The sequence below is a fragment of the Atractosteus spatula genome, chromosome 7 (genome assembly GCF_055471065.1).
Source record: "Atractosteus spatula isolate fAtrSpa1 chromosome 7, fAtrSpa1.hap1, whole genome shotgun sequence".
NCBI lineage: Eukaryota > Metazoa > Chordata > Actinopteri > Semionotiformes > Lepisosteidae > Atractosteus > Atractosteus spatula.
In genome coordinates, this window is record NC_142712.1 from 12,542,046 (window position 1) to 13,001,057 (window position 459,012).

The 459,012-nt window shown below is 37.2% G+C and overlaps 11 protein-coding genes across 19 annotated transcripts; 4 read left to right on the top strand and 7 right to left on the bottom strand.

Annotated features, from left to right (window-relative positions):
• Positions 1-23,580: 23,580 nt before the first annotated feature.
• LOC148830489 (G protein-coupled receptor 83-like) lies at positions 23,581-29,013 on the bottom strand. Of its 2 annotated transcripts, none has more exons than XM_088920820.1 (2): positions 26,038-29,013; positions 23,581-25,458 (listed from the first exon to the last, which is right to left on the bottom strand). In XM_088920820.1, the coding sequence occupies exons 1-2, from the start codon at positions 26,142-26,144 to the stop codon at positions 24,831-24,833; spliced, it is 735 nt and encodes a 244-aa protein (XP_088776946.1). In that variant the 5' UTR covers positions 26,145-29,013; the 3' UTR covers positions 23,581-24,830. The 2 variants fall into 2 exon arrangements, with proteins under 2 accessions (XP_088776946.1, XP_088776947.1); XM_088920821.1 differs by having other exon boundaries at positions 23,581-25,477; positions 26,038-26,171.
• Positions 29,014-31,617: 2,604 nt separating this feature from the next.
• Positions 31,618-61,663, bottom strand: mre11a (MRE11 homolog A, double strand break repair nuclease). Its single transcript, XM_088922272.1, has 20 exons — positions 61,546-61,663; positions 60,717-60,805; positions 60,168-60,300; positions 59,734-59,894; positions 59,526-59,613; positions 58,802-58,943; positions 54,174-54,288; positions 53,420-53,605; positions 52,646-52,817; positions 50,285-50,365; positions 49,293-49,419; positions 48,887-48,993; positions 45,174-45,347; positions 41,919-41,978; positions 41,550-41,769; positions 39,642-39,737; positions 39,195-39,256; positions 35,244-35,317; positions 33,982-34,072; positions 31,618-33,615 (listed from the first exon to the last, which is right to left on the bottom strand). The coding sequence occupies exons 2-20, from the start codon at positions 60,734-60,736 to the stop codon at positions 33,559-33,561; spliced, it is 2,166 nt and encodes a 721-aa protein (XP_088778398.1). The 5' UTR covers positions 60,737-60,805; positions 61,546-61,663; the 3' UTR covers positions 31,618-33,558.
• An 84-nt stretch (positions 61,664-61,747) lies between these two features.
• ankrd49 (ankyrin repeat domain 49) lies at positions 61,748-67,045 on the top strand. The gene is made up of 3 exons (XM_088922310.1): positions 61,748-61,817; positions 63,297-63,595; positions 66,462-67,045. Exons 2-3 carry the CDS (start codon positions 63,350-63,352, stop codon positions 66,918-66,920), a joined length of 705 nt encoding a protein of 234 aa, XP_088778436.1. The 5' UTR covers positions 61,748-61,817; positions 63,297-63,349; the 3' UTR covers positions 66,921-67,045.
• A 2,171-nt stretch (positions 67,046-69,216) lies between these two features.
• On the top strand, positions 69,217-78,753 carry LOC148830492 (alpha-(1,3)-fucosyltransferase 4-like). Its single transcript, XM_088919887.1, has 3 exons — positions 69,217-69,241; positions 75,476-75,519; positions 76,227-78,753. Exons 1-3 carry the CDS (start codon positions 69,217-69,219, stop codon positions 77,010-77,012), a joined length of 855 nt encoding a protein of 284 aa, XP_088776013.1. The 3' UTR covers positions 77,013-78,753.
• Positions 78,754-91,902: 13,149 nt separating this feature from the next.
• Positions 91,903-116,094, top strand: LOC148830493 (angiomotin-like protein 1). 2 transcript variants are annotated; one of them, XM_088920296.1, is made up of 14 exons: positions 91,903-91,990; positions 92,388-92,435; positions 97,477-97,623; positions 97,963-99,016; positions 101,316-101,571; positions 103,017-103,161; positions 103,733-103,822; positions 108,689-108,834; positions 109,217-109,366; positions 111,079-111,269; positions 111,653-111,778; positions 112,316-112,542; positions 112,973-113,230; positions 113,607-116,094. In XM_088920296.1, exons 1-14 carry the CDS (start codon positions 91,903-91,905, stop codon positions 113,723-113,725), a joined length of 3,045 nt encoding a protein of 1,014 aa, XP_088776422.1. In that variant the 3' UTR covers positions 113,726-116,094. The 2 variants fall into 2 exon arrangements, with proteins under 2 accessions (XP_088776422.1, XP_088776423.1); XM_088920297.1 differs by lacking the exons at positions 91,903-91,990; positions 92,388-92,435 and adding an exon at positions 92,824-93,068.
• A 4,497-nt stretch (positions 116,095-120,591) lies between these two features.
• Positions 120,592-128,945, bottom strand: cwc15 (CWC15 spliceosome associated protein). The gene is made up of 7 exons (XM_088921870.1): positions 128,892-128,945; positions 127,994-128,133; positions 127,474-127,586; positions 126,518-126,609; positions 126,294-126,404; positions 122,408-122,535; positions 120,592-121,386 (listed from the first exon to the last, which is right to left on the bottom strand). The coding sequence occupies exons 2-7, from the start codon at positions 128,122-128,124 to the stop codon at positions 121,257-121,259; spliced, it is 705 nt and encodes a 234-aa protein (XP_088777996.1). The 5' UTR covers positions 128,125-128,133; positions 128,892-128,945; the 3' UTR covers positions 120,592-121,256.
• Positions 128,946-133,821: 4,876 nt separating this feature from the next.
• Positions 133,822-161,696, bottom strand: LOC148830495 (sestrin-3-like). 3 transcript variants are annotated; one of them, XM_088920299.1, is made up of 11 exons: positions 161,361-161,657; positions 154,126-154,170; positions 145,189-145,254; positions 144,697-144,897; positions 144,420-144,602; positions 143,798-144,025; positions 142,214-142,361; positions 140,774-140,889; positions 139,891-140,081; positions 139,293-139,437; positions 133,822-138,195 (listed from the first exon to the last, which is right to left on the bottom strand). In XM_088920299.1, exons 2-11 carry the CDS (start codon positions 154,144-154,146, stop codon positions 138,109-138,111), a joined length of 1,386 nt encoding a protein of 461 aa, XP_088776425.1. In that variant the 5' UTR covers positions 154,147-154,170; positions 161,361-161,657; the 3' UTR covers positions 133,822-138,108. The 3 variants fall into 3 exon arrangements, with proteins under 3 accessions (XP_088776425.1, XP_088776424.1, XP_088776426.1); XM_088920298.1 differs by lacking the exon at positions 154,126-154,170 and having other exon boundaries at positions 161,361-161,696; XM_088920300.1 differs by lacking the exon at positions 145,189-145,254 and having other exon boundaries at positions 161,361-161,489.
• Positions 161,697-185,343: 23,647 nt separating this feature from the next.
• On the bottom strand, positions 185,344-194,572 carry fam76b (family with sequence similarity 76 member B). 3 transcript variants are annotated; one of them, XM_088920291.1, is made up of 10 exons: positions 194,246-194,572; positions 192,690-192,754; positions 191,734-191,788; positions 191,385-191,540; positions 189,612-189,802; positions 189,040-189,087; positions 188,877-188,954; positions 188,389-188,521; positions 187,554-187,655; positions 185,344-186,922 (listed from the first exon to the last, which is right to left on the bottom strand). In XM_088920291.1, exons 1-10 carry the CDS (start codon positions 194,330-194,332, stop codon positions 186,833-186,835), a joined length of 1,005 nt encoding a protein of 334 aa, XP_088776417.1. In that variant the 5' UTR covers positions 194,333-194,572; the 3' UTR covers positions 185,344-186,832. The 3 variants fall into 3 exon arrangements, with proteins under 3 accessions (XP_088776417.1, XP_088776416.1, XP_088776418.1); XM_088920290.1 differs by having other exon boundaries at positions 188,389-188,524; positions 194,246-194,569; XM_088920292.1 differs by lacking the exon at positions 191,734-191,788 and having other exon boundaries at positions 188,389-188,524; positions 194,246-194,376.
• cep57 (centrosomal protein 57) lies at positions 194,180-204,404 on the top strand. Its single transcript, XM_088920289.1, has 11 exons — positions 194,180-195,756; positions 196,813-196,975; positions 198,428-198,607; positions 199,264-199,385; positions 199,548-199,664; positions 200,281-200,358; positions 201,647-201,742; positions 202,088-202,168; positions 202,418-202,668; positions 203,052-203,196; positions 203,651-204,404. The coding sequence occupies exons 1-11, from the start codon at positions 195,706-195,708 to the stop codon at positions 203,876-203,878; spliced, it is 1,512 nt and encodes a 503-aa protein (XP_088776415.1). The 5' UTR covers positions 194,180-195,705; the 3' UTR covers positions 203,879-204,404.
• mtmr2 (myotubularin related protein 2) lies at positions 202,574-215,593 on the bottom strand. 3 transcript variants are annotated; one of them, XM_088920287.1, is made up of 17 exons: positions 215,346-215,592; positions 214,540-214,642; positions 213,947-213,970; positions 213,142-213,217; positions 212,670-212,764; positions 211,509-211,613; positions 211,169-211,270; positions 210,891-210,974; positions 210,404-210,553; positions 209,817-210,005; positions 209,130-209,315; positions 208,481-208,687; positions 208,015-208,107; positions 207,667-207,780; positions 207,209-207,385; positions 206,600-206,774; positions 202,574-202,639 (listed from the first exon to the last, which is right to left on the bottom strand). In XM_088920287.1, exons 1-16 carry the CDS (start codon positions 215,420-215,422, stop codon positions 206,610-206,612), a joined length of 1,947 nt encoding a protein of 648 aa, XP_088776413.1. In that variant the 5' UTR covers positions 215,423-215,592; the 3' UTR covers positions 202,574-202,639; positions 206,600-206,609. The 3 variants fall into 3 exon arrangements, with proteins under 3 accessions (XP_088776413.1, XP_088776414.1, XP_088776412.1); XM_088920288.1 differs by lacking the exon at positions 202,574-202,639 and having other exon boundaries at positions 204,587-206,774; positions 208,529-208,687; positions 215,346-215,593; XM_088920286.1 differs by lacking the exon at positions 202,574-202,639 and having other exon boundaries at positions 204,587-206,774.
• A 3,455-nt stretch (positions 215,594-219,048) lies between these two features.
• Positions 219,049-379,714, bottom strand: pde2a (phosphodiesterase 2A). The gene is made up of 30 exons (XM_088920369.1): positions 379,462-379,714; positions 297,480-297,569; positions 290,137-290,228; positions 271,587-271,696; positions 268,429-268,484; positions 263,731-263,790; positions 260,951-261,110; positions 258,349-258,401; positions 250,872-250,946; positions 250,283-250,324; positions 246,625-246,693; positions 245,195-245,325; positions 239,589-239,700; positions 237,612-237,651; positions 237,414-237,477; positions 236,643-236,721; positions 236,142-236,316; positions 231,525-231,637; positions 231,037-231,114; positions 230,409-230,531; positions 230,060-230,130; positions 229,834-229,956; positions 227,847-227,934; positions 226,996-227,043; positions 226,505-226,579; positions 226,053-226,152; positions 224,883-224,995; positions 224,428-224,466; positions 224,089-224,195; positions 219,049-223,369 (listed from the first exon to the last, which is right to left on the bottom strand). Exons 1-30 carry the CDS (start codon positions 379,570-379,572, stop codon positions 223,111-223,113), a joined length of 2,856 nt encoding a protein of 951 aa, XP_088776495.1. The 5' UTR covers positions 379,573-379,714; the 3' UTR covers positions 219,049-223,110.
• Positions 379,715-459,012: the final 79,298 nt, after the last annotated feature.

The window sequence follows — 459,012 nt, forward strand, 5'->3', positions numbered from 1 at the left end:
AAGTTGCATTTTGAAGGAAAGAGAGAGAGAGATCAGTAGCAACTCACATTAAGAGGCTGAACCAACTGTAGGACATTTGAAATCATTTATTTTAAAAGTTCATTTAAAAATGCCGCTATCAGTAAATGGTTGTAAACTCAGCATTAAGGAACTTTTTTTTTTCTAATTGCAAACATTTACCGTCCATCCATTTTCTAACCTCTTTATCCAGTACTGGGTCACGGGGGATCCAGAGTCTAGCCTGGCAAGCAATGGACACAAGGATACACGCTGGACAGTGCGTCAGTCCATGGCAGGGCAACAGACATTTAACTTTCTGCTCTGTTTTTTTCAGGTGTAATTTATCTATCTTGAGATGCAGGAAATTACTATGCTGTCGAGTGCAAAGAGAGCACTGTGCTCTGACAGTTCAAGCCTCAGTCTCCAGCAATGCTCAGTCTGATTTGCCTCGTTGGCTTAATTAATGTGAAATGTAAAGGGGAAATGAATGCCAATATCCATCTGCATCCTCTTTCAATAATATCTCCCTGTATTGCCTAGGATTACTTCGGTATGTCTTGAAGTTATTTATTCAGAGAGTCAACACTATACATGCTACAAATGACTTGCTGCCATGTGTTTAATTTATTTCTCATCTCAAATGACGTAAAAGGCATGAGGGCTTCTGAGGTGCAGCAAGTGTTTCAGCAAGAGTTTCAGTACGTCACCACTCCTCTGACTGCTGTTAATGTTTCCTACAAGATTCTGTCGAGCTCAGAAAAATATCTCTGGCTGGTTACTATGTGGATTGATTGTATGTCAAATATCATCTTCCTCTTCTTGAGCTGAACAGGGGCTGTAGAAGAATCTGTCTCAAAATATAGCTTAAAAATGCAAAACTAATTGGCGGTTACCAAAACTAAAAGTTTTAAAAACTTTAGCAAAAAAAAAAACAATTTTACCTCTTTCATCTGATTTTGTGCTGATGTGCTCCATCCAGTTAATTTGCTTTTTCACTATGGGCATCTGTATTCCTATAAAGTAAAACGACCTCAAACAGTTCTGTATCACTACTGCTTAATAATGTAAGGATTTTATTTGACTTGGAGAAAGCAGGGCTTCCTTGAATTTAAATGCAGAATTACTGGGAAAAAAATTTTGCTACCTTTTATGGTAGAGCATTCTTAGACTAGATAGAGAAGCTTACTGTATGTTGATGTTTTTGTTTGAATAAAGCCTCTTAACTGCTTCTGTTTTTATCTGGACTTCTGTATTTTTACCTTTCAGTCTTTAGCATCCAACAGCATTTACAGATAAGGTGATCCCATTTTACATCTTTCTCTAGTGATTTCAGTGTGTCTCAGTTAAAACCATGAAATCCCTCAACACAGACCTGCAATCTATCTGCAATAGCATATCAGAAGGGTAAGTTTTTATTTCCTTTTCAGCCCAAGGCTGCAAAACGCCTTGCTTCGTCACATTATAGAGGAAGGACATTGCTGAGGAAGAAACTGAGCAAGGGTTAGGATTAGTGTTGCAGTATTTCTTGATTTTAGTGATATATCTTGCATGCAGTGTGATTATTTGTTAAAAAATCTTCATTTTTGTTTCTGGATATACTGTAGGTGTCTGTTACATTGTATTATCCCTACCAGTAACTGTCTTAATGTTTTCATTTAAATTGCAACCTGAATATAAATAAAGTCCACACTTATTTTCATCCTAACCCTCACTTGGCCTGAAACACATGCACATTCAGAGCCCAATTTCTACAGCAATTTACAAATCTTTTAAAACTTGCCTAAAGTAAATGCATTAATACGTATGATCGGTAGAACTTTTAATTAACTTTAAATCATTTTGGTTGTTTTAAGAGTTCTTATATTGATTAAAGAACATTTTCAATTCAGATAAATGGAAGGATTATACTACAGTTTTATTGTAAATAAAACAACTTTGTATTTTCAACTACCTTTTTTTTTAAAAATGAGCACAAACTTTTTTATCTTTTATTCATGCCACCACAAATCTATGAAGTAAAAATATCATTTAATAGTGCTCTTCTCAGTAGCCAGTTCTTGTCTCTTTACATTTGAAAAATATCAATTAGTTATTAGTAACCAAGCATGATAGATGGGCCTAAAGGCCTCCCATCCTTTTTAAATTGACTTATACTTTAGTATCATTACTGCTCTGTGTAATTGAGTAACTATTCAAAGTAACATTTAATTTCCATGTTAAGGCAAACCAATTCAGTGAAAGTTTTAGTAAGCCTTTCAATAAAGCAAAATTGATGTACCATTACAGTTATTGCAAGGCTCGTAACATGCTTTAATTGGCAATTTAATTGAAAAAGAATTTTCAAGATCAATAAAGCAGCTGACTTGTTTGCAATAATGTGTAAGTTTTCCATTGGGGAAAATATGGGTTAAACTTTACCTGCAGATCACTTTATCTTCGGTTCATATAGATTGGGCAAAATGTAATTAATGCAGAAATCATCAACTTCTGCTTTGTGGTCACAGTAGAAGAAACAAATTAAAAATATATATTATTGGATATGCAAAGTTAATTGTGGTTCTTCGTGAGACTTTGATACTTTTTTTGTTACTTTGCATTTCTGTTTATCACACCGTCCTTGTTTAACAGTGTTTGGGTAAATGCTTCATCTTGAAAACATGTTTCTCACATTTCAGAAACTGTAGGTATTGTTCACTTGTAATTGTCAGTTGTCTGCCAAGGTTAGCTTAAACCAATGAGAGAAGGAAATGAAGGTTATCTTATTTGCAAGTGAATTATTATTATTATATTGAACAGAAATGTGTGAAGCCTGTTTGCAGTTCTTATTTCATTTCAGCTGACAAACCGCAGGGGGTTAAGAATTAAGTTCATGGACTGATTGCAGCAATATGTACTGTAAACATCACTGATCTCAGAATAAGATCAGGTCATCCTATAAATACCATAATCTTTTTTGTTGTTGTTTCAAAACATATTCAGCGGTAGTTACTTTCAAAGGTCGTATTTTACACTGAACAGTCATTAGAGCAGTTTTAGTGAGACACACTGGATGGAACAGATTGCTTGGAGACCTTTCAAAGTTCAATACCTTAGTTTATTAGCTATTGGTTGTTATTCGCAATTATTGCCAAATGTGGAATAGTCCTCATTTGAAATAACTACAATTAAGGGAGAAATAAACACTCTTTGGAAGCTCATTGAAAGAAGGGACAGAACAGCTGCTAAATCCTTTCATCTTATTCAACACAAAATGACACCAAATTACTCTCGCATCCAAGGTGTTCTGCCTTTTGTGTCAAAGCCCACAGCTCTGTTCTTCCAGGAATGCTCTAATCACACACACGGTAGGAAGGCTCAAATGACTTTTGCCATTTCATACACTTTTAGAGACAATAACGTGGAACCTGGAGTGAAAATGTACCAAGATAATTGTAGTCACAGTGAGGGGGAAAAAGGTTGACGGAGACATTGCTGTGCTTGGGCTAAAAAATGATCCGATATAACATTCCATGAAACATGGATGGGTGATTTTTTTTTTGGCACAAGATAAATATCGGTGCGGTCTGAATGAAATGTAGAACTGAAGAAACCAAAAATGTGTTGCTGGCCATCACTGCTTAAGAACTCTCCAATCGAAATAAAAGTGAAGCGTGTCTCTAGATTGTATTGTATGGCACGCTTTGAAGGTTATTGGGGGAAAAATGTTCAAGAGAGGAAACAACTGAAGAGATTGTGCCTTCCCTATTTTTCCGCACTGTCTTACTTGCCTGTTATTCATTCCTCTCTCTAGTGTTGGAACAGAGGTAGAACCGGCCACTCCACACATGCATGAACCCAAAGGATGCTGTACTTTTAAAAGCTCGAATACTGCCACTTGCCAAGTATGACCCCCATTTTTTTTGTTCTTGAAAGGTAATTCAGGGTTCCCCTGCAAAAAAAACCTTACAGTACGCCAGGTGGTAACCTCTATCTCCCCAGCCCCGCCCCTGCCCCATTTAACAGCTAGATTACTGTACTAGCCTGTGAACTAATTAGCTATCTTATTATTGTAACCAACCTATTTTCCTGACCGAGATGTTATTTGACCACAGCAACTAGCTTAATTATGTAGGATTCATCAAATATGCAGGCTTCCCATGATGATGCCGAAGATGGACCTTTGTGCTTGAAACATGTTGCTATTTGCTATTTTCTGCATGCGTCAAGCCATCATTGTGTTCTCTCTGCTATTGAGGCGCAGTTTATTATTTTATGCTTGCTGAGGCAATCGTCTTTTTTCACGTTGAAAATGACGTGGCAAGCGACAAAGGGACGCAGTATTTGTGGCCCAATGAAACCCTGCATTTGTTTTTATAAGTCTTGCTAACAATGTTGACCTCCTCTTGTTTGTGAACTTGTTGGTGACCCAGCTAGTGCACCAGGAAGCTGCTTCAGCTCTCTCAAAGACCAAATCTGTCTGCTAATTCCATTCCACATGGACTGGTTTGAGCACAAAAGATTTAGAAAGGATGTTTGCTTTTATCATTGAATCATAATTCATAATGTCACACGGCATTGTGTTTTGTAAACAGATGAGGACATTGAATTTATTTATCACAGAACATTTTGTTTGAAGAGAAGGTGGAAGCTACAGCTGTCTCAAATTTATCTCTCATCTCATACAGCCTGGATGCAGATTAAACAATATTAGCCTGAAATAATAGTTTTTTTTATAAATGTTTAAAATATTTTTCATAATGCTAGTGTTCTCTTTTCCCAGGCTTTTCTCCAGCTTAAACTGTTGAAAAGTAACAGTTTTTAGTACAAGTCACAATAATTTATGACCAATATATATTTACTTAAATGATTATTATTACATAGTTTCATGTTTACCGAGTCAAATTGTTTTGTATTGTGAGGAATTAGTTGCAACTAATCATTATTAATATCCCAGCTTAGAATAGAGCATATTAATAGACAGACTGAGAAATCTTTTCTAAAATGCTGCATTCTTTTTCCAGAAACACTATGATCATAGGATTTCTGTAGAATTTGTTTTTAGTGGAATACCAAGAGTTTTCAAAGACCCTCTTAAAGATTGTGAACTGATATATTTAAGAAATGTGAAAATAAACTGTGGTTGTTTCAGTGAAAAAGGTTTATACACAGTTTCCTCAAAGTGGTCCCAAGGAGAAGGCTAGGAGCAGAGGTTTAATGAGATGAGAACCTGCTGGGTAGCTGTTAATGGAATGGGAACAGCCTGTAAGGGGGAGTGAAGACCTACTGTGATTCACAGAAAATGTGCTTAAGTGTACCAAGTTTCTAACTGCTACAACTGAGCTTCATATGTACCAAATGTGGGTGGCACAGTGGTTAGCATTCCTGCCTTGGTCCAGTAACAGGTTTTCTCCCACAGTCCAAAGATGTACTGGTAGGTTAATTTGTTTTCTAGGAAAACTGTCTCTGGTGTGTGTTTGTGTGCGTGTGCCCTGTGATGGATTAGCGTCCTAACTAGTATGTATCCTGCTACTGACTCCGTCGTGACTCTGAATTAGATGATGTGGTTAGCAAATGGATGGATATACCAAATGTTGTATTCTGTCCTTTTGTTTTCTGCACTTACCTCTGACGGACCAGTCCATGCAATTAGCAATAATGCTACTAAAAGAGAAATAGCTTGTCTCCTCTTAAGTCCAGGACTTTCATTTAAAATATGAAAAAGAACATCCATTAAACATCTCAAAGCTGAAAAATGCAAGACAGAAGTGATCAATCCACAGGAATTAATGTCCATTCCTCCAAAAATAAATTTAACACATGCTTTTTAAAAAAAAAACTATTGTAATATACAATACCAATTTCAATTAAATAGTTCACTCCAAATGCTTTCAATATTTTTGTGATTTTAAGTAGCATTTAAAAAACATTTCCTTTTAAAATTACTTTAAAAAAAGTCATTTTAAAAATAAGTTCATGCTTATTTCTGGGACATGAAAAGATTGTTCTCCAGATGGAATGCAGTTGGCAGATGTGTAGTGCCAGATAACATTAACTCGTGTTCAACCTTCCTCTACTGCATTGGGTGAGGACAGAGGTCAGTCAGTGGTACTAACAAACTCCTGGTGCTGCTTCATTGATCTTATTAAAGCAGAGGTTCCCAGATCAAGTCCCAGCAAACCACATTCGTGCCAGATATATATACTGTAGGTATCTTTCAGTCAACTGTGCTTGAAGAGCTGGGAAACCTGTTAAACGTGTCCAGTTGTCTATAATTAGTTCAGTTTGTCTCGGAGCTGTGCTGGTACGAAAAGCTGCAGCCCTCCAAGATGGGGGTTTTGAGAACTGTATTGGGTGCTTCACATTTCTTTGCACTTCCTCGAAGGTGAGGTTTTGTCTATGAAACAATGGGATATTCTGAAACTGCAGGTACTATAAGCACATCACAGATATTGTAAGAATACTGAATGAAAAGGTCACTAATCGGTATTTGCATTACATAGCAAAACGTATACAGTGCATGTTAACTCAATCAGTACCTGTTACTGTTTCATAGGTTACAGGTGTGTTGATCATCACCCTTGGAATTGCAGAATTTTTAAATGTGTTTGTAACATTTGTCTCTTTTTTGTAAAATAAGCTCCTATCCAGGTTTTCACATATAAAACCAATATTATGAAAGCACTCATTTACATATGCAGCATGCATTGGAGAATGTCAGTACAAACATGAGCATTTTGAGCATTTGTATACATTTTTTGTCCAAAAGTATATATTATTATTTTCCTTGGAACAGCTCTAATTGCATTCAAAATGTATATTCTAAAAGTATCTCCCATATATTGTCTATCTACTGTATCCCCCTTGGAATATTCAAAGACAAGGTTTGAATGGTGCAGTCCTTGGGTAATAACTTTGGGATGTCTGGAATAGGCTATAAATACTCATTTCTAAAAAAACATTGATTTACTACGGTGTAAAAACATGCTCCCAAGGGCTAAAAACAACCCATTAAGTGCAATATGCGGTGATGTATGCCAGTTCTGAGGTAAAAAGTATTGATTTTAGCGCTGGTGAAGTAGATGTAGAAGAAAGATAAACTTAGGAGTGAAACATGAAAAGAAACTTAACTTGAGACATGCCGACATCTTGGACTGCTGTTTCCCCTTTCACATTGCTTTACATTTCCTCTACTAACACCAGTCCTTTTGTCTTTCACTCCTCATATCTGTTCAGCCACAGTCAATGCATGTCAATGTGTTAATTTGAAATAGTGCGTAATCTGATTGCGTTCTTACCTATGAAATGAGCCTGTTTTTAATAAAAGGCTCACCATGTGCTTTGATGCTTAATTACTGTACAGTCCCGTTTCCCTTATCGTCTAATGGAACATAATGTGGGATTATTGAAAGAAATCCACGCAAATGGTGCCTGATAAAGGTTCCTGGCCTGTCAGTGAATGAACCACAATGAAAATGTTCTCCCTTTGTGTGTGTAATCTATTTCTTAACCTGGCCTACACTGATGGCGATGAAGTGCATATATTAGCTCTAATGGAACATGACCATTTTAATTTTAAATAGGGACTCACTTTTCTTTATTAATTATGCATCTTTTCTCTGGCAGGAAAGACTACAAAAGAGCGAGAGATCTGTTTCCCATCTTTTAGCCAGCACTATATATAGAATGCAGTCATTGTCCCAACAGAGAAACGTGCCCAAACCCTTGGAATAACACACCTGCACACATTTGTATTGGTATTAATTGATCCTCCCAAATCTGCAATTAACTAATGTATCCCACCTTGTGCCCATTCCTTGCCAGGATAGGCTCTGGCTCCTCCGTGACTTTAAATTGGATGAAACGGTTAGAAGATGGCTGAATGGTTAATCCCTAATATGAAAATGTGGAAATTGATGATCAGTGTTTTTTTAACATTGAAAATTAAATACATTTTAGCCTCTCCCCTTCCGTTTCATGATGAACATTTCAAATTAGTGGATATTTTTTATAGATAGATAAGACTTTATTGATCCTGAAGGGAAATTGATGTGTTACAGCAGCCCAAGACGAGCAAAAAAAAAACAGACATCAGGATAGACAAAAACTTAGAATACGTACAGTAATACAAAATTAAATAAAAATACATAGGTGTTTGCAAAATATGATCATAGTCACTGTAAAAACAGCAAAATGTGCATAGGTATATACAGATTGAGTGTCCAAAAAGTACAATGGAGCAACAGGCTGTCCATAGATGATAATATTATACATTTATAATATATATTATTATAATATATAATGTATTATATTTCATCTGCTTCAAAAATGAAAGCCTTTCCCCAATCATAGCACTTTGGTACTGGTTTACTTTCTTGTTTCCAAGTCCAAGAAAGCGTACCTGCATGAATCACTGCTCACGTATCACAAGGATTACCGATCTCGGTAGATTTCATTTTTGTCTGCTTTTTAAATTTCCGTAACCCTTTTTCAATGATCTAGTCTTGAGGAAAATATCAGTGACGGATGCTTTATTCTAGCTTTTATTTTCATTTGTTTCTGGATCTGATTATACACAGGATGACCGTGCAGATTAGAGCAGCAGGAAATTAAAGGAAGCTGATAACGGACATGCTGTCACTAGAACTCCAGCGGCAGAGCCCTCTGCTCCTCTCTGTGACGCATCTCCTGTTGCCGGGCTTGAAATGTGGTAGTTCCTTCATTCCGTTCACACTCCTTCTGGTCATTTTTAAAATGTATTTATTCTATTGTCACTTATCAAAAGCGATGACTTAAAACATTCCACAATTAGGAACCAGATTTTAAGAAGTGATGCTGAACTGTATAATGTCTCATGTTCTCCGGCAGCAGTAATGCTTTGCCAAAAAGCTGCTCAACTTTCTGCAAAAGTGTTTTCAGATTTATAGTGCTGGGTGAATGTTTCACCTTTCAGTCACCCACCTTTTAGTGTCGCAAACATTCAATTATGAAATGGCATTACCTAAAAGGAAGGTTTGCTGATGTTTTTTTGTCTTTTCCTCATTGTTAGGAGAGGAGCGCCTTAAAAAGCAATGCTCTTTATATGTCTTTTGACCTGACCTACAGTAGATAATTTATCCATTTCCTCATGTTCATGTAACTCAAATGGTATTTCCTTATTGAACATATTCTAGGTTTTTCACTGGTAATGTGACAGCACTCTCATATACCTTATTTCCACCAGAGGCAAATATAACCAACTGAGTGTGCTGCCTGTGTTCCTCTCAAACGCAATTCTGACAAACTGCAAATTGCTTCAAAATGAGCCTTTGATAGAGTGAGGCTCCCATTGAGGCTTGGCACGGGGTAGTCTTTTTAGGATCCAATTTGGGGGAATTTTGCTGATATGCCTCATTACTGTCACAAATTTGGGGATTGTTATGGGATCTGAGAAGCATCTGATGTTCAAGAAAAAAAAGACATCTTTTTCTGTGATCTATTTACTCATCTGAAGAACTCCCTGAAGCTGAAGCCTCCCTGGAATAACATATGAGTCTGTGTATTAGCTGTATGTCAAGTTAATTAAGAAATTAACTCTGTTCCTACACTATTTAAACAGCAAGCCCCAGACTCTTATGCGTCTGCTTTGCTATCTTCCATGGTTTTTGTGGTGTGAAAGAATCGTGTGTTTTTTTTTAAACTTTTCTTACATTAATGTGTATTAAGGACTTTGCCACAAATGAGGGTTCTATTTAGATTTTGTTTGACTTCCAGCAAAGAATCAAAATGCTGCATGAGATGAAGTTGGAAGATGGAAAATCTTAGTCTAAGTGATCTGAACTGTTTATTTCCATCTCTGCATGGGAATCACAGTTTGTAATAGTGCTTCGTTAAAAAAAATTGAACCTCCAATTTGAATCGCCACTTGATTTGGAATAACCAAATTGTGTAGACGCTTATCTTAGCAACAGCAGCGCATGCCTACCAGTTCCCAGGAGGCTGCAGCAGTCACTGAGAGCCATGAGTGCTGACTCACCATGGCAGTACTTGGCCAACTGCACGTTGCTTGGGTTCTATCAGCCACAGCCGGCTAGTGACGTAGCCCGGGTTTGAAGCTGTGATCATTGAGCTCAGATTGCACTTGAGTTGGTGCCTTTTACCACTGCCTCACTTCCAATCCTCTCTGTGTGTGTACCAAAACATGTTAGGCAGCCCTTCAATTTTAAATGTGAAAAGTTATCCTAAGACAGGTCTTCGAGTTTAACCCTCTGAAATCTATTGCATACCGTGCGTCCATCCATTTCCTACCCACTTTACCAAGAATGGAATCACAGGGGAGCCGGAGCCTATCCTGGCAAGCAACAGGGTCAAGGTGAGATACAACTTGGACTGGACACAGACACGCACTCACTCAAACCAGGGCCAGTTTTGCCCAAGCCAATTAACCTACCGGTATGTCTTTGGATTGTGGGAGGAAACCAGAGCATGCAGAGGAAACCCACACAAACACAGGGGAATATATCAACTCTATACAGATAGTACTCCAGGTCCAGAATTTGACCTAGGATCCCAGCATTGTAAAGCAACAATGCTAACCACTGTGCCACCATGCTGTATATCTTGAAATCAAATTAAAATTATATTTAAATGTAGTATACTTATCTTTTTCCAAAAATATGATTTGCATCAAGTTGCATTTCCAGTTTGATCAGGGTTTTATCAAAGTAATTCAGCTTGCATAAGCATTATCTGCATTAAATCAAATATTTCCTTTTTCCTAAAACAACTAGTTACCGTGTTGTTTTCAGCAGTACAAAAGTACTTAAAATATCTTCTAATATAGGGTTCTTTATTTAAGAATTTCTGTATGTCATCCACAAAAATAAAGACCTCAACTGCTTTAGCATCACCTTAATATCCAATAATATGCATTATGGTTGTTTTCCTAATTGGTAAGGTACCAAAGAATGTCAACGGTACTGTTGGACTCTTATATTTATTGTGCAACCCAAAAAACAAGAGACATTGTGATTGATTAGCATTTATTATTTAGCATTAAAAAGGTACTCAATATTATTTTTCTTTTTAAATAAGGAAACCTGGTATTACATGTATTTTTCCATTAAATTAAGTAAGCAGTAGAGGTACGTATTTACTGTTGAAGCTACAGGTACCTGGATACTTTTGTTTATCTCTGATTTATTTTTTAAAATGTCTTCAAGAAGTATTGTTTTGATGGAAAATATATTTTTTCAATTAGTAAAATAGTTACTATTTAAACTGTACAATTTTCTAATAGTTAATAGAGTTTAAACTAGATTTTTTTGCAACGGGACAGTCAGGCTCATCTTCACTGGATGGATTGTCAAGTATCAAATTCATTGTCATCCCTTTGTACTGCTTACTCGCCTGGGGTCATAAATAGGATATTAAGATAAAAACTGTTTTTCATTCCAGATGGAAGAAATGACATCTGTAAACCCAGAAAAGAGAGGATGCCCCCCCCCCAGTATGAATTTCCCTTGAGCACAATGATGTACACCTGCCAGAGAAGGGAAAATGTTAGAGGGATTTTTTCAAAGGTGTTTTGACTTTCAGTTCCTAATCTCACAGAGAGTAAGTTCACATCATTGGCTGCCATTCCAACAGTTGCTTAGGTTTCTTTTCTGACTGTGTTACAAGTCATGTATTTCTTTTTGGCTTTTATGGTGCAAAAAGCGTAAATGTACATTAACATAAAACATTAAAAATTAATGAACTAGGTACACTGCAAAACAGGCTTTTTAGGAAATGCATATTACTCATTAAAACACTCATCCTTTCTCCTCTGATGCTAGTATGTTTAAAGCACTTAAATGTGAAAAGTGTGGATAATTAAAATGAGCTCAAATTTTCTCTCTCTGTAATCATTTTAATCAGTCACGATGCGTGATAGATGTTTTAAAAATGCAGAAGAAAAGGTGTTTGAAAGCAAAGGATAGAAGACTAGTCTTTTTTTTCCATTTCCCGAAAGATTCCAATCTCAAGCAATTTTTATATAATGGGCCTTTCAAGTGTTGAGTGTTGCTGTTCCTTACCTCCATCACAGAGGCCAATAAAATCCATTTAAGGTTTTAACTCTCACTAGACTTGTCCCAGGCAGAATTAACCCCACAGTTAAATAAAAGACTGAGGCCTAACAATGATCAGATGCAGTCTCCACGTTCTGGTAGGTTAATTAGCTTCTGGGAAAATTGGCCCTGATGTAAGTGCGTGTGCTTGTGTGCGTGTGCTTGTGTCCATGTGTGCCTTGTGTTGCACTTCAGGAATGAAATGATGTATCCATCCAGGTACATCACATTAATTTAGGGTTTAAGGAAAATTTACAAAGAATAATGTTAATGTTAAATAAGGTTCACGTGCTTAGGCTCGCTTGCTTTGATTGCTGGCCATTTAGTAAATATGCGGTCGATTTACACACGAACATATTATTAACATCACCGTTAATAATAATAATAAACAGAAATTACAATGGAACAGATCAATTAAATTAAACATTTGTAATGCATTTTGCATTACACTTGCAATGGACTGACTTGTGTCTGTTACTTGCCAGCATAGGCTCCGGCTCTCCAATGACACTGCATTGGATAAAACGATTTAAAAAAATTGGTGGATGGATGGCCTCTATGACCATTCTAGACTATTAGCATATCTGAAAGCTTCATTCATAGCTTAGAATTTTTATACAGCATGAGAAATATCTTTTATGTTGGCGAGTGCCTTGCCAAAGTGAATTAGCCTTTGAAACTGTATGAGGCTGGCTTTCAAAAGATACATTCAAAGCAAGGGGATGCTTTTCACAGACAAGGTCTGAAGCTCAAATACAATGTGTGTGAGGTACCAACACAAACCTTACAATTACTCCTCCCACAGTGCATATAACCTCTGCACCTTAATCTCTGTGCCCTGTAAAAAAGCATTGGTTAGGCACGAACATGGGGAGTTTTGTCTTTTAAGATAAATGATTCTAAAGCCAAGATAGAAAAGGTAGCCGAGACTATTTACATGAGTTCCAAACAATACATTTTGTAGTATGTGTTACAACAAACAAAAACGTAACTGTTCTGGTCCATGAAGTTTAAGGACAACACTGTCTTTAATGTGCACCCTGTTCTGTGAATTGCAAGTAGAACACTTATTGGTTCTTCTTTTGTCAAGGAGTATTGGCCAAGGACCATTTTTTTAAATGGAAAGATTGCTTTTACATAATTACATATCAACACAGTGACTGTGTCAGAAAATGACTGCTTGTGCAATTGTCCAAAATCTATTCAGTTACTTTCTCAATATAAATGTAGAAGGAAATATCATGTGCAAACTTTTTTTGATTTTGGTATTTTTTCATACACAAATTCAAAGGTCTATCATGGCGTATGTCTAAATTCACCAATCAGTCCTAAGTCTGGCCTCTTAACATATTCTTTCCATTTTGTTACATTTAAACATAAACCCTCACATAAAAGGACTTCTATACACTTTTTAACTATGAAAATCATGACAAATTAGACTTTTAACTGCAAGTCAATGTTTTGTGTTCTTGTTATGAAAGCCCTCAAGCAACATTAATTTCTAAAATTCAGTCATAAATATTCCCTTGTTGCCATTTTTATGTTCATAGTTGTCTGCTCTCAATCAGTGATACATTACTTCATGAGGATAGGAAATGATTATGCTGTGTATTCTAAGAAAAGGTACTTTACAGCCAACCCAGCTTTCAGTTTTAAGGGATTTGGAGTCTTTTTAAATCCCTTTCCTATTTTGTGATGGCTGTTTTGGGAAAACAAAATGACCTAGACATCAAAGAATGAGACAATGTGCCAGGGTTGTTCAGTCCTTTGTTTTGAAAATTCAGTTTTTAGAATTCAAGATACCTTGAAATCATCCACCAGCAATATTGAACCAGTCACTGGAAATTACAATAAGCCAAAAAAATGCGAATTGTGGCTGTAATGCAGAAATGCTCAGATGGGTGCCATAAATGTTTAACACCGCTTCTAAATTTGTCTCTGAAAGAAATGAACCATTCAGCGAAAGAATTTCCACATCATTTGAGTCTGCATTGTGGCCTGGAATATTTTTTCAGTTTCATCTAACAAGCAGTAATCCTATTCATTGATAAAGCTAGTTGAGAAAAGGAAATCTGTCTTTTCTGCTATTTCCCTACTTTGCAATCCTGCACCAGCGTAAATCCATTCACTTCTTCTAACATGCACTTCAAAAGCTTCTGATGCAATTAAAACGCTGACCTGATGAGTAATAACCTCTTCTGCTCCATTTCTATTGTGCAAGAAATGAAAAACAGAACCCAAGCAAAGAACAAAGCAAGGAGGAAAACACGGGAAAGGTGGATTTTCAGGGCATTTTCAAAAGCTATCAATTTCTATCAGCTGTGCTAAGCACATTGGTTTTAAGTTGATTTTTTTCAAAGCAATTTTAACACATGCCCGTTTAATAATGTTACGTTCTCTCTAGTAATTGTTGGTCAGCTCAGCCCTGACTGGCCCTTCAAGTAACAGTAACGCTTCAGCAGGTCTGAATGTAATTGAATGCTGGGCTGACAGACGTCAGCAGTGTAGCTGGAGAAAGAGTCTAATGACACCCTTTTAGACCAGGTCCACCTCCGTATGCCTCCCTAAAAAGCAGAGAAATTCATTGACGCTGCAGAAACAACACTAGACCTCGAATACAGACAAATGTAATAGATTTCTGTCTCTTTGTATTAACCCATGAAAAGAGAAAGATGTTCAAGATATATTGAAAAAAATGTACAGCATATGAGAGGGACTTGGGGTTGGGGGGGGCTTTTTAAGAAATGTCCTCGTACCCCTTTTGTTAATGAGTATATTGTTCTGTGCCTTGCTGCTACACTGTGAACCCAGAAACCCAGCTCTAGTTTGTTTACAGTGCTGGCAAGAGCACATCTGCCTGCCTGATCTGCCAGCCCCTGGACTCAATGTCTTGGGATTTGCACTGCTGTTCCTCTGTACCTTCCAGCTCACTGGAATGATTCCTTGGCTGCGTACTAACCTGCACTGATCAAAGGCTGATCCATTTTGATGAGAAAGAAACATTTCTCAGGGGTTTGCAAAGTCTAAGGGACCACAGGTGGCGATGCCTGGGCAGCAGCTGAGCACTCATAATTCAAATCTTTGAATCTGCATGAATATTTGCCAATGAGAATTTAATCAGTGCAGTCGTGGTCTGTACTAAATGCGCAACAGCTTCCGAAGGAGTTGGTTAAAGATGTTCTACCTGGGTTGTCCACAAGTGTCCAGTTAACAAACCATGCTGACAATAAACAGCTTCTATGATCCTGTGACCTGCACTTGCCTCACCACTACTACTACTACTACTAATAATAATAATAATTCCTTACATTTATATAGTGCTTTTCTGGTCACTTCACTCAAAGTGCTTTACTTTAGGTAGTGGAGGTAATGAGGACTCCCCTCCACTACCAATGTGCAGCATGGATAGTGCACCAGTATGTGCACCAGTATGCTCGCTACACACCAGCTATCAGTGGGGAGGAGAACACAGCGATAAAGCCAATCGTAGAATTAGGATTATGATAAGGCCATGATTGACTGACAAAGGCCAGTGGGAAATTTGGCCAGGATAACAGGATAACACCAATACTCTTTTCAAGAAACACCCAGAGAGTTTTAATGACTCCAGAGAGTCGGGATCTCGGTTTTACGCCTCATCCAAAGGATGGTTCCTTTTAACAATTCATAGATGGGGATTATAGATGGGGATTATAAATTGGCCATGATTGGGAAAGGCCAGGGGGAAATTTGGCCAGGATGCTGGGTAACACCCCTACTCTTTTTGAGAAAATATTGGGGCATTATTGGGGCAGAAGATATAGCTGCTGGCAAGGTATGGCACTACTGACTGTTCCATTCCAGTTTGCTTTACATGTTGAGTAGGATTTGTGTTAAAATGCATAGATTATTTACACTCCTGTACCAAAATTTGAAATGCACTATAAAGTAAAATAGTTAAATACAGTAACAGAGGCAATAGCTTTTATACAGAACATGATTATGACTCCCTGTTACTCTAACACCATTCTGCACAAACAAAACAAAAGTACATCTTGTATGGGAACCTATTACAATGCCAACTGTATTTTCGACACTGAAAGGTTGGCATTAACAGGTTTCAACAGCATAGTCTTGCAATAAAAATATTGAAACGTGATTAACTTTAAGGCTACTCGTTTTTGGTTGTCAGTAAAAGATTTTGCAGCTTCAGTTTGTATCGCAATGTTAAAATGACCAGCTAAGTACTTTAAGTTAGAAAAGCTGGATAAAGGTTTCACTTTCTTGAGCTAAAATTAGCTCATGAAGTGATTATAAATGTTTCTGTCATATCTTTCTCCTGTAGATAATAGGTACATCCACATATCAGTCTGCCTACACTAAACAGAGATATTCAACATCAGTTCATTTTTTTTAGTAATTGTTTTGTATTTTGTAGTACAGAACCTAGAAATACAGTTTTCTTCACACAATAAACTATACAGATTTACACTATATCCATGCAAGCAGTTGTCTAGAGTGGAATGGGAGTGCACAGACCGAATGGGCATTCAGTAATGCTATGATAGCTATCACACAGCTCATTCCATTTTCCATCTATTATTCCTGATTTGAATAATACATATTCTGGATAGTTACTTTTATGGATGTCATTCACTTGTGTCTTTTAGGGTTTGGTTGCACTGGCAGTGGGATAGCAATGTTGCCACAGAGGTGAAACATTTCCTTGAGGTATAGGGCACTGAATTCCTTTTTATATATGACTTCAAATAAAACTCTTCAGGCAATCCAAAAAGTACATTGTCACCCCTTCGTCTAATCTTCTGAGTTAATTTATTGGGTAATTACAAGCAATTATGTTGTACGGAAACTTACAAATGGGCTATTATTTCATTTAATAAATTATCCATTGGATCTATATCCACAACTGCAAGTGGAGTGCAACCATATTCTGCACATTCTGTAGCATGACAGCAACTTCAGAACTAGCTGTAACAACAAGTTTACAGCACTGCATTTACTGTACATTTTTTGTAGATGGTGGAAGAACTTTTGTTAAATTTATACTTTTGAAATACATGTAAATTTTAAAGAACATGAAAAGTACTAATCATACTTGTTTCCTTTAGTAAAGGTTCTTGTGAACACGTTTTATCCTGTTAAACAATTTGACTTGATTTGAAGGTTTAAAAAGTAAGTATTACGGCCTGCATATTAGGAAAGCAAATTGTAGGTCAAGGACTGAAGATAAATGCCGCAATTATTCGAATTTAAAAAAATGACGGACTATTGAATGTCTACTAAGTTGCCTTTCAATGAACTAAGACTGCAAATAGTGTTGGTGGCTGATGTAATGAAACTGGTCAGAAGAGTGGTTGTTGCTAGGAAACTGGCTTATCTACTCTGAATCTTCATCTTAGCCCCCCTACCTCCACACACACCTTTATTTTCCTAATGTAGGAATGATTCAGAATCAGTCTTCTAATTTCCTTCAGTTTTCAACCTGTGATGCATTGTGCAGAAAGGACTCGTACTACTTTCTGCTCCTGTGGAGAAATTTGAAATGTCGAGTTTAAAATTCCTGAACAGATAAAGATTGAGAGCTAACAGTCTCAAGTGTCTCTGACGACTGCCACCTCTCCTCTCTGTATGAGGAGACAATTCTGAGTATGTTGAATAAGTCAATACAAATAAAAGTGCAGTGTCTGAATCTAACCACTCTGATATTCTTTTGCTGCCTTTTTCAATCTTATTTAAATTCATGATTCTGCAAAGACATGCCCCTTTAAAAGAGGCAAGATGAAAAGATGAAGATTAATGGTGATGATGACAGATTTTCACTTCATTTTTTATTTACAGTATACCATATCCACAACCTAATCACATAAATATTGTATATACGCTGTCATGTTAAATGTTTTTTTACAACCTGTACAAAATACGTGGTAATTTAATCAAATGTAGCAGAACAATGTTTATTTCATGATTATTTTTACAATACCGATCTTTGTGACAATTCATTTAATGTCTGAGAAATGCAACAAAGTTTCTGTGCATAACAATTAAAGTAACTATTGGATACTAAAGTACAGAACAAAGTGTCCTTTGTGGCTTTGTAACTACTGCATGCATTTTAATCTACTCTTGGCATCCTGTAGGTGGAATTTAAAATATTTTTTTCTTGAATATTAACTTCAGCCCTGCAAAATCTGAGGCATGGAGTCTTCATTTTCCCTTTTATCAGCTCTGTCCATAGTGTCTCATTCAGTGTGCCAAATCAGAGGTACCAAGGATAGTTATTTTGTGTTTTTTCAAGAGCTTGACTGTTGTTTTTTTTTGGGGGGGGGGGGGGGTTGAGTTGTCAGTCATGTTTGAAAATTTCTGATCAGTTAGTCTCTGAGCAGTTGGAGTCATTGTGTCTTTTCATTATCTTTTGATATTTGTCAAGTGTTCTCTACAAAGCACATATCTGCAGGCACCACAAACACAGGAGGGAGACCAGATTATTATGATTCGTGATGTCTGATATGAGATAGGTTTTTTTTTTAACTAAAGACTGCCTACTTTCTATCAAATATTTTGATCTGTTGATGGGGAAAAAAAGAAAGTTCTACTTTGTTTTCTTCCTATCAAAGAATGTTGTTTTAAAAAGGCTTGTGGTTTATTAAATATGTTTTTGGAAATGTCTTTGAAATTTGCTCTCAAGGTTTTTAATTAAAATGCCTCAGTAAAGTTAGAAAACCATTCTTTCATCAGCCCCAAGGCATAGAAGAAGGGAAAGACATTCTTTATCATTCAAGTCAAAGGCACCAGTCTAAATATTTGAAAAGATCCTTTTTTTCATTTTACCTCAGAACTTGATTCCATGTGTCTAAATAGCCATTCAGATATTTATGAGTGTATTACAATTTCCTGTTTTGCTGTTTATGTTGCTTCTTCAGAGATGACTGCTTCAGTGGAACTCTGGCACAGAATCAAATAATTATTTCTGAGATGCTCTGTCAGGTGGGTCCAAAGTTTCTATCAAACATTCTTGGGTTTAAATCAGAATCATTACCAAATTTTCTAATTGCAGATTACAATTGTTCTAATTCAATTGATACTTATACAAGGCAGGTAAGGGTTTCTCAAAGAGACAGAACATTGCTTTAATTATTGAATTAGTTAATTATCATACTTTATGAGGCTATTCATGGTAATGTCTGGATGTTTCCAGGGTCCACCAGTTCATGAATAAACTGATGAGCTTTTCTTTTCATTATAATCCTAGGATATGAATAATTTTAAATTCATCATTATTTTTTCATTAAAATGTTGGCAATCATTATTAACCTGATAATATGCCTGCATTATATATAATGTTCTACTGTAGTATAATTTTATGGCAGTGAATCAAAGTCATAGTTAAAACACAAAATATATAACTTAAAGCTGGATTAACTTGTACTTATGCCTATATATTTTTTATGTAATGTCTGATTTTGACAACTCATATCAGAGGGTAAAATCCTCATTCATTGTGTTCTGTACAACTTAGTGCAAAACAACAAAATCCTGCCCCAGGCAATAAGTCCCATCTTTAAGCTGCACAGTTGAAAAAAAAAATATGAGTGTTGGATAGCAATGAGATTACATATTATGAAAAGTACATGGATATGTGCCCCTCACAATGCAGTGTCTATTCAGGTGTAGCGATCCCTGACACAATTCACCTGGGTGTAACGCTTTTCGGTAAGAAAGATTTTGTACCTAAGGCTCCTGATGATTTGACTTAATGACTGAAGGAAGGAAAGGATAAGAAAAACATCAGGCTTCCTGTATGCCCTATAACCACTGGGACCTCAATGTAGATATGTCATTTCAAATCGTTCAATGAAACACTGCTTTATTCATTCTTAAAAGCAGTGTCAGCTTTAATGCTAGACCTCCGACTCACTCTTTTCTATAAAGCACACTAGCCTTTGTCCACAAAGAGGTGGATAATTAAGGTTTAAAAAAACACTATAATGTTGCCATTTATGGATTTTTTAAATAGAATTCAACCAATGCTGTTTTTCTTTTCCAATATGCATTGCTGGCCAGCAAAGTACACAAAAAGGAGGTAGATGTGGTTGTCAAACTATAAATATATCAGTTTTTTTTGCCTTTGGTCGGCTACTTTTGCTTGATCGTTTTGCAATATTATTTCACAATCATCCATCTATGAGGAAGGATCAGCTACATGCAACAGTGTGTTAGTAAAACAGAAACACAGTAACATACAGCACCTCCTCCATGCTACAGACAACAGCTATGTGCTTCAACAGCTGCAACACAACTCTTTCTGCACTTGAATAATTTGGAGAAATTAAAAAAAACACAAACAAAATGCAAATGGTCTGTTATAAATGACATAAGTGAGATTCTCATTGTCCAACTTTGAATTAATGCTGGCTTTGCATTATTCAGATAAAAACACGTTCATTTTCATGAAGTACATTGCATACAGAGTTTTCCTGGAGTATCTGATATGCAAATAGTTCTTGGTTCTAAGCTATCCTTGTTCTTTTCAGTATTTTTGAAGAGGATATTGGGTAGTAGTACCCTTAAGGGTTCTTTAGGAGTACTTTGTACAATTTAATGAAACTTTGATGTCTGTAGATAGGAATCTATATTGATTCTCACATTTAAAAAGGGCATTATGTAAAACTAAAACGAATATGATAGTTCCAAATGATTGAGCAATGACAATTATTTTTTAGAACGCAAGAATCATATTGTATGTTTGGCATGATGGCACAGTGCTTAGCATTGCTGTCTCATAGTGCTGGGCCCTAGGATAAGTTCCAGGGGTAAGGTCTGTGTGCTCCTCTATTCTGTCTCTCTTCTTTGAAATGCTTTCAAATGAATGACCTTACTGTATTATTCGTGATATGATTCCATCCATCCATGTTCTAACTACTTAATCCAATACTGGGTCACAGGGGAGCTGGAGCCTATATCCTGGCAAGCAGCGGGCGCAAGGCAAGGTACACCCAGGATGGGACAACAGGCAATAACAGGGCACACACACAGACACACACTCGCACCAAGGTGAGTTGTTACACAAGTCACAGCCACTTAACCTACCAGTATGTCTTTGGGCTGTGGGAAGAAACCAGGGCACCCAGAGGAAACCCAAGCGAGCATATGGAGAACATATAAATTCTACACAAATTAGCACTCAAGGAATTGAACCCAGGGTCCCAGCGCTGCAAGGCAGCAATGCTAACCACTGCGTCATTGTTATTAGTCGTAGTCATCGTCCTTTAATTGACCTATTCAGGGAGTTGTGTATGTAGTATGATTTATTATTTGAAATGACTGTTGAGGCTATTTCTGGGAGGAGAAACACAAGTCCCCTAACATTTCAGATCTGTATGCTCCTGTGAGTCATACGGCTAGCTACCATAGAGTAGCAGGCTCATTATGAAATGAGATCAATAGCAATTGGATGTGACTTCCTTTCTTCATCAACACTAAAAATAACATCTAAATATTCCACAGCTTAGTTGATTAAAAGTTAGCAAACAAAATGTTCTTTACATTGAGGTTCCATTATTTTTTTTCTTTCAAAAGCTCCTTGATTTTGCTTTCAGGTCATAAGAAGGTAGTTTTGCTTCCAAATTCACTCATAAGGATTATAAAAGACTTGCAAATGAGTGATCAGGGCATTGAAAATTACAAGAGTACTGGGCTTTTCAGGGGCTGCAACTTATAATGACATTCTGGCAGGATTCCTGTTTAAATTTTAGTCTTGGACTCCTTTTTGTATACAGAAATGTCAGCACAGAAATAGAACTAGTCTCAGTTGAGGTGAAAATATTTTTCATCCTAGGGGTTGATTTCTCATTACAGTATCCAGGGATATGAAAATTGTTTCCAGGGCTCAAACATGTTAACTCTGCTTCTCTGTACAAGCCGTATTCATTTGTCATCAGCCATCTCACAAGGGTAGAGTGTTTATTCCTTTTGAATTGTAAAATTTTCAGTTTGTTATAATCCTGTAGATAAACGCTAAACCATAATCAAACTGTTAATAGATTTAATTAAATATAACTGTAAAAATCATGGTTCACTCTGTAGACTACGTTTCATGCTGATGCATCACAGACCTTTGGTCCTGGGTTCAAATTTGGACTGGGTGCTATCTGTGTGGAGTTTGCATGTTCTCCTCAAGTTGGCATGCATTTTTCCCGGTTCTTTGATTTCATCCCGCCTTCCACGCAGTTTCTTGCCACCTGCTTTATACTGGCTGGATGAATTGGTGTCTCTAAAATGTCCCAGCATGCGTGTGAAGGCCTACAATGGGTCAGGTGCCCTATCCAGGGTGTAGTTTTCCTTGCACCTTTTGCTTCCAGGGCAGACATAGAGCAACTGTGACTCTTACAAGAAATAATTACATTTTCTATCTTGTAGTTTATAAGACAGCCAGGAGCTAAATTCTACACAGTCACAGTTCAAAACCTTTTTAACAAATCACATATAGCTGAACTATACTGGACACTAATAGATTATCTCCCCTTGTAAATTGTCCTTGAATGATACACACACCCTTCCCTGTTCTTTAAAATGTAATATTTAATCAGTGCTTAAAGATTCAGCTGAAGTTATTTTTATATACTGTATCTGTAAAATAAAGCACTCACCTCATTTATCAAAATAACAGTCATTCTAATAAACATTTACATTATGCAAGAATATGTAAAACATTCACACTAATTAAATCCCAGGGGTGTGTCTGTGAGCCCTTGCAGACTTGTGATTGAATCATGATGCTGTTTCTTTGCATGCTGAAGCTGCCTGTTTAAATGATTAGTGGGATTTGCATTATGAATGTGGATCTATATTTTCCCACAGAATTAAAAGCTCAGTACTTCTGTGTTTATATCAATTTGAACCAAACCTTACCATTTCAAAAATGAATCTTTACTTCTGTTTCAGTTATGACTTTAAAACTATCCTGAAGAAGATCAATATGGATTTGTTGGTCTTTAGAAAACAAACTCATCCAGTCTGGAGAAAGCAAAGATGAATGCCACCTCACAGCCTATGTGGCTTATTCTATATTTATGGAAACTGGATAGTACTTTGATTTGTTATTATATAATGTAATGAAGGATACAACTGTAGTATAAATAATTCAAAAGCAGCTTGGCTGTCAGGCAGAAAAAAAAAATCCTTCTCCATGTTCACTTTCTTTCATTTTCTTTAAGACAAACATAGACCCTACTGACACTCAGCCAGCTAACAGCTTTAAATGGGAAGCAGAGTATATCTGACCATCTTACAGGTTATCTATTTCTTGTTGATATGATAAGCATAAGCATTCTCTTGAAAGAGTATGATTTATTCAAGCAGTTTTACATTAGAGAAGCTAGAAATAGTAAGCACACATCTGTTGGTAAAAGAGTATACACAAGAAAAATGTTGTGTATTCAGAGAACATATACTGTATAGAAACTGCATAAGAAATGCACAATTCAAAGATTTCAGAAAATGAACAACAAGGCAGAAATTCTCACTTGAACAGCTTTATTACAGCTTTTTCCATGAACAACCAAGAGTGCAGAACAAAAAGCCATCACAAAATCTGGGGTGATGTATTACAAGAATAACACTTTGTGTTACAGATTACTGCACACCCAGAGATATCACAAAATGGGTAATAATGTTCAAATACCGCAGGACCTGCTGAAAAACATACAGTATGTCACAAACTAAATACTAGAAATTGTGCTAAAGAAGTCACCCCAAGAGAGCTTTATCTTTATAGCATACCGTGGTTTTCAAAACACAAGAAATATGGCTAATTCGAGACACTGAAAACAAATTCATATGACGGCATTTTGAAAAGAACAGGCAGACTGCTGTTGACCTCCACATACAAAACATAACCTGCAAACAAAAATAAGTCTGAATCCACTCTGCATTGTGTTTTTGTACCTTCTTTAAAAAAAAATAAACACACTGAAAACATCTTTTATCACAAGGAAAATACTGTCTGATAATAATCAGTGTGCACAGAAAATTAAATGCAGTACTGTCGTATGTCAAATATCACATACTGTCACATCAAAGAGCTTCCTTTGTTTGGCAAAAAGTAGTTTACATGTCAGAACATCCACCCATAATGGTTAGTAACATAGCCTGTTAGGTAGCAGTATACAAGAGTGGTGAGGGCTTTTAATTTGGAGGTTTTGGGGTTGTAATCCTAACAGGATACCACAGTGTTTCAGTCAGATTGTTGAAGTGAAATGTCCAGGTGTATAAAAAGATCCAAATCCTCCTTTGGATACAAATACCAGTCAAATTAATAAAAAAAACGCTATTCCTTTTCTGGCTTTAATATACACATAAAGCTGACTGGATGAATAACTTAATACAGTACTGTTTTGCCTAGAAATGAAATATGCCTCGTAAACACTTTTCACGTGAATTCCCATGAATACATTCAGTTTTACGTTCTGTATGTCCTTTAAAATTGTGCTGTACTTTCCAGTGGCAGTTAGGCAAGATCTAAACCTGAGGATAAAGACTTTCCTCTCGCCTTCAACATGGAAACCCGTTTGCAGCATTGATGCAAAAAAAAAAACAACAACCCCAAAACATTTCACCACATTCTTTGGATATATAGAAACTAAACCTCCTCCGGTGATCCTTCTAACCATTCTGAATTCACTGTAGATATTTCAGGACTTTTACTGAGCAGAAAAACGACACAATGGAGCATTAATAAGTAATTTATCAAATGGCCACCTGGTGGGATTAGCTAACTGCTACAATTGGCTCCACGGAGGAAATGTCAGTCTTCGCCGACTGCATGTTGGAGGCGGACCTGAGACTCTGGGACTCTTTGGCCCTGCTGTAGTTGGCGTTGTTCTCCGGCCAGGCGACTCGCTGGCAGGGGGCGGTAGATGGAAGGCTCCTCTTTTGCGCCCCTTCTCGTTTTTTGCAAATGCTCAACAGGTACTTGAGCTCCGATCGGAAGTTCTCGTTCAGCCAGCAGTAAATGAACGGGTTGTAGCACGTACTGCTCATCGCGAACCAGTGAAACGTGAAGTAGAGCGCGTTGCTGCTACGGATGGTCTGGCTGGACAGCAGGACGACGTAACAGTTCAGGGGGAACCAGCACACTGCGAACACCACCACGACCATCATGAGCATTTTGATGGTCTTTTTCTTCTTCTTCTTGTGAGCGAAATACTGTTCCGTTGTCACATCCCCAATAGCATTGCGTCTCCAAAGCCTTTTGGCCACAGTCGTATAGGCAACGGAAATGATCAGCAGAGGTAGCACGTACAGCAGGACGAAAGTGGCCAAGTCCGTGTACTTCCAGTAGAGATCAGAGGGCTCAGGGAAATTGGGAACGCACAGACTGCGGATCATATCCTTGCTATTAAGCCAAAAGAATCCTGAATGAAGGAGTCGCAGCTATTCATGGCAATGACTTTACATCATCATCATCATTATTATTATTGCCAAAAATTTAGAAAGGCAAAAACATCATTACTCACTTTAATAGAAATTGTTTAACCTGTATACATTCTAGTTAAGCTTTGAATTTCCTTGATTTTACGCTGCCTTGAATTGCGAGTTATACATAATATTATCTAAATAATGATCATAGTAATATTTTAGAGCAAATAATACCTGTTACATAGTTTATCATCCAACAACTATAGTTAAGGATATAGAAAATCAAGAGGACGCAGTCTAGATTAAGCTAGAAAATACGTAAATTTAACGAAACGTGCAAAACTTCATTTGTGTTTCAAGTAGTCTTTTCATTCCAATAACCATTTCAGAGCTCTCTTTTTAAAAACGCATGTACTGTATGAGAGAGTTCGGAACAATACAGGGTATCGCCGATCGTGTAGTAATTTACGCAGTTGATTTCAAATACTTTCAGGAGTGCCGCACTGAGATTTTAGCGCTGGTTGCCGTTTTAGTACAACCCGGCAACAACACGTACCTGTAAGCGAACGTGAAGAGGTTTTGGTAGATGGCGTGGGGGAGAGAGAAGCAACTCGCCATGATCCAGATGATCGCGATGTAGACCACCCCGCGCACCGTGGACATTCGGGGCTTCAGGGGGTGCAGTATCACCTGTGACAAAGGATGTGCAACCGCCGTGTGTGAGCACTTAAACACGTACTCAGTTTGCACTTTCGATTTCTGTTTGTTCGCAAACGGTTTTCCCTCGGACAGTATTGTGAGGTGAATTAATTTGCTCGCCACCTGGCTTTAAGATGGGCATCACATTCTGCACTCGTAATTGGTCAAATGAAAATATAGCGCGGTTTCCTTAAGCTTCTGAAAGCTGAACGTTTAACATATTCCAGCTCAGATCTCAGAAAAACTAGCTGCCAAACTAAAGTTTTAATCGCCCCAAGAGTCGAAAAGCGCTTCAATATTGCCCGAACGAGCAGCAAAATGACATTCCAATTAGCACCGCAGAGATTTCAGCAGCATTTGTCGGACATCGTTCAGGGCTTCATCATGTTGTTGGTCTCAGTGCATAGGTGCTCATTTACATAGATAAAATCATGGACTAAGAACACAACATCTTCGAGAGGACGGAATAATAGTTACCTGGTGTCTGTCCATGGCGATCGCTGTCAACGTGAGAGTGGACACGTGCAATGAGCAATACTGAACGAACCTACTTACATGACACATGATTTTCCCGAACACCCAGGTGCTGTTAACAAAGCGAACCTGCAGAAAGAGTCCAAATGTTAGTCACTGACACAAAATGCACATTATAGGGGAACGACGAATATGATCTTCTTTTACCAGAGGTATTAGCAGCCATTTCAAAGTACAAATGATCTGTATCAAATGCTTAAAAAACTAAACAAAACACGCTACGGATTACACATGCATAGATCTTATATCTAATACAGATTGTGGAACGAGAAATTCCCTGAATACGTTTTTCTTTTATGCAAAGTTTCCGACATATCTGTAATTAGCGATTGAAATCAAACCAGTTGCGAAGAAACTGTAATACCTAAAATACTGGAAGACGACTACGTTTACCATTTCGATTTGAGAAAACCACTATAAACATAAAATAAATCATGTCGTCCTTTATGGTCACATCATAAACACAACGCAGAATATTAATTGCAAATCGAGTCCAGCACAGATTCATACCAGAGTGAATGGTGTGTTCAGCAGAGTTATTAATATGTCTGATATTGCAAGGTTCAGAATGAATAAACTTGTAGCAGAATGCATCCTCTTGTTTTTTATCACGACATGACAAACTAGGATGTTTCCGAAAAGGGAAATTACAATAATGAAGGAGTAGGCAACAATCAGAAGAGCTTTGATGGTCGGATTTTGCGATTCTGCTCCGTATTTCTTCTTTCCTATAACATACTGCCAGTCTGCCAGTGTATTGTTGTCCAAAGTAAAGTATCTCGACCTGTTTGCCGCAGCTTCATAAGTTCTCTCAAAAAATGTATCGTTGTAAAATCGTGCCTCGGATTTAGGAAAGGTTTTTGCCAGGTAGGTCAAAGACAACCACATGAATGTGGTCACCATTTCTGCATTTAAATCTAGGGCAGCATCTCAGAGTTAAAATGAGAAAAATCTTGTAAAGCGAATCCCTCTGCGGTTACTGTACAGAGTCCATGTCTCCGTACAGCACTTAAACATGAGTTGAAGTCCACCAGTTTTACTGACTGAGCACGTCTGGGTCCATTTCGCGGTTGTTGCTCTACAACTGTGTCTCTCCCCTTTTGAAAATGTGCGTCTTTCATCCTCTGTACTAGGATGCGCTAACTGAAAACACCATTGGTCTGCAGTTAATCTGATAACGCTGACGTTTCTATTTCTTTTAAAAAAAAAACATACTCTCATTATCATAAAGCAGACAATCAGACTGACAGAGCAAATAAAGAACAGAGTTCGGAAACAAATAGGCTTTCAATATACTGTATAATACACACGTCTCTCTTTAATAGGCTATTATTTTTACAGACAAGAATCAACAGTGCTACGCGAATTGATAAAATAATTTGAGTGATGGTTTTTCCGATTTCTAAATATGTCTCTATGTCTCTGGACTTGTAACAAATATTAAACGTCTTTTATAAAAGTGTTGGAGTGAATGGTTTGAACATTTGTGCATGGGCAGCCCATTACTTGCCTCATAACATTTGCTGATAAACTCGAGAAGGGCTCTAGCTGATTTAAGATTAGACATCTAATATGTATCAAATGAATTATTTTCATTAGTTCTGCAGCTCAAGAGTAATAGGACTTCATTCCAGGCAGACAAAACGATTTTTGTGAACAAGTTATTGAATCCTTAGAACATGGCAAGAACCCAGCAAACTATAACAAGCACCCACAAAGCAGTAATAAAATAGGTAGATTGCAAGAAAAAAGAAATGAGAAAGAAGAGGCCAATTAAATAGATTTGTACAGCTGTCCAGGCCAAGACAGTCCATGTACAGTATCAATCCAATTAAGTCTGGTTGTACTTCTATCTACAGGAACAATTTCTGTAAATTAATATAACATAAGAACAGTATCAGCTTTAATAACATAGCTGGGTAGCGTGTTCCAGACAACCAGAGCCCTTTGTGAAAAGAAGTTCCTCCTGTTCTCATTATGAAGAAATCTAAGGGTATTTGAGAATTGTATCAAGTCTCCTAATAGTCTTCTCTTCTCAGAACTAAAATGGTATAGTTCTTTTAGTCTGTAAATATAGGAAAGTCTTTTGAACTGATTCCAGTGTAAAAATATAGTTTTGTAACAGGGTAACTAAAACTGTACAGATTATCTTAAAATTGACTTTCAATTACAATTTACAATTTTAACATAACACCAATTGATTTAAGTTCTGTCCTTTAACTATATACCTTAACATTCTGTTTACATTTTTTATTGGTTGTATGCATTTTCTAGAGAACAATTTGTTGACTTGGGACTCCCATCTGCAACTCACCCTTACAGTGCTTCAGAGAACAGTCTCGAACAATCACTGGTTATTTCTTTCTTGAGCTTCTGACAGCATCATCACAGATTGAAGTTATGGTGATTGGTGTCAGAACTTCATATCTGCGATGGTGGTGTCTCAGCTCCCAGGCCTTGACTGTATGTTTCTAGGTCTTGCAGGAAATAAGTTCAGAAAACATATTTGGCCATTTTTGATGTTAGTCGATGTTGTCACGATAGACTGCTATGTGCTCCTCATCTCTTTGACAAACTCAAAGAGCTGCCCTGAATGAATTGATTAAAGTACATTTATATAGTACACTACCACCTACTGTAGGTGAGATGTACAGTAATTGATTTGTTGTTTTGGTTAAAGTAATTGTAAAGGTTTACTGTTTGTTTTTCTTTCTAATGCAGTAGTGACTGAAGAGACTTAAAAAGAGTAACTATACATGCTAGACAACTTTGGCCTCCTAAACCTATAAATCTACAATAAAGCATTCAAGTTTATTAAATGAATGAAACACTAAATCCAAATTGACAGTATTGAAGATATTCAAAGATGACCACAACTGCAAGTCAAATGGTATTAACAAAAATAAAAATTTTACTAAAAGGTGTCCTATTCAGAGGTCTACTGTATATAATGTATATTTCGTTATAAGGGAGAAAACTAATTGATTTTTGTGCTTTATACACATTACTAACAATTTAAAAAGCTGTTTTAATCTTAGGGTGGTATGGTGGCACAGTGGTTAGCGTTAGAGCTGAAGCCCTAGGTTTAATTCCAGACCTGGGATGCTATCCACATGGAGTTTGTATGTTTTCTCAGTGTTTACAATGGGTTTCCTCTAGGTACTCCAGTTTCCTTCCACTGTCCAAAAACATACTGCTATGTTGGTAGGTTAATTGGATACTGGGGAAAATAGGCCCTGGTGTGACTGTGCATGTCTGTGGTTCTGGGGCCTTACGATGGGCTGGAATCTCGTCTAGTGTGTATCCCACCTTGCTCCCATTTATTGCCAGGATAGGCTCCAGACCCCCCATGACCTTGAACTAAAGCAGCAGCTAGAAAATGGACTGATATTTTAGCGCACAAATGTGACTTTTATGTACTCTTTTATAAAGTACTTTAACAAAATAGTTAAGACCTACATGTTATGTAAGCAATTAAAAAAGGAAAAAAAAACATGCAATAGGGAATGGCTTCCACATCTGACAATGAAACAAATCCTAAGCGTATGATATTCCTCTCATCTGGCTTTTGAAGTGATGTTTATGTAGCCCATGAAGTTAAATTTCCTCAACCAAAAACATTAAAAATTCTGTTTTTTTTTAAGGAAGAGATACCATTCATAACTGTTTGATAATAAACAATATTTACTTAGTTTCATCCCAGATTAGCTCCTAAAAGTTTTTCAAAATGGGTGAAAAAAAACCTTTGATTTGAAGCCCGTAGGACATACTTCGTGGCAATGATGATGATATTTGAACCAGTATCCGTAATGTTACATTAGCTGTTTTCACTTTTGGTTTCAGATATCTTTTGTTATTCATAATACTTTCATGTAAAAAATGCACCAACATAAGCAACAAGTTATTTTTAAATGGGTGTTTAAGAAAATATTTTGTCCAGTTATTTACCTTGCAGCCTCTGTGATTACCATATGTTTAATAACTTTAAAAAATATTTCAACAATAGCTCTTTGTTCTTTATACATATTAAGTTTGAACACATTACTACAATGTAATGTAAGAAACATTACATTTTATAGTGCCAGGAACAAAAGTGTGAAGTTCATGAAGATAAATTCTTTCATCAATATACAGTTTGAATATTGTCTGTTGCTTTTTTTGGATGATATATTCCGAAAAATCTTAACCTTTTTTCAGAATTTTCAACACTTTATTTCAGTGTTGAAAGACATTTTGTGATGCAGATTAACACATTTGTCTTCTTTTTAAAAAAATACACCCATTTTCTCTAAAATTACAAATACCACACCTGCTAGAAGTCCACCACAATCGTTTCAGTCTGACTTCAGCCTGGAACAGACGTGTTTGAAGTCATCCCTAAATCAGAACTATGGTGACACTAATAATAAAGGTGATACCCAACACTTTCATTCCTGAAATTTCAGTTTGAGGCTAAACAAAGAAAAAATAGATTAAAAGAAAAAGAAAATCTTTTTCTTTCTGAAAACATGTATTGTCACTATTCATATAAAAGATACAGTTTTGAACAAGTAAAATACAGAATGAATGAACAGACCTAATTGCACGTTTGCATTAAGGGGGCTTAATTGAAAGGGTCAGTGAAACAAACCTGTTAAAAAGTAACTAATTGCAGTCGTTCAAGAAGTGAGAAATTAAATTCTAATGGTTTTTCGAATTGTGGTGCTCGCTGTCTGAACAGGGTCAATTAATGAAAGAAACTGGTCGCACATGCTTTTTACTACTGTCTGACTAATTCAACAGCAACCTCAAACACCTGGTCTGTACTGTATCTCTCCACAGCTGGAGTGAAAAAGCTTACAGAATCCTGGCTGTAGTTTAATATTGAACAGGAACTGTTAAGCAAGAAATTACACCGAGTGCCTTTTTGGAGTACAAAAAATCTTTTAATAAACCTGTAAATGCACATATTTTATATAATCATTCTTCTGACAAGGAAGAGTCAATCAATGAAAGTAACAATACCACCCTTTGCAAACAGCCTTAATTACAGCACTCATAACTGGTAAAGAAGGCAGCACAACCACATTCTGCTTTTAAAAAAAGAACAGCTGACAGAAGAAACACTCAACATGCAGAAGGAATGTGGTGTCTTATTTTGAAAATTCTTTGTCATCACTTGAAGAGCATGAAAGCTCTCAGATGACAGCAGAGAGAAGCATCTACCACTAGACTCTATCCACTGAAAACCAACAAAAGGTTTAATTACAGGTGCCAGCCTGCCAAATAGAGAAAGAGACATGGAAACAAAATAATTCTAATGATAAAAACCTTAGGGAAATTATATTTCAGTACTTCAGAAAAGTCACACGAATTACATTGTATATTATTCTTTGTTAACGGATGTCAGTGCTAAAAATTATGCCATTGCTGTAATTTGCAAAGCCCAATGGAATTACTCGAGGGGATCATGCTGAGGAAAAGTCAAGCAAGATGAGTGACTGTGATGCATAATTGTCAGAAAAATGCCTGCTTAATGCCAGTTTTATCTTCCATGCCCCCACTGCAGCTTTGTAAAATATAATTTGCATTTTTTGTTTTTAAAAGAAACTATAACCTTGAAATTGCTGCGTACACGTTACAAGCAGACATTTTCTACAAACGACTTGCGTTATTTTCCAGTTTAAAGCAATAACTGCAAAGCAAAAGTTCACAACATCGGGGTAAGTAGGGGGCTGGAACTAACTGGAAGGTTCTGGGTTCAAATTCCAGGTGAGGCACTACTGTTAAACCCTTGAGCAAGGTACTTCACTTAAATTGCTCCAGTAAAATACTCTGTTATGCAAGAGTCTACAGGTGACAAAAACATTGGCTGAACAAAATAATAACTTTCCCTACCTGCCTTAAGTAGTTGAGCCCAAGCGCCTAATTACCTTCTTCTTTGGCATTGACTTCCCTTGCATGGCTGTTCCTACACTGAAACCAACTCATTTCAGAAAATGAGACAACATTTTTAAGCATTGTTTTAATATAAATATTGTTAACATATTTGCCTTTGTACTTGTTTATTAGGACAACATCATTTCTCTCAAAGACTATGACAAAGTCTTAAGTAATACACTTCAAACAATAAAAGGCAGTAACCTTTAGACTAAGGAGGCTGTGATATTTAGAAGCTCTGATGAATGCACTGATGATATCCATATGCAAAGGTAATAAGCAAACAGTATCTTTACCAAATCCCACAACACAAAAACCTATTGTGCCAATTTATATTAACATACAATGTATCACTCTGTATCTGTAATTAGGTCATATGTGCACCAACTTTCTACTAATTACAAAGTTAATCAGTGTTAGTAGTTGTGTGATGTGATGTCAACAAGAAACTACCGTGAACTGGAAGTCAAATAATTCAGAGGAATGTCAGCCATATTTGATCAATATCAAAGTACCAAACACTCTGATGTAATTAAAATTAAATTTTCTAAGAACCTAAAAGAAGTAGGAAATGTTTTTGAACTTCTACAAGTTAACCAAAGGCTGCTACTTCAGGAGCAAGAACAAATATCTTAGCTAAAAGGGATTAGCTACAGTCTAAATCCTATTTTGAGTTTTACTGGGGAGAGCTCAAGGAACTTAATAAAAGAAACTGAACAGATGGTAGTCGAGAACATGCCTGATACCCCTCACCATGTCCAGCTAGATGCAGTTTTTTCAACTTCATACGTCAACTGTCTCACAACATGAATGACCAGAGACACATGAAGAGTAGAATCTTGGGGAGGGAAATAAAAGACAAACAATTGAACACCAGGTCAGCTATGATGTGGTTCTCCTTGCAGGGCAGGAGGTTTGATGACAGCTATCTCCGGCCTCTGGTGCTGGAGCTGCTAGAGCTCTTGAAGGGGTTGTACTCCTCCTGAAGACAGTGAATAGATGAAAGGGTACACAATTCGGAAGGTTACTGCATTCTTCCATTTGTACAAAATATTTAACTCATAAAGTGTTAGTGAGAGTGATATTATAGGACAGGGTCTATGTTTAGTCCAAGACTTCAGCCTTCCTTTGCCTTTAACTACTTTATTTACTCTCTACTATAGAGAGGCATATAATGAATATTTCATTAGTGGACTGAGAAGTAGTAATAAACACATTTATCCTGATCATGCAATAATTTTTAAAGAAAACATCAGATGCTTTAAATTGGTCAGAATTTAAGTAATTTTCCCGAGTTCTTTAAAAATGGAATTATACACCATGAAAGAGTACATGGGAATCGTCATACCTCATCATCATCATCTTCAAAACACACTCCCCCCAATGACTGGTTCTGAGATCCCCTCCTGCTAGACGACGCTGATGATAGGCTGGAAACTCTGAAGAGAACATACCAGCACATTTCACCAGTAATGACAGAAAGTTATGTTTTCTCTAATTAAAATTGTATATACTGTACATAACACAGTAGCTACACACTAATTTAAACGCACAGCTTTCAGGTACAGGTAAAAAAAGGCACAGCAATTACTGAGCAGGAGTTGAGGCCGGGCCCACAGCTACATTTTAATAAGCTCATACTTAGAATGTGCTCCAAGTGTGTTAGGTCCCTTAACTTTAATCTCACAGAGCATAATACTTTACAAAATGAAAAAAGCTGGTCTCAGAAGCTCACGGAAAACCACCTAATTTCACAAAGGTTAAGACCCCGAACAATATGATACGAGCAGATCCATCTCCACAAATTTTTTTGATATCTGCTACTGTGGAATGAGGGTGTCATTGAGTAAAGACTATTTCCTGTCTTGGTTCACACAATAGCTGTAGCAGATGGGCAGACTTGATTCAAATTATACAGGGAGAAACAGTCCATCAAAAGATGAAAGGTGAGACAGCCCATTTACAGTATGTTTCTGCCAGCCCAAAGCTTCAAAATAGCAATCATTAGACCAGGAGAACACAGCTATATTGAAAATATGTCAGCATGTGCCAATCAAAATGTTTGTTACATAACAACTGTATCTAAATTCATTTTGTCCTCATTACTAGCCTATCCAATACTGTTCTGTTTCTGACTGCAGGTTCATTAGAATGTAAGGCAATCTAATTTCATTTCTGACCTAAAAATATAAATAGACTCAGGATTGCCATTAATTGGAACAATAATTTGGCAGTGCTTTTGGAACTATTAAACACAGACAGATAAGACAATAGCTTTACTGGAAAGAGATGATAAATGTTGTTTGAAGCTTAAGTACTCACAAAGCACTGGGTAACACTTTGAAGATACATCAGAAACATACTCCCTGTGCAGGACAGAAGACTCTGTGAGACTCTGTGTCTCCTTTCTAATTACACTGATCCATTAAAGTGTCTGTATACTACAAAGGCCAATAATGGCCAATAATGAATGAATTAAATGAATAAAAAAAATATTTCAAGCTATGTTATGTGCATTTAATATTAAGGAATTTGATTTATAATAAAATGTGTTAATTGAAATGCCTACAAACTCTTTCATTCAAATAATTTACTACATTAATTACCCACCTCTGACTGGGCTTGGATGGTTGAGCTGGCTTGGAAAAAGACACATCTTCATCTGAGTCATCATCAATTACAATCTGGAAAATAAAAACTTATGTCACTTATGCATAGGAAACAATGCAGACAGGTAACAAATGTCCCCTTACTGTCTCACACGTTGATAGTGTTCTTCAACTTGAGTTTATGTCCCTTAAAATACCTAGCTTGTTATTGTGATTTTTCACCCTTTCTGAAATACATGATGATATATGAATGACAAATAACTCTTTCTTTGAGGTCGCACCACTCAGAACAGCCATTCTAAAGACAGTGTCACTCTGGAGATAGTGGGACGATTTGTGATTTGACTTTACCAGGATCTTCACAGTACCATAATAATGTATAAGAGGTACTAAAGGGTCCTGTAATTGAATTTTCACAGAATCTTATTTAGAACCACCTTCTCTAAATAATAAAACCTTTCCCACTGAAAGACAGTCCAAATGGTTATCAATTTCAAACACTTATTTGTCCTCTCAAAAGCCCAATGCTCCGGTTTTGAAGCAGAAATCAATCAAAATGAAAGGCAGAATGAACAGCAGCCTACAAAATACCAGGTGAAAGCTCTTTACTCTGCAACCATGCTTATAACCCCACACCTACTTACTAGCAGAATTCTACACAATGTCACTAATGCCAAGCATTGGCACTTGGGGCAATATGAGCCAACACGCTCCTCTCATTAAAGAAGATATAACAATTTCCCTAGTTTAACCACTTATCAGTGGTCAATGTTTATTACCCACCCTGCTTAATAAAATAAAAAATGAATTTAACCAGAGTTCAACCTGTTATACTGAGAGGCATATGACATTGAAGTATTGTATTGGACTTAGGCCTGGGTCTAATAATAACCCTTTTATTATATACAAAGCTCCTCTATTCAGTCAGAATGTGCGTTGTGAGAAGAAAAGAGCACAAGGCTAAATTATTTTCTATATTTTGTATTCAAAAATATATATTTAAAATAGTTTTTTGTCTTCTGAGCTTGAAAGCCTCCCACTCCACACATGTGTAAGACATATGACTGCATATTCAGTACATTTTTAAAGCAGTATTCTACTAAATATTTATTTAGATAGGTCTAATGCTAGCTCTCTTCCACAAGAAATGGAAAACCACAAAATCTAATTTAAATTTCTAAGTATTTTACAGTAAAGACACTATTTTTCAGACAAAATCATATTATGAAATTTATAATTGCTTTAGATACAAAAAGCTACATAAATACGAATCCTATAATCACAACTGAAATGAAGCATGACTCTTAAATACTGTAGCAAATGTTCAACACTGTGACACCAGGTTCCACTTCAAGCCTCCTAAGCGGACAGCCTCACTATCAGCATTAGTGGAATCATAGCAGCATTCTTAAGCCTCTCTTCTGTCACTTTCACATCAATTTAGATTTAATACTCACACTTCTAATACCTCAGAATGATAGAGGCTGACGTGTTGCATAACTGTATTGAGCACAATGAAATCTATGCAGCACATCAGACATTACAGAGGAACTCAAATCCTTAACTTTCTTGTATTAGTTATCAGACAATCCTCGAGTCCAGGTTACTTCTGAGGATACTCCCGTGTTGAAATCTCCTGAGAGCACCTCCGTTACAGCAGAACAAAATCTGTTTCATTTCCTGCACTGAGGTTCTGTTACATCATGTCATCTTGAAAGGTGCATTTCTAAAGTCTCCAAAGCTTTCTTTAAAATGTAAATGTCATAGGAACAGATCAATTCTGAAGCAGATGAAAAGTAAATGACCCTTGACTTCTGTTATTTAGAATCTTTAATGTGACTCAAAAAGCAAATATTGTATGTAATGCAGGAGTAATTATTAATTACTGCCCCTACAGTATGCCTGAAGTCACATTTTTATTGCACTCCTTAGCAAATACATTTGGGCAGGGCAAATTCACTGAATATTAGTTAGGGAAAGCAGAATCTGGGGAGAAATCTTTAACTATAAGAATAGGCAAAGTACTGTGCATGCTTGATTAGTCAACCAGGGGTCCCTGTGACTTGCTGGGAGCTTTGTGGCTAACAGTGATGAAAGATGAGCTACTGGTCCAGTCAGAACTCGATCTCCTGTCTGGTGTTTTGAAACTACAGGAGGGCATGAGAAAGAGCTAGTTTGTGTGTCTTGTTGTATAAAGATTGCTACTGCAGCTTAAGAAATACTTTTCAAAATAAAGTTCAAATGAGTTTGGGAATATATGAAATACCTTTTAAAGTAGAGCAGTGCAGCATAAGCAGAGAATATGAGCACAGCATAATCCTTTAACTAATTTTCTTCTGCAGGGTGTTTTTTATCAATGCAGGAAGGCAAAAAATAAAATACTTAATCCTCAATGTGAGAGACGTTAGGGGATCTCATAAGCTTCTTTTGTGTTCCTTTGTTGAATGGGGAAATCATAATCCATTGATAAATCTGCTTTACATCCATGGAACACAAACTGCCTGTTGGGGATCTGTCCCTACATCACTTTCCACTCTTCACTGACTGACTGTTCCCATTGTGCAAAAGTACATCCTCTCCATGTTTAGTGATGACTAGATTTCATCAGAGAGTGGGACTTTTTCAGTGATCCGTCTGATAAAAAAAGGTTCAGACAAAGAAGATGGTGCTGCACTCAGTGCACTGATAACTTCTGGAAATCAGAGCAAACTCTGAGTACTAAGACAGCCCCCATTGCACAGGTTTTGCCATATGAAGATGGCAACAAATGAAAATCTCATTCAATTCATTCTGGCATGGTGGGTTAATTGATTAGTACTTCAATTCTGGGCACTTAGCTTTGAGTGAGCCTGCTGCAAAGACCAATGTGTCCTCAGGAAATTATCCCACCTACAATGTGGCTCACTGGGAACACAGCACTTCATGTCACAGATGTGGGCTTTAGCTCATCGGTAGAGGTGAAGGTGCAACTCGTGGAAAATAATTTGTTTTTAAAATCCAGTTTTTCAGTGGATGCGGTATTCTAAGCTCGTGCAGCTTTTCCAGAACAGCATGCACACAGTCATTAATATATTCAGCATGATATTTAATTTCATTGCCGCCGCTAAGGTTACTCTCTACTGTGAGACTTGGAATGCATTTAACAGAATCAATTTCCAGCAGCCCTTGCTAGACAAATCAAGGGAAAGTAAAGTTATGAATTGTCAACGATTATTACATCAGTAACCCATGCACCATAAAGAATTTCGACACATCAGAATAAGCTCTTTACAGCGCAGATAAATGAAAGTGACAAGAGTCGACAATGAGACGCGAATTTCATTAGCATTACTGAACAACTGAGGCTAGAATGAAAAGATCCTATAACTCATTGGGAAAAGGAAATAAGTGAAGATTCTTACACATTAACAACCTTGCCTATAATAATATCTTGAGCATTTCTGCAGAAAATATCGATTTCTACAGAAATTATTCATATATAAATAATCTACAGTGTATTGTATTAACAAGAACATTACCAATGGCAGCTCATTCATTATGAAAGAACTTTCCTCATTTAAGAATCAGAGCCCTACATAAATAAAGGAAATCTATCAGAATAAGCAGAAGAATTCCACTAGCAAAGCTGTGCTTTGAAAAATAAAGATCTTCATATGTTACTTTAGCAGTTGTTATAGCTCGTTTTTTGTTTTTTAACTGGGATGTCTCTTTTAGATTTTCGCAAAGGGTTTACAAAAACAATTTTAAATATTTGTGTTTAAAAACATTCAGGTAGAGCCAACGGCTTTCTATATTCTACATTTTGTGTGAACACTGCAAAGACAAATCTGTTTCTGTGTTGAGCATACTGTAAATCAGGCAAACAGTACATAAAATTAAAACTCAATCCTTAAATGTGCCATGTAAAACAGACAGCATACACTGACATTATGAATGATCATTTAAAACACACCTCTTCCGATAGTTTTTTGGGAGCTGAACTTCTAGAAGGTCTTTGGGAACGGGAAAGGAAAGCTGCAGGTAAAAGAAACAAGAAACCAAAAACTTTCTTTAGATGAGTAGATTTCACTGGCAACCCAACTCAACAAGCCTGTGGGACTCACATAATATCATACCCACTCATTGATTAAATAAAAACGAAAAACAACTACGGGATTCACACACAAGAAGATTTTTATGCAATGAAGTGCAATTTATCCCATGATGTGTCTAGATGAGCTACCTTTTACATGAGAACCATTTGTGTATGTCACCTTAAATCACTCAAATGTACATAGACATATTAACACCAACAAAAGGAGCCCATGGCTCCATGATTATCTATTTTTCTCATATAAAATGGAAACTTTCTGAAACAGAAGTTGAAAACTCAAAATCCAGGAGACTGGACGGAACTCACCATCCATGATTGACATGTTCTTAGTGGGGCTGATGACGGGGTTCTTGAATGAACGTCCTCGGCCAGAAGTTTTTGGTTCAGACTGAACCCCAGCTCCTTAATGGAATGAATTGAGACAGTGTTCATAATCATGACCTTATTGGTACTGTTCAGTTATGATCACAACTTTTCCAGTGTATATTTCACTTCTCTTGCTACTAAGATGTAACCAAAGCTTCGTAGACTGCACTGTTTTAACATACAGCAGAATTAAAGTACAAACTGTGTTACATAATAAATTATTTTGCTTTTTTAAACCTCGTATGCTCTACTACGTAACAATCAATTTTATTTATGTACTGCTCTCTTAAATGTTTCTGTAGCACTAAAATGCCTTAAAACACCTGTGACATTTTCAGTGATAAAATAGGAAATGTCAGACAGCTGTCGGCTTTCACTGCATGTTTTCATTGGTATGCAATGTAATACAGTTCAGCAAAAGTGTACTAGCAGACTGAAATTTGATTCATCAGCCAGTATGGTCTTCTTGGAAACATTCAGTACCTGTTTTATTACAGTTCAGTATTCCCAATGCTACCTGAGACCTTTGACTCCTCAAAACAAAGAGGGATGAAACATAAGAATAAATGCCTATCTAAAATAAAATAATGCAGAGACCAAACAAAATATAATGTACCAATGACAGTCTTATTATAATTTCCAACTAGAACTTAGGGAAATTATCAGAAGAACAGCATGAAAAAGCATTGTCTTCAAGACAGATGTCACCTAAAGTACAACAGCACTGTAGTCTCAGTCTGAAGTACATCAGCTCAAGGCTCCTGCATTTCACTGTGTCTGTCACTGCAATTGACATGAACTTTCTTCTGCATCCAGAAAAGTAACTAAAAATAATTTCAAACTATTGATTTGGACACAGACTAACTTTAAGCTTGTTTTTATGTTAATGTCTTGTATCTTAGAGTCAGGAATAGTAAAAGCCTAAGGCAACCTGCAACATAAAATGGAATGTTGAACTGAACCCTCTGCTATGAAAGATTTGCTATATTTGCTTGGCTTCAACTGGCTGTCGAAATTTAATTTTTAATGTGCACTTCCCTGACTGTGATTGAATAACATGAGCAAAGACAATTAGTGTCACTTTTGGAACGAAGGGCAAAAGAGGTCTGGAAAAAACAGTTGAATTATTAAATATTACCAGTCAAAGTACAAATTCCAAGAATGAAGGAAGAGCTTATCGAATTATCCTACAAAGAAATTTTATGTATGTACAGTAGATATTAAGTGCTAACATTTTATGCTACTAAACATCATAACCCTTCATATTGCAGAAGTTACGGTAAGTAATAGGATGCTGTACGCTTCATTTTAAGGAGGAGACTTCTTAATGACAGTGGCACTTAAAGCTTTTGTTTCTTGCCTTTAGGTGAAACAGACAGAGCTAGATTTCTTTTCGGTGCTCTCAAAAAGCTACATCTGACATTTTAAAAAGTAAAGCTTGATTTTGTTTGGGAAATATTATATTAAGAAAAAGGGATATTGTTTTCAAAGACTGCTGGGTATATTAGTGCTTTGGGATAAAAATCACTATATGAATGCAAGAAAGGAGAAGAACAATAATAATTATGAAATACAGTTTAGGAGTTTGCTTTAGATTCAGGGATATAGGACCAAAAGAGAATTTTAGAGGTTATTTTTCTACGGAAGATGTTTTGTAAGATTGACTTAACATGGGAACTACAGTTGAGAGCATTACAAAATCATTCTTACAGAAACTGGACTGCAAAGACAACAAATTGAGCAGTGGATCCATGATTAAAAAGTCTAGAATACAACCGACGTAGCATCTTTTGAAGATCTACTCATAAACATTCAGCATATTCAAGAATCTGTGTGTGTGTCACTGACCTCTCCCTCTTCTTGAGGTTCCTCTGGTGGCTGAACTCTGATCCTTAGCACCTCGTGCACGACCTCTCCCCCTGCCACGGGATGGGGGAGGAGGTGGGGAGATGCTGTCATCAGAGTCTTGGCCAGTGGGGTCTCCGAACAGTTCCATCTCGTCATCCAGGAATGTGGACATGGACGGCCTCTCTTCCCGAGTGCGGTGTGCTTTAGCCCTACTAATAGCCTGGACAAAGGGGAAATGGATTAGCTTTCAGAAGGGGCTAGTACATCCAAATTAAAGCAACAGTTCATTTAAAAGCACAAGGATCACTTCCCTCGAATTCACCATATCACACAAGGTCCTAGAGTGTAAATTGGGACATGGTCGCTCACCTCTTGCACTTCCTCGTCCTCCTCGGCAGTATTCTTCTTTGATTCTCTCAAACAGCGAATCTGCAGGTGAAAAACACATAATACACACAAGCGAGAAAAAGGTTAAGCACATTACGTTGTTGGGCCTTAAACAATTGTAATGAGGTGGTCAGAATCTAAAATAATATGATTTTTTGTACTTTAAATGACAGTAATTGGAACAGAAAATGTGAATTACTGATTTGTAGTTCTGTGAATGCCAATGCAAAAGCTGTCAGTTCCGGTGCAGATGTGTATATATGCATTATGAATTTGTTCTACTTTTAAATTGCTTCTACCTGCGAGAACATATGCTGTGCGCTCCAGTATATTGATTAAACAAGTGCGTGAGCACTACACGACCTGAGCAAGGTTTTCAGCTCTAGCAGTCTTACTCAGAGGCTGCAGGCACAGCAAAGAGTCAGGAAGAGTGGTTTCAGTAGTTCCGCAGTGCACAATGCACTACGTTACTGAATGTCATTTACCTCACCAATGTCAGGTTATACTTTTGCGCCTGTTAAGTCAGAAACACGTTAGAAACACACTTTGAATCCTTTGTGTTGTCATGTTGGTGTCACAGCACAAGAAAGACAGCTCTCATGTCATAGAACCTTTAAACACAATAACATGAAGTTACATGATATGTAACTGTAGACTAATCTGTTCTTACTACACTATCTGACGTGTGACATACTGGTGAAGTTCACAGGCTGCCGCATCAGTTGTTTATTAAAATAAAAACATTTTTATAAAGTGCTATGTTTCTAAGATTATGCTTTATCCATACAAAAGTAAAAATCCCTTCTCTCACCCAGCAAATGATGTATCATTTTTTTTTATCTAGGTTTTCTCATTCATATTGTACAAGGAAAAAAAAAGTTTAATCACTGAATCAGAACCTAAGGCACATAAAGAAGACTGAGCTTAGTAAACACTTGAGCTATTATAAGGCTCAGACATGTCAATCCATCACAGTAATCCACACAACAATAAAGCATAATATTCTTAGATGATTTGGGATTAATGAATATAGACTAAGGATGAAAACAGACTGAAGAGCTTATTGAGTTATATCTTATTATAAAAATCTGTTATCAATGTTTCCTCTTCACATCCTTATATAACACAAGACCTGCTACTTACTTAGATGACATCTTTAGATATCATTCAGTTACATTCCACGATTTAAAACATTTCCTTAACAAGCATAATATCTTGGAAAGAGGTTAAAAAGTCCAAAACCTTACATAACTTAAATAGTATCATAAAAATGTTTTATAAACTTAGCCTGAGACTGACTCTTGAAACCATTTAGCATAGCTTTGGGCAAATATGCATGAAAAGGTAGATCCAGCTCTTCAATTTCAGTATGTTGAGCTAAGAAAATTTATTTAGCAAACTCACTCCTGCAACAGCTTTTGCTGTTTTCTCACACAAAATGTTATTTTGTACCATGCAAAGAATAGAGTATACTGTATTTGTGGGGATTTAAAATAATCTTACAATAAGCAAGACAACTAGTCTGTTATCAGTTCATTATAACACTTTGTACACCCTGACTTCACAAGTTCTTTAATATCTGAAAATAACAATATTGTATCACATTCTGCTGCTGTAATTTTAAATTGGAACCAAATGCGTAAGAATAAGTGTAAAAAACACAAGTCTCTGACACAATATTAAGATAATTTAACTTTTATGAAAAGCTAGCAACTAATAGCTGGTTAATATAATTTAGCTACTTTTATAACTCAGAAATTGGTTAAATTGTTTCATTTTTTCTTCACATGTTCAACTCTTTGTACCTCCCACAGTGTTTTCCTTCAATGGAAACTATTAATGTAATAACTTAATGTATTTTATTGTGCCATTTACAGAGGAAGAAAGGCAGCTCAGTGCTGGCTCGTAATATGAATGTGATACGGCACTGCTAGTGTTCCTGCTGCCACAGAGAGAGTACTGATCCCTCTGGGCAAAATACAGTGAAGGGTTCTGAATTAATTCAAGCCAGGACAACTGTATCTGACATTTCCTTACAGACTGTCCACCTAGGTGCCCTGCTCCTTCAGGCCACAGTCCTGTATCATCTGCTGCTCTCACTTCTGTCTTCTTTGTTACCTTGGCAACGCGTGACAAAGTAAGAAAGGAAAAGGCATCTGGGCTAACACATGGGTTCTGGGCATTAATAGAAGATTGGCGCAGAGAGAATCAAACAGAGTTACTAATGTATGATGCTACCCCCTCTCAAAGCCAGCACTTCACCAAAGACAAGTGCGACAAATGGAAGATGACAAAGACTGTACAAAAATGGATATCCTTTAAGAATCTCAAATTGATAAAAAAAGCACCTTGCAACTACTAGACTTCACCCCAGAACTTTTAAACTATTTAATTTCCTTAAGTCAAAAGTTATTTTAGATCAAAAATTGGAATTTCCAGGGGAAAAAGAAGGTATCAGTACTGTAAATATACTGTACTGTATGTGTGGTTGTGTGTGTTGGCAGTCTGGCCCATGTGAGGCTGGGGCTCAGTGCCAAAGAGGCCACCGGTACCGTCCATGACGCTTGTGGCGTTTCATGGTTGGTAGACCAGAGAGCAAAAACATTTGCTGGGGCTTCGAGTCATTATGTTTGTAAAGTTTGTGCCTGCATTTTTGCATTTATCAACTATATAGTCAGAGCTCAGACAGAGTTATGTCTTATTTTGTAATTTCTGTAATGTCTTTTGGCTCAATGATAAGAATGCCACAATAACACAGCCAGGAACACCCTCGATTTATGTTTGCATACATGTAATGTGGTTTAAGTGTGAAGTTCCCTGAAGTCACACCGCCAGGAGCATAACAAGGGTAATACAGGAAACAGCAGAAATGTCACATGACTCTCACAATGGAAATTTTTTAATTACCTAAAGGTTGGTTTTGAAGTTGGCCAAATGTGGAAGTTTTTCCTTTAATAATACTTAATAGTGTGTTTAGTCATAAAGGATTCCAAAGTGCTTTACATAACAGAGAGGACCCTTATCTTTCACAAATGTAGTGCAGCACCCACCTGGGTGACACTTGACAGCCGTAATACATCAACAGCCCCACTAAACAGCAGATAGGGAAGTGAATAATTGTTTCACCGAATTAATTAAGTGGGATTTTTGGGAAGAACAGACGTTACAAATATAGCTCCATGAACAAAAAAATTAATTAAAGCATTAGCGACGAAACAAGCAAGTGAGTTCACCGACCTCCTCATCAATCTTTTCCTCCACGGCCTCCACCTGGCGTTCCTTCAGGAGGCGCTGCGTTTTCTCCAGTTGGAAGTTGACCAGCTCCTCGATGGCATCCTTCTCCTCTTTGTCCACAAACTCCTGGACTGCTTTGCCCATCCCCTGCTCTGTCAGCAGTGAGAGCTGCACATTCTAGAATAAACCAATTTTACACAGCCAAAGAGTTAGGCAAAGAGCTAGCTGGGCAATTCTGGTCCTGTAGAGCCAGTACGTCAGCAGGTTTTTATTTTAACTCATCTCTTTACAACTAAATCAGCACAACTTCTCCTAAACTGACCAAAACTGCCCTCCCATACACTAGGCAATAAGAATCTGAAACTTTTGTTACCCACAGACCCAAGAGGACTACTGACATTAGAGTAGTCCTCTTGGACATGGAGACGTTAAATAGCTAAACTAACCTACAAACAATTCAGCCACAGATTCAAAGATGGAAAGTGGAGGTAGGGGTTGCTGGTCAGGATATGGGAGACGTTGAGATACTCTGAAAGAGTACAGGAGTCAAACACAAAACATTGAACAGCAGAAAAAGGGAACAAGGGAAGGCTGAAAGAAAGAATGGGTATGAGTTGTGGTCCCAAATGAAAAATAAACTCATCTTGAGCCCATGATGAACCTGGGCTGGGGGTGAAATTCAATAACCTGGGCAATTACCTGGTGGCCAAAGTACCCACTTAAACCAGCTGGACTTTATGGAACTGTCTATGAGCTGAAAAGTGAGGATCTGTTGCGATGCCAGTTTTGGTTCACAAACGACTGGACACTGGCAGCAGAGATTGGCTACTGAGATGCTGAATGTCACATCTCTGGCAGGGAATATGCTGGAGCAGGTGGAAGAGGTATAAATGTGCCTATTAGATATTATCAATCTCACTTCCCAAACAAGGGTGGTCTCTTTCATATATAAAGAAGCCTTCTTAGATCAACCCTGAGAGTATGGAGTCCCAGTGCCACTTTTGCATGCTATCTACTGCAGGTGTTTTAATCTCTGTGAGTGAGAGCTGTGTCCAAATTCTTATCATGAAGTCGAGTTCAATCAAAATGAGCAGTATTGGCCAAGGGTGTATTTTGGCTCCACGGTTTCTGATTTTCATGGGCAAGACACCAAGGTATGAATGAGGTAAACAAAGGAATGGGTAAAGGTTTATTCCATGCTGAAAGGAAAAGAAAAGAGGCACAGTGTTTTGGCTGTGAAGCCTCCTTTGCAGCAACCTACACATGCTGACACAGTTCCCTACTCAAAGGACTGAGGCATGGAAGAGTATCACTGGTGGCTTGGTGGTGACATCTCTGCTATTTCTAGGCCCTCTCCCAGAGAAAAGAGGATCCTTAAAGGAGGAGTTGAAGTATCTTGTGTTTTTGCTCTCAAAGTGATGCCAAGCAGGAATGTGAGATTGAGCAGCAGAATGGTACAGTATCAGTAGTGTTGTAGGCATTGTTCCACCCCGTGGTAGTGAAGGAGGAACCCAGATTTCAGACAAAACTCTTGTTTTACAGACTGATCTTTCTCTCCATTCTCAGCTACGGTCAAACAATGGGCAATGACTGAAAGGTCAAGATTACAGATACAAGACATGAGGTTTCTGTGCAGGCTGTTGGGTTTACTCTCCAGGAAAGGGTGTGAAAATCTTAGAATAAAGCTACTATGCTCCTGAATTGGGAGGAGCCAGTTGAGGTGACTCAGTCGCCTGGTACGATGCATTGAAAATGAGGTTAGTGTGCTCTGTGATTCTACTGCCTGCCGAGTACCACATATGACATCTGGGCTTAACTTTCTGCCTTGTCCTTTTTTTCCTTCGAGTTTCAACGCATTTGCCAATGTTAAATTACAAAACCAATACTTGATAGTGGGTTCCCAGTGGATTAAGAGAAGGAGCCCAAGTCAATCAAAATGCACCACTGGGTACTGGGTTTGCAATTTGCAAAAAAATAATTGAACATGTTAAAATTATACAGGTGCTGCGATAGGGGTATTTATGCAACTTTGAATGCAAAGCTATTCACAATTAAGTGAAAATTAATTGAGGTTTGGCATGATTAATCAGATTAATTCAAACTGCCAATAGTGGATGCATAATTTGAAAACACCTGTTTGTCGCAGAATAAAGAAACCGTGCTCGCAAACTTAATTTCAAAGGACTGTTTTCCATTCATGCTGCTCTTCGTTAATATTCACCACTGACAATTTCATTCTTGTTCTGTCCTGAGATAAACTCCTCATGTACTGTTGCACTAACACATCACATATCAATATGCAAAAAAGGAACCAATTCAAATTGGTCGTTCTGAAAGCTCTACATCATCCTGCTCTCAAGGGGCTTCGTAGTATTAAGTGCTCCTCCAATAGCTGAAGGACTCAAATATCACTGAGGAAAATGTCATGTGTCATTATGAAACAAGTAGGAACAGTAAATAAACAGTTTTGTAGGCAGACAAAGAACATTTTAGAATAACAAAGGAAACACGAATTTGAAGACAAAAGTCACTCCCAAGTCAAAGTATATTAAAATGCTATATTGTGACCAAAACAAACAATATTGTAAAATGTCTGAGAATTATACTTCTGGACTTTCCTTTATAAGTCTAAGAATAAAACTGAAGTTTTATTTTTATTAAGACACAATGTTTTCTTCCCACCTAATTAAAAAAATTCCCTTTGATACCTGAACACACAGCCCTGATGTTCCACAGTGCAACTCTTGCCACTTACAAGTTAATTATAGCTAGATTTGGTATAGAGATGTTTATGCTGAAATTATATAAACATTATACTGGCATATTCAACTGGTGTGACTTACATAGCTTAATAAATGGACTGCTTAAAAATAAAATGAAAATGTATGAAGCAGAAGTGCAATATATTTCCCCATTCCATATTCAGTTTTTTAAATCTCTAGAAGCCAGCAGTTTTAAACTGGAGGAACTTCAATCAAGTTTTGACATCAGTGAAGATTTAACGGGATTACATTTTGAAAGTGTCATGGAAATTTAATTCAGAATAGGACAGCAACAATATTTCACACACACACTGCCAAAGTGGCATCAAACTGTGTTTATTTGTACCCCTGGCTAAAAGTACTTTTCAATTCATGATACAACACATTGTTAAATAATGCAGGATTGTCAAACGGTTTTGAAGATTTTGACTGAAGGCCACCTACTGGGTGTTTTGAGGAGCACTGAAAGAGGAATATTTGGCTTTTCTGTTGCTATATCACTAAAGAAACTTAGGCATGTTCCATTTGTTCTGACCCTTCTGTCAAAATTGACAAGGTCTATTCTAAATACACTTTAACTCAATAAGCATGCTGTATATCATCTTCATGTTCCATTTTATAAACTCAAGACTGTGCAATGTGAAACGTTAGGTCATGAATAAAAAAACATATAGAAAATAATATACTCAGTAAGAGAGAAAAGAGTCTTTTTTAACATATCCAATATACATTAACATCCAAACTAAGGATGTGTTTACAAAAACTTTTAAAAGGCAGACAGTAGCCTCTAATGTTCTAGATCAAGAGTGCCCAGTCCTGGTTCTAGAGTATTGGTCTGTTTCTAGGTTTTCATTCCAAACCAGCTCAGCAAGTAAATATCACCTTTCATTAGTGCTTTGAAGAGACTGGCATGAGCACAGTATATATTCTGCCTGTTTCTTTTCTCATACTCACTCTCTCTGCTGTTTCAAGGTACTGTTTCACCAAGTCTTCCACTCTCAGCTGCATTACTTCCGAAGAGGTCCTGCTCACAAGCTGGTCAAAGTTTATATTCTCATCTCCTTGAAAAATCAAGAAAAATACAAGAATCATTCACTGTAAAAGAATAAAACTTCTAACCATGGTGCTTTGGAGATCTAAATTGAGTTTTGCAGCCTCCAAAATAAAGAAATACAAGTTTAAAACAGTTCACAACAGTTAGTTTTCTTTCCAAAAAGATGTGCCTTTAACTATACTTGAGGGAATATTGTACTGAGTCTTTCAGAATGTCTTTATTAAGATGGGTTGTACCCAGGGGACTGACTATATTAATTAATTGCAGTGTATTGTTAAACTGCATTCTAGAACAAACACTGGGAACCTTTTCCATCCTTTGCATCTCTGTGCCTGAAGAAGTGAATAATGTCTTTAGGATTTGCCACACGGTCCACAAACTTCTGCCTGAAACGCATAGTGTTGAATGGCTCAAATCCTCCACTGTAGTCAACCTGAGTGACAGAAAGGAAAGAAGCCTTTGTACTTCCCAAACAATTTAGTCCTGCAAGCTACAGGGGGTGCTTGTTACAAATACAATAGCTATCCTTACAAGGTTAAGAAAACCGCAGAATTCTCAACAAAAATTGCGTGCACTGTAATTGCTACAGGTTGATTTTCAAGCAGTTCTCATTCTTCATAAGGATACATTTTTGCTTTAGAAAACTTACTGTCAATGACACTGCTCACAAATTATTCCTGCCAAAACCCCACTTCCCTGCCTTCAAAATTCCACCACCCCCCTTCCCCCTGAAGTTCCAAATTGAAAAATCCACAAATACCCCCAGAGAACACTGCAATTCCCTGATTGTAATGTTAGGGTGCTACATGAGTAATCACTCCAGTTGGAACAATAATTCTAAAAAATGCTCACCTAACACCCTAAAAAAAAACCTCAAAAGGCAAGTGCTGAAATGCAAGAGATATTTACACAAAGTGCCTAGACACTTGATTGAAATTGCTCCTTCAACTATACTTCTGTGCTAAGCTTATACAAAATAGTCAATCATGAACGTTTGGGAGGAAAGTAGTTATTTTCTCTTTAAAACCATGCAGTAGAAGATGTGGACCTTATACATCAAGACCTCATACTTAGAAGATAAAACAAAAATCTCATCAAGAGTATAAATATAATACGTACAGAGCAACATATACTGTATAAAATCTAAATCAATTGCATTCATAGATCTCTGCACTTCACCCACTTTTTGGTCTTAGAAACCTTTCTGTTGAGTGTATCTTATCACTAAATGACTCTCCTTTCCTTGAGTGTTAGTCTGTCTGCAAAAAAAGTAGCCACTCCACTGTAATTGCACTCACCCTCAGCCGAATAAGAGGTTTGTCTGGAATCTGGGAATTCCCAATTCGCGCTCGTTCAGCCTCATCCAGCATTTCTTCAACCTGTAAGGTTGCATCAAATATTGATGGGGCATCAAATATTACTAGCCTGAATACCAAAAACTTCAATAAAGTAAACCTTACTGGATAGTACGTCACTTACTGATCATTCTGTATTTTCTAACATGAGACTGGATGCCATTAATCTTTGGTTTTCTGTAGGGCCTTTTTCTAGTGAGCACCAGCCCAGATTGGTTTTTTAAGAAAACGGTTTACAAAAAGGCAAAGCAAATGCACAGTACAATGGTAAACTACAGAAGAAATTAATTATTAAAAACCACAATAAAAGCTACAATTTGAAACACACTCCATGTAATTTTCAGCCATTTTGAGCAGTTTCTAGAGTTAATGTGGAGCTGAAAAGCTAATCATGGTCTCAGTCTCACAATTCAGAGAATAAATATCTCATTGGCAACAATATTGAAGACATGGTTAAGGGAAAGACAAAGAGAGCACACTATTTCAGTTTAGATTTGAACAAGAGGACTCCCTTTAAGTGCAAAGTGAGGGGGCACCCTCAGTGCCTTCCCAGAATTCCATGTTAAAGAAGCAGAATAACCAATTTTGGACAAGCCAAGACAGTCACAAACTTTATTGACAAGAAATACAGTGTACTTAATAAGTCTGCTATATTTAAACATTTACAATTTAATTCATAACTAGAAAAGTACCTAAAATCCAATTAACACTGTGAGTTTCAAGCCGCATTTTCAGAAGGCTGGTTAAGAAAACTGAAAAAATGACAATATCAGGAATCAATTAAAGCAAACTTTATTACGTAATAAAAGTTACTTCATTATAGCATGAGGTAATACTTGTTTTCCCTCTGAACTATGACAACATATGTGATACCAGTCATTACCATTTGCGTTCACCTCTCTGCTCATCTGGGTTTTAAAACTGATTAAGCAACTCTCTAATAAAACGGAGCTGTGGTGTTAAAACAGGGTTCATCTGAGCTGTAAAGGAGAAGATTAACTATTGATCTTTTTTATGTCACCCTCCAGTGGCTCATTAAAAAACCTGCAGCACAAGAAGGTCAAGTTCAAACAGACTTTTAATTATGTCTTAAAGATATTGCAAAAGCTTAAAACTACAATAAGTCAACTGTGGCTTATATGGATACAGCATTTAACAAGATACCTTAAATCTAATCGCATTTCAAAACAGCTATATTTGTAAATTATACCATTTACACCATGTAATACAAAGCATGTTGTCTAATCAAACTTAATGAATTGCTGTTATTTAGAAGTTTTCTGGGTAACAACAAAAAACAGGGATCTTTTTTAACACAATTTCACGTAAACCTACGTCACCAATGTTCTAGGTGTAGTGACAGCAAAAGCTCAGATGGGTGTGCAGTGAAAAGCATGGAGAGACATAATGACAAGCATTCAGAAAGCACTATAAGTGCACTTATACTGAGATATTGGAAATGGTAGAATTAATTTCTCATACAGCCTTGAAGTAATGTTAGCTATTAATCATACCTCAGCTATATTCCTCACATTCTACATAAGATGCACACAAATTGATGTACTATGCCTTTCTGTTGAAAGTGGATCTATTGAAATACTGTTTAGCTGAGGAAAAAAGCACTTTTCTAATACACAAATTTACCATTAAGTGAATGAACACAAAGGGAATTAGTCTTTATGTCCAATTACATTTTGAATTGAAAAAGCTTAGGTGATCAAGTAAAAGGACAACTTTTTTCTAGCCCTTTGCTAGACAGGTTCTGTAGATTTCTTTCAAGGCAAAATGACTTCCCCAGCTTATACAGTAAATTTAGTAAAAAGAGGTACAAGGAGAAAATAACACACTATGTGATGCCAAGAAGTGATTTTTTTTCTTTGTGACTTGCCTTTGCACTGTCACCTCAGGTTTTTTTGAGGATGATTTCTTGGGGAAAAACTAAGCAGCTTGAGAAAAATTACTGAAAAAGAATCATCACAACTAGGTTTCAAAGTCAAATAAACTTACGCATCAGGCAGCACAAATTGTATGCTACAGGAGAACCGGTATACTGTATGAACCTCTTCACAGAACAAGGAATAATATGAGAAAGAAGGGATACAAATGAGAGGAGACCATTCGGCTCATCTTTTTCAATTAGTTACTAAAAAGATCCTACAGAAAAGCAAATGTATAACAGACTACAGTGAAACAACAGGGAAGACTCACTGTATAAACCTCCACAACATAACGCTTGCTACCCTAAAGAAAATTAATTTGCCCTTACCAAGCAGAACCATTATAAACAGGATTGTGGCTATGTACCTTTGCGATGCAGAAAGTCTCGATTTTCTGTGTGACTTTGGGGTGGTCAGGGTTGAAGAGGCTACTGTGGTCCGCCAGTACCACATCCTGGATGAAGAACTGACGCACAGTCTGGAGAGGGATCTTCTGCAGGTTCATTTTCTTTCCCTTCACTCGCAGCAGACCCACATGCCTGGCAAACCAAACATCAAGGTTAAAGGGGAACTGCGGTCCCAATGTCTTAGACCAGTTATTTAATCTCGGTAACTAAATAAATTCAATGACGTTCTTGAAAGACTTTACAAATTCCAAGCTAAGCACAAACTCGTGAACTTTGTGAAAGTATTGTAAGTCGCCATGTTGTCACAAAACCCCTGGTCTCGCCATGGGCAAGAGCAAGACTTTGTGCAAATTGCAACATAAAGCAGCCCTTCCTGCTCACTAGTCACCGTAATGACTAATGTAATGCGATGTACGAGCAAATAAATACAGGTTGCTTAGCAGACATTTCACAGCAGAAATGTTCCAATGTCATCTGCAGTTAACAAGTTGTATTTGTCGCCAAAAAACCATGTCATTAACAGAAAATAAACAGAATTCAGTTTTTAAGGGAAATTCTTCCACTAACAACAGAAACAGCTGTAGAACTCCCAAGAAAGAAACATTTTCTATTTTTTATACAGCTACTCTCTTAAAAATCAAACTAGCAATATTCACAGAAGCTCCAGGTCTGCTTGCACTCCTGCGAGTCACACCACAGCCCAGTAACACTGAGAACAGGGAAGTCATGCTTACTTCTTCACCGCCTCTCCTGGGGACAGGGAGGTGACCACAGAGCTGCCAGGCTGCGTGACATAGAACAGCTGCTGCTCATTGCGAACGGGTGAGATTTTACACTCGTGCTCATGGCCCCACACCACTAAGTCCAGGAAGTCGTCTAGAAACTGCTCGGGGATGTAATTCGTGGCACCATGCTTGCTCCTTGAACAGAAAAACACACACACAAAGAGGACTGTAAATCATCTCTTCTTGCAGTAGCTCTTTGTCAACTTCAGAGGCCACTGAATTGGTATTCAGCTGAATACAGTCGCCATTGATAAAAAATTTCTAGCTCATTCCACGTTGATTTAAAGAAATCTTGCTATTGAAGCGGAAAGAATTTCACTTATTTTACCTCTCTTTTTGACTACTCTGAGACAGAGCTGAAAGATGAGATGACATTCAATGGATTTACAATGACCCGGATCGACATGCTAAAAATAATACTTCTGAAAACCACCAACTGGTCCTTCAATGAGTACAGGAGGCAGGAAGGAACTTAAGAAAAGGGTTTCAAAGCTAAGCTGGCAGACAAATGAAGAAAATATGTTTCTATCAACACCTTTATTTCACACTTCACTGATCAGGAATGAAAATGTACTGTGGTTGATGCAGTCATATAGGTGACATACTTTAGATTGCCTCTTATATCTCTGGCCCAGATACATTTCAGAAGCAAAGCTTATTTTGCAGGAATTAAGTGCTCTTTTGTTTCATAAGGCAGCTGTACCTATTCTGGTGAATAACAAACAGGTTAAACCAGCTATTTTCATCCTCCCTGGGTCGAAGCATGACCACCTGGTTATTGATAAACATCCTGTAAAGCCTCTCATCGGGAATGGAGCCTGAAAGAAAAGCAGAAAGATATTATACTTGCTCCTGATGGATATCTTTGCAATCCCCAAATTATCAACCGCGCAGGGAATCAACTCCAAAACCTTTAACAGGATGACAACCCTTTTAAATAAACTTGCCCAGGTGACAATGAGATAAAAACATAGTAGATGGTTAGGGGTCACATAATGAGAGATTTCTGGGGCACAGAGTACTTCCAATTCAAGTTGCGTATTAGATGGCCATCATATTGCTTGGACTGCAAGCCTACAACGAGACAAAACAAATATAACATATCCTATTTTAAAAGATAATAAATATCACTTTCAGAAGCATATAAATCTGACTTGGTGATAAAAGTGCACTTTTGCAGTCTTTAAACACTACTTTCAGCTTAAGTGCCTTAATTAACAAAACAGGGACAGGACTACAAAAAAGGGTCTAAAATTGTAGTTCACAGTTTTGACCTCCTGAATAAGGCACTCTAAAAACAATTTCTACATTCGATTCTCCTTCTTCACTACACAGGCTTACATTTGGCTCATGGTCACACCGCGCATTGAATCAGCCCTTTGTGTAGAGTGAAATGGAAAAAAGTGAAGTAGATTTCCCTAAGAGAAAAAAACCAAGTCACTTACTGTAACTCTAAAGTAGTACACTTGGACCAGCTTGTGCTAAGTACTGCATATGGCACAAAATAGCACTTTGAGAAGCCACCTTTAAAAGCACTATATAAAATAAAGTTTATTATTATAAAATGCAAAGGAAAATTAATTTTATTAATTTGAGCTTAAAGCCAAAAACCTTTCTGTACTCTTTCATTAGTAAAGAATACTTTTGAAAACCATAGTGTGCTTCTTAGAACTAGACCTCATACTGTATCAAGCAGCTCATTAGCTTTAGAACAGCAGACTAATCTCATCATAAACAAATGAGCTTCCCTGTGAGGGTCCATGTTAGGTGGAGAGCTAAAAGAGTCAAATACCATTAAAAAAGTATATTGAACATTAAAAGAAAAGGATGGCTAATAATTGCAACAAATTCATAAAGCTATTACCTGAAAAATTATCTTTTTCAGATATCTTATTGAACACACATAACATAGCTCAATTCATTAGGTTCATGAACATTTGTGATCAAGAGGATTGATCAACAGGGGATCTGCTGTGATACTTAGGCTGGTATGGTTTGCAACCACAGGTGGAAACATTACAAGCTGTGACTCATGCTTTGCACTAGGTTGTCTTGTGGGATTCTGTCCAATTTCTTTCATCATCCTGGACAAACATCTGTCTGTTCCCTGGCTCCTAAGTCCTACTGTAAATGCCAAGTGCCACCAGAGCACATTTTATAAATGTTCGATCAAACTCACATCTAGCAAACAGGGCATTCTCGTCTCTCAAGAATACCATTGTTACACGAGCGGCACTTTTTCTGTTTTTCTTTCTTGATTTTCACCAGGCTTGACATTCAGCAGATTAAATCACCTCATCGCCTGTACCCAATCAAGTCTCTGGCTAATGCCATAGTGAAAGGCACTCAAGAGTAAGTCAGCCAAGAATGATCACTTAGACAAAATGATGGCGACTGCATTTAATCAACATACTAAATGTATATACTTTATTTTTCTAAAACCACATGTAGAGAGGTAGGTTTATTTTGCATGTAAAAATCACAACAGCCCAGATCTAGAACCTCGAGCAAAGCTGTGGAAAGGAGAAGATCTGGGTAAAAAAATGTAGGGAGTATCATACACCTTTACAACCACACCTGGGAGGACTGAAATATTTTGTGTTCAAAACCACTTGTGCAAATATGGCTCCATTAAAACCCCACCTTGTGTGGACGGTATTTTATGTTGAACGGCATCAATAGATGTATTAAAGTGCTTTATTTACACTAGCGGCTTTTGGTGAACTCAGATTACACTACAAACCCCAAAATAAAGTCCATGAAGAGAAAAAAAACATGAAAAACAAGGGCCTAGTTTCCCCTTTAGAGAACGTTTCAACTATCAGCTCTGTCTAAAGATATGGGTGTCTTATTGCTTTACAAAGCTAACAAAGCCACTGCTGCACCCATGCGGCTTGTATCTATGCAGACATTTTACTTTGTCCAGTGATAAAAAAATCCCTGACTTCCGCCCATACATGGAAAACAATGGCTGCACTTTGACTGCAAAACACAGCCTGGCCAAGTGATCCTCGACCTTGAACCAGTGAATATGAGCACCTCCTGAGAACAGACCAGATCTTAAAATGGTGGAGGCAGATAACAACTGCAGTTGCCACACTTTTACTTTGGTTTTACTGAGCAACTATAAATTGGTTTTGCAACCTGACTAATAACGTGCAGGCCTGACACTAGTTCCTAATCAATACATAAAGAATGCGCCATTTTAAAGAAATGTTTTCCACATCTGATTTTAAAAAAGTATGGGAAATATACATTTAATACAATTATGTACAGGCATGGTACTTTTCAATGCCAAGTATTTTGTCCTGGTATCTTCTGGTCAGAAAAACAAGTCTGTTAACTGTTCTGTTTAAACTGACTTTGACACTTGCTAATTGCTTTCTGTCTGACAGGAGGCTGGGGAGCTTCTTCTTTTAACTTTGGAATTGTGGCTTAATTAACTGTTTATTCTGTGTGCGTGGATTAATGGTAAAATTCAATGACTAAATTTAGATACCGTGGGAAAGACATATTTATTAAGCCTTTGAAAAAATGAGGTACGTGGTTTTTGAACACTTACATTTCGTACAAAACATTTCATTGCACAACTAAATGTATTGAGGCTTTGTTTTGAAAAGGTGAAGAATATATTTATTTAAACAGGCTATGGATATTTAAACAGACTAAACACGTAAAAAGAAGTAAAGCAGAAGCTCCAAATGAAAACAATGTTTTTATATGCTAGTATTTTGTACACAGCAAAATTATAAGTGTATAAGATCTGCAAGGTGAAAGTTTATATCAGCAAAGGGCAACCGCTCAGATTTCCCGCATTGGCACTAGTTAAGACTTAGAGCCAATGTGTGTAATGTGTAATGTCTGAGTGATTGAGAGGACCTACTGTATGAGTGTTAGAGCCTGTGACTGCTACACAAGATTACAAGGCACCAGGTGTGCCTTGGAAAGTCAGTTGAGCAGTCACTGAAGTGGTTCCATGGGCACCTGGGAATATAGTGGCTTGCCAAACCAAATAGAGCTATGGTAGAATTTTCGACATCTGTGAATTTAACATTCGAAAATTCAGTTATTAGAAAGAACAGCAGAGTGGGATGAAACCAAGCTTAAGGTTACTACGCGTAAATTTAAAATTGGAGGTACAACAGACTAGGATTGAGAGACAAATCTAGCTAGTGAGTGAGCCTCTCACTCCTTGCCACTTGCCCAAGTACCCACTACCCAGCATCCTCATCTCAAAGCGGTCTTGTTTTTTATATCGTAACAAACACTCCAGGTTCTGTGTCAGGGAATGACAGGCTGGAGACGACTGTACAGACTCCCCGACAGTTTTATTGCGTAGCTTCATTACCATGCATATCATATACTGTAGTACATTACGCGACAGTAAAGGGGATTTGGCTATATGCGCATTAGGCAATTTGTGAAATTGAGAACCTACTCTACAATCTTCCCAGGACATTTTTAAAGAGCAGAAATGTGCTTTTCATGATCGTAGGCTGATCATGCCCTATTTCCCACCTTTGTCCCAGGCCTTGTCACACCAGGAAATAATATACTCACATAGTTCATGCGACACATGAACAAACTGTGGCAAGATTAAGCAACAGAAAAAGAAAAGGTCTCCTTAAACGTCTGTAATGTATCAGGTAGCCTCATAATTTGCATTCATTCATGGATTTTCAGCAAAAGAACAATAAAAATCTGAAAGACGTGGCTGCTTAATTTTTATAGCTATTTTATCCAATATTTTTTTTTTCACTTATCATTTATTATGGTGTTGGTTTTTGAACGTTTTCGTATCTTATACTGAAATTCATTTGAAAATTATCTGAAACATACATAAATGCATAATGACATTGAATAGTACCAAAGGTGATAAACTACCATGTTTATCACATATTTTTGATCTACTACTGGCAGAAGATTTATGATTATCAAAATAAAAGGTGATAAATTTGCCTAAGTTAATCATTAATTCCAGATTTAAAATGCTACTGACTAAATTGAATGCTTAAAATGTTGAACACTGTAAAATAACAACCACACAAGTATAATTAATAAATAATAATTAACATTTCCAGACTAATTGTCATTCTAATAAATTGGGACTCCAGAAACAAAATATTTTTATATTTAGCCTGCTGTCATGATCATCCTAATACAACATCACTTTAAAGGCTCATTTTAAGAGAAAAAGAAGAAACCTCTTGGGAACACTTGGCAAGTCTTGAAATCGTGACTGAAATCTGATTGTCACTATATAACTTATTAGTTTCTCTCCATCAGCCTTGTAAAGTAGGTTTAAAGATCAAAAGTTCAAAACTAACTTACCGATGCCATAAAGTGCTATCTTTGAGTTTCCCTTCTGCAGCAGAATTGGGCTTATTTCAATCTTCTCCACAGACTTAGAGTAGCCAAAGTGATTAACCAGCCCAGCACAGCTCAAGAGGTCTAATGCACACAACCCATCTGCCTGGGAGCAATTAAAACACAGGAATTTAGTTTGGGGCACAAAAGATTCCATTTTCAAAGGGGACCCTACTTAATGTGATACAAACACATGCATTTTCAGCAGTTCTAAATGGGACAAAAACAAATTAACAGCGCACAGCAATAAAGACCACTCTTGCAATGAAGTTTGTTTTAATTTCACTATCCTTTTCGGCAACGTTCCAATTTCCCCATCAAACAATTCATCAATCCATTGTCAAGAAGCAACTTAATGCAGGTAGGGGTAGAGCAACTCAAAGACTTATCCCAGAATCATGGGGAGCAAGATGTACAGTAACCATGTCTGGATGTCAGGTACACCAGTTCTTCACTGCGCACACATACACAAGCTCAAAGGGACAACTTAAGAGACGAAAATGAACCTTCCATCATATCTTCGGTGGGGGAAAACCGGAGTACTTAGAGAAAACCCATGCAGAAACAGGGGGGGACATTCAATCTAAACACTGGGAAGCAGCAGTGCTACCCATTACTCCTGCCTGCTCCCCCTAAACACTTAGTTCATGGCTTGTAAACATTCCAGGAATGCTGCAGAACTCATTACCCCTGTGGGATCATCATGGTTGCCGTGCACACTGAACACTGGAATGGAGATGTTTAGATTCCCATCTTGATAGTTAACCCACGGAAACCTGAAATGAACACAAGAATCACAATCAGAGTGATTGTTCCAAAGCCAGATCAGAAATAAGCTGGAAAAGGGGAAGAAACAAGTAACGTGGTAATCCACCTATGAAATGCTGCATAATTACCTGCTGTTAGCAAAGTTGACGGCCTGATCACTCAGGATTTCAAAGAGTATGGGCCGGTCACCCATGCAGTATCTCCGAAGGATCTCCATGCAGCTGTGCAAGGTCTTTCGAGACGGTTTGTTGTCATGAAACAGGTCACCACCCAGCAAAATAAAATCAACCTACAAAAGCACAGTTATGAGGGTAGTAGTATAACACTTAGCTAATAACAGGGTTCAAGGCAGTTTTAATGGGACTAACTGTCCACAAACTCAGATCTTGGTCTTGGTACGAATACAGAGAGCAACACATTCTCACACATAAAACTAAAAACTGTCAATTATAATTGAAGTTAAAAATACTTTATTCCAGATCTATGACTGGGAACGTGACAAATGAGGGGCTGAAACATGAGAGGTGAATTCAAATTTAAATGTCCTCCCTCTGTCTCTTACTTCATTCTCTTTTGCACAACTTAAAATTTCATTAAACGTCACAAAGGTATCATTTCCTCGGATCGCATCTTTCTCCATGTAGCCAAGATGAATGTCAGTAGCTATTAAAATCTTGAAAGTGTCCTCATCATCCCTGAAAAAAAAAACAGAAATAATGATGATGGCACCATGACAATAACTACTAATTCAGGAAGACAATCATAAGAATTGCTTGCATTTGAAACAGTGATTTTCACCCTGAAAGATAACACAATGATTCATTTATAGGAGGAGATGTACTTCATCCATCACATCAGTGTAGGATCCAGCAGGGTGATGCATGGCAACCATTAAATACAAAAAACAAATACTACACAGCAAATCCGATGGAAACGTGAGAAATTAGTTTACTGCTTGAATTTAAAGGAAACTGAAGGAAAGCCAGATTGTCAAAGCCCAAAGTGGAGTTTAGTGAGGACATCGGAGTTTAGAAGGCTCGGGTTCCCTTTAACTATTAAGAATCATAGGGTTTGTGCAGAGAAATATTATAATCTTTAATGAGACACTCACAGGCTATTTCCAGATGTCATTCTGAAGTTAAACCGTTTTCAGCCGATGCACATCAAAATACCCACAGCCTAATTTAAACAAACAATAGCCTAGGGAAAAATGAAGAAAAGCTGTAAATATTGTAAGCAACAAAGCATCAGTCATTTTTAAAATATACATTAAGTTGTAAAACATTGTACACTTCTATATTTGTCCATGCAAATGAGTATTTTAATTCCTTAACTGCAAAGATGACATGTTTGGATAATTTTAGTTCAATAATACTGTAGAGATGGGTGGAGACATCTAAGTAAGAAACGTTTGATTTATCATGATTTACTTATTTATACTACACATGCACGCAAAAACAGAAAGACCAGAAAAGGAACTGGTGAATTGAGAATGATTGGACAATAATAGGTAACAAATATTTGATTAGCTGTTGCAGTATTCATGCAAATGTTTCTAAAACAAAATCAATATTGTGCAAATAGGTAGATGTAACAAGTTCATAATGGCATTTAAATCCATTCGTTAGGAAAACTGAATGGATGGCAACGTAAGACCCAATAAAGACTGATTAAATTACCAAGTGTAGCTGCCTCATTGTTTTTAACTGTTTGTTGTTTCTTTAAAGGCCGGAACTGCAAACTCATACGACATTTGTTAAAACTACTTGAAAAACTTAAGTAAAAAACAAGTTACTGAAAATGAAATAATTATGATATTACATTAACGCAGTCGTAACAGCAAAAATGGCCTAGTTACGTATGTAATATGTGTCATTGAACTTCCGACATGAATTAACAGAAACGCATTCAATTAATTCATTATATGAATGTTCTGATACCTTTTGTATTTCAGGATAACCTCCGGAATTGTTTTTTCCTAAGTTATGTCAGTTTCGCTCTCCACGTGAAAATTCACTCCTACGGAAGTAAATGATTGTTTACGAGCCAACAGATCCCTTGTGGGATTTGTAGTTTGCTTAAATTCGAAGGTAGCAACGATATGTATAGAGGCGTGTTCAAAAAAGAACTACAATTCCCGGAAACACTTCCGATAGCGACACAGAAAGGGAGCAATGGATGGCCTGTTTAAAAAAAGAATGAGGCAATATTGGTAAGTGTGTTTAGATTACCCTATCTTAAAGCATTTTTCAGCGTGTTATGAGTACATCCTAGTTTTAGCTTGAACTGTGGTTTTATTTTAAGCTTCCTGTAGTTAGTAAGCAGCGTTGTGTAATTTGTAGAGTGTAAAACGCAGTCTCTTCATCGTTATTATTAAATGCTTAATTGAATAGATGTATTTACATTTATTGTGTAATTTTAAATAACTTTTATACTTCACACATTTCTAATTAACTAAATATCTTGTTTACTAGATTGAATGTTATTTTCTAGAGATTGTTCACTTGATATGAATCAATTCACTTTTAAAAAAAAAACAATGGATGCTTTAATATCTTATGATGGACTGCCCGTCCAGAATGCCGTCTCTCCTTGCGCCCTGTTCTTCCGGGATGTGCTCCTGGAGGAGTATGGATATTGTTTTAAATGTTGGGACAGATGTTATTACAATCTAAATAATTTTTATCGCGTTTCGGCAAATAGCTACCATGTTTATTTTTTATTATTTATAATCTGAATTTGCAAATTCAGAAAGACTTCATTTTTGTGGCATTTGAAGAGATTTGACAGGCATCACAATTCGCGAGAGACGCGTTGGTTCTTCATCTGTTTTGAGAGGCTACTTGGAAAATTAATTTTCCCCAGACGACCTGAACAGTTTATAAATCTTCGTCTTGATGACCTACTATCGCTTATGCTTTTACACTTCAATTTGTATTGTTGCTAGTCAATAATCAATGGTAGTGGATTTAGGGATCTTTAAACCGTGATGTTTTAAATGCAACATAATCTGGTCCGACCAAAAACCTGCCGTTAATTCATTGTAGGGTACTCGGGAGCAACAATAAATAAATAAAATATCATCTTTATAAAAACGTATTTAAGATCACATTGTTTGAGTTTATTAATGTATGCTTCCATTTAGAAGCTGATATGAGCTGTGATTGTGTACCAAGATATCTCCTGCTGTCCATGCTGGTTCTGCATTTCTGTTTTAGAGGAGGATGGCAGTTATGTCTTAATTTACTACTAGTGTGCACAGTGCAACACACACAACAATCTTTCTGTTTTGGAATCTATGAATTTTTAGGAAGTTCAGAAGCTTCAGTCATTTTTAAAAAAATACAGAACATACAAATCTGACGTGTAAAAATGTTTCTTTATTTTGTTTTTAAGCCTGAATACCCAGAGCAAACATTGCAGCGATTATTTTTATACCTGTGTAGTTAAAAGTTTAGCTGTGCCATGAACACATATGTGGAAACTTTCATTCATCCTGATGTTCCCTTCAGATAACGCTGGTGAAACTTCGAGATTCAGAGGAATGAGTGAGGCTTGTGAGGTCTATGGTTGTGATTGCTTTACGGTCTCTCCTTAGATAGAGGACTTGAGCACTCATTTGAGAAATAGTCAAATTCTGTTTTCGTATAAGGGAGACAAATAAGAGATCAAGTTCTTTTGTGTTGTCCAGAGAGGTGGGAGCAAGAGTCTTATACCTGGGCCTACGGAGACAGGCGAAGACAGATGGGGAGTCGTGAGAGAACGGTAATCCCGATGGAATTCCCAGAGGACTTCAATCAGCTGGAACTGCTCGATACACACCGGCACCTCATCCCCAGGGGCACCCTGAGTCTCTGGCCCGAGGAGGAGGAGGAGGAGGAGGAGGAGGAAGAGGAGGGAACGCGCACAGAGGAGTGGTATCAGGAGCAGGAGCGCAGACTTGAGAGCAGGCCCGCGGAACTGATGCTCTGGGCTGCCGAGAGGAACCGCGTGAGTGCAGAACCTGTTGTTCCCCGGCGTCCTGGCCACATTTCCCATTGGCCCTTACCAATCATGGCCTCCTAATAATCCCCATCTATGAATTGGCTTCATTACTCTGCTCTCCTCCCCACTGATAGCTGATGTGTGGGGAGCGTTCTGGCGCACTATGGCTGCCGTCGCATCATCCAGGTGGATGCTGCACATTGGTGGTGTTGGAGGGGAGTCCACATTACCTGTAAAGCGCTTTGAGTGGAGTGCCCAGAAAAGCGCTATATAAGTGTAAGCAATTATTATTATTATTATTATTCCGCTGTTCATCACAGCTTTCAAATCGCCACCCCCCTACCTCACACGGTTCACCACTCCAGCACCTGAAATCTATACTCATGTCCACCCACATGTTCCAAGCCCGGTGCTGTACGTGAAGGCAGCTGGCCATAGGACAGAAGTAATAAAAAAAAGGGAAAATTGCAGTCGCTGTGCTTTTGTCATTTTTGAGTAGCAGGTGGCCTGAAAATTTGCCTCAGCCCAAACTCACGCAGGACAAAGTCTGGAATGGAATATTTGTGTGTGGTTTTTTGCACTATTTAAGCTACAAATTATCAGTGTTTATTATTTCCTTAACTGGATCCATGTAAGCAATTCAGAAAATTCAGTAGGCCTAGATTTTAAGCTTTTGATCAACTGAAGAAAGCAGTGACACCTTCTGGTCTATGATGTCCTGAATTGTGTTCTACTGCTCCAGGAAACGCAAACAGCCAGTGAATTTATTACTAAGGTTGCATTTGGGGTCTTACAGCTGCGTCTGATGTGTAATATTAAAATACTCTTCAGAGGCTGAATGAATTGTAAAATGCAAATTTGGGTCACTATGAATTACCCTGCTTTTGAAATAATAAGTCAATAAGGCTGCGTTTGCGAGATCTTTTGCAGTGCTATTGATTTTTTTAAGTTCATAACCTGAACTTAAGTTTTAAAATGGCAATAATTTTGTAATCTCAGAAATTGTGCTATATTTTCACCAGTACACCTACCATTACTGGTGATTTTCCTGTCTTCTGTATTGACAAGCAGGTTATTAACTAAGTGGACATCTGAGCTGTGTGTTGAATGCCGTTTAAGAGGCATTTTGAGTAATTTCACTTGTTGCTTCTGAAAGTTCTGCATTTTCTAAAGCAAAAAAAAAACATTTCTGTTGCATAAATTGAAGAACATTTGAATTTTTGTGCTTTTTGTATGATATGTATTCCAAATGTAAAAAGTGTGTAACATCAAATGTCACTAGACCTAACTGTAGGTCTGCTTGTTCACGCACAACTTTGACTTAAAAATCCATAACAGCAGTTTTGGGCTAAAAGAGCTGTGCTTTAAAATGGAGACGTTCAAAGAGGACAGTTAAAGAAAATAAAACTTTCCATGAATTATCTTACTTAGAAGTGATTAAGATAATATATGTCACAGAACCTTGCATTTGCATCTGTATTGCTCATTATGTATTATTTGCTTTTCTATGCTGTTTTTTTATTATTGCATTTATTTTTTACAAATTTTCTTCAGACAAGAAGAAATGGGCATAATACAAACAGCACTCTCTGTAGTTCCCAAAGTAATTATGTGTAAACCATACCCACTTATCCAAGGTTAATATATAAGGAACCACCCTCCTCATGACCCTCAATCCCCCCATGCCCAGATCTTGGTACAAAGCAACTTTTTCCACAGTAAAAAACTGATGCTTAATTTACTAACTAGGATGCAGATGGAAAAGCTTTATGCATGACAATGTATTCCAGGAGAGGTGTGAGTTTAAACAAATCATTTTAATCAGTCGCTGATTTATTCTTATGAGTTGCCATGAAAGAAAATGAAGTCGAGGGTGACTGTTTTTCACAGTCATTAATTATAATAGGGAGTTATTTGTCAGGCATAATTAAATCGTATATAATCTGATTTCCATAATGTTCCTGGGGATCTGTGCCCAAGCAGAGATCGTTAGTGTCTAGGTCACAAGTGGCTGGTAATTCTCAATGACAATGCAAATGACGAGCTACCAGGGAAACCTGCGAAATGAAATCCAAAATAAGCACATAGCATAGTGGCCAGTTTCCCTCACTGCGTGCATTCTCCAATTAATAATGCAGTTGGTGGAATATATGTACATATGTACTGCAAAATGAAAATTCAGCTTTGTGCTCCTATATACATGTGTGCGAAATGATTAACTTGATGTTTTTTTACACTATTAATTATATAAAAAGTCAAATCAATACATTTGTTTGCTTTTAATATGCCACTGAAATGTCACGTTACCAGAATCCATAGTCGCTTTTTGAAATCCTAATTAAATAATTGTGACTTACAAGTTTCTAATAACAATAGCAAAGATATGTAAATTTACACAAATAAAGGCCTGTGTGCCCATCGGCTAAAACCTTTGGCATTTAGAAATGAATGTCAGGGCAGCACTGTTTTTCCCTCCCCACGCTATAGTGTCCCGTGTTTTTAAGTAGGTATTGAAAAGCGTTTCTTTATACTTAACTTCTTTGACACAGCCTACTATTAAAATTGTGCCTCTCTAGAGAAACGTGTTCTTTCGGGCAGGGTTTAATTAAATCAGTTAGGCAGGCTTTGTGTCCCACGTCCCTGGTGAAAAATCTCATGTTCCCAGCTTTTCTGCCTCTTCAGAATAATTTTACATTTTCCATCAACATCCAGCTCAGTGAAGTTCCCCTAGTCAAGATGAAAGAAAGAATAATCCCCTAAGTATTTCTTGCTTAAACAAATCAGAAGATGTTCCCTGCAGGATTATTTTGGATTCTTTTTCGTTCCTGATTTTTTTTTTATTCGCTGTTCTTTTTCCTTTTTCTTAACCAAGCTTGCAACCGTTCAGCGCCTGCTCTTGGCCAGTGCAGAACTGGGGAGCATTACAGATGATGACGAGTACACCCCACTGCACCGTGCGGCCTACAACGGACACCTGGAGGTCGTGCGGTTGCTGACCCAGCACGGGGCGGACATCCACGCCAGGACGGTGGACGGCTGGACTCCTCTGCACAGCGCCTGTAAGTGGAATAACACCCAGGTGGCCTCCTATCTCCTGCAGCAGGGGGCGGACATCAACGCCCAGACCAACGGCCTGCTCACACCGCTACACCTGGCCTCCGGCAACAGCAGGGCCAAACAGACCCTGGAGCTGCTGCTCATGAGCCGCCACATCAACCCCAACTTAAAGAGCAGTAGTGGTGAGACCGCTTTTGACATCGCTCGCAGGACTAGCGCGCTCTACCACCTGTTTGAAATTGTGGAGCCCTGCAATAATATCCTACCGGAATAACGATTGTGAAAGGGATGATGGGACTGAGGCACATTTGAACTCCTGAAAATGTTCTTTATCCCATGAGTGTAAATGGCATATAAACTCTGGTGGCAGTGTCACATTAATAAAGTCTCTTAAGTCTTCATGGACTGGTTTTATTGTTCAGGAAATGCCTCTTTGCACAAAAATACTCCTCAAACCTGATGTATTCTTTAATTCATTTAGGAAAAAAATATTTCATTATCAGCAATCTGAAAAGGATACTCCAGTCATTTTGTGAGCAAGCTTTTAGAATTTCTCCCTAAAACCTAAATTGAGGCTTGAATTTGCTGCATCACACAGTAATTGCCTGTGCTTAGTAGAAGTGTTAATTGAGCAAAATGTAGTTATAACTAAATGTGTTGTTATTGTACCTTTAACTGGTGAATGTACAGTAAGTGTTTGCAGAGCATTTTCAAGAAACTGGCAAATATAAATGTTTTTGGCAAATATTCCTGATTTCTACAATTTACCGATTAAAGGACTGTAGCACAAGGGAAAATAAATGCAAAACAATTAACACATTTTAAATGAATTCCTGCGGCATAATTATTTTGAAAATGACAGAAGGTGGCACACCAGTTTATTAATATGTTTATTAACTAAGCTGTACCTTGTTGGACACTTAAGTTTCATGAACACTAAATTGAAAAACTTCCTTATAAATTGAGACTGGAAAATACCTGCAGTTTTGCCCGGTCCTGAAACATAACACTTCTTTCCACAACAAAAATCTACCTGGCACAATTCACTGTAATTAGCATTCTTTCTATTATTGTACTGAATGTCTTTATAATCTAGTCAGTACATGAATTCTGGTGTCTTCCAAGAGCCCCAAAATAAAACCCAAAATTCTCCCTGCACAGGTAAACTAGAATCAGTAGGATTATTTTTGCTTTAAGTAAATAACACTTACTTACTGTATCAAATAACACCAATCCTTTTAGACAGTACCGTGATTTTATATTGAATCTATAGTTTAATGATAGTATTATAGTTAACAGGGACATTGTAGAGCTTGAATCCACCAGTGTCATGTCTTACATTAATTTCTGAAAAGGTCCCCACCAGCAGTTTTAGCCTAATTTTATCCCTTTACTGCTGGCAACTTGTAGAATCCGAAATTACTTTTAGGACGACCATAGTCCCATCTGGGTGACTCCTCTGTGTCCCCAGGTATAACACTAATAAACTCGAGAAGTCTTTCATCCCCTCTGCAGTCTCACTCAGAAATCATGTAAAATAACTCTCCTATCTCCTGAAGCACTGTTCTACTGTATATGGTGTTGGTGATGTTTGTCTTTTTCTATTGTATTGATGTGTTGGACACTGCTATAAAACAAACTTCCCCCAGGGATAATAAAGCTTGAAGTGAAACTGAAATAAAAGCTTGATTAATACCAGCAAAAGTTTCAGTATGAGATATGGAATAGAAAATATGTAATAAGAAAGGCTCTGATGTAAGAGCTTTTATCTGCATCTGGGATACTATACATTATTTTGTAGGCATATATTTGTGAGAAAAGACTTTAAAAGGTTCCTTGCTATCCGAAACACTGACTTTAATCTCAGTACATTATAATTAGACAGTAATAAAAATCCTCATTCCATGAGAATGTAAAGACAGCAAAACAAAAGCTCTAAACAGTATGTACTGTAGCAATAATACGGTTTGGTATGTAGGATGAAAGTGTGCTTAAAGCAGAAGCATTCTTTGTCACTTCCTCCCTCGACGTTTGTTCTTTGAGGTGTGCTTTTCCCCCAGATATGGAATGCTTCGACCACCAGTAGCTAAATTACACAAACCCATGTTTCCCACTGGGACAAACAATAGTGAAGTTAATCTTGTTCTTCCTTTCAGCAGCACAGACACCATCAGTTGTTTGGTCTTGTTGATTTTAAAAACAGAAATATCCTTATTCAACATCAGACAGTTTATTTGGTTACTACTGATATGTTTTTCTGAAAGAGTATTTCATTTTGTATTTTGTTTTGATATATGAAAGCAGGGAGACCAATGGTTCATTGTTCAGATGTGCTGATAAAATTAATGTGCATCAAATCACTTATGAACTTATGTGAGGGCAGTGGGGAAGGGGTGTGAGCAAAAGCAGAAACTCTACTACCCTATTCTACATTCATTAGAAACAGCAAACCGGTAGTCTTAAGTAGATAACGACACTATATCCTCTGTTTGGAAATGTTTGGAGACAGAATAGTCTCAAACATCAGACATCACTCTTCAGCAGTGCCAGCAATTCTGACAAACTTGAAAATGGCACCAAAAATGCTAGCAGAAGGTCAGTTGTTATGGTGTAATGTTTAAGTGACACTGTACAAGTCCATGTCTGCAATATTTTGTAGACGGAAAAAAACAGGTGCAACAAATATTTATGAGTATGAACTGCTATGTCCGGGTTCATTAGTGTAGAAACTGGAAATACACTTAAACCAAGTCAGATTTATACCCAGGCATCTCTGAAGAACAAGTATGGAAGAGGAATACTGAGAGGAAATGCTTATTTTCCTTTATTTAGAGTGCACAAGGATACAAGAGCCTGCTAGAAGATTCTCCACACCTATTTTAGTTTAAAGAATGTTTGGTGTCAGTTTTCACAAGTCAAGACAACAGAGGTTCTTCTCAAAAACCTACTGAAAAAGGAGCACGCACCGAAAGAAAGACAATAAATATGGGAATTCCTGAAGGAAAATGTAAGTTTAAATTGTATTTTTATGTGCTGTTCTTTATTTCCATTACTAAGAATTCTGTATTTACAGGGTTACTGAGGTGCATTTAAAACTGATTTTTCTATAAATGCTCGGATTATATCAAAGGCAGAGACATAGAAAACAATAAAAATGCTAAAGAACATTTTTTCTGCATTTTATTGTTGATTTTTATGCAACTCGGTGTGACTAACGGTCATCAAATCTAAGGAGCAGTGATCTGCATACCACCCACTGCTGTGTAAATGAGTTTTAGCAGAAAGCCTGCTGTGTAATACAGAAGTCCTAGAAATGTACGTGGGGCTTGTCGTAATATAACAAACTACAAATTAGTAATCACTTAGTGGCATTTAAACAGTAGGTCTTTATATATTTAGGTCTGTATGAAGTGCTGGGCCATAAACGGTTCTTCAGTTTCTGTGAACTAATTTAACTTTGCATTTCAAATTGAATTTAAATGTATCACTTATTACCCTTCTATTAATGCCAATTGCAATTTTTGATTTCCACATTCAGCATTTCCATTATTACCCGACCAAGTTTTATAACCAGAATATACAGTCAATTAAGCGACTGCTACTACCACCACAATCATCACTGACAGTGTTAGTGCTACTATTATTGTTGCATTCCATTACAATAACATTTTAAAAATGTATTTAACACAACCATCACACGCTCTATGAACACTATGTGATTTAATTAAACCATACAATCATACACATCAATTAACAACGTAGCTCATTACTTTTATTTCTTCCTTTCATACAAAACAAAAATAGATCGATTAGTATACTTACTCGTGTGTAGGAACATATTGGCCAGAACAGCAGTTCATATGTAATTGTATAGCATTTTAAGACAACAGAAATGCATCCTACTTTTTTAGTGCATGCAGGTCACACTGATGTCAGTATAGTAAATTCACTTTGTTACGTCATCTCAAGAGATTCGGTAACCATCACAACTGGAAAAAAAATAAACAACGTTTGTAAGAAAACAAGACCCAATGAAGTTTTTTTCTGTTAATTGTAAGTATTACACCGATGTAAAACAGACGATAAAGATTACAGCGGTAATAAAATGAAATGTCTTCATGTCAGAGGCATGTAATAATGTAACGGATCACCATAAGGATCAGCGTGAGTACAAAAGCAGGAATAGAAAGCAGGAATAGAAAAACGTCGAATATTGGTTTCATCTTTTCGGATATGAATTCCTCTATTTTCTGAATTCTCTAGCGCTCATTTATCTATTTCATGCACTAAAAGAAATGACTAAACTTTACGTTTGCTGTTCGTACGTCCATACTATAACATCAAAATGTGTCAATTTGTTCATTTCCTGTAACAGCACGCTTTTAAATGGATTTCTGTCCTAAACTACTCGTGAGTTGTTACTAATTGAGTTGTCAACTAATTGAATAAACAGATACATTTCTCAAATTAAATACCAAAGAAAAAAGTAAAACCTTTTAGTTTCAGGCTACTAATATAATTTGTACTGCCAGTCCGAATCCAAATCATATTCATTATCTTATTATAGCCATATATCTTTTAATTTAGGTGAAAAACATAATATTTCCTTGTAATTTTAAAAGAATGCTTTCAGTGGCAAAATCGAAGATGTACTCCCTCTCTGATTATACATGATTAGCTGCGTAAAAAAGGCGTTAAAGTGAGTTACATATTCCAGGTACACCACCATTCTTGACCTGTTCTATAGCTTTTCAATGCTTTATACATTGCATTAAACTGCACTATAGTAAATTGCAATGCTACATGGGTAGGAATTTCACCATGTGAAATGGGTTAGGGAAATATATTAAAAATGTTTTTGAAGTTCAAGACTTTAGTGATATGGGCAACATGGTGATACTTTCCATGATGCATGTCTGCATCCTGGCTTCCATCAACACGACTGCATTTTAGCTGCTTTACTACAACTTAGAACCATAAATGAAAGAGAAGTACTACACCTCATACTACTATAGGTCACAATTGCTAGCAACCTTTGAGCATGTCATTGTGTTCCTGCTTTCTTGTTCTTCTTCATCTTCATGTAAATAGATAAGACATTTGTCTGTCACAACATGGATTGGGAAACAGAAGAAGACACAAATGAACACAGGAATGGTCAACCGTCAATGAAAAATCTGTCTGGTGGGTTATTACTGCTTACTCAACAACTGCAAATATGATATGGTTATTTTGACCACTTTTGTTGCCATAAAAGAAAATTCTGCATTTTTCTATTGAATGATAGCTGATTGAAGAGCATAAGAAATGTTACAGGAGAGGAGGACATTTGGCCCATGTAGCTCATTAGGAGATAAGTGATACAAGGATCTCATCCAGCTGCTGTTTCTTGAACAAAGTCAAGGTGTCAGTTTTGACAACATGGCTGAGCTCCAAACTCCCATAATCCTTTGTGTAGAAAAGTGCCTGCTGGCCTCAGCTCTAAACACTCTTCCCTGTAGTTTCCACTTGTGTCCTGTGCTTAATTTTTCACTGTTGGTTCTGAAGGAATCCAATGGGTTGACTTTTTGAAGCTCAGTATTTCCTATATCTACATATACTGTTTTTATTATCTACATGTAATACTTAGCATTTGTGCACTTATCTACATTAAATACCACCTGCCAGTCTTGAATTCTGTCTAAATCTTTTTGAATTAATTGCCTTTTAAGTGTTTGATAGTCCTTATATTTTCACTTCTTTTCTTCTACAAGGGACTTGGTTACACAGGACAATTTCCTTAGCCTTCTTTTTTAATTCTGCAATGTTTAGGACATGGGAAATGCAACATAGTTTCTCCATTGCCTACACAATTACAGTTATACTAACATAGAGAGATGAAATATTTGTCATTCTTCTTTCTTATCTTAGACCTTATTGGCCTAAAGTATTCCTACAGTGCTCTGCATTAAAATAGGTTCATAAACTGTTTTGCAGTAGTGGTCACCAGAAGAAGTTCTATAAATTATAGATTGATGAACTGAGTTAAGTAATTAAATGCTATTTATATAATCTTTCCCTCTCTCTCTCGCCCACTCTCGGAAAGGGTACAATGGTCTGTATTTTGTTTTTGTTTTCCTTACATTTCACATTGTAACCTCCGTCTTTTTTAGCCTATAAATTTGATGAGTTGTGGAGCACCAACAGAATTTTTTCATTAGTTAGAATCTGTGAAAGTAAGGAAAGCACTGAAGTATTAGACACGTTATTCTTCTCCCGTTTTGGAGCAGTGAAAGGTAGGATCAAAAGTCAATGTATATATAAACTATCTTCACCTTGGTGACTAATCTTCACTGTGGCATTTTATAGATTTTACCAAATATCTGTAACTTTTTTTACTAAGCTGAGTTCACATTATATATATTTTTTTGCTATGCTGGTTAAGTGCTACCCAGAACAGCCACAATAGGAAAACAGAACATAATACTGCATCTTGCACTTCATTTAGATTAAGCATCATATTTTGAATGTGTTGCCAGCCCAGATACCACTACTCTGTATCTGGTTACCCTAAAATATAAATATATGGTTAATCTAAGGTTTCACCGAAAGGCTCAGATAAAGGGATAGGGTTTAAAGTGATTAAATACTCTTGTGCACATAACACTAGTAGTAATGCCAGGAACAACTTCACCAACCAAACTGAGTCATAGCACAAAGGGAAGTGGTTAAAAAAACAGTATTATTTTTACTTTACTCTGACTAAAGTAGGACAGATAAATGTTGGCATTTTTCTTTTTACAAAAAAGCTCCCTTTGGGCCCTTATCTTTACTACTTGTCTCTCCCCCAAGTCTTAATTTGCTCTGCTTATTAATTGGCTGGATCTAATTATTCTGTTTTTATGGTTGATGTTTTTATTTCCATTCTTTTTTATTCCATTTTCCAGCCCTGCACCTATTCCAGTGTATCATTGCTTTTTCCATGTGGTTTAATAGTCCTGTGCTGTTGATTGCTACTTGTAATCTGTCAATTTGTCTATAAAAATTAAAACCACGGTAGTATTTAGTGTGGTGAAAAACAGTTTGACATCAGCTGTATTCTATACAAGCAGTGATTTCAGTGTCTCATCCTTGTATCAAAGAACCATAGTACTAATGTTTTTGTTATAATTATTACAGAATAATGATATTATTAAATATGTATAATGTATATTAGTATTCAATTATTATTAAATTAGTATTATGGTAGAAAATAATATTTTTTCTGATTGAAAGTCAGATTTGAGTTTGATGCAACAAAAAATCTCTTTTTGTTATTATGTGAACAAAATTGCTAGTTATTTGATGACGTATCTGCAATGTACATTAACATACAGTTCTCCTGGTTGGTAGTTAAGAAGCACATTTGTTGGCCTTTTTCAAAACCATTTTCTGTGTTGCAGCTCATAAGAAAGCTAAAGGAGTATTTATTTTAACACCCAAAATCTCAGGTAATAATTCTTTTTTGACTTCTTGTGTTCATTAAATCAGGAAGAAAAATACAATGAACTTTGATGAAAATGAAATACATTAAATTAGTCATTGGATCCAAGGAGTCTTTCTTGGCCTGTACAGTGCACTTAAAGTAAGGAATATAACAAGCCAGGCACTGTTTTGAGATAAACCGAGATCCTACAAAACATATTACTCAAATTACAGTCTCCTTATGTAAATAAAAGTGGAAGGGCAAATAAAGTAGAAACCATTTTGTCCAAAGCAGTAACGTAAGATTTAAAACACACTGTATTAAAAGAAATATGATCTATAATCACTGCCCTTTTAATCCTTTGAACAGATGGCAATTTCAACAGAAAGAAGAAGATGAAGGTTTCCTACTCACAAAAGATTGAAGAAGATGATTATGGCTTTTAAAGAGCACTATTTGTTACTATCATGCATTTGTCACTAGACTTTCAAAGTAGAGAGGTCTACTTTTTAAATAATATTGCTGGAGAGAAATAAACACTGTCTGAGTTAGTTCTGGCCTCTGTACCTCAAATATGTCTCATGGATATATTTTATTATTACAATGTTTTCGAAGACCAGAAGATTAAAATTAACAAAGATCTCTTGTTTGATTTGTATTATACATTGATTACGTAATTTATGTATTTGAAAACATTACTGATCATTTTATTTTCAGTTCTTGAAGACCATTTTACACATATTTATACAATACGATATTTTCACCACTCCACTCTTCCTTGTGAAAATTAATCTCGAAAAGGAGATTTCAATGCATGGGTTATTTGATAAAATCCGATAACGACTTTTAAAATTACATTTTATTTACCATAGCTTTTTTACTTTTAGCAATATTGGCTATCCGAGAAAACCCAATAAAAACCTTCTATTTTTGAGTGACCATAAAAAAGAAAGTCTCTGCCAAGATTTAAAAAAACAGCGACGTTATAATACAAGGCTATGATCTGGAACCCGCAAACACAAACCTTCACACAATTGGCTTCTATTTAACGCGCCTGCGGTACAGATCATGTTAACTACAGTTCTAGGTGAGCAAACAACTTCAGCCGTAACACATTTATCTCCACCCATTCATGTTTAATCTAAATGGATAGTTAGAAATATATGGATTTTACATACATGGATTTTTAGGGAAAAGGGTTTTCTTTCTTGAACACAAAGACACCGAACGTCATTTAAGTGGTTCTCCTAATGTACAGTGTAACAGGATGCAAACAGCAGTCGCTTTTACATAAGTGAGGGGAGGAGAGAGGTGGATTAGCTGAAGTTTTAAACATGCTGTCTCTGCAATTAACAAAGAGCCCTTTTTGTGTCCTGACTTCGTAGTAGTCTGGGGTTCTTGTTGCCACGTCAGTCACTTGATATATCGGGTAAATATTATCGCTTTTTTAGCATTTACTTTAGCTGTATTTCTCAAAAATCAACCATATTTATTATTTCCTTGGTTTCTAAAATATTCTTTAACTGTCACGTTTTGATAAGTAGATTTTCTGATACAGCCGTGTGTTCGCGTTCGGAACAAGTGCACTGACTGTTCTTCTGCTAAAGCGCAGAACTGGTTTTTAAACTCTGCTGATAAAGGGAAGTAGAGACGCGAGACGTCCGACAAACAACTTTTTTGAATTAACCTGGTAAATCCAGAAGTCAGGCTCTCTCCTGCTTCAGTGTTTTATGCTAAGTGGTGCGTGATCAACAAGGAAGAGACAGCTAAGAGAAGTTTATGACTCTTACGCGATTTATGGAAAATACTGTTACCGATTGGGAAACCGAGGCACTTCTGACCAGGAAGCGACAAGGGTTGTGTGACAATAAACAATGCCATTCGACTGCAATGAAGACTCTCTACCCGCAGGTATTTTTTGCTGCTTTTGCATGCGTACTTCTTGCTCTCGTTCTCTGCTACCAGAACCTCCCGCAGCCGCTCCAGAACTTCCCTCGTCTAGATAGCGAGTTGGATCGAATCACCATTCTGATATGGTGGCGTCCTTTCGGGAATAAGAACAACTTCACAGATTGCGGGGGTCTGTATGGCATCCACGGATGCACGCTGACTACTCATCGGGATTTATACCCGCAGGCTGAAGCAGTCATCATTCACCACAGGGAGATTTATGGGAACCTCAGCAGACTTCCACAGAGACCTCGACCATTCAATCAAAAGTGGATATGGATGAATTTCGAGTCTCCTACTCACACCTCGGGGTTAGAAGAACTGGAGGGAATTTTTAACTGGACAATGTCCTACAAGGTGGGTTCTGACATTTTTATGCCTTACGGTTACCTGCATCCGAAGAAAACGAGTTCGAAGTCCACGAAAGTGCTATTGCCGCGGAAGAAAGGTCTTATTGCGTGGATCATTAGCAACTGGAATGAGGATCATGCACGGGTTGAATTTTACCACAGACTCAGAATGCATGTTCCCATTCACATATATGGCCGAGAAGGGATGGAGCTGATAAACAACAGTATTGCCCAGACTGCTTCTCAGTACAAGTTTTACCTCGCCTTTGAAAATTCCCAGCACACAGACTATATTACAGAGAAGTTATGGAACAACGCTTTCAAATCCAGCGCTGTACCAGTGGTGTTGGGGCCACCCAGGGAAAACTACGAACTTTTTCTCCCTTCTGACTCTTTTATCCACGTGGACGACTTTCATAGCCCCCGAGTGCTTGCTGCCTATCTGAAATTTCTGGATAGAAATCCCAGGCTGTACAGAAAATATTTCAACTGGAGGAAGAAGTACGATGTACATGTGACCAGCTTTTGGAGTGAACACTACTGCGCAGTGTGCAAAGCAGTTCGGGCAGCGCAATATCAGACTAAAACCGTCAAAGATCTTGCCTTGTGGTTTGAAACCTGAAGACTAGCCGATTTACAAACCTTCAGGAACGTGTGGTGAGGCGTTAAACACATACGTGTAAGACTGCCACCACTAAAGTGTCAAAACAGGCTTTCCTGGTGGGTGGTGCTGAAGGTGCGGGCGTTGTCTTGAAACTTTCGCTTTGGGCTAAGGTGACTGATTTTTCGCATTACAGTGGTGCTCTCATGTCTAGGGATCTGAAATCTCAATACACCCGCGCCAAAGAATACCTATAGTAACGATCTATACCTGTCTTTCAATTCTACCTGTCTTTTTTTTAATTGATTCTCTAATTTACAGGTACACAGAATAAAAAGGCGCGCTAGTGCATAATCCTACATAATGATTTTGTTTTTCCTTCTTGATCCGCATTAGTTTACATTGTTCCCTGGATTTGTCTAGTTGAAACTGAGTGAGCTGCAGCTGGGAGACACTTCGTCAACTTGTTAAAAACTTACTCAGGAACAATTTGGCAGTCTAGTTCCGAAATTAATACATGTATTAGTTCTCTGTAACTGAAGACGTAACAATATGATACAACTACCGTGTTTCAGCATAAACATGCAGATTGTTTTAGAAGTACACAGTACAGGTATTCAGACTCTTGCGCAATACTTACATTTTGTTTGATACATGATACATTGCAGTAGCAAATTATATTTGTAATATACACAAATTGCTACCATTTAATTTTTGTACATTTAAAGCAAAAAAGGAAACAAGTAAATAGATAATATGAAAGAAAAAAAAGGCCATAATAGCATCTGTCAAATCTTTTTGCTGTGGCAAACCTAACATTAATATTAAAGACTTTTTGAATAACTCTTTAGGCATGGTAAAATTTAGCATTTAGAATTGGAAGGCACCCAGACACTGCCAGTCTCAGACTCTCTCTCCAACCTGAGAAGCTGGGAAAGGAGAAATCTGGTTAGATATGCCATCATGATGCACTTGGGGACTTTGAAGGCAGTCCAGAGATCAGTGGCTGTGATGGGAGAAAATGTTAATGTCATCAAATAACCCAGTCACTGCACAAAGGGGGCTTCTATGAAACTGCACAAACCCTCACATCCTGCATGCACATATAAGTAAGTGATAATGCAAATGTGGCAAAAGGCAAAACTGGAACTTACTGGTCTTAATACAAAGTGTTACATGTGACACACACCCAGCATGATACTTCCCTCACTCAACACCCATCTCTATTGTCAAACATTGTGGTATCAGCATTAGGTTATGGTTATACTTCTTATCATCTGGGACAGGGAAGCTTGTCAAGACTGATGTGAACATAGTACTGTTCTCAAACCTTAAGAGAACACCTGCTTCAGAACTAAACCTGGGACAAAAATCCACGTTTTCAACAGCATAGTGATGCTAAACACAGGGCTAAAGCAATTCTGGAGTGGCTTAATAATAAGTAAGTGAATGTCCTTAGTTGTTTTGTGAGTGCCTGACTTGAATCCTAGACAGAATCTGTGGAAACACTTGAAAACAGCTGTCTATAAGTAATCTCTAAGCAACTTGAGTGATCTTGAGCAAATGTGCCAACTTGAGACATATGTAGAAACGCTAGCAGCTGTAATGGCTGCCCAAGGTGCTTCCATCAAATATTAGTTCATGAATACATATGCAATCAACATATTTGTTTTTTTCTCTTTAATTTTTGCAGGTATTTACTGTAACTTATCTTTCCCCTGGAAGACTTCAGCTTGAGCATTCATGTCTTGAATAAAATATTAAGTTTAAAAAATGCGCATGCATCATTTTGTCATTTCACAAAACTACACTATAATAAAGGTTTGAACACCTTAACAAGGTTCACTGTATAATTATATTTATATAACTATACACATTAATTACATTAATTAAACTGTAATAATGCATTAGTTTACGATACCAGTTTCCTCTATGGTCTAAAGTTGATGTTTTAACACATGGAGAAACCACAGTGAATCATTGCAGGGGGAGGAGATAGCTCTGGGAAATTTAAAATGAAAAGCCATGATGTGCATGTGTATAATGTTAGATTCTGCATACTCAATGAATTTGGCAACGTTTATCAGCATTGTTAATTTCCACTGAAACAAGTATTTTAAAAAGTTGAAATGCTGCACATACAGAGAGAACAGCCTCAGAGCAGCAGTGAGCGCTTTATATAAAAATGTTCCATGAATCATTCTTGGACCAACCAAGGGGACTGAGGCTGTTTCAAGTGCCAGCCTGTATAATGCAATCTCAATGCCACACCTCAGGAAAACATTGTATTTCATTTATGACTGAATGCTGTCAGAGAACAAATACTCTAAAACTTGAATGGGACAGTTTCATTGCTTTTTAGAGAAATTACAGTGTAGGCTTAACAGTCTCTACTGTAGTGTTATTATATAACTGCCTTCAGATGAAAACAGCACAAACTGGCTTTTATAACTTTCTTTTTATAGAGGCAAATGTGAACGCATGTATATATTCACTCCAGGAAACCAGGATTACTGTTTTTTTCCAAGCTCTAAAATAAGTTATTCAGTTAGCTACTTACAGAAATTAAGAAATGTACTATTTTTTGTTGGCAGTCCACATGTTAATGAGGACTATGAGGCTAGTCTGACTAAATATTGCATTACCTTTTACAAGTAAAGTACAATTGTTCAATGCACAAGACAATGTATGTTTTATTCTTGTGCTACACGGTGCGTTATTTATCCAGGATGTAACTAAATATGCTTCTGAGATTCCTCACAAGATCAAATATTTAACTTCAACCGAATGTAGATTAGTAGCTACTTTTTAAATCATTGTATTATTCGAAAATAAAAGACAATACAAGTAGTGATATCTTTATCAGGTGAGGTTATGTAGACATTCAACTGTGAAATTCAAATAATGTCTTTCTTGTTGAATTCAGCACACAATCAACTCAGCCGGCCACCTCCCAGCTCTGTTTCTACTCTGCCCTCCAGAAACTGCAACAATACGCAGGATTGTCTCAGGAAGTGGTAACTTTATCTGTGAATAGGTATAGAAGTACCAAGTGCACAGTAGCTATAACTATTTTTCATCACTATAACAACCATATAATTACCCCCTCTTTGTTTGCTGGACTACATATGTTTTAGAACAGAGGCCATTATTAAGCAGTACTTTTCTGAGTTTGGAGAGCCTTCTATGGACCTGTGGCCTACGACACTAAAATACTTTCCTGTCTTACATTACTGTGATCCCACAAAAATCAATAAATCAAAAAGAAATGAAGTTCTATTCCTCTCACTTGGAAATATTCAGTGATTATGATAATTATTATATCTTGCTGTTACTTACATTGTTGCTAGGTTCTTGTCAATCTAGTATCATATTACAATTTCTCAGTTTTTGGCAATAATGACTGTAATGGTAGGAAAAAGTGAAGCTCACTTCAGTTAAGACAGTTAAGATCTAATTTGCATTGATGATTAATGTAAATTAATTAGGCAATGATTTACAAAGGTTTCTTAGAAAAGATTTAGTTGTGCTTTACAATTCTCAATTGTTAATTCATATCTTAACAGGGTGATTTTGTACTTTTGACTATTTGAGCAAATGTAGCAAATTTCTATTAAAAACAGTAAAAGCTCAAATGAATTTCAGCAATCTGTAGTTAATTTTAGCTTATTCATTCCATTTTCTGTCAAGGACTGCAGTTTCTCTACCATAGTGGGATATGGGTCTTATGGGTTGTGTCGAAAAAGATTATTTTTCCATTGTGAATAAAACAGCTCTTCTGTTTCTCATTTTATTTTGTTGCCTTTGTTCATTCATTACAGTAAGTATGTGAATTATTTAAAGCAGGCTTCACAGTATCTTCACTTGGTACATGGGAAACAAAGCATTGCTATTGACAGAGGAGTACACTGAATCTCAAACCCTCATAAATATAGCATGAGACTGTGACTGTGTTTCCTGCCCTTTCCTAACATGGAGGCCAAGAATGCATCAGTAGGCGCTAGCGTGTCCGTGTCAGAATGTGAAGTGTTTAATTTGCTACCTTTTTGCTTGATCGTCTTTAGTTGTCTGATTTGATAACAGAGCAGAATTTTTAGAACTCTTGGACAGGTGTACAGATGCTGGCTCTACTTAGATTAATCACATTAAAAAGCAATAATGACTCAAGTGGGATTTATCTTGGTGATCTTTTATTATCTTATTCCTAACTTTTGTAGAAAATCTTATGCTTTCTGATGTAGACTTACATATCATAGATGGGAAATTCATGGTTCTTTGAAAACTCCATCTTGGCACCACATTTGAGAAATCAATTACGAGCACAGTGAAATGTTAATTATGCAGGAGGCTCTAAAATTAAATTAATTCTAATGCCGTAAACAAGAGCACTCCTGATACAGTACAAGGTATTTGCGTCAGAACATTTTTTCCCTAAATTAATCTTATAATATCAAAACCCTGTAAGCGACAAACCCGTCAAGCTTAAAGAAGTACTATTCCTCTGCCAAAGTATGAAGTGGTTTGATTCTTTTTCAAAGACAAAATTTAAAATTACAGTACAAGCTATCTGATGAATGAGTCTGAATCAGGGAAGAGTAAAAATGCTTAAAGCAGAACCATTTTTCTCTTCATTCCAGGCTTTTTGTGAAATCATTTTTTGATCATGCTCCCTAGTGTCTGTTATAATCATATACTGTCTTTGTGCTTTAAATACTTTACTGTGTGTTAGGATTAGAGCTTCAGTTCATATCACAGGATTTCCCAGAGTAAAATGATGCTTTTGTGCAGTTCTCATGGCATACAAGTCATAATCAGGTTGCAGTGAGTACTGAAGTATCAGTCAAGGTCTTTTTTCTTCATCAATGTTGCACTGAGCCTGTCCAGCTCATCACCATCTCCTTGTTAAAGAGATACTCAAGATCAGGGTCTCTTAGATTATTCTGCATGAGAAGATGCTTCCTTAGAGAGCAATTTTCAATAAGGACATCTGATGTTTTAATGGTAGCAATGCATAATAATGATTATACAATATAATATTACAAGCTACTTCTGTGGCACAGCAGATTCAAATTAAATTATTTGAGCTATTTTCGCAGACGGTTGAAAAGCTGACTGCTGATCAAGGCCATTGGTTCAAAAGCATTCCACTCAATTGCACTTCATCTTCGCACCTAACCTGAATATGAAAAATAGGTATGCAATCTTATGAATGCAGGCAGCAAACTGTATTAATCTAAAAATGATTAAAAAGACAGTCCCTTATAAACCATTTACCATAGTAAAAACATTGTGAAATGTAGTAAAACACATGCAATGTAATAGTACAGTAATCACAGGAGTATACATAAGCTGGACACAGACTGACGAGAACCATCGCAATTCAGAGAATGTCAAATAACAAGAAAACTCCTAAAATAAGGAGTTTAGCAGGTTTATGGCGGTACTTCCTTAAGGGCTGGGACCTTTAAAGATGAATACAGTGATTTGTTAAAAATGTGGTGCATCAAGGCTGTAACGTCTTTCTTTTGTTGCTTTCATTACTGCCAATGGCTTTGAATCGTGGCTCATTGAGAACAGCACACAAATTGTATTGGTCCACTCTTTATCCCATGAGTAGCATGGCATTACTTCATAGAGGCAGCCTTATAATGGGTGTCAGTTTACATGTGTTCACTAGCACAATTAAAAACAAGCTGCTTGACCCAGGATGTATTACAGTCGTCTCTGACAGAAACAGAGGTGAATAATGATCTGTCTCTTTGGGCCCTGGTTTTCAATTGGAGTGTCAGTCACTGTAGCTGTGGGTGTGGATGAGACTTTTGCTCTTGTTTATTTCTATTTTTTCTTCTTTCATGGTGGCATGGTGGAGCAGTAGTTACTGGGGCCTGGGGTGCTTTCTCTGTGGGGTCTTGTATGTTCCCCCCGTGTTTGTATGGGTTTCCTCTGGGTGCCCTGGTTTCTTTCCACAGTCCAATAAAAAATACTGGTAGGTGTATTGAGTTCTGGGAAAATTGGCCTTGTCTGTATCAGCCCTGCGATGGACTTTGATCCCATCCAGTCTGCCTTGTGCCTGTTGTTGCTGCAGTAGGCTCTGGTTCCCCTGTGCTCCTGAATTGGAAAAAAAAGGGGTTAAAAAATGGATAGATTTGGATCATATGTTTAATTTTTTGTATGTCGCCCTAGTGACATAACAGCAGAAGACTTCAGTTTTCAGTCTGCCTTCCCACATAACAGCAAAAGTGGTCCACTAGGGGGCCCAATAATAATCTGGCTGTAATAGCCACAGATTTGAGCTTGACACTCGGTGAGTAATGCAAAGGTATCATTTTACCTGGTGGAGAAGCATCACGGAGATATCAAAATATCTTTACCTTTTATCTTTACTTTTTGGAGTGAAAAAGTGCACCATTTACTTTGAACAAGCAGAAACGATTGTGTCAGCATTGTTGTTGCAATTACCAGTGCTTTCTATCACTGTTAAAAGTTGCAAAAACTATTTAAAAAATATTTTCACTGTACTTTCACTTACGATACCCTGTACCTTTTCTCTCATGGTTTTCTGTCCGCCAAAGAGGAAAGACTGCGATGCACTGTAGAAGGTAAATCTTCCTTTTAGGAGAGAGTCATATATGAATATTATTTTCCGAGCCAAGCACTACAGCACCACCGAGTGTCCAATAACAGTAGCACATATTTTACGAAATGCCGAACATTTCATCTTCAGTTTTACAGTGAGGTTTCAGAGTGCTCTTGCCAGGTTTTGAACGCACAAGATCAGCTGAGAATCAATTACATACAATTATATAATTTAAAATGTTCTACTGAAAATGAAAAGAGAAAAGCTATACTTGACATCATTTGAAAAGATAAATTGTATTGGACACGATAGCAGGGTATTTTGATAAAATATTTTGTTTTTTATGTCGTATGGAAAGTGAGTCTTCATAGCTCAATAACGCACAAGATTTAACGGAAATTACCATGAAACACACCAGCACCGGTGTGACATGCTTGCTTTCAGGTTTCTCTATTTTAAAATAACATGGCATTTTTAAATGCATTGTGTCCAGTCGTGGGGCCAGTTCTGGAACCCGGAGAACTGAGATAAGCTGTTAAATTATTAAATTAAGCAAAGGCGATGATTAGGAGATCATTGCAATTCAGAGCCGACAAGCAATGGATAGCCCTGCTCTATCTTTTCCTTCGTCCAAATGCTAACTATTCAAAATTCAAAATATTTTTTGGTGAATTTTTTAAAAACATTTTTATCACATTTTTTTGGTCTGTAGTTTGATTCGTATTCCTATAATTACAGTAGGCATGAAGTAATTCTGCTCTGGAGCGGAATGTTTTTGAAAATCTCCTGGTCAGTTCGCAATGAACGCATTTACCACAATGTGGCAGTGACACCTCGCTTTTGAAGACTGTTCTAAGGGAGAACACCTCACCTTCCGAGAACAGTAGCCCACTGGTTAAGCTAATGTAAGCAATATTTAAATTTATTGCTGTTTAAAAAGCTTAAAAACTGCATTCCGACATTAATAAAATAACAGAAAATCAAAAATTCATTCTGAACGCACTTATAAATTCGGGGTATTCAATTGAATTATTTTTGTATAAAATACTTTAAATGTGCAACTATGTAAATCTGTATCAAGAAGACAAACTACTGTTACACAAACTAAACAGACACTCGGACATATGATTCTACATTGGAAACGCTGCATTTCTGAATGACGAGATGGGTATCAAGTCTGACTCCAAACTAGTGCTTCTAACTCAGGGTTTTGCAGAACCCCACCACTCATACAACTTAAATTATTTGAATGGATACTGACCTGGAAACACTGGAAATTCATCAGCAATTCCGTCAGGTCGCTGAGAGCTCCAAGTGCACTGTTTTCAGTCCTTGACCTTCGTTCATCGCCTCTTCAAGACTCATAGACAACACGTGTGATTTCTCTCATAATGTCATGAATCTTCATAACTTTTTATGCCGCATTCTGCGCAGTAGCATTCCTTATTTACTGTACGCAGTTAATGTTGCTAACTGCACGGTCTTACCTCTTGATGGGCAATGTTTTCAATCTGCGCTGCAGATGTTTTTTCTTGTCATATATGTTATTGGAAGTCCCCTGGGATAATGCTGTCTTCTAAAGCAAATAATAATAATAATAATAATAATAATAATAATAATAATAATACCTTTCAGCGGTATATTTATTGTATTTAATAATAAGTCTATTGATCAGCTATTTTAATCGATGAAAATGATGAATAATTTACAACATAACAAGTATAGTATGCTAGAGTACAGTTTTACAAAAGAATACCTGGAGTTCTGTTTGGTAACTCCTTGTAAGGTCCTGACAACAAGCCTAGAAAAAATACTACATTACATGTCCTGTTAAACGTCTGAAATATCTGTCGTCAGCAGCTGTTTATGACAAAAATGAAAATATGTGATTAAAATACAGTAAATTGGTAAATACGTTTTAGATGAGGTGAGTGTGGATTTCAGAAAGACATTCGTCTAAAAACACCTTGATCATAAAGTAACGTTTCAGTTTTTTAATAACTTGGACTCTTCACGGTCTCGATTTATTCGGACGTCGAAGTCGAATGTTTGTAATCAGCGCCCAGGTTAACTTTACCATTGCATGTGGACTGCCTTCTGCCCACTTGGTGATGTTAAGACAAGCTGTTTTCATAGTCCTGAAAGTAACTACATTAATGTGAACTCATGTAAATTGCAGAAAAAAACACAAACCTATAGCATGAGAAAAAGAGTCATTTGTATACAGTACGTTCGTTTTTTACTGTTCGTGTGTTTTTACCTAGCAGGATTTGTACACCATGTGGGGTCTCACACATATGCTCCTAAATTTATGTTTATACTATGAGTGTAGGAGTGTAATAGAAGAAGCAGAAAATTCCAGAGTGTTTTTTGGGGGGTGCTTATTCTTATATAGAAGGCTTGTGTATATACACTTTTAGGGCCTTGTTGTGACTTCAGACATGTAATTATGGTTAGGGCTGGGAGCATGTATTATATATTGAGAAGTGCTGAAAGTCAGGCAGAGGAGGCACATTTTCCCATTGTTATTTTCTGTTCATTCCACTCCCAGATTCAGTGCCTTCTTTATTTTTATTTATGAACAAGCTTTGGTTACTATATAATAGAGCTGTGGAATGTAAATCTGTTACACAACAGGAAGTGGTGGGTTTCTCATACTGACAGAAAAATGTGAATCCTCCCCTCATGTGATTAACAACCAACATGTCGAGACACAGCAGCAGAGCAAAATACAAAGATTGGCTCTGCTCTGAAGGCATGACTAAGACACTGGCAGAGTGCAGCAACAGCCACAGATCTGACCATTTCCACCAACAGTTTACCTTTTTTCACTTGTTCCCATTTTGAGTGGCAACAGAAACACAAAAGGGATTTTTATTTTTAGGGATTTTTGAGTCCATAATTCCACACAGCTCTTAAGGAGATGAGCGATCTGTGGAGTGCTTCATTCCAGTATCCAAGGGTTTATTTATGAGGATGTTTGATGCCCTTCTGTGCACACAAGTAAACAGCATCTTCATCAAGAGACTGTCAAATTACCCAACCTGAGGCCAAGTTTCCCTGGTGTCTAAATCATCTTCCCTCTGAGCATGGAACTTTCACCATTAATTAAACTACCTATTTAGTACTTGGAGCTACCTTTCGAATGTGAGCATAAATGGATGTCTTAATGCAGTGGACATTATGAAAACTATTCAAATGAACGTCTGGAAGTAATTAGCAGTGTGGATCACTCAAGGAAGGTTTAAAGTCGTGACCCCAGTTAAAGAAAGGAAGTGTTGATAGCCTTTCATCCTTTCAGTGGGGATACACTTCAACATATTCTCGCCTAGAACACTAGAACATGAGAGAGGATAGAAATGAGAGGAGACCTATGAGGCCTATATAGCTCAGTTGTTGTTAGCACATAAACAGTCTGAGGGTCTCTTCCAGCTGTTTCTTGAAACAACCCAGAGTATCGGCTTCCTCAACATGGCTTGGTACAGTAGCTTGCTGTAGACTCCCACAACTCTTTGCATAAAAAAGAGCCTCTTATTCTCTGTTTTAAATGCAGTTCACCTTAGTTTGTATTTGTGCCCTACTGTATGTTCCATGTTCTATTGTTGATTCTGCAGAAGCTAATTTGAACTCTTTGCCTTGCCCCATGATAGATTTGATTCTGGTCCAGGGCAGCTTTTGTGTATAGTTTGCATGTTTGCCCCATATAAGTGATGAAATGTCCTACCATCCAAAGACTCGCAGGACATGTGTACCTAAATTGTCATAGTATGCACAATTGGAAGATACAATTACAGATACAATCGCAGATATGGCCAACACCTTTTTAAACACCAGATCCACATTATATTCTCACCAGGAGTGGCTGTCTGCCTTAAGAAATTCTCCAAATAGGGCTTGCAATCCATGATGGAAACTATGCTGATATAAATGTGAGGAAATGTGCTTAATTACATTGTTAATGGAGATTTTGTACAGCTTTCCATTGAACATTGATGTGTGGAACCCATGCATCACCTCTGAATTGCAGGTATGGTGGCTGTAAGTTCTAGAGCTTTACTCATCTTAATTCGAATTTATGGCCCTACAGAAATAGGTTTTGTTTTTTTAAAAAACAATGCAGAGTTAAACAGTTTGTAATCAGCTGCGAATGAGTAAGTATAATGAAAAGTTGCTGTTGTGGGCATGTTGAGGTGTCCCCAGATAATAGAAGTAATAAACCTTCTCCCTCAAAGTGGACTCTATGCGGGAATCAATAACTTAAGAAAAGTTTCTGCTATCTGGTTTTGTAACACAATACATTCATTGGACAGCCCTTTGATTCCCAGCTGCATTGACTTCATTTGACCTATATGTTATAAATCTACTCTCACTGGTGCCAGCAGGAAATTTCTTGAATCTTTTTTTTTTCCTTTCACCCAAATAGACTGTTTAATGGTGAGACACAGAGGGGCCAGTCATTCCTGAGCTCCCTATTCATGGAACGCTCTCCATAGATTGAGGGTTAAGCATAATAAATGCTTCTTTCTGTCAGAATGGATTTTATAATTAATGGATGGATACATTAAAATGCTTTTCTATAATAATCTGGGGGCCACCTTGTCAAATAAGGAAAATAACCTCTCATCTAAAAATCTAAAATCGGTTCCTCTTATTTGCATTCAAAAGTACTTGTGTATGGTTTTTCACATCACACCCAGTGAAGTAATTTCAAATGCAGAAGAGCAGCACCAGTATGGCTCTTTGCAAAAAAACAATTCAATGTGTTCTTTTTGGGGTTTTGTCTTGCTTGTCTCTGTTTCTTTTTACTTAGTTTGTTTTGGTGTGGCTAGAAAGGGAAAGATGTTGCATTCCAGGCGTTAACAAAGCAAGGTATCACCTCAGCTGTGACATTTGAATGCGTTTTCTTTAAACCTACCATTCCTTTTAGAGGACTCTGCAGGAAGTGAAGGAATTCCAGAGACATTTGTTACTTTTATCATGCTAATTTATATTACTAAATGTTCCTGGATTTATTTTAACTGAAATTCAGCCACGGGCGCTTCGTAACTGTTTTTAATGTACTGACCCACTGACCCAAGGCTGTGATATAACATTCCTAACAGGACCTATAAGGACACAAAACTGAATGACTCAATTTTTATAGTTTCCTTCCCTCAGGACCATTTAAAATTGGCAATCAGCTGTACTAATTTTCTAATACAGAGATAAGGGAAATGTGGTAAATGTATCAGCTTAAAGTAACATTTTGAAATCCAGGGAAGTAAAGTAATTTTTAGTTATTAACATGATCCATGGTTAACGCCGCACACCAACCCTCTTCTAACTGTTATGGTTGTTGTGACCAAATGTCACAAAAACAATCTAAATTTCACTGTTAAATGTAGCAAGATTAAAATAAAAAAGTACTGAGACAGAGTTCAAATCCTGTCCTTCTGAAATGCGTTGTTACTGTGGAAAAGATAGCTGAGAAGGTCACTCATTTTTGTGTGTGAGTTCTTTCAAATTGTGTGACTGCTCAATGAAGATTCATTGGCAAAGCACTGCTTACTTGCTTCAAGGCCTTTCATAGTGTGCACCAAGCAAGTCTGGGCAACAGCTGCATACCTCTGATACCGGCGTCACCCTGCCTGGTTCACAAACATTTTACATCAAAACCAGAAAAAGCCCTTTGTTTGGACTCCACAGAGGAACCGTGCTTATCAGCAAGATCGTGGGAGACAACACAGGTAAGAAATCCATCTTCTGGAAACTATCAAAAGAGAGTAATTCTTGTTTATCATATTCTATGTATACACATTTGTATGTGTGTAAAAAACCTTCTATGAGATTTGCCAAGGCAGGCACAAGCATGCGGTCTGTAAGTGCTGTTACTGTGTATATTGGGGTTTAAGATGGTGGCCTTAATGCACATAGTCTAAAGGGCATATTCAGGTTTATTCAGTCAGACCACTTCAGCCATGAAAACTTGTTATTTTCATCAACTGAGTTTGGCTGTTTTTATTTCTCTATTTTGAATCCTTTACCAGGAAATATGTGTTTACTGTGTTCGCCAGCTCAATCCCGAGAAAGTAAACATTGAAAAGGAAAAGGAAAAATTATTCTAAAATTATATGTTGTTTTAAGGGGGTTATTTATTGTTTTTGATTAAGACAGCTTTAATTTATTGTAATTTTTGAAGTACAGAGTTAACAGAAAGAGACCAGACAAGTTGTTCTTTGTGACAAACACCTTCTGCCACCTCACATGCACAAACCACACTTTACACATGTAGAACAAACTTTCAATAATTCAAGACCAAGAAAGCAAAAACAATTAAACAACAATGAGGGCAATAGATACACTGCATACTGCCAAGATCAAAAGACTTTTATCTCCACATCATAATATTGCCATTGTTATATTACTTCCCCCAGGCTATCTTTCAATAGCTTCAATTTGAGTGTGTTTATCTAGAGACCACAGATTACACAAATGTGACAGAAAACATCCAAACTGTACTTTAAACCCACAGTGTTTTTGAAATTCAGTTTTTCTTTATTATATTTCTAGAAAGATATGCATACTGCTGTACTTATTTTGAAGGATGGCACATTTTCCAAATGTAAAAATGAGCTTTGTGAGTCCAAGTCTTTGCTCCATTGCTCAGACACATTTTCACATTGGTGCTGCTCTTTCTTGGAAACTGGTTATTACCTCGGCAAATGGGAACCTGTATTTACTATATGCATTAACAGAAAGAGTTAACATCAACTAATAAAAAACATGTAATGGAGATCTTTGGAGTTCCATGTGAGTGGTTATCCTGAGGTGCATTCCGAAGGTGTTAGAAGCACCTCAGAAGTGCTTTAATCTCTCCAGCAGTAAAAGAGTTTTATGGGCTGCTTTGAAATTCCTGCAGCAGGCTGTTTCCAGAGACCTTTGTCTTAAGCACCATAACCATGGTGAATTATAGAAACTCTTCCAAGGTAGAAAAATCAGTCAATAAAGAAAGATAGTTTGGAAGTATCACCAAAAAACACATTTCATAAACAAATTTCAAAGTTATTAAGGGACTTATATTACATCTTTCTTGCAGTCCTACTAAAATATATGCTAGTCTGTTAATTTATTATGGTTTCCTTATGAACAGTATTATAATATGGCCTTTTGTAACTATGCTAGTACAGAATGAGAAGTACATCTGTTACCCTGACATATGTTGAAGCTGATACCCCAGCTGATTTCTTTCAGGAAATGGCTGGATGAGATTCTTGGATCACATAGCTACAAGCAGCCAAATGTGTTAGATGGGCACAATCCTGTCGTTTGTAACCTCTCTAAGGTTCCGATGTCCACTTAAAGCCCATATTTAATATTAAAAAAGCAATATTAAGTCATAAATGCCATTAGTGATTACACTTCCTTATCCAAACCACATCTGCAGAACAGCAATTAAACATTAATCAAACATTAGTTTGTGGTTAAGTGAATCTTGATAAATTATAGTCTTATTATAATGCGTTAGCGTTTTTCCATTGCCTTTACGTGAAATGCTTGCTTTACACAACATGACAGGTGATATACTGTATATGAACTACATGGGAATATATGGGTTGCTTTCTTCACAGTTGTATACATATCATCATTTCAATCAGTGCAGAATTGCCCCACGGGTTCACTCTCATAATGCTACAGCACAACTAATCCACCTTCACTGCTGAAACACTGTGCATTTTGAAGTAGGTCATCAGAAAAAAAAAAGAAAGTGACAAATGATCAGTTCATACTAGACTGTTCTTATGATGTTTTGGGATAGAATTCTTTGAAAGAATTGTTTTAAACTGTTATTAGATGCAGGGATCTACATATGCCTCCTTGTCTGTAACAATCGTGTGAAAAATCGTACTTCAGAACTTCCATGCCATTGACCCATTAGGGTGACCTGGGGAACACTCTGCCTTAGGAGGTGTGGTTCTTCAAATGGGATCTTAAACTGCAGACTTGGTTATTAAAGATCCCATGGCCATCTTTGCACAAGTAGGGGTGTTAACCCCAGCTGTCCAGAATAAATTCCACTCTGGTCTTCTTAAACGCCCCCTTAATTCAACTGGTAAAGCAATTTCTCTCTAATCTGCTCAGTCTGCTGTTTAGTGGGGCTGCTGGTGTATAATGGCTGCTATGCATCACCAGATGGATGCTGCACTTCACTCATGAAGGAAGTGAGTCCCCTCCCATAAGTAAGACACCTTGGGATTCTTGGATTAAAGGCCATTAATCAACATCTGATTCTTATGTCTCCTTCTGAAATCTAAACCTTGAAAATCCAGGAGCATCTCCAAAACACAAGGAGCAGTAATGGATCCTGGCGACAACTGGATCCCTGAGGACGTGGCCCGGTGGTTGGCTCATATTGGAATCCACCATTGCTCTAGCAGTCTCAGAGGTGAGCACAAGGCCGATGATAATATGTATTTATACAGATAAATAGATAGAAATCCCTACTTCAGGCCCGTGATAGCTATCCTTTTGCTTTTGCCTGACATTGCCAATATGGTTTAAGTTAAATATATAGGATTTTCAGGATGGTATGCTCAATGCCAGGTTCAACTACTGAGAAATATTAATGAATGTTTTCCAAAGCTAAATATATAAATATATCACAGTACATTGTAATTTGAGTATACCAAACTTTAATTTGAGTTGAATCTGTAATGCCAATTTGCTGTATGTTAAATTCAGGTTATAAGTGTCTTTTTGCTGAACAATATTGCAGGAGCAGCTCTAATGTATTGGATACACAGAAACGTTTTTGCCAGCAATGTTATTTTCATTATTTCCAGATAATGAAATGGAACATCTGGGGAATCAGTTTGCCGTGGATCAGATAGGTAAGTCAAATTTGTTCTTTTAGGCTGAACCACTTTTTAACTGAAAGTGCACAGCACCTTCCTGAACTGCCTTGTGTGTACGGTGTTTTAAGCAAGAAATAATAAACACCAAATAATTTGACGTACACTGTACTTGCACTTGTACTGCTGTACAGTATGCAACCGGATGATAGTGTTCGGCTTGTAAAGTATAACAACTAATAAGTAACACATAACACACAATCCTATCTATTAAAAACCAGCTGTCTAAGGACATTGAAATCCAAATGACGGATGGCAATCCAAAACAGATACAGTGGACATTAGGACCATGCGGTAGAATGTCAAAACTCAGATGAGCTCAAACTTCATCGGCTTTAAGACCCAGCAGGCTGAATAGCGGGTCTAGCTGTAGGTAAAAGTTAGGCATTCTTCTCATTCCACTATGAATGGATCTGATTGTTGTTGGTTGGGCTATCCCTCTCCGCTCCGTCTAGATAGAACCGTTTTCAAAACGTTATGCCAGGCACATCTTTAAGGAAAGTATTGATCCAATTCTGCGTACATTATTAGCGGTGCTAGAGAAGACAAATTGTGCGATTCACTGGACTATTGAAACGTTTCGAAAACTGCTGAAAGAAAAACGTTAAAAGGGTAAGCCCATCAGAAAGTTTATTTTTCATGCATAAGATCAGTATTTTGTTGTTGTTTTATTGCTGCTGGGTGTCATTAGCTAACGCTGACTGGTACATATCACATGTTATTTTTGCGACTTCATTATACCTAAAAAGGCTACAGTGTTGTTTTTTTATGTTGCGAAGAAGTCAAAGCTACAAAGGCAACAAAAAGAAAAAATCGCAGTTTCCAATATTTCAATGAACTCGAATTGTCAATTTGTATCCCATTGTTCGCAGCGGCTAAGCTACTGAAGTCAAGTTATATATTTTCCAGCAAATATTAAGTGTTTAATTTTCATCAGCAAGTTTCTAGAGGAAAGTTACACACTGTACTGTCGATTCATTCTCGTCCATTTTAATGGTAGAATTTATTTAAACAACCGATTGTATGACTTATTATTAATAATAAAAAATAGAAATAATAACTACTTTATTGAGAGTTACACTGTGCCCTTCGTGCCGCTGAAAATTAACTTTTCTGTGTCTGTTAATAGTATGCACTAACTCTGCTAGGCTTTTACTGTACTGTGATAGCGTACTGTTGAAATGGTCTTCTCTTAAGGGCTGTGTGTATTGAGGCAAAGAACTGCAGCAGGATTTCTTTGCATTTCTTTTATGTTGCTGTAATACAGGAGAACATTCTAAGCTGTTCTGTGATTTTTTTTAAATGTTTATTTCGGCATCCAAATTCAGAACATTCGGTCGTACTAGTTTATCTCCTGTTTCGTCAGAATGTAATTACCCCAAAATGTAATCTGCATTTACGTATTAACAGCAGATTGTTTTCCAAAATCTGAGAAAAGTACAATCGTGTCCATGCTGATAAGTCTCTTGGTTTTCAAGTATTTAACACAAGAAATTGTAGTCCTAGTTTCAACATTTATTGATATTTGTGCGCTTGTTGACTTCAGGTTTAAGGATTTTTTTAGATAAAGTTGAACACTTTAAATATGTGAGCTGTTTAAGAGCTGGAAGAAGTCCTGGATGCACTGTAACCGTAATTCATCCTTAGGCTTAAGTATATTTAAGAGCAGATGGTATCGATGTAACCCAATTTACTAATTTGTTTTAATTCTGCATTCCATAGTAATAAAGATGATCTTATGACCCTTTTATTACATTTTCATGTGTTTCCAAATAATTTAAGATAACTCGAATGGTTTCCGAAATCTTAAATAATCTAATGAAATACACCGAAGACGCTTTACATTTCAATAGCTCTAACAAATTTACTTTATTTTATACTGTGAAATTGTGTCACTGGGTGGTGGAATGTACCTTAGTAACTTTTGTTTTAACTTTGGTATAAAGCGTCGGAAAGTACTTAAAACCTAATTTGTGGCCAAAATGTGTTTTTCAGAAACACAGTATGTGCTCATAGTTTTGGTTGTTTCGGGACCTTGTCTTTTTTCTAGACATTCAACGGGAGATGACAGCCATCTGCCTTTTTGTGGAGCGTCCGTTGTGTAGTTAGAAGTCCGTCAATGATATTTAACCACCAAAGGATTCACATTAAGACCTTGCTTCATTGCGACAAGGGGTCCCTCATTTTTATAAACACTAAAATATGTCGTCATTTAAATAAATAAAAACACTTTTGTAATGTAATAACTCTTTTGGCAATACTCATACACACCTTTGGATTTTAAAATGTAATTTTAATTTTTGACTTGGAGAGTACAAAATCTTCAAGAGGTTTGCACAGGAACATTTAATTTTTAATTTGAACCCCCCAAAATAGACTATTAAAAATTTAAGTTATCCACATTATACTATTCATCTCACTGACAAGATCAAAAAGAAGACTGAAAATACCAGACCTTTAGACTTATATTATGCTTTTATGAAGTAATGTCTGGTTTATTTGATGTTTCTGACACAATTAAAAGAATGTGAATTGCTGTAAATGTGCTCAGCAATGGAAGATTTTTTGCTTACTCCATAATATTTTCTCAGGAAAGGACAGCCTTAAAAACTTCTGTATCCCTGCTCTTGTCAAGATAAAACTAATAAACATCAATGAATAAAAAAAAAATGTAATTGAAATCATACCTGATCACAGAGAGGGCAGTTTAGACCTTCCATGGGCATCTTCTAGGGTATATCATTGGATCACCAAAGCTGGAAAAAGCACATCTTCTAATTAGAAAAGGAAAACCACATGTAATACTTTGTATCTTTTCATAAACATCAAATAAATCACTTCCATGCCGTTTTGTTGAAGAAAATCCCTTGTAATGTGTTATGTTCAAATGTAAAGGTGCCTGCTCTGTCCTTGTCACTGCTTTGCCAGTCTTGTCACCTTCAAGTGGGTTTGCTGGTGCGATGCATCAAGATGACAATTCCCTACAAAGCAGATGCTAAGAAATATCAAACTGACTGCAACAATACTGAGTCACTGACCTAGAGGTCAAAGGCATTACATTGCCAATGTACACACCCTCCCCCCTTTCTGCACTTCCACCATCCATCGAGGTGAATGCATCCCAGATAGGAAGGGTTCATGCGTGGCTCTGATGCCCAAGACCTTTTCAGTTTTCTCCTTCGTCCGCCTGTCTTCAGCTGGAGTAACACCAGAAATCAGTATGTCCCACCACTGCCATAAGATACACAATGTGAGAAGTCATTAATGATTAGGCCTTATTTATGCACAGATTTGCATTTAAACAGAATTTTGCATAATGAAATGTGCTTTTAAAGTAAGGCTCTTTTTTATATGAATACCTGATGGTGGTTGTTGTTTTTGACACACAATAATAGAAATGATACATAGTGTAAGGAGGAAGAAGAAGAGGACTTTTTGGGGCTAAAATCCAAATCTAATGTATATAGAGGAAAAAGTTACCCACCTGTAAATCATATATCAAGAACAAAGCTTGAGGGCAGTTTTTCTGTTCAACCAATAATTTCTTATAGCTATTCAATGAAAAACCAACATTGAGTAGTGTGCTGGGACTTTGCATTGGGCAGATGGATTGGTGTTTTGATTTAGTCAAGCTCTAAAGTTTTTTTTAATGCCTGACTTTGTTTCAACAGAGTCAAATAAGGAATTCTCCTCTTCATTTTTTCTGATGTTATTAAACATAAAGTGCTCTGAGGGTTTTTGTGCTGGGAGTGATCACACATGTCCTGTAGCTGCTAAAACTCTGTACACATCCTCAGGAACTTGAAGTCATGAGAACCAAGAGCCTGTGTCACATGCTGCCCAGTTTACATGGTATGGTTTTTTCAGACTGGTCTGTTTCCAATTGATGGAGAAATTTCCCCTTGATGACAATAATGCCAGACTATTAAGAAGAAAAACTGTAATGTTTCTAGGTAAATGAATTGCCATGTCACCTTACTCTATTATAATTTTTCTTTTTCACATTTTTGAGAAAAAATGATACAGAGCATATGTGCCACTTACACCATTTGGAATTTGTTTGAAATCCTAGTTCAAGACACCCAAGCTGCGTTGTGACTAAATTCAGTATTGAAATTGTTGTGTTGCAGTTCTTATTCATTTCTAACTGGTGCGTTGCAGTTTACAAGTTAGAACAAATGTAAATGAGAATAGGTAGAATCATGTTAAATACAATTCTGTTTTGTGTGGCAACTTCTACACGTTTGATGTCGACAGGGTACTCATTCCATGAATACATCCATTTTCCAACCGCTTCTAACAATTCAGTGTCATGGGTGGAGCCAGAGTCTAACCGGGCAAGCAACAGGCACGCTGAAGACACAAACACAGATATGCACACACTCACACTTGTGCACAACAGCCAATTTTCCAAGAAGTCATGTAACCTACCAATATGTTCTTGGACCACAGGAGGAAACCAGAGCACCCAGAGGAAACACAAAGTGAACACACAGACTATTTATGAAAAATGAATAAACACAAATGTCATGAATAATAATATTGATAATAGAGCTAATTACCATTATCATTGGATATCGGTAAAGGGAGACGGATAAGAGAGTGCTGTTGGGTGCCAAACAACTAATTACTGCAAAAAGAAAACTAGCCCTTTCTGGACCTCTGTTTGTTCTCCTGTATGGATTTTCATTCAGCTCTGTATGTGTTAGTAATTGTTTATATTAGGTGCAAGCCTGCTTTATGGGCATGGAGCTTTAGTATAAGTGGGCCTGTCTGTTAATATCTGATTTCACAGGTCACTTGTTGTTTTGTATGGTTTCCAAAGGTAACAGTCCCATAGTACTAACTAACTAACTAACTAACTAACTGTGGTCACAGCCCTGCTCCTTGATGAGCAGTACTATCTTTAAGGAAAAAAGAACTCCAATGTTGAATTTGTTTGATAGTGCTTAGTTCAAGAAAACATGTCCAGTTTAGCACTAATGCGGATCAGTCAGAAAACCTCTTCTTTGTCCTGCAGGTTCTCCTGGCTATCATAGTCTGCACAGTCCTCTTGGCATCCTGGATGACTTTGCCTATTGCTATCCTGAGCGCACCACATATACAAACAACCATGAACCCTCCTCTTTAACAGCAGAGTTCCTCACCAGAGGAGAGAGGGAATCAGGTAAAGAAAACAAACAAGACACTGCCAGAATAAAATAAATTTGTTCAGAAACCACATCTTAAGCCATTTCTCTCTGTTCAGTTTTCTTCTCTAATAACATTATACTGTGTTTTTCCAACAGAGATGCTGATCTTGGTGTATCATTGCTTTTTAGGGTCAACCATCTTGATGACATTGACATTAAAGGCATTTCCAAATCAGTAAACTGCAAATCTCCATCAGGATTGTTTTTTTGCTGAGTAAAGGAAGAATTGTAAAAATGGCTGCTACCTCTATTGTTTGAATTATTTGAATTAGTGATGTTCTTTACAGCTGAACTCATGTCTGATTTCCGTGCAGGTGAGGAGCCCCATTTCAGCCTCTGTCCTGCGCCAAGCCCCCTCAGTCCCCCAGAGTGTGAGATGAGAGGTTCTGAGGAGGTGGCCTCTGGTACAGTATTGCAGCGCCTGATGCAAGAGCACCTACGGTATGGTGGCCATCAGAGTGACAACGTGAGCCTGCTGGCCATGCAGCAGCAGCAACCGCCACTGCAGCTGCCGTCGCAAGCCCAACCTCCACAGCAGCCGCAGCAGCAACATCAGCACCAAGCCACAGGAAGCACCAGCCTCTCCCCGAGCAACGTCACCAGTACCTTTTCTTCCACCGAGAACCTCCTCCAAGAAGACCCACAAATGGTCCACCAGTCAGCACGGCAGGAACCCCAGGGGCAAGAGCATCAGGTGGATAACACTTCCATGGAGAAACAGGGGACCCGGCCCCTTCAGCCGCAGCAGAACAACGAGGAGCTGCCCACCTACGAGGAAGCGAAGGCCCAGTCACAGTTCTTTCGTGGCCAGCCCCAGCAGAGCTCCATCGGCTCGGGCTACTACGTGCCCTCTGGAGCAGCTCCCACCTCCAGCGCTGCTGCCACCCAGAAAGCCAGGACGGAAGGGAGGGCGACTGTGAACCGGTCCGGCACGGGGCAACCCCACAATGATGAAGCCCTAAAGTTGCTGAAGGAGGGCCACGTGCGCTCTCTCAGCGAACGGATCATGCAGATGTCCTTGGAGAGGAACGGGGCCAAGCAGCACCAGCAGGGATCCGGGAGTAGCAGCCTGCCGTCCCAGAGCACAGCCAGCAAAGGGTTCAAGAGTGGAGGAGGGGTATCGGCTCCTTCTTCTTCCCAGCTGCCTTCGGGAAAGGGAGGGGACCCCAGAGGCCCCCCTCCCGAGTACCCCTACAAAACAAAGCAGGCCCTGTCCCCCACGAGCAAGCCTCTTGACACTGGGCACTTCTTCAGCGACCAGCATTCAGGAGCGATGCTGGACTTGCCCAAAATGTATCCTGCACCTCAGTCGATGAAGACGGAGGTCACCTTCGTAAGATACCAACCACCTCCGGAGTATTGCACAAGGTAGGGGCCTTCTCTTCTCTCATCTGGTTAGCTTCACTGTAATTACAGTACCAAAAATCACAGATAGGTTTTTCACCTTAAACCTGCGTAGAACAGCAAAGAGAATTTAACAGTTCAGGTGTTTTTACAGTAGGATACACTGATAGTTAAAATGTCAAGTGTTTCTGAGCAAGATACAAAAGTACTAATTACAGGTAAATGATTAGTGTTCAGAACAGCACATATTTTTAAGCAAGTGTACACACAGGAGATGTATTGAGTTAAAATCTATCAATTCTTGCTTCAGTTTTCAAAAACATCTAACTTCTGCCAATTTCCCATTTCTGTCTTTAACCTAAAATAGTCATTGCTATTTGACATATAAGGAGTTTCTTTTATTTAAGGCATAGAGAAAATTCACTTGTTAAGGCATTTAAAGGTTAATACATCAGAACAAGGTGGAAATAAAGTATTAAGGCCTTCTCTAAACTATAACAGCCTTATATGTCAAAGCTCCCTCCCAAAGTCTTTTAAAAGAAACATTCTGCCAGAGTAGTGTATATTGCTTTTATAGCTTTCGAAGCACTTGTTTTATTTCTTGGAGTATTGGATATAAAGGGGAAGAAGAAACGGCAGTTTATATAACCTCAGACTAAAATTCAATAAGTAGCCTATTGATCTTCAGTCTGTCTCCATAGTGTATTTACAGAGGATCAGAACATCTCTAACAGAAGAGCTGAAAATCTGCAGATCTCTGCTCCTCACAAACACTCCTGAAATGGCAAGACTTTCTCACGGTCCAGTCATAATTATAGCTCAGGATAAAAAAAGAATAATATAAGCAATTCTAAATGCTTTCTGCATGAAGAGAAACAGTATACCATGACCTGTGTTTCTGACATCTTGTGACTGCATTTTAAATCCTCTGCTATGTTTTAGTCCAGTTCACAATTCCTGTGGACTAGCTTTCCATAAGCACAATTTTATTATGCAGTATAAGCATTTCCTACATTTGCAAGTTATTTTATCCTGAGTTGCGAGAGAACCCTTATGCATATCAAAGCCAGAAATGAGAGGTAAAATGTATTTAGCTTTTCAGCGCAGTAAACCACAGTATGTATTTTTAATTTGTGCTAGCAACTTTATTTTGACGAGAAAACTGTTAAGAGGTTATACAGTACCCTGAAGCTCTAGGAATGCTATAAATCAAAACTGTTTCAGAATATAGCTAGTTAGTTGTGAGAATAGTCCAACATGGAGACACTAGGAACCGCCAACCCCCATGATCCAAGATATATTGTTTTAAGAAGATGGAATTGTAGACACTGGCACAGATAGACATGCATTGATGCCAACAAGAAATTTAGCACAAGAACAAAAGTCAAATAGTCAGGTTGTGGGAGTCTGGAGCAAGCTGCCCGGCCATGTTGTCAAAACTGATGCAATGACTTTTTTCAAGAAATGACTGGATGAGATGCTCTAATCAATTAATTACAAGCAACAAAATGGGCAGAGAGAGGGCGGAATGGCTTCTTCTCATTTCTAATATTTTTTAATAATAATAATTATTATTATTCCTAACACTTATATAGCGCTTTTCTGGACACTCCACTCAAAGCGCTTTACAGGTAATGGGGACTCCCCTCCACCACCACCAATGTGTAGCCCCACCTGGATGATGCGACAGCAGCCATAATGCACCAGTACGCTTGCCACACACCAGCTCTTAGTGGGGAGGAGAACAGAGTCATGAAGCCAATTCATAGATGGGGATTATTAGGAGGCCATGATTGATGAAGGCCAATGGGAAATTTGGCCAGGACACTGAGGTACACCCCTACTCTTTTCAAGAAACACCCCGATATTTTTAATGGCCACAGAGAATCAAGACCTCGGTTTTACGTCTCATCCAAAGGACAGCGCCTTTTTACAGTATAGTGTCCCCGTCAATATACTGGGGCATTAGGACCCACATAGACCGCAGGGTGAGTGCCCCCTGCTGGCCCCACTCACACCACTTCCAGCAGAGACCTTAGTTTTTCCCAGGAGGCCTCCCATCCAGGCACTGACCAGGCTCACACCTGCGTAGCTTCAGTGGGTTGCCAGTTGTGAGTTACAGGGTGATATGGCTGCTGGCAAACCTTTTTTGGACCTTTTTCAAGAGAGCCGGTTCTGAAATCCTGCATCCATGCGTGTGGTTTTTGCCTTTGCTCTCCGGCGTTAAGAAATTACACTGCGTGAACCGGTAGGCAGCGGGACGTCTTCTCCTCTTGGCTGGTGGGGTCCTGTGGAGGTGAGCTCAGCTCTTCTCTTTCCCCAGACAGTTCCAGCCCTCGCTCGGCAGCCCGGCCTCACAGCAGCACAGCCCCATGTCCTCGCAGGCCTCTTCGCAGTCGGGCTCCCTGCCTCCTCCTCCTCCGCCATCGTCGCTCGCCCACACCGGCCAGCAGCTCCCGGGAGATGCCTTTGCCATTGTGACCCGTGCCCAGCAGATGGTGGAGATCTTGTCTGAGGAGAACACGTCGTTGCGCCAGGAGATGCAGAGCTACTGTGAGAAAGCCTCCAAGCTGCAGCGGGTAGCTATTACAGCTCGGTTGTTTGTTCTTGTTGATGGAGTTTTGCCGATCTGCAATGCCTTTCTTTTGCCCTTTTTCCCTTTCACCATATGTAGCAGCGTCCAGTAAGTCAGATGGTATTTTCCAACTGCATTTAGAGATTTGCTGCTGAAGTAGAAAAGTACTGTATATCTGTATTTACAGTATACTTTTTAAAAAATTACCATCAGCTTAGTATTTAAGTTTCTTTAATTTTTTAATTTACATTTTGCCAAATCTTCAACTCCAGCTTTTCTGTTTATTACTTTCTGGCGTGAAGGGGAGCTTTTATTACTTGTTAGATCTGGCTTAGGCACAGATCCCTGCCTGGATCTATCTCACTTTCAGAGGTCGAGATTAGTGATCCACAAATGCAGATGAAAAAATAACAACCTGTCCTCCTATCTGGAAGACACAAAAAAATTCAACCCAGGACCCAAAGCAGAAGCCTCTGAAAGGGAAAAACAATAGAAAAATGAAACTTGAATAAAGTGACTGGTGCACATTAAGGGCGCCATTGCAGAGCATTGGCAACCAGAACTGTTGATGAGGGGGGTGGGACTGTGTATCTCTGTGTGGCGTCACAAACAGCAAGTGATGCAGAGAGTGGGTCTTGAAGGGACACTAGCAGCTCACTGGTGACTGAGTAGAAACCTGAGCTTGATTCATTGCCAGTTCACTCTTCCTCTCCCATATAAAAGCTTGAAACAAAAGTGTCTTTGATAATGCTCCTGCTGTCCATACACCACAAGTGTGTGGGCCTGGACTGGCAGCTATGTGTAGAGAGTTCGTATTTTAAACTTGCTCATCTGGAAACATAAGATTAATGGCGGGTGGGGCATTTGTTAATAAATGCTTTCCAGCAGTAATATAGATGAGTGTGGTCAAAATTGAATTTCTCTTGCATAGGTTTGCATGCCAGAGTACAACGTTACTAATTTACCTATGTCACATCCACAAACTGTTGCTTTCTTACCATGGTAATGTAAAAAAAGACACGCTAAAATATAAAATTGGACCAGTTGGCAAGCTTAGTATTTTTTTTACGAATATCCCTGCACAAAGGCCATTTTACACATTGAAGTTGCTTATATCACAGTTATTTTTCATGCCTTACAGCTGCTCCATACAGATTTAAAAAATGAATAGCTAAGGTAAAGATGCTTCTAAATAATGAGTTAAATCATTCTGGATGTACTGCACTGCTAAAATATCCTGCCACTGAGCTTATTAATATCAGTAGCCTTTTCGTGAACATACCAGTCCATGGTGTTCTGTAAGTTTCCAGACAAGTGATCCTGCCCTGTCGTTTAATGAGTCTGTGGTTAAGAATGTATGGGGGTGTGCAGCAGTTCACCACACAAGCAATCCCACAGAGACCATGGCTCCACACTGAAGGGCTGTGCTCAGTGAGTTTTGTGTTTCAGTTTGAGAAGGAGATCCAGAAGATCTCGGAGGCCTATGAAAGCCTGGTGAAAAGCTCATCCAGGAGAGAATCGCTGGACAAGGCCATGAAGAACAAATTGGAGGGAGAGATCCGCAGACTGCATGACTTCAACAGGGATCTGAGAGGTCAGGACATAAACCAAAAAGCCTCAGGCCTACATCCTTCTACCCTCTCTGTGTTCAGGAGATTGTCCTGTCTAATGCATAATGCTCAGAAATGTCACATTTCCTTTTATTTGGAGACTCTTATCCAATTTTAGATGACCTTTTTCATTACTTTTCCTGCCTGCCATTTGCACAAAAGTGCTCATTAGAAAAATGTTCTTTCTTTCCCCATATTTTCTTTTTTTAATATATTTTTACTGTCCAGGTCATATTGTGGTTTCCCTAAATATACCATGCAAAAACCATATGTCCTCCATGTGGTTTTAAATAATTGATTGCTTCGGGGTTTAGAGGACGGGTATCGATTTCTGATTTCTTTGTCATGTATTTTACAATACATACCAGTTTTAAAGTCTTGATCAGTCCCACGTGCATGCTAGTGAGTTTGCAGCAACATGAGGTGGCCCCAGACTGGTGATAACAGGAGCTGTAGTCAAGCTGTCCTGGGGGTTGTGTTTGGATTCCATCCTTGAGAGTGCATCTGTCTTATTTAAGGATTGTTGGCTTTATTGCATTTCCTGTTTGTGTGCAGATCGCCTAGAAACTGCCAACAGGCAGCTGGCCAGCAGGGACCTGGAGGGGAGTGAAGATTGCAGGACAGAAGGTCTTTATCTCTCACAGAGTGAGTATTCAGCTTCTCAAGATCAGGCTCTTGGAATAACAGAGTTTGCATTAATGCACTCATGTTCAAGGCTTTCTCCAGATTGCTCTTACAGTGCTTATCTCTGGAGCTATATATGTAAGAATTTGCTCTTAAGCTGTGGCTGAAAAAGTGGGATAGTGCTGTAGACCAATTGTGACAAATAAAATGAAATGAATAAAAATAAAATGGTACTACAATGGTACCATTAAGTTTTCTTTTTTACTCACAGTAGATCAGATAATACAACACTTGAAAGCTGAAAAGATCATAATCTTTGAAGACTTTTACACAGCTCACATTCAGATCATGGGTCTCATATGTTGCATTTATGTACATTGCTGGAGAAACCAAGCTATGGAATGTTTCACTGCCATTACCCAACAGTAAAGATGCATTCAACAATTTGGCCATCATTAAAGATGAGCAGGAATTGTTCCCGCTACCCTTCATGGCTGCTTCTCATGACTTTAAAGCTCACAGGACACTTGGTTTTAGTTTAGTAAGATGGAATCTCCATAGTCTTTGGAAAAAGAACAGTCTGTTATATTATGTTAATTCATCGCGTATAATATTGTTAATAAGTCTAGTCATTTTAAATATGTGCATTCCATAGAAATGCTGTTGTATGACAGTCTGCCATGTTGGATGCATTTGAGTGTCTGCCTCAGGTTTGAAAGTGTCAAACTATCTTTACGATTCACTGAGAGTTAGCAGTGGTCATGCCCTCTCATTCTTAGTTCTGTGGTCTATTAGAGATGGCAGTTGTAATTAATGATGGCTGTGTCCCCTGGGCAGGCATTGACTAAGAAGAGGTAATCCCATGCCCTCTGACTGCTCAACACACTTCCTCCTGCTGCTAATCACTGATGAGAACATGGCTGGGCTGAGAGAGAATTCACTATATACAGAGAAATAAAAAAATGTCTCCACCAAAACGGAGCTGCAAATTTTTACTTTCCAAAAATGTGTACAAATGTACACAGAGCTGTGCAAATGTACAGCTCTAAAAACAAAAAAAATATATCTTTATGTTTAGAAATATAGATGGCTATTTGGGATAAAAGCTTTCTTGTTTAATTTTCACGTGGTGAACATTTAGAAAAATGTGAGTGTTCTCATAACAGTCTTTGAGACTTGGCGAACAACACCTGTCTCTAGCTTAAGTTTATTAGGGTCGTATGGGGGCTGTCATGAATGTCTCTGTTAGTCAGAAAAGAGGCCACTTGGCTTGTGAAGTTGATGTAGACTGTGACAGTGTCTGTGTTTGAGGTATTAACAATTTTAGATACTCCAGATTGCCCAAGCCCAGAGTGAAATTTAAAGACATTGGGGTTAATACCACTGTGCTTGGCACAGAAAGGTGTCATAGGATCTTTATTGACCAAGTAGTTAGGATTTTGGTCTAACATCTCAATCAAAGCACCCTGTCCCCTGTCACCATAGTGGGTTGTTAGGTTGGAAATTCTGGTCCAGGGGGAAGAGTGCCACCTACAGGTCCAGCAGCACCACTTAAAGCAACATGATTTCTTACCTGAAATGGAACTGGATTAATCCCTCAGCTACTGCTATGATTGCAACTCTACCTTAAATTAGTCTTATCATTGTAGGCTCTTTATATATAAAGAGGGATATTCTTTCTCATGTTTACTAGTACTAATCATAATACATACTGTACTAGTGTTATGACATTGCATAAGAGTGAGTTTTAAAATTTGAATAGATGATTGGAAGTGAATGCAAAAACTGCTGTTTTTAGAAGCTGTCTTTAAGATGAGACAGGAATATGACTAGCTTGTCTTGGACTTTAAAAACTAGGAATTGTAAGCCATCGTCTTCTTTGGCACTGGGCAAGATAGCCTGGGGGACAGAAAAACACTGAGAAACTCAAGAGTCCTTTCAAATAAATAAAGAAGGTAACAAAACCTTCTTTTAAAATTTTAAGTAAATGAGTGGTCAGCACAGTTCTTCTTATTCTAGAACCGATTAGCCCTGGTGCCAGCCAGTTCTGAAAATCGCTAAGACTAATCCCGGTATTCATCTCTCAACTCTCTGGTATTTTGCACTGTTGGCCTGAAATGCTGACTTGCTATTAGAGAAATGCCTCAAGCATGCAAGCTCACAGGAGGAGAAGTTCTTACATGGCTGTGACCTACAGACTGAAGCACGACCACTCTGGCCACGCTCTGAGGCATGGTTTGTGATCTCTGTGTGCTTTTAGCCACACACTGAGAGCCTAGAAAAATCAGTCTTCACAAAATAAATACTGTGCAGCACCGTGGGCTGGCTCACAGGCGCAGATACAGTAAATAAGCCCAAGCTGTGCTATTTCATTTCTTTGTGGGTTTATGTAGGTGTAGGGTATTTTCATTAATACTAAAGAAGCGATTCATTTTTCTTTTCTGTGCCCTTATGATACCCTAAAGGTGTCTAAAGGTAAAGTGAGATGTGTTTATCTAAATGCTCACCCCTTGTAAAGGATACCCGACAATTCCAAAGCTCAGTTACAGTTAATTCAATTCTTATGTGCTTATTACTTTCCATTGCAGACATTATGCAGCATGAAAGTATTTTATATAATTTATATTATTTCTGGTTACTCTTCCCTTGTGCTGCCATGTGGTAGAAGCACAGATGGCTTTCCAAGGACAAGCCAGTATCTTGCTGTTCCAGTATACATATTGCTCTTGATGCACCTTCATAGATTACTCCAGCTCTTGTCTCCAATGAGTCAAGATTCCTCCTCTCTGTTCTCAACTAGAATGTGTCTGTAAGGAGTGAGATTTAAAGAATGTAAATTCTTACATCTAATATCTATTGCTAGCAGACAGAATTACTTTTATTTTGATGCTAAATCATTGTTAAGCCAAAGAAGAGTAACCTGTAAGCAGTTATTATCTTGCAAAGAAAGTCTTGAGGTTTAGAAGTCGGATGGTAGTTGAACCATGGCAGAGGACCAAAAGCAAGTTGTCAGTCATCACTATTTTGGAACACCCATTCCTGTGGAGTGATAGCAGTCCCTTCATCTGTCTGGCATCAGTATGCTAACAGCTCTCCCGTCCTGTGCACCTACAGTATCTAAATTGGGTTACAGGGCATGCCGTCCATGCCTGAGAGAGAAGTCCGTGTTTTGTTAAGCTGCCAAGGCCAGCACTGTCTGCTGGCCCCTCTTTGAACCTGCTGCTGCGTTTATAGAACAAAGAGGCATGCAGGGCCGCAAAATGAAAATGTCAGCAGTTTCCTCATTTGGATTTGAGGCCTCTCATCAATGTGCTCCAGAGTCCTGATTAGAATCTGGGAGGTGCAACACTTGGAAGAAATCTACTCCTCCCCATGCCTCTTCATACTTCATAAATACACAGCTCTTCACACAGGTCCTAATTCTTGTGTAAGTATTTTGGATAACAAACGTTTATGGGTTCTGTTTCTACGTGAAATTCCCCTGTACTAACTTTTGTGTTTAAAAATACACGTGCATACAGTATACAGTGCATGTGTGCAAGTGCACTGGTGTGCAAAATTTTGCAATATTTTTGCACATTTTGTCCTCTAAAAATAGCAATGCAACACTGTAATCAAATATCTTTAATATTGATATCACTGTGAACAAAATGTGACCAAAATCAGTATATCAAAGAATCACATGTTTACTGTATAAAACATTGTAAAAATAAAACATTGCATAGTTAGAGTCAGGTATTACTCCCATGCGTATTAACACACCTGGCACTGTTGACTCTCAGACCTGATCAGCCTCTGGGCGGAATGCTGTGGGATGTTCTGCCACTTTTCTTGTGCTACTACAGCCACCTGGTGAAGGCTGAGTACTTAAAATTGTCTCCTCTCAATGGCATTGGTGAGTTAGACTGACAGATACCCTATTGGACTATTGGACATCAAGACCTCAAATTTTTGATAGTTTTTCTAATGTAAATTGAGCTCTTTCTTGAATTGCTTTGTCCTACTGCAAAACGGACATTGCGAAATGGGCTGTAGGAAATGCAAAGACCGTTAATGTATTGCTGAGCAATAATATTCTCTTCAATCTGACAATGGCTCTTTCTGCCATCAGTATAACACCCACCTTGACCCATTTCATCACGTGTTGTCTTCTGTTAGAGCCGTCAAAGTCACAGTGTCACTCTTTGGTAATTAAAACACTCTACCACTCTCTGCTGCCATGTTATCTGGCCTCCAGAAGATATTGATTTAGACTCTCAGCTTCAGCATGGCTCCTGAACGGCCTCTGAGCATTCAGAGCATTTTCATGCAGAGACTGAGAGCCTCAGTCATTCTGCTGATGGATACGATATTTCTTCCTGGAATTTGTGGCACTGTAGCCCCTGCAGTCTAAAAACCGTTATGCAGATGGATCAGATGTGGTAGTCATGGGATGCCTAGTGATCCTCTGCCTTCCACAGAAACCCGTTTCCTGCTTTCTCTGTACTAGTTAGCAAGATTGTAGTCCGTGCGCAATTCTGCATTTTTGCTGATAGTGCCTGCTCTACTCATAGCACCTCATATAGAGAAATATAATAAATATTAATTCTGGGACCATTAGTGCAAGAATTTATCACGTGCAAACTCATGTGGACTCTTTTTGCACTTTACAAATAATGAATTTTTGGTGGTGCTGATTGGTTGGTAATGTGCTTTGGTGAATAAGATGTTTTCTGTTACTGAGGTCTCCAAACAGCCTCACACCCCAGACCTGCACACTGTACTGGTATGGAAACTCTGAATTAACCCACTCAGCTTTTACTGGCTGTTCGTTTTTATGGTTAGAGGTCATCTGGCCCCTTGCCCACCATCTGTGGACGATTATAGCTGAGGCCCGTCTCTCCCCAGGCAGGGAAGGCGTGAAGGAGAGGGACAAGCTGGAGATGGAGGTGGCGGCCTTGCGTTCAGCCAATGAGGACCAGCGACGGCACATCGAGATCCTGGAGCAGGCCCTGAACAACGCGCAGGGCAAAGTAGTCAAGCTGGAGGAGGAGGTAAAATGTAGGCCCTTGCGTTTCCATGGTGCTGCTTGATACCCTCCGCTTGTGTTGCAGTGGCACCTGTGCATTCATCACAATGGACGTTATTTTTTTTTTTTCCTTTTTCAATATTGTTGTGGTTTGCTGGATTCTTTCTAGGGAGATTACAGTTTTTTTAATCTGTAGCTCAGTCAAAGCAATTGATAACTTCTTCTCGTTAGTCATTTAGTACATAAGATTGTTCGTGCCCTTAAAGATAAGAAGCGTGTTTGGCGAAAAGGCCAGTGGTGGCAGTAAAGTGATCCGAGCCATGAGGCCCGGCTTGAGGTTGCAGGGCTGTGTGGGGCGTGCGAGCGCGGACTCCTGACTCCTGAGCGTGGCTATCCTCTCTCGACAGCTGCGGAAGAAGCAGGTGTATGTGGAGAAGGTGGAGAAGCTGCAGCAGGCACTGTCTCAGCTGCAGGCGGCCTGCGAGAAACGGGAGCAGCTGGAGAAGAGGCTGCGCACGCGGCTGGAGAGGGAACTGGAGTCTCTGCGCACGCAACAGGTGAGGCCCAACCCTCCTCCGCTCACCACCTCCACCTCTTGCTTGCACGCCACATTCCATGGGACGTCAGGACAGGGACACGAACGAGACTGCTTTTTATTTTTAATTTCAGACACGAGCTCGGCAGCAGAGCTATCGGTTCGCGTAAGGACTCGAGTGAAAACTGTGAAAACAGGATTCGCCATTGTTCTTTTACTCACCTCAGAATCCTGTTTTTTTAAATAGTTGTACATGTGATTGTACTTTTCATGTCATTGGGGAAAATGAGGGACTTCATTCTCTTACTTCTCTCTAAACTTTGCAGGTCCATCCCAATCTTGATTTCAGATATATACAGGTCTAGATCTATGTAAGAATTATTTTATTTTAAACTGAAGACAGTTATTCCAGGGCTCATAACAGTGCCCGAATCCTAGGTATGAAACAGAAACCACAGATGTTAGAGGTTAGTGACCAATGAGGAGGAATTATTGGTGGATAGATCTACACTTATATCCCAAAGGTCTCTTGCCAGTTTCCTTCTGCCGCAAAAGGGAGTCTCCACATTCTATGCTTCTGAATTTTTTTATGCCTGCAATTATGTTGTCTGCTTTAGTCATAATTATAGGGTATAAATACAGAACACCAGAAAAAAAGCAAGACTAAGACTGAATTGCATCCACCATGAAAATACAATTAAATCAAACATTAAGCTTCAAAGAAAGCTTAGAGAAACTATATTAAAAGTAAATTGTTTTATTAAAAAGTGCTTACAGTAACATGTTCAAAGCGCTCCTTAGCTTCCCCCTTTAGTCTTTAATTGTTGAGTTTCTGAAATTCAAAGACTTTATAACAAAATTCCTTATCAGATGTTATATTTTTAGCCTCTGTTCATAGCATCATGTTTTGGGTCAGCACATAAAGCCAATTAAAATAGCTTAGAGAATCTTTTGTTCGTAACTGAATGCTGCTACTTTTTTTTTCTTAGCTTTGGGTGTATTGACAAATAGATAGGACATGAACAATTTTTAACAAAAAAATAAGATTGATCAAAACTTAAGATAATAGATAAATCAAGAAAAGTGCCTATCTGATTTTAATTTGGAGAAAAAAGTGAACACAGAAATCTAATGTTCGCATGAAATGAATCAAAAAGTGCTCTTTACATTGGTTTTTAAATGATGCCCATCTTAGAGCAAGGCTTTCAGCCGTGCTGGGTAAAGACTATGAAGTGAATGTGGATTCATACCAGTCTCATTTCAGTTTCAAATAATGCATCACACTGTGTGGTTGGAGTCCTTGCAGCGAGTGACTGCCCATAGCTTGACACGTTTGATTTGTGTACTGTCGGAAACCAGAGTTGAGCGTGTGGGTTAGTTTAGGAAGCTCTTTTGCTTTTGTGTTATAGTATGTAACAACAAAGTGTGTGTGTGTCTGGTGGGGGGAGACACAACAAAAAAAAAAACACTTCAGTAAAGACCCAGGTGGCAAAAAAAAAAATTGAAAGAAGTTCTATTCTGAAGAGAGCAGTATTTCAAACATCTCTTCTGGAATTTGTTTTATCGATTGGTCAAGCAAAACTGGTCTGTCCAAAGCGTCCGGCAAGGGAACGCAGTGAGCTGGCGAGAACACCCATTCTCGCACCTCCTGGAGCACCAGTGCTTCGATTCAGGGTCACAGTGGTGGACGCTCTCGGTGAGAATAGTTGTCCCCTCTCTCTCTCTCACGTGCAGAGGCAGGGAGGATCCCAGGCTGTTCCCCCCTCGGAATACAATGCCCCCGCGCTCATGGAGCTGCTGCGGGAGAAGGAGGAGCGAATCCTGGCGCTGGAGGCCGACATGACCAAGTGGGAGCAGAAGTACCTGGAGGAGAGCGCCATGCGGCACTTCGCCATGGACGCCGCAGCCACCGCCGCGGCACAGAGGTACAATGAGCTGCCAGAGCGGCCAGCTGCAGAGCAGTTTGCCCAGCTCGCACTGTGTGGCCGAGGCAGTCTCCGCTAGGGCAAGTTTACATTGGATGTCAATGTGGAGAAAGACACTAAAGTTGCGGAATACAGAATAACCTGCCTCAGCTTATCCTTTACGTCTTGAAAATATGAAAGATCCCCAAAGAGGCTGTATGAGTGTTTAAATGTGAAACGGATTGAAATTTTAATGAGTAGAAAATTGCTCAGCATTCTCTTGTGGCTTTCCAGTTTCAAACTTCACAGCTTTTGTTTATATGACATGCTCCTACATGAAGCCTGAATGTGCAGCAGAGGGGATTTTCTAATGGCACAGTTCTGGCTTTGCCCATCGTCCACAGGGACACGACGATAATAAACCACTCCCGCAACGGCAGTTACAGCGACAGCTCCCTGGAAGCGCGGATCTGGCTGGAAGAGGAGGAGATTCTTCAGGCCAACCGGAGATGCCAAGATATGGAGCACAGGTAGGCAGATGCCTGTGAGACATGGAAATACTCCTCATAAGTCGCAGATGGTAGGGAGTGGAGCCCACACATTTACCTCTGAAAACCGCAAGGCACAGCAACTGAAGTAGATGCAACATCAGTCGCATCAGTGGTGATCTCCCGAGGGCTAAATGGACTCTCTCTTCTCAATGTATTTTCTTATTTTCTTAAAGGACTGGCACAGCTGCGTTACTGAACACTTTTTAAGCACAACCCATGCTTAGCACAAGCCTGATAACTTTTTAAGGTATGGAACTGGTCCATGAAAAATTATGGGTCTTTTGCAAATGGTTTCTTGTTCATATACAACAGCAGTGTACAAACAGGAAATGACTGCTCGGGGAGTTTTTTTTTCTGTACTTGAAGTTCTCCGCAGTGGATGTGGTTTTGAAGTCACACTTCTGAATTTAAGAACTAAATCTTTCTGGGGATCAAAAAAGTACGATGAGCGAAATCACTGTAATCGGTAGATCTGAAACTCCAACCGTGACAGGCCGTGTGGCTGTTTCTTCTCAGGATAAAGAACCTCCATGCCCAGATCATCGAGAAGGATGCCATGATCAAGGTGCTGCAGCAACGCTCCAGGAAGGAGCCTGGGAAGACTGACGCTGTACTGCTGCGCCCTGCCCGTTCTGTTCCATCCATCTCTGTGGCAACTGGCCTGCATCTGCGCCAGAGCTCTCAGACCAGCAGCCAGATCCCTGAGGAGAGGAGGGAAGACAGAGGCTGGAAAGGCAGTGCAGGTGAGGGTAATGTGATAACTAAACGCAGGTGCTGACAGGCAACCACACTCGAAAGCCAGGACCTCACTTAAATACAGAAAAAGTAAGGAGCAGCTTTTAAGAAACATTTTTTTTCCAGAGATTAACCTATGCTCCTGTGCTCTTAGACAGATATTATCCACACCTGATTAAATTACAAACATGTGGAGTAGCTAAGAGTGAACATGGATTCCTCTATTTTCTGAAAGGAACAGACCTCAGAGAGAGTAATTTTAGAGCAGTAGCTCATAGAGTGCTACTGAGGGGTGCCAGTTCTCAATCCCAAAAGATAAGGTACAGTTAAAAATATAAAGCCAAAAACAAAAGAAAATACATATAGGCATCTGATCATAATATTAAAGAACGAGGTAGGCCTGCTAAGTGGGTTGAGCTCTACTCTTCTATCTTTCAGGTCTCCTCCTAGGGAAAGAGAACATGGAGCACCTCCTGCCCTCCCTCCAACTTGTCCCTGCTCCCTCCTCCCTCCCCTCCACCCCTCTGCTCTCGGGCCACATCAAGACAGGCAGCAAGGACAGCAGCACCCAGACAGACAAGAGCCCTGAGCTGCTGAGAGCTGCCCCCATATCTGGCAGGACCAGGCTGGGAACCACCCCTGGCAGCAGCCCCATTCTGCGGCACACCCTCACTAAAGGGGGCTCAGAGAAGATGGGTGAGGATGACCTAGTGAAACAATAATGACACAGCTCTCCAGGCATTTACTTTGCTCTCTTGGCCCGTAGAGAGATTGGCGGTGCTTTAAGGTCTTCTGTCTAACTCTGCAGGTGGGCTTTTTGTGATTGATTAGCTTTCCTCGTCACAAGCTGTCGACCTCCAGAGTTAGGCAACTCCCGCAGAAAGAAGAGACAAAAAACAAAATTCTTGATGAATTCAGATTCGAAATAAAAGAAGATACAGTATCTTGTTCATACGACTGTAAATTTAAAATTTGGGGTGAAGGGAGTAGAACTACAGTTTCACAATTTGCCTTAAAAACTCCTTTTTGTCTGGTAGAAACTACTGAAATAATTTTCTCATCTTTTGTTCAGAGAGCTCCTCAGTTCCAGTGAAATCCCCAGATAACAGACTCCTGACGGGCAGAAACGGCAGCAACCCTGGATACAGACAGGAACTCCTGGATACTGATGTGGTGGAAATACTCATCTAGGACATGGCAAGCACTTTTACTACAAGGAAATTACACTTGGAAGCACGAGGATTTGGTGCTGGAGAACATGGAGCCTGGAGAGAGATGAACATGGTGAGAGATGTAGGGGAAGATGACAAATGTGCAAAGGTGAGAAGGTATTATTAAAGTTTTGGGGGAAAAGGATGTTGGGAAGACTGCTTGAAGGAAGCAAAACGACAAAAGGTGAAGGATCAGAATGGAGACAGCACCATGACGATGATGGAGAAAGTGAATGAGGGCATGCAGCTGGATGAAACGAAAAGACAGTTTTCAGTTGTCTTGAGAATCACAAAAAAGTAGGTATGCTTTATTTTTGCTTTTGTTTTTGTTACCGTACAAAGAAGTCTTAAATACTCTGTTCTGTGTACGAATCACTGGCAGTCCAAACTGCAGTCTGAGAGTTCCAGACCGCAGCGTATTGAAAAAGGGTGGCTAAGATGGGACAGTGATGAGAGAGAGAAGAGGACTGGGATCGATACAGCTACCAGTTGGAGCTTGTGTTCAATAGAAAAATAAAGTGAAAGCCAACTTACCAGAGAGGGATTAAAAAAGCACATGACACTTAATATTTACATTAACCACAAAGGATGATCTGAGGAAAAATGTTAGAAGACGTTGTTTGCATGTTTCACTAAGTTGCTCTTTGTGTGACACGGGGGGAAAAAAAGCTAGTCCTGTGATCAGCTTTGTTTGTATGTCTGGTTTTAAATGTGAGCTTTGTTTCGGAAGCCCTTTTGTTTCTGCCTTGCTTTCCTTAAGGCTGTTGCCCCTACTCATAGTGTGCTCTAGCATGACGTCAAAAGATCAAGGAGGGAGGTATGGCACTGATGGCTATATCAGTCTGCTATCGCAATTTTGCAAGAAAATTAGAACAGCTGTTACAGCTGAATGAAGAGATCTAGCAACACATTCAGGGTCAAGACCAGCTTGACCTGTTTCTTATACCGGCCTGTACACTGTTTCTGGTGGGTGTAATCCATTCTAGACAATTTTCAACCACCTTTTCAATTTGATTGGCCTTTCTGACATTATTCAAAATGTAAGGCCAGGGTTAATAGTATATTGTGATGCTGGTCGACCAACACAGCCACATAGGTTTTACCCAGAATGCTGAAGAAATACAGAACTATGAGAGTCACCGTTCTTATTGCCTTTTTAAATTAAGCCACTTATGTGAGTTACATGAAGATGCAAAGGAAAATCTATTTTTGTCTGAAAAAGACCAAGGAAATGCCACATAAGTGAAAAGTTTGTTTGCTACATATATTAATCTTGTTCGCTGCATTTATTCTGTACTGTTGTACATATTTTTGTGTTTGTATTTTCTTTCCTTCAACTTTGCACCTAGATTCTTTTCTTTCTCCGACTGCCTGTGAAAATCAAAGGAATGCAATTTTCCCAACCAAGAGGTTAGGGCAACATGTCATAGATGGTAACAATAATGAAATTAATTTAAGAATCGGACAAAACTATTGCTTTATCTTTCTGAGGAAAATTCTAACAAGGAAGGACATTGTACACAAATAAAACACAAGGTAATGAACAGGAGACATCTGATGACTATCGCAATAAGAAAATAAAATATATTTGCTATCATGGGTGAAAATGATAAAAGAAGAGATTTAACAGGGATCGCAAAAATGAAAACCTCAATACATAATGTCTGAAAGGATGTAAGAGAGTGAGAATAGTCAACGTTTCTGGACTTGAACATCTCAAATTGTTGCAGAACTCTGTATCTACTTTTTTTGTATGCCCATTTTGATAAAACAGTGTTCAATCAGAATGATAGTACAGGTTGGTTTCCCAGATGAATATTACAGAATATTACTAAATGCCTGAGGTGTGGTATACCAATGTTGTAATCCCCCTTGAGAGCTTTATCAGTGTAACTGGAAACAAACTTATTCCATTTCAAAATCAATCTGTTTTTTTTAATCATGGTGTGGTGCATCTTCCAGTCTACACTTCAATGACTTCGGTTTGACGTTATTGTCCTAATCCTGGCAACGGAATGTGTGTTAAGCCAATGGTCCTGCTTCACAAAAGGAAAAGGAAATTCTTTTGTTGTATGTGGACGTTGCCTCTTCCCTCTTCTTGCAATTGTGTTTTTTTAGTTCATTCCATGTAGCTTTTAAAGGTGTAAATTAATATTGGTTTTGTGGTTCTGGGTTTGTACAGAAGAATTGTACAGAACTGTACAGAAAGGTCAATTGTACATAAAAGGACAAAGGAATTTTCTTTCCTTGCAAATAGTGATCTTGTCAACCAAAGAGTTTCCTACATTTTGCTGCTTTTACCAGTGCCTTACAAATTGTATTGTACAGAATAAACTGCGCATGACACTCTTTTGTCTTTGGCTTCCATTGCTAATTATTTGCCCACTGTTTTTAGTCAATGCGACTTACATTTGCACCCATTAATGGAGCAGGTATTGCACTGAGACACTCTGAGTGAAGCAGCTGTTCCCCCAAATGGTGTTTTAGAAAGATATGGACATATACTGCTTGAGTAATGACATTCACCATATGCTAGAGAGAGAGGTTGCCTGGAGATTGAGATCTTGTTTCAATACTCAGCTCATTAGTTCAGAGAAACCGGAAAACCAGCTCCGTGAGGGACATTAATATTCTGAAAGGCCAAATTCACCAAAATGGGACCCTACATCCATCTCTTTCCATCAGTTTCACCAGAGTTATGGTCAGAAGCTGCTCAGGGCTAGGGGTAACTCAGCCTAGCTTCTTCCAAGTGCCAGGGAAGATGGCAGAAAAGAGTGGCAAACTCTTTTATTGATAGAAGAATGCCACTTTGCCATACTTGGCCGAAGACCAGGCATCCAGAGACGTTTAAGTGAGAGTTACGCCAATTGCTATGTTCCAACAAACTATGCCTTTTGCATTTTACTAGCTGGTTGCAGTAGGGGAATAGCCCATAGCAATCTATCCAGAGACTAATTAGGTCTTGCAATGCTGCCAACATAGGGGCAGGTAAATCATATTTAATATTTGGTTTGCAACCTTTCATTTTAAGTTTCAGGTTTCATACTGAATCTTTTTAATGTGTACATTTACATTTCTGTACAGCATACAGATGTGCTGTGTTTCTTTGCTGCAAAAAAAAAATAGCAGCTCAAGGCTATGGACAAACTGGTTCACACAGGAACTGGGAAGGCATGGCTGGAAAAGGGTAGGAAGGTTGACTCCAAATTATCCGGCAGAAGAAGCTGAAGTGTTGTTAGAAAGGACAGGAGTGCATTACAAACAGCCTATTAATACAGCCAGCCCTCGCATGCCTGAATGATTCTATTAGGAAATTCCTGAATCGTGTCCCAAGGCTCTGAAAGCCTTCCGCCTATGCCTGGCATGAATGCCACCAGAAAGCTTCGCAGTTACTCTCCATACTGCTCTGCTTCCCTGCACCTGTTTGTGCAAACACAGGAATGGCTGTGTGTCAGCGAGGAGGGGAGAAAGCAGGAATTCCTTGTTCATTAACCTGGAACCCAGGCTGGATGTAGAGAAGAGACAGAACTAGGCTGTTCCCTCATCAATCCTCCCCTCCCCCCAACTTACTGGCCCTGCTCTGGCCACTTTTTTTCTGTTTCTTAAAAAATCACCTCGCATTAGGAAGACATGTATTCCAGTTAGGTCAAGCATCAGTTAGTTCCATTGACCATGTTGACCATACCTAAACTGGGCTCAAATCCAAGCCCCGCACTGATAACTAAGAAATCTGCATTGCAAATGATTTTCTCATATGCACAATTAAATTCAGGTCAGAACTGTTAAATTTGCTTTTGCTCTTTTGATTACTTGGTTAAAATCGAGTTAATAAGTTTTACTGATGTTCTTGGAACCACATCGTGAGGTCAGTAGTCTGCTCAGTTGGAAATGAAGGTTTTCCAGCCTTAGTCAATAGTAACGATAAATTAGCATAATGCTAAAAAATAATTGATAGAAGAATTACCCATTTAACAGAGAACTGATTTTTCTCTTCAGATACTAATTAGAAGCACAGGCTCACTAGCATATCATGCTGATTTTACAGAGACTCATGTCACATACAGTATATTGCAATGAGATTTGATTGAAAGCCTCTAATGATTTTTTTTAACACTTAAAAACATTTAAAACACCACAGAATTATGGTAATCGGAGGCAGTCTGCAGCGAGAGCTTGACCAGAGATTGGGAAACGCAGGGGGCGATACGGCTATAAAAAGACGTGGCATTGCATGACAGTGAACCTAAAAAGACCCCTGGGGCATTTTCTGCTTCATACCAGTCACTTCAGCTTCCAGATGAATGGAATGTCGCACCTCATAGTTTCCACAGTACGTTTCAGCTGCATTATGTCCCTGTGACACCTTACCCCTGGCAGCTTCCGTGGTCAGGCTCGCTGCAGTGAAAGCAGATCTCACACATAGTCCAAATGTGCAGGGTTACATATGCATACTATGAGCATCATGTTTACTGCAAGGCACAGGCATGCACAACAACAGACTGACTGCTAGAGAGCTGTCACATTATATTTAATACTCCTAGTTGTTTTGGCAATATAACACTTACTCATCATAGGAGCACCATAGTAGCACCTGGATTTGGTTAAGTAGAAATCAATCGATAGTCTTTCTCATGTGGCTGCAGTTGTCAGCCAGCAGATAGTCATCTGTAGTAAAAACAAGGAGAGGGCAATACCAAAACAAACCGATAAAGCTAACAAAACCGCAACAGATGCAAGTCTCTAAAACAGAAATTCTCTTTAGAGCACTTCAGACCATAAAACAGGGTCAGAATCTCAAATACCACCTTCTTGGTATTTGAAGATTTCAAAATATGCTGGATGTTACAGTGTGAAAAAGCAACAACCATTTCTGCTTACCAGTGTTCTACAACAGGATTGTTGAGCAAACCCCCAAACTACATGTGTGTCTTAGGATGCCTTTACTTATTATTCAAGGCTGAACAAGCCCTTTTCCAGGTGTCTCCCATTACCTTTGAAACCACTTTTTTCTGCTGTGGGATTTCCAGCACAGCTGAGGAACCCTGCAGCAGTTCCAAACCTTTCATCGGACATCAGGGTGTGTCAGAGAGTGTGTGCTGGAGAACAGGAATACTTCCTTGCTAGTTTCAGATGACTGACAGATATGAATGCCCAGCCTTCTATTCTACTAATCACACGGCTGAACATTTCTTTTTTAAAGAGTGCTTTCCAGAAGCTCTTTTAAAATAATCATTTTTTAAAAAATTGCAAACATAAAAACAGAATTAACTGGATCCAAAGGTCATTCTGAATGACACAAATTACTTTTTACATAACCTTACATAATTCAAACAAAACAGCTCTTGATTTTTATCTGTATCATTTAGGGCTTAGATTGTGTCCTCTCTGCAATGATTACAAGGCAGCGACTCTCAGACACACCTCAGGTCTATACCATCCGTTTTATCTTCAAACAAAAGGGAAAAGCTGATGTCTCACTCAAAGATATCTTCTGAATGAAGCAGAGTGTTTTACAAAGAAGCCAGATCCCATCAGTAAAACTAATAGTTTCTAACAACCAAGTCCCAACACAAATGGAAACTAAAGGAAAGTACATTTTAAATGACGAACAGGAGGTAATTTTTTCAGCAATGGGGTGTGGGAATCTTATTGAAGCTGTTACCCAGCCAATCAGCTAGATGAACTTAATAGTTTCCTCTCGTTGGTAGCCTATCATTGTTTCTTATTTAAATACCTCAGTATTACATTGTGTTTAACAGCATTCGTGTCTCCCATCAGCAGAATGTCTCTACCGCTTTCTGACATTTTTATTTGGTTGCCTGATACTTGCAAAGTTAAACAGAACATGTTAAACCCATCAAGCTGTTGAGCTCTTTTATACATATCAGTGGAGTGTTATTCAACTAACACACGTAAGTCAGGCAAGCCATGTTCCACAGAAGCCAAGAAATTAACTGTTGAGCCAAGAAATTAACTGTTTTGTATCGGACAAATCACTGCTGTCAAAACCTATACAAGCTTCTTAAAAGAGTTCTCTTCGTGTAACCCCTGACTTCCCCAAACAACAAAGCTAAAATCCTGGTTTTGAAAGTTAAGCACTGATTCAATTTTTCCATTCTCGATGTCTTCGCAGATATTTTTTTAAATGTCCAACAGGGCAAGTCATACAGATGAAATAACACATTCTTGTGTCATAATGAAATACAATTCAACCAGTGTGGCAAAATTCACGCCTTCATTAAGGTACAACAAGTACACATTCTCAAACCGGCCTAGTTGTCAGTTGTGTTTAAACGGGATGAAGCCTTCTACTGAGTATGTCGTTTTTTTTGGCACCTATCACTTTCACCTGCTTGCCACATGCCCTGGTGTTTCCAGCACTGGTCAGGGAAGTGCTGCTGCTGACAGGGTCTTTGAATTCCAAGAAAGCTGCTGAAACACAAATCAGCTGAGCTTGCAAGAGCAACCTGAAACTTCTAAAGATAAAGAACGGAAAATGAGCTACAAAAAGGAACAGGAGATGTTCTCAGACACAATTTCAGATTGAAAGGACACTGCAAAAAGAGAGATTAATGTTTGGAGAGAATGTCCTGACAATGCAGTGATTTTTTTTTTATTACAGTCACTGCATTTATGAACAAATCACAGGAATCATATTCTTAAACGCCACTGATGGGTTGCTACTGAATTGTTGTGTTAGAGATCATAGTTACTAAATGCAACAGACTGCATATTTTCATAAATTGACTTGATAACGATGAACATTCTAAATGAAATGTCCCAAAACGATCTGGCCACAAGGCTGTTTTGTAGATGAATAGGGTTTAAACCATACATTGAAAATTCTCAACATATTAAAACCAGCATTTTTAATAAAAAATGTATTCCTGTATTTACTCTTCTTTATACATGACAAACAGAACATTCAACAATGCAACAGGAGTTGTACAAATCTAAATGGATACACTGAGATTCCTAAATTACAGCTGTGTTCGTTGAAAGCAATCAGTTAATGTTTCCTTTTAATTAAGATTTATTTAGCCTGCATAAAACTTTCTTAAAGGCTAATTCAAGATCCCTTTCAACTGGTCTTGTCAAACACATTGCAGGTATGTAGGTTTTATAATATTGAATAAAAATTCATAATCCCTAAACCCAACCCTAACTCTACCCTGATAGTTATAAAGGGCTAGGAATATTGTTTAACACCTTACAGAGCCTAAAATCTAAAAAGATATTAGGCAGGGTACACAGGTGAAACCCATAAATTCAAAGGAAGCATGACCAATGACCTTGTTGAAAAATAACATTAACCTCAGTCTTAAAATTTAAAAGACACACTGCCCGTGTTAGTCAGTGTTAAACAGTCCAGAAGAGAGCTCAAAAACAAGAAGTGTCAGAACCACAAATTCTTCCAGGTGGACCTCAAACACAGACATCACACATCAAATCCAAGAACCTTGCTTCACTATAATATTCGACAACAAAACAAGTCTTCAGGCAAGGCAGGATTATTTGATATATTTCTCCATAAACTTCTTGTGAAATTCAGATCGCAAGGTGTCATTCACAAACCGCTTCTCTTTCTTTGAGTCATCAACTCCTTTGGCACAGTTCTTAAACACTACATCATCATCCCACCTGAAAGAAGAGAGAAAGTTTTTTTAAGTCTGGAACTAAAATTTTAATGTTTGTTTGTAACTTGTGGACAAACAGAAACTCAATAAAGAACTGATTTTAGTTTGTTACTTGGATTCAATCTAGATTGAAACAAAGTTGATCTAAATAAAGTTGGAATGAATTTAAGTTAAGGTTACTAATATACTACAGCACTATTCTTAATTCATAAATATTCAAATCTTAAATAATTCTTAACGTCTTAATTCTGGCAATTTTTACATTTGAACCTGACAGAGAAATGCAAACATACACATAAAATGCTGTTGCCAATGACATGTCATTGATCGCTTGATTAACAAAACGTTAACCAAAATGGTGTGTGATGAGTTGGCTGTGTGGAATATTTCCTTGTTATTTTAACAGTGCTGTCCTTCACATTCATTGTTGTTCCAAACAGTTGACACCTACCAGACTACTCAAATAAAGTAGCAAAAAGGGTCTCTACGATACAGCCACTAGCCAGTAATAAAACATCTCTGATAAGTGTGTTCTCTACAGTAATACAAAAATATCACTATAGTCCATGATGCCTGTACACAAATCTGAAACTGACTTCTCAAATCATGCTATACATAACTGACAAACCCAGCAGTACGTTCTATAATAAATTTAATCATTCTAAATGCATGCACACAAGAGAAGCTACACGATTATTTAATGTTTATAAGCTACTGTAAGCAGGGTCCCCACTATTCTTCAATAGTTGCATGACACTACACAGCCATGTTATCCAGCGCCCCTTGTAAAAAACAACATAGCACCCTTAATTTCAGACATTGCTCTTTAGCTGCCCAGTAAAAATAAACTTTTGCTGTATCACTAGATTGTAATATCAGATTGGAGAGATTGTACATTACATTTATGTTTCTTAAATGACCATGGCGTCTTCTGGGAAGGGAAACTAAGACTGGAATCGGGAATTTGCTGGGAAGTGCCAGAAGACGTGGGAAGTGTAAAGACAAAAGGTCTGCAGTCAACATACCTCCTCTTGACACTGAAGGAGTTCTGGACCTGTGCCACTTGCTGCTGTCCTGACAAGTTGAGGAGGGGGTTTCCACTCAAGATATTCTCCATCCGGATCCTCTCTTCCTCTGCTTTCTGCTCCCGCTCCTGAAAACCACAGCAAACACAGCACTCATATTCAAAGCTATGCTAAGCCCACAAAATATAGGACTTTTCATATTTGTTTTTAAATGCACTGCCATTTCTGAACTTCTCTGAATATCTAATCATAGGTGGCCATCTTTACCTTTTCCCCACAAATCTGGAGAGAACTACACTATAAATATTTCTCAATTTTAAAAATAATTTCTTCACCTTCCTGCTAGGTGATCGCTGCACACAACAGTACAGCTCTTGCTGATCAGACAAGTGTAATTCAGGTAATTGGTTAGTGTGTAGTCTTGCTTCTGAACATGCAGAATATCAGATTAAAGATTGTCAAAGGATCTAAAGGCTCTTTTTATAATCCAGGAAACTACAATTTCAGGATTTCAGCTAAACTGATTAGTTTTGTTGCACAAGATCACATGTATTCTAGCACCACCACAGCAGATTTCAACCCAGGATTTTATCCCTTGGGAATGCTATTTTAGGTAGCCGATTCAATGTAATTTAGACTGCTGTCCTGTAGGAAATGAGCGTCTACAATAAAGAAAATGCTTCAACATTTGGAAAATAAAAAGTCCTCTTAGGATTCAGGGTGCATCTGAGGATTTGGCACCGTTTCTTAATCTGAATTGAGAGTCCTGAGTCCTGTAAATTGTTCTATTGGAAATGTTCAAATGCTGGCACTTGTAAAAACAAAGTAGCATTCCGTTCTGAGAACTCAGCTTTGTTTGTGCTACTGTAACAGAAGGATGAACATGCCACTGAGCTTTTACATACATTTCTTCAAAATCTTCAAGCCAGTCCTGCCACTCCAGTAAGAGCACAGCAATGCTCTTGTATAGCTCTTTGTAAGACCTTGTGCCCTTCCAAAATGTTCAGTTAGATTCCTTTTGGTAATTAATGACCCAACAGCAGGGTTTCCTGTAAACAAGCCAATTTGCAGAGCAGAGAAAAAGTGTCTTAAGTCCCAAATCAGGAAATGCCTTGCATGGAAACAGACATTTACAAGATGTCTGAACCACAATACATTTATGTAGGCGGACAGGAGCCCCTCAGCTACAGTCACTGTGATTTTTTCCTGCACAGTTCCAAGAAACTTTTCCTGTAATTTCTTAATGTCTTGCTACTACAGAGGACCCAGAAATAAATCCTTTGCAGTAGGACAGTTACAGATCTAAGACCTTGTTATAAATCACAAAGCTCTCAACATTAATATAAAAAAAAAACACCAATACTGGAGTAAAATATTCATGAAGTGAAATTTTGTTTGTTTTTTTAGTTTCACCTCTAGCCACTGAACCTCTTCTGATTCTTCTGATAAAAGATACTAATATTCCCCTTCTAGAAAAAAAGATTTATTTCTGACAACTAAACCTTTGAAAGATCATCTCAGCCACTAGGAGATAATAACCTGATGCCTATTTTGGCTTCCTTGATTTACAGTGCTTCATTACTGTCAAGATTTGTTACATTTATCCTTTTTTGAACACAGTTCCAAGTGTAAGAGAGATTTTCTCTCTGTCACAAAGTAAAAAAGAAGTTCTTCTGCTGATCAGTGCACAACTACACCCAATAGGTTTCTATATGCTACTATACTTATTGAGATGGAACAAATTAGGATCTCAGGGTTTCACCAGCAAGATAAAAATAATCCTTAAAGTTTACATAGCCACAAGGGACCTCACCATCATGACCACTAAAAGCAATTAGGCCTAGTCCCACAAAAACCTGGACCAAATCAATTCAGCCTACAGGGAAGGCCTGTATGACTCCTTCACGTGGGAAAAGTGTTCATTCCATGCTATGTTTAAGATTCCACGTGCAAACATTCCCAGACATTTCTGTGTATTTTCATATGGAGGAAAGGGTACATACTAGCATTTACATATTAAAGCAAAAGGCAATTAAAAGTACACTTAGATGTGTTACTCATTTCACAATGTTCTGCAAGCTACTCGTGTTACATATAGAATTAGTGTGCTCTCAGTTAACAGCTCCAAAAGAAAAGAGGGATTCTCTCTCTAACCTGAAAAGAGACAGAAAAAAGAAAAGGGCTTTGTTTCTAGACTCTGGACAAAATCAACACTGCAGAGATGATTTTATGCTCTGCAGCCTCTTTTTAATGAGGCAAAGTTGTAACCCATCACCCATAGTGACCTATAAACATTTCCAAAATTCCTTACAGAACATCTTAGAAAGAGAGAGGACTTTCATTTTTCAAACTCCAAGCTTGTATAGTTTAAAGAACACTAAAATTAGGCATGTGTGTCAGAATGTACTGTCTCCAGAACACCCACATTATTTTTTTCTCAACAATGTGTTCAAGAGACCAAAGAGTCATCCCCGAAAGACACTAGTGAAATAATCCTTGAGAAAGCAGAGAAAAAAAGTATGACTAACTAGGAACATCTACACATTGTAGTATTACTTTTAGTACCTAGGCAGTATAAGTAATAATACAAAAATAGTAATTTTACTAGTACTTGTTAGGAAAAAACAGGACTGTAACCTTTTAAGTAACATTTACAGATGCAGTAAAGCACTGCTCTCTTCTAAATAAACATTTCCATAAGATTGAGCCAGCCTTGTAAACTAAACATAACTGCATTAACTGTTACTCTGATCTGTATCTCATTTCTTGGTAAAAGAATGGAAACGGTAAAGACTGTGGAGAATTTTCAGTCTTCACACAGCTCGCCTGTCCTTCTGAAACAAAATCATGCTGGTGTCAGCAAGCAGTGCATCTGCTCCATAAGTATAAAACTAGAGTAATTCTAATTATATTTCTTTCACGATGCCCAGTGAATGCGTGCGTGTACAATGTGTCTATGTGTACTGTGGATGTGTACGCACTGAATTTCACACCCCACAAAGTAGGAAGCATTAAACTGTTTGAGCAGTCAACGCACTAAAAGACAAATGGAAATGGAAGGAGAAGGGCCTATTTCAGCTGCTAAAATTCCAAAGAACTGGACACAAGTTTAAATTATATTCGATCTGGTTTGATCACATTGGTGGCATTTTGGATCCTTTGTCTGTAGCAGCTGTACATACAATAAGTATGTTTGTAATTTCATAGTTCTCTCCAGAAAAGACAATCATTCAAAAATTCTACAGTATAAATGCCTCCATAATTCATCAGCCTGAGAACCCTGGAACTAGTCTTTCAGTTTTATATCCCATGCGTATTTCACCCTTTAAATAATTCATCTGTCATGCAACACCAAGCTCCAGAGACTTGCACTATGCTATAAAAAGAAAAGTAATATTTGCATAAATACTCATGCTTTTTACAGATAAAATCCCTGTGTCCTTCTATGACATGCAAATAATATGGCAAGAAGTCTAGGCTTCTGCTGCCCTCTAGTGTTTAACTGTCTCTCAGTTGATCCTACTGAACACACTTCGAATGCAGGATACAAGGAGGAAAATGACTCACTAGAAGTAGTCAGTACAATAAAATTAAAAGCATACAAGGTACATTATGATTAAAATAAGATAAAGAATAGAACAACACTTCATTCTTCTTTGCTGTTAACAAAGAGCCATATCTGTTTCTTCTCTCTTTTTAATAGAGACATTGCATGTAAATGTGATTTCCCTTTACTAGGCAATCTGTACAATTTGAACAAATTTTACTCTTCCCCTGTACATAGAACCTCTGAGCTGCTGGAGAGCACTGACCCATCTGAGGCACAGTCAGTCCATCCAGGCAGCCTGTGAAAAGGCAGAGTGCTGCTGAACGTGGTGTGAATTACCTTGCGTTCCTGTTCCTCTGCGCGCTCCTTTTTGATCTTGTCCAGTTCAGCCAGCAGGGCGGCTGTGTCGTCATCACTGTCCTCTTCAGAGTCCTCGTCCTCCTCCTCATCCTGACAGAGAGACACAGTTTAGGAGCCCGCACACACACCAGCTGTCATTTTCCCCAACCACAAGATTTTAAATTCGGAAATAAAATCGGTTTATTTTTATGAAGGGCACCTACATCCGTGAGAGGATCGTCAGCATCCAGGTTGGCTGCTGGGATCTGGTCTAACCGTGGCCTCTTGGAAGAAGAGGATGAGGATGTGGTGTGCTCTGGAATAAAACAAGACCATGGGTATTAACATCCATCAAGAAGCCTTTGATTCATATACAACACTGCATGAGCTTTAAGCCCTTAAATCGACTATGGCTGTGGAGTCATTTAAACGGGAACTGCAGTCAGAATTTCTCAGACTGGTTATTAAATCTCCGTTACAAAACAAATTTATCAACGTTATAGGAAAAAAAAAATGAATTTTGAATTAAGCACAAAATCGTGAAATTTGTGAAAGTACTGTCGACATGTTATCGCAAACCCCTGGTCTCACCGCAGGCAAGAGCAACGGTTCCCACGGATTGTGACATGATGCAGCCCTTCCTGCTCACTAGTCACCGTAAGGACTAATGTAATGTGATGTATGCGTGGATAAGGACAGGCTGTGCAGCAGACACTTCACCGCAGAAATGTTCCAACGTGATCTGCATGCAGAGTTAACAAATAAGTTGTATTTGTTGGCAAAACCATCTGAAAGTCGAGAGATGTATTAAATGAGATGTATTCACAAGCCTGCTTCTTCACAGAGTCACGGGGCCACAACACCTCACCAGAAATTTTGTTCTGAAACCCCGAATATGACACTGTGCATACCTGGAAATTTCATCCATTTTTAATGTAAATTGGAGGTTTAGTTACTGTGCACATTTTACTTTTATTGCGGTTTGAAATGCCCTCATCGATGCCGATTTCTTTCTAACCCCGAAATATTAAAATAGTGTTGCAGTGCCCCTTTTAATTCTGACAAAAAGACAAATGGGCACAATTTCCTCCTGCCCATCACACAGGTTTTGAAAAATAGTATGGGTGCCTTGGCTCGGAGGCCTGGGCACAACCTGAACTGCTAGTGCTGTGCCGTTCACCTCTGGCTGGCCTGTCCCTGGTCTTCTCCCTGACCACCACTCGCTCCCTCTCCTCCAGCTCCCTGCGGAAGTCCCTGGCACGCACCTCCTCGGGGGCATCCTGGGTGGGCTGCCTGAGAGAAATATCATGGGTGTGAGCACAGAAGATACTTCTGAGACTTGGCAAACAGGACAAGACAAGGAGACTTAGATGTGTTGCAAAGTAGGGAACTAATTCGAAATTCTACCTCAAAATGAGATCTACCTATACCGTTGAGCTAATGTACTTTCAGACACTCCCAATAGACAAATTTCTGTCTCGGAAGAAGATGCTGAGTGAGAACATCACCTCCCATCTTCTTTACACAGAAAAAATCATGACTGTTGCAAGATAAAGAACTTTAGGTACAAAAAACTTTTTTTTTAAATCATATACAAGGTACAAACAGAAGCATTCACAACCAAGGAGTGGTTGAACCTACTGCTAAATAAAACACCCCCCTCCGCCACATCTGGATTTCCCACTGTTAGCAGGACTAACCTGTATTTGATTTTGGTGTGAGAAGGTAAATCCCTGCTGGAGTACTGTTTGGACAGAGCACTGAGGTCTCCTTCTCCTTTGCCTCTCCCTCCTCTCGCGGGCTCAAAGGTAGGCCTGGCAGCTGTAGTCATCGTCACTCACTGGAAAAACGCGAAACAGAGCAAAGGGCAATATTTTCACTGTGCTCAAGAAGCAAACTTTTTTAAACGGCAGTGTTACGCGCAAGTGCCAACTGATGGTGCTCTCGTTCTCAGCCGTAAGTAAACGTGGTGAAACTCATTACAGCAGTTTTCTGCCGCCAAGCACATAGCGCCGACACCTCCAGTTCTGTGCAATGGGACACATGTTCATGCGTGTAACATTATCGTTCAGTGCCTCAAAGGTGCTGCAATACGTAAGACATTCGTAAATCCAAGATTTCTTAGCAAGCGATGATAGAAAACTTAGAATATGCCTGTGAAAAACGGTATATTTCACGTTTTGGCTTCTTAAACTGAAATCCCACGGTACTGGATTAAAAAAAGAAAGGCGTTCAACACACATTTGTTGAAGAAACTAGAAACTTATACCGTTTTGATAGAGTCGGAAACCTGTGTTAGACCGTGTAAATTAAAACAATTATAGAGCAGAATCCCGAAACAAATAAAAATATTGTACTGTTAATTTTTACATTATTAAACATTATTCCTTTTGAGAACATATAAAAAATTTTCATTGAACGCAGTTCAGCTACAAACCGACATTGTAAGATTTAGCACCTAAAACGATCGATCTGAACGGATTTACATGCAACACTTTTAAATCTATAATATAAAATGTTTGGCATTTTATTTTAAAGCCTTAGATATTTAATTATGACAAAAAGAAACCTTATTTATCCTATTGAATTTTATCTTACATTATGCTCCACAACAACTAGAACATCCGATATCCCAGGCTGCAACGCGGAACGGGTCACTGGCTCTACGGGGTGTCATATGGGACAAACAGTCTTTTGGTCGCAAAAAAACTCGTTTTTAGCTATGAACAATTCGAAGGTCTCGTGGAAAACACCAAATGAATGTGTCAAGCCATTTTAAATAAACTTATAACTATAAATGTATCCCATCAGTCGCTTTTAGTGTTAAAACTATTTTATTTATCATGTCATCTTATTTTTTTAAATTATCTTAAATCATTGTGCTAGTGAGTAAGAATTTTCAACTGCTTCTCCAGAGCTTCCAGAATCTAAGATTGTGTTGTTTTGGAATGCAGTTTGGTTTCATTTAATGGTAACATTCAATTCTGCACCAGCAACAACCATTTAAACAAGAGGTCAAAGATATTTCAGCAACAATTGTACCACTTCATTACTTTCAGTAGTAGTACCACTATTAATAACAATAAAACCATAGTTTGCCATAAAAACAGCTAAGTTCAAATACCCTTTCATACAGAATGAAGAGCTTAAAACATTTTCTTCTATGCATTAATTACTTTATCTCCTTTTTAAAGTTAAAATGATGAAACCCATGTGACACAACTGATAGAGAGTTTGGGGGGATTTAGATACTAAACTGTTATAAACACTGTACTGTTTGTAAAGCCCCCCCCCCCCCCGCCTTAAATTGTAGTTGGATAAAACAACAGCATATTTGCTTGGTAAATTGCTTTCATGGAACTGAACTTAAATAGTTTGTTTTTGTTCCTTGGATGTGCACACAGACATTAACATGTCTACAGTTACAATATTGTTATTGAAAGCATACAATGAATTATTTCTTGAAACTTGCTGTTTTGCAATCAGTCTTGAAGAGGACTGTGTTGTGTATACCCTTATGAAATGCAGCATGGTGGCTGCAGTGGTTAGCATTGCTGCCTTGCAGCACTGGGACCCTGGGTTCAATTGTGCACCTGGGGTGCTATCTGTGTGGAGTTTGTATGTTCTCCCTGTGTTCACGTGAGCTGCCTCCAGGTGCTCTAGTTGCCTCCCACAATCCAAAGACATTCTGGTAGGTAAATTAGCTTCTGGGAAGATTGGCCCTGGTGTGTCTGTGTGTCTGCCCTGTGATGGACTGGAGTTCTGTCCAAGGTATGTTCTGCCTTGTGCCCATTGCTTGTTGGGATAGGCTCTGGCTCCCCTGCAACCCTAAATTAGATAAGTGCTTAGAAAATGGATGGATACCCTTATGAAAAACACATATAGATGACCTATAGGTATTTATAGAAGCTTCTGGCATTTTATATAAAAGTTCAAGGTTATTTTCCTAAGGGTACTACTGTGGTACCCAAACCACACTGCTATCCAAGGGCCAGTGTGATTGACAGTAATTAGCTGTTACTGGCTTAACCTAATCAATTTACTGTAAATACAGCTTCTCCCAGTTTGTCAGCTGCTGTTGCTTTTAAGAGACTTTGAAAACCTGCTGACATATTTGTCCTTGTTTTTCACTTCCCAAGATGGACAGACAACTGACAGTTTACATGGCATATTAAACGAACACCATATAGGTTGTTTGCACAATTACACGGCAGCATTTCTACCACTGAGCGATTTAAACCCTTCCTTGCATGAAAACAAAGCACCCCATGGAAAATCTATATATATGTAGAAAAAATATTTATAAATGCAAGGTGTTGTTTAGATCCATATTGTTTAACATTGAATTTCTAGGAAACATTTCGTAATTTTTATAGACTGAAAAGGTAGGGTGTTAGTTTCTTTGTGCTGTTATAGAGCAATGGGAGATAAAGTACTGTACATTTAGGATGGAGATAAAGGACATGACGTAAGGGGAAAGGGTATGTGTGTCATTGACGACTGCAGTGGTTACATTGAATAAACCTTCAATAAGACAAAAGTATAATAAAAAGGTACCTATTATATGCATAAATCTTTAGTAATTTTAGATTGTAAGGCGTTTTGTGATATACAGTGCCTTGCGAAAGTATTCGGCCCCCTTGAACTTTTCAACCTTTTGCCACATTTCAGGCTTCAAACATAAAGATATAAATTTTTTATTTTATGTGAAGAATCACCAACAAGTGGGACACAATTGTGAAGTGGAACGAAATCTATTGGATTTTTGAAACTTTTTTAACTAATAAAAAAAATGAAAAGTGGGGCGTGCAAAATTATTCGGCCCCCTTGCGTTAATACTTTGTAGAGCCACCTTTTGCTGCGATTACAGCTGCAAGTCGCTTGGGGTATGTCTCTATCAGTTTTGCACATCGAGAGACTGAAATTCTTGCCCATTCTTCCTTGCAAAACAGCTCGAGCTCAGTGAGGTTGGATGGAGAGCGTTTGTGAACAGCAGTTTTCAGCTCTTTCCACAGATTCTCGATTGGATTCAGGTCTGGACTTTGACTTGGCCATTCAAACACCTGGATACGTTTATTTGTGAACCATTCCTTTGTAGATTTTGCTGTATGTTTGGGATCATTGTCTTGTTGGAAGATAAATCTCTGTCCCAGTCTCAGGTCTTTTGCAGACTCCAACAGGTTTTCATCCAGAATGGTCCTGTATTTGGCTGCATCCATCTTCCCCTCAATTTTAACCATCTTCCCTGTCCCTGCTGAAGAAAAGCAGGCCCAAACCATGATGCTGCCACCACCATGTTTGACAGTGGGGATGGTGTGTTGAGGGTGATGAGCTGTGTTGCTTTTACGCCAAACATATCGTTTTGCATTGTGGCCAAAAAGTTCGATTTTGGTTTCATCTGACCAGAGCACCTTCTTCCACATGTTTGGGGTGTCTCCCAGGTGGCTTGTGGCAAACTTTAGACGAGACTTTTTATGGATATCTTTGAGAAATGGCTTTCTTCTTGCCACTCTTCCATAAAGGCCAGATTTGTGCAGTGTAAGACTGATTTTTGTCCTATGGACAGACTCTCCCACCTCAGCTGTAGTTCTCTGCAGTTCATCCAGAGTGATCATGGGCCTCTTGGCTGCATCTCTGATCAGTCTTCTCCTTGTCTGAGCTGAAAGTTTAGAGGAACGGCCAGGTCTTGGTAGATTTGCAGTGGTCTGATACTCCTTCCATTTCAAGATGATCGCTTGCACAGTGCTCCTTGGGATGTTTGAAGCTTGGGAAATCTTTTTGTATCCAAATCCGGCTTTAAACTTCTCCACAACAGTATTATGGACCTGCCTGGTGTGTTCCTTGGTCTTCATGATGCTCTCTGCGCTTTCAACAGAACCTTGAGACTATCACAGAGCAGGTGCATTTATACAGAGACTTGATTACACACAGGTGAATTCTATTTATCACCATCAGTCATTTAGGACAACATTGGATCATTCAGAGATCCTCGCTGAACTTCTGGAGTGAGTTTGCTGCACTGAAAGTAAAGGGGCCGAATAATTTTGCACGCCCCACTTTTCATTTTTTTATTAGTTAAAAAAGTTTCAAAAATCCAATAGATTTCGTTCCACTTCACAATTGTGTCCCACTTGTTGGTGATTCTTCACATAAAATAAAAAATTTATATCTTTATGTTTGAAGCCTGAAATGTGGCAAAAGGTTGAAAAGTTCAAGGGGGCCGAATACTTTCGCAAGGCACTGTATTAAACATGAGAAATTGATTTTGGTGGAACTGAGCTTTACAAATGCAAGCCCTTTGGCTGTTCTCTAACACTAGATGGTGACAATAGCACATTGACACGATAGCAGTAGAAGTCTTTCTCTTTCTGGGCCATTGTGGAATGTTGAAGATCTTGTTCTGTATAGCGAGAAACAAAGCCTCTAACCTCTAGCTAGGTTATCAATAGAGTAAATTGAGTCTGAAGCCTTAATTTCAATAGTGTCCTGTAACTGAAACACTAAAACAACTCACAGGAAACTGTGAATCTTGAATCTTGAAATAGCACCTAACATTGATACCTACTGTAACACTGGAGGTTTCAAATAAACAAAATGTATAATAAAGGTACTTAAAATAATTTGGAAAGTCAATCCTGCTCTTGAAATGCTAAAATTATCAGTAAATATTAGTATCAAATTGTGTCAAATTTTCAAAGATATACTCACCTTACAGATTTAATATTAAAATACATACCATACATATAAAGGAAATACTTTAATTTGGTATTTCTTTTTACATGTAAATGCAGAAAGTCTTGTGTCATGTTTTTCCATTTGTTGGTGGAATCTTTGAAAAGGAAATTCATCCAATTTTTTAAAACCAGAAAAGAATGTTTGGTCTCTTCTTTGAGGAAATGAATGCTATTGTAGCTCCTAGCATGTATCTTGAAAAGAAATGGTTTTGTTATAATTTCATCAGTCTCCTTACATTCACTTACAGTATCAGTGTTATTAATTGTGCAATTACCACTGTTGTTGTCTTCTGTGATCTGCAACTACCAAGAGAGAACTGCCCTCCATTCTCCAATAAGAATAGCAATGTTGACTTGGTAGCTGCCCATTTCGGTAGAAAATATATAAATCTAGAGATAAAACTTCAAACAATGGGGACACAATTTAAGCTGCAGTGTTTTTGACTTGCTACATCATATTTCAGAAAAGGCTGTTCATCTTAATCTAACAATTCCCACAAGCATTCAGAAACATATGCTAAATAATGTAATGTGAATTGAGTGGCTTTGATTTGAGAAATTCACAGACCCTTGAGAGAACAGTTCTGACAGCACTACTGATGTAATGTTACTTTCACCAGCTCCTCACAAACTACTGAAGTAGATGATTAAATATGAGCTTGATGGTTAGGGAACAGCTAATACAAACAAGAGGCTTCCAGTGACTTCCCAATTGCAATGATATTGAAATGATGTGTTGCTGCACTTCTCAATGCTCTTGTTTGTCTGATTTAACACAATACACCACTCAGGAGTTGTTTTGACAGCTTTATTGAAACAATAAATGAGAATCTTTTATTTTCTTCTCTACAAGCAAATGCAAAATAAAATCCTGATCATATAAATGTGATATACTGTATAGTTTCACAAGCCCACCCCATTGTTCCGTACCTAGGAAAAGAAAACTGAAAACAAAAAAAAAAACTCTTGGACAAAAGTACAGATGTACTTATTGAAACACTACAATAGTAACACATACAGTATAATTAGTTTTGGGCTCAAGTAAAACAAAACTAGCATTGCTACAGAAATACTGCCATTCCACAGCTGAAGCGCCATTCCAACTGTGCAATGTCTCCTACTGCAAATTTAGAATGCAAATTTATCACATTTTTAATCAAAACAGATGAATTCTTAAAATAATTTTAAATGAAGGCAGGCCTATCCTAAAGATGCCTAAAGTTTAAAGATGCTGTTACCACTTACAGTCACTCTTATGTATGTCTAAGATAAGGCATTCCATTGTCTAGGAGAATACATAGCTGCAACAAAAGATATTGATATATTGAGTTCAAATATTGATTTGAACTCTTTTTAAATCTGTTTTCATCAGACAAAGTGACACTTTCACTCCAAGGCAGACAGAGTCCGCTGTGCAAACGGAGAAATGTATAGCAATAACTGCAAACTGAGAAACGTCTCATTTTTTAAAGAACTAAAAAATATTGTTCTTTTGTAATTTAACATGTTTTCATCTTGGGAAAAAAAGTTACCAATTGGGACTTGAAAATTCAAAGGTTTTTTAAAAGACTTTTTTTTTTTACATACATCTACAGAGAAACACGCATCCACAAAGCTCTGCTGAATTTTTTTCTTTCAGGCCTACCAGGGCTCAATATTTCTCCTTTTCTTTCTCAATTTCACATGCACAGATCACATTTTACCTCCCATTCCACTCAACTCAGAAAGTAAAGGAACACCAAGACACACATCTTTCCTCAGAAATGTGCCAGTTACATATAGCTGTATGTAGTTACAGAGCCCATGCGGGCACAAATCAAATCGAGTGACTCCTTCACTTTATGGGAGGCTCTCAATAACCTGATTGTAGGTTCCCAACGGTAAATCTCAAGAGGGAACTTTGCTTTTGTTCTTCACATATTCCTAAAATTTCATTGTACTCTGAATTGGTTTGCAGTAGTAAATACTGATAATGTATTACACGATGCTTGGGAGTATTCTAAGAGTAGTCTATGGTATTATCCTGTAATTATCTTAGTTTACAGCATGTAAACTCTTTTCAGGTTTACATGTTGTGGTTGGAGAATTCAAAATTGTCGGGTTTTCTTATCTTTATGCTGGGGGCCAGAGTGGCAATGTGGTATTCACTACTGCAGTCATTTCTCAATAATTCAGTGGTACAGTATATCAGTAGGGAAATTCACAAGAGATGTCATGCTTACAAGCCAATAAAGGTATTAAATCTGTTCTGGTCTACTACTCCTTATCTGCAGCACAGTAAAAAAAAAAGTTTATAGCTTATTCGAATTCTGAAATGTTTTTCCAGGTAAAATGGGAGATATGATGATCATTTCAGATTCAATGGAAAAAAAACCCCAATAAAAAACACCATTCCTTAACAGTAATAAAGCACAACTGAAAAAGGTAGCATCACAGTTCTGTTATACCAAAGGTATATACAAATTATAAAACGGAGCATGCCTGATCAAGGTATTAATACTGACAAAATTAAGGAAAGGGCTCCTACAAAAAAAATAACAAGAAATAAGGTACACACAGTTGCATATGAAGAGTTTTCATTACATGCTACCACATTTTCTCTAAGAAAACAACTAAATGAGATTACAGAACAAAACGATATAAAGTGTACGCTGGAATCATTCTCCCCAACATTTTTCTTTTTCAGTAGAAATACAGACATTCATTACATCATTATATTACAAGTCCAAGCAAGCATAAGCAAAGGAACATTTCAAGTTTGAATCTCATGTCGTTCATAAAGGGCACTTCCAGAATCACAGAGTATTGCATTTTCAGACAGCAAGAAAAAAAGGAGCCCCAGATCTCATGAGGTCGTGGAAGGACACTCCTCATAATCCCCACTAATACTTGTCTAACACTTTGGAAACAGCCTTTTTTCTAGACTGTTATTATTATTTTGCTTTTGCATTATAAATCTGAATTATTTACCCAAAATAATGTTGTACTTGATACTGGTTGCTTGTTACAATACTACTAATCAACTTGGATTTGGCAATCCCTATGGGATCTGATCTTGTTTCCCCATGTGGGAAAGCTAGATGCTGATCATCAACACATAATTACACCAAAAAGTGTAAATCCTTTAATGCTACAGAAATATTCGAATGAATGGGAACTGCATAAATGTTTAGTCTACCCACCACCAATCATCTATTTCCCCATTAATCCCAACAGTACTTTGGCTGACTGCAAACACTAGATTATCCATCTTTATTGTTACTATGGGTTTTCATGTACTCCCATAGCTAAGCACTCTGTGTTGTGCAGTATGATAGAAAAGTAATGCCACACCCAGGTCTAGACGTAGACAATTCAAAAACTATCTGTAGGTACAGACAGAAACTAATCTGTTTACAAAGAAAAAATGTATTTGGCATTTGATGATTTTTTACCTGTATTCACAGTTTTTAGTGTTCTTTTATGGCTATATATGGAACCAATGGGAAGGGGCAGTAAGGCATACTACACAATACAAAAATATTTAGGGATCCGTGTGCGAGATCAGATACAAGTGGGAACTCTGCAATGACGTTTTTATTGCTGACAACTGGGTTTTATTTTACTAACAACGACTGAACCAATCTTGACAGAAACCATACTGGCTGCAAAATGTGAAAGCAGTTTATTGAATGTGCCTTTTTAATCAAATGTTGTGCTCACGTTTGTGAACTAAGGAAATAGCAAAAGACTTATAACACCTTGTCTTCAGGATCTGTAAGGCGGTGGAAAAAAGTCTATTCTTGAATTCTGTGACTTTTCCCAGAGCCACTGCAAACTTCCTGAATGAACCAATTCACCCAGATTCCCAGCAACAGCTGTCCTTAAACATTGAACATAAACATCCAACCATAGCAGATACTGACCTCACTACCTGTTTGTGTGCAATGCACTGTTGAATATTGTGCTGCATGCTAAAAATAACTGATGGTTGTTTTGGGTGCTACATCATCTATGGATTTTTAGTTTTAATAAGAGACATGCTCACTTGTACAGAAATAAACAAAACCAGAGCCCAAGTAGTAAAAAAAGCAAATCCCAAAAATTTTAAGAGTGCAAAAAATGCAGCAAACAAAAAGCATGAATTTATTATCTCTAGACTTTGAAAGAAAAAGTTGGGAGACGCAAACCATTAAATATTGCACTAAGAACTTTCATCACAAGATTATTCTTTCAGGCCTAAATTCTTTTGACTTAGGGTTAAGAAGCTTTGAATCTCCAAAGTGGTGAAGATAAAATAAAATAAGATAAATGCACATAAAAGAGCGATGACATTTTATAAGATTGTACCAACCTACACTTGTAGGGGTCATTCTTCTGTTAAAATTATTTAATACAAACATGTCCATGATAGTGGATGAAAATAAAATGTTCTCATATACTGTACATGAATAAATGTACTAGCCAGATCAGTTACCAATTATGTAACATTAGGCACTGTGGTGCTGATTTTACTTATAGGGGTACTTTTTACAAATGAAAACCAGTTAGAATAATGACAATAGCTTCAACTGCTGTGGATCTTGTGAGCAACGTTTTATAATCCTGTAGGAAAAAAATAATACTTAAGTAAGAGTTTATCTTTTTAGATGAATTTCACATTTTATTAAAAGCTACATATCAAAAGATTAAAGAAACGCTCTCAGCCTATTCACATTAACTAGTCTTAAAAAAGTTAAGACGCTTAACTACCCAGCACCCTTACAAAAAGGCTTGCCTGCACAATGTAGGGGGCTTACTCTTTTAAAGTTGGTTTTGCCGTTTTATTTTTCTTTTAAAGAAGTTGAAAAACCACTGAGAAAGAAACAAACATGCTTCTAGCTTCTTAGAGAAGCTAAAAGGGGATTTAGTGCTTGCTGCTCAGTGTCGTGTTTCGTGGAGGGGAAACACAAATTGCACTTTAAACTTGTCACGAGACGCATGACAAAGCATATTGACACTGGGGTTTCAAGATTGTCTTGTGATCTTTCGCGAGAGAGCTGGCTGCCGCCACAGTCCCAGCTAAGGAAGGTGTCTTTCGGAGGCCAGGGATCTTGGGTCACTCAGGTCATGTAGCGAGTGATGGCGCGCAGGGCGTAGAGAAGCTCAGCTTGCATTCGAGCCTCCATCAGGAGAAGATTGACATGGACCTGAAGACAAAACACAGGGCAGCCCCATGATGATCCAGACAGCTTTAGAAATCACACAGGAAAGAAGAACAGTACGGGGTACAGGATTATAGTCGATATCAGGACGGGAAAAAAAGGAAGCCTACATGCCAAAGAGTGACAAAATACACATGATGCAACAGCAACAAAATTAAGCAATAAACAGAAAAAAAAGTAAGCTCAATAAAATCTATTTAAGCACACAGTGAATGTTCAATATCCCTTGCCCTGATGAAGATGCTTACAGGTGGCAAAATATGGATGGCCTGATAAAATAAAGTTGGAGTAGTGAATTAGAACAATTTTCTCTTAATTGACTGAATGAAAAGTACTAAGTTTGGTCTTGTTATAATTACTCCAGCCTAGATTACACTTTGTGAAAGAAAAATAAACAATCACCGTAGCAACGGCATGTTAAAATTGGATTGTAAGTGAAGTAAACCTGGACCTTAGCAAGTCTGAACAAAAAACAGTTCTTTCTTTATATTGTAACAGTGTTTCAGTATATCCATTCCAATGCTTAGACATTCCAGCTGGAGTTTCTAAGACGTTTAAAACATTTGTTTCTTGTTGAAAGCCTTTAGAAAAGAGGATGAATCTGCAAAACGAACTCCATGCTTTTCAAACCAACATTAGTCTCCTTTTGACCTTTGAAGACCTCAAACAGATTTCTAGGATGATGCTTCAAGTTACTCTCTCCATATGAGCATTTAAGATGGTTTTAAGGAAATCAGACTTAGGAACAAATCATAAAAACAAGAATGCATATACACAAACAGAATTGTTGTGGTCCAATGTCTGAATCTCTCATAACAACATATTTGCTAGATCACTGCACAATTTTAGGATTGCATCAGGGTTCTGCATCAATCAGCACAACCAACTGGGTTGTTTATTTCTTATGTAGTAAATATTATATAATCAGAAGAATTTGGTTATAGCAGTATTATTTAAAATAAATTCCCCATTCTACTGGATTATTTCTCTACTTGTTGTACCTTTACATTATTATGATTTAATCTGAGTTAGAACAGTAATACTATGCAAGGAACAAGCCCGTCAATTGTCCCTCTCCTCACCTTTTCGGAGTGCCTAAACTGGCGCCAATAGCTGTCATACATGCGCCTTGTAGTCCTTTCGGGATAGCAGGTCACTGTCTTGATGTAGACCTTCAGAGTCCGCTCCAGCAACTGATTCACCTCTCCATAGTCATAGTCATCGTATCTAGAAAACGGATTAAATATACCAGACATTTTTAACTGTGCAGCTTATATGGGTCTTTGGTTGTGCTTTTGATTGGAGAATATGGCTGTGCTACTCTCCAAAAAAGAGACAGAAGAGATCTGCGTGAAGCTATGGTCAAGAGGAAATGAACCATTCTCTTCCGATTGAGGGGTGTTCACTGTCTACAGAACCTACAACAAGCTACAACAACAAAGGCTGCTTTCAAACAATACAAACACGAGCTTTGTTAGTTAACGCAATGCTCAGTTAATCTAATTTCAAAATATCGAGACACCAATTAGAAAACAAAACAACTCTTGTTGTTAGATAAACTCCGCTCTCAGTTAAACATGCATAAAAAATATGCACAGCAGTTTTTTTCAGAGCTCGAGAGACAATACACCCAGTATGACGCAGTGTCTGCACAGGAAATACAGATGCTCAGAAGGTTACCTGATGCCAAACATGCAGTGCACATAGTTGAAGAGAGCACGGCGCAACATAGTGGTGTCCACGTCTTCATGGCTGGCCATGTTATAGTAGGTCAGGTTGTAAACAGTGCGGAACTTGTCATCCAGCAGGTGGCCAATGTCTGAGTACAGCCGGTTGATCAGCGAGAAGCCGTGGTCCTCCCATGAGTAGTCCTGCCAAAAGGAAGAAAGGCTATATTAATAATAATTGCTTACTCTTATATAACGCTTTTCTGGACATTCCACTCAAAGAGCTTTACAGGTAATGGGGACCCCCCTCCACCACCACCTATGTACAGCATCCACCTGGATGATGCAAGTGCACCAGAATGCAGAATGAGAACAGAGGGATGAAGTAATTCATAGATCGGGATTCTTAGGAGGCCATGATTGGTAAAGGCCAATGGGAAGTTTGCACAGGATCCCAGGGTTACACCCCTAGTCTTTTCAAGAAACACCCTGGGAATTGTAATGACCACAGAGAGTCAGGATCCATAACTATTCTTTTATGTCAACAGCTCCTCAGAGAACAGAAGGATCTGTGACAGATCCTGTGACAGAGCATCCGAGAACAGAAAGTAAGAACAGAAACTTCTGTAATAGAAACAATGCAGACACAGAAATCTCTGCAAAATTGGAAAAGGACTATGATCCATTTTATTTACTATTTCACATCTACAGAAGGGAAGAGTAAATCGTAATGATAATGCCAACAGAAGCAAACAACCCCCAGTCATGAAAATAGTAGGATACTAAACATCCTTATTACATCATTCATCTCATACTTTATTTATATTGCAACGCTCAGAGGTCATTCAGATCCCAAAGTCAATGATACTTTCTTGTTTACTGACAAACCTAAATACCTGAGCTCTGAATGTCGGAAGGTTATCTTCTCCATGTCTTGCAAAATCCTGGTACCCGAAGGTGGGATCTTCCACAAAGCGCGAGACTCTGGATGTCAGCACCACTTCCTCAAAAACTGGTGGGAGATGACCGATTGATCACGTAAGCGGAACGATTTAAACAGCAGCCTATAATCATTTTTCCCTAAAAGGAGAAGAAACACCTCCTTTTCATCAACACAATCATGTTTTGCTGTTGCTGGCCATCAAGTGTCATTTACAGCACTACATTCCCATACCATAGCAGAAACAAGCCTGGTTCAAGGATATCCTCCTTCTACTTTCAAACGGCAAATGAAATTTTCTTGTCTTAGTCTGATTTGGTGCTTTTAGACAATTTTAATTTTCTGTCCAAAAATGCTAAAAAACAGGCTTTCCCTCAATCCACTGTCTTTTTTATCATAAAAAAATTACATCTGTCCAAGCTTGTACCAAAGGACCTCCAAAGAAAGGTCAAACAGCTGTGCTAGTCTAAACTCTACCTGCCATTTCCAGTTTGAATCAAGGTATAATATTCATACAACCCAAAGCAGATGTCCACTGTTGAAACTGCATGATCTAAAGCCATATGGATACTTTTTTTAAAAAAAGAAGAGACCTGGGAAAGCAGCCAAGATGTGATAAGACAGCCCAGAGTCAATCACAGACACCATAATCACTTCCACTAAAGCACTATTACACAACTTCATCTGTCCACCTGCTTCACTCAGTGAGAGAGAAGCAGGTTACAGACAAAGGCCTTTACAGATGTTGCAATACGTGGGTGCCAGCTCTGCAGGGATGCTTGGTAACTGCAGTGTTTGAACTGGTTTGCAGCTTGCTTTAAGCTGCTAGTATTTGCCTTTTGTTTGCTCTCTGAAATCGCTACCTTAACATCTTGATAAAAACTAAACAATACAAAAATCACTGCATCAGTTTTTTTAATTGCTCTCCATGCTGGGCAGACAAATACTTTTCCATCCATACAGGACATGACTCGCTATTTTTCAGAACATTTTCGGATGGGTTCTTTGAAGCTCGAAGTGCATGATTTTTGGATTGAATGACAATCCAATCTTCTTCCTTTCCTAATTAGGCTTCCAGAGGGACACAGTGAATAAATGTATTTTTTTCCCCATTTCCAATTCCAAATCCAAATAAATGCCTTAAATCAGCTTTAATTAAGTCTCAGTTTGACCAAATAAACTACTGTACAGATGCATTAAGCAGTTGATATACACAATTAATAAATCGTGCTTAAGGAACAGATCTCAGTATCCCTGCATCAGAGCGTCAGGTTATTAACCAATAAAAGCAGCTGAAAGAACTGACTTCCATTAGTTTCAGCTGTAATTTCAAACCTAATGGTTTTCTTGTTCTTTCCACAAAGCCATCACAGCAATGGAGCGGGGTCTGTCATACCTCCAGAGCCCACCAGGAGGCTCTCCTTCTTCTCCTTCTCGAAACGTGTGGCCATTTCCTCCTGCGACGCTTCCTCTTCCTCTCGCTCCTCCTGCAGCCTCTTCATCCTCTCCATCAGAGCCTCCAGCTCACTCACCGAGTCCTTCGTCTGAGAGGCAGCAACCCACAGAAATAATACCCGACCAACCTTCGGTCAAACGTCTCAGGCCATACGCATTAACATTTGGCATGCACGTGAAGAAACTAAGGCTACATGTCAGCTTGTTAACCAATCAAGACCCTGCTTCATGTAAGTGTGAAAATGATTCTCATGAAGACTTCCAGATTTTATTAAAAATGTATGGGTACTATGCATGAAGTACTTCAAAATTAAAAAAAATACAAAGCTGTCTCATACACAATGTACTGTATTCTAAAGTGAGGTTTAGAATTAAGTAGAATTAGAATTAAGGTTTTAAACCCGTTTTATTTGTTTCTGTCATCACTAAATCCAAATTCAATGTTTTCCAGTTGTATGAAAGTTTGCATTTGTTCCCTGTTGCTCTTTACCTTTAATATGAAAGATTCTTGGGTGCATTAACTATTCTTCCAATTGGTTAATGCAAACTCTCCATGAGGTTGGTTAGGATATATATATTCTTGTCTTTATGTCGGTTGAGGTTCAATATTAATTTGGCAAATCAGTGTGCATATCATTTAAAATGTAGCATGCCAAGAAAAAAAGCAGATACGCCACTTTCTGTCCCTGACATGTAAACATGTCACAATTTAACTTGTTTCCTGCAATGTTTATGACTCAGACGTTACATAAAATATCTTGACAAAACAGCTCACTCTGGTGTTTTTTAAAATACGTGTTAATCAGTGAGAATGATGCTCTCTGGTTTTCACCTCACATTAGGTCTGCAGTAAAACAGACAAGTCATTGATTCATTAAGTTATTCATTAAGGCAGTCATTCACCACAACATTCTTATGTGGTTGACACAAACCATAAATAAAATATCTGTTGTGCTTTCTGTTTGGGCTACATTTCTGTATGATTCATAAGCATGAAAATCCTCAGATAAGAATAGTGAAGTTAATATAGTTTCAATGTAACCCACAGTATATTTGACAAAATAGGGAAATAATCTGCTTGTACTTGAAATTGGCTCAGAAAATGTGAGACATAACAAGATATAAATATTGATTATAATGCTGCATTACTGCACTAGTAATTATGCACTGGGGGTTACAGATACGTGATAGAGAACGATTGACTGAATTATTAATTTATCATCTTTATTAACAGTGTTCAAAATATCAGAATGGGAGAAAACTGCAACTGCAGTTTGGAACTGTAACTGTAGTTGAATTCTGGCATACCTATACAACTATATGTTATATGTCTGGCACATTTTACTTTTGTTATTTCAGAATTTCATAATGCTCAACAAATACAATTATAACAAATACACTTGTCTCTATTACTGAGCACAGTGGTGACTGTGAAGTAAGCATGGCTTCAGTTGTCATCTCTGTGCAAATATTGCTGTTTTTGTCATCATCACTGCAATTCTATTCCTCTACCTCAGCCTCTCACCTCAGGGTTGGCGCAGTCAAGTATGCTGTCCTCCAGGCTGTTGTCGTTGGCCAAGTCACAAACGCAGAAATTATTGACCGTGGTCCGCTGGAAGTTGTCACTGTCCACTTCCGGGTTGATGCCGCTGCCAAACACGAAGCTGGCCAGGGCGTGAAAGTGGGCCAGCAGTACCACGGCGTGGACCAGTTCTGCCAGGGACCAGCTGTTCTCTCCAGTCTTCACAAGTTTCTGACAGTGGACAAAAGAGATGCTTTCTAGATTTTGCTTGTACTAAGAATGAATGGTTTTGCACGTGCTGTAAAACAGTCCCTATACCAAATAAAATACACAGATGTACACACACTGCAGGATCTGAGGTGAACAAAATAGAAATCTATGACTTAAATACACGCTGTCTCTCATTGTACCAAATGAACCTCTCTAGGAACCAGACTTTATTCACATCTCAGAGTACTGAGAGATGCATTGCATTGATGGAAGTTTTTTATTTTATATTTAAACGTCATGAGTGAGGAGGTTTCTTTTTATTTTAATATCGTTCATACTGGTTCTCATCACCAACCCATTCAGCTTTTCCTGCCATGTTATCTACCCAACAGCTCCTGGCCCCTGGCGTTGGTACCTGTATGTGCTCCTTGGTGATGAGCCAGGGCCGGTGGGCCAGGATTTTGTTGATCTCGTTCAGGTTCCTCAGCCTCTGAGGGATGTACTCCAGGCCTTTGAGCCACTCCAGACACACGCCAATTTGATAGAACTCCTGAACGTGCATGTTGACCAGGAAAGAACACTGGTGTCTAGCTGCAGCCTGCAGAATGAACAGCAAGAGGAGCTCAAGAGGCTGTCAGTGACCTAAAGCAGAAGACACCACAGCGCAACTCAACTTCAGCTGCAAGCCTCACCATGATGGCAATGTAGTGGCGGTAGTGCAGGGGCAGTGGGCCATCCATTCTCAGCATGTAGAACTGGCTCCGCAGGAAGGACTCCAAGTACTGGGGGTGAAGGCCCATCAGCTGGGTGAGGTGGTCTATCCTCCCAGATGTGGAATACTCCTCTACCAGCAGCAGGTTAGTGTGAGTGTCTACCGGCGTCGCTTCCAAGATCTGGGAGGGGGAAGAAGACAACAACAGTTAACATTGCCACAATAGCAATGGTCCAAATCATCCCAGTACCACGAGCAGAGACTCGACACATGGTACGTGGTATTTATCACACACAGCGTTACAGAAAAGAAAAAGAAGAATGAGCATTCATGTACATTCGTACAGGTAGTTATGCAAAAGCATGACAGATCACAATGTACCATTCATGAAATATCACGAAGAGAAGAGTGCCACACTTTAGATTAACTTTTTGGTCACTGGGGTGTGAACACAAAAATACAAGAAGGTTACCTCATTTTCTGGTATAAAGGCACTGGGGCCACTGGTCAGGGGTCGGGGGACTCGCATTCCTTTTTCCTATTAAGAAAAACAGCTTGTGTTTTATCGTTTTAGTCAAAATAAAAGATGAAAGTAATAATTATTTGATATATATTATTATGTGTTATTATTATCTCCACGGTTAATCTAGAATATTTCTGAACAAATAAGTTTTTTATCACATATTCCAAGCTGGACTTAAACTTCAATGACAATGAATAGGTTCTATCAAAATAAAACCTTGTCTTATCTCAACTAGAAAATGGCAAGCATGGTTGTATCAGATCTTTGTGGTAAAAGATAAAAATTGTTCTGTGCATTCCCAACATATTTTATTAAAGCAATTCCACCATTTAGAGTGAATGGCTAACTGCTTTATCAGAGAATGAAACCCAACCATGACTGCAGTGCTATGAAGAAACATTGCTCTGTGCTCAAAATGTAATCGGAAGACTGTTCACATTTTTAGCTCTAATTTAGTTTACTGCCTGCAGGGTTTTTTGGTCCATAGCTTGAAAGAAGTTAGTGAATGGAAATTTGTTAATTGGTTTTACTGATTTGCATTTTACTTGGATTTGCATGGGCTTTGCTTACAGTCCACTGTTTTTGGGAATGTCTAATCCTCGCAGTCACAGTATGAGCTAGATATGTCTTTATTTTCCCTAACGTGATGTCTATCAGAATGTGTTTGCCATGTTAGCATTTTTATCAGGTTAAAGCAAAGGCATTTTGACTTAAACTCAATTTTTTTTTACCGTTAAGCTTTAATTATCTCCCAAATGAATAACAAAAAAGTCAAATATGACTTCTAATTGCAGTGTCTGCATCTATATTTGCAGAGGAGCTTAGTGGGTAACCTAATAACTTGGCTTTGATCTATGAGATAACAACACCATACTGGGGATCTTGTGCTTTTAAAAAGTTCAAAACACTGCAGTGTCAGATTCTGAGCAGCTGCTGTCACTGCAGGTAACAGGTAGTTTGCAACATAGAGGATTTGTGATGGTCTTGAAATTAAAGCTTTAAGGCGGGAAAACATTAAAACAAAGGGAATAATGTGCATATTTATTTACGGACAACAACTACGTACTGGATGTAATATTCTTAAAAAGTTAAAAATCTTTTCCCTGGCCAGTTTTCTTTTAATTGTTCTACTACGCTGTCCAATCTGCTTCTGCAATGTCTAGGTTTTTCCATGATTACTAGACGTTCGAGAAGCTGGTATTGCTGCTTCAAATACCTTCCCCTTTCCCTTAGGTTGTCAGGTAATAAGCAAACAACCTGTGCTGTGCACATTAACTTACAAAACATACAGTGTAGCTGTGGAAGGTGATCAGAGTTGAGAAAGAATGCATACATTGCTCAATGACCTACTTTAAATGTGGGTTAGAACAAGTGCTCTTTGTCACACTTAGAAAGCAGTGTATGGAGTAAAGAACCATACAATAAAATAGGCTTATTCTGACACATCTATTTTTTTCGACTGTCCTTGCTTATCATTTGATACATTTCCGCCTGTACAGTATTTAAAGAATTTTGCAATCACGCACACGCAAAAGAAACCAATATTAAATTAAATGTAATCTTGCACCTTCGTGTGATTGCATTGCTTTTTTATACTATGGAGCTCCAATAATTCCTTGTAGATCCCTACATTTACACAAGCCTGCTCTAGAGAGATTATATTAGGGGTAAAATGCAGAGGAAGCTGTCCCTTCATGTTATATCCTGCCGTCACTCAGATTGTAAGTAACAAACTAGGGTTGGGGCAGCACTGCACAGCAAAAAAGCAAATGTTTGACCTGAAACGTTCTGCAAGGCTGAGTAGCAGTGATCATTATATTATCGTCTGCAGGTAGTCTAGCTACTGTAGAGCGTACATGTGATGATAAGGTGAATAAATCTGTTATCGGCATGACACACGGTGGGAATAATCTATTCAGGTAATGGAAACTAGCTGATCCATATTGCTTGTAGCTAGTTCAAGAAGGGAGCCAAGCTGATTACAGGTTGGTGCTCCCAAGTTTCGGGAGGCATTAAAAGAAATATAACTTGACATCAGAATAAAATCAATTTTTACATTGGTTTATCACAGCAAAACAGATATAAAAGAAGGGTCTGAAACATCAGCATGGAAATCACGTCTGAGTAAATATTTCAATAGAGCAGTAATTTCCAGTTTTGTTGTGTTACATTGGTTGATTCATGGACCTGGAGAGTGACAATTTTAAATTACAAACAAAAGATTCAAGGAGAGTTTGAATCTCCTTGAATAAAGCATTCTTCCTTAAATTTCCTTTGATCTCCACAGGGGGCCTCTATGATAGCTGAAACGTAATGGTTCAGTCTAGCAGTCTGCTGGAATTCTCTTGGCAAGCACATATCTCTATGGTAGCAGATTGGAAAGGGTGGAAACATGGAAGTTTCTCAGGCCTCAAGCCTGCTAAGATAAATATACAACCCAGGAACTGCAACAATAGTAACTCTTAGGTTAAATCAAAGAAATATGTTTTTCTTCCTGTAAGAATGAACACCCAAGTCAAACTCCTTTAGCAAAGCAAGGATTAACCATGAACAATGTCTCCAGGATGTGCAACATTTCAACAGTGTGGCAAATCATGCAAAACTATGTTTCATTCCTTCTTGACATCTACGTCACCATAAACTAAAAACTGGAACAGATTGTTGGCTTGAAGGAAATTTTATTTCCTGAATAAATGGAAAGGATTAAAAAAAGACAAATGAGGCAAGTGAAATTTTAGATGTCCTTTTCATAAAATACAATTTTGAGGAAAACAAGCCTACATCATGCAATTTTAGCTCAAGCTGCATTTCCTAATCTGGTATGGCTGTTGTAAATATATTTGATTAAATAATTTGTCAGTGACAGCCTGACTCCTTCACATATCTTCCAGACTTGCGTCTTTTCACTGTGGATTCAGAAAATGACATTCTTCTTAAGACCAGTGTGACTTATGACAGTTGTGCAGTATTCACTTCCTTTGGAGTCACTTCACAACAAATAAAAGAATAAACCACATCTCAATGTTCTGCCTTAAAACAAGATTAAATAAAATAGACCCATCTGCTAACTAAAAGATCAGTACCTAAACACTAGTTCCTGTGGGGTAGAAACAAGCTACCATAAAAAGGGGTCTGGAATTTCATACAGGTAGAAAAGCCAAAGTTTTGATTTATTCTGAGACTCAGTCTGCCAAGATGCCTCAGAATTAGAAATCTCTGAGTATATGTAATAGCTACGGTGTTGAGAGAGAGGTCAAACTGAAGCTGAAATCAAGATTCCTCCACTGAAATAGAACAGGGAGAGGAGGGGAAAATTATACTCTCCTGATTTTGCTACTTAATTAATACAATTAATAAAAACTGCTTTAGTCCACTCCAACAGAATCCATATGGTTTGATTTACTGAGCTCCGGAACATTAAAAAAATGCACTGGCACAGCTTCTCAGGCAGAACTGCATGTCTGGAAACAATTTTACAGGCTTACTTCACTTGTTCACATTGTGTTTAAAATTGACTGCTAGCAATGGAAGGGCAGCTTACATAACTCCATACTACAGTTCTCTTTTATTACCCCAGAACTGCATATCAGCAGAACGTTTACACAATCCCTGTGAAACTGCCAGAAAGACAGCCCTGGATTTCGGCAAATTTAGTTCTAATCATAAAAAAAATCACCATCTTTTATCCTTTAGCTCAAATTAACATTTTTTATAATCTGTTAAAAAAACAGCACTTTTTATAATCTTATATCTTACGTCATCACTGCTTACAATGGTCTGCATTAAACGCCCAGGTTGTCATGGGTGCTTGTCTGTTTTCTAAATAAGATTTTAAAAGACGTTTTTCCAACATGGAAAAAAGAAAGACGTAGAAAGTTGTGACAAAACAGGTAAATATTTGGTAGGAAATACAGCACTAAAAGATCAGCAGGAGCACCCTGAGGATTCAATTCCACACTGTACAAGGTATGTGTCAAAATAAACAGGACTAAAACTCCAAAAAAACAGGTTTTAGGTTTTGAGCTTAATGTGGTGGTGTGTCACCTTCACCAAATAAGATGCAGAAAATTGGATCAATACATTTACATTGTACACAACCACTTAGTTGTGCACAGTGTATAACAGCCTTTTTTAACTCCCCCTTTTGTTTGGAGACATACTGTGGAAAAAGATTTGCCAAGTAACTCGTGCAATCCTGAAAGAGCAAGATTCTGACTGCAATGTTTGTCCACTCAAGTAGTCCCCGATCCTGGCCCCTCACTAAGGGGTAACTCTGACGGTAGTGCATCAAGAGGCAAAAAAAAAGAAACCGAATGGCTTCTAACAAGCATTTATTCGTGTGTAAAAAAGACTCATCATTGCCTATTTAAAAAAAACTAAAAAAACATTCTGAAACAAGAAGCCTTTTAGTATCTTCCAGTATCTACGCTCTGTGAAAAGTGTATTTCGATTAGAACGAGTCAAACTACACAAGATAAATGTAGACCACTTTTCTGAGGCAATCTGCTCCCTCCGCTTCCCCACCACCCCTATACTCTTCCAAAACAAACACGGAGAAGAAAAAACAGGCCTTTCAGAACCTTGTGCAAGCATGGGGGGGGGTGTTTCGTCACATGATGACCCCTCCCTCCTCCTGCAATTCAAACAAATACAACCTCACATTCATTCAGTGGTTTGCAAATGTAAAAGAAACACCACTTTCAGCTAAAACATAAGAGTGAATTCAGTTCCTGGTCTTTTTTATTGCATGAGATTATTCCTTCAGATATAAAAGGTTTCGTGTTGCAGTTTTCTTCAGGGCCCTAATAAGGCTGGGCCTATAAACCAGCCCTGCAAAACACAAATCACCTATCCGCAACACACAACCTTGCAGGGGTCAATTCTGTCCATCATTGTTTAACTCTATATCTGCCATTAATGGAAAAGGCATAGCTTTCATTACTTTTTTTTTGCTTTGTAGGCAAAAAGCACACAACAATACAAAATATATTTAACACAACATGAAAACATTATCAAATAAGAGACGTTAAGCCTATGAGGCACACTTTTTGTTTTTTGAGTGGGAAGAACAATCACCTCGAAGACTCACAAACTCTCAAGTTTCTAAACCTCCAAAGTAATTCGGTGAATAGATCAATATTACATCAAAACAATTCCACAAAGTTCATGGTTTCTTTTATTTACAAAATATTTTGAAAAGGGACTATTTTAAGACTGAAAGACACAATGAATTTTTGGCAAAATGGTCATCATCATGTGTTTGCACATGAGAACAAATTGATTATTGTTCACTTGAATCTTTTTCCTCATTCCTCATGGTTTGTCTCATGAAATATCCACATAAAACAACAGTAAAGAAATTCTCAGTATTTAAATTATAAGTCCAATTTTTCATTTAGTATCATGTATAATAATTAAAAAATAATTTATATTAATCATATCGAAAACTTCCCAATTCAGGAATACCTTTTACCTATACATCATGAAATGTGTATAGTTTCTTCTCCTGAAGTATTTAACTCCAAAGAAGCATTATCTTCTCATCCATTTTCACTTTTGTGTCACATTGTTAATAATCATGAGCTTATTAACACACCTACATACTATATATTACACAAGCAAATTAAATCTGCAAGGTACACAATGCATCTACAAATCTTTAAGTTCTGGTGGATTACTGAAAAATCTAATGTATGAGGCAAAACGTGAAACAGTTCAGTGTTCCATTTATTTAGAAAATGTTTTGAAAAGGGATTAAAGACTGAAAAATGCCACTACATAGACTGTCTGCTTTTACCAAAAGGTGATTTCTTTTTTTCTCTCTCCGAGTAACACTGAAATTTCAAAGGCAAAACTAAGCCTTGCAACTTGGTTAAAATCAATGGCAAATGAGATAAATGGGGGTTTATTTTGAATGACTACAGCAGAGCCCTACTCCAGACATGTTAAAGCCCAATGAAGTGGACGTATTTAAAAACTTTTTTTTTTAAATATGCTCTTTGTTGTTGGTGCTGTTGTTTTGTGCAGAATGTATTAGTGAAGGGGCAAAGGTCACAAAATGTGCGTTGACCAGTTTAAAAACTAGGACGTTTGAGCTGTTACCATGCGTTTTGAAAGCTGTAGCGACCTGCGTTTACAAAACATCCCTAGCGGTTTTCCTTTTGAGCTGGTGTGTTGACATCATACCAGTTGACAAAATCCCAGTTTTAAACGAGCAGAAATCAAACCAAGGTCATTTGCTGGTGGGGCAGCACAGGGCAGGCAACTGTCTACCACAGCAACCTAACCACAGACCCAAAAAGTGGGAATGTGGTCTGGAGAATTGAGCTGGTAATTACTGAGAATTAAAAAAAAACACACTAGCTTCTAGGTGTTAACAATAAACACCAAAAGCATTTGGTGCATTTTTCATGCCTTTTAATATATTTATTAATTAATTTCAGACTGATACCTTATTCATAGCACAAGTAGATATTTTTGTTATATAAAAAACAGAAAAGGCACCAGCAACTATTTTATGTACAAGTGGCTAAACCAGTAAACTGGGAAAATATTTTGTTCAATGTAGTTCATAGTACTCTGTCTCTTTACAATTTTCCCCATGGTTATATTAAGGATTTAATTTGTTCTGTCATGGTTACCCACAGTCTGTTTCATGCTAGTTTACCATAGCTATCCATGCTTGGCTCTGATCTCACCCTGCTATACTATGGTATGCTGTGTATTAACCTGTGGTATGTTTAGTCCGCTCCCTTATCTAGACTGAAGACGATACTTTACCACAGTAAAGTTTCATAAGGGTGCTTGGCGGTATACTCCACACAAATGGACACTTGCACAAGAAGGGGAATTTCCTTTAATACATGATCCAACTTTCATGCAGGTCTCCGTCAGCTTGTTTTGAGGATATGCAGAAGTGTTTGCCGTGGGTGTGTGTGTGGGGGGGCAGGACTGGGGAAGGTTTTTCTGAAGATCTCAAGGTCACCAGAAGAATGGTCACCCACACTGGAATATACCTTCCCCTCCTCCCTTCCAACTTACCCTACCAAAAAGATTATTTTCTGACTCTTTAAGTTTCTTTCTGGCTGCAGTCCAAACATGGCTCAAATCCAGATCCTAGTCATGTGCAGTTGTGGAGTCAGCTTTCTAACCAATGAAAGCTGGCCAGTGCAAAATGCCAGATCTTGTGAGGCTGCTACAATGTATTTTACATGCGCTTTGGAAAGTCAAACCAAGTGACTGTGAACAAAAGAGACAAAATAAATCTGTCCAGGTTACATAATCTGACAAGACAAGCAATTGGAGGCTATTTACTGTGACCCCACACAGCAGTGGTAAAAAGAACACAAATCTGTTTGTTAAATCAACAAAATTATCAGTGCTCCACTCCTTCTTTGATCCATCTGGTCTCCTCTTCAAATAAAAACATGTATTTGAATCGACAGTAGAGCTTGGATCTTTAGAAGCTCCTTCCCAATAACATACTGTAGTAGCAGTAGACGTTAAGCACAATCTAGACTGGAAAACATGCCTAAATTGTAATTTTAAAACATCAGAAACATTGATTTTGGAATGTGTATGTGGAGATTCACAAGCAAGCAGACTGCAGAGCAGCAGTGTAGCCCTCACATGTACTATAAATGTATGCTACCCTTCCCTCCTCCCACACCGATAAAATGGAACAAACACCTTTTTAAAAAAAACAAATCGAACACAAATATAGCACAACATAAATGGGCAACATGAAGCATTATTTTGAAGATAATCTTAGTCAGGTAGCACAATAGGCCTTCTTTGTTTTAATTCTCTTTGTGGTCCCATACCATATTATCTGTAATATATATAGTAGTCATTAGGCAGCTGGGGGTGGACAGTACACTGGTGCTTTGGTTTTCATTATCATGTTAAATGAACACCTTTGAAGGCCACTAACACCTTAATACAAGGCTGCCTACAGGTTCTAAGGATTGTTCACTGTAGATCTTTATACTCTGCCCACGCAGGTAGTGAAGTGGCACTAACCACAACACTGTGAACTGAAACAAAGAAATACTGTATGGCAAAACTCCTGCTAAAATAGCACTCATCTTCTAAAACAACCTTTCACATCACACACAAAACAATGGATTGTACAAGGAAATCTGTTTTGAACCCAGTAATGATTGCTACTACACTTTTCTGTAATAAAAAAAGATTCCACACCTTAATTAAGAGAAAAAAAGCTGAATCAAGGATTGATCCCCACATTAATGCTTAAATTCCACACTGACTGCTAGATGGCTTCTACATTTAAAGACAAATGTAAAGCTTACAAAGGTCAAACAAAATGAACATGAAGTTCTTGTTAACAAAATGCAAAAATACAACACACAATACAAATACTGAAAATGAAGAAAAACCACGTGTAGCCTAACTCTTTAAAAGCCAAGTCACTTTAGGGACCTGTGCTAACACTTAATATTCTCAAAACATTTACCCCTGGATTAAGATTAAGGAACATGAGGAAGATTTCTTCCCTAAGTAGAAGCCACAGTGAAGTTATAAAGTGACCAATAACTCTTTCAAGATGCTAATTAGGAAGTCTGTAAAGGTGGTTAGATATTTATCATTTTGTAAAACAAGAGTTTGTTTTGTTCATTTTAAAAAACAAAGCAGTTGTTGAAAATATTTTCTGCAAGTGTCAATTAGTATCCCTTACTGACAACTTTTGTCATCTTTTTTGTCATAAAACAGAGCACAATTCTTCAACATTGAGAGTGGTTTGTACTGTATGACACTTTAAAAAAATGAAAAAGCAATATGGCAAAACATGGCTTTTGCTATTCATAACTTGCTACACACTGCATAGGAACTATTTAGACAAAAAAATACTCCTCTTATAGTCACCTTCCAAAAACCTGTTCCCATTATTCCTCCTCAGACCTTGACTGGCTGCAAGACAAAGTTAAGAGAAAATCAGTAAAACATGTGGTAGCTAACACACACAGTGAATAATGAGTCTCACTGTTTCATTATTCACATGAACTACTTTCCTATGGAGCTATTAATTTGTTAATATATTAGGTTTCCTAACTTTTTGTTTTATAGTAGTGTTACAGAAACAACATGTTTCTATCAAGAGTGGCAATTTATGCACTAAAGACGCAAAATCTCTTTTGTTTTACTGAAGAATAGACCAAACCAGTACAGTATAATTTAAATTAAAAGACTTTTCTAACAACACTTGGAGTAGCTTAAGAGCTTTCTCTGCCAATATAAATGATATCACCAAGTTACCAGAAAAAAGCTGGAGATGCAGCATGCTGCCCTTGAGGCAAATATAATTTGTGAAAAACCCTTCTTTTTTTTCTCTATCAATATCTGACTGGATATTAAAGAATACTGAAGATTTATTTCTTTTGGGTCTTCATGTATAAAATGAAGGATAATGCAGTTTGTTTTATTGATAACCTGCTAAAGTGGCTTTTCTTATGTTTGATTCAGCGAGTCTCTAAAGTGTGCATGTTTTTAATAAACAGACTTGGAATATTTATTCCAGGCTCCCACCCAGCTGGTAAAGCTCCAGAATTATGTGACAGGTCATTATGTGCACATTGGACAAACTATTTCAATGACCTGATTTGCGATCAACTTGTAAACTGAGTCTTGTACTGTAACTGTTGCTTTTCATTAAATTCAAACTGTTTTTTGCATGTTTTTTTTCTCATATGGCATGTGCTTGCAAATGAAGTGGCTGTTTAAAGTAGGCAATAAAGAAGGCAATGCTAAATGTAGGTTTGGACATTCCAGTGCAACCCTGTAAAAAATAAATTGCCTGTTCTTCTAAGTTAGTCTCACCATGGCCTGCAGCCAGCTATACATTAATGGATATGCCTTTTTATTGGTGAAGACAAAATACTGTAATAAAAGTCAATCACAGACTATGTTACTTTTGCCCACACTAACAAGTCATTTAGCCCTCTATTACTAATTTCTCAGAATAAAGGAGGTTGATTACAGCTACAGTACATACAGTATACAGTACATACCTCAGCAAAACAAAACTACATTTTGTTGCACTTTATTGGATAATGTATATTACAGACTTCACGGTCATTTACACAACTTTACAGCACCTTCTTTGAAACACAATAGTTTTAATTTAAGTAAAGGCTTTAACTTTGAGATGTATTGTAGTTAGGTGACACTTAAAACTTGATCTCAAGAGACAAACATACTGTAGGCTTTATGTACTGCTTCTAAGCCAACAAATACAAAACAAGCACAAGTCAACACTTCCCTGTGAAAGTCTACCACCTATTTCAAAGGAATTGTGAACCACACAAATCTAAAGAAGTCCTTCCATAATGCAAGCAAGTTAAACCACCAGGCCGGGAATCTATGCTGGTAAAAAGAAATCTGAATAACAATTTCCCATTAAAGTTACAACAGGAAAATGACTTACAAACTTCAAGGAGAACTTTACAGCAGTAAGGTTCTGTGAAGCCATAATATCATGAAAACACACACAGAATAGCTTATATCCAATGCTGGTCCAAGTCAACATATCTTTTACAGAGACTCTCATTACTCAGACAGGACTAAGCCTGCACAGGAAGACATGACTGCCATGTTTTTCAATTCCTGCAACATTATAAACACAGAAGAAAACTGAACTGTAGAGTTAATTTAAATAACCTTTCCTTCACTCTAAAGTATTTAATCTCATTGAATTACTGGGATTATGCTGTCATCTATACTATACATGCTTTGGACACAATTCCACAATAATTTATCCAAGTTTTTTAAAAACTATCTTCCTTTGCTCAGAGGTGAAAAGGGCAAGGTAGGTCACAGTAAACATTGGTCAGACTGACCCGTGTATGGGCAGAGCTTTGCATGTTTAAACATAAAATGTCTTACTTGTTGATCTACAAGGCGTGTAATGTCTTCATTCCTTATTAAAAAGCCTGAACATGGATTAGTAGTTGGCTGTGAGGATGTTCAGATCAAGAGGTGCCAGGCTTGAAAAAATAGCATTAACCCTAACAACTGTTGCAAACTTCCTTAAGGAATGTAGGGTATGTTCGAAATATGACTAACAGTGAGTTGGCTAAAGATGTGTACTAGAGAGACAATTATTGATCAACTGCTCTTCGAAGAACAGCAGCTATCAAAACTTATTCTGTGGAGTATGAAAAGCACCTAAATATGGTATGTGGCTTCCTGTTGGCAACAGTGTTGCAGTGCAACGTTAACAGCCAAGTCACCTTATTTTGTGGTATCTAGAAAAAACATTCTGTGGTATAAATCACCTCTCTTTATTCGATTTACCTCATATGAGACTCTAAAAAAAGTTCTGAGTAGCTTTGATGATTATCTTCTGACCCTTCAGTAGAACATGACTTTCTAATGCTATCCCAATAGGCCTTGAAACAGTGGTTGGGTGGTTGGTACATTGAACTTTGATTCACAGTACCTCAGGGCAAAGTGAAACTTCTTGAAAGACTTCCTCTTGATTTTAATTAGCATGAAATAAACTACTAATCTCCTTCCTCCTAACTGTGGCTAGACATCATTAATATCCATCTTTGCATGAGTGTTCAGCAGCTTGAAGACGCCTTTACTCTTTGAATGACACTGATCTGCTGCTTTCAAGAAGGACCACACTAAACCACACTAAAATTAGAATGATTACTGTCTATTCTCTGTAGTACAGAATCACAGTTTCTGTGGTACTTTCACAGAGTCCTACTGCATCTTGACTCAGTTGATAATATGATATAAATAATAATCCTTTATTAAGTCTTTTCAGCCTTTATTAAGTCTGAAAAGTCAATCAGTGATGACCAGGGAAGAACATTTTCCTGAAGCAATCTGCGTAGTGTCTTGAAGTAAAACTGTGATCCACCAGTCTTTGCACAAACCCACAATCATCCAGTTATTATAGAGTCCAAACCCCTACTCCAAACAGCCATTCACAATACAGCTGCTCAGTTTTAGTAGGTTAATAGCCAGACTGGATGAGTCTTACTTTTATGCAAACTGAAATCGCGTGGCTAAAATTTCATTTGATTTCTCAGCTCTTATCCTTTATGGTTCATTCGCTTGGTTTCCAGCAGCCTGCATCACGCAACACCACTGCCCTTATCTCCTGCCCACCCATGTCCTACACAAGCGAGAGCATAGCAGCAGCCACAGAGGCAGGGGGACCAAGCATGAAGACTGAACACCCACTGACTAACAGCATGGTGTTAAGGTTTTGAACATTTAAAAATAAACTTTCCATTATTTTTATTTCTCTCATCTTTCCTGTAGCTGTGAAGGGCCATGCAGCTGCAGTGCCTTTGAAAGGGGAAGTGAGATTCACAGTGTTGAATCAGCAGCTTGAGCTCTGTACTTCCAACTTGGCAGACACTCAACAGAAAGATTACCAGCAAACAATGGTGGCTTTACAAAGACACAAAAAAACTTTCTACAATGTCCAGGGAAAAGAAAACAAAAACCAATCCCAGTCCACAAAAATCCCTTTTTACCTCCTATCTTTTTGTCAGAGAAACCGCATGAATTCCCTGCCGCTGATCTATTCAGAAATTTTCCCCTACCAAAAAAGAGAACATCCATAAAGATTAAAACTATTTTGTTCATGCAATCATAAGTACAAAAATCTTTTTTGATTTGCAGATTAGGGCATTTTCTTGAAAGTCTAAATTTGTTATTTTGAAAAGACAATGAAACCACTTAAAAATGAAGCTAAGGAGACTGAAAAACCTTCGTGATCTTCACAAAAAAAACAAGAAATCTTTGCGGAGCCAAATCACGGTGTACTTTATTTTGTTTACTGAAAGGCTACAAATACAGTCAGAAGAACATGTGGAAAATGGGTGTTTATTAAAGCATTAGGTTAGATGCATTGAATCATTGGCCTTTAAGACCTATTATGTGAGGTTTCCCTGCCTCCTAAGCTAGCCAGGAGTTTGGCATGTCTGACCAGCGGAAATGCCTGGTCAGGGGGCAGTATGTGGTCTCATCCTCGTGTTGGACAGAACCAAGAAAGCAGGTGAGAAACTGGAAAGGGGCTCAAATTCACAACGTGCCACATGACTGGCTGCTAGAGCTAGCTTTAAAAAAAAATCCTTTCCTTGCCATTCACTTGCTTGGATGCTCTTACTGAAGAACGGGGGATAATTACTCATTTTCCAGAGTGATGGCAAGTGGGAGAATAAGAGGAGTGAAGTGGCACAGGTGTGCTTCAGCTTCAGTTTGCTGCTTGAGCCATAGGAAAGTCTGTATGTAGGGCCAACAATGGGAAAGACAGACATGGCATGCACACACATGAGGTGATCAGTCTAGTTATCCAAATCTGGAAATCAGGGTAATAAAGTCTCTTTCAAGGAGTCATCAAAACATGCTTGCAAGGGTCAACAAAATGCCTCCTGCATCGTGCAGGACACTAAAATGCTTAAATTCAGTAAATGCTTACTGGGATACAATACAACCTTAGCAGACATTTAAAGCAACAACCAACAGGACTCTTTTACACACTAATACATGGATGAATCAATGCTTCAGATGTCCATAGGAAACTTCTGCTTCCCCACAACCTTTGTCAACATTCCAATGAGTTTGCTTGCACCTTGAAATATAGGATGTTTACAGAAAATGTTTACAATATTCCTGAATATTTGACTAGACATCCTTTGACAGGAGTCAAAAGTTTATGACTTCATAAACAAGGCCTAGGAAACTACTGTACACAAACATGGGCTATAATAATCTCTGACACACAACATATCATGGTTAAGAAAGAAAAAAAACAGTTGAAATAAAATAAAAATTCAGCAGGAGGGTCATATTGACATATAACTTGTAAACTTCCAATTGTAGAATATCTAAAAATATGTAACTTCTGAAGTACCTCAAAACCATAAAATAGAATTATTCTAACCTTCAAAACAGCATAACTGGAAGAACACAGCAAACCCACAGCAGCCAGAATTACAGATAACACTGATTACACCGATGTAATACAAGACACAGACAGTAGATTGGCAAAGCATACATACATAAGCCACAGTCCAATATAGCAGTTCGAAATGAAGAATATCAGGAGTCAATCAGAAGAGAAAGGGCTCCTTTGCCATACTATATGAAGAAGAACAGCACTTTTGAGTGGTTGTGCTGTTCTGTTATCCATGTTTCCCGAGTTGGAAATCATTGTTTTCTCATCCACAGTAAGCACTGGCATAAGACATTAAACATTGGATAGTTGACAAAGAAGCCTTTGTTTCTATTCTTATACTTTATAGCTCAGAGAAGACCATTCTATAGGAAAAAAGGTATGTAATTAGCCCTTTTCCAAATCCACTGAGAGTATTCCTTGGAGTTAAGATGATTTAATGCAACTTAACCCTCATTTTTAAAAATACATAGGTACCAGATGGGGCCCGTATAGTTGGAACTCTAAAACTCATCCATCTTCATTTCAAGCCAAGAAGTTACTTTTACAACTACTACTTAAAGCTATCTTTGTGAAACTATGCAGGGCCAGTATGTGGCAAAAACAGAAGTGTTTTGTTGGCTGTTTTCAATAATAATTTGTTTTCAAAATTAACAGCATTGAGCAATAATACACAATATCCAATACAACAAGACAATTCTCTGAAAGAGATGCACAATATCCCAGACTAGTGTGCAAGTTCAGTGCTATTCTAAAGCAAGAACATGACCCTGGAAAGTAAATACAACCACAACTTAAAATAACTCAACAGGGGAAGTTGCACATGTAATATTTTCAACTGGACATACAGTACCTTACTGTGTGTCACCCAGATATATTGTTTTAGCCATGAATGTGCACTTACATTCTAACAATACTGTATTCACCATCAGGCATATATAAAGATGAAAGTAGTGGCCATTTTGCAGGAAGGAATGTAAATTAATCAATGTGCATTGCATTAAAGATCACCATTACATTATTCAATTTAAATAACATGCATATACAGTATAATATGTATCAGAATGCACAGGAAAACCTGTTGCTTGTATCAGAATGTTACAAGAATTTTCAGGATGCCATGGCTGAACCAAAAGATTATACTGAGTAATTAAATCAAAACCTCTCAAATATCCAATCCATATTGTACAGTTTAAAAAGTAACCAAGTTTCACCGATCTTATTTCCAAGATGATTCAGTAAGGCAGTGAGGCAAGACGTGTTTTCAAAGATAAGTATCTTGAATTCACAAATAGTATTTATTTGAAATAATCCTTCCAAGATAACTGTCAAATTTGCAACACAGTTTTCAGACCCTAGTTACCCACAACCCCTCCACGAGCACGGCCTCTTTTGCTTCACAAATCCACTTGAGCTACACACAAAAAAAATAGAAAAAAAAACACGTACCCGGACATTAAATAGGTAACATGACTTGAGAATAGTTTCCCAAATGTGTTACAATCCCTAAATAAATGTGTTAAATCTGACTATACACGTTACAGCTTGTTGCGCTGGTACGAAAACTAAATGGTTTATTTAATGCAGACATGGTTTGCCCAGTTTTAATAAAGCATAGCTCAGCAGTTCCAATTCACCTCCACTTAACCATAAAAGTTGTGCAAGTTAATAACAGTTTAACACACATTTGCTTAAGATGTTAACTTTAGTGTCCAGTTATTTTTCTTCTAAAAAATTATGTACAAGAATACAGTAAACACGTTCAAATGTGACAAACACGAATCTTGCAGGACCAGCTGAGCGTTATATCTGTTGTCACACAAACTATTCGCTGTTTATCTTCCACGCACAAAAAGCAGTAAAACAGTTGTTTTTAAAGTTTTGTTTCAATAAAAAAATATTTTTTTCCGTGTCTTAAAATTCTAACAATGCAAAATGCAGCAATTACTGGAAGACGTATATCTACATTAAAATCACATAACATAATGACTGTTAGACATTATTACAAAACAGATTTTAGTAGACAAATCGTGCAATGCAATCCCCCCAAAACTACAAGCTTTGTTCAAAGAACTCAACAAGTTCACTACCGTGATTGACCATTACCCAGCGTCTCCCACCCCTGCAAAGTTAAAATTCAGCTGCCGGCGCAGAGTAGACAGCAAATTAATCAGCACAGTACCTTTTTTCTGAGCACCTTCTGACAGTTGTTACAGATCAGATACGAATTGTTACTGGAGAGAGAATCGGGATTGACGTTCATTTTGGACGTTGGTTTGGGACTGCAGGTCTAATTGCTTTTTTCCCAGCTGTTGACAGATAATAGGTGCATTTTCCGGAATGCTAAAAGAGCCGAAGGTCCCTGGATGTCATTTGGGGTGGCTATTTGGTGATGGGGGTGTTCTAGCACTCAAGAACGAAGCCGGTGGAATCAGTATCACCACAGCAGATAGTTCTCCTTCGCTCTCGCTCCCCACACAGAAGCCCACACCTCCACTGCTGGGTCCCAACTTCAGACCGAGCCAAGTTAAAACACGCCTACTGGCCAATAGTTACTTTGAAGAGGCTGAGCGCCGGGGTATTGAGCTCGAGTCGCCTCTCGCTCTGCAGCTGCAGAGGTTCGGTCCGTCTCCTGCGATATTAAAAAGGCTCCTATCTGGGGTTTCATCAAGGCTGGTCAACTGTTGCTTAAGCACGTACCGGTTACCCAGTACGTTACAGCGATAAGGTTTAAGACACACCATGTAATTTAAATGTGCTATAAACAACAACAAAATGTTTAACTGATGCATGTTTTTGAAACAGATGATACGCGATGAGCGATCGGACATAATATCACATCACATACAGTTTGTTGTAATGTCAGACATTACAAGGTTCTACAAATTTACAGTAGATGGAACTACAAGACAATTCGTTGCGAATTGCTGTTATGGTTAGCACTGTACGCTTGTGATCTTCTGCGCAGTTTTTCCATTTCCAGACTAAATCAAATAACACTGATGCTGTAAGGATGTAAAAACAGCTGTTTGCAATTTCGAGCAACCAGTGCCAATATTGATTTATACAGTTATAATGTTTCCAACAGATTTTACATTAGCGCTCAAGATCAGAATCTTTTTACATCTCTTAGAGGGGGACAGAAGAAACGCAGTTTCTTAACTGTGTCAAGACTTAACTGTGACACACCTGTAAGCAGCGTTTAACTTTAATATACTGCTTGAATGTATGACCGGTATTACCGTGTTTTATGAGTCTGGAGACCTGTTGGATTTGTACTGAACGTTCAATATTTTCATTTGGGTTAGGATACCGTTTTATACATGTATTAAACGAAGGAATGAGACCTGTGCGTTTTGCTTTTTCAACTTAACGATTATTACTGTAGGTACGTATTTTGTGAGTGCTGACAGTATTCCGTGCTTTAAAATACACTTTCATGGATTTAAATAACTTCTAATCAATAAGCAGTTACTAGTTTTTGAGTTGCTCTCTATCTCCACGTCCTCCTTCAAAGATAACGCTTATCTAAAAATGACGTGATGCCACAGTCACATTTTGTTTTCCAAAAACAACGTAACAGTAGTGTTTAGCTATTCCCAATGTAAATTTGTAATTTTTTAGTAAATACATTACACCTAATATAGGCAAAATGTCACATAAAGTGTTTAGTATAGTGTTAGGTTATTGAGAAAGACAGTTTCGAATTGCCTATAACTTAACCAAAAAGTCATATTTTCATTTTGTAGACCGACTACAAAAACCCTTCGACTCGGCGCCGAATTTTAGATATGCAACCGAAGATGTAAATAAGGTACAGACACCTGGTGTATGTGCATGGCTGAGGAGCCAATGTGGTGAATCAACCATTTGTGGGATTTTGCTTTTAATACCTCTAAAACAGAATCCCTCCTAAAATGTATTGTATTAAGACAGCGTCTCTACACTTTTCTCAATCTGCTTCTCCTACACTTTATTGTGTGAGAGTTGTCCTTTGGAGATGGTCTTAACTCCTTGATCATCAAAAAGAGTAGTGATGTTAACTTCAGTGTCATGACTAAATTTTAATCTGTGTTTGACCTCGATTGGTACTGCACTTAAGCAAAGACAGATCTGTGGATCTGTTCCTATTCATTAGGCTTTGCTAGTATTTCACATTACAACAACAAATTAATAAACATAATAGAAAGCTGATCAATAAGATTAATACTCGGTACATAGAGGGAATGTGGCTGATTGTAAAGTATGGTGGACCGGTTTTATGCTTTCTTCAGTTAAGCTGGACTTGTGTAAGGCTGGTTATGTCCTTACCAAACATTGTCCTTTCATCACTATTTTTTCCTTCTGTTTCAACTGTGTCTGTACCAAAATGAGAATATTTATTATTATTTCCTCTATTTGAAAAAGGTGTAAATTCAATTTGTTATTTTTCACACACAAAATAAGACAGTTTAAAAACTTATCAAGCTGGTTGTGAACTCTGACAAACAAATGTAGAAATGAAAAACAGATCACTGTGTTGCTGCAGTCTGTCAAAACCGCATAGCTCAACCAACACATTGAAAAACAACTTTTCTGCGCCTCCAGAGTTTTTCACCCGGCAACAACATGATGTCAGCAGAAAGAGTCTGTGACCAATCACAAGGTTCGTTCTGCAGAAGTGAGGTCACAGTGCAGTATCCTAGCAATGTCTGAATAGCTGTCAAGTAAGAGAGCTCCTGCACTTCCTCTGGTCTGTCAGCCTAGACACCATGTCTCCTGAGTATCAAAGCATTTCGATGCATTGTGTGCTACCTACTGTACTCCTATTGTCTTCCATCTTAGATAAACTGCAAGAAAACACAGTAGCAAAAGAGAAAGATAATGCACAAACCCTGCTGCAGAGAAAGTACAGTATATTCATGTACATTCATGTCAGTGGTAAACATTCTGACCACTGAGGTGAGTTTTAAAGCGGTTATTTAAAGTTTCAGCATGTTCACCTATCATGTTTTCTTAAATTTATCAAGAATATTTCTTGTGTATTCTTCACTTTGTTCACATTTTTGCTTGAGGAGAGGGTATAGGCCGCAAATATAGTTTCTCCTCGTGAACTACATTTATTACTACAGTAATTTGATATGGCATGTCTTTTAACACCTGTCTTATCTGTCTACATTTTGTTCCAATGGCAGACTCTTCAGTTGTTTTTGTTATTAACCCTTAGCTTTCTGAAGCTGACTTTTTTAGGTAGCCTACCATTTATGATCGGTACTTGTTCATTTAGCACACATTTCTCCAAAGAACATTACAGAAACAGGCAGTGAGCTAGGTTATCAACAAGTACCTCTGCAGTACCACTTACAGTATAGCCTCAGTTTTACATCAGGAGCCTAGGGCAGAACCCCAGCAGATTAGGTAACTTGGTCAGGAAACACTTTAGCAGAAAGGTTTGAATTAAGAACCTCCTCATAACAAGCTCATTATCTTGACCACAGGACCACAGAAACGTCTTGTGTGCTGATGATTCACCTGACAAGAAAAAAAGGAATAACAATTAACTGCATTCAATAATAATCCTTCATTTATACCCAAAACATGGTGCTTTGGTTACAACCAAAGGACGATCAGACCACAACAAGGCTGGAGTCTTTAGTTCCAATATGCTCACAGTTGTGTGATTCTTGAAGTCAGTTGTTCTATAGTTCACCCCATTTATCATATATAACATGCTGGGAGTGAGGCCAACAACAAGCACTGAGACCCAGTAAGAAAGTAATTTATAACAGCCCCATACCTATGAACTCTCCTGGTGAGGATGAGAGTATAAACACATTTAGATAGCTCCATCTCATGAAGTGCACTAAACGCACAACAAAACACAGACAAATTGAAAGAAAAGGGTCTCTGCAGTAAATACATGCGATGCTGAAAGAATATAAATATGTTGCTTTTCCAATACACAGATGGATAATTATGTAAAAAGCGTGATTTTTCCACAAGTTTTGGAAAGTTATATTTTTTTTCATACTTCATCATTTTTTCAATATTAAATGTAAAAGGTGCTGTCTCACAATGAATTACAAACTGAGATTTATATGACTGAAAATGATTGGGGTTCTTTTGTGAATGACTCTCATGATTTTGAAGGAGGATTGAACCAAACTACTGTTCTATTTCAGAGACTGTGATTTTCAAGCTTGTGTGCATTGCTTTCCCACTGGGTTTGACTGTACTTCCATAAAATCTTCATTTGCTTGGCGAAGGGGACACTACTGGAAATTTATGATTGCTCTTTTGTCAGACGAGCATCTGCGCACCTATCACAGCTTCTGTGTTAATAATTATCCATCTGAAAACTGGTTTTTACTAAGGAGTATTAAGACTAGGCTCCAGATAATGTTGTGCTGAAAGAAGCACTTTGTTAAAAGGGGGGTGGCTAAATCTAAAGAGAGCAGACACTGACCTTAGGCCTTCAGTCAATTCCCAAGAGTTGAGCAAGAACAGATTCCCGTTTCAACAGCTTATCTGTATCAAAAAATTCACAGCAAAATGCTGTGATTTCATTTTGTTCTCTTTGGAGTGATGGGGGGGGCTTCTATTGATGTCCCTTTCCTAACATGATCATTTTTAATATTTGGCTGATGAATCACAGAAAAAATACCGCCTAGCTAAATGCGAAGAAATTGAAATGCCAAGGTTGTTATGGAAACCTGGAATATGTCCACTCACTGACACCTCTTCTCTGACGCAGAAAGCTATAAATATAGTAACTCTAATGAAAAAAAAATCAGGACACATTTTGTCCCCTTCAAAGTGGAATTAGTTTGTGTGTAAGGATGACATTGTTTGTGTGTGGCTTAGAATATAGACAAAGCTTCAGTTCGACAGTGAATATTTCACTCAACTTTGTAAGATATTGTTTGCATGCATATCAAAGAAATCAGAAAGGCTCGATTTCTAATAATCTTGAAAAAAACAAAAACATCCTAAATAACACAAAACTTTAGAAATATGATTAACATGATTAACATGAAAAATGCCCAGAAAACCTTGTTGTTGTAAAACATATGACATTCTAAACACTTTAAATGACATTGCAATGTTCCCTTGATCAATTTGCAAAGCAAAGCAGATGCATGTAATGGACTTCCCAAAAGTAGGAAGAAAAGTAATTATTCTTCAGAGAAAAAAAGAAAACATTCTTATTTTTTTCTGTTTTTGGTCTTAATTTCTACAAATTACGTTTATTTGCCTACAAATAGAGTTTGTTTCCAGGAATTCTATTTAGTTCTGCCTGCCCTGGCAACAGACATATTACAAAGACCCATCTGTAGGGGGTTGGTGTGCTAAAATTATTATTTTTAAAAAAACAAACACTGGGGAACAACTTTTATATTCACAGCCTTAGAACAAAGAGGAACTTCTGTTAAATATCAGCTATCACTTTTTTTAGGACTCACACTCCTTTATAATCCAGACCCTGCCAAAAGTACAAATCCTAAGAACAAGCTATACCGTAGTAAATCAGGACCTACAGTAAGTAAATCTGACCTCTTGATAACTGCATCAATGGTCACGTGACAGCATCGTTAAAAACTAGTATTTAGCACTGGCATAGCTATTTGATTTGTTAAAACTACTCTAAAGTCTTTGTTGTTTCACAAAGGTGACTTTTCTAACACCTAAGAAATCTTTTACAGGCTTTTAATTGTTTGCATCATCTGGGCACTAACGATCATTTTGAAACATCAAAACGAGTTGAAGAAAGCACGGAGGAGTGTTACATCAGATGTTTTAAAAAAACAAAGGGAAAGTGGCCACTGGTCGAGAGAGATGGAGCCAACTCCCTAAACTCGATCCTACTTCAAATTTGTTTTCATTCCTGAAACATTTGGCGGAGCAATGTTTAGTAACGAGGAAGTTTGTTTTTCCAGGTTGGTTGCCTTTTCATTTAATTTACCTCAGCTCAAAATATACTCTTCAGTGCAAGAAACCTCTGACTCTTCTGACCCACAATCCAGTTCTACTATTTTTTGTGTCACCCATTAAATGACTTGGGTGTTGTTGGCCAACTGTCAGCAGAATGTGAGCCAGTACTTAGAATCATTCGGATGGCCTTGGTCAGTCTGTGCAGTGGTGGGCCTTATGCCAGGCTGTTGCTATTGACACAGGCACAATCCTTTGCTTCTAGACCTACTCAGGAGCATGCATACTTGAGCTGCATACTTTCAACTGCAAGAATTTCTTGGTAAGGTTTACAGTCACGATATAATGCTGCCATGATGACGGCAGTATTAATAGCTCTCAAAGTGTTCTCCAAATAGAAACAAAAGACCTGTTCCTCTTGGTAAGCTGGTTGTACACAATTGTATTTCACTAGGAACAACAAGGCCAAATAACTAAAGTTTTTCAATGGTTTATAGAGTGTTTTAGTCATAATAAATTTGGCTTAACCAGTTTCGCTGAGGGCTAACCTCAGCAACAGGAATGATTATGATTTAGGACAGCTGAGGCTGATTGAATTTGTGTGTTGCCAACCCTCAGAAACTTTCATTGTAAACTCCATTTGAGATTTACTACAATTTAGCTGGTGTTTTACTTACCAAGTCAATGATGAACATGAGTATGTGCACATACAGCACGCTCCAGGATGACATTGAGACTGGGTTTGCTACTCCCTGGGATTCTCAAGTTACACCAGCTGCTGGGGGAGAAAGGGTTCACTTTGTTGTGTTATTCTGGGATGGATACTCTTGACACTGAGAAGAGCAAAAGGAGTCAGAGCCAGCTTAGCTAAACATAACCCCACAGACACACTGACCTCAAAACTGGAGCTTACAAACCCCTTCGTCAGGCTTTGTTCACTTCATAGAAAGCCAAGCAGAATGTGTCGCCATAATGAACTCAATAGCATTTATCTTGTGGTTAAAGCACTGCACAAAATGAAAGGCAAAATAAAATAGTTGAAAAGACTTTACTGATTTGTCTTTTTTTTTTTGCAGTAAACATTTATTTCCTGCAGTATCTTATCATTATGGCCACGACCACATTTTTCTTCATTAATATATTCTCGATATGTGCCATATGTAGCCCACTGTGAGTTTCCTATGATTGCTGATTTGCTGATTTATTAGAGTTGGCAAAACAAAAGTAATCAAAGAGCTTTCTTGACCATTTGTGATCTGTCCAAAACATCACTGCAGTGCAGTTTAGGTTTAGTTATTTAATGCCTAATCAACTGCAGTAAATAATGAGGAATTGTAGAAAACCTATAGTATATTAAAACATACGTGAATAGAAGAGTTGGAGATTGGAACATGTATTTTTTTTTAATTCATAGGTTGTTTGTTACAGTGTAGCTTGAGTTATTTTTTTATTGACCAAGTCTATTTGTGGACAGGAGGTAACTCTTGAGATTAAGAATATCAGGCTACAAAGACAGATAGTAGTCTTCAAGAAACATGGTTATATCTTCCATACAACCATACATGGAGTGCCTTCCATTCATTCTGATTGGGATTCAGACTTGGCAGCTGAACCAGTTGTCATTGATATGTGGGACCGGATTAAAAAAAGGGCACATCGAGGCTTCTGTGTCTAAATGTGTCTATATGCTACAATTATATTACAAAAAATAATTCCTTAAATGCCATGTCAGCAGCCTGTTTTTTTTCAGTGAGACTGAGTTGAATAATATTGAATTCTAATCCAAAGCTAAATCTGGATCAGTGCAGGTACAGGCAGACCATTACTTTGATCTTTATCAAGAGATTGTTTATTACCCAGGAAAGCCTCCAAATCTAGACTAGCAATCAGTAAATAAGGCATAACTAGAAAAAAAAAAACACCCACCAGTGTAATCCTTCATCACACATCTTATGATCAGATCTAAAAATAGGCATCAACACATATCTAGTCTTGCCCAGGGCTTATTGTCATCAGAAAACATGGAGGAGCTGCTAAGAAATGCACATTTATTTTAAGGACTGGTCTTGATAAATACGGCATGAATATGCTGAAAGTACAGTAATATTATAAAATATCCCCAAATGTTTCAGATTGCAGTAATTTATTCCATTTGTTAGTTGGTTCTTGCATGCCAGTCAAGGCACTTACGCAAATCAAGACAAAGAGGGGACCTTTGTAAATAAAGCACCTCCAGATGTAGGAGAAAACTGCCAACTTTTTCCAGGGCAAACAATAATGATTTTTTTATTAGAGAAAGGGAACATTTCAGCAGATCTCCACATCAATGCATTACATAAAAACAAGACAGTGGCAACATGTAATTCTTGATTTATATATCAAATCAATACAAGTTTAAGAAGCACACATCCACCACAAATAATTCAGACATGGGCACTGATATCTTGCAATCTTTGTATATATGAAAAGCAATACAATCTAAAACTAGGCCAACTGAGTTACAAAGCTAACCCAGCTTTCCCAGGACAAGCTGTTGCTTTCTTCCTTGATTATTCAGTCATCGTGCAGCCAGTAATTTCAACATCCTATCAAGAGATTTCTTTTTTTTTTGAGCATCGAACGTGTTTTTTAATTTGCAATACATCTATGTCTAGCCATTAGATGACGGTCTTTAAAGCATGCCTTATCACTCAAAGGAAGTGATACTTCCATATGTACTGTACACTGTTGAAGCTTTTCAATTTTTATTACAGCTGAACTAACATCATGATTATGTTAAAATGTCAGGCTTTATAAACGTATTTTACATCTGTGCTTCAATGGGATTATTTAGTTTATTGGATTGGATTAAGATTTAACCATTACAGGAAAATGCTTGTATGCATACCAAAGTTTTTATTAGTGTGGGTCAGGAAATGTCTGTATCTTGTTCTCTAAAAAAGCTTCAGTAGTTACATAATCAAGCTTAAAAATATATTAGATTGTTATGTAAAAAGTAGCATGAACATCTACAGAAATATACACTAGTTTTAAATGCTGTAGAAATCCCAACACAGTGGAATTAATTTACAGTTAATCAAGATAGAAATGGCAGGTGGAACTTGGAAAAATGCACTGTATATAAAGTCTTATTATAAAATGCACTTGTGTTGAAATGATAAGATTGACTTAAACAAGATTAGATAAAGTAGGATTAAGATTTTATTGCACATTCCATAGTTTCTTGACTGTGTGAGATTAGTCTGATTAGCTCTTTCAATGTGAGATGGCCCATTCCCGTTGTCATGGCCTGGAATGGAATTAACAGCCATTCAACCTCATTAGTAGAAAGCTCGTATGATCTGTTACATCACTGACTGGGCAGGATACAGCCATAGCACCAGGAAACAGAAATGAGCTTGTGTTGTAGCACAGTGACAGGTATCACTGCCAATCTCATGCCCAAAATTAAAAGGAAAAAATCAGAAAGGTATAATCACTTAAATGGGATTTAAGCAGAAATAATACTCAGCAATATGTAATGGTAAATTTGAACAGACAGTATCTATATTTGTGTGTAAATGTGACCTTGTGAAGACAACAGAATAGAATAACCTAATTCTGGTTTAATATTGCTAACCCTCTTGTTGGCTTTTAAATTCTATAAGATTTATGATGTTGCCCATTATTGACTATAAAGGTTTGAGATATAGTTTTGCTAAACAAAAATATTTCAAATGAGCTTATAGTACACTGTTACTACATTTACCAGAACTGTATCTCAAACTGCAGATTTTAAGACTGACTAAATAAATTCTTAGAGTCCCTAGTAAAGTTGCCATCTTTAAAGCTTGTTTTTCCTAAATATTTTTATTACAATACAAAACAAAAACCATAGAAAGCAAGTAATTACAAATTTGCTTCATACATAACCTAAACAGTGAGAGGAGACAAATAAGACAATAGAAAAGTAACAGAACAACACAAAGTTTAACCATTTAAATAGCTGAGGACACATTTGAATACATACAGCCATGTCATATTAGCCTTTGAAGTGTTACAGACACACCATAAACAGGAACTTTTGACCCTTTTCCTCTAGTACAGTATGTTGTCCAGACACACACTGTAGGATATTGTTTAAAAACCAGGTCAATGATACTACATTCCTCTGCTCTAGTGAGACTGAATACTTCCAGTTACATCCATGTGTGTTTCATTTAATTTATTATGTTTAAAAATATTAATAATAAGAGAGGTACCAGCAAAAACAGACAAATGGAACTGAGGCTTCTAATCCCAGCTCACAAACTGAAAAGCATTTTTCAGTAGAGAAATAATTTATCTTAAGCTGTCAAGTGTAAGTGCCTCATATACAGAGAATCATGGAAAGTATTATTTCCCTGTGACACTGCGCATTTTTATCGCCAGAAAAACTGCACTTTAATAAATCCTTTGCCTATTTTTAAAGTTAAGCATGAAAGTTTCTTTATGAGATAGATCTTGATGTGTTTTCTCTCATATCCTTATCCATAATTCATAGCCACCTCATATCATTTGACTAGGCAGGCAAATACAAAAACACATAAAATAAGCTACCCTTGAATCCAAGTGTCTACACAGCGCAAACTTTGGAAACAGTGACAGAGTGCAATTACTCTGTGGTGCATGATCTAGCTGTGTTTAAAGAAGAGATTACGGGTGGAGTGGGTTCAAATGAGCATATTGTCGTCACAATGAATTGTTAATTACATTCTGCTTGGACAACACCTTTCTTGAACATTGTGTGCATGGTATAATTTATACCTGCAAGTGAAATACAAGCAAACTATTTGTAAGTGGGTTAGTACTGATGTAAACCCATGTAAACAACATAAAAAGGCAAGACAGTTTGCTGAGCTCAGTTGAAAAGCTGATTCAGTGATTTAAGACTGCCGACACAGATATTGCGTTTGAATCATTCACTAACAGCGGCTCATTCCTGGGTTGGACACGGACGTTCTTCAGCTTCAATTCTCTATCTCAGAAGTCAACTGCATACTCATTTAAAGATGAAAATCTAATTGCCAGTAAGTGCAGGTGATGTCAGATTTGGAAGTTGAAAATGTGAGCTTAAAACATGGCCCATGTGTCTTCCAGTGCAATTCTTGGTAAAGCTCTTAGTATAAATGCTTTTATGTCCCCTGTGTTTCAATAAGTGGCCTAACTGATTCAGTGGCCTAACTGATTTCCTTGGTGGTGCTGTAACTGACACTCAATAAGCTTATTGGCTTCTTTAATTGAACTGCTTGATCAATTAGATTCTTGAAAGTCATTACAATTCAGGGTTTGAGGACAACTAGACAAACTGCAAGACTGTGGATCTCCATGACTGGAATAAGACACCACTGCAATTATGCAGACTAATTTAAACATATAATATCACTTCTGTTCTAGCAACCTAAAAAACAAGAATGCTAGCTACTGAGTGTTCTGTAAACATATCTTGTCTTCACAGAGATAACTGGATCAGTGCAAGTGCCCACCTGTAAGTTATATTCAGTAGGCCTTTTGGATAACAGGATACAATCTAGTTTTTCATGATAAGAACCATGAACAGCAGGATAGGGAAGCTACCCTGAACTGTAGTGACACACTGAGAAACAAAGAGCCATTGTGGTTAAATAAACAGGGGTTTCTGCCTGCTACAGAGATGTGTTGCAGTAGATAACAGGCCTTTGTGGTTTAGGGATGACCAACACATGTCAGTTGAACACTTGTTTCTGTTAGGACTGTTCACCAATGTTTATAAAAATAAGAATATTTCACAGACATTGACTGAAGATTTCAGAGAGGTCTCCTTTATCATGTTTTCCCCTCTGGCGGCTTACTACGGCACAGAATAATGTACAGTCACGTTACCTGAAAGTTCAAGAGAAGAAAGCAATGACCTGAGAGCTGGATTCCACCAGGCACAGAACTTGTTTTACTAAATGTAAAAACTAAAGATTTTATAGGGTTCAACAATTGTTTCAGGAGACATCCGGTTGTGCAGCTCAACTATACTGTATGTACAGGAGTGTCAAACTCATTTCCTGGAGCAACTGGTTTTTGTTCTAACCTTGAGTAGACAGTTAATCAATTAACCTAATTATTTTCTTAGCTATAGGTGTATATGGGATATTCTTAGGTCTTTTACAGATTATGTCTCAAAACCGTAACTTCATTAAAAGTACAGTTATCTATAGTATAAAACACCTCAGAGCCTGGTTAAACATATTGCAATCATGCTGTTAAATCATTTCAGCACCTACTGTATATAATTGAGCACTCAGCTAAAATAAAGATCAGTTGACACTCGACACTGCAGGAATTAAGACAGACAAGACTAATGTACACATATCAATCACCAAATACCAATACAAACACCAATTATACAGGCCCTGGGATTCGTTATCAGTGTTGCTTGTAAACAGAGCTTGAGAGATTGATGAGGTAAAACACACAGCAGCAGAGATGTTAAGTTAAAAGTAGCTCACCATGTTTTGTAATAAGCAAACTTTTTATTGTTTTTAACTAGGAAAATGCTAAATTATTTTGTGGATATTTATATCTACAATAACTTAATTGTATGTGGCTATAACTAATATCACTGGGTAAAGGGTTTCTGAGATGCAGTTTTTGTTCTTAAGGACAGAGATAATTGAAGAAAGAAAGAATTTTTGGGGGGAGAATATGTTTAAAGACTGAAAAAAGATTCAAGGTTCTTTAAAACTGCAGAGAAAATAAACCTGATAGATTGCAATGTCCAAGCTGGACTCCCTCGTATTGTACTTCATCAATCTAGGAAGCTTTGTTTAAAAGCTAAAGGCATGTCTTTAAAATAACTTTCAACAGACTATTGCTAAAGCTCCAATTTTAGGTAATAAACAGAAACACTGCATTCAGTACTTACGTTTGCCTGTTTAATAACATGAAATTGTCTGTCGCTGCTGCTGGCAGGAATCTGTGTGTCATAACACAAGGGAAAAACCGAGGGCCCTCATTTTCCTCATATATTCCTTCCCACATGAGGAATCCTAGCAGCCTAATAGTAGCAAGTGTGTTCTTTTTCCCATTGTCACACTGCCCTTGAATCCCAGTGGAAACATAATTGCTGTATGTTCTCAGGAGCCTAACTGCCCAACTAATCAGGATTGACCCTGTGGTTTACAAACAGTCCTAGCAGAGACATTTAAATAAAAATGCCATTTTAAGTGATCAAAAATAGAAACTTGTTTTTTATAGTTCTGTTTACTTCAAGGCATGTAAAGAGGGCCTTTGTTAAGTTTATAAGTTTCTGTAGGACTTTCAGCACGGAATGCATCAGTTCATCAGTTCTGGGCCAAGAGGAACAGTGTATCTGTAGGTTTTCATTCTAACGCAGCTCTTAATGACCAAAAGCAGCTCATTACTGGCTTAATTAGACCAATTTAACAACTTCTCTGGGTGCCCAGCTCTTCAGGTGCTGGTGCATTAAAAAGACCTAAAAAACCTGAAGAAACTCCAGCCACTTAGGGTGAGGATCTCCCAGTTAGGGTGGGAATCTTACAGAGTTATCTTTGAGCAGTACGGGTTTTGAATTCCAAGAGGTGTTAATGTTTTTATCTCCAAGGAGTATACGTGACCTATATAAAGACTTTCCAAAACAGTAACAAATCTAACCTATGAGTTGACAAAGAATACATGTTACTTTTTCTAATAATAGGAAATAATAATAGGAAAAACTCCTCCACCATGATAGCAGGAGGATCTATAAAGGTAAAGATTTTCTGCCACCATTTTATGTCATACATAATATTCTAATTAATGTGTACTAATATTTTATTTTGCTTTTAGAAGGCAGTCTATATCTAGAATAGAACTGGTTTGATATATAGACTGTATATGAAAACTAAATTATTTCTCTATTAAAAATAAGACAAAGAAGACAAAGCATATTCTTGTGTTGGTTTTATGATTTCTTTGGAAGAATGTGACAGTTATGCTGTGGATGCCTTATTTGCTATTCTCGAAGCACATTAAACATGTGTGCGATGTGTCAGGGCTTTGCTCAAACTCCAGCAAACTCATTTCACCTTATAAAAAGTCACATGGGATTTTGAATTGGAACAACCCTGTACCTGTTGTTTTACAACAAGTGTTTAACTCATTCAAGTGTGCTGTCTGAACCAATTGGACATTTACAGGAAGAACGAGCACTTATTTCGGGAGTGTCTGATACAGCTTCATCCCCACCTGTCTGTTCATCAGAAATCAACTTGAATCAACTTGTAAGAGCTGTTGGAAATAATAGTGAGCAAATTACAGAGAGGCTGTTTAAAGCTGTATCCTTGAAGCAGGCTTCCTTTGACAGTCAGGGTTGATCTAAGAAACAAGTTAAATAAAAGTCTCAACCAGCCATAAAAACAATTAAGTCAACTATTCGCACTACATATTTAGAGCACAGCTGGAATGAAAACCAAAAGACACAGTGTTCCCCCAGGACCAGAGCTGGGAACCCCTGCTTTAAAACAACATTCTGTACGACATTAGAAATGTGCCATTACTGCCAACCTGCTGGAGGTCAGATTCACAGATTATTTCAGTGTCTGGTTTTTCCTTAAGGTATTTTTCTTGACTTCCACTAAACCTCATTTATGACCCTGCATAGGCCATGTAAAATTAACATCATAATGTGACACAGGTATAGCCTGTAGTGCATTTATGATATTAAATGCACAGTAACCTGGATTAGGTAGAGATAGCACAACAGCTGACAGTTTATCGATTTGGACTTCGGCCTCTCAGCAACAACCTTCCAAAGGTCTGCAGTTTACATGGACAATCATTTTTTTCATGAGGCTAAAAGAGTTGGTAGAGGAAACCGGCCCAGTTCAGGACCTGAGATCTTAGGTAACTGAGAAATTGGGAAAAAATCCCTGCCAAAAAAACATCCACTTACTCTTGCTCTTCCTTGCCCTCTTATATCCTGTAAACCTTTCCTGCACAGCAAAGTATGCTCCCCTCTATAGAAAGTTTCTGTATTTTGTATGCTGTCAGCAATATATAGGTAAATAATAAGATTCCATTCCAAGAAAAACAGTTATTGAGCAGTGTGATTGGCTGAAATGGCACGTATAGACCACCAATGCAATGGATGACTTGTACACTATATAATACCTGCACTATGTAGTGTAATATCATAAACCAAAGAATTCTCATCTGTGTTATGTTGGCACATAGAGCCTGTTTGTGTTTATGATGTTGTTGAGCTTATGTTTTGGTTACTGTGTTAGGGTACTAAGGTACCTTGGTGGGTTTTTGCCATTTTCTGTCAGTTCTAAGAGATGCACAATAAAGAGCAGATGTCAGCTAAACCTCTCCTTCTCAGTCCCTGGTTTTGTGTGGCATAACAATGTGTTTCACATGCTAAAAAACATGCTGAATAAAGAGACACTGCCACTTAGCCATTTCTGTAGATTCTGTAGGTTCAACCCAAGCCGGCTCACACATGCATAGATAGAACTTCAAAGTAGCTGAGTCTGGTAATGAAATTACTATCACCCTTCACATTTTCTCTGCAGGAATTCTAAACACAGTCTTCTGAAGGAAGAACTCTGGCCCATAGCTCTCTGCATGCCAAACTGGTCACTTCTGACTTATTCAAAGAGACAGCACTCTGCTTTGTAGTGTACAAAGTTGCTTAGATTACAAAGTGCAGCCTTCAAATATCTAATCCCCCATGAAGATGGAATGAACAACCTAATAACCAGACCATGATTTTTCAAGTGGTATGGACTGACAAGATAACCCGCAAATTTCTATGTTTTAAAAGCCCGAATTAATCTTTTCCAGAAATGAAAAGTACAATTTCGTCCCAAAAAAATACAGTTGAAAATTAAACCTTTTATGTAAAATGTGAAATTCTGGACACAACTATGTTTACTAGCCATCGAAGAAGCTCGATAAACAGAATGTTCTCCTCAGCTTTGCAAATTTGTGGATGTGGAAATGGGGCTGCAATAAACGCCATCAACAACAACTCAAAACTGCCTGAAGGAGAGAGAAGTGCTGCTTCCTCCACCTGTCAGAACTGCCAGAGACTTTTGCACCGCAAGGTGTGTTTGAGGTCATGACGTGCAGTAGCCGGTGAAAATCTTACCAGCTCTATTGTGTCCTGACATGGGGCATACAGCCAAGTATGTCGTAATCAAACAGACCTCCAAATGAGGGCAAAGCAGCAGAGACCTGCTGTCAGAAAGCATCTTCTGACTCTGCACTGTTATCAAAAACCAGAGGGGAAAATCATCACCTCTCTGATTACTACGATTAGGCGAAACAACCTTTGGCCACCCAGAGCAAGACTGAGCTGCATTTAAGGAGTCCTGAATTCGAACAGCACCAGCATAATAAAACTGTTGACTGCTCTTGTATATTCTCGTATAACCGGTAGCGCTACAAAAAAATCCATAAATCTTCATGATATTATATTTCAGAATGGTGTTTCCAATATTTAGTTTCATTTAAGCACTATAGTCAGCACAGTGGTGCAGTAGTTAGCATTGCAGCTTTCGAGCACTGGGGCCCTGGATTCAATTCTGCACCTGGGGTGCTACAGTATCTGTCTGGAGTTTGTATGTTCTGCTCCTCTGAGTTTCCTCCCACTGTCCAAAAACATACTGGTAGGCTAAATGGCTTCTGGGAAAATTGGCCCTGGTCTGTGTGTCTGTCCGGTTGTGGGCTGGCATCCCGCCCAGGGTGTGCCAGGATTGACTCTGGTACCCTGTGACCCCGGATGGGAAGAAGCGGCTAATTAGAAAATGGAAGGATGGACAGTGTTATACAACTGTGGTCAGCTGAAATAATGAGACAAAAAATGCCACAGCCTGCACAAACCCGCTCCTGTCAGGTATACATGCAAATGACACCTGTCCATTTTGTGGCTTTGATTCCGAAGAGATACATTTCCACGCCCATGTCCCCCAGAACTGCTCCCACAGTGAATGGGAAGGTGTGATGCTTCCTCAAAGCCATCTGATTTACACTGCTGTCCCTCTCCTGTTCCAGTGAAAAGACAAACTTGATGGCCAGGATAGTAGAAAAGCAATCATGTGTGATGTTTTTTTTTAAAACGGGCTGAAGAGATTTTGGAACACATTAGAAGATACTCTCCCTGTGTGCTGTTTCACCCTTGGTTCAAATCCATTTGAATTTCTTACCCTTAGATAGCAGGACTCAGGTAATGACATGTAAGTGTCTGATGCAAAGTCCAACATGGAAAAGGCGTATTTCCTCACTCAGTTTCTCTGAGGCTCAGCAATCAATGAACGTCCGAGGTGTGGTACTTCCTCTGTGATCTGCAGAGTTTCCTTCTCACTGTGTCGCTATCCTGCCAAAAAGAGGCTATGAACTTTCCAGATGTTAAAAACAGCTCAACAGTTGTATAACTCCCAGTTGCATGTCATCAAAAACTTTATCTATTGAGCAGATCAATTCTAAACCCTTTACCTCCTGAAGACCTATTTAGATTGTCTGATTTAATATATTGTATTACTTGCACAATTTTAATTACTGTGCAATCATAATTAGGTGATATCATTCTGAACATGCTTAGTCTCCAATATGTGAATGTTTCTGTCATTGAAATGCAATTAAGCAATATCTGATTAAAACAAACTTACTGCAGTGCTATACTATAAAATCAAGTAACGCACAATTAGGAATTTTGTTTCAGTCTTCTGCTAAGCAAGCTATTTCCACAACATCAAAATAGAACTTGTGCATCTGACTACAGAAGCAAGTATCCACCTTTTGCCTGCAAAAAATACCTACAGCATGGCAAAATGTAGCATGAGACTAAAGGGAACTAAGTACCTTCTTGGCATTAGAGCTGGTTTGTAAGACTAAACTACACCAAAGCTCCAAAGGCAACATATGAAATAGATCGTAATCTAGCAAAAGCAAGTTCTGACAGTCTCTTTTAGTATTTCTGCCCTTGATGCTGACATAAGGACATATTTACACAAACATGATGTTCAGCAGGGGCTAATCTTGCTTTTTACTTTGCTATGCCTTCCCGTCTTTAAATACAAAAAAGTCCCGCATTGCAATGAAGATGACACTTTAATTTGAATTTATTACTGTTACTGCCTTATCTTTATGTTTTTGCAGGAATGGAATCTCTGCTAAGGCGATCATGAAGGACTGCATCACAGTAGGCAGACAAGGTCCACTGTGAGGACACAACTCTACGTTCTGGTTTAATGAGACGGATCGCTTGGCTTACAGGAGACAGCAAATAGTAAAGGCCTGGCGAGAACAGGACTGGATCAGCAGTTGTTACCTTGGCTCTTGATCCAGTTTGTTATCAGCTCTGTCTGGAGGGAACACCAAGCCCAATAACAAGAATATCGCAGCCGTCTGTGAAAATTCCCCCCTCGTTATCTGGAAGTGATTAGTCTGCAGAATGCAGAGAAGAGCAGAATTAAAATCCACGAAGCTTCTTCCTCAGTTTTTCCGTGAAAAGCCAAGTCAATACAATCAGACCTTTAGAACTGAGTTTTAGAAATGGAAATTTGTGCCCATTATGGTATTTGTGATAATTGTATGAATAAAATATTTATATAACCTTTTCAAGAACAACTAAGCATATCATGTATATATATATACAAACATTAGTTATAGTTTGCTTTTGAAAAGGGTATTACATCCCATTACAGGACAAGATTATCCCCTAAGGGGTCATTTATATGTGAAGAATCAGCCTTGTTTAAATTATTTTTTTCACACTAATCCTCTATGTGCAAGCATGAATTTTCCATTACACTTTTACCTGGTAAGTAGATGGTTTATCCATATGTAAGTGCACATTCTACTTGTGACTCAAAATAAATCTAGTCTTGTCATTTGTTTTTTTTTTCATCAAGGCAATGAGAAGCAGCAGTTTAGATTATTTCCGTCCACCTTGTTCTTGATCAGTTACAATCTTAAGAAGAATCCACAAGAAATAAAGGATCTGTGAAATTAAGACTGCAACTGCAACTCGAAAAGAAACTCGAGGACAAAACGCTTTTCTGATTTACACACATCCACTTTCCCATATAGTGCTCAACAAGAAGCAAGTCAGAGTGTCTTCCTCACTAGTCAACTCAGCACTGCTCATTTCATTACTTTGCAATATATTCTACAGGAAGTGTGTCACAAGATAAAGATGTTGTTATATTTTATGTTTTTACTGTAGACTATAAAAGCATTTATATGTCAACTAGGGCATGGTCCTAGTCTGCAAAAAAGTGTTTCAATTACGGTTCAAGTTGCCATGAAAGATGTCTTTTTAATTCTTCTTGGGGAATGCATATGCCCATGATATTTGCATTCAAGAATAAAATGTTCCTTATCCTACTATTTTTTACTGTGGAAGAAAAGCAAGTGTCATATTGGAACATATGCAAACTGTGTGCATGCATTTTTTTACATAATGGAACAGCTGGGGTACTGCAGGCATTTCTGAAAAAAATTAGCTGGTTTTAGAGCTTCTAACTTGAAAAAAAAGATTTCCACTAATGCTCTACTTGACCTATTCACATTTCTCAGCAACAGAAAATTCAAAGCATCATTAAATACATTTTTAATTCCAAATTTTAAAAGGTTATTGGAAATAGTCAACATAAGGGTGGTTGATGAGTTTTTCTTAATTACATTTACCCAGTAAAAAGGTAGTGCTCAGATTCTTAAATTTGTTTAAATTTCCAATATTTCTTTTTTGTGCAACCTTCTGCTGAAATGACGGTTCAAATAAGTAGGTTATGTGCAGTTCACAGGTTAGGTTTACAATTAGCACTAAAGTTTGACTAAGCTAATTATTTTAGTTGGTTTTAAACGCAAAGAACAAGAGGTTTGAGCATACGGAAAGTCTGTTTTCAAACTTTGGATTTTTGACCATTTTAGACAGGCGGCTTAGCAAAAACTGCAACATTGGGCAAATTTTCTTTCTCAAGGAAACAATGAAACAACACTTTTCCTGGAACACGTACCAAAAACCTTGCCGAAAACTGCAATAAACCAAAAACTGTGTTGAAAAAGTTACCCTAACGACTCATTTTTAGTCAGAAATATTTGAAGTAACAGTTGTAAGTATTTTTAATGTATCTGAAGAGAATGTGCTTTAAACAATGATGGATGAGTTGAAGTCTTTTCAAAAAAGAGTTTTGTAATCGGCAAGGCCAAAGGAACCTGCCATTGATTTGCTTTTATTGCCTGTTTTGAAGGTATTTTCTTTGGTCCAACACTAGGACCTGTTTACTAGGGTTGCAGGTGCTAGTTGTAAAATCTGAGATTACCTTCATGGCTCAGATACTGCTATCTAGGAGGCATGACTCCTTATGGAATACCATGTCTCAGAATCTACTGATGAGGTTATTTAGAAACGTGCTTTGTGGATTACTGTGCAAACCAGAGTCAAGCAGAACAGGTGAGAGAGCATCTACACAAGATTTAAATGCTCTCTTAGTGAATTAAACAATCTGGGTTGAATAGACTAAGAGATTCCAGTAATAAAACAGTGTGAGAATTGAAAAATAAAATTTGAATATGAACATTATTCCTGAGCTACATCCAGAAGGCTTAGTCAGAATGATGGACATGTGATACATAGCCGCCCACAGTGTGTTAATGTTAAAATTTGCAAGAGCTAACAACTTTACCATCTGTTCTTAAGCATTAAGCTGGCTTCTGGCAGTCCTGACAAGGGTTAGGATTAAAATTACTTTCATAAAAAGTAATAACAATGGGGAAAAATTAAAAGAGAAAGTCAGTACAAACACTAGATGATCTAGAAAAATATCAGAATATTTTTTACCACAATTTCTTGGAAAGGGCTTGAATTTCGAGGTTAACCGTGCAACTGAGAGATTAATATGTCACATGAAACAGCTTTCAGCATTACACAACTTTTTTTAAGTGATGAGATGTGAGAAGAATGGCTACAAAGTAATTCAAACGACTAAGGACCTGGCAGTCAAGATTCTGAAAGCAGCTAACAGGAGACCTCATTTATGCATCTTATTTACTGTCCATCACAAAATTGACTTTTACTGGCTACAATCTGTGTTACACCAATTTAAATCTGGCTTGTTTGAGAGTAATGGATATGTGTTAAATTTGTGGAAAAGTCAACATAAACAAAAAAATAAATTGATATTAAAAATATATTTACAAAATCCAGTTTCACTGAGGTAAAAGAAGTTCACCAAATCTTCTTGCCAGTTTTTTTAAAACATGCTTTTGCTTCATTTGATATTTCCTACTGTGTCCCACTGCTTAGGATGGGTGGTCAAAGAACCCAGTTCCCTTTTTGACAATTGGGCATTTTGGGTACATTTGAGATGTGCCTAGGCCATATTTCCTTTTTGTCCTAAAAAAGACGGCCTACACAGGAAAATATATCGTATGTTAAAGACAACTAAGGGCTATTTACTAAGGGCTCTCCTCTGGCCTGCAAGCTATATTTGATCTTAACAGCCCTGATCTGGAATGAGAAAGAGCTGTTTAAGTTGAAAAGAAATGAACACGCTCAATGAGCTAGAGAATCTTTCTCGCAAATCAGCGTCTGAAAGCTGTGGGCAGGAAGTAAAAAAGATCACAGGAAAAGAAAAGACTTAGGGCCTTCACCAATGGTTTGATGATGTCTTTTTAGAATCACTAGGGACAATTTCATGCATGATTGCCGTGTGAAGTGTAAAAAGAGTCATGTTAAAAAGAAATGTTTTCAGATTAGAAAGAAATAACCACAGCTGTGCAAACCTACAGGGGATATGACTGAGTACAAATAGTAAACCACCACTGATCTGCATATAAACCTACTTTGCTTGGAATAGAATAGAATATATATATATAAATTTGGAACAAAGTATATATAAATCCAAAGATAAAATGTATCAGAATGCAAAACTGCTTTTAAAATACAAATTTCCTATGTCCAAATTGTAGAATCCAAATGATTTAATCAGTTATTACTTTTTGGGTGAAAGAAGATGTCATGTATGCAGAAATGTTAACAATGTTCATACTTGCCACTGCATACCCTTCGGTGTATTCAGAAATTTAAAAGTAAAACGAAATCTCACAGAAAATAAATGTTGACAAAAATAAGTGTTTAACAAACTTCTGCCCTTTTTAATAAAAATGTGAAACCAAAACCTCTGCTGACAGAACAAATACTGTACAATACCTCCCCCTAGGAATGCTGAATGGCCATGACATTATAATAATGTTTTTTTGGACAAATTTGTGATGAAACATATGCTCCTGCAAATAATAAGCTTACCCACTCCCACCAATAGTAAATATTTGTCTGTAAAGAAAAGACAGCTTTGTCTTAAAATAGATAAGGTAAATTCTGTCCAAAGTGCTATACAGTATGTGTCGAAGGTATTATAGTGATTAAGTGCCTTTCAGTATAAAGGTTTAAGCTTTTTTACTTTACAGAGCTTTTATATTTCTAGTAACAAGCTGAGTGTATTTATATTTTAAACAGGACATTAGTAATGCAGAAATGCATCCCAAAGAATAACAAAATGGCATAATCTGTGGCTGCTTTGAAAGAACGTCTGTAGGTGTCATATCTAGAGAGAAAAAAACAACTTACAAAGGACTGCACTACTATACCAAGTTAAAGTAAACAAGCATTTTGTACATTAAAATCTCCCTACCTATCCTCATTCTTCAAATGATAAATAATGAAGAATACACAATAATAGTGTTTGCATACAGTAGCCTTTTTAATAGCTGGACACAGACGTCCTATTGGCTTGTTTTCAAAAAGTAGGCTAAAGTTCACATCTGCAACAACATCCCAGTTCTCTGTTCTGTGGTTCCAACCAGAGCACTAGGAAGGCAAGACCTATACAATGGGAGAGCAGAGCACAATCATGAAACAGGGTGAACGTGGATAAAATTAACTGGACAAAAGTCACTCAAACATTGTTTTCAATTGCTGAGTGGCGTATGAACTGGCACTTTTTAATAGCTTTTAAAAATTTAATAGCTTTTAAAAATTTAAAAATGTTTTGATTTTAATAGACAATCAAAAAGGAAGGAAAGACTGTTTAACTAAGCAACACGAATAGATGATAATGTTAAAACATATGACATGATACTTTCAGATGACCAGAAAGCTTTTGATAAGGTCTCTCTTTAAAGGTTAATTATCAGGTGAAAAGCCATTGGAATCTAAGGAAATACATGCACAAACATCAAGAACTGATTGGAAAACATAGGATGATCTTAAGACACATAACCTCTAACTGGAGAGGAATAAGCAGTTGGTGTATTGCCTGTTTTAGGCCTGCTGCTCTTCCTGATTTTTATCAAACTTTGCAGAAGCTACATATATATTGGGGAAGTTGCAAAAACTTAAAATATATAAAGGCAAAGAGCTAGAACTGATCTTTACAACATATTTGTAAGACCTCATCCTAGAATAGTGTTTTGCTTTGGTCACCAGAACAGAAAAAGGATGTTATATCCGTAGGAGTTCAAAGAGAAGCAGGAATAACACCCTGTCTCAGACTTTGTTTTTCGGTTTAAAACAAAGCAAATTTACAGCAGAGTTGATCCAAGTATGTATATACAGTATACTGTATATAAATAAGTATAAACAGTATGAACATAGTAAATCCAGGACATAGGGACACAACTAGAAACTTAAAAGTAATTAATTTAGGCTGGAGAATAGAAGGTGTCTGTAAACTTGTGGTTGTTTGCATCATGCTTGCCAGAGAGGTTGTTGAGGCCTGGATTCTAGGATGTTTTAAGAAACAAGTGAACAAAATTTTCAATGTTGATATAACAAGTCTTTCATTTTGGGAACTGTCAATGGTTACATTTATTTTCTCTATAAATACATACTTTAGTACTCCAGAAAATATCATGTTACCACACAGCAAACTGAAATCATAAGAGGTATTTGATTGTATGCAGCTGAGAATGTACAGAATTCACTTATATATAAACATGCATATGTATGGATATGCATAGATGTAACTGGTATATGTATTTATTTCCTGATTTATGTTTAGACTTCATGAATTTGAGTTTTCTGCCATCTACTGGCACATCCTGGTGTGCTTACACTTCATGGGTCTACTGTAATGAATAACCTGCTGTAGCTCAACCACTTTTTTAACACAAGATACTTCAACTGACTTTGCAAAAATTAAGGATTTCAAATCTGCTGACACACATTAAAAGCTAAAGATTACACACCCAGACAAGATTAAGTGATTTTCCAAGATTTAATATTTTGAAACATTGGGTTTGAAAAAGTACAAAAGTGAAACCGTACATCATGTGCAAGTACAGTTTTCCTTTAAGTCCAGAGCTGTAAAAAGTGAAATACATGTGTCTTTAAAAGCATATTCTAGATATATTAATAGCCTTACATATACTTACTAGAAACCGTACAAGTGACAAGTTTAAAATACACAAAGGCCTTGACTGTCCAAAGTAATTTTACACTTGATTTGAAATCTTTCTAAAAGTACGATACAGTACATGAGAGCACCTTACCCCTCACAGCTGTGTCATGCAATATACGATTTTTTTTTCCCCACAAGAATGTAAAATGTCACGCCAAACATCACGTTCCACTGTGCTGTGAGGGACGGGTGGAATTTTTCAAGTTATAAAATAGGTTACAAAAAATTAAAAAAAATAAAAAGCCCATCTTAAAAGAGTTCCAAACTTTTAATTTAAAAAAAACTTTTAACAGACACCCGGCCTGAAGGATATACAACATCCTCCACTCTCTCCTTTGACAGACATCACTTTGATGCCCACCAATAAGAATACATGAAGGTTTTCTACTACATGGGGCTGGAATTCTGAAGCATGTCCCTGGCTTCATTGCTTCATCAGTGAAGTAGAAGCAAATTATACATTTACACACAGTTCATAACCACAAATAAGGTGTGATGTTAGCTCTATACTGTATACATGTTCAAATGTGCACTGTCCCGAGGAGAAAGTTTCAAATAATTAGATTTATTAAAAAATAATATTTATGCATTTACACCCACATTTAAAAAATGAAAGTTTCTGCTATTTTAATATGCAAAATTGGAATAACTTAAAAATGTTGCAGGAAAATCTCCATAATTTGCAATAGTCCTGCAACAAACTTTATACATTACCCAGTGCCTCATGAAAAACTGACAGCCTAAATTTTGTTTGCTTGCATTATTGGAGTGATAAGATTTTGAATGTTAAACATTTCTAATATCACAACCGTCAACATGTCTGAAGGGTACTTACAAGTCATAATCAAGATAGCTTGCTTGCTCAGAAAAATGCATTTTTTAATCAACCTCACTTAGTCAGATTTTATTTAAGAAACTGAACCTCTGCATTTGTAGATATTTGGATAATCTTTTTTATAAGAGCAGACTGTACAAATCTCTCAGAATGAACAAAAAAACGCTTCATACTGGTTCACCAAAATGGAGGCAACTGAACATGAAAACTGTCTCAGTCACAATTCAAGTAGTTTTGTTCTTAAAAGCTGGTTTTATTGCCATAGTGTTTCTCTGTCCAGAAAATAAAAGGATTTTTACATTGCCTAAAACTGTCCTATGTGTGCAGGTGTAATAGTCAGATCTTTACTGTGATCCTGAAGGAGGAAGAAAAAAAAATCAGTTCAATTTCAGGTCTTCACAGTGTTAGAGGGGACAACTTTACACTCTTTTATGTGAGGTCTTTGTATTTTCATATTCAAGGAGACAGCAGTGTGCTCCCAGTCTTCTCGAATTTTTTACCTTTTGAGAGAGCAGCAACTTGTTTAAGCAATTCTCGATTCTTTGCCTGTAATGGAAGTAAAAAAAGTAAAATATTGCAAATATTATTGAAAATGTTTTTTTAATTAAGAAGCATATTAAAGATTGAATTTTTCAATGCAATTTAAGTGTGTGAGAAGAAGATAGTCTTACTGAAAAGGGGCTAGTGATACTGAAAACCCTACTTGTCTGCTCTGATCAATTATTTCTACATACCCCTCTGTAAGAGGTTCCAACTTTGTAGCCAGATCTCATCAGATCTCAAAAACTGAGCAAGGCTGGGCCTGGTCAATACAGGCATGGGAAATCCATGTTCTTGGACCAGTGGATTCAGTACAACACCATGGTCTAGTTGTGTCATTGTTCGGACAAGCCATTAAACTGAGGTCATTCCAGGGTTATTTAATAGCTCATGGCCCTGCTTGTATGGATACTAGCCCTGGTGTTCTGGCTAAATATAATTTTCCCCTTAATTGAACTGCTAAAGCAATTTCTCACTTCTCCTCCTGATCTGCAGAATGGCTCCCATGTGTTACCCGTGTGGGTGCTGCACTTCAGAGATGGATGAAGTGGGTGTCTTCTATGTGTATATGTTTTTGGTAAGAAATAGGCATATAAATGGAATGATTATTAATAGTATTACTATTAGAAATCCCTACCTGCTGCTGTTCCATGGCTTCTTTATGTGCTTTTTCCATGTTGTTCATCTTTGCTCTCATATTAGACTCCTGATACTGAAAATCAGCTTTAAGTTCAGTAAGCTGGGGGGAACCAAAACAAATCACTGAGGAAACATCTTATCACAATGATTAAGTTGTTTGTATGGAGAAAAATGTCTACATCAATCACGCATAAATCTAGTGCAGAGAAGCATTAAATGAATTGGGTATATGGTGAAAAGTTAAATTGTACGATACATGGGTAAGTTTCCACTTACAATTGTGCCCAATAATGGTCACCCTTTGGCTACAATTTTGGAATGTTTTCAAAGGGGGGAAATGATTAATTCCTGTCCTAAAAAGGTCTTACATAGATTAAAGGAACGGAATCAAGCACAGAATAAAGAAAGAGTACTTGTTACAAGTATGTAATCACATGAAAGGTGCTGGTAACTGAAGACTACATCAGGGGTAATGCATATGAAACAAACACAGAGGGATGAACTGGAAACTAAGATTATATGCAGTGTGAAAATATTTGTCACTTCTTTCTTTAAAGAGTGAATGGTATCAGGGAAAAACTGCTTAACAATATTATTAAAACAATCTTAATAGAATCATTCAAGAAATAGCTGGCAGAGATATTGCATAATTGACTTAGAAACCATAGAAGTAAAGTAGACTAAACAGCCTCGTACATTCTTCAAGACAAATTTAACTTTGAGGCAATATGGCACAATATGCTTACAAATTTAGCACTGTATTAAAATGTAAGTGGTACACCCACAAACTTAACAGTGTTAAAATACTTAGCTAAGAGTAACACGTATTTTACCTTTTTATCTTTTTCCAATATTGTTTGATCTCTTTGTTGTAGTAGTCTTTTCAGGGACATCACTTCCTCCTTCAGCTGGCTGATGAGAATAAAATTATCTGTTCCTCCAGAGTCCAGGGACTGGTTAATGGAACTACTAAATACAAGTGGGAAGTAAAAAAAAAAAGAAATACAAAGTCAAAACATTTCTTTTCACAATATCACCTTTGACAGAGCTTTATTTGGGAAAAACAGCTGGTTCAAATCCTTTTGCTTGGATGGGTTTTCCCCAATTCACAACATGCATCTCTAATTTTTCAAACAGATTTTTTAACAGAATCATGCTTTCTCATAGGACATGTATTTGAACCTCTAGGGAAACTGTCTCTTTTTTCACAATAAATTAATCATAGATCTATTCCAAATAAAATATCGAAACAATGAGTGGCAGCTTCTAACAAAGCAGGAAATAAATGTGCACACTGATCTTGGAAATGCAGAAAACAAACCTGTCTCCATTAGATGGCTTTGTTTCTAGTTTTGGTTTCTTCTTTGGAGTTTCATTCTGGATTGAAGATGATTTATGGCTGTGAAAAAAGGAACAAGAGTTATTATTCCCTAGCGTTTGCAGTATAATACTTACTGGATAATTTATATTACAATATTACATACCTCTGTTTCCAAAGTCCCTGGTCCTGCTCTGGGCTGAGGCTGCTCAGTCTAGTACAGGAGCACACAAGATACATTTTTCATGTTTAAGGTGGATGCAGGCGCTACAGTACTTTTACATCACTCTCTTCTAGAAGTTTTTTACACCCTTGAACCACAAAGTTACATGACACTAACCATGAAAAACATCACTTGCAAGAGGCAATACAACTGTAAAAACATGGTGTTTTGCAACTAAACTCGTGACATTTTTTTGTTCTGTATGAACACGGCATCACATATTTTTACCATGCATGCCACATAAAAGTGACAAGAGGAAAAAAACCATAAGGTTCTTTTGACCTGTCCTATTTTTGAACACACCATTTCTGACAAACTACAATGTTTTTCGAATTAGTTAACTTTTTTGATAGCAGGAGATCTGCAATCGGCTAGTATGTTATCATGTTGACGTACAGCAATCGGTTTGTCACAATGAATTGCCCAGTTTGATTTAGTGTCAATCTGTGTACAGGCTGCAGACTATTTTCAAACAAGACAATAAGAAAACCTCTAGAGAAGCGCTAGCTGCATACTTGTGGGAGCTGCTGTGCCGATGGTGATGGTGGTGGTGATGATGATGGTGTCTGGAATGGTGCTGGTCCTTCTCCGTCAGGGAGGACGAGTTGGAGTGTGAGGAGCTCAGCCCTTTCCTTTGCTCCTTGGTCTTCTGCAGGACACGTCGGTATGACAGGGTGCATAGCCAGCACAGCAGCTTTCCATCCACCTGTAGAACGTATAGTCATGAATGCAACGCCCTTCAGGGACACCATTGAAGAAAAATCAAGAAATAAATATGTAAGTTGAGAAATGTGGCAAGAAATACAAAAAAGGATGACAAAAAAGGTCCTGTCATCTACTGAAATGCCAACACCTGAGCAATATAGTTACAAATCTCAAATGTTATCCAAACATATATGCAAATTAAGTCAGGTTAAATAAAAAATAATCTTAAATGTACATTTTAAAAGGCAATTGTGTTGTTTAAATCACATACATTTCATCCATAAAACATTTAAGAATTAATACTTTCTGAAACACAAAATCATAAGGGTATTGCCAGACATATTCCACACAATAGCAATCCTAATAAGAGCTTCAATATATAATCAAGAAGCAGGTGATGCTCTTTGATCATGGAACCACACGTGTAAAACAGGCTAAAATACCTCTTCTCAATTGTAGCAAATCTTTAGTAAGTATGAAAATAACTGCCTGAACTCAGAAGAAGTAGCTTCTAGTCTTTTGCAGATTTCTCTTATGAAAGAATCTATTTAAAACAAAGTCAAGAAAAGACTAAAACACACATTTAGTAAATTAAGGAACTAATACCCTGATTGGAAAAACTCTACCTAATGCACTATTAACACTCATAACATACTCAAAATGTACTTTGCTATTTGTCCATTCTGATATTTAAAACCTGAATGTAAAGCATAGAGCTCTGCATGAGAAAAGCAAACCAGCCATTTGTTTACCAGGATGGCTTCTTTTACACCAGATTTTAATAAAGCATATTTGAAGTTATAGGATGGTTAAAATTTAAGAGATTCCAGTACAGTACTACATAAGTACATCTTAGAGAAATCTGGGGTATATGAAGAGAGGAGAACTTTAAACATCTTTCCTGCACAACAATCAAAAACATCCAGCCAAGGTGCCAAAGCTCACCTGAAAGATCATTTTGTGGAGAGGAATTCAATTGAGAAATTACTGGAAACTGGGTCCCTTAGTTTTGACAACATTACCCATTTTCCACCTAGATGGAACAATCTCTTTTGAAGTTGGTAGCAGAATTTATAGAGCAGAAGATGATCAACTGACAAAACATTCATAAATTACTTCATTAACCTTTATCTAAGTTTAAAAAATTAAGCCGTGGCTGAGATCCCATGGAAACTTGAGTCAATGAAAGTGAATGCACAGGTTCTTAAAAAATATTTTAAGAAACCTGAGAAGAAACTACAGCGGACTGCATAAAAAGGAAAATACAGGGAAAAAAACAGATTAAAAATAAAACACATGAGCATAAAAACAAAACAGATTAAAAGATGTACAAAAAAAATGAGGGAGTAAATCTGAAACTACACTACAGCTGTCTCCACCTAAATACACATTGTGAGAAGGAGGCAGTGTGAATGAGTCCTGTTGTAATCTGAGATGGAGATTAAGACCACTTCTACTTTAACTGCCAGAACAACATGATGGACATAAAATGCACTGTTCTCAGTGCATAAGAAAAGGCTGATCTGGAGTACCAGGACCTGTGAAAGCACAAAATGGCAAGTAATACCAATCCATTCCAATACCTTTCTCCTGCCTTCCTCTTTGCGATCAAAGGCACACTGCTGCTTGCACTGTTCACATGTCTGTGGAGGGCCATACTTCTTTTCTGAGTTTGTGCAACGTTGACACTTGGTTCCAATGAAGGCTGCAATTATGTTACAGTACTGACAAGGTTTGGGCTGGAACACAAAGAGATTAAAAACAATACACACATGTAGACTGAGAACAACATTGATTAAGGAAATTATTATGAATATAAATACATAAAATGTCCTTTAGTTACTTAATACATCATTTTTTCTGTAATTGTGCAGTGTATCAGACAACACTGAAGAGCAGGTTTTTTTATACTGAATCATCAAAAACACTTACCGTCCCGAACTGTTTCACGTTCTGCGCACACTTTTTACAAATTGTGTTTGTTTTGCTGCAGAAAAAAAAATTAAAATGTACATATACATTACAGCTGCATTTAAATCACAAACATCTGTCAAAGTACAACCAGTAACATATGGTAAAGTGCTTACATGCATTGAACAAATATGGAGAGAGGCTGGTTTCAGCCAGGTGTACAAGATTATCTATAACTCAAAACTAGAATACAAATGGATGCTTCCTGCACTACCACCCCTTCAATCAAAACAAAAGGAATAAAAAGTAGTGACTGTTAGGGGTTCAAAAGTTCAGTCCTGGAGCAAGGTAATCCAGCATGTCTTATAGGCCTCTCTGGAATGGCAGTGCCTTACTAAGAGGACTTCAAATAACGATCAGTTGAACTGGACAGGCAAAAGCCCTGGTAGATTAAAAACTAAACACACTGTGGCCTCCCATTATGGAAGTATACACCCTGGGTGCAAATTTGTTACTATCTACACTGATTATTGGCAAAACATGTCTCTTAACTTTTTTACAGTGTAGTATTGAAATAAAGCTGTGCTTTGAAAGGAAAAGCATTGAGCATTGAGCACAGCTGCACAGTAACTACACACACGCAGTACCGTGCCTGCCTTGTAACATATCTATTGTTTCCTTTTGTACCTGTATGTAATGTAAAACTTTGTACACACCGAGAGGTCCCCAGGACAGGGGCAACTTTTAAACAAATATTTGTTCTATATCAGTATGTACTTTAACCAAAAGGTAGTTATGTGAAGTCTCTCTTTCAAGAACTACTGCAAGAATAGAGACCTAGTTTTTCTGCTTTTAATCCAAGCCATGCATATTTGTATACCAAAGGTATCTTGCAGAATGCCACATAGGCCCATCCTTAGGAACACTCATGCAAGCGGTAAGAAGAGTAGTGGGTATCTTTTACAACGGTGTCTCACCTCTCCTGCTGAAACTCCGACCTGCAGTAAGTGCATTTCACAATTGGATGTGCTATCCGGCACTCCTACAAATTAACAAACACATATACATTCAAATGAGCAATAAAAGTATTTCAGTATAGACCTAAATGTTTTACGTAGTTCTATACATTTATTTTAGATAAGGCTAGATCAAAGAGTGGCACAGTGGCAGAGTAGTAAGTACTGTTAAATGGTTTCTGGGAAAATTGACCCTTGTGTGAATGCGTGTGTCTGCCCGGAGATGGCCTTACGCCCTGTACTTGCCAAAATAGGCCCCAGGTCCCCACTTAACCCTGAATTGGAAGAGGAGGTTAGAAAATGGATGGATGGATAGACCAGATCAGGGGTGTCCAGTCTTGGTCCTGATGGGCTGTGGTGACTCCATGTTTTGAAAGAGCTAGTTAAAGACCTAGAGTTAAGAGCTGTTAAAGCCAGTAACCAGCTCATTTACCTTTTTAATTCCAGGACTAGGACTGAACCTCCCTGGACCAGACCAAAGGGTCAATTTTGCAACTGTTGCTTGATTTTTCATTAAAGGGAGAAGTACAAAACAGACAATTCAATGCATGTTTCCCTCATAATAAACATGTTAGCTTGTTTTATGCTACCAGCCGTTAATTTGTCGAACAAATCTACTTGCAATGCTTCACATGAAACAAATGGTAGAAAACAGTCCGCGGAAACTCAGTTTAAGCACAGATACTATTCATGATTACCACACAATTCCTTTTGTGGTCCCCCACAAACGCAGATGCACGTTTAATTCCCCCCGCCATTAAATTAACAATCAGCAGCCAGTAACAATCTCAAATTATCACTTAAAATTTAAGATTAACCAGCGGCGTTTCTCCTCTGGTTATCTGGTTAAATAGCGCAGTGTTTGCAGCGCTCTGTAAGGCAGTAGGGTGACTGGAAACACTGGTCTTTGCGATTTGGTTTTCGTTCCCCCCAGCCAATAACTTTATTTTTTTTTATTTTAAGGGCAGTATTTTGCTAGCTCACTCGCAGTGGGGGGCATTTGGCCATTACACGAACAACGACCACCTTCAAGAGATGCATTTTAACCCCCACGGTTCACATTTTACCTCGTTAAATAAAGTTGGGAAAAGTAACCGAATCACAATTTCAAAGGTTAACCCCCCCCCCCAAAATAAGGCTAATCAGCAATGTTTTCGTGAATCTGTTTGTGCCGGGGGAAAAGCCAGCCTAAGTGTGGAAAGCAAGGCTCGTGCATTTTATTCCTGCCTCCGTAAACCATACGTGGGCTCTCTCTTCTTGCCTCATTGTTCGCTGTTCGTGGTACAAGGCCGCCTTTATGGATTTTCTAAGTGTCTTACAAGCATTGCAGAACTGCCTACAGTGCACAATTATCTTATATAATCTTGACCATGCCATAATGATGGAAACAACCGCTAGCACAATCGCAGCGGAAACGGAGCTGCCCCTTGCCGTGGTGAACGCAAGTTCTCTTGCACACAAGCGTCAGGAGACACTCGGGTGTTCACGGGGAATGCGGGGACAGAACATTTTCAAACCTTGCACAGCTGTTGTCCTTGCGAAAGCTCTTCAAAGGGGTACCGCTGGTTACACTTCGTACACGCGTACAGGGCCGTAGTAGCCATTCTTAAAGAAACAAAAAGGCAAAAAAAAATGTAGCTAGCTATATATTTTTAAAGGGGAAAAAGTGTTCTAAAAAAATCGCGTCCTCTTTAAAGTTTTTAAAGGCGACACTTTTACATAGGGATAATTTTTTCTATTACAAATATCCAGTGTACAAAAAAAATAAAGGGAGTTTTATGCTCTTCCCAGCTTTTTCATTTTTTCTTTTTTCTTTTTTTTGTTTCCGCGGCGTCACTCGGACCGGATGCTGCTCACGACCACAAAGGAAGGGCAGCCCAGCCAATCGCCGTCACCCCCCTGTGGGCGGGAATCTAGGTTTTGAATGGCTGCAGCCAATGGGAGCTCGCGGTGGACTCCCCTTTAAAAGATGAGACGCCCTGCTTACGCGATGGTTTTGTTAGTCATGTAGAGGAGGGGTTTTGGAGGCTTGCTGCTGCTGCTGCTGCTGCTGCTGCTGCTGCTGCTGCTGCTGCTGCTGCTGCTGCTTTTAGGTTGAACTTCTCGCGTTCAGTTCGATTTAGGCGCTTCCTCATTTTAGCATACTTAATAGCAAATAAGTGTCTCAGAGGGCAGAGTACCCGGCCGATGGTTTTTTAAATATCCCATGTTAAAAGAAGGCAAGCAATAAACGTTCTTTTCTGTCACAATTGCTCATTTTGGTTGGGTCTACGTGGGTCAGGCTTAATCTGGTTGATCAAATTTCTAACCTGGAAAATCAAAACAACTCTTGAGTTCAATAGATTTTCAACCGTATGCAATATTTTTTTTACCGTGTTTGTGAGAATAGTAAGGTTGGTTTGGCGATACCTGTGATGCATAATTTTGCCATATGATGTATATACATTTGGTATTGCAGATGTACGCTTATTTTTTTAAACTAAGACACGGATAAACGTTTTATACGGGATTTTTAAAGACAATTTCATAATGGCTTTTAATTTTATTTTCTCTTTCTTGGTTGTTTAGAGGTCATGGAGCAAACGTGAAATTACAAGTAAATTTTCCCAACCAGCAATGTCCCTTGTGTTATTAATCTAGGGAAATAACCTAGATAAATATGTACCCCCTCCCCCAAATACACAAAATCTAATCATATAGATTATTGTTTTTGTATAAACGTAAAGGCTAATAAATTGTTCATACTTAAAAATAGTCTCAACCTTGAACGTACAGTAATAGAATGTAACTGTACTTCAGTCTAAAGACCATTGTTTTGTTCACCACGCCCCGCTTGTGACGTATCGCGTTGCCCAGACACGCCCTTTACGCGCTAGAGTACTGCTTCCTGTGTATTAGTGGTGCGGGTGTTTGCTGTGTTCGCTTGAAAAAAAAGCGGCTCTAGGGAACATATCATTTAAAACAAAATGCATATTTAATGGCGACACAAACGACAGTAGCAGCTGGAGTTCCCGGCGCACCAGAAACGGTATGATGAAGATGTATTTTCTAAATATACTTACTATACTTTAAAAATGAAACGCAGGATGCAGTCCTACACCGATGTTGTTGTATTCTGTTCATAAACGTTGTTAACAGTTTCAACAATTATACCGTGAACCCTGTATTACGGAATCTGAAATATATCATAACCACAACTTTGTTTTATTATGAAAATATGGAGTGCGTACCTGCTTGAAGAACACATTAATAATAATATTATTTTATATAGCGCCTTTAAAGGTGGCCTCTCAAATCGCTTTACAGAAAGTTGAACATTAGTTTACAGTAGATTGCAGTTTTAACATAATAGTTCACGTAATGGTTGAATTAAAATTTGTAAGAGAGAGATTTCAAAAGTTGCACATTTTTGCTATTGCTAACATCTTACAGTAGCACTTTTCATATTTCCTCTGCACTGTGGGGAACGTCTGTCGTTTACAGGGAACGTTTATACTGCAACATATTGGCCTCTCTGTGGAATTGAATGGATATTTATTCTCTTTCCTTAAATATGATGACTAAATGCAAAAAAAATCATTTTTATTTCATTAAAAAAGAAAATGTATGTCATGAAAACGTATCTGTTTTTCATAGACTGTTAATCTTAGTGGGCTTCAGAACTATATTCTCTATGAATTTCCCTTTCCATGATTATTTCTTGGAATCTGCTTTTAAGCATGTAAGAGCCTACAGTATTGTTTAGCAGAATGTAATTTGTCATGGAAAGTAACAATCTTACCCTTAAATACTTCCTTAAAATTGGAAGAAGATGCAGAAAATAAGTGTAGCAGGCTATGTATTAATGAAGAATAATCTAAACTGTACCTTTAATTGGGAAGTTCATTATATTAGATATCTTTGTAGTTGTAGTGAGTAATGCAGATTTTAACTATGGGGTTTAATGAATGGCAGCCTTATTCCTACAGAACCCCGTGTGTGTTGGTCTTGTAAGTGTTCGGCAGACGTTTTGTGTACTGTGCAGAGAGAACATGCTGTTCTGTAGAGGTGGGGTTGTCAGTTGAAGGGGACTCATGTTGTCCAGCTGCAGGATCGGCTGATGGGACGTTCACGGGGGCCCATGATGTCGGACACTGTGTCCCTGCCTTCGTACACCGACTACCCTTCTGACCGGCCCTTCCTCAACTCCAGCCTTCGCCGGTCTCCTAACAAGCCTGTTAAAGCCTACCCTGAGAGTAGTAGTGCAGGTACTCTCTTCTTTTCTCAGTGCATCCTATTGGCTCATCATCAACTGTTAAATTAATGCCGTCGTCCTTAGCCTGGGGTGCGCAATATGTTTTACAAGGTAAACATTGAGAACGCTAAGTACAGGCACATATGTATGACTACTTTGTTTCATCAGTAAACTTAAAAAAGTGTGGTTTTTCAGGTATTCTTCAATATAGAACTATATACATTAGAACTATACAGTATGATTCTGTCTCTTTCTATAGTTATGGTATATCTAAGGTTTAAAGAACTGACCTACTTCAGTGATTTTTGATAAGGGGTGCAGGCTGCAGTAAAGGTTAAGAACCACTACTCTAAGGCTTCTGTTTTGACCCCTCATCATAATTATCTGTTCAGATCACAAAGATAAAGAATGGTTTCACAGTGCATTTTGGGAACTGGTAAGAAATGTACTGAATCACACAGATGGGAAACAGTCATTGTTCTTCTTTGGCTTTTGTTTGTTTGAATACATTGAAAGTGAAGTCTACTGGTGAATCTGGGACATTCACGGAGTTAAACAAACCTATGCACTACCTATGCAGTGCAGAGTAATTTCTGTCCAGCTCAGTGTACAATTAAATTAAAGGCTCAGCTTGTCATGATGACATAAATATTTCAGACTTTTCTTACCAGGGAACAATGCTCAGTTACTAATTATTGATGAAAAAGCTCTTCTGCTATGCACGTTGCATGCATGCTGAAATGTTAAAGGTCAAAGTATGAAAGCAGTTGGGGTTGACTTTAATTTAGCTATTAACTAGTTCTCAGTCCGGACATATACAGTATTCTTCAAGTATTCCAGTGACCAAAATTAAAACTATGCTTAGAACTCTTAATCTATTATTTGGTAACTGGCAAGAAAGACAAGTGTGCAACCTTATCCCCTTTAGGGTATAAAATGAGGTGGGGTACCCTTTTATGTTCAATGTGTGAAGTACAGCACAGTAATAGATGCATAGTTTATGAAGAGATGTCAGAATAATTTTAATAGGAAATTATTCAAAAGATCTGCTATGAGCCAGCCTTTTTCCAGTTCGCTAGTCTCTGGCCAGGGCCGAGCCAGAAACCAGGCATTGGGCATTCATCAAAAAAAATCTTTTGCTGTCTATTAAATTAAACATCCTAAGACAGTTCCTTGGATTGCTGGACATGTTATTATTCACAGAAAGGTCTCATAGGCTTGAAGTGCGGTTTAGTAAGTTGCACTACAAGAATATGGTGGTCTGTTCTGTGCATGTTACCCAAAAGAAAATTGAAACGGTCTTGTGCTGCAAGTGTTGACCCACTCTTGACTAAAGCTTTGAGTGCAGCGCTGCACGCGTGTGCTTTTTATGCTTTCGTAGGACGGGCTGAGTCAAGCCTGTGAGATGCTGCCTGCCTTCCCCTGTTCACGCGCGGGTTCCCCACACCTCTGGTGTTTTGCCTAGCGATCCTGTCTGCGCTGAAGAACCTGCAGGAGAAGATTCGGCGACTGGAGCTGGAGCGGGCCCAGGCGGAGGAGAACCTGCAGCACCTCTCCCGGGAGACCTCCCGGTACAAGAAGGTGCTGGAGCGCGAGAGAGAGACCGCTGACAGCAGCCACACTCAGGCCACCCGTCACAACCAGGGTGGGTGACAAAAAAACCCCAGCCATCTCCCTCTTATTGCAGTCTACATAAAGTGTGAAGAGGAGAATGGGCTAGTAAGTCCATGGCAGCTATTCTATACACTGAATAATGCTATCACATCATCTGTCATCATTTTTCATAGATCCTAGTGTAGCATCTCAGCACTTTTCAATTCACTGGCTTTGTTAGGATATCTCTCCCCCGAAAGGCCGTAAAAAGTTTCAAATAACTTATTTTCTTGTGAATGATTCTGTGGCGTGTATTATCAAAGGCCAACAAAATGCCAAGAAAGTTAAGATCTTTCCCAAAGTACTGAGTAAAACCTAAAAGGGCTGAGTATGTTCAGACGCTTGCTGATCTACAGTGATATCATGTGTTACATGTATATCCGATTGATTGCGATGAATGCAAACAAGCCGAACAAGTGCTCTGAACTTTGAACTCTGAACACACATAATGGAAAATATATAGCTCCTGTTGTGTACAGCAGGGAAAATAATGAACATTTTGAAAACCACAGGTTACTAAAGTGTATTTGTTCTCAATAGATACTATTATGTAGCTGTTGTAATTGTATTGCAGCTGGGAGAGTTTTTTAAAAGTGTAATGATTTTGTAATAGTTGATTGTGGCCCTTTCGGTTGTCCTGTTGGTCAGAGCTGGTGACGCAGCTGGCAGCAGCCGAATCTCGCTGTAACCTTCTGGAAAAACAGCTGGAGTACATGAGGAAGATGGTTCGCAATGCAGAGGCCGAGAGAACAGCTGTGCTGAAGAAACAGGTAGCCGTAATAATGCAGAAAATAGACATCATATTCTCCCTAAATAACTGTTATTTTATGTAACAGATTTGGAAACATGGTGTGAATGTGATAGCCTTCAAAATATGTTTAAATCATAGTTTACCATTTACATTTGACTTTGAAACTGCGTTCCTTTCGCAGGCATCTTTAGAAAGAGAGAGGTCTGCTGACCACTCAGATGTTCAGTCCAAGTTTGAGAAGTTGGACCTCCTGGAACAGGAGTACCTGAAGCTGACTGAAACTCAGAACCTGGCAGAGGTATAACCTCTTATTTAAGATTTTAAATAAGAAGTTATTTAAGACTGTTTTTCATACAGTGGCTCAACATGGTTCATTATATACATTATATGCAATATTTACTGTATTGTTCATAAGTTACATTTATAAGTTTTGTAGGGTGATATTATCTATATCTAAAAATAGGAGACTATTCTATTATCACTGGATTGTTCTGTAAATAAAAAAGGACCGGGGTGGCACAATGGTGCAGTATTGGGGCCCTGGGTTCAATTCTGGACTTGAATTGAGTTTGTATGTTCTCCCCATGTGTGCATGGGTTTACTCCAGCTGCTCCAGTTTCTTCCCACAGTCCAAAGACATACTGGTAGGTTAACTGGTTTCTGGGAAGATTAGCTCTGGTCTGAGCTAATGTGTGCATGTCTGTGCCTCTGTGTGCCCCGAGTCGGACTGGTGTCCCGTCAGTGCTGTACCATGCCCCGCACCCACTGCTTGCTGGGATAGACTCCAGCTGCCCTGAAGTCCCTGAAGCGGACGAAGAGGTTAGAAAATGGGTGGGTGGGAAAAGGGACCCTTTCTGCTTCCTCTTTAGGATGCGTGCCCATGCTCAGCTTCTGGAATTTTTTATCCGGTTTAGAATAAAATCCGGGAACTGGAACAAAAGCTGCGGGAAGAAGAGCATGAGAGGAAGCTGGTTCAGGAGAAAGCGGCGCAGGTAAAGCCAAGCCACGACACAGTGCTCTGGTGTCCTGTTAGCAACATACGGTATTCGCCAGGGATAGGCACCTCAGAGTCTCTGAGGATGGGGAATTCCCCAAGGCCAGACTGAAGGCCTCATGGGGAAAGCCAGGGTGTCATTCAGGGACTTGCGAAACAGGCATTTCAGTAGAAATATTTTTGTTATAACTATTAAATGTTCCAGAAAAAATATTTATTGGTAGTATTTTTAATGAAAATTGATACTGTAAAATTAAAAGTTGTTTTCTCCCTATAATTTTTTATTGCACTTGCAAACAACGTAGATCGCTTAGTGTATTATACTCTATACTCTAGAGTATTATACTCTATTCTTAGTAGAACACGTTTGCTTTGCACATTGTTTTTATTCCTATTAGAAGTGCTGCACTACCGTACTGTAATAAAGTTTATTACAGCAAAGTAGGAACAGACCAGAAAGTAAATTAAGTATACAGCACTGCACATACTGTGGAAACAGCAGGGGCTGGTGATAAAAGGGTTTTTTGCCTGCTGCTGGCTGGAGGTGGGGGTGTGGATGGAGAGGCAGCTGTAGTCACACTCTCCTGCTCCTGTAGTTTGTCAAATTCCCTGTCTTCTTTTTATTTCTTTGTTAACCTTTTCCTAGAGATAACTGATAAACTTAGGGGACCACTGAGGGTTTTTTTGTAATTTAATTGTTTTTATTTTGCAGCATAATGCTCACATACAGGGGACTACTCTCATGACAGATCTACAGGCAATGGACATCTAGTGTTTCATATCAAAATGAATAACTAAGCAATGGTGTTATTATCTGTTTGTTAACCAAGCTATGCCTTTACTAGTTTAGGTGAAGAAGATATGCGAGATGAAAGTGCTGCGGAAGTGGGTGCCCGCATTTACTCTCCTACTGCGCAGTCCACAAATATGTGCATTTTGTCCGCAAATAAAATAATTTAGCTCATATAGGCGAAATCACGAACATGGTGTTATTGGTGGTGTTACTGTATAAAGAAGGAAGCCATAGTAGATTCTGTCCATCATCGGTCACACAAAATATATTGATACTTTTTTGTTCTGTTTCTGAACTACTGAAACGCTAAAATGTGGAAGATAGCACTTCATGAAAATCCCTAATTTAACACTTTTTGTGATATTGAGTGCTCAAATAGGACTCCTACAATAGCAAGCACTATAATGCGTTAGTACTGCATACTGTAATGCCAAATCCGAAATCTGGACGAATCCTATTATAATTACAACATCACATGGGTGTTTCTCCCCAGTTGCAGTCGGGGCTGGAGGCCAATCGAATCTTGCTTCAGTCCGTGTCTCCCCTCCCTCACAAGACGACAAAAACAAAGAAGAAAAAGGGAGCTAAAGTAAGGATCACACAAGGCTTTGCTTTTCTTGGCTTTCTCTACATGCAAATTAAAATTGGAGACTGCTGTTTCTTTAATATTTTCAGAGAGGAAAGCTGATTTAAATAATGAAAATCTTGTACAGTACTGATTTAGGTGGGATTTTTAATGCACTTTAGCATTGCGATGGCAAACTATTAATGTAATCCTCTTAATTCCTTTTTCTAACCATTCAGAAGCTTTTAGTTCCTCGTGCACTTCACCTCCGTAAGTGCATTTATTTTTAGTTTCCATTAGTACCTCAGATCTGCACACCTATGTAGTCTGAAGAAATCAGAATGACAAATATTTTACTCTCTCCACTAGAAGCCCCAACAGCAACAATACTCACACACTCAGCCTCATTACAGACTCAGCCTGGGGGACGTGCCTTTTGTGGCAGGAAAGGTAAGATTAACCTGCATGTTCCTTTTTTTATAATACTTTCAGTCTAGGACAATTTCTAAGGTTCTGTTAGTCACGTTATGCATATATAAAGAAGGGAATTCTATGCACAGGAAGCAATGTACAGTGTACATTGTTCAATGTAGATAAACAGATGAATTCCTAAATAGGGCTGTATTTTGTACAGCTGTAAAAAAAGTTATTGACCCCTGCCCCCGTCAACACCCTGCTGTCTACTTGCTCTCTGTCTAGTCCACAGGCTCCAGTCATTCTGTTCGAGCCAATGTCCAGCATGTCTTGCACCTCATGAAGCAGCACAACCGACAGCTATGTAATGACCGGGTGTTAAGTGAGACGCCGCTGGCAGGGAAGTCTTCCTCAGGGTCCGCTTCTGGTAACAGGAGGAAGCCAGATCGCAGCTCCAGCAGTAGCTCTTCCTCCTGCAGTGAAGAACTGTCAGAGCTGCTTCTGGCACTGCAGGACGAGTTTGGACATATGAGCTTGTAAGTGCACTTTGAAAGATGATTTATTTCTGTGGTGCTGCTTTTTTCTGAGCCCATTTCCTGCATGGTTTTCAAGACCTCTTGGGTATTGTGGGTCATAAAAAATCTCTACAAAGAAGTGGTTCCTGTACAAAGTAAGAAATCCTGAGGCTTAGACCATGCGCATGTCATAGGCTTATATTCATCATAATACATATATCAGCTTTATTTTGCTTCCTCAGTAGTTAATTTTCATTTCTTATTTTCCAGGACTGGAATACTAACAAAAATATGTGCTATGTTAATTACCTAAAGATGGTAGCTGAAAGATTTATTACTTGATAGTCATTTTTGCATATGCAGACCTAGAACTGACTATTAAAGTTGTCTTGTCTTTCTGGCAGTGAGCATCAGGAACTAGTTAAGCAGATTCAGGAGGTTCGGTCAGACCACCTGCGCCATGATCTGGAGAGAGAGCTGGAGGCCCTGGTCAAGAGGATGGAAAGCAAGGGGGAACAGATCGCCAAAGTGCGCAGGCACCAAGTGCAGGTCTGAGTTGCCACAGTTTCTGTTATAAAGAGTGTTACAACTTACTATAGGGAATATGGACTTCTAACTGGCCTCCACAAATAGATCTACCAGGTAGTTTTATTGTTGTGTAAGGCAGATTACACATCCTTATTTAAATTTTAATGTATTCCTTTATCTCCATTTTTGCCTACCCTGCAAGAAAAAAAAAAACGAAAATGTGAGCATGTGTGAAATTTCTTCTTAAGAAAACCAAATTAGATTGTGTTGCTGAGTGGCTTTCACTGTCACTTGAATGATGCCAGTTCTCTTAAATACGGCCGTCTTCCAGTGTTCCTGTCATCGTGCACACCCTGTATTGTCAAGATGCATTATTGAAACAAAAGTATAGAAAGCTCTAAGTACATAAAACCTTAGACATGTGCAGGAGTGTCTTCCATTTCAAGGCGTGAGTAGTCTCTGGCGTGTGTTGCAGCTGGAGAAGTTGAAGAAGGAGGCCAGGAGGCACGGGGGTAAGGGCAGAGGGCAGCAGAGTGAGCTCGGGGAGGTGAAAGTCACCACCACAGTCACCACGCGAGGGAGGGCGGCGGGGCCTGTCAAGGCGAAGCCAGGCGAGAGGAGCAAGGACAGTCTGCGCCTGCTCAGGGACATGCAAAGCCTGCAGACCTCTCTGCGCAAGGAACACATCAGCTGGGATTACTAAGGAGCCTTTCCAGCTGGGGGCCACGGTCAGTTACAGTTAGCCATGCTGACAAGTAAGTAGCTACAGCTGCACACAAATATCCAGGCCGCTGAGGCTGGTTTTTACATACTGTCCAGGGTTAATGGGACAGAATGATAAATGGACTTGCTACACATCGGTGCCCAATGTTGTCCATGTGCTTTATCTTATGTTCTTCCTTTAAATCATGTTTTTCTGCTGGCTGATGCAGAGGATTGGCTCACTCATCTTCATAATCCTGTGGCCGATGCGGTAGGAATATCGATTGTAAACTGAAATTACTTGACAGTATGGATGTCTTTAACTTGATCGGTGCCCTGCCACTCAGGGCTACACAACTGCTAATTGTAACATGACCCTTTCCTTTAGCTATTGACAATACAAAGAAATGCCTTGAGGTGCTCTAATGCGTGTCTGATCTGGATTAGAGCTTAATGTTTCTACCTACAGTATGTATGTTATTCTTGCAAGCATTTTTTAAAATAAAGTATTTATTTTTTACATTAAAGTTTTGAGAATATGTTTACATATGGTTGGAAGAATTGTTTTTTATTGCAGTTAAAATTATTAGTGGAAATCACATTCTGCTGCAAAAAAATAGCTGAATCTTTGGATTTTAAGTACAATTTAAGGTATTTTTTTTATTTCAGTTAGTGGTTGTATCTATAGATTACTGAGAAAATAAAGCCATGTCAAAATCATTTTATTATACAAGATAAGGGGTTGTTATTTCTGATATAAGGTAAGAGGTCATACAAGACTGTAGGTACAGTGTATACAGGTGGTGATAGTGGTGTACTTGTAATGGAAATCACAAAATGCATAACTATTCAAAACCACTAAAATGGCTTTATTTGTGTAAAAAAAGCCACAAAACAACTTGAAATGAGGAATGGCAACATTCATTGTGGAATGAAATGGAAACAGTCCTACAAATCTAGGTACCCAGGTGCCTAATATTTCACTTTATGGCTTCACTTCATTATTGTATGGGAGCAGTCACAACCGTAACTGAGAAAAAATTCCCATCTCACAGAAATTAACAACAGTTGGTTATTCAAACAAATTGTTAAAAGAACAATAAATACAAACTCGATTTAACATCTTTTCAAAATAGTTCTTGAACACTGCGCAACATTAAAATCCCACATGTACTCATATTAAAACCCAAGTAAACATCCTGCAGTCCGACAGTAAATCCAACCATTAGTTTTAGTATCATTGTCTTCTTTTAAATTATATTTTCTTGATGGGGGTAGTGGGAGTGTTAGTGCAATGTAATAAGTGCAAAGTAGGCTAACTGCACAATTGGTTACTTTGATCAATTCATAATTATAAGTGAACAGCGTACACTAAACCATGAAATATATAAAGATTTCAGGGGAGTAAACAAGGGTAAGCATTGAAAATATATGTATATGGTATATACTATATCTATGTACTCTGTAATGTAGAATGCAACTGATTTTATGGAACGCCACAGTTGCTGATCTATGATAAACACTTCTCTTTAAAAGTGTGAAGTGTCACAACATTCTAGCACCAAAAATGTACTTTGCCATGAAAATCTTAAATAATATAAATCTTTAGGATTTAAGGATCTTAGTGTTCTGGTTGGAACTTGGGTATATGGCTTAAGATTCTTCAACAATGTATTAGAACTAACTGTACATGAGTGCTTCATGCCTCCAGATTGGTCTGATTGAAATATAAAACAGGTCTTCTTTTATCCAGACAACTTTCAAGTATCTACTGCAGAGAGCGAGCCTATAAATGAAAACCTATTTTTTGTGCAAGGCTAAGGTTTGTCTCTTTTTTTTCCTTCATGTTCTGCTAAAGTTTTAACAATAAGTCCCAAAGGTTTCTCAAACTAAATCCTAAATCTTGCAAAAGCACACACTGTAACAGAACTCAAATGCTCCAGTTCAACCAGGGTCATCCAGCTAATACTCCAATGAGTACCCTCTCCACACAGTCTCATATTCCCTGTACTAATATAACAGACCTACAGGGCAGATCCAGCAGTTTAATAAAATGAGAAATGAGTGTTTTAAGAACAAGGTCCTACCCCACTTTGGCCATTGGAAAAAACAGTACTGTTGCAAATAAAGGGTTAAAAAAAGGAAATAATATTGTTCCACTTGAGAGTAGGAAGAAGAGCACTGTGTAATATTAATTTAGCAAGAATTCTATATTCCTGTTGGCTCTGAATATTTAAATTATTAACTAAATTAATGACTAAACAATGTGTAAATATATATTTTTTCCCAACCCCTGGCAAACCTGTGAAAGAATAAATTAGAGACACATCAAATTTTTCATACATTTTCAAGGGGATTTAGCTTGATAAATACAATAAAATTAACGAAGAAGGCTTGCCAGCAGGTGGTATTAGTGGATATTGTAATTAACCTCTAACAAAGATGGAGATCACCACCCAGAGGTAACTAGAGTCTGGCTATTGTGAGAGGCAGTCAATGGCAGTCCAGTTCCACTTCTGAATAATAAGAGTCTTCGCATAGCCATTGGAAAAGCTCAATCTTGTGCCGGGCTATGTGTCTCCTAACGCAAGTTTTTTTTTTTTGCCAGAGAAATCCCTGCAATAACGTACTACAGTGCAGTGCATTTGTATATTGATCATAAATACCGATTTGTTTCGAAGCAGCACGCATGGTAGCAGGTGCAGTGACAGAGCCAGCAAACCTGTGCCCCCTCAGACGAACGTCTGCACTGGCGTGATGGAGCGAGTTGGAGAGCCCGCCCGCTCGGAGGAGGAAGACGCTGAGCGGTTGGTCACCTCGCGCTGCAGCTCTTCCACCTTCTTCTGCAGCTCCACCCTCTTGGCCAGCAGCTCCTTGTAGCGCTGATGCACGGGCTCCTGGAAAGAGAGGCATCCTTCAGGCACTGAATGAAAACAGCAGTGTGAAAGAACAGCAGTGTTCAGCTATGCAGCACAATTTAAAACCGACCAGGCTGAGGGACCCATAAAAACACCATTATAAAAACTGCCATCTACAATGCCAAATAAAATAACAAAGGCTTCAGTGCATAATGAGTTTAAAATCAATACAGTGCTGTATTGTATATTAATAATGTTTTGTGGATAGTCAGATTCTTTCAGTTATCCATCTTACACGATAATTAAAGAACACTGCCCCTAAGAATGAATCTCACTTACAATTTAGGGTAGCGTTAGGAAAAAGTAAATTTTGAGGACACTACTACCAAACCAAATTTAAAGTAGTCACAAGTGTTGAGTCCTTCAAAATCCAGTTTTCCTTAGCATCATAACTCATTGGCTCAGCTCCTTACCTGAGGCCTCATTCGTGGGTTCCACCTGATGTAGTAGCCCACCCAGAGCTCCAGGTGGCGCATGCTGACCACGGGGAAGAGCACATGGTTGGAGTAGTTCACATACAGGGGGTTGGTGAAGTCATCCAGCTGGCTGTTAATGTAGGACCACAGCGAGACTGCTCTTTTCTGCACCTCCTGTAGATTGAGTCAAAACGTTTCCATTTCCTTAGAAGCATACTGTGCATACATCCTGATAAACCTTTCAACCTAACCTAAATACCCTAACCTAAATAACACATTTATGTATATGTTGTTCTGTCAACAGAATTTTAATGCAATTCCAGCTGTCCTTATTCAAAATTTCTTCAGCTGGCAACAATAATGTAGAAATCAGAATTCTGATCACTTGCTGTTAAAAATGTTCAGCCAGTGTAATTGTGTGAGTGTAGGTGAGCTACTCCTCTGTGCACATTTACCTCTTTCACCCGCTGCTGTTCACTGTTACACAGGAATGTTCCAAAGAGACAGCTGTAGAGGTGGTCTAAGATTGTGATTAGAAAGTATTCGTTGAACTCAAATGCAGCAGGAAACTGCAACACAGCAAAGACATCCAGAAGAAAGACAGGACATAATTAGCGCATGATACTTAACATCAAACTCAAAAATAAGAAGCTACAGCAGGAACAAGGGCTCCTCTTTCAGCTGGCTTAGAACTATGAAAAGTGAACAGTTCCAAGGATTTTTATACCCGTATTGGTATTTTGGACATTTTGACACAAACTGGTCATCTACAATCTTTGCATTCTGCCTTGCATATCGCTTACCTGTCTTGTCATCTGCCACACGCAGTCTATGAACTGCAGGAACACTGGAGACCGGTCTGCATCTGTGTGGTTCTTATCACCGTGCCCAACTCTCTGAAGAAGAGGGGAACAGAGAGATCGTATTAAACATCTTCAACAGCAGCCACTAGATAATTGCTGGCCGCATTTGGCCAGGAGGACTGAGAAGCTGCTAAATGCCTCCAACCTTTAGGGATGACGATTAGACTAAACTGTCTAGCAGTCCCAGATTAAGGTAATCTTTATAGAAAAAGAGTCATAGAAACAAGATCCCGGGAGAGCATGCCCCCCAAAAAAGGGGTGAATTCGGCCAAAATGAAAAGAGATCAGATGAGCATCTCATGTATGTTGAAGCCCTATCAATATATTCAGAACTGCTTACAGAAAATCTAAGGTGTTAAAACCTCAAGGGTTAGTGCTAAAGTCTGTTTTAAAGGGGGTGCAGTACCAGCTGAAAGCGGTGTCCAAAGCTCAGCCACTCCTTCTCAATGAGCACCTCAAAGCCGCGGATGGTGCGGTAGTAGCTGTCGAGCATCAGCATGGAGAGGGAGGTGAGCTGCGCGGTGCGGTCCCAGCCGTCGCTGCAGTGGACCACCACCGAGGTCTTCCCCGACTCCACCTTGTCGGCTATGCGCAGGGCTCCAGCCAAGATCAGCTATAACGCAGGAGAGACGACACGCCTTCAGCAAGGGGGCTCTCAACTCTTCTGCAGCTTTTCCAAGCGACATTCTTAAACGTGCAAACCGTCACCCCTAATTTCTCTCAGAAGCACAACGATTGTGGTTTTGATTGTTTCTTTTTAGGTAGTAAAAACAAACGTTTTATACAGCAAAGCTGGATCAAGCCAAAACACACTACAAAAATAAAAATAGGTAACTTACTAGGACAACATAAAAAAAATCAAAACCAGCTCCTACTGAATAATGCACAGAAGAGATTTCCTTTATGTATGAAACCAGAATTCATCATTGAAGTTTTTTTACTTACAACTTTTCTTTTTGGCTAAGAGAGGCATAAAAAGGCCTTTTTTCGAAGCTTTCGACCAAGTCTGTAGCCTTTTAAATTGGATGCAGTACTCTCTCCATCTCCATCCTAACCTTGATGTGCTCTAGCCAATGTGTGGATTCCAGGTTGGACAGCCAGTGGGACTCCTCAATGTTGGGGTAAACCACCTCCTTGAGCTTGCGCAGGGACTCCCTCATCACGTGGATGTTATGGATGTCCAGAAACACAAGCTCAGCGTTCTGATAGGCGTCTTCGCTCTCGTAGCCGCCACCCTTGGTCTGCCGAAAAAGTCAGAATGAGAAACTAGCTATACGGTAACGAGACAACGGGTGGAAAATTCCTGGCTGAGGTGTGCACAAAAGCAACAGGTTTTAAAGATGGTAGACATTTCTTCTCTTTTCTGCTTGAACGCAAAAAAATGACATTGGAAAAAAAACACGTCTGTAAACACAAGCAGTTCACAGGATTCTCCAGTGATGCTTTTAGATCGAGTGAGCACCTGCTTTTATTCTTTCAAACACTGTGTCACTGTGCAATTTCTGTGAGTCCTCACAAATTAATGTTGACCAATTTTACTCTCCTGATGGATAAAAAGGAACCGTAACCAAACGTGTGACGTTTTAAACTTATTATCCTTAACTGGAACATATAACCCTGACTTCCAAAAAACAAAAAATGGCCAGAAAGATGCAACGGCAATATTTATGTGTTGGCCTGTGCTGTGATGCAACTCCTTTCTGAACGCAGGAGTGCAGAGAGCCTGGATAAGGGCCGCTTGCCTTGTTTGCGACGGCGTTAACACTGGGCCGAGCGTCAAAGATGAAGAGCTTGTGGGATTGAGCGTTGGCGTCCATGATGGCCTGCAGGTACTTCTCGTCCTCTTTGCTGCGTTTCCCATTCACCCCCACCATGGGCTGACTGCACCTTGTCACTGTGGCCTGACTCTCCGGGTGGATCCAAGACAGCACCTGGAAAACAAACAGGGCCCACAGCACAAGCAATTATAACATTTAAATTAATTGTATATTTATCAAATTGCTTTCCACATTATGATAGGAGTGGTATAAACACTGATATAAGACCCTAGCCATTATTACAACTTCTAGCCAGTACTTAGTATTAGAATCTGAACATTACACTGTTTCTGTTTTTTTTCAGGTTGCTTACAAAATGTTCATACAGCACAGCTGGATCAAACCAAAACGCACACAAAACTAAAACCAGCTTATAAGGACATCATAATAATAAAAACACAAAACCAGTATGATCTAGATACTATTCCATCTGGTTCAGATTTCTACAAATCATCAGTTGTGGGTACTTAAGAGAAGGATATAGGAACGCTGTAGTAAAGGGACATATATACCGGGATTCGGCCTTTAGTTCGGAAGATGGCCACCCTCTTCAGTTCTTCGTCGGGAATGTTGACTGGCACAACCAGGACAGCTGGGTAGGTGTCACACAGCTCATAGTGGTCATTGACCTTGGTTATTCTCCAGCTCTCATTGGGCAAACCCTACAGCAACCCCACAACAAACAAAAGCACTGCCACCACACTGAAAAGTCTATGGGTCATAAAATTAGCCTTTGGTTTTTGTATTGCAAAACAAACAACAATAGTATATTGTACATTTATTTAAATGAAATGGATCTATAAACACCACAGTTTGAGGATGTTCCTCTAATAAAAGCATTTAGGATGCCCTCAGAGTCTCTGAATAGAGCCTGGCTACATCAAGGGAAATGTGAAAGACATTCTAAATGAACTAACAAATAAATGTAAAGAGTCTAAGCCTCAGACCTGATAAAGAAGTCATAAAATTAAAAAATGAGTTACAAAACACTGTACCTACCTGTCTCTTGTATTCCACAATGGCATCATATACCTTCCAACCGTTTTCAGGGAACAGCTGTTCATATTCATATGCAAAAATTTGCTGCAGCATAAAAAGGAAATAAGAACAAAGAAAACATAAAATGAAAAAGTTACTGGTAATTTAAGGCACATAGAAAGTAAACATCAGAAATTTTCAAAATCCACTGCATTACAGGAAAAAAAAAGCACTGAAACAAATCTGTCCTTTTCTGCACCTGCTAATCCCATACACATAATGCAAAAGAAGTCCCTTACCATGCCATTTGAAATGGGAAATGCATATCTCATTAAGGTTTCGAAGATTGACCTTCTGTTGTGACCTTCCTGTTTGTGAGCAAACCGCAGATTTCGTATATCCTGCAAAAGGACAGTGCATTCATTTTAATGAAGTGAAACGAAGCATAGAGTACTTCCAGAGAATAAAAAGTCATGAAATTGCTTACTGTATTCAAACAGCAAAATCAATACTGACAACAGTTCTGTCCTTAGTTATCTGCACCTCTTAACCCAACAGACTTTCACTGAAGCACAAAAGAAAAATCGTAAGTCTGGTTATCGTAACGCGTGTCAGAGGGCTAGTGCCTGCAGCACTTACTTTACAGACTAGTCCATAGGACACCTCACCACGACTTGAGGTTCCCCCAATCTTCTCAATGCGACTGATCACGCCCAGGGGAATGTCAAGGACGAATGGGGGATCCTGGCAAGAAGGGAAATTGTAGGAAACTCCTCATATATGATGAAAAGGAAAAGCACGTCCATTTTCATTCATGGTTTTCAAGAACATTTGCTTTGCCACTATTGCTGGCTGCGCAGGAAATCCATGAAATGTTGAATGGAGGCCTATTCAACAGGTGATACGCCTCTAATGCAATGCATAAAATTGCAATTTCTCCTATAAGCTTTTATCTATTCCAAACATTAGCTACAATATTCTAATGAAAATGAACATCTTCCCATGCTCTGTTGAAAAACAATAGTTTAGTATGTGATATAAAATCCTCACAGTTAGGAAGTGCAGTGAGAGATCACCAGTAAACCATGCAGGCAGAAGAAACACTTGTTGTAAATATCACGTGGGAGATTAAGAGCTGGATGGGATGACACACGAAGGGGATCTGGCTGTTTGTGTAGATTATTCTATGTCCACTTTAGGAGAATGCAGGGAAGCATTAAAAAGCACAAACGATGCTTTGATACACAACAAAACATGTGGATTGTACATCAAAAGAAGGCAAATGCAAACTTTATAACGCATTAGTAAGACGCCCAACTGATACACTGTATTCAGTTTTGGTCAGCATACTGCAAAAATGCTATTTCAGCCTTAGAAAGAATCAAAAAAAAGAGCAAGATGAATGGTTTCTTGTCTTAGAGAACTGTGTCATACACCGTTGAAGAAACTCTTGTTAATTTAGAAAAAAAGGATATTTGATCCAAATATGTAAAATCTTATAAGTATAGCTAGGGTCAACTCAGGGTATGTATCAGACGCATCAGGAAAGCAAGGGCACTGGGTCATAGCTGGTAACTAAAAAGAACAGAGAACTGGAAACACTTCTTTACACATTTGTGAATGTGTGGAACAGTAGTACCAGCCAGGTAGTTGAGCTGCAGGCTTCTCTATGGAAGATGGATTAAACTGTATATTCACGTAGCTACTAACAAACAAACTAAATGGTTTCTGTCTTCTGTTCTTATGTTTTTGTATGGAAACATGGAAAAACAAAAGTTTATAAAAAAGAGCCAATCTTACCCGATCCATGCATTTGAAAAACAGTCTGTAGTTAGTAACAGTTAGCGTTCCTCTTATGGCACCAATAAAGGGACAGATATAAGTGACATCTTTAGCTGCAAAGTAAAGGAGCACAAAGCAGGATATAATAAGGACTTGAACAACGTATTGTGTAAAATCTTAACAAGAAATGAAACAGGAATTTCAAAACATATAAGCGAGAACACCCGAGAAGGACTTGTAGTGAAGCACATAAAAGGTACAGAATTCGCAGAGGCAATCATGAACTAGCACGTCAGCCCATGTTAGAAAGAAAATGTGGGCTTTTTTAATAGTATACTAATACAAAAAAACAGAGGTAACATGCTAATAAATGTTGAGTAAGAGAGATCAAAGGCATTTTCATTACCAATTGCAAAGCAATTCATTACCAGTTCTGAGTCACCAACTTTAAAAGACATCCACATTGAAGGCTACCCACTGGAAGACCTACCCATATCCTGTATTGATTCCTTTGGTAGTAACTGAGGTTCTTCCAGTTGAGCCAATTTACTAGCCTCTCTTAGCACCTATTGTCAAAACAAGAGCGCTGTCATTCACAAAGCTTGCATGCCACACGTTGAGAGCATAAAGCAAAAGCAGACGAGCACTGTTCCAAGGAAGGTATTCTAAAAACCATTCTAAAAAATAAAAATAGAAAAAAAATTGTTGTATGAGAAAATAAGTGGTGGTGGTGGTGGTGGTGGGGGGGGGGGGGTAGCATTTACTTTAGGATCTCAACGCATTAAATTAATGAAACAAGCAGAATCAAGGCAGAGTTTAGAAAATGTACCATTACACTGACCAGCACGTTCAATATCACAATACCACCACATTAAGAGGACAGTAAAAGAAACAGTAAAGACTTAGCAATGTGAAACACTTACAAAGTGTGTGATTTACAAGCAGTGAGTAATCCCTAACTTAAATGACTCCATTAATTTACTTAAATTGCACAAAACCCATATGTTTCAAAGAATTATGCATCTCTAGCATCAGGTGTGTGTCCCTATAGGAAGGAGGCAGGTGGCTGAAAATGGCAGAAAGCAGTAAAATCCAGTTATAACTAAACTGTCCAATTAATATAGTTAAATATTCCTGTATTTGGAAGACTGGTATCATTGGCTTCATGTGCCAGGACATGAGACCTATGACTTTCAGTTCTGAGAATTTCAGAACTGGAACATTCCAGATTGTTTCAGAACCACTTCTTAGCCCTCAGACAGCAAAGAGTCTAAATGAACCACAGAGTGCTTTACCTTGACCTCCAGAAAACTTTTACCCTGTTGAGGAAAACAAATAAGTCTGTAAATCTAGAAAACGATGAGAAGATCAGCATAAAAATATCAGACAGTTATGAGTGTTGACTTGTAAGACTTAAAGCGCTACTTGACCTTTCATGACTAGAACCCTAAAGCCTGAAACCAGATTTAACGACAATAATATTACCTTTGATATTTCATTACAAAACTAAAAGTACATTGACTTTTCTGCACTTGTAATACAAAAAGGTTTGTCTACTGGATTTGGAAATCCTATCACGAGTCTTCCTTTAAACATCCAGAACATGCGAGGCAATTTATATGTTTGTTACACAATAAAGTTAGAAAATTACAATTACAAAACTTACAGCAATTCCTCTAAAAGCCCCAAGTATTTCATTAATTTCCCCCTACAGCAGAACAACAAAAAAAAGTAAAAAAAGAATAAAGATTCAAAGAAAAAAAAGAAGCGATGTGAATGAAAAAAGCTAATTAACAAGACCTTCCATAAAGGTCCTCACAAACTTTCCCTTCTCCTGACTTTCGGGGAGTCTACACACGAGTACCTCTCAGCAATATACAGTACACACCCGGTGCTCTGGTGAGAGCTCTGCAGAAGTGGACACGGAGTCAGACGAAAGGGTCAGGGGCTGCTTTGTGTGAGAAGAACGGTCTGAGCGAGAGGTGGACGTGCTGCGGGTACAAGACACCAGTGTCCAAATCCAGCGATTTATTGGGTAAAAAATAAAAGACCCCCCTTACAAAAATGTTAAAAAAATCTGCAGTTGTGAAGCAATAACCATGGCGGCAACACTAGAACTACACCACCACTACAAAGGGCCTCTACAGTGTAGAGCGTTATACAAGACAAATTGAGAAACTTTTGATAACAATATTAATATTAAGGAATAACAATATTCCTCACATTAAGCACTGCTCTTTTAAAAAAAAAATGCATAGAAGTTCCTTTACATGTTTTTTAAAAATATTTAATTATAGCTTTCCGATTTTTAAAAGATCTGACTGTTGCGACAGATTTCAATTTTCGGGAACAGCCAAACTAAAAGGGCTTTTAACTCATTTTACTTCTCATTCTAAAATAAGGAACATTACACAAAATGTCACAGTGCGGAGAACGTTATTTTCGCGCAGACGATTAGCCTGTGGAAGTGAAGATTTACTGTACAGATTTATCCAAGTTGACAGCAATTGTGGTGAGCGCGATGCTACAGCAACCGTAACGAACAGAACAACATCTGGAAATCTCAGAAATGAGCATTGCAATGGTTTGTTTTCAGGACTGTTAAATACAATTTAAGTGTTCCAGAAGGATAACAGCTGTTATTACAGACTATGACATTGCAAAAACAAACTGTACGTAGCTGAGCTCCCCCACCTGGATAATGAATCCACACTGGGCTGCCTGGAGGACGGTTTGGATCCGAGGCTATCGGTGCTTCCACTCTTTTCCATGTCTTTTATGTTTCTTTATGATCTCTGAATACAATGCCAAACTAGAGGACAGAACGAAATTCAAGTCACAGAAATATAAGAAAGAAATAAAATTAAAGAACAGAATGAACCCTAGCACAGCAGAAAGCTGTAATGCAGACAGGAAGCTGCCATATTTACCCAGAGTGCCTGGAAAAGTAAGGGGTGGGGATTGTTTACATCCCAGAAAAAGGGAATCGAAATTAGGAGCTCTGTGTAACTGAGTTGTGTTGGTACAGTGTAGTGGTAGTACAGTTACTGATAATAAACGTGTTGTTTTGTAGGCTTTAACAAACACTTTGTATCTGGTTGGCTTTTGTTCGCATTTTAAATAATAAAGTTACTGTATTTGTATTGAAATGGAGCAAATGAAAAACCGTCTCGTTTGTCTTAATCATGCTTACTGTATACAGTTTTCGTATAAATACTGTAGTACGCAAGTCATTCATTTTCGAAGATGTAAGATTAATGTGAAATTGGAATACAATTTAATATTATAAAACTTTCTTTCTTTCTTTCTGCATTTCTTTGCAGTATTTTAAAAGCGACTTTGCATTTCTAACCTGTTTCTTCCACGGAAAAAACCTAAACTTGAAGCTTCTTGCAATTTTTTTTTAATGTAACCTAGGAAAGTGTTCGGTGTAGTTCATCAGGGCACTGTGCTCCACTGGCACTGGGGAGAATCTCCTATAATAATAATAATAATAATAATAATAATAATAATAATAATAATAATTATTATTATTATTATTATTATAGTTACAAGTTACTTGTGTGACTTTCACCAGATTCCTACTAATTAAAATTAATAAGAAGTCAGGAGAAAAAAAAATCTGTGACATATATGTGTGTAAGTCATTATTAGTTTTAAATTAATACATTAATTTGAAAATTGTTAAATGTTTACAAATGAGGTTTTGAAACAGTGCCAATGTACCTATTAAACCCAGTAATACATACATGCGCTGAGCTGTTTAAAACAGGTTTTCGGACTTTTCAGAAACAGGTTATGTGACAGGACCCCATATTGACCAATAGTGTACAACTAAACTGCACTATACTATATATTAAAATACAATAGTTAAATTAAAAAAAAACAATATTCTTTATATCCTTGCTTTCTGATTACTCATTTACATTTCCATGGTGATTTTAGATTACTAAGAGATACCGCAGATATCAAAGTCAAATGTCCCTAAGTTTAAACCATTTAAACAATAATCATAATTTTGTAGCATTCGGTCAGAAATAAAATATATGCATTCACTTACCTTGCTGGTGTAGCTACTTTATACTTAATATAATATAATACTTAATCTGATAAGGATAATGTACCCTTTAATACCAGTTAGGTCATAAATCAATTTCTGCAACTTTTGTCAAAAACATCATATTTTATTTATACAGGATGACAAAAAAGCCTCAAAATTACAGTATGTCTTCTCATGAAGGAGTTATGTTCCCTGTATTAAGATGGAACTATTCAAAACCTGTCAGTTTAAGCCAAGACCAAATGACCTTAGATTGCAAGTCAGAGATCAGAGACTGAGCTTCATGGTTCATGTGACATGAAAAAGGCAATTTCAAGCTGTCTTCAGGTAGCATAATAATAATAATAATAATAATAATAATAATAATAATAATAATAATGGCTTACGTTTATATAGCGCTTTTCTGGACACTCCACTCAAGGCACTTTACAGGTAATGGGGACTCCCCTCCACCACCACCAATGTGCAGGATCCATAAGACAATTCAATAACAATACAAATTAGAGCCTAGGAATAATCTAATCCGATTGATCTATTCTATCTATTCTAATCTACCCCTGTATTATATAAAAATAGCCCAGAAAGAGGCTATAAACTGCAGTTAGACTACTAGTGAGGTCTGTAAATAACATAATACAAATAACATAAGAATATTTGACTATTAAATACATCAAATAGCTTCTGCTTATGCATTGTAAATTGCTATGTATGAATATGCATTTGTCATTTGCTCCAAATACTGAATTTTTATGAAGCAGCAGGCAACAGAAACTAAATCTTGGCATAAAAATCACAGTATTGCTTCACATTAACATATAAAGATTTAAAGTATAGTGGGGTATACTGTGCTGATTCCTGGCCTCCAAAAAGAGTTAGTGGAAAAAAATAAAGTTAAATACATTGAATCAATGGAGGGTTCATACAAATAAAACTAGATAATATTCTTGCTGGGATAGGCTCCAACTCCGCCATAAGCCAGAATTGGAAGATGTGGATAGAAAATGGATGGATACTCATACCAAGATGTGTTTGTGTCTACCACTGCAGGCAAAACAAGAAATTTTAATAACCATAGGTTTTGAGCAAGAAAACAATGGGGTGCCATCTCTCACCTGCTTATGCATCAGTTTTGACAAAGTCCGTCATACCTATTGATAATTCACGTTGAGTACAGTGTACACAGACACCCATTGTTATCAATGTTATTATCTTGTTTCGATCTACAGTAGATATGGAGTGTTTGTCACAATGACAGCATGAAAAGATATGGTAAGAACACTTAGTGAAAACGAAATTTCACAGGCAAGGCTGAAGAGCTGTCCATGGTGCTGAAGACTAATTTATTTGTCAAACTACCAGTGTGCAGAGCAGTGCTATTGAATTTAACTGTTTGGGGGAGGGATAAGTAAATCGATTCCATTCCATGATTTGCTTAATCCTAGTAAAGTGCTGGGAGAGTAACCACTGAATAAAGAAGAAAGCAAATGGTTCTCTAGTAATGCTTAGATCATCAATGTATTTTGCTCTTCTAGCTCTGGTGCAATAATACCTAATGTCTTCAGTCATTTATCTCTCCCTACACCTTCTGTCATGCTCTCTGCATTTTCTCTTTAACCACAACTATACTCCCAGTATTCCTGGTACTTTATACTCCCCTCTCTGCTTTTCCACTTCCAAAGCCTGCTCATTTTCCACCCTCACTCCTCACTGGTGGAGTGACCTACCCACTGAAATCTCAGCTCAGTGTCTGGGGGCAGAGCCATCATAATTCCTAGGCATTTATGGGTCCTTAAAAAGATCGTGCTTCACTTTGAGGATTCAAGGGGAGCAATGTGGATTTTAAAACTGGGAATTCGATTTTACCTGATTCTTTGGAGGTTATCCTTCTTACTGGAGGTTTGGAAGTGATAAACTAATGATGAAAATAATAAGCAGATAGAAAATACTGCATGTGGGAAAAATACATTTAAAACTCTAATAAGTATGCTCTCTTACAATGAGTTAGCATTATTTGAAAACCAATATAATTCACAAACCCAGAATACATATACTGCATAGTATAGGTACAATTACAGCTTGCAAAATTGCATGTAATGATGTTAACGATGACACACAACAGATTTAATTTAATATAATCTTCAAGGTTAACTACTGCTTAGTAAATTAAAACTCTATATGGAATCCTTCAAAGGCTATTTCTCTCGCTTCTGTAGAGAACTGTATGAAGATGGTGTTGGGGTGAAATTTTGACAGAAGGACAAGTATTTGCTAACATAAACTAAACGACTCTAACCTTTTTTAATTTATTAGAAAGAAGGGGAAGGACACAGCTTTGTTCAATGTATGAAATTTATTTAGATAAAAATTCAATTGCCTCTGCCTTTGTTCTGTCTCAGAAGACATGTATCCCACAGCTTGTGCACCTCTCTGAGAATGTAGTCCTTAACATGGCAATGAAACGATCCAATACAGACTCCCTTTACAGTATCTACAGAGGTATGTACAAATGACAACACAAGGACAGAGAAAAAATAAATTTACAACTTATGCAGCTATATAACTAAATCAGGTGTTTTCTTTTTTATTTGGCTGCTTCTTTAAGATAAAGTTTAATTAAATCCAATCTGGAGACAACCCTGAAGCAAACCTTTCTTGTATGTTTCTGAAATGCTTCTATTCCCATGAGTCAGGAACTCAAGTGGGATACAAAATTATGCCACCCAAACACATCTATTAAAAAAAGGCTACACCTCACATAAAAACAGTTTTCTTAATTCAATGTTTTATGACAGGTTACCATATTTGAAGATTTTCAGGTAAACAAAACATTAAGAAAATTCTGAAATAATTGACATTCACTTCAAGCACTTACAAATTTATACAATGAGTAAATTCATCTCCTTGCTTGCTAGTTTTTTTTAACATGTTTGAAAAACATTTAATTTTCATATTTACACATCAGCTGCTAGCAACAACTACATATACAGTGAAGGCCAGAATTAACCATTTACAAAATGGGTCCGAGGTTGGTACGTTTATTTTTAGGTGTTATAGTGTAACAAAGGAGAGGTATACAAAAGCACCTCAGGAGATTTCATTAATGTAAATAGTGTACTGTATATAGAAGAGAACAAACTAAGAAAATGTAAGTTGGAATATATTCAGTCAACACCTCGAAGCAGGAACATCTTATTATACAAACTAAAGTTATGATGAAAGAAAAGGAACAGAGTTGAGTATTAGTCTTAATATGAATGTGAAAAGCAAAAACAGAAAATAGTCAAGTTTCAGGCAGCAGAATGAAAGGGTTCAAGACCAGGGTCTAGTCTGAGGAATACAAAATCTTGTAGGCAGAAACTAGTGCTCAGCAACAGGTTACAGGGGAGTTTTGGGAGAATATAATAGGAACATCTTTCAACAGAACACAGGTTTTATTGTTATCAATGTTATCACTGATATTTACAGAGGCCAAATGTCTGAGTGCTTCGAACAGACTTGTATTCTGAAAGGATTTTAAAGTCACATCTGCATCTCCCAGGTGGCATTTAACACACTAACACATGTTTAACATTGTCAAATGGACATCATGGGTCATGATTCAGTTCAAAATATTCAAGGAGTTAACAATTTATTTAGGCATGGAAATAGTATTACCCCATGATCACATACTTTAACTGTTGTTTTGGTTTGGCACTTTTCTGCCGTTTAGTAATGTTGTATGTAAGCAAAAACTAAACCAAAACTAGATAATACACAACCCCCTAAAAGCTGACCTAATATTTCTTCTGTGAACAGTCTGTATTTAAATAGCTATAATTATCTACAATACTCAGTTTCTGCACAAGAATTAAATTGAGCAGCTATGTAAAAAATAACAGCTTTACTGAATATTTCAGGAGATTGGCAAGAAAAAGGCATGCACTTTCCATTACCACTGTAAAAATAAACATAGAAACTGTAGATATATTTATACAACATGTGTCTTCTCTAAAGGCAACTCAGATACGGTAAGGCAAAATCAATAATATACACATTCTGGAAGGGTTCTTAATTGCCTTAAAGGGCCAGTAGCCCTTATTTTAAAAAAACCTTGAAATTTATTTATATACACTCACACATTTACAAAAACTTAATTTTAATGGGAATAGTTTCCACATTTTACTCAAATACACAAACTGCTACATTCTTTTGTCTTTGATTCCACAGTCTTACATATGATACTTATATTAATTGCACACACTGCAAAACATTGTGCCCTGGGTTAATATACTGTACACCTTCGTTAACATTTACTGTTATATTATGTTGCTTGCTATATTTAAAGGGATAGATTTGATCTCATATTCATTTAGTCTCACCAGTAGTTTCACAAAATAAGGGAAGAAAATTTAATACAATTGTTGAAAAAAATAAAATGGGTCTCTACAGTTTTTTTTACAGTATTTAAATAAAAACACACTGCGAGCTTTGTCCACATATACAGTATTTAGCATGGGAGTATAGAAATATTTTACATTTTTATAGAAACCAGCTTATCTTCAAATTAGACAAATTCATTAATATCTAATGCACTCAGATATTAATGAAATCCCAAGGAGAATAAACATACTGTAATTGGTACTATTCCATTTCAAATGTTTGCTTTCAATCTGTAATGTAGGAGTATCATTTTCCTCCCAAATTTAGCACATAAGGCATTTTTAACAAATAAATGCAATAACATTTTTAGCATAGTGAAAAAATGATATGAAATCTGTGAACATTTTCAAAGCCAAAAAGAAATATGTTAAAGTTCTCGATTAGTATTTCTTTGTTCTGTTAATTCTCACTGGAGGAGACAGCTTCATTTTCAAGCATGGAAATATTCTGTAACTACCTGTCCCCAAGATGCAGTTCAGTTCAGTTCCAGCTTGGACTGCTAGAAGATTCATTTTGCCACAAATACCTGAACCCGGGAGATTTCCATCTGCTGCTTGATATTCATACCTCATGTCAGATGGCTGTCATCATTAGCTTTTTAAAAAATAAATAAACCTTGTTCATAACTCAAACATCTGAGGGTAGGCAGTTGTTTCTCCTTCAGCTACCATTCTATAGGAAAATCGAAGTTATTTTCATATGTCTACTAATAGAAGCACTTCTCTGTAATATTTAATGTGCTTTGAAAGTGCCTTTGTGTGCGTCTGTATCTGAGCAATTTTCTTTGGTCCCCAGAGATGGATTTTCATTATACCATGGTAGGCATGGCATGTCTGTGGTCAGAAGTCAAAGCCTTGAACGCAAATTGTGCAGGTAGTTTTAATAGGCCTACTGCTCTAGACCTGCATTTTTATAATCACAGAATGATGCCTGATATCAGTCTCAGTATGTCTGAACTGTGTGTGTGATACTGATGTAAAAGTAAAACATAATCAAATAGTGCAATCAAAAGAGGAAAATACAGTGAGAACAAAAACTGAACAAGGGGATGTTAATTTACCAAGAAAGTCATTAAAATGTATGGGGATACAGACTGTGCCACTGACACAGTCTCCAACTTCCAATTGGCTTCAGCATACGGAAAAAAGCTGAACTGACCAAAAACTGTGGATAGTAATATCTGTATTACAAAATCTAATAAATTGAAACAAACATTAAAGGGGACAGAAAAGTAAACATTTTTGGCCTTATGATAATTATTTTGTTATGTGTTTTTATTTATGTTAATTTATCATGTTTTGGTCTTAATATGAAGGAGCTATGATGTTGTTTCATTACTTCATTAATAGACTTAAGTACAGTGTTACCATTTAAGAAGTTCTCACTTCAGCTACAACAAACTGTGAATCTGTGTGACTTGTTTGCATTACGTTCTGTGGTAAGTCAGAGGTGTAAATGCCTCTGAACATGGGAAACTCCTGGTCACAAAAATGGTTAATACATACATACTATATATATGTAGACAAATTTAAAAATAAAGTCCACTTCCAAGCATTAATTTCAATATGTAAAAAAGGATATGAAATCTGTGAAGACTGCATTTTGGCTTTTCAAAGCTGAACAAAGTAACACTTTATATTTACACAGCTGGGATTACCACACATTACTGAAACAATGTGTTATTATACTAATGAACAACAGTACACTTTAGTATTAGCAGAACTTACAGCTCATACATTGTTTTAATAAACAGATTTTAAAACCTTTTCCCTATAGTGATGAAACATAATGTAATGCACAAAGGGTCCCAGAAATAAAACTCTTATCTTTAATTTGTGGATATTACAATAGCAGTATTTTAAGCAGCTATGTCACAAGTGAATATCAAAACTGTTCTGATGTTAAAGGTAATTCCCTTTATTAAACATAAGGTGTTACTGTTGGAATTGGAAAATACATACAGTCTCTAAGAGTCTATAACTAATTTCTAATTGTTTTTGAAATACAACCTTCTTGAATGACTCCCATGGTTTCTTTAGATTCCAAGCAACCGTTCATCCTCAGAGTGTCACCTGCCTGCTCCTGAAGTTGTTCATATTCCTCATCCAAGAAGTCAAGGGAGTTGTTGCTAGGCAACCCACGGATGGTGAATTTATGAGAGACCTTGGTCCATTGGTCCCGATTGGCTGAAACTCTCTCATAAAGCTCAGTTGACTTGGGGAAAAGTTCTTGGAGCAGCCTTGTAGGGGAATTCAGGAAGAACACAAGTTATTAATGTGCACAAAAGTGGAACACACAGGAAAACCTCTCTGAAGGTAAGCTAAAAATTTATCTTTAACTTACCTAAGGTACACATAAAATGGATATACAGTACATAGAGGTTTTCATTAATTTGGTAATAAAAATCATTACCTAATTATAAGTAATGATTAAGTAATGAATAAACCTATTACTTGTTCCTTTGCAGCCTACGCATGCTGACGCAGCTACCCACCAATAAAAATCATATATTTATTTTTATATATTAACCTTGTTTGTTCTCAGTTCTTCAACCAACTAGTAGTATTTATGTTGTCTCTGTCTACAAAGGCCTTTGGTGTTGGGCTGTCAAAACCTTGTCTCTCAGATTTTTATTAGCCAAAAAATTACTTCAGAGTGAAGATGTATAGAACATATTTTTTCTGTCGTGTATTTTCTCTGAACTTCAGTAAAAGTTCAGAAAGACTGTTGGAAGTTTGTTGACAATAGGTATTATCAGTTTTATTAAATAATCTTTAAAGATCACAGAAATGGAATAAAAACCGGAACAGGCCTTCTGTCTCACTGTAGTTGTATTTATTCTGCTGTTTGAATTTCAATATTGTATAGACAGTAAAGGAACAAGTAATAGGTTTATTCCAGCTGAGAATCTGAGCTCAGCACGTTGCTTTGACCTTTCTCAGAAGTATAAAGTCTTACTTGTAGATAGGCATAGCGATGTGCTCCATAAAGCTGATCTGCAATTCCGGAATATATGCTTTTTCTCTGTCCATCATTTCACTTGGTCTGTTGCCCATGGCTTTCTCCTACACAACAGAGAGGAGAATAACAAGCAATATCAGATAAGGACTAAACATTATACTCATGATAACTAAACTTTTCATTTGCCTCTGAAGTAAACTTCTTAAGTTCTTTATCGGGGTAGTGTTTGGCATATTATGAACAACTTCAGATGCAGTGGTCTTTGTGTGTCAGTTTCTTGCTTGCTGGCCTGTTATTGATATAGATCTATTTCCAATGATTTAAAACTATACATACCAGATCTCCCTGAGAAAAGAACTCCTTATAAATAAGTTCCTGTAAAACAAACAGAATGCAGAAAACTGCATTAACATTTATGATAAAGATTTGTACAAAATAATGTGACTTCTTATGACTGCAAACTAACTCCAGGTGTACAGAACATCAGTTAATAGACTTGTACCCATGACCTGTAATGACTGTACATCACTGCCATCATCAAATGTCATGTTTCTGCTGGTCTTACAAACTAAAGCTTTCAAGAAATGTTAATTTACTGTGCATTGTACCAATACTCATATTCAAATTAATTAATTAGAATCTCCTGTAAAATTGCTGCTGGTTTGCTGTTGATCTCTGGAATAAGGCGTGCATTTCTTTTTTTTTGCAACAGCCAAACAGATACTGCTGTACTGATTGTTCAAAAATGGGTATGCTTCTATCTTCACTATTAGGTGAGCACATCCACTTACTGCAATCTTCCTGGTGGTTTTCCATCCCTTTGTCTGGTCTGAAAGATCACACGAAGTCATGAGCAGGCATAACAGCAGGTTGTGGTGTTGCTTGTTGTCTGGGTTGTAACCCACTAAAAGAAAAAAACAGTGAGCCATAAGTTTTCATTCAGGGTGAAATGGCCCCTCAGTTCACAGCAATGATACAATATTCAAATCAATTCAAATCATTAATTATAACAGGTTTACACTGGAAGCCATGTTGCACTAATATGCTTTGTTCTGGTGGATTATTTTTCAGTTATCCTATAGTGCCCAGCTATCAAAGCTAACAAGCTCCAATTCCATCACAGGGAGCTTATTTTAATCAATGCTTAGCATCATTTCACAAAAGAAAAGGCTTCTCTACTAATTCTAATCACAGTGCAAGCATCCATTATAATACTTGACAGACTGTGCCATTTTCAGGGTTCCCAGTGCCAACTTAATTTACCAAAGCCTTGTTTCAATCAGGCTGCAATCAAGATGTGCTTGTTTCATCTTCCTTACAAGTTGACATCTCTAAGAATAGGATCAAATTGGCCTGTAATTCAAAATGTCCATATCTGCTTTACAGCCAACATGTTAAGAAGAGCAGAAAAAAAGCTATCCAGAATACTTATTTAATCTAGGTATAGGGTAGTAAACATATCAAGTGCATAGCAAGAAAGTTTAATTTGGGATTTCTTCAGCACCAAAGACATGGGCTGTGGTTTGTTTATGTTGTTCATGTTCAGTATCTGCAAAGTCATACACAAATGCTGACATCTTTTATTTGCACAACATTATTCACCATTTATTTAGTGTCAGCTTGGATGTTAAGCAGTATTTCTTTGATTTGACCTCTTCTACATTTATAGTGCACTCATTCAACCTAACAAGCTGTAGCTTTGATCTAAAGTAAATTAAATAATGTAACTCCATTGAGTTACAGGTGCTCTTTCCAAACACAGGTCTATTCATGTATGTACAGTATATACGTACTGTATGTGTGTTCTCAGAGACTGTTACATGACTCTCTGTCTATTTCAGACAGTGTCAGGGGTAGGCTGGGAACCAAGAAAAAGATACTGTCTGTCCTTTATCTATACGCCACCATTATTTGCATCACAACAAAAACATCAGATTCCAAGATTTTACATGACAAATTACCATCTGCCATTTTCTGAAGGTCTTTGAAAATGCGCAGGTGATGCGCCAAGTCTGTTGCCAATATGATATCCCTCATCAAATCCAACATCCTTTGGTAGTCCTGAAAACAAGACCTCATTTAATTTGAACATGTATGAAACAAAGGAAAGATAGGGGTAGTGTTATTAAGATAGAACAGTGTATAAAACATGCAAGTTCTGTAATCATATTAAAAAAATCAAGCTTCTGTTATTTTAAGTTTAGCAGTAGACTATGACTTTCCAATCCACATAGAATAAACATATTGTACTCTGAGACAATGTGCATCTATCTCATAGAGAAGGGTATGATAAGCCAAGGACTAAAAAAGAACAAACTGGGAGAAATTAAAAGGAGATTCCAGGAGTGCCTGACACATTTTTATTAGGTTAAACTGGAAACTAGTATACAATTCTGTGCACATTGGGACTGACCTTTCTTGAAAACTGCTCAAAGATGTTACATCCGTGGGTGTTGAGAATTGCTATTGCCTGGGCAAAGTGATGTCTCTGTGAGGAAAAACATACAAGGCTATTAACCTCTGTGCTGCACAACAGAAGAATCTTGTTTTACCACAGAAATTGAGTACTGACCACCAGATGTCACCAGACTGTCAATGTAATCCATTTGCTAGCACAGAAAAAAAATAAATCCTTACACCGCTGTACTTACAGTGTGTGAGGCATCTTAAGAAAATCACAAATAAAATCCAAGAAATTCTATTAAACTTCCCGGTAAGGAGAGAAATACACCCTCCTTCACATCTGTGGCACTACATTTCTTCAGTAACTACTTTTTTTCAGTAGATCACCTTTTCTCAATTGGCCCACAAACTACCTGTGTTTTATTGCACCTCTGTTGCTTTTATAACATCTATTTCTCAATTGTTATTGCAGCAGAGTAAAAAACAGAATGCCATATTTACCTCCATAACTGAGCCTTCGGAGCTATAGAGGGCTGCCAATACAGATTGCTGGAAGAAGCAGTAATACACAGATGATTAGACAATTGCATAGAAAAATGGGACTTTTTATGAGCATGCTGTTTCCTTTAAATTTCCTTGACAAGATAAATACCCCTTGAATAAAGCAGATGGGTCCCTCCAAGCTGCTATGAACTCAAATTAGAGCTATGGTTTAACAACACAATATATATTCAATATCTGTAACAAGCAGCATCTGTTTTTATTGGAGTTGTGTGGAAAGAATATCAACCACATCCACAACTGAAACAGTTGGCTTTCAGCTTGTCTAGTGCCTTTGGGCCTCGTTGTTATTGCTACCATCCACCTTTCAGCTGATCTCTTACAGGCTGCTGAGAGTGAAGGCCCTGGACACAGCAGTTTTTGTTGATATGATCCTCTGTAATACTACTGCGAAATATGATAAACATCAGTGCTGAAGTATTCAACAAACACAGACGGATAAGTGTTTTGATATACAGTACACCACATTCCAAACTAGTGTGGTATAGCGTGTTGTTTGAGTGACGTGACAAGAGCAACCTTCCTTTGTAAGAAATTCATACTTGTACAGTACATTCATAGATAAATGGCTTTGATGCTAGTCTGAGGATCGCAAAAACCATAAAGTGAATTAAAGGTCTTCATCCTACAACTGGAAACTTACTTTTCCCGCAGTGAGAACCTGTTATAAGAGCTTCCTTTCAGCTCCAGGCTTGTTCTCTACAGTTATTTTAATTTCTGGGGTCAATTGTAATGAATTCAGAGTTACACCCAGCACCAGAGTGGCCCAGAGTGTATTTGAGGATTCTCACCGAGGCCACCTGGAAGGAATTGTTGGTCCCTCTGTGGTCCAGGTCGTGGCACATACACGACACGAAAAGAGCAAAGATTTCAATGTCCCTGAAAGGAAATGAGAAGAATTGGCATAAGGGTAATAGCAAAATTATCATTAAAAAATTAAAAAGTCACCTCAAAAGGGGCATTCGGCTCTTATTGCCTCGTTACTTAATGTTATTAAAAGTGAAGCTGTTATATGACACATTCATGATTATAACAAAAAAGACTAACTTGTGGGATGCTTAAATACAATTTTGAGATCATTTTGTTGACAGCTTGTTAGATATTCGTTTCTCTGGCAATTCTGTGCTGCAGCACAGCCTTAACTAGGAGACATGACCTATAATCAAAACCACAGAAACCCTAGATGTGGGGGTTTTCTGAGCATGTGACTTTTGAGAAATAGAGACAGTCATAACTTGTATTACTATTTCAGGGTAGAGCAGACTTGTTAGAGAACTTCCAATTGGTATAATGAGATTTAATGAAGATTGGAGGAAGGCTATCTCTAATTCTTAAGATGCCAAACAGTATGTCCATCAGAAAACTGCTTATTCCCTGCAAGGGACATAGCAACCTGTAGCCTATCCCAGAAGCATCTGGTGCAAGGCAGGACTGCAGCCTGGACAGGCATGCCAGACCATAGCAGGGCACGTGTACACAATCACATGGGGATTCAGAGACACCAATTAACCTAGACATCATGTCTTTGAAAGGTGGGAGGAACTGGAGTACCAGGACAACTCTTACACTGACATTGGGATAACCTGCAGCACCTTTAATTTATCACTGTTATTTCTTGGTAAGAACTAGCCTTGTGCACTTTGCCAATTCTGTTTGGTATAAAAGGTTTTAAAAAGATCTAGCTGAGTATAAATAATAATTCAACTTTGAAGAGCACTTTTCATGAATCTCAAAGTGTGGTACAACAGCACAAATGCTTTCAACCTCCCACAGTCCATAAGCTCAGAGGTTACACAGATCTTTGTTAAACATATATCCATACACCCAATAATATCTCCCACTCTCAGGACAAAAGCCAATTTAAAATCAATTGTCAAAACCACAAAAGGTTTGGGTTTGAGGAACCATGTAAAAAAATAACAAAGTGTGAACTGTAGGTATTATAATCAACTGTGAATCAGAGTCAGTTATTTTTTCACCAAAAGCAATGTAGTTTCAGCACTATTTTGGGATATTTTGACCACCCCCCAAAAGGTAAGGCAGTCTAAAATGAGATTTTAAAAAATCCAAAAATTCAGACATCCTTCATGATTTTACGTTTTAGTGGCCTAAGAATTCAGAACTATGGGAAAGCTGAATGGAAATCGATTATTCTGCAGGTCATTGTGAAATCCAGTATTACAGATCTACTGATTTATGAAAGCTAGAGCAATAGAACATAATCTAATACAGTTTAACATCCACTAATGAACTGTGGGGTCAATCTCAAAGTCAGGAGCTAAAGCTGACACTAACGCAGAATTCGGAAAACATTGCCCTTGAGGATGGGGACATTATCCTTTCATACTGTACTTCTGTATAATCATAAATTCATTAGTCTGAAAGTGATGTGCACTGACCTGTAAGAAAAAGAAATACATTACAGCTATACATTTATGCATCAAATCTCTGTCCTTGATTTAGACTGTATCTTTGCATATTTTTCTCTAATACCTGAGATATTTAAATGAAGCCACAATATGAGGAACATTCTGAAGTCTATTTTAAAATAAACTTAAAATATAGTATTTCTAGCCAGTATGAAAAAGACTTTCTGCTCCTTCTATTAGAAATGACTGAGACATTTTACCTGGTATATTGTTTTGTCATTTAAGATAATTATTATTCCTTCTGCAATGTGTTTACCACATCCACAGCACTCAAAGCTGAGATGTTTGTGACCTAATCAAGATGTGATTAGCCTTCTGTCTCCTTCAACAAGCAGAGAAGTACTCTTACTCAAGGTACTTGGAGAGCTCCAGATTCTTGTAGAGGAGATAGCAGAAGTGAGAGACGGAGAATGCGTGCATCCAGTTGTGATAGGGGGGATCCCTGTATCCCTTTTTCACCATCAGACAGAACCTGGTGAAGGTGAAGCACATACACACATCATAAAACCCCTGAATATTAAACATCCACAACCACAGTAACTGCAGAAGAGAGGCGAAGACTTCAAAGTGCCCACCTCGCCAAAGTCTGTAAGTCGATCTTGTAATTGTTGATAAAGCCCATGTCTTCAAACATGCTCAAAATACCCTGGAGAAATGGAAAAGAAGGGACATAGGCACAAAGAGGATGTGGGTTAAATTCCAGTGTAGCAGCACTATTTCGGTCAGAACCGATTTTACACAAGTGATTTTCATTTTTTAAAAGTTTTATCCACTTAACGGCATTTAATTAAAAAAAAATTGAATACGTTGTCCTGCGCAGTTCTCACATTCCAAAAAAAGGAATCAAATACATACAGTCTGGCACCCCAAGCTGCATTAATTAGAGTGCCTATCCCACATAACAAGAATACAGGAACAGCCTACCATGGGAGTGCTATCATCAGGCAAAGACCGAGGAGTATAAGTGAAATTGGCAAAGTTGGGATGGATTTCATTAACAGGCTGGATTCCGTGTTTCAGAAGTTTCGTCACTTCCTCCTCTGAAACCTGAAATGATGCAAACAAGCATTGCCTCTTTGAATCGAGACTTTGGATGAACGAAATAGGATTGGTACGAAAGACAATAAGAGCACAATGGAAAAGAGTGAATAGATCTAAAGGTCATATACAGACCTGTACACTTTTGCTAGTTCAGAGTGTTTAGAGTGCATCTCGTCCTGCATTAACTATGACTTCTGTTTAGCTCAAGCCATAAAATGGCTAAAAGTTCTTGGAGAAAGTACCTGCCAATAGCCAAGACCACTGAATTCAAACAGCAATGACTGAGAATGTCATTACATACTATTTTACATTCACACTTGCAAAAAAATAGAACTTTTGATTATTATGGAATTGAGGCTATTCAGTAATGCTAGTCTGATGATATAATCTGTACAATGGGCTTCATATACAGTATAGGCAAAGAAGCTGTTGCTAAAATAAAGCTTTCATCAGTTACTCACATTACAAGGGAAGGACAAAATACAATTTTTAAAGGTCCTTAAACGTTTACCTTCATGTGGTACATCATCATCTCATTGGCAAGGTGACTTCTAAATTGGGCCTCGTGGACTTTCTTGTACAACAGAGACTGTGAGGAGAAAACAGCCATTATTTACAACAGACATGTGCACAAATGTTGATAATATCATGTCTCTGAAATAATAGTTTGCCCTTTTAAACATCATAGCTGTAAAATAAAAAAAATATTAAAAGAAGATTTATTCCTTGGTATGTTTTGTGATTGGGAATAAATTATAAGTTTATTCTATTTGCTGATATCACTTCATGAGGAAATTCCTTTTCACCAATCTTTGAAATACATCCAATACATATGTACTGTAGAAGTTACACCTGAAGAAGGTTCCACAGCCAAAACTTTGTGTCTCTTTTCTTCTCCTTTCAGCATGGAATAAACCTTTACCTGTTCCAATGCACCTGTATATATACTCTACTATGCATCTCTATATACTATATTGTTTTTCACTTTTCCCTACTTACATGAGCAATGCTGATGCCACAATAGATTGAGAATGCTGTGGCCAAGTCTTCATCAAACCTGTTGAACCAGGGGCCATTGATCTTATTGACCAGTTCAGCCACGCCAATAACCTCTGGAAGACAAGGAAAGACAGACTTTGGTTAGGATCATCTAATACTACTATTGAAGCACTTCGCGGCACATGGAAAGGCTATACTGATGGGAGAGTCTGATATTAGAAGCTTCATACTCTTTGGCCTACATAATACTATCCAAGAGCATCTATGTACTTGAAAATCTCCTCTTCTGTAAGTACTGTACATAGCATATGCCACATGCATTCCTTTCCTTAAAGGGAGAGGATAAGTGCTCAGACAACCATAACCTGAAAGGCAAGCACAATAGCTTCTTACAGCATCAACAGATTAAAAGTACCATCTAAACTGAAGATGGAATCATGTCTGAGTCTTCTTGGTTTACAGCACTCAAGATCCAATTTGCCTGACATACACACACATTCATATAGCTGCCAGTATAACAGCAATACCAGAGAAAAAATACAGCAAAAGTACCAGTTTTCCCCACATCAAATTTCCTAACCTGTGCAATGTAAGTACTGTACCATTTCAGTATCCTTGTTTTATTTTTAATCTAAAAGGTAGAATTTACTTGAATTCATGTGCCTCAAGGATTATGTACAGTACATTTCTACAGTAAATGAAAATACAGTCCAGAAATATCCTGATGAGCAAAACATTAATAGGTTATAAAATGGAATCAGTCCATGTAACCTCCCTCCATGATCCACTCAGCTATACATTTCAAAACACTGTTTTCATCTAGCTCCTGGGCTTAAATTTTAAAATGGACAGAAAAAAAAATAAAGGCAAACAAAATAAAAGCGTAACATGGTTGGCACTGCAGATCTTTGGAAACCCAATTCCTTATAAAAAAATAGGTAAAGGAAAACAGCCAAAACTGCTAGCAATTCCATTTAAATATTTTAATTCTAACACCAACAAATCCGATCATTCTTGGGCAGTGGACAAGTGCATTTAAGGGCACAGCATTTTTCAAATCAGACACAAAACAGCTAGCATATTTTAGTCCTACAATTCAGCTACATTAGGATTTACACAGGATTTGAGGTATGACAGAAAATTGATTGTTGGGAGGCAAAACTGGAGCAGTCCAGGAATAAATGTACATTTGAAGGACACAGGGTTTGATACGTTGTCAGTCGTTTGACAACAAATATTTCAGATTTGAATCCCATTTCTGAATTTGTATTCAAGACAGGGGAAATACTATATGATTCTTAGCAGTACTGGATCTAATGGTTTGTGAATGGTTTCTCACAAATCACAACAAGGGTGATGGTGAGAGAAGATGAAGTGAGTGGCATCACTTAGAAAGATTTCAGCAGCAGCTGCTTTCTTAAAAAAAGACATTACTTAGCTTGGAATAATCTAAACTACAAAACCAGTATTGACTCTTTTCATTATACAAAAGATCACCCTTAGAAGTGGCAACACACGTAGTACATCCACGCTTGGGTATTTATATTATCTTTCTGTACAACCATTTACATTATGGCCAACCTGATACACAAGGCTATGCTGCTACATAAACATCCTCTGCATTTGTGCATGGTGTTTTGTTGCTGATGAATTAATTATATGCTGAGGCTTTTCATTTTAATGTGACATTTTAATGTAATCTGTAAAGAAAAAGGACTTGCAAGCATCATAGTAGTTTATGTAAAACGGGTAAAAAATAATAGCAAATAAGTTAACATTTATGTGATCTGAAGCTAATGCAAGGTGACATATCAACAATTGTTCTTATGATTAGCACAGTGCAATACAATGCAAAAAGCCATTTGTGTTCTCATATTGATGTGGCATGCACTTAGTTGTCTGTCTGAAAGAGTGCAGCAGACAGGTTAATACAAATGTAACAGTAACAAGATTTCTGGCATGCAAGCCATGTTATTGCCACTTTGGCAAATGCTATTATGTGAATTTCATCTATATCATGTAATTATTTGTTATCTGGGGTAAAATGTCCTACAGAAAAACAGCTGACAATTTTGCAGTTTCCTGCTGTGAAAACAAGTCAAAGCCTTGCATATTCACACTGTGATAATAGGAGTTGTGGACATCCACAAGTTCTCTAAAATTGTCTAGAATTGGACTGTGCAGCCAAGACAATAGATCATTAATCATTTGGTGATCATGTTTTGCAACATTTTCCAGTGCATACAGGCCAATCTGGCAAGAACATCATACAGTAATTGCAAACATTATTTTATTTTGCATTAAACATGTACTGTACTAAAAGTAATGTATTGCACTTTGTATTAAACAAAATAAAGTCTTGTTTCTCTGAGGCTGTACTTTCAACACATACATAGTAAGCATACCTGCTTTATTGTTAATGTTTTTAAACTAAATCAATTCTACATATCAAATACATATGTCCAGAACCCCCAAATTATGAAAGAACATGCAAAAAATAAGGTACAGTACTTATAAAATCTTTGTTGTTTTGAAAATCCCATGACCCCTTCCCCCAGTACACTGGATAATCAATGATCTAATGCATCGTAGAAATCATAGACATCTGTTTTTATTTTTTGTCAGTAAGAGGACAATATTTTAAATACTTCTTTTAAAAAATGTTAGCCTTATTGTCAGCATTGCATTTCCTGTAAAGTCAATAGCATTTTGAAAAAAAATATTAGAATGCTATGCTGAAAAATGTACTGTCAAGTCAAAACTGCAGACTTTTTTTTGACCTTATTGTAACAGATGAAGGTGTGGAGGAAGGCTTGTTTGACACATCGTTTGGTCATTTTGTAAGAATTATTACTCTAAGGAGCAGGTGAAAGTTTATTGAAATCCTATACCCTACCACCAAAAGGTTCAATTTGCTTCAGGAAACAATGTTCAATAGACTCAGAAAAATAAAGCATTTATCAAAATGACAGAGGACTAATGGGATTAATCTGTCTCCTTAAAAAAGCCTTGAAAACAGTGCTCCTTTGCAGTCCTTCCTAAATGGAATTTCACCTTCTGTACCTCAGAGGACAGTGGACCAGTTTCTGAAATCATTGAATAATGTTTATGTAAATCTTGTTAAAAGAATGTGTAAGTTAATGAAAGCTGTAGACTGATTAATGTGTTCTTACTATTTATAAAAATAGAGTATTTTTATGCTAAAACAGCTCTATATATAAATAATATATATATATAAACAATCAACAAAAACAGATATACTAAGCAATGTATCAAAAGAAACATAACTTACTGTATGATTGCAACTTACAGTTATAAAAAATCTTTTTTGTAGCAGTTGCATTGATATTGTATTGAACAAACATAAAAAGGTCATTTATTACGCAAATTAACATTTGTCATCAACAATGCTGATTAACAGGGGGTCTTCAGTGAAATTCAAGGGCCAGTAGTGTGTGTGGAGACCTTTTGGAGCAATGAAAGCTGTACATCTGTGACTCATGCTTTGCAAAAGGTTTCAGCTGCTGTCCTTTGGGATTCTGTCTCTTTTCTCTCAGAGCTAGGGCCTGGACAAGTATGTGCCTGTTCATTGGTCTCTGACCTGAGCCCTGCATGCCAGGTCATTCCATCTCATTCCACAACTGTTGTAACAGGTGCAGTATGAGGTCTGTATTGTCCTGCTGTACATTTGCCATTTAAGGTTGGAAAGTGTGTGAGGTCCTGGGACTAGATCAGTATGACACCATCAATCACCATCAAGTGGAGTTCTATTTTGACTGGACTCTCCTGCCCAGACCATAACATTTGGACCTTCAGATTGGTGTGGTGTGATGACTTGTGGTCTCCCAGATTGGTGACATTGAGAGACTGCATTTGGCTGTAACATCTTTTCAGGTTAGAAACTACTGGCTGTTAGACAATTCAGACAAGGAATCACAAGCTAAGTCTGTCCTCCACACACGAATAGCATGGAAATACTGTTCTCTGGAGAAACAGGGAGTGTTGACTTTTTTCTTCACTTTCACCAAGCTTGTCATTATCTGTTTAAATAACCTCATCATCTGTACCCAATTTTCTCTCTCACTTAGGAGGGGGAGTTAGAGCTTGTGAAAAGTCACTTGGTCATCAATTATCATAAATTACCATGAACTTGGTCATGAATGATCAATTAATCAAAATAACAACATAAATTGAAATCCAAAATCCATGTACTTTACTTTAAAAAATGAAATGATAAATTGATAAGGTTATGTGATGCTTGGTTATTTCAATAACCATTCTTTCTATTGTAACTTGTAATCTTTTGATTTATATAATGCTTACCTGTAGCCTGCAGATGGACACCAGTAAACCTAAGCTGCCTCTAATCAAGAGCTTTTTTTATTGTAATGACAGCAAGTCCCCCCACAAGTTGTGGACATACCCACTATACCAAATGTTTAACCCTCAGCCACACGAGACTTGAACACTCTTGCACGTCCTGTGGAATAACATCACTGCAACACTCGCATCTGAGTGTAACACTGAGAGAACTGTGTACTGAAACATTCCTATCACAAACCTGGTTCACACTTCCATGTGTCAGAACTTGCAAGAGGTCAAACCACTGGTGCTTACCATTATTTTCATCCTTGATAGGGAAGCAAAGTATATTTCTGGTCCTGAAGCCAGTGCTGTCATCTACACCCCGGTAAAACAAGGGGTGAGAGTAGGCATCTTTGATGTTCAGGATCTTTCCTGTGGTAGCTACATGACCAGCAATTCCCTGATCAGCAGGAATCCGGAATTCTTTCTTTAAAAGAAGAAAAAAATGAGCATTGAAAACGTTTTGAGGTCCAATATCAAAATATCCACCATAAAAGTACATTTTAATTTTTTTTCCAGTGGCTGATAAATCAGCACTGCAGAGGCACAGCACAATCAGCACAAAGCGATCGACCGAGTACTTGGTCGAGCGTGCATAAAATGCATTTACATTCTAGCCATTGGCACTTGGTTGAGAATAATACAGCTCGATTCCCTAACAGTGTTCCAATTCCACACACTGCTGCATCTGCAGCGAAGCTTGAGAAGAGCTCATCGTCGACACATCAATGTAATTCACCCTTACCGCCTTACCTCATCATTCACCACTCCACCATCAAACACTTTGGCAACCAGCTCGTGGTTCACTCTATCCAACAGGAACACGGAGCAGCTGTTGGGAAAAATAAACCAAATTAAATTCGAACATTTCTATGTGTATGGAGGGGGAAAAAAAGTAGGTGCTCATGTTTTCTAAATTTCACAGCCATGTCTTTTGATTTTGCTTGAGTTGAACACACTGGTTGTCAGGTCACCTGAATCATATTCATTTAAGAAAATGGGTTTCAAAGACTTTTTCCCACCTTAAATACCCAATACCAATATTACTAAACGATGAGTGTCTAGGATGGCTTGGATCCTCATGTTAATTCAGAAACTGCATTGTGATTGGCAAATGCTACACTGAAAGCCTAGAGTATATTGAAGAAGATGTATGCGGCTGGTATGAGTTGCTGAAAATTAAGAACAGATGCAGCAGTATCTGGTGGCTGTGTTTTCACATCTGAAGGAAGATATGTGTGTGGATTAAATACAATCCACTGAGCTAATGAATTGTCATACAGTTGTGAAAGAATTACATAAGTAAAACAACAGACAAATAATCCTTACAGACTACAGCTGACAAAATGCTATTTGCAAAAGAAAAAACATTTCCTAGAATAACTGTTTTGTTCCCAAAGTACTTGGGTTTCAATATGTGTTTAATGCTTGAAACAGTGAAGCTGTGATGTATAGCTGGCTTGTCCGCTTGTAAAATAAGTTAAGAAAAGTTGACTTTTAGGAAGTCACTTGATATGTACATACATCTCCGCATTGCTGAGGTTTCTGGCTTCGATAATGATCTCCTGTAGTAGAACTGACACATCGTCTGAAAGATGAAAGGACAGAGAACTGCAGATTTAATACTCCCAAACAGAATGTTTTCACTTTCCAATATAAAGAAATAAGTTGAACTGATTTAAGGAAAAATCTAAGTAAAAAGTTGGTGAAAGGCATACAAACCTAAGTGTGTGAAAAGATTTTTGGCAACCTGCAGCAGTGCCTATAAATTAAAACAACAGAATTAAGAAAAAGAGGTATGAACACAAGAAATGGAATATTCAACACTGATACCTATTTTTTTTCCAAGTAAATTAAGACCTACCAATACAATCCAATATATTTTCCTATAATCTGTCTGAATAAAAGAACAGCCAGAGAAATCCATCCACTTAATCTGAAATACTTGTCACATTAATTTACTTGTCTTGCGGCTCGGCATTTATAACGGAACCTTTAACACTCTTACACGGGCTGGGATTCTGAATGCCCATGGCTTCCATTTGTACTGTAATGACAAAGCACTAGTACATTTGTACTCACTGAGAGGTGGAACACCTAGATCATAGTCTTTGAACAACAGGATTGCTGCTGTAGATTATGTAACAGCACTTTACAAGGGTTAGGTAGAACATGTACAGCCTTATACAGAAATAAAAAAAACAGAAGCAATTACTGCTGAAACTATTTATAGTCCACCTGCAGTATGTTCAAGTTGGAGATCTCTGTATTTTATCTTTTGTAGGAAGACTATAAAATAATTAAATAAAACTAATAAAATCAAACTTTCTATGGTAGAGATCACCTTTAACATGGGTTAGTAGAATTTTTTGTATCAATATTCTCTGCTGAAAATAAACTATAATGAGAGCACAATGAAGAATATATTAGGAATGTGCTAATCACAAAATAAGATGATATGGCTGCTAGGGTATTCTCAGAATAAGCTAGGCTATAATTAGCTGCAACAGCAATTGTCTTGTCACATTAAACTCAGTTTGAGCCACACTCACATATGACATACACACTTCTGGTATAAGTATATGGTGGGTTATGGCACTAGCGAGATAAATATGCAGTTAGAGAGTGCTGGGCTTGTCAGTAAAAGTCTGTGAGATTCGCTTCAGATGTCGGGCACCTTTTTATGTCCTTTATTTCCATCTGGCTCAGATGTCCCAGGGCCTTAAGTTGGCAGCATCACCTGCTACTGTTTTCAGTCAACAGGGGCTAAAGTTGGTACCAAGGCAGCACTCTTCCTCAGTGGAAAGGATTTGAAAAGGACTATTTAAAGACAATGTACTTGGTATTTAACCTAAAAAAAGGGGATAGATTATGGTAATCTGTGGCAATGCCAAAGACCAAATTACGTGCTATAACCAAAACTATATGCCGAAAGGATATAAGGATATTTATTTCTTGTATTTCCTAAGGGGTCTCCTTAAGAGGTTGCTGTTACGTGAGGTGGATTGGCATGACTCATGTAAACTTTGACAGAAATTATGTGCACTCCACAGGGAGTGCTTACATTGTGGGAGTCTGTACCAAGCAACCTAGGCATGTTATCGAAGAAGAAACCCTGGCTTCTTTTAAGAAAGTGTTGGAGGAGATCCCCATGTCGACTAGCTATTACCAACCAAACACCAAAATACAACACTGTTTGTATGCTATCATATTCCCTTAAACCAACCTCTCTACTCACAATCTTTTTAGGTGGGAGGGGCACACAAAGGGAGTTATAAACTCCCTGTGAGGTGTCATTTATATTTTGGGGAATAACGTATGATCTTATTAGCATACTTTGTCAACTGTTTGACCTGTGTAGGGCCTGATTGATTGTAAAGTGTACCCAGGGTCCTGCAACACTCCAGAAGACACCAAAGATCCATCTTAATAAGGTTTAGCTAATTTCCATGTTGCAATCAGTTCAGCAATACAGGGCAACTTAAAGAAGAACTTTAAGGTTAGGCTTGGATGCAGAACTGCTTATTAATGAAAACTAAAGCGGATTCCTTGCAATGCTGAACTTTAAACACTTAGAATGTTCTTGCTCAAAACTGCCTTTCCTTTGGAAAACTCCAATAAATTGTGAATGTGGAAAGGAGTGCATTTGAAACCCAAGTAGGATCTACTAGGCTATTAAAGAATAACTGGAGGCCCTACCTGACATTCAAACTTCAACTTTTGTTCCTTCTGAAATGCCAATGTGCTGGTTAATACTGTTGAAGTGTAGCAGAAACAATGCTGGATTTTGTGCTCGTCTGCTTCTGTGTGCCTGTGAAAACAAAGACAAAACACTTAAATTGCAATTCAGTCAAGCTTTGGAGAGAGATATACTCATACTACATGTACTATAAATTCCCATTTCTTTTATATCTTGTTATTCAACAGTAGTTTTAAAACTAGTTTCTCCATGTTGTTTAAGCTTGAAAGTGTAAAATACAGACAGTTTGCAGAGTCACATTTTCATTTCAAATGGAATTTGAAAGCTCAAAGATGATTAGGAAGTGTGTCTTTTATAATATCTCTCCTTGCCAAATATGTTAATTGCAAAATGAACTATTTAGATAATACTTTAAATAATCCTTTGCAGAAAGACGTGGGTGAGCTAATTAGAACTTTTTCACGTGGAAGGCACTGCTAGATGTGCTACACTGCCGCAAAGCATGGTAATGGCTTTAACAAGACAAAATTCCTTCTTATGTTACAGGGATTGTTCCTTCACATCGCTAGAAGGTGTAGACGAAACTCTTTGCTGTGAATTCAAAGGGGGCCTTTTTTGTTATCACATGTATTATTTAAAAGTGTATCTGTGGATCTTTAAAAACATTCAGTGAAAATTAAAAATATATAGAACAAGAAGTAAAAAAAAAAGGAATAATAATTTGCCCCCCGATAAACAGTCTTGGAGTCATGTTTGATTAGAAACCTCCCCCAACATTCAGCTAAAATGTTTACACTCACAGGCCTTATGGCCACATTTCCAGACACACTTTCCCATTTAAAGGACTTCATTAGCTGACTTGGAGCATTTGGCACATTTGACAGACAAGCAGGTGTGAAGACGTACAGATGAGAAAAATAAAACTCAGGATATGATGTTGTAGATGGAATGTATTTAAGGACACACCTACTACACAGAAGAAATATTTGGGGAAAAGATCTGGCAGTATTTCACAGGCTTTGCACAAATACGTAGACTCAGTCTCCTTAAGGCTCAGATACCCTTTAGGAGACAAAACACCAAACACGTCTCCAATGTAATCTGATTGTTCTTTTTTGATTAGATTTTCCTCCTTGTCCAAGGGGAAAACCTTTTTCAATTTTTTTTATGAGAAATCATTGATAACTCCTGCTTCATTTTATGTATCTCAAAAAAGCAAATGAGCAAATATAATACCATTTACCCTCCAGAGTTATTATCCTCAATAAAATTAGAACAAAAACATACAGCAAAACAGAATGAGTTACAGAATGCATGATGCGTTTCAGTTAACAAATTTTAATCATTTTTACTGTAACCAAAATATCATTGCTCACAGTTCTATTTGTCATTAATAATTAACTGAATTCCAGAAAACAAAATGTTTACAGTTATTCAAACTTCCTTATGAAAAGCATACACAGACCTTTCATTGTTTCCCTAAGGTATATAAGGAAGTAAGACATGGAAAACACTCAGTAGTAGTAGCAGTATCAGCATGGTCCAAGTCATAGAGTTTTTTTTAAAACAGCTGCAAATAATCATTCATCTCCAAGCTGGGAGATGTCTATAAAAAATCCACAAAATACTGAAGCCACCACTTTTTAACATACTGTATTGTTCATTTAAAAAGAATATAAGGATACTTGCATACTGGCAGCCTTGCTAAGAATAGGTGGCAATCATAAATCCAATGGTGACAGTACATACTGTACAGTAGAACACATATTGGCATCTTCAGGGTACAAAGTGTTAATAATAAAAACAGTTAACTGCATTCAGACTAAATGTTCTTGACTTGCCATCTCAGTCTCCAGGCCTCAATTGAACACTTGTGATTATAACTAGAGACGGCAGTTCTCTAACAGATACCAAAGGGTCTACAGGACCTCAAGCAATTCTACATGGAGGAATGTTCATAAGTGAAGTGCCAGAACCTCATAGCACACCATAGGAGGCGTATTCCCTGTCAGAAGACGATTTCATAAATACTACAGGGTGTGAATGAATGTGACCTTCTTATTTTCTGGACCTTATTTATGACAAACGTGACTTTGCCCTGTGCAAAGCTATTATGATTACTGTTTAGACATGAAATGTTTCGATTTTTAGAAAGAAAAATCTGTAAATCTTTCTGTCATTTGATGTTAATTGTTCCTATTTCATCAGGGATTTGAAAACAAGAGCACTGTAGTTTCTTGGGTTTGCTTGCTTAGAATTAGAATCAGAATTTTCTGATGAACTGTATTTTAGCTGTTGCGCAAATGCATAAAAAAAGAATTGTTTTCCACTGTTTACTCTAGATGTAAAAAATGACTTTCGGTTTTTGACTTCACTGAAGGTATTTATTGCCCGCTTTTCGAAAAAAAAATCAATAAAATAAACCTCAATGATTTTTCTAAAACAATTCCACGCTCCTCTCTGAATCAAGACTTACTTCAGAGAAAAGCACAGAAGAAAACTTCTGTATGCGTGTTTTTTTTAGTGTACAGTACCATTTCACTGCGTACTGATAACAACAGAGTTGCTCTATCACCCTTCAGATATGCTGCCAGAGGACCTGTGTTGTGACTCTGTCTCTCCATACAAAAAAGGTCATCCTGAGCCGTCAGGCAAGATGAGCAGGTCAGCCTTGTCTACCACCTCAGACAAGGAAGCATTTTTTAATAAACCTGACTCTGCTTTACAGAGATAAAAAGAACACTGCCCCAAAACAGAACTGAAGATTTGGCAGAACTTTGATACATCAGTGTCTCTCCTAGACTCTTTGCTCCACATTAGTATTTATGAGGTGGCGCTGAGAGGCAGAGGCAGCTAGGCACAGACAGAGCACACAGACATGAAGCCTCTAGTCTGAAATAGTAAAAAGGCAACAGCCACAAGTACCGTTCTCCCAGACTAAATCTTCTGGGCCTATTCTGAGGGAGACTAAAGACAGAAATACCCCAAGAACTAATAAATGACTTATTGGCAAATATTAATTATTTGAGTAGTAAAATATCCTCTCATTATTAAAGAGATTGTATTTGCAGTTTTGTAGACGCAGAAAAGGTGCCTTGGAAACACAGCAAGGCAATATCGGACTCTCTGATCTGCAAAGTTTTTATTAGTTTTGTAAGCATCCAAGCAAATCCAAGGAGATGAATTTAACACACAGTTAAGAATTGGGCACCTTTTAATCTGTAGACAGTTGACAGTTAATAATGAAGCATGAATTTCTATACAAATTCATACAGATTGTCAGCATAAACTGCAGATTAGTGGAAGATTATAGTGACACTCTTGAACTTTTGGCCTTTAGATGGACAATTAAGATATATCTCAGATGTATTTATTTTCAATGCACTCACAGCAGCAAAGACCCCTGTAAATTAATAAGGCTTTAGAACCAGATAAAACTTGGAAATGAAAATATTTAGGGAAGTTTTTAAATGGAACTAACTGGGTCTCCTGCACACCCCTTGTTAATGATGTCAGCATTTAGAGAGCATGCTATTCTAACTGTGCTGTTTTGGCTCAAGACTACAATAACCTGATTCCTTAACATTAGAAGCATACAGTAGCTGGCTAAAAGAAAAAGTGATGTATCGCTGCTATCAAAAACCAAGACCATCTTTTTCGCAGACAAAACACAATTGTTGGGCCAACCCCAGTAGTGATCAGTCACCAAGAAAAGCACAGCAAGCTGACACTATCTAGTTGCCCAGAGTGTTGGTTGTCCAACAAAATAAGTTCCCCCCCACACAAATTAACCTTTGTACAAGCTTTATCATTAGCATACAAGGAATGCTGGAAAGTGTGGCAGACACCATGTTTACAGACTATTTTAATGAAGACCTGCAAACACATTACAGAGGAAAATCCTACCTCATCTACCCTATAAGGCATCTTGTATATGCAACACTAATGTTCAATAAAGCACATTTGGTATTAGTGGGTTGTAGCCATGTTTTTGTAATGTCAGACAGTCTGCAAGACAGCCAATATTTTCCTATACTAAAATACTAAACAAATGAATTATCTTGAGGACTTACAGGTAAAATATCCACAGTTTTCAAGGGCACTCTTTCAGACTGCTAATCTAAATCTGCAGAGGCCAGAAGAGACATTCACATGTGGTTTCAGAAACCTGGCATAAATAAATACCGGATAAAACAATTTTGGACTAGAAATATGTAGAGGCTAATTCAACAGTAGAAAAGTTGATAAAAGGATTATCTGGGCTGTGGAGCCCTCTTTACATGTGTGGGAAAAAGTAAGAGGGAGAGAGCAGGGAAATGTAGCCAAGGGGTTGAGTTAAGAATCCAAAGTTCTTCTCAAGCTTGGTATAGTACTTCAGATCACTTCAGTACAACAACCAGTATATTTAAAAACATTTAGAAATGTAACTTGCTTTGTTCATCGGCCAAATTAAGTCTAAATATAGAAGCCAAAATTACATTTTCTTTATACTTACAAGAACACTGGTGTTAATGTTATCATAATAGCTAATTGATTCACTTGCTGTAAGTCTAGCAGACTTGTTTTTTTCTCTGGCATTAGGGAAACATGCCTGTGATCATTAACATTATCCAAGTAATCTATTTTCTTCAGGTACTGAGAAAAATGTATTCAGTCTATATTAAATCTTGACCCCTTAAAGGTTTAAATTACTATTTATTGCTGGACTGCTTTTAATTTTCCATCTTTAAATTGAACTTCCATACCCCAGGAATATTTTGAAATGATTCTGAACCCTGTCCATGAAAGTAACTTGTCATTAATCTACATTGAATATGTAACATAGTCCAGGATTAGATATAATCTTGCTCTCTGAAACTAGCTGTCAGACATTTGGACAATGCATTTTCAGTCATTCATCGTATCCAGTGTGACAATCACATTTTTCTACAATACATGTTCCTCATCCTGGTGGCGATCAGGTGATATGAGTTACAGGCTTAAGTTTCAGATGACTCATTTTAAGAGGCATCAAGAACTGCACATTTTAAATTCAAATAGACTGCAAGCACGTATTCCATTACCACAAAAAAGGACGGCAATGTTAATCAGAACACACACAGTGTTATTATGTCTCCAATTTTCAAAACTCTCATAAAGCTATTGAGCTTGCCATCTGTTGCTCCCTCTGATGTCTTTAAATTAAAAGTAATACATTAGTAAAATGCAATGGAAACAATTACAAGTGAAGCAAAAGTCTCTTTTCTTTCAGAATGTGCAAATGTCCAAATCCGCAAATTATAATGTGTGCCCATTAATCTACATTATGCAGGCACTTATTCTAACAACGAACCCAAAATCAATCTTCAGAATGCACAAAGACTAAGTAATCTGAAGATTACCTACTTTTTATGCCGTAAACAAAGAGCTTATGGCTTCCAATCATATTTTAATATGGAAAAACACACAGGGAAAAAAATAAAAACAAGGGAAAAACCACCACACACTGCGCCAGATGAGACATCCCGGCTTTACATAGCGTAGTATCCAGAGAACAAGGTTCAGTAAGGAGACAGTGGTTCAGGATGAGGCCAAAGGTAATAGACACAATAAGCTTTCCACTTACTGTTGGCCCCCTATCTTGTTGAACGCACACGCTAAGGCCACCACCTGGGAAGTGGCTCTGCTGATGACAGGCACACACAGCATGGAGTGTGCTTCAAATCCCAACATGCTGTTCAGCTGCTGAAGTTCCTCCTAAAACATAACAAATTAAACCATTTAACGAGACCAGCATTGCACAAAATCGCATGCTTTGCTGATGGAACGGGGGCCTGCTGGGTGAAGTTAGTGGCATTCTCATAGGGCTTGTAGTAAAAGCCAATCCAGATCAGTTACAGAGTTACAGACCGTCAGTGTCCCCACATTGATTTCACTAATCATTTAAGGTCAGCTTTTTGTAACAGCCACATCAAAACATCAGGAGACAGAGTAATTAAAACACTCTTTCAAAATCATCTAACCAAAATGCAGACTTTTTAAAAATAAAATGTCAAGCATGAATATTTCAGGAAGTGATAATATAATGCAGCCCCGTCATTTGAATCCATCTGGGCGTTTTTATAATTGTTTATAATGTACACTCATTTTATTTGTGGCTTCATACAGCGATATACTGAACGTGTATATCATTAAGTTTAATAGAGTGCTTGATGGAAAGGAAGATGTCCTTTTGCCTTTGTCTAGAAGTTTGAAATGGACTTTGCCCCTCCATTAAGTTTTTAGAACAGTCAAATTGAAAAAGCGGTTTGTTCTCTATGGGTGTGCTTCTTGCTACAGTGTAAACAAAAATGCAGTCATACCTCAGTAACATAACTTAAACAAGATGGAGTGAGGGTATTTCCTTTTAGGCAGTCAGCAAGCTTTATTGTGATAGCAGCTGCGTGTGCAAGCACTTTATTTGCTGCCTTCATGACATACAAGAGAATAAGCAACTGCGTCTTTTTTATCTGGCAACTGTGTCTTTTTAATTCTCTGTCACAACAGTTGCAGCAAAAAAAAACATTTCTGAGCTGACAGGACAGCAGTGCTTCTGAGAAAATCACTAGAACTTATCAAACATCTTGCCCCTCCAGTTACTTCTGCTTTGGCCATCAAGCTGGAACATCTGTGAATTTTAATTTCTGGTGCTAAAATCTGTTTATCCTTTTCTCTAGAAAGCCTTTGGGCACAAGAGATTGAATATTCACAGGATCCAGTGTGTCAGCATTGATTAAACATGGAACAATTTTATCCTGTCTTGACCCCAATTTATGCCTATTAATATTTTTTACAGAAGCAGAGAGAGGAAACAAAAGCACGTTTTAATGAAAAATAAAAATTGATTTTTAAAAAAGATTTGGACGATGTGGGATTTCTTAACAATGGCTTCTGTCATTTTCAGGTTGGAGTGCAACCGATATATGGTTTAGCTAACATGCAAAAATGACCCAGAACTGTATCATGTTTCCCGCTAGGGCAATGACGACGTATGAACTGGTGATGTCCTGAACTCACCGGACTGATGTCCTGGAGGGTGATAGATTTCTTCTTCTCCACCAACTGTCCAAGGTGACCAAATGTCAGCTACACAAAGAAAGCAAAAGAAATGAATAACTTTAGTGCTGTTATTTTTATGTCTGTGATTGCACTCAATATGCATTGCGTCATTTTTAACATTCAGATTTCTCTTGCTTTCCTACAGAACCGAGGTGGTGTGTACACATCTCATTTATTATTAAGTGTCCTACATTTAATAATATTTATATTTATTTATATAAAGATATCAATTAAATTTATATAAATGTATATTATTGATAGAAATGTATATATTTATTAAATATCCTACAACTTGGAAAGATTAGTCTCAAATTATGCACTAATATGAGATGTTAGAGGTCTTGTTTGAGTTCTGTTTTGATGAATAAATAAAACCCTGTAAAAAATTCTATTAAGCCTCTTACTTTCACCTCAGAAACATTGCCCACATTCAGTCTTTTCTTGATTACACTGCTGCAGAAACCCTGATTCATGTCTTCATCATACCTTGGCAGGATTACTGTAATAGCCTTTGCGCAGACACTACTTTTATCAGCTCCCAACACAATCTTATTTTACTATTAAGAACAACTAAATTAATTATATAATTATAATTAATTATATAACTAGAGAACTTTAAGTAGAAATTTTTTATTAACCTGCTTTGAAGGACACATACTGTAATAAATAACTAACAAACAAGCCCTAGAAACACATTTTATACAACACATTTTTTATACAACTTTTATACAACTAACAAACAAACTAACTGCATGGATTAGCACAGTAGCAACAGAAAGTGCCACTGGAGGGACTTTTTGACTCACATCTGAATGTGCTGATTAAAAAATGTTGTTGTCCAACAGGTGGGCCACAGGTACAAATGTCTGAAAGGGCTTGCACTTTCAGCCCCTTGCTCCATGACTGTGGAGCTCGCTGCAAAAATACTAATACCGCTTTACACTTCTGGACACTCCACTCAAAGAGCTTTACAGGTAATGGGGACTCCCCTCCACCACCACCAATGTGCAGCATCCACCTGGATGATGTGATGGCAGCCATAGTGCACCAGTACGCTCACCACACATCTCCTGTCAGTGGGGAGGAGAACAGAGTGATGAAGCCAATTCCTCGATAGGGATTATTAGGAGGCCAGGATTGGTAAAGATCAATAGGAAATTTGGCAAGGACACCGGGTTTAAACCCCTACTCTTTTTTTCGAGAAACGCCCTCGGATTTTGTAATGAACCCAGAGAGTCAGGACCTCGGTTTAACATCTCATCCGAAGGACAGCACCTTTTTACAGTGTAGTGACCCCATCACTATACTGTGGCATTAGGACCCACAGGCAACACTCTTTTCTTTAGGACCCACACAGACCACGGGGTGAGCACCCCCTGGTGGCCCCACTAACGCCTCTTCCAGCAGCAACCTTAGTTTTTCCCAGGAGGACCTGTACCCTCCAGGTACTGGCCAGGCTCACACCTGCTGAGCTTCAGTGGGCTGCCTGTTGTGAGTTGCATGGTAACATGGGTGCTGGCTTTTTTAAATCTAGTTTTTAAATCAAGACTCAAGACTTATCTGTTTAGTCAGGATTTAGTGTTGCATTTTCTACTTTTTCCACAAATTTTTTGTTTTCTATCTTTACTTCTTCATTTCGGTTCAATCCTGGTTCTTTTTGTTTGTTCTACCCTGTAAAGTGCCCCAAACACTGTTGGTGTACACGGGCACTGAAACAAGTTCTTGTAAGACTTCTCTAATTCTGAATTTTAGAATTGTGGTATAGAGAATGCAACGTAATTTTCTGTAATATTTTTTCACGTCTTGCAAATTAACATTCAGACTGGCAGCTGACCTGACAGAAAGGCAAGCAGGTTGTGAAGCTGTCACAAACTATCTTGGAGTCTCATTACTGTATTTCTCTTACAGGGTGTTTTGAACCATTTAGGAGCTACTGACAAAGTTGAAATTTCATCATAATATGAATATGAATTTAAATTCACCTGATATATACAGTATATAATATAAATAACAAATACCCTCCCAAAGAAGAAAACATTTTCAGAAATGTCTAAAACACCTGAAAGGACTTCCGTTTTGGAGTCATTCCTTCCTGACATAAGACATAAAGTTGCATGATAGGGAGCCTTAATAAACTAAAATATTGATCAATACCTCTTACATTAGAAAGGAACTCCATCCCCCTAACGCAGGGCTCCAGTGCGTTTGGGATCACTAGATAAAATGTGTGTTAATTATGCACAGCTGAATTGGTATTTAACTAAATCTCAGTCCAATTTGAGAGGAGACCAGATGGCTGGACCACTTATCAGGGTGGAGGTTTCCAGAAGATGACCAGCTTCTCATGTGACTGTATGCTATACAAGTGACTGAGAGAAAGGAACAGTAGCATAACTTAAGAGGGAGAGGATAACAGAAGTGGCGAGACAGGAGACAACGAGTTAGAACCCACAACCCAACACAACCACTGGATTCCTCCTTGACAATGAACTGAACCAGCCATTGAGCAGTGAAGGGACTTAAACTCAATTTAAGGAAAGGAAGTGCATTTTCACAATAGTGTAAATATTAGAGTTTTCCTTTTTGAATCCACCAGGCAGTTTGTCTCTTGTGTTAGGGATCAAAAGTTGTGAATGGAAGATTATTTAGTTTGTGAAAACACCTCTCACCTCACTTTCCCTTCTAATGTCTTGTACCAATTTCTGAACATTGTGTTTTTATGTCATACTGTATGTGTGTCATGTTCTTAAATAAATCTCGTAAAGTAGTACCTTTTATTTCTCTACAATCAACTTGTTCATGGAAGATTAAAGAAGTCATGTGACCTCACTGTGTATTGCCTGACCAATGACCAATTACTTAACCTTTATAGATGGCTTATACTCAGGTCTGACTATAATTGTGACTTTAAACATTTAAACCCTTTACCCTCTATTATCTAACAACCTCCTTATGTAACAATACACTCACAAAATGAAAATGAGGCCAGTGGGAAAATCTGAGCACTGTAGCTTTCCACAATGGTTTCTGTGGCAACAGAGGAAGATATTGCTGCTGAATTTTATTTTGTGCTAATATATTTTTTCACTTTTGTACATTTGCATCTCATGAAAACAACATACAGTACATATCATCATGCATTAATGAATTAATAGTGCTCAAAAATAACACTGTGCATCTGTAAAATGAAAAATGTGATCTGGCCTCTAGTACTACATACTGTATTGTATATTAATTATTCTCATCTGAAACTGATACCTTTAGGCTGACAAACAAAGCCCAGTGCTAATGAGAACAGGGCACTACAAACTCCCCAAGAAATCCTGTCATGTCCACAGTTATGGCCAAGTTAATGACTCAGGTGCTTTATGTATGTTTTCATATTTTCATCTACACACTGCTTTTGAAATATAATTAAATCTGTTACTGGACAGTGATTCCTTTGTGGTGTCAACATACTGTATAAATATTTATACCAAGGAGAAAAAAGTTACTGCTTGTTGCCTAATAATAAAAAATATTAATATACCGTACATCATTTGCTGTTTTAAAACTGTGCTTTCCGTTTCCATTTCACATCCTAGAGTATATACAAAATACAAAAAAAGATACTTACAGGAAAGCTGATTTCCTCTTCTAGAACCTTGTCTCCTACCACCTATGATTGAGAAATAATTTCAGTTTCTTAGACAAAAAAGGTTTCTCAGATTAAACAAACCTCCTGAACCTAACACATCTTAAATCTGCCACTACATTTTTTTTGCCGGATTCCAAGTGCCTGTGGATTGTGAAGCCTTAGATTCACTTGGCTAGAAAATAAAGGCCATGGTTATTATATTATTATTACTGGCTTTGTTAAGGCTATAAAAATATTCCTTCCATATTAACCCTTTATTTGCCTGCAACTCTATGACTGAAATCAGACACAAAGCTTCCTTATGTGGGAGTGTAAACAATTTGCGAAACTTGAATAAACTGCAACATCTACTGTACAAAGATTTCATATACAGACAAGGGTTTTAACAACTACCACCACTGGAAATCTTTTTCGCACAAACGAAAAAAAAAAGCTTTATTTTTACATTGTTTTCTTTTCTGTAATAAAAAGGCAGGTAACTAACAGTATTAGTCCAGTTTGATACTGTAGATTCCACACATGGGGGATTTAAGCCTTTGGCGATTAATAAAATATTAAAGAACAGTACCTGGCAGAACAGCTGATGGTTGTCTTCTGAAACAAGCAACAAACAGCAACACTGTGACTGGGTCTCCTGTTGCAGCTGTATATGAAACACAAATGATTAGGGAATCTCCTCCCTCTAAGGAATTCAGCGCCAAAATGGAAACTGCCAGAAGGAATATTTACAGTATGTCTAGTGAAGTGGTAGGGGATAACACTAAAACTCTTCTTGAACTGAAAGACTACAGAAACTGTTTCAGTAGCCAGAAGAGGCATCGAATTTAATTGACTGTTAAATTCTGCACAACCAAAAAGACTGAAAAGTTTTTTTAACAGTAGCATTAAGGTTGCGTTATAATAGAACGAGATATCCAGCCATGTTGTTGAAGCAGATACCCTGACTTCTTTGAAGAAGTCACTGGATGAGATCCTAATTTCAATTAGCTATTAAAAAAAAACCAAGTAAACCTGATATGCCACCTCTTGTTTGCAAACTTTCTTTTGTTCTTACATGTACCAATAGGTCTGCTTTAGTTCTAAGTACTTAATTCTGAATACACATACCTTTAATCCAACTGAATCCTCTAATTTAGAGGATAGCAATTTTAATTACATACAGTACATTTGAAATGTGCAAATGAATGTAATCTGTATTCAAATGATTTATTTCATTTGAATACAGGCATGAGAATTTCTCTCAGGCATGTGAGAAATGACAGTACTGAGGGATTTTGTGGCTGATGCACTGGTGTCCTGTAGCAATCCCAATCACTCAAAAGGTGTCAGGAATTTCTTGTGTTTGGGATCAGGTTAATTGAAATCAAGACATTATTCTCTGTTTTTTCTACTTATACTCTCTCCTGTTCTCAATTTTTTAAAAATAAACACAAAATTCCTTTTATGCTCTATGTTAGCATAAAAACTATTCATTTTGCCAAAGATTACAGCTAAAAAGGAAAAAAACAAATAACTGGTTCAGTACAACCTTCTTTGTTTGTGTTCATAGCTGGAATCGTATTTTCCTGGCAGCTCATGGCAATATTGATGCATTCTTTTCTATTAAAACAAGTTCTGCTATAGAGTTTAGTGCTAAGGCCTACTGTACGTTTGCAAGCGAGCTCTTCTTAAAGAAGCAGTAGTACCTCTGTGACCCCCCTCACCAAATCACAAACGCGCCACAAACCTCGCCACAAACAGGCAGCTCATATTGGACTCCTGCTTGCTTTGCAGTAAAACGATTATCAGCTGTCTGCACCATGCAGGGCAATCTTGTTTTCAGGCAGTGAGTCATAACTGCATATATTATGGTAGCTGCCAACATCCAAAACAAACCCAAGAGAATGGGTGCCTTTATCCATATGGTATACAAAATGGGACAAAGAGTTATTTAAAAATGCTTTCCCACAATGTAGTAGAGAGAGGATGATTCCTCACAACACACATCTAAGATTTGCAGTTTCCTTTTTGCAACCATTTTAAACACCACAGAATTAAAAGCTGGATTGGAGAAGATGAATGTTACATAAAAGCTAAGCATACAGTATTTAAGGAGGCTCTTTTTTAAGTCTGACTTGGATCCTGTTAGATGAAAGTCACAAAACTTTCCAACACAAGAATAAAATAATATGTTTTTATAGATTCAGTTTCAACTGAGCATTGTGCTTCTGAATAGAGTGCAATGAAGAAAAGTGACAGTATTTGATGCTGCTTTCTGTACACATTTCAAACAAAGTTCTTTGACCAAATCCAAACAGCATGCTAATTATTGGGTTATTTGGTCAGAATTGTTCATGGTGCCAAATAGAGATGTCAAAAATCTTTAATTTTAATAAAGGTAACTTAAGTTCTTGTTTGCCTTCAGTTTAGCATCTCCCACTGTTTTTAGGTTTTATCTGTTTTTTGGTTCAGAAGGACTTAACAGTGATATCTGGGCCTGACTACATAAAATACCTATATAATTCATATCTATAGCACCTAGTCCAATATTACACATGTCATGAGCAATAGCTGTTTCTTGATCTTCACACTTGTTTCCATAAACAGTACCATGCCAAACTGGTTAACTGCAAATTTGCTGGTGGACAGTAGGCAACAAAGTAATGAAGAGAAAACACAAAATCTATCAAGATCTGTATCACTTACTCAATATTAAAAAAGGACTTTACAACTATCCATCAATCATATCTGCATCAAACTATGGAGGAATGAAAGCAACTGGAACCTGGCACAGCACACATAAAGTAGATCAGGCACAAGGCACACGGTTTGCACAAGTATACCACAAGACTATAGTGGTTAAGATGTCACTCCGTTGTAGGGCATGCACACACACACACAAGGACAATACAGAAACATGAATCTAGCCAATATGTCTGTAAAAGATGGAAGGAAACCAAAACTCTTCAATGAAAAAAAAAATCTTGCAAAGAGGAGAAATCAGTACTAATGAAGTACATAAATGGTTGAATAAGCTTATCAAGAGCTTGGATAGAATGAGAAGACCATATGGTCTCTTCTGTAGACATCTATTTCCAATAAACTCCTTATTTAAGTAACAACAATAATAAAAACTCAAATAACTGTCCAAGACTTAAATAAACCCAGCACAAAGTCTGTTGTTAAGATCTGTTTCTGGTACTAGACACACTTTTTATTGCTCTCCTAATCACATAAAAATCTGATTCATAACTACTGCACAGGGAGATACTGTAGTTTCAAGGGTCCAGGGTTGGTAAGATTAAGACATTCACTCTGTGCAGCACCAAATCTTATTTGCAAAAGGGTGAAGGTGAATTTGATTATAAAGAAATACTACTTGCATTATATTACTTAATGAACATGGATTACCTATGATAGAAAACTCTGTTCTTTTTGTCACTGTTCTGTTAGCTTCAGAATGCATAGATCTGTGTTTACCAGCAGGTGTCACTGAGGAGATACAGGAGTACAGGGTTTGAGACCACCAGAGAAAGTAGGAAAAAATAAGTATTGACAAAGCTTCTGAGAAGAATGCTGTCCAAACACAGATAAGGCTATTATGCTAATGTCTTCAGCTTTGAAAATAACATGCATCACATTTGAATGCAAATCAGGAATCACACTGGAGTTTGCATAGCTCTGCTGTCAAAAGGTGATCCTTTTATTTAACAGAGAAGACAGGCTATATCAGTGAGGAATCTGGTGTATTATTATTTAAATTAATAGGGGAAAAGCAAACTTCTTGTAGCTCAATGTACTGCACTGAAAATGTGAGTCAAAGACATCACAAGTATATCTTTTCTAATGCAGATTGAGACAGCTGGGTAAACTTCATTAGTCTAGTGGAGATAATTTTGACCCCAGCCCAGGAAGACACAAACAGTTTAGTAATTTCTATGTATAAAGATTTCATAAGCTTTTGCTACTGATATGCTTATTTTAAATTGGAGCAGACTCTCAGCAATAGTATATAGTTTTAAGATATAAAATTCCATTCACATATACAGTACTTTGGAATGACATATCACCATCTATTTTTGTAGGACCTGAATAGAGAGGAAAATGTTCACTTTTTAAATCATTAGGCATATTTAATTGTTTCATTTATTAAATTTGCTCTTTAAAATAATGTCGAATGTAATGATTAATTGTGTATTTTAATGATTTATTAGTCTATTTTAATCTAATCTATTATTAACTGTAGAGGGCATTAAGAAGCATAGAATAACGAGCACTGTATAAATAAAACTGGCTGATTTATATGACAGCAAAAATGACTTTCAACAACTGAGTCAGTTCAAAGAATGAGCATTATGTATTTATGAAGTTCAGAAAGTCATCATTAACAATTGTCACCGAAATTGCACAGCTGAGAACAAAATGTCAGTGGGTTTTTCTTTGTAATTGGAATTCCCAATTACTTTTCTAAACTACAAATTAATTGTTTTTATTATTTGCTTATCAACTCAGCTCACTGCTGTGACCTTTAAGTAATGTCAGATTGTAACCATGCTTTCTTCCCAAATACGCCCTTGTCGGAGACATCTGCCATTTATCCTGCTGTGCGGTAGGAAGAGAGATGTCTCCCATTGACAACCTTGCAAGCTCATTCACGCCTAACAAGTCAAAGGGGGAAACTGTGGATATTTTGGCTGACTCCAGCCCATCAAAACCAGCTGTCGCTATCCGAGTGCCTCTGTTCAGGAAATCCTGTTTTGCTGACGACATAGACGCAGCTCAAACTGCAGACGTCTGCAGTATAGGGTTCACCCTGTGCTCTGGGCGTGTGGCATTCTCATCTAAACCACAAAGGAGAATTGCCAAAAGGCTTTCCTGACCAGCATGGCCAATGGATATAATACCTTTGGGAATAAGCTGAATGGCGCTTGCAGCATCATTACCCACCACACAAAGAAACCTAGTAGTAACAGGCTTCTCAGGCATTTCCCATGCCCTCTAGTCAATACTGAATGGTTTTGTAAGGCTGCTAACAGGCATCATATTCATTTCTGAAGTTTGTCTGATCCACTTTGGAAATTACTCCCAGTCAAGACAAAATCACTACTGATCAGCATTTTTCATCTCTCTGAAATTACCTTCCAAATCTTTGATTGTGTCTGTCATTTTTTGATCTTTTGAGAGACCTACTGTACGTACTGTAGTTCATCCCCCCCTTTGTTGTAGCTTATCACATACAACTGTGCTATCTATCTCTCTTAATTTTCTTACTGTCAAGAGATTTTGCATAAACCTCTTGGAGCTTTTTCTGAAACTGTGCTCATGTTTAAGCACTGCTGGAATTCAGAATTTAATGTAAGAGGCTTATTTTATACAAGCCTCAATTTTTACCACCATTAATTGTTCATGTGGGTTTTATTATTAAACTCTGTGATCGCTGATAGATTTTCAAATATTATGCAATATTGCTTGTTGGGTCTGTTATAGACTTCTTACAGTCTAGTATTAAAATAATAGCCAACATGTAGCTTCATCAATGCTACTAATTAAATGTTAGCCTTGTTTGACTAACAGCCTTCACTCTAGTTGTGAGGACTCATGTGATGAGTCTTGGCAAATTACTCTGGTGCTTGCTATCTAAACGGGACAAAGTCTGTTTGGTGCACAACAGTAATCCCTGTTATTATCCAGATTCCTGCCTGAGCGGGTGGTACCTGTGCTTCCCCTTGAGTTAACTTTGTCTACCCCTGAAGAGCATCTTGGTGATGTGAAGCAGCCATCACGAGCCTGTGGCCTCACTACGCAAGGGATCAGATGGAGCAGCGAGAAACTGCTTCACCAGTTGAATGCATGGGGAAATTGAGGTAGAGCAGCTCAGTATTAACAACTCTTAGTAACAGTGCCATACTTCCTTAAACAACCAAGAAGTCAGGACCTCCTCTGCCCCTGGATTAATGTCTCTTCCAAAGGACAGAACCTCCTACAGTTTACCCTGGCAAGCACACTGGAAACATGAACAACTCTACAGAATTCCAATGTGGCTCAATTGCTAGAGAAAAAGGTTTCTGAGGTATACTGGAAGGTAATGCACACACACACAAAGTCTAAACAGTCAGGGAAGTTATGTACATTGTAAAAGGGCAGCAGCTGAAAACAAGAGGGAGATTCTTGTCTGAACCACATTTCCCAGAGAGCAATGGGGAATAACCTACTGTCCTCTGTCACCTGACCGATTGGAAGAAGTCAAAATGGAGTCTTTCTATTGGGCTGTTGACCTTTGCAAGACAGGAATCTAGTAGAAGCTCTAGAAGCTTCAGTAATACACAGCACCAGAGGGAGAAGGCAGCCAAGAATGAAGTGACAGATGAATGGGCCTATGTATCATTGAGATGTGGCTATTGTGTGAGTGTTTCAGTTTTTGAGGAAGAAATCCTTTTTATAGATAGAGTTTGATGTTTTAGGGAGATTTTGTGAAGCTGGTAAACAGCTGACCTTCCCATCTTAACTCTCTTACACAAAGGGTAAAAGATGTATAGGTAGACCTCAGACAGGTTTTTTTTTTTGTGTTTTTGGGGTGTTCATTTTTTATTCCTCTCACTTCAAAATAAAGAGCACTACTTGGTTGGCCTGTGGCCTGTGGTGTATTTGTGTCTGTTTCCCTGACACCCACCAATTCAAAGAGAAGCTGTTAAACTGGTTCAGCTAAGCCAGTAACCAGTTGGCTCAGCCTATTAAAAGCTGAGTTAAAATGAAGACCTGCAGACAAACTGATATTCCAGAACTAGGATTGCCCATCACCGTCTTAAAGTGAACATTAAATAGAACTATAAAAACAAAGCCGTAACATGCATATACAGTACAGTTACGCACAGCATAGGCCATAACAGTACATACTGTAAAAAAATCTACGAAGCTTTGTAAAAAAAAAGCAAATGAATGTTCGGCAATGTAGTGCAGCCCGTACTTACGGTCTAGTATTAGACAGTCTAGTATTAGTACATGTAAGGTTTAAAACATTATGGCGTTTCACTAAAGGCAGGGAACAAAGAGTTCAACACTATTAAATTGTCTGTGGATAAACGGGAGAGTATTTTACATTTTCCTGTTTATTACATCTGGCAGGAAGTTCTGTGAGCAGCAGAGAAAAAGCTAGACATACTCTGAGTAGCTGGCCTTGCTCCAGATGCCATGGCATGTGAATGGAGCATTAGCAGGTGTCGAGCTCTCAGCTCAGGGATCCCCTGTGTCTGCACCATCTCTCTCCCAGAGGTGCCTGATGATATGATTGTCATTAAGCAGTGTTTGCTCATCTCGAGTGGATTTTCTGGGGCTGGAGCACTTCCATGGGTCAGAAAAAGTGAGAGAGAAGTGGTGAGGATTGCAAGATGGGGAAGGAGAGGCATGGTAATGTGCAGAATAGTTTCTATGCTGCACCATCCTGACCTTATGACTGAACTGAGTGAACGAACTCCAGGGGTGTTGTCTTCTGATAAAGGAAAGCTGCATATTGCCCTTGAATGTTCATTCCCTAAAAAGCTGGCTTGCTCATGATTATGTAAGTTGAAGAGCTATTAACTGGAATTTTTTTGAAACTTGTTAATATTTCTATAGTGGGATATTGTAATTGCAAGTGCACTGTATTTGCATGTACTCCCACACAGAGACCTATGAACCCCTAATAAAGTATACTCCTACATTTGCCCAAAGATTGAAAGACTGATTTAAAGCACTGTGATTCTCCATTTTAACACTAGATATGAAACCACTGAAACTTTTCTACATAGCCTATTTTTTTATTTACCATTCTGAGCTGTGTAATATATCCAAGGTTCTTTGGAATATGACTACATTAACCACATATTTTTATTGTAAACATTAAAATGCCCAGATATATAACCATTTGACACAGATTCCTGTGGTTCGATCACAAAATATGCAACATGACTCTGAAAGCTATCATGAACTAGAACTATCATTTTTTATGCACGCTTAGGTTGTTTTCTTCTCATCTGTATCCAGCCAATTTGTCTTGGTTATGAAAATCCAAGAAAACCACATTTACTTACATAATGAATCACTTTCAGCTGGAGAGAGGCTGCATCAAGGTCGTATAGTTCACCTGCCAATAAAGAAAAGACCAAATAAACACAATGAAAGGAAGAAGAGATCAGTGCTTGTCTCCTGGTTTCACAGGGGAGATGCTGAGACTAGTACAGTCCAGAAACCAAGAATCTATTTTCCTACATGCTACAACAGCAGAGCTAGGCTAGGTAAGGATCAGTGCTTAATACCATCTCAGTAAAGGAATTTAGCTAAAATTATTCAATTTCTATTGAAATGATCCAAGATATTTCACAGTTTTATGTATTGTTTCTACAAAATATAACCTCTTGAGTGAAATCAATATGACAGAGTTGCTATAACATAATATGATTTTATAAAGAATGTCATTAATTTAGGAAAATATAACAAATCTGCTTTAACATCAGAAGAACCAAAACTTTAGGTGATCTAGTCAAATCTGGGAACATCAAAGGTAATCTAGGTCCCTGTAAGTGGAGTTGGTGGACCAGTAGATGGTTCTTTTACTCTTCTGTATCCCCAGTAGAGTGACTGGGGACACTGTGCTGCAGGAGGTGCTGTCCTTCAGATGAGGTGTTAAACTGAGGTCCTGGCCACTTGGCCACTTAAGATCCCATGTCACGATTTGTAAGAATAGGGTTGTTAGCCCCAGTGTCCTGGCTGAGTTCCACTCAGGTGTTGACACAATCTGTCCTTTCTAAATTGTCATCTTAATTCAAGTCTTAAAATATTTTCTCACTAATCCCATGTTGTGTAGTGAGCTTTCTGGTACACAACAGTTGTCAGGCAGCACATCAGTTTTGGATGAAGGTGGTCTATCAATTCATATTGGGCTGAATCTCAAATTCTATGTGCAAATTGCTGTCCCCGAGGTCTGCAAACATGTAAGACCTGCCCTTTAGCACACATTTATTTTTTCCTACTGCCCTACATTGCTATTTCTACTGGGTCATAAAATGTACAATATACTGTATAGCACTGCTGAATTGGTTTCTAAGATAATGATCCTGTAACCATCTTATACCTATTGTTGAGCCATTACACAAATAAACTCTGGCTCGGCTGTAGCACCTTTCCCCATGTCATTTCTTCACACTGTGCATGCAGACATCTTTTCAGAAAAACACAATTTTGTCTGGAGTCATAAATGAGTAACCTCTGAAGAAGCCACACTGAATCAATTGCAGCACCTCTAATAAGAAGCATGGTGGAAAAAAAAATGGAATGACAGGGAAATGAAGGACACATAAAACAGCTTCTCTGAGTGGAGAAAAAAAAGTAAAATCCAGAGTGCATTTCATCGGCTCTACTCCATTTGCAACTGGCATCGGATCAGAATGAAACTCAACCATTAGGGAGAGACCATGTTACAAAACCACAGTTTAAAAAAACAAACAATGTCAACGATCTTTTCACACTATAACAACCTGAGTTATTATTTCAGCTAAATGTCTTTCAACATGCTAACGTTTTAAACAATTCATATGAACATCAGAAAGTTTTGAAAAAAGAAAATGTACTTTGCAAAGTCCAAATGCTATTGACTTTATCATATTTGTGTTTACCTAAAGAAACTCCAGACAGGAATTGAATTTTGCAGTGCGTCCATTTATCAAAGAGCAAATGAGCTGCAATTTGGCTGAATGTGGATGCAGTATTGTAGACAGTTCACTTAGATGCCTCCATTCTGAAAGTTCACATTTCAGTCTTTCTCTGCTGTAACGTGACTTAACATTGAACTCACTCCACTAATAGGTCTTTTTGGTGTTGTGCCCAGTAACATTTCTCTGATCAAACTGCTGTCAGACTCCCTGGCTTTTGTGACCTTACTTCAAAGACAGCTATTTCTGTTCAGCTGGAGGCAACCTGCCCTGTCTTCATCAATAGTAGATGTAATGCATTTCCTCAAACCATTGCAACTCAAGGATGGACAAATACATGCCATTCAGTGTGGCGGGCCTTTTTTGCATTGAAGTGAACAACTGCAGCTCCCTTGGACTCTTTACTACTAGTCTCTTCTCCAAGTCATAATTCACATTACCAGTTTGTTGCTCTGTATCGATTGGTTTGTTTGTTGTTCTTTTTCCATCCTTGTTTTGTTTCATTTAGTTTTCTAATCCCATACGTGCTGTGGCTTTTTCTTTACTATGGAACAATAGTCCTGGACTGTTAATTGCTGTCTGTAGATCTGTCTGCTTCTCCCAACAAAATCCACAAAAAACGGTGTCGGTCCTAGTTTGTATCTAGCTAATGCTAATCATTTGTTATTCAATGTAGTTGTATCTGTGTTGACAGTGTGCAGGTGTGCCCAGAAAGTTTCTCTCATTTTTCAGTCATTAATGAAATAATCACCTCTTGTCAAGCTTCTTGAACATGAACTAGTGAATTCCAGTTTCCAGTGCTCAGTTACAGTAAACCATCTAGTTTCCATGCTTTACTGGGCAGAAGCTCTATTCTCTGACTTTCATAGAGAACATATTGTATGTACACTATTTATGTGTGTATTATTTTCCTTGTTATACTACCTATCTTATATATTGCTGTGACTTCTTAATTGTATGTTAAAAAGCAACTCAATATTCATACCACACAGCTGCAGGATCTTGTGGTCTAATTCATTGTAAGTTCCACCAGGGGTTGACTCTGACTTGTTGAGAGAATTCTGGGATGGCGTCTGATGGAAGTTGACTTGTGGCCAGGGTGAAGTCTTCTGCAAAACGTGGACTCTCTTATAAGCCACTGTAATCTACAGGTGAGGAATTGAACACAAATATTCAACTGATCATATGGATGGAAAAAAAATTGTTTGCCTTCTGGGATCTATCGCCCAGAAGACAGTGTGAGGTGAAGGCAATGTAATAATTTTTTATTCATTTAATTATATATGGTTAAGTACAAGCACTGGGTAATATTGAGGGATTCATCAAAGCTGCCTTTAAAATGAACATGACACAAGAAGATGAAGTTTGCAAACCAGGGGAAGTCATTTGGGCATTGTAGATGAATGGGTTTTTAGTAGTTACTGTAATTGATAGTAGCTTTGATAGCAATGCTATGTAATTTTGACTAGATCCCTACAATATTCTGTATAAAGAATTTCTCCCTGTTCTTAATTTTTGATTAAGTTAGTTTCCATTTGTATTATCTGGATCTTTTTTCACTGTTATTTTTTTGTTAGAGACTATACAGCAGACTTGGTCCACACATTTGAGGGTTTTAAATATCTAAAATAAAAAAAATTAAAATGTTTTCTCATAAATGTCTCTGATCAAGACTTTTCATTAGCCTATATTTTCTTAAGTTTAAGGTTGAAGGTGCTAACCAACAATATTGTTCTCCAAAATTTCTGAAACAAATGCACTTTCATTAACATTGGACTTCACACAGTAATCTAAGGTGTGGCTGGTTCATGTTACAGACATGCTGAATAGTTACTCCAGCTGAAATGTGCCAGTATTATGTTACTGAGTCTACCTGAGTGGAATATTTTGCAGTTGTTTTTTTAACAGCAGTAGAATTAAGCAGCATTGCAGGTCAGATTGGAGTTAAGTGTATTAAACACAAAGTTGGTATGTAGCGATGTCAAGTGAGGTCACAGACACACATTAGACACTCTATTAATGCAGTTGCACTTTATAATTCAAGATGCCCTTTAGCATAGCTTATATTCTTGAGACAAAATACTGAATCTGAGCCCACCCATGTGTATTACTTATCATTTAATTATTTCAGCTAGGTTTTCCTGTGGTTTTATAAATTATATCCTTCTTTGACCTTCTTTTGTTAGACTCTCTGCTTCATACCAGATCCACCAATATTTCTTTTCCTTTTTCTTACATATAACGTATGACACAAGTTTTATAGTACAGTATGTGATATAGCTAACAATTTCCCCTTTTCAGGCACTTTATCTGATACAAACTGACATTCATTAAATATTTTAATTAAAGATCCACTGTTATTTCTTTCCTACTGATGATCATGAAAGGTCGTTTTTGAGTCTGATAAGAGCAGAGGCCTTACTCTTATTTTCAGGAGTAAAAGGCCTAGATTTGCATCACTCAGGCTGTGTCCCAGGCAGACAGAATTGATAAAGATTTTTGCATTTGCATATCCTATTGAAAACCTGCCCACGAAATTACTTTTCCCACAGCATAATATTCATTTCTTATAATCTCACAATGCAATCAATCCATTCTCATTCAGATTTAGGTTTAATTATTAGTAATGTTGGACACACACAGACATGCAATAACATCCAAACATCCATATTCTAACTGCTTCATCTAATGTGGGGTCATAGGGGAGCCGGATCCTATCCCCTGAGGAAATAGGTGCAAGGCAGGGTACACCCTGGACACGATACTTGTGCATCACAGGTCACAGTGACACAGACACGCTCACACCAGGCCCAGTTCTTACAGAAGCCAATCAAAGTACGTTTTTGGACTGTGGGGGCAGCAGCCATATCACCCTGCAACTCACAACTGGCAACCCACTGAAGCTAAGCAGGTGTGAGCCTGGTCAGTACCTGGATGGGAGACCTCCTGGGAGAAACTAAGGTTCCTGCTGGAAGAGGTGTTAGTGGGGCCAGCAGGGGGCACTCACCCTGCAGTCCATGTGGGTTCTAATGCCCCAGTATAGTGATGGGGACACTATACTGTAAACAGGCGCCGTCCTTTTGATGAGACGTAAAACCGAGGTCCTGACTCTCTGTGGTCATTAAAAATCCCAGGGTGCTTCTTGAAAAGAGTAGGGGTGTAACCCCGGCATCCTGGCCAAATTTCCCATTGGCCCTTACCAATCACGGCCTCCTAATAATCCCCCTCTATGAATTAGCTTCATTACTCTGCTCTCCTCCCCACTGATAGCTGATGTGTGGTGAGTGTTCTGGTGCACTTTGGCTGCCGTCGCATCATCCAGGTGATACTGCACATTGTTGGTGGTGGAGGGGAGTCCCCATTACCTGTAAAGTGCTTTGAGTGGAGTGTCCAGAAAAGCGCTATATAAGTGTAAGCAATTATTATTATTATTATTATTATTATAAACTGGAGCACAAGAGAAAACCCATGCAAACATGAGGAAAACATACAATCTCCATACAGATAGCATCCTAGTTTAGACTTGAACCCAGGGTCTCAGCTCTGCAATTTTAACCACTGCACCTGTGTGCTGCCCAAATGAAAAAAAACATATACAGTATATCTAAATGCACTATAGTATTATGTATTTATCTGTGACACATACAGTGCATAAAGGAAGTACAGGAAGCTCAGAGCTTTTAAAGGCAATTAGGCACAAGCTGTTAATACTGTACATGGTATAAACAGACATATGTGTGGCTCTCACACAACCATATCTCTTACATGCTTTTCCAGAACATTTAGGTGTTGCTCATCCAATTCGCTCAGCTGCTTGCAGCAAACCTGTACAAACAAGAACAGAAAGGGTTTCAGTCTTGGCAAAAACAGCATCTGAAATAATTGTACACCCGATTTATTCCTCAGCACTTTGTTTTTTAAGGTATTTCCTTACAGCTATGATTTCTTACCAGGATTGCTCCTGCCTGAAATGAAATGTATAACTGGGACCACTTGACACATACAAAGATGTTCACAACACATAACATTACATTAACCAAGTTTACAGATAAAACTATTTGTAACGAGTACATAGTGTATTTTTGTGCAAATCAGTTCCTGGTTTAAGTAAAATGTTTTTTTTCCCACATTCCTCAAAGCAAATAGCCTTTTTTAAATGCATGCTTGTTTCTGTCTAATATTATCATCATGTACTGTATGGTTATACAGTACTAACCAATTGCTGTAACTTATGCTGTGGTGCATTGGCTCTGTGACTAAAGATCTGTGCCTGTGGCTGGAAGGTTGCCAGTTCGTATCCCGCGGTCGGCAGGGGAATCCTACATCGTTGGGCCCCTGAGCAAGGCCCTTAACCCCAACTGCTCCTGGGGCACCGCATAAATGGCTGACCCTGTGTTCTGACCCCAAGCTTCTCTCCCTGTCTGTGAGTCTTATGGAGAGCGAGTTGGGGTATGCGAAAAGACAAATTCTTAATACAAGAAATTGTATATGGCCAATAAAGTGATCTTATCTTATGGTTTAGTATCTTCAGGATAAAACATTGATTCGTGAAGTCACAGAAAAAGATTCCTCTCCTCTGCTTTTCTACCCTTTCAGTATGAAGCCTATTCCTTCAACAGCCCACCTTCTATACCTCAGCCTTTATTTATAAAGACTGCCTTCCACTTTTTACTAAGCGTGTCTAGAGGCTTATCATGAAAAGAAACATCCCAGAGTGATTAGGTGCACTATTGCACTCTCTTGTCCTAAGATGAATAACACAGCATAGTTTAATTTCAGACCTCTGAAACACAGATGCAAACTGTCACATTGAGCTATGCCTCGCAAGCCCTAGGAAAAACTAAGAAAGTCTAGAATCAAACTCTTCTGAAAATCTCACACTATTAAAAAAAAGAATTGCTACAGTACCTTAATGCAAGATACTGAAATTTTGTTCACATACAGTAAGTGGACATGATATTACAACCACGTTTTACTGGACCCCCAGAGAATGCTATCCTAGATATCTTTAAAAGCTGCAAGATTTCAGTTTCCTTGAACCAGCAGTCCCTCTTGTTTCCTGCAAAGTCATGAGATTTAACGGAAGAATGCTCAGAACTCCTGACAGCTTTGTTTGTGAGCTGTGTATGACTTTGGAGTTACCTTATACAATATAGGGCATCTGGATTTCCTTAGAATTGTAGCTAATTGCATTGCACCTTACATGTATTTTAAAAAATTCTCAGCTCATTAAGCAGCCATTACCATTCAAAACTATCATCAATGTAGCTGTCAGTCTGTAAGATTCATAAGCTAGTCTATCATTTTAATACTGTGAAGTTAGATCGATCAGAGTACCTTCCTTCCTTTCTGACACTTGTTTAACATTATGTCAGGGAAGTGCTAGTTCTCACCAGATAGCCACTTACAGGAAAAAGCTCATTCAACATAATCTCTAAGGAGATCATCTGACTATTGAATCAAAAGTGACTTGTTCTTAGCTCACCTTAAATGACACTGCTAAAGTTTTTAGTGTTAGAAAGCATAGTTTATACTATACGGGACTCTATGTGGGAAAGGGTTACAGATACAGTATAGAAGCTGAAAATTGTTAACTCCTTGCAAGGATTTATTTATAGAAGCATGTCAAAGCCACTGCTTATGAAATGTCAGTGAATATTCAAATTAACGTCTCCGCTGTAGGCACCTGTCTTCCCATTACACATCATTCACAGCATTAATGTTTTTTTCCCCCAGAAAAACTTAATAAAAAATTCAGAACTCACTACAGATCAGCCACAAACAGTTTCCATTGCACCATCAGTTATCAGAAAAGGTGCTTTTCCCTTTTCCCTGGTAGTGTTCGCTACAATCTAAAGCCTGTGCCTGAAGAATATAATGCAAAACAGGACTTTTTTCTTTATAGTCGGCCAGTTCATTGCAGGGAACACACACAGGGACAATTTCGACACACCAATCAACCCAGCCAGCATGCCTTTGGAAGGTGGGAGGAAACCAGAACATCCAGATTATAAAATTGTAAAATCCCAGAACATAATATCCACTGACCCCATCATCAATAAGTGTTACAGAACATTTATTTAATCTTAATAAAATGCAAAAGGGCATCAGTTAAAGCAGAATTTACTAAAAAATGGAACAAAAGTTACAAAAGACGTGAATGACAATTTGTCTAAAGGAGAAAAAACATTACTGCAAAAGGTTTCTTATGAATAAATGAACTGCAGTATTGCCAGTGAGAGGCAGATTACTACTATTATAAGTATAGTTTCTTAGAATTCTTGTGAATGTATGATGAGTTGTATTCAGTCAAGAAGCAGATGGTTCAAATCTCTGTTCAGGGACCGTAATGTAAATTCACACTGAGCTCAGCAGCAGTCAAGCATCACAGGAAATGCAGACATTATAAAAATGACATCCATTGCTCACAGCCTCCATTGTAGCTAAATGAAAAAAGAACCTAGGCTACAAGCTGGGCCTTGAGTGGATGGAGACTGAAGTCAAGCTGTCACTTTATTCATGCTTTTAACTTTCAAAACTTGACAGCTTTAATTTTTCTCAGTGAGCCAGCACAAACTGCTTTCTTTTTTATGTGATTTGTGCACAGGGAGTGAAAAAGAGTGGCCTGCATAAGCTCATTGCCAGCCTTCCCTTTTCAATATGTCAGTTTAAAGCAACTGCAGTGCCACACAGAGGGATTCCGAAGGAGGGGGAGATTAATACACGTCATTCATGACAGTGTGGCATACATTATAGACATTACATTGCAAATCCTTTTGAGGTATTTTTAAACTCAGTGTTATTTCATAATTGAAGATGTTATCAAGGAAAAAAATCCTCTACCACATTTTTCTGTTTCTCCTTTTTACTAATTGACAGCAGCAGACTTGGCATATCTTGTGTCTGAGGTTATTTTTCTCCTGAAAGACCTTTGGGACTTTGTGACGCCACTGGCATGCTCACTTTGTCCCAAATACAATTTGTCTGATTATTCATACAGGAAACTAACTTACCCTAGAGAAATCATGACATGTTAATACAGGACTGAACATTTTCTTTTTGTTTTTCCAAACTGGATTCTAACATATTCCAATAATTAATTTATATAATGCAATAAGACAGTCTGATTAGATTTGATTTTGGGGGCCTAACAACAGGGCTTTCTGTAATGTTTACTATCAACGTAATTTTGAACCAGTCTCCCCAGGGCTGGATATTAGAGCTCTCATTTTGTTCCACTGACACTGAGTACTTTGATGATGAGATAATTACCTTTTGGATAGCCACACAAGAAGCTCGTAAAACATTTACAGAGCTTTTGCCTCTAAAAGCAATACCAAGAAGCAACAGTGACTTTGAAAGCATTATTTTACCAACAATATCATGGAATGGCTTGGCTATGAGATATAATATGATATTAACAGACACATCTGCAGGAGGTAACATTGACATTTAGAAGCAAAACATGTCATGTAAAGAGAAATAAAATAACTTCTTTATAGCAAATTATCAAGGTTTTGGGGGTCTCTTTAATTAAAACCATAAACAACTCAAGACAAATTTGGCAAATTCAGAAAACAGTTCAACCCAATAATTTAAGTTTGGAACTCAGTACCACTTCTAACTGCTAAAGTAAGACAGTCCCAGACATCTCTATGAAGAATTAAGATCTTCTGGATTAGCTGGTGTCTTAAATCACCCACCTCCCTCATCTTAGACTGGTGTAATAAATACAGTGAAATAATTACATTAAACAATTACTGTATATTCATCAAGATTTCAATCTCCAACATTGGACAGAGAGACAACCAAAAGGACCCACATCCCACCAAGATTTGATCAGGGAACTCAAAAAACTTTTCAGAATATCTGTCAACCAAAGTGATTTTCATTGACTACAGAGATGCAGATAAAGATGGAAAAAAACAAGGTAGGAAACTGGGGACAGATTAACTGTATACAGTAAGGAAAGAGATTTCTAATTTTCATGGGAAGAGAAAACCAATTATATGTAATTAGACAAGTATCCAGATTAACTTTCTGCAGGACCGCAGAATAAAATGATGGGGACAAGAATACAATGGAAGGGTTCCCAAGAATAATGTCTAGTAGTAAAGAATTTTAGTCAAAGGAAAATATTGACACGGCTGAAACGTTATGTTTTCTTTCTTCTCTTTTCAGCATGGAACAATTACTTGTTCCTTTGCAGCCTACGCATGCTGACGCAGCTACCCACCTGAACTACTAAAGGAAAATATCAATGCTTCTTCCTTTTTTAATATAAGAATGTTCTGTCATATTTGTTATGGGTATCTAGTGGCTTTAACATCAGTGTAGTGGTAAGCATCAGCATAAGCATGGGGGTTAAGAAAAGCCTGGACAACCTTTATAAACTCATTCCATTTCATATGACCAGTATTAGCAGTTCTAAAAGTAATCATTTTCAAATCGGTCAGGACTTACCAAGATGACAGACAGAACTCCCCCAATATCTTGGTCCAGAATAGGAATTAATAACACTGTAAGAGAAAAACACACCAAAAGAAAACGAGAAAGGAATACAGTATTAATTTGCTTTAGTTCCTATTACAAAATACGAATGGGGTAGAGGTATATAAATATATCCAATTTTGGTATGCAACATAAATTTAAAGTTAGCACCCAAGGACAGCCTTATTGTACTTTTTAAGGCAAATGTATCTTTCAAAGAAAATCCTTCAGGTTTGTTACCCTCATGATGTGTTTTAAGCTAATTCAGAATTAAGGGAATGAATATTAATTGTTGTTTCTGTGATGCACAGCTGTTTCTGAATAGTGTTTCTTGTACATACAGTATATACAGTACATCTGTTTCACTTGTCAGAATTATCTGTATCATTCTTATAAGGGAGAATGGCTGCCTACCTATATGCAGAAATGCAGAATAATTCATAGCGTTTATTTAATATACCATGAAAGTGAAAGGTCTTATTTGTACTATACATATACAGTACATACACATGGACAATGAAGTAAGAAAAGCTTGAAAGGTTAGTAATTAAAAACTATGGAACTTCAATTTAATAAGCATTATATTTAGTACGCTACTGTATATGGACATATATAGAAGAAAAAAATGTGAAGGTAACATTGAAATATCACTTTTCCTAAAAGAAATTCCTGTCTAAAAACACAGCCATTCCATCAAAAATTGCCTACGTTTTGTGGGAATCCTAACCTATGGATCTGGCATAGGTTAGGGTTAGGGTTAAAACTTTTTCAAAGAGTTTCCATAGTCTTCCACTGATCTGAGTGCAAAATATTTGTCATTGAATCAAGATATTAGCGTGAAGCCACCTCACCAAACCAAACAGAAAGTATAACTAATGGTAAAACTTTCATGTTGAATGGTGTTCTCAATGAGTATGGTTTAAGGCTTAATTAGGCTAAGAGAAGGAATACTCTATCAGTATCGGAGTCGTCGGTTAGTATTCTTGTACATTCAATGCAAATGCGAGAATATGAAAGAATAATCACTTTCTTTGCAGCTTTTGCTTTTAGGGTAAGTTGGCCAACCATCCCTTAAAGGACAATGCAGCCTATCGTATATGGCCATATTTGGGGAAAAAAATGTGACGATAACTTTGAAATATCACTTTTCCTAAATGTAATTCCTGTCCTAAAAGACAGTAACACCATCAAAAATTATCTATATTTTGTGCGAATCCTAACCCTAACCCTAGCTATGGATTTGGCACAGTTTAGGGTTAGGATTAAAACTTTTTTTCAAAGAGTTTCCATAGTCTTGCACTGATCTGAGTGGACAATTTATTTCACTGAATCAAGAGGTGAAGCCACCCACCAAACCAAATAGAAAGTATCACTAGTGGTAAAAGTCTATTTTTGAGAAGCACTCTGCCATGGGAAATTTGATGTTGAATGGTGTTCTCAATGAGTATGGTTTAAGGCTTAATTAGGCTAAGAGAAGGAATACTCTATCAGTATTGGATTTGTTGGTTAGTATTCCTGTATATTCAATTTAAATGCAAGAATTTGAAAGAATAATCACATTCTTTGAAGCTTTTGCTTTTAGGGTAAGTTGGACAACAGTCCCTTAAAGAACAATGCAGTCTACTATACTGTAAGTCAGTCTTTAAATCTAATTAGACTCACAGGTTTATTTCTTGTAAAGTCATCAAACTAGAGAACCAAAAACACTGTTCTAACCTTCGACGTAATGTTTATATACGGCATGATCTGCAGTGCTTCTGCAGATGCTGATTGTAATGAGCCTTGTCATTTTTTGCTTTTTCTTGCTACTGCGGACACCATACGGGCTTTAACAAATGTAACTGATTGTCATTGTGAAGTGCTTCCTAGAGGAGGTTGTCAGGGAATAACAACTGGTAGAGGTAGGATCTATACTGCCTGGATATAATTGAACTTTTTCTGGCACAGAGAGAGAGAGAGAAAAAAGATACTTGTATTTCCTACCATAATCATCTCACAATTCTTTTTCTCTTCCCCTCTAAGTTCCTTCTCCCTCATCTCTTCAATTAATACTCCCACTCAGTCCTTTTCAGTGCAGTTTATTACCCCTGCGTTTGTCACTTGTCCCACCCAGGTCCCCTCCTTTTCCTCCACTGCCATTCTTGCTTGTGTAGCAGAATTTACAATGGGTACTTTGTATTCATTTTATTATAGGATACAGTCCTGTGTGAGTAAACAGATAAAGATGATGATAAAATCTGTCTGCTTGGTGCGATTCAGACTGACAGCCGCACTTAGTCAGATTCTTCTTCAATTTAAAATATGATCTATTTTTTTGGTACACAGGTCAGAGCACTATGGACATAACCTCTGGAATACGGTCCATGACCTTTATGGTTTAAAAATTCATACCCAGCCAGGAGGTAACACTGTACTCAAGGCCTCATGAAAGAGTTGCTGAGGAAACATCCCCCTAGTCTCAATGTGGTTAGTGAATAGGTAGACCTTTGAGTTTTGTTGCGCCAATCAAACATATATTCTTCCATATGGTGCACAGAAACTTACGAACAGATGGAACAAAGGTGAAAGGATGCTGAAAAACATGGGAAACCTCTGTAGGTCTTCAGCTGTGCAGTGTGAAGGGGTCACAGCTTCACTTCAGCATTTAATTCACTTCCACTTCACTCTGCACTGATGCGCAATTCACTTAATCCCAATTTTGTGTTTGAATCTCATTTTGGTAGTTACGTGATGCATGATTATCTCATTTCTCAGTCACCCCTCTCTGATGTTCCATCATTACCAAATTAGCCTAATTGAGTTACACTGACAGGCAAGAGTATAAATATTCCCTGGAAACTGACAAAATACTTATGCATCTTTCCTCTTGCTGGTATTGAGCACTGCATGTAGGAGAGGAAAACTGTTTGATTTTTTTTCAGACAGATTTAAATGATCTTCAATATGACAGCTGTACATATATTTCATATTGCTACCTGTCAAAACACTTACAAGTTGAAATTTGATTTTAACTAAAAAAGACATTTAAAATAAAATTGTGTTTGTACATTTCCAAGGTACAGTACACCTCATGTTGAGTTTCAAATGGTTAGTGATTACTAAAACACATTGAGGGCAAAGTGAGAGCTCACCCTTTTTATCAGGTGGAAGAGGTGCTGCCAAGCTCTTCAGCTGCTTATCTTGGAGCTCAGATGGAGGCACTCCATTGCATTCAACCCTCCTCTTCTTAATAACTGCCTCTCTGAAAGACAACAAGCCAAAATATTTAAGAAACAGTTAAGCAGTTACTTCAGCTTCACTGCTAACCCCCTTTAACATTACATAAACATGCCTGCAAGAGATACTGAGAATGTGTTGAAATAAATCAGCTGTGATATAGGTTAATAAACATCATTATATTCTGCATCTGATGATTACAAAAACAAGAACAGCATTAAAGGAATCAGGATCTTATAGTGGTCCACGTTGAGTGAAGCATACGTCTTTGTTTCAGATTTTGTAATTCCTTATGTGTTGGTACGCCTGACACCCAGCTCCAGCTTGATGAGAATACTGCTACCAGGTTCCATTTGTTTCTAATATCACACTGGTTACCTGTGAGTTTTCAAACTGATTTTAAGATATTCTCAGTCACATACTGTATAAAATCATTCATGAATCAGGGTCTTCCTCTTTTCAAGAAATACTAATTCTATATTTACTTCCATTCACTAAAATCTGATAAAGTAATTTTACAGGTTGTTCTCTCCAGACACCACCTGCCGTCAGTCAAATTCAGAACATTAAGCTCCTGTGCTCCTAATTTCTGGTATCCCCCCAATCTATGCCACGAATGCAAACGAAACCCTAGATTCTTATAAAATGACATTGAAAACCTTTCTTCTATGTAAGTGATGCTTACTGCATTTGTATTTGTATATGTTTTGTTTTTTTAATTTTGATGAATGGGTGATATATAAAAATAACCTTGTTTTGTATTCTTTCTAATCTACTGTACATCTCATAGTCCTGCCTGCTATACAAAGGTAGGTACTTTAAGAACAGTTGAAGAAAATTAATAATGGAGTTCAGGTCCTGCAGGGAGCTCAGAAATATTCAATGTAAGTCTTCTGTTGTTGCATATTGCAAAAACATTCCCTTCTGGAAAGTTTTTGTTCCCCAAAAAAGTTTGGGTGGGTATCTTAAAGCAGATTAGCGGTGTTTTTTTTCATTATAATCAATTGTTATCAATGAACATGCTCGTGCAGGTAGAACACCCATGAAAACATCCCAAACACCGAGCTCAGTATTTTCATGGAAATTGGACAATGAGGGCTTTATAATATTTAAATCCTGTCCTCCTCTTCATTTTCCCTGGATTCAAGGAAAACTAGGCATTCCCTCGAAAATAACAGGTTCACAGGTAAATACAAAATTGAATCATATTTCATTCATGAGAAATAAAATTATAACCAAACCAATCTTTTGCTTTGGTTTGTAGCATATTATCTTTAATATTAGCATTGGATGCCATTATAAACTGAAGGACTAGAACCAGTAAACAGGCCCTCATTAAATTAGATAATATAATATAATAAGTTCCTATATCTTGAGGCCAAGTGGTTTGATTGGAGTCCAGTTTGCATTAAGACTCCTGAATGACTCAGTTCCTCAATTAAAAACAGGATGCTTTTTTTACAGCATGGCCTGAGACACAGAGGCTGGTATCTCAGCACAGCACAAGGTCCAAACAGCATGCAAACTCTAAGTGCAACATAAAAGGGCAAAACTGATAAGTTTCCTAAAAGTATAGGAAATACAGTTCAGAGGCAGGAGGACCAACAACATATGTACAGCTTTTTCAACTTTGTAAGAGAACCAGGTTAGCAGGGCTTTGAATGACATTTGAACCAGATTCTCTGCCCCACTGTTACCAATAATGGTGTCTCTTAATAACAAACCTTCATTTTATATGCGTAATATAACCAATCATATACAAAAATGCAATAAACATTAAGCTTTGCCGGTGGACCTTCTTGTGCAACTGCTGCACGATTGTTTTTTGGAGTTCTTCTGTTTTACTTAGTTATTTATTTTTTAAACACTTAACAAAAATGGTTGTTAACACAAATGTGGGAATGAGGAGACCGCAAGATGGCACTTTGGGAGCAGACAGGCATGTGTCCAGTTTCTTCTTCCTGTTTATATCCTGCTTTGTCTGTGCAATGTTGGGTTTAGTTGAAGTTAGTTACTGTACCTCTTCAGAAATTAAAAATAAAAACATGTGAAGAAAACAGATATTTACAATTAATTATGATCCTACTGGGACCATGAATCCACTGGGTACAGGCAAGGACACATTTATTTTACAGCAGTCTAGCTTGCCTAGATCTGCTCAAATAGAGGTGGTGACCCATCACACTCTGAATAATAAAAAAACACATTACTTATGACGCACAAGATCTGAATGTTGAGCACACCCAAAAGGTCCTTTGTTTCCTGCGCAGACTATCCATTCTGTGCACAAAGTATTTAATGGGCAGTTTAGCCATAGTTCGCCCAAATAAATAAACTGTCTAAAATAATTTCACAAATCGAGTTTCTTTGAGGGCCAGTAAGTAGAACTGACTTTACAACATCTGCATTAAAACTCTAAAAGATTGCAATCATCATTCATTGTTTTATGTTTTAACTCAAAACCAAAAACATTGGCATAATTTACATTTTTCTGATTGTTTGAACCACCACGACCCTGTACTGCACTGGAATAAGTGATTATTGCAACAGGATGAAAGAATACTGTGAAAGTCATTGCCTGTACAGTTCTTCCATTGAAATAACCTTCTCTTGATTAGTAGTTTATTATGTACTGTATTTGACCTGGAGGGAATCTGTAATTGAGAATTTATCTGCGTACCAAATTCCCTGGAAATTAAATTCACTTGAACCTGGAGTCGAACCTGACACCGTTATTGTTTCATGCCAATTTCTTTGTATGCTCAACTGAACTGTGTTTCCCCATGGATGTCTTAAATGTAGAAGGGTAGCCAGAAGCAATTAATCACGTCTGGCCCTAGAACAGCATCTCATTAAAGCAGAGCCTCTGAGCTTATTCACTTCTTTTCACTGCTATGTCAACATTTTAAGGTATAGCTCATATACTGCTAGACATGCCTCCCCGATCGTGGTTCGTCCAGAAGGCATGGGTTAGACATTTCAAAACAGGCAAGGCCAGACATAAACTACAATGTGAGGAACAAATGAAGGGCATACACACAGTTCAGATCAACAGTTTCTTCCCTCCTGTGATTTTATGATAAAGAGTAACAGCTGATATAGCTTTTAATAACCATTGTAAATCTGCTCAGGTCAGAAATATTCTACTTAGCATGCTGCCATTATGTATTTATTGTAAGATCCTTTACTTTCAGAAGTAAGAAAAATGAACACATCTGATATCTGTGCGATTTATCATGCTTATTTATCATGACATTTATTGTGGTAGTAAAGTAGTAGATAGGTAGTAAACGCTCAATGGCTACTCCAACAACTATAAATAAACAGTACCTACTTTAAGATTCAAGCAGAAGAAAGGGACCAGGAGGAGGTGAAAAAGGCAATCAAGAACATAATTTCTAACCAGATTACTTTTTTAACAGATTTTTTTTTATTTGAGACACTCTATTTAGCAGAAATGAAGATTATTAGACCATGTTTTTCTTGTAATTCAGACAGTTAAAGGACCTAAACTCTTTCCAATCTCTGAACAGTCAAGAGGATTCAATAATATTAGACTCCAAACAGTATAATTTGGTGGGGAACGTTTCCCAATCTTTATCATGCACTGATAAAGAGTGATGGTTTTGCTTAAGACATTTTAAATGAAACAAATCATGCCATACTTAAATTTACAATGGAGCTGGAGAGTGACAATTAATTTTCAACAATTTCTTTGGCCACACCTCCCATTTTTCAAAGGAAGCATGTTAAATAGACATTGGGAAAAAATATTATTACTTCCACATTGTATGGATCAGTTACCTTTAGAGATATTTTGATATTACTGCTATTGGGTAGATACTGTTCTAACAACATTACCCACTGCAAGGTGCTGCAAACTGATTGGGTCACATGAAACCAGCCAATCCAAGTCACAGACAAACCAACATGTGACTCTGGTGTCATGACTAAGAACTCGGAGACTGTTGGCTATCGGTTACTGATGTTGCTGCCTAATCTGAAGAAAGAATTTAGAGAAGGGAACGTGTAACAGAGCTTATCTGACAAGATAGCAGGTGAAATCCCTGCGACAAACTAATCACAAGTATAAATGCAAAATGTAAAGCATTTCCGAACTATTCTCAAAAATATTCACTCTGGCCAATGGCTCGTATTGTTCTAGAAGTTAATTAAGGAAATTAAACTTGTTTGTGTGCAGAAGTGAATACGCTGTAAAAGAACTGGTACACACCAAATCCATCCGTACATCAAACAATGGATCATTAAGCTGTTCAATTTTACAATCACTGCCACTTCAGAGCTGGCTGCCTTGCATTCTGTATACTGCCTTGTCTGCATGTTTTACATGACACTAAAATCCGTTACACATAATTTAATCTGCTCATTTCAAAGTTCCATAATCAAAATGAGTAGGGAGAATAAATGAAGCTCAACACAGATACTTCTGTTATTTCAATTCCCCAAGCATCCTGTACAACTTCACCACAGGATATTTTCACAAAAGAAAACACTGTCTGCTTTTCTGCTTGAAGAGCTCTGTGCTGTAACACCACTTTATTAAAGCAGAATAGAAGTGACTGTAGCATAATGTACTGTGTAGAAAATACTATGTATTATCATTATTTTAAAACATTTAGTCCTAAACAAACATTTAGCTTGGAACAGTAAAGTGTTGAAGTATTCTCTAACAATCTACAAAATTGAGAGATGGTAATGTATTAACATGAACATATACTAATGTGGAATTTCAGAAATTAATCTCAGATCAAATCATATTCCTTATGTCTGTAGTGGCTTTATGTGTAACAATGCTTTTCGTTATGATTTATGCATTAAATTATAATATGGTTTAAGGATATTGAAGCTGTTGTATATACTGTATGTATTAGCGGATGTGCCTCGTGTTACCGCTTTGAGAAGTAATGAGCATAACTTGTAAAAAAAAAGATGTTTGTCAAGGTGGATATGTCTTCTCTTTACAACATAATTTAATAAGTATTAAAAGTTATTAAATTATGTTGTAAGTATTTCATAAGTATTTATGAAAATGTACAAAAAAACTTTCCAAAAATGTTTGGTCTTTCCAGGAATCCTGTCAGGGGTGAATCAAGAAATGACAACTCTACTACCTACTAATTGTGTTGGAAATTGATCAAGGTGAACTGAAATGTCACTTTTTTCTGTCTTGAATGTGGGAATTCCATTAGGCAGGTGCAGGACATTGAATTAATGTACATTACTGGAGTAGGATTTTTAAGGTCATGCAGTTTAATACATTACACTTAGTTTTCAGTAAAGGTCATTTTTTTCATATGGTTTGAACATTCTTTCAAGTTTCAAGTCATCAAGTAGAAAGGATTCTAGGTGGATAAAGCTAATTCAATCATTTACATTTTGTAGCTCCGTAGATATAGTACTTACAGTCTAATTTAAATGTCTTGTAAAATTCTTGTTTATTTATGTGACTCCAAATACCCCAGACCTGGTTGAAGTTCTTATTATATGTAGAAATGTACATATTTATGTAGGTGATTAAAGCCAGTACTGCAAAATAATAACTGCTGGTTTGTTGCTATCATAGAAACAAACAGAAACAAGCATTTTTGCACTTTTGTTGATGTACAGTACAGAATTCCAGGGGGAATCCTAAGGGATTCACAGTCCAGCTAAAGTTGTGAAGAGAGAAAACATCAAAAATGTTTCCTGCACACTGCTGCACTAATAAGGATAATCCATTTGGTCTACAGAAATGCAGTTTTTATGTTCTGGGGTAAGTTAAACCTCCTCCCAGCACAATTCAGCCCTCAGTTTTCATGTTATTCCCATCACCGTTGTCAGTGAGAAACATGATAACACTGAGCAGAAGCAATTTCACTTCTAACAATGTGACCCCGTGAAGTTTCTGATTCAGATTGCCAATTCAGATAAACATTTATGCCAGGATTCTGAATTCCTTTATAAATCTTATTTAAAAGAAATGATTATACGTGACTCAGAGCAGAAACAACGTAAAGAGAAAATGTATTCAAAAAAGGTTCCAAGAAAAAGAAACACAGCTTTCCAATTTTCTTCAGGAAGTCACAGTATTACTTAATTATGTGCTTGAAACAGCAAATTAAACATGGCTTTCAGGCTTCACGTTTGAAAGGTACCTCTAAGAAGAGTTGAGAGCCATCATTGAACAGATTGGTATGGCCAATCAGTGCAACAGATTTTTCAGATTACTGAAATAAAGAAAAAAACATTACTGATGGGGGAAAAAGAACTCATGGAAAATTTGTCTAAAATCATCCCAATATGGGCTTAAAACTAACTTCCACTGTTGCACTTAGGTAGAGGTATTAAAAACACAACACATTAATTCGGCTTTAAATTTATCTAAACCATTGCAATATATAGATTTACACTATTTATACAGTAGCTCAGGCTGAAAAAAACAATGAAGTGCTGGTGGTACTTACATTATGACATTAGTATTTGAACCCATTATCAAATCAATGGAGGCTAATATGAAGTGGTTTCAGTTTTCAATGAACAAAAATCTCATGTCCTAAATTAGCTGTTGGCTATGCTTATATCCAATAAGACATTGCCATTACAAGAGAGTGGAGTGTTGTTCTCTCTGAAAATCAAATTCCACCCAACAATCATGAGCTGCAAGTGTATCTTGGGTTCATGTAGTTAGAACTTGCTGGCAAGTCCATCTGTCCCATGCACAGGAACATTCGATAAATGTGTGGCCATGCTTTGATATGCATAAATATTAAAGTATATTTTCACATAAGTAAGGTGGTTGTAATGTGTAGGATGAGACCATTGTCTCTATCACCTGGTACAGTCAAGGAACCATCAAGTTCATTTTTAATTTAGTAAAATGTCAAGATTTTTATTTCACTTTGACATTATGGAGTGTTGATGAGTGGCAAAGATTCTCAGTTAAATACATCATGGGACCATGCTGTTACACAATAAAATGTGAAAAGGTCCAAGAAGGGTATAGACTTTCTATAGGCACTGTACATATTTAGTGTAATAGATATGCCCTTCTGTGGGATAAATGGATTAGGTCTGGACCTTTTGGTGATGAGGAAACACACTGACTTGGAAGCCATTGAGCAGGGTTTGGTTCCCCACTGGGCATGCCTGGATCCTATTACAATATGTAATATGTATATCTAGGTTAGCCAAGTAATGCTGATGAGTTCTAACAATGGCAAAACAACTGTCCATGGCTACTAACATCAATTGTACTGTAAATAACTGCACGTGCTTGTAAGACTGCAAATTGTAATTTGTAAAATGAAACAAAGACTACGGTTTGTCCAAGTGACAGCTGGGAAGAACAATTACTTGAAAGCTAAGAAGGACAGCTGAGAGAGACTGAGAAAATAAGCTATGCTATACTCCTTAAGGCTTTGTCACACTACAGGACTTGACACGACTTCTAGTCGGAGAGCATGTCAAATTTAACAGCTGCAGTTGCTGAATCTCACTGCCTTTTCTGTCCTAGAGGGTGTCAAATTCTACGGCTAGGAATCGCAGGGCGTGTCTGACAATTCCCTTACAACTTTTCATCATGGTTCCAAATCTCGTATTGCGCTGTGAAAGTACCACAAGGTTGCCTCATTTTAATTAAATAAATTTCATAAATAAATAATCAGTTTACTAATGCAAAAGTGACAATTTAATCCCTCAGCTCTGAGAAAATAAGGAGGCAGGTCCTGCTTGAAATATTTCTTGTACTGATCTCCAGCATCTACAGATGGATCCTGGAAACCTTCAGCGTGCACTTAAATCCTGTTGTTGAATCACATAATCCAGTCTTATTTTTGTATTTGTTTGGTTGATAGATACAACATACCCCATGGGGAGGTAAACCTAATTTATTTCCACAGAAGCATACGGTGCAATGAGATCCAACTGTGCCTGGAGACTGCTGCCAAAAGACCCATATAAAACACTATAATTACTTCTCTTTCTGGTTTTATCTTCTCGTCCTTCATACAGCACACATTGCACTTGTCCCACTGGGCGTCCATTTCTAAATTACCTGATTATCTCATTTTTAATTTAAAAACTAATGAAAACAAAGAGTCTCAGGTGTTAATAAATCTACTTAAGCCCTCGCATACCTATTAGGAAGCTGTTAATAGAAATTAATTTTGTTTAGATAAACAAATCCCACCTACTAGCTCAGAAATAATCTCACTGCAGATGTAGAAAATTGAGCATTTTTGATGAATTCATAATGCGAGACAATACCCGGTAGAGAAGAGAGCACACATATTACTTTGGACTGCATACAGAAAGAGAGAAATTGGAAAAGAGAATTAGCTTCTGTGATAGGTTTGGTTTCTTACATCTTGCGGTGCAGAGATTAGTGTGGTGCAGTACGCCACAACTCTGTTTCTTTGTAAATAAAAAGAAACGTATTATTTTGCAGTACGCAAATACTACCCTATTCATGATGTTATCAAGATACAATTTTTTTCATTGAATAGTTTATTAACCAGATAATTTGAGATCTTCAAACACACACATGCACACTTGAAAATCTCACTGCCAAATGTGAAGTCGCTGGGATGAGAATCAGCATCTCCAAATGTGAAGGGAATTGACATCTGGTTAGGGATTCTTGATGGAATAAGAAACTAGGCTAATTGGGAGAGTCCTGGACTACAGTCTCCACTCGTGTGGTTTGAGATTAGCTTGGTAAGAAAGTATCCTGGGATGCTTCTGTTGAAGTTCTACCAGAAACATCCTGCTAAATGGAAATCTCTTGTCTGGCCTGGAATTCTGTTCCTGAGGAAAAAGATGTCTGGTCCTCCCTACTTGATATTCTGTCGCTGCCTCTCACACTAGGACAGGACTGAAAATGGATAAATGGAACATTGCCAATGTAAAGAAACAGCAAGCCACTTCGGTGGAAAAGCAATGAAACTTCATTCGTCATTTGTTACCAATGTACAGTACACTGCATGATTTCTCTGTTTGCTGGTGTTGAAAGCAAGTAATCCACCTGTTACTAACATTCAAAAACTGGAAGGAAATCATGTCAATGCAACTTGTACTAACAGAGCAAGTGAGGAAAACATAGAAGCCTTATCAGAACCTGGCAATGAATGTTTCACTGGAGCTTTATCTAAATGACCTGTTTTCAGAGTGCTGAGTTACAGCACAGTTCACAAACGCATTACTGCCTCATTCCCTCAACGTTCTGGGTTCTATACTGTACATCAAACTTTGCCTTAGATTCCGTATGATACATTCCTAAGTGTGATACAGTATATTGTGCTTCAGAATGAACTACATAATGCACAGAAGTTCAGGTTAGCAGTCAGTCTCTGATAGTTTTGGCCTTGCAAGTGACATTTGAATTAGTCTTAGATCCTTCCCTCTGCCAAACCATGTAATAATAATTAGCAAATCATTTTAAGCAAGGTGATTGACTGTGGGACTGGAATATAATCTGTGTATCAGCAGGTCCTGTTGCTAAATCACTTACAAAAGGATCTCTGAGTAAAATGTCACTTGAAGGATTTAGCAGAACGGGATTAAATAACTTACTCCTGACTGCATCCAGCACTAGAGACAGAGCTTGCAGAGCAGGAACAGGACCCTACCGGAAAGAGTCTTTTTCCTTCACCCCGAGACCACAGATTGTACTGCAGCTTTCAGAATGCAAAGCTTTCACGTGACAGGAACAGCATTCACTTGAAAATGAGATGTGCATCAATGTTATTTTTGTGATGATAAAGTAGTCTTTGCAACTCACATGTAAAAGATAAAAGTGGCTGTGCATGCGAAAATCAATGCCTTAGAAAGAGAAACTCAGCACACTGATCATTATTATTACAGATATTTATTCTTTTTATCTATAGAATTATTTTCACTTGTACCTATCAGTATAATTCCTTTTTAAATAATGAAAAAAAAACAATTACAAATGCAATTACAGCATGTCCTGGTGTGCATGTTAATTTTGTCGGCATTGCGTTGCAGATGTTAATAAATCATTCACATGCAAATGGAATGGCACTTGTTTTCATAGATCAGTCAAGACATCCTGTGCCCAAAAACATCTGTGCTGAAAGTATCTGTAAAGTTATTCATTTTATTCCCCACACTGACTATTGTTTACAGTTAAATACACCCAGCTGCAGTATAATGTGAGAAACAAGGACAGATTATGAATGAGATATCCTCAGAATAGAGGTTTACCTCATTTCATGTTACAGAAAGGTGACTCAGGAAGCAGCAGACTTTGACACCAGTAAAACACATACTTTGACTCTACAGTGACAAAGAAAGCATCATGAGAAATGAACAAGGGAAGGGATAAATGGCCACACATTAATTTAGCTTGAAAAATCTACAGAAAGGCACAAAGTTTTAAAAAAATGTTCCCGCTGTCAAAAATACAACATATAATGGCAATTTTATAATTTCATAGCTCAACACTCTTGAATTTTGGAAATATATATATATTCCTTGTGTATCAAAATGCTTCTTTATTACTTATTAAATGAAGTGTATTTATTGCTTAACTGTCTTGTTACCTCCTAGAAAACCCTAAATACAGTATGTGATTTTCATATTGTGATTTTCATTATTTGAAACAAATCCAAGCTTCTGAAATCTGAAATCTACATACTGTAAAACTGGTTAGGTCTCTGGACTCCTGGACGTTGTCAGGGCTCTGGAGTTTCATAGGTCTGAACACTGAGAGGAACACTGCTGTGGTATCCTTGACTTCACTCATTTTGCTCCAGTAAGTGACCAGACCTATAAGCTGGTCTATATTTTGTCATTGCAAATGAGAATTTGTTCTTATTTGCATTACCTGATTAAATAGAGGATCGAAAAATACCCAAAAAGAAGTGCCATGATTTTAAAACTTCTGTAAAATCATCCAGTTCTCCACCAACCTCCTTCATACACAGGAGGTTACTGGATCCAAGCCAGCATTCAAAGCCACTTATCTCATTGTTATAGAACCTGCACAAAATCCTTAAGAGTGCTTTAAAATGTGGGAAAGGAGAAGTTCACCTGTCAAACTGGTAAACAGTTGCTACTAATGGCATTTACTTGTCAACAGAAATGCCTTAAACTCACTTTGTACCCATGGTGCAACTGTGTATATTCTGACCATTTACATAAAGCTCAAAAATAGATCCTTACATAACTAATACATCTGACATGACAAATCAAACAAATCCAAACATATACTTATAGGGGAAAAGTTATCCTTTGCAAAGTGTATCCCAAATTAACTGCTATTCCTGATCTTCCAGGGATTAACTCTCAACATACTGTAACAAGGATGTCAAATGTGAACTCTTTGTCAAAAGCAGAAAGCTGAATTAAATACTTTCTTCTTGCCAAGTTGCTGTAGAAAAGCTCCATAAATTGAATAAAATGTACTAGCATGATAAACACAAAGCACCAGCAGGAACATGCATTAACAATATACAGTGGTGTGAAAAAGTGTTTGCCCCCTTCCTGATTTCTTATTTTTTTGCATGTTTGTCACACTGAAATGTTTCAGATCATCAAACAAATTGAAATATTAGACAAAGATAACACAAGTAAACACAAAATGCAGTTTTTTAATGAAGGTTTTTATTATTAAGGGGAAAAAAAATCCAAACCTACATGGCCCTGTGTGAAAAAGTGATTGCCCTCCCTGTTAAAACATAAATCAACTGCGGTTTATCACATATTTGGAAAGCTGAGTTCAATTTCTCTAGCCACACCCAGGCCTGATTACTGCCACACTTGTTCTCAATCAAGAAATCACTTAAATAGGACCTGCCTGACAAAGTGAAGTAGACCAAAAGATCCTCAAAAGCTAGACATCATGCTGCGATCCAAAGAAACTCAGGAACAAATGAGAAACAGAGTAATTGAGATTTATCAGTCTGGAAAAGGTTATAAAGCCATTTCTAAAGCTTTGGTACTCAAGCGAACCGCAGTGAGAGCCATTATCCACAAATGGCGAAAACATGGAACAGTGGTGAACCTTCCCAGGAGTGGCCGGCCGACCAAAATTACCCCAAGAGTGCAGCGACGACTCATCCAAGAGGTCAGAAAAAGCCCCACAACAACATTCAAAGAACTGCAGGCTTCACTTGCCTCAGTTAAGGTCAGTGTTCATGACTTCACCATAAGAAAGAGACTGGGCAAAAATGGCCTGCATGGCAGAGTTCCAAGACGAAAACCACTGCTGAGCAAAAAGAACATAAAGGCCCGTCTCAGTTTTGCCAGAAAACATCTTGATGATCCCCAAGACTTTTGGGAAAATACTCTGTGGACTGACGAGACAAAAGTTGAACTTTTTGGAAGGTGTGTGTCCCATTACATCTGGCGTAAAAGTAACACAGCATTTCAGAAAAGGAACATCATACCAACAGTAAAATATGGTGGTGGTAGTGTGATGGTCTGGGGCTGTTTTGCTGCTTCAGGACCTGGAAGACTTGCTGTGGTAAATGGAACCATGAATTCTGCTGTCTACCAAAAAATCCTGAAGGAGAATGTCCGGCAATCTGTTCGTGACCTCATGCTGAAGCGCAGTTGGGTTCTGCAGCAGGACAATGATCCAAAACACACCAGCAAGTCCACCTCTGAATGGCTTAAGAAAAACAAAATGAAGACTTTGGAGTGGCCTAGTCAAAGTCCTGACCTGAATCCAACTGAGATGTTGTGGCATGACCTTAAAAAAGCGGTTAAGGCTCGAAAACCCTCCAATGTGGCTGAATTACAACAATTCTGCAAAGATGAGTGGGGCAAAATTCCTCCACAGCGCTGTAAAAGACTCATTGCCAGTTATCGCAAACGCTTGATTGCTGTTGTTGCTGCTAAGGGTGGCCCAACCAGTTATTAGGTTTAGGGGGCAATCACTTTTTCACACAGGGCCATGTAGGTTTGCATTTTTTTTTCCCTTAATAATAAAAACCTTAATTTAAAAACTGCATTTTCTGTTTACTTGTGTTATCCTTGTCTTATATTTCAATTTGTTTGATGATCTGAAACATTTCAGTGTGACAAACATGCAAAAAAATAAGAGATCAGGAAGGGGCCAAACACTTTTTCACACCACTGTATACCATTCAAACTGTGTTCCTGTTTGTGCTGAAACAATACCAAGAGTATAAATTTATTTTCTCAATGTCCACAGAGTTACCTACCCTCTAGTCAAATTAATCTAAATTAAATTAAATCTAAATTAAATTAATAAACGACTCCCACAATACAGCTGTAATAAAACTATATATATTTTGTGGTACAGTATACTGTACACAAATAGAAGATTCATCTTTTCATCTGGGAAAAGCACAGAAAATTAGATCTTGGGGGATAATATTGGTAATGCTTAAATGCATTGAAATAAAAAAAAATTCAGAGAAGATCAAAATTCCAGGGAGCTAACAGAAAATGCATTATAGACTTAATAGAATGACTATGCTGTAGTCAGTATTTTCACATAAATTAAGATCAGGTCTGAAGGTACAGTATGTCACTACCATACTTAAAAGTGATGTGATGTATACTCTGTGTGAGTTTGAGATAACATCATGCTAATCAGCTTTTGATAAAGACTTAAATAAAATTGAAATAGCAGTATATTTCAAGTGTTGGTCATGTAAATTACATTTTCAGCTAGAATAATTTTATTTTTTGAAGCTTTAGGCTTTCCATATGCAACTGCAAATACCAAACTGAAATTATTTACATCAGATTGAAAATTATGTTATTACATTAATCTTCCATACTAAATTCAATTAATGGCACACACTTTCCAACAAACTGTTCAAGAATTGTTTGACACAGTGTTATAGAATATACCAGGGCAACTTTTTATGTTACACAATAACAGACACATTACACACGCTGACAGAAATATGGGAAGGCAAAATCTAAATATTATGACCTTAACCAAGGTTACCTAAAGGAAACATCAGTTGAAAGAGTTTTGTTTACCTTTATGACAATACACTTAGAGACCAGTACTCGTGTAAAATGCCTTTTGATTGAATTTAACTTCATATCTGAATGTGAACCACCAGATCACTTCTAAACGTATCTTTAGTTGGCTGAATGGTGAGTTTTTTTCTATTGCTCATCAATAGTTAATCATAACTGTTTTTTTAAAAATTGGAAAACTACTGAAGCACTGTGGATGTACATTATAGGAAGGCTGTGCTTTTCTAAAAAAATGCAAGAACATTTCTTCCTGTTAATGTTCTCTCTACCACAAGTGCATTCTTTATTAATGATAATTATTAGTAAAAATATAGAATGGAATATGTCAAGTCAATGGTCCAAAATTATAGTGCAGCCCAGCGAATCCAGTGGCAGTGATTTTACAAGAAACTAGTATTTTTAATACAGTATAAGGTAGATGGACTACATTTGTCATTATGTATGTATAACATTTAAAGGTCACAAATCTATGTAAGAAAGTAAATTTCCCCGCAGGCACTTCTTTCTAGAAGCTATTAAAACTGAAGATGAACGATAAGCTCTATGTTTGGATGACTCAAACTAGTGCTTTAAACTGGCAGACTTTGTTTTATATATACTGTATAACCACAGGTTATTTAGATCAGATCACAGAGTAATGTGAACAACAGGCCTTTTCCAAATGGCTTTAATCTATGAGTTATTTTAAGAGGTGTATTTCAAGAGCCTGGAGAATAAAATAGCTCTAGACCATTATTAAGCTATAAAATAATTGACAGTACATTTAATTAATCTGATAGTATTTAATACTTATATTTCTTAAATGAGTCATGACAAGTTTAATTTCTGTGAATAAGGCATGCAGTCTCATAAAAATTCTCATAATCCCTTAGCAGATCTTTTTTATTGATAATAATAATCATCATTAGTGTGATATTCTGATTTAAATAGATTGAAGCCCGATACAATGAATACCTTCTGGGTTAATGCGGCTGTTAAGGGTGTGTCATAAACACTAAACTCATACTCTGGATCCGATATCTCTCTGTAACCTTGCAGAAAATCACTGGGAATAATACACTACATTAATGGCAGCCCTTTTTTAGTGCTGTACAGCAAATATGCTGGCTGGAAAACCATCTCAATGTACATATTTACAGTTTTGGGGAACTAGGAATGTAATCCTGCACAGTTTTAGGAGTTCCTACAATCAATCACCAGAATGCTTGACAGCTGCTTGCTAAAGCATTAGTCTCTGTAGTGACCAACCATAACAGCATACAGTATTATAACATGTCCAATGTTCTATAAAAGCTATAAGCATTATTTCATTCAACTACAAATAAAGGGCTTTGAATTTTCTCAAAGAGTGACCAAAGTCAGGTTTTGTACAGTACCTCCGTGATTATAATTGTATTCAGAAGATTTTCTGCGTTTACAGGCTGCGTGAGCCTGTGAGCACAGCCTGTTTTATTCAACATAAGTGGTGTTTTAGTTTATCCTGCAAATGCAATCATAACGCAGCAGTTTAAATTAAAAGTGATCTAGCCCTTGCACAACCCAATCTTTTCTGAAGGCAAATTATCTGAAAAAACACATTTTGTGCTGTGCCCCACAAAGAAGCATGGATGTTGCTGTCAAAACTCACAAAGCCTTTGCTTCCACAGTGACACTTCTGGGAAGCACCCAAAAAAGTGCACACTGCAGCTACAGGCAATTTCATTATTCATGAAGGAGTCTTCAGGAATGATTTGTTGTCAAGATTACAGCACAGTCGATTCTTTTTCTAATGCTGTAAGATATAACTGTATGGTGCCAGATAGTTTCAAAATGGAGGTTCTTTTTGCCAAACCCTATGGGGAAAGAACTCAAGCAATGCTCCTGTGTGGTGATAAGGGGGTTTTAGAATGTTATCTCTTTGGCTGAAGCATTAAATCTAGACCCTATGCACTTTGCAGACAATAAATATTCCCAATACATTTTGGGAGTTCATCTCAGATAACGACTTAGTCCCTGAAGACGTATTCTTCTGAGTTGTGGAAAGTGTCCGTATTAAAAATAAGAAACACTTCCTAAGTCTGTAACATGTGACCTTACTTGACAATCAGCTCTTGTCAGTTATATGATCTACGGTATCTGACAGCCTGCCGTAGCCCCTAGAATTTAAATGTGGGAGCCAGGAAAAGCAGATGAAGTTTACATCTTCTCGCCCACATGCTTCCCCTTTTCCAGACACTGACAGAATATTTGGTGGGAAGAACACATTTCTTTGCAGAGGTCAAGATCTAGTCTGGCTCAGAGCGAGAAATAGGAGCAGACGTTACAGGAATACAATTGATAAAACATCCAATGGTTAGAATAACATGAACCTGCTGAATAGAGTTTCTTGATTTTTTTAAAAAATGCCATGTTCATGTCTCTTTTGCCTTTTCAAACAAGTGCCATACTGGAAACTCATACACAAGGGGACAATATTATGACATGAATGCACTGTCAATCCTTTGAAAATACACTTTGCTTATTTAAAATAGACTGCCAGAAATGGCTTGAGAGTTTCTCCAGGCAAGATTTATAAAAAAGGGGACTGCTAGAGCTCAAACCTTTAATTGGAACATTGAACCAAAGTGAGTCAAGAACAGAACTTAGATCAGCAAATCTATCAATGCCGTTGCCCAGCTCACATCTACAAAATCAGAAAGGTGAGGTAAAGAATGACTTTTAATATGTTCATTGAATAACTAAGATTTAATCTACAACTTTGCAAGTTATTCTGTTCTGTTTATGACTAAGCGTGTCCAGCCTATATGGTTAAACGAGCAAACGAGCAGAGAGGAATTTAAAAATGAAATTCGACATTGCAGATAAATGGACCCTCAATAAAATTAATGTTTATAATGTATATCTCTGGCCAATATGTCCTGCTTGCCTAAAATATAAATTGAAAATACATAAATTCAACACAACTATTTTTTTAATTAGTTCTAATAGCTGTTTGAAAGGAATAAATTGAGTGGTTTTAATCCTTTTTAAGATAGAACCTATATCACCACCATTTTAATAGAGAGGCTCTTGTCAGGATACTGATGACTGGTTTACAAACAATTAGATATCAAGAATGATGTCACAAATAAAACAAGAGGTTAGGGAGATCAAAAGATGTACTGTAGGAACCTCCTATTATAATTATTAAACAATAGCCATTTGAATTTTAACTGAAGTATCCACATTCACAGGAGGAAATAAAATGTTCCACTGCTTATTAGTCTCTCATGTCTCTTGGGAGCCTTTGGGACTCATCAGCAGGCTGAGGTTAAAATGTGGCACCCCTGTGACTCATAAAACCTTTTCCGGTTTATTAATTTGGTGACAGCTTTTCATTGAACAGATGCAACGATCAAGATTTACAGCTCTGCCATTCAGACTGAGAGAATGAAATAAGACAGCCAAGCAATTAAAGGGAATGCTTTAATCAGTCCCTCTTCCCTTTTCCTCAATACCACATTATTAACTGCTTTGGAAAGTGCACCTGCTTTTGGTATTCAGAGAGGTCAGAGGTTCTGGACTGGCCTTCTGAAACAGCCACAGTCTCCAAGCAAAATGCAAGCAATGCAGAGTTGCAAACATTCCCTGTGTTTTACCACTGTCAAACAGCCTTGGAATAGTTTTCTATTCTCTTGTAAAAACTGAAATATGGTGGCCTTCTGAGTGGCTCCAACAAAAAAGATGCTCAACAGAGAATCGTTTGAGCTGTATGACCGGGGGTCACAGCATGGGCCACATGACTAGCCTACTCTGACTGGAATTCCCCAAGTCATGGCGCCCAATTGGCTGAGTGCTTCCGAGGTCTGGGTGGTATTAGTTGGCCAGTGCTCACTCAGTTCTCAGTGACGCAATAAGCCCTGTGACCCTTGGATTACTTGCAGGCATGCAATGCTGTCAGTGAAGGATTGGCTTTCCTCCAACCAACACCAAACCCCTGGTTAAATGTCTGTGTTGCCTGTGGTTTGCAGTGTGTAAAAAGAAGAGTTCGAAGGAAGCTGGACCAGAGCCACCTGTATACACTTTTTCATTCTTCCCTGTGTGCAATTCTGGGGGTTGTAGCTCTGAGCCAAGATGAAAAACAACACACTATTGGCTATTCCAGGAAGAATTTTTATAGGAAGGCAAACTGCTCTATAACCACAATTAATACAACCATGATAAATACTTGGTCGTGCCTGCCTTGATACTGAAATAGAAATGAATGAGACTAATCAAGAAGCAATTATGTAGTTTTCAACTGAATCTCAATTATGATAACCACCATTGTTGGCATTGTCTACTTTGATTAATTTTCAATGGATTCTTTAATTGCCTTTCTCCTCACATGTTTCATTTTTTATACAAGGAGCTATTTTTGCTTATATTCAGAAGAGGCTGTCATATTCTCTGTCACTAAAATAATGTTTCTTGCTCTTAGACACCTGTCTAAGAAGTGAACGCTGTGTGTCTAAAACCTACCTGAGCTTTCCCTCGGGGGGCAACTCATGGGGAGGGTCTTCACAAAGCAGTCTGTTGGTTTCAACATCCAAGACATAGATAAACACACTCTCCTGTGGAAAAGAAAGAAGAAATGTTTCTGGAGCGTTTGATCAAAACATTGTTGTGGTTGGAGCTTCTAATTACTTTAAATGTCTCTTATTCTGGGATGGGGTATCTTGTAATGAAAATAACACCCATTTATCTAACAAGTGTAAGTCAAGACTTGAAATTGAAAATCACATTAATTCTTTGCATTGTCTCCCTGTTTTGCAAGACTCGTATTTCATTGTGTTCTATAGGGAGATGTGGAGTTGAAAAGTGCCACATACAATAATTATGGACTCTCATGGACCAATCCTTTTTACTTTAGGCAGTGTGGAGACACTGTTATAATTATGTCTAAGTCAAACAGAAAGGAAGACTAACAGATTTTCTCTTTACAGCCCAAGGAACAAATACAGATAAGGGCTAAATACTCAGATTTAGGGGACTGGTGGTGTTGAGACCACTGCTTTTCCTTTACTGTATATTACTGATCTAAATTCTGGCATACTTAATAAACTAGGCAAATTCACTGAGCACACCAAAATATAAAGATGTGCAAACACTATAGAAGCTGCAAAAGAAATATAAAAAGAACAAGAGAAACTTTAAGACTGAGCAAACACCTGGCAGGTGACATTTAATGCAGACAGGTACACATTGGTTTGGTGAAACAAACTGTAGATATATAAAGGGAAACACTGTGCTTCAGGAATTACAGTATTAGGTAGTAATTTATTATAATTTGTTTTTTTTATGTTATCATTAGTTATCTATAATGTATAGACACAGTAATGTGTTTCCCTTGACCCATTACTGACATCTTCAAAGACTTTATGGAAAAACATTAACAAGGAAAGCAGCATAATTTATTACAAAACATTACAACCTACCAAACGTGATAATGGGCCAATCCAAAGAAATGATACCGGATAATTTCCTGAGTTTAAAAGGATGTGCTGAAGTGACAGACTGAAGAACTGAATCTGTTTCATATTGAATAAAGTAGACTACAACAGGACCTACAGTAATTCAAGCAATCAAAATTATTTTTTTTTAACTTATTAGCCTTCTTCAGAACCAACAGTGAAACATTAACAAAAGGGCACAAGTGGAAACTAAAGAAAAGATTTAGAACTGTGGAGGCACTGTTTTACACACAGGGATGTGGGAGTCTGAAATAAGTCATCATGCCATGTTGTTGAAGCTGCTGCCCTGGCAGTTTGGGTAGAAACCACTAGATGAAACCCTTGATCCACGCAGTAACTACAGTAGCAAAAAAAGAGTGAAACAGACCAAGCAGCCTCCTCTTGTTTGTAACGTCTTGTGTTCTTACAACCTGACACTGCATAGGCAATGACCCTGGCTTTGAATGTCTAACTACATTATCACTACATTGGAGATTTACCTCCTTGTGCCATTAAAAGATGGTCTCCAAGGACAAAGGTTTGCCAGTCATCACAAAGTCTAACAGGAGGTGCAATTGTAGTTTAAATAGTAACCAAAAGGCTTCTGTTAGGACAGTGTCAAATAATCACTTGGAATGCACATGTTGTAAAATGAGTAGCTTGTTTTATGAATTGAATTTACTTGTTGACATACCTTTGGATTAATTGTCTTTTATAAGGACATGGTTAAACAGAAAATAAGCATTGGTTACAGAGTCTTGATAAAAGACATCATTTGAAAGATAAGAGTTAGGTTGAGCGAACACTATTTGGAATACAAAAGATCAATGTAGCTTTTTCCTTGCTGCCACAGATCGATACTAATGCATATACATTTCACATAATGTAGCATGTTTCTTTAGGAATTAATAAGCTTGCAAATATATACATAGGTACCTGTACTTTCTCACTTCCCCACTAGAAAATATCTGAATATATGAATATAGATAACATGCGACACTGGAATTTAAGAGACTTCAACTCAATTGACCTGAACGAAGCACAAGTCGACTTTGACCAGCCCCTTCAGCACAAGTCCCAGGAGTACTTTATTTTGTCTAACTCATTCCACAGTGTTTGAGATATGAACAAATGCCATCAGTCATGACTAGATATGTGGCTTTTTATTCATTTTAATTTACATAAGATAATAAAATGTCTGCCCCTCAGTAAAATGCACTTGTTTTTCACCTCTGAAGGGAAGGCTTCAGATTAAATCATAAGAGATATGAATCTAGGAGTATCAGTATGCATTATTACATTATATGTAGTGCCTGCTATGGAAGATGGAGTTATGGACATAGAATAGGTGAGGCTATACACATGTGGGAGAAATGGGGAATGACAGATTCTCTAACTGCAATTTGCTGAGGATTACTGAACAATTAACAAAGATCAGAGAACATACCATTAAGTGGTTGCTTTATCACTTTATCATACATTCAAAACAGTTCATATTGAATTTATACTGTACCTCAGTCGCTGAGGTGCCTTTTGCTTGTCTTGCACTAACTTAGATCATTTACACAGTTTCTCAGGCAACTAATTTTTGCAATTTTAACAACTCATGTGTTGGAATACCTGGTGAATTTATGAAATCATGTAACTTAGGCTCTATTTATTTCACCCCAAAATACCAATAGTATTAAAACAATCAACACTGCCCAAAGAGCTATTGATGTAATACTTAGACTGTTGCTGTTTTCATTGCGCATCAGTATACAGTATGTGTATGCATACAGTATATACAGTATATGTAAATGCATACTGTATATGTACTGTACACAAATAAATTGACTGCCATTTACAAAATATTTTTCCAGCTCATTCTACCGGTTTTATTAGTACCTGTGTTACAGAAGGAGAACATTGAAGGACTTCTTTTATGTGGTGTGTTGCCATCTCTTGGAGATGCCCAGTATAGTCAACAGAAATAAAAGGTGTAGTAGAGGTATCATAGCACCACACTACATTGATGAAGTACTGTTACCCAGAACAGCACTGTTATTTGCTTGGAGTCATCATGAGGGGACAGCAAACGGCTGTGTAAGTGATGTAGGCTGTGACTACAGACAAACTTCCATGATCTTGTGAGGTGCCCTTTCTTTGGGATGCAAAGTAACAGGTAAACATTTAATTCGTGCTGAAAGGTAAAGAAAAGAAGGTGTGTGAAGGAAGCTCCACAGCCGAAACTAAGCGCTTCTTTTCTTTACTTTTCAGCATTAAATGAACCTTTAACTGTTCCTTTACAACCTATGCATGCTGACACAGCGCCCTACTCAAATTTCCTTGGGAAGTTGTAGATTACAGTGCTGCCACCATGTTGTGTGGAAAGTGCACTTGCTATTTATCCATAGATTGATCTGTCAGTGGTTCTGTCAGAAGTTGACAACATGCTGAAGCGAATGAAAGTTGCTCCAATGTGTTGGCAATTATAAATCATTTTCATCTGGCACAGGTTTGTGACGTTTGACTTGAAACTAGAACATATGTGTATAATTTCCAAAAATGTATGACATTTTCTCATTTCACTTAATAATTAATAACTGGAATTATCCAGCATTTTTCCCAAATTATCCCAAAGTGTTTTTCACAGGAGACGATCCACTTCACCTTACAGTGGTTACTGCACCCACTTCTGTGACATGTAGCGGGCATTTTTCACTTCAGCTTCTCTGCACAGCAGAGACAGAGAAACGGGAATGTTCCTCACTAACTGAATTAAGTGGAGCTTTAGGAAGGCCAGATTGTTAAAGAGAAATTCAGCCAGCAAACCAGGGTTAACACTTGTGTTACACACAGTGCCATGGCATCTTTAATGATCAAGTAGTCAGGACCATCAAAGAATGACACTTTCTATCGTGCAATGTACCCTGTCATCTTACTAGAACATTAGTTTTGGAAATTCTGGTGTAGTTGGAAGAGTGCAGCATACAGGTCTGCCTCGTGTGTCAGATTTGACAAGCTCAGGCTACAAGTTTATAACACTCTGGCTGTGCAATTGTTTTGGAAATGAGCAAATGACTGCTTGTGCTGAGCAGTAACATGACCTCCTTTCCTCTCCAGTACTCAAAGCCCACAAACATCCTCCAAAAATATATAATGAATAAATATTACCATAGCTTCTAAATAGGCTCTTTCCAGCTGGAAGATACATTTTCCTTTTCATTTTTTTTTTAACAGGAGCTTGCTCTCCATTTGGGAAGATAAACTGCCGAAATTTAAATTTAAATTAAAAGTATTTGTCATCATTGCAATAAAAAACAGCATTATAGTGTTACTGGAAAGCACGTTGAGTTAGCACTCTGTCTGCTTAAATAAAAAAAAATATTTGCTACTAAATGAGTGAACTTAAGCTTATCGAAATAAAGGTATATTTCTACAGTGAATTATTATTACTCATTAAAAGTCTATATTTATGCAGGTATGAAAGATTGCCCTTTAATAGCATTAGGGGAATATTTATATTATAACACAAAGTAAAGACGTGTTTTTAATAATTCAAATATATTTAATCTCTAAATAAACATCTCCAGAATGCGACATTTAGAGAAATTCATCCAGAGCATAGCCCTAGTTAAAACCACCATAGTGAAACTGTCATACACTTCCCATGAAATCAGTGAGCGATTTTCTGAACTGGACTGAAGTGGGAACTGTTAGTAGTGTATATTGTAGGCAAGCTGTCTGTCTGCAAAATCTAAGTGTTAGACATTTAATTTGATAAAAAATAATATCTTGGGAATGTGAAAGAGAGTTTTGATTGTTCAAAAAGTCTTAAGTGCCAGTCTCTCAGACTGTTCACCTCCCTGATCTAATTGATAATGAATGCTTTATCAGTTATGGACACATTTAAATCTAAATTAAGTACCAGGCCAGTGAACATACAAAATGGAACATTATGCTGCTGTCTGATTAACTCTCAGGACTACCAACACAAAAACATCTTGGATTATAGTGGCATAAGCCTTGTTTTTATTAGACTGGGCATTGAAACATTGTATTTGTAAAAGGGTTTTGCATTACAGAATTAATCTGTTTTTTTTTCCTAAGATTTTCAGCTCCAGCGAACATATCCTGATGACTAAATAATTATCAAAGAAAACATTTTTAATATTGTAGAAAGCCATTTTTGTGTTGATCAATTGAATTTGCATTACCATGTCTGTCACGTGTGCTCTCTGTGCTTGCATAGGGTTTTGGTGGGTCCAGATTCTTCCCACTCTCCAATGATATGCTGTTCAGGTTAATTGCTGTCTCTGAATTGCCCTTTTGTATGTGTGTACTGTATGTGTGTCTTGTGTATAGTTCCGCTTTGCTTCCCAGGATAGGTTTCAGGTTATCATGACCCTCGCCAGGAATAATCCTTTTTCTGATAATGGATGGATGTCATGCGTGACTGACCAACAGTTTAAATGCTACGGTCCTGAAAGGCAAAACAAACTTTCCATCAAAAACACAGAGTGCATTTCTCATTAAAAAAAAGGGCTTGCTTCCAGCAGTGCCCACAGATGGTAAGCTTTGCTATAACAAACCCTTATAATTTTACTATAGCACTGAGCATTATTTATTTCCAGCTTATTCCTTCATGTTTGATAGCCTGTATTTTGTATGCATGTCAGGTTTACATTTCTAGTTTTTTCAAATGGTTTTATGAGGGAGTTTTCCAAATTAATCAATTTGACAGCTGAATTGATGACACCAACATCTCTTTGTTTTATTAATGAATATGTTTAGAAATTCATCCCACTGTGTAAAGGATTGAAAGTCCATTATCAGGACATGTGAGATAATCGTCATGATTTGAAACCACCACATACCTGTACAGTATGTGACAATTTGATTTCTTGGTTAAAATATCAAAAACCCCAAAACAAACCTGCTGTTTAAATCCTAGGCAGTTTAGGATGAGCTCTCTTATCCATTTGGATTCCTATTTTTGTTTGTCCATGTTTTTGGACAAAAATATGTCCATTGTTATTGCTGGATTTTAAAAACACTGGTCATGCTTTCAATTAACTACTATATATGTGAAATATTTCCAAATAAACAGATCTTAAAATTTATGAATTGTTCAGAAGCTATACTATGTTCCGCTAGTATTCTAACAGATGCTTGAAATAAAATTGTTTTAGCTTCCTTAAAATGTCCTTCATCTGCCAACATTATTATTAGAACATTAAAGTTCGAAAAATATATATCGTCCTTTTTTTTCCAGCAGCATAGTATAGTTTTAGTTACGTCCCAGTGTGTGTTCTGTGTGTGTTTTTTCTATGTCCACACTGTTGACTCTTGATTGTTCTCCCTTCCCATTGGCCCACCATTACACCACACTTTCAGTTGATGTCATCATCAATTAGCTCTCAGCCAATCAGAACACATTTTATTCACTATATAACACGGAGGTTTTCAGCAAGGAGAGGCCTTTCGTTTGACTTCGGTCCTGTTTGGTTTTGGTTATCGCTTCGCTTCTGGTTATTGCTTCGGCTTCGTTTGTTGGTTTGTTTTGCTTTGTGTGTGTGTGTGTGTGTGTGTGTGTGTGTGTGTGTGTGTGTGTGTGTGTGTGTGTGTTCGTATAGCTTCGGCCTTGTTGTTTTGTTTTGTTAGTTTCTTTGTACTTTCGTTTGTTTGTGTGTTCATCCTTGTTTTGCCATTACCTTGCCCCAGTGTTACATGTTCAACTTTTGTGTTCTTTTGTACCCTGCTCCTGTTGATTACTCTTGTTTTCCCTTATTTGTATTCCTGGTTCACTTGTGTTTTTGTGTGAACTTTTGTATATAAGGTTAGTTTAGGTTGTTGGGTACACTTACACACTTAGTTGCTTTTGTATTAGTACACTAGTTTAGTACGGGTGAGTGCCATTTGTCTTGTATGGTTTTGGGTAGTCAGTGCAGGTTAGCTAGGGTGTTGAAGATGCCGAAGACCGTGTGTTTCGGGTTTTCTTTTGTAGTCAGATTAGCTTTCCCTCACTGTCCTAGCCAGCTCCATTTTGTTTGTTATTTTCTTTCCTTTGGCACCACTCTAGTTCCTTACCCTTGTTATCACGCTTCCTAGTCCCTCACCAAAACCCCCCTTCTTCCAAAAGAGTTATCCTAAATGTTACACCCCTTTACCCCTAGACACTTGGGGTCGTAACAGTTTTGTATAGCATACCAGTCACTATAACAAAGTGAACAGGCATATCAAGATAAAAGGAAGGTCTGAAGGAACAGTAGATTATATGTACAGAGACAAATGACTGCTTCAACAAATAGAGGAGTCATGTTCGTATTTTCAACGTAAAGGTGTAGTTGGGGGGCCATTTGTTGCCAGGGTAATGAATACAGTACCTACCACTTTTGGGAGCACCACCTCCAGTACATCCTTGATGACTTCTCTCAAGGAGCTGGTTTCAATTACGGAGCCAAGGCTCAGCAGAGCATCCTGGGAGGGAAACAAAAAATGGCGCAGAACTGCATTATTTACCACAACTCAAAAAAGAGAACTGTTTTTCATTTTTCTGTGAGAGACTGGTGCCAAAAATTTTAGAAACAGAAAAGCGGTTCAATTACTGTCAGACCATTCACAACCAGAATCCAACCCTATGAACTCCCACAAACGACCCCGCACTGTTCCTAATCAGGCTCCGGTCTTATCCAATTCCTGTACATGCCGACGCATTAACTGATCAACCAATCAGACCTTTCCTTCATCGCTACCTCCCGGAATACTGAAGACCTCACAACCTTCACCTCAACACTCAGTATTGGTTTTCACCAAGTGGAGCTCCTCGTCATCAAAACAAAGGTAAACCCATTGAATATTTTTTTATTTCAAGTTATGTACGAAGTCCTAGGCATATAATTAATAAAAACTTGGAAATTTTGTAAGAGCCCACTACTATAACTACAATTTAAACAAATGTGAAATGACAAGTAAATTTATCTCAACAGATTAAACAACCTCAGGGGTATTTCAACCTCTGTCAACAACAACTTCCAAAATCATAACAGAGAATTCCAGAAGGATGTTATGTTTTTAAACCTGCAAGCAAAATATTTTGCTTGTTCTGTACAAAAATGGTGCACTATTTTATGTGCTCCTGACAAAGTAAAAAGTTTTAAATGTCCATATCTTATTATTGTCTATTATTTTGTGTTTCAAAGTATGGTCTTAAATTATGAGCAACTATTTTAGGTTATGTACATATAATAACACCTGCACAAAAATGAGCTTGGTATTGAAAAATCTAAACTATAAAATCAGGAGCTCAGAAGATTGCTTACAGTTCATGTATTTATTCTATATTAAGAATAACCCCTGTTAACATAACTGGAACAGTCTAATTTCAGTAGACACCATATTCAATGAAACTGGAATAATAACATTCATTAATGTTTTTCATAAAGAGCAAAAAAATATTGTTACCCTGAAAAAGATTCAAAAGTATTTAATAATGCACAAGCAGTGTAAAGAGACTAACACTGCAGCTTGCTGTGAACTTAATTAACTAGGGTCACGCTGTCTTCATCATACACTATCAACACTATTTGCTATTGATTAGTTGTGGTAATAGTCAAATAATTAACATTGTTATGAGGCTCACAGAGTGAAGGCCAAAGTGATCAACTGGTTGTTAGAATTGATTAATTGAATAATTTTGACCCTGGCAATACATATATTAAAAGCAGGACTGAATCCAGTAAGGACTCTGAATATGACTGAATATGCCTCACAAACCTTAAAAAGGGAAACAAATAGTCCTGTGTTTGCTCAAGCATTGTTAGTGGTGTTATGTTTCCTGTTACATTTTTTTTCAGAGGGGCTTAGGAGGCAGCAGTGTAGAGCAGTGGTGATGAGGCCTGGGCTCATAAGCAGAAGGGTCTCGTCTGCTGTAGGTGTGTACCCTTGAGTAAGATACTTCACTCAGATTGTTCCGGGAAAATTCACAGATATTTATACTGTCTGCCAAATTAATAATAATTTGCACTTTTTAAGTGCTTATAGGAATATTAGACACAAAATACAAGAAACTACCATTTTAGCAGGTAACTGTAATGGAATTGTAGTAAAAGAAAATTGTCTAAATAAAAACGATAAGATAAGATAAGATCACTTTATTGGCCATATACAATTTTTCTTTTCGCATACCCCAGTTTGCTCTCCCCAGGGTCAGCCATTGTAGAGTGCCCCTGAAGCAGTTGGGGTTAAGGGCCTTGCTCAGGAGCCCAAAGATGGAGATAAACATAACATTAGTAGATAAACTATTCCAGACAGAGGACAGACAGAAGAGGAAGAGTAGAGCTATATGCAAGAGAATTCAATGGTTTCCACAGACGGTGCTTGAGGAAAGCTCTAAGCATCATCAAAGGCCCCACACACCCCAGCTACAGACTGCTCTATGTCTGAGAGCTAGCTACTGTTAATAGCATTTCGTTATACAGTACCATATACTTGTGTATGAGTATAATATATAATGACTATATGATATATGATATATGACTATGATATAATAAACTTGAACTTTCACAAAAAAAACATTTAAAGGAATAGTGTAAGGAGTATGCTATAGTACAGTAATTTCCAGCCTTGGTCCTGCAAGACCAGTGTCTGCTCATTTTCATTCCAGCTGAGCTCTACATCTGATGCCTTAATTAATCTGCTTGCTTGGTAAGACCTTTATTTAACTTGTTTCTTCAATCTCTCAGAAATACCCTACTTCAAGGGTACAATTTACAACAAACTCAGTATACAAAACTTCAAGCAGCCTCACCTCAAATTATTTTCTGACTTAGCAGCTCTTATTAGTTGATCAGTTTGTGATGTGACATAAACAGGTGGGGATGACGCTGTATTGGACACTATCACATTGAGCATTTTTCCCTCTCCAAAGGCCTAGGTGCTTATATTTCTAGCATACCTGAATGAGGGCAGTTCTGAAACTCAGAAATTGGTACAGGGTTGATACCATTACAAAGCCCTTTTGAACTTTTAACAGCTGAAAACAAATTTACAAATAAGTTATATTACAAACAGAAAACTGGAGCACTGCTGGAGCACAAATTAGAAGACACAGCAATCCTCCAGGATAACTGTTGGGAACCACTGCTACGGACAACCAAATGAAGATATGAATTGTAATTCAACATTGTATACTGAAATAAAAAAATTTCAACATGTTTCAGGCAGTGGAAGATTCTTTGAAATCTTCAAACACAAATGAAGTCCTTTATCAAATGCTATTAACATAAAAGAGGCAGAGGCATTTCAGAGACTAGAAGCAATCAGGATTAATGTAACCTACTGTACATATTGTACTTAAGGAAACCAAATTCATAACCTATTGACGCAACTCTTCCAATAATCACTCGAAACAGTTGTACTCATGGACTGGGGAATTGTTGACGTAGCGCCTAACCAAAAAACAATCAAAACAGAACCAATTATAGACCAATAAGGAACTGAAACATTTTAGCCCTCATACAGACTTTGAAGACTTTGGAGAGACCTAGTATTCAAAATACTCAAAGTCCTTAACAATGTCAACCCAGTGGATTTCTTCAGAATAAACAGTGAAACACAAAGTATGCAAACATTTTCCCAGTCATAATGTTGAAGCTGATACCATGTTTGGCTGAGACTTTCAGATCAATAAGTTACTAACTGCCAGACAGGCTAAATGGGCCTGCTATTATTTCTAGCCTTTCTTACAGTATGTTCTTATGAAAGTGCTTATTTTCTTACTATGTCCATTCTTCTTGTCACTTTAAAAAAACTTTAAAAAAACTTTTTTCTACAGCTCATAATAGGAAACTAGCCTGCACCATTTCTAATCTGCAGCACGGGAGACAAACTGCCAAATTTCTTGATGCTGGGAGACATAAATACCTCCAGCCATGAGACTCAGGGTTTCATCTCTCTGCACCTTATCTTGAGTGCACTTTGTTTAATATGAACCGGAAACCCCCAAAAAATAAAATGATTTTTTTCAGATGCTAACTTAATCCATTCACTGTCAATTCACCTCTCCTCCTCTGGCGGAGAATTATTCTGAGGAGCTGGTTTGTTGGCTAGTTGCATAAAGGATAATTCAGCCTGCCACTGCAGCAGGAACTCAATGAAACTGCGGTAAGTCTATATTGCTTAGGTGTTGCATAATTTTATTTGAGACATGCATTTTGACAAAAATAAGCTGAAAAGCAGGTTTTGCCTTCACTGCAACCTTTGCTAAGATCACTCAATTTAAAAGGTGAGCTTAATTACTGTAAGCAATTTGTGATTTTGCAGCTAATTTGTCAAGATCCACGTGCATATCTTCTCCATAGTATTGCTTTGCTCAGTCAAAACCTGCCCTCTAAACAGAAGAGGATGTATGTGTATGTTAAAGAGCTCAATAGTGACGGATTTGAAAAACGTAATTTATTCAATTAAGAAAGGAAAAATGAAACCAACTTCCAATATGCTTATTTATAGCTGATACAACACTGCTTAGCAAAGGACAACTGTCCTTGAAAAACAAGAACCCATCTTCAAAAAGTTGAACGTATGCCTTTAATTAACTTTCATGAGCTGTAGGTTAATTGTGTCTAGATAAGGCACTGCACAGCTCATAAGCTGTGACCTTCTGTTTCAAAAAGCAAAGCACAAGCCTTTAAATAACCTGCAAGTGCTGACCTGCTTTAGACTCTCACAACACACCGCTAAATGTTTCCCAAGCCATACTTAATGAAAAACTAAGGAGCCAAAAAATCTTAAGACCATAACAGGTATGAAAATAGCTTAATATTCCCATAATCAAGGGCAAAACTCTTTTTCAGGATTCACTAGAAAGTGGTCAATTTACAAGGCCTTTACTTAGTATTATCAGCTAAATGTTATTGCTGTGAGATTCTTCCAATTATTTCAGTAGAAGCTTGTCTATCACTTTGGGGAATCTGTGTAGTACAAGTATATCAAGTATGAATTATAGAGTATACAGCATATAAAGTAAATAAAATGTGAATTCATACATCTTACATTGTTACAGTATGTTTTAAACCAATTTGTCAGTTTTCAGTTAAATTCATGAGTTGTGTGTTTCAACTTTGAAAATCAGACCACATTTAAAAACCTTTCAGGGACATGTGTCACTGCAAATGGCTTTTATGAATTCTCAGAACTGCCTTTGATGTTGTACATACAAGTTAGCTTGACCTGAAAATAAAAAGGTCTCATCATGGATTTTCAAGGCTAAGATATTCCACAACAAATGCTACTTTGGAAATGGCCACTTTCATCAGCCTCCTCAGTACTCAGTAGAAAATCTTGCATTCACTCATTTGCTACTGCGCATTTGGTACAGCACTTTAGCTCAGAAACATGTTATAGTCCCCTCTCAAGAGGACTATATGAGAGAAAATGCCATGCTCACATGGTCATGCAAAATGAGAAATGCAGTAATTCACTTGGCAGTAAAATACATCCATTTGAGTACAAATTAAACCAAACAGCAGAAGGATAACCACTTTTTCTGGAATATTAATATTCAAGTTGTAGAGATTAGAGAATACTGGGCTTTTGAGTGACATCAAATTATTTAAACATTCCCTTCCTGTAAAAGCCAAACCATCACCAGTTACAGTATGTGTTCTGGAATTTTCTTTGACACAAACGGCTGGCAAAATCCATTATACTATATCAAAAAGATATACATAGAGAGCTACAATAATAAACAAATACAATCATATGCAAGAGCATCTTATCATAGATGCCATGCAAGAACTGTCATAAACAAGATAAACTAACTACAGTAGATAAAAGTACTTGCTCAAGAAAGAGAGCTGCTGAAACATGTACTATGGGCCCTGTAGATCGAGCTGGAAGGACTCCAATAAGTAATAAGTTGACTGTGCTGTTTTAACAAGAGCAAAATTAACATATAAAAGTAATACTTTTAAAACCATCCTACCTACACACAGATGTAGGCACACATACTGTATTGAACTATTAAATGTTCTGTTTTCCCACCTGGACTTTATGTTTCCATGGAAATATAGAGCCAGTTTGTAAATATTTATAAACTGGATATATAATAGAGTCTATTAATTAGGATCAGGAGCAGATGAAGGAACAGCAATCTGTCAGTGACACAAGTTTATATGAGACATGACTCCTTGACAGCAAAAGTATTATTTTCAAGATCTGAGATACCTCAGCTGGAGTTCTTCCAGTCATTTCATTCAGTCAAAACAGGAGCATTTACCAGTGATCCCACCAAAGAAAAAGCAGAACAAAACTGAATAAGAGAAAATGATTTAGACTGAGCAATAGATTTTTTGATTGGCAACAGCTGTTGATTTAGCTGTAGATCTAACCTAAATTAGTAGATCTAACCTAAATTAGATATGAAACTAATACATTTTCATTTATTTCCATGGTTTTACTTTGCAGTTCCACTCAAAAACTTGTCAGGAAGAGCTGTACAGTGTTATCTGTGTTATTTCTGTAAAAATTCCAATTTAACATTTTCAGGTAGCAGAACAATACTGAACACTTTAAATATAGTTAATGAACTTTCATATGTTTGATTTAATGTGCTTTTAAAGGTTTTAGGACATAAAAATCTGAGTTATCTTAACTTATGAATCTAATTGTAATTAAATATTTCTTGCATAAAACTATTGCTTTGTTTTTCTCCACGAATAACATTAATGTTTCTACATAACATTTCTCTATATTAAAAAACAGCATAGTTACGGTATTTGCATTGAGTAAATTAAGTAACTGTTTTTTTAAGTAAACATTATGCACCTTTGTGTATGGAAATATTAAATTGGTTTGCAATTGGTTGCAGCTTGAGAAAAAGGTATTCAGATTAATTGAATCCATTTTCTACTTTACAGTTGCAGATTTATTGAGCTACTGTACACTCTTTTTCTAGACTTCTCATTCTAAACCAGATTTAATGCGAAACCTCCTGCATACAAAGGCTGACCTGTTTAACCCAGATCAAAAATTTGACCTCCACACCCCCTTTATGAGTTTAAAATCCCTCACAGGAACTGACCTTACAAGCAACACAGCACATGAAACAACTGTGTCTACTTGACTTGACTGTTCATTTCAAGTGACTTATTTTGTTAAATGTTAAGTCCAAGAAGCCACTGATTTGTGTGGCCTGCTATAAATTAAACTGCTCAGGCTAATACCTTTGCCAGTGGTCAGGGAAATTGGAAACAAAATGAATGCTAAAAAAATGGTATCATTTAAATTTCACATTTTTTTCAAAAAAGGATGAGATTAGCACCATCTACCTTTGTAACATGTATTAATGCTTATGGATCTTCAATCTAGATTGAAACTTTAAGGTCAAATGCTGTCAAATAAATTGAACAAGAATTCAAGCTAAGATAGCGAGAGCTTGACCTTTGAAAAAACTTTGAATTCTCAGCATCGATGCTCATTATAGCCTTCAATACTTGCAATATTAATTCATTGAGAGAGCTTGAGTTTGGGGATTAATGAGAAAGCAATGAAACCTGCATCTAAAAATCAAATTCAAAGGCAAAGGCCATGTCTGAAAGCAGGCTGTCTCAATGGACCTGTAGTTAAAGGAAACAGAGACAGGGAACTGAATACATGAGGAATGGTTCAGTGTCAATATGCATGCTACTGTAGATCACTTTGTTTTCTTTGATATAAAATCATCTAGCTACGGCTATGTTGATACATTTTATAAACACAATTTTACTTGAAGACTGAAACGAACAATTACTATAATCAGGTACCTGTATGCATTTGAGATATCAAATAAAATACAACGTTAGAGATTTCACAGCTGATATACTGGATTTGCGTGGGTGATTACAGGCAAGATGTTTTGAGTTTTCTTTCAAGAAATGTATTTTAAAAGATTATTTTTTTGGTTGACAACAATTCCATTAGAACAGTATTGTTTTCAAGACTACTGTACTACTTAATCTCCTGGATGATTGTAACCTGTTGTTTTTCACCTTACACTGTGTCTCTAAATTATTATAGATTTGCAAGCTTTAAGACATTATTTGTTGCCACTACTGCCACTCTTCCTTCATGAAGGGGAAATCTATACTGTGAATTTGCACACAGTGTAAAGAGTGTGAATGGTGCACTTGAATAAGAGGCCATTCAGTCTACTAGCTGGTTTTTAGTAATTAGTAACTAATTGAATTGAGGATCTCGTCCAGCCCTTTTCTTAAGAAGAACCCAAGATTATACAGTATGCTTCAATACATCGCTTGCTCAAGACTCTCACGAACCTTTAAATTTCAATAGAAATTAAAGGGTGTTTTCTAAAGAAGAGGGCCAACTATGAAAAATGAAAAAAAAATGTTTCTATTCCATGTTACAATTGATGGTGCCACAACAAAATGTGCATAGACACAGATATTTGAACAGGACTCTTTGCATAAACTTGGTCTATCTTTATTATCTGTTGACTCTGTGTTGTTTAAACACTAAGACAGTTTTATGGACTAATATGTCAGGTAAAACAGGCTATTTATGACAAAATACACCTTTGAAGGGAACTGCCCTGTTCAGTTCAAGTAACAACAACAACCTAGAATAAAACAGAGGACTCTGGGGAAATTATTTTGCACCATATAGCTGTACTACAGGGAAACAAATACTCAGAGCTGAAGTAATTAGTCTTCATGGCTGAACCTCAAAGGAATACATCATATCATTGTAGGATTTAATTAACTGATTACATTTAAAACCCTGAAGACCTACCATTAATGTGTATATTAGTGCTAGGTGATGGCAATGTTTAGAAATTTACACCTTAGAAACACTCCACAAAGCTGGTCTTTATGACAGAGTGGAAACCCCATTTCATATCCCACATGGAGTATGCAACAGAGTATGTTAGTTATCCTGCAAATGTGGCTAAACATTTTGTGGTCTAAATGTTATGTGTTATAATTGCCACAGACCCAACACAGCACACGTCCCAGTTAACAGTTTACAGTGGTGGCAGCTATGGGGTTTCTCATAGGGCAGGGACTCGAAAGCTAGCTAGGATTGAAGAAACAATGGTACAAAGTAGAGACAAATACTAGAGGAAAAATTGTTTCCACCTGCTGAAGACTTAAAACTTCAAAAGTTTGAATTCACTTTTCAGCAGGACAATGATCCCAAGCATTGGAGCAAAACCAAGGCCACTGCGGAGTGGATTAAGAATGAGAAATCGAAAGACTTGAGTGGTCCAGTCATGATGTGAGTCCTATTTCGAATCTGTCAAAATACTTAAGAACGGCTAATCCCAAGCAATGTGCAAATCTGTCAAGAGGAATTGACAATGATTTACACCATGCTGGTGTGCAAAGTTGATAAAGACTTACTCAAAAATTCTCTATCATCATATTACTTGTAGCTGCCATTGCTGCCAAAGGTACAGTAGTTACACCAAATATTGAGTTAATGGACATGAGTAGTTTTACAATCAACATACTGTATTTCAGTTGTCTCTTTTTAGTTTTTGTGAACATTTCCTCTAATGAATCTTACCTTTAGTCTTCAGTTTCAGCATTCAGGTTTTGAATAAAAGAATAATGGCGTTCAAAAATAAAAGCAAAGGAAATGTTTGAAAACTTTTACAACCCAAAGTAAAATTGGTTGAATCACCTGCTGTGCTCAGTATGATCAACAAATTTACTTTGAGATAACTGAAGCAACTTCAGAGTTTACTAAGCAGAATCACTGTAAAAGTAGTGATTGTACAGTAGGAAAGTATGCTAGATGTCTCAGAAAACAAAAACATGCAGAGGAAGTCTGAAAGAAGAACAGTGGCTTTCTACTCTAATTTGTGGATACTGATGGGAGCTCACAGAGAGGAATATGCTTCATAAAAATGTTCTTATACATATCATCTATATTCTTCTGCCCGTTCCTTTTTAATTTCATGCTTATTTACTTTTGCTTCTATTCTGTGATTCATCAGTTTCTGGTGCCATCTGATTTGCTATAGCATATTTAAAGCATCCAATGCCACCTGCCCCTCATCTTGTTGTGGACTTCATCTCTAATATTAGGTATGTATTAAATATGTGCACAATACTGAGAAACACAAATCTGAACACATTTAAAAGGAAACCAAATTTCCTTTATATCCAAACAACTTAACTTTAATTTGTTGCAGATATATCTTAACCTCAATACAGCACTAAAAGGTTTTAGAAAGAAGTCTTATTTTCAAAGAAAGAAGTTTCCCATATGATTTAATCTACAAGAGGGTGTCTATTTCAAGCTCAATTTAAGTCGCTGTGCCATGGACAGTTTAACTTGGAACACTAGGACATTGCTTCCTCTGCACACTTCCTGACAAGGAAGCCTGAAGTCTTTTAGGAAGCAGTTTCAAACTTTTTTTTGCAATAACATCAAGTTGGTAAACATACATCAAAGCCAATATAAACACAGAGGATTATAGCGCACATCATAGTATAGACAACAATGAAGAAAATAAATAGTAGCAAAAATCCTACAAGGCAATATTGTTTTGAAATGAAAAACAAGAAGTTAGACGTAATTCCTGTATGTATTTCCTGTACAGGAACTATATCTTTTTAGTCCTGAAAGGAAATGATTTTGGAGGGACTATACAAGATTTTAAAATGCTGAAAGTACTGAAAATCAAACCAGAGGATTGCATGGAGAACAAATAGTTAAAGCAAAGTGATGTACAAAACTTAAAAATGAAGAGGATGTGGTGCTTTACTCAGAGGGGTTGGATGTTGGACAAGATATTCAGCCATATAGCTGAATGAGATTCCGTGGGACTCATAAAACGTCTGGATAAGATACTGTACATGGATTGGTATCATACTAGCAACCCAATGAGTAAAATGGACTCATATGAATAATGTGATAATCCTAAGCAGTTCGAAAAATGGGTCTACATATTCACCAGCTGTTTTAGGGCATTGCAAGATTTTCCAGACGATATTGGTTCTGAATGTTATTCCAACAGGGCTGTATCTCCAGTTGCATAAGATCACTGGAGACACATGCACTGTAGAATACAGCCAGACCATCAACTTGGCACATCAGTCTTCACATTCAATGTTTAAAGATTATTTGTTTTTAGATATTAAACTAAAAAGTCTTGACTATTAATTGAATATGATACAGAAGAAAGAGTGATGGTCCATGCACACTTTCAAGTTCTAAAACCTATTTTACTAAACACAAAACTCAAGATACTCTATATTCTGTCAAGAGCGTTGATAAAATGCAAATCATTTGCTACATCATTATTGATAATTATATAAAGTTGACAGGAAGGTCAAAGTGACAATAGCAAAAGCACTAGTGATTCAGGGATAGGTTAATGCAGCCATTTAGCTCTCTAAACAAGATATTAATAAATGTCAAAAAAATCTCCTTTGGCATTCAGAAATAAACACAGTGACCTATTATTCTTATTAAACAAACTACTCATGTGTGAAATTGGAGTTTAACTTAAAATCTAATTAGCCATTGGCCTGCATTCCCTAAAAGCTCCTCAGACTTGGTTTTACCATATCTCATTTTCAGGAAATGCAGTAAAAAATGAACAGTGAACAGTCTTTGACCTACAATTTAGAATTACAGGCAACAAGTACTGTAAATTAATCTGCACATTATAAGTCTAGTTTGTATCACCTGTGTATTTAAGTTATTCAGTCCTTTATTGTTGTTATTAATATATCCTATTGACTGTATACTGTATATTTTTGCTCCATTTCATTGTCTTATTATTTGCTAATTATTTATTCCCAAAGTTGCTTCATAATTACGTGTATACAGTACATTATATGAAAAGCATTTATCTAATTTACTGCTGTTCTGTTGCTGGATTATATCCTACACAGACTAATTTTTTACTTACATTTCTTGGGTTTATTTTATCCATTAACATGCATATTATTACTATGATTCTCCAAGAGTAGTGAATTAGCATTGTTTAAATTAAACCTTTTCTTCTTCAGATATCTTTTTTCCATCTTCAGATAATGGCAAAAAAAAACTAACACGTAAAAAAACTGTACCAGGTTTGTCAATGTTTCCATAGCAATCAAGGAGCCAATTCACATTTACAGAGCTTCTTCTGCAGTTAATGAAAGAAGGCAGCAATTGTGATCCAGGAGTGTACAGGACCACAAAGACTCCTGACCAGCACTAAGCAGCATTTCTGATTTTTTTATTACCACTAGCTCTGATCGCCATTTTCTAGAATTTTATTTTCATATTACACATTTTTCCCTTCAGTATATTTCATTTTACAAGCAAACTGCATGGTACAAGAATATTTATTTATTTTTCTCAGATATGGATACAGTAGCTCAGATTAATATCAGTGGCAAAGCCCATGCCGCTTCTTTAGGATCTTGATTTCAATAAAAGGACATTGAGTACAAGACCAATGTTTCTAGAACAAAGGCCTTAAATCTCTGCAAGATCTTAAAATAAACTCAGACACTAAAGCAGTCTCTTTCCCCTGCAGGGGAACAGAAAATAGACTATCATCTTACTTCAACAGTTTTGAGGACAGAGCAAATATTATGGACAGCCACTTTAGACAGTTCAGAATATGAAAGAAGGGAGCAAACAATGCGATCACTTCTCTGTATTTATAAGAGGCCAGTTTTAGCTATTAAATTAAGGTATGAAAAACAAGCTCAACTTTATTTGTTCAAGTTGGTGGAGAACAATTTGAAAGAATTTCCTTTTTCTGGGGTGGGCTGTATGTACTGGCGGGGTGTAACAGAGGCTATCCAGAGCATAAGTTGAATGACATCCCTTGGCAAAGGAAAAATCAAATACCATTAAAGACAGCTGCGGTTCTGAAAATTATATCACCCAATGATTTGATTTATGGCCTTTTAATAAAGAGGTGGGAAATGGAGAGGCCCAGCAGTACTCTAGTGGGAATAACACTTTGGAAAAGTAATAACCACTGTGTTGTACAGCTAGCTCTGTTGACAGTCAAATAAAAGAGATAAAACTTTGGTATTTTTAAATGTGTAGTTTGCAGTAGGGTGGTTGAGATATGAAATATTTTAAATAAACATTTTTAGCCTACTACATAGACAGGCTTTGAGTGCCATCAGACACCTGACAGCTAGAAAAAAAAAGCTGTTGCTGCCAGAGACCTTGGTGGGTGTCATTTCATAATGGAGTTTTTTGCCATTCACTTATTGAGACCTTCTCCTTTAATCAGCCTTTGGAAAAGAAATGTTGTTCATGTAAAAGGCAAAGATGTAACATTTCTATAAGATCTTCGTCTATCAGGAAGAGAATCAGCTGTTACTATGCATGTATCCCTAAGACTCTGGAAAAAACATCTCGTGATTATCAGGTGTCCATATTAAAATTGGTTTCGCATTATCTAATTAGCCAGGAAACAAACCTTACTGCTGGTAAATGGCTGATGAGCCACTTAAGAAAATTACACTGAACTATTGTGCATTGCTCCTAATTAGTTGTACAATTTTAGGTGTCACTGTGAGGCATGGTGATGTGTGCTTTCTGGGACCATCACGTTCCAGGATTCTCATCTAATCTGCTGGGTGAGGGTAACACCAGGGAATTCAAGTTCCTGCATATATGTTAATTGGAGGGAGAAGGTGTGGAGCATGTGCAAGGAAGGAAAAAAGGTTAAGTGATGGGATATGGGAAAGCGTACCAAAATAAAATTTGTGATACTCTCCCATAGCTTCTTGTCTGATGTTTGTTGCAGTCATCCTTCATAGACTGAAAATTCTAATTGGATCGTTTTGGTGGTGGATTTCCACAAAAGAATACAAAGCATGCAATAAAAAGTTCGATAGCATGACTGATGATGTCTTTCTTCTAGGTAAATCAATTCAAATGGTTTCATTCTTTTCTCATAACTTTCCTGTTGTGATGAACAAGGTCTATGGTAATGCAGCACACTTTTATGAGTCCACTTTTCAGTGTGGAGAAAGCTTTCACTTTCACCTTCACCTTCGCAAGCACCTTTACGTTCTGAATATTTCCTCTCAGTTCCAAATGAAACTGAATTCACCACAACTGGTTTCACTGCAAAGGCCTACAAAACAAAACTTCATTAAATATTCACTAATAATACATCAAATTCATTTTTTGAGATGGTTACCAATACATGGTAAGACTACATTTCCCGAGTAACAAGTCACGTTTATGTACAGACCAAGGGACAGCACGAAATTGCTTATTTTAAACAATGAGCATATTAAAGAAATGCTGAGCACAGAAAATGTTATCTGCTCCCATTTCCAAGAATGGGCGACTATATCAGAGAGCACTCCTGTTAAGTTATGACATTCTACAGGAATCTGTAAGCTCAGAGAAAGGTAACACCTCAAAGCTTGAGCCAAATATCTAGCAGCCAACTGGCTGGTGATAATGGAACTGAAGGAAAAAGCAAGGCAATAAATGACAGGATGCACCTCTCTGGCCCTCAGTGTTGCTTTCTGGTCCAAGTTTATTTAGTACAGATTATGTGCTGATGTGCCATCACTCTACTGCTCTTCATTTCTCATGCCGAAAAAATGCCGGGTCTAGACATTTTCTTGAATGTTGAAGTTACAGTATATATGGCAAAGCTCTTCATGGTATTAAATCAGAGGGACATCAAGTACAAGTGAAACTATTAACTCTGCACCCTACTCAGTCTGTTATTGTATCTTCAACTTACTGAAACAAAGGAATCTTGATTCCTTTTCCCTTCTTAAAGCCTTTGCTCCGATGACAACAAAGATGCATACGAGTGTTCAAGAAAAAAATCTTACCCCAGGAAACAGGATACAAAATTGAAGTAAAAAAAAAACAACCATTGCTTTATACGATGAATGTGAATTTGTGTGGCACACTTTGGATTGCTCTGCACAACCCATTGGATTCTGAAATGGCTTTGAGAAACATTTCATTTATCTTTAGATTTAAACTCTCACATTACTTAATACTGCCATAGGTGCAGTTTTGAGATGCCAGTGCATCAATATGCTGTAATATGCTCAATGCATACTTCCTGCATTTTAAAAATTGAAATGGGGGTGCCCATGCAGTGATCTGGACACTTCAGCACCATCTGTAATCAGATATGGTAAAAGTTATTTCCTGCCATTATTCCTTTCTATGTGTAGGTGTGTATAATGTTACAGTACTTATTATTCAAGATGACCCAAACAAATCTTAGAATATTGCAATGTTTCATGTTTTTGGAAGAGCAATTTCTTCATAAATTGTTCCTAATTATGACCAATATAAAAAGAACATGTAGACTATCTCTGTAAATAATTAAGACACCAAAATAATAGTTAATATTTTGGCTGTCTTACTATTTTTTAATATATAATACTGGACAGCCAAAATTCAGTTTGCTATTGGGTACTATAGGTCTCCAAAATTCAGTTATTTAAAAATCAAGAACACTTGTTTAAGTCATTGAGCAATTCATTTGTTCAATGAATAACACTATTGACAGTTTAAGAGGATTCTGATTTTTGTCCAAAATAATGTCTAAATTACTCACTTGAACACACTATCTGTCGATCGTGGTGATCATTGATAATTGTTAATTTGTTCCTGGTCTTTAGAAAATGAGGATTTAATGGCTTCCTGGTTTCCCTGGTTACTCTATAAAGCCTGTTGACTGAGGCTGTCCAGTACCACTGTTTGAGATTTGTGAAGTACTGTAAATACAAAGTTAAATGAACGGCCTTTTACATCCTGTGAATTCTGACAGAACAATCGGTTATTTCTAGCTATTTAGTAGAATCTAACTCCAAACCATTGTACAGCACCATTTGGTTTTAAAAAAATGTATCATGGAAAATTAGTAGATGTAAATGGCTGTACAGAAAACTATCAGAGGCGGCAAACCTACTAAATGTATGACAGGCTGAAAAAATGACCAATAAACAGAAAGATGAGACAAAAAAAAACTTACATCCTCGAGTATGAGAACAAACCCCGGTCACCAGATCTTCCTTTTTATGTGAAAGCACATAGAAAATGGAAAAGCAGTTGAACACTAGACATGCATGCAACAGCAAGAAATGCAACAGCAACCGTGAAATAAATGATTGCTCATTTCAGAGCATTTAAAACCATCTGCCTGTGTCAGAGCATTGATGGCTAGCAGTGCTCAGCTGTCAGGAGTGTGAATTACTCTGCTCCTTTGAACGTTTGCTTGGTCTAACGCCAATGAGTGAGAAGTCTTCAATGTGCAATGCGCCAGAGCGCGAAGCATTGATACTCAGAGGTATTGGTTGGCTTGAGTAACACACATGCTACAGCGGCACACAAAAAAACTAATTAAAACTAATAACTAACCCCTAACCTTTTAAAACATACACATGATGATGTTTGCATGTTTTAAAACATACATATACATGATGAAAGAAATTAAGCAAAAATTCATACAGGGAAAAGGAACCAAAACAAAAATAAGGTACAGTAAATTGACTGTTTTTATTCACCTATGACTAGATTAAAATTAGGGCAGCCTTCAGAAATATATTTAAAACTACTGTACCATCAGTGTGTCGTGATTTACAGCATTAGCACTGCGTAAGCAGCCTCAGTCAGATATACTGTATTAATTCTGTTTAAAATACATGCCCAGATTTAAAGGATTCGGACTGAATAAATTAAAACTATGCTCTTTGCCCCTTATTGTTGGATTCTGAATGTGAAAATGTTTCATTTAGAAGTGTACTGGATTTTTCAATGTGCAATAGCATCTGCAATTCTAATGCTCAGCTGTAGGAAGCACATCTCTAAAAAACATGTATTAACAATAGAAACAGATTTTTATAAGGACATTTCCAGTGAATTTTTAATTGTATCACATTTAGAATAAAAAGGGGATTCTGTAAGAGTTGAATAGGATAGTTCAGCACTGGTGCTTTATTTCAACAAAAAGGTAATATCAGGACAGTAGTAAGCTTATGATATGGGATGTACTGTATATGCTCTAACTGATGATGGGAAGTTCAGAACATTTTGAATCATCATCATAATTTCACTGGAGGGAAAAATGAAAGAGCATGGAAGAGTGTTGAGTCAAACAACTTGATGATGTGTAAAATTAGAAGAGTAGCACAAACACACATGCATATTACACCCAACAACAAGTTATTCTTATTCTCCCGTGAATTCATCTGAAATAACTTTGTTATTTATAAACAGTGTCTAGTTTTTTTAGTCTTGCTACAATGAATCTTGTAATTTAAGTATTTTTTAAAGCTGTTCAAAGCAATTTCACTGTTCGAAAGACATTTCCATTAAATTCAACGTACTCGAGTTTTACATATTTCTTTCTTGTTAACTACTGGACTAAGCTAAAGGAGCTAATGAAATATCATAAACACTCAACAATGTTTTTATTTTGAAAATTCAGAAGTATTAAGGTCACAAATATGTTACATCAGGCACTTTTCTAGACCTAACAAACAAGTTAGAAATTGTTCGACATAAAGTAATGGTAATTTAATTTTAGATATGCACCAATGTGCATTCTTAACTCTTTTTGAGGAGTAAATTACCTTCACAAACCAGGGAATGGTCTTATATACATTATTTCAATTGAAATGAAGGTCTAAAATGACAAGTTCCGAGAGCTCTAGGATTAGTGATCAGTATCACCTGTAAAGTGCTTCAGGCACTGATAAGACTAACACAGTGCCTGTGATGATAAGTGAGAAGCAGCTGTCTTGTTTCAGATTAGCAGCATTTGTGTTTTTAACTGGGAAACCGAGTCAATAAAAGGCAATATTTAAAAAGGCATCACATGACAAAAAATGTAGGACACTTTTTCTTTGATATCAGTGATATAAAAACAGAAAAAAAAATTCTGTACTTACAATGTTCTTGTACATAAGAATAATCTTGTACATGAGAATACATTTGTACATATTTCTATTGTTCCTTAGCAACAACTAATTATTTTGCAAATCACAAATTTGTCAGCTTCCTTGTTTCTTCTACAGCGAAATATACATTTCTCCTCTTCTATTGATCCACACAACACTATTTTTGTTCCTTCAATAACAATTACTTACAAGACGCTTATTACCATGTTCAAAAAATCATTTCTTGTGGTATCCTTTTATCGTGTAGAGGCACTCCCCTATCAAACATGATCTCTGACATCATCACACAGGGCCACCACAATGGCGCAGAGGTAGAAAACCACAGGGAGCACTCTGTATGCAAGACTAATACAGTGACATCACCATGGGCACTTATTACGTGCCCATAATATTCAGGCTATTCAGGCTCAGACAAGGCATGAATTTTTGGTTTGTTATTTGTTCTGCTATGTTCTCAACTACATCTAAGTCTGGTTCAATATGACCTTAATTTATTGCTATTTATTTTTAATGCAGAAAATACTGTTTGCATACAGAGGCCGAAATACCGAAATAAATGATTGAACGCTTTCCTGTAACCACACACATGAACTGTATACGTATTGGTTTTCATTTTTTGTACACCAGGTACAATAAAAGAGGCACCTAAGCACAAAGAAATAGGAAGAAAGAAAAAAGCAGATAAAATGTTTTTTATAACAATACCAGTTGCAATAGCTTGCTATGAGCACTGTGTATAAGAAAAAAGGCCGCCATACTTCAGGGGACTTTTCTCTGGAGCCCCAAAATGTGCATTTCACCTTTTTATGGTTTTAAAATCAAAAGATCTTCAATCCAGTGTGCATGGGAAGTGTCTGCTAATCTGTTTTCACTGTCCTTTACACCTTAGTACAGTATATGCTGTAAGTGTGACATTGCAAAAATGACTGCATCATTAAAAGATCAACCTGTGCAACAGAAACGTAGTGGAAATTACATGAAAAATTAGCTTAAAGATTTTTTTTTCCTTTCTCAGAGCAAAACTCTATCCTCTGAAGACCAGTGCTGTCATAACTTCTTCTTCCAACGATAACCATAGTGGCATATAAAGAGCTACACACATGGAACGGCACTGTAGAAATGCTTATGCTTTTGGCATTCTGAATTCTAGCGGCTGCATTTCTGCTCCAAGCAATTTCAATTTTCATTGCTCATAGTGATAATCGAAATGAACTCGGCATTCTTCTCTTCAGTGATGGGTTTTTCCAAAGCTATACTGCTTGGGCTGACAGCATCCTGATTAACATTTTGAGAAGTCATTGATGTGCCCCCCGCAGGTTAATGGATTGATAAATTTACTGATAGTTATATAAACAGCAAGGTGCTAGCCTGTTCTGTTGAAATCATAGGAGATTAGGTGGTGTAAAGCCTTGGGAAGCTTTCAATAGTCCATCACGCTGCGAATATTAACACCTAATTTGGAATGTGACTTTCTCTCACTTTAGGTGCATTTATGAGATGACGGCAAGCGGGCTTCTAACTGTCCTATACCCAAATACCCCCACATCCGCAGCTCTACCCTCCTCGCGTGTTCCTTCCGCACAATCCAAGGTCATTTGTTTTACATTTTTCCTTGTTTAGATGACATGAAAATGCTGCCCGGGCCTCTCCCCCCCAAAAAAAATTAAAACAAATACTTTAAGGAAAAATAAAGGGTTTAATAACATCGGATCCCAGCAGTTTACCTTGTGTCTGTGCTTTGCATTTAATGTTATAGAAGAGACGGCGAGAGAGGGGGAAAAAAATTAAATGCAAAACTAATACACAACAAGCAGGAAGCCTGATTGATGCAATTACAGAGCACTGCAGGTGGCTGCAGAAGCATCACCCCAATCATTTTGTCAATTCCTAGCCTGACAACTCAATTAGACGCCACATTTCTGTGCACAGCTGAATGCTGATCCTCACGAGCAGGGAACGGGCTTGATTTCGTACGTTTCCCTTGTCCATGTTCTGCTCTCCTTTCACACTGTTTCCTGTTTACGTGTGTTCCCACAAATCCTGCCGCACTCCCTCCTTCCTACTGCTTGGCTTTGTCTGCCCCAGTTCTCAGCTACACAATCCTACAGGAACGCCAAAAGGACACAGACATCCCACTCACACCTGCTTTTCAGGCAGTTAAAAAAATCCACATAATTGCACTTTTCATGGCAGGGCGTAGAATAGATTTTTGGATAAAATTCTCTTACTTCCTTTTTGAAAATTTTCTGATGAGATGACATTTTTTTACGCCTGCAGAGACCGTACCTTCTTCTGACAATTCCCTGTCCTGCAATAAATACCATTGATTTTACCACTGAGCAGCCATGGGGATTTTTCTTCACAAGGAAAAGGAAGAAAGCCTGCAGCTACCAGGAAGCCAATCATTTTTTTATACATATCATTTTATTTTTATTTTACACATCATAAAACTAACAGCACATACAATATCAAATACAAAATTCCACCAACAAAAGGAGATTAGGCCAGTCAAATTGCTTAGAAATTTGAATGTGGAATATGAGGGGGAAGGGAACTGGTGGCCACTTATGAGTTAAGTTATATTCTAATGAGAACCAGTGCATTAATAAAGAGGGTGACATAAATGTGTAACACTATATTCAGGCTAAATGCTAGAGATTGCTTTTGACGCACTGTACATAAATGCTGTACATAAAAGGACAAAGGAAATATTGGTCATGCAGCAGCATGAGAAGCATGTGATTCAGAAATGATTGAAAGTGACGCATTTTAAATGCAACACAAAGGATATTTCCTTTGCAGTCACAGTGTGTTTTGTGCTATAGCTAAAACTCAAATACCGCATACATTCCAATTCATTTACTGACCCCACTTTTTACAACTATTAACCTAGGTAAGCAAGTCTACAAGCTGCAGACTCCTGTTTCTTTTGTACAGTACAGTAATACAGCCTACATAATAATAATAATTAATAATTGCTTACACTTATACAGCGCTTTTCTGGACACTCCACTCAAAGCCATAGTGCCAGAACAGTCACCACACATCAGCTATTAATGAGGAGGAGAGCAGAGTAATGAAGCCAATTCATAGATAGGGATTATTACGAGGCCACGATTGGTAAGGGCCAATGGGAAATTTGGCCAGTACGCCAGGGTTACACCCCTACTCTTTTCGAGAAACGCCCTGGGATTTTTAATGACCACAGAGAGTCAGGACCTCAGTTTTACTTCTCATCCAAAGGACGGCGCCTGTTTACAGTATAGTGTCCCCGTCACTATAATGGGGCATTAGGACCCACATAGACCGCAGGGTGAGCACCCCCTGCTGGCCCCACTAACACCTCTTCCAGCAGCAACCTTAGTCTTTCCCAGGAGGTCTCCCATCCAGGTACTGACCAGGCTCACACCTGCTGAGCTTCAGTGGGCTGCCAGTTGTGAGTTGCAGGGTGATATGGCTGCTGGCCAAGATATAAAACATAAGATAGCTTTGATAGATTTGTGGACCTTGCTAACAGATGTTACGGTATTCTACATGAATAAAAAAGGCAAATTTCTACCTGAATCTTATAACACTCCTTAAAGACAGATATGCAACATTTCTTAAAGATAATTTGTAACATGAAAAATAATTCCTGTCAGAGAACCATAAGCTTAGGTTATTATACTACTAAAATTTTAAAAATTCAATTAAATTTAAAATTCATTTTTATAACTCTCTTACAGAAGCATGATAAACCAAGATAATGTGCCTTCACATTAGCTAATGTGTATAAAGACATGCAGCTTTTCCTCAGCTGTTCCTATGTATTCTTTAAAATACTCTAACACTCGAGTACAGAGTACTCTAAAGTACTCTATAATCTAAAATACTCTAAACACTCTATATACGCTTTCAGTTTTCAGCTCATTTTATTTGATGCAAACGCATAATGTATTCATGCACATTTTGCAATGTAAATTGTTTTATTCTGTTTTAGATCTTTTATAATACAAGTTCGAACAGCAATTTTTAAAAAGTTGAAAATTTCATGATGAATTGCTTCTTTCCCAGCACAGTGTAAATAGCAATCACAATGGAAGCAGGATGGCTTGGTCTACAATACTTACAGTATCAACAGCACAATAAACAAATTTGCAACAATTACTTTTGTTATTTCTACTACACTGGCATGCTAAAAACAATTAGCATTTTACAGAATACTCTCCATCACTCTCACCAAGTGACTGTGACTAAATTACACACTTCCAGTAATGTTAGCAGCAGGTGGAGCTGCTTGCTTGTACTACTTCTCTTGGTTTGTTTGTAGCAATGGTCCCAGTCACCCAGAAACAATAGACTAAGATTCAAAGAGAATGGAAATTTAGATATGTCCTTGTCAAACATAAAAAAGCATCCCTGTTCCAATTGAGCTACAGCAGAGCGACACTCACTTCGTTTTAACAGAGATATTTGGAAAGAGTATTTTTGAAATATAATTGCATGGCAAGTTTTTAGAAGCCATTTGGTTCTGAAAGATATTATCATGGGTCAAACACACAAATTCAAAATATGCATGTTGGGATGTGTTATATGGGGATATGTGCACATGCATTTAGGATTCTGGCTTGTGTTTGAAAATCTTCAGCCGGAAATCAAAATATCCCCCTACTACCCCCAAGGAAAAATGGGTACCAAATAAATTGTTTATGTTTCATTACGCTTGAGTGCTGGAAGAGGTCTGCAGTATACTGTATATACTATTGCTACTTAGACACTCTTGCTTTTAACTAATTGCCAAATTCTATGTGACGAATGTGTACAATAATTTATCTAATGCACTATGTCATGTCTTCAGAAAATTAGGGTCCCTACAAATCAGAGCTACTGTTATTGTGGCATTTCTAAAAGCTTTTGGGGGTGTTTGTTTGAAGATGCACAGTTGGGAGTGTGTACCACTGGTTCACTTTTCTTAATAATGTGAATTGAAACACGTTGCTAAAGAATGGACCTGTTAAATACAGCTATTCTCTGGGGAGACACGCTGTATATTATGTAGCTGGGAATAAAAAAGCAAAGCCACAGATCTGAATAAATGTAAAGCTACCCAGCCATGTTGATGAAGCTGATACCTGGATTTTTTTCAAGGAAAAGCTGCACGAGATTCCCAGTTTACTTTGCTATTAAAAACCAGACAAACTTGATGGGCTTCTTCTCATTGGAAAACTTCAGCCATCTTAACAATAACATCGGAGCCAACATGAAATCAATGAGCTGTTATAAGTGGTAATACAGGAAAATGAAAGTGTTACCTGGAGTTAATTAGCATGAAGCCCTGTGTCCTAAGGAGGTATCACATCTCAAAAAAAAAAATATAGGAGAACAAAAAAGTTAATATCACTGCAGGTTAAGGAGCCACACTATTTACTGAGACAGAATTGAAGACTGTGAACCCTTTAATTGTGCTTTTGTCCAGTGATGGCTCAGAGCCATTCAGGCTTTGAATTCCATTATAGTCCTGTCTAAAGCACAGTCTCTTACTGCAGCAGCTTTGACAGTGACATGTCATAAATTACAAATGATAAAGTCTTTAGAAAAAGCACCAAGCAGCACATGGATATTTGAGTTTAGAGATTAATGACGTTCAGCTGGTGCCGTGTCTCAGCAGATGCATTGTAACAACCAAATACAAAAGGTTTCCTTTTAAGCTCATGTGAAGCAAACAAAATTGTGTTGAGAGGAAACATAAAATATAAAAGCTACAACAAAAATAACTCCATTGCATTTCATGGAGCCTTACAAAGTTTATATTTCATTCTTTCTCTAATTTGAGTCAACTCTTGTCACCATTACAATTAAGTAGATTTTAAATAATAATTTGATGTATCTAATTGTTTATAGATGCACAACATCATTACTTACTGATGAAGATATGACTAGTACACCCTTAAATATCCACAGCTCTCAGGCAACAAACAGAAATCCTTCATGCTTCATAGTCTCATAAACCCTAAATGGAACATAAAAAGAAATCTTAGCTCGCAGCTAGCACCCTCTCTCTCTCAATCGTCTCACACCTTGAGCTGTCTTAAAACAGCCAACATTTCTCTGAGTACAGAACTCCCTTGGGAAACTCAGGAATGTCAAAATGGTCCCGTTTTTTTTTTTAAATTGCACTAAGAGTTCTGTGCCAATATAGAGAGAGAGGGATGGTGAAGGATCTCCTAACCTTTTGTGTAACAGCAAGATGATTGCTAACTTATCCTCCGGTGTCTCAGGGGTCATCGCTTCTTCCAGAAACATTTATGAGGCATTGATTTTCTGTTTGCCCCATTTTGATGAGCTGTACCTGCTCCACCGAAGTGATGCATTTCATCAAAATTTAAACACTTTGAACATAATGGGTAACTTGACGGGTTATATACTGTGGGTTTGTCTCTGGTTTCTGTTCTATAGTTATTAGGGATACTGTTTAGGAAGTTTTGGTTTTGCCCAGACGCGCGTAAGGAAACTTAAAGGTGGGGGATGGTCCAATCTCTGTGGCACTTCACAAGACTGTCCAGTTGCCTTTTCCTTCATCCATCAAGAGGCTCTAGAGGACAATTTTTCTTGTCATGTCTCCCAAACCACTTCCTTCGCAAACTCTCAAGAGAATACCCTAAATGAAATGTGTAATTTAATCGAAGGTTTGCCACTTCAATTGTCTCTCTCCCTTGCAGATCATCTAGTAAACGGGTATTTATTTACAAAGGTAGACTTTCTGACATATGTAACTTTCTCACTGGTAGATTGACAAGGTTAGTCTTACAAGACAATGCTTTCATGGCTCTTGTAAAACATAGATACCACAGGAAATAAACACTGGAAAATATGAGCTGGGATTTACCAATTCATGAATGAAAGACAACTATTGTGTTTTGTAACTTTATATGAAGTAATAGGTTTACAACCTGTAGTCTGGTTTTGGCCCTCATGAACCAGAAGATGATAAACCTTTACCTGTCTTGGTGTTTAATTAATATCCAAACACTGTTATAGTTTAAGACATGATGCATACATTTATGTTAGTTCAGAAAAGAAAATAATTGAATGCAATTAAATGTTACCGTACAAATATCATTGAAATGATCAGTTACATAAAAATCCACAGGTCAGCACTGTGCACGTTCACATGTGTTACCCTTCCACAGGGACGGATTTGGCTTTGAGGGAGAACACAGTATTGATTTAATTCTTCTCAAAAGCTCTGGAGAGGGAGAGAAACAAAGTCTCTGATAAGATGAAGTGCAGGAAAAAGGAAATTTCATTGAAAGGCATCTTTAGACTAAGTGACAGCGAGACTCTGAAGAGGCACTTTGAAAGAGAGTACTGCATATTGTCTGTAGTAGTGAATTTTCTAGCAAATGTATCTCCTACTTGTTCTAAATCTAAATTAACTTCTGACATAACTATGTCAGTCAAAACAGACTCTGAAAAGATTTCTCCAGGCTGATAACCACGAAGTGCAGATGGGAACCCGGTTGGTGAGGAGACGAGAAGATAAGGGCAATGCAGAGTTACAGTATATGCACCTGACACCAGTTGAAGACTTTCAACAAAGCTGCACTTTTCAACTTCACCTGAAATTCTTAAGAAAGAAATTAATAATAGAAGCACCTCACTGAGTACCCCGGAGCAGTGTCATTCGTGGTTGCTAAGCACAACAACTGCAATTTTAGTATAAGTGCAGAAATCCAGCAGGACAGAAATTACTTTTTACATAAGTAATACAGCTCTAGCAGTACCACTCCTGCTATCACAGCCCTGAAAAACTAACAATACGTTAGCGGCCTTCTTTGGACGGTTGTCGTCACAGTTCTGGAAAGCCGGAAAAGAGAAAGAACATCCTAACCAGCCGATGAAGGACTCAGATGGAAATGGAGGTTGACATTTTGGACAGACTGGAGCTGTGCAGGATAAAGACTCAGAGGGGAAATGACCGGCCAGCCATTACTAACAAGGACCTTTCACAGAGTTGTACTCCAATGTACTGCCACGAGCCTGTATATCCTACAGTCCCTTATCCCACTGGCCACAACCAAAGATTAAAACAGACACCAGAGGAAAGAGAATGCTGTTTTGCTGATGTCTACACACTGGGTGACTATCAATGTTTCTCCTACATTATGCTTCAACTTTAACCACATGGAAAACTCTGTTTTAGGGACTGACTAAGCACTAGTGACCCTTCTTTTGTGGTTAATTGGAGAACTGCAGCTTCAATAGCTATATTCAGAACATAATAATTCACAAAACAAATTTGCAACTGGAAGTAAAAATATAATGTAAAATAAGATCACTTTTAAATATTGTCACTGACGCCTTGCACATAAACACAGATTGAGTCTGTATTCATTTTCAGTAAGTAATAAACCTGAACTTGATTTATAGCTATGAACAAAAGAAAAAAGATACTAGAATGACTCCAGGAAGACAAAAGGCCACTTAAAATGCACAAAGGGAAACAGCGAGCCACATTAAGCAGCACAGGTAGGAAATCAAACTGATACCTGAACTGTTGTTTACACTGTCTGCTGAAACAGTCACCATCTGGTTGGAGCTCCACATCTCAGGGTAACATTTTCATAGTAAATTGTTTTACTGCTGTTTGTTCCAAGTGCAAAAATGTCATATGATCTTATTAATGTACTTGCAACCTGAGGTGTCTTTGACAGTTTATATAGATCTATCCCAGTTACCTAAATGACTGAGCTATATGTTGCGCTATAAATTAAATGCTGCAGTCATCACCCAACTTGAAAAATGAGAAGAGAACGTTTCTAAATAAAAATGAAATACACAGCGCTGATAAATGCTCTTCAACACACTGAAATGTCCCCAGTATGAGTCATAACTACCATTGTGGAGAGTAAGACAACCAATAGTCTAAACAGCTAGGTTGGAAATGATTCAAATGATACATTTCCAACCTAATGTCCTTAGTGCAAATGTAAACCCTTTCAATAGAAACACCGGAATTATCAAAGTTCACTGAACGACCTAGAAAAATAAAACACAAACCTGAATTATGAGTGCAGCTACATACTGTACAGTACCTCCCACGCACCATACACCTTGCTGAGTGCAAATCATACAGTGGTGCATAAGGATAATTATTTCCTCTAGTTTTTCTCGCAGACTTGCATGTTTGACGGTTATCTTTCAGGCTGTTGGCTACATCCGCTAAATCAAGAATGGCTCAACTCGTTTTAAGGACTTGGCAACTTTGCACCTTTTAATCCCTTTTAAAATCATATACAGGCTTTTATCTTTCCACTTTCATGACAATAACATAACTATATGTTGTCTGTGCTCTGGAAGGAATTACAGGGAAGAGGGGAGTGTAATAGCAGATGTAGGCTCTATATAGTAGTCCCTATTTGAGGTTTTCTTTACTTTTTGGGCAGCTGAAGTGAGCAGCATTGATCCCAGACACCCAACTCTTGCTTCTGATAGCCTTGATGAGGGATCAAACAGCCCTACCAGGTCCATTGGCACCTCTGCCCTACATTTAGTAATTCAGAAGGGTCTCTATAATAGGAGTGTGCTGTTGGCAGCTGAAGTACAGTACAGCTAGGTCGAGGAGGTTGAAAAGGAAGATAGAATTAAATGCTGTAAGGACCCAGAGTGCTGTAGCTTTTTGTCAGAAGTTGCATTAGGACACAGAGCTTTTTAATGGGACCAGAGTGAATAATAGTCTGGGTTTAGAAAGAGATTTCTTACAGAGCAACCAATAATGAGATTGGTGAGGGTAATAGCCTTGTGTCAGTCGTGCTGTTCAGAAAGAATGAACTTAATGAAGGCTGATAGCAAAGATGTATATGGAGAAGAAAGAGTAATGGAAAAAGAGTAAGTCTTCACATATTATTTCACACCTAATTATCACATTTGGTAGCCTGTTTTTCTGAGCAAGAAAACACTTTTTATGTGAGGAAGGAGAGACATCTGCCTCTGACCTCTCAATGTCTCCTTTATTTTCATGTACTGGCTAAGCAAAGAGGGAGTGCAAAAGTCTGATATTTTGCTGTTTAGGCATTTCCCTCGAGTTGTTAAGTTCACAGGGTCTAGGCTAGATGATATTTTATTTGCAACAACTATTCCCCAAAGGACAGAAAAATATATCATATAAAATTTGCCATTTGGAACCAAAACACACAGCACAACACTGTTTCACTGGCCAAGATGTCTATAGTTTAGAAAAAAAAACATATTAAAAGTTATTCCACAACTATAAAATTCACCAGTAAACAAAATGGAGGTGCCTCACGTCAGTAATCTGGGTGAGACTCAAGGGGAGGGAGATCATGCTGACAGCCAGGTAGCAATACAGCAAGACAAACAAAGACAAGGAAAGGGTAGCATGGAGATACTAATAGAAACTGGTAAAGCACAAGTATTGTTATTGGAGTAAATTTATAGAAAACTCATTTGTGGTTTGAATGTCAGCAAGCAGTCTAGCTGCCCTGCTGGTGTAAATTCTATTAAAGCCACATGATTTAATTTCTCAATTGAGCATTACTAATAAATCTTGATGCAGGACTGCTTTGGGAAAATCTCAGGCGCTTTTCACAGATGTTGTATGACCTGTGATGTGACAAGATCAATAGTCAGAATGGTCAACAGTTTGTGTTTCTAAGAAAAACTTCTTGCTTGGGAACACGCATGTGATGAAATGTTACACTCTGTGAATGTGACAAGAAATTCTCACAGTATACAGATGCTTCTCTCCAACATGGAGAAAGTAATTAAGAGCTGTGGGTCTATTTGACAGCTTGCATCTAAGAGCTTTTCCAGCTGACATATCAGTTAATCCACTGCTACATTGCCCTTAGGCATCCTTAATATGTGCTTTTTTTGGTTTCAAACTACCAGTTTGTATACAGCAAAAATACAGAATAGATATCACCACAATGTCCATGATGAGAAAAAGGATAATGACAAAGACCACAAATCCCCTTAGCAGCTGGAAAGGTTAAGTGTCTGTTGTTGCATAATTACCAGAGATTGCTTGATGGGAAGCACTGGAAATAAAAAACAACTCAGCAGTTAATAGGATCATATAGGTATCTGGCTGTGTACAATACAACAACCCTGTAGCTCATTGCCTGCTTAATATTCTCCACACATGCTGATCTCCTGTTGGGGACCACCTGTGCAAAGATGAGCTCACGCTGGCAAGGAAAGGCAGAGTCTACTTTACAATGACTGAAAAAAAGTGTCCGATATTGCATTCACTTTCACTCCTGAGATCATGATGTTTTGTAAAACAAGGACAAGACAGTTGCTGGTAGAAAGCTATTTTCAAAACCAGAATATGCTGCAGTCATAGAAAGTGTTTCAGATGCTCTTGGTTTACATTACCACTGGTTTCAGACAACTAGTGTCACAGCACTTGTGCAGAATGCTGGACAGGGCTGATAAGACCAAACACCAATTAAGTAATAGCCCACTACGACCTCTATTTTTACCCAGTCAAATCTATATTGTGTAAAATCTACAGTACAGTGATTTCACCTTGACAAGCTCTCAGGAAACAGTTGAATTAGGTTTAGTCTCTTGATGGTCATTTTATTACCTTTTAAAAAAAAAAGAAAATTTGGCTGTAATGCCATTTTAACCTAGACCTTCTCTAACATGTATTAAACTCTTAAGGTATTTGGAAAGGTTCTGCTATAAATTAAACTCTGTACTTTGTTAAAATACTACTATTTTGACAGTGAGCATTATTTTTGAGAGAGATTTTGATGTCTATATATTTTAACACATTCATGCTCCATTAAGAAGCTCCTTTCAAAACCATAATAATCAAATAACTGAAGTGTGATTCATTTTCCAATACAGTACATTTTAATTTACACTCTGGCCATTGAAAGATACAATGCATTCCAGAATGTTGGCATTTTTGATTAAGGTAATCCACTCTTGAGGAGCCTCTATCTCTTCAAAGATGGAGCATTAAAAGAGATGCAAACTTAAGTTATTTCCTCTGAGATGTTTAACTCTGAGTGAGCATCTCAGTGGGCAGATGTCATTACATTTGGTGTTTTGGACTTAATTAATGACATTAAAAATTAATGAACAGTCAGCTGCTTGTGCCTTAACCGTCTACTGCATTTCTGCTAAGTTGTCTATCTCTGGAAAGCATAAATTACTGGAAAGATTAATAGTTTCCCCTGCACATACATCTATTTTATTTTCAAACTAAGTGAAAGTGTTCAATTAAATCACTTTTAATCAGTGTAAAAAACTCCATCAATAACTTCATGACATATAGTGTATATACTGTACACATTTTTGCAAAGATTATCTTATTTTGAGCATAACCACTCCATTTAAGTCTCTTCTTTTTCCATTTTCAATTCAGTGTTATCATTTACTGGTATAGCAAATATTGTCTCTGCTTTTCTCTTGGCAGCCTCATCACGAGTTCTATCTAAGTGAGATAAAAGCAACAAGTAGGTGTAAAAGAACATAATAAAATATCATAAAAATTTACATGCCTCATTTATGATCACTTAGAGAACACACATTAACTTTAATTCAATGTGTGGCATTGCCTATATTGAAGCTTTACACTGTGCAGCAGACACCCTTTATTCATGCATGTGATTTGAGTACTGCTTTACCCATCTCTACTCTCCATTGAGTAATAAGAACATAAAAATGGTTACAAACTTGGGGTCCAACTTCTACAGATGTACGGTGGAGAGCATACTGACCAGCTGCATCACAGTCTGGTACGGTAACGGCACCGCATCCGACTGTAAGGCACTGCAGCAGGTGGTCAAAACTGCCCAACACATCATTGGCAGTGCCTTACCATCCATCCAGGAAATCTACAACACCAGGAGTCTGAAAAAAGCCACCAAAATTGTGTCTGACCCCACTCATGACTTGTTTGTCCCCCTACCATCTGGTAGAAGGTTCCAGACGCTCCAGTCGCACACAACAAGACTCCAAAATAGCTTCTTCCCCAGAGCCGTCAAGCTCTCATACTATGATCTCTCCTCACTTCTTCCTGTACCCACAACGACTGTACTCCAGCACCACTACATACACGACAACTGAATGTAAGCCGAAATTGTACTTAAAACTGTACTAGCTGTACTATTTAATAATCGTCGTATTATTTTTGCACTGTTTTTGTCCTGTTTGTATACTTTTCTCTGTTTGTGTATTTGCACAGTTTTTGACAATTTTGCACTGGCACCAGACTGTTGTTTACACCGTTATTGTTATTGTATTACTGTCTATTGTCTTGTCTGCTGTTCTATTTATATACAGCACCTGAGAGACTAATGAGAAACACTTTCCACTATACTATGCACCTGTGTAAGTATAATGACAAAAAAAGTTGAATAATAATGAATAATAAATAAACAAGAGGAGGCCATTTGTCCCATCTAGCCCATTTGGTAGGTAGTAGTTAATGGATCCCAGGATCTCATCCAGCAATTTCTTGAAAGAAACCAGGCTATCGGCTTCAACAACATAGCAGGGTAGCTTGTTCTTGTTCTTGCCGGTCCAGGCTCCCATGAAGCGTAGTTCAGGACCCTATGCAGACAGTATAATCCAGAAGTAAGTGGAGAAGGACAACAGGGAGGAGACGATGAGGATCAGGACGGGTTGACAGACAGGTGGGCGTGACGACGGTGATTTGGTGCTCGGGGGGCGTGGCAAAGGCAAGCGAGTCCAAAGAGTCCAAGGGGGAAATCTGGGGCGCAGCCCACAGTCCAAAACCAGGTGATCCATCCAAGATGAGACAAAACATGGTTAAAATCCGGGGAATAAAACCAGGGTAAAGAGGCCAGGAGCTGCAAGCCCCAGATTCAGACCATCAGGACGCCGTGATGAAGCCGTGAAGATTCCTCTGCCGGCCGCAGGATATGAACCGGCAACCTTCCAGCCACAGGCACAGATCCTTAACCACAGAGCCAAAGCACTGCCCCGATGTTTAACAGCCAGCATTCAAAGTAAAGCACATAGTTAATGCAACGCTGATACGCCTTACTGTATGATCTTATTTCCCCATGTTCAGCTTGAATTAATCACTGCTGAAGCTATAACAGCTATTTTGAATGCCAAGATCAGTCAAAAGCAAGGAAAGTAAATGGAACTTGTGGTTGTATTTTGCCACTCTGTCCTCCCTCCCCTCCTCCCTCATCCTACAAAGTTATATCATCCTTTCCAGAAGCTAATGATCAACTGCCACTAGTGAATATCAAAACCCTTTCTGAAATCACTTGGCTAGAATAAGCAGTGATTTTCTCCAGAGCATTTAATTCGCAATATCTTTGTGAAAAACCGTGTAAAACTTATAACATCCTTTTGTACAGGATGAGTTTGTTCAAATGACAAGTCTGTTTCTCCCACCCTGCTGTGCTAAGAGAGAACTGCCTATATATCTTTCCTTTGCTAAATAACCTTAAATATTTTTCATGAGACTGCTGAAGGCTACTCATTAATAACTTTTAAAATCATTGTTTTCTCATTTATTTTGCTAGCAAGTAGGAGATCTGTTAATGGACTGAATTAAAGTTAAAGTCAACAAGAAAGAAAATGAATAAGCGCCTCTGAATTTGCATAATGTTGATGAGAAATGCAAATAGGCCATTTTTTGTAAACTAACAATATGTGCAATAAAACAAATTGTCAATCTCATTTGCTCCTCATTGATACAAAGTCAAATACTATGAATTATTAATACCACACAATTTGATTCATAACAAACAAGAGAAGAGTAAGCTTGTGAAGAGTGGCATAAATAAAAAAAATGATTTAATGGATTTTCAGTAATCAAATCGTCTAGGAATACTGTACATATCAAATAAAATTAGAAAATGTGAGTAGAATTACAGAATAAAAAATCAAAGAATGATGGTACATTTTCAGTATAATGTGTGACAAACTATAAAAATGTAAACATTAGTATTAGGTATGATCTCTTTGAGCACTGGCACAATGCTGGCAGTGTTTATGCACAGACCTGATCAGCCTTTGGACAGACTGCTGTGGGATGCTCTGTTGAGCTACTTTCACAGATATTTCAATGGACTGAGGTCAGAAAAAAGGGGTTAGCCACAGCAAGACTTCAACATTTTTTTTCATCATAGGTCGGTGGTGAAAAATCGACTATCTTGGATTAGATTTGCAGGAACAGGAAAACTATTGGTTCAAATATTTTACCGATGAATTACTTCAAAGGCATTTTCCTGTTAAAGGAGACTCCTTTTCCCACATCATCACACGTCCTCTGCCTCACTGGCAGTCTTGAATGCTCATCATAACGTCACTACAGTACTACTGTATTGTCAAGTCTGATCAAGGGAAAAAATAGGGCATTCTTTGGCGATTAAAGCAATCCATCAGTTTCTCACCCACAATCTGAGGTCTTTAACTCACAGAAGACAGCAATTTGGTCTCTAAACTTTCAGTTACTTTTGAACGACTTCTGAGCTACAGTTACTCCATAGTAGTGATGTGCAGGTTATTTCTTATCTCGTAGCCTCTGGAGTCTGAAAAGAACTGTGTGCTTGGATCAAATGAATGTGAACATCCTGGGCTAGTGTCGTAACCCTCTTCCATCCAGGATGTGGCTGGTCCCTCCTGCCTAAAGCAACTACTGTACTGTAGGTAATCATTAATCAAATAAGGTTTGGTCACATCATTTACTTCTCTTGCATCAATTAAAATCTGATATTCTTGGATAACTGTTTAAAGAGGTTCTCATCTTGTTTGGGCAATTTTATTTATGCAACAGACATTATTATGAAATAACATCACTTGTGCCCAGTAGTTTATTATTTCAGGGAATAATACTACTTCAAGAAGCACATCTGTTTACTATTTAAAATGTAAATACTATGTGAAATATGCAAGAGTTCCATGAGCTAACGATGTGAAACTTCAGTTTTCAGAGCACATCAGAAAATGTTTACATAAACATGTTTAAACTTTTAGGTGTTGCAGGATATTGGCTTCATGCCCGACTCAACTCCCAAACTTATATACAGTACAATGGAGCAGAACAAATTCTTCCTTATCTCGATATGATTGCTACAAAAGAAAAAAGACATTTAGCAATGCACAATTATGATTCATTTTCTAAATGATTCGTTCACTATAGTCAATAAAAATAGGCGGTTACAGCCATTCATTCGGATCTTAAGAACAGATGGTTAATGTACTTCATTAAATCTGTTACTAAGGGGCACATGAAGAAAAGAAGCCTTAAGTAACTTAGGTGGACTTGTTTGTAATTTACTAACTGCAGATCATTCCCTGTTGCTGGTTATAGATTTGGGAACATGTTTAACTTAGTTGTGCATTATTAGAACTCATACTACGGTCTCTCTTCCTCCCTCATTATGGCACTCTCGCAGTCACAGGTCTTTACAAGGATGTCAATGCCAGTGTGTGCGTGGGAGAGCGTGAGTGGGAGGCAGCGCCTGAGCACAATTAAAACTTCAGCAAAAACACTTTTTGTTTTGTTGCCTTTCTATAACATTCCAAGGTGGACATTTGTATTACAGTACACACACACAAAAATAATCCTTTTCAGTCAGCTTTTATATACTATACTGTATATATGAACACCTTTGTGCCTACTGATTCTCTTAAAGGTTTAGCAATTAAGATTCTGTGAGGTGATCTCTGGAATACATATTTATCATTTATTAGAAGCAGGGTTGCAGCACGTATTATAGAAATCTAACAAATTTTAAGGGACGGGTTGAATGATCCTTGTACTGTTAGTCTCTTTAGTAAAGTGAAACCACGTACTGAAGGTCAAATGTCCTGGAATATTTTTCAATTTAGCTTATAAGAGGTACACCACCTACATTCCACCCATGCGGGTACTCATATCCACTCAGCCCTAAAAGCTTCGCCTGAAACATTAAGTTGGGTGAATCCATCAACAGACACTGATATTTAGAGTATTTTGTGGGACTGGCTAAGCTTGTGCATTTGGAAAATACCAGCATACAGTTCACTAGACACAACCCAAGACAAAGAAGTTGTAGTGGTACTGTCAGTCACAGAGATGTTTATCTATCTACTAGTTTGACAGAGTAGTTCATGGAATACACAATATATTTGACAACCGAGTCATTTAAAATCAGCTTCAGTGATTTTCACTTTCAGTTCAGACTCTGCTACAGCTACTGTAAGTTTGAGTTAATTTATATCCATTTATTCTTTATTGTTTATTAAATATGTTTAAAATAAGTGTTTGATTCAGACCAGGCATTTGCTTCATTAACGTTTCTACGACTGACTAAAAATGTTTCTATGACTAAAAAACATTATGGGAACTATTATAACCTATAATTACTTATTATGCTCAACAGGAGTAGCCCAAACCCTAGTTTCACATCTCCTTTTAAAGAAATTACTGTTCAGGGTAACCAAAAGGAAAAGACCTTGCGAAAACCTACACTGTATATAAAAATAATTAGATTGTTTGACTGACAACTGAGGCTGGCGCAAAAAAAACAACACTTAAGACACCAGGCTCATCTGGGATTGATTTGAAACCCCTTCTTTACACCTTCTATCCTTTTCATCAATCCTTTTGATCATCATGGTAATACATACTGACAACAGGGGTTAGAAAGGCAAACGTTCACTTAAGTTATTCTAAAATTATAAGGGAGGGGGGATGGTACTATGGCCATTTAACGCAAAATAATATTATGTTTTTAACCATTAAATAATCAAGGTAAGCGTACTAGTTTTTTTTTTCACTCAGACTTTAAGTTTGTACTTTCACTAATATTACTTTGCATTAATATTTACAACCCCCAGGGCTTCTGAAAGGCCCGCTTACTAAAACCACTCTTCCACAACACAGGTTGGGCCCTACAGTTCACCCATCAGCATTCCACTAGTCAGGATGTCCAATTTGCTGATTACCTTTTAGGATGGAGGTAGAAGCAGTACATGCGGACTTGCAGTTTTGTCTGTGAGAGCTCCACGAATACTCTAGCTGATGTTATGTTTCCTGTATGCAGGCACTATGGCCCTTGCAGTATGGTTAAGATAAACAAATGATCTAGTAGGAATGCCTGCACAGACATCCTTCCTCCCTAATAAGAGAGTTATAGCAATAAGCGGTGTTGCTTAACATTTGGCAGTTCCAAATAAAAAATAGATTACAGCCCTACTGCATAACAGAAATAAAATTGTGATTTTTAGGTAATTCTATTTAATTAATAATGGGATGGTGTGCTGAACAGGATCCACTTGCTTCTATTTTGGAAGTTTAAAAATAGGGAAGACCTACTTAGACAAAACTTAAAATTGACAGTTTTGACATCACCGCTCTTTAGGAGTTTATTAGCTTTGCTTCGGGCTTCTGTCAGTTTGAACATAAATGGCACAGCCATAACTAATCCTATTAGTATTCTCTTCCCAAAGACAGGCAGATGAAGAGTGTGTGTAAAATTGTTGAGACTTGGAAAGATTAAGGGAGCAATAAAAAAGGAGTATTTAGAAACAAGGGAAATGTTAAAAGGATAATCTGAAACCCCTGTAGGCCTCAATTAGGGCTTTCTAATAAGACTACTTAATGTTGTTTCCCTTCCTACAGAGAATGTTGGAGTGTAATTATTCTTTCTAATCCTTTCAGAATAAAAAATACAATAAAAACATTCCAAGCTGAAGTAACCTATGCCTTACATAGAAAATGTGAATTAGCCAAATTTATGTTGTACACACTAACACATTAATGTGTATCCTTCATAAAATATTGCATTCAGACAATAAGGATAACATTTTGTTCTGTATCATCACATTTAATTTGACTACCATTTAACTATAGTTAAAGAAGAATATTGTTTTCAATAACATTAGAGTATATATGGACATAAATGTTATGGCTTCCTTCCTTTGGTTGACAAAAAGACATCACAGTTTTTCTCTTTTCATTAACCCTATTTTCATTTTAGTATTTTTACTTGGTTCTTAGATGGAGAAAGCCACCAAAGATTTTTAGATGACAAAAGTTACAGTGCATTTTCACACAGCACCAATCTGCTTATTACCAGTGGTGATCAAGTCATAATCCACCCAGGTTTTTGTATAAAAATGACAACATTAAACAGATTCCTCTAACTTTTATGTGAGGAACAGATACTGTACCAATAATGTGCAAGCCATCAAATATTTTTTCAAATCCTTATGACACATTGCATCTCACTTATGGTAGTATTAAAAGAAATAAAAGCAAGCTTCAGTGAAAAGGCAGCAGTTTTACAGACAGAACTAAAATGTGAAGGTACAGATGCAGCCATTCAAACTTCGCGGTACAAACCCGTACCTCACGCAACTACCCACAAGCCACCGCGGCGTACCGCGGTACATAATTGGCTGGCGAAAATGTCCAGCAGGGGCACTCGTGGTGCATTGGTCGGTAGTGAAAAGATTTAATAATTTAATCTCTTTACTGTGCACACTTTAATCGGCTAAGTATTGAATATTTATATGGAATTTTACAACTAAAGGGAAATTTTAGTAGCTGAGCATAAAAAGGAGAGGAGCATAACGCATCTGAAGGTCATAAACGATATTAATTTAGGAACATAAACATATTATGTAAACTGTACTGTATATGGCTGGTATTGTAGTTTAAAGAAAAAATACACATAAGTATTCCATTTCTCCCTAAACATTTTAAGCATCAAAGCCTTACTGTACATGTGGTTATTTCGGAAACGTTTTTACGTGCTCCTTCTGGCCCTATTACAGTACTTTATATGGATGTTACAGTTACATTTATACGTGGAATTTGAATAGATGATTAACGACAAAGAGGTATTAGAGAGGCAGGGCTAACCAGCTTTGTTGCCAGGTAGCAAAATACTTCAGGGGCGAAATCAGCAAGAATCTGTTTACTACAACTAACAACTGTCAAAATGCTAGGCAGATATTTTGTAGGACCAGTGGTTGGGGTTCTAGATTTCCCATACATGTAACCAGAATGGATGTACTTTTTTTCAACATTTTTTGTTTGTTTATAAAAAAGTCTTAATTCCAAAGGACTAAACAGTACAGTCTGGGGGAATCTTGAAGAGTGCCAGACTAAAACTACGCCAATTGAAGCTATTAAACACGGGATCAGAAATTTAATTTTAATTTTCTTCAGCTTAAAATGTCACATGCAAATATATAACAATTTGGTGTTCCTCAACTAAGCTTTACCTTATTTATAGTGATAGTGACAGACACATTTAGGCAAGCAGGTGAAATCCTTTGGGCTTCACAGAGAAATGGATTGAAATGACAAATTAGAATGCTGTCTTGGTGTTCACTTTGTTGAATTTCTATCGCACAGTGAATTGCTTTTAAAGGCATCATACTGCACATGGCGTTTGAAACAAAAAATTTGAAAGAGCTTGTCGATGAATGGGAGAGCAAAGTTCATCCCTTTTACTATATTAAAGAACGCATCAGTAAAGACAACAGCCTCACTCACCAGAGTTTGCAAACACCTCAGAGACAAGTACTGTATGTTTGAATCACCAAAAGACCTTTTCTTACTATACTGACAAAACAGCACTTTACAAAATTGTGCAAGAGATTTTCAGAGGATTTATCCTTTGTCTGAAGAGATGCTGCCTCTGGGTTCTGCCTCACCGATGGACAGGATACTTGGTGCAATGCAGCCAGAAAATAACTTGTCATGTTAGTAGGAAAATATAGACACGATAATGAATGCAAACAGAGGATAAAGGGAGGTACTGTAAGGCTTGAAAAATATTACACAAAATATAATCATCATCAATTCAGGCTTAGGTTATATGCAAGATTATTTTTTAATTCAAGTACAATCTGAAATCCCTTCATGTTATCAAGCATATTATCAATAATAGTAGCATTATTGTATGCAAGAAGATGCGAGTGCAGCATTAATCCCATAATGTTCTAATCACACTTCCTTCTTTTAATTTTTTTGCTTCCATTTTTTTTACCCAAGGAACACTATTGCCGTTTTTAAATGTTACTCTTCTATAAATTTGCATTAAGGGTTAAATGCTCTCTTTCTGGAAAGAAACATTCTCACTCTGTTGCTCCCTGAAGGGGAGGGGAGGAGTCACATGGTATTTATAAATTCAGAGGTCACAACAATTCCTGTTGATGTTCTTGGGTTGGACATAAAAGACAATATGGTGGCATCCTGCCATTCACCTTAGGATTTCCTGAGTTCTGGTCTCAGTGACCCCACTGACCGCAAACCCTCCATCAAGGTGGACAACTGAAAATCAAACAAGATCTTCAAGAAAATGCCAGCATGATTCAAACTGGAACTATCCACCAAAATGACCACAGCAAGCTATCAGTTTCCTGCCAGCAAAACAGGGCATCCTGTCCTCTAGACCCCTTAAAGCATAGATGTAAACTTAGTCAATTAATCTTCTACAAATCTTCTTTTGCTATTTCATATTTCCACTTTTAAAATTCCTTTCATCTCATTTATCATTGTCTTTATTCTGCACAGGCTAGCCTCTGCTTCAAAGCAGTGTGAAGACAAACAACTGAAAAATAACAGTGTGAAATACAGTATAAGCAACTAGCCCTGAAAGGCTGAAAACATAAATGGTAAGGGATGTAGAAATGGCAGATCGATATTTAAACAGTTGTTTTTTATAGATGATTTCATTTGTAGTACAAAATTAGGTTTAGCACCTAATTAACATCCATATGTTCAATCTATATTAAATTTTATTCAATTAGCATATGCTGTTCAATGTAGAGTGACAAGAACTAGGATACAAATATAGTATATTTCCTTAATCTTTTTCATGGAATTTAAGATTTTCTGCAGCAAATGTAAACCATTATTAAGCACCCAAATATTCTGTATGGACAGTGAATGTCCATAGAGACAACAGTGTGACCATTTGTACTATAATGAAGTTCTTGTTGATTGTTAATTGTTCATTATTGTGACAATTTTCCTGCTAGTGTTTTATTACAAAAACCGTGTACCTCTTCAAATCTTGTAAACAAAAAATTAAGAGTTCCCAGGAAATTAGAAGTTGTTTTATGTAGAATGCTGAAGGCCCCTTAAATTTATCTTTTTAATTAACAGGCTGGTTTTGATATGTTTGGAAAATGAGTGGTTTTTGCATTTATTTTACAAACCTAAAAAAGTACAAACAAAAAGGGAGCTGCATGAAGCGTAAATAAGATCTATACTCCTCACCCTAAAAATGACCAATTGACTGGGATTGTTAGACATACAGTACACACATGATTAAATATCACATCTGATTAATTAGCTCATGTAAACAGCAAGGCATTGCCAACTGCCTGTTCTAGGTGTAACTTCCTACTTGGAAACAAGTCCAGAAAAGCCTATGAACACTTCACAGCCAAAATGATGTAATCTAAATTCAGTTTCCAACATGTTTTGTATTTGCCAGTAGTTTGTTTTTTAGTACTTCAACTTGAAATTGTTGGCCCAGAACACTGCATTCCTTTACCAGAGACATATTTTCCAGGTTAAGAGGAATAATTTGCGAAGCATATTTCTTATTTGGTTTAGTTTTAAGATACATAAGAGTAATGAGTCTGTATTTATTATTTCCCATAGTTCTAGTGTCTTTGGAAGCATCCATCAAAATAAGCTTTTGTTCAGTAGTTGAAGTTTTATGCTGGGATTCTCTCCCGAACAAATATTATGCTCATTGTACTTGAGCATCCAATGACAAAATAAGATAGCTCTAATTGTTGGTCTTTACTGTGACAATTTATTCTTTCCTATTCTAAAATGAACAGGACATGCACAAAAATCAGCCATGTTTGTGATTACAGGTCTTGAGAAATGCCCTTTAAAATTGTGCAGAACTAGAACTAGGCAGTGGAAGAACATTAAATGAGACTAGTTTAATAACCGTTGTTCAAGAAACTTAATTACCTTTTTGAAGCACTAATGTATGCTGATGGATCTCAAATTGATAAAAGCAATTGTCACTTTGCTACTGTTGCACAGAAGGCGTGCAAATCTGTTATTACAGTACCATTATGTTGTATCTATCCATCGTCACTATGGTAATCTGTTAGCTTCCTATCTTACGTACAGTGCCCACCAAATGCAAATATTAATCAACTTCAACGCAACATTTCTAATATAAGGTTTACCATTTACCATACAGTCCACCACTAGCAAAATTAAGACATTGATGTATGCCTAGCAACAAATTAAAAAACAAAATCTTCCGGCACGGTTATGACCATTTATCTGCAATGACGTTTAAATTGCGTTTTCCCATAGATGCCACTGGCATTCCCTGACTTGCAGTCTATAAGCTCCTACTCACTGAAGTTTAGCGCCATCAATGTTTTTATCATCAGTCTTTCTTTCAGTGAAATACAATAATATGAGATAATGATAAATCTTGAGGCAGGCTGACAGATGAATTATTTCAGGTGTTTTTCAATTGTCAATATGGTGAATAGTGGTAACTATTATGATTTAGATGAATTATACTCCTTTTTAAGATTAACTGTACTCATAATTTGTGCCTTTTTATAAAGATGCAGAGATGATCTTTGAGAAATTAAGGTCAAGAAAAAACAATAATAAGCTAGAATTATTTAATATAATAAAGGATAAAGAACTGAAATCTTAGGCCATGTTAGTTGTAAAAAAAGGCTTCACAAAACATTTCCATAGCTACAGTTCACAAGCCAACAGATTAAAAAAGGTTGAGTAATTTATAGATTGCTGTATGTCCATCATAGTCTAACACCATTGTATTAGCAACATAGGAAACTGAGAACTGGGCTGTAGCACAGCAACGCATGAAAAGAAGAAAAGATAGAAATCCAAAACATTTGTAAATCAAATCACCAGGAATGGCAGAAAATCTGGTTTCCTGTAATTGTTTTAATATTCGATTAAAATTTCACTCCACCAGGTGTTAGTATTTATGGTGTCCCAAATATAAAGCAATCTCTAATTTTGTTTTGGGAAAAGTATTTCAGAACAGCTACAGTATGGCTCTATTCTGTAGCTTAAATAACAAATTTGTGCAATGAATTAAGTATCGTATACTATGGACTGTATTACATTACACCAGCAAATTGAGCAGTTCAGGCTCACACAAATTCAATCAAATCAACTTAAAGAAACGGAAAGGAAAACACTTTGAATGTTGACAATTAAATCAGCGTTCTGGACTCAATCAGTGCAGTGAAAACCTTCTTAAATTTTACAGACTGCCTGGCTTCCTGCTTTCCATGACTAATTTGACTAAATTGTGGTCTTTCAATACAGAACTGTTTATCAAGCCGGGAGAAAATACAAGTCTAAAGTGGGCGGCTTTCTCTGTAATCAGAATACTGAATTACACTAACCAGCAATCACAAAGCTTTTGAGAATGCATAAGCTTGAAAATGGAAATAATGTCTATTAAACCCAAGGACACAATTATACCCACCAGAGATACAATGCAGTCAAGAGTATGATACTGTACTTGCAAGTTTGCCCCTATAGACGTCCAATGCTCCCACAACCTCTGCTTACTTTAGCCTCTCATGTGAGTTCTGAACATCTTACCCTATTAGCCTCAGACTTTGAATCAAAGAACATCTAACATACCTTTTTATATCAGTGTCCCTGGACATGACTTGATTATGTTTTAATGAGTCATTCAGCTCTCTTGTTCAAAATGTTGTTGCAGGCTTTTTTATTTTACGTGTCCTAATTTATCCCTAAAACTTCTCTTCACAAAAGTGATCTCAAATGTGTCTGAACAGAATTAAGTATTTCCACATGAGAAAAAGAGAGTTAAAAGGGCATAATCTAAGAAGAAGCCAAGCCATTATCGTTAAATGCTTTCTTCTTAATTACCAAGAAAAAATATTTATGAAAAGACTCAAGCAAATCCTCCTCATTCAGCAGCAGTTCCCTTGACAACCAGTGCATTCTAGATTGCCATTCTCAAAATCCATCCCTGATGCACTTCACCTTCCTGCAACAATTTCTGATATAAAGTGTAAAAAAAAAGATATTGGAGAAATACAGACACACAGGTGAATCAATCTTAATAAAGCAGAATGCAAGTTCATAACAACAGTATATGCCTGTACTGATACTCACATCCATTGCTTCAATGCCAGTTTTATTTCATTTTAATTGATTAAGCTTGTACTTGTCCTATGAAATGATAATGGAAATAAAATAGAATTTATTTTGGAAAAACAGGCATGCTGGCAAAGCGGACCATTTTGAAGGCTATGGCTTTTATGTACAGACAGAACCCCCACAGTGCCTGCTGGTTTCTCTGGGGCTATTAGACACTGCAATGTTTTTGAAGTCAAAAGCATCATCCCATTTTGTCAGAAAACTGAAAGAATTTCACAAACAATCTGTCTTTTCTTGTGAAGTCCACAATAGCACCATTAGCGCACCATGCAAAAGACAAATATTGGTAGACCTTGCTTGCAGACATAATCAGAATCCTTTTTCTGCCATTCTTAACATCTGTCCCAATAAAATATTAATTGCTTTTTTGCCACTTTTTACAAGGCAAACGTTCAAGAGATCATTTGCCATTAGGATTAGGGAAGACCAGAAGGAATAAAGATCATATAGACTCTGAGATGAACTTAATTTATTATAAGACCAAGGTAACTGAAGAAATGAGCATTTCACATAATTGAGTGCACTTAGATTTCTGGGGAATGTAATGTTATATTTCTTTTACAGTGAACCCAAACATATGCATGCTGGAAAATCTAAAGACAAAAAAAATCCTTTAATAGCAAAAACCAATCAGGACAGATTGCCAAGTTGATATCCTCACTACAATAGTATGTTATACACAACTTAATTATTTGAATATCTGTGAGTTTTATATAGTTGCAGAACTGTTAAAATGGTGCTTCAGTGTTCTAAAATGCAGATACAATGACCATGTATAAATTGGGCCTAGGGTGTCACGCATGGACGCTTGCCTTTGTCCACATAAGCTGTTCTGGAGATGTAATTTCACATTAACCCTATTGTGAATTTAATTTCACAAACAGCAGTGTTAGGCTACACATTGCTTGGGCTCTGACCCAATTTATTGGGAGTGTGAAAAGTGTTGTTATACGACTGCATTAATATTCCATCAACAGCATAAAATAGCTTAAAACTGAGAACTATAAAAATGTAGCATAATTCGCTGTAGAGGCTAGCTGGTGTTCAGTGCATGTTTGTGAGGTTTAAAATGTATTTGAAATTCAGTGTTGGGAGTGGGCAATGCCCATCAATGGGTCAGTCTGGCCCAGGATGCAGTTGTTCCTAAGACAGTGGTACAGTACAGCCATCTTGGTTTGAGAAGGAACTTATGATTATTGTTCATCGCAGTACGCATTTGTAAGCTAAAATATACTTATGAATATTTTATGGATATAAAATTAAAAATATAACAGCAGAAGAAAATATTATTATAGCAACATAACGATCCATACCTTCCTTCTCCTGGTTATTTCTACCTCATGCTTTCAGACAGATGAGAGAAACAGATTTACAGACCTATTGTTTGTTATTTAAAAGTAGTAACATAACATGTCTGTTCATGTCCTGTTTAGCTGGAAAGTTTTATCTCTCTGTTCACTGACGCTCATCAGGGCAGAGGGTGGAGACAAACAAAGCAATTTTACAGTATCCCGCCCTGAAATACAAACATGGTGTCTTTATCACTGATGAGAATCATCCAGCAAAATAATTTCACTTTTCCCCAACCTTGTGACTACAGTCAGAAAGCTGAGCACATGAAGTGCTGGGTTGTGCTTTTCTGAATACAGTAGCTGAAATAGCTGAATATTTGAAAATAAATATATTTTTATCTTTGTTAAAAATCATTTTAAAATGCCATTCTACAGTATGTTGGATAGGATACAGAAAAGACAAGGAAGAAAATGTGTCGTATCAACAGAGCACAGTCTGATTTTCAAGAGGACAACCTTGATTTCTAAGCACATGATGAATCATTCATTTAATTAACGCAAACACTTTTTTCATTCACAAGTGGCACATATAATTAAACATCCCATTATTTTTACATCTTGGTAATTCTCAAAAAACTATTAGAACAATGAACAAATTCCAACATTCCTAAGAATGTTTTCAATACATCAATGTCTCACATAACATCGGTTTCCAATATTGATAGAATGTTACATTTATAATCCTGTGAAGAATGGTATATTTAATGAAGGTTAATTTACGATGAATCAAAGAAATACAATTGCAAGATAGGTATGTAGCTACAGTAGGCCTAAAATATTATTCTTAAAAAAGTTTTCTGCAGCCGGTTCATTTTCTTAATATATGGGTTTACCACAACATACAGCACTGTAGTAGTTCAGGTGGGTAGCTGTTTCAGCATGCATAGGCTGCAAAGGAACAAGTAATAGGTCTATTCCATGCTGAAAAAAAAGAGGAAAGAAAACACAACGTTGAAGAAGGCTCCACGGCCGAAACGTTGTGTTTTCTTTCCTCTTTTTTTCAGCATGGAATAAACCTATTACTTGTTCCTTTGCAACATACAGCACTGTTTGTTTTGGTTATTTAAGGTATTTTGCCTTAAATAGAGGATATCTTTTTCTTTTTAAATGCAAAGTAATCCAAATGATGTTTTTTACTTGAATTTTTTACTATGAATGACTGTTCAGACACGAATGTACATACCTTAATGGCATTGGTGATAACATAATACATAGCAGCAATGCTACTGTGCTGCATCTGATATTTGCTTCTAATAGATTGTGAGCAGCGGTCAAAAAATTATTCTGTTAGTGCGACACATTACTTCTGTTTGCTGGTTGTACCTAATGTGATGAAAGTTGACCTGTCAGAGCAGTTTCACAAAATACCGAATCCTATATGCAGGCTTTTAGGATGATGTACTTTGAATTACCCAGGGCTGCACAAAGGTCCAAATGTGAAACTTTTCTTCAGCCTAATTGCTCACTTACCACTAAAAGCAATTTTGGATGTTTTAAAAACATTATACCACTCAGAGGCGTTTAAGATAGCAGACTAAGTTGCCCATCGCTTTTTGGTCATCCATAAAGGATCCATGACAAACAGAGACAGTGCTAGCAAAAGAGCTGTGCTGAACTAAGCTGCAGTTCTGAAGCTGTGATTATCCAGCTGTATGTACAGTAGCTGCAAAAAAACTAAAGAAGGGTCAGACATAAAGCTGCTCTTTGCAGCCAAATTATACTGTACATAATGTACAAAACCATAGACACAGACAGAGGTACAGTGTCTTGGAATAAAGTCTTTTATTTAATGCATCATAGTTAGGGATGAATAAAATGTCAATAACTTTTTGTGTTCCACTTTTTATGTTTTGTGTGGAGGAAAACAATACATTTCTTTGCCATCAAATACAATATAAAACACTGATAAGTGCTTCAATAAATTAATTTTAAATAAGGCTGGTTTTAACAGAAAGAATGCAAACTATCAGTAACGTCTTTTTTTTTTTTACAAGATCCCAATCTTCTTTGTTTGCCAAAGCATACAATTAAATATTCTACAGCTGGTAAACATAAAAAAAATGACATTTCTTAAAAAATAATTTTGATCACTAGTTTGAGTGTTGCTCGTTCCATGAGACAGTTATGCCACTATGGTATTACAGTGTTTTCAATACGTGTTGCTTCAACAGACGTGAATAATACAGTTGCCTTTTAGGGACTGCAAGTTAACTCTTTTGAAATGTATAATAAACCAGATTTTAATATACAGTATGTATATACATTTTATACCTGGAAATAACAACCCAAAGGTTCTGAGTTAAGTGTATACTACAGTGTATCATTGGAACTAGTGTTTTGTTACTAACATGCGATTACTTTTCCATTAAGTTTGTTATTGTCACATTTATGTACTGTACAATGCAACAATGTATTATCGAATCCCATTTTTAAAACATTTGACTTAACATAATTTGTTTTAATAAAGGCTGAGTGAACTTTACAACTTATTGCAAAGTTCACTGCTATAATCAAAAATATTGGAATAATACAAAATTATCGATAGATTTGGGAAAACCAAAGAAAAAAACGTAAAACAAAGTTTTAAGGTAAGGTCAGAATTAGTCCATTTTAGACACTGTTTAACATAATGTACTAGACAGTAGTATACGCAAACAATGAAATGTGATGTAGTGGTGAATATGGAGAGTTTATTTTCAGAATAGATACTCCTGTCTTATTAGAATCAAATGTCCACTGGTCTTTTTCATAGACAGACATCCATAACAACCGGCCTCTAAAGATACCTCTGATTCTGATACCTCCAGAATAGATCAATCACCCTTTTGACGTCAATGGTCTTCAAAGCATTACTGAAAATAAGTCATAATGATGATAACAACCAAAGGTAAAAGATTCGCAGTCTTTTTTTCTAGCTCCATTTCAAGGGTTATAGAACATTTGATTGATTAAGGTGGAACTTCAAAATATTCAGAATTATAGAGAAAAAAAGAGCTCAAAACCTGTACACTGTAAGAACCATTTAATGAGAAAACCCACAGCTGAAAGTTGACTTTAACATGATTGGAAATGTTCCTATTCATTTGTATTTCACAGTGCAAGGTATTTAATTTAACATGCTTGTTTAACAAGAAATATAAGATTCCAGAATATGAAAATTCTCAATACATCATTGGTGAAGAATTTCGGAAAAAAGTCACGTATACAGTATTTCCAATTTGTATGAATGAAATGCAAAATGCTACCTTAAGAAAATGTGATGTAGCAGAGCCTGAACACAAACACATGTCTTGAGTAAATGGACAATGGTGATGCTAAATAATCAAAATCTGGCAGATGGCCAATAGAGTTTCAGAGAAAGACTGGACTTCATGGGAGGTCATGCAAATATGGACTGAAATATAGATTTTGGTCATTGGCTCTCATCTACAAGAAATGTCCTTACAATGTCGTCCTCAGATAGCAATGATGAATGATTCTCTTTTTGTGCTTTAAGCTGCATTCCAAAAAAACTAGGTGAAGGAGACAAATCTACAGATTCTACAGTCACAAACTGGCTTTAAAATAGAAATCCCCAGACACATTTAAGACATCCTATTGCTAGGGCACCTACATAATCAGGGCCCTGAATCGGAGTGATTCAAAAAGCCTGCAATTTATCTCAACATCTACTGTAGACGCCTCTCCAGTGAAAAGACAGAAATATTCATCAATGTTGTGCCAATGTGATTAAAACAAAAAACAGATGTTTGAGCTGTGTGGCTCAAACAGTAAAGGTGCTCACCCTATAAGTCAGATGTAACGGGGTTCAAGCCTGGGTTATGTCCCTGACTGTGACTGGGGTTCCTAGGAAGTGGCACGCAGTGACCAAGGGTAGGTTTGGATTTGTTGGCCTGTGTTCCACTGCCTCCCAGGGAAACAGTGATTCCTGCTACATTCCTCTGAGTTCCATCAATAGGCATTTAACCTCCTGTGCACTGTAGCTCACAGCATGTTAAAAAAAAGGCTCAGTGGCTGAATGAGTGTAGTTCATTTGAGGAATGTGTTTATATACATATACAGTACCTCTCTTTTCTCCTTGGGTGGGTACAGAGTTCATCCTTATGAGGAGAAACTCCAGGTGGGGTGGTTTTAAAATAAACAATAACTGGTGATTCTAAGTTAAAAAATATGAACAGACAAAGTATTTTACAAAACATTATATCCAGAAAACTGAAATATGACTGAACATATTGCTAACAACCCTCAGTAATTTGAAGAGTGTGGTCACATGCCACAGTCTCTCAAGTCTGATCCCAGGGGACTTTTTTTTGAACACATGACTAAATTACTTTTTATAAAGGTGATCATAGCCCTTCATGGTTCCCAGTCCTCCTTCAAATAACTTGAAATAAAGTCTAATGGTGAACAATCAACAAAATGTAGGTCATCTCAGCAAGTGCCCTCCTTTGTACAGGACTTTTTAAAAATATGCTTTTTTGACACACGGTTTTTATCTTAGAATCCACCCCTTCAAACAGTAAGAATACACCACTTTTTAACAGTTTTGAAAATTCACTGTCTACAACAAAGTTAAAAAAACAATTTCCATTAATAACCTATAGGTCTGTGGAATGTATCTCATTCGAAACGCAGAGTGGACAGCATACAGTATGTATGTAATCCTGGTAATTGACTCCAGAGATTGACTGAAGCTTTTTAAATTGTGAGACAGATTTATATTGCACACTAATCCTGATCAAGGGTTAGAGTAAACTAATCAAACACATAGAATTGAACTAAAGAAGAATGCCTCTCAGCTTGCAGAGTGTTAGGCTCACATTCTGGTCCTGGGTGTCCCTATAGCTTGTGGTTCTTTTTATTTATAATTGGCATCCGGATTAAAGTCTTGACATATGGATTACAAAACAAGATGCAAACGTCACTTTCTTGAGCATGATAGGTGCCGATGTGTCTATCCAGCAGATTATTAAAGAATCCCCCCCCGGTAATTTTTAAAAGACAGCTGTTGATCCAAAGGGCATTGTGCTTCATTTCTTTTTGTGTTCACATCTGTCTGTAAAGCATTGAGCAAGTAGCATTTCCAAAATATGGGCATAGAGGGGTCTCAGCTGGGCATGCTGTATATAAAAATGTTTGCCATTATACATGGGCTCAAGACTGAAGACCATCCTTCACCTTCTCCTGTCAACAAAGTAGAAAACAATAACAAAAGTCACAACAGACCATTCCATTGGCCAAAGGCTTTAGCAGCTTTTGTCTGGCAGTGGCATGAAGTTTGTGCCTAATTTACATGTCATGAATGAAAGAATGAAAGTGTAGCCAGGTGGATATTGACTATGATAAAAAGATTCAATGAAGGACTACTTCTATAATTATGATTGTCCAGGAATATGCGCAATTCAGCAAAGATGTTCTATTGAGGGATATTGAACTCTCACAAGGGCTTTAGAAAGTACAAAGCAATCTCTGTGATTTTTCTCATAATGGCAATAAAAAAATATCCTGCTACAGATCTGATGGGTAGCTATGTCAAATTTTCTCAAGACTGCCACTGCCATTACAGACAATTGCATTTTATCGAACATCCATAAAGGATTGCTCGGCAAATGAATATTAGGGCAGTGAGCCAGTAAAAATGTTTTTTAAAAAAAGAAAACCAGATTTTTGACTGTACTTTCAAGGCTATATGAGATCAGACCTTAGTATAACTTCACAGCATCATTCACACTCCCTGACTATCATTCACATACCCTGACTATCCAATACATTTAATGTGTAGTAGCAGATGTGCTTCTGACAGATACTGTATTTTCAGATCATACGGATGCTTTCCAGAACACCGTAACAAGATTCGCCACGTGATTCACAGGGCAGGAGGCAAGTCTGACCGATATCATTTCTAATTAATGGCTTGCACACTTTCATCCAGCAGGACAGCTTTAGTTGACAATCTAGCAAAAGGCTAGCTGTATGCTAAAGACCTGACCTATTTATTTCTCTGTAAAAAGTCACCACCTGGCTTTAAATAAAAACAAAACTCAAAGATATAACTTATAATTTTAATATTTTGAATGTAAAGTTGACTCTCTGTAGATTGGTCAATGGATTTAGTTTCAGGTTCACTGAAGTTTTATTTGGTCCTGTACTCACAAAACAACAAAGGCTAGAGGAACACCTTGACCACAGCAGAATAACAATCATCTCTCCAGTTGCAAAAGGACTACAAAATTAGAAATTGCAGCATACTCTATTCTTTGGATTCCATTTTGTGATGAGATCTTTAATAAGGCTCCATTTGATTATGTTACTATATTTCACTACCATCCTCTTAATTAAAATCTTACATGTACAGTACATTATGTGTTTCTCTGCAACACTGAATTGAAAAAAGTGTATAGAAAATGGATTAACGAATGTGTTACTCTGTATTTAAGAGATAGCTGACCACCCTTGACACTCATTGTTTCATATTTCCATGGCAACATTCTTTGGTACCTGGTTTCTGACGTGACTTTATGTATTCATAGGCAGGGAACCACAGTAATCAAGCGTACAAATACATTCTTTTCACTCACATATGAATCATATTTCTTTAAGTTTTCAGTGTTTCATTGTAAATGGTTTCACAACGGTCCCTATCTTTTAAACCACATTGTCCCCCATGGCCATATCTTTTCATGATAAATTACATTATACTTTATGTTCATTGCTTTTGCCTGAGGTCTGTGCATTCATCTCCTGTTTGCGAACTTCTGCTGCAGTGTTTTTAATCAGGTTCAGAAGTCAGTCATTACATCATTGCATCTTTACATTTTAACACTATTCATTCTTTCTTACATTGACTCCTACTCTGTCGCTTAACCTTGGACTTATTGTATTTTTGAAAAAGCCAATAAAATATGGCATTACAGATTCTGGGGTATATTGTTTTGGAAGAATGGGTGAATGTTGCTAATTAAAACTCTCTCTATAAACAGTATATCTATATACTGAAGTTCCTAATTTTATAACTTCTTAATGGAAAACAAGGGTATTCTGTTGAACTACAGTACTCTCTTCTCAACATCTCTCCTCCCTCTTACTTTCAATGCTCGTTTCTTTAGAGCAGGAGGGTATACAGTATACAGTATGTTCTTCTGGCCCTCTCCTAAAACCTATTTCTACTCTAATCACTCTAGTTGAATGTGCTTAGGGAGTAGTCTCTTAACACCTCCAGGCTCCTCTTTAAGACTTACAACAGACAGCACCCGTGACCACCTCCCCTCTTAACTGCACTAGACCTTGTCTTCTCCTTCAACTCCTGTGACTCCCTGTTTCTATTGTTTCCAATCTGCGCTTGGATCCTCCAGCTGGGATGCTGCTGCTTGCTGGTTGGCACGTGTCACCAAGGAGTGTACTGCACTTCCCTACTGCCTGAGTGAGCCCTCCAATATGTAATGTGCTTCATAAAAGCAAATTATGATCTAATTTATCCTCCTATTGTACTTATGTTATTCAACTCTGGGTCATCCTGATAAGAGGGTTTGCTAAATAAATTATTAATATTTTAATCTTTTCAGACATAGACTGATTCTCTATGGTAGTTTATAATTAGCAGCTGCAATATCCCCATTAACGAATGCTTTCAATGCTAGAATGTTGTTTAGACAGTGAAATAAGCATCTCTGCTTGTAAATTCCGAATTTGCTACTGACCAGTATGCAAAACTAGACAAGGCTGCAGAGATTTGTCAGGGATGGAGCTCCTTCAAAATAACGCCAATTACTTCATAAAGCCAGTTACACAAAAGTCATTGCATCATTACTTACAATACTTACAATAACCAAGAAGAGAGCATGGTGATTGACAAATCATAAATGTGACTGCTTGAAAAACATCTCTTTAGCAATTTACTTACTAATATTTTTTAGAACCACTTGCAAAAAAATCTATAGTCCAGTGCATTTTCAATTCAGCTTATGTCTCCCTGCTCTACCTCAGCTGTGGTTCAGCTCCCAGCATATATAGTAGCACACAATATAATGTAAAAATGTCTAAAGCACTCTGCAAAGAAAACTCTTCAATGCACTGTAAAAAAGAAAACCTATCAGAAACACACAAGCACCATAATCATATCACCTAGTTGAAAGCATCTGAAGATGTTTTTGAGTGAGTTCTGAAAAGCAATAAGGAGGCAGAAGTTCTCAGACTTTAGGTAGAGAGTTCCAAAAGTAAGGTGCCCTTGACCAGAACTCTTGTCTCTTCGCTGTCACCTCACTGTTATCAAAGACAGCTTTCTGTGGAATATTGGAAATACTCAGACTTCAGCTCAATAAGACAACTGTCTTCAGAAAGGTATTTGTGCAAGTTAGGTCCCGAAATAGACACTGAAGTGAAAGTGGTTATATTAATTAAAAATGTAATGTTATAAGAAATACTAATAGCAGTGAAACTTTAAAGCTTCTGCAAGACAAAACAGCTTGTTTGGGTTTACTGATCATTTTCATACAGTAGTATCGAATTTTTACGGGTTTTGAAATAATATATTACGAGTTTTGCTTTGATTTCAAGGATGAATTTCAAGGATCTCTATACTTTGAGTGTTAAGGCAGCTGGTATTTATGTCTGTCAAGTAACCTGCCATTTACCTGCCATTGAAAAAATAAGTAAACCAACAAGCAAGAAAAGGATAGCTCCTTAGAGGGTAGCCCCCTAGAGGGGTCAGCAAATTTAATTGAGCGGCTCCACTAAATGTTATATTATGGCAACACTAGCTGTCTGCTGTTAATCATCTGAAGAAAGAGCAGCAGAATTAGTGACTTTACTTATTGTTTATTGATTCGCAGCCCTGGGGAAAGCCCTGTCTGGGTTGTTACCATGGTTTTCTGAATAATGTACAAAGAAAAATGCGACAGTGTGTCATTGTCATGCTTGTTGTTGAGGATGAGTGGTGGGGTAAGCTGGTATTTACACTGAAGCCAGCCACCTGATTGAGGGCTGGTTACCGTGGTAATTAATTCACCAGGAGTCCTGTACCACCTGGAGGCAACTGTCCACCACACCCACCTCAGCATAAGTCATATTCTGGCAGTATTCAAGAACTTTGTCATCGAGTTTGTGTTTGTTTCCTGGATTTGGGACCCTGCTGGAATCTGGATTTTGTTCTCTGTATTCTCCTCTCATGCTTTTTGCTGTGTCACTTGGTTTTGAACTTTGCTTGTTCCGGTTTATGGCTCTGGACTGTGTTAGCCTGGACCCCGCTTGCCTGTGCTTGCCTTCTCTGCGTCAGCCTGTCTCTGCTGCTTGCTGTAAACATTGTGCTGTGTGCTCACACAGCTGGTTACCTGCTTGCCAGTGTTTATCTGCCTGCTCTTGGGTTTATTTCACCAAAACCTATCACTGCGTTACTATCTGTAGCTGCAACACATGACAGTTCATCTACTCTTCCTAGTTCAGCTAGCACATATCTTGAATAAAAAAAGCTCATTACAGATTAAGCCCTGGCAGCATTATTTAATTTGAAATACAGCGCAAAGCTGTATAATTGCTGTCAGCAACAGTATAAATTAAAGCTCACCCGTTTAATGATTTCAACTTAATTAAATAATGTGTACCTTCATACAGTAAATACTGCAATGCATTTTTACTGTTACAACTTGATTATTCTGCAGAAAATACCCTCACAGGCATTTTATATACAGTAAGCGATTGTTTTTATGATTGTGTAGTAACAGCTTACTAATTGTGTTTGTTTTCACTGTAGAGTATTATGTAAAATGAAAGTGAGTTGTCATTTTTTAATGTATTTTTTTTTAAAGATTACATCCAAAGACCTTAGTTTTACAATACCTTACTTCATTCCTTTCTGAAAATAAACTAATTTATGCAAATGGAAAGAAGTCATAAGAGTCCCAGAGCTGGTTTATCTAGTTTAGCATTTTTTTTAAAAGAAATGAAGAAAAACTAATTTTCCTAAAACTCAAAACACATTCCTTGGTCTTATACAGTATATCCTATTTTTAAATGAAAGCAGAAATATTTCATTTCTTTATTAAATCTATAAGTGGTAATGTTTTTCCTGAGTTTTTTTTTTATTTTTTTTTATAATGCTTTCATTTTATTATTCTAGTGTCCTGCATCTTTTACTTCTCTTGTGCTCACTCAACTAATGCTGTGATCTGTATAAAATTCATCATATTAGGAAAAAAACACAAGGGTCTTAACTTTGGTTAACACTGGTTTTCACCTAGGTATACAGTACACATTTATTGCTTTCTAAAAAATTGCATTCTGCTAGGAACATTTTAACAATTTGTTTGCTTTTTAATTTGTTATTCCTCTTTTGGTCCTTCTAGAAAGAGCTATCGTGTTCCACCTCTAAGATGACAGACCCATTCACATGTTGCTTAACATTTCCCTTTACAATGTAAAATTTTTGGCAAACAACCAAATACAATTATGGTTTTATCCTGATGAGTAGGAAAAAGTGCCCAACTCTCTGAATGTCATGTAATGGACAGTGTCTAAATGTCACCATTTGTTTTGAAACCACACCTTAAGAAGTCATACCACAACAAAGTCTATGGTCTATGTTTATCATTTTCACATTATCGAGTTTGTGTGTGTGGCAGGGGATGCAGAATTTTCTATTCTTTTTAGAGGCGTTTCACCTACATTATTTTCCAACGTAGATTACTAGAAAGAGACATTTTTGACAATAAAAAACATTATCAGCATTACTCTACTTGTAGAAACATAGCAAAGAGAACAGCACTAGAGTGTGGGCAGGTACTGTATAGCAATGTTATCCTGGTAGGGGAGGAATGCTAATTTCTTTGTTAACTGCTGGTCATTTTCTCCCCTGTAAAATAATATTAAACACTGGAAGAGAAGATTTAACATTTAGGGAGAGAGGTAAAGAGTTTAAAGGTGCCCGATATTTTCACAGTTCTTTAAACAAGAGGAATCCTTCTCGTCACAAGGAGAACAGCATTCCCACTAAGTACAGTAACTGAAGTTGCTGAATCACTCCAGGTATGGGTCATTAGAATGTGTGAGGAAAATATTTTTACCATTGCTTCTAATCAGAGTCTGTTTACTCCTAAATCTTAGAAAAGGCGTCTCCTACGTCTCGATATTGCAGTTAAACATTTACTACAAAAACCAAAGTCATGCAGCAAAATATATTTATATATTTAGAAAATACTGGGTCCGAATCTGTGGTCACTTAATTTGTTTAGTTTAATTTGGTTATTTGTATTGAGGTTTACATTTTTAGAATAACTTTGAAATGGTAAATATAGGTTATATGATGGTTTTAAGTTGAAAGTGATGTTGTTTATTTTCACCCATGTTTCAACATTACAAATGCCCTTGAATATCTCTTTTAGAGAAGCAACAAGTCAAAGGTTTATCCTGTTCCCACATTATTACTTTATCTACTTGGACCAGTCTAGATATAGCACCCTCAAAACCCACATTTCTACCCCTTCTGAGAAGTCGCCCCAGTAAGTGCAAGACTTCCCCCATTTGGAACTCCAGCCTGGCTTCATATACTTTGTAATCATAGCTTTAGTGAACACAGTAAGTCTTCCCCCAAAAAGACAGGACTGTGAGACTGTGCTTCAAATGCAGTGTGAAACTGGGAAATGAGACACCTACTTGACATGAGAAAGAGGGCTAAAATCTCCCCTTTGAAGGGGCTTCAAAACTAACTTCTAAAGAGAGGGATGGATATTTTTAGCAGGCAGAGAGAGCTTTTGCTCCAAAGCATTACACAGCAGGCCTGTTGCAGCGTCTAAATTCTCCTTCATACTTTGCGTCATTTCTTTGTTAATGAAATGCCACGTTCCATTCAGAATGTGTGGCCTTGTAATTAGGAACTAAATAGTAAACAGGTGTGCAGTAATTGCATTTTAAATGCACTTAAAGGATGAATTGATTGTTTGCATCTCATGTCAAGGTCTTTGAGGTGTTTTGTGCTTGTTAATCTCTAAACTCGCACAAGAAGAAATGGGGGAACTCAAAATAGAAGGTAAGGTTATCATTGTTAGGCATAGCAATATAAACTACTGTATTTGTTAGGTAAAGCAATGCTTTTATGTGAGCTCTTAAAACAAGAAGAACCTGCATACACTAGCTAATTTGAAATTTCATGGACCACTACTAAATGGGCAATTACCATGAGCAGTACTCATACTATGGTGGACTGGTGAATGCAACACATCTACAATATAGCTATACTGTTTTAGAATTGTGATATGAGAAGAAATAACTGCCCGGGCCTCACATTTTGGAGAAACAGGTGAAAGAAAAGAAAATTCTCAGTTATAAATTGGGGGCCATTCTTCCAAGTCAATGCAGTAAAAAAAAAACAATTTGTGATTCATAGGTGAATTTTTAAGTTGTCATTTAAGAAAACAGAGCAATAACCAGCATGCCATGCCAAGGTCCAGCAGCAGTACTGCTGAACACATACAGTAGTATAGCCACAGCAATCAGTGCCAGAGAACCAGGTACAGCCTCCTCTTACATACTGTACATTGTATCCTCTGCCAGAAACGTATTACTTTTAAATTGGTGTAGGAATAAAATGAACTGCCGTCACTTTTTTTTCTTTGCAGTAAAGAAAAGCACCTTGTAAATCAAACTATACTGTAGTTTCCTTGTTTCTTAAGAAAGCACTAAAGGATCTGGATTTGCATCAATATCCAAGAACTCATTTATAATCAACCATCTGCTGCCCTCATTTTTCCATATGGAACAAGTTATAGAGAAAGAACCGTGGCAAACTAAATCAGAAAAAAATGCTCTATCTGGTACTATAGATAACCTTGTCTTCATTCTGCTTAATTAGGCTAAAGAAGTTACTCTTTTGCCAGTATTTCTGTACCTTAATACAGAGGCATACTGTGTACATTGCAGTGTCATTTGGGATTCTGTGTCAAAAATAACAATGTAAACTGATCATTATAAAGAGAAACAGTTTAAAATTTAACCAGTGGCATCAAGTGTAGTGGGATACATGGAAAACATGACAAATAAAATAGTGAAAATAGTAAATTGCAAAATTAGCTTCACCTGCGTTTGGAAACTATATCTTGTGTTCCAGGCTAATTATTAGATACAGAGAAAAGCACCTTTTAAAAATCAGAGAAATTGCAGGTACAGTATGTTTTACTTGTATAATTATTTGCTTTCTGAAATTTCACTCTACAGAAGCAACACTTGAATATCCAATATAAACTGCTTGTTGCCAGTTTCAGGGCAGTTTCAGAATTTAGCATATTATAACTGCAATATAATGTGATCTTTAATATGAAATACTAATATCTTGAAAAAAATGCTTGGTAAAATTATACAGTATCTGTATTTGTTAAGTGCAATATGAAGATTTTTGCGAACTTCTATAGTTAAAATGAAGGAAGGTCTTTTACATCTAAATACAATAAATGCCCAGATTAAGCAAAAAGATTTTTTTTTTAGTTCTGGCATATCCAAATGAATTCCAGGAAAGGTTATTGAATATTGGAAACTATTAGCTAGATCACAAGCATACATAATGTTAAAATAATTATCTTACATTATTAAGTTTTGTTCATATCAACCCTTTCCATAGTTGTCCAAACAATACTGTAGGTATTGTATACTGTATGTGAATATACACACTCAATTTTGATGATAATCTTAGAAAGCACAGGCAATTATCACCTTTCATTATTTTTACTATACTTTAATTTAGTAATGCCACAGCATAAGACAGCATATTAAATAATTCTGTTTCCAAGAGAATTGACAATTAAGCAAGATCCTGAATGACTAATCAACTTTTAAAATATTTTAATTTCACACAAAAGCACCTGATCCACACTGCATCACATTTTTTATACACTCCCAGCAAAATAAACTGTACAGGAAGACACACTTGTTTTTAATTAAGTATTGTCAATGTGCACTGTGTACATTGTTGTGGCAGGGGGACTGAAATCACCTTGTTTTTCAATTCCTGTCTTGGATGCTTGATTTTGAAAGTTTAGAACAAGTGGGTCTTGCTTGAGACAAGCAAATAGGGCAAAAGGTACAGATAATCAATAGGAATCCTAAAATTTACTCAGGTAAAGGAATATGAACTCTGAAAGGATCCCAGACTCTGATCTTTATTATAAAACAGAGCTTGGTTGTCATGTTGTCATGAAGCAAGACATGATCTTTATATTGATGAAATAATCTTCTTATTTCCTAATTTTACTCCCCCCCCCCAGTTTGCCACAATATACAGTGCTTTGCAAAAGTATTCAGACCAGTTTTCAAATGTTGCTGGATTACAAATGACCCTCAAACAACTTTTTCCAATCAGTATTTTTATTGCAAACTACTGTACATTCTTAATCAGAAAATGTTTAAAGACAAAATGAGTTATTTGTCAGCAGATATCTAAAAGAAAGTCAAAAACTGGAATATGCTGCTTGCATACAGTATGTATTCAGACCCCTGTGATAACTCTGCTAACTCTTGAATGAAATTGCCCTACCCAGAATATAATTGCATTACCATTGACCTGTGCCTGTGCAACACTGAAGTGACTGTCACGTTAACTGGATAAAAATCCCAGTCTGTTTAGGGATCATTGGTCAGACGCTAACTGAAGGAAAGACACAGAAATGAAGGCTAAAGAGCATTCTGTGGAGGTTAGAGGTAACCTGATAGAAAATTTTAGATTAGGAAAAGAGTACAAAAAATATCAGACTGTTTGGATATCCCAGTGAGCACTCTTGGCTCAATAATAAAGAACTGGAAGTCCACCCAGACTGCCTACAAAAAGGCCCTTCCTCAGCACTCAGTAGCCAAAAAAGAAGGAGATGCATGATGGAAGCTACTGAGAGGTCAACAAATTACTTTATAAGTGGCTGAGAGTGGAGCAAAGGTGTATCAGTTAACTACATCAAGAGCAATGGCCTATATGGGAGGGTGCAAGAAAGTTGTTACTTAAAAAGAACCATCTCTAAACTTGTCTGGTGTTTGCCAGACAGCACAAGGGTGAAGCAGCTAAAATTTGGGAAACTGTTTCGTGGTCAGATGAGACAAAGATAAAGCTTTCTGGCCAAAATTTGAAGAGTTATGTGTAACACAAACCTCACATAACTTGCCCCAAGATACACTGTCCCCACAGTGAAGTGGCGGCAGAATCATGCTGTGTGGATGCTTCTCATTAGCAGGGTCTGGAAATCTTATTAGAATTGGAGGAAAAATGGATGGAGCAAAGTACAGGGAAACAATGCAAGGGAACTCTACTAAAAAACTGTAGCTTACGAGAATATTGACCTTTCAGCAGGACAATGATCCCAAGCACAGGGCCAAACAACACTGGAGTGGCTCAAGAATGAAAAGGTGAATGTCCTCCTTGAGTGGCTCTCGGTCAAAGGCCCATCCTCAATCCCATCGAGAATCTATAGCAGTCCAAGAAATTTGAACAAGCTAGAGAAAATGTGCCAAAAGGAATGGGCGAACATCACTCCTAACCAGTGTGCAAAGCTGGTAAACACCTATCACAAAAGACTTAAAGCTGTTATTGCAGTAGAATGTGGTTCTATCAAATATTAATGTGTGGAATCTGAATTCTTACTGTATGCAAGCAACATATTTTAGTTCTTGACTTTCCTTTAAGTTATTTGCTGACAAATAACTAATTTTCTCTTTAAAACATTCTGTTTGAGCTTGTAAGTCTGCAATAAAAATACTTATTGAAAAAAGATGCAAGAGTATAATTTGTTATCCAATGACATTTGTAAAATTTTAAAAGGGCCTGAATACTTTTTCAAGTCATTGTAGATGTGTTGTGTGTTGTACTGTAAGGAGAGAGTGAAGTGGACAAAACACAGCGGACAGGAATAATCTGATTCAAGGATGAAAGCTGGAGGACAGAACCAGTCAGAGTTGTTTGACTGCCTGACCAGAGAAAGGAGAGACCACCTTGTTAGTTAGTTATCTAAAGTTATCTAAGGAGAGTTATCTAGAGAGAATGAGAGATAAAGGGGAACAGTTTGAACTGGCCTATACAAGGCTTACCTTATCTCTTGATAAAGTGTTAGTCTTTTTACACGATTATAATGCAGCACTTAGAAAACAGTAGATTTTTGCTTGCGAAACCATCTCACCTGAAATGTTAACACCTTTGTTTCAAAGAAGATTGAACCACATGTTGAAGTTCATTATCTTAATCGCTACCTTTCCTATCCTTACAAATATTTAGAGGCCTTTTTTTAGAATTTTGGGGATTTAAGGATCAGATTTTATTTCTTCAAATCATACACTTTAGATGATTCTACATTGTAAAATTCACACAAGACACACCAATGTGCTATTTTCTCATTTCTGCAACAATTTCACCGTTTGCTGTGCTGAACATACTGTATGCTTAGCAGCATTGTGAATCCTTCCACTGTCTGCTTGTGTCTTAGAAGATAATAATTGGTAAATTATAACTAAATAACAGCACAGAACACTGAAGATCAAGAAAGCCAGCTGTAAACAAACTGCCATACAGGGGAAACTTGGTCCAACCCATGATAAGCAGATATTGAGTCAACTAAACTATTAATATTGCTGGACCACAGAGAATCAATCTGTACAAGACCACTTCAATTCACAGGAGACTACATGAGTTAGGAGCAAGAAACACAGCATCTCATATTGTCATACTGTACTAAACAGTGGTACAGTTCCTGTTCACCAACTTGGTTGGCAATCTAGCGTTAAAAAAATATCTAAACAATTCAAGCACTCCCACCACAGTTACACGCATGAGTGTAGTTTAAAAGTACTCATAATCCTCTTTACAAAGCCTCCAGAACCTGAGGCAAACCTTTAATTTAAGCTCGCATATTGAAAAAGAGAAATTGCTGGTTTCAACATGGTGCTGGAAGCAGAGGCCTTTGCAAACTGCACCCTTCCTCCTATCTCTCCTTTTTTTTTCTAATTCATTTTCAGAAATAATCATATGTAAGGTGAAGAAAGCACGAGCACATCCATCAAGTAGACAGCTCTGACTTGCACAGGCAGTTTATGCTCTTTAAGTGAGTGAATGGAATTCCTTAAAGTACCACTTAGCTGTCCAGGGTAAACCATATTAAACACTAACAAACAACGCTAGTCAAACAACCTTTGAACAAATATTCTTTTTAAAAGCCTGTAACTCTTTTTTTTTAGTTTTTAATGATTACAAAATATTTGAATTAATTATACCTCCCCGAATCAAAATCCCCACCCCAAGAATACTTATAAATGTTTCTTAGCATACAGTACTGTATATACTGTACATCATTGATATATTTAGGTTTTAATAGGGGCTACAAATCAGAGAGACGCTTGACAAGTCAAGGCAAAGTTATTTTATTTTAAAGGAAATTCAGAAGTGAACAAGCTAAATATACTCCACACAATTCCATCACCGCCTGTTCAATTGTTGAGGTCCAATGAAGGGAAAATTATCCACAGAAAAAGCATCATGTGAAAAAAATGTTTGAGAAATGTGTAAAACAATCAATTTCAATTTACTTTTTTTTTCACCCACACCAACAAGAAACTGAGTGAAAAAGGTGTTGATATGTAATTCATTTAGTTCATTTTTATTCCAAGTGATTTTATAGACAAAAATAGTTTACATCTGAAAACATCAGCTTACAGCACATCATGGCCATCTAGTATGATTATAAACCTATTCAGACTTTTTCTTTAAAAGGCCGGAAAATAGTTGTTTAAACTGATAGTTAGGGTACAGAAACATAAATGCAGAAAAAAATCTGTCTTTCCCAAAACACTTTGTTAGACTTGACAGAAGGACAAGCTACAAAGCAAGACTTGGGCATCAATTACTGTACATAAACAAAGAAAAGGACCCACCTTTTAAATGATGTTGAGCAAGTATAGAAAGACAGGCAGTTAACATGTGCAAAATGCAAATAATTACTTCAAAGACCACACAATTCAGAAGGGAAAACATCACAAGGGAAAGAAGATCAGCTGTTATAACCAAATACAGGAATTTAATTCAATGTTTGCTCCACAGTTTCTGTGCTTTCAAAGTACATTTCAAAATCCCTTCAAAAGGCAGTTACTCCCCAATCTCCTGTACAAACATCTACCAGGAGCAAGATGCGATCAATGTATGATTGATTTTACTTCTGGTCTCAGCAAATATGAAGTACAAGATTTTCAAGGCTGCTGCAACATTTTTTATTTTGATCCAGAGCTCCAGATGTACTGGATAGTAAGAGGAGCTTTGTTGAAATTTTGAAAATTTCATAAAGGTTCTGCAATAGGTTTAACTCCCAGGGATTAAACGAGAGATGATTGGTCAGACTCAGAAGTTCACCAGTCACTGAAACTAAGCAACACAAATTTGCTCTTTGCAGCTGATTTTCCAAGACAAAACTTTCTTGGAAATCTTCCAAGACTGGAAATTTCAGAAACAGTCACCAGCTAAGACATTCTCTTTCAAAGAGATCTCAAACCAAGTAAAGAATCTTGATAGGAAAAGAAAAAATCAACCATATTCCATTTTCTTCTTTAGTTACAAATACCAACATCTGTCAGGTCAGATAGCGAAGACTGCTTCTCGCCTCAGAGAAGGACCGTATAAAACATACAGAATCAATCTAGTATATGAGATCTACATGATAAATTGTAATTCAGTTCTCAGAGGGAATAAAAGCAATTATCTGATAGAATAAGACTACATATTCTTCACAAGTAGCTGCAAAGACCTTTTGTGGTGGTTTTAAATCAAGTTACTTTATTTGCCCTTGAGTTTTCAGCACTGAACACTCCTTTGTTTGACATTTTTCTGCTAATTGTCCAATTGGTTTGCTTAAATATGTTTGCTCACCATGATCTTGCTATAATCATTTCTGCTCTGATTGTTATTTTAATGCTAGCTAATTATTTTGTAAAAATAGCATTTAAAATCCTTAACAATACATTCTAGACTAAGATTCAGATGTAAATCAGTACTGCACAGGTTGAAGAGCACAGTGGCTATAATTTACATATATTCAAAAAGTTGGCCCTACGGTGTTTTTCTTTCATCTGTACTGCAAATGCATTAATAATTCTGCTGTCTGAAGCATTTAAGTATTAACCTGTGGTACTTGCAAGTCTTTAAAGATAAATTGCATAGCAAAACACCAGTAAGTCATTTTAATAAGAAAGTCCCTGGCTGAAACTTGTTCCAGGAAATTATACCCCACAGTTCGTCCAAAAAATAATGTAACACAAGAATCCAAAAATGTGCAAATCATGGGGGAAAAGACCTAAAATAAGAGAGGTGCGAAGAAGACAAATGTGTTTTAAGGATTAACGATGTCATCCTAGCACTATGTAATGTGGCTCAATCTCTTATCAGTGTTTCACCTGTTAAACAATAAAATTTGTATTGTTTGCCTAATAAAAGTCTGTAAATGTAATATTATGAATTTCATATTACTGAAATAAGAATTTGTAATAGTTGCCATGAATTATGGTATGTGTGAATATTAATTAGTTCTGATCATTTCTCCGTGCTAGACAGAGCTAGGCTGTTTGATTTTTTTTTACGTGAATTTATGTGTATGATACAGTTCAGTTAAGTGAATGAACTCAAAAACTGTGCCCATTTGATTCACCATTTGACTTGAACAATACTGAGCCACTGAATAGAGTCTGACTTAGTGAACGAAACAGAGCAAACATTTTCAGTCAAAAACTGATTCACTGAACAATACAGTAGCACAGAATACAATATTTGGAGAAATATTGAAACAAACTGAAACAAAGCTCAATTAATTACAAAGCTAAATAAGGAGTTATAATGGAAAATTGGTACACCGTAGGTCTCCTCCTTCCATTGGGAATCTATGTACAGATGCAGCCATTCAAAATGCGCGGGCGATACCGCATTATTTTGCGGTGCGCTTTACGCGGTCTACCACGAGTTACCGTAAATTCTCCTATAATACCGCAATTAAAATAATAGTATCCGGAATTTCCGCAAGGTGGAGCTAATAAAGCTCAACCTCTCATGTTTGAGCTGTCGCCATCAAAGTCTTTAACGAAGATATTACTAATAGTATTAATAATGAATGACCTTGGACAAGCTGTAAACTCAAAGTATTGCCCTGGTCCATATTCTTTTTTTCATTGACCGTCTTTGTAAAAGTAACACCACAGCACTTCACAATCACGCATTTGTTTCCAATCATGCAAAGTACAGTAATTTTTGAGAATCGATTCACTATGCCTTTCACATGCTCATAAAAGAGATTGATTTAGGAACATAAACATATTACCGTATGCAAACTGTACTGTATACAGTATGTATATGTATATTTAATGTCTTAACTGTGCCCGTTTAAGTATTGAATATTTATATGGAATTTTACCACTGAAGGGAAATCTTAGTACCTGAGCATAAAAAGAATAGGAGCATACTGTAACGCGTGTGAAGGCCATTAATGATAAACGATAAACTTGAAGCCTGTTTGACAAAACTGTGCATTTGTCTTTTGCAGAATACAACAGCAGAAAAACATAAATAAAGTATATACAGTAACAATGTTGTCAATGTACTGTACACACATTTTTTAATCCTGGATTGTAATAAACCCATTGGACCTACTACAGGTTAGGTAATAAAACAACAGTGTAACTAAGTGTAAATTTTGACTTTTAATAAAAAATCAATAAAGGATAAATACATTATTAATGGAGAACTAACAGAAAAAATAAAACCTCAACATGACAACTTTTAAATTCATACAGTACTTCTGAACACATTAAATCAACATTATCAGGTAAATCTTTCATACTGGATAATAATGGAGAACTAATAAAAAAAAGTATACATTATTAAAACTTTTAAAATTTCATCGAAATTATGTACTCGGGTTGTAGTAGGTACTGTAAATCCTGTGTTTAGTATTAATATATCATTATGTAAATTGGGATATATTGGAAAGATGAATTCTTGATCCATACGCATCATTGATATGAGGGCTATAAATGTTTTATCGAGTTTTACAATGTATGATAGCTTGCTATTTACTCTAATGCAATTTAAGTTCCCAGGTTCCTACAGTGCCTCCATCCTCTGAGTTCCAAGATTGGAACCGATTCCATGTAGACTCATTTGGTTCGATGGGCCATTTGCCTCTCTGAGCCAAATGACTTAGTGAATCAAAGAAATGAATCACCCAAGGAAAAATGAACTGATTCATTAGATTCACTGAAAGGATTTGTTCAACAGGAATTAGTTGTTCGTGAACTGCACAGCTCTACAAAGCTCTACGAAATCTGCTTACAGTATGTACTCTGTATATATTCTTGCACCCTGGCTACAGACAGGATGACATATACTGTACAGTATGTTTGAGATAAGTGATAAAACAAGCCAAAGAATGCTATTCATAGCATTTATTACTGGCCTTCCTAGACTAACTGTTTGGTAGGCTTATTTGCAAGGTTATTTGTGCAGAGTGAATTATACAATTTAGTTACAGTACATGTATATGTTTCATCCTACAAGTATTTCAGCAATGCATCATGGAGGAAAGGCTAAAAAGAGAATATAAGAAAAAGAGTAGAGAGGATAAGGACAACCAAATCTCAGCAACAGTAGAATATATCTGTGATTTTTCCCCCACATAAAGTTAACATGTTCATCAGAATTATTTTGCAATGTCATTTTAACATTCACATGCTCATGTACAACCACTTTTTTTTAATCATTTATGTGAAATTTCCCTCAGGATGTTTCCGCTTCTTACTCCATTTCAACTTCAACAGATAAGCTGAGATTTACAAAAGCCAGATTCAGGAATTTCCCTTGAGATCACTTTCTACTTGGCTGGGCGCATATTGTACGCTTCCACTTTTTCAACTCAGTTGGTGAACGTTTTTTCTTCCCACTTAATGACAGCCATGAACACACGAGGAGTGGTCAGTGGTCAGTGATGCTGGGGGGGGGTGGGATGGGGTGGAGGAATAAACACGTGAAATGACAAACACACCCCACCCCCAAAAATGTACTCGACATCCAACCACTCACTAGTGAAAGAATGCTAGTCTGAGTCACACTAGTTCACGGATGCCAGAACAAAAATAGTCTGCTTAAGGCTAGCACCTGCTCTCTGCTACAGGTGGCATGTGTTGCCTTTTAATTTGCCCACCTCATTGCCAGAAAAAAAAACTGATTAAAGATTAGTCTGCGCAATACTGGAATTAAATTAAATGCAGATGTTGAATCAAGGCTGAGAAGCCTGAGGTAGACTCCCCAGTTGTTCTAAACTCTAATCCCAGTGCCACACACAAGACAGCTGGGTTGCAAGTAATCCAGTAATTGAAGATGATAGAATCAAAACAACACTTTTGGCCAACTAATTTTTGACTAAACAAGACTTCATAGTACGCCACCGAATATTTAATACAGATATTAAACCAATAATCCTATAATTCCCATATGATCACTAAAACGTGATAAACATGATAAAAGAGAAAAAAAATGCCTTTGCTCAAAAAATGGAAATGAAGATATATATTGTATGTTAAGTTTTTTAATATTAATGTCCTTGCATTGGTACAAATTGTTTGGGAAAACACTGGCTCTAAATAATGAGCAAAGGAGACAAATTCTCAGATTTAGGGATTAAAAGGTACTTCATAAAGAATTATTTGCTGTGATAATCTTAAAAGCAGTAATATCCATATGGTTTTCTGGGGATATTTGTATCGCTGTGAAAAAAAATGGATGATATTACCACAGTTGTTAATTGAGGTAATTTAAGAATTTAGATTGTATTAGTTATATTGCCAAAAACTGTTAAATTTTTACACATTATAAATATAAAGACCAAACTCAAAAAGTGTTCAAATCCATAAACCATAATCCCATTACATCTATTAAAGAGAAACATTCTCTTTAAGAGATGTAAAACAGATAATTCAGGTTTACAGTAAATGTGTTACCAATTCACATCATTTGGCAGTAATAATTAGTCCATGATTTCCTTTGATATTTACACAGGTCTCTTAAAATACTTTTATATTTAGATTAGTTTTTCAGAAGTTCTTTGAAGTAGCACTCTAAATTTTGAAAACTGGGTTTGCATTTAGGTTTTAGGTCACTGTTAGTGAAGAAAACAAAGTTAAAGATACTACACAGGTCCCTACTAGTCCGTATTTTGTATACTGTATACTCTACATCACTTTTCATTCAGAACTTATTCTTGAATGGTTTTAATCCTTACAAAGTCACTACCACATATAAAAAGCATATACAGTACCTTTGAGAAGGTAAAAAATTACATGACCTAATTAAACAACAATGCCTGCACAACATGCAAAGGCTCATGCACCAACATGAAAAATTAGATGATCTCTTAAAACATGCACAGGCACAGACAAGTGAAAAGAAAAGCAAAATAAAACAATTATTACAATGTATTCTTTTATCTTTATTTAAGGATTTATAATAGATATATATTTAGTATTGGAACCTCAGGAACTGCTGAGGAAAGACTGACTTGAGTTGAATTAGAATGGCCTGGTTTTAAGTTTCAAGGCTTTTAGAGTCATCTGTTATAAATGTCTCAGCTAGCTATCAAAAGGTTCATGGTGTAGTACTGAACTCTCTGCAAGGCAGTTGCAGAATGTGTCAGCATGCTAAAATTTTGCAATTTAAAAATAAACAATGGGGTTAGCATTCATGCAATCTGTCAGAAATAATACACTTAGAATTTTTTCCAGCTAATGTTTTAAATGTGCTCTTTTATACTAGAATTCTGAGGCCAAAAGGACAGCTGTAAGCCTTCAAATTAGTTTAACCTTGTTTAAGAACTGCTTTTTTGATAAACACAGGACATTTGGTTTTTATTCAGGTTAAGCACTTAAAGAAACGCTTCCAAGTATCTCCATATAATATACTGTAGCATATCCCTCCTTTAGTCCTTACTAAAACGGGAAAATGGGAAATAAAAAAAATTCAAGTTCAATACAGTTACTTGAAAAAAGGCCTCGAACAATATGAAAAGTACTGTATGTGATTCGTTTAATTCCATGTCTGGACAAGATAGCAGTGTGACTTATTATAACTGTCTTGGGTTCTACAGTGAAAGGAGAAACTAGGGAAAGACATCACACCACAAGGCACACTGAAAGTTGGTCAAAATAAGCAGGATGAAATAGAATTAATATAATCTAATTGTTCTGGTCATTAGCTTGATCAAGCGTAAAATAAACAAGCCCAGTTAACTAGCTGAATGTTGTCCAAAAGCATACTGTATAAGCATATTTGGCATGGTACCTCAAGCCATTCGAGGCTTCCATTCAAAAGGCTGTTATTAATACATGCATAAATGTATTTCTCATTCAGAAACAGTGTGCTTATTAAAAACACAGCGTAAATCCAAAAAACAGATTCAGTTTTAAGGTGGCACCTACTGTAGGTTAACAACACTTTCGCATATACTGTATCTGCTGTAATTGACAAAATACTTTAATGTTCCCCTAGATATCAAGAAAACTCTTGGTTTGTTCTAGTTGGGTTGTGTACATATAATGAATGAAATGTTACAAATGATGAGTTATTCAGACCCAAAAGAAAAAAGAACAAAAAAACATCATATAATGGAAAGGATTAAGGATTGCGTAGAAGAGTAATAAATTATTGAATTCCAGACAATAAGAGGTTCACATTTATTCACACTTCTATGAATCTAGTTAAATAGAATTCAACAAAACAAATTCTCTATACAATAACATTCTGTTCTTTGGGAGTGCAATGAAAGTCTCTATAACTATATACTGTACAGGCCTCAGAAGGTTTCCCATTTCCCTGGTATCATGCCCGTCCTCATGGTAGCACTGCGGCAACATAATCAGACAAGAAGCTTGCTTCACCTGTGGGCAATCACCTCCTTCCTTGTATTTCAACAGGTGAAGCTAGCTATTTAAGGTAATACCTGAGCTGTGATGGGGGCTCCATTATAAAAGCTATCTCTTAGCCTCTCAAGTTCCAAGTTCCCTGTTTCGCAAGTTCCCTGCCCTGCACTGTGTTTGGATTCTTGACTTTGACCTCTTGTGCTTGTGCCTTTGACCTCTCCCCCCGACTTTCCTTCAGTGCTTTAAACTGTGTATCAACTGTGCCTCAAACCTTTCTGTTTCGCCTCAAATTGTGGAATCCCTTTAGGTGCTTTTTATGTGCTTTTGTTTACTGTCATCCCGTTCTTGTCTACGACTGTGTATTTTGGGCTACAATTTGCTCATCCACTCTCCTGTTCCAGCTCTAGAATTCATCTTTCTACCCACAGACAGCTGCTACTCTTCCATCTTAAGTACCGGTTCATTACACCTGGTGTATAAAATGAGGTAATACATGGAAAACATTTAGTAGTAATTTGCATCATCTTGGTTAAGGAACAGAGCTCTTTGAAGATGCAGGCAAATGGTCTTTGACCTCCACAATGCAGGGAAGAGCCATATAATAAACCACAAAAGAGGAAACTACTGTACCACTTTTCACTGTACTGTCCATTTTAAGGAATTTAAGATTACTTAGCAGCAACCCTGATTGAGACAGGATGCATGCTGTATGTATCTTGCCAACAACATCTATGAGATAAGTGGTTTAGGGTGAAACTATAAATCTTAAGGCAACACACTTGCATCTTCAGGATACAAAGAGTCAAAACACCAATCGAAGTCACCTGTATGAATGTGGCATTCATAGCTGGGTTATAAGGAAGAAGCATCTCCTGAGGACAAACCACAAAAAGACGAAATACAAACTTGCCAAATACCATTTGAATGACAATCGAAACTTGTCAAACTGGTCTTATAGTCAGATTAAATTAAAATTTTGCTTTTTGGAAGTGCTTATCATCAGTGTTATATCTGGCATGAAAAAGATTTAAGTTAATGTTGAGAAATCAGTCATGTGAAATATTAGATGAGACTATTACAGTATGTTTTGAAGTTGTTTTGCATCTATGGGTCCTGAAGCCCCTGTCAAAGTAGGGGAAATATGATCTCCATTATGTACCAGTACATTTTGGCCAGACACCTGGGTCTCTCTGCCAAGAAGCTCAAGCTTGGCCGAAAATGGACATTCCAGCACAACAATAATCCAAAGCATACATCCAAATCAACAAAGGAATGGTTAATTGCATACAAACTAAAATGTGCTCAACTGGCCATCTCAGTCTGCAGACCTCAATCTAATTGAACATTTGTGACATTAATTCAAGATGGCAGTTCTCTAATGGAAACCAAAGAGTCTGAAGGACAGAGAGCAATTCTACATTGAGGAATGTTCATACAGTTAACGAAGTGCCAGATTCTCATAGCACACTACAGAAGGTACTGTATCTAGCCAGTGTATTCCCTGCCAGAGGAGGATTTACAAAATACTGTTTGCATGGCTATGAATTATTGTGGCCTTTGTGTTTTCTGGACTTAAATTACGGCAAAATTGACTTCTCTCTAGAATGCTAATAAGATTACTGAAATAACAAATAAGATTTTTAGAATTTTTCAAGCGAGAAACATTATCCAATCTGTACATTTTTCAGTCAATAGATAATGATTGTTCCCATTTCATCAGAAGTATTGGAGGATGTATACATTATATACTGTATACTGTATATACAGTATGATATGTGATGATAATGTTGAAGCTTTTTTTACAGCTCATTACTTATTATCAAGCGAACAGTGAACAGTGAGAAAGGAGCTCAGATGGCAGTATTTAATTAGGCGGTGTGGGAAGAGCAGGATGTTTCAAAATTTGTAATTGCAAAGGCGCACCGACGAGAAGAAACCCCCAAAAATCTGCACATAGCACAGAGGGGAGTTTACATGAGATTTTTTTTTGCAAGTGAATAATTTCAGTGCTGCTCTTGCTAATTGTCCTCGAAAACCCGATGCACAGTAAGTATTCTGAACATATTCAGTACACAGTACATACAGTACACAGTAACTCAAAACATGTAAGATTCTGTTTATTTCTGCACCATAAGCACATTAAAATAGCATTTACTGTAAAAAGAATGGGGGAGTCCTATATTCTAGTCTTTAACATTTCCATTCTGCAATACAGTATGTCATAAGCCAACTGTGACTGAAATTCCAGGAACAGCAACATACAATCAGCCAAATACCAATGGGGGTTAAGTGGTCTTCAGCTGACTAGATTATCCTTGGTTTGCCCCCCTCTGACTTCACAAGTCCATGTGAGGGGTAACTTCCAGGCAAATATAACTGGCATGTTAAGAGAAGCCTAATCATTTTTTGCAATGCACATGCTACAGTAGATGCGAAGAGAACAACACATTAAATAAACCGATGAACAAGTTACCAAGTTGGTTACAAGTTAGAAGGCAAACTTCATTAAAAGTTCTGCGGCACAAGCTATTTTGAAATTCAGAATATTTCATTAACTCAAGCCTTAAGGCAAAACACAGAATGAAATGCTTTCTCATCAATAGGAGCAAAAATAATTATACGACACATCAGGATGCAGGAGTCTGTTTTCCCTCAAGAAAAGCCACACTCAAGATCAAGTTCTTTTCCTGATTTTGAGAACATGAACTACAGCCTCTGAAGGCTACAAAACTAACAGCAGATTTGAACAATTCTATAAGGAGGAAGCATTTAATAAACATCTTTATCTTGTCCAAAGGAATTTTAATACATAATGAGCATCACAATAGGGTTGAATGAAAAATTACTATGTGCCATGTACTGTAATTACAAAGTCTTCAAAAGTAGCTCTTCTGTGCGTACTGTACATACAGTACTAGACATGCTAGAAAGGGCATAAAATTTGAAATATTCTAAAATTGTAGCTTAGAAAAACAATCAAAATCTACAAATGAATAATCAGGAGTAATGGGAAAATTTAAGGTTAGGTCAGCATGAAAATAATTGAGTATTGATGCTTTATGAACATTCTATTGAACATTAAATGATAGTGATCATTAACACACAGTATCAATCATTCAACATACAGTATACTGTACAACAATCTAAAGCATTAACAACTCTGCTTTGTAGATTTTGTTAAAATCTATATTATGGTACATTACAATATCGATGCCTTATATTTAAGTCTAGTTTTTTTTGTTGTAGCATGCAGTCTAGAGTAGAGTAGAGTTTATTATTGCCATGCTCACTGCACATTCCTGTCACCTACATGTTTATCTCCCTATGTCAGCCTTGTGCATCTGTTGTCTTTTGCAATGTGCCAGCTGTCCACTCCCTACCACACAAACCCCCCATCCTATGGATTAGGCCATAACAATGACATCCTTAACTGTATTGGATGTTCTCTGTATTTCAAATGAAAGTTTAAACTGTTCCTCTATATAATTGGGAATTCTTATTATTCTCCACAAATACACACACAAATTAATTGTGTTCTATACTGATAAAATTAGCAATAAATGTATTTAAAATAAACTAGATTACTTTGAAATACTGTTATTCATTTTTACCAAAAAAAAACAAAAGCTTTTAGTTGCCAAGAAAGCAGTAATTCAACACAAAAGCTTGTCTTGGCAGCTTAAATAGACTGGCAAAAGCTTTTAAGTCGACAAAAGCCTTCAACAACTCCTTTGAGCAGGAAGCAACAGAAAATATACGTTTCACATAGTAAAGGAGAAAGCCACTTTATTTTCCAATTCAACACATCAAAAGAATGCACTGGATAAACTAAGAAGTGATTTGACATGATAGTAATTTCAGTTGTTGAAATTTCTCATTGGGAGACATCACACTGTCCATATCTCTAGGGATATCCCTTTCTTTCTGAATGGTTGTAAGATTATACAATCCCAGGTCTTGACAGTGTTTAATGACTTTATCATCTTACATTGTATTGCTGACCTACTGTATGGCTAAACGTCTGTTTAGATTCTACAGCCTACACTTGCAAATTTAGACATTTCAAATGACACTCTAAAGTAACTGTCTTTGTAGCTCTGTCCTAGTGTTAAGAAAATGATTCCTCTTTCAAGGTATCAGCTTATCTGAATCTGAGTACTCTTCCAGTTCAATGCAAATCACCCTAATTTTTAACTCTTCTTCATGATGAAGTCTTTCGTGATGTACTGTAAAATAGATTAAATTGATAAAATAATAAAATTGTTAACGGTCAGAAACTGCTGCAATTGTTAATACCATCCTGGTTAGAAAACGAAGGCCAGGTTTTCTCAACTGGTTTAGTAAACATTTGATAGGTAAAAATGATCATCACACAATACAGTAATAAAAACCTATACCATGAATTTATCTACAAAATGTGGCTTGACTTTGAAAGTGTACAGGGGAAAGAATAAAAAACAGTTGTATATTGCAATCAATACAGTTTTCCCTTGGGTTCTCAAAAATAAGACTACGAGGGTAGCTGATTGTATCCATAAATAACAATTGTTGTACTTTAGGGGGCAAAGAATAAAAAGCCAATTCATTACTGTAGTTAACTGAATGACAACTCACATCTGATGCTTTATGGACCTGTACAGAAACAGTGCAGCTGACCTGTGACAGCTGAATGACATCACTGGTATTAGGAATGCAACAAGACCCCCACAGAATTTATATTTATATTTCTGTTTACTATTGTGGCGCATCTTGAAGCTCTAATACTAGGGTTAACAACTCTAGTCCTCAGGGTCTAGAAGTCATCAAGGTTTCAAGGCTTAAGTTATAAGCTGTTCACCTGGCAAATCATCCATTCTTAACAATCATGAGTTGCTGATAATTTAAAGTACAGTAATAAAAGCCTGCTTGATTCCAGCGTAGGGAACTGACACTCTGATCAATACCATACTAACAGCTAGGGCTATACAGCACTAATAACTTTTTTATTACGTTTCATTATTTAGCAACTTAAAAATGTCTACTTAGAGCAAGCATTACGAATCCTGGTCTTATAAGATACCTGTCTCATCAGAGTTTCCATCCAAAAACTCTGGGCTCTCATTTACTTAATGGACACCTTAATTTGCTTAACCAGACCTTTTTATGACAATATTAAAATCAAAACCATTTAAAATGACCTGGTTAAATACATTATTGTTTTACTTAGGTGTCAGTTAGGTAATTAAGAGCTTAGGTGGAATGAAAACCAAAGGGCATAGGGGTCCTCTTTTAACAGGGTTGAAATCCCTTTACACAGAGAAACAAAAGAGTTTGCCTCTCCAGTTAATCGGTGCTGACCGGTATTGTACACTGAAGCAAGTCACATGATTCTACTAATCACAGTTCCTGCAGAGTAATGTGGTTCAGCTGAGTGTGTCATTGCACTTCCTAGGGAAGAAAAGCATTCCCTGACAGGTTACAATGAATCTCAACACACTAAGCCCTTTAGGTTTCAGAGAAAAGTACATTCAAAACAGCAACTTTTTTGCATTCCTTGCTTCATTACCTTTCAGCCAAAGTCTCTGACTTGAGTGACAGAGTAGGGATTATTGCATAATCACAGGGCTGAACTTAGCACTGCAAGTCTTGAATCAGTTTACAGTGTTTGGCAAGCAGCAGTGCCAAGTTACAAGTGAAACACAGCATCATGGGATTCTAAGCCATATTTATTATACTGGGCCTCTGAGTACTGAATATCATTTGCACATCATGACAGAGGAGGATTTATCTGGCCAATCTAGCATTTCACTCAGCACAGAGTGGGCTCTGAAGGAATTACTGCTGGGTTGATCAATTTATACAGCAAATCAAACATCAAGCAAATATTTCCACAATGCTGCAACACCACCTCTGGACATTTAGCTCTGTAAACACCAGAATGGAATTCGTTTTTGTTTTTCAGTAAAGGGTGAAAAGAGAAATTCCCTTATGTAAAGTGACTGGGATCTATCTAGATGAAAAGCCCCATACAAAACTCAAAAAAATTAAAACTGCTCACTATATCATGTGAAAAGAAATGGTTGTCAACCAGCAGATTTTCAGACATAAGAGATGTTAAGCAAAACTCTGATACATGAAACAGTAATTTCTCTTGCTCACTGGCTGAATGAAAAGTATGTTTCATGTGACAATGAGAAAACTCACAGGGCCATTTATCAAGTGTGCGCAGCAGAACGTAATTTGTTCTCCTTCACAAAAGAAAAATGTCAAGCACTGTTTTTACAATCTAATAACTATTGTCTTTGTCTGCCTCTTATGCACTTACTGTACATTACCTTTCTAAGTGACAAGCTGAAAGCTATACAGTAAATTGAACGTTTTAATTGTTGTTTCATACCATAGCATCTAAGGATATTTGGTTTAAATAACCTGATTTGGAGCTGGTAAACTTTTTACACAGTCATATAAAGCCTATGTCTTCTTAAGGGAACTGAATTAAGTGAAAATCCTAACACTTCTTTCATTATGAAATTCAGTGAATGTACTACATGTATACAGCAAATTGAGTTACTTCAGCACATCCAAAGAAATTAGCATTTGGTAAGTGCTCAGGGCTTAAACAGAAGGACTAACACTTGCAACTCAAGTACTGCATAAACCATTTTGTAAAGTTACAACTTATAAAACAATACAGATTTTTGTCTAAAATTAAGATGGGACACTATCTATCTACTATCCACTTATCATGATAAAATGTTACTATGAAAACAGCATTAAGTGCTACATTGAAGATACAGTACATTCTACAGGAATACAGGAATCCAAAATAGCTTCTTCCCCAGAGCCGTCAAGCTGCTGATGCTCCCACTCCCTCCCATCATACTATGATCTCTCCTCACTTCTTCCTGTACCCACAATGACTGTACTCCAACACCACTACATACAGTACACGACAACTCAATGTAAGCCGAAATTGTACTTAAAACTGTACTACTTGTAATATTAATTAATCACCATACTTTTTTTGCACTGTTCCCCAAATTACTTTTGCACTGTTTTTGTCCTGTTGTATTCTTTTCTCTGCGTATTTGCACAGTTTTAATTACACTGTTATGTTATTACACTGTTATTGTGTTACTGTCTATTGTCTTATCTTCTGTTCTATTTATATACTGCACCTGAGTGACTAATGAGAAACACTTTTCACTATACTATGCACCTGTGTAAGTATAATGACAAATAAAGTTGAATTGAATTGAACTGAATTCTGCTAGCATGCCTGTTCAGTTATTATTTTCACACAGAGGGAGGAAACTGCTAGCTACAAATTCTGTTACTTGGTATATTTGGAATGACAGTTTTTAAAATTAAGAATAAATAATGGAGGAGGACACTCTGTTCAAGCAAACATCTTCCAGCATATCCAGCAGTGAACAGGTAAGAGGATAAGAACATGTTAACATGAGATAATTATTCCCCGCGAGTGCCATGCAACTGGGATTCAGGCGCAGAAGAATACTCAAGCTACTTGCTATTACATAGCAGGGGAAATAAAGATTTTTCCTGGGGGTGTTTCTTTGAAAACACTTACATATACAGTTTCTAATAAGTCAATAGAACAGATACAACGCAACACAATATGCAAACAGAAAAGGACACCACTGAATGTACTGTACATAACAAATAAGCAGCTAGGTGTTCAAGAGGGAAAACGGAGCACATGCTCTTGTTCATGTTCAACCATCACTGAGCACACAACTAGTCTTAAGATCATATGAATTTTGCAAAACTAGGAAAAAATTCTCATTTCCATGGTGCTTGTGAATGTCCAAATGTACACCCCTCAACAAAACAGATAAAAAGACACAGGAATCCATTCTTCCTCTGCTTGTAAGATAGTTTTGACAGATAGAGTGCCCTCCAGAATAATTTTTTCAAACATTTTACACTCCTGTTTAAATCAGGGAGGTTGTTTTCCTGGACAAAAATGCATCATTTAACCAAAGGCTGAGCAGAGCTGACAGTTTCATGATGTTCCTTTAGTTCCTTTTATACACCAGAAATGGTTAAGAACCACAAAGTAGAGGGGGGGGGGGGAATTGTTTTCTCAATGCCTGTCTATAAGTGCAATGAAGAAAGATGTCGACACTTTTTAATTTGTTCCCAACCCTTTTAATTGAAATTAGTTTGCAAATGAGCCACTGCAGGACATTGCAGGTATGGAAAACATAATACCAAAAAAAAAAAACACTATACATTTATGTTAAGATTCATCTGGAGGGGTAATTCATTTTCAACTCATTGACAGGGGCAATTTGGAAATGGAGGTCAGTCATCAATCACTGTGGAAAGAGAGCTTCTGCTGCCAGCCCTTTCCATTTAGGCTCCAGAATAGCATATCCCATGAGCCAGAGATTTGCTTTATTCTAAAGGTTTGTACAATACATGGCTTTTAGGCTGCGTCCTCTGTAACTGCATACAGAGGACACAGAAAAATTAAGCCCATAGTTGCACCCAAGGGAAACTCCTAAGCACCTTGCTGATTAGTGTTCTGTTCATCAAAATAGTGGCTTTAAAACATGCTCTTCAAATTCGTCTCTTAGACAATATTATTATAAGATATTTGTCTCATGTAGTGGGCAGTTGTTACCCTCCCCAATGTTTAAGCAACTTACATTTTCTTGCACAACAAAACTAAATTTATTCAGAATATGAAAATGCTATTAATATCACTACTAGTTCAGAAATCTGCAAGAGCTAGCATATACTCATTCAAAGGTGTTGCTTTTATAAGAAAAAAGAATAACAATTAGACAGCTTCTGTTAATAGTCTTTTAAAGATAAAATAGACAATATACGCTGTACATGTGACTCAAAAATGTAGAGATTGTATAAACCTTGTATATAGCAAAATAAAACATAACAAAATAACACATCCCTACACTATTCTAATAGGTTGAAAAGAATTCCTAAGGTTTTAAACTTACTGATGTACTTACAGTATGTATAAACAGTACACTTGACACAAACAAAAGAAGAAGAAAATGCCAGAGAAACTTCATAGAATATTCATAGAATGTACTATCAGAGTACTGCAGTTCTTGACTGGAATTCACTTAAAAAACATTAATCCAAACAATTAAAGATAAGGAAAGACACTGTCCCACAAATGCTTATTTTTGCTTGTCTTGAAATCTTGGAACAGTAGGTTACTGCCAAGGCAACTGAAATCAGGTATGGTGCAGAAAACCTATTAGCTATAGCAACGGGTTTGCACTGTTGATATGCATGGCTTCAAACACTGGATTTGGACTACTGAAAAAAAAATATTAAAACAGTTTAAAAAATAGCACTGTGCTGTAATCACAAAGACCGCTAACATTGACAGAGACTATAAATCAAAAAGTTTTGCTGAGCACCACCATGTCACACTTTACAAGGAAATGTATCAGGTTAAATCCTGTCATAGATGAGTAAGGAAGGGATGCAAAGCGATCTACTGTACTTTCATACATCTGAATATCTCACACACACCTCTTGAGCTTGACTGAAAATCTTTACTGCAACTTAATTAAAAGGGGGTTTAACACCTTGCTGTAGCCCAACCAGTCACATCCACCCAAAGGAAAGAGAAAGACGTGTTTTTGTCCTAAGATCATCATACTGTACAGTAGCTCTGCCTTCTCCTAATTATTTTTCTGCTCACCAGTGTGCATATCTGCAGTATGTGGAGGGGATCTACAGTATGCTTGTCCGATTCGATATGATGTAGATCCTCAGCTCAAAAATGTAAATAAGCATTCATTGAATCTCATACTCAGTGCCCCAGACACTATTCGGGAGTAGGTTACATAAATATAGTATAAACTCTGACTGCAACAGTAGCCATCCAGGAAAACATAGAAAAGATACAGTATATTGGTGCCTTAAACAACAGACACTTTCCAATCACATCCCATGAATAGTGAAAAACAGAGTTGCAAAAATAATGTTATCAGTGAAAGGGGCTGCTTACAGGGGGCCATGTGAGCAATCTAGTTTACAGTATGTACTGTAACTGGACAAAAATGGTTAAATGAGGTTGTCATCGTTGTCATGTGTATTTTGCTGCTTTTTCTCACTCAGTCTGACATGCTTACACCTTAGCTCAGCATTAAAAACAAGCTCAACACAAAAAAAATACAAACATGCCTCACTGTTAGAATTACTACAGCTCTGCAGATACAGTAGAACTGCTTGTGTAAAGAGATTTAGTGTTTAGTGTTTAGTGCTGCAGGCTATCCAATTCCCCGAAGATTGATTAATACGATTGGCAGATCAGGTAAACATATTGTATGTTGACAAAATCTTTCTTTACAATAGGGTTGATGAATGGAAGTGAAATACAGTATATACACAGCAACTTGTTTTAAATCAATACTCATGGGGCGTCACTATACAGGTGGGGACTTGTCTGGGAAAAGAAAGAATTGTGAAGAATGAGTAATCTGTATGAACATTTGTGAAATGCTTGAGCATTAACCCAACCAAAGTCCAGCAATGTAAATTATCATGAATTGCAATAGATTATTTTAAACTCTTTAAAACTATTGCAGCTCATTCTTACAACACAACCTGTTTTTAACTGTTTTTGCAAATTAATATTCTAAGCTTTAGGTCATTATAACCTCACAGTTTTTGGCTGATTTATATACTGTATATACTGTAGAGAGAAAGTTAATGAATATTATGAAATGAGATGCAAAGGGTACAGACATTTATTTACAAAAAGGTATTCTTATTGTTATTCAGTCACTCTGTTTTTATATTTAACAACTAGGGTATGATAATTCTGAATAAATTCTAAGCTCCAATAAGGATTACTGTACATTTTTATAACAGCTTTAATGACAGAGTCTACAGCTATCTGTAGAAAATGATGCATTTCTCATTGGTGCAAACTCAAAGAGCATTTAAATTATAATTAATGAAGGAGACTTTTTTGCATTTGCTGTAAAAACAATTAACAGTATCACCCATTTTGCTTTTAATGATCTAAGCAATGCTTTTCAGTGGGTTGTGGCATACTAATAGGCATAGAGAGAATAATTCTCAAGTTTGAATGAGACCTCAAAATGTATTAAATACATTCTTCCTCTTACATGCGTATCTGGCTGTTTGTACAATACGTCAGCTCATCAGATCCTCCTAAGGGGCCATATACAGTTTTTCTTTGCCAATGATCTGAGGTTTTTGTAAAATGTCCAGATATGATGCATTTGTAGCTTGTTATTTTAGGCAAATCCTGTTGATCTTATTTCTGATCTATACAGAGGATAGCATCTATATACAGTAGATAATATTTTCATCAAAACAGCAAGAAATGTGCACTGCAATTACTGTTAAAAAGAAATAATGGTATGCAAATTAAAATTATTCTGCAGAATTAAAAGAAAGAAATAACTCATTACCAATGAAAAGCAAAGCAAAAATAAATTGTATGCTTACATTTTGGAAGAAAACTGAGAATTGGAAAATGTATCTGCCGTCACTTAAATGACTGCAAGAGGAATGCTGTCATGCAGTGTGAGTTTTTTTTTTGTTCAGAAAACATAGAGTAGTAGACATGGTATGCTTTATAACCAGGGCTTGTGCATCATAAGTTCAAAACAAATTTTAAAGAATTAAACAACTGCTGAACAAACAAAATAATGAAATTATACCAAAAACATCATTCACACAAAACGCAACAGCAAAACCAGAAAGGTGTTGAGACTTAAAACCTTTAACAAAGCTGATCACCTTGCACAAGGGAAATTCATTCTAAATACTCAACTGTAGCATTTGTAATGGTATGCAATATACAGAATGCACACCACTTCACTTTAAAACACTTTGCTTCTGTAGATTAAGATGCAGATGCTCCGGCAACTCTCCTTCATCACTGCTAAAAGATGCATTTAATGTAAGTGTACTGCAGCCTCATTGATCTTACACCTGACCCAGCATCACACAGAAAAGAACAGTTAGCTTGGGAAAGGAGTTCTAAATATAACACCCTCAACAGGTACACATAAACTGGAGATAATCATGTACACGCCCACTTGTGTGGCACTCGAACAAAATTCCCGAAACATAAATGTCAGCCCTCTCACTGTGCTCTTTAGCAGTTTGCCAGTTTGTAAGGAACACGCGCGGTTGTAAACAAGAATTGAAATAAGGGAAAGAGAAAGAGATTTGTCTTCTCCCAACACTGCTATTAGCCTGATAGCCGAGTGCAAATTAAATGGGTTGCCACAATGGAAGGATGCTAAGTGCTTCTTCTCTGGAAAACAAAAAAAGCTAAGAGACCGGAAAATGCATTGACCGTCTATCAATTAAAAATACATGCTTTGGTCAAACATGAACTGTCACACAAACGCACATGAGAAGACATGAGCTGAGTCTTAGGTAATAAAGGTTAAATCAAAAGAATGTGATGCAAATAGAAAAGTTTTGCTCTGCTTTTGTATTCATGTATTAATACGGTAGCTTTCTTAAATTTAGGACATGTATTACAGCATTTTAATTAAATATAAAGATCAGACAACGAAAGACACCTCTTTTCTTACTTTAGATAATGTTATAGTTTGGTTATAATCTTACCTTTTAAATTTTTGTTTACTACCATAGACAGAAAAAATAGAAACAAAAACCAAAGCATTTTCCTTCCTCTTACAGCTTTCTTTGTCTTGACTTTTGTATCCATGTAACATGAAATCAGGGGATTTTTACAGTGTCACTTACAGTAGGTAACTGCAAATGTTGACTTGCAACAATGTCGTTTTTTTAGGTATCACCATAGCAAGAAAGGAATGTAAGAAATAACATTAATAAAAACATCAGAACCCACCCAGGCAGGTGCACATTCTAACTGCCCTATTAGATGTGTGCAAGAAAGTTGACATGAGTTGAGACTTTGCTCTTTCCTGTCTGCGTGTTAAGAGAGACGGTATGGCAACACTGAAAGAATGCTCAAAATCACAAGACGAAGCACAAGAAAGGAGAAAGAGCTGAAGGGAAAAAAATAATAATTCCTGTCTTACCTGTAAGGCGTCGGAATGTGGCTGGGGCTCATCTGCTTTCAGGAACACTTGCTGCCCCCTTCTGAAAAATTGAATGACCGCAATCAGAATGTGCTGCAGTATCAAAACCATGCTTGAGCTTTTGCTTTCTATTACTACTATCTTTCTGTCTCTGGCTTTCTGTCAGTGGCAGTGGAGAGAGTGTCTATATACACAAGCACACACACTCTCCTTATCTCTGTCTCTCTCTCTCGCTGTGAGTGTGTCTCAGTGTTTGGGTTTTTTTTTCCTAGTGACTCTTTTTGAAGCCACATCCTACATATCAAAGCTGGTCCCTCCCTCCATCTCCTCTCAGTGGCTGGTGTGTCATCTACACCTGCTTCCCATAGCGGTTGAGCAGACAGCCTCCCCTTGTCAAAGGCAAAGCAAGAGGGCAGAAGGGCTGCTGCAGGAGCCACACTCTTATGCAGAATGACTATGGAAGTGCTGGGGATTGGAGTCTCCTCTGGGTCCCAGTGCCTGCCCCTTCAACAAGTTGTAGGACAATTTTCCTTGTATGCTCTGCAACCGAGTAAATAGTCTCAGAAACACACCAGAGAAAGAAGACACTTTTTTTCCTTCACTTGTTTTCCCAGTTGGGTTTAGAATGCATGAGTTATTTATTTGTGCTAAGAAAATATTTCAGACAAAACCCATTTTTCAATGGCAGGGTGAGAATCATGATTACACTAAAGCAAGGATCAACTCTGGTCTAGAAAAATGCCAATCCACAGGGTTTGGTTAAAAACAATTAATCCATAGTTTCTAAAATCTTCACAAACTAGGCAGGTCACTTCAGTAATTTAGAGATCATATGCAAAAAAAACATTGAATACCCTTTAGCTCTCAGAGAACAGAGTTTCCTTATTGGCACACATTTACCAAATTGATGTTCTCAGTCTTTACAAATTACTGGTTTAGGGTGACTTACAAAACTTACTGCATTGGGGCTCTCCAGCACCATGGTTAATGATACCTAAATTATAGTAGTATGCATATAATGTGACACTTTTCTTGATTTTCCCAAAGTAAAACCCATCAATCAGTGTAATGTGCCAGCAAATGTGTTTCTGATGCTTTATTTACTGTACTATTTTAAGGTATTTAAACACAGAAATATTTTAAAAGTAACAAATAAAAAACTAGGCATTATCTCTCCTAGACCATATACCAACTTGCTTTTCTTCACTTACTGTACATTTTTCTGTAATTTCATGTAGGAAATGTGTAGTCAGGCACATTTCAGATGGATTTCAGGTATTCAGAATTCTTTAAAAGCAGGGGACACTGAGAGACCCTGAATTTCTAATGTTTCTTGAAATCAGCAGATTTCATTTTAGAAAACTGTATAATGAATTCAGAACTTGGTTCTGCATACTGTCAGACATGGTGGACAAACAGTAATAATATCTGGCACAATTCAGACTGGATCACCATAAATATATACCTTTTAGATGACCACAAAAGTGAGACAGTATTGTCCTTCTCCTCACACTGCTAGGCTGTTAACTGTGACAATGTGACTTCTGAAAGTGAAAGTATAGCATTTTGGAAATAATATACAGTATGACACCTAAGAATATTACAATTACAATATACATATTTTTGAATAAACTGGTGAAACCTACAGTACTTAGGACAGACCAACACAGTATTTTTCTTTGCAATGCATACAAAGTCAGCAGAATATGCATCACCAACTCATTCCACAAATGAGATGCCAGGTATTGATGAGTTAACTCTGAACTACTTAAAAGCTCTGAATTAGTGAAGTGTTATTGACTGAGGATGATTGATTAAAAAAGAACCATTATTCCTTATTGATGGGGAAATGAATTATGAAGCAAGAATTGCATTGGTAATTAAATCATTGTAAATGCTTGGCTGCTCCAACCAGTAAATTGTAGTCTGTATTTTAAAATTCAAATTCTTGAATACATGACACGCATACATAAACTCATAAACACATTTCAACATAAAAACATACACATTTCAGAACTACACAAAATGAAAGTATGAAAATAATTTTGGAATATAACTCTAATAGAACAGTTACAAAGCCAAATAAGCTACTATGAATGAAACTTGGTAACCTTTAAAACTGCATCTCATTTTACAAAAGTATTTATGGAATTAGAAGTGTAAAGAAGCCTTGTTTCATTACCATATATTTCACTGCACTACTTCACATTACTCTAGATCTTTCGTTTGCACTGTTTTCAGCAGCGACCGACTTCAGTTTCATCACACGACATAAGATTACTCTTGAGATCAATGTTTTCTGAAAGAAAAGAATATCATTTGCATAATGGAAATTTATTTTTTGTGGGAAGGCACATGGAAGTACTTTACTTGCGCACACAATGCATGTTGGTTCCATGCCTGGAATGAAGGCATACAGCAAGAGACTGGATTTTTGTGATCAGGCGTATGTATTTTTTAACCCTGAGCATGTACTCACCCTTATGACCTTCTGTTCAGAAACGTCTCACGTCTCCAATTGAGCCATTGGCATTCAGATAGATTTTAAAAATTTGAGTGGCACTTTGATTGATATTGGAAGAGGTTTTCAGTATGACCTCAGAGACCTATTCAGCAATATCAATTCACCATTATTGCAGGAACCAGGAGAATTTTGGCTGAACATGAGCAGAGCAGTGCTGTGGTTTTTCAGCAGCACATTATGTCTGGAGATACATGGCTTATTAATCTGATATTAATGGCTCCGAATTTAATTATGCTATTTCTGAATGGTTAACTACGGAACTACAGAACAAACTTTCTTGAAATATTCAACCACAACCACACGAGATGACTTCTAAGAATCATTCAGAGATAATGAAACAACCTTTAGAATACAAGTAATTTCATCAGCTTTTCAATGTTAGATTAAATGATAATACAAATGTCTGAATAGAAAGGGTAGGGTGCTTGTAATGAGAAATGATTTTGTCTACCATATTCCACTGTTAAATGGATTCTGTTCTTATTTACACTCTCCCTCTGATTTCTTAGAAAGTAAGGATACAGCTTCATTTGAATCACTAGGTTGTGTCAGGCAATCAGCTTTAAAAATGAATCTGGTACTGTAGGCGTTAGGATAATTCTTTGCAAAAGTAAAAAATCCCGTGCAAAAGTAATTTAACAAATGTATATGCATCACCTTTTACCCCTAAGAACGTGCAATGTTTATGATGCAATTTAAATGACATAATTAAGGAAAATAAAGGCAAAAAAGTGTGCTTTTAAAATCCCTGTCAGTAACTAAGCATATGAATTACTGAGTCATAATTAAAAGAAAATCAACTAATCCAGTGAGATTACTTTAAATCACAAATGAGTTTTTGAGTCAATAACTTTTATTATTACCAAAATTCAAATTCTTATCTCTCATGAAGGTCAGGCTGTTATATAGAAGAACACCTTGAGAAACCATCTTACTAAAAATCACCATCATGATAACATTAATGTCTATGCAATCAGGCTTCATAGACCATCTCATTCTTATTTTTAGTTAAGTTGTATTGACCTACACCTAAAATACGTACAGTACTGTACATACTGTTTATACCGCTTAGTTCAAGAATATTCCCAACATTTATCCCTGTTTTTTCTTTTACAGAAACTAAACACAATACAAAAGAGCACAAGGTGAAACAGCTGTGATCTGACAAAATGAAATCAAGTTCACAATAATGGTACAGCTTCTTTAGCATGAGAAAAGAATTCATCTTTTGGAAAGTTAAATCATCTACCGATTGACTCCACCTTGTACTGTATATTTCTAGAAAATAAAAATACTTCAAATAAAACTTGTTTAGCTATCCAACAAGCATTACATTAGGGGAATAGAATTTGTTACACTGTATGGGACCTACTGTATTGCCCTGTCTTAGGTAGCATTGCACTGGCTGGAGGCTAACATGAGGGAATTAATTTGTGATATAATGATTATTCCTGCCTCCTCCATATTAATCTGTACTCGGTTCTGGATTATATACTGTAGGATTCATTAATATGGTTAAAAGTTTATATGCCAACAGTTCAACAATGGTATTAAGAGACAAGTGTTCTCTAGAGGTACTCATCAGGGATGCCCACTCTCAACTCTGTGGTTTACCTTATATATGGATCCTCCAGCTTTATTATCACAACCCTTATTTCTGTCAGCAACATTCAAAATTGCATATCACTCATCACAGATGTACAGTATTATTATACAGTATGTAGACAGTCTACCAATCTCTGCTTCATTTATTATTTTTAGGACTTCTGTGCTCACAGTAGAATATTAATTGATCGAGGTCTACAGTGTATCACTGCCTTTAAAGTTTTCATTAGAGAAGCTGGTTTATTTCAGATTGAGATGATGGTTAAACACTTTAGATACCATAGATTTATTCCTGTTTACACTCCAACACAGTAACTCATTTTAGTAATTTGTTTAGACGCAAAATTGAAACCTTTTCCCATTCTCTTCAAACTCACATCTCTCCATAAGAATAATTATTGTGTTTCATTAATTGTTTCGGTTATACAGTATGATTCCTCTTGCTTCCTCGAAGGGCAGTTATATGGTACAAACTTGAGTCTCCTGTATCATGGCACCCACTTGAAGGGAAATTCAGACTCTTAATATAGACTTCAAGATGTACTTTATTTTACTGTTCTCCTGTAACATTGTAGATGACATTTTTCCCTGATAATTACAATTTGGCATTTGGTGAAAATAAGCATGCAATGTCCTGGCAATCATCTGATTCCCACTCCCTTGTTTTCCATAATCATGGACTCTTAACAGATAAGTACCCTTTCTCTGTTACACTTTGGAGTGATAAAGTGATTCACATTATAGCACATATTTTGAAAATGTCTATGAATGCTCCAGGACTTGTCCATGACAATATGAGCAACCTGGCTCTTCTTTTTTTTGTTTTACTTACATGTCCATTCTGAAATTCTCATATTCTTTATAGAGCATTCATTATACTCTAAACAGGAAAAAGGACTGATTTCATCTCACTTCTTCTGTTAGTGGCCCTTAACAGCTGTAACTATTTGGAAATGTTTTCATTGTTGTTGTTTTAGCAAATACCTCATTTTGCAATGCACAAAACCTGTTTACTAATACTGTGCACAGCCTGCTTGCCAACAGTACAGGAAAAGCCTCATGGGAACCTGAAAGCTAACACTAGTAGAACCAGAACTCCTGCAATATGGAAACAAGTGGAAACATGTCAAAATTTCAAAGTTTTGAATCATCATCCAAAATGTTACTTTAGTATGAAAAGTGCATGTGGTATTATCCAGTTTCTTTTTATTGAATTAAAAAATACCAAGTTGAAAAGGTACACATCAGCTTATCTACTTATCAGTCTTAAATTACCCAATTCATAGCGTACATCATTTTGCTTAAATGATTATTGCATTTGGGCCACAGGAAATGTCTTCCTGTCTAGTCGGCTAAGCATTCATTTCTTCTTGTAAATGACTTTACATACACAATTACACAATATTTAAACATTCCACTGGTTTTTACTACTTGACACGTATTTTGTCTCATTTACAACAACAAGTGTTTTAATACTTTTCTCAGTATACCAATACACTTTGAGATCCACATTTTCTTTTCAAAAATTATTTTTAAACTTTCACTGGTTAATAGTGTGTTAATTGAGAGAAAGCTATTGACTGTTACCAGGCTCTGTTATGTTTGCACTGTACTGCTTAAAAAGACAAAAAGGATGAGGTACTGTAATAGTTGAGAATATTAGCTTTTAAACCAAATTCTTCTTGTACTTTTGCTTTACTATAATTTATCTTACAAGCAAATAGAACCTAATGGTCTAAGAGTGTCAAAAACTGAGAGAAGTGAAAATTTCTGAGGATAAGGATTCAGCGAGGCTTTTGATTTATGGCTTAATATTGACATTGTATACACTGATATTCATTCATATCAATTTTCCAAATATTAAATTGTTGTTTGCAATACATCACCAAATTCAACAGCATCTACATCACTAATCTATGGGGACTTTTCAAAATGAACAATTGAAATTAATACTACCCGCTAAATTTCATCTTTCGAGCCTCTGTATTACAATGTGATCATACAACCAGTGTCTTAAATTACAATCCCTAAAATCGCCAGAATTTCTACTTCAATTATTGAGATGGACTGTCTTCCTAATGCCAGCTGGATATTGCTCCTAGTCAAATTTGAAAAGAAATACAAACTTACTGTGACATGTCAATCCCATCCAATATTTGTGTGAAAAAGGTGAAAGAAAACAATATTAAGCAGAATGTGTTCTGCAGTCCACAGAGGTTTAAAATCAGGTGGAACCGAGCCGCCTTCTATCCCTGAGCAGAATGGAAACAAACCAGCGAACAGAATGCTAACGTCCCTCTGAATTCCATTGCAAGGCACTGTGTCCCTCAGCTTTTCAATCCCTCTAGAAGGAAACTGTCAGGCAAAAGCAGAAAAGGAAAAGAGGAAGTCTCATCACCCACACACACACCGAGTTCCTGTAATTTTCATATTTACTCAGCATAACCCCTCAGGACCTTCATTTTATCCTGAACCTCCAGGCAGATCTTTGATAAAACAACACCCTGAGATGTTTTTTTTCACTGGGTTTAATTAATATTATACTGTACTGTATATTGCTGCCTGCCTGTGCATATGGTTTCAGCAATCATTGCCAGCTCAGAAGCTCACTGAATTTCTCAGTCCAAGAAGTGACTTCCAAAAGCAAGACCATAAGTTTACCCAGTTTTAACCCAGTTTTATCAGTTTACCAGTAATAACAGTGCCGCAGATGTTAATGAGTTTTTTAATTGAGGATCAGGTGGTGTATTGGACTTGGTATCCATTCAAGCTTCTCACCTGTAAATGCCTAGGGAATGACTCACACAAAAGCACCATCCAAAAAGTATGGTCTTGTACAGAGTAGCCCTGCACCAATGGATAAAAGTACACAATTATCTCCCAACCCAATGCTTGGGAGGAAGCATCATTCCTTTCAGTGCTTTCTCATAGCAAAATAGTGAGAATCATTTTAGCTTAATGTACAAATCTGATTTTTTTAATTCTGTCTGGCCTGCACACGCTAGAAGCACCAAAGATGCAAATTAATCAGCATGTAAGTTATTCTAGCGTAAAAAAAAATTCGCAAACTTCTACTATCGTTCTCAATGGCAAGGATACCACAATGTACAGTATCTCTATAGCAACAGGAAGTTGCAACATCGTTGGGTATTTCCTTAACAAAGGTTTTGTCCAAGCTTTTCCAGTCCTCTGAACTTCTTCAGGGGCAACAAGGCTCAAAACCATTAAAAAGCAATCAATTAGGTGCAGAGTTTACCAGACCCCAGAGCTCTACCAAGTCACAATGTGGGGGTCAGCTTCTCAACTGATAAAAATAAGATGGTAGCATTAACACTTACTAATTTACTGGAGGGTGTTGTAATACCTAAGCAACATATGTGGTCCTGTATAGATACTGAACTGTTCTTACACAAATCATGCAAGAATAGTTTAACTACAGCATCTTAGCAGTACTGTAAGTCTTTTGTGGGCTTCATTTGCCTGTAATGTTCTCAGAGAGGCGAGGGACAGTAAAGTCCAATCATGCCATCCTGAAGATTTAAACAGAAGGATCTGTGATGGATAAAATAACCAGATTAAAACCAGAATGAACAGCCCCAGGAAAAAACAAAATCACTCACTGTCATTCAATAGGACTAGGTTGATTAGCCCAGTTCACAAAGGCTACCAGAGCTACAACTCCACTGGAGTTATGACAGACTATAAAGACCAAAAAAAGACCAAGCGCAAAGCATGATTATGATGAGAAAGCCAGAAACATCTCAGAGATATGCAAAGCTCAGACATCCACTTGGAGACAACAATTGAAATTAAGCCAAATTGAAGAAAAAAAAATCCAATGAAATTCAAATATATAAATGCTCCTTTCTCTGGGTCCTTATATTTGTGTCACTTGGTATCTCACTCACTCAATCTCTTTCTCTGGCTCCAAGTCAAAGTCTCCATTGAGGTTCAAGGTTATATGTATCTGCAGCTGTTGTCTAATAGTTACAACTCTTCCTGATTCCAATATCCATAACACACAGCTTAAAAATCACTCTCAAGACCAAAGATTTAGTTAAAAAAGCAAACCTAGGCATTGTCAGAATCTGTTAGATCATACAGTGCCAGATAGCATCAGAATGAGATGGTGTTCACTATAAATTGGGGGTGAAGCTGATGTGAGGCAGGTAGTGGGGATTGTGCCTGAGCTAGCTTCATCACCAAATCATTATACAGTAAATCAGATTAGCATTACACTTTGAAACTTAGAAAAAAGTCCTAAATTAGTTGTTTTTTTACTGTTATCTTGAAAGCTTTATTGGGGTTTGTTTTACAGTGTATCTCTACAGTGATTAGTATCATTTATAACTGGTATTTTAAGAACTGTACAGTGACTACACAATGTCCCCTTATAAAGGCATGTGAAACTAACAGGACAGATATAAAAGACAACACATAACTAATGGAGAGCTAAAGCATAGTTCACAGTAAGTACATGCTTTGGCTCTCCATTTCTCCTTATCACCAATAATTCACATCTCTAGAGCTTATCTGATGAAAAAATAATACCTCAGAAGTCTACTTTATCTTACAATACCCATTTTAATAGCAGCAGTATAATAGTTTGGTTAACCACACAGGGTTTCATGTATTCATATTTCTACAACACTGATACTGTACATCAGACCTCAATATTTTGAAGACTTTCCCTCACATCAACCATGAATTTCAATTTTATACACTAATACGGAGTCTTCTTGACTCAATTGTTTGATTAATGGAGTAGGTCGAATATTTCCAGGCTTGAAACCAGCAAGGAAAACGACATAACGTGTGTCAACTCAATTCTTTGAGGAACGTGTGTCTTCTGCTTTTTGTTCTAACCAATTAATAAATTAACCTAATTATTGTCTAAAGGCATTTTCCTTATGAAATTGGTTACTCAAAGCATTCACATCATTAAAGGAACACTCATCTCAGATCCTGGCTAGAGGTGTAACAATTATTCAGCTAATCAAATAATTAGACCGTGATGTGACAAAACCAGACGATACTGGGCCCTCTTGGAACTAAGTACTGTATGAGACTCCAGCACCACACAGAGTCATTGGAACTCTGCTCAGTGTCAGCTTCAAGTCATCTTGGTATCATCTCTCACATCTTTTATCCTCCTGCACCATACGCTTTGTAACACCGTTGATTGTTATTGCATATCTTCTGACAGGACTGTTGATCGCTGGGTAGCTGCCCATTAACTAACAGACCCTACCATGAAATATGATATGAATTTCTGCTCGACTACCGCAGCTTATTTTTCACCTTGTGCTGTTTTGTCAGGGAGACTGCATTGCTTGCAGCACTGATGAATACATTATGATAAGGTTTGTCAAAGGGGTGGTTAGAGAGCTGGTGTTGCCTAGAGTGCATCAGTTAAACGTTTTGTCTCCACGTGGGTAGAAGGCAATGGACCGACTGAACACGATAGTTAATGCTAAATTCTAAAGCTGAAGTGCAAATTCCGAGTAGGAGCTACATAAACCTGAAAAATAACTCTTGGTTTGGCAGAGCAGAAGAGTGCTAGGATACAATGCACAGTATCTTTTCTAAAAGATATGGATCAGAAGATTACGTTACTGTATGTCCATTGTTCTAACGCAGGTTTTCTGAGCCCCGAGCAAGGCGCTGAACTTCAGCTAAATGATTAAATCCAACGGCAACGGCCTGGATAAATTTACAATCTGCTGATATTGCCTGCAGCATGGCACCTAACCGCAGCTCTTGAACGCTGCTGTTTAAAAATGCATTCATGAGGTGGGAAAGAAACATTTTTCTTCAATTGTTTTGTTGAGTACATATGTAGCAAAAACAGCACCTCAGCACAACAAGACATTTTGGAAAAGCTATAAAATTTTACTGATATAATCACAAATATAATTGTGTAAGGCCTTTTAAATATATTTAGAATTGATCATATCAGGCACTATGCTGCTAACTCTAGAAAACACAGAAAAGGTAATAAAAGCAAAAAATGTACTAGAATCCCAGTTGCCATGGAGCTAAGAATCCCAGGGCATATTAATGGCTTAGCATTCTTCATCACGTATCTTCAGCAGTTAACTCTGAATCTGCCATTTCCATTACTTGGTGCACAGTGCATGGTGTGCTGTTAACTGTTTTTGCCTCCCATATGGCAAGAAGAGAAACTGAAGCATGAGAGAAAGAAGATAAATCAGATTAACTCACAAGCTGAGTTAAATTCTCCATAACGAATTCCTTTAGTTAACTACCGTGGGCAAGGACTGCATTTGGTAAAATGCATACAGCAGGTGAAAGAGCTGCAAACTGATATAACTGGCTGGTTGAGAAAATGGCTACAGCCATCAACTTTACTAAACACCCAGAATAAAACAGGTTTTAAGTATCCTTGAGTAACTGCACGCTCACCCAAATGTTTCTGATTCACAGCTGTACTGTCAGATGAGAAGGGTCTGCCATTAGGGTGAATGACAGACCTTCTGCATGAGCAATTTTAATGCAATACGAAAGAGCAAGGGTAAGGGGGGAAAAAAGACTTTTCAAGAATTATTCACCTGCCATTAAAAGTTTTTCATCTGGGATTTGCTTTTCTATCCCTCTATCCCAGGTGGGGTGCTATTGTTGCATCCTTGAACAAGGCACTTCACTGAAATTGCTGTAGTAAAGGCCCTGCTATAAAAACAGGTCTCCAGGCTGTCATTGTAAATAAGACTTTTTTCTCAATCGACTTGGAAAAATAAATATGGCCTAGAAACTGCATTTTGAAGTGCATTTGCACTGTTTTTGAGCATTCTGAAGACTTTTTAGAGTATTATAGAATGCAATGGAAATAATTCCCATCAGCTGACAAATGTTTATATTGATTGGACGGATCCATCATATAGCCTGTTGTTACAATATGCTGAGATAAATTACCTTTGTTAGGATCCAATATCAACAGCTGGGTTTGCAGCATGGTTTAAGTTGGCTCGGTGTAACTGATACATTATCATAAAAAAAACACAGTTTAGCGTCACCACAGTGACTGCTGACATTGAAAAAGCACTTGGCTGTTACTTTCAGGATTGAAAGGATAAACCCTACGTGTTGCCTTAAAACCTAACCTCAAACTCTGATTTTACTACACAAAAAGTGATTGCCCAGCATTTTATATCTTTCTGAGACAGTTTAACTAATGTCAACCCATCCGTTAAAAACATTCAGAAAAACAGTACTTTCAGAAAAAAAATACTTTCTATACATAATCCAATTAAATCCTTCAAAATTTACTGTCTATTATAGCTAGTGAAATTTGTTTTTGTTCCATTGCGACAGTAGGACATCTCTTCTGTGGTTCCTGGCACAGTTCAAGTACATTTTAGGCCAAACTTACAGTTGGCAGTAGGTTTCCTTTTTATAAAATACAGTTTGCACTAGAAGAAAAAATGAAAAGGACACAACATTTATTAATAACATGTCACATCTGATATTAGTTCAAAATTGCACCACATGAAAGGATGGTTAGAATTACAATATACCGTATATATTTCTGGCCTAGTGCATCAGCATGAACGACCAGTGTCACAGCAGGAGATTCTAGTTTTGTTTTGATGACTTTGGTGACGAGCTCAGAGAAGCACCATATGGGAGGCTGTTGGTGTTCTTTTTACAAGGCAAGCTAGATTAAGTGAGGCCTGTGAAGTGCATGGTATTAAACACAAAAAAGTTGAAGCAGCACATCTAATGAAAAAAAGAAAAGAAAAATAAATGGTGTGAATATCTTATAGTATTATGCTTCCCCTGAACAAAACTTGCACAGTGTTGCAAATGTTTTTCCAGCACCCAGGATATAATAATAATAATAATAATAATTGCTTACACTTACTGTATATAGCGCTTTTTCTGGACACTCCACTCAAAGCGCTTTACAGGTAATGGGGACTCCCCTCCACCACCACCAATATGCATTTAAATCTAAAAAAAATCTAAAAATCTAAAAAATTGTAATCTACTTAACCAGAATGGTCTAAGAGAAAACTGAAAAGGCGTAGGGGATTTTTAGAATTTAATAATATGGTAGTTTTGCCTGTACAATGAATTATATTTAAAAATATTTATAACCATTTAATATTTTATTTATGAGATTCATACATAGCATACTATATATAATGAAGAGCTGAGACAAAACAATGACTGAAGACCTACAGTATTTTTCTACTAAATTTAGATTAAGATTAGAGAGAGATAAGATCACTTTATTGGCCATACACAATTTCTTGCATTAGGAATTTTGCTTTTCACATACCCCAGCTTGCTCTCCATGAGACACAGGTGGGGAGAGAGAAGCTTTGGGTCAGAGCGCAGGGTCATTTATACGGCATCTCTGGAGCAGCTGGGGTTAAGGGCCTTGCTCAGGAGCCCTACAGAGTAGGATTCCTCTGCCAGCTGTGGGATTTGAACCAGCAACCTTCCAGCCACAGGCACAGATCCCTAGCCACAGTGGCACCACTTCGCCCCAAGATTGGTGTGTCTAAAGCACATGACATAGGTTGCAAAGGGAACTGAACTCCATTTTCAGTGCCATACTGCACACTACTGCTGTCATCTAGGTATGGGCCCACTTACAAAATAACTATTCATGCTTTCATCCTGTTGCTTTCAGTAGAAAAGCATAATGAGCTTTTTCTACTGCTAAGGCCACTACAAGTATTTTTCCAACCCCAACACATGGAGACCAAGGTAAAGCCAAGCTCTCCAGTATATCAGAAGCCTCTATTGAATCCAGATGTACCCTTGCTGCTATACTAATTACTAAAGGTCTGGAACTCTGATGCTAATCTAACACCACATAAATGAAAATGGGAATAGCACTACTACAATTTAGTCGTGGAATCTGTGCATTTGATTATATAAGAAAGGCTAAAAGCAGCATTGGCAAAAAGACACCTCAATAGAGAGACCTGTCTGCATTTCTAGATGAGGAAACAGAAATACAGGCAAAAAAATAATAAAAGGTTTCCTTAGCTGTGCAGATCAGAAGAGATATTCCAAACCCATATGGCTGGAAATTAGATTAAATTCTGAAAGCAGTGAAGCTTTGTTCTTGTAAAGAAGAAATTACAGCAAAAGTGTGGCAGCACTCATCAAAGAGAATGACAATGTCCCACAATTATTAGTTTTTTGTTCACCCCCTATGAAGTGCATGTGTTCAATTGACATTAAATAAATAAAACATATCTGGCTTACTTAGACAATAGAACAAGTAGCCTTGACCTTTATTCATTTGCCTTTATCATCAGTCCATCCTTTCATCCTAATCAGTTCACTACAGCACAGTGCAGGGTAAGTCATATGCTTTGACTGATAGAGTTATACAAGGTACAGTATGCTCAATCAGAGGGTGTTATGGCAATTTTGTAAATGCAGTAGGAAATAGCATTAGTTCTCAAAAGACGACAATGTTATATGCAATGAACTAGTAGGTGCTGCACAGAAATCAAAGAACACTTGATTCCAAGCAATTAGGCCACAAGAGAGAACAATCATTTGGTTTTACCACATCATTTATTTGACTTACAATATATGAGTCTTTTAGTGACAGAGCTATGCTGCACCATGGACTTTTGCAATCTCCCAAGATTAAAAATAAAGTTTTGTGGCATAAAAACTGGCAAAATAGGTACATTTGCATATTATCTGTATAATGTCCTGAAGGGGAAAAAGTAGTATAAAACATTAAAGCTCTGCACAGGTACAGTAAGTAGAGAAAGCTCTCTGTTAATAAACTGTGATTATTCTCAAAGAACACAGACTAATTTGTGGACTGTTAAATTTATTTTGTCTATTCACCAGTATATTATGGGAACTATTATGGGAATGTTTCTTAAAACATTATGAAATATTTAAATTATCTGCTATTTTTAATTCTATTGCGTTTAATTACATAAAGTCAGTTCTATGTACGTGTAAGAGTTAAATTACAAATCTGTCAGTTTGGTCTTTATAATGTTGCCATCTAGTGTTTATAAAAGAAGTTTACAACTAGTAATGACACTGTACATTGTATGCTCAATGTTTCTTTCTGCTTGGGAAAAACAATCAAGTGAAAAATGGGAATGGTAAAATGTAATTTTCAATGAAAGTATTACAACTGCATATGATGAAAGTTTTTGCCAAGATCACATCATTGTTATAACTTCTACATTCTTATATTATCCAAGAGAGAGCACTGACCAACTTTATTTTTTAGTTTTCAATGTAAACCAGCTCTTAACTTGATTGCAAAGCAAGGATTTGGAACACCATGAAGAAAGCATCACAGGGTCAGAAAACAACCTTGACATAACTGAGTGCTGATTCATATTGCAGCACAAATTAATTGAACCAGAGTATCTCTACCGTGCGTAGACGCAAGCTCTCTGTGCACAGTGTGGGTAGATTACAGAGGCACTATGGAAAAGTAAAGTTAAAAAATAAAATAATATCAATCTTATTAAGAAGCCAGAGGCTTCTTAGCAAGAGACTGTATTGTAGAAGGCAAAGGGATCAATTCTCTGTACATTGTTCTGCATTTATTGATGAAAGCCTACCTTTGTATTGCATTAAATTTGTTGTATACTGTAAGTTTTACACTTTTATTTGAATGTTTTGCATTTTGCATCACAAACTCACCCTACATTTCATGAACTGAAATGAAAAGAGGCATCTTCAGATCTCCGCATGGGTGTTTGGGCCGGCATACAAAAGGGGGAATCATCTACAAGTATTGTATTCAAAGCCATTTCAGTACGTTTATCCTTAGACCGTCACCGTGAACCAGACCTGCAGCAGACATAGGCAGATCCAGAAAAATCACGGACTACACACGGGCATTTGGATGGCAATTTAGAGTTGCCAATTACTCTGGACTGTGAAGAAACACCTGGAGCACCCCTATGAAAACCCCCGACCAGAAAGAACCCTGGACACAAGAATTGCCATTCAGCAGTCCTAAAGTGACGCCATCTACAGTATATTCAAATCATTGCCATCGTCCTTCTTTTAGAGAAATTGTTTCCATGAATTGTGTCCATTCATAAAAGTATGATGAAGAGAACTCATACAATGAATATTAACAGATGAACTTTAAGATAAGAACATCTGCATATTTTTAAAACATCCAATAATAACTATAATTGCAAGGAGCTGGCAGTTGTATCACTGGTACAGTATAGAATTGCTGGAGACACTTTGAAGAAGGTGGGCAGAGGCATGGATGGTCACTGCTTCTACACTATGACATGATTGATGATTTTATCAAAAGACTGCTTCACTGGAGGTTTACAGGGTCATAAAGTAAAGTTACCATACCACTTTAATTATTGCAATCAATGACATAATTAACTGTGAGCATAATGGATTCAATATTGTTTTGCCCCTTTTCAGTTTATAAGATTCAACATTATGTTTACCTATTTTGCCATTTAATATTTACAAATTTATTAAGTGATAAGCTTGAAAGCCTCATCTGTACATGACTTCCTAACTAGCTGGTTGTTTGAAATATTTACAGACATTATTTTGAACATAACATTAACTTAAGGATTTAAAATCTTGCATTCTTATCAGGTATCACGATTTTCACTTCCTTCTTAAAATTATTATACAGAATCAATCCATACATTTATTTATACAAATTGCAGACCTTAATATGAAAGTATTTTTATTTTAAAGGTTATTTTTAACTTTGTCATTTACTCTTGTGTACATCTACTGTATCTAATACACAGAGTAGTACATAAGAGTGTAAAATATGTCATTCAAATATAATATAAATAATCATTCTGAATGGACTAGTGTAAAACCATAAAAAGCTGATATCAAAAAAGATGTCAAATATTCTTCTTTTACATTTAAAATATTTTTTTATGCAGGGAAACAAGGAGTATATTTTCAAAGAAATGCTTTAAAAACAACCTGAATATCATGAAAATGTATGCATTAAATAGAAGTTAGGATTTTGTCATCTAGTTTTGTGAACAAATACTACTACAAAGCCTACCCCCACAGCATCATTCAACTACCTGTATAAACCAGATTGCCAGGAAATGAGAATTCACAGCTTCCAAGTAATTAAAATGCCTTCCTCAGTGCACAGAGACTTTGTTATAAGCACTGACACAATGTGCATTCACTATCATTCATTTTCTCTAACAAAACACAAGAGCAGCAAGCTATTCACACCATTCTTTTGCAGCGCTCTCACGGAGAGGAAAGCTGGGACTGACATTTATCACCCACAGGGGGTCTCATTGCTTAATGTCTTTGATACAAATGAGACAGTTCTCTCATTATTACAAAGTATACTTGCAAAGAAATACCCGTGGTATTTGTTTTCTCTGTTTTACAGACACGTTATTGCACTGTTTTATTAGGACAGAAATTGGTAAAATAATAATTTAATTACTTGAATTAATCTGTTGAAACAGAATGGTCTTTAAGCAGGTATATCCCATTTTTTGTCTCTTGGTTTGTTGTAGCTTTTTTTTGTGGCAGCAGAGTGTAATGCAGAACCTTGTCGTTTAATTTTTGAGGAGTGTTGCCTGTAGTATTTGTGAGTTCAGGTCTTTCAATGTTGCAAGCATGTGTTGGATTCAGAGGGCTGGTGCCAAATCCCACCTAAGAATACAAAAGATCTACAGGTACAATAGGCTCAATTTTATTCTGATCTGCAATGTTCTCGGGGTACATTAGACATCTGTTGTACAGTAGCTCCTCTGTTAGCATAGTTTATAAAAGAGCTAACGTGACAGGGTTTGGAAGCATCAATGGAAATCCTTTGAGAAGATCATGATTTCACAACAACATTGATGACAATTGGAATTATTCACTTCTTCCAGTAACATGCACAATACATGTTTAAATAGAGCTGAAAGGATTATAAGAATTTAGTCAATTCCCTGTTTCCAGCCAATATCCCAGGTTCCTATTACATGCAGGATATAATAGGAATAAAATCCTACAGTACTTCCTGTTCTGGGGGATATTTTAAGATTTAAGACTACAGGAATATATTTTATCTAACTCAAGTGTTCTATCTGCTGGAAAGACCATGACAAAAACAGCATCAAATGCATCCATCCATTTTCTGACTGTTTACTGCTGGTGAGGGTCGCAGAGGAAACAGGCTGAGTAGGCAAACCAGACATTCCTTTCCCCAGCAACAGTCTCCAGCTCCTCCTGGGGGATTCCAAGGCTATCATGTAAAAAATACAATCCCTCTATCATATCCTGGGTCTGCCCCAGGGCTCTTTCCAAAGGGCTGTGCCATGAGCAGGAGGTGCCTGGGAGGCACCCTCACAAGCTGCCCGAACCACCTCAACTGGCTTCCCTCGATCCAGAGCAGCATCAACTCTATAATTTCCACCATTTGTACCTGCAATCTCATTCGTCTGATCACCACCTGAAGCTCGTGACCAAAGTTGAGCATGAAGACATACAGGACTGTAGATCAACATGAAAACCAAGAGTTGTATCCAAAAACTTGGCTCTCACTTCACCACCACGATTCATTATAGTGTCCGCATTGCATGACAGGGGAGGGCTTCAAATGCATTCAACTGTAAAACAATGTGGAAGTATGGCTAATCATTCAAAATAATGTTTTACAGTTTAAAAGATGTACAGCAAAGCTTATGGGAGACTTATCCAAGGCAATGCTAAATCTCCGTGAGTGGTGAGAAATCAGAATACAGATTAACCTCAAAAGAACAAAGCGATGAACACAGATACTTCTGCAATTACTGCTAAAACTGAGCAAACAAAGTACTTGCATCCTATTGATTCTGTTCCGTGTCTGATCTTTTAGTTATAATCTAGGTCAGACATACTGTAGCCCATCTTTGGCTCCTTGGTTCCAAGCTACTGCAGGTCCTTGTTCCTATCAATCATCAATTATCAATGTGTCCTTCATCAGCACCTACTGTAGGTCAATGAAGGAATTAAGGAATAAGTCAGTACTTACTGTATTGGAAGGTTCAAAGACCTGCAAACCCATGGAATCCTTTGCCTGCTCCAGGTAGGCTTTGAAACAGGGATTTATTACCACCATCTTCCCTTTCTTCATAAAGGTCTTTGAGTTATCACTTTTCAATTATTTATGAGGGGGGGGTAGCTAATTCAGTTTAAAAAACTTCAAGTGCACCAGTACAGAATCACAAAACCTTTTGATATAACACTTTCAAGTACATTCGTCAGTAGCCTGTCACCTTTTGAATAAATCAAACATACCACGATTGGCGACCGTTTAGCTAGTCCATAAAAAGATGTTTTATGTGCATTTCTTTTATTTTCATGCCGTTTAATCATGTTCCCTTCTTCAGTAGCATTTCATAATCCAGCTGGTACTTTGCTCACTCAGTTCTGACAAACAATTCTGACTTCTCACACAGTTGTTCAGTAAGCACTGTCTTCACACATTTCTATGCTTTTTATGCTGCCGGACTAAGCTACACCATTTTGCAAAACATGTATCTCCATCAGGAGACTGCAGACTGCAGTTTTGCATTGCACTATTTTAAAAAGACGTGTTACAGATTAGTAGAACACAACTGTCACTTTCTCATCTCACAAGACAACCGTTGTTACAAGAGCAGCAGGAGGAGGCGAGATGTCCTGCTGCAATATTGTCACTGCAGAAAGGTCAGCAGGTGAGGTCCCAGAACTTGATTAGTGCAACTACATGCAGTCAGGCTGCCTTCTATCACTACTAATAGGGTTCTGTATCAACAAGTTGTTGCTGCCCTAATCATCACACTTGCACTTCCCCTCAGTCTTGGAGAGCTGATGTGACTCATGGTCTTCCAGACTGTGGCCTATCACTCTGTACTGTTTTAGGCTGGCACATCCTGCCAGGCTGGAATAGCTAGCTACAGTAGGAACATCTCAGACACCGACTGACAGTGCAGTCCAACCTCCAACACACCATTGGCATGAAAAGATTTATTCACTTGATAAGTGTAGTATATTGGTTCTCTTTCATGTTCTCCTTTCTTGATTCTCACTGGGCCTGACTTTGACTTAAATCAGATCACCCAACTACTGCGGTGATGTAGTGCTTACATAATGTCAGTTGAGAAATCCATCAATCAAACTGATACCAAAAACTCGTAATCAATTTTTGTAAAAACACATTGCATAAACAGAGGATGGATTTCTATCGTTGCTCACTAAATTATACAGCACGTATCTGTGTTCTTGCTGCAATTTAGGCAGCTTGGGGAAGCAAACAAACCTAAGGTTTCGCTACCTGCTTTTAATTGGAAATTTACTCCAGGGAGAGTGTGTGGCACAATGCCAAATCTGCTAAGAATTAATGTTCCCCAGAGAGTTTCATTTTTTCACACACAAGTGGCGTTTTCCATTAAAATGGCTCCTTATTCTAGTTTTGCTTGTTCCAAATCTATTAACTAGAAGTAAGGAATTTCACGGCAGGAATGCTTATGCATGTGCTGCGAAACAAGGCATGACAGGAAAATCTTGAAGGTGTACTGTTAAACTGTGCTGATCACGTTAGGAAAGAGCACTTTATGAAGTGATATATTTGGAGCCATTTGAAGGCTAGGGGATTTTTACACTCCACAAATAACCAAAATAAAGCTAAAACTAAATGATTGATGTACCTCTGCTGCCAAAAGGTGATGGTGGCATTCTAAACGCAACCTGTAATGCATTTCGTCAGATACAATATTTTGTATCTGGAATTACAGTTTCCCGCTATTGTTGTAGAAAATTGGTTGCAGGAAGAACTTTCCTTCAGATACGAAAAGAGTCATGAAATAAAGCCACTTAAACTTGAAAGTGCTATAACCTATTACTGTACATAACCTATAGCTATAACATTTTTAAAATGGAACATGAATATTGTAGAGCCTTATGTTGAATGGACACATTAGTGCAGCCTTCAAATCATCAATTACTCACTTCCTCTAGCATTGTTTACTGGCCTTTTTTTCACTTGCTTAAAGATCTTGAATAGTCTGTTTGCTCTTTTAAGCTGCTTTTGAAGTGACTATTGTTTATAAGTGATAACACTACACTATGTACCTTTTGTTCATTCAAGTGATGTTTTACCGTTGCTTTGTAACTTAATGTAACTAATAGACTAGTTTATTTATACACTTGTTTGACATACTGTACAGTTACTGTGTATATGACTTCAAGTAAAATTTACCTGAAGAATAAGATTTGTCAGCAAGATTCACTAAGAATCTAGCAAGGACTGAGAACTCTATGTGAAAAACTGCATTGTTACAGAGGTACTGCTGAGAGATGTTTTGAAACAACTCAAACTGGCATCAATATTCTGGCTTAATTGTTTTGACACAAAATAATTTTTACAATGATACAGTATGTGATGTACAGTAAATAAAGAAAAGAGAAATAGTGTCTTTAGAGAACAACATCTCTACCATTAATGACAGAATTCAAAGGATAAAGTTATATTTACACAAGTGTAATGATTTGCAATTTATACATTGTCATTTATTTGTCATGTTGAAGTGAAGTACCTAATGAGGTTACAATACTATTTAACCCTGCAGTAGTTACAGAAATAGAATGGTAAATCTCTCTATACATACAGTAACTATTACATGCCTGAACTCATGTTAGGATTCTGGCACCCTGGAGATTGCCTTTTAAAAATACATCAGTGATGCAGGGGATTACAGTTGTCACTACCTTTAGGGTGGAAATACCCTTGGCAACTATTCTAGTAGTCTGCTAGTGGGCAATTAGTACAAATTTATATGCAGAGATAAAAGACTAACAATAAAGTGGAACGTTTTTTGACCAGATGAATTCTTAAATTGCCATAAATTGGCTAGAAAGTTTGCCAGTAATTTGACAAGTGTAGTTCAAAACAAATGCTGGCGATGAGTGGCTAGTAATTGCGGACAACTAAGAAGTAATTAACAATTGTGAAACCATCCATAGCACCCGATGGAAGTCTGAAAACATTGGTGAGAATTTGTTTCCAGTTGAGTAATAAAATAAACAGGAGCGCTTACAAAATGGTTGCAAAGCACAATATTGGTGCTAAAGTATATACTAGTAAGCAATGTGTTAGGACAATTACAGTAAATAAATTACTGTATGTAAACTGATTTTATGATTTACCACCAAAACCAAAATGTAGTCCTTAAAGTTAGCTTTTTGTTGAGTATGCAAGTCGAGCATATTTATATTTAACCTTAAAATAACTGAGTAAACCTGTTAGTAAGTAGAAAACCTTGTAAAGACAATTCTGTCATGTAACAAAAAATATAGAACAGTTCTACACTGTCTGACAGATCAAACATAAAATGGTGTCACAATCCTGCAAAGGGATATATTACACTTCATAATGTTCCCCAGCCTACCACTGCAATCACTCTGCATTTACATGTGGCAATTCTCAGCCAATATGGAATTTCTGGTTATCTGTTGCTTTTCATTTTATTTTCTCAGATAATTTACAAGTGCAATGATTTCCATTTTGTTTCCATGGTTATCATTTTCAAAGTTTAGCTATGCAATATCTGATGTATTACTCAGACCATTCTCACCCCCCGGTTACGCAGAAGTAATTTTTCTGAAGGAATAGCCAACTGAAATTAATACAGCGATTCCAGTTTTCCTCAGTAACTTAGTCCTTTGGGTATTAAATTAAACCTACAGTACATGTAGGACAGGAATTGCTCACAAGGTGTTTTAAGTGGATCATTCTACAGCAAGTCAGTGGCTCAGGATAAACAACTGTGAATTCCTTTAGCTGCTTGACAAAACTGCATTGACTGCATTGACAAATGCAGAGGGGGAAAAAAAATCTAATTTACCAAATGCCCTGTTAGTCAATGAGGATGAGTTTACAAAAGGTCTCCCCGAGATCAATATCCCCCTCTACCTTCTCCAGCGGATTGTTTCCTGCATGCACATTTACAGTATACTGACAGACTAAATCCTCTGCAATTCTCTCTCTCTCTCTTTGAAATGCTATGTGGGAGGGAAAAGACCACCATAAAATTGTCAGAAGGGTTAAAAAATGTAAATTTTCCACTGCGTATCTCTTGATATATGAAAATAAAATATGACTCAACGTTGACTAAACTGCCATTTCCCTTTCTTGCCACTTTTCCCCAAGCTTTGGATACTCTGTCCATCTGCTGTCATCCTCTGTATTCCAGTTATCTTCTCCCCTGATATTACCGGAGCTCATTCCTAACACTAACAACGTTGTGTTAAATAAAATAAATGGTGCTGGTCATTTGGAGGTACAGAAAGGAAATACTGTATGAGACCATTCTGGCCACAAACTGTTGTCCCCCCTGCGTTCTAGCAAGAGTTACTGCACCATTAAAGCTCTGATCACCAGGCTTCAAAACAGTGCACATCCTTAACAGTTACAGTAACTGTGCAATGTCTCAGAACTCCATGCCCCTCTGCATTATGCACTTTTGACATGATTTGTTTTCTCACTACCACATATTTATTGTTCTTATAATAATTACAATGTAGTTATTGTTCTGGTGGTTACTATTTATTACAGAATGTACCATTTTGTAATGTACTGTCTACATTATGTGGTGCTGTCTGTTGTACTGCGTCGTCTGCTGTACTGTGCCTGTCCTGAGAGAATGGTGCAAATGTGAATTCCAGTGTACATGTACACATGTCAATAAACTCTATACTCTACACACAGTTTCTTCTGTTCAGTCATAGCAGCCAGAAACTGGTATGCAGAATGAGTACATATCATTCCACTCTCAATTTAAGGATGTCTTCTTTGACAAGTTCTACTCTTTGGAGTGTTGACTCGAATGATCCTTGTACCAGAAACTCCAATTTGGACACTAGCTAGAAGTGATGCTGTATGTCAGACAATGCTTTCCTTAAGAAATTAAATTTGACTGTTCTCTTTTATAAACTTGCACAAGTGCACTGAAGTCTTGATTAGGTTATGGTACTATATTAAATGCGGCAAACTGGAATTTGTATTGTAAGTGTTGGCAAACGGTGACAAAATGCTTATGTATTGAGTTGTACAACATTTCTGAGAATAATCAATTTTTTTCTTAGTCATCTCCTTTATTTCTTTCTCCAACAAAGGAGAGCTCTCACAAGATATGTTTGAAAGTGATAAACGGAGGCAGTACCATAACTCCTACATTGAGATATGAAACAAATACGCTGAGAATTCCCTATAAGGCCTTGGCAGTAGTAAACACAAGGAATGTATGCTTGCTTGACAGCCATTCCAATGGTATGTTTGTGCTTCATCTTGCATAAAGAAAGTGAGGTTTTTTGTAACATATCTAACAGCTAAAAATTAATTTTTCATCACTTAGCTCTCCACTTCTAATATTCAAGTGAGTCCATTAAGCGATCTTGAAAGAGCACTTTCAGATGACTCTCAAAATCTATTGGCAATGGAAAGATGTCTTATGTTCCTGAATGGCATTCACTATTAGGTGGGTGAACACATTAGACAGCATATGCAATGACAATAGTAATTTAAAAGGCACCTCTTTTTCCATCCATTGTCTTACCTCTTTATCCAATTCATATTGTGGGGCAGCCAGAGCCTAACCCAGCAAGCAATGGGTGCAAGGAAAGATACAGTCCACTCCGGACGGGATGCACAGGGCATCACAGGGCAAACAGAGACCAACACAGACCCACTTACACTCACACCAAGGATAAGTTTCCCAAAAGCCAATTGACCTACCAGTATAGCTTTGGAATAAGGGAGAAAACCAGCGCACATGGCATAAACCCACAAGAACATGGAGCACATAAAGAACAATATTCAAGCAAACAGCAGCACAGGAAATGAGCCCAGGGCCCCAGCACTGAGAGGCAGCTTTGCTATCCACTGTGTCGCCATGTCTCAAGTTTAGTAATACTGGACCTTTCATTTAATGTACTTGTGTTTATTTCAGTCACTTATGTTAACTATAAATTAAATGTTACAGCTGCAGCCATCCACTAGAAATTAACAGGAGAGAACATGTAGTTCTAAACAAAGCCTGTGTTTGCATTAGTTGTGCAATCACTTAAGATTCACAAAACAAACCTGGCATTCTGCATTCGATACTGTGCTTCTACCACGGATGAGCACGAAAGGAAAAATTCCCCCCCCCCCAAATTACAGCAGGGTCTAGGCTCCAGTATATCAAAACCTGAACCAAATACAAGGTTATGCTTTGAGTGGGATGAGTTCAAAGTTTAGGTGTCACAAGCGTTTCTTATTCTACATTTCAAAAAGAATTCCATAGAATTACAATACAGCTGCCTTTGAAAGCTTTAAAATGACACTGAAACCAAGTCCCCTACAATATGTCCATTTTTGGAGGATCTTAAGACTCTTTGGGCTGGGGTCCAAAATGGATTATACTGTGACAGCCTCTAGCACAATAAAGTTAATATAGATTTACTCCTCCCCTTTCCTTAAAGGTGATACACTGTAAGTTCTGTACACATAGAAACTAAATCTTTTACTAATGTGCATTTTCAAGGTTGCATCCCAGCGGTAGCTCACTAGTTAATATACTGTAGGTCCAAGCTGCTCTCACTCTTATTTTTGTCTTTTGTAGCTCATCTGATTTCTACTGCTGCATCCTATTCTTATTCTTGTACACCCCCTTCTTTCCTCTCTTCTTGATTCTGGCTGATGTTTGCTTTAGAACTAATTAGAAGTTGCTCTTTCAAAACCTTTTGTCCTCTCCAGGAAGAGAGTATATAGAGTAGGCTGAAAACACACAGCCTACACTAGTCCAACAAAGCCTCAGCTAAACAAAATCACTGGAATTTGGCCAAGTCAATGAAACAGTTTTCTGAAACTCCCTAAAGCCCTTTCTCTTACAAATACACCTAAGCATAAAAAGCTCCTCATCTATGTTTTCTTAGATGCCCAGCAAGATATATTTATAAATGTCAACATTTGTCCTGCCAGGTACACGACGAAGTTCAAATTTGACCTCTCCATTTAGTAGCGTTTCCCTGGAAATTGTATTTTTCTTTTACAAAAAACAAGATTAATTCAAACTCATTGTGAATTCTCAGCAGGCAAATTCATAAAGAATGAAACCCCCATCTTTTATCACTCCAGTCTCCTACCTGCATTTTGTACAGGTTTTTAAGTATATTAGGTACAGTGAATGTCACCTGCTACTACAAAACCAGCTAAAAGTAAGCTCTCACTTTTAGAAAAAAGGGGGGGGGGCTCTCCTGAGAGTTTTATCCAGTGTATGTACTGTAGAAAGGCTGATTCCAGAGGCGTGACAGTTTGGACTCTTGGCCACCTTCAGGGCTTGGTGTAAGTAACCAATCTAGTATCCGGTTTTCAAGTGCATCTGATATCAAGCCCCTGCAATATACTAGTGTTGAATTAGAAAAAAACAGACTAATTTACACGGAATATTAACTGCAAGGTTATGTTTTAATCAGATAACCCAACGTGATTAAATAAATCTTACAGTATGCATTGTTAGATATTTTTATAATACTGTTTTAGTCATGTTACACAATGTCTTCTAACACATAGGGTATAGAATGTTCATATTTGCCACTGCTTCTAAAGTTCTAAAAATATTTTTTTTCTATTTGTTCTAAAAACATTTCATAATTACCCACTATACACTGAATTATTCTTCCTGGGATAAGGTTATATTGAGGTATTTTATCTTCAGCATAAGGTCTCAAACGCAAGATAATGTTAGATCATGCAAAATTCCTAAGGGACAATTAACAGGACCTCACAAGGTCTTTCAGAAAGCATTTTAAGATCACAGTGAAGAAATACATTTAAATAAATTAAATGAAAGAAAACGAAAAGGATTCACAAATGTATAACCTCTTTCCGACTTGTACGAGCGGCAAGGTAGTTAAGGACACTATCAGTATTTAATTAAAATACAACTGTACACATTGATTAGATGGAACAGATGGATACCACCTAGTTTTGAAAAGGAAATTACAAATGACTTCAATTTTATCTAAGTAAATATATAAAAAATAAAAAAATATATAAAAATTGATTTCCACTAATCAAACATTTTAAGATAGTCAACAAACAGTATGTTTTGTGATGCACTATGGAGGCTAATCTTTCTGTCCTCAAAATTTAAAACAATACACCACCTGAATTTAAATGTAAACCTCTATTGCCTTTCAATGAAATTCAATGAACTTACTGTATGTTTCAATAAAATTAAAACTACTAATAGTCTTTATTTTATACAGTTTTTAATGACAGCATTTAGACACTTGTACAATACAAGCAATCTAGAAAAATAAACTGAACCAAAACAGTACGTAATGGATTTTTAAGAATTTTAAAGTGCCGAGAAACTTGCAAGATCTATATGGAGTGGGAGATTCTTCCAGAGCCCTGAAGCTACATAACAAAAAGCGCAGTCTCCAAGGGCAGGTTGCCTTGTGTTGGGAACAGAAAACAGGCCAGAGTCCAAGCAGCACAAACATCATGTAGGTGTGCTGGGAGATAACACATCACTGATGTACTCAGAGCTAAAGCAATCAAGGCCTTAAGAAAATGAGCAGCTATATTTAAAACTCTTACTCCAAATCCGTTGGGAACAAATGGAAGGAAGCTAAAAACAGGAGTTTTAGTTTTAGTCTTAGTTAAAAATCAGCCAGCTATTTTTTGATAATTATGCTATTTTTAATAACCTCCACTTAAAAATAATAAGAATAATCAAATCTGGTTACAAAAGGTGACATCACCCCCTTCAAACCTGTTTAGAATTGAATTGTCCTACAGGGGGGAGACAGCCTTTTGCAAGAACAAAACTTTGTTGTCTGGAGACTGGTGCTGTGTAGCTTTGAAGCTGGAGAGGCCCAAGAGGTGCACTTGTCGACATTCTCCTGTTTCTCTGCATCAGACTTAGACATGACCAGCCACAATTTGTTTTACTTTTTTACATTTTTTAATAAATGTAAAAAAAACACTAAAAAATGTAGGCCTAAAGGCAAGGCTAGGATGACAGCACCAAGAACAGTGCAAAGATTTATCAACACAAAAATTTGATGCCATGCTAATGAAGAATGTGACCCAGAGGTAGTGTACAGTACTTTATACTGTATTTACTCAACAGAAAACAACCAAAATCAGAGCCCTGCAGGACACCAGAAGTGACCAATTTTGTGGAAAAGCATATGCAATTTGAGCAAATTCTCATCAGTTGAAACCAGATATAAACAAAAAAGCAATATTTCAAGTGATATCCCTCTCTAGTGTGTTCAGAAAGCAGGTGTAATATACAGTACAGTACGTCAGCACTGTGCTCCAGCAGGAGCTGCTTCAGCACTGTGCATTGATCTGAGCCCTGACTGAAATAGTTTATCTGCACCACAAAGAAGCTATCATGTTACTGAATAGCACCGGCCTATTTTAAAACCTTTGTAAAAAAAATCGGGACATTGCTGTAGTTATCAGCTTACATACTATATTTGCATTTTGATGTTATAGTTTACAGATTCCTATTTTTTTGCATTTTCATTTAGAATAAACCTTTTTCTTGTCTATCAGTGTCATTGTTTTTCACATTTTGCTTTTTGGGTGTAAGTAAAAATTTTCAAAGTAGCATAACAGAACACTCTTGCTGTGTACCCATTGCTTATAGCATAGAAGAAAGACACTTTTTACTGTACAGTATATTCTATTTATTCCTCATTGCCTTGCATCGATCATCTTTCCTCTATTTTAAGAGAGGTTTTTTTCTGACATTTCGATACACTCCCTCCCACATAGTGCTTTAAACACTCAGCAGTAAAGCAGGCCTGCACTTGTTGCTGCTGCAAAATAAACTGAACAGAACTTTTACCATTAGCAAAATCAGAACTTGTTTAGTGTGGGTGTTCAAGGGTTATTTGCATTATGAAATGAAACTTGCCTGGGTGAGACAGAGTATTGATATTTTGGCAGTCCATGATCATTTTAAAAAGCAAAAAAATAATCCTCTTTTAAGCCTCCTGACTCAGTCACTGATCACCGAGTGGCTCTGTCACTTTGTGAGTCATCTGCCTGGAGTTTAATCACATAATAATCATGTCTACTCTTCACTAGACAGTGGCACTTTATCTCTGGCCCTGGTAACATGCAGTCCATTTTGTCAACTTAATATTGAACATTATGCACAAAATCAGCACCGACCATACATAATATAATGAAAAGAAGCAACACTTCAGGTTGGAGTGGAAGCCTTCTTTGGCAATGATTAATGGATTTCAGTAGAAGCATCCTGGTGGATATCAGTGTGGTACAGTTGTGCAGAATATGGTAATTTTTATATACAACAGACATTTAATGGGAAGGTCTAAGTGTTACATACAGAATTCCACTTGGGAGTGACTGAAGGCAACCTGTCTGCATGGTGCTACATACTGTAGATCATGTCCTAGGAGCAAATTACTAATCTTCATATAGACTTATCCTGACATGACAACATTCCAAAAGACCAACCCAGACCTTTATTCTGCTCATATAACTCCTTCATGCAGGAGTTTGTTTGTGTAAAAATGAGCATGTGACGGCTACTGTATGCAGTAGAACCCTTACATGCTAAACATGGCCCCCACTGAAAATCTGTGAGCTGGGAGATTGTGTAGCGAAAGCCAAATCAATTAACAGATATGATAATGTCCAGCTTGTATTGCTTCCAACACTGGTCACACATGCTGCTCCGTGATTTTTATTATAGATTCCCGTTGATGATAAATACTGTATTAATCAGCATAATGAATTTAGCCATGTCATTCATGTTCAATAAACTGTCAGTGCTCCTGCTACAAAATACCATATTTTCCTTATAACTTATTAAAGTCTTTAAATGTATACATTATGTTTCTTTTGATGCTCAGTCTATATAATGTGATTTTGTTCACATTACATCACATAAAATTCAAAATTTCCAATGAATGTTTATCAATACATAGACAACTATGTATTATTAATGGGTCTCTGAATCCCTGGATACGAATACAGTTGCAAAACATTGACCTCCCTTGTTCCTTTTTTTTCAGCACTTTACTGAATCTTGCATCTCTAATTAATTTTTTCATGTATTTCTCTAGGAAAGTTGGCTAGGTTTTTGAGAAATTTCTGTTGTAGGATAAAATTTTAAGTTGCATGCTGTTCTCATAGACTAAGATGGAACGAAAAGGGGAAAAGATAAGCCTCAAAAGAACATAATACAGCGATTTCCTTCGTTCTGATATTGTTAGAATCTCAATCAAGCTCTGGTGGCAAGGAATAATGGGTCAGTAGTGATGAAGGCTATTCCTTGCGACAGAGAATCAAGCTGATTTGCGTGCATAATAGCACCCATGAAAACATCCTGAATTATCAAAAGTGTGGTAAACAACATTGCCTTTCAACAGCAATACAGAAAGATAAGATCTCCAGCAAGAATTCAGAACAGCAACAATGTGGGATGAATTCAAATCTACTTTATAGTTTCATACATAAAATGTATTTAAAAACTAAAAGCAGGAATTAGAACAACATAAGGCCTGCCTTCACAGTTGTAGTTTTGACTTCACTACTATACACAAATACTCCCAATTCCCATGCATATTATTCCTGAACCTCTGTTTATTAAATAATGAAGACTTATGAAGTTAGGAAAAGCTTAAACTCCTAAAACTAAACATCAATCAACTGTGTCTAGTACAATTACCAAATTGGAGTCACTGGAAAAATTAAACAATTAAAAAGGCAAGCAGCATTTAATGTGACTAAGAAATACTGCATATCGCAAATATGTTAGGCTTAATCATTTCTTAAACTGTAGACAAATCTAGAATCACAAAAAAAAGCTTCAGATACTTGCGTATATGGTTGACTCTAGTCTTAAAATAAACCTGTTTTAAATGCAACTGCAACTGCAGAAAAGAGGCAAAGCAATATTTGAGCGGCAAAGCAATTTGAATCACTCAAGAAAGCTCATCTCTCTTAGAAGGGGAAAAACAAATAACATTGATTTTAGTTTTCAGTTTTGTGCTCTTGTCTTTCCATTTATTTCCATCACAGTTATATTTTACAAAGATGCACTCAGCATGGTTTTGACCTCAGAATCCATCAGCCTTATGCCAGGACACAATATGCCAGTATAGAATTGATGGATTCCTCCTAGTGAGAGGAAAAAATGAAAAGACAGACTTGAAATTCATATATAACAAATGAAGATTTTGTTTGGCAACATGGCAGTAGATGAGGGATGTGTAGTCAAAAGCAAAATAAAAGTCTCTCTCATGCTGTTCATCTCTACTAATACTATATCTAAAACTGTATTTACTGTATTGTAAATACACTTCCTTTTTTACCTTTAATATTAGACAAACTGTCAGTTTCTCATTTTCTTCTGAGATGTATTTTTTCTTTGTAGAACATTTTTATTTCTTCATTTTACTCTGCTTCAATCTTATGGATTTTGGCGGAAGCAACACTAGACTTTTACAGGAATAATGCCAGAAGGCTTTGTTGTACGTTGTATCTTACGTTGTAAAACAAAATAAACAAAAACAGCCCTGAATAATAGCTTAATAGTTAACTGGTAACAACATGAAGCAGCTGTCAGCAAACGAACTTATTTGACTTTACCACAATCCAAACATATGGCCTAATTGATTCAGTTTAACAATATAATGGAACATTACTCATGTGCCTTCTAGAGGGTACACAATAGAGAACATTAAAGGTATTGTCGGCAAAATGACTTTTGAAAATCCAGCTCATTATGCTAAGAAATATTTTCGAAGGTTAGCTTTGAAGTTTTGGAGAAGAAATTAAGTCTCTAAAAAACAGTGTGATGTGGATAAACAGGGACAAAGAGTAAAAGCTCATTTGATAATTTGATATATAAATTGGAATGCCAATGTATCAGAAAACTCCACTGATTATTTGCAATCAATCATCATGGGCAGGTCACCTGATGGGGTTTTTTATTCCACATCATACCTGAGACTCACCACTCTGCCACAAAACTTAGAAAGTACTGCCCCAGATACTCTTCTATTGCAAAATTGTATTTTATCATATTGAAATACCATTTCACATCTTATTCCTCAAGCCTGGATTAAATCAAAACCTCCGTTCATCCACCAAACAGTAAATGTATTTGATAATATTTATGCTTGCATTTAATGCAGGCCTAAGATTTATATTCTCACAATAAGAAATCGGGAAAACTTGTGGACCTAAATTATGTTGAGGACATCAAAGTCTTTTATACACTAACCATTAACATACTTTTAAAAAAAATATCCTCTGGATGGATCTCCATCTCTCTTTAAAGCAATGCTTCATATCTCTTTTACAAGGACATCTATTTATGGAATGTAAACAGTGACCTAATTACTGCTTTTACAAATTCTGCAGTACAGCACTCTTGAAACAGTTTTTAATGCTAAAATGGTATTGTGAATCTTCCAGAGGAGAGGGGTTTTCTGTGCAATTTCAAGTAGCAACAATATACAGATGACTAAAACAGTCTTGCAGTGGCGTCTTTTTTTTTAAATAAAATTGCTCAGCAATTGAAGAATCCACTGTTTTGTCTCCAGTGCAACTACAGTAAATCACAGATGCATTAGATTTGTTGTCATGGAGTACATAATCCAAATAATCAAAAGAGCTCTCATAACACTCTCAGTCTGATATTGAATGCCAGTTAAAGTGACCCTGTCTCTCAACCTTAAACAAAATCTAGTTAAGAAAGCACAAAACTATCTGTGCATGCTTCATATGTGGTATTGGGGATCTTTTATTTTGTCTGAATAATTCTGTAGATTGCTTTTCAAAAGCCAAAAAAGGTTTCTCTTATTGTGATTAACACTGTCACAAAAGCACTGACAATACCCCCTCAGTCTGTACCGCTTAGATCTGTTGATTTCTGTGATTTCCATGTAGACTGTCCTGTAAAAATACACGTTGTTTAGACACCTATTGTAAGACATACCGTCATCATATATATTAAAATCTGTCTAAAGGATCACAAGGGTAACTTCAGATATATTGGAACTAAAAAGTGTGCTGCACCCCAATGCCATTTATGGTAAGTGAATGAGATATTTTAGAGTACAGATAGTAAGGTACTTACAGTATGAACATTTGTATGTATATCAGAAAGGGAGAGAAAAATTAGTCCATTGATCTCCAGGAGGCCTCTCCATTACAGAACAACCTAATTTCAAACCTTCGCTGAACTGTGCTGTGACCTTTTGCATCCTCTACACATCACCTACGGTGGATATAAAAAGTCTACACACCGTTATTGTAATCGCACGTTTTTGTGATATAAAGCCAGAAATCAAGACGTAAATCATGTCAGACATTTTTCCATCTTTAATGTGACCTTGCAACCAACAAAATTCAAGAGAAAAACAAATAGCTAATTATTAGGAAAAATTATTGAATTTTAAAATCCTACAACCCCCTGGTTGCATAAGGGTGAACCCCCTTTTTATAATGGGGGCTGTAGCTGTGTTCAGCGTTAACCAATCACATTCAAAATCATGTCCAAAGGTAGGTAGCATACACCTGCCATCAATGAAAGTGATTCTGATATATTCTGATGATTCTGATATATATATACAGTATATAAAGGTATTGATATATGAAACATTCATATGCATATATCACAATGTAGCATAAAATTATGTGAGAGATCCCTTGGACAAACTAAATTAAAAGCTAACAAAAATGAAATAATGATCCTATAGTAACAAAATGTTAATATTTACCTATGTTCAGAACTGAGCTTTTCTCTACTAATATTAAGATTGAAGATTCAGATTGAAACAGCTGAGTGTGGGCAGGGAAAATGATTTCACTTTCCACAGTTTAGCATTAGATATGAATATAATTACATGAATTTCTGCACCTTTGAGGGTCACATACATAAATGAATTTACAGCCAGGCCTCAAGTGAAACACAGCACGCAGCACATCTCCAAAGGGAACAATTAAACACTGAATGCAGAATGCACTAGGAGATTCTCTGAGGAGATTCACATTGTAGTAATGACTTAATTTCTATAACAATATGTTTTTATTTCATTTTCAAACTTTCAATCCTGTGAGGAACGTCATGATCACACTGTCTTGTGTCATGTTCACTCCAGCTGCTGCTCTGCGGGATGAGATACCTTTGTCACGTCAGCAGGTTAAGTCAGAACTGTCCTGCCTGCCTACACCGGCTACCATGGTAACAGAGCACCTGGAATCAGTTTGTGGCCACGCCCATGCCAGGTATTCTTGAACATAAAAACTTCTGTGGGATCTGTGCCCCTCAAGCCTGGTTTCTGCGTTTCCCTGGCTTGCTCCTGAGTTATACTTGCTTGTAGACTGACCTCTGCTTGCTATTACACTTGTCTTTCAGATTTCCTATGGCTTGTTATCTCCCCGTGTCTACGACTCCTGGATTCGCCCTTCGCTGCAGTCTAAGCTTCTGTGGTTCCCTGGCTGGACCCAGTGCCTTGTCTCTTTGAGCACATGGCTGCTCGGCCAGCCTGTTGACTGGCTGCCTGTGACCCTCCCTCCGGGCGTGTTCTCCATCTCACCCAGAAACAGGAAAGTGTAGCTATGGAAACTGGGCCCAGCTGAAACGCAAGTGGGCATGGTGGTCACGCGTGAGGGCAGGGGTACTGCTGCAGCTGACTAGGGAACCCAATTCTACTGCCCTTCACCCTGGAAATGGGTTCTCTCACTTTCATGGATAGCACAATGAGTCCCATCGCAGTAGTCTGTTATCATAGTCTTGGACTTGAAAGGAAATGTAACGATATCACCACAATTTGTGAAAACTATAATTAAGAGTTAAGTCTTACTGCCTCTCCTATTGTGATGCCCAAGGCGATTTAACAGTTAAAAGGTCTTAAAGCTACAATATTTTGCTTTGCTTTAGATACAACGCTATAGCAAAAGAATTTCTCGAAAATTCAAAATGACGGCATGCAAAATTTTTGCCTTGGTATTTTAATGATGAAAATAACAGCAAAACACATAACAGCTTTGAGTCTTCCCCCAATATTCTAAACACATTTTAGTGTAGTGAGGTCATATGATTTAGCGTCTGTTTCTAAACAGTTCATCTGCTACACATTATGATAGCGAGATGGGGCAAAAATCTAAAGAATTGACCGCCGAGACTAAAAAGCTTATTGTGGATTTAAAAGCAAGAGGGACAGAGGAATATCAATATGAATAAATTGATAAATCTACAATTCACTCAATTTGGGGAAAAAAAAATACTACAAGGAAGTGTAGAAAATCGTCGTCGAACAGGTCGTCCAAAAAAGATCTCGCCTCGTGATGGGACCTGGTCTGTTTGTCATGTTAAAAGTAACAGAAGTCGTGTTCTAAAAGATATAACCCACAATTTTAATGTAACCAAAGATGAAGGGGATTATCTGCATCCTCGTGCAGTCCAAAAATATTTACATAAAAGGGATATAAAATGGAGAGTAGATAGGAATAAAATGGTCGTTTCAGAAGTCATCAGGAAAAAATGTTTATCTTGGTGTTTAGAAAAGAGGATACTAACTGTTGAAGAATACTGGAAAGAAATAATATTCTCAGATGGGAGTCAGATCATCAACAGCGAAAATCACTGTGTTTTTGTTTGGAGAACTTCACAAGAAGCCTTTCATCCTGAATGCATGTGTCCCCTAAGGCAGCGGTGCATTTCAGTAATGGTGTTGGGATGTATCACATACTACGGTGTAGGAGCTTTGTGTATGGTTGATGGAAATATTACGGCTAGAAAATATATCCAGATATATTTCAAGATGATAACGCACCTGTCCACAGAGCCGTCATTGTAAACGATTTTAAACTAGACAATAACATGCCATGTATCGTATGGCCTGCACATTCCCCACCCTAAATATTATTGAAAATTTGTGGCTAAAAATCAAAAGAACTCTTCAAAATCAAGCCCAAAATGTCACTACATCTGCTGAACTGTTCGCGATAATACACGATATCTGGGTCAACATTCATATGTGAGAAATCTGTACCACACAATTCTGAGGAGAATTCTGGCTTGTGTACATTCAAAGGGACATTTAACAAATAATTAGGTAAGTCTTTAATATAAAACTTTGTTTATTTTCATTTTCATGTTCAGATGGTCCTGATGTTGTGATTTCCGCCATTTAGAATTTTCGCAAATACTTTTGCTGTAGGGCTGTACATTGTCTCTCAGTACCAGGGCTTTAATCAGCTTCACTCCCAGACATACTGTAGCATTATTTTTTCTAGTGAGGGGAAATGTGGATAAAGAACCTTAAAGCAACATGGAAATCATAACTGAAGTTATAACTGAAATCATAACTGTAGGTTCCCATCAATCTTACAGATTCAAACAGAAGTAGGTTGCAACTTTTGGAAACACGATTCGAGGACTTAAAGCCACGTTCTGCTGATTTGTATTTGAAGTCTTCATTTAATTAAAAATTAAACAGCCTTCTCATACACAGCACTACAGTACCTCTGTTCTGTCCAAATCCAACAAATACTCTTATGACTGTCAACATTTTAAACACATGTTTAAAGGCCTCTTTTTGCTAAAGCTTTTGTTGCCTAATTTAGTCTCACTTTTGGGCTCACTGAGTCAATTTACTGTGCTTTTCCTCTTACATTTTCTCTTTGCTTCTGTTATGTGTTGCATGTGCTATTGAACACAGATTTCAGAGCATCTTAAAAAGCAATTATAAAATGATAACAGAAAATATAATATTAAACTAATTATATAGCTTACAGGATAGTCCTAAAATAGAACGTTTCTAAAGTTTCTCCAGTTTGGAAAAACAACTGGTGATGCAAAAGAAAAATGGTGATTTCTTACAGTATATCCCAGATTGCACAGACAATGGTATGGTTCAATAATTTAGTTTCATTCATCCCTTTAATTTTAAAAACAAAGCTTTACTTCCAATCTCACTTTTTCATTGTCTGTTGGTTTTAGTGACTGATACTAAGGCACAGGTGCAGGCCAGCAAATGAGTCACACACAGCAGGAGAGCTCCAGTTCAGTGATTTGTCCTCTGTTGCTCTGTGCTTTATAAGAATGAAAGAAACCACTGTACATTCATGTCCACTTCACTGTCAGTGCTGAGTTCAGCCCATCAGAATTCATTGCCTTCTTTAAATTGAAACCCTGACAAGCTATAACCTAAAGGAATTACAAATTGAACAGCCCTCTGTAGGGATGCATCCTCTGCTTTTAAGTTAATCTAGGAAGTGCACAGACCCAACTCACCCCTGGCCAAATTTCTAATAGACAACACAAATAAAACACATGCCCTACCTTTAAGGTCATGTCTCAGGCCAATGAGATCAGTGTTTTCGCAAAAGAGATTTTGCATGCACAGAGCAGGTACTGTATATGCATCAACTTTTCAAAAACAAAATTCTACATGGTAAGAAACCTGCTCTTTACATTAAAATAACATCCGAGCACCTCAGTCCAAAGAGTTACCCTTTCTTTATTTGGGCACAACAGCTTAAATAATCGCAGTGCGAGTGTAAAAAAACAACAAAGGTTATCCAATTGGTCTAACAATATTCTCATATTTTATTTACCTGAAAAAGGACAGTAAGATCTGAAGATGGTAATAGTAATTTAAGAATTTAAAGAAGTACGGAAACATCATACTGATTCTGTGAAACACAAGATATCCAGATAAAGATATTTCAAGGGATACAGAAAACATTTCCCACATTTTTTCAGGATAACGGGAATCACTTGATGGCTAAATTTGGAAGTCCACACTAACAATGTACAGTATATTCAATAAAGGTAAATCATATGTAAGACTCAAATTGTACAAACGGTAGGTTATACTGACCTCTCGATGTTAATAATTATAAGGTGTAATGCAAACCTACTCCCATTTAACCAACTTGCATGACATAAAAAGACTAACATGTTCCAACTGGCATTTAAATACTCAAAAGACTATACTGTTAAAAATGGTATTCAATACAAAACTCTTACTACAATAGTAACAAGTAATAGGTTTATTCCATGCTGAAAAGAGTATCTTGAAAAATGGCTGAAACGTTGTGTTTTCTTTCTTCTCTTTTCAGCATGGAATAAGCCTATTACTTGTTCCTTTGCAGCCTACACATGCTGACACAGCTACCCACCTGAACTCTTACTACAATATGTACACAAAATCTGTCTGAAATCCAATAACAATAATGTTTGTGTGCTAACAAAATGAATCACATTCTCTGAAGAACAAATTCACACTCATCTAGATTGCTTTCCAATAATTAATGCATTGGCCTTATTAGCACATTATAACTGAAAATATCCACAAAGGACTGTAGCTCAAGGAAAAATTTGTTGACTTTTTGATTGTTTGTCACATACAGGATTGTCCCTTTTGCTTTGAAATTGTAGGATTATTTTTCAAGGTCTTATTAATTTTTACTTAACAGAGATGCTATGACACTATCACAGTATTTGTGACAATCATTCTACACAAACATTCTTCATTTTGACATGTATTTCACCCTGGAAAAACAGCCGTTTCTTTCACCTTAGTTCCCATTATTTCTCTTATGTTTGCATTGATTCTGCCTGTTGATTTTTGTAGTTTATTGAAATGCACACAGTGAATGCAACTTTAGGATTTCCTAACATATGATATTATAATGCTTTCATTCCACTCCATAGATTTCTGGGCTTTTCCCTTTAATAAAATATAACTATAAAAGGAAACTGCTGTAATACCATGAATTCTAAGCCTAAGAGACTTACATTACAATTGAACATACATTCACTGTACCAATGTCACAACTTAAAATTCTGAACTAAAGAATTAATGCAGTTCATCAAAATCAAACCTTGTGAATATGCACAAGAAAGGTTATCAAGCTTACCATTATTTACTGTCCATTAGAAACACATGGATCTTGGGGTGGCATAGAACAAGTTAAAAATTACTACTACTTATTTTTGTGACTCAGTAGTGCCAGTTTCAATTACATTTAGCCACTTGTCTGCAGTTTTTCCAATGCAAAACAGTTTTGAACAAATTGGCAAAAAAAAACATAACATAACTTGTTTTTAATAAATTAAAAAGGTCACAGGTTTCAAAATAATTACTATGTTCAAGAACAAATGCAAATCTTTAATAAGATGTGAAGGACAAAGTGATTAATACAACTCTTATCTAACAGCTATAAAGATGGCACCCTTAGATTCCCTGAGCAGCATAAGGCTGGTAGGCAATGCTGTCTGTTCAGCACCAGCAAACAGCACATTATGAGCCAGCAAGGGACTTCTTGGTTACATCAGCTGCTCAGATCAATACTTATAAATTACCTGACCCAGAAAGGCAATGTTTATCTCCACCAGCTTGACTTGCACTGCACAGCAGAAACGACCTGAAAACTGCATTTAAAAAAGGAAAATAAACATGGTTTTAAAGACATTTCTATTTGAGATTCATCATATACAGGTAAAAGATATAAATGTTTTGCTCAAGGTAATGAAAATGTACCGTACATTGTTTGAAAGGTCAAACTTACAAAGATATAGTGTTGTACTGTGCTAAATAAGATGTACTTCATTTAAAAAGCTGGCAATCTCAATAATCAGATGATCATCAGAAAAGATTATTTTTTCGTGTAACGGTTAAATTACTCCACCTACACACTTTTTGGTCTTAATGTGAGCCTGTTATTCTATAAATGAGCACTGTGAGTTGGTGTCCGCACTGCAGACAGACATTGATCATTTGCTCTGCTGAGATGCAACTACAGGTTCACAAAGACCTTTGCATTTATTCCATACTGCAACTGCACTTCTTTTTTAAGTGCAGATAAATACTCGAATGAAGTAAAAAACAATTCCATCAGTAATAAACAATCTGTATTTTATATCAACCTCCCTAAGAGGAATCACATATTTCTAAGGCTGATAAAAGGCACAATGTCAGATGAGTTCCAATATGGCTGCGCTACAAATACACAATTTGCTGCATGAAAGCCGGAGAATGTAAAGGCCAGAGAAACACAACAGGGAACAGGAACAATATGTGACTAAGTGTGCCAACATGTTTGCAAGTGTTTGACATAAACAGAAAACACAGATATGTGCAGCACTTGCTGGATTATTTACACAGATTTGTAAAGACAGGGAAATGTGATTACAAAATAAGAACACAATGCACAGAAAGGGAGATTTCAATTCATTGAACTCAGCGCAACGTTACTGTCCCATTATAAACTGGAAACCAAAAATGACAAGAAATTCCACTGAGACCAGCTATGGATAGTGCTTAGGAAAAACTGGGGTAACCTTCTGATATTTGTCAAAGTATCCTAAAATATTATATAAAATAAATTCAAATTCATTTTTTAACATTCCATTTAAAGGGAAAGTTGAAAAAATAATGCCTCCTTTTGTTTTTAGATTATGTATTTAGTTTCTAGCTAAAGTACTGTAGGTACTGTAGGTGAATCAGCAAGCGCAGGCTGCAAGGGACCAAGTAAAGGTTTACTCCATGCTAAGAGAAAGGCTCCACAGCTGAAACGTTGTGTCTTTTTTTTCTAGCATGGAATTAACCTTTACTACTTTCTAGCTAATTGTCAAATTATGATTGAAAACACTAACGGTCTCTTTCCTAAAGTCACCCAGCATATGTTCAGCTACAACCTTCAGCAAAAAAAAAAATCACATTAAAAATATTTATCACATACAGTAGATTGAAAACTTGTAAAAGACCGCATCTAAGATCAACAATTTAGACAGACTCCATGAACCTTTTTTTACAGTAAAATAAACAAGCTCTACAAAGAAACCTACTGAGATTATTAACCTCCTAAAAAGGGCAACGCTCCTTTCACAAATGGGGTCACAAAAATAAAATTAACATTCTTTATGTGGCTAAGAGAATTACAGTGGCTAAGAGAATGCCAAAAAAGGGTTGCTTACCACAAACACAATTCAGATTATGTAAAGTCAGAACAGAACCCTTATGTAAGTAAGGGAAATGGTGAACTTGTAAAATCACTGCACAGAAAATAATTCTCCTCCTCCTCTTATTTTCTATGCCCAGATATATACTTGGGGTCCCCAAACCTTGTCCTGGGGGGCTATTGTGTCTAGGGGTTCCCAGTAGAGCTGGTTATAAATACAATAAATAACCTCAATAATGAATGGGGACCTACTGTATAATCAAATCTTTTAGATTCTAATTTCAGGTAAAGTCAGGTAAAACTGGAACAGACTGACATTCATGGATTACCACACCTAAAGCAAGATCCACAGCGAAATTGTTTTTTAATTCTTCCCTTGCAGTTCGCTTTGCTGAAACTGCTCTCCATTCTAACTTCCCTTATAGACAGATGTCTAGTACATCACATAATAAGGCAGGGGGCTGATACCATTCCAGGCAAAATAAATAAACGGATACTTTGTTTCAATACATTACCCTGTGCTTCATATTACACCCTGCTATCATGCAAGAAGAGTCCTAGTTTGCAGGGTTTCTAAGGCAACCAAATCAAGTACTGGATTTCCATTAAAGTCAAAGCCATTTCCCTACTGATTGGATGTTAACGATGGCTAGCCAAAACAAAGGATATTAGATTGTAGTTTTATTGAGCAAAAAGCACTTAGCGCTAGAAGTGCTCTAATAAAACTTTATGGTCGATGGCAAGGTACAGCACAAGCTTAACAAGGGACCGGAAAAAACAGGAGTCAACAGAATAAATAGGTAATATAAATGGAAAGGAAATTCGTTCTCCCCCACCACACACACACACAAATAGCCAAGACGTGTGAAAAACAAGAGTACTCATAAGAAAACATAAGCACAAAAGAATATTCATTTGCATTACAATTTAATATCTATAATTAGCAGGCTTTTAAAGCTGAAACAAGGGCACCCTACAGGGCTTGTCTTGTTTATAAAACCAAATGCAAATTCTTTTTCAAAAAAGTATCAGCATTATGTCCACATTTATTTTCATCATATATAGCCTCTGGCATTAGGTCTGCAGTCATATGATGTATGTGTGAATTTTATACTGTATAAACAGATTTCTTCTGAAGCACATACCGCGGTTAGTCATCAGTTACATCACGCTTGCTTGCAATATGCCAACTTCTCAGTACGCCCTGAATTACATTGTAGAACTGGTAGTTCAGGTTTTTTTGTATAAAGAGAATGTTCAGAACTTCAGCGCTTCCATCAAATGAATGACAAAGGGTATGATCCAGTACACTATCCAGAACTCTGAAGAAGAGTAAAGGAAGTTCATAATAATCTTAGGGACATGAAGAAATCAAGACAGTGTGGTCGAGTGTTCAAATTGTTCACAAGTTACAAGTTCAAATTGTAATCATCACAAAGTAAAAATCTGTTTGTGTAAATAAAGTTCCCTGTCTTTATTACCACTAAACTCATCAATTAAAAACTTAAATCTTACAAACCTAGACTATAACATGTACTGTACAGTATACATTCACAAGATACAAAAACTGAAGAGAGAAAACACTGATCCTAGGATTCAAAAATTTCCAAGGCATTCACCAGGCCAACCCAATGGACCTCTTCAGAATCAATAGTGAACCATGAACTAGAGAAGAAGTTATCTAGATGTACAAGTGCTTTTAAAATATGTTATATGTAAAAGGGTGGTGGGAGTCTTTTGCAACCTTTCTTACACAACAGCAAATGTTTCCTCAATTTTAAAATTTGAACCCCTTCATGATAGCATCATTCAAATGAAAGGTTTGAGTGAATATTCAGCTTGGGCTTAGTCCCGCATGGATGCATTGATTAAAACACCTACAGTATCAAACATATCAGAAACTTTTTAGTTGCTGGGTGAGAGCCAAAGATATATACAAGTACCTTATCTGAACAATATTAGATTAACATTTTTCAAAATGAGGGTTAACATTTTCAAAATGTTAACCTCTGTAACAAAGCACAAAACTACATCTTTACATTTCTCTTTGGCAAGTAGAACAGGGGTATGAAACTAATGAATTTGCATTCAAAAGTAATTGACTAATAATCCATACATACAGTAATTTATGTGGGTAGGGATTAGAGATCTACAGTAGACAAAAATAGCTACAGTAAATAGATATTTAGACTAATCTAGAAAAACTGTTGTCCTAAATCAGCAGCTTCCTAAGAATAAAAGTTAGTGACTTTTTACAACTGTTACGTCCCAGTGTGTGGTCTGTGTGTGTTTTTTTTATGTTCCACACTGCTGACTCTTGATTGTTCTCCCTCCCCTATTGGCCCAACATTACACCACTGTTCCGTATGACATCATGATCATTCAGCCTCTCAGCCAATCAGACTGCATCTTATTCACTATATAACATGGAGGTTTTCTGAAGGAAGGGCCTTTCGTTTGACTTCGGTCCCGCTTGGTTTTGCTTTGCTTCATTTCGCTTTGGTTATTGCTTCGGTTCACTTTTGCTTCAGCATTGTTGTTTTGTTGATTTCTGTTCGTTTCTTTGTATTTTCGTTGGTTTGTGTGTTTATCCTTGTTTTGCCATAACCTTGCCCTAACGTGTTACATGTTCAACCTTTGTGTTCTTTTGTACCCTGTTCCTGTTGATTACTCTCATTTCCCCTTATTTGTATTCCTAGTTCACTTGTATTTTTGTGTGAACTTTTGTGTATAAGGTTAGTTTAGGTTGTTGGGTACATTCTACACACTTAGTTGATTTTGTATTAGTAACACTAGTTAGTATGGGTGAGTGCCATTTGTCTTGTATGGTTTTGAGTAGTCAGTGGAGGTTAGCTAGGGTGTTGAAGACGCCAAAGACCGTGTGTTTTGGGTTTTCTTTTGTAGTCAGGTTAACTTTCCCTCACTTTTCTAGCCAGCTCCATTTTGTTTGTTATTTTCTTTTCTTTGGCACCACTCTAGTTCCCTTACCCTGCGTGTCATCGTGTCTTACCAGTCACTTATTTAACTTAAAATCATCACTTTGCACCCACCTTTGCTATCACACTTCCTAGTCCTTCACCAGAACCCACCTGCTTCCAAAAGACTTATCCTAAATGTTACACCCCTTTACCCCTAGACACTTGGGGTCGTAACAACGACTGACTACAATCCGTCTCTTGTTACAGCAATGCTACACTCGAGGCAAACAACAAACTTTTTTTTCTTTCATGCTGTGTTTCTTGGGAGCAGTGCAATTTCATGGATGTATAATGCATGATGTAGAGAAGCAAAAGCATATGGAATTAAAATGTTTGCAATATTTAACAGTTTTATGGATCACAGATAATACAATTACCTTGGAGGAATTAGCTGCAGACAAATGCTATTACAGGATGCACTAGGTGTACCAGATTTAATTAAAGCATCAGGCTTGGAAACATCCCTCTGTAAGAAGACTTCTGTTGTCTTTGTTAACGATGTGATGATCTCTTGTTCTGAAACTAAGGAAATATACACTGGTGGGAGACTCCAATTTTTTAAATACCCTAAACCAATCCAATCAAATCCTATCAAAAAAGGACTACTTCATTTTTTTTTCTTATCCAGTCATTTGATGCTACAGTATGTACAGACTGACACTGTGCAACAGGAAACATTGAATTTCTACAATCAAGATAGGAGTTTTATTCACACATCCGGTTAAGGAAAGCTATTCAGCGAGAGAAGGTATGGTTTGGTGTAATACCTTCTGACATCCTGGAAAATTGACATCAGGCATATTTTCATAAGCAGCATAAAAAACAAGCCAAGTGTGGCTTTCAAAAACAAACAGTCGCCTTGGCCTAGGATAGCTCGTTGAAAGCCTTTTCAGTGAGGTCAGCCAAGCAATCAGCCTTGAGAAAGTCTCCAATACTCCAGCAGTGCATTTCATTTTTCTTATCTTGCTCCTGTGTCGCAATGGCTAATAAACAATGAGGGAGATGAAAAAAAAATTAGAAAGGGCCGTTCCTTTCAGATATGCAATATTTTAATGGCCTTGATCAGGTCTGTTTCTTTACTATCTGCATCCGTAGCACAATAAAGACTGCGTGAGACCATGTACTAACAGACCAGTGGCATTAAGAGATGTCGTGACTACATTTTCCATATTTTTCTAGTACAAACAGCCTCCTGCACTCTCTGTTCAGTAAAAATTGAAGAACAAACAAATGTCTAGATCAAAACATTAGACTCGACTTGAGAGGCAACACTCATGATAGAAGAGCCCGCTTTAGTTCGAAAGCCCTAAACAAGGACCATGCCATCTACAGTATAAGCTCCCCGTGGAATTGAAATTCAATTAGAACCAAAGAGTCACTATTAACCTTGAGGTGTAAATGTGAAAGCTCACTGAAAGAAAAAACTCCAAAACAGTATCATCTTGACACGATATAAGCACAGGAAGCACTGTACATGAAGATTACAAGTAAAGGTCAGACAGGTATTAATCTATAAATCAATTTTCCCTCTCTTAAATCAATTTTCACTCTCTCTATTATATGGTCCAAAAAACAAAATCATTAATTAACTTTTATTGTATTCCTGGGCCTTTTCATAATCTACATCAAGTACATTCAGTTACCTTTCTCCCTCACAATACATTGTATTCTCTTTTGGGGGAGTGTGAAGGAGGTAACTATAAATCTTTTGGAGAAGCCCTTGAAACAGCTATTTACATGTAAATCAATGGTTCTCAACCTTTGAAACACGATTCCCTCCTTTTCAGTTAACACAAGACCACTGCCCCCACCCCACTGGTGAATGGGCTAATAATTTTAATGGCTATCAGTGAACTTAATTTTTTACTTTAACAGATTGAAGCTAGTAGGATCCAAATTCACATTTGATCTGCCGTTTATTTAAGAGTTTTCCTCAAACATTTGCAGTCTGAGCTCTGATGCTGTCTTTTTTCTTCAAGTTTTGAAATTCTCAGCCACAGTACTGTATGTGGAAGAAGGAGCACAACACCAAGTCATGTTCAACATCTGGTCTGTTGCCATGCTCATTTTTTATCAAAAGTGCAGAAAATCCAGCCTTGGACAGATAAGTAGACCAAAATGGGACATAGGGATGTGCATAGCTTAATACCCTGTTTTTAGATGGACAGGAAAGTATTTCAACTTCAATTAATGAGTTTTGTTATTAAAGTACTGTGATTGGATCAGATGTAGTCTAAAAGATTGTTCTAACTAAAATTTGTTTCAAAGAATTTCCTGGTGAGTAGCGATTAAAACACCGTATATCGCAATTACACAACTACATATAAATTGCTCTAGAAAACACCATCTTATAGTAAGAAAACGTTGGTGCATACAGTATTTTGAAAATATAAAGTACTGTACCCTTGTGCTCCCTTTGCATCCTTATACTGTATGTGCCCCTAGGAGGTCACATTCCACTACTTGAGAATATCTAATATACATTATTGGAACATCAATAACAGTGGGCATGCACCACTTTCTGTGTCTGGATCTGTCAGATCATTGTAAGCTTTACCATGGAATAAAGTAAAATTTAATTTAAAAATACAGCTTGAATAATAAAGCATAAATCATATTTTAAATTATTCAGACTATTGCTCATGACAGATCTTACAAGGGAACACTGTGCATTTATGAATTAGCATACAGCACAGTCATGAAAAACATGAGCATAGAAAGGTCTTGTCTGTGACATTCTCAAATGATTAAATAATTGTTCTTGGCATTGTGCCTGGCATAGTTTCAGGGACCAACCACTGGACCCAGTCACCCGCCTTCTTATTAAATATGTTCAGGGAGTTGTTTTTCTTTTGGGGGGCAGAATTTTGCATGAATTCATTGACTTTGCCATTCTCACGCCTTGCTAACTGCAGCACAAAACAGATTACACACAAGACGGGCAGCATGGCTCACACTATGCAGTTACCTCTCATTCAATATTCATGTGGCTTCTTTTAGCCAAAGAAAGGAATACTGGTAAATGACGCACGTAATTATTCTAAGCAGAATTTAATAATTTACTCACAAGGTCCAAGAACAAAACACTATTTAGTAACTGAAGACCTCTCGCTCCCTGGTGCTTGCCCTCATATGGCTTTGGCATCCTCCTGCATTCTCCCCTCATTCTGAATGTACAGTGTTTAAATGATCATTGTGTATGAATCAGTAGTTGTGTGTGTAAATTCACTAATGATGTTCACACACAATATTCCTAGAAACATGCTTTGAGACACTACAGCATACAATTTTAAAAGTACTGCCAGAAACTCAATGTCTAAGTTTGCTTTTTAAAAATATCTGCATATTAGACCACTTAGTTACTAGCAAACCAAAAGAGAAAGATTGGACAAGAAGCTATCTTTGGATAATAAACATCCAGACTCTCATAAATAATTGTAAGGCAAAAAAACCCCAACAATTTTCAAAACACTTTGGTCATCTACATGGGTATTAGGGACATAAGGAGCTTAGGGACATTGTTTCAAAATGCCTTCTTTCCCTTCAACTTCTTGAACAAAAAAAAAACACATTTTCACCTAGAAAAGGTGTTATATTTTACAAGGAAATTAGTACAATCGGAAAGTTGGAGATTGATCCACTCAGTGCCAGATTTCCCATCAGGTGCTGCAGGCACAGTGCCAAGGGCCTACGAAATTTTTAGGGCCTACAAAGGAGGGAAACACTAGTGACTAACAAAAAACGAGCTGAAGCAACATGCTTGCGATCGACTGTAGTTGCTCCAAATCAATAATCTTACGCTATCTAGCAGCTGTTCTAGAAACTAGAAGTATCAAAGTGATGGTCGCTCGACTCGCTCTGTCAATCACATGGTTTAGCATTAGAAAGTGCATCATTTCAATCGACGTAATTCAATTGGCGTTTACACCTCTTTTTGCACATTTCAGAGTGAAAGTGCCTAGGGCCTATGAACACCAAAATCCGACCCTGCACCCACTATCAGTAAGTGTAAGTGTAATGGCAACCTGAAGTCTCTTGTCCCAGAAAAACAGGGCATGAGATTGGAATTCGGATCACATGACTCCTGCCCCACACTGGATAGAATTCCAGTCCATCAAAAAGCCAAGAAGAGAGGGACAATTTGGAAATTTAGACAGCCTTTTCTAGAGAGGTGGAAAGGGGGAAACTCTGGTGAGTACAGAGAGAACACAAACACTCCACAGACCGGACACCAGGACCCCGGAGATATATTATGTTACACACCCCCAAGAGTTTGTGACTTATACAGGTAGAACTTTCCATCACTTATTTTCTTGGCATTAATAAGAATTCTTTACCTACTGTACTTACTGTACTTTGAGATGTATACTGTATTAAAAAGTAATTTATAATCTAAACAGTATTTTGTGAAGTAGGCAACATAATAGGTATTCAGGATTTCTGTGCCAACACACAAGAGAAAAAGTGAATCCCATGAGAAAGACTTGCAGTTTTGACCCATTCATTAAGATAAACCACACTGTCCTGAGGGCATGTGAAAATTAAATTGCTTCAAACAATTCAACTAACCTCTAATCTCTTGCAGGAGGACCAATTCTTTTACAGATTGCATTCACAATTTAGAAATGGTGTGATTTTGGCACAGGCATTAAAAAGAATTTTAATTAAGAATTAAGCTTTTATTGCTTCGAGACTAATGGGATTTGAGCCATTATTCTCATAACCGTAGGTTAAGGGAACAAAAATTGAAGTTTCAGTCCATTACAATGGACGTCTATAACCCAAAGGACCATAAGGCCGTTGTAAATACAGTTATAATTTTAGCTCTTTGATTTTGTTTTATTATTCTAATAATAGATCATACCCAGAAATGAATAAAGTCCCCCTTTCTGTTGCTAAATTCCTGTGAATGTCCTTTCATCTCTTGATTACAGTATTTCAAAACTTCAAGGGCACAGACAAAGGTAGCTAATAGCTCTTCAAGAATCAACAGTGAAACATGAACCAAAGGAGACTGGAAATACAAGTGGGTCAGAGACAACTAAGCTCCCTGATCTGACCTTTACTTTTGCTTAATTCCTTAGCCTTTTTACATTATTCTGACTTCCTTATCCCCTCACGGTTATAATATCACCTTTATGATCCGACTTTACAGACTACAACAGTCTCATTTCAAAACATTGCCTCAATCTTCTTCAGAGGCCTGTATAGCAGAGCACTGGCTAAACAGGGTCTTTCCAAGTGATAATCTCTAAGTAATCAGCAGAGGAATGGAAGAGGCAAATAATTCTCTCCAAGGGATACAATACAATCACATAGAAAAGACACAGATTCTCAGAAGTCAGTACTTCGTGGGTTGTGCACCAGGGTGGGTAGTTCACAATCAGAAAAAAAAAATTAGCAGTGTGAAGGGCAGTGTTGTGTACGGCGCTTCCTTAAATTGACAGTTGTCTTAAAATCACCACCCTTAATGACAAATCTCAGGACAATGTAAGAATATGTGGATTTTGGCTCCAAACCCAGAGAGAAATGACCTCGTTGAGTTTCTGAAAAGAATGCTCTCAAAATGGATACCCTCAGCTGAAGGTAAAACAGTAATGATTTAATGGTGTATACCATACAACAGCTTGAAAGGGACTGAACTGCCTCGCACTGTGATGTTAAAAGAACATCGACACTGTGATCAGCAGGCAATTTCACAAGGGTGCAAAAAATCTTCATCACAACCATTTCAATAGTAAAATGTTCTGATGACAGCACAGCTGCTTCACAGAAGTAAAAAGCCTTCACTTAAATTGGAAATCACAATAGGAGCTAGGTGATCCATCTTTTTGGAATTCATTTCGAGAACGGGCAAACTGCTTCATTTCAAATGATGTCATAGAACATAACAGCCACTTTCTCCGAGAGATCTGGAGAGAGATTGAAAAAACACTGTCTGGGAGGGTAATTATTGCTAGAATTTGTTGGTTTTATGACTTCTTACTGTTACCGTTTTTGTGTTCTTTGTTCAAAATAATTTTATTACAAAAAAGAAAATCGCTGTATGAAATCCTCACATCAATTAGCTACAGGCAGTGAAACAAATTAGATGGCTCGAATGGCCTTCCCATCTGTAACTTCTCATGCTCCTGAAAACACAAGGCACTGATACTGTACTTCATTTTGACTGTATAAAAGTGAAAGACAATTCATGATAGCTTCCATATAGAAAATTCTATATTAAAATAATCCAGAATTGCATCAGAAGACTCAAATAATATGCAATGGTAGTATGAAATTCAACAGTACAGAATACATATAGGACTGCCTCTAGAACCTCACTGCAAAGGATATTTCTGTATTGCAGAGAATATTAAATACTTTCATTCTCAAGAGTTCAATTCTGGCAGACCCGTGACCTTGTCTAATTTGCCATTTGAATAGACCTATTCTTGAAAGTTTTTAAGCCCAAGTTATTCATAGATACTGAAGGCTGAACACTAAAATGCAGAAACACACTTTCTCAAACACACACCCACATATGTACATGTATATTCAATTTTCAATCATGTCAGCCTGTTCCAAGTTCATTTTTGTTCTTAATGGTCCAGTGAAAGGCAAAGTCAAAAATGAACAAGGCTGCAGAAGTGAATTTGATCTATTCAACACCGACATCCCATTTTGGCCTCGATTCATAAATATTTTAGTGCAATTCAAAATGGTCTCATTAGTAAACAGCATCTACAAGGAGATCTTCAGCATTTTTATTTTCCTTCAACATTTTTCTTCAAAGCTACTTATCCTCAGAATATTGTTGTTTCTGGTTGATGTTTGAGCACAATACTGTAAAACGTATTACAGTATTAATAATACTGTAATATTATTAATGTTATTATTAATGTTATATATTATTAATGTAATGTTACAAAACTAAAATACACATTACCAAAACTGACAGAACAATTACTTTGTTGGAACTGGCTGAGATAGTTCCACCGAGTAGGCACAAATGCAACTCTGAGCAAAAGAAATAGTGTTATCAAAAACAGTTTTAAAAAATAAAACTCATTGCCTATGAAATAATTCCGAAATCATAAAGAACTGTGAACTGAATACAGAAATCATTTATACTTTTGTTACAGGATGTCAAAAATAATGCTAAATTTAACTACTGCCTTCTAATTCAGCTATTCAAAAATTGCCCATCATAACCAATTATATTTACTTATAATTATATACTGTACATTTCATTAGTGGCACAATGCTTTTACAGGTCGAAAGGAGATTCTTTCTAAAATTCTTTCACACAAAATGTTATTAGATCTAAATACTTTCTCTGTGTGCCCTAATGCACCTTACAAGTGTTTTAGTAATTCAATCAGTAACTACGATGAATCCATCCCATTAATGCAACCAGTTCTGAGGATTGTGTAGACTTGTGAAGCTAAATCAAATTATGGATTAGAACACTTTTTTTCAAATAAGCATTTTTGTAGACCATGAATGAGCTACATCGTCTTCATTTTATATACTGTACACACACATTACGTATACTGTACAACCAGAAATGCAAACTATTGAAAATAATATGCACACATATTGTAACAGGCAGATACATAACATAGACATTGTACATATACAGCTGTAATACGTCTGTAGCTTATTTGGCTATTTTTCCCCAAATGTAACCCTAGTAGATACAGTATATAATCAAAACAAGACTTGAAATTGTGCATTATTTTGTTTTGCGTTTAAAAAGTATCATGTTCTTCTTTGTAACCTACACTTGACAACTTTACTTCTATTATAATTATAATTCTTCTAATAATTCCAATTATAATAAATTACTTCAGAATGCACCTACTATTTTAAGTGCACATTACATACACAGTCATATAGAAATATTTTAAAACGCTCAGCTTTCATTTGCATTTTGGTTCAACAAACTGATTTCTTAGCTCAATTCCCCCCCATAAACAGACCAAAGTCATTTTAGTAGGAATTCATTTCCTAATATATACAGCAGATTAAATTCAGTTTAAATCAATTCACTTGTGGAAGTTTTCTTTACAGGAAACTAACTTTCAGTACAATTTCTTAGCGAGTATTATTGAACAAATATAACATATAAGGATGACCAAAACCTATAATAACTCTATTTATGAGCCTGTTATCTCTTGTTATTATACGTAATGAATCCTCAAAAGATAAAGAGCAATTACTGTTTTGAAGATTATTCCTCAGAAATTCTTCAGACTCCACAAAAATTATACGTAGATAAAACGGCATGATTGTGGGGATGCTTCATTTCTCTTGAGTTATTAGTTGCTTGGCAACCCCCGAAACACAATAAGCCATTTTCTTCTTAAATACAGATTATTAAATGGCCAAGTGAAAGAGTTCCATTATCGTGTCACACAATACTAGGACCTTACTTTGAATTGAAGGAAAAAACACTGTGTAGGATACTTCAACACTTTCAGCATCTCTTCAGGTCTACAAGAGACACCATTGGAACACGATTTATGGGTGTAATGCTGGGAGATTTTATTGCAAGGTAACTCCCAGAAGAAAGAACCTATTGTCATCTAGGATACTGGAGGCATGCGTTATTAATTTTCTATGGTTTCCACCACCTGACCGTCAAGTGGCACTTGAAGATAAATCAATATTTACAGCTTGCAGATTAATATTCCTCATTGGCCCCCTCCTGACCTCAATCTATCCTTGGTCTACCCATTACAAACTTTTTTATCCCTTATCTACTGTAACTATGTTCTACAGATACTCCTGGTACGTTACTCTCTATTTACCCAGGAATTAGTCTCATCATACAGTATAGCAGGATCCAATTATAGGAAGATGTCATGAGGTTCTTTTTTATTCTCTAAATTTCAGCTAATCCTCAGCCACCCAGTTTCTACCAATTGCAAGTTTAAACTATACATATATGTACTGAAAACAAATCTTAGATTTTAATAGTGACTTTTATTATATGTAAGTGTAAGGAATTATTATTCCCTACTTTTACTTGGATCGATAGAAAAATCTGGAAAACCCGATTCTTAAAACACTGACCAAAACAAAATACAAAAAATAAAAGAAATAAAATGACTAAAAACACATTCATCACCAGGCTCAGTAAGCCATTATTATACACACCAACAGTAACAATTCACACCGCTATTAAAACAATGTATTTTAGTACACATGTATAACGAAACATTTTAGATGCATAACCTGCACTTGTTCTTTTACTGCAACAAACACTCACCAAATACCCCCACTCCCAAAAAACAGAATTGGAAAACAACTGCAGTCATCATTAACCTTAGCGTGAAGTGATTCAGCTCTGAATCAATCCATGTTTCCACCTATGATGGCCTTGTCATTTGCTGTCCTATCAGTCATCCAATTCAGTTTGAAGACTTTGCTTCAGACATAACTCCCCGTCACCTTGTTTACCATTTCCCAGGTGTTTCTCCTGCAATCTATCCAGATAGAAAAAGAGTCCTGAGATTTGCTTTTAATCGGTTCCATTTTATCTTGAAAATAGTTACCCATTTTGCTTTGAGAGTCTTCATATAATTGTGGTAATTAAGCTCAACTGGGATAAGAGAACTCCAGGCAAGTTACAGTAAATGGAATGTTTATTAAGGGCACAAATGTAGAGATTTATTGCTCTGAAATAAACTCATTTATCATTCTTCTCAGGGCTGCTGAAAGTTGTGTGAATGCTTTGGAAATGCTTCCCTTGCAGATTATTTAAATACATTAATAAATAATACTTGTTTAAACTAGCAGAACTACAGTACTACTGTTTTAAGCAGTTAATAAGTCCATTATTTTCTTTTATTACCAGTGTATGATTTATTAATGGATTATTCAAGTACTGTAGGTTTAAATTTGAGGTGCCTCAGTCAATGATTTGAGAATCTATCTGCACTAGATTAACATGACACAAAAATGTTTATCAATTTATTTTCTTTCTAATTTTCAAAAGTTGCACAAAGTATTTGCAATTTTCCGTGTGCAAATAACAAACGTTCCCTCTTGAACAAAAAAATAAATAAAATCACCCTGATAGTTTTCCACATATGAGGGTTAATGATCTAAGCAGGAAGATTACTCATGTGAAAAAACTCAAGAAAAGTAAGCAAATGTATTACTTTTTCAGCTTTTAGGACGCATTAATAACGTACAACACAGCTATAAAATATAAGATTATATGTACTGTAGCAATACTGTGTGGCTCAGTATTACATTACATTAGTCATGTCTACAGACCAAGGGGACGAAAAAAAACGTACACTGCCAACAGACAATGATGTATAATCTATCATTCCATTTTCTAACCGTTTCATCCAATTCTGGGTCAGAGAGAAGCCGGAGCCTATCAGAGCAAGCAACAGGCACAAGGGAGAATACACACTGGACAGGATACCAGATCATCGCAGGACACACACAGACACACTGCCACTAGGGCCAATTTCCCCAGAAGCCAAATTAACCTCTTGGTATTGTATATCTTCGGACTGGAGGAGGAAACCTATACGAAGACAGGGAGAACATACAGTATAAACTCCATGCATATACCAGCCCAGGTCTGCAATTCAACCCCGGGACCCAGATCTGCAAGGTAGCAGTCTGTCTCTGTGCTGTCCACGATATAAAAGAAAAACAATAATATATTCCCCATTATAAAACATAGGAAAAACAACACAATATACAGCTTGAAACACTTAAAAAGCAGATGATGCAAGGGTGAGATTTAAACGGAGAAACTGAAATTTCGACCATTTATGTGCACTGGACAGTTCAATGTGTAAAAGAGGCCATCTACAAAGTACAGTAACTAGCTTTCATGCAAAATGAGAAGAGGATGTTGATACACAAGCAGCATGGTGTGTTTTCATGTCAGGATGACCAACAAGAATGGCAACAATCAAGATCCCAAGACCTGATCAACATGGCACCATGCAATCAGAATGCCATTTATCACTACAAGTTACAGTATATAACAACTGGACAGCCCTGCCAAGACAGTCATCCCTAATGAGGACTGCTGATGAGTCCACCCGAGATGTTGCTACAGCATACCAGTGGCCGAAAGGTGTCGTTCTCTGGGTAAGTGGGTCACATTTGTTTTGGCTTTTGCTTCTTTTATATCATGGTTGACCTTCAACAGGTCAACTCGCCACATCAAATAAATCAAACCTCTCAGTAATGATGTTATTTAGTGCATCAATATCTAAAATCCATATACTTTATTCCTCTGAAAACGTATATGCACAGAGTGATTTCTTTTGATGCTTAGTATATACAGTAATACTTAGCTCCAGATCAAACAATAACTGCTGTTCTAAAATACATTTTAAAAGATCTTCAGAGATGATGAGGTTGTTTTTTTTCAAATAAACCTTCCTTCACATTGGAAAATATACCCTGAAATGATGCTTTTATTTATCAGTACAGGTTCAAGCATGTGGTTCTTGAGTCCTAAACAATGCAATTTTCTATTATATCAAGCTGATATCCAGTTTTCAGTACAGTAATTTGCCAGGCTCCATTAATGGCTTATATGTTATTGTGCAATTCACTAATGTAAATGTAAACATTAAAGATCACTCCCAGAGACATACATAGAAATCATAAAAGGTTTCTGTGAACAAATTGTTCAAATGAATTTTAGCTCTAGAAATTATTTTAAAAAACCATAACCTACAAATATTCCCTGCAATTTAAGGTATGCTTGAAGTACAGGCAAAGACATGCAAGTTTTGTGTACTCTGAGGCAGAACAGACCTACTGATTTTGGAAAATTCCTGCTCCCCTAGTTTGTTCAGTGATGTGCTGCTATTGGCCTCACTGAACACAGAGCCCCCAGCTCTAGAGTTATTGCTTGCTATTTATTTTCAATATATCTGACCACAATGATTAGTATGATTCCCTGTTAGTCTGACATTACCAAAATGCCAATTTCAGTTTCCATGGTAACAACAAAGGGGGGAAAACAGCTGCTGCCCTCTGAAGACAAACTGTCATTTAAAACAAAACAACAGAAAATAGCTACTTAGAACCTCTCAGAGTGTCTGAAGGCCAGACAGTCTGTTTAAAATTCAAAAGCACGAGGGCTGAAGTGTGCTTTGTCTTATCACTAACATCGCTATAGGTTAAGTAAGGCATTTTTCTCTGAAAGATATTTACAGCCTAACAGTTTAACAACCCCTACTTTATTTTATTTTCAGCATGATGGATGACGCGGTGATCAGATTTGCTGCCTCGCAGCGCTGGGGCACTGGGATCAATTCTGGACACGAGGTGCAATCTGTGTGGACTTTATACTCTGTGTTCTCCCCCAGTTTCCTCCCACAGTCTAAAAACATCATGGCAGGTTAACGGACTTCTGGGAAAATTGTCCCTAGGTGTGAGTGTGTGCATGTCTGTGTTTGTGTGTGCTTTGCAACCATGAATTAATAATAATAACCCTTACATTGATACTGTATAGTGCTTTTCTGGACACTCTACTCAAAGACCTTTGTGAGTAATGGGGCCACCACCAATGTGCACAACTCACATTGCGGCATGGCACCAGTAAACTCATCACACATCAGCTATCAGTGGGGAGGAGAGCAGAGTAATGAAGCCAGTTCATAGATGGGGATTATTAAGAAGCCAGAACTGGTAAAGTCCAGAGAGAAATTTGGTTAAGACACTGGGGTTAACCAAATTTACTACCCTTTTTGACAATCGTCCTGGGATTTTCAATCACCACATAGAGTCAAGACCTCTTTTTATGTTTTAAAGGATGTTTTATGTCTCATCCGAAGACCGGCACCTTTTTTACTGGAATTAGAAGAAGCTGTGAGAAAATGGATGGATTCTTATAAAGGAATGTTTAAAAAAATCTGGAAAAATGTTCTTAGCGACTAAATGTCAAACACTTTCATGCTTCCAAACAAACAGAAGACCTCCTTCTGCTCTCCTTGCCCATTTTGAATTGGAATTGAAATTTGAATAATTACAAATTACAAAAGTATTTTACATTTTTAGTCAAGTATTTAAAAAGCCATATGAAAAAATAACACCCTCCAGAAAGGACAAAAGAAGGGGGATACTTTCTAGACTTTTAATACTGGAAACGTTTTTCAATCTGGAACAGTACAGTATGTGGTTCTCTTGAGCTACAGCATAAGCAGGACAAATGTAGAGACAAGGAGTCAATCAGTTCTTTTGGGGCACTTCACCCCTGCTCTCTGATGGCAGTGACCATTTGTTTAAGATTTCCTGCAGGATGCCTGTGATACATTTTAAGCAACACAGCATAGCATCACTAGCTTCCATAGGAATCACAGACACTTTTTAATGGGGCTGAGCTCAACTAATTTCTTGAGCTGACCCATATGATGACTTGTCTGTGACTAAGGCACCATGCTGCCACTCACTGCCTGGGGCCTTCACAGCCAGCAATTTCTAATCTGGCAAGACGTTACAGCTAAATACCCTCTGAGCCACAAGCCGCCTTCTAGAAAACCACAAGTCACAACACATTTCCAAAATCGATAGGGAAGTCCAAGTGCGATGAGCTGGGCAATAATGTCTAGTCATTAAATAACTCCATTTGTAGTTATTGATGGCCAATGGGCTTGTATGGTGCTACACTGATCCAGGCTCTAGGACCTCACTTGCTTACCTTCCTGTGAGGTCATCCTGATATGACAACATTCCAGTGCAACAAATTACATCCTCACACTGCTTGTGTAATAATGGCTTTCTTGTGAGATACAGTATGAATAGAATAGTTATGCTACGGATGCCTTAATCATCACAATTGAGCCATGGTTGCAAGATGAGCTAGGACACAGTTCAGAAACCAGTGATCAGGCATAAGATCATCCATGCTGGCCAAAAGGAATGAGACAGCATCTGCAACCTGGAGCAAAGCACATCTCTCAGATAAGCTGCTTGTATTATTTCCAACAGTAGCCACACATGCAACTAGCTTGTGATTTTCACAACTGACCTCCCTGTGGATCAATCTCATTGATTATGATAAGATAATGAATTTGCCTTATGTCTATTTTCTGCAATTTTATTTGAAAAATTTGTAATTGTAAGTAATGTTTCTTTTAATGCTCACTGTATTTGTATAACTAGTTAAAATGAAAGTGATCTTTAGCTACAACATATGACATAGCAACTCTATTAGATAAAGACCTATGTAATTACAGCTTGAAAATGGTGCTACCCAGGTGATAACTACTGTACACTTACAGTACATGATGCATCACAAGTTGCTTTGTAGACAGTAAATTGTTCCTTAAAGAGGAGAAGGCTCCTCTGCTCCACAATGTCTCATTTCCAGTTAACATTTATGTCTGATTACGAGAACTACAGTATATAGCAGACAATTATATGATCAGATTACGATTATATTACAGATATGATAACACACACTACAGATTAACTTTCAGTGACTTTTATGCAGACCAAAGTGTGTGACCAAGTATGGGCAAACTTGCTCTATGTCTACAGATCTCAGAAACGTTCCGAAGAACTCTGGATTATGTTTTTTGCCGATGTATGTTTCACATACTACAGATTTACAGAAAACCTGCCTTCAACAAACCAACTGCTTACCACAGAAATTGATACATTTCTGACATATCACAAGATATTAAACCATGTCTTCACAGAAAGAATGAAATAAGATTTCCGCAAATTGAAATTCCAGTTTTACCAAGCAATCTACAGCATGATGTACGATATTATAAATAAAACATTTCGGATTTAAATGAATCCTGTCATTAAATTAATTCTGTCATGATATACACCTATTACTCCCAACTCGGCTAATATGAATCCACACATCCCACTGAGCCATTGACTGTTTGTATACAGTAAATAACATGAAGGGGAACTGATCAGAAAAAAGTTTTGGACAAACTGTATATTAGAGCTTCATAGCATGTTTACAAGACTAAACTCATAAAAGGTAAAGCAGATGTTTTATGGCAGATTCCTTAAGAATGCACTGTAAAATGGTTCCATTCTCAGATTTTAGAACCTTACAAATATCCTGCTAATTTCACAAGATTCTGCACCTCTGAAAGCACATCAAAAGATCACTTGACAGAAAATTTGCATGTCTTATGGAGATTTATTCCACCTGGGTAGAACATGTCAGCACTGAAAAGGACCTTTGCCAGAAATTGCCCGTAATACATGAAAACACTGACCCTACAATAGTGTTCTGTGCTTTATAAGCAACACTTAACACTAAAATAAACAATGTGATTCATTTATGACTTTACCAAGTAATCTTTTCTTCTAAAGAAACCAGGCCTTCTCAAGTCATTTTCACTCAGCCTTCAAAATCAAAACATGTTGTTTCAAAATTCACGCACTGTCAACAAAGCAACACTATCAAAGATTCAGACCTTCATGTTCCTTAAGGAACAAGAAAAGCGTTACGTTTTATGAAAGAGCAAATCCTTCAAGGTTTTTTATAGACATTACTTTATTACAGTAATTGACATCACTAATGTAGCAGTTTCTTTAAATTTAGATTCTGTATAGTTTGCTTTTCAAATTCTGAAGGTCAGTTTTGCATGATTTAGAAATCTGAAAATGCTTCTCTCTCTGTAAGAGCACAGCGCGTTCAATGTCATTGACCCTGGGCTCCAGGCCCCATGCAGGTAATTGGTGTTTCTAACATGAAGCCTCCTTCTTAATCTGTATGCACAGGTCAGAGGTCTGGAGTCCGAGACATCAATGTAGATCATTTTGCAAGCCATTTTGCTGTGTTATTTCAGATGTTGTTTAACCTAAACTCCCAAATATGAAAAATACACTGAAAAAGCAGGAAAGCTCCAAATCTGTGCACACTGTGAAGATCCACAGTCGTGGGGCCTCTATAAATCAGAAGCCATCTGCTATACTGAAAGTCTGCTTGCAAAGCCTGATTCTTGTCTGCTTAGTCAATAAGCTGTGACTGCAAGAAAACAATTTGCGCAAGCATTTCACAACAAACGGACGTCTCCACGAGTATTAATTAAAAAGTGCTTACCTCTTGTAGCACATTTACCCAGGGAAGAAGAATGCTATATCATTACTCATGATTCTGTTTTGACATTTCCTAGTTCTTTTTGAGAGATGTGGAAACAAAAAAAATTTGAAACTACAAGACTGCGCAACAGAACAAAAAAGAGAACACATATTAAGCAACTCCAGTGTTAGTATGTCCATATTAGCTTCCAGTGAGACAGAGGATTCATTTAAAAATCCTGTTGCATTCATTGAAAACACTTAATGTAATGGCTCCAGAGTACTTGTCAGAGTCGCTGTCTGGCTATTAACATCAGAGTGCTTTGATGCTGACTGACTGTGCCTTTCTCTGTTCTTACAGAGAACCCAAGAAGAGAAGGGGATGTTGATTTCTGCTCAGGTCCTGTGGTTGTGGCATTCCCTGCCAGACCATATTAGAAGTTGTTGTACAGCTACTGTAATCATTGAAATGACTGAACGTTTTTCTTTGGAGATGTGCAATAGTTGTCTAAAAGTTACAAATTTATCTGATTCTGAGGTTCAGAGCTACGGAAGCACTTCTGCGTTAGTGAGTAAAGAAGACACTTTTAAATAGACAACGTGCCACTCCGCTATTTAACAGTCGTGATCCAGCTGTCACTCAAAAAAGAAACTACAATATTGGAGGGATGTCTCTAGACATTTGACATGAAGAGAATCCATGTCAGCTAATCCCAGTTCTAATGCCCATTGGAGGCAACCTGGTGGGTTGAGGTCTCTGGGCTACTGACAGAGGTTTCTAGGCAGAGCCAATAATTGCATAGTGCTTCCCAATAAGTTTAACGTGGCTCGCAGTGGGACCATCCGTGCCTCCTGAAACCAGAGCAGGAGACCTGGCTGATAACAAGACTGGTCATTTTTTAATTTTAACTAAAGAAAAAAAATAGGCATTACATAACACTGACTAGCCTATAGCAAGAAGTGCCACACTCTATTTGCCTGTGCCCATAATTATTTTTTTTTTCTAATGGTGGCACCACAACCCTCATTAGGACAGGTGGCTCTGCAATACTGGATGGATCAGTGGTGACACCAGAATTCTCCTCCCCCACCCGTGAAATTTTCATCCAGCACACACGCCACCTGTCTCCCACACTTCATCTCCACTTATTCAGTTCATCCTGTAGATTTCATTTTCAACAAATGGCACATTTCTCCACAGCTGACAGAAAAGTGAACTGGAAAATATATTTGTCAGCTTGGTTACAATTCCCATTGAATTGATAAGACAGTCATTCCTGGAACTGTGTTTCTGGATTGAAGATCACATTCAAGATCTTTTTTTAAAAAAAAAAACATTTTTCTAACATCTCTCTCAATTATATTATGAGCTAATAGACAGATTAAGCCACCTGTGACAGCTGATAATGATTTTGACCATTTCCCCAATATAGAAAATCCAATTTGGTATTCTTGAAATTATAACTAAGGATCAAAGGAAATTTACAAATGAATGGGTTTTCTACCACCAATTATCTGTCAATATTAGAATTGTTCTTTAGCGTTTTACTATGGCCCATATGCAAAACCAATCATGAATAAAAGAATCTAGAATATTGTGGATTTTCTGTTTCATCTCAACATGAGCTGTGAGTAGCTGCACAAACTGGGACCATCTGTTGTTTTTCTCTAGATGGCTACATAACTTTTTAAGCCACACTCGTATAATTTAGGATTTCAGTATTGTACACTTGTCTAGGTTAAAATGGGAACTTTATGCAGTGTTTTCTAATTGCTCCATCATCAGGTTTGAAGGGATTTATTTGGCATGTTTTACAACAGTATGCAGGCATGTGATCCGTTGCAAATGTTCGTATATCCCCTTTTTAAAGTTACGTCTAGTACATAAACACAAGTCTAGTTCCCTGAGCTGTATTTGTACTGGCAAAAAAAATACTGCACAAGGCTTTGTACAACTCCAGGTTTACAACATTAAATTATCTTTAATCAATCCCTTACCTCATAATTTCAACAAGTAATTTAAACGCACTTCATAGCCAAAGCTTTTAGACTAAATTCATTCACAACTAAGAATGAGTAACCGGGTCTCAAAATCATATGGACTGTATATCGTTTAAAAAAAAAACAATTCGAATGAGGGCACCTTATACTGCACTTGCTCTATCTAAAAATTACGCGATGGGAGGCCAGGACCACAGATCTTACTTTACCTATTATTGAAGAATCAAGATCATGCTACGAAAATGACTGGTTTGTAAAGAGGAAAAGGAAATCCTTCCCAACTGATTAACCCTACGAATAATTTTGAATTAATGTGCAGTTGGATTACACCTACCCGAACATTGGTCTTTTTTCACTCACTGCAGAAGTGCACAATTAAACCACGATCCCTTTATTACGTTTCTACAGGTTGCTACTGAAGTAAGCAAACTATGTTGATCTTTTCCCTATTCCTAATCACACATTAACCTGCTTCTTAATAAGCAAACTTGCAGTTCCTCTACAGTGATTTAGCGAGTGATAATCCTTAACAAAATGTTTCTTTGACAGCGTTCCTTAATTCTTACTGTTTACATTTGTATGAAACGCCTTCGAAACTGTATGCAACTTCCTTGTGTACATTCATCTGAAAACGTGCCAGATGTCAGATCACGTGCTGCGTTTGTATTTTATTTTAAAAGTTTCTTGATAAAAACATCTGCTGGTATCGCATTACAGTACATACTGTAGCGAGCTATCCCAACAAAAAGGATCAAGAGCAGAATAACTGTTATCTATTATTTCCCAGTGTTGTCCTTGTAAACCTTTTTCGCAAACTTTTAAGATTTAAGAAAGTACACATCGTAGTACTGATTTCCATTTATTCAGGGATTTTATTCTTGCACCTCTTTTTTGACCTTCAAATGATAACAGCAAAATACTACCTGAAGATAACAGACCCATCTAAAATAATTTTAGTACTGTAAACAGTGGCAACGCAGTAAGACGTAGTGTGCCTTTCCTCTTCACTTCACAATATACTGTACAGTAACACGAGTACACGTCCCACGCGGTTAATGAACACTTACATATCAGATGTTGCGGGCTGGTACTGTTGGCTACGGCACAGAAAAGAATGTCCACAAGCCTGGCCCATTTCTCATGGTGACTGTCAAAAGCCCGGTTCCGAAGCTGTTCAGGTTGAGCCGAGGGGTTGCAGGTTCAAGTCTTCAAGGCAGACTCATCAACCGCTGACAGCGGCAGCGACTCGCGATTTCTTTATCTTCGCGAGTGAGCGGGATGTGCGCTTCTCGTTCTCTCCTTTCCTCTTGGTTGTGGGAGTGGATTGGTAGTGATGCTGTCACAGATCCTAATGCAGCATCTCAGGCATGCGGACAGAGATACGAAGGATAGCTCCTTCCCTGCAGTCCTCAAGGGTCCTCCAGCTTTGCTAATCAGTGCTGAGACTGCAATAATTGGAGCCGTATTTGCTGCTGCTGGTGGCAGTATGTGTGTGGGGAGGGGGTTGATAACAGCTGTATTGTGAGCTTTTACTTCACATCTCAATAATCCACTGCCTTCTTCTGGTACAGCTGTTCGATTAGTATGGAAATCTCTGCATCTAGACGTTTATGCGCACGTATTTTTTTCATGATTCATTGCCGTTCGATAACACCATTAAGAGCATAAATTCAATTTGAAATTTAACAATTTAAAAATGCGCAAAGGTGATGTGTGCGCGTTTATCGGTGTTCACGATCTACAGTACAATAACAGCGGCTTTAGACTTTTGAAAGCAGTAGTAGGTCCAGTCTGAAAAAAAAAAACGGACTTCCCGACTCAAGGCTATATTGAAAACAAAGTTATTAAAGGAAAATTGTTAATTGAACTTTTACAATTGTATTTTCATTATTATTCAAATTTTCATTCTAAAAGGTTTTTATATCCATTGAACATTAGATTACATGAATACAGTACATACTAGAATTTTCTTCAATTGGACGTACGTATCTACATTAACAAAATACAAATAAATGTATCATACAATAGTATTACAACGTCTAAAACAACTAAAAACGTCTGTTTGAACAAAATCAATAGTTTTAACTCTTATTACAGTATCTTAACGACATTGCTATTTCAACTTCAACGTCTTTTTTAACATTTCTACAATGAACTGAAATTGAAAATGTTTAGGTTTTCAAATATATGCTGCTATCCAATACAATATCCAGCATTTCAGCAACATTCATGAGTGCTATTGTATTTCTATTTGAATTGTTGAACTCTGGATTTCTAGTCCAACCCAGTCATTACTAATAAACAACACAGATGCTACACTTTCCACATCTGAGAGCTATCAATGAAAATTTCATTTGTCTGGGTGCAACTAAAGCTTATCTGGTTTAAAAAAATGTACAGTGTTAAATCTCAGCAATTCAGTATTCTATGTTTGATATATTGTATGTTATCATGGAACTGAGAGAGGAATGGTATGTGATCTTCACACGGCTTACTATTTTTCTGTCTTTAACTGTAAAGAAATGTTACCATTATTAGAATCAGCACAAACAAAAAATTCCTTTGCACAAATTAACAAATGTACACCACTCAGGACCAATTCAGGGAAATGAAATATTGTATTTTGACAGATGCGGTACTTTAATGTGAAAAGCTGTCTGTCTCATTCTATTCTTTATAAATGTATTCTTTTTAAGTAAAAGAATTACTGTTAAAGGTGTCATTGAATAGTGACTGTTAGATGCAACCGAAACTTTAAATAACTGAAGTAAACTCAGTTACAAATGGCAGCCACTGAAATTGACAACCCCATGATGTCATTTCTCAAAGCAGAACTTTGAACTGTTAAGATGACTGAGGCAAAAAAATATCATGTTTGTTAAATTGCTGTCCACAGTATCTGTTTACAATTTGTCCAGAGTGTAGTGTTTAGAACAACTTAAATAACTGTTCTGGTTTGGCTGCTAACCAAGATGAAGTTGACAAAATTGTGAAAAAGCCTTTCCTCAGTGAAACTGACAATGGGGACATTTTTTTTCGTTTAAATCTTAAAAGGGGTTGCTTTTATAACATTTTAACATTTATAATTTTAACATTAAGGTATGATTTTGCCTTTATTTAATTTATTGTCACTCAAATGATTAGTTGGGTTACCGAGTTAAAAAAATTATCCTACAGTACATACAGTACAAGTGCCACTATTCATTTACAGTACTCTACATTTCATGAGTTGTTCTCTCCATCTGTTTATTTCAACTAGTCCTGTCTGAAGCAAAGGGAGTACTGGAACAAAATTATTGCAGTATACAAAAATCAAACTGACATTTTAGTGCTCATTTTCCCAATAATATGCAGGATATCTTTTGTATGTAAGTGGGTTATCTGCATGTACCAAAATAATTAGAACCTATTGATCCCTTTAAGTCAGAGTTTGTTAGAATCACCATTGAATTATAGAGCAATGCAACCCAGGTTCCTTGTGTAGTTGGGGTCAAACCTTTCTTCAGAAGGCTGTGTACATTTCTAATGCATATGCCTCCAGATCAGAGTATCTTTGGACATTTAGCAAAGCCTTTCTTTTCCCTACAGTGATGTAATGTCCAGCACCATACAGTATACTTTATATCAAGTGGAATTATTAATGTTGTGTCTTTGACCTAACACAGTGTGTGCACCACTGGTCACTAGACTTATTTTAAAATTTGTGCAAGATGTCTAAATACAAATGTTGTTAAGCACATCCCTTTGAAGTACATATACATCTTTGAGGTCCTAAATCCTAATTAAATAGTATGACATTTAACAGTAATGACATGGCCAGGCCTTTTGCTTCTAATCCTAGTGTAATTTCCTGGTGATTTCATTATTTTCAGTTCAAAGGAAGAAATATCTGTTGAGGTTACCTTTGACGTGTATTTGAAAGCATGAATCGCATGCAGTGTAGTGCTTTCATGCTAGTAAACCTATACCGAGATTCTGCATCATCTGTAGAAGGTAATATTCCATTTGGTGTTCAACAGTTCTACCTTTCTTAAAAACAAAGCATAGTATTTGTAACTTAGCAGTAATTAAAACGAACCTCATTAACATAATAATAATAATAATTCCTTACACTTGCATCACGCTTTTCTGAATACTCCACTCAAAACACTTTAAAGGTAATGGGGACTGTGCAGTCCCACATGGATTATGCTAGAGCAGCCATAGTGCACCAGTACGTTCACTATACATCAGCTATCAATGGGGAGAACAGAGTATTGAGGCCAATATATAGATGGGGATTATTAGGGAAATTTGGCCAGGATGCCAGGATAACACCCCTTCTCTTTTTTGAGGAACACCATGGGATTTTTTAATCCCAGGACCTCAGTTTTACGTCTCATCCGAAGGATATCACCTTTTTACTGTAGTGTCTCCGTCACTATACTGGGGCATTAGGACCCACATAAACCGCAGGGTGAGCGCCCCCTGCTGGCCCCACTCACACCACTTCCAGCAGAAACCTTAGTTTTTCCCAGGAGGTCTCCCATCCAGGTATTGGCCAGCCTTACACCTGCTTAGCTTCAGTGGGCTACCATTTTGTGACTTGCAGGGCAATATGGCACCTGACTAACATATTTCAGAAGTAAGCTTCTTTAAGGAGATGCCTTTGAAAGTCAATTATGGGTTTATTTAAAAATTATAGCATTGTCGACATTTTAACAAATGTCCCAAAGTCAGAAAACCTCTGAACATTAGAATTTGAAATAAATCAGCTCTCGTTTATCCATTAAATACATTTACAGCAGTAAAACAAGATGTATCTTTCCTGAAAATTGTGAAAAGTATTTTAGAATATTTGTTAAAAAAGATTGTATTCAACTAAGAGCAGAAACTGCCTAGATTCCTGTTGTCTTTAAGGAACATCACTAAATATCAGTGGGAGTTCACTGCTGCTGCTCTCTGTTGCAGTATCAGAAAAGCACTGCCATCTTTTCAACTTGGTTGATAAGATTCCTACTACATGTGTTTGCATTGGAAAATGTGTGTGAAAGTATTCTCTCAAAAGAAACTAGTGACATTTTTTTTCTGGATCTCCAAGACCTAAAAATGAAGAGGTTGACAAATCTTGATTACTGCCTGTATACTGCACCCATAACTGGTTTAATTAAGAAAAAAAACATATAGCTATATGATGTGACTCATACAAGATATTTAAAAAATAGTGTGAATATACAGTAAATGGAAAAATAGTTAGAAGTTCCAAAGTTTTGAAAAAAAGATTACAGACAATACCTGAAAGATGTCAAAGTGTAATATTCTAAAGGTGTTTGTTTCAACATAACATAGTTGTGCTTTGGACTTTAAAATTAAGTATATCTATGACATTTTGGCATAAAAGTATTGCAGAAAACTAATATGTACTGTACATGCTAACCCCAATAAACGCCTTGCTATTCAAAAACTAAATTTGGATATACAATGTGTTTTATAAGCCCAAAGGCCTTTAAACATCTTTTTGCTTCACATCAATAAATGTATTCAGCTAGATTTCAGATTCTCTGCAACTGGCTCACACAGAGATAAACACCCACACTATCCACCATATTCCTCGTTGCAAATAGTAATAAATGCCAAGAGAGTAAATGCGAGTTTGAGAATTTTGCTCTGGCACAGGCTCAGCTCTTAGAGGCACAACTGAATTTACAGTATTTGCTTGGAGGCAGAGCGTATTTTTTTAAAATAAAATTTCTGTGCACAAATCTATAGATGTAATAAATGAAAAGATGAATAATTCTGCTGAGGTTCAGAGGCATTTAGCAGGGATATTGCTTTAGTAACAAAAATAAAAACCTTATTTTCAGTAATACATTCAGCTTTCAGTGAAGGTAGGGTTTTGGAAGCATACAATAGGACATAATTAAAACACAGCCAAAAGGCAGAAGGCCATGATCTGTTCTTGGTCACATGATGAATTTCATTAAAAAAATGAGGATAGAAATATTGGAAGCATAAACCATGTTTACGTACAATATGTGTATATATGCATACAAAAGATGCATACAAGAGTATTAAAGCAATTTGCCAATTGTCAGTGACATGTAGGGATTTCACTACAGTACACATACCCTAGTTATAAGTTCAATTATCTCTCCAGTTAATGACTGCAACAGTGATGGAAACCAATTATGTGCCAGCAATTGAAAAGCATCAGTAATACAATACATTGGAAGGATGTTTTTTCAAAATTTCAAAGAGCTAACAGGACCAATTATAAAGGAATCACAAACTTAGGCTCTGTCGTTTTATCATTCAGTTTGGACAAGCTGTTCATGTTGTTTCATATGTTTCTAGGTGACTAAAAAGCTTATTCTTCATCTTTTTAAGGTGTATGAAGGGAGCACACATTACTGTAATAGTTTTTATAGAGCTTTATGGAAAAATGAAAAAACCCAAAGCAGTTTCATCTTTACCTCAGAACCACACACTGATCAGATGCTTTTTTTCAGAGCAGCAGAAAAGTTTCTTTCAGTATTCATAGACATCTGCATGCCTTCTAATCCGACAACAGATGTGCTCCTGGTGGACCAAGCATCTCAGTACTTCCTTGGGCTGTCCACTCACCAACGTCATCCACTGAATGTCAGTCACTAAGTCAAAGTCCGAATATTAACTGCAATACTTAAAGTGCAACTGTGACTGCAAAAAATTATCTGCAACAAGAAGCTGTTCTTGTTCAGAAGAAAAGGCATTCACTCTAACATTCTTTAATTGATGAGGCTGTATTGTATTTGCCCTTGGCACACAACAGTTTCTTAAACATCTTTTAAATTGCGTACACTTTTTAAATTTCAAAAGTACATCTTTGATAAACTATTCCATGTACAGTAAGTTTCAGGCCATTTCCTTGAACAAACAAGACATTTTTAGTCACAATCTTCATTAATTATCCTTTGTGTATGCACAATTCTTATAGATGTAAAGGTATTGGTTTCTAACAAAACTGTTTGACACTAATTTCTACAAAGCATGAGGAAAATTACTTTGGTTTCATTCCCCATTTTTTGTTGCTTTACATTGCTGATTTAGCATTTACTTTGGGTAAATCCAGAAAAGGTAATAACATTAAATAACATTTAAAGGTCTAGCAATTAGCATACTATTATGTAGGCCATTTTTCAAATATAACCCATTAATTAAAGTACAGTATGTGTGCCTGCTTTTGGACTGTGCTTAGCATTATAAATAGATTTGCACTTGAGACATTATGTTTTCCTATTCTCTTGGTATAAGAAATACAGTATTTGCAATGTCAGATACTCCACTATTGATAATCCAGATATATTTTCACCAACATATTAAGAATAAGTATTACTGAGACTGAAAAAATGACCAGGACAACAAAATAACCATCTGCCAGCTACAGTATGAAATCTGGGGCAACTTGTGTCTGTCTGTAGACATAAATATTCATTTTCACCTTCTTGATGGCAAGGATATCATAATGATCCATTATAATGAAACCAGTGAAATATAGAGCTGAACATTTCTGAATTGTGCAACACCTACAGTATCTTAAAGGCCCTGTTAGCTGTTTCCAAACAACAGAAGGAAGATAAAGGTGAAAGAGGACAAGTACTGTACGTTGACCTTTTGGGTCACTTGGTGCAAGAGGCACAACTACTGCTCTAATTGAGCTTTGTTGGATCTAGAGATGTCTCATAACATTGTTCAATTTCACATTTTTCAACTTTTCACTGTAAAGGAAATCCGCATTCGGAAATCTTGGTTTTTGACTCTTTTCAATAGGACAATTCTTTCTTTTTTTCTTAAAAAATCATTACTATTTTGAGAATCATCCAGATTCTTTCCTTACAGCCCAGTACATGTAGTGGGCCTCAAATGTATTTGTGCATAAAATTCCAATACAGATTATTCAATACATTTTTACCAAACAGATTTCAAATTCACAATTATTGACAGCTATTTCACCATCCATATTTTCTTAATAATAATAATAATAACTCCTTACATTTACATACTTTGACACTCCAGTCAAAGCACTTTACAGGTAACGAGGCCTCCCCTCCACCACCACAAATGTGTAGCCCCACCTGGATGATGCGACGGCAGCCTGAGTGCACCAGTGTGCTCACCACACACCAGCTATCAGTGGGGAGGAGAGCAGAGCAATTGGGCCAGGTCAGGGACACCGTACTCGCAATGTCTGCTGGTGTCCCTGATAAAACAAGGACTGAGAAACACAAGGAACACTCTCATCTGGCACAACACAGAGTAGGGAGCAAGGGAGCATCCTTGTGGACCTCAAAGGGAGGATGAAGTGCAATATCGCCAAATGGGGTTTCTCCACGGCGAGGGAGCGCTGGAAAGGACTTTGGGCCCTGTACAGGGACGAATAGGGAAAAACCCTGTTCCTTGAGCTTCTGTGGAGGACTGGACAACCGCTGTTTCAGAGCCGGGATAGGGAAATGGCGTGGACATAAGCAAGTGGTGGGGGTTGGAGGGACTCTTTCATTGTGCAAATCCAGCACCATCATCCACTTACGCTGATTGATTCATAAAGGACAATCACCCGATTAAGAAATAAAGTTTATTTTGATAATAAATTGAGCCAGTTCATAGATGGGCATTATTAGGAGGCCATGACTAGTAAAGGACAGGAGGAAATTTGGCCAAGACAGTGGGGTTACACCCCTACTTTTTTTTTTTAAGGAGCGCTCTAGGATATTTCATGACCACAGAGAGTCAGGACCTCAGTTTTAAGTCTTACCTGAAGGATGCCACCTACAGTATTATACTGGGGCATTAGGACTCACACAAACCACAGGGTGAGAGCTCCCTACTGGCCCCACTAACAGCTCTTCCAGCAGCAACCTTAGCTTTCCAAGGAGGTCTCCCATCCAGGTACTGACCATCCACACACCTGCTTAGCTTCTGTGAGCTGCCAGTTGTGAGCTGACCTGCGATATAGGTGGTGGCCTTATTAGATAAGGTGCTTTCACACAGTATTATTCTACTTTTGACAGAAGAACAGAATTGTTTGGCAATTAATGACCAATCTTCAACAGGCTAGGGCTAGGCTAGGGTAGTATAGCAAGTACTTTATACATGTATGGCAATAGAAAGATTTAGTTTTCTCTTGGGAGAAAAGTACCTTCTCTAATTTGCATAGAAAATTATAGTGATTTGAATTTCTGACAAAGGTTAAAAACTCTTAAGAAATGTAAACATACAGCATAGCAGACCAAAGGAAACCTGCTCAGGGTCTGCAACCTTCAACCTACAGAGTTACAGTCCTGCATGTTTTGAAGGCAGGCTTAAAAATCCCATGAGTAGAGAACTGGAAAACATGTTGATTTCTCCAAATTAAGAAACTGATTCATCTAATTAGGCCATCCAGAGCTCAGCAGGAATGAAAGCCAGAGAACAATGTGGCTCCCCAGGACAGGAGTTGCAGACCCCTGTCTTAAAGTAATCCATGTGAAAATAAATGTGCTTTTGCAGCAAGGAAAGTGCATTCAATTGCGACTAATCACTGCAGAATGTAGCGGATGCTGTCACCTTAGTCACTGGGGAAACATGCCAGACACTCTTCTTCAAACTGCACTTTAACCATTCGTGTGCTAGACTAGTCAGTCCAGCAACTCCGTTCCTCTGGAGATCATTGAGCAACATATTTCGTTTCGTAGCACAGAACTCCTGGAAAAGCTGACACAAAAGGGCAAACCTTAAAATTTTAGCAAGGGGGATAATTCACAATAAATATCATAATATCACCGCTGTCAAATGCAAACAATATCATTACACAAAAGTACATTCTGAATGAATGGATACAAAATCCAAATGATATTCTTTGTTATTTACAAGAACATAGTGGCATATATTGTTACATTATGTTGCCTGTGAGCTTCACTTCCCAATTTAGGCCAGTCATGTTTTGAATGTTACATCCAGAACACAGAACTAAATTTAATTGATCTTAATATCTGGGTGACAGAATTAGAAAACACGGGTGCTTAAGAGACCGAGAACTCCAAAGTGTTTCAGAATCACAATAATCTTCATTTGCCAAATACTTTTCAGTAAGGAATTGACTCTGAGTACTTGGTACATCAGAAACATTCTACATACCGTATACTTTACCATACATAACAAGACGATAGACCTCATTAAGACAGTGCACATATAACTAGGAATTCTAGTTAAGCAAAAAGATTTAGGAAATAAGCCGTTCAAATACTGGTTGGCTCTAGTTTTAATAGTGAATTCCTGAGGGAAGTTTATGAAACAGGTAGTAACCTGGGAGTGAGGGATCATCAGCAATCTTTCCTGTGCACTACTTTGCATTGAACCAATCATCAATGGAGAGCAGATGACAGCCAAAGCAAGCAGAGCAAGCAACACAATGCAGTTCTGCTTAAGAGAGGGCAGATGCTTTGCCAAACTGAATTGACAGAGGCAGTTAGAATGCTCTCAATAATGGCAATAATGAGAAACACCAAAGTTTTTCAGCCGGCACTCAATGTTGAAAAATTCTTTTTTTTTTCTGAATACGAATTAACTCAAAGGGTTCCTGAAAAATGCACATACAGAGCTGTCGATGCCACATTTTTTATTTTGACTTTTGCAGACTCTTCAGAAATATATTTTTTTAATTATTAGATATTCTGATTCTGATTACTGACATGCAAGTTCAAGTCCCAAATACCCAGCATCATTGATTCCTAAACCTTTCCAAAGCAGAGAGTAGTTTGAAACTTGTTTTTTTTTGGCTCGGAAAGAAAACTAGGGAAAATAAAGTTCACGATCAGCCTTAGCCATCACAGAGCCAAATGGTTTTAATCAATGTCATTCCAAGCTAAGGGTTGTAGGAAGCAAAGGAACAAGTAGTTCAACAAGTTAATCCCACACTGAAAAATGAGGAGTAAAAAAGTTTTTTGAGCTCGTCAGATGCATGAAATATACAAATGAATTAAGGATATGTGAAAAGAAACAGATGATTTTATTAGAATCAGGACTTCTAATAAGGGATTAAAACTGCCATTAACCCTCTACTTGGATGTAAGCAGCTACTGTATGCGACCAAACCACTAGGACTTACTGCACTGTTGTTGATGTCTCAGAGTTTCATTCCTTGAAGCTGATAATATTGGCAGTAATAGATTTGGAAACACTCCATGTTTTGTGGCAAAATAAAAAATATATTCTGTGTGGTACGGACCAATTTTCACCCCATGACACCCAAGCCTAGATGTATCCTTAGTTCTTGGAGGGTCTAGTGTCTTCTGATGTGTTCCCATCAGGGCAGTCAATTAAATAATTAACATAATTATCTTCTAGGTTATACATAGGATTTTATTTAAAGTTAGCCTCAATTACTCAAAACATTCACGCTGTTAAATGTTTAGACCATGTGACTGAGACAAAAGAAGACACTAGGTTCTCCAAGGACTGAGTTTGAGTACCTTGCCCAAGATATTGATTTTTAACATATCCTGCCTATACAAATATTTTTTAATAAAAAAAGCTTGAGTAGATCTGATCTATAAAAATAGTCTTGCCTCAGGTTATGTAGTACACAGTTCTTACATGGACTACAGAAATGATTGTGTTCCTGTGTTATACACCCACAGGTTTCTGATCTCCAGCTTTTATCAGTGATCTGAAACAGAAGTTACCAATGTCCTCTCACTGTGATGTCAGTGAATTTCCTGTGTCGAGAGACAAGCTAGTACCCTAACCAAGAGGGTCACAAAGGTGATGTGCACTGGAGGAGGCTGATTTGGAGAATTGTTTTTGTTCCATGTTCTGTTTTTGCCACCCCCTAACGTTGCTATGGCAATGCAGGGGTGGAGTTACCATGGAAATAATTCAACAGGATGCTGCATGAAAGTGGAGTCTAAGGAAGGTGATAATTTTGTACTCGCAAGATGTTAAAATTTCTGGCAGACCACCTTATCCAACTGTGTGAACACTGAGGGTTACTGAGGGTTGCAGATGCATTTCAATAAAAAGGGGGTTGTAACATTATGACCCCAACAATTAGTGATCTCTGAATAAAAATAATAGATGCCAAGATCCTTAGATTTAATACCATCATGGTTAACACCATTATATTTTAGCTAGGAAAATGTCCTCAGTATTATACTTTTGCACAGAAACAAAAATCTGCATATTTATAGATTTAATTACTTGAGTATGTACTTCGCTATAAATATTTATAGAACAATGTGTGTAACTGGCTTGTCAAAATCTAAACATATCCAACAGAAGTTAGAACTGATTCCAAGATCTCTTCACAATCAGACATGCTGTGTCTAATGGATAATGGGCATGTTTATACACACAAACCATGATGGATACTTTCTAATGTTATCATTAGCATGCGGAACAAGTAGTTTATAGTGAATTTCAAGCTAAATGTGAAACATATTTCAGCTGTGGAGCTTTCTTCAGGTGTACAGTATAGTGTTATAATCCTTACAGATGCAAATGTTTAAAATCTGGCCAATAAACTAAGTTCCAAACTTCCTTTAAGTATTTTTGCTTACCTGGTAATCACATCTCAACAAAAAAAGGGGGTAAATGTGTATTCTAAACTAGAAAACACAATGGACTTATATTAGAGCATTTAAAAGCTGATCATTTTAAAAAGGTGTTTTTAGCATTACTGTATCTAGAGTGGATCAGTAACATTTATGCATTTGAAGGTGAAAGAATTTAACTATTAAAACCATTTATTTTTTTTAAAAAGTAATACAAGTACAACTCACCAGAGTTTCAGTTTGTACATTGCTTCCACGTTCCACTTCCATCAATTCATTTTTAACCGTTTCTTCCAATTCTGGTTCATGGGGGAGCCGAATCTGTCCCAGTAAGCAATGGGAGCAAGGCAAGGTACACCCTGGACAGGATGCCTTGTCCATTGAAGAGTGGACACACAGACATGCACGCACTCACACATAGAGCAAATTTTCCCAGAAGCCAAATAACCTACAAGTATATTTACAGACTGGGGGGAAAACCACGTGAACACGAGGAGAACATGCAAACTCCATTCAGACAACACCCCAGGTTAGCAATGCTAACCATTACGTTAGTGTGCTGCCCACAGGTTCCATGTTTAACTGTTATTGCCAGTCTGAAATTAGTGCTTGATGCAAGCATTCTTTAAAGAACATGCATGGAAATCCAATATATCTTTCATCATTTGGATATTGAAAGCCTCTGCTACAACCAAAAAAATCAAAACATCTCAGAGAAAGCATATACAGAACACTCCTACCAGCTTCCCTATACAGTATACTGCTCATAATACCAAACTGATTCCTGAAAATGTCTATGTTTAGTACATGCTGCCTCTCAGGAATAGAACACAAATTGGAAGCACAACAGCCACAAGCACACGATCACTTTCAGCAACCTCTAAACTCCTCACAACATTGTACAAAGTCTGAATTCTAATTACCAATTTACAGTTTCCCCATTCTATAAAAAAAAAAACCTGGAAACTGAATAGTATACAGTACCGTATATGCATGTACAGTAAGACACTAGTGCCTAACGTCTATCTTCAATATCAACAGGATCATCGACTAAGCTTTTGTTTATGTAAACCATTTATAGTAACATGCTTTGGACCCACTTTATCCACCACTGAAGTACAGAATCCACCTGGGAGATCATGGCAGCTGTTATATACCAGAAATCCCACGACACATGAGATCAGGTGACTAATGCTTTAGTTTAAATACAGCCTGCACAGAATTTGTCTGTATTCATTTAAAGGCACCTTAAAACGTTTTAGACTACCGACTTTGAGTTACCATTGCAAAGAATAATATACAGTAACACACATTAAGTTGTGTATATTCCCATATCACAAGCAAAAATCAATTCTCAAATAAAATCTCCAGTGTAAAAAAATAAACAAAAACAACAGCTTGCCTAAAGTGTACTGTAAATAAATGTTTATTATTCAAAGACTTCAAACTGAGCTTTTGAATAAGTTTCAAACAAATAACCGCTAGCAATGCATCTTTAAGAAGAACAAATCTTACCATTTTTAAAACCACAAAATTGTGCTTTTGTGCTGGCTCTTCTATGGATTGTATAATGTCATTGTTAACCTTCCTCATTTCTTAACAAAACTCATTCAATTCTCTGCTGGGGCACCTTCCATCCAGTTTAACAGACCAAACTCCCACCTAGTATCTGAAGTATCAGATTTCCTATCACACTACATGCTCAGGTGTAATCAACTATCTGATCAACCCTTGCAGCAGGTGCTCTTTAAGCATTCAGTTGGAAAGACTGCAAGAGAACACCACTCTTTTCATAGAAATTAGAGCACAAACCACCAGTCTAATCTCTGAAAACATTTGGAACAGTTTTCAAGAGAACTGTGACACACTCTAGAAACAGTAGTACTGTAGTTCTTAGGGTTATCTTAAGTTTGTCTTATGTTCTTCTTACGTTATGTTGTATATATTCTGACTTCTCAATGGTCATATGTTGGCTATGGCTCCTTAAAAGCCATGCTTTTTAGAAAACGCAACACTGAGAATTGAACTTGGAAAGCTGTTTGGGAGAGCAAACTAGATATCTATGAAACTCTCCAAGACGTCATTAGTTGAAGAGCATATCTGAGCATTGCTGATTTAGGGAGAGGACAATCTAAATGAACCATTAAGAAGGGTGGACAGATCTGGTCCATAAGAACTTCTTGGATGCCTGGTTTACATTATGTTGGATTCAGTTACATAGCTGAGCTAATTATCTCCATAACTGCTGAACTGTAGTAGGCCTTTGATTCTGAAACCAAAAAAAATCCTCTCCAGTTTAATAATACCCTTCTTCACAGAGGTAAACTAAAAGAACAAAAATAATCTCTGTTGCATTGTAATTGAGATTGTGCTACAGTATGTGCAAACTCTACTGTAGAAATTCTCACTACAATACTTCATAATTATCGCACCTAATATCCTATTAGCTTTTCAAAGAGGGTACATGCATTGCTTAACATGCAGATGAATTTGCAAAACAATCCTTGCAATTTATGAAGACTTTCTCAGTCAGAACTGGTTGCCATGGGAACACTTTAAAGGTTCAGAGACATTAAAACCATAATTGGCAGGGAAGGTGGTCTCCTTAAAATGTCTACCCCATACTTCACCACATTAAATGTTAATGAATGTGAAGGTCAAATTAAATATAAGAAATCCTGGAAAAATGAATGACTTATATATAGGACCTGTAAACACTCAATGTGTTCCAAGGAGTCCTTGGATTTGACAACTTACAGTGAATGAAAAAGAAATTAACAAAGAATATAAAATGAAAAGATCTTGGTTGCATTAACTTTAAAGAGTTCCAACCCTCAAGAACTGGCGGAGCTGACATTTTTTCCCCCAAAATTTAATGATTTAATTGGTTTAATTATTGGCTTTTTCCTCTCTCAGTATGAAGCAGCTGATAATAAAATCCATGAGCCCAAATGACTCAAGTACTGGGGGAGGATACAGCAGTTCTTAGGGGCTGCTTTTTATTTCTGTCATGGGACCTATTTTTAATTTTTTGTATAATATCTATATGACTCCTAGGATCATGACTCCAACCAACCTGCCAACCATGAATTCCAAAACTGTGATCACTTTCTGACAGGTGAATTGTCTCTACTCAGTGGAAAGTCCCCATTAAGTATTGAGTCAAAATTTCTGAGTGAAAGTCAAAGTATTCATTTTAATTTAGGCTTGATTGCACAAAACAAGCTCCTCTTCAGCCTGATATCCTATGACGTACGTTAACATTTCACTTTTGAGACAAAAGTCACGCCATTACAGCATGCTGAAATGCATCCACTTCACTGACTGTTTCATCCTTAGAGGCTGACAGCAAGCCTGAGCCCAACCAGGTAGGCGCAGAATGTCAGGCTGGATCAAAACCCAGACAAGATGTAAACATATCGCAAGACACATGCTACAGGCATGAAAACCTGAGCACCTGGAGGAAACCCATGTGGGTGAACATGCAAACTCAACACAGATCGTGCTCCAGTCCAGACTCACACCCTGGACCCAAGAATCAATAACTGCTACATCACCATACTGTCCCTAATTTGTCAAAGAATTGTATGAATAACGCCAACAACAACAACAAAAAAAGATTTTAAACATTTTGAATAAAACATATGCTGTGGTTAACCATATAATTTGGCTGCTTCCCAGAGTGACTTTTCAAACATTGCCATTAATATCATTCTTTGTAGAACTCTTTTTTTGCTGACCAAAAAGTTTTTTTTTTAATGGACAAAATTCAAAGTGTATTTATAAAGATCTGAATTATAGTTTTGTTGTTTTGTGTGTCCAGTGACAATGAAACAACCAGCGCACACACCGCTAGTCTTTTGGGGAAAAATGTAACGGACATAAAACACCTCCCAAAAAAATTATTCAGAGAACAATCCTAAGATCATTTGCTTTTTAACCAGCTTTCCTTTTCTAGTTTCATTTTCATGCAGCTTCCATTCACAGTCACCTCTCACGCAGACATGGTGTCAAGCTGTCTCTGGCAGCACTGAGTCTTCACCAGAAAGAATGAAACTTTGTCTTCTGTCTCTGCACAATGTGATGCTTTGGAGGTAAAACTAAATCCTCAGAGCTGGCAACTTTTTCAGTCCTTATACAGTTGTAAAACCATCTCTGAATTGACATTTGCATTTTAACTAGCTTTTTATAAAGAAAATATCCACAGTACCAGCTTTATGTGGACTTATGATTGCAGAACCAGGACCCAAAGGGTATATCATCTGCTATTAGACAATTGTTTATCATTTCTCCTCCTTGAGCCTAGAATGACCCCGAAGTGTCAGTATTGCTTTCTGTGTGGTAGAGAGAAGATAACAGACCAGCTGCATCCAACTGTGACTCAGTCTTCCAGCCGCCTGCATCTTACAAAACTCTGGTGTGTCTGAGTCATGCAAAACACACTGCCACTTTGGGAAAAGCAGACTTCATGGGACCCATGAGAACCAGGCAGATAAGTCTGTTCTTATGATCTTAAAATCATCATTATGCAGAAAAAACATACCATATACAGTATGTAATTTACCACCTTCTGTTTCAAGAAACAAAGCCTCTAACTGAATATTTTTTGGATTTTCTTATTGCATCAAAATGAAACCATTTTTTTTGCTCAAGTTACAAGTTACAGCTAAGCCGTGTGACATTCAAAGTTTCCAGAACTTGGGTGTACAGTACCAGTAACTTGAAGGTTTTGCTCCACAAAACAAATTAAATGGAACTTGGAAGGACGCTTGTTTTCATTCGTGGTTCAGCCCAGATTAAATATGAAACCTGTGACCAACCTGCCAAAATGAAAACTTGATGGTGACCTTCCATAGCGTGGACACAAACACATCTGACAGCTGGCTCAAGCACTGGTTTTTAATCTTGGCCATTACCTGCATTTACTATGAGTCAGATTTAAAAAAAAGTTGTGAACATTTTACACCAAAATAAATCATTCTTGCAGAATCCAAATCAAACAACTATTCATTTCTCCCGTACAATAAATGCAGTTCAACTGAACGTACATGAAGGACATTATTACCGTGCTGTCAGGTGAGTCTTCCTTCATTGGTTTCAGTTGATCATATCTCCCAAGGCTCTTACCTTTTTTTCCCCCATGACTGTGAAGAGTTGGTAATTGCATATCAGCAGCAGGACACTCCCAAGGAATTTCCAAGCCCTGTATCTTTGCATAGATTGTTCCATTTCTTGGTACTATGAAGCTCCACTCTACATGATGCTGCAAAAGACAGTTTTCACTTCCAAACATACCGGTTTCACCACTGCATATCAAATGGACAGGCCTTCTTCAGTGGCTGAAGAAAATGAGGTTGATTTTATTGAGTAATTAGGTTTAGAGTTTTCAGGTACACCGATTTCTTTTTTGCAAGGCTTGAGTAGATCATCTATAATCAGTTCTATATAGAGTATTTGTGCATCTACAGTAATGTCAATCTGTAGCATTGCTTCTTTTCAGCACACCAACAAAACAGGCAATAATTTCCAATGTTGAACTCATTCTAACACACCACTGTGCCTCATGGCTAAACAGACAAGTACTGGCTTGAGTGCACATTGTGATCTCTTGTCATTTATGATGAAGAGAAGCTAAGCATACATGCACCGTAACAGATGTTCAAGAGAAAGGATTTTTTCCCTCTATTTTTTAGAAATCCACGCAGTTGAAATTTGTTAAAGACAGGAGGGGAAAAGAGAGACATGTTGCAAGACTCAAAGAATGGGTGATGGGTTCAGATAATGCTTCATTTCAGCTTTTGAGAATTGAAGGAAAAAAATTAAATGGCAATCTTATTGCATTCAATTCAAATGACCAAATGAAGCGATTTTAATCTGAATAGATGACCTGATTTATCCTTG

What these genes read in the sequence shown, in the direction of transcription:
- cwc15 (XM_088921870.1), bottom strand. Translation starts at nt 128,124, where the DNA reads ATGACTACAGCTGCCAGGCCTACCTTTGAGCCCGCGAGAGGAGGGAGA. An exon ending in CTGACGATCCTCTCACGGAT is followed by an intron (nt 126,405 to 126,517) that starts GTAGGTGCCCTT and finishes TCTCTCTGTCAG; the next exon opens with GATGAGGAGGAGGACGAGGA. An exon ending in CAGAGGAACAGGAACGCAAG is followed by an intron (nt 122,536 to 126,293) that starts GTAATTCACACC and finishes TGTGGTTTTCAG; the next exon opens with GAGCGGGAGCAGAAAGCAGA.
- fam76b (XM_088920290.1), bottom strand. Translation starts at nt 194,332, where the DNA reads ATGGCTACTACGGCCCTGTACGCGTGTACGAAGTGTAACCAGCGGTAC. An exon ending in AAGAGGAAGGCAGGAGAAAG is followed by an intron (nt 189,803 to 191,384) that starts GTATTGGAATGG and finishes TACGTTCTACAG; the next exon opens with GTGGATGGAAAGCTGCTGTG. An exon ending in TATTGGAAAAAGATAAAAAG is followed by an intron (nt 187,656 to 188,388) that starts GTAAAATACGTG and finishes GGTTCCCCCCAG; the next exon opens with CTTACTGAACTTAAAGCTGA.
- LOC148830489 (XM_088920820.1), bottom strand. Translation starts at nt 26,144, where the DNA reads ATGTCCACGGTGCGCGGGGTGGTCTACATCGCGATCATCTGGATCATG. An exon ending in CTCTTCACGTTCGCTTACAG is followed by an intron (nt 25,459 to 26,037) that starts GTACGTGTTGTT and finishes TTGGCTTAATAG; the next exon opens with CAAGGATATGATCCGCAGTC.
- ankrd49 (XM_088922310.1), top strand. Translation starts at nt 63,350, where the DNA reads ATGGGGAGTCGTGAGAGAACGGTAATCCCGATGGAATTCCCAGAGGAC. An exon ending in GGGCTGCCGAGAGGAACCGC is followed by an intron (nt 63,596 to 66,461) that starts GTGAGTGCAGAA and finishes TTCTTAACCAAG; the next exon opens with CTTGCAACCGTTCAGCGCCT.
- mtmr2 (XM_088920287.1), bottom strand. Translation starts at nt 215,422, where the DNA reads ATGGAAAAGAGTGGAAGCACCGATAGCCTCGGATCCAAACCGTCCTCC. An exon ending in TTGTGGAATACAAGAGACAG is followed by an intron (nt 210,554 to 210,890) that starts GTAGGTACAGTG and finishes GGGTTGCTGTAG; the next exon opens with GGTTTGCCCAATGAGAGCTG. An exon ending in AACAGCAGCGGGTGAAAGAG is followed by an intron (nt 207,386 to 207,666) that starts GTAAATGTGCAC and finishes CTCAATCTACAG; the next exon opens with GAGGTGCAGAAAAGAGCAGT.
- LOC148830495 (XM_088920298.1), bottom strand. Translation starts at nt 161,441, where the DNA reads ATGAACGTCAATCCCGATTCTCTCTCCAGTAACAATTCGTATCTGATC. An exon ending in GCCACTACATTGCCATCATG is followed by an intron (nt 144,603 to 144,696) that starts GTGAGGCTTGCA and finishes TTCATTCTGCAG; the next exon opens with GCTGCAGCTAGACACCAGTG. An exon ending in CCTCCTGGTGGGCTCTGGAG is followed by an intron (nt 140,890 to 142,213) that starts GTATGACAGACC and finishes ATCTCCCACCAG; the next exon opens with TTTTTGAGGAAGTGGTGCTG.
- LOC148830493 (XM_088920296.1), top strand. Translation starts at nt 91,903, where the DNA reads ATGGATCCTGGCGACAACTGGATCCCTGAGGACGTGGCCCGGTGGTTG. An exon ending in AAGCCTCCAAGCTGCAGCGG is followed by an intron (nt 101,572 to 103,016) that starts GTAGCTATTACA and finishes TTTGTGTTTCAG; the next exon opens with TTTGAGAAGGAGATCCAGAA. An exon ending in TGCCAAGATATGGAGCACAG is followed by an intron (nt 111,779 to 112,315) that starts GTAGGCAGATGC and finishes GTTTCTTCTCAG; the next exon opens with GATAAAGAACCTCCATGCCC.
- mre11a (XM_088922272.1), bottom strand. Translation starts at nt 60,736, where the DNA reads ATGACATCTGGAAATAGCCT. An exon ending in GTTGTGCAAAAGAGAATGAA is followed by an intron (nt 59,895 to 60,167) that starts GTAAGAGACAGA and finishes GTGCTTTTGTAG; the next exon opens with GTTGATTTTATTTTGCTGGG. An exon ending in CCAAAAAACTATCGGAAGAG is followed by an intron (nt 35,318 to 39,194) that starts GTGTGTTTTAAA and finishes TTTATTTTCCAG; the next exon opens with ATTGTAATTGATGATGACTC.
- LOC148830492 (XM_088919887.1), top strand. Translation starts at nt 69,217, where the DNA reads ATGGCACCAAAAATGCTAGCAGAAG. An exon ending in ACCAAAAATGCTAGCAGAAG is followed by an intron (nt 69,242 to 75,475) that starts GTCAGTTGTTAT and finishes CTGACTTCGTAG; the next exon opens with TAGTCTGGGGTTCTTGTTGC. An exon ending in TCAGTCACTTGATATATCGG is followed by an intron (nt 75,520 to 76,226) that starts GTAAATATTATC and finishes TTATACCCGCAG; the next exon opens with GCTGAAGCAGTCATCATTCA.
- cep57 (XM_088920289.1), top strand. Translation starts at nt 195,706, where the DNA reads ATGGCGACACAAACGACAGTAGCAGCTGGAGTTCCCGGCGCACCAGAA. An exon ending in TTCCCGGCGCACCAGAAACG is followed by an intron (nt 195,757 to 196,812) that starts GTATGATGAAGA and finishes CATGTTGTCCAG; the next exon opens with CTGCAGGATCGGCTGATGGG. An exon ending in TGCCTTTTGTGGCAGGAAAG is followed by an intron (nt 202,169 to 202,417) that starts GTAAGATTAACC and finishes CTCTCTGTCTAG; the next exon opens with TCCACAGGCTCCAGTCATTC.
- pde2a (XM_088920369.1), bottom strand. Translation starts at nt 379,572, where the DNA reads ATGGTTTTGATACTGCAGCACATTCTGATTGCGGTCATTCAATTTTTC. An exon ending in TCTTCCACCTGATAAAAAGG is followed by an intron (nt 268,485 to 271,586) that starts GTGAGCTCTCAC and finishes TTTCTCTTACAG; the next exon opens with TGTTATTAATTCCTATTCTG. An exon ending in AAATCTTTTCACACACTTAG is followed by an intron (nt 237,478 to 237,611) that starts GTTTGTATGCCT and finishes TTCATCTTTCAG; the next exon opens with ACGATGTGTCAGTTCTACTA.